The 455,284-nt window shown below is 35.4% G+C and overlaps 1 protein-coding gene and 2 long non-coding RNA genes across 11 annotated transcripts; 1 reads left to right on the top strand and 2 right to left on the bottom strand.

Annotated features, from left to right (window-relative positions):
- The first annotated feature begins 75,153 nt into the window (after window positions 1-75,153).
- AP3B1 (adaptor related protein complex 3 subunit beta 1) lies at window positions 75,154-434,898 on the top strand. Of its 9 annotated transcripts, none has more exons than XM_001367618.4 (27): window positions 75,154-75,507; window positions 153,180-153,255; window positions 163,009-163,083; window positions 196,157-196,252; window positions 198,093-198,253; window positions 205,812-205,878; window positions 232,442-232,624; window positions 263,102-263,260; window positions 272,987-273,084; window positions 274,833-274,887; window positions 274,972-275,043; window positions 278,131-278,193; window positions 280,452-280,584; window positions 285,656-285,765; window positions 309,672-309,848; window positions 317,922-318,108; window positions 319,063-319,193; window positions 328,169-328,274; window positions 329,199-329,346; window positions 331,784-331,919; window positions 343,050-343,122; window positions 350,189-350,295; window positions 399,938-400,169; window positions 406,684-406,768; window positions 415,872-415,969; window positions 421,465-421,603; window positions 434,177-434,898. In XM_001367618.4, the coding sequence occupies exons 1-27, from the start codon at window positions 75,380-75,382 to the stop codon at window positions 434,328-434,330; spliced, it is 3,249 nt and encodes a 1,082-aa protein (XP_001367655.1). In that variant the 5' UTR covers window positions 75,154-75,379; the 3' UTR covers window positions 434,331-434,898. The 9 variants fall into 9 exon arrangements, with proteins under 9 accessions (XP_001367655.1, XP_056680773.1, XP_056680774.1 ...); XM_007486440.3 differs by lacking the exon at window positions 75,154-75,507 and adding an exon at window positions 145,101-145,394; XM_056824795.1 differs by lacking the exons at window positions 421,465-421,603; window positions 434,177-434,898 and adding an exon at window positions 417,495-419,074 and having other exon boundaries at window positions 75,175-75,507.
- On the bottom strand, window positions 277,156-289,834 carry LOC103094971 (uncharacterized). Its single transcript, XR_463835.3, has 2 exons — window positions 288,967-289,834; window positions 277,156-277,477 (listed from the first exon to the last, which is right to left on the bottom strand). It is a non-coding gene; the product is annotated as an uncharacterized LOC103094971 (long non-coding RNA).
- On the bottom strand, window positions 389,003-416,501 carry LOC130458530 (uncharacterized). The gene is made up of 3 exons (XR_008917932.1): window positions 416,368-416,501; window positions 415,201-415,331; window positions 389,003-389,156 (listed from the first exon to the last, which is right to left on the bottom strand). It is a non-coding gene; the product is annotated as an uncharacterized LOC130458530 (long non-coding RNA).
- Window positions 434,899-455,284: the final 20,386 nt, after the last annotated feature.

Genomic DNA, 455,284 nt, shown 5'->3' with positions numbered 1-455,284 from the left:
TCTTTGAAATCAAACTATGCTGTCTGAAATCATTCTTATTTAACTTATTTAAATAATTTCCTTCATGAAACTACATATTTTTTAAGGAAAAAAACTGTGGATTCTCATTTCTAAAGATCTTTGCTGACTTCATCTTTTCTACTAAATTACGCCAAAATGTCAAATTTCAGCACTTAAAATACTGAAATGAATCTGCAAATTCAGTAATTTTTATGCTCTTTCCAGTATTATAAATCTCAATCCATCCTTGCCTAACTAACCCTCTTGCCCATGTATTCTCATAAATTCATGATAGGAGGTGGAGAGTTTCACCTAACATACAAAGGGCCTTTCTTAATTTCCTCTGATGTTGTGAGAATACCAGTGGAACACTTAGGATGTCCTCATTTTCACCAGAGTCCAGTCCATCTTCTCTTCTCTTCCTATCACACATTTCCTTACTCCATTAAAAAAAAAATTCCTTTTTGGTTGTATGCTGCAGCCTGCTCACATCTCCCATTCACCTTTCCATTACCCTCTGCATAATATTACTTTTCAATTCTTTAGTGACTGATGTGTTCCCAGTACCACAGCCACACAACATTACCAATAAAATTTTTGTCATTCAATCATTTCCAACTCTTTCTGACCTCATTTGGGGTTTTATTGGCAAAGATACTGGTTTGCCATTTTCTTTTCCAGCTCATTTTACAGATGAGGAAACTGAAGCAAACAGGATTCAATTATTCTCCCAGAGTCACACAGCTAGTAAGTGTCTGAAATCAAATTTGAATTCAGGTCTTCCCGACTCCAGACCCCATGATCCATCCACTGTACCACCTAGCTGCCCTATAGAAAATTGGTATATAAAACATGAGCCTTTATTTCCAGTAGAAGGTTGGGGGGTCATTAAAATACCTTTAATGTTTTCTAAAGGCAATCCAACCCATTCACTTCCTCCTATTTAGTTTTCAGTCCAACTCACTATTCAGTACTGTCTCTCTCAGATATACATGTTATTGGATGAGTTCTATAGGTTGCCCATCCAACTGTATATTAGACATTTTTCATCTTGATCAGGCCAAATACTTTTGCATGGTTACAGATCTTTTTCTATAAGGTTCTATAAATATGATGTAAATCAATACAAGATTATCCCCAAATAAGACCTTCTGGAGGACCTCTCTATGTGTAGGCATTTTATTCTTCAACTTGGACTCTGTACTACATCTCTTCCATCTCAGTGAATAGTGTGTATGGCAATCATACATCTCCCTCACCTGATGTATGTGATCAGAAAGTTGATGAACAAAGTCCTTACATTATTATTTCTTTCAAGAAATATGGAATTACTGATTGATTGACATTGGGGTGAAATTAAAGAGGTATTCCAATGCATAACTGACAAAGGCATCAAAGCTTGTTACATTTTGTTGCAGTTAACTGAAATATTTGTGATTAATTTTGATTCAGTGGAGATAACTCTAATTGAATTACTCAATCAAGAAATCACAGTTCCCCCCACCATTACACTTCTGTGCAAATAGCTACCAAATCTTTACCTCTATTCCCATCCCTCATGAGTTACAGGCTTATTTTTCAAATGCCTACTAGACATTTCCATCTACTAGTACCTCAAATTCAACATATCAAAAACCGAATCTATTGGCTTTTATCTCAAATCTGTTATGTCTCCTTACTGTCTTGAAGTCTTCATTCTTTCATGCAGCTATGCTTAAAATCTGAGTCATCTTTTGCTCTTCCTTATTCCTTCTCCACATTCTTCCTTCTCCATATCCAATCCCATCTACCTTCACAGTATTTCATACTGGTTATGTTTTTCATACCCACACTTATTTGGTAGTTTAGGCCCTGATGACTTCTTGCCTGGGCTATTGCTACTCTGTTCTTTTGATCTTCCATTTAAAATATTACTGCCAGATTAATTTTCCTAATGCACAGAACTGAGTATTTGGAAGCATCCTAAACTTGCATAAGATCATTGAGTACGAGCCTTAGCCTGATGTATGGAGCTCCTTTAGAGCAGTTTACAGAGGATAATATAGAATGTATTGTCAGAATCAAAGTAAGAATGAATTCTGGAGAGGAAACCAAAAGGCTGTGGGGTACAAGGTGGTAGTAGCAGCTGTGGTGTTGACTGGCCCTGCTCATTGACCCATCATTTTTGGCTCAGTTCTTTTCACTCTTTTTAAAATTAAGGCCATTACCATTTTATAGTTCCATGGCACCTTTCATGTTCTCCACAATTTTTCAAAGATTTTTCACAGTAGCTTAGCTATTATATCAATGATTTCCTTTATGGATATACTTTATCTGAATGTGTTGCTTTGAACTCATATTGAATATTTTTGAATTTTCATGCCATCTGTGAATATTGGATTTAGCTATCTCCTGATTGTAACAATGAAGATACTTAGTTTAACAAAATCAGGAATATCTTGTGAACTTTAAATTACTCCACCCTGCTTAGATCTTACTTCATGGTGAAGATGAAATTGTAATCTCCTGATTGAACAATGAAGGCACTTAGTTCTTACTTTATAGTGAAGCTAGAACTTTAAGTTAAGTCTATTTTTAGATCTTAATACAAAAAGGTGTTAAGTAACTATAAAGGTTAAATTAATCACAAAAAGGTCAAGTAACTCACAAAAGGTGAACTTAACAAAGAAGTGTTAAGTAACTTTAAAGAGATAATCTAATCAAAGAAGATGAGAACTAAGAATGGGCATTTAGAGGAGGGGGCACAAGGGTAAAAGATCTATATATCTGGCTCACTTCCTCTCTCCGGGACCTTTTGGCAGCAGAGATTTGGCTGGTGGCAGCGTGCTGGGCCTTTCGGCATCTTAACGTGGCTACAAGCTATTGTCCAGTTTGGTGGTGAGTTTCTGGCTGAGTTTTTTCTCCTTTACATTCCAAATGTATCCTCTTAGAAGACTCTAATCTGCTTCAGAGACCTAGCGGCAGAAATCTTGAACTCCCCCTGGCCAGGTGGGAGAAAACCTATACCCTCTTCCCACTTTCTCCTTAAATCCTTCCCTCTATATTAATTAAAATTACCATAAATTTCCAGACTGACTTGGGTATTTTATTTGGGATTTTTCCTTGGTGACCAATTAATTTAGATTTTAAATCACAACCCTAAAATTATCTTTACACATCTCTTATCTTAATTATCTTGAGGATCAACAATGATTATTCTTCTTGATAGAAAAAAAAGTATAAGGCAAATAAGATGAGTAGTTCTACCTCTCTCTGACATGTGCTATCATCATCTTATACATCCCAACCATTAGTCCTACATAGCTGTGAAATTAGAGGATAATATTAATATGGTCATGATAATTCCTAAAGTCTCATCCATCTTGAAAATTCAGTGATATCAGTATCATGAACAAGTTCCATAGGACACAAAGGGACATGTTAGTGGAAATAAAAAATGTCAGTAAAAGAAGCATATTTGAATTCAAGACACTCAAAACACTTAATTAGATGACTATTTAGACTTATAAGGAAGGTTAGATGTGTATATAATTAAATTTAAAATATTCATTTTATGATAATTTGATAGTACTATATTGGAAATTGGAAATGATGGGTGCTATTGCCAAGAAAAAAATTTTCATTTATGAGCCTCGGCTTCTTCATCAATAAAATAGGTACATTAGAATATGTGTTCCTAGCTTTCATACAAATGAAAAATTAATGAATATTATTGCAATAATTCATATGCCCAGAAGTTGCTGTGGAACTTGGGAATAATTGTCCACATTTCATGCAGAATTCTTTTTGCATACCTGCATCAACTTCTCAAGAAAGGGCTCATCACATCTAGAAGTAGTGGTACCATAGCAAAAAATATGAAACATCCCAAGTCTGTGTTAGTTCTATAAGGACACTAGATGAGTGATCTTTGATAATATAGAGAGACCAAAAAGTGTCCAAATTTGTGTTTGTTCCTGGAGGAAGTTTTATGGAGATCACCAGGCTTTATAGTCTTTTCCAATCAGCCCCACCCTTGTAATATCCACACAGAACAGAGCAACATACTGGGAAGAGGTTGTAAGCAATTTTCAACTCCTTGTCCTTTTGAGGAAGTCGTTCATCTTTTGTTTTGAAGAGTACCAGTAACATGATTAGAGATGATGTCTTGACTTGTATGTGAGTTGGATTTAAGTGAGGCAGACTTACATAGTCATTAACCTCATTCTCTCTTCCAGAGTCATTGAAGTCCAGGGCAAGACAAATCAGGACAACTGGTGGTGGCCTGGGATGCATTGTATGTCAATGGCATCTTTGATGTCTGACCAAGATCTAAATGCTGTACAGCACCTGCTTCAGACACCTTCATGGCCACTGGAATAAAATTTCCTCATCTGCCCATTCTGGTAGGGGAAATCTTTACTTGCTTGGGGTAGATATTCCCCTAAATCATGGATAGGATTGAGGCTTGTCGGTTACCCTCTAGCTAGATTAGCCCATCTCCTGAGATGGTTTACTACAATGTGGCTGCTGTATAGGCTACAGCTTTTTGGAGCCACAGGTGAGAGTTGAATGAAAGATGGACACCAAAAGTGGATGAGCATCTTTGAAAAGGGTTCAGCAAGTCACCAGAGGTACTAGTCCTCCTGGAACACTCTGGTAATGTTTTTTCTTAGGCAAGGGCATGTGATAAGAACTGTAAACTAGGTTAAGTTTCTGGCCGTGTCTGATGAAAGTTAAATGGAAGAGGCCTTAGGAGACAGTGAGAGAAGAATTCAAGATACAGATTATCAGTCTTCAGAATAGGAATTGGTTTTGCCTTTCTTTGTAACCCTAGTGACTGGCACACATGAAGCATTTAATAAGTACATTTTGATTGACTGACTAATTTTAGCTTGGACATCTGTCATCGTCTGTGAATAGTTTTGAGGGGGAACAGCTTCCTAGACACTGACTAAAAGATCTAGGCAAAAATCTTGCAGCCCTCCTTTGTAGGGCAGAATCTTAGTAAGCATAGGGTCCTTGAATGAATGGTGAAGTTGACAGAAAAGAATTATAGTCCTTCCCTGCAGTGGAGAGGCTTATTAATCTAAAGATAAATGGCAGCTGAAGATCAGCTTCAACTGAGAAGGGAATGACCTATACCAGTGATGGTAAACCTTTTAGAGACCTTAGAGACTGAGTGCCCCAACTGCAATCCTCATGTCACATGTGAGCCTCCAGCCTTACCCCAGGCAGGGGAGGGAGGAAGCTCTCCCATTGGGCTGCTGAACAGAGAGAGGTGGGTGATGGGAGAAATGTCTTCAGGCATACATAGAGAAGGGGAGGGGAACAGCCCCCCCTGGCATGCTTGCCATAGGTTCCATGTTGGCGAACTCCTCCTTTCTTCCCCAACATAGTAGGAAGCAGTAAAGAGGTCTTTGCTAAAGGAAGAAAAACATTCCAGCAATGAAGGACAGCCAGTCTAAAGACTAGGTGTATTGTCATGTATGAGGTATACCAAATAGGTCAGTTGTGGTTGGAATGTGGAAAGTAGTGATGTGTAAGAAGGTTGAAAAGGTCATCAAAGACCCAGTAGAAAAGAAGTTGGAACATTAGACTGACTTTTTATTTGTTCCTAGAGAGCTAGGTGACTCAGTGGCTAGAACCTGGAGTCACTAAGACCTGAGTTTAAATCTGGCCTCAGACACTTACCTAACTGTTTGACCCTGGGCAAGTCACTTAATCACTGTTCATCTTAATTCACTGGAGAGAGAAATGGGAAACCACTCCATTATCTTTGTCAAGAAAACCCCATGGACAGTGTGATCCACACAGTCACAAAGGATTTGAAAGGACTGAACTAATGAACAACAACAACAAGGCCGTAATGAGACATTGGGATTTAATTAGTGGGAGAATGAGGTGGTTAAACCAGGAACTCAGGAAAATTATTTTTACAACTATGTGAAGGATGGATTGGAGTGGAGAAGTATTTGAGGCAGAGAGATCAATTAAGAAGTTACTGCAACTATCCAGGCAAACAGTAATGAGGGCTTAACCTAAGATGGTGGATGGTTGAATGAAGAGAAAAGAACCATGTGAGACACATCACCAAGAGACGTCAGTAGCTATGAAGGATTGGAGGCACAATGGCTAAGTATCTGAATCATTCTTATGAACTCCGCGAACATGAATCCTTCCACAGAGGTATCCTAGTCATTCATGATGCCCTGATCAAGAGTCCCACGAAATCCTGAGGTATCTTCTATCTTCTATCTAAAGGTATGCATATTTGTAGAAGAGTAAACTTCAGGGGACACAGTGGATAGAGCACCAGACCTGGATTAGGAGGTCCCGGGTTTATATCTTACCTCAGATATTTCCTAGCTGTGGTGATCCTGGACAAGTCACTTAACTCTGCTTGCTTAGCCCATGAGCCTCTTCTGTCTAAGAATTGATACTAAAACAGAAGATAAGGACCGAGGGGGAAAAAAAAAGAGACAAAAATTGACAACAGCCCTCTCCACCCTAGGGCCAAAGTAATAAAGAACCTGGTCTTCTTTCCAGTCTAAAGGGAAATATCTCAGAGCTATGACTGAGACAGAAAGCTCAGTAAAAGCTTGCCTGAGTAGTCAGAGATCTATCCAGAAGCTTTGAGTGTCTGGGTTTTTCTTTTCCTGGTGTTTTTAATGTGTGTTTCTCTCTGTTTCTGGGCATCTGCTGTCTTCTGTGAATAGTTTCGAGCGGAACAGAAGGAAACATGATGGGGTCTGATCCCTTGGGTCTCCCCAAGAGAGTGGAGCTTCCTTGCAGGTCTCTGATTGTCCCTATGTATCTGTCAGGAACAAGAGGAACTCAAAGCTGCTGCTCAAGTGTATTCAAAGATGACTTTAAAGTCCACAGACTTGCCTCTCATGTATGTTTTGAGGGCTCCTAACCCACATGCATTAAATCATCACAAACCTCCCTAGATCTCAATTTCTTCATCTCTGAAATAAAGGGTTTGTACTAGATGATCTCTGAGGTCCCTTCCAACTCCAGATCCATGATCCTCTTTAATTAGTGATTTGAATTCTTGGTTTGGTTTTGTTTTTTTTCAAAGTCACAGATTAAGAATAGAAACAGCTTTTCTTTTCCTTCTGTAATATTGGTTTCTTTTCCCTGGAGAAATTGAATTTATTTCCAACTGGAGTCTTCACTAATTAGAATAATTATTTACTGAACTATGGGGTAGAAAGGAGATAGGAGTGGATGGAGGGGTTTAACAAAGGCTCAACTCCTCCTTTCTTCCCAAAGAATTACGTATTTCTATATTCAAAACAAAACAAAACAAAAAAAACTTGGCAGTTCAGCCAAACATTTTCTATAAATTGAATTTGTTTTGCGAGTTATTCACTGATAGTGGCTGCTCTTGTGGCAGAATGCCATTTGTTTAGGACTGTTCTGAGGCATGGCTGATCTGGGAGGCTGCCCCGGGTGCCTCAAATTAGGGGAACATTGTTGAAAAGACCATACAAATAGCTGAATGCATAACTATAAATTGCCTGTATTTTGGACTAACCAGATTACATTATTTAACTAAAGGATAAATGTAAGAAAAGTGGGAATTTAGCATAAATATGGATTCAATAATAAATGTGTGCAATGTGGCATACATTTTGAATGATTTCTGAATAGAATGTTGACCACTCAATATACTGCCTATTAATTACATGTTTTAAAAAATCTGAAGGCTTCCTACTTTTGAAGTCATACTTGAACCCAGGCCTCCTATTCACTGAACTACCTAGCTGCCTCAGAGCAACTGCTCAGAGCTGAAGCAGTTCAGCAATATTAAGTAATGCATTAGCCAAGTCCAACAGTATATGCAATTGTCCATATCAATCACCCACCTCTGCAAAGAAAGGAGAAAGGTGCATTTTTGATATCTCCTCATTAGGGTCAAACTTGGTCATTATAATTACACAGCATTCACTTCCCATTTTTGTTTCTTTTTGTTCTTTCTATTTACATTTTTGCAGTCATAGTTTATTCTCCCCCCCCCATTCTGCTTATGTATGTTTATGCTTATGTATCAGTTCATATAAATCTTCTTGTGCTTCTCTGTATCCTTCATATAGTAAATAGCTTAATACATTCATATACCACAATTATTTAACTATCCCTCCAATTGATTAGCAATTGCTTCCCCCCACCCCCAATTCTTTGATATAAAAAAAGTGCTATTGAAAATATTTTGGAGCCTATCATACCTCACATTCAATGTTCAGACTTCTTGGGGTGCATAGAGAACAACTAGATCTCTGAGAGAATATTTTTTAACATTACCATTCTGACAATGAGTAAATACATAAAGAATCAAAAATAATTTGTTCTACTTTCCCAAACCAACCCAAGAGTCTAATTCTACACCCATTCCAGGAATACAGATATGTCCTGGGGAGACTTTTACAGGCCAAGAGAGTTTCTCAAAAGACTCTACAGAATCAAAACTAGCCCAGGCAGCCAAGTTTGTGCCCTATGTCTCAACATCATTGAAGGGGAGAAAGGATCACTCTCTTCACTTAGGTGACAAAAGAGGCATCAACAATCATCCCAATAGCATCAAACCCAGTCTGTCACTCTTGTCCCCAACAAAGGCTGATATATCCCATTCCCAGGGTGACTTTTCATATGACTAGGGCCATATGGCCACTGACACTGGACCAGGAAAAAGAATTGGCATCCTTTTTGCTCCCTACTACCATAAATCCATCTCTTCCTTAAAGTTCCTTCCAACTTGTCTGAATCTTGTTTGTGTCATTAATGAACCTCCAAGTGGGGGTGGGGGATGCTGGCAAATGTTTAAGAACCAGCTTTCTGAGGGAAAAATTCAAACAGCATTTTGTCCATTGAAGGAGGTCACTAAGCTATTGACTACAACTGGTGTACTGCAGTCTAAAGTCCACAGACAATTCACCTCACAGGAACTTGAATCCCTTAAAGAAACATTTCCCAAATTTCATAGAACAACCTTTCAAATCTCAAAAGGGACTGAAATGAGCTTTTAGGATTTTTGATCCTGATTTTGAGGATGTTGAGTTTCTTCTCTCAGAATTGTTTAGCCCCCATGAACAAAGACAATTCCTAGAAAAGACCAGGACTGATAGTAGGCTGACTAGTTGGCCCACTGTGGAGCAAAGGGAAGATCTGGACTTTGCTAACCCCACTAGCTTGTCCTAACTGAGGAAATGCAGGGAAGACTTGCTCCAAGCAATAAAGTAGTACTGCTAAAAGCCAAATGCATGGGCTAGGTTTGATAAGATCATGCAGAGCAAAGGGGAACATCTTGCCACATACATTGATCGTCTGTCAGAAATGGCAGAATCAATAGTAGGTCTAGAAACAAATAGTGAAGAGTCTGCAAGTCGTGTTTGAAGGCAATTTTTAAGGGGTTGCACACCTCATTTAAAGAACTTCTTTAGGCATTATTTCCCTAAGTATGATAGGGTTAGCCTCATAGAATTACGTGATACAGCAAATTACTTGCATGATAATCAGTCAGAACAAAACAAACAAGTGCAAGACCTAAAAGACAAATTAGAGATGACAGAGAAAAATCTAAAAGAAAAGGAGATAGAAGAAATCAAGAAACTAAACACAGTTAGGACTTACACAAAATCTAGTTACACAAAACCTAGTTACAAACCAAAACCAAACCAAAAGTGCAAAAAGAAACTAGGGAATGCTTCTTCTGTCACAAGCGAGGACACTTGATTAAAAAATTTTTTTTGAAGAAGAAACATGAAATTAAGAACAAGAACACACAAAATTCACAAACTAGGTGCAAAAAGCCCTCTTGTTCTCATTCCATGCTTAAGTCCACTAAGCAAGCATCTGATTTGCAAGAAATGCAACATGCCATTAAAACTGGAGCTAAACCTAAGTACTCAGACATGGTTAGGAAAGAATTATGAAGCCAGGCCTATACAGTATATAGTGTGACACATGGAGATAGAAGAGATAGGGGAAAAGAGGCTGCTGAAAATATTAGACAATAGAAAAGTAATGGTGAAAATTCAGTGCAATAAAGTGAATCTGTGAGTGATAGTACATGCAATAAATCAAGAGAAAGGCAGAGACAAATTAAAGAAATAGATGCAGAAATTAAAGAAATAATATCTCAAATAGCAAATGAGATAAGAGACTTTGAAAAAAGCTGCACAGTAACCACATGGGAAAAAAGCATAAATGAAATCAAATCTTTGTTAGAGAATTTTTTCAATGTAGATTGGGCAATGGGATTGAATTGTGCAAAAGAAAAAGACAGAAAAAGTCACAAGAACCCAAGCAAGTGTTAGTGAAAGATACACAGAAACATAATTTCAATTCCCTAAAGGTTACTGTTGCTAAAGATTTACATTACATCCCACCAAACTCAGTTAATTCATCCAATAGCTACATGGCAAAGGTACCCTCAGGAAAAAAAACAAAACAAAACATCTAATTTGAATCCAGAAGCTGAAAACTTCCATCCAGCAAGGAGTGATTTAGATAAGACAATATTTACTGGAAATGGAGCTGAAATTACTTTTGAAAACAATAATCCTATTCAAAGTAATAGAGGTGACATGACAGTTAAATTTGAAAAGAAGGATGGAATGGAAGTCTTAGTAACTGAACTAACAACCAGGGATTCAAAAGGCAGACTTGAAACCAACATTCTAAGTGGCAGAGGGGAATCTGGCCAAGTAGACTTATGTGAGATAAGGAACAACTATGATTTAAATTCATGTTCCAATGTAGTAGAGGGAGACTTCAGAGGAAATGATTTGAATCAAAGAGAATTTGCTGAGCCACATATACAGCTGGCAGAGGGTAGCAAAGGAATGAACAGTGACTTAGCAACTATAAACACCTTAGCTTCAAAGCCAGAAACACATGTATGTAGTACTGTGGGAAAAAATGTAGGCATACATCCTACTGATGATGAAGGGGAACATGCAGATGTACTGATCTTATTCCCAGAAGAAAATAATAACAGAGGGGAAGATTCCTATCTCTATACAGTCAAAAGAGGGTAAAGATAAACATAAACCTCAGACTAGTGATAGAGTAGGATCTATGATTATTAACAGCATTGAAAAATCTGCAAGAAGAAGCTAACCCCATACCATCAAGTTTACCAATTCAAAACGAAAATCTTAAGCTTAGTAGTGAGAAACAAACAGAAACTGATTTGAGAAACATAAAAGCTGGTGACATAGGCTTAGATCAAAATGCAAAGACAGAGTTACCAACATCTGACAAAAGTTTACATGACACTGAGCAAAATCCAAATAACATAGTGATTGGATTCAGTGATTCTGATTCAGATATTGAATCAGAAGGAATACCAGAGGGTGTAATAATAATGGATCAAGATTATTTAGAACAAATGCCTTATCAATTTTATAAGCTTTATAAAGAGGTAGACGAATAAGGGGATGTGTGGGACACAAGTGAGAAAATTGAATACCTGAAACCAGTACAATCAAAATCTCACCAAGACTATGATGATGAGATATTCTTTGGGCACAGAACAAGTTGCATACCATTAGAAGAACTTTATGCAAGATTAGGGGTTGATAATGAAGTTGACTTTATAGAGAAGTTGAATTACATAGCCTGTACAGATACGGATTTTGAATGGGAAGGTGGATATCAAGGAACATATTAAAGAACTGGAGGAGGAGAGATAGATACAATATTTCACTTCTATTCTCTAACTTCAAAAATATGACAAGTACCATTCATGCTGTAACAGTGAAACCAAGATTAGTTGGAGTTCCATAGGGTAACATACTACACAAAACCTTATGAGAATGAAGACTAGTTTTAGGTAGCACAGGTAATAACTTATTCCAGCAAAAGAAGAACAAGTAATTCAACAACAAGAACACTCCTAAACTTGTAGCATAAAACTCCAACTTCATAACTAGGACAGACACAAACACATAGAATGCTATGGAAGCATAGATTCATATTGGATGAATTTGTTATCAAAGACTTTAACATCAAGTTGTAATTGAGAAGTGAAAAAGGTTATTCATTTCTCTCAACCTTCACCCTGAAATAATCTCTACTGAGGGGAAGGGAGAGAGGGCAGGTATACCATAAAGATATTACTTCATAGTTTCAGATACCTCACTGGACACAACAATGTAATCATGTCATCAGTGAAGAGACATACAAATGACATCTGATTAAAAAAAAAAGCCCTAGTCATAAGAAGTGACATGAATAGCTCAAGAAGAAATCAAAAACAGTCCATGTGAATGAAAGCCTATGAAAACAAAGGCAAGCACATGAGAGTACTTATCAACAAATAGTATGTACAAGAGAGCACACTGCACATGTTAAAATGATAAAAGGATAATTCATAAGCAAAGGATAAACTATGGGAGTGGAAACACCGAGGAAAAGCAACTGCCTGAATAGAGAGGTTGAGGGGACATGACAGAGGAGAGACTCTAAATGAACACTCTAATGCAAATACTATCAACAAAGCAATGGGTTCAAATCAAGAAAACATCTAATGCCCAGTGGACTTACGCATCGGCTATGGGGGGTGGGGGGGAGGAAAAGAAAATGATCTATGTCTTTAACGAATAATGCTTGGAAATGATCAAATAAAATATAATTTAAAAAATGATAAAAGGATAGCACCCCTGAAGCAAATACAGCCAGTAACACAGACAAAAGGAAAACATGCATTTGAAAGATTAGCAGACATAGTAAATGAAAAAAAAGCCTCTATACGAAATCTCTGCCAGCCACAATAACAGAACAGAAAGAAACAATGTTATTTCAAATGAATACATAATTCTCTAAATTCTATCTCCAAGAAATAAGTACAGCAACCATACAATTAATCTCCTTGTGAAACAGTCACACATCAAAAAGATTAAGGTAAACTTCAAATCACTATTCTTAATGAAACTGTAAGAACTATGCACAATGCTATATTGCTTACACTCATTCATGAAGATGTACATATGCAAATCTTACATACATGAAGAGGTGCACAAGTAAAACTTACATGCATGGAGAACACATGTCATGCTTACCCCCATGAATGAAGATAGGCACATGTAATGCTTACTTCCACACACAAAGAATTACTAATGAATTCTGACATGCATTCATGAAGAATTCAGCTTACTTCCATGCACTATGAAAATTTCAATCTTACATGCATGCACATGTAAAGACCTTACATGCATGCACATTCTGTGTTCCGGATTATTCCTGAGTTTGTTCCTGAACTGAAGAACACAGGACTACAATCAAGAGGGAAAGAAAGCAAGAGATTGGCATGCTGACCATATGACAGATGATGAGGACAGGGTCCCTACAATCAACATAAAAGGATATGGAAGGACTGTGAATTTTGGACTTGTGATCTTGAAGATATGTAAGAATGCATCATACATGTTAACATCACATATATGCATGCACACCCTATATAGAAAAGGAAGAGGTATCTCATGGAATGGGTAAGTATACAACATGCATAGTTACAAAACAAAAGTCACACTGATAAAAAATTTCCATGGAAAATTTAAAAAGATAGAGACATTTCTTATCTGCATGAGTTTGCACAGAAATCTAGAATGATGTACATATGTAAATCTATAATAAGTACAACTTATGTACATATGTAAATACTAATTTACTAATGAACTAACTATATTAAAATAGTTTATTAATATTCCAATGTATAACAATAGTGACAGCTTAGTGAATTTGTTCAAAGTCTAAAGAAATAGAGACAGACATAGAACTACTTAAGTATAGAAATATATTGCATTATGATTTTGGTTAGTAATTGTTAGTACTAGAAAATTTCTTAGTTAAATTTATAGACATTAGGAGATAATACAAAATGTTATGGAAATTGTTGGAATGGTTTGAAAATTGTTACATGATTTGTTATTATGTAAAAATCATGTTCATGTACAATCCTTATTACCTACACCTTTTTCCTATACCCAATCTTCCAGTTCTTCCAGAACTTGCCAGATAACTCTTCATTTTCCAACATTAACCCTGTGCCGAGTATCCCAGGTGCTCTCCCCTTTTCAGCTTTCTTTTGTGTATTGTTCTCCCGTCCCCATATTACCCCCACAAGCTCCTTAAGGACAGGGACTATTTCTTTTTTGCATCCCCAGTGCTGAACATAGAGCTTGGCATATAATAGGTGTTCAATAAATATTTATGGAATTAAATTCAAAAGAATTGCACACTATTAATAACCATAGAAAAGAATTTCCCCCAAAAAAGTAATAAGAGAAATGGAAATCAAAGCAAATCCAAGGTTCTTCTTCACACGCATTAAGCTGGTAAAGATGACAAAAAAATTAGAGAGAAGATGTAAAGACAAACATGCTAATTAAGCCTGATTCAGGCCAAGCTCCTGGTATTGGTATTGGAACAAAATAAGATGCCACAATCATTCAGCAGTTAAATGGATATTTAATTAGTAATAGCAAGGAAAGGGTATTCAATAAATATAAAAAATAAGGACATTGTGAGGTGATTCAGCTGAATGAATCATTGTGAACTTCCAGCCAAGTCTTAGAGGAAGGCTGAAGCATCTCAGGGATGTTTTGTACTCCAATGATGTTAGCAGGTCCAAACCTTTAGGATATTTCTTCTACTACAGATATAAACAAAAAGATATCAAAAGAATTTCAAGTTATTAACAAGCATAAGAAAGAATGTTCCAAACCACTAATAATAGGAGAAATATAAATTAAAGCAGTTGAGATTTCCTTTCATATTCAGAAAACTGGCAGAGATTCCAAAAGATGAAAGGAGTCAGTGTTTGGATAGGTCGGGGAGAGAGAGCCCACAACTGCATTATTGGTGGAGTTTTTAATTGGTACAACCATTTTGGAAAACAATTTGGAATTATTCAAAGAGAGTGACAAAAATGTTCATATCTTTTGATCTAAAGATTCCACCTCGGATTTGCTGATTTATATTTCCCTTACTATTAGTGATTTTGAACATTCTTATTCCTTTTAATAATTTGTAATTCTTCTTTTGGGAGCTTTTTGTTCTCAATCAAAATATATCACAGGAAAAACAGTGGCAAAAAGAAAGTTCCTATGTATACTAACATATTTATAGCAGCACTTTTTGTGGTAGGAAAGATCTGGAAACAAAGTAAATGCCAGTGGATAAACTGTAGTACATGAATGTAATAGAATACTATCATACTGTAAGACATAGTAAATATATGAAATCCAGAGAAGCATGGAAAGATTTATATGAACTGATACAAAAGGAAATAAGCAGAACCAAGAAAACAACATATGGTATAAGTACAATATAGTAAGAACAAAAATAATCCTAGCTGAATGCTGAGAAATCAAGCTAGTCAAAAATAATAGATATGAGAAGACACTCCCCTCTATTTTTTTTGTAGAAACTGAGTTCCATGGGAGTGGAGCACTGAAGAGAGCCACTTTTTTGAGATGTTGGATAATTCTACTGATTTTTTCTTTTTCTTTTTTTTCCTTTTCTTATAAGGGTTAGTTTTCTGGGATAGGTAAAAGGTAGGGGAAATGTAGGTGGTGTAAAAACCAAAGCTATAAATAGAGGTTTATTTTTTAAACAGAAAAAAAGTAATCTGTTTCTTCTCTGATGACTCAATCACTATGAGCTGAAGAGACAATTTGTTGATTGAAAAAGCACACTTCTACTGCAGTGTGAGGCATTAGCCAAGAACTCTTTTCCAAGAGTATACTTAGGACTGAGCAGTCTGGGGTGGGGTAGGGGTGGGGGGAATTGAACTGACATGAACAGAAAAATCTTCATATCTCCATTTGGCATCTTTCTCCCCTCTCATGCTGTACTTTTCATTCTTCCCCTTTTTTTCTTCCACCGTGACTTCCCGGTACCTCTCCTCCTACATCAAAAGTATCAATGATGCAATAGAAAAAGCTCTACATTAGATGTCAGGAGGTGTGAGTTATCATTCTTAATTTTCTACTAGCTGTGGTGTGACCTTAGATAAGTCATACCACATCAACTCACACTGATATTCAGCAAAATACAACAGAACCGGGGTTTGAGCCAATAGCTTTAAAACTTGAGGGGACAAAGTAACTATTCTTCTGGTGATCTGATTTTTCTGTCAGTGTAAGTGTGGTTTAGGATATCATTAGGATATCATTAGGATATTAGGGATCATAAAGTCTATAAAAGCAATCTGTTTAAGGGATAAAGACATATGCAGATATTTATATTTTTGATGGAATGTTAATTTAACAGGATTAGTACTGCTTCTATTTTTTTATTTCAAACTTTACAAAACCGAATAAATAAGCATTTCCATATATGAAGAAAAAGAAGATTGTACATAAGTAGAATCACAATTTTGTATATATTAAATTTACTTTTCTTCATATCTATATAATAAGTCCCATCTACAAGTGTCCCAGCCTATCTTCCCCATCTCACAAAAGGGATCGTAAGGGAGAACAACATGTACATATAAATTGTCTTTCATGTTTTCACCTCTCCATTCATTTTCTGGAGGTAACATTCATAGTTTATTCTTGCAGCATTAATTCTGTAGTTGTGTATAATGTGGCTCTACTCATTTCACTGTTCATTCTTTATACCAGAGATTGATTCCCTTTCTTGTGTCCTGGTACTCTTTGGTGCAGTGGATAGAGCATTGGACTTAGAGTCAGGAAGACTCCTCTTTCAGAGTTCAAATCTAACCTTATACACTTACTAGCTAGGTGACCCTGGACAAATCACTTAACCGTGTTGGCCTCAGTTTCCTCATCTGGACAATGAGCTGTAGAAGGAAATGGCATCCACTCCAGTATCTTTGCCAGGACCCAAAAAGAGTCACGAAGAGTTGAACATGATTGAAGAATAACATTTGTGTCCTTAGCCCTAAGACAGCATCTCAGCACAAAGTAGGAACTTAAGAAAGGCTCCCTAATTGATTAATTGTTTGTACAATAGTGTGGGAATAGTGATCAGGGGGGAGAAGAATTTTGAGGCTCAGTACAATTAGCACAATGCCATCTACAAATAGAAGCAACTGGGTGGCCTTATCATTATTTGGGAGTCTTTTTTGCTTTGGACTAGCCATCTTTCATGATAAAGGTGAATGTATGTCTCTCAATTTGACACCTTGGTAGATGACAGCACTCAGTGAGCCAGTGAACAGAATTATCTCTATAGTTATAAATGTCGTGTATTATTACAATATTTGCTTAGGAGAGAAAATATGATGAGGCAGAAAAATGTTGAATTTGGAGTCATAAGACCAGAGTTAGATCACACTTATTCTATTTGTTACTCATGAAACATTGGGCAAGTTCCTTAATGTATCTGCTTCAGTTTCCTCATCTGTGAAATGAAGCGATTGGAATACAGGATCTTTAAGATCCCTTCTAGCTCTAAATTTATGTTCCTAAAATCTCAGTCTTTGTCTAAAAAGGGCCTTCAAGTCTTCATGTTGTTCTGTCATATAAAATACCCCTTTAAAATCAGTAAACAATAAATATAATGGGGTTCTTTGAAACTTCTTGGTCAACTGAATGTCCATGAAAAAGACCATAGTCCATTATAGAAAGTTGCCTGCAAAAGCCCACCTCTGAATAAGTACACCTTTTGTGTATGCCTAAAACATTCTCAAAACTTTTATTGAAATGATAAAAAGCAAGCATATGGGTCATTAGCTGTGGATGTCGTCTCAGATAGCTTTAATTTTTAAAAACTCTTACGGAATCTTCCCTCATGTGGCTTTTCACCAGTTTATGGAATGCTTTGATGCTTATCAAAGCTCAGAAATAGTTATAGAATGGCAGAACTGGAAGGGATTTCAAAGATCATTTACTCCAAATCCCTCAGTTTAGAGAAGTGGTTGCAGAGTCTCCAGGAGGTATAGTGACTTTACATAGCTTATAAAAGGAAGATCTTGTATCCAAGTCTCCTGACTCCCAGCTTGATGCTTTTTGCATTATAGCAAGCCACTGGGTGCCTTTAAAATTGAGTTGCTTCTGGCACAGATTTCTACTATTCAAATTTGTTCAGGTCCAATCATTTGTCCTGTCTTCATCCTCTTAAATGTACTAAGTGCTTTCTCCCTTGGTACATCAGGTACTGTGATGACCCCATTCTTGTTACCAATGAGAACAGATTATACATGTTACTCTACCTTTGTTGCTCTTCTGATTTCATGGACAGATATTCTTAGGGGTAAACAGGCTTACCTGGATATCTCATCCTCACTTTGAAAACTAGTTTTACCCTCAACTGGTTTTTGATTGTTTGGGATTTTATTTTGGTTTGCTTTGGGTCATATATGTTTTCTGAATGAGCTTATATACCAAAGTCAAGTTGTTTTGGGTTGCCTTATCGCTTTTCCTTAAAGAAGATTGCTTACAAGCTGAAGTGTTTTGGGGGCTTTCTGTAGTGACTAATTCCTTCACCACTTCCTAATGAAATTTAACTGATGCAAAACATGTATTTACTTGTTTTCATTTTCAACTTCTTCAGTGTTGACAGCTTTCCTATTTACCCCAAAACTCTGTACTCACATATACCAAGGATCATAACTTAGGACATCTCATTAATGCCTCTCTAACTCATTTTTAGTTATAATTTCTGCCACCCCAGCCTCTACACTTTGTGTGGTGGATCACTCTCCTCAGACCCACTATTTATTCTATCGTCCAATATAAGAAGCCAAGTTCTATACGAGGCCTCTATTCTCTCGCGGGCTATATAGTCAGAACATCAAGCAGGAAAGGGATGTCTTTTGAATTCAGCCTTCTCCCCCTTCTGTTTAGAGAGTTCCTTTGGGTCATGATGGAATTGGTAGACTTTCCCAACTAATTTGCATCTTCTCTGTGCAGATTCTCGCTATACTGTCTATCATCTAGGACCACTTACTGGCAGAAAGGCCCTCTGGAACCTGATTTCTTAACAGCCCTTCACTACTGTCTTCTTCACCAGGAAATTGAAAAAACTCTTCTACAGGAAACAGTGGTTATTATATTATAGTATAGTGGTAGTCTCTTGGTGACCAAGAATGACAATTGTCTTTGTGCAGTTTCATCTACGGTGTACCCTCATGTGGCTTTGGAGTCCAAAGGCTGAGGCACAGTTTGTGGCACATGGGGCATGGGACGCCAGTTGTTATGGGAGGTGCGGTTGTGGCCTGGTGTCACCGTTCACGCACAGTGGCGAGACGTCGACATCGCTCATCTTCAAAGATGGCGGCGGCATGGTGAATGTGGGTTCGCTAGCTGCTTCTGTCAGTGAGTTATAGTTGCTTTGGTGTGATGCCAGCCCACTTCAAGTTGGACTTTAGCTGATCCTTGAATCTTTTCTTTGGTCGGCCTTGTTTCCTGAGTCCAGCTGACAGTTCACCATAGAATACCTGTCTTGGTATTCGCTGTGGGTCCATGTGGATGACGTGTCCAGACCATTGTAGCTGGGTTCTGAGGACCATGACTTCGATGCTGGTGGAGTTGGCTCTGTTGAGGACTTCCTGATTGGTGATTCGGTCCTGCCATTGGATCCTCATGATTGACCAGAGAAAGCATTGGTGGAATTGCTCCAACTGCTTCATGTGCTTCCAGTACAGTGTCCATGTCTCGCAACCATACAGGAGCGAGCTGAGGACCACTGCGTTATACACTTTGAGCTTTGTGGCAGTGCTTGCACCTCTGTGTTGGAGGACTTTGCAGCTTAGCCGCCCAAGTGCCTGGCTGGCCTTTTGGATCCTGGCATTAATCTCGTGGTCTAGGGACCCATTGTTGGCGATGGTGCTTCCCAGGTACTTGAAAGTGATGACATGCCGTCGATTGTAATGCACGGCTGGTTCGTTGGCCTCCCTGGTGCAGATTGGAACAGCACCTCTGTTTTGCTGAGACTGATAGTCAGGCCAGTTTTGTTGCGGTAGAGAACCTGTCCACAATGGTTTGGAGATGATTTTCTTGGTGGGCCATGAGAGCACAGTCATCTGCAAAGAGAGTTTCCAGGATGAGTCTCTCTGTTGTCTTTGTTTTTGCAGTCAGGCGGCGAAGGTCGAATAGTGAGCCATCCAGTCGGTATTTGATGTAGCCGCCCAGGTCTAGATCCATCACAGCATGTTGTAATATGTGGGTGAAGTATAGGTTGAATAGTACCGGAGTGAGGACACAGCCTTGTTTCACGCCATTGGAGATGTTGAAGCGATCAGAAGTCTCTCCACCAGATAGGACTTCCCCTGTCATGTCGACATGAAAGAGCTCGATCAGTTTGACGAATTTTGCTGGGCAACCAAGCTTGCTGAGGATCACCCACAATGCGTCCCTGTTCACTGTGTCGAACGCCTTTGTCAGGTCTATGAAGACAATGTAGAGACTCAGGTTCTGCTCAAGGCATTTTTCCTGCATTTGCCTCACCGTGAAGACCATGTCGATGGTGCTGCGATCTGGTTGGAAGCCACATTGTGATTCAGGCAGGTTCTGCTCTGAAACAGATGACAGGAGTCTGTTGAGTATAACACGGGCGAGGATCTTTCCAGCAGTGGAGACTAGTGAGATGCCTCTGTAGTCGTCACAGGCTGCTCGTGCGCCTTTGTTCTTGTATAGGGCTATGTTGGAGGCATCTCTGAGTTCTGGGGGCATGTCTTCCTCTTCCCATATGCTGGTCAGCACTATGTGGAATGCCTGGAGCGCCTTTCCATTTAAGGCCTTGTACACCTCAGTTGGGATCCCGTCTTTACCGGGTGCCTTGCCTGCACTCATTTGTTTAATGGCTTTTTGGACTTCCTCTATTGAAGGAGGGACATCAAGTTGTTCAATGGTGCGGTTTTGGGGGATCTGGTCAAGGGTGCTTTGGTCGACTGAAGAGGGTCGGTTGAGAAGCTGACTGAAGTGTTCTTTCCACCTGTTGCTGATGCCTTTTTTATCTTTTATGAGAGTGTCACCGTCAGAGGATAGCAAGGGAGTGGTGGTGGGTTTTAATGGCCCATAGACAGTCTTGAGGGCACTGAAAAATTGTTTGTAGTTTTTCATATCAGCAAAGTGCTGGATTTCTTCTGCCTTTTTTTCCCACCATCGGTCTTGCAACTTCCTGATCTCACACTGTGCGGTGGCTTGGAGAGACTTGAATCTGTCCATTTTAGGAGCAGAGTTTGGGTTATTTTGCCACTCCATAAAGGCTTTGTTCTTTTTGTTCAATAGGTCTTCAATAGCAGTGTTGTTCTCGTCGAACCAGTCCGGTGGTTGCGTTGTTTGGGGCCTAGGACTGCCTTTGATGTTTCCTTCACTGCGTCTCTGAACTGGTTCCATTTCTTGGTTGAGCTTCCAGCGAGTGGTCCCTTGGCAGACAGCTTGTCGTCTAGGCAGGACTGGAATATTTGCAAATAAGATGGATCTCTAAGATGACTCAATGTAAAATGTGCGAACTGTCTGGGAGTGTTTTGGATGGCGAGGCGCAATGCGCATTTGAAGAGTCACTCTAACCAATTGGTGGTCTGTCCAGCATTCAGCTCCTCTCATGGCTCTGGTGATCTTTACATCCTGGATGTCTCGCAGGTGTACAATGATGTAGTCAATGAGATGCCACTGTTTTGATCTTGGGTGCATCCACGTTGTTTTATATTTGTTCGCCATTCTGAACACAGTGTTCGTGATGGTGAGTTCGAACTCTGAACATTTGTTGAGTAGCAGTAGGCCGTTGTTGTTCATTTTGCCCACGCCGTGTTTGCCGAGCACTCTTATGATCTCTATAAGGCCCTGTTTATTCTCTGGAGCTATTTTTTTGTTAATGTTTTGTAAAAACTCAATATTAAACATCAATATTACCATCCAAACTTATTTATAGTAATTTAACTTCTTACAGTTAAATGGATTGATTTCAATGAATAAAATATTATAGCTGTCTTCTTTCCCCCAAATTCTATTGTTGCATACAAACCCACCTATCCCCCCAGTCCTATGCTCTTGAATATTAGTGTTTCCTAATAACGAAAACATATTGTTAGGCAAAACAAATCAATTAATTGTCCATGTCTGAGAATGCATGTCTGTTTCTGTGCCTCTAGTTTATCATCTCTCTTCTAAGGAGTGAAAGGTATGTTGCATTTTCAGTCTTTTGAAGTCATATCTGGTAGTGGCTTGGTCAGAGTTCTGAGGTCTTTCAGAATTATTTCCTTCTCATTATTGTTGTGGTCATAACATAAATTGTTATCTTAGTGCTTATTTTTCTCTGTGTAATTTCATACAAGTTTCTCAATATTTCTCTGAATCCACAATGTTCTTCTTCTTATTTCTCATGGCACAATAAGAATCATGACAATCATATACCATAATTTGTTCAGCCATTCCCCAATCCAAAACAACTATTTTGTTTCTAATTCTTTGCTACAACAAAATACTGCTCTAAACAAAGGCTTTACCCCTTCAACTTGTCAACCTGGGCACATCCTCTATCTTAGCATTTGTGATTACAATTACTATATAAGTGTATGCATTATTATATAACAATGAACAATTATTGTTCTAAAGTGTTGTCCCCTTCCATCAAATTCAGTTTAATTTAATGTTGGGCATCATGTTAGATCCTGGGAGAAAAAAGACCAAAATGAAAGCTTATCTCTGTCCTCAAGGAGCTTACATTCAACTTAGAGGAAATAACAGGTCCATAGATAAATAAATTATAAAGTAATTGCAAGGCTGAGGAGAATATTAATCACTTCAGGGAGCAGGATGTAAACAGAAATGTAAATAAAACTACATACCTCAGAGCTAATTTCCTGGGTAGATAATATAAAGGGGGCAATAAAATGATAAATGAGTAATTCCTGACATATGAATATAAATAGGAAGCAAGATGATTAGCCATATCATCTTCAAATGTAAAGAAAAATTATTTTTTTGAGTCTTAAGGCTTAATATCCTAAATATTCCCCTCACTTGCCTTTATCACTAGAGTTCCTCCCAGCTCCTGATAATCTGCCTTTTTTCATATCCCAATACTTAGCAAACTCCCACTACCTCCTTATTCTTCTAGTACCTGAAATACTGAATCCCTAACTGCTAAGAGCAAGCAAACCCCTCGCCCCAAACTTTGCTATCCCTCTCATCCCCCTCTGCTTCAAGACTACCCTTACAATATCCTCCCTTATTTGCCTTCCTCTTTCATAGAGCATCCACCCTGTAATCAACAAATTTCTCTTCATTTTAGATCTCTTCCTCTAAGTTCTAGCCACATTGGCCTTTACCTCCAGTCACCAGTGCAGATGGAACCAGGAGAATGCCTGGAATATTTTCCATGCTCACCTTTGCCTCTTGGAATCCCTGTTTTCATGAAAAACTCAACTCAAGGGAGCCAGGTGGCTCTGTGGATTTAGAACCATGCCTAAATATAGGAGGTCCTGGGTTCAAATCTGACCTCAGACACTTCCCAGCTGTGTGACCCTGGGCAAGTCACTTGACCCCCATGGCCTAGCCCTTACCACTTTTCTGCCTTGGAGCCAATATACAGTATTGACTCCAAGACGGAAGGTAAGGGTTTAAAAAAAAGAAGAAGAAGAAGATAGGGGAGAAGTTAAAAGAAAACAAAGTTGTTCGGAGCTTGAGTTACAAGTTACTAAGGTACACAGCAATATTTCCCCAGAGGGAGCTTTCAGCATTTCCATCTTGTTATTTCTCTGCCCAGACCTCCTCTACTCACCAATTACCAGATAGAGAAGAGGTTCCAAACCTGTCAGTCAAAGGAATACAATGGGTCATTATTTGCTGTGTCCTCATTTTCAGTTCCAAAGAATACATTTTAGCTAAAAAGATTACCAGGTCCAACTCCCCAGGGAAGGGACAGAACCTGGCCAGCATTCATTCAGATCTGAATCCGGTGTCTGAGGAACTATTGCCTTATTTGTGAATCAATATGTACTTTTCTTTCTCAGTTGAATTCCTTTCAGCAAAATGGAGAAGGGATAGAAGAATTTCTACCATTTTGAGGGGAAAATCAACAAGGTTCGGTAGGTCCCTACAGAAGCCAGGTCTCGGCATCCTTGGGCTTTAAAAAATGTGCCAAATGTCCCCTCTGAATTTGCATTTAATTTTGAAATGGAAGTGGATGTCCATAGCAGAGGTGCCAAAACTGTAAATTCAACTATTTCTATCAAAAGGTATTTTTTAAGTGTCAAAAAGGGAGCTGTGGGAGAAATTCAGTTTTTAATGAGTTTTCACACTTGCCTGACCTCCAAGTGTTTCCAAGTAGCATGATCTGCCCTTCCTGCCACTGCCCCCACATCATAGATACACTGGAAAAAAGATCTCTTCTCAAGATGAAAAAGGGGAGCGTGAAAAGTAAATGTTATAAAAATAAGAAAAGCTTGTGGTGTTTTTGTTGGATCTGACCCAATCGTGAGGCAGAATGAATTACCTCCTCTCGTGTTGTTATTAAATCTTTGTTAAGGTTAGGACAGGTCATGGGACAGAGAGAAGCAGGCACGTTATCTGTAAACATTTACAAAGAAATAAGATGAAGAAGAGGAATTCTAACAAAACTCTGCTTCCCCACCTATGAGGACTCTAGATCCCAGCCTTAGAAGGAGAAGGGGCAATAGAGTACATATCCTCTCATTCTGTGGATGAGGAAATAAATAAGAGATGGTGCAGCATAATAGACAAGAGACTGTACTCAAAGACCTGGCTTCAAATTCTACTTCAGATATTGACTTGATATGTGAGCTTGGGAAAGTTGCTTAATAGCTTGTTGCCTCAGTTTCCTCATACGGGGAGCTGGATTCTTTGGTTTCTAAGTAAGGTCCTTTTTCCCAGTAGAGTTAAATGACTTTTCATAGGCCATTTTTTTATTTTTAATTTTTTTAATTATTTTTATTTTTAAATTTTATTTTTAAATTTAAATTTTTTTAATTTAAAAAATGTTTAAAATAAAAAAAATTATTTTAAATTAAAAAATATTTTTAATTAAAAAAATCACTATGATAGCTATCCTATTATTAGCAAGGTTTATACAGTGGATACACAGTTATACAGTGGATAGAAAGCACTAGACATGGAGTTGGGAAGACTTGACTTCAAATCCTGCCTCAGATACTTAAATATAAATATATGTCAGTCTCAATTTCTTCATCTGTAAAATGGAGATAATATTAACACCTATTTCCCAGGGTTGTTGTGAGGAATAAATGAGATAAGATTTATAAAATGCTTTGCAAACTTAAAAAGACTAATTAAATAGTAGTTATTGTTATTTCAATTGCTCTTTAGTCAAACACTAATTTTTTTTAAAGGGTTGGTTGCTAAATTCGAAGGGACAGAGTATTTTTTTCCCAATGGCAACCCCATCTACAACGATTTGAAAAATGGCACAGTAGGTAGAGGGCTAGGTTTGGTCTGACAGTGTGTTCATGGTCACCATGACCTGCTCAATGCCTTTGTTTCCTTGTCTATTATAAAGTACTCATAATGATACTTAATTCAATGAGTATTATCTCATGGGGTTGTTTTGAGGCTCAAATGAGATAATATATATAAAGTCCTTAGTAAGCCTTAAACAACATTTTGTTAGTTTTTTTGTTTTTTTTAGTATTATCACTATCATACAGAGAAAACATTATTTATTCATTGTACAGGAGACATATTTGCTTCTTTTCTACTGAATTATGCAGTAAATGTTGGTAAAAATGAGATTAAAGATCTTCATGAATATCATTATGCATGCATGGATTTTGGGGCCTCTTTCAACAGGCCCCCAGATTGGAAAACATTGAACTAGGGCAGTGGTTCTCAACCTTCCTAATGCCGTGACCCCGCACTACAGTTCCTCATGTTGCGGTGACCCCAAACCAAAAAAATGATTTTGGGGGCTACTTCAAAACTGTAATTTTGCTACAGTTATGATTCAGAATGTAAATACCTGATATGCATTATGTATTCTCATTGCTACAAATTGAGAGGTTGAGAACCGCTGAACTAGGAGAATAGGGGAAAAGAGAAATTTTAAGAAAAAATAATTTAGCAATGGAGAGAGAAGAGCAGAAAAAAAGATAATTGAAAGAAATTTAAGGGAAGCATGAAGAGATGGTTTAGGGGATTATTTATAAAGGACAGAAGGGTACATAATCAGCAGTATTTATCGAGGGTCCACTGTGGGTCTAACTACTTCTACCAGTATCTGATATGAACAAAGAATATGAACAGACAATTTAATTTTTTTTTTCAGTTACATGTGGAAACAACTTTGGACAATTGTTTTCTGACGTTTTAAAATTCAGATTTTTCTCCCTCCCTCAACCCTCACCCCCAATCTCAAGGTGGTGAATAGTCTGATACAGGTTAACCCATACTTTCATGTGATACATATTTCCATTTTGCACATATCACAATACAATAGAAATCTCATGAAGGATATAAAATGGAAGACATCATGTTTGGATCAGTGCTTAGATTTCAATAGTTCTTTCTTTGACTAAGGATAGCATTTTCTTCATGAATTCCTTGTGGTTATCTTAGAGACTTGCTTTGCTGATAATGGTTTAGTCCTTTACAGTTGATCATTGTATCATACTTCTGTTACTGTACATATTATTCTGGTTCTGATCACTTCACTTTGCATCAATTAATGTCTTTTCAGGTTTTTCTGAGCTTATCTCAAATTTTTGAAAAAAGAACCACAAATTATATACTTGAAAAGTTACTCAATGATTTAAAAAAATGAGCAAAATGGTTTTTAAAAATCCATGATGGGGGGCAGCTGGGTGGCTCAGTGGATTGAGAGCCAGGCCTAGAGACAGGAGGTCCTAGGTTGAAATCTGGCCTCAGATACTTCCCAGCTGTGTGACCCTGGGCAAGTCACTTGACCCCCATTGCCTAGCCCTTACCACTCTTCTGCCTTGGAGCCAATACACAGTATTGACTCCAAGATGGAAGGTAAGGGTTTAAAAAAAATCCATGATGGTAGAACTGTGGAGTAATAAACAATCTAATCCCCTATGGGGAAATCAAATGGCTGTTAGGAAATGGGTATTAAACAAGATTTCTAAAAATTTTTAGCACAGTAGCTATAAACTATACTAAGACTTTAGGGGCACCCTGTGTTGTTGGAACTGTAAATTGGTGCAGTATTTTTAGAAAGCAATATAACAATTTACAAAATTTTTATATTTCAAGATAGCAAAGAGCATAGTATTCCCTTCAACTATGCAGATGTCAACCTATCCATGACTTCTCATCCTGGGTATATCTTCTTCTATAAATCCTCCTTAGGTTGTCAAATCACCACACTGAAGGACTTCCTCTAGAGCTCTTAACACTATATGGATGTCCGTGGAGCACAGAAGCTGTCTGTCTGCTCTCCATTGCCCTGTGGATGTCAACTTCAATTCTTTTGAGGCTATAGTAGTTCATGATTCACAGTCATGTAGCATCACTAGAAGAATATTTGTGTTAAAGAGAAAAACTTTTGTTTTGAGAAGTCTTAGGTTCATTAAAACATTTAAAACACTAAGTAATTTCCCAAATGCAACTCTCTTCTTTCTACCTAACTCAGGACCCACTTGACAGTCAGTCTTCAATATTTGTCCCAAATTCTTTTTTTGTAGTCAACTAATAAATAGAGCAGGATGTCCTATACTTTTTTGTCAATTGTTTGAATGTAAATATGGGGCATAGTGTAGAGTAGAGATGTCAAACACATGTATTTAGCTTGAACTAAATTAAAATATAATTGGGAAACATTTAACAAAATAAATAAAAATACAATAGAACATAGCTAATATTAATATATGGCTCTCTAATTTAACATACAGGAGGCCAAGATCCTTAGTGTAATATTTATTGGGAAAGGAAATAGGAAGATTGGAAAACAGGGGAATAATGGGAGGCTTGTATAGGGGTAAGGAGGAGTTAAAGGGAGAGAGGGTATATTGCTTGGAGAGGCAAGGGAGGGAGATGCCCCTTGCTGAGAGGAAACAGCAGGGGTCCAATAAGGACGGTTTGTCTTTAAATGACTGAAACAAGTTCAGCACCCTCTATGACCAGAAAAGATAGTCCACTTATCTGACTGTGAATTCAAATAACATAAAGTTTAATAACTAGTTGGGGTTGGAGTTTTTCTCAGCTTCAGACCTGAGGCCAGGCCCCAGAGGCTGGCGGAGAGTTTGTCCCACTCCCGTCTACTCTTGTTGTTCTAATTCAGAATCTTAACTGTACACAGAAAGCAAACAAGAACAATTCTAACCTTTAGAAGCCTGTGTCTTCGGGCTGAACCAAGAAGAGCATGCTACTCCAGACTGGGCTGAACAAGCTCCTCTCCCCTCCAATACCAGGAAGCAAGACCCACATGGCAGGAAGGAAGTGCTAGTCACAAGACCCAACTGCCACTCCCAGTTGGCCCCTTCCCCCACAAACTGTCAGTCTTGTTTCCTTTCCACAATTGTCCCCTTTTTTTTGTTGTGACCTTCCCAAGGTCATATATTTATATTATAGTTACCCATTTACTAAATTTACTCTAAGGATTCTTTGTGGGAAAGTAAGGGTAAGGGTAATTTTGAGGTTTTACAATAAATTCAGTACAATAAATGTTGAAAAAAACTATTACAAGAAATTTGAATCTTAGTGCTAATACTACTTAGTTAACTAAAACTAATACATTATTTACAGAAATTATTTACATATAATACAACAATATACATTGTTCTACATCCTGATGTCAAATAGAAATATCTATTGATCTTTCTATTGCCTAAGACCTGTGGAACTAACTATATACATATTTACATTTTGCATAAATACAATTTCAGACACTTGTTTATATAAACAAGGTTTCTCAATATGTCAGTTTGTACTTTTGTGTTTTGTGTCTAATAGTGTTGTATTGAATTAATACTTATCAAGTTTCTTCAGATTTCCACTTCTCATGCTGACTGATGGATCTCTTCTTTCTTCCATGTTATGTAGTGATGCATGCTGTTTCCCTAATATGTGAAGTTACTTTTGTTTTATTATTTCAACACACTCAGTCTTACATATAAATCTCATTTTTGATCTGTCCTCTTCTTATATAAACAAATTTACAAAGTTCAAAGTCTTAGCTGTCCATTTCAGCTTTTCCTCTTTATTTCTCGTCTCTAGCATCTTTTCCTGATGCTTTTCCTCTGGGCTGGTTTAAAATCTTTTCCTCTGGGATGCTTTTCTTCTGGGTTGCTTTTCCTCTGGGTTGCTTTTCCTCTGGGATGCTTTTCCTCTGGGATGCTTTTCCTCTGGGCTGGGAAGTTGTCTTGAACATTATGTGTCACTATTATTTCTTTGTGTTGTACTTTTTATGTTAATCATTTTTATGTTTCCATTTCTCAGTACTATCTGTTATCTAATTATCTTTGATGTCTGTTACAGTGGTGTTAAACTTTTTCTGGTTTAACGTGGGAACAGTGAAACCATGAGTCTTTCCTGCACTTTTATAGCTGTTGGGGTAGTAAGCAATACTTCATGTGGTCCAGTCCATTTTATGTCTGTGGCCAATTTTCTATTGAAATTTTTTAAGTATAATATGTCTCCTGGTTTGATGTTGTGCAAATTGCAATCCAGGGGTACTGTTTGTTGTATCAAGCCCATTTCATGCAATTCTGCTATTCTTGTCTGTAAAGCTTGTACGTATTTTGTTAATTGACAGTCTAGTTTGTGAGAAGTTATACGTCAGAGAAAGGAAGATGTGATAGGAGCATTACATTGTTTTCTTCTTCTTCCTTTTGTTTTGGATAAGGTATATGATTTTCTTGTACTGCAAATTTAGTGTCTCTATCCACTTTATCCACTTCCACATACTTTTCACAAAGTTCTTGGTAATTCTTGACTCCCAATGCTGCCAGCATTTCCTCTAATGTGATTGTATAATTTATTTCCTTAACTACCTCTTCTGACTGGATCATTTGTTCTTGATTTGAGTTGTTAATGAAATCATCTGTTTCCCCCTTTTGTAAAGCTTTGTGATCTTGATCGTAAGGTTTGATATATTAATAAGGTTCTTGGTCTTCTTCATTTTCTGAATCAAACATTATTGAATATAGTGATTCTGTGTGATTCGTGTCTTGCATTGACTCTTGCTTGGTGATTTCTATATGCCCCAAGTCTTTTGCAAGCTCTTTAACTTATACATAACTTATAATTTGGCTGTCTTCAGGAGATGTTTTTAAAACGGATTTTGTTGCTCCTGTATCGATAAGAGCTGGATAGATCTCATTACACACTTTTATCATAACCCTTGGTTCTGTGTTCTAATTTTGTTGGCACACTTGGACCATAGGTGCCTCTATTTCTATTTTGTTCAAATCCCAGTTTTGTTTCTTCATCTACAAACTTTTCTTATTGCTCTGAACATTCATTTTGCAATTCATTATCAGTTTGCAATGGAATTGCATCATCATGAAGACTTAAGGATGGCATAACAATGTTTGTGTTTGCTTTTTCTTGTGCACTTACTATTGGTTGGAATTCTTCTGCATAAGGATTTAAGGTTGACTTTTCTATTTTTATGTCAATGGTATTTTCTTTTGTAATATCTTCCCTGCTTTCAGAGTCATTGTATCCAGGAGATCTGATAATTTGAATATTCTCTGTTATTGCATTTTCCTCCCCATTGGACCCTTCTATTGTTAGCTCATATGCTTCACTTAATTCATTTACAGTTTGTGTATTACAAACTGTTGCCAGTTCTGTTTCTTCCTCTTTCTTTGTAGCTTGTTCCACTGTTCAAAAATTTTCTCTTTAATCTCGGTTACATCATTATCTAATTGGATTTCTTCTTCTATCTGTTCTTTAGTTTTATTTTGTGCTTTTGGAACACCGAGTTCTATTTGCATGCAGTCTCCTTCCTTTTCATTTTCCCCTTTTCCTTTTCCATTTTTCCCTTTTGATGTTACCCCATGCACCTGGCTTCATAACTGACTTTGTTTGGAAGCACCTGAGACTACTTGCGAATAACATGGTTTCGCTCCTTGCTGGATGTACCTCTCCATGGTTTCTAAATTTGGTGCTTGCAATGATTTCTTGCAATTACAATCACAACATTTTGCATTTGTTTGTGTATTATTGCTGCTACATTTTACATTGCTTTTCCAAGACCTTGGTTTGTTATTAGCTTGGAATAATTGTGCCTTTAAATAACAGTCTTGAACCATGTGACCTATTTTTCCACAGAGGAAACAACTGGGTAAATTTCTCCTTTGATTGCTTGGGGTATAATTTCTTGTGGGTTTGTACGATTGCAGAGTGGCTAGATTTTTTATTTCTTTAATTTCTTTACATTTACTTGTGCTATTTCCCTCCTTGAGCTTGGCTTTAAGCTCTTTTATTATTTCATCCTTTTCCTCTAGCATTTCTTTATGACCTGAAAATATGTAAGTTGCAGTTTTTCTTAAATCTTCCAGACTTAGTGTTTCCCAATCTGGGCATTGAAGTTTAAAATATGATCTAATAGGTGTGTTACTGCCTTTCTGGAAAACCTAGCTGGCTCTGCCAAAACTGTAATATTTATTGGGAAAGGAAATAGGAAGATTGGAAAACAGGGGGATAATGGGAGGTTTGTATAGGGGTAAGGAGGAGTTAAAGGGAGAGAGGGTATATTGCTTGGAGAGGCAAGGGAGGGAGATGCCCCTTGCTGAGAGGAAACCGCAGGGGTCCAATAAGGACGGTTTGTCTTTAAATGACTGAAACTGAAGTTCAGCTCCCTCTATGACCAGAAAAGATAGTCCACTTATCTGACTGCGAATTCAAATAATATAAAGTTTAATAATCCAGTTTGGAATTGGAGTTTTACTCAGTTTCAGACCTGAGGCCAGGCCCCAGAGGCTGGCGGAGAGTTTGTCCCACTCCCGTCTACTCTCGTTGTTCTAATTCAGAATCTTAGCTGTAACACAGAAAGCAAACAAGAACAATTCTAACCTTTAGAAGCCTGTGTCTTCGGGCTGAACCAAGAAGAGCATGCCACTCCAGACTGGGCTGAACAAGCTCCTCTCCCCTCCAATACCCGGAAGCAAGACCCACACAGCAGGAAGCAAGTGCTAGTCACAAGACCCCACTGCCACTCCCAGTTGGCCCCTTCCCCCACAAACTGTCAGTCTTGTTTCCTTTCCACATTAGGGAATACCTGTTTCTATTTGAGTTTGATATCAATGCTATAGAGTATAATTTGAAAGGCTACAGGTTTCCTCCTCATACCATCAGCAAGGATGTCCTTCATCAACTATGACTGATATGTGTGCTTAGTTCCATAAAGATTTTGTAGAGGTAGGAAAATTAGTTTATGAGTTGGTAGCTATTGATTTTTCTGTTGATCAACTTTTTGTGTAATTATACCCATGATATTTATAAGGATTTTTAATTGTCTTTCAAATATTCTAAGGGTCAAGTTTTCAATGTTCTTAATATTATGTTACTGGTAGTGGAGATCATTTCTGTATATACTTGGTCTGGTCTAATTACTTTTCTTACCGTTGTTTCCCCCATTGATATTTCTACTTCCTCAAGTAGCACACTCAGGATTGTGAATGCAAATGTGAAATCTCCACTGGCATTGATGGAAAAAAAAGCTTGTTATAGAAACTTGTAGTTTCTCTCATTATTCATGTTTATTGCTTTCTTTTCTATTTCATTTTGAAATATCCATACTATGGTGAAGTTTAACTGGGTCTTTTGATGAAATTTAAAAAATAATAATTGGATACATTTTTAATGAAATTCAGGTCTACTAATGAGTAGAATGGAATTCTTTGGGGGGTTTTAACATTACACTTAATTGAGGTTCAATGTTAGTGTGCCCCATCATCAAAATGAATTGCAAATATTCATCTTCTAATGCTGATCTGAAATGAGATTTTGTGTATTTCATCTTTGAAAGTCTTCTAACACAGATAAATATTGCCAAATGTTGATATCAATAAACAAGAAAATGATTTTAATTGATGTGGAATGCCAATAGAAATAAATTTATTTTCTTTGGACACACTTCTTCTGCTACAATCAAATTTGATCTAATTAGCTCCTCTTTCTCTGCCTCTCCTCTTATTCTTCCCTTTGTTCCAGCCCTCTCCTGCTGCTGCTGCCGCAGTTGCAACAACAATGACTATGATAGATGTTGCCTTTAATGAGACTGGAGAAGTAAAAGGTAAGGAATAAAATGGCAAAGGTGTATGATTGTTTTTAATGTGGATATTCATTTAGGTAGCTAGAACACTAAGGAAAAAATAAATGGAAGAATCAGCAATCCTCTCCTTCCCCTAACTGTGTTCTTTTATTAATTTCACATATTTGGTTAAAGATTGAACCTGACTGTTCTGATCTTATTTCTCATAAACACCTGTGGTAGACTCTGCCTTTTGGATTTTCTTGTGTACCTTTGTTCACAACATAGATAGGGGAAGATCTCCCAGTGCAAGCCTGAGATCCTAACCAATCCACAGTTAAGAGTGTTTTCTCTTCCAAAATCAAAATTACTCCAAACTTAGACTTTTAAATCTTCCTGCTTAGAGCATGAGCTACATTGCAAAGTATAGTTTAGAAAGTTTCCTGGAGCAACCATAGGGTAAGTGGCTTGCCCAGGGTCACATTGCCAGTTGGTGTCAGAGACTGGACTTGAATCTAGGTCTTTCCAGATCAAGGCTAGCTCCTTAACCATTTCTCCATACTGCCTTTCCAAGCTGCTTTTGGAGCCTCCTGATTGGTCTAATCACACAGTGTGGAGGGAGTTCAGTTTATCTAATTCATGTTTTTTCTGCACCCTCTCATCTCAGAATGACTGGCAGAAAGTGACTTTCAAAGGTAACTGAGGAAGAACTTGGGAGTCTAGGAATTTGTGCTACCTCTGATTTCAATGGTATAAGGAAGTCCCTATGTTTAAAAACATAAAGTCTCAAACTTATAATCTTAAAGAGTTCCCTTGGGACACTGAAAGGTTAAATGATTTTTCCAGGATTGCACAACTGATAAATGAGGAAGCCAGAACTTGAACTCTAATTTTCCAATGATTTCTCAACTATACCATATATGTACTAAATAGATCAGAATAGTTGAATTTGTCACGGTAAATTAAGAATTTTGTCTAATTAAAAACTGAATAGGTAAATGGATTAATATTGGAAAACTATATAGACAATGAACATTTTAAATGAAAAGGTAAAAAAGAGGCGAAAATAATTTCTAAGATCAATAACTCATAAAATTATGGCATCCATGTAATTAGGAAAGAGAATCAATAAGTAGAATTACTTTAGATATTTTCTGTGAAAACAACTACCTCTGGTGTCCACAGATGGAATTACCACTCACGAGACAAAATAGGAGCCTCTCTACTTAATTCTTCCAGAGTATAATTTTTGGTCTTTTCTCTTAAAGAATGCAGGCTTTTTCTATTAACCTTAACAGTAGTTGCACATGAATGGAAAAGGATACATCCTTTGGGACAATAAGATAACTAACTGTATATGCAAATGTGTCACAAATGGTCATTTAAGGATAATCATACAGCATTGATTGCAATTATAAATGGAAAATAAACTTTCTCCATGCATTCTTCACTATCTCTAAATTAATCAAATCTTGGACCCTTTTCCCATATTTCCATAAACATGTACAAATGTCTTCAAAAACAGAATTTCATCATTCAACTAATATCAAGTTGCTGGTTAGGAGCATATAGTGGGGGGGGGGGGGGGAGGGGAAAGCACCAAATTCAAAGTTACAAGACAGAGTGTGAATTATTTTGCTATCCATTCCAGACTATAATTTTTTGTCTGTTTTCTTCTAATGAATGTAGGCACTTTACATTAACCATAACAAATAGATGTAACCCTGAACTTCTATGATTCTAGCCCTGAAATTATATAAGAAAATTATAATTTTATGAAAGTCACCTTATGATAGGGCTGCTAGTTTTCTCTATTTCCCATAATAAAGCATCAGAATCATTAACCTTTTTTTTGAGTACCTTCTATATGTAGCTCATTGTGCAAGGTTCTAGGGACCTATGGAGGTATGTAATAAAATTCCTGCCATTTGAGGATTTGCAGATTTATTTGGGATGGGCATGGTTATGAGAAGTGAGATTGTCACAATAGCCAGAAAATGAAAGCGAGTACTATGGCTATTCTCTCTTGCTGTTCCACATGCCTGAAAAACTCTCCCTTCTCTGCTCTGTTAACTTCTCTGACTTTCTTTAAGTCCCAACTAAAATCCCACCTTCTCCAAAAAACCTTTCCAATCCCTCTTAATTCTAGTGCCTTCTCCCTGTTGATTACCTGTTATTTACTTTTTCATACTTTTTGCTCCTTAATCAACACACTTGGGTTTTTAGTAAGAAGTAATGGATTTCCAAAGTAATGCAACCTGTAAATGTTTTATATGAAATATAAATATTTTGAAGGGTCACTAGTATTCTAATCTTTTGGTTAAAAAAAAGTATAAAACCTTCTATTAAGGAAGATAAGCTCGGGCTTGAATCAGAGAGGAAAACTGGTAAAGTGCTTTGCTAATGATGCCATGCACTACTACTAGTAGTAGTAGTAGTCTCTCAGTAACTGAGGATGACAATTGTCTTTGTGCGTTTTCATCTATGATAGATGAGTGTGCACAAAGACACTTGTGTGTGAAGGAGATTTAAGTGGAAAAGTCGATGCACAGAGACAGTCCCACTTTCTTGGCATTGGAAGCCTGGGTCCAGTGGCACAAAAAATCGTTACACCTGGAGACTTCCTCAGCTGCATTGGATGGCCATGTTGTCCTTTGTGCTCCACCACGCCCCAGGCACTCCACAATGCTTTGCTGTGTTGCCCTCTCAGCCGTTGAACCTTCTTATTGGTTTCTTCTGCCTGTTCCACCGAAACAGTCTTCACATGCTGGGTGAGCAAAGCCCTGGTTCACCAGTGGTCTACAACCCGATGGCTACCCTCACAAGGTTTAGCCGGCCATGCACTACTATGAAATGCTTAACCCAGTCATTTTGGATCTTATCCAGACTTTCTGCTTTCCAGTTTTACAAAGAAGCTAGAGATTTTGTCATTTCCCTTGATGTTACTATTATATTGCTTATAACATTAATGTCACAGAAGATTTCTATCTTGCATTTGAACCAACACTTACTTTCATTGTGTTGGATTTCTTGGGATCAGTTAGATGACCAGAAATTTTCCATATCCTTCTTTTTCCATAGACTGGACTGCTCTTTAATCTAGTTTGTTTTTTAAGCCTCTATGATATAATTTTTAATTTATGTTGAAGTTTTTATTTTTTTGTACTTTTTGACTCTTAACATAACAATATTTTTGTTTTTACTTTCCATTGTCAATTAAGAGTGTCAGAATTTTCTGATATATATTTATCTTCAAGATTCTATTGTGAATTTCCTTTTGTTGCTTTTAATTAAACAGAATTAAATAATTAAATAGAATGTTATTTAACCTTTCTAGTATAAGTTTGGCTATCTATTGATACAATCTTTCAAAGTCTTTCATCAAGTCAACACCATCAGATTCCTCAAGCTGATTCAATCATGGTGGTATATGATACCTTTCCTTGAGGATTCTTAGATAGTTCCACCTTTGCTTCTTAACAATACCTAAGCATTGCTGGGGCATATGTTGTATTGGGATTTCTTGTTTCTTCTTTTGTATCTTGTTTCTTGTGTTACTAGAACATAGTTCTACAAGCTCTGTTGTCCTTCATGCAAAACTAATCACTATGATGGTTTTGTAAGGTTATAAGTGATAAGAGATAGAGAGAAATGCAAGGAATGTTTTTAAGAGGAAAGGAGGAGAATTACAGAATGTAACAAAATATAATAAGAACATAAAAATTGCAATTGAAATAGATTCAGCCTGGCATCATCTGCCACCACATCTATTTCTTAAACTGCTAGGAACAATAATCTTAGATTGCTAGGGATACTTTCATCACACTGGCTGGGATGCTAACCTAATCTGTGGTATTATCAAATACTAACTGATCAGCTGATGGTTTTAACTAACTACTTTATTTATTCTTCCAAACAGTTTTGATTTCAAGATATAGGTAAGTCTTTTTTTCCCCTTTTTTGGAATTAATTTATTTAGTCAATTTAGAACATTATTCCTTGGTTACAAGAATCACATTATTTCTCTCCCTCCCCTTCCCCAACCTTCCCACAGCTGATGCACAATTTCATTGGGTATTACTTGTGTCCTTGATCAGAACCTCTTTCCATGTTGTTGATGTTGGCATTAGGATGTTCATTTACTCTACATCCCCAACCATATACTCTCAACCCATGTAATCCAGCAGTTGTTTTTCTTCTGTGTTTTTATTCCCACAGTTTTTCCTCTGAATGTGGATAGTGGTTTTTCTTGTAGATTCCTCCAAGTTGTTCAGGATCACTGCATTGCCACTAATGGAGAAGTCCAATACATTCGATTGTACCACAGTGTATCACTCTCTGTGTACAATGTTTTCCTGCTTCTGCTCCTCTCACTCTGCATCAATTCCTGGAGGTTGTTCCAGCTCCCATGGAATTTCTCCACTTTATTATTCCTTTCAGCACAATAGTATTCCATCACCAACATATATACCACAATTTGTTCAGCCATTCCCCAATTGAAGGACATCCCCTCATTTTCCCATTTGTTGCCACCACAAAGAGCACAGCTATAAATATTCTTGTACAAGTCTTTTTCTTCATTATCTCTTTGGGGTACAAATCTAGCAGTGCTATGGCTGGATCAAAGGGCAGACAGTCCTTTATTGCCCTTTGGGCATAGTTCCAAATTGCCCTCCAGAATGGTTGGATCAATTCACAACTCCACCAGATATGCATTAATGTGACTTTGCCACATCCCCTCCAGCATTTATTACTTTCCTTTGCTGTCATGTTAGTCAATCTGCTAGGTGTGAGGTGATACCTGAGAGTTGTTTTGATTTGTATTTCTCTCTTTATAAGAGATTTAGAACATTTTTTCATATGCTTATTAATAGTTTTGATTTCTTTAACTGAAAATTGCCTATTCATGTCCCTTGCCCATTTATCAATTGGAGAGTGGCTTGATTTTTTTATACAATTGGTTTAGCTCTTTATAAATTTCATTAATTAGACCTTTGTCAGAGGTTTTTGTTATGAAGATTGATTCCCAATTTGTTGCTTCCCTTCTAATTTTAGTTGCATTGGCTTTGCTTGTACAAAAACTTTTTAATTTATGTAATCAAAATTATTGATTTTACATTTTGTGGTTTTTTCTAGCTCATGCTTGGTTTTAAAGTCATTCCTTTCCCAAGGATCTGACATGTACACTATTCTGTGTTCACCTAATTTGTTTAGAGTTTCCTTCTTTATATTCAAGTCATTCACCCATTCTAACTTTATCTTGGTGTAGGGTGTGAGATGTTGATCCAAACCTAATCTCTCTCATACTGTCTTCCAATTTTCCCAGCAGTTTTTATCAAAAAGTGGGTTGTGGTCCCAAAAGCTGGGATCATTGGGCTTATCATAGACTGTCTTGCTGAGGTCACCTACCCCAAGTTTGTACTACTGATCCTCCTTTCTGTCTCTTAGCCAGTACCAAATTGTTTTGATGACCACTGCTTTATAGTCTAGTTTGAAATATGGGACTGAAAGACCACCTTCCTTTGTATTTTTTTTTCATGATTTCCCTGGATATCCTTGATCTTTTGTTCTTCCAAATGAATTTTGTTATGGTTTTTTCTAATTCAGTAAAAATGTTTTTTGGTAGTTCAATGGATATGGCACTAAATAAGTAAATTAATTTGGGTAGGATTGTAATTTTTATTATGTTATCTTGTCCTACACATGAGAAGTCAATGTTTTTCCAAATGTTTAGATCAAGTTAATTGTGTGGAGAGTGTTTTGTAATTGTGTTCATATAGTTCCTACATTGGTCCTACATTGGTCCTACATTGGCAGAGAGATTCCTAAGTATTTTATATTGTCTAGGGTGATTTTAAATTGAATTTCTCTTTCTAATTCTTGCTGCTGAGATGTGTTGGAGATATATAGAAATGCTGATGACTTATATGGGGTTTCTTTGTATCCTGCAACTTTGCTAAAGTTGTTGATTATTTCCACTAGTTTTTTGGTGGATTCTCTGGGGTTCTTTAAGTAGACCATCATATCATCTGCAAAGAGTGATAGCTTGGTCTCCTCGTTCCCTATTTTAATACCTTCAATTTATTTTTCTTCTCTAATTGCTACTGCTAGTGTTTCTAGTACAATGTTAAATAATAGCGGTGATAATGGGCATCCTTGTTTCACTCCTGATCTTATTGGGAAGTCTTCTAGTTTGTCCCCATTACAGATGATGTTTGCTGATGGTTTTAGATATATACTGTTTATTATTTTTAGGAAAGGTCCTTCTATTCCTATGCTTTCTAGTATTTTCATTAAAAATGAGTGTTGTATTTTGTCAAAGGCCTTTTCTGTATCTTTTGAGATAATCATGTGATTTTTGTCAGTTTGCTTGTTAATATGGTTAATTATGTGGATGGTTTTCCTAATATTGAACCATCCTTGCATTTCTGGTATGAATCCTACCTGGTCATAGTGGATAACCCTTGTGATCACTTGCTTGAGTCTTTTTGCTAGTATCCTATTTAAGATTTTTGAATCTATATTCATTAAGGAGATTGGTCTATAGTTTTCTTTTTCTGTTTTTGACCTGCCTGGCTTTGGAATCAGTACCATATTTGTGCCATAAAAGGAATTTGGTAGAACTTCTTTGCTTATTCTGTCAAATAGTTTTTATAATATTGGGATTAGTTGTTCTTTGAATGTTTGATAGAATTCATTTGTGAATGGATCTGGACCTGGGAATTTTTCTTAGGGAGTTCTTTGATGGCTTATTCAATTTCTTTTTCTGATATGGGGTTGTTTAGGTAGTCTATTCCTTTCTCTATTAATATAGGCAATTTATATTTTTGTAAATATTCATCCATATCACCTAGGTTGCCCTATTTATTGCCATATAATTAGGCATAATAATTTTTAATGATTGTCTTAATTACTTCTTCATTAGAGGTGAGGTCTCCCGTTTCATCTTGGATACTATCAATTTGGTTTTCTTCTTTCATTTTTTTAAATTAGATTGATGAGTACTTTGTCTATTTTATTTGTTTTTTCAAGGTACCAGCTTCTAGTCTTATTTATTAAATCAATAGTTCTTTGACTTTCAATTTTATTAATTTCTCCTTTGATTATTTGGATCTCTAATTCAGTCTTCATCTGAGGATTTTTAATTTGTTCACTTTCTAGTTTTTTAATATGCATGCCCAATTCATTGACCTCTTCCCTCTCTAATTTGTTAATATATGAACTCAAGGATATGAATTTCCCTCTGAGTATTGCTTTGCGCTGCATCCCATAGGTTTTGAAGCATTGTCTCATCATTATCATTTTCTTCAATGAAGTTATTGATTGTTTCTATGATTTGTTCTTTAACTAACTGATTTTGGAGAATTGTATTGTTTAATTTCCAATTAATTTTTATTTGCCTCTCCATGTACCCTTACTAATTATTATTTTCATTGCATTATGATCTGAGAAAGTTGCATTTATTATTTCTGCACTTTCGTACTTATTTGCAATGTTTTTATGCCCTAATACATAGTCAATCTTTGTGAATGTACCATGTGCTGCTGAAAAGGTGTATTTATTTTTGTCCCTATTTATTTTTCTCTATATATCTACTAACTCTAATTTTTCTAAGATTTTATTCACTTCTCTTACTTCTTTGTTATTTATTTTTTGGTTTGATTTATCTAGTTCTGGTAGAGGAAAGTTCAGGTCTCCCACTAGTATCGTTTTTCTATCTATTTCATCCTTTAGCCCCACTAGTTTTTCTTTTAGAAATTTGGATGCTATGCCATTTGCTGCATACATGTTGAGTACTGACATTTCCTCATTGTCTATACTGCCTTTTATCAGGATGTAATTACCTTCCCTCTTTTAACTAGATCTATTTTTACTTTGGCTTTGTCAGATACCATGATTGTGACTCCTACCTTCTTTTTATCAGTTGATGTCTAATAGATTTGGCTCCATCCTCTTACTTTTACCCTATGTGTGTCTACCTTCTTCTTGTGTATTTCTTGTAGACAGCATATGGTAGGATTTTTTATTTTAATCCACTCAATTATTTGCTTGCATTTTATGACTGAGTTTATTCCATTCACATTCAAAGTTATGATTGCCAGCTGTGTATTTCCCATCATTTTGATTTCTACTCCTAGTCCTGCTGTTTCTTCTTTCAGTATTTACTTCTACACCAATATTTTGTTTTTAATCAGTCCCCCTAATTCCCACCCTTATTTTACTCCCCTTTCTACCCCCTCCCTTCTTATTCCCCCCCTTATTTTCTTTACAGTCTTTTTAAACTTCCCTGCCACCCTCTCCCTCCTTATACTGCTTCTCTCTCCACCAGTCCTTTTGTTACCCTTCTAGGGCGCATGTCAATTCTCTGACCCAATGGATTGGATTGTTTTTCCTTCTTTGAGTCAATTTCAGTGCACGTGAGAGTTGAGTATTTCCTATATCCAACCTCTTTACCCTTCTAGTGTATTGATGTTCTCCCCCCTTCTGCCATGAGCTTCTTTGTGACATATAAATTTACCCCCCATGTTTCTTTTCCCATTTCTTTTATTATTAACCTCTTTTTTTTAGTTCTAGTTGTGTGTATATATGTATATATACACACATATATGTATGTATATACACATAAATGTATATGTATTTATGCATACATATACCTATATACATATTTATATCTTGTCATTTCACCCTTTACAATTTGTCCCTGTTCCCTCTAAGTGTAATTCTTCTAGCTGCCCAGGTGATAATGACAATTTTTAAGAGTTATTAATGACCTCTTTTCTTATAGGGTTACATATTTTAACTTATTGGGTCTCTTAAAAAAAGGATTTTTTTGGTTTGTTTGTTTTGTTTTTATTTTTCTTTTCTTCCATCTTTTTAAATTACCTTTTGATGACTCTCTTGAGTTCTGTGGTTGGACATCAAATTTTCTGTTCAGGTCTGGTCTTTTCTTTGCAAATTCTTGGAATTCTTCTATTTTGTTGAATGACCATACTTTCCCCTGTAAGAATATAGTCAGTTTTTCTGGGTAGTTGATTCTTGGTTGTAGACATAGTTCCTTTGCTTTCTGGAATATCATATTCTATGCCTTTCGGTCCTTCAGTGTCGATGCAACCAGATCCTATGTTAGCCTCACTGTGGTTCCATAGTATCTGAATGACTTCTTAGCAGCTTGTAATATTTTTTCCTTGGTCTGATAATTCTTGAAATTTAGCTATAACATTCCTGGGTGTTGTCAGTTGGGGGTTAAGTACAGGTGGTGATCTGTGGATTCTTTCAATCTCCACTTTTCCCTCTTGTTCTAGAATATCAGGGCAGTTTTCTTAGATAATTTACTATAGTATGACATCAGTCCAGTCTTTTTCTTTTTCATGGTCTTCTGGTAGACCAATGATTCTTAAGTTGTCTCTCCTGGAAATTCTTAAGTTGTCTCTTCTAAATCTTCTGTTTTGTGAATGAGGTGTTTCATATTTTCCTCAATTTTTTCATTCTTTTGACTTTGTTTTATAGTGTTCTGCTGCCTTGTGAAGTCACTTGATTCTAGTTGCTGTATTCTGGTTCTTAAAGACTTTTTGGATTTTTGGTCATCCTTCTGGTCTGATTTTCTTTGGAGGTCATCTTTCATCCTCTTTGCCTCATCTTTCATCTCCTTTGTCTCATCTTTCATCTCCTTTGCCTCATTTTCAAGCCGGTTGATTTTGGCTTTCAAGGCACTATTTTCTTGTTTTAGTTCAAATGCCTCTGTTTCCAGATGCATTATCTTAGTTTTTAAGTTTTTTACCAGTTGTCTTCAGCCTCTCTTCATTGTATTTTGAATTGTGTTTTGAGTTCTTCCAGGGTCTGTATCCAAATTCGCTGGATTTTTTGTTTTGTTGCTTGGTGTTCCCTCATCCTTCTCTGTTCCTTTTCTCTTTGTTCATTGAATAGAAGCTGTTGATTGTAATTTCTTTTTTCTTTTTCTGTTGTTTGCTCATATGTACCCCTTCTTTACTCCCTGCAGTTGCCTGAGCTCTTGCTCCTCTCAATTTTTTTGGTGGTTTTTGGCTTTTCTTTCCATCTTCACCCTTGGAGTTTTGTCAGTAAATCTCTCAGTGCAGTCTGTGGGGGAGAGATGTTAGAGCTTGAGCTTCCCTGCCCTTTGGAGGCTTTGATGGAATTAAGTACAGCTGGGTTGCTGGATGTACGCTGAAGCCAAAACCTTGGAAAGGGCGGGGTGCAATATGGAGTGTCTCCTACTGCAACTGCTGCCTGCTCTGTGCCCTGTGTTTCTTCTCTATCTGCTTACCCACTGCCTGTGTCAGACGCTCTGAGCCCGGCACAGCTTTGCCCACAAGGTACTCCCTCCAGACCAGCGCCTTTGCCTGCCCAGAGGTTCCAGCTGCGCTGGAGGCTTAGCACTCTACGTGGGGGAGGGGTCCTGGGACCTTCCTTCTTCCTTTCCCTTAAACCAGAGTGTTCTCGAATTCCAGCTTTTAGGGGAATACCTTTTTAGTTGAGTCCAGAAGGAGGGTTCCCTGACTCTGTCTTGTTGTTAGGTTTGATTTTTAGTCCCCTGGGAGCATTTAGTTTGTAATCGGTAAGGAAGGGTTTTCAGAGGTCTGAATGTTTGCTGTCTCTATGCCGCCATCTTGACTCTGCCTCCATAGGTAAGTTTCTTAACATATTCAGGTACAGCTTTCTCCTGGATATCTTTATGCTTAATATGTCTTGCCTAATACAGAAAAAGATACAGAGTGTCCTAAAATTAATGGTGTGGTGTTAAGATTTAATAACGTTATAAGTATAAATACTATACACATCAAAATTTGAAGGGTTAATCATCACGTTTTTAAACTATTTATGTTTTCCATTAAATTCAACACAACCATGATACTGTGTTCTTTGTCACCACTGATTTTTGAACTTTGTAAATAACTTTCTATCAGCTGCTGCTCAATGACTAAAATGGCTTCATTTGCAATCCAAGCTTGAAGACCATTCATATAAAGAGATTTTGATGCATATACTATAATTTTGTGGAGTCCTTTTTTCTTGTGACTTCTCAAGGAAAAATCTTATGAAGGTTCACAGATCAAGTGATTCAAGTGAACAAGTAAAAAATTCTCATCTACCAATATATCGATTTGATAAAATGTCATCCAGAAACTGTTACACAATGTACATAATAAGAGAGTGACTTGTCTTATTAAAAATAATGTTTAAATTTTACTTTTTTAATTCGCAAACTAAGAGTTTAAATTCTTTAAGCAATTAAACTTTCAAATGATGTTTTTGTAAGTCTGAGGTATTTACTCTTCTAATGTTATTAAAGCTTAAAAAATGACCTAGGGCTTTTGCACCTTGCTATTTTTGTAGGTATCACTTTTATCCATAGGTTCAATAAAATCTTTTCATTCAACCCCAGAGCTTTTAGTATCAATTTTTCTTTGGTGTGTATTGAGAATTTTACTAAATGACATTTTAGTCACTGCAGAATTATTCCATGACTTAAAGGAGCCATGTAACTTCTTTTTTAGTGGAGCCAGATAATGTGATGTCAGTCATACTCATCAAGTGGATAATAAGATGTTTGGGTTAAACTCCTTTAACTTAGAAGCATTGTCACTATCATAATCATCATTATCATTATAAGAATATGAATATATGTATCCGTATTTATATGTAATACTTGTTAACCAGCTAAAGAGCAGACAATTGTTTTCTTTCTGGTCCTTGATATATTTTTAGACATAAGGAGGCACAGAAGAATGAGCTTGGCTATCATAAAAATGAGTTTTCTGGGAATATAAAGGGTTGAGAATGGCAATAGAATTAAAAAAAAATTAAAAGATAGTGATTTCTGTCTCTCTATCCTAGGGTCCACTCTCCTTCTTTTGGGATTTGAACCTGCAATGTAACTTTGAGGATTTACTCTTCTTGGTTGATATTCTTTAGTTACAACTCTAAAAGACAATATAGAGGGGGAAGTCTGCTACATAGATTGTGACCAGAGATCATTCACCTGACTTATCAGCCAGTAAGTAAGGACTATTGACAGTTGGATATGTGTGGGAGGCATGGGGAACTGAAGCATGGTTAGTCAGTTTCTCCTTCCTGTGACTTTTATATCAGAAACCATAGCTCGTTGATGACTCAAATCTATTTTTGCTGAGTTGGCCATTCCACAGGAATGGAAGGAAACTTATTACCAAATGTAGATATAAGTAAACCACTTAAAAATAATTCTCTACAAAAATCTCTAGATTCATCTGTAAAAAGAATGCAGAAAGCCAAGGGGGAAAAGGAGAATTTGAAATGTAGATCTTACTGAGAGCAATGAGGTGATTTTTAAATTTTATTTTAAATTTATTTAAATGTTAAAAATGACTACATTGGCAAAACTGGGACACAAATACACTGCTAGTAGAGTTGTGAATTAATCCATCCATTCTGGAGGGCAATTTGGAACTATGCCCAAAGGAATTTAAAGGAATGCCTGACTTTGATCCAGCTATATCACTGCTGGGTTTGTACTCCAAAGGAAAAATACTTGTTCAAAAATATTTATAGCTGTGCTCTTTGTGGTGGCAAAAAATTTGGAAAATGAGGGGATGCCCTTCAGTTGGAGAACTGAACAAATTGTGGTATGTGACAGCGATGGAATATTATTGTGCTGAAAGGAATAATGTAGTGGAGAAATTATGTGAATTGGAATGACCTCCAGGAATTGATGCAGAGTGAAAGGAGCAGAACCAGGAGAACATTGTACACAGAGACTGATACATGTGAAGATTGGATTTAGCTATCTCCTGATTTGTAACAATGAAGATGCTTATTCTAACATCAGAGATGTTTTGGGAACTTTGAATTACTCCACCCTCCTTTGTATACAAAATTGGGAATGTCTGTAACCATGCTTGAAGATTGAGTGTTTAGGAGGTTGGCCCTTGATAGAGAAATTGACAAATCAGAAACAGCTGACAGACCCCTGAGCTGTCCTAAGTCAAGCTTAGGCTATGATTGGTGCAGGGGAGACACAGGAAAGGGAAGTAGAATCGTCTAGGGTTTTTTTCATGGGGCTTTCTCTCAGCTGTCTTTTTCCCTGGAGAGGCAGCTCTGGCTGGCAGCATGCTAAGTGTTCCGACATCTTGGCATGGTGGAAGCTATTTTTCTGTGTTTTGGCAGTGAGTTTGCCCTTGAGCTAATTCAGGTTCAGGCATCTTGGCCAAGCCCTCTTGGAGTTCAGGCTGATGCCTATCTCCTTTACTCTCCAAAACCTTATCATCCTAGAGCTTCTAATCTTCGCCCTGACACAAGCCAGGTGGGAGAAATCCTACAACCTTTCCTTCTCCCTTCTTCTTGATTTCTTTCCATTATATTAATTAAATCACCATAAATTTCCAGCTGACTTGGGTATTTTTTTATTTGGGATATCCATGGTGATCAATAATTAATATAGTTTAGGTCACAACACTAAAATTATCCTTTACAGTTTTGGCTGACCATGTCGGTTGTGACAAAATGCCCTCAATCTTCTTAACTTTCCTAAACCTTTTCTCTACTGTGACTTTCCCTAAGTTCAGCTTTTAATAATAGCTTATTTTGATCAGCTGTAGAGGTAAGTAAATTTGGATTTTTTTCCCTCTCTCCTTAAATTAGCTGTTTTTCTTCTTTTTTTTAAATCCAAAGCAGCAGGACTGGGAAAGCTGTTTAGCTACAAATCCACTTTCCCTCAGGGAACAACTGCCTAGATTACTTTTAATTAGGAGTGAAAAGGACCTAAAGAGAGTTTTGGCCTTGCCCTGCTCCCCACATGTTTTGTGAAGCCCACTAGGAAAATAATTACAAAACATATATATATGTATATATATATATACACATATATATATATATATATATATATATATATATATAAATACTACATTCTTCGACATTTATATGGCAGTTGAAGAATTAGGGACATTGAGGAATTCAACATACCTCCAATTTTTTATGTTATTAGGTAATGCCATTTTTGTGCTCCTCAGTACTGTGTTTAGAGATGCTAACATAAAAAGTTATTTGAAGCTGAAATTCAGAAAAACATGCAAAATTCTGAAGCTAAAATATAAGAAATTATGCAAGAATCTGAAGCTAAAATACAGAAAATTATAAAAAAAAACATGCAAGATAAAACACAAGAAAATATTTTTTAAAAATTGAGGCTAAAATGCAGGAGAATATACAAGCCCAATTGGATAATTTAAAATGTTTCTTACAGGATCAATTGGCAAACATCTATCTCACCAGAAACAGGTCTGGACCTGACAGACCTGTTTCTGAACCTCTAAATGAGGAAATTTCCTTCCCCAAAATAGACATGGAAAACACCTTCCCTATAGCTCAGTTAACAGACTTGTTCTCTCATGGTCTGCAAATTTTGGCTGAACTTAATCCCCAAGACCCTTCCCCTGCAATCCCAGTTACTCATTTTCCTTCTCCTACACAAAACCAAATTCCAGCCCAAAGGAAGTCTCATCCTTCTAAAAAAACTTGTCTTAGTCAAACTGACCCACAGGTACCAAATTCAATTAGAAGCCTGTTTCCTCTAAGATAAGTACCTGAAATAGGACAGAACAGGGATGTGGTGACTTTAAGGCACAATATACCTTTACTCCCCAAGAAATAAATGAATTTACATGAAATATCCCTACATATGAAGACGATCCCTTTCTAGTAACAAAAAAGGTGACAGACTTTTTTCAATATAATTCCTCTTACAAGGACATTGAAAACTTGCTACAGGCTTTTAAAACTGAATGTGAGAAAAATATGCTCATGTCAACAAAACTCGAGTGCCCAATGCAGCACAGTGGTCATCTCAGGATCCCAAATGGGACTATAGTGACTCTGACCATCTTTTACAACTATAGCATTGTAGAGAGGCCACCTTAACAGCAATGAGAGAATGTGAAGACAGTACAGATAAGATAATTTGAAAAAATTAAGCAAAATGAGAAAGAGATACCCTCCAGATTCATGGACAGAAAAACCAAGTGTGGGGGCAGATACCAGGATTTTGACCTATCTAAAGAAAATAGCATAAGACAAGTTAGAAGGCACTTTGTCAATAACTCTTGCAAAGTGATTAGGGATTATTTTAGAACACATTGCCCAAGATAGCTAGAGATGGACCTTGAAGAATTGCAGAAAACAGCTCTATATGTTTCAAAGGGAAACAAAGAAAAGGAGGAAGAAAATAGTGATCTCATGGAGGAAATAAAGAAAGAATTGAGATATTTAAAAGATAAGATGGCTAAAATGGAAAGTGGGCATGATACTCAACCAATGACACTTGCCTCTCTCCAGGAATATAATTATCAATCCATTACCAGCCAATACTGTGAGAAGGGTCAAAAAACGATAGAGTGTAGAACTTTATACAAGGTTATCAGAAGGAATACACAGTTTAATAATAACTACAGAAGTGATAATTATAGAAATAACTATAATAATGATAATGGAAACCACAACTTTAGGAATGATAACTATAGGAATAGATATTGGGAAAATGATAATTCAAACCAAATGACTTCACAACAATATAACTTAAGTGGTGCTCATCCAAAAAATAATCGGGGTGCTAATGCCCCTTAGGGGGGTGCCCTTCAGGGGGTTCCCAAGGAACTTCCCAAATACTATGAAGGTGTCCAGGGAGGGGTGCTGGGGCACAGGAATCAGAGGATACAACCTTTGATTTTCCGGACCCTGATGTCCTACTACCCGTTGTCCCTATCCACTGCTCCCATAAATAATGAACCCCATGTTACCTTAAAGATGGGTAACACCTATTATGATTGTCTTTTAGACACTGGAGCTTCCAGGTCTGTGTTAAAGAGTACACCTGATTTACATTGCTATTCTGTTGGCTCAGAGAATGTAATGGGAGTGTCAGGAATACCCCAAAGTGTTAAAAAAAACTTTCCCCTATAATGGTGTCTGTAGGACATCTAGAGGTACAACATTCCTTCCTTTTGATGCCTGACTCCCCTTTAAATTTTCTGGGGAGGGACCTTCTATGCAAACTCAGAGCCACAATAACTTGATCCCTGGATGGTTCCTTATCATTAGAAATACCTGAGGAATCTTTAAATTTACTCCCTGTAATTCTCTCAGAGAGTCAGGAGGGAAAGGAGCATCCCACTTTTGTAATACCTACCAGAGTCTCTTTGGGCCACATCTTCTGATGTAAGCCTACTTAAATCAGCTATTCCTGTGCAGATTAAAGCTAAATCTAGCCCACCTCCTTCCATTCCTCAGCATCCCCTCTCAAAAGAGGCAATAGAGGGTATTACCCCAGTAATAAACTCATTAATTGCAAAGGGAATAATAATCCCTTGTAAATCTGAATACAACATGCCGATCCTGCCCATTAAAAAAACAAAAAGGGGGCCTGATGGCAAGTACCTCTATAGATTCATACAGGATCTGAGGGCTGTGAACAATCACATTATAAAGAGACACTCCATTGTTTCCAACATCAATACTATTATTTCCACTATTCCTAGTACACCTACATACTTTGCAGTAGTGAACTTGTGCTCAGCTTTCTTTTCCATTCCCATACATGAGAACTCCAGGCATATCTTTGCTTTCACCTGGAAGGGCTCACATATATGGAGTCACCTGCCACAAGGGTTCATAGAAGGCCCAAATTTATTTGCACAAATTTTGAGCCAAGACACAAATAATATAAGATTTAAAAATAGTAAATTAATCAAATACGTAGATGATCTGCTCTTGGCTTCAACAGACACAGAAGCATGTCAGGAAGATAGTAAACACCTTCTTTTGGAATTGCACAAAAGAGGACATAAGATCTAGAAGGATAAATTTCAGTGCTGACTCCCTAAAGTAGAATATTTGGGCTTCCTCCTGACTGCGGGTGCCCATTTTATTTCTCCCAAATGAATTGAGAATATTTAAAATTTAAGTGTTCCTACCACTAAGAAACAGTTGAGAGCAATTTTAGGAGCAACAGGGTTTTGTAGACAATGGATTCCTTGTTATGGGGAAATTACTAAACTCCTTATAGCACTAACAAGGGATTCGGTCCCGGAACCCCTCAAATTAGAGCCAGAACACTTGTCAGCTCTATCAGATCTAAAACAGGCTATCCTGTCTTCCCCCACTCTAGGTATCCCAGATTCCAACAAGTCATTTACTTTGTATGTACACGAGCAAAGAGGGGTAGCTTCAGGTGTTTTAACTCAGACTTTTGGGGCCTTCTCAGCACCGAGTTGCTTATTATTCTGCACAACTGGACCCAATAGCATCAGGAGCACCATCATGTCTTAGAAGAGTAGCTGCGACAGCCTTACTAGTGACAAAAACTGTTGATCTAGTATTGGGATGCCCATTAGCAATTATGTTCCCACATGAGGTAGAAGCATTGTGGCTAAGACATAAAACACAGGCTTTTTCTGATCAGCGAATTACAAAGTATGAAATAACCTTATAAATAGCAAAAACATTACCTTGAAAAGCTGTTCAACCCTTAACCCTGCCACCTTGCTTCCAGATTTACCAACTTCAGGAGAACCATTACATAATTGTGAAACACTAGTGTCCATGGCAGAAAAGCCTCAAGATAATCACTTGGATACTCCCTTAGACAATCCAGATCTGGTCTTATCTACTGATGGTTCTTCTTTTATGAGGGATGGCATATGCTACACTGGAGCTGCCCTAGTCACAGAATTTGCCACTGAGTGGTCAGCTTCACTGCCCTCTAATATTAGCGCTCAAGGGGCAGAACTCATAGTTCTGAAACATGCCTGTATAATTGCCAAGGGTAAAAAAGCAACAATTTATACGGATTCTAGATTTGCTTTTGGCATTTGTCACTCAGCCGGGATGCTACGGCTCCAGAGAGGATTTTTAACCTCAGCTGGAAAATCCATAGCTAATGCAGAAATTATTAATGAAGTTCTTTCTGCTTTCAAACTGCCTGAAGCCCTAGCTGTAGTTCATTGCTCTGCCCGTACAGGTGGCTCCAATCCTGTCTCTAGGGGAAATGACTGAGCAGATACTGCTTCAAAACTTAGCAGCCAAAGAAGGGCCTGAATTAATTTTAACATTAACACCACTGATGATTTAAATTTATCACTTTCCTATAATGAAAAGGAAGTGGAAAAATGGAAACAAAAATTCAAAGCAAAACAGATTAATGGAGTATGGGTGTCATCTGAAGGGAAACCCCTGCTCCCTAGAAGTTTCTATCACCAAATTTGCCAGTCTCTTCATAAAAATGGTCACTTTAGTACCCAGGGCATCGTCGACTCTGTTAAGAAAGTATGGATAGGCCCCAGTATAACTACCATAGCCTCTAAAGTGTGTTCAGCCTGCTCTACCTGCCAGGCATATAATCAACACGCCTTTTGTGGCAAAGCTTTTGGTGGCCGTCCTCTGGCTTACACACCTTTTGAGCACCTACAGATAGATTTCATAACAATGCCAAAGGCCAGATATTATAAATTTTGTCTAGTCATAATATATCAACTGACCAGATGGCCTAAAACATTTCCCATGACCCGAGCCACAGCAGTTTTTTTGCTAAAGTGCTTTTAAAAGAAATTATTCCTCGGTTTGCCCTGCCAGCATATATTGATTCAGATAGAGGAAGTCATTTTACTGATTCCATCTTAAACCAAATATATTCTTGCTTGGGGATAACTCCCAGATTCCATGTTCCATATCATCCCTAGAGCTCAGGCCAAGTTGAAAGGATGAATAAAGAACTTTCAGCAAATTATGCACTGAGATCCATTTAAAATGGCCTGAAATTCTCCCTCTGGCCCTATTTTATCTTAGAAGAAAGCCTAGAGGAGACCTACACATTTCACCATTTGAGATGCTTTTTGGACATCCGCCTATACAGGCTAAGCCTTTCTCCCTGGCTTATACATCGCTATTAGGGGGAGATACTACTATTGATTCTTATATACAGGAATTACAGCACAAACTGTGTGAACTCCATGAATATGGAACTGCAGTACAAGCTGGACCACTAGACTTTTCACTTCATGACCTGAACCCAGGAGACAAGGTGTATATTAAGAATTTCCAGCATACTGGAGCAACTCAGCCTTCCTGGGAGGGACCATTCCAAATATTGTTAACTACTCCAACATCTTTAAAGGTTATAGAGAAGGACTCTTGTATTCATTGCTCACATGTAAAGAGAGCATCTTCTGTGGACACTGATTGACTGTATCCTATCGCATGCATTGAAGATAATAATTCATTGACAAGTGGATGCTGTTTTTCAAAAGCACATTGAATTCCTGATTTTTTTCTTCTCTTTCCCTTATTTTTTATTATTGCTTTTCTTTTGAATATTTGATTTTCCCCCCTTTCCTCATTTCTTGTACTAAAGGTACATACAATTAAAATTTTTTTCTCTCTTTGCAATAAGTTTAATATATATACTTGCTATAATATCAATACATACCCCAAAGCTTTAAACTGTGGGAACCTGTCATTAATTGATGAAATATTATGGGACTATGATTAAGGTTTGTGTCTTGATTCCAGGAAATGGGATAAAAACAAAGAGCACAGACATAACCTGAATAGTGCCAAAAGAGCACACAGAAAATACTAATGTGGACTCGAGGTTGCGCCGCTTGACATATGTTAAGTCATAGGACTTCCTTGTATCTACACTCTTTATGAAGTACTCATACAAGTACCAAAATTTGACTATCATGCTGGCTCCCTATATCCCTGAGAATGACTAAAATTCAGACCAGGGAATGAAGCTTCCCTATAAAAATAGAATTCTAATTCTTTTCTTTTCTTATATTATGGCAACTTCCTGTAATGGTTAAGTGAAATATTACTACATTCTGTCCTACAGACTTGTGGGATAGAAATTACTTTAAATTGGACCTGTAAAAGGGCCCATTATGAATTTATTCTTGTTTACTCAACATTTTATATACATAGATTTTGGTATTTTGATTCTGATTTTGAATCTTTTTTTCCCCTTTCTTCCAAAAGTTTAACTTTCTTCCAGATTTTTTCCCTTTATATAATTTTTGTTTTTGTTTGTTTGTTTTGTTTTTATTGTTTTTTAATTCTTTTAATAACTGACTCATACACCCCCATAACTCAACAATGCATCCTAAGCTGAACTGGATTTTTTTTAACACCCACTTCAGGGGGGATTGTATTTTAATAAAAATCCAAGATTTTGAAAAAAATTTTTTGTTCAAGAAAGATCTTCAAGGAAGAAGCTTGCTAATTCCTAAATCTAGAGAACGAACTGTTGCAGAAAGATGCCAGAAACACTACACAACATCAAGAAGATCAAGAATGAACTTTGGGTGTGGTTGATTGAACATTTATTTGAATGTATACTCCTATGCCAAAAGAGGATTGCCCCCTAATTGGTTTTTGTCAATGCACTCAGCAAACATTGGTTTGCTATCTGTCTTTCTTCTATTTCCCTCTTTATCTAACTATTGTAACTTGTAATTTCCCCTTAGAAATTGAATATTGTATACATCTGTAGTTAGAAGTGCTTTAGGACTACAAGATGATTATGTTAAATGATCAATGGGGAGATTAGTCTCCCAATGATCATCATGGGGGATTGTGAAGATTGGATTTAGTTATCTCCCGGTTTGTAACAATGAAGATGCTTATTCTAACAACATCAGGGATGTTTTGGGAACTTTGCATGACTCCACCCTACTTTGTATTCAAAATCAGGAATGTCTGTAACCATGCTTGAAGATTGAGTGTTTAGGAGGATGGCCCTTGATAGAGAAATTGACAAATCAGAAACAGCTGACAGACCCCTGAGCTGTCCTAAGTCAAGCTTAGGCTATGATTGGTGCAGGGGAGACTCAGGAAAGGGAAGTAGAATCGTCTAGGGTTTTTTTCATGGGGCTTTCTCTCAGCTGTCTTTTTCCCTGGAGAGGCAGCTCTGGCTGGCAGCATGCTAAGTGTTCCGACATCTTGGCATGATGGAAGCTAATTGTCTGGGTTTTGGCAGTGAGTTTGCCCTTGAGCTAATTCAGGTTCAGGCATCTTGGCCAAGACCTCTTGGAGTTCAGGCTGATTCCTTCCTCCTTTACTCTCCAAAACCTTATTGTCCTAGAGCCTCTAATCTTCACCCTGGCACAAGCCAGGCAGGAGAAATCCTACAACCTTTCTTTCTATCTTCTTCTTAATTTCTTTCCACTATATTAATTAAATCACCATAAATTTCCAGCTGACTTGGGTATTTTTTTATTTGGGATATCCATGGCAACCAATAATTAATATGGTTTAGGTCACAACGCAAAAATTATCCTTTACATACATTATGGCACAATCTAATGTTACAAATTGGTTTTTGGCAGTGAGTTTGCCCTTGAGCTAATTCAGGTTGAGGCATCTTGGCCCAGCCCTCTTGGAGTTCAGGCTGATTCTTTCCTCCATTGCTCTCCAAAAACCTTATCTTTCTAGAGCCTCTAATCTTCCCCCTGGCACAAGCCAGGCTCCCATAGCAATGCAATGATCCAGGACAATCCAGAGGAACTTATGAGAAAGAATGCTATCCTCCTCCAGAGAAAGAATTGTGGGAGTCGAAATACAGAAGAAAACATATGATTAATCACGTGGTTCAATGGGGATATGATTAGGGTTTTGGCATTAAAAGATCACTCTACTGCTAGTATGAATAACACGAATTAGGTTTTGAATAATGATACATGTATAATCCAGTGGAACTGCTTGTCATCCCTGGGAGAGGGGAGAACAGGGGAGGGATCATAAATCATGTAACCATAGAAAAATATTCTAAATAAATAACAGTTTAAAAAAAAGAAAAATAGAGCTTGGGAATAAAATGACTATATCTTTGGAATAAAACTGAGGAAGAATAACACAAACTGACTTAGTTATTAGTTATTGTCAAAGTAAACTTACCCTGGGAAATGGCCAACCAAATGATAGTATATGACAATGATGGAATACTATTATGCTAAAAGGAATAATGAATGGAATGATTTCAGAAAGAGCTGGAAAGACCTATGTGAACTGAACCAGAGTGAAATAAGCAGAACCAGGAGAACATTATACACATTAACTGCAATATTGTGGAATGATTAGAATAGAAATGCAGATGGAAGCATATTTTTTATTATTTGTTTATTTGGGCATATATTTTGCGATTTTGGTAGCATAAGATTATTTGCTTACAAAAATGAATAATATGGAAATAGAATAAACTTACCCTTAGACTTTAACCTGTGAATAGAGGTAATTATGTAGACATAAGGCTGGCTATGGTCAGATCAGAGGCATTTGCACATAAGCAGGATAATTGAGCCAGTAACTCAGGGAGAGTGGAAGGGTTAGTTCTGGTTCATCCATCATCCATCTGAAGGATGCTTGAGTGCTTATGTGCAGAGGGCCACCTAGTGACCACCCCAGCATGGCCGTTTCAAGTAGCTCTTTCAGGTAAACGAAGTTAGGGCAAGAGGGGCTGAGGAAGAGGAATACTGAGTACTTACTTAGTCTCTCCACATTTGTATTTTTTCTTCAGCATGATCTTGTTCCCCCAAATAGCAAGAATCATTATTTCTATCTTACCTACTAATATATCTGTAAGTGGCAATGTTCCAAAGACTCTTAAACTCTATAGGTTTCCCCATCTATACAACAAGGGGTTTGTGTACTTAATGGTCTTAAGTAAGGTTCCTTCAAGCTATAAGCCTATAGAAGGGTCATATCATCAAAAAAGAACTTGTGTTATTGTTCCCTTAAATCTTGGATCCTTTTGTTATAAGAAAATGCCCCTCAGTGGGTGGCCATTAAAAGGTATTGTGAATACAGATATGTACATGTTCTTGAATAATTAATCAATAAACAAGCATTTATTAAACTCCTTTTTGCCAGATTAAGTGATAGGGAGACAAAGATAAAAACAAAATTGTCCTAGGTCTCAAGGAATTGACATTCTATCAGGAGAAACAATGTATGCATAAATAAATAAGTATAAAATATAAACAAAGTAAAGTCAGTTTTGAGACAGTTGCTAATGGGAATCATGAGATAAGGAGAGAGATCAATACCATACTTGAGCTGAGCCAGCTAGGTGGCATGGAGGATAGTGTGCTTGACCTAGAGTCAGGAAGACATCTTTCTGAGTTCAAATCTGACCTCAGGCTCTTCCTAGCTGTGAAACTGTGAGCAAGTCACTTAACCACCATTGCTTAGCTTTTTTACAACTCTTTTGCCTTGGAACTGATGCATAGTGGTGACTCTGAGATAGAAGGTAAGGGTTTAAAAAGAATAAAGAAAAAGAAAAGAAAGAGAAAGAAAGGCAGGCTCCAGCCAAACCGTGTAAGGCTTAAATGCCAGGTAGAGAAGTTTGTATCTCATCCAGGAGGTAGCATGGAGCCACTGGGGCTTTTTGAGAAGAGTGGAATGGGCTTACCTATGGTTTAGGAATAATGCTTGGGCAGCTCTGTAGAGAGTAATTTGGAGAAGGAAGAAAGTTGAGGGAAGAGCAACTAGGAAATTCTTTCTCTAGTCCAGGAGAGAGGTGATAAGAATTTAAACCAATGTGGTAGCCCTGTGAGAGGAAGATTGTGGAGGTAGAAGTGACAAGCAGTGGAAACTGATTAGAGTAATTTGATGAATCTCTATAGCTCAGTATTTGACAATACTGATTCATTAATTCATTTACAGGAGTGAAAGAGGTAGCATTTGCCATTATAAAATTCTAAGAAGCAAACACCCTTATATACATCATTACAAAGAGAGAGTATTATAGAAAGCATTCTAGCAACTAAAATTTTGTTTATCCTGCCATAAGTACACATATAGATTAAGTTAAAAATCTTTTGAAGTACTGAAATGAATATATAAAGAAATCATAAGCCAGTTAAAATAAGCACTTTTCCCCCCATAATAATTATATTTTCACAGCAAAAACTTTTACAAAAACTCAGACCAACTAGGTGTTCAGTAAATAAAATGAGTCATTTATTCAGGGTGGAGGAATTACAATTCAGAACAGCACGCTGACTCTTCAGGCAGGGATGCCCAGGGAGGGAGGGGAGAGAGGGGATTCTTACAGGTTATAGTCATGGGAAACAGATGGAGGCAAGGATCCAGGATACAGAGAAGAGTCTAACTGCAGGGAGTGTGGCAGAAGTGTCCTTGTGATTATCTCTGTTCAAGAACAGAAGTGCTTAGAAACTGCTGGAATATGCTCAGAGTTGCAATTCCCAGGGGTTGACCTGGTAGAAACTGCTAGTCAGAACAGGGCAGGGGCCCAGAGATTTCCAGGGGCCCATGATAGCAATAGCATAGGTGAAGAGGCAGCACGGGACAATAAGAAATAGATCTTTCTTGTAAGTAGAGGGCAAGAGTTCAGTGCCTGGGATTTTCTCCCTCCTTGTCTCCAACTCCTGGCCTCTCTGGCTTCCTTCATGTCTCAACTAACATCTCACCTTCTGCAAGAAACTTTTTCTGGTCTCTCTTACATTTGCTCTTCCCTCTGAGATAATCTCCAATTTATCCTGTATATATCTTATATGTACATAGTTGTTTGCTTGAATGCGGTCTCCCCTCAACTAGATTGTGAACTCCTTAAGAACAGGGACTACTTTTTATTATCTTTGTGTCCTCAGGGCTTAGCACAATGCCTGGCGCATAGTAGGTGCTTAATAAAAGTTTGTTGACTTGATTGGTTGGCTCATTTTGACTACTACTGTCACTTCTTATATGACCTAGACAGATCATTTAACCTCTGTGGGCCTCAGTTTTCCTATTCATAAAATAAAGAGATGAACTAGAGGGTCTTTGAGATCCCTTGTATCCCCAAGTCTATGATCTCCTAATAGTGTATGCCACTTTTATGTCTGAGCCAAGTTGAAGGTTAAAAGGAGCAAAAATAGAGGAAATGAAATGTAAGGATGAAGACCTTTCTGGTACAAATGAATCATCCCATGCTTTATAAATGTTTCTAGAATTTGAGTAGCACAATTGCATATGAAAAAGCCAGAAGAAATAAAGAGCTTATCCTCATGAATTAGACTACTTTAGCATCCTTTTTCTAGTCATTCATCTGCACAGACCAACAGAAACTGAGAAAAAATATTGGCTAGGTGGTGAAGTAGATGGAGTGTCAGGCCTAGAGTTAGGAAGACTCATTTTCCTGAGTTCAGATATGACTTCAGATACTAGCTGTGTGACCCTAGGCAAGTCACTATACTTTGTTTACCTCAGTTTTCTCATCTGTAAAATGAGCTGGAGAAGGCAATGGCAAACCACTCTAGTCTTTGTAAGGAAAAATCCCAAATGAGGTCACAAAGAGTTGGATACACCTAAAATGACTGAACAATAAGTATTGGCTACTGTGGAAGAGAGAAATTGGGAAGCATGCAAAAAGGCAGAAGCAGTAGCTGAGTGATGACCTGTCAGTCAAACGTGAGGGTTCTATTTGGAATGTTACCAGGAGAAACAGTTGGAGGCAAAAACCAACTTCTGGCTGGACCCTATGTGGCTTGTATGAGGGAAGAAGGAGGTTTCCTCTCTTGGACTTTGGAGACTCAAGCTGAAGGAAGTCTTGTGACCTTGAAGGCAGAAGAAAGAAGGACAAAAGTCCAGATATCCCTCTGACTTGCTGAACTTCAGACCTATCAGTCATTTCTCCCAATTGAACTATATTCTAACATCCTCCAACCTAAGACTTATTGTAGTATTAGGGAAATCTTCAACCCTTTTACCTCCATTCCTTATCCCTTCCTGTCTTCCCCAACAAACCCCTACTTAAGAAAAGGAAGAGAAAGAGTATTTTATTTGAAACATCATAAACTCACCCTGAGTTGACTTAGAGAAAACCAGAAGAAGAAGGAAAGGGGGGAGGGGAAGAAAAGGGAGGAAGAGAGGGAGGAAGGGAAGTGTAGAGGGAGGAGGGAAAGACTAAAGAAAGAGGAGAACTCCCTGATCTGTTAGTTATCAATTACCAATCAATATAGTCCATAATTATTATTTATTACACTACACAGACATACAATAAACACTAGGCAATGCTTGGAACCAAGGTGTTGATATCTGAGTGGATCAGAAAGGTTTTAGGTACTTTGAGGAAAATCATCGATTCTGCTAGGGGGATAGCTAGAGAAAAGGAATGGAGAGGAGAGATGGAGTACTGTGTATGGATAAAGACTAGTTTGGCTGGACCATAGAAAATGGGAAGGAGATCAGGACCTATAATTTCATTGTCATGGGTTCCAAATAAGCAAACTCTACTTCCAATTTAGTCAGTAGCTTCTCTGTAACTTATAGTCTTAGAAATGGCCTAGTATATTGGGAAGTTAAGTAGCTTGCCAGAGATCACAAGGCCAGCTCTCTATCCACCATAACCCCTTTTATGAGAGTAATGCACAATAATGCTAGAAAAATAGATTGGAGCCCTTTTGTGAAGGGCTTTAAATTGCCAGAGGAGTCTGTATTATTTCTGAAATCCCTTCTGACTCTAAGATTCTATTATTTTAATTCAAATGTATGCTTCCCATTGCCTAGGGCACCCCTCTTCCACAAAGTGCTCTGACTTTAGACTCATGATATGAGTCTAGATGTGACCAAGTTCAAGTCTAGAGGCAGCCTGACTCTAAAGAGAGAGAGGTATGTTTCCCCCAACTATCTGCCTCATTATGCCTCCATTCCACATTAGAGCTCCAGGAAAAATCTCACAAAGATTAGGTTTGACTAATGTCTATACTATCTCCAAAGGACATTAACAGTATCCCTTCTTGAAAAGTTACTCAATGCAAAAAGTAGCTATATTGGGTATAAGTTAACTATATATTTCCTCTATCAAAAAAGAAATTCTTAAAATGCAAAAGACTTATTATACATATACATTGACAAATATTTAAGTTCAACAAATAATTAGTCCTAATATACATTGTGTGTGTGCAAAAAGAAGTAATCACACCCATTTTTCCTGAACACTTTTACAATTTTTATTATATATTATGTTATTATATATTATTATATAATACAATAATTAATTAATTTAAAACTATCCATAAGATAGGAAGGACAAGAAGAATGAAAGATGCAACAGAACCAACTCACAGTAGCCCATAAACAGATCAGGAAATATATGTAACCCATCATTTTAGGAGAAATGAGTTACTTCTGAACAGATTTCACTCGCCTCTTGGGCTATACTATCTGAGTAGCGACTCAAAGTCTAGATTTTCTGTCCAGTCAGGCATACATCATTTTTCCTACCCATTGTGGTCCTCTTTTTCTCCAAGAAGGGCACATGATTAAATAAAGTGCCTCCTATTGCCAGTCATTGCCCTTGAACTCCTGACCTCTTGTTTTCAAGAAGTATTTGTCAAGGCTAGACATATCAGTATCACTGCACCATCACTGGTAGTCAGGGAAAGAAAAACAAAAGCAGCAATGAGGTACTTGAGATATAATTTCAGGATCACCTAGCCAAGTACATGGATAATCCATGTGCATGTAACCACTGTAGATGCTGCTGGAGAAGAAAGACAAATCTCCTCATTCCCTTTGGAGAAGTCCAAAGCAGAGCTGTTGGAATCTCAGGTTATAAGATCAAAAAAGAGGAAGAGAGAGCAAGATTTAAAGTTATTCCTCCTTTTAAATCACTGATCCATCTTTAATTTTATTATGATTATTTTTGGTCTGTGTCTTCCTTTGCAATGTAGCTAATATGGAAATGCTTTTCATGACTGCACATGTGTAAGCAATATAACGTTGCTTGCCTTCTCATGGAGTGGGGAGGAGAGGAAGGGAGGGAGAGAATTTGAAATTCAAAATTTAAAAAAGAGAATGTTAAAATCTTTAAAAGTAATTGAGAGAAAAAAATTACGATAAAAAGACTCATCTTTATGAATATGTTCAAGACAGCATTGAAAAAAGAGGTTCAATTTAGTCTATAATATTGTTTGCATGCAAATGCTATTGCTTTTCCCCGCTCCAGTTTTGTTTTCTAGGGAAGTAAAACAGATTCAAATTTTATCCACAGGGAGATGATCAGTATATGTGATAGCAGGTAAAGAGTAAGGCAGTCTAAGCAGAACTAAGCACTTTAGTTGCACTGCACAATTTGATTAATCATTACTTCAATAATTCAGTTTCTTCTCCTAAAACTAAGGGTTGTTTTTTTTTAAATTCAGGATAGTAGAGATGTGAGGAAGAGTAGCATAATAAAAATCATCTTACTTTTAGCTTTTTCTCCTTGCATAAATTATGTCTTCATCTCCAAGATTAAAGAGCACACCTTGTACTCATGGATAATAAAATCCAATGGAAAATTTTAAATGACTGAACATGTTCCCTTCACAATATCTAGTGATTTAATCTCTTTTCCTTCCTAGATCATCATTTCAAATAAACACTAGTCATTATCTAGCATAGAAATAATCACATCTCATTTTTCCTGAACACTTTCATAATTTTTCATTATATAATATGGTAATGAATTCAAAAAACTATCCATAATGGTACAGTAGGCAGATATACTTTTTGAGAAAACCAGACTATGAAAATCTCAAAATTCAAAACAGATACATTTTGGAAGCTATTATTTTCCATTAGAGGGGAATTCTTCAATTTAGAGAAGTATTCCCCACAAGTTTCCTAATAGGGAGAGAGATTAGTATAAGAATTGCTTTATTTGATAGAAAGGGTCATGGGAAAAGAAATGAAAGCAAGACCTACAGATAATTGATGATGACTTGGAAATTAATATAACATCTTCAAAACTTTAAGTTCATGAGGAAATAAAATTCAACCTGTAACTTAAAAAGCAGAAGGTTGTGTAGGAGCAGACCTTGAGCTAATAAAGAAGGAATCACAAAGGTGCTTTAAAAGGTTTTAGACTTGTGAAGCAGGACAGATATGGCTTTTGGAGAGAAGTTTGGGAGAACTTGAGGTAAATCTGTGGAAGAACTTAGGCTGAAGGAAGAAATGGGTTTTGGTGCTGAAGGAGTGACCTAGGCTGGAGAACAACTTGATCTATAAGAGAAGAACTAATGAACAAAAAGTAAATTTGAGAAGAAAAAAGATTTGGGTCAATGGACCCATGGAAAGGGAGAAGAAAGAGAAGGTAAAGGACCTGAGAAGAAATAGGACAGGAGATGAAGAAGAACAAGAAAGAAAAAAAAACTAGAAAAGGTTCCTAGGAGTTATTATCTCTGTGTTATAACTGAGGAATCTGAGGTAAACAGAGGTTAAGTGACTTGATCAGGTCACATAGCTAATTAAATATCTGAGTCTGAAATTGAACTCAGGGCTTCCTGACACCAGACTCAGTATGTTATCCACTAAACTATCTACCTGTCACCATGACCTTGCATAAATACAAACTTGCTAGATTGTCCCAACTCATAATTGGTTCTGTTTTTTGTTAATAGAACTATGGAAGCAACAATATCTCTCTCTCTCTCTCTTTCTCTCTCTCTCTCTCTCTCTCTCTCTCTCTCTCTCTCTCTCTCTCTCTCTCTCTCTCTTTGTCTCTCTCTCTTTCTCTCTCTCTTTGTCTCTCTTTGTCTCTCTCTCTCTCTCTCTCTCTCTCACACACACACACACACACACACACACACACACACATTTCTACCTATTTTACTGATTTGTTCTATTTACCCATCTTCCCTTGTTTCAATAACTACTTTCTCCTTTCCTTTTTTTTTTGGGGGGGGGAGCATTGGTCTGTGGTTTCTTTCACAACAATACTACTCTGAAAACACTTTGCATAACTGCATATGAATAATCTATATCAAATTGCTTTCTTTCTTAATGAGGAGAGATGGAAGGAAGAGAGGGAATATGAACTCAAAATTTTTAAAAAGTTAAAAAATTTTATATGTAATTGGAAAAAATACTTAAAAAAATCAAAATGAAGTAAAAATTTTCATGTGGGGAGAAGAATGATGGAGAGCATTTGGGTGATGATTAATAAAGGCAGAAGCAGAAATTATATTATGGCAGATGTATACTACAGAAAGAAAATATGGAATTCAAGAAATAGATCATAAGCTTGGAACAAAAGCATCATACAATATTGATGGGGAAGAGAATGAGCATTTATTAAACACCTACTGTGAGATGGGCAATGTGCTAAGTGCTTTACAAAGACTATCTTATTTGATCTTAGCCACAACTCTGCAAGTTAGGTGCTATTATGATCCTCATTTTAGAGATTAAGTGACTTGTCAGTGTCTCAGGCTATATTTGAACTCAGGTCTTCCTGACTTCACTGAAATGCCTACCTCTTCGTTGATTTTGATTTACCAAACATCTGCTGGATGTATGAGAGCAAAGCAGCATAACTAACAATTTCTTGACTTGTCTCAATGAAAATATCATCCTCCAAAAGTCCCAAAGTTTGGAGGAACAAACAAGGGGAAATTATTTTCTCTGAGTCTGAATTTTATCAACAAGGAGGAACTGGTTGTTGAGGTAGAAAGACCTTGTTAGGGGAGGGGAGCAAGAAACCATAGAATCTTTTATTGTATGATGGAGAGGGAGAGGAGAACTGGGAATAGTTTGACATGCATCCTAGCTTTTGGAAAAGTAGATTTCAAAGGGCTCTTCTAAAGAAAAGCTAGGATTCCAGATACCAAAATCTATAGGGCAAATCAGGTTACAAAGGATGGGGACCTCTCGAGGATGAAATTTTGAAGAGAAATATTTCTACTTATGAGGAAAAGGGGAAATGAAAGAAACAATACAGATGCATGGAAAAGTTACCAAGTTTTCAAAAGATATAACAATAACAATAATAGCTGAAAGAGACAGCATGGAGTGATGGGTAGAGAGAGACCCAGTTGTGAAGCCAGGAAAACTCAGGCTTAAGTATTGGACCTCTGAAGTATTCCAGCTCTGTGACCCTGGGCAAGTCCCTTAATGTCTCAGTATTCTCAACAACTCTTTAAGACTATAAATTGTTAGAGATGTGGCAACTCATATTAGCTGGGGAAGTCTAACCAGTCTTCATTCATCAGTGAAATCCCAGGTCCAGTTCTTCTCTCTCTATTCTGATATGAGCGTATGTTCTAATATTTGCATTTAGTTGCAAAAAATATATCATTTTATCAGTCTCTGCAATTGCTTTCAAAGTACTAAATTTAAAAAATAATAGCAGGCTACTGACTTGTTTCAGGACTATAGAAACAAACCTGAGTTCCACTGAACAAGATGAAAAGAATAATTTTTTAGCAACAAAAACATTTATATAATTTAAAGTTTACAAAATGCTTTACAATGCCTTATTTTATTTGAGCTTCACAACATTTCTATTATATATATATAAATATAAATGTATATATATATATATATATATAAAACAGATACTATTATCTCATTATCCCCATTTTACAGATGAGGAAATGGAGATAGACTCAGAGAGGTGCCCAGGGCCACACAGTTAATAAATGTGAGAGGTAGAATAAAACTTTAATTCTTCCCAAGACCAATACTCTGTTCTGCCATGAAAAAAATAATGATAATGATGACAAACAATAATTTCTATTATGATAATTATTAAAAACCCATCAAAATCAAACTCATCATGTTTGTCCAAAGGAAAGGGGGAGATTTCATTAAAGTAAGGGAATGTTAACCAGAGAAATGTACAATATTCCCTGAGAATGTTTTAATAGCTATTAAGGCCTAACAAGACCTCAGAAATGCTGGCAAATTGGGTTTTGGTGGTACCACTGATTAGGTTAGCACCCTAGTTAGGGTTGTAGTCTGGTCCTCCTAGAAACTATTGTAATGATCATCATGTTATGGAGTACAAAGCAATGAGTGAGGCTTCATTATGTTTGGGTATGATAAGAAGGAAGAAATCACCAGGACAAATCAGAAATATACCAATATCATGCTAGAAATGCTTCAGTGCAAATGGCACTGACCACAAAAGCAGATTATTACCTGTTAAAAGCAAGAGCTTCATTCTACTTTTCATCAACAGTACTTTCTGCTTCAGACAGCTAGGTAGGTGGTACAGTGAATAGAATGCCAGGCCTGGAGTCAGGAAGATTCATCATCTTGAGTTCAAATCTGACTTCAGACACGAGCTGTCTGACCCCAGACAAGTCACTCCATCCTTTTGCCTCAGTTTCCTCATCTGTAAAAATGAACTAGAGAAGGAAATGGAAAACCACTTCAGGATCTTTGCCAGAAAACCCCAAATTGGGTCACAAACAGTAGGACATGACAGAACAACTATGAACTCTCCCTGCCAACTCACACCATTGCAGACAAATTTAGGGCAATTTTAATTAAGAATTTTATTCCTAAACCCAGATTTGATAAAAAATATGAGTTAAACATGTGATACCCAGTGGAATCACGCATCGGCTACGGGGGGTTGGGGGAGTAAAAGAAAATGATCTTTGCCTTTAATGAATAATGCATGGAAATGATCAAATAAAATACTATAAAATTTAAAAAAAATGAGTTAAAATTGAAAAGATCTAAGTCTGGAGAAGGGAAAGATGAATCCTAGGTCACTGAAAAATTTTAATTCTCTTAATGCAATCTCCAGTAGTTCTACTGGTAACAAAATGGTAAAAACCATGCCAGTGTTTCAAATGATTTCTAAAAAGGAGACAGGCATATTTAGAATGGAATTTTGAAAAGACCTTTTTGAGTTTTGTGGCATGAGTCCAACTGACTAACTATACCAAAGCAATTTTTTTTAAAGCTAATGTTATAGTTATTGTGAAAGAATTATGTTCCCCCCCCCCCCCACTACTTCAGAGAAACTGCAAAAAATATTTCAGGACATGCCTATCTACCCATATTCCATAGCTGTTGCCCTGTTAATAGGAAAAGAGGAAATAGAACCATCAAGGAGTACTTATAGGAAAAAAAACATTAATCACCACTGTGGTAGCAGGGACTCGAGAGAACTATTGAGGACTTGCAAGAAGTCATTGTAAAATTACATCAATATCTAGCTAGTATATGAAGTAAAAAAACTTGCATATGATATTGTCTAATTAGAGGCATCAACAATGAGCATGCAGAAAGAAATCTGGAAAAGAACTAAAAAATTCTATTACCAATTCTAGATGTGTTTATTCATCAAATAAAAACAAAAGTCAAATGAGTAGTCAGTGCGGAGCAAAGAGTATAGTAAACATTAAATCTCTTTCAAAACAAGAGACCTAGAAAGCAAAAAACAAAAACAAAAAATCAGTAGTGAGAGTGAACCCCTGAAACAAGAGGATGTCAAAATTTTCAAGTTGTTTATACGGTTGCAAGAAGCCCAATGTGACCCCAAAGCAAGTTGCTTCAAATATGGACACAAATACTATGCACTACAGGCATCCCTCATTTTGTTATGCTTTGGTTTATTGTGCTTCACCGATATCGCATTTTTCATGAATTGAAATTTGTGCTAACCCCTCATTGGTGAAGTCTATTGGCATCATTTTCCTAATAGCACATACTCACATTTTGTCTCTTTCACATTTTGTTAATTCTTGCAATGTTTCAACTTTTTTTCATAATGATTATATGTTATGGTAATTTGTGATCAATGAATGATCTTTGATGTTACTATTATAATTGTTTTGGGGTGCCAAGAACTATACCCATATAAGACTTCAAACTCAATCAATAAGTATTGTACGTTTTCTGACTGCTCCATTAACTGGCTATTCCATTCTCTTCCTCTCCTTGGGTCTCCGTATTCCCCCAAATTCAACAATTTTGAAAATAGGCCAGTTAATAATTCTACAATGACTACTACATGTTCAAATGAAAGTAAAAGTCAATTGAGATGGCAAATGTCATTGTTGTCTTACTTTAAGAGATTGCCACAGCTACCCTTACCTTCAGCAACCACCATCCTGAGAGTCAGCAGCCAGCTACATCAAGGCAAAAAGATTATCACCTGCTGAAGGTAAAGATGATAGTTGGCATTTTTTTTAGCAATACCATATCTTTAAATTAATTTAAATTACATTGCTTTTTTAGATAGAATACTATTGTACACTTAGGCAACAGTATAGTTCAAACATAATTTTTATATGTACTGGAAACCAAAAATTAATGTCACTAGGTTTATGTGATATTTGCTTTATCCCAGTAGTCTAGAACTATACCTGCAAAATCCCTGAGGTATGACTGTATTACTATAATAAAGAACTAATTAATATGATCATAAATTAATATAATGAACAACAGAACAATTATGTCAAGGGATATGATTGAAGCTAAATTCTCTGCCAACCTATGAAGTGTCAGAACTGGATAAGATCCATAATTATTGATTCAAGTGCTTCACAGTGGCATATCAATTACTGGCAAAATATTCCATAGGATTGCTCCTAGGCACAAGCCCCATCTTCTTTCTAACAGAAGGCAGTGTGTATTCCAACAAAAGATAGAATATGAAAAATTTGAACTTGAATTCCAAGATCAAGTTGAGACAATGATAAAGGTGATACTAACACATTTCTTGGTGTCCTTCAAGCATACAGTAGATAGTACAAGAAAATGACTAGCATCCAGAAATCAAAACTCAGTGAGAAAAACACATTTAAAACAATTATTCCTTATGTGCTACTAGTCTTTTTTTAAGGTAAACTCTTAGAATTATTGACTGGATTTGAAGTGTCCTAACAAAAACCTGTAAAATGTTGATGAAACACAGGATTCATCATCCTAAGGAAGCTATAGAAAGATGAATACTTCCTCATCAAAAATGGAGAATAAGGTTTGCTATGCAAGGTTAGAACACATGATAAATGAATTAAGATTTAAATAAATATTTTCTGACAAACATAAATCATCAAGTAAAAACAAAGATGGAGAATATATGAACTCCATTTAATTTGCTGAATGAAATCCAAACCTTTGCATTGAACCTGTAATTTTGGGGTGACTCACACTCCTTAGATGGAGAAATGAGGGTTAAAGGCATGAGAAAAAATGAGGAAAGGGTTGATGAAAATGGCTTCCCTCACTACTCCCTCCTGGAGTCCCTGAATTACTTGAGGGAGACAACATGGAGATCTCCTCTCGGTGAAGGCTTGCCCCTTGTTGGTTGTGACAGCCCTCAAGGGTGGCAGGGAAGTCTCTACAAGGAGAGGTATGAGGGACCTCAATATCGATATGTACTGGTTTGGGCACTCACAAGCCCCTCCCTCAGGTCTTCTTGAAAACTGGCAACAAGATGGAGTCTGCCAATGGACTTACTTCTCTAGTTGTATATAAATGAGATTGAATTCACTATCTGACTGCTTATTTGACTTAATTGTTGATTGGGGCAAAGGGAAGAGGTTAGAGGGGTTGTGGGTCACCCTAAATCTCTTTCTAAATAAAACTAATTACTGAAGTACAAGGTTTTCTTGTAGCCAGGGGAGAGGTAGGAAAAGGGGAGAGCACTGCTCACCAATTTGAGGCCAGTATCTCAATAGTTCATGGAATGAAAGTCTTTGAAGAAATTAGGTTTCTTGACAGGAACCAGCAATGTTTTAAACAGGAGTCCTCCATGTTAGGATTTCTGTCAGTGACAGAAATCTCCACAGGTGTCTTGAAATGGCCCAGAGAAATACCTCCTCCTTCCACTCCCTTCTGTGTCTCAGCACCCAAGACTCTGATCCTCAGGAGAATTTCCCAGAAGTCCTTGTTCAGTTTCTAACTGTCATTCCTACATTCCAATTTCCCTAATGGTTCTTTTGTCCTACTCCCCATCATTACAAGCCTTTAAAAAGGCCAAGACTCAATAGTGGAATTTAAAGGCCCTCTGTCCATGTGTCCTCAACCACTAATATATTGACAAAGAAGTATTAAACAAAATGAACTTGTCCTGTGGATGTGTTTATAGAAAAAAGAACATTTATGATGAAAATGCAGGATCAGTTCATCACCACCAGGAATCATAGAAAAGGTATATTTAAGGAGCCTGGACTTAGTGATCAATGCACATTATGCCAGAAAATGATAGAAATTGTGCAACTCATCTTTGTGGGATCCAAAAACTTATCACTTCCTGAATTCCTAGTAAGATATGACCTAGAAACTAGAAATTCTACATCAGTTTCTTGCTACCTTTTATAACTAAAAAGATAATAAATCCCTGTTAGTACAAACATAGACCTCAATTATTTTCAAAACATCCTTGAGAATTCAACAAATAAACAATCCTAAAACGAGACCATTGTCTCATATAGGTCATATAGACCAATTGTCTATTATCACTGTAAAAGTTAAAATTAAATCTCAATAATAATATTGTATTTTAAGAGATTTATTAATGATCATTAGAAAATCAAGGAATAAAGAAGATACAAAATTAAGACCACGTGCCCATGACTGGTTAGCCATTTTTTAGTCATCTCCACTCACCACCATCAAGAAAGTTAAGGACAATAAAAAGGTGGTTTTCTTTCTCTTTCTTTGTTTCTTTATTTCTCTTTCTCTTTTTAAAATTTTCATGAAAAGAGGAACATAGAAAGAAGAGCATGGTTTCCTGGTATGAATGGAATGCTGATGACTGATAATAGAATATAGATCTGCTTATCATTTTATTTTGCTTCTGTCTTTTTTTTTTCTGACAAGGAGAATGGTCTTTGGACTGGAAAGGCCAGAACTGAAAAGCAAATGAATAACCAAGATAGCAGAAAGAATAGTGGATTTGGAGTTAAAGAATCTGGGTTTGAGTCTGAGCCCTGCCACTTATTTTTTCTGTGACCCTGAACCTTAGTTTCATTATCTCTAAAGTGAAGAGGTTAGACCAGATGACCCTTAAGGTCCTTTTTAGCTCTATATTTATGATATTATGACCCTAAGTTAAGTAATGAGATAAGAGAGCAAGGACCTAATTGCCTTTGATAAGTTCAGGTCACCTAGCTCAAATGAATTCCATTTTCAGGTGCTGAAAGAATTGGAAGGTGTGATTGCTCAGTCATTGTCAGTGTGATTTGAGAGATGAGAATGGGAGGAAATGGGGTGACCTACTGCAATACTAGAAAATTATAAATATAGCCCTGACTTCAAAGGGAATTTGACTTCAAGTGCTGTCAAAATTGTAGAAACTTTTATTAAAGGGATGATTGGTGAACATATAGCAAAGGAAGCAGCAATCACAAGGCACCAGCATGGACCTCATCAAGAATAAGTCATGCCAGAACAACCCTTATTTATTTCTTATCAAGGTGATTAGAATGGTAGTAAGTGAGGCAAATGCTGGTGATTTAGTTGACTTGGGATATAGCCAGGGATATGCAGGTAACAACCTTAGGGAAAAGGAGGATGATTATGAGTCCTTTTTTAAGCTTAATTTCCATTATTAACATTTCTCCATTACTTCCTTAAGTCTAGAAATAAACAAAGCAATAAATCAAGCTCTGTTTTGTAGCATTTGCTGATTTTCAAGGTGCAAATGATCTTATTGAAAATTTAACATTTGTAGCACACACTCCTGGGTGTTGTTGTTCAATCATGTCTGACTCCTGTAACCCCATTTGGGGTTTTCTTGGTAAAGGCTCTGGAGGGGTTTGCCACTTTCTTCCTCAGCTCATTTTATAGATGAGGAAACTGATGTAAGCAGGGTTAAGTGACTTGTCCAAGATCACATAGCTTGAAAATTTCTCAGGCCAGATTTGAACTCAAGAAGATGAGTCTTCTTTTGGCTCCAGGCTCAGCTCTCTAACCATTTCACTACCTCGCTGCCCTTATGGCACTATACATATATGTCAGTCATAGTTGATGAAGGATATTCTTTTTTTTCCCCCCAAACCCTTATCTTTCATTTTAGAATTAATACCGTGTATTGTTTCCAAGGTAGAAAAATGATAAGGGCTAGGCAATGGGGGTTAAGTGACTTGCCCAGGGTCACACAGCTAGGAAGTGCCTGAAGACAAATTTTAACCCCAAATCTCCCATCTCTGGGCCTGGCTTTCAATCCCCCAGCCATCTAACTGCCCCCTGCAGAATATTCTTGATGATGGTGAGAAGGAAACCCATGCTTTCACAATTATGCTCTATAACAGTGATATCAAACTCAAATAGAAAAGGAGCACCCATTAACTTAGAAAACCACATTATTAACATTATCTTTGTTTTATTATATTTTTTGTTGAATAGTTTCCAATTACATTTTAATTTGGTTGGACAATTCTTGGGCACTCAAGGGCTGTGTGTTTCATACCTTTGTTTAGCAGAAGTGTCAAACTTATAACCAGCAAAGCTCTGGAGTACAATCAGAACCAGATTAAAATGTAATTGGGAAATCTAACAAAACAAACAGAAATACAATATAAATAACATTAATTTTGGTTTTCTAAGTCAATATGCTACAGGAAGACACTCATTTCTATTTGACTTCATCATCACAGATTTAGAATTTTAGATAGATACAAAAATGATTAAATTGTTGGACCCAAATAATGAGTTATTAATAGTTTAAATAAATAAGTTCAATTAATGGTTTGATGTCAGGTTGGGGGTACTCCAGAGATCTATATTTTTGGCCCTGTACTATTTGACATTCATTAGCAAATACTTGGATAAAGGCATAAATAGAAAGCATGTGAAATATGCAGATGATACAAAATGGGGAAAGATAGCTAACAAAATGTTAATAGACCAGATTCAAGAAGATCTGAAACTAGAACATTAGGCCAAATAGAATAAAATATTCAGTGAGGGTTAATGTAAATTTTTATATGGGTTCAAAAAAATAACTTTACAAATACAATGAGAGGTAGGACTGACTAGATCATCATAAAAATAGTTCATCAGAAAAAGGATGTTTTAGTGAACTGTAAATTCAATATGAATCAATAGCATACCCTATCAGCCAAGAAAGTTAATGCAATTTTAGGATGCAATAGGACATGTGTATCATCCAGGAATAAGATGGGTATAGTCCAACTCTCCTCTGCCTTTGACAGACTATATCTATAGTATTGTAATCTAAGGCACAATAGGAAGGGCATTGATAAACTGAAGAATGTCCAGAAGATGGAGACTAGACTGATCCAGAGCCTTGAGGTCCCACCTTTATAGATTAGTTGAAGGAACTGAAGATGTTTAGCCCAGAGAAGAAAAAACTTATGAGGCACATGGTTGTTGCCTTCAAGTACTGTACTGTATTGGAATGGCTTCTTTATTGTCTCCTAGATGAGGGAATTGACTTGTTCTGTTCATTCCCAGGGAGCAGAAATAGGAGCAATGGATGGAAGATCCAAAATAGTAAATTTAGGTTTCATGTAAGGAAAAGGAAATGGATGGCTACTTATTAGGTGTGTTCTAGTAGAGGACATTCTTTGGGAATGGATTGACAGGGATGCTCATTTTTTTTTCCAGCTTTGATTTTCTATGATTCTGAATCTCAGACAAAATATTAAATTACACAAAGCCTTCAGGTAAGGATAATAACTTCAGTTTACTATTAATGTTCTGTAAAGAAGTTAAGAATGAAGAAACATTTACTTGGTGTTTGGAGCTGCTAGTGCCCCACCCTTGCATTCATTTTGAGAATATTTCGAATATACTTTTTTTTTGTCTATAATTTCTCTCCCTATTAAGAATATAAGCTCCTTGAGTATATTGCCTGGAACATAGTTAAGAGCTTAACAAATAATTGTGGATTAATTGATCAATTAACTATCAGGAACCGTCAAAGACTTGTCCCAATGAAGAAGTCTGATCTAGTCCTTCACTTTTGGGAAAAAGAATTCATTATATGTTTGTATGTATTTACTCATTTCCCATTTTCTTTTTATTCTAAACTTTAAATGCCAAATAAAATAAACATTTCTATACATAAGGTGGAAGAGGAAAGGAGATGTATAAGATATATCGATTTATGTAGACTTTGCTTTTCTTTTAAAGTTCAATAAATATCCCTTTTAAAGCTGCCCTGTTTATGCTCTCTCTCTCTCTCTCTCTCTCTCTCTCTCTCTCTCTCTCTCTCTCTCTCTCTCTCTCTCTCTCTCTCTCTCTCTCTCTCTCTCTCTCTCTCTCTCTCTCCCTCTCTCCCTCTCTCCCTCTCCCTCCTCCTTACTTTTCCAAGAGTATTCTGTATGAGGAATACCCTCTTTTCTTTCTACAGAGAGCTATCAGCTAAAGCAGTGGGGTGAGGGTCCTGATTGGTTCGGCTGTACTGTTTCCACAGGAACAAAATAACGCTATGCCAACTTGTATCCAGTAGACACAAGCTTGCACGCACTGCCACTTCTGGCTCCGGTCATGTGAGGGAGGGAGGAACTGTTCCCGCCCACCTCGTGCCTAGGAGTAGTCTTCGGAGAACTAGCAGGCACTTCCGGGTTCTGAAGCGACCAATGCTGACCTAGCCGCAGGGCTCACGCTTGACTCATCCAGTTTCAATCCCTGGGATTCCGGTTTTCTGTGTGGCATCTTGCTGATGCCAGGACGGGAGGAAAGGAACAAAAAGTGGTGGTGTGGTGGGGTTTACATGAACTTGACTTTAAATTCATTAACGGATATGGTGGAGGTTGAATAGTGATTGCAGGTTAGCTACAATGTGATTTAATGCTTCTCATATGGAGTGTCTCACTAAAATGTATCCGATAGATACTCTTTTATCCATGTTTCTTGAGTTATTGTGAAAATGTATCCTTTGAAAAACCGTTAGCATCACCTGGAAACTCAGGTGGTAAGTTGGAAGGAGATAAATCAGTTACCAACTTGTGCCTAATATATTTTGATATCCACCCAGGTTAAGTTCGTGGTGGTAAAAATTCAACAAACGGCGGTGATTTTTTTTTTGGTGTGTTATATAGACATATATACGCAGACACATACATGTACATATATAAACACGTATATGCGCACAACACATGTACATGTCTATACACGTTACACATAACATCACATTTATATGGGAGTTAAGGTTTACAAAATGCTTTCAGCACACAGCAAAAGGGAACTTAGGGGTGAGATTGACTCGATTGTTCTGTATACATCTGATCAGACTATCAATTTATATTCAGGAACTTCATTGCGGAGCTTCCTCTAGGATGGAAACTTCCGGAACAAGTTGTAGCTGTTTGTGGTAAGATCTGTAATAAGGAGTGTAAAGGTCTTTGTAGAAATAAAGGAGTTTGGAATTATTTATGAAAAGTGGGAATGGAAAAGAAGAGTGGAGACTAATTTTTTTTTTGTTAGACAACCAGCATTTATTAATTCGATTGGGATGGGAAGCAGTGATACTAAGCAGAAACAAAAGATCTGAAACATGAAGAAAGTCAACAGGTACTTATTAAGGGCTGACAAAATTCCAGGTTCTGGGAATGCATAGACAAAATTAGTCTCTGCTCTCAAGGAGCTCTCAATCTAAAGGGTGCAACATGCACACACTTTTGTGCATATATAAGAAACAGACAGGATAAAAGACCGAAGAAGTCTTCAAGGGCCCTTAGAGGGAATGAACATAAAGTAAATAGTCCCTAGGGATAATGGCACCTACCATTGGAGCCTCATGGTCCCTAGAAGAGTGGGTCAGTCATTTCAGATAATCAGAGAATGTGGAAACTAATTTTACCGGTGTTAGAAATTTGCCGGTGTTAGAAAAATAAAGCAACATTGGTCAAAGGTCCAAGAGAGGAAAAGCATGCCTTAAATGACAGCGCGGTGAAGGTGGGCTTTATTTTCCAATTAACAAGGATTTATTTTCTTTCCCGCCCACTCCCAGTGAAAAGAAAAAAAAAAGCAAAACTCTTAAAACCTATGTAGAGTATGGCAGAACAGTTTGCGGGAACAGATTTAATCAAAGGCAGGTCAGAAGGATTTCGGTGAAAAGAAATTTGCTTACACAGAGCAAACCTCGGAGCGGTCCCTAGTAGGATAAAAAAAAAAATGTGTCCAAAGTAAATCTACCCCACCCAGAGCAGCCCTCTCCCAAACCGCCGGAGGAACATTCTTTAAGGCAATAAAAACACTGCCCCACTAAACCCAGGTATGGAGTGTAGCAATTCTGTCTCCAAAGCCGCCGGGGGAGGTGGCCTGGGTGGGTGGGTGGGGGCTGTCTGCACTGAGCATGCGCCAGAGCCAGGCTCCGGGCTCCTGCGCTCCCTGCGAGATCTTCGGCGCCTGCGCGAACCTCGCGGCCCCAGAACTAGTTTTGTTCCGGGAGCCTCTTGCGGGTGAGGGAGCTGCTGAGGTCTCCAGGGCCGGACGCGATTCTGAGCCAGAGTGGAGGGAGTGCGCGGAGGAGAGCCTGGGACCCACAGAAGCCAGGAAGAGAGCGTGCGAGCGTGAACGCGCCGAGGGCAAGGCCACGGCCATGGCCGGCAACAGCCTGTCGTACAATGATCAGCTCGCCGGCGGCGAGGCCCCCGAGCTCGGCCAGGAGGCCACCCCCGCCACGTCCCCCGCAGGCGCCTTCGGCCTCTTCAGCAGCGACTTGAAAAAGTGAGGAGCCCGGGGAGAGGGCGACGAGTGGACTTGCCCCAATTTTGCAGATGAGGAAACTGAGGCTTAGGGGAGGTGCATTCTTAGTGTGGTCTGGGGACCATGCTGGGGGCTATTAGGGGAAGGGAGGAAGGTGACAGTCGTGGCTTAGGTGGGGCTCGTGGAAAGGGTCTGTCGTCAACTGGGAGGGCTAATAAGAGCGAATTAGGACCAGTTGGGTGGGTTGTTACCAGGTGAGGGGGGGAAGGGGCACTCGTACTCGGTTCCGGGAGGGAGTGGGGGGTGTGGTAGGAGGAAGAAGGCGGGGGTTTAGAACTGGAGGAGACTTTTGGACCAGGGGTACTAACTCCTTCGTTTTGCAGGTGAGAAACTGAGGCCTGGGATGCTTAGAGACTTCCTTGCCCTGGGTGGTCACACAGCTGACTTACGAGGGAGTTTGAAACTGGGTCTTCCTGACCAATCAATCAACCAGCGTTTCTTAAGCTCTGATTAGGTTCCAGACACTGCGTTTATGCGCATCCCAAATGTTATTATTTCATATTATCTAACAATTTATGTCCAATTCACTATGAGTGTCATCTAGTCCTATAACCGTCCACCCCCAAAAACAAAACAAACACCACCAACCACAGCCAAAATCTCTTTTCCCTTTATAGGTAAATAATTGAGACCCCGAGAAGATAAATGATTTGCCCAAAATCACCACAGATAGTAGCAGGATTCGAAACCCAGGCTCTTGGGCAAGTTCCTTAACTTCTCTCTCAGCTCTCTTTCTTCCAAAGTGAAAAGTCGGGGTTGGACTATATGCTCTCATACACTGTTGTAGGCTCGAAATCTGTGTATGGTTCTCTGATTTGATTCAAAATCTAGTACTTTTGACTTTTACCAAAACTGTTTCTATTTCAAGGGTTTTTGGAATGTTTGTATGAAAGCTTTTTAAATTGTAAGGTTCTTGGTTAATTCCATTTAGAAACACTAAAAAGGAACAAATATTTAGAAAAAGATAAAGTTCTCAGCTTGTCTTAAAATCTTTACTAATTGTAGGTTGTTGTTATTTTAAAGATTTAAGAAATATATAGTTAGACTTGGAAAATAGAAGTGTAAAGGAAATCTCTCCAGATTCCATTCAGTTTATGATTGCCTAAGTCAGGAGACCTGGGTTTTAGCTTGGCCTCTACCATTAACGTATTAAATCAAGTTAGCCAGTCTTCTTATCTTTGCTGAGCTTCATTTTTCTCATCTGTAAAATGTAGAGGTTGCATTTGATCCCTAAGAATTCTTCTACCTCTAAGCTTCTGACTTAGTTCATGTAGGGTTTTTTTTTAAAGGAATGGCATTTTTTTAATTTAAATTTTTGAATTTTATTTAATTGAGTAATTAAGAAAAATTTTCCATGGTTACATGATTCATGTTCTTCCCTCCTTTCCTCCCACCCCCCTCCTGTAGCCAAGGCTCAATTCCATTTGGTTTTACATGTGTCATTGATCAAGACTTAGTTCCATATTCTTGATATTTGCTCTACAGTGATTGTTTAGAGTCTACTTCCCCAATCATATCCCCATCTACTCATGTGATTAGGCAGTTGTTTTTCTTCTTTGTTTCTACTCCTATCCCACAGTTCTTTCTCTGGATGTGGATAGCATCCCTTCTCCTAAGTCCTTCAGAATTGTCCTGGATCATTGCATTGCTGCTAGTAGAGAAGTCCACTACATTGGATTGTGCCACAGTGTATCAGTCTCTGTGTTTAAGGTTCTTCTGGTTCTGCTCCTCTCACTCTGCATCAATTCCTGGAGGTTGTTCCAGTCCCCATGGAATTCCTCCAGTTCATTATTCTTTTGAGCACAGTAGTGTTCCATCACCAGCATATACCACAATTTGTTCAGCCATTGCTCAATTGAAGGCCATCCCCTCATTTTCCAATTTTTTGCCATCACAAAGATCGTGACTATAAATATTTTTGTACAAGTCTTTTTCCTTATTATCTCCTTGGGGTATACAAATCCAGCAGTGGTCTGACTGGATCAAAGGGCAGGCACTCTTTTAAAGTACTTTGGTCATAGTTCCAAATTGCCGTCCAGAATGGATGGATCAATTCACAACTCCACCAGCAATGCCTATTTTGCCACATTCCCTCCAAAATTTATTATCTTCCTTTGCTCTCATGTTAGCCAATCTGCTAGGTATGAAGTGGTACCTCAGAGTTGTTTTGATTTGCATTTCTCATTATAAGAGATTTAGAACACTTTTTCATGTGCTTATTGATAGTTTTGATTTCTTTATCTGAAAATTGCCTATTCATGTCCTTGCCCATTTATCAATTTTTCGTACAATTGATTTAGCTCCTTATATATTTGAGTAATTAGACTTTTGTCAGAGCTTTTTGTTATAAAGATTTTTTCCCAATTTGTTGCTTCCCTTCTAATTTTGGTTGCATTGGTTTTGTTTATACAAAACTTTAAATTTAATGTAATCAAAATTATTTATTTTACGTTTTGTAATTTTTTCTAACTCTTGCTTGGTCTTGAAGTCTTTCCTTTCCCAAAGATCTGACAGGTATACTATTCTGTGTTCACCTAATTTATTATAATAGGAATGGCATTCTTAAAAGGATGGAAATAACATTTTAAGATAACTTTAAGATGCAATTATTCACTTTGTAGTGCTTTTAAAATTTATAAAATAAGAGCATGTAACATTGAGGTGGTGAAATTATTATTACCATTTTACTGATGGAAATAGACTCAAGAGAGGTTCATAGGATCAGAAATGAAGTACTCCTAGAAGTCAGTGAGTTCAACCCCCTCCTTTTATAGATGAGGAACTTTTGACCCAAGTGGTCAAGTGCCCATGGTCACATAGCTGATGTCTGGGGCAGGATTCAGGCGTTCTATTTGGTAAATGTTAGTTCATGCTGCCTTGTGATTTTTCTTGTGGTTGTTCAATTAAGCAAGTATTAGAAATGAGACTTGAATCCAGATCTCCTGACTTTAGATCTGGGACTTTTTTTTTTCTACTATGTCAGCTTATCTTGCATTTAGAAGACACTAAGGATTGTTTGACTGATGTCAGCAAGCATTTTAAGCATTTTTATGTGCCAGGCATTGTGCTTAGCATTGAGGATACATAGAAAGGCCAGTCCCTCTGAAATTAATGAAAGAACTATAGGAAAAGCCTCTGAAACTTTGGATAGGTCCTTTATATGGGAGTTAGGGAAATAAGGACAAAGCCCGATTGGATGGGAAGTGCAGGCATTGTGATGTGTGTATGTGTATATATGTATATGTATATATATATATGTGTGTGTATATATATATATATATTACATTACTGGAAGAGTACTCATATTGAGTAATGGTATCTGGTGAAATTTCACTTTCATGGAAATGCTGCAACAGCCACTATGATACCTCACACTAGAATTAGGCACATAGTAAGACCTTAATGGATTGTAGTTGTGGTTGAGAAGTTACACATCTTTTGCAAATATCAAAACACTTTGTTTTGGAAATAGCCAAAGTTTTCTTTTTAAAAAACTCATTAAAAAGTTAATTAACAAATCAAAAGAACATTTCCATATAAATTAGAATAGAAAAAGGATGATGTATACAAACACTAATCTCATATACCATTTGTTTTTTAAGAAAGCATATTAAAAATGTAACCTGCTTGCCTTTTTCCTTCTGAACTTTGTTTTCTTCTGAGCATTAAAAAAAAATCCTTCAATGATACTTTTTTTTGCAACACAATCTCTTAAAGCCTCTTCTTCCCCTCCAAGTGAAAAAACTACAGTCCTTGTAACAATTAAGTTTAATAAAGCAAAACAAATTCATGCATTTGAGATGTTCCAGAAGTTATGCATCATTCTGAACCCTAAGTCTATCACTTCACTGTTAGGAGGTAAGTAAAGTAGCATGCTTCCTCATTAGTCCTCATTAGGCCTCTGGAGTGATGGTCAGTAAATTGATTATGTTCTGAAGTCTTTCAGCATTGTTATTCTTTACACAGCTGTCAAATTGTTATTTTGGTTTTGTTCTCTTAACTATCATTTCCGAGAAATCTTCCCAGATTTCTCTAAATATATTTTTTTTTCATTGCTTGTGGCAAAATAATTCAGACAAGTTTCTATTTGTGCTTATAATGAATCCTATGAAGTTGTCCCATATTATTTCAGTTCTTATGTTTACATTGGGCTGAAAGCAGTTACCATATTTTAAGTAATTACATAATTTGAATACTATGAATTTAAAAACATGCAATATAGTCTTCAATGAATCTATCATAGGATTCATTATGTTAACTGATGAAGACCTAACTGTAAAAATAAGTTTTACTCAATATGAGTTATAAAAGTAGTCACTGTTTATAAAATATTAACCCCTAAGTCAAAATGACTGTTAGCAGCTTTTATTTACAACAAGGTAGAGCTAGTGAAAGTGGGAAATATATGAAGGAGACAGAGTCTGGTCTTAGTCTACCAGCCTTAAGTGCTGCTCAGGTGAAGTCTGACTCAGCCCTGGTAGAGGCTTCCCCAAGTCCCGATCTCCACATGGATTTCCCAGTGGTTCTCAACCAGAAGTCCTGTTTATGTCTTCAGCTCTACTCACCGGTATAGAATCCAAGGAAAGAGTCTCCAAGGAATCAGCCTCTCCAAAACCAAGGAAGCCAAGAGGCCCAGAACATCTTGGTCTCTTCTTTTATACCCCCTTTTCCCAAGTAATTTCTTGTCTCTCCCCCTCTAAACAGAATCCAATTGCAGTCTTTCAGTTTGCCTAGCACTGCCCAAGGAGGGGGCAGTGTTTGTGGCCTTTGGGGGTGTGAACTAGTAAAAGACTTGTGAGCTCTCTTACCTAAGGTTAGCTAGCTACTAAGTAGGGATACTTTAAGTTCTTGATTTGATTAACTAAAAGTGGACAAAGGGAGAGTTAATTCTATCTTCACATAACTATTTCATTTTATTTATAGTTCATAATTCGTTCAACCATTCCCCAATTAATGAACAAGTAGTTTTCTAATGAAATAGGGAAAAGTATATTTTATAATTGCATTTAAATATTAAACGAATAAGGCTTTAGTGCCCTGTATTGACAGTACTGACAGTATTGACTCCAAGACAGAAGGTAAAGGTTAAAAAAAAAAAGGAGTTAAGAAAAATTCAGGCAGTTTGGTCTTAACTTTCATAATTACATTTGTCTGTAGGCCCTCTAAATTAGATAATATTTTCAAGATTTAGGTGCATTAGATTTACCCTGCTTCTCAATTTCTTTTTGGTGACTGTATTGCCCATAGTCATCTCTGTGATGTTTTGCAAATGCAGGAACATTGCCTTTGACTGCCTTATTTCTTATCACAAGAAAGATTAAATGTTTACTTGTTTAGGCAGTTTCAAATTATTTTAACCTTATTGTTTTGGTGACTTTTTTGCTTGATTGTCAAAGTCTTTTGTTCATTTCTCATTTTCAGAGGCAGATTTTTTTAGGTTGGGTAGAGCTGTTGTAGCTGTAGGTATATTGTTGTTTTCTTATTGTCATTCTTTCTTATAGTGTGTCATAATTTCTTTCACCTTTTTCTGTAACCATTGGAGGATTTCACTACTTGCAAATAGTTGATTCTGAAATTACTTTTATATTTATGACCAGTTATTTCCTGTCTGTTAAGGTAATTGTCAGTGCTTCAGTAGATGCATGATCCCATCTATATGAGTATTCTATTATCTAGCCATACCTTCTTATCTTGTGCAAACCCTTTTCTAGGTCCTACCACAAACTTTTTTTCATTTTCCTATTTTTCTCAATTACATGCAATCAAAAAATTTTAGCATTCTTAAAAAATTTTTTTGGAGCTTCCCTCCCTCTCTTCTCTCTGTTTGAGATGCAAGCTATTTGATATAGATTATATGTATATAGTCATGCAAAACATTTTCACATTAGCCATGTTGTAAAAGAAAATACTGACCAAAAAACCCTCAAAAGAAAATAATCAAAACCAATAATAATAATAAAGTAAAAAAATATTCTTCTCTCTGCATTTATAAGCCATCAGTTTTTCCTCTGGAAGTGGATAGCATTTTTCATCATTAGTATTTTAGAAGTTATTTTGGATAATTTGCTGAGAATGGCTAAATCATTCACAGTTGATTATGTATCATTGCTATTACTGTGTACGCTATTCTACTTCTGTTCATTCCACTTTGCATCAGTTCATGTAAGTCTATCTATGTTTTTCTGAAAGCATCCTGCTTGTCATTTCTTATATATAGCACAGTTGTATTTCATTACAATCATATACCACAGCTTGTTCAGTCATTTCCCCAATTAATACACGTTCTCTTAGTTTCCAATTCTTTGTCACCTCAAAAAGAACTGCTGTAATTATTTTTGTACATTTAAGTCCTTTCCCTTTTTGTTTGATCTCTTTGGAGTACAAATCTAGTAGAGGCATTGCTGGATCCAAGGGCATACAGTTTTATAACTCTTTGGGTATAGTTTTTATATTGCTCTCCAGAATGATTGGATCAGTTCACAGCTCCATCAGTGGTGCATTAATGCTCATATTTTTCCATTCCCCTTCAAACATTTATTATTTTCCATTTCTGTCATATTAACAATTTGATAGGTATGAGATGGTACCTCAATTTTTTAAATTTGCATTTTTCAAATCAATAGTGATTTAGAATTTTTTCATAGACTATAAAATTTTTAATTTCTTCAAAAATTGCTTGCTCATATCATTTGGCCATTTTTTCAATTGGGTGGGAAATGACTTATTCCTATAAATTTAACTCATTTCTCTATATTTGAGAAATGAAACCTTTGTCAAAGCAGTTGTAAAAACCTTTTTCCTCCCAGTTTCCTGCTTTTCTTCCATTCTTGGATACATTGATCTTATTTATGTAAAAACCTTTTAATTTGATGTTATCAAAATGATCCATTTTGTGTACTGTAATGCTCTCTATTTCCTGTTTGGTCATACATTCTTCCCTTATCCATAAATATGACAGATAAAATATTCTGTGCTCTCCTAATTTGCTTATGGTATTACCCTTAATGTCTAAATCTTGTACCCATTTTGACCTTATCTAGGTATGAGATATTGGTCTATACCTCCTTTCTGTAAATTGCTTTCCAGTATTTCTAGCAATTTTTGTTAAATAATGATTTCTTGTTACCAAAATTTTGGATCTTTGGGTTTGTCAAACACTAGATTATGGTGATTATTTACTAATGTGTATTGTGTATCTAATCTATTCTACTAGTTCACTAATCTGTTTCTTAGACAGTAATAGATTGCTTTGGTGATTACAACTTTGTAATACAGTTTGAGATCTGGTACTGCTGAGCTATTTTCCTTTACCTCTTTTTTTCTTCTTTCATTTATTCCATTGATATTCTTCTGTTCTGTTTGAATTTTGTTATCATTTTTTCTAGCTGAATAAAGTAATTTTCCAATAATTTGGCATGGCACTGAATAAGTAATTTAATTGAAATTATAAATGTCATTTTTATTATATTGGCTCAACCTATTCATGGACAATTAATATTTCTCCAGTTGTTTAGGTTTGGCCTTATTTGTGTGAAATGAGTTTTGTAATTGTGTTCATATAGTTCCTAGCATTATCTTAGCATTTAGACTGCCAGATATTTTATATTGTCTATAGTTCTTTTTTTTCTTTTAAAACCCTTATCTTCCATCTTGGAGTCAATACTGTGTATTGGCTCCAAGGCAGAAGAGTGGTAAGGGCTAGGCAATGGGGGTCAAGTGACTTGCCCAGGGTCACACTATAGTTATTTTAAAAGGGATTTTTCTTTCTCTCTCTTTCTGATTCGTGTGGGTTTATTTTATATCCTGCAACTTTGCTGACGTTGTTATTTGTTTCAGCTTTTTTTTGTTGTTGATTCCCTAAGATTCTCTAAGTATGCCATCATATCCTCTTATAAATGTTCCATAGAGATTCCCCTCCCCCTCTTCCTCTCCCATGCTTTTGAAACCATTCTCTAGGTCAATCATTGCTGAAGTATTGGCATGTGTGCCTGGTGTGGGGGACCTACTCCATTCCCCCTCTTCCCAGTGCCCAAGGAAATTTTTTGCATGCCCTGCCCCTCTGTCCAGCAGCTCAAAATAAGTACTTCCTCCCTTCACTCTCCAGAGTAATGGGGTGGGGGTAGGGCTTGCAGGCAGCTTGAAAGTTGTAGGTTTGGGTACTGCAAACTTGAAAAAGTTCACCAAGACTGTTCTAGGTGTTTGCATTCCTTAAGTACTCCTTAGACACTTGGGCTATCTGCTATTCTCTCCCTTGTGCTCCTTACATGACCAGCTTATTTTTTCTTCCAATCATGTTTCTTGGATAATATACTTTATGGTGCTAATGCACAGAAATCATCATTGGTAATATCCTGGAGCTGATTTGTGTGCCCTAAGTATTTCTCCATTGCCCTTTGGGTCCCTTGCAATCATAATCCTTCTGAGATTGTGTTTTTTGTTATATCCAGCCATATAGCATTTTTTTAAACACTTACCTTCCATCCTAGAATCAATACTATGTTTTCATTCTAAGACAAAAAAGTGGTAAGATGCTAGGCAGTGGAGGTTAAGTGACTTGCCCAGAATCATATAGCTAGGAAGTATCTAAGGTTAGGTTTTTGTTTTTCCTGTGTGGCTGTTGCTTTATATTGGTTAATTTTACATGGGAAATATTGATAATTTTTGTTATTATAGTCTCTTCTTTATCAAAGTCTCATTTTTCAGTTTCACCAATTTGTTTAAATATGCCAGATTAGAGTTCTAATAACTGCACAGTCCAAGTAGTCCAAGAAGTAACTTCCCTGAGATTATTTAGGAAGTGGCAGAGCCAGGTTTTGAATCTAAGTTCTGTGACTCCAAATACAGGATGCTTTGTACTGTACTTATGAGTCCTCTCCAGTTTTAAAGACAAAATCATTTAAATTTTAAAAGCTACGCTTCCAGGATCTAATATTAAAATTACTTAAGGAAGAGGGATTTTAGAAAGTACTGGTTGTGTATAGTGTCAAATATCACACACACTCAATGAAATTGACCATATCTTTAAAGAAAAGCTAATTACCAATAGGAGGGTAATTTGCAAATCAGCTTTTCTATCGTTAGATCAAAGCAAAGGTCAAAATCTCTAAACCAGAAGAAAGAATAATTATGAGAAGATGACAGTGTGGGCAATTTTTGTGTCTCTGTTTTTATACTGTTGGCAATGTGCCATGTTTAGAAAGAAAAAGCAGTATTTAAGTTTGACAGCAATGGAAGAAAGGAGAAAAAATTTGCCTACCTGTATTAAAGGCTAGCAATACTGTTTTTTGCCCCCTTTGTATATTTAGCACTTAGCACAGTATATGTATGATACATAGTACATGTTTAATAAATTCTTGTTGACTGCTTTATAGGAGACTATTAAGTGTAGTCTTATATTTTGTTGGCATTTTAGCATTTAAAAATCAGCCTTTGTGTTCTACTTTTGAGTAGAAAAGTAGTTATGTGTAGAATTTTTCTGTCATGGGGCAGAGTTTGGATCAAAATGATTTGATAACTTTGACTGTAGCATGACTACTACTCATGACTGCCACTTAATAGATGTGTGATATTGAGAGACTTATTTAAAATGCTGTCTTGTAGAAGATCTAGAGATTGAACTAGTTGATATCTAAGGCTCTTATAGCTCTAATATAGTATATGAGTTGTGTAAAGATTAAAATTTAGGAATATGGGGAGACTGAGGCAGGTAGAAATTAGTTTCTCTCTGCAAGAAGTATTATATTTTTTAGAGGTTTATTAAAGGTTAAAGATTAAAGAATATACAAGTAAGAAACATGTGCCTAGGCCAGAGGCCTAGACAAAATAACCTCATATCACGCAAGAGACGCGCCTGCTCCAAAACGGAAGTCCAAAAAAGACCCCAAAAACCTTTGCCACCAGTTTGAATCCTTCCTCTATCTCTGCCCACCTCAGAATTCCCGTGAGATTACAAAGCATTTTGGGGAAGTGGAGCAAAGGCTCGTGGGGATTGTAGTCCTGTATTTGAGTCTATTTTTTACATTTCCCTGTGTGATCATTTTTGGAAAAATTAATTTTTTCCCAAAAGGATCATAAAAACATAATAAACTTAAAAGATTACAATAATGTGAGGATAAGAGAAAAATGAATAAAACCAATAATTGCTGAACGCATTGACAAAAAGCTGTTAGGGGGCAGTCCCCTTTGGCATAAAAGTATACATACAAATAAATGTTCAATCAACCACACCCAAAGTTCAATTTGATCTTGTGCAGCTTGTGGTCTGGAGGCTTCTTCATGGTGGCTTCTCCAACAGTTCAGTTCTGGATTCAGAGAGGTGGCATCTTCTTTACCTAAAATTCTTCTCAAAAGGAATTTAAACTTTGCAATCTACAATACTATTTTTTTACATTTCCCCGTGTTGTGGGTGATTGAAAGATACAGAATCAGTTAGGGATGCATGGCTGAGGTATGAGGTATATGAATCAATTGGCAAGAGATATTAAAAAGACATCAGAAAAATCAAAAAGATAAAATACAAGGCTTTCTCACCAAAAATGAGATCCATTTCCTCTTAATGTCTGGCCATGCTCCACTGTGAGTAGAAGGCAAATGAATTGAACAAGGTTAACAATTTTTTCATTTTTTTTAAGTGGCTTCTATTGTTCCTTTTTTTTTTTAAATTTTAAACATTATTTTATTTGGTCATTACAATTTTTCATTTTTAAAAATACAGTAGTACAAATATGTAGATATCAAAATCCCCAAAATTCTCAATAGCCCAATTAATTACAATAGCAAACAAATACACTTTCATATTTCACATAAGTTGCTGTATGACATTTTTAAAACATATGAATTGATGGATATTTGTCACAATTTTTACAAACATAGCTTTCTTTCAACCTTGGTAATAAACATTTTTTTAAACAAAGTAAAACTCATCTAGAGTTAAGAACATAATCAAGAAATCTATATATCATTCTGGTAGAAGTAAAGTAGTGAGCTGAAGAGTATAAATAAAGGGGTGCTCCTTTTTGGAGGCTTTTAGGGATATAAATGCCCAACTTCCATTCACATATTTAGAAATGCGGGAAGGTTGGGGGTTATAAAATGTATTTCACTTCAGCTAATGGGCCTTAGGGCAGGCAAAAATAACCAGATTGTTAAAAAAAAATCCAAAAATCATATTTAAAAAACCCTTAAAATCATTTGAGATATTTAGCACATTAAATTTTCCAAGGTTGTTAATACAATTATAAACAGTTCTGAAGTCCATCTATGTGATAATTTACAAAGTCAAAATAGAAAGGCTGTTTTTTCATATATGGGCTTATTCACAACAATATTTTCAGCGCAGTTATAGGGGAAAAACAACAGAATTTCAAAACTCAGTACATTCAAAATAAATTCAATCAACCTTCAGTTCAAGCAGAATAATATTGAATCCAGTTATATATGAACTTAAAATCACAAAGTTAAACCATAACAAAAAATGCAATAGAATACAGAGATTTTTTATAAACCATTGGAGTTTGAAATGCCTCAAGATATAGCCTTTAGTCTCTTCAAAGTTCCTTGGGGGTTTATCCATTTAAATGTCTATTGTCCGAAGGCAGAGTAGTAAGAGCTAGGCAATGGGGTTCAAGGGACCCGTCCAGGGCCCCACAGCTGGGAAGTATCTGAGGCCAGATTTTAACCCAGGATCGAATGTCTTTATGTCTGGCTATCAGGTCGCTGAGCCACCCATTTGCCTCCCCAAAGTTAAAGTTGAATCTTTGGGCTGAGTCTACTCCCTTGACAGGTAAAATCAATGAAATTACCAGAACAGTCAAAAATCCTTTTAAACAGCCCATTGCTTTTTAAGTTTCTGTTTGAAAAAATCTGTTTCTTCTCTAGTCTCTCTTTCCCCTCTCCCCTAATATGATCCCTCCTCCTGCCCCAGTCCACGTGGAGCCCACGTGGAGTCAATACCCAGTTTGCTCAGAGGCTTAGCCTAAGGGAAAATTGCCCGTTCTTCTTTCCCTCTCCTCTCTCCCCTCCACCCACGTGGCCAATACTGTTACCAGCTGGTCGCAATGAGTCCTGAGCTATGAGTGAATTTGCTCCAAGGATCTGGGTGATGAGCCGGCGGTTGTCGCGCTTGTGGGTCTGGGGCGCAGAAACAGGCAGGCAGGGCCAGAGGGCCGGGAGATCGGGAACCAGGTGATTGCAATCTTGGTTGAATCAGGTTTGGATTGGGGGGGGGGGGCCTGAACGCCCGCAGGCAAAAGTGGCTGAGCTGGGTGGGGTGGGGTGGGCGGCAAATGCAACAAGTCTAGATCGAGCAGCAGCTTTGCAAGGGTAAAAAACCTTGGCCAGAGAGATATGGCTCAAAAAAAAAATTTCTAGGTACTAGATATTAAAGATTAAATCAGAAGATTGAGAGCTTTTTTCTCCCGAAGTGGTTACGCCAACTATAAAGATTAACATTTAGGAATATGGGGAGACTGAGGCAGGTAGAAATTAGTTTCTCTCTGCAAGAAGTATTATATTTTTTAGAGGTTTATTAAAGGTTAAAAATTAAAGAATATACAAATAAGAAACATGTGCCTAGGCCAGAGGCCTAGACAAAATAACCTCACATCACGCAAGAGACGCGCCTGCTCCAAAACGGAAGTCCAAAAAAGACCTCAAAAACCTTTGCCACCAGCTTAAATCCTTCCTCGATCTCGACCCACCTCAGAATTCCCGTGAGATTATAAAGCATTTTGGGGAAGTGGAGCAAAGGCTCGTGGGGATTGTAGTCCTATATTCGAGTCTATTTTTTACAGTTGAGAGACAGGATTCCAAGTTACAGTAATTCAGCTGAACTAGTGTCCTTTAATAGTTGATAAAACTAGTCCAGAGGGCCCTTTTTTCCCCAAGGAAACTTAATTCATCTGGATTTTGGGGTTGAGGAAGCCCCCAACATAGCCTTCTAGCTGATTATCTCCAATGGAGCAGTTTCTTGGCTAGTCCACTGTGCCCTTGGGAATAAGGCTGACATGTTGTTAGAGCTAAGAATCTAGGCACTGTATCCTTTAGTCTTTTTTTTTTCTTCCTTGCTGCTACGTAAAGGTTGAGCTTGGATTTGTGAAGCGAGAAACTTGTCCCCTTTGAAATTATAGAGCACGTTCTCTGGAAATCCTTGTTTACTAATAGGCACAGTTTCTGCAGAGCCAGAGTTGATCTGTAATCTTAAGATGTGCCCTTTTATAAATGACTTCAGGAAAGTAATTTATAAATGGCCATAGTTAATCAACTATAATAGCTAATCAACAAGCATTTAATAGGTGCCTACTTTGTGCCTAGCTCAGGGTTGGGAGCTACACATGAGCAGACAAAAATGAAATGGGCTTGGCCTTCAAGGAGCTTATATTTTTTTCTTTCTCCTTTTTGTACATTTCAGATTCCCAATATCTCAGCTTTTGTTCTACATGTTTGTAGGTATTCAATAAACATTTTTTGAATGAATGAATCTTAGTGTCCAAAATTGACTTTTCTCCTCTCTAAATTTCTTTCATTTTCCATATTAATCACCTATAATTTGTTTCCCTTCCACTTGGATCTCCTAAAGAATATATAAGTAACTTAGTCCATTAATAAACTACAAATGATTTAAAAATATTTAAAAATTTTAAATTCTTATCTTTTCATATTGTTGACAGACACAGTATTTGCCATTACTACCGTTGGCTTGAAGGGGACAATGTGTACACCTAATACAACTGTTGTTTTTACATAGTTGTGTTGTCTGGGGTAGAGCCCTTTCTTTAGTACAAAATCTGGATAGTTGAGATTCTAGAAATGACATTCCCTTTCTTTAGTACAAAATCTGGATAGTTGAGATTCTAGAAATGACATTCTTCTGTGTGATATCAAGCAACCTTTTTATAAGTTCTTACCATTAGTTTTCATGACACTCCCCGTATCTCCCCCTTTTGGCATCTTTTTTGATTTGAAGCTCTTTTGATTTGATTTGCAAGACATTTGGCAAATATATTCTTATTAGCTATTGTCAGGTGTGCTCCATCTCTGGCCAAGAATCTCTTCTCCATATTTTAAGCCATGGTCTGTAAATCCAAATTCTATTTTCAGATATCATCTTCTTAGCCAGCTGTTCACTTCCCAAATCAATTAGCATTCCTTGCCACCAATGGTTATTATTGAGGAAAACACAACATATGCCTATTTAATTTTTATAATCTTTGACAATACTTTTTAGATTTCTGTAAGCATTTCTGTCCATATTAATACCCCAGAAATATGAAATAGTAATCCATTTTGAAGAATCTTGGGAAATTGTCTATTATCCCTTGTAGTTAAGATATCAAGTTGAAATGGAAGTGGGGAGTGAGGCTCATTTCCAAGCCACTTGTACATATGTATTAAGAATAGTAAAATTTACATTGTACTTTTTCCCATTGAAATTCTCCTTTGATGCTTCCTCTTGGCTGGGTGACCCTAGACTTAGCCAGTGGCACACAAGCTCTGAAAAAGCTTTTGAGTATAGCCCTGGAAAGAGACTTTAGTTCTGTCTTATGAGGACTAGCCTCACTGTTCAGAGACCTATGACTTAAGTTGTAAAAACTTTTGTGCCACAGAAACTCTGAAAGATTAGGTCAGAGAGGAGTTGTATTCTTTGTTGATGGAGAAACCACTTGTTGACAACCACCTATTCTTGAATGATATGTAAAGTACTTAAAAGTTTTACAAAGTACTTTTTTAAGTAGTCACACTGCAAATAGGCAATGCAGTGTTATCCTTATTTTATAGGTAAAGAAACTGTTTAAAAAACTGTCCAAATCTGTTATTGTTTTAAATTGGTCTCTTTCCTTTAAATTTTTTTTAATTAATGGTTTAATGATGCCTTTTGCTTTTATAACAGTCATTTTATGTTTGTCCCTTTCTACTCTTGGTGAGTCTTCCCTTTATAACAAATATAAAAACAATTACCCATGTCTGTGATCATATCTGTTAGGGTATACAAAGAAGTCTTATTTCCTCTTCTCTTTCCAGGGCTAAAATTGGTTAGTACAATTGCAAGGCTTCAGGTTTTGTTTCAGTAGTCTTTTTTTTTTTTTGTGAACATAATTATCTGGCATTATTTCCAGTATACAATGATGTGTGAACAATGAATTCAGAGAAGGAGCATCAACAATTTTATGCAAATTGAATTTGCATTTTGAGCTTTGAAAAGTTCTTTCTGTTCATGTCATAATTGGACATTTATAGTGACCCTAACATTTATAGTGACCCTAATTTGTTCTTCATAAGTTTATAAGAAAGATTCGGTATTTTTTGAGATGAACAAAAACAAAGAAATGTTTTTTGGAACTTGAACTTCCATTTTTGTGTGTTCTGCTTTTTCTTGTATATAAAACAAAACATAGCTTTCTTTGTTAGACCACTACAACTTGTTTAATAGGAGAATGCCAATTTCATTTACAGTAGAAATATACTAGTTCATTATTACATGGATTTACATTTACTTCATGTGAAATCATATCTCCAAAAACATAGATGTATTTCTCCCTTGTGTAACTTCTTTTTGAGCTAAATGTTAGTTTCCCCCTTATGCCCCAAATAAGAGATTGTAACATTCAATTATTAAGCATTTATTAAGCATCTACCATATGGTTGGCACCATGTTAAGTGATGGGGATAAAAAAAAAGTCATCAGTAAACATTAAACACCTGCCCTAAATTCTAGGAATATTAAGAAAGACAAAAGACAATTTTGCCTTTGAGGAGCTCTCAGTCTAATGGAAATAACATAGAGAAAGAAGCTAGAAGGAAGGAGGGAAGGTGTCTGGCACTAAGATGATGGGTTTAAGAGGAAGGCAGCCAGATGGAAAATAATGAGCTGGCTGCCCTCCCTTCATGGAGGATCTGGATGGAGATCTCTACTTCTACTGTCTACCCCTTCCAATCAAAACAAAAGTGAAGTCTTTGCCTTCAAAAAACTTGCATTCTTCTGTGGGAGACAATATATTTACATGCAAATAGGTGCAAAATAAGTAAAAGGTAATTTTTAGAGGTTCAGAGAAGGCTTGGTAGTACTTGAACTAAGCTCTTGAGGAAGCAATCGATTCTAAAAGATAGTGTTGAGGAAGTGAGTTCTAAGTATGGAGATGAGAGATAGTATTGAGGAAGTAAGTTCTAAGTATGGAGATGAGAGATGGTATCATTATGTGAACAACAGTAGGCAGGTCAGTGTGATTGGACTATAGAGTATAAGAAGGGGATCAGTGGAAAGACTAGAAAAGTAGGTTAAGGTAGCCATTAGAGGCAATTGAACAGAAGACATTTTCTGATGTAGGGTTTAGGAAAATCACTTTTGCAAGTATATAGAGATAGAATAGAGACAGGACAGCTCTAGTGCTTAACATAATTCTTGGCACATAATAAGTGCTTAATAAATGTTTATTGATTGAGGTAGTATGAAGATTGGATGTCTCTTCGTGGTTGCCAAATAATGTTAAATTTATGATTGGATTGTATGTTTAATGGGTGGTTGCCAGGGATTTAATTTCTAAATCCCCAAATGAATTACTCAAGTAAATGGAATTTATGGTAATTTATTTTTACAATAGAGGAAGATATTAGGAAGGGAGAAAAGGGGGGAGAGAGGGAGAAAGCTCTGGCTTCCTCTGAGCCAGGTAGAAATTTCTAAGGCCCCAACCAGGGGAAAAGGAGTCTCAAGATGATGGGCCTTTCTCTGGGGTTCACACCTCCAGAAAGGGCAAGGAAAGAAGTCAACCTTTACACTCACCACAGTGACCATCTAAAAGGAAAGCAGTCTGAGGTCTCCTGCATGAGCTCCTCCAGAGGTCCAGTTCCACAGCCAAGTGTCTTCACTCCAAGTCTGAGTGTCTGTCTTCCAGTCCAATTCTGAGTGACTGATGATCTTCACTCCAAGTCCGAGTGACTGAAGATCCTGTGTGTCTCTGTTTTCCACTATTTAAAGACCGTTTTCTCTTGTGTTACCTCCCCTAAATTTTATGTCTATCAATCCCAGCAGACACTCCTCTCCAGGACTGCCCACTCTTTCGAAAACACATGGGTCACAGACCTCCCACTCAATGTATGAAATGGGTGTTCATACCTTTTTGTGGTTAGTTCACACCTTTTTGTAGTTAGTGCAATCTTTTTTGTGGTTAAAATGGGTAGATCTACTTTAAGTACTGGGTTTACACTTTAGGGATTAGAATCTAAAAATAGACAGGGAATTATGATTTAATCTTTGCAATAAAGGAAGAGCTAAGTACCTTAATTGTTACTATCAGGGGAGAGCTAAATCTAATCTTCACAATAGGGAGACCAATTGGGACTATTAGAGACATGAGACAATATGAGCCTGAACTAGATTGGCTATGTGTTTGCTATGTGTGTAGAAATACCGGGATGGATCCAAGAAATGTTACACAAATCAAATCAATAAGACTTGGCAGCATGGTTATATGTGGGGTAAGAAAGAGAATGAAGCATCAAGGGTAACTTGAAGATTGTAAACCTAGGTGCCTGTGACAGAAATAGAAAATTTTGGAAGAGCTGTAGGATTGAGGGAGGTAGATTGATGAGCTCTGTTTTGGACATAATTGAATTTTAGATGTTTGTACCCAGTTCAGATTATTCACTAGACACTTGATGATGCAGAACTGAGAGTCAAGAGAGAGAGGAGACCTGATTATCTGGAAATCATCTATGTAGAGATGATAAATGAAATGATGGGATCTGATGAGTTTACCATGAGGGGGGCAGTAGATAGAGAAGAGGAACCAAGACAAAGCCCAGATTTAGATAGTAAGATATGTTTGATGAATCTAACAAAGGAGACTTAAAAGAAGTGATTAGCAGATAAGTGGGAGGGGGAAATGAGACATAATTATGCCATGAAAAAGATTATTTATTGAATATTTTTTGCACAGAGAAAATAAAAAGTGTTTGTTGGACTTTTAAGGTATCTGTTTAGAAGAGCTATTAATTTTTGTTAACACTGGAGATATTACAAAATGCTTTCTCATTGTAATAGATATAATCTTGTAGATGTCTGATCCATTGAAATTCTGTGATAAAAATGGTAATAAAATTCAGGCCTTTTTGTTAGGCTTCAAAATATGAGTTACTGTTTTGTTAAAAAATATTTAAATGTACCAAAATTGAATGTTAGAAACAAAAAAGGAGACAGATGGTTGGATGAAATACTCTTTTTACTGCATAAGAAGTCGTAAACCCTTACAGAATGACAAGTGTATTATATTAAAATAATTTGACAGTATCACACTTGTGAATACAAATGAACTGTTAAAAACAAATTGCAATTCAAAATAAAAATTTAAAGCTGAGAGCCCAATGAAGAATAATCAAGAAGGAAATGATTTTGTTGCATTTTTGTATAACATTTATTTAGTGTACTGTAACTATGAATAATACTTTGATAATTAAGGGCTCAGTAATTTTGTCAGTGTGAGGAGTACTACTGCTAATGCTACTCTGTTACTAAACAGGTTTTCAAGAGTTTTTATGATGAAAAAAATCATTACCTTTCATCCAACCTCTCAAAATTTAGGAAGACTGGTCCTTGGGCATTATAATTCATTATTAGGCCCATAATTAAAGTCTTTCTAAGATCTGCCATAGTGGCATAACTTTCAAGAGCCTAAAGTCACTTCCAAAAGGGGCATGATGAATTATATTGATTTGATGAGGACCAAATTAACTTGTAAAGTGCTTTGGCAAACCTTAAATCACTTTTTCTGCTATTATTTTATTAATACTTTTATTCATATATTCAGTGAAAACCCATTCAATATATTGTTTATTTGATCTATAACCTGAGTTAATGTGCTTGTAAGTCAAGAAGTTATATTCTTCTAATTATCTGTTTTACAGATAATAACTCAAGCTGTGACCTGCCCTACATATCATATTTATCTTTCATGTAGGAGGCATTATAACATTGAATGAACTTGGACTCAGATATTGGGACTAAGATTAAATCTTGGCTATTTCATTTATCTTCTCCTCATCCTGAGACCCACCAGGCCATATTTCTGGATCTTTCTTTATGTATACTTGCCCTTGGTGTCAAGTGCCTCTTTGGGACCTATACTTAAGATGGTAGGTACCAATCAGAGACTAGCCATCTATTTTTATTTAGCTATTTTAATTGATATATTTAGTTTTTGCTTGACCTTCATTTCCAAAAATAATCAGTTTTTTCCCATTACCCTAAGATCTGTCCCCTATAATGGAGAACATAAAAGAAGAGACAAGAAGAAAAATAGTTCAACAAAAGTAGACTAATCATTAATTAGATTTGATGGTATATATAGTATTTTGGATTTGTGTCTTACTAGAAATCAAACTCCCTTCCCCCTTGTTTTGGATTAAGCCTGACACTGCTGAACAGTTTCCTCTGTCCTAGGCCATCCACAATTTTCTATGTATATCATTGGGGGTGGGTGAATCCATAAACTTCCATCTGCTGAGGTGAGAGAGAATTTGGCTGAATTTCTGTTGAGGGAGAGTATTGAGAGGCAACAAAAAATGTTGTCCTTGCCATAGCCATATGGCTTATGGAATCCAAAGCAGGAGTCTGAGTAGGAGAATACAGGGCACAGACAGGGATGATGATCCAGTACTTCATTCTTCTGAATATTTTTTAAAGTTTTAAAGTTTTATTGTTATTTAAAAAATAATACAAATGAATAGCATGAAGAATTCAGAAAAAGATGGGAAGATTGTCTGAACTGATGCAAAATGAAGTTAGCAGTGCCAGGAAACTATATTTGTATTTTATATTCACAACAGTGTAAATGGAAAGAACAATGAAATGAAACTGAATATGGTATAATTACAATGTCTTGTTCCTAGAGAAGAGTGGAAGAAATATTCATCACCTTTTTTTTCCTTTTTTTTTTGAGAGATAGAAGATTGGTGTCAATCAGATAGAGTTGATGAAGTTAGTCTTATATAACTTAAATTTTTTTTTCCTTATAAAGGAAGGCTCATTTGTTAGCCTTTAGGAAGTAAGGGGCCTTTTTGGGAAATATTGTGTAAAAAACAAAAAAGCATGAAGAAAACCGAAAGAAATTAAATATTTTGTTGATGCTTTAAAAAAAATATTTCGCAATGACAGGTTTCCCCATCTCTCCTATAGAGAACCTTCATTGTAATAGAGAATTGTACTTAAGCTAAATAAACCAAAGCCGTGGCCATATCTGCTTCCGAACGCTATATTCCATACCTCCTGAGAGGAGAGGGAAGGAATATTTCATTGTTAGTCTGAAGTTTAAGATTAGTCTCTGCATTCATCAAAGTCCTGATATATTTGAGTATATGAGTATATGATTTACTTTGCTATTTTAATTGTTTTCTTGGTTCTGCTTGAATTGTTCTGTATTCCTTCAATTAAGTCTTCTCAAATTTGCCTGAATTCTCCATCTTTACCCTTCCTTATGAAATAGTAATATTACATTATATTAATTTGTAGCAATTTGTTTAACCAGTGCCCAGTATTGAGTACCCGTTTTGTTTCTAGAAAAAACCCTTTTTTTGGATAAATACCTATAGTTCTCTTCTGTGTATATGTGGAATCCTTCATTCTGTCTTTCTCTTTATTGGGTTTTATTATATGTCCAGTAGTAGTTTACTCAAAGAGAATATACTGTTAGTGAATTTTATAATATAATTTTCAGAAATTTGACAAATTACAGGTAGTGTGGTACTCTAGACTTAAAAAAAGAAGACAGAAGTTCTGAAGAGGTTCTTGCCCTTTACTAGCCTTTTGAACTTTAGCAAATTTCAGACTCAGTTTTCTAGGCATTAAAGTGGAGGTAATGCATAACTTACAGAGTTGTTTTGAGGGAAGTCCTTCATAAAAAATAAATTCTTTAAATGCAGCTTATTATTCTGACTGCAATTCAACAACTCAGCAAGAATTGATTAAGTTCTTACTCTTTGAGGTTCCTTGTACTAGTTATCAGGAATATAAAGATTAAAAACCACAATAACAATCTCTACCCTCAGGGAACTTATATTTGTTGATGGGGCTATCATATTTTCAAGTAAGTACAATACAAAGTGGAGTGTGAGAGAAAGAAGATAAAATGGTGAATAATGAGCAAAATAGAAGGAAATTTGTATTGGAACATAGAAGATAGATAATTTCAAACAACTCCTGTGGATGAATACTGAAGAGAATCAGCAGTAGATGAATGAAAGCGTTGCTAAATATTAGGGAGGTTCCTGTTAAAATTGACTTGAATTTATAGATGGTAGAGACAGAGTTTGAAGAGAACCATTGTCCTTGAAGCACTTTTCAGAATGAAAAATCTACTTCGAAGCTTTGACTTCAATTACTTATCAAGTATTATCAAAGCAAGTACATGCAGAACCTCAAAGGAAAATGTGAATTGGTTTCAGGCTCTGCAAGAGGTCAAAAAAGATTTCAAAAATAAATTGACAGTGGCAGAGGAAAAATTGGGAAGAGAAATGAAAGCAATCCAAAGCAGAATTGGCCAAATGGAAAAAAAGAGGCACAAAAATCCAATGAAGAAAAGTTTCCTAAAAAGTAGAATTAATGAAATGGATAAGGAGGTTTAAAAGTTCACAATAATAATTTCTTAAAAATTAGAATTGATCAAGTAGAAACTAATGATGTCTTAAGCCATCAAGAATCACTAAAACAAAATCAAAAGAATGAAAAAAAAGAAAACATGAAATATCTCATTGAAAAAACAACTGAACTGGAAAATAGATCCAGGAAAAGACAGTTTAAAGAAAATCGGACTACCTGAAAATTATGTTGTTTTTTTTAAACCTAAACAATACATTATAAGAAATTACCCAAGAAAACTGCTCTGATATTCTTTTTTTTTTTAATATTATTTTATTTGGTCGTTTTCATACATTATTCACTGGAAACAAAGATCGTTTTCTTTTCCTCCCCTCCCCTTCCCCCCCCCCCCCCCCCCCGCCTTTCCCTCTCCCATAGCCGACGCATGATTCCACTGGTTATCACATGTGTTCTTGACTCGAACCCATTTCCCTGTTGTTGGAGTTTGCATTATAGTGTTCATTTAGAGTCTCTCCTCAGTCTTATCTCCTCCAACCCTATAGTCAAGCAGTTGCTTTTCAGCTGTGTTTTTACTCCCACAGTTTATCCTCTGCTTGTGGGTAGTATTTTTTTTTAGATCCCTGCAGATTGTTCAGGGAAATTGCATTGATACTAATGGAGAAGTCCATCACCCTAGATTGTACCACAATGTATCAGTCTCTGTGTATAATGTTTTCCTGGTTCTGCTCCTTTCGCTCTGCATCACTTCCTGGAGGTTGTTCCAGTCTCCATGGAATTCCTCCACTTTATTATTCCTTTTAGCACAATAGTATTCCATCACCAACATATACCACAATTTGTTCAGCCATTCCCCAATTGAAGGGCATCCCCTCATTTTCCAATTTTTGGCCACCACAAAGAGCGCAGCTATGAATATTTTTGTACAAGTCTTTTTTGTCCATTATCTCTTTGGGGTACAAGCCCAGCAGTGCTATGGCTGGATCAAAGGGCAGACAGTCTTTTATCGCCCTTTGGACATAGTTCTAAATTGCCCTCCAGAATGGTTGGATCAATTCACAACTCCACCAGCAATGAATTAATGTCCCCACTTTGCCACATCCCCTCCAGCATTCATTACTTTGCATAGCTGTCATGTTAGCCAATCTGCTAGGTGTGAGGTGATACCTCAGAGTTGTTTTGATTTGCATCTCTCTGATTATAAGAGATGTAGAGCACTTTTTCATGTGCTTATTAATAGTTTTGATTTCTTTGGCTGAGAATTGCCTGTTCATGTCCCTTGCCCATTTGTCAATTGGAGAATGGCTTGATTTTTTGTACAATTGATTTAGTTCTTTATAAATTTTAGTAATTAAACCTTTGTCAGAGGTTTTTATGAAGATTGTTTCCCAATTTGTTGTTTTCCTTCTGATTTTAGTTACATTGCTTTTGTTTGTACAAAAGCCTTTTAATTTGATGTAATCCAGATTATTTATTTTGCATTTTGTAATTCTTTCTAATTCTTACTTGGTTTTGAAGTATTTCCCTTCCCAAAGGTCTGACATGTATACTATTCTGTGTTCGCCTAATTTTCTTATAGTTTCCTTCTTTATGTTCAAGTCATTCATCCATTTTGAATTTATCTTGGTGTAGGGTGTGAGGTGTTGATCTAAGCCTAATCTTTCCCATACTGTCCTCCAATTTTCCCAACAGTTTTTATGAAATAGTGGATTTTTGTCCCAAAAGCTGGGATCTTTGGGTTTGTCATATACTGTCTTGCTGAGGTTGCTTGCCCCCAGTCTATTCCACTGATCCTCCTTTCTGTCTCTTAGCCAGTACCAAATTGTTTTGATGACCGCTGCTTTATAATATAGTCTGAGATCTGGGACTGCAAGACCCCCTTCCTTTGTATTTTTTTTCATTAATTCCCTGGATATCCTTGATCTTTTGTTCTTCCAAATGAACTTTGTTATGTTTTTTTCTAAATCAGTAAAAAAAATTTTTGGAAGTTCCATGGGTATGGCACTAAATAGATAGATGAGTTTGGGTAGGATGGTCATTTTTATTATATTGGCTCGTCCTACCCACGAGCAGTTAATGTTCTTCCAATTGTTCAAGTCTAGTTTTAGTTGTGTGGAATGCTCTGATATTCTTGAAGAAGAGGGTAAAATAGAAGTGGAAAAAAATCCACCAATTGTCTCCTGAAATCCCCAAATGACAACTCCTAGGTGTATTATAGTCAAATTCAAGAACTCTCAAGCTAAGGAGAAAATACTGCAGCCATTCAGAAAAAATGAATTAGAATATCATGGAGCCACAATCAGGAGTACATAGGACTTAAAAGCTTCCACATTAAAGGATCAGAAAGCTTGGAATATGGTATCCTAGAAGGCAAGGGAACAACCCAGAATCTTCTACCCAGCTAAACTGAGGGTATTCTTTCAGGGGGGAAAATGATCATTTAATAAAATAGAAGGTTTCCAAGCATTCCTGATCAAAAGACCAGATCTAAACAGAAAATTTGATGTTCAAATGCAAAACTCAAGAGAAACATAAAAAGGTAAATAAAAGAAAATTTAAGGGATTTAATAAGTTTAAACTGTTCATATTCTTACATTGAAATACGATATTTGTACCTCTTAAAATTTTTATCAGTATTAGAGCAGTTAGAAGGAATATATATAGAGGGCATCCGAGTGAGCTGAGTAGTATGATATGCAAAAAATCAGTGGGGGAAACAAGAAGGGAGAGATGGAATATGGGGTAAATAACCTCACCTAAAATGTGAAAACACTGTTACAGTAGAGGAGAGGATGATGCTGATGATGGGCAATACTTAAACTTTACTCTCATTGGGATTAGCTCAGAGAGCAAATAACAGCTGTTTTCATTTGGATATAGAATCTTATTTTACCCTACAGAGAAGAAAGAGGGGAATAAGACAAAGGGGGTTGATGGGAGGGAGAATGAGGGTCCTGATTAAAGAAGATATTAACTACCTCTGAAATACAAAGCATTGTATGTATCAGTTAAGTGCTAGACCCTAGGTATTTAGGATAAACAAAGGAAAAATGGAAAACATGTCCTTCCTAAGACTATCTGGGGTCCTCTGTTCTTCCTCTATACTGTTTCACCTGATGATTTCATTACTTCTCAAGGTTTCACTTATTGTCTCTATGCTGATGACTCTTAGATCACTGTGTCTAATTCTAACCTCATTTCTGATTGTGATGCTCATATATGCTTATTAGACATCTGGAAATACATGTCTTGAGGACATCTTAAACTCAACATGTCTACACCTGAACTCTCAGTATTCTCTGATTGAATGACACTGGCCCCTTTGCTGTTCCTTTATACAAAATAATTTTATCTCTGAATTCTAAGAATTTTCACTGATTGTCTCTACCCCTCCATGCCCATGCCTGGAATGTTCTCCCTCCTTATCTCTGCCTTCTGTCTTCTCTGGTTTCTTTCAAGTCTCATTATGTACTTGATGTGTCCAAAACTGAACTCATTGCTTTTCCCCTTAAGCCCTCCTCACTTCTCAAATTTCCTATTACTATGGAAGGCACTACCATCTTCCCAATCACCCAGATTAATAATCCATATGTTATGACTCCACACTATCTTTCATATCATATATCTAGTCTGTTGATTTTAAAGATTATTGATATTGAGTTTGAGATGCCCACAGAACAATCTAGGTAGAATTGTCCAGGTTACCATTGTTTTCTCTTAGTAGCGATAAATAAGAATTGACAGTTTTTCTTCTCTTTAACATCTATTAAAATGTGAAAATTAAATTTTGACTGTTTAGGTCACATCTCATAACACTTTAGAAGTATAGGAAATATTAATTTGTTTTTATGTAATCAAAAGAATGGAGATTCGTGTTTTTCTCTGAAACTAAATATTGATGAACTGAAGTGTTGAGAATAATTGTAAATTCCAGTGTTGAGATGTTTCCTTGGGGAACTAAATATTTCCATGGCTTTTTTTCAGATTTGAACACGTTATTTGAGTTTCTTGGTTTATTTAAACCTTAAGTAGTAGGGAGAGAGTAAACATTAAATGTTATTATTAATGTCTTTTGGTTTTATGTTAACTTTATTCTGGATACATCCATGCTCTCTCCAAACCCTTCCCAGAGAACCAATACTTGTAACAAAGAATAAAAAAGAAATAAGTAGCTGGGCAAAACCAGTATTTTTAGTTGAGTATAAAAGTATAGGCAGTTAACAATAGTTTTTATTTGTGCAAAGAATGTTATTTTTCTCTCTTATTAAGAGCCTAGCTTGGTTGTTTTGATGTTAATCATTGTAGCACTGTGATAAATTACAAAGCATTCAATTTTGTTGTCTACAATGTTTGTAGACAATAATGCAAGCTTATATTTATAATGTGACAGCTTAAAGCCCTCAAAATTCTTCTAGCAATCACTATTCCTATGCTTTTATATGGAAAAATAAAAATTCATACAGATAATTGTTGTGAATGAGTTGTTAGAGTTGTTTCTTTTTTTTATTTACCTACATTGATTGAAATGTGACCAAAGTAGAGGAATATAATCATCTGTTCAGTATGCATTGCTTGTAAAAAAATCTTGTGATTATTAGAACTAACCCAACCATTTAAGAAACACAAAGGTGGAAGGGGTCAGGTTAAAAAGCAACATGATTAGAAGAAAACTGGTCTAAAGCAGGTGCCTTTCTTCCATTTTCCTTTCTACATTCCTTTCCAATTTTGGTTATGAAAATAGTAGGAAATGTGTTGATAGGGAGAAAATCTTTGATTTTTGTCTACTTTTTGCAACCCAACCTGATGTTAGATACTTCCTGGGAATGGGAAAAAGGATTGAATTTTAATAGTCATTAAATCAAATTATGATTATTTCAGAAAACATTGAATTGATGAAATAACATGACTTATTTGGTGTACTATGTTAGAATGTCTGTAACAAAGGAACTTTGTTTTAAATGAAAGAAGAAAAATTCATGTGAAATGTTTAACTCTATATCACATTCCTTCAGGAAAAACTGGGAGGAACAAAGCAAATTCATAAATGATGTTTTTGCACAGACAAATCATTTGATCATTTGCAGCCTTCAGCAAAGTGTTTATTTGAATCAGGCTTAAAAGGCAAGACTTATGAAATACATACATATTATTTGTGATAAGAATATATTTTCATTTATGTGACAGTACAAACTCCAAATTTTTTATGCCCCTGAATCATAGACAGTAGTGTCTTATACCTAGAAGTATGAGATATGCTAATCTGAATTCCTTATTTTACAGAAGAGTAAGATGACCAGAGTAGTTAAATGACTTACTTAAAGTCATACAGTTAGTTGGATTATAGGACTATAAAACATCATTCATAAATTAGCTAACTGCTATTTCCTAATGTGAGCATTGGCCAATATTCTAATAGTACAGTCCTAAGGTTTAAAATAAATCTTATTTTTACATTTTGGGGGGGGGGCGGGGATTTGTTCTTAACTTTCCTGCATTGGCCAATATTCTAATAGTACAGTCCTAAGGTTTAAAATAAATCTTATTTTTACATTTTGGGGAGGGGGAGCGGGGATTTGTTCTTAACTTTCCTAAGTACAGTGCTCTTTAACATGCCTGAAGTAGTTTTTAAGAGTGAATACAGAACTGTGAAAAGGTTTATTATACTTTGGTCTACAGTGTTTTTCTAAAAAGTAAACCAGATGTTATCCTTTATTGCTAAATCTTTTGATAACCACAAGTTATTATTGATAAATATCAGAGTATTTTTTCAACAGATGGGAGAATTTGAATTGAACATTGATACTTTAGTATTTTGCAATTTTAGGCTATTTATGCCAAACAAAATTTATGCATTTGCAATTTATTAGGGATTTTTTTTTCCATGTAGCTTTGCATCCTGCTGGTTTATTCATCAGGAAACTTGGCTGAGCCATGTGACTTTTAAAAAAATGTGTTTTTGCTGAGATTTGCAAGCACCTTTTTGGGAAAAATATTGTTCAGTGGTGGAGATTATATTATGAATTGGTTTCCCCTAATTCCCTATGCAGGAAACCAATCCAAACTCATCAGATTGAAAACTTATTTTCTATAGCCATAGAAAGTTAAAAAACATTTTTTACAAATTAACACTGAGTTGGCATGTTTTTTTAACCACAACTGTGGAGAGCTCACAAAGACTACAACTTATGAATTTCTTGGAGGGAAATCTAGTTCAAATATTCAAACTTGATGCATAAACTAATTCTTTGGCATGTCTACATTTATACCCATCTGTTACTGTGGCATTGTGCCTGTTAATATGGTGGCATTCCAGTTTCAACGAGCCATGTGAGCCAGCAAAGAGGAATTGTTTGGATGGAGTGCACTCTTCTGTAATACTAATTAATGTTGAGCTGATGAATCTACATGAGACAATCCTAACCAGATATAATCAAAATGATGTCAATGAAAGTAAAATGTGGTTTGACTGTAAAAATGTGTATCACAGATGTTTTTAACTATTGAGAATAATAAAGTTAATAATAACTTACTTAGATTTCAACAGTTTTCTTTTATAAATCAGAGCTTAAAAATACTTCCTGTTCTCTTTGTGATATATTAAGGAGGGACATTTTATAGATTCTTTGTTCATTTTAGTATTTCACTTTGCATTCCTCTATAGAATTGTTCAGGTGTATTTTTAGAATAGTATCAGGCCATATTCTCCATTCTTGAACTTCTGAACTGGTTCCTCCCATTATAAAAAATGGTATCTGTTCAGGGAATGAGAACTTATTTTAATATTAGATTAACCAAAACAAAATTGGGAAAAATGTCATTCTTGAAAGAAAATGAAGAATGTCACAGTCAAACATTTATTATAGGTCTTGGACTTTTAACATTATTTTTAATTTTTAGTACAAATTATCAGGAATGTATTGTATTGCCAAGTAGCAGAGGTTGGTTGGAAGCATGTAGGTTTTTGTTACAAACTTGGGGCTTATACTAATTTCATCAGTATTGGGTGTAGATTATAGCAGCAACTCAAATTGCTTTGCATAATAATAAAAGCTAACATTTATATAGTGTTTACTATGTACCAGTTATTGTGCTAAGTGCTTTACAACTATTATCTCATTTGATCCTCACAGTAAGGTGATCCTCACAGTGAGGTAGGTGCTAACTGAGACAAACTGAGAGGTAAGGAATGTGAAATTGGAGCATGTGAAGTAGAAGGGGAGTAAAAGCTAACACTTTGAGGGGACTCTGAAAGATCCAAATCTGAAATACTGAAAACCAGTTGTGGTGGACATACTCCTCAGCTGGGAACATAGATATAAAGAATTAGCTAGCTCTTTCTTTGCGTATTTGTTCTTTAGTAGTTGTGGTCAGACATTTTTGCTTTTCTGACAGCAATCTATTTTTAGATAGATATACTCCTTTTTTTAAAAAACCCTTATCTTCTACCTTAGAATCAATACTATGCATTGGTTCCAAGGCAGAAGAGCAGTAAGGGATAGGCAATGGGGGTTAAGTGATTTGCCCAGGTTGACACATTTGAACCCAGGACCTTCCATCTCTAGGCCTGGCTCTCAATCTGCTGAGCTACCCAGTTACCCCCTAGATACACTTCTAAAACTCAAAAAAGAAGAAAAGTTAGTGTGATGAAAAAAAAATGATAAAAGCCAAACCAGAAAGAGAGGACCAAGTAAGCACAATCCAGCAAAAGTCTGTCTTTAGAGACTTATGGTCCTCAGCTGGAACTTGTTAAATAAAAATTTGAGTTGATTTGCATGTTTTAAGTTTTTGAGGGCATAAACAATTATTTCATTAAATTATATTTTTTTCACTTACAAATGATCAATAGATCAACATTTATAAAGCAACTATTATGTGTCAGATAATGTTCAATTAGTGGTACAAATGGAAAAGCATGACCATTCCTTTCCTTGTGGAACTTAATGTTTACCTAAAATCAACAATAGATAATTATTAACCTAGAGACAGCATGATTATAGACTTTGTTGATAAATAGACATATGTATATTAAAGAGACAATGATAAATATAAGATAGGATAGTAGAACTGGAAGGATCCTTAGAGCTGTCTTTCAGTTTCCTAATTGTGTGAAAAAACTGAGCTTTAAGAGAAGACAAGTCTCTTGTTTGAGGTCAAATGACTCAGCAAGAGGAAAGCCTGAACTTGTATTCATGTTTCCTCTAAGTTCTTTAATTTTTCCACTTTACGACTGCTTTTTAATAGCAATAAATAACTTAGTTTGAATGTTGACTCTTTTGATTGGATGAAGACACAGCTTCACTTTTTGATATAAAATTCATCTCTTGTAGGCAGATATTGACAACTTTTCTCTCTCATTTTGTCTACCTTAATGTTTTCCACACTTAGCACTTTGTCTCCCCTATTGGAGAAGATAAGGTGATAGTATAAAATAGATTTTTTCGTGTGTCCCAAATGCTTAGCATAGTACTTGGCACATAGTAACAGCTCAATTAAATATTGAAATATGGAGTTGAAATACTCTCCTCAAGATGATGTTTTAAGTTTTATAGTAACCAGGTGGACAAAGGTTAGAGTTTCTAGTTATCCAATCCAGTTTTTATTCTAAACAGATTAAATACATATTATATATACCACCCTAATTCCACTTCCTACCTTCAAGAACATTCTGCATGCTTCCAGAAGAAAACAGATTACTTTATTACAAAAATGAATATTATAGAGATAGGTTTTGAGTGATAATATGTATAACTCAGTGAGATTGCTTGGCATCGCTGGAATGGGGGAGGGAAAAGAGAAGGGAGACATCAAAATCATGTAACCATGAAAAAAGTTAAAAATTAAAAGAAAGAATGTTCTTCATAAAAATACTTGAAATATTCAAAATTTCTCATTTTAACACTGGTGGTAATTTACATCTGAAAAAAAGATTAGTTGTTGCTCTTATTGATGAGTTATTTTTCATGTTTATAGTTTTAGAAATGAAAACAAAATGCCTTTTTGAGTCAGAGAGCCCAAAGAATGAGAGAAGTTTTGGTAATTGTATGCTTCACTTTTATTCATTTTTTAAATCATATGTGTTATTTTATAAATATCGAGTTAAATGACTTGCGCAAGCTTACATGCCAATATATAGCAGGACTTGAACCTAGATATTCCTGACTGACTGAAGCCAGTTCTCTATCCACTACTCTTATTTCCCCTCTTCTTGTGAAAAAATATTTAGGCCAGTGTCTGGCATATAGACCTTAATAAATTGCTCATTTGACATGACTCCTTTCTGCCTTGATTCACAAATAGAGAAATTTCCCATATTAAAAAGGTATTTATAATTCATTTTTAAGTCAGAACCTAGAAAGCATTTTCTCATAGAAATAATGTTAAACTTCAGATTTGGACTTTTGTGAGAGAATATGATAGCCTATATAATACATATATGTGCCTGAAGTATGTTATTGTGCTACTAGTACCATATAACTTCATGTAGCACATATAAACAGTTCTTCTGTGAGAATTGGTTTCAGAATCCCAGCTGGGGATAACAGAAACAGATTTCCCTTTGGTTTAGTGTATGGAATCTGTTGCTTCTTTATACTTTTGGACATATTCAACTTTTTTCTACATACTAGTTTCTTCCTTATTACCTTGAAACATGCCCAAGTTTCTTTCATTAAAAAACAAAACCAAACCAAACCTGTAGGACCTATCGTTCTTAAGTTGAATCTCTAGCCTTTTTCTTATACAACTCCTGGAAAAAACTGTCTGTAGTCATTGTTTCTACTTCCTTCTTACTCCTTAACCCTTTGCAATCTGGTTTTTGACTCATTACTTAGCTGAAATGGAACTTACCAAAGTTACCAACCATTTCTTCTTAATCATAAAATCTGATGATGTTTTCCCCTTGGTACTCAACATTCTTGACCTTTCTTTCACTGCTGATTACTGGACTACTAGGCTCCCCTTCTAGATCTTCTCTCTGGGTTTTTGGGACATTGTTACTTCTGTTTTGCCATTTTCCTGAATAATCTTTCTTCTTTACTGTCTTATCATCAAAATCATGCCCCTTATCTATGGGGTAGGTCTTTTTTTTTTCCAAACCCTTAACTTCCGTCTTATAATCAATACTGTATATGGGTTCCAAGACAGAAGAAAGGGCTGGGCAGTTGGGGTTAGATGACTTGCCCAGGATCACAGAACTAGGAGGTGTTTGAGATCATATTTGAATTCGGGACCTTCTCTCTGCAGGCCTGCCTGTCTATCTACTGAGCCACCTAGCTGCTTGCAGGGTAGGCCTTCTTTTGTTACTTCCCTCTGTTTCTTGGTGCTGTCATCAGCTCTCATGGGTTTGTCATCTATGTAGGTGACTCCCAGAGGAACACTTGATGCATGATAGTTGTGCTCTCAATACAGCCTCTGACACTGAGTTGTGACAGAGTATGGATTGATTCTCTGCTACTTATGCTAATTTTGGCCTGATGAATAACACTCAAGAGATTCTCCATCAGCCAGTACTGCCCCATCCATACCACTGATTATAGTAGATGGAGAAATTCTGAATGCTGTGGAGAAGTTCATTTCCTTTAGCAGTGTATTTTCTAGGTATGTCCAGATGATGAGGTTGATGCATGATGCATCACTAGAGCCAGCTGTGTTTGGAAGGCTCCAGAGGAAAGTGTGGGAGAAAGGAATTATCAGGCTGCCTACCAGACTGACCTCTGTAGAGCCTAATGCTGACCCCATTGCTGTATGTATAATGGATGAAATATGGACAGTCTCCTGGCGCCATGCCAAGAAACTGAATAACTTCCATTTGAAGCATCTTAGGAAAATTCCAATGATCACCTGGTAAGATAAGGAACCAGACACTGAAGTCCTTTATTGAGCCAAATTGCCAGATGTTCAGACTCTAATGTAGAGAGCACAACTCTTTTGGGTTGGCCACATTGTTCAAATGCCAAGCATATGGTTACCTAAAAGGCAAGTGCTCATACAGAGGTCAGAAGAAGCAAAGTAAGGATATTCTAAAGGTCTCTCTGAAGAACTTTTGTGTTGGTTGTGAGACATAGGAATCGCTGGTATAGTTCAGCATGGTGTCCCCATATCAAAGAAGACTCTGTACTCTGTGAGCAAAGTAGAATTGTAGTAGCTCAAAAGAAACATGAGAGGTGAAAATTTAGAGACATCCCCACCCAAATGTTCATGTGGACTATTTGCACCTGACCTGTGATGTAGAGCTTATTGAGTTGGTATTGTTCTTTTTATATAGTATAGTATACATGTTATGTATAAATGTATACATATATGATACATATATTTTGCCAGTTACACATGATAAATTTCCACACATGTTTTCCTAAGTTATATGATCAAACTTACCTCCCTCCCTCCCTTCTCTTCCCCCTCCTAGTACTGGCAGGTGATTCAATCTGGGTTATACATGTATTATCATGCAAAACTTATTTCCATATGTAATAATTAAAATGGTTGATGTTGTAAACTGTAGTGAGTTAAAATGGTGGAAGATATAAATTGTGATAGATATAAGAGAGGGTGAGTAAATTTGACCGCAGAAAATATGTTTCACTACAGTGTCTTGGTTTTTAAATCAAATATAAGGTGGTTGCCAGGGAAACATTCCCAATTATTCAAATACCCAAGTCAACTGGGTTTTATAGAGATTTTAATTAATACAAATGTGGAATTAAAGAAAAGAGAGAAAGAAAGAAAAAGGAAATAAGTATGAAGGGCCTTAAGCCAACATGGCCTAGACCTGAGTCTTAAGAGAGAGAGATCAGTCAGTCAGTCTTTTAACACTCACCACAAGGTCTGTCTAAGCAAGGATTCTAGTGACACCAGGCCAGCTCCATCTCAGCTGACTTCACCAGAGAGAGTTCCAGCCAGAGTCCTCCTTAAAGAGCCTTCCAGCCAGAGACTGTTCCAAAGGGCCTCTCTCCAGAGCCTCCAGAGGGACAGTGTCGCCTCAGAGGAGCTCCAGCGAAACCTCCTTAGAGATTGTCCTCCAAGAGCTTCCCTTCTCTAGAGCCTCTCTCAAGAGATTCTTCCCAAGCAATCCTCATCAGAGATCCTCCAAAAGGATTTTTTTTTTTTCACGAGATTCTGCTTTTTCTTATATAGGGGTTTTTCTCCTATGTCACCTCCCACAAGTCCTTACATCTACCAATCACAGTAGATGTTTTCCAAAGGACTGCCCATCTGAATTCCTGCTAAGTCGACTAATTTCCTCAGTAGGTCTGAACCAGTGAAAACACAGCTGAGTCAACTAATCTCATTAAGAGAAAACTTGCCCGACCCTTTTAGGTACCTAGCATCTCATTGTATCAATTCTAAAAAACAAGCATGGCTCAAAGAACTCCTTGCCTTATTATAAGCATGGGTCCAAATACTTTCATTGTTTAGCAAGGAGTTTTCTCCCCTAAAGCAGTCTTAAGTACGGGTGGAGTAGAGGTCCTCCCATTTCTGATCCTGGTGAGTTCTCACATCAAAATGGGGAATGTTTCCCAGTAGGAAATTTGTTCTAATGGAGGATTCCTCAATGTGGAAATTTTTAACATTTACAGGTCTGAGAAATTTCAAGATTTACACATATTTTTGATTTTTGTGAGTAATCTTATAAAATCAACCCCCCAAACATAAACCCAAATAAACAATTGAAAAATGATATGCCTTCATCTGCATTCTGACTGTACAATAGTTCTTTCTCTGGAGGTGGATAGCATTCTTTGTCGTAAGTCCCTCAGTATTGTCCTTGATCATTGGATTGCCAATATTAGCTAAGTCTCTCACAGTTAGTTGATCATCATACAATATTGCTGTTTCTGTGCACAATATTTTTCTGCTTCTGCTTATTTCAATCTGTATCCATGAAGGTCTTTCCATGAGCTGGTATTGTTCTGATCAGCCACAGTCGACAGTCACATTGCATATTGACCTTGACATAGTGATGCCATTTTGGTCCTCTTTCAGGATGAAAGACCACAACCAACCACTCATTTTATTTTTTTATTTTTAAATATTTTTATTTTATTTGGTCAATTTCAAACATTATTCCTTGGTTATAAAAATCATATTCTATTATTCCCTCCCCTCCGCCTACCTCTCCCATAGCTGACACGCAATTCCACTGGGTATTACATGTGTCCTTGATCGGAACCCATTTCTGTGTTGTTGATGTTTGCATTAGGATCTTCATTTAGAGTCAACATACCCAACCATATCCCCTCGACCCATGTAATCCAGCAGTTGTTTTTCTTTGGTGTTTCTACTCCCATAGTTTTTCCTCTGAATGTGGATAGTGTTCTTTCTCATAGATCCCTCCGGGTTGCTCAGGAACACTGCATTGCCACTAATGGAGAAGTCCATTACATTCGATTGTACCACAGTGTATCAGTCTCTGTGTATGATGTTCTCCTGATTCTGCTCCTTTCACTCTGCATCACTTCCTGGAGGTTGTTCCAGTTCCCATGGAATTCCATCACCAACATATATATATATACCACAATTTGTTCAGCCATTCCCCAATTGAAGGGCATCCCCTCATTTTCCAATTTTTTCCCACCACAAAGAGCAGCTACGAATATTTTTGTACATATCTTTTTCCTTATTATCTCTTTGGGGTACAAACTGTAAAGATTAAAGTTTAGGGGAGATGGGGAGACTGAGGCAGGTAGAAATTAGTTTCTCTCTGCAAGGAGTATTATATTTTTTAGAGGTTTATTAAAGCTTAAAGATTAAAGAATATACAAGTAAGAAACATGTGCCTAGGCCAGAGGCCTAGACAAAATAACCTCACATCATGCAAGAGACCGCCTGCTCCAAAACGGAAGTCCAAAAAAAGCCAAGAGAGAGAGCGTGCCTCAAAAGCCTTTGAATCAGCTTAAATACCTTCTCGATCTCGGCCCCGGTGAGATTACAAGGCATTCTGGGGAAGTGGAGCAAAGGCTCGTGGGGATTGTAGTCCTGTATTCTAGTCTATTTTTTACAAAACCCAGCAGTGCTATGGCTGGATCAAAGGGAAGACAGTCTTTTAGTGCCTTTTGGGCATAGTTCCAAATTGCCCTTCAGAATGTTTGGATCAATTCACAACTCCACCAGCAATGCATTACTGTCCCAACTTTGCCGCATCCCCTCCAGCATTCATTACTTTTCTGTTGCTGTCATATTAGCCAATCTGCTATGTGTGAGGTGGTATCTGAGAGTTCTTTTGATTTGCATCACTCTGATGAGTTTTAGAACACCTTTTGATGTGCTTATTAATAGTTTTGATTTCTTTGACTGAAAAATGCCTATTCATGTCCCTTGCTCATTTATCAATTGGAGAATGGCTTGATTTTTTGTACAATTAATTTAGCTTTTTGTAAATTTGAGTAATTAGACCTTTGTCAGAGGTTTATGTTATGAAGATTGTTTCCCAGTTTGTTATTTCCCTTCTAATTTTGGTTACATTGGTTTTGTTTGTACAAAAACTTTAATTTGATGTAATAAAAATTACTTATTTTTCATTTTGTAACTCTAAGTCTTGCTTGGTTTTAAAATCTTTCCTTTCCCCAAAGTCTGACATGTATTCTGTGTTCACATTATTGTTTCCTTCTTTATGTTCAAGTAATTCACCCATTCTGAGTTTATCTTGGTGTAGGGTGTGAGGTGTTGATCCAAACCTAATCTCTCCCATACTGCCTTCCAATTTTCCCAGCAATTTTTATAAAATTGTGTTTGTCTCCGCAGATAGATTCCCAAGTATTTTATATTGTCTAGGGTGGTTTTAAATGGAATTTTTCTTTCTAATTCTTGCTGCTGAGATGTGTTGGAGATATATAGAAATGCTGATGACTTATGATTTTGTATCCTGCAACTTTGCTAAAGTTGATTATTTCCACTAGCTTTTTAGTTTATTCTTTAGGATTCTTTAAGTAGACCATTATATCATCTGTAAAGAGTGATAGCTTGATCTCTTCATTGTCAATTTTATTACCTTCAATTTCTTTTTCTTCTCTAATTGCTACAGCTAGTGTTTCTAGTACAATGTTAAATAATAGAGGTGATAATGGGCATTCTTGTTTCACTCCTGATCTTATTGGGAATGCATCTAGTTTATCCCCATTGCAGATGATGTTTGCTGATGGTTTTAGATGTATACTGTTTTTTATTTTTAGGAAAGGCCCTTCTATTCCTATACATTCTAGTGTTTTCAATAGGAATGAGTGTTGTATTTTGTCAAAGGCTTTTTCTGCATCTATTGAGATAATCATGTAATTTTTGTTGTTTTGCTTGTTGATATGGTCAATTATGTGAATAGTTTTCCTAATACTGAGCCATCCTTGCATTCCTGGTATAAATTCCACCTGATCATAGCGAATAACCCTCGTGATGCCTTGCTAGAGTATTTTTGCTGGTATCCTGTTTAAGATTTTTGCATCTATATTCATTAAGGAGATTGGCCTGTAGTTTTTTTTCTCTGTTTTTGACCTGCCTGGTTTTGGAATCAGTATCATGTTTGTATCATAAAAGGAATTTGATAGAACTCCCTCTTTGATTATTATGTCAAATAGTTTGTATATTATTGGGATTAGCTGCTCTTTGAATGTTTGATAGAATTCATTTGTGAATCCATCTGGACCTGGGAATTTTTTCTTAGGGAGTTCTTTGATGGCTTATTCAATTTCTTTTTCTGATATGGGATTGTTTAAGAATTCTATTTCTTCTGTTAATCTAGGAAATTTATATTTTTGTAAATATTCACCCATATCACCTAGATTGCCATATTTATTGCCATATAATTGGGCAAAATTGTTTTTAATGATTGCCTTAATTTCCTCTTCATTGGAGTTGAGGTCTCCCTTTTCATCCATGATGCTGTTAATTTGCCTTTCTTCTTTCCTTTTTTTATTAGATCAACCTGTATTTTGTCTATTTTATTTGTTTTTTCAAAGTACCAGCTTCGTCTTATTCATTAGTTCAATAGTTCTTTGACTTTTGATTTTATTAATTTCTCCCTTAGCTTTTAGGATCTCTAATTTAATTTTCTTCTGGGGATTTTTAATTTGTTCAATTTAAAGTTTTTTGATTTCCATGTTTAATTCATTGACAAATCTCTGCCCTTCCTTATATATTAATATATGAATTCAAGGATATAAATTTTCCCCTGAGTACTGTTTTGGCTGCATCCCAAAGATTTTGAAAGGATGTCTCATTGTAATTTTCTTTGATGAAATTTTAATTGTTTCTATGATTGGTTCTTTAACTGATTTTGGAGAATCATATTATTTAATTTCCAATTAATTTTTGATTTGGGTCCCTTACTGATCATTATTTTTATTGCGTTATGATCTGAAAAGTTTGCATTTATTATTTCTCCTTTTTTGCATTTGTTTGCCATGTTTTTATGACCTAGTACATGGCCAATTTTTGTGAATGTACCATGTGCTGCTGAAAAGAAGGTATATTCCTTTTTGTCCCTATTTATTTTTCTCCTATTTAATTTTCTCTAATTTTTCTACTTTATTCACATCCTTTACCACTTTTTAATTTATTTTTTTATTTGATTTATCTAAATTTGATAGTGGTAGGTTCTGGTCTTCCACTAGTATAGTTACTATCTATTTCCTCCTTAAATTCCACTAGTTTCTCCTTTAGAAATTTGTATGCTATACCATTTGGTGCATACATATTGATTAGTGATATTTTCTCATTGTCAATACTCCCTTTTATCAGGATGTATTTACCTTCCCTGTCCCTTTTAATCAGCTCTATTTTTACTTTGGCTTTGTCAGATATCATGATTGCAACTCCTGCCTTCTATCAGTTGAGACCCAATAGGTTTTGCTCCAACCTTTAATTTTAACCTTATGAGTATCTACCCACCTCAGATGTGTTTCTTGTAGACAACATATGATAGGATTTTGGGTTCTAATCCACTCTCCTATTTGTTTTTGTTTTATGGGTGAGTTCATCCCATTCACATTCAAAGTTATGATTGTTTCTTGTGTATTCCCTAGCATTTTGATATCCTCTTCTAATTCTATCCTTTCTTCTTTTGCTATATCCTTTTAAACCAGTGGTTTACTATTAATCAATCCCCCTAATCCCCTCCCTTAATATGTTTCCCTTTCTGGCCCTTCCCTTTTTGTTCCCTTCTTGTTTTTTTAGGGTTTTGTTAAGTTCCCTCCCCCTCTCTTTCCTTCCCTTTTTTGTACTCCCTTCCTCCTTTCTCCCCTTAGTTTTCCCTTCTCACTTACCCTGTAGGGTAAGATAGAATTCAAGACTCCAATGGATCTAGATGCTCTTCCATCTGAGAATTGATTTCACTGAGAGTAAGGTTTAAGTATTACCTATTAGCACTCTCTTCCTCTCCTTCTCATAAGAGTATTCTTCCCCTCCCCTTCCCAAGTGTATCTTTGTGTGGTAAAGATTATCCTATTTATTTTATTTCTTCAAGTATCTCTTGGTGCCCTCTTTGATTCTCCTTCCCTTTTTCTTTTTTTGTATATTATCTTATATCCCTTAATGCTTCAATCTCTTTTTGTGAATGATTCTTCTAATTACTATAACAATGAATACAATTTTTGAGAGTTACAAATAACGTTTTCCCCATATATATTTATACATACATATACATACATAAATGTGTGTGTGTGTATATATAAAATTTGGACTAATTGGAGCCCTTAAAGAAGAGATTTTGAATAGAAAATATTTTCCTCCTTTTCTCTCTCTTTCTTATTTACTGTTTCTTGTTTCTCTTGATCTTTATGTTTGGATATCAAACTTTATATTTAGTTCTGATCTTTTTTATACAAATACTTGGAAATCTTTTATTTTGTTGAATGCCCATACTTTCCCCTGGACGTATGCAGTCAGTTTTGATGGATAGGTGATCGTTGGTTAAAGACCCAATTTTCTTGCCTTTCTGAATATCATGTTTCAGACCTTGCGGTCCTTTAGTGTGGAAGCTGCTAGGTCTTGTGTGATCCTGATTGGTGCTACTTGGTATCTGAATTGTCTCTTTTTGACTTTTTATAGAATTTTTTCTTAGCTTGGAAGTTCTTGAATTTGCAATTACATTCCTGGCAGTTGTCTTTTGAGGATTTAGTGTAGATGGTGTTCTATGAACTGTTTCAGTGTCTATTTTGCCCCCTTGTTAAAGAACATCAGGGCAGTTTTCTTGGATGATTTCTTTTGGTATGATGTCAAGATTTCTGTTTATTTCTCGCTTTTTAGGTAGGCCAACGATTGTCAAATTGTCTTGTCTTGACCTGTTTTCCTGATGTGTCACCTTGTCAGTGAGATATTTTTTGTTTTCTTCTATTTTGTTAGTCTTTTGACTTTGTTTCATTAATTCTTGCTGTTTTGCAAATAATTGTCTAATTATGATCTTTAAGGACTGATTTTCAGCTATAATCTTTTGATTTTCCTTTTCTTTTTGGTCTATCCTGCTTTTTGTGGCTTCCAGGTGTTTCTCCAATTGTGAGTTTGTGAGTTCTTGTCCTTCAGACTGTTATGTTCTCTTTGAACTATTTCCCACTTTTCTTGCCAGAAGGCTTCCATTTTTTTGATAAGGTTCAATTTAAATTCTTCTAGAGCTTGTGGACAATTTCCATTTTTTTGGAATGTTTTGGGTTCATTTGAATTTCCTCCTGTATTTCCTCTATAGCCTGGGATTTTCCTCCATAAAAATTTTCTAGGGTCCATGCCTTTTTCTTTTTCTTTTCTTTTTTTTTTTTGGTGGGGAGAGTTTGAAGCTCCTGTGCACAATTTGCCATCACTGTGGAGGTTTTTCCTTCCCTTTTCAGTCAGAAATCTGAGTGAGATGGGCAGGCTCTCAGTGTATGGAGTTAAGGAGCAAGCATTTTGCCTGAGGCAAGCTCTCGAATCTCTGCAGCTTTAGCTGTTCGCTGCTCTTTTCTGCGCTACCTTCCCGGGAGAGCCCACAGTTTGCGCTCCTTAGCCCGCTGGGGTTTCAGGTGTAGCTGCTCTTAGGGATTGATCTTTGGTGGTCTTAGTCAGCTCCCAAGGACCTAGAGGTGCCCCTTGCTCACTCTATAGGTGCCCCTCGCTTACTCTCTGATTCTAGCACATGCTGACTCTGACTCTGACTCCTTAGATATGGTGGGGGAGGGTAGATCAGCTCATGTTTGGGTGGGAGATTTTCACCCCCTTATAGTGTGGAAATGCCCAAGTCCTACGTACCTTCAATTCTGAGCCCTACTGTAGAGTCCCTAGAGTTTTTTTGGTCTTTTAAGGTAGTCTATATTCGTGGGTGCTGAGGAAAGGAAGAATTCTGGGTCTAGACTTGCCGCCATTCTTACCCGAAAGTCCCAGCCACTCATTTTATATATATGACTATATATACTTAATTTCTTCCCCATTGCAATGTAAGCTCATTATCTGTAGAGATTTTTATCAGTTTTTTTTTGTCCCTGTCAATTAATAGTGTCTACTATAAACTAGAGGATATCCTGGAATATAGTATTCAGAAGAAAGAAGTGATAGGCTACCAACTAGGAGTACTGTACCCAGCAAAGCTGAGCACATAACCCTACAGGGAAAATATGGCTCTAAAATGAATACTAGAGTTATAAGTAGGAATATATAAATGCAAACATAAGAGTAAAGAGAAACCTAGAAAGGTAGGATAGAAGTCATGTTTCCATATTTAAGTATAATACTTATAAAAACTTCTAAGTGAAACTTAATAGAGATTCATAGTTTAAAATTTTTTTTATTTTTTATTTAAACATTTTTCCATATTTACATTACTCATTTTCCCTCCCTCCCCTCTAACAGCTTCCCTCCTTGAGCTGACAAGCAATTCCACTGGGTTATACAAATGTCATCACTTGATACTTATTTCCACATTATTCATCTTTACATAGACCCCAAATCCCAAATCAGATATCCATATAAAGAAGTAATAAGTGATGTTCTAAGTTTTTCTTTTGTGTTTCCACTTCCACAGTTCCCTCTCTCAATGTCGATGGCATTCCCCTTCATAATTCCTTCAGGAATGTCCTGGAATATTGCATTGCTACCAGAAGCAAAGACCACTACATTTGATAGTTCCATAATGCTTCACTTTGTGTGTACAGTCTTCTCTTGGTTTTGCTCATTTTACTCCTTATTAGTTCCTGGAGGTTTTCCCACATCGTATAGAAATCTGCCAGTTCACCACTCCTTACAACACAATAGTATTCCATCACAGTCAGACACCACAATTTGCTCAGCCATTCCCAAATTGAGGGACACCCCTTTACTTTCCAATTTTTTGCCTCCACAAAAAGTGCAGCTATGAATATCTTTGTACAAACATTTTTTGTTATTATAGAGATTCATAGTTTTGTATATAATCATCATTTTCTGTTTTTCTTTCAATGTGGAAATGCTTGTTGACATTTTCCAAATTTATAATATAATAAAAAGACAAAATTTTGAAAGTAGAGGATTCTTTCCCTCTTTGTACCCTTCTTTGTCAAAAGAGTACCTTTGTAGGAGCCATCTGGAGTTTTTGTTCTCCTAAAGTCTTATGCCATGTCAGAGGGTAGATTAAGGGATCTTCCTCAGTTTGCCAAGGGATGAAGTCATTCCGTATTGCATGGGAAAATCAATTCTACTCAAAATTTGAAAAGTAGAGGATTTTTGTGTATCTTTTGTCTACTTCTTACAGCCTCCTCCCCACCTCCTAGAATCTCCTGCCTCTTGATATCCTCTCTAATTTGTGAATAAAGAGACTTTAATAAGGCTGTTATTGTATTATGCATAGTACAGTAATAGATATTCACAATGATGACCTTGAGAAGTCAAGAAAAAATTAAAATAAAAATTTCAGTTTAATATGCTTTAGGATGTGGGAAAGTATGAAGTGCATTTTAGAAGAATTTCTATTATATTGAATGTGGTTAAAATTTTTTCACTTTTTATTTTAGATATCTGGGAAACCTACTGACTTGCAATATCATATTTTCTAAATAGATTAGATAAAAGTGGCATCATACTATGTGTTTAATATTTAAAATTTTAAAAATTTATAATGTACTTTGAACAGTGAATAAGGAGGCCCTCTTACCTTCAATTACATTTGCTGTATTGGTGTCTTCTCCAGCTTAGCTCTGAGGCTGTGAGATATTTTGCTGCAGAACTAAAAGGACAAGAACAGGTCTAGAATGTAGAATATACACACAGCCAATACTTTAAGCCAGAAGTGGAACAAGGTTTCCCTTGTCATGCCATGGATTAAGCAGCTTTTGAGTACAGGAGGGTGTATGTGATGGGGAAGGGAGTAGCACATAGGTCTAATAAAGCATTGATATATGTGTTTCTTAAAATTGTGGAGACAGCTTGTGCAGTTGGTAGACTTACAGAATTGTAATGACTAGATTTGTACTAGTTTTTAGTAGATTATTATCTCTTTTTATCAGTTCTGTGTACTCAATATGCACATATATGTACATATTAACAAATAAAAATATAAAATACAAGGGTCAGGAAACATCTTGTGGAGGAAAGTTGAACTTTGAAGGAAGCTTTTGAGGTTACTCTGTGTGTGTGTGTGTGTGTGTGTGTGTGTGTGTGTGTGTGTGTGTGTGTGTGTGTGTGTGTAGCCTTTGCAAAAACATAAGCAAATAGGCCAGTTTGATTGAAGCGTAGCATATATGAAAAGGAGTAATCTATAATATATTGGCAAAAGTAGACTGAAGATAGACTGTGAAAGGCTTTAATTGTCAACCAGGGAAGTCGGTCTTTGATTCTAGAGGCAACAGGGGGTCAGTAGTTTTTTGAGCAGAAGAGTGATATGATTAAATTGGTGCTTTAGGAATTTTGAGTAGCTGTGTGGAGGATAGATTGAAGTGAGGGGGAAACTGTGGGAGGCTATTGCAGTGGTTGAGGTGAGAGGTGAGGTGGATAGACTATAAGTGTTACAGATGTTCATAGGAGAGGAAAATCAGGAATAGAGAATATGAAGAAGGCATCATAGTGAAGAAATTTGAGCTGTTCATTAGGAATGGGTAGGATTTAGATAGAGAAGACTGAAGATTCTGAAAGATTACAATCAAGAATAAGGTAGAGCTTTATCTAGAACTGGCTTTCCTATCCATTAGGCTATACTGCTTTTTAGAAAACTTTTTAGTCTACTGATGTAGATGTTCCTCACTGGTAATTGCCTACACCCAAGCAATGATATCCAGGGAGGGAAAAAGGTGTTTGGATAGGGACAGCTTGGAGTCACTTGATGTTTCTGTTTTTTCATACTTTATATATGCTCTGGCTACTCTGCTTTAAGGTTGTTGTTTTGTTTTGAGGGGTATTTTCCTGTGGGTTTTGTTGTTGTGATGGAAGCTACCACCAGCTGCTGCAGATCTGCAACCAGTCAGACCATAATAGTCTTAGGGAGTTGCGTGGAATATCTAGAGCCAAAGTGAGTTGTTAGAGGCCATAGTTCTAAGCTACCATAATTTTAAAAATGTATTTTTAATTGTTTTACTAGTAATGGTGATAAATGAGAACAGATTTATTTGCTCAGCTTTCTGTCTTTCCTTTGTAACTTGATAATTTTGTTATGAAGAACGCATGGCTCGTTTAAAGCACAACTTGATTCCACAGTGTGTGCAAAGATGGCTCAAAGTTACATATTGATGAAGGTTGAGGAAGATAAGAGTGAGCTCTTCAGAGAGGTGTTCCTGTATAAGGCTTCAATCAGATTATAGCATATTTGGGAGATATGGAACAAAACAAGTGAAAATACAGTAGAACATAATGTTAATTTGTGGTTTTCAAAGTAGAATATAGGACCCACAGAGATCCTTATGTATGACTTAACCACCCCAGTTTCTGTTTGATGCCACTGGCTAACAGAACTATCCGTATTGAAATCATTTGCTATTCCCTCTGATTGGTTACTCCACTTGTTTAGAGTGTAGCACTAATTTGGTCTGAATCTGGATTAGTATCACTTTTTAAAATCAGTGAAATTGGTTCATGAAAATGTATAATTTATCTCATGAGTAGGAGACTTCATAAAGAGTTTGTTTGGATTAGCATGAATCCATCATTACTGGAAAAAAACCATCCACATTTTAGTATATCTCCTTTGGTGCTGATTTAATAATGTTATTTTCTGTTTAGTTTCTACTATGTGTAATGTATTGTCCCTAGGTATTGATTCATTGTGCTTAAGTAAGATATTACATTGAAGTATTGAATATACTCTCATATTATAATATTGTAAAGGTGGTCATAGTAATTCTAATAGCTATTATTTACATAGCTCTATAGGTTGCAAAATGCTCTATTAATTATCTAATTTGATTGACTATTACTAGGATTATGATTTAGAGAGTTTAAAAAAAGGCATTTGTCATCTAGAGACAGTTTTTTTTTTTCAGATTAAAATTTCTGGGTATTTTTTCCATAAAATATTTTGCAAGTGTGAAGTAGTTATAGATTTACTTACATTATATCTCATGAAAATTGACCACAGATTTTGGGGAAGGGCCAAAAAAGTTTTTTTTTCATGGAGTCCTGATTGGGCAGCAATTCTTAACACTTAGACTGAAAATTATATCTCTTTCTGTCTTCATGCCTCTGAGGAAGGGGTTAGCAGTACAAAAATTCCTTATTGCTTTGCCATTCTCACACCTGACTGAATATGAGAGTAATCAGTGAGTGGTACTGCTTTTTTTTTGAGGACTAGCCTTTGATAGTCATTGGCAGGAAAAGTCAATTGGAATTTTTTTCTTTTCTTTTTTTTTGTATGACAAATTATTTTATTTCAAATTTAACTTATCTTTTATTATTTTTTTTGTATGATTCCATGATTCTTGTTGTCTCCCTCTCCATTTTCCTCCCTCCTCCTGGGGTTGACTAGTAGTTTCACTGGGTTAGATGCGTATTATCACTCAATCTATTTCCTTATTACTCATTTTTGTAATAAAGTAATCTTTTAAAACCAAAACCTGAAATTGTATACCTATATAAACAAGTGATAAATCATATGTTTTCTTTTGGATTTCTACTCCCACAGTTATTTCTTTAAATGTGGATAGCATTCTTTTCATAAGTCCCTCAGAGTTGTTCTGGATCACTGCATTGCTTTTAGTAGCAAAGTCAATCACATTTGATCATCCCACAGTGTTTCAGTTACTATGTACAATGTTCTCCTGGTTCTGCTTATTTCATTCCACATCAATTCATGGAAGTCTTTCCAGTTCTTATAGAAATCAATTGATTCATCATGGAATTTTTTTTTTTAGAGGCATGAATAGAGTAAAATACAGATGAGCAGCAACTGGTGGAAAGACCTGTAGTCAGGAAGGCCAGAGTTCAAATGCAGTGTTCAACACTTACATGATGTAACTCTGGGCAAATCACTTAACCTGTTTGCGTTAGTTTCCTCAACTGTTATTTGGGGATAAAAATACCTACTCAGTAGACTTGTGATATGGATCAAATGAGATATTTGTAAAAAATGCTTGGCAGAGTGCCTGCCACATAGGTGCTATATAAATAAATGCTTTTACAGGCTCTAAAATCACTTTGAGGGTTATATCCTGAGAGCTAGATTATTAACTCCCTCAAGGTCTTGGTTTATAGATTTTATGTTCCCTTCATTGCCTGGTAATAAATATGTATAGAATAGAATTGAACTAGCCAAAGAACAGCCTTTGCTATTATGTCTGTTGTCTTTGAATGAGACAAAGAAAAAAAAGCAAACCACAAATGTACCTTATCATTTCCTTCTTTTGAGATGTACTCAAATCTTCAGTACAACACACTATGATATAGGTCAATAGTATCAAACTCAAATGAAAACAGCTCCCTGGGGACTCCATTATTGACTTGGAAAACCACAAATTAGCATTATCTACATTGTATTTTTGTTTATTTTATAAAACATTTCTCAGTTACATTTTAATTTTGTTTGGGCTTTAATGGGCAGATCTGTGAATTTAACACCTTTGATTTAGGCAGTCTCTAATTTAGAAATAGATTCCCCTTTTCCCCCAAATTTGAAACTCTGTACACATTTTGCCATGGAAACAGTGTTATTTGTGGGGGCTAACTTTCAAGGTCAGTATTTATATGGACTTAGTACTTAATCGGACTTAATAGGACTAAAACAATGCCATTATTTGGTAGTATTTCCATGGAAAATATGTTTTTCTGTCATCCCAGGAAATTGTGAAACAATCTGAAATTCTAAAGTATTTTCCTTAGCTTTTCTAATACTAGCAAGAGGTATACATATTTCAATTGTAGTATAGATTGTTGATTTATATTAAAATGGAAGGTAATTTGCATTATGTAAAAAAATCAATCTTTTTCTTTTCATTTATCAAAATAACACTTGTTCATTTCACTTTCGATGCAATGTACCATTCATTTTGTACTCAGCAAAAGTTGCTTTTTGGGTCATCACTTAACTTTTCAATTATCATTGATATTTTTTTTTCCTTCAGCTTTAACTGTTGCAGTTGTAAGGGGGGAAATCAGGCAAATTTCTGCCTTGAAAGGGAAAGTAATACTATATAGCACCACAAGATGTCACTTGTGTAAAATAAAGTCAGTCTTTAGCACACAAAGCTAGTAGCATTATAGGATTTTAAAAGAACTGGAAAGTTTAATTTCTGGAAAACAGGTAACTTTTATTTTCCAGAATCTTTCAATGAAAATGTTGCTAGGACCAATGGTAGAATTTATTAAATTTTTAGATAGTTTAGCATGTAATGATTTAGAAAATAGAAAGGACTTATTAGATTTTTAAAGTTAAATAATACATTTTGTCAGGTTTTAGTCCATATCACAAAAGGAGTGGAAGTAAAGAGGCATTAAAGGAAGTTGATGATTATATTGTAGAATCAGCTTCAATAAGATGAGGTGGCTACAAATGTATGTTTTGATCCCAATTCATCTTGCCCATCCATTGGCTTTTCTCTACCTATGGCCTCTAACTGCCCTAGTTCAGGCCTTTAATAGCGTTTATTTATCTTCTTTCATATTTCTCCAATAAAATTTTACTTTCTTATAGCAAAGACTGTTTTGCACCTAGCACAATACCTTATGCCAAAGTAATCAAAGGCCTTGGATGGTTTGTTGCTAATAAAACTAAAAGTAAGTACTGAAATGAGAGAGTAGAACTCAATGACCTCTAATGTTACTAGCCCTCTAAGTTAAAGGGATATTTAGGAAGAAATACAAAACTACCAGTGTCTGAATTTTGGGTGGATCTTTATACAACCCATTCTCGGGATGACTTACACAAGAATCTACATAGGCTGGGAAGTGTTATTCTCAGCAAAGTACCATAGTCATAATTAATGATTGGGTGAAAGGTCAAGTGTCAGACAGATTTATAGATTTTTAGAACTGAAAAAGGAATTTTGGTTAACATCTGGTCCCAACCCTCTCATTTTACAATGTGGAAATACAAGTTCCAGAAGTGATGCATTCAGAAATTACTGCAAAGCTAGATAGTGCTGAAGACAGTACTAGAGCCTAGGTTTTGTATTGGTTAAAATTTAGGAATATGGGGAGACTGAGGCAGGTAGAAATTAGTTTCTCTCTGCAAGGAGTATTATATTTTTTAGAGGTTTATTAAAGGTTAAAGATTAAAGAAAATACAGAATAAGAAAAAACACGTGCCTAGGCCAGAGGCCTAGGCAAGATCACCTCACATCACGGAAGAGACGCATCTGCTCCAAAATGGAAGTCCAAAAAGAGAGCTCAAAAGCCTTTTTAATCAGCTTAAATACCTTCTTGATCTCGCCCACCTCAGAATTCCGTGGGATTACAAAGCATTTTGGGGAAGTGGAGCAAGGGCTTGTGGGGATTGAAGTCCAGAGTTCAAAACTCAGTTTTACAGTTTCATGATACCAAAGTAAGTAAAGTTTTTTGGTTACACCATGTTTCTCTATTAAAGAAGATGAAATAAGGTCAAATTTTCCTTATTTCTTTATTTTTATTTTAGGATCAGTACTGTGCATTAGTTCCAAGTGTGTAATTGGAAATCTTGTGCCTTTGAACTATATTTCCCAGGAGCCCACTGACTTCCTGTGCTGACGTAGATAGGAGATAAATTGGATGGGCTTCTGTGGCTATTGCTCTTTCCTTCCTGGGTCGGAACATTGGTGCAGCATGCTGTTTGAGCAGGTAGATTAGCAATGGGCACATGGTTTTATTTTGTTACTTCTAGTGATTATTAATGAATCTTATAAAATAGAATATTTGAAGTTATTGCATATTAATTTTAATTTTTACACAAGGCAGAAGAATGGTAAGGACTAGGTAGGTAGGGTTAAGTGACTTGGTACATAACTTGGAAATATCTGAGCCTGGCCCTCAATCTACTGAGCCACCTAGTTGCCCCCTCCTTATTTCTTTATTATGAACATAAAAGTAAACTGCTGTTGCCTACCTAGGGAAAGAGAGAGATCATAGTAATTTATAATCATTTGGTAAAACTGGCATTTGTTTGGCAGAGAATAGCTTAGACATTATCTCTCAGAATCATATTTTCAAGGATCATAGATCTCTAGAGCCTCAAGGAAGGTCATGTGATCTGACCCCCTTTTACATGAGGAAAACCGAGGCCCAGAAAGACAGTGCGATTTGCTTAGGATGATGCAGGTTGTAAATGGCAGAACTGGGTTCTGATTTATTAATTTTACATGCTGCTTGTAAAGTAAAAATAATTTAACTTCTGCCTTCCCATAGCAGAAACCAGTATTTAGAACTCAACTTTCTTTTAGGGGAAGGGGCTTAGTTCTTTTACTTTCATCTCCCATGGTCATATTAGTTACTTACTGAAAGTTAAAAAAATGTACATATAATAAGGGAACAATTAGAAATCTTATACTGTTAACCTGGGAAAGGCTAAAGGAAGAGTTTCTGTTGAAGGTATCGCTATAAAATTACTGAAACATTTCTAAACTTTAGTGGATATGAATGTTTTTCAAATTAAGTTTCAATGGTTAAAACATTTTTTTTTGATGTGGTCTTATAGGATCATAGACCTTAGATGTCAGGTAGAACAACTCTCTCAGCTGGTTAAATTGAGCTCTAGGGAGATTATTTGCCCAGTTTTCCTTTGTGGCAGAGTTGGATTTGAACTTTAGTCCTCTTATTTCAGGTTCAGAGCTCTTTCCCCTGCCTTACTTCATCTATAAAGATCAATTAGAAAGCTTATGTTAGATGCTTACTATATGCCATGCACTGAGCTAAGTGGTGGGGATACAAAGGCAGGCAATGTATGGCTTCAAAGAGCTGAGTCTAGTGGAAGAGACACCATGCAGTAACTATGTATCTACAACACATTTACCTCATAACAGAAGGAAGTTTCAAAGGGAAGGTAGTTGACCTGGAAAGGCCTCCAGTTGAAAGATAGTATTTGAGCCAAGTCTTGAAGGAAGCCAGGGGATCTATCAATCAATACAGTCAGTAAATATTAAGTGCCTACTATGTGTCAGGCACCGTCCTAAGCTCTGGGGATACAAAAAGTGGCAAAAAAACAGATCCTTACCCTGAAGGAGCTTACAGTCTATTGGAGGAGATGACATGAAAACAAATGTATACAAAGCAAGATATGTATGTGATTAATCAGAATTAAAAGAGGGAAAGGCCTGGAGTTAATGGGTTTGGAAAGGCTTCCTGTAGAAGGGGAATTTTATTTGTGACTGCCTGGAAAGCAGAAGTGAAGAGGGAGAGCCTTCCAATGATAGGGGACATCTAGTGCAAAGTCATATATGAGAAGAACAATAAGGAGAGCTGGTGGGGAGGGTAAAGTATGAGAAGATCAGAAAGATAGGTAGGGGGCCAGACTGAGAATGGCATTCGCTGCCAAGAGAGCATTTTACATTTGATTCTGGATGTAACAAGGAGCCACTGGAGTTGGTTTATTGAGTTGAGAAGTTACACAGTCAGATTGCATTTTAGGAAAATCACTTTGGCACCTGAGTGGAGACTGAATTGGACTGGGCAGGGAAGAGTAATGAGAAGGCTATTATGATAGTCCAGGCAGAAAGTGATGAGGACCTATACTTGAAGAGAGTCTGTGTGAGTGGGAGAAGATTACCAGGAGAGAGAGTGTGAAAAACAAGATTGGCAAGAGTTTGAATATTTGGGGTGGGTGATAGAAGTGGAGGTGACAATGGGCTTGTGAGCCTGGAAGACTGAAGCACTGGCAGTGCTCTCAGGAATAGGGAAATCAGAAGAAGGGAGGCTTTTCTGGGAAAGATAACAAGCTTTGCTATGGACATTTCAAGTTTGTAAAGCCTACAGGAAAACCAATTCAAGATATCTAAAAAAAAAACCTGTTGATCATTTAGAATTGGAGCTCAGGACTACATCTGAGAATCATCTACATAGTGATAATTGAACCCATAGCAACTGATGATCTCTGAGTCAGGAGAAAAGAAGAGGAGCCCAGGGTAGTGCCTTAGGGGCCACTCATGATTCAAGTGTAAGACTTGGATAAAGATCCAAAGAAGGAGATTGGGAAAGAGTGCCCACACTGGTAGGAAGCACTTTACTTGGAGACAAGAAACCTGGGTCTTAGTTTAATTGTTCTGGAATCACTTCATTATTGGATCTTTGGTCACATAACATGTCTGAATTCTCAATTTCCTCATTTGTGAAAAACGGGTTGGGCTAGATCAGTGTTTCTCAAGCTTTCAAGAACCTTTGCGATCTTAAAAATTATTGAGAGACCCCAAAGAGCTTTTGTTTATGTGGATTATATGTATTGACATTTCCATATTCAAAATTAAAACTGATATTTATTTTTTTTGTTTTAAATGTTTGGAATAATTTTATTTTTTGAAAATAAAAAATTACTTCAATCAACACTCACATTTCATTAGTTCTCTCCCTGAGGGGGAAAGCACTTAAAAACTGATATTTAAAACTATCTAGTAATTCATTAAAAATAACATTAAGCTCAATACATGTAATATGTAATATTTTATTTTTATTTTCTAAACCCTTACCTTCGGTCTTGGAGTCAATACTGTATATTGTATTGCATTGTATTGCATTGTATTGCATTGTATTGCATTGTATTGCATTGTATTGCATTGTATTGCATTGTATTGTATTGCATTGTATTGTATTGTATTGTATTGTATTGTATTGTATTGTATTGTATTGTATAGTATAGCAAGGCAGAAGAGTGGTAAGGGCTAGGCAATAGGGGTTAAGTGACTTACCCAGGGTCACACAGCTGGGAAGTGTCTGAGGCCACATTTGAACCTAGGACCTCCCCATCTCTAGGCCTGACTCAATTAACTGAGCTACCCAGCTGCCCCAAATATGTAACATTTTAAAAAGAAAAATAGCTATATATTATACTTAGTTTTAAAAATCTCTTTAGTGTCTGACTTAATAGAGGCCAACTGAATTCTTATAGCGATTCTGTATTTGATGTTACAATATAATGTTTTGGTTTATATAAACAAAGAAAATCTGGCTTCACACAGATATGTTCTTGGTGTCAAAGGGAATATTGTCCCAGGTTATTGATTAGTGTTAACAGCTGTCACTAGTTGTTGACAGTTGAGCGAAGCAACTGTATTAACTATTGAGGAAATTGCTGGAGACTAGTTATAAAAAAGTTATTCCTGTTGAACTATTAAAAGAAAGGAAAGGAGTAATATTGAGTTGAGGTATTTATATATTTCCCTAATCTAAGAAGTTCTATCTATAAACCTGTTCCCAAACTATCTTTGCAGGAGATTTTCTTCTTCCTTGGTAAACCAAGACTAACTTCTTTCCCTTTCTTCTTATCTATTGAAATAAATCTAACTTACTAATCTAGTCTAAAATATATCTGAAGTAATATAGGTTTCTTAAATAATAAACTTCTCCAGCAGTCTTCCTCTATTCATAAAGCGAAAGGTTTTTCCTTCTTGCACAGGGGTGTGTGTGTGTGTGTGTGTGTGGTGTGGGTTGGGGGGTGGGGTGGGGGTGTGTGTGCACAGCAAGGGGTCCACAGCAGCCTCAGTCTGAACTTGAAGCTTCCATGTCTGAGGAGATCAGCTCCACCTGCTGTCTGTTTTCTCTATCTACTGGCAAACTCACAACCAAATTTTCTTATCTTTAAGCAATTAACTTTCCAAATCTAGTTTCCAAACTTTTTCCAGAGGAATCTCAGGGGAAATTGTACTCCTCCTCTCTGAGTGTCCATCTACCAGAACAAAGTGCCAGAGAGACTGAGAGCACTTGGTAAATCCCAACTGCTCTTTCCTTAGAGATTCTCTGGGAATTCCATCCTTCTGACATCCTAAGAATTCTTCATTCCCTTAAGGGCTCCTCAGGTAAATTTCTAACTCCTTCTGCTGGAACCTTACTTTTGACTAAAAATCTATTCTTAATTAACCAGATTACTTAATTAGCTCTTAATTAACTATTTCATTGGAAAAGGAGGAATTGCTAATAGGCAAATAATATCTTAGTTTTCTTATTAAAATATTTTTTACCCTACTACATCTTCTGAAAGCATCTTGGGTAATGCTTGGACTGCACTTTGAAAACTGGTGGACTAAATGATTTATAAGGGTTTGTTCTAGTTCTAAACTTCTATAATTCTAAGAGACACTGAATCTTGGAGTTGAGAGAAACTTTAAAGACCCATCAAATCTTTTACCCAGTGTAGAAATTAGTCTGCTTAAGATGTAATCTGAGCTTCTGTTTGCCTACTTGCATTGAAAATAAGTTTATTACTTCACAAAGCTAGGTTCCTTGTTAGAAAGGTTTCTTTATGTTGTGCTATAATTTGCCACCAGGTAATGTCTATACACTGACCCTAGTTCTGCTCTCTGAAGTACACCAAATAAGTAGATTTTTCTTTCCCCCAAATGCCCTTCAAATGTATCAATTTTAGTTTTTATTTTGCTAGGCTAATCTTTGTGAGTTCCCTCAGCTCCTCTTTTTTGATATCACATTGTTTCTGTCCTCAGCCATTTATATTATCTTTTTCTGAACCCCAGGTAGTTTGCCAGTGTCTTAAATAATGGCCTATAGTTTTCAAAAAACAGAGAAGTTCAATTATATGAAGTTGAAAAGCTTTTGCATGAACAAAATCAATGAAGTGAGAATTAAAAAGAGGATTTCTTAGGATATGAACAAAATATGCATTTCAAAAGAATTGAACTCCATTAACAATATGAAAGACTGATCCAGAACTCTGGGGAAATACAGATCAGAACAACTCAAGCTTCACTTCACAGTCTGCAAACTGGCTAGGAGGACAATAAATGGAAGCCTTCAATATTGTAGAAATTCCCAACTTATTTAAAACATTTTCAACTAACCCTACTGAGTCAGTCAACAGCATTTATTGATCAGTGAGTTAGAAAATATTTATTAAACTCCTTCAGTATGGCAGACACTGTGCTAAGCAGAATGGATACAAATATGAAAAAGAAGGACAGATCCTGCCCTTAAGGTGCTTAAAATTTAATGGGGGAAGACAGTACAGAAAAAGAAACTGGAACACCCTCCAGACATCTGATCAGAAGGCAGAGGGTATTGATATGCTGTGATTATTTCTTGACCTGCTTTTCTTGTTTCCATGATGCCTTTACTCTTGTGACTAAGAGCTTCTAGCCTAAACATAACCCTCCATCAGCTGACTGACTATATTTTACCTTTTATTGCTCAATGAGGAGCTAAAAATACTATAAATAAGAAAAGAAGAAACTACATTAAGATATAAAAACAACAAACCTGAGACCCTTTTGAAGAAGTTGCCCTTGGAAGTTGGGAAAGGGAGGGAGAGAACGACTTTGAAAGCTCAAGAAATGATGGAGATACATAGGTGTGATGAACTGGAAGCAGAAAATTAAAGAGGAAAATGGACTGAAGAGGAGGAGAAATGTTAAGAATTTTCCATCATCTTTATTATTCAGTCATGAAAAAGGGGTGGGGGTGCATTTCCTTAGAGAAAAGCTAGGGTTCTTTTTAGATGGATCAGATTGGCAGAACTGTTCTAATCCACTTGCTGCGTTGTCTACATTTGTAATGGTAGTCTAGGTCTAAATGGGTTTATCTTGGAAAGTAGGGAAGATAGCCAGGGTCAGAATGGGAGAATGTGTGATTCTAGACCAATAGGTGAACTTATAGTGGAAACGAATATGATCTTATGACTTTACTGCTAATATTCAGATATCTACTTTCAGAGTTATTATTCTCAGTTGTTATGATATAAAACCACTTTTGGTGACCTGTGTTAATTTTCTCCTTACCCACAGAGGTATAAAGGGAATAAAAATGTAGGGACTAGACTTTGTGGATCCTTTCTTTCTTACTTCAGTGTTCCAGGTCTTGTTATCATTAGCCTTTTTGCAGTATTTGTTGCTACTTTCTACTCTTGATAGGACAGGTATTAGGAAATGGTAAATAGTTGTAGTTGTAAAACTAAATCAATGGCGAGTTTAAAAATAAAATACTTAGATGGAAAAACTGTTCAATATAGGTTCAAAACTCTCTGGATACTTTTGACAGTTATAATCAAAAGTATCCTCAGTGATGAAGTAAAGCTTAAATGTGAACTTCCCTTCAGGACCAGGTGCAAGGATGCTACGAAGACTCTTATTATAAATATATAAGGATAAGAAGGATTTCTAATTCTAAGGGGTTCTAAATCCACCCAAATAAACTCCCTGGTTCTGCAAGGAACTGCTTCTCCTGTGTTTCACAGGCTACACGAATCCTCCCTAATCTGACTAACCCAAATTTATACTATCTAAATAAAACTACCACTATTATACTTATGAATCTTAACTTTGCCTTCAAATTATAAAATGGCAAAGGCCAACTGGTTGAGTCTCAACAAGAATCAAGTTAGGACTCTGAGCCTTAACAGACTCAGAGTCCCAACCAAAGACCAGGTTTTTCCTTGGTCTTCTCAGAGTTTAATCAATCTATATAAACCACAATAGATAGTCAATAGTGTTTCCCAGATTGGGAAAGGAAAACACTAATCTCCTTTAGATCTTTTTTCAGACAGAGAGAGAGGCAAAGATGTTACCTCCTCTAGTCCCAAGAGTCTCTGAGAGTGTCTCTCTGCCAACTCCCAACTGCCAAAGAGATTAATTGATACAGAAAAATAGTTATAACTGTCACATCTGAAATTAACATGCTCTCTCAGCTCTGCTTCAAACTTCACTTCTTTTTTAAGCCAGCCCCTCTACTTTTTATCCCTAAACTAAAAAAAAAAATAATACTTAGTTTCTAATATCATCCTTACACAGTAGAGGTTAAGTGGTCATCCGTGGGACCTCAGGATACTTTTATCCAGGAAATTGCTATAGAATCGATTCTCTTATACTTGTAATGACTATGCCACTGAAGATTGTGGGTTGTATACATAATACAATAAAAGAGAGATTGAACAGTATATAAATAATTATCTTGTTTACTTCTGTTGTTATTATTAGTAAGAGCTTTTATAGTTTTCTATAGTAAGGGAAATCAGATTTTCATATGCAATATGTGATGCAGACATTGTAAAGATTTCTTTCTCCTTGTACTCTTATTCTTGCATTGATTTTATTCATGTAAGAGCTTTAATTTTAAAGAATTGAATTTGGCTATCTTGACTTTTAAAGATTTTAAGAATCTCCTTTATAATTATGAAATCTTCCCATGCCCCAGTCATATATATCTGACAGGTATTTCTTTAGTTCTTTAAAAAAATAAAATTTGTTTTTATTTAGACCATATATACATTCAGAACTTACTGTAGTATATGGAATAATACTTAATATTTAAGTCTGTTTTCTGCCAAACTTCTTTAGAGTACCCCTACTAATTCTTGTTAAATAAAGAGTCCTCTATTCAGTGGATTAAATTCTGAAATATTCATTTTGTATTCATTTACATTTAGGTATTGCATAGTAAGTTCCCCTAATTTTTTTTCTTTCTAATTTTTAATGCCTACCAGATAATTTTGATGATTGTTGCTTTTTATAGCTTGAAATCAGGTAATTCTAGGTTACTCCCTTTGTTCCCACTTTTGTTCATTTTTCTACATTATCTGGACTTTTTATTCTTGTGAATGAAGTTTGTTATTATTTTATTTAGTTCTGTATAATAAATAATCAGTGAGAGGCTTGGTAGGACACTAAGCTGATAAATTAATGTAATATTACTATTTATATTATTATAGTGTTGTATCATTATGTTTGCACATAACTGAGAATATATTGGTGGGTTAGCTGCCAAATATTTTAATTTTTTGTATATTGTATTCTGTTTGAATGGAATTTGTCCTTTATTTCTCCAAGTTTTTTGAAGGTTTACATGAAGAAACACAAATGAGTTTTTATCATTTTACTTATTGATTTTTAAGATTTTGTTGATAACATACTTCTTACATCATCATTTTTATCTCCAGTATTCCTCCCCCACACCTCCTAGAGAGCCACCCATATAAGAAATAGTTTTTTTTTTGTTTTTTTGAGAGTAGAAAATTATAAGCATAACAGCATTGAATAAGTTCCAAACTGTGCAGTGGACCTCCTATTTCCTCAGCTAAGTAAGTTTGGGGAGTCCTCTTGTATCTCTTCATGTCTAATTTTTTTTACATTTACTTATTGGTTTTTTTGGGGTGTGTGTAGTTCTTTCCATTTATGTTGATATAGTTATGTATATAATATATTGATGTATATGCATATATATACACAAACATGTATACACATATATGAGAGAGAAACTATGCTTTACCTCATTCTTTATCAGTTCAGATAAATTTTTCCATTCTTCTCTATTTATCACACATCATTTCTTTCAGCTATTTTGCACCAATTTGTCAAATCTTGCCCCCATGCATTAGGCTTTGAACAACACAGCTTAATGGCTTGGAGCCATTTCCTCAAGTAGGCCATGTTGGTGGGATTAGAAAAATCAAGGTCTTCCTTTGTTCTCCTGTGGGCCAACTTGTCAGGTTGTTTTCTGACCTAGTCTTTTCAATGAATTGGCGATACTCATGGGGGCTAAAAAGTTCTGACAACAGAAATTCCATATCTTGGAAATCTGGTTCGAAAATTCGGAAAGCGCGTTTAAGTTTCTTCTGCATTTTATAAGGCTGGTTGATAAATTTTGAGACCCTTTTCTTCAGGGAATTGAATTCCTGGGTAGTAAATTGTCTATGAACCTTTGAATATGACACCCAGCTGTACTTGATATCTTGGTAACATCTTTGAGTGGATAAATATTCTAAGGTTCACTGTTTGACTTAGTGTCCTTGTCACTGTAATTTCCCTGTGAATAGACTTTGCTTTCTTGGCCTTTCTGTCATTCTCTTTGGGTGCACTATTTTATTTGCCTGACCATTTCCTTCATCCTTAATCTGATCTAGCCCTTTTGCCTTGTGGAATTCTTCAAACATGTTCTTTCCTATTGCCTCTAGGTTTATATCCACTGCCATTATTTGTGCTGTCTGTCTGGGGATCACAAATCTGTAGATGTTCTTAAGATAAGTCAGTGTCTGTATTGCAGCCATAGAAATGATATAAATCTGTGTTAAAATTTGCCAGAGAATAGTTTCTTTTTGGAATGGCAACTGGAGTATGAACATAGTAGTATTACTAATATATTCCACTGAATCTACTATCATGTTGATCATTTTGTTGTATAAAATAGTATATATCTAATAGCTTGTAATGGCTGCCAGCACAACTACCCCATAGAGCACTTGTTTGAACATTTTTGCTGCTGTTTTAGGGATTGTAAAGTTCAGTTAGTCTGGGTGCCAAATTGTAATAGATGATAATAAGGGACTATATTTGATGGGTAATTGATAACTAACAGATCAGGTAGTTATCTTTTTTTTGCCTACCCTCCCTTCCTCCCATTCCCTCCCTCTTCTTCAGCCTCTTCAGCTTCCCTCCCCCCTTCTTTTTTCTAAATCACTCAGGGTGAGTTTGTGGTGTCTCAAATGAAAGTATTTTTCCTCTTCCCTTGCTTAAGATAAATAAGCAAGGGGTTTATTGTGAATTTTGTGAAGACAGGAAAAGATAGAGAATGGAGGTAAGAGAGTTGGGGATTACCCTAACTCTACAGTAAGCCTTAGATTTGGAGAATATTGGGATAGAGTTCAAATTGAGAGGAATGATTGATAGGTCTGGCAGTTCAGTCACTATCATAAACAGAGCAAGTCAAAGAGATGTCCCTGGACTATTGTCCTTCCTTCTTCCATCTCCAAGATCAAGAGAACCACCTCTCCTTTCTGTTTTTCAAGGTTAAAAGACATAATCCTCCAGTTGGTCAGTTCCTTCTTTCAACTGCTTCTCCCAGTAACCTTTCAAATAGAACCTTCATTTGATTGACAGCTGCTCCAAACTTGGCTGTTCCAAAATCATTCACAATTTCTCTCTTCCATACAGCACAGTAATATTCCTTTGCATTAATATGCCACAGTTCATTTAACTATTTTCCAACTATTTCAAATTCTTTGCTAACCCAAAAAGTGATGCTGTAGACATTTTGACATATATGGGGACTTCTTGTTGATAGCTTCCTTGAAATATAATGGATTTCTGGTAATAGAGTCCTCAGTTCAAAAAGTGTATGGACATTTTAGTCATTTTATTTGCATCATTCCAAATTGCTTTACAAAATAATTATACTATTTCACAACTCTACCAAAAATATATTAGTGTGCTTCTCCTCCTACAATTCCTCCACCTTTGAGTATTATTCATTTTTGTCATTTTTTCCAGTTTGCAAAGTTCAAGGTAACCTTAGGTTGTTTTGGTTTACATTTGTAGTTTTAGATAATCAAAATCATTTTATCTTTTGTGATGGATTCCATCATCTGTTAGGTTGAGAATATCTTACCCCATAGCTGTGAAATGTATGTAACCTGTTTTTTTTTGTAATTCTTTTTGATATTTTAATTTTGTTTTGTAAAAAATAGACTCGAATACAGGACTACAATCCCCATGAGCCTTTGCTCCACTTCCCCAAAATGCCTTGAAATCTCACCTGGACCGAGATCGAGAATGTATTTAAGCTGATTCAAAGGCTTTTGAGGGCGCGCTCTTGGACTTCCGTTTTGGGGCAGGCCTGGCTTTTTTTCATAATGTAGGTGAGGTTGTGTCGAGGCCTCTCTATGGCCTGGACACGTGTCTCTTATCCTGTATTTTCTTTAATCCTTAATCTTCAATAAACCTCTAAAAAAATATAATACTCCTTGCAGAGAGAAACTAATTTCTACCTGCCTCAGTCTCCCCATATTCCTAAATTTTAATCTTTACAGTTTTCTATCTTTTGACTTAGGCAAAAATATTGTATTGTCTATTTCTGTTTTTTTTTTTAACTTAATGTTAACTTCAAATGCCAACAAAAAAGAACATTTCAATACAAAAAGGATGACTTATATAACTTTGAATCTTTATTTGATACAACCTTTAAAAAAAAATAAAGAACATTTTTTTAATAGTATTTAACAAATTTACCATTACTTTCAAAACTTTCTTGCCTGTCTGTCCCCTTCCCCCATTTCCTTCTCTTCTGTGTACACTTAAAAAAAATGTTATTGGAGTTCCTTTTTTTTTTTGCAACATTATTACTACTACCTTATTCTACCTACAATCTTCACTTCCTGAAATAAGAACTGGAAAAACAAAACAAAACAAAACAAAACAAAAACAGCCTACCTTGTAAAAATTAAACATGGTCAAGCAAAAAAATATCCACGTGTCTCAAAATGTAAGTTTCCTTTTGTTCCTAAAGTTGGTCTCTTTGTCAGTAGTAGATAAAGATACTTTATCCTTGGTTTTTGCGACATGTGATGGTTGTTATTTTGATCAGAGTTCTTAATTCTTTTAGAATTTTTTGTTTTTGTTTTTTAAAAACAGGTTGTCCTCCTATGAATTGTTCTCTTGATTTTGCTCCATTTACTGAGCATCTGTTTCTAATTCTCAGGATTTTCTGAAATCATCTCTTTTGTCATTTCTTTGGGAACAATACTATTTCATTTTCATCTCTTGGTATATGGCTAAACAAATTGTGGTACATGACTATAATGGAATAATACTCTGCCATTAGAAATGATGAATATAAAGAGTTCAACATGAGGAGGTATGTGTGAATTGATGCCAAGTGAAGTAAGCAGATTCACGAAAGTAACATTTACAATGATTATAGCAATGTAAATGGATGGTTTTTTAAAAAATGAAGCATTGTAGTATATATATAAGCTAGCTTGTTCCTGGGGAAAAAATAAGAAAATGCACACCCTTCTCTTTGCTGAGGCTGAAGATTTATTTAGGTTATAGAATATGTGGGGAATCCTGTCCTTCTTAGTAGATTGATGTATTGGTTAGTTTTGTTGAACTACTTTTTCTCTTTTATTCTTTGTTTCAAGGGATAACTTTTTGGGGAAGAGAGTGGAAAAGTGTATATTTGGATCTGAAGGGGATGTTAAAATGAAATGTTTAAAAATAAAAACAACCAAGCATCAGGATGAATACTAGTTTCTCCTGTTGGGTGTCATTGTCTTTGTTCATGCACTTCATATACCTATAATGTATTCTTCTTCCTCCTGCTACATCCTCTATACCCAACTGACTCATGGGATAAGCTTACTCATTTCTATCTCCTGGAAAGTAGTGATCTTTCTCATTTAAATTCAAGACATTGTAATTTTCTTGAGCTCTTAATGCATTCTAATTTGTACTATAGTTATTTGTATAATTATGTTATTCCTATACAGCCTAATAGATTATAATCTCTTTGAGGATAAAATGGATTTTCTTTTTTTTATTTTATTTTTATTGTCATGCAAAACACTTCCATATTAGTCATTATTGCAATAACACACTCATTTGTAACCAAAACACCAAAATAAAATGAAAGATATACAGATCTGAAAGATGACTCCCACATTTCATTCTTTAGAGATGGATAGCATTCCCCATCATAAGTCTTTCAAGATTGTTCCAGATCAGGGCATTGCTTAGAGCAACAAAGTTTCCACAAATAATCATTGGATCACATTGCTGTTACTCTGTGCAGTGTTCCCCCAGTTCTGCTTATTTTACTCTATGTCAATTCCTGTCAATCTCTCTGAAATTATCTTGCTCATCATCTCTTATAGCCACAATAGTATTCCATCACCAACATGTACCACATTTTTAAAATCAATATTCCTTTTATTTTTAACACTTCATGAAGCATTGATTCCTTCCCACCCCCACCCAATTTAAATATTATTTTATTTGGTCATTTTCAAACAATATTCCTTGGAAACAAAGATCCTCCCCCCCTCCCCCCCACTACCCCTCCCCTAGCCAAAGCAAGATTCCACTGGGTATCACATGTGTCCTTGATTCAAACCCATTTCCATGTTGTTGGTATTTGTATTAGGGTGTTCATTTAGAGTCTCTCCTCATTCATGTCCCTTCCAACCCTGTAGTCAAGCAGTTGCTTATCTTTGGTGTTGTTACTCCCACTGTTTGTCCTTTGCTTGTGGATAGTGTTTTTTTCTCCTGGATCCCTGCAGAATGTTCAGGGACGTTGTATTGACGCTAATGGAGGAGTCCATTACTTTCTCTTGTACCACAGTGTATCAGTCTCTGTGTACAATGTTTTCCTGGTTCTGCTCCTTTCGTTCTACATCACTTCCTGGAGGTTGTTCCAGTCTCCATGGAATTCCTCCTCTTTATTATTCCTTTGAGCACAATAGTATTCCATCACCAACAGATACCACAATTTGTTCAGCCATTCCCCAATTGAAGGGCATCCCCTCATTTTCCAGTTTTTGGCCACCACAAAAGAGTGAAGCTATGAATATTCTTGTACAAGTCTTTTTCCTTATTATCTCTTTGAGGTACAAACCCAGCAGTGCTTTGGCTGGATCAAAGGGCAGGCAGTCTTTTATCACCCTTTGGGCATAGTTCCAAATTGCCCTCCAGAATGGTTGGATCAATTCACAACTCCACCAGCAATGAATTAATGTACCAACTTTGCCAAATCCCCTCCAGCATTCACTACATTCCTTTGCTGTCATGTTAGCCAATGTGCTAGGTGTGAGGTGATACCTCAGAGTTGTTTTGATTTGCATCTTTCTGATTATAAGAGATTTAGAGCACTTTTTCCTGTGCTTATTAATAGTATTGATTTCTTTGGCTGAAAACTGCCTGTTCATGTCCCTTGCCCATTTATCAATTGGAGAATGGCTTTATATTTTTGTACAATTGATTTAGCTCTTTATAAATTTGAATAATTAGACCTTTGTCAGAGGATTTTGTTATGAAAATTGTTTCCCAATTTGTTGCTTCCCTTCTCAATTTGGTTACATTGGTTTTGTTTGTACAAACCCTTTTTAATTTGATGTAACACAAATTGTTTATTTTACATTTTGTGGCTCTTTCTATGTCTTGCTTGGTTTTAAAGTGTTTCCCTTCCCACAGGTCTGACATGTATATTATTCTGTGTTCACCTAATTTACTTATACTTTCCTTCTTTATGTTCAAGTCATTCACCCACATCACCTACATCTTGGTGTAGGGTGTGAGGTGTTGATTCAAACCTAATCTCTCCCACACTGTCTTCCAGTTTTTCAGCAGTTTTTGTCAAATAGTGGGTTTTTGTCCCAGGAGCTGGGCTATTTGGGTTTGTCATATACTGTCTTACTGGGATCACTTACCCCAAGTCTATTCCACTGTTCCTCCTTTTTGTTTCTTAGCCAGTACCAAATTGATTTGATGACCACTGCTTTATAGTATAGTTTGAGATCTGGGACTGCAATGCCACCTTCCTTTGTATTTTTTTTTTCATTATTTCCCTGGATATCCTTGATCTTTTGTTATTCCAAATGAATTTTGTTATTTTTTTTCTAATTCAGTAAAAAAGTTTTTTGGAAGTTCAATGGGTATAGCACTAAATAGATAAATAAGCTTGGGTAGGATGATCATTTTTATTATATTGGCTCGTCCTACCCATGAGCAGTTAATAGTTTTCCAATTGCTCAAGTTTAGTTTTAGTTGTGTGGAGAGTGTTTTGTAGTTGTGTTCATATAGTTCCTGTGTTTCTCTCGGGAGATAGATTCCTAGGTATTTTATTTTTTCTAAGTTTATTTTGAATGGGATTACTCTTTCTAATTCTTGCCACTGAGCTGTGTTGGAAATATATAGAAATGCTGATGACTTATACGGGTTTATTTTGTAACCCGAAACATTGCTAAAGTCGTTGATTATTTCGACTAGCTTTTTGGTTGATTCTCTAGGATTCTTTAAGTAGACCATCATATCATCCGCAAAGAGCAATAGCTTGGTATCTTCCTTGCCTATTTTAATGCCTTCAATTTTTTTTCTTCTCTAATTGCTACTGCTAGTGTTTCTAGTACAATGTTAAATAATAGAGGTGATAATGGGCATCCTTGTTTCACTCCTGATCTTATTGGGAATGCATCTAGTTTATCCCCATTGCAGATGATGTTAGTTGATGGTTTTAGATATATACTGTTTATTATTTTTTAGGAACGACCCTTCTATTCCTATGCTTCCCAATGTTTTTAATAGAAATGGGTGTTGTATTTTATCAAAGGCTTTTTCTGCATCTGTTGAGATAATCATGTCATTTTTGTCTGTTTGTTTGTTGATATGGGCAATTATGTGGATGGTTTTCCTAATATTGAACCATCCCTGCATTCCTGGTATAAATCCTACTTGATCATAGTGAATGATCCTCCTGATCACTTGCTGGAGTCTTTTTGCTAGTATCCTATTTAAGATTTTTGCATCTATATTCATTAAGGAGATTGGTCTATAGTTTTCTTTCTCTGTTTTTGACCTGCCTGGCTTTGGAATCAGTACCATATTTGTGCCATAAAAGGAATTTGGTAGAATTCCCTCTTTGCTTATTATGTCAAATAGTTTGTATAGTAATCGGATTAGCTGTTTTTTGAATGTTTGATAGAATTCACTTGTGAATCCATCAGGGCCTGGGCATTTTTTCTTAGGCAGTTCTTTGATGGCTTGTTGGATTTCTTTTTCTGATATGGGATTATTTAAGAATTCTATTTCTTCTTCTGTTAGTCTGGGCAATTTATATTTTTGTAAATATTCATCCATATCACCTAGGTTGGTATATTTATTGCCATATAGTTGGGCAAAGTTATTTTTAATGATTGCTTTAATTTCCTCTTCATTGGAGGTGAAGTCCCCCTTTTCATCTTTGATGCTCTTAATTTGCCTTTCTTCTTTCCTTTTTTTAATTAAATTGACCAGTACTCTGTCTACTTTGTCTGTTTTTTCAAAGTACCAGCTTCTAGTCTTGTTTATTAGTTTAATAGTTCTATCCCTTTCGATTTTATTAATTTCTCCCTTAATTTTTAGGATCTCTAGTTTGGTTTTCTTCTGGGGATTTTTAATTTGTTAGCTTTCAAGTTTTTTTATTTGCATTTCCAATTCATTGATCTCTGCCCTCCCTAGTTTGTTAATATATGCACTCAAGGATATGAATTTTCCTCTGAGTACTGCTTTGGCTGCATCCCATAAGGTTTGAAAGGATGTCTCACCATTGTCATTTTCCTCAATGAAATTATTAATTGTTTCTATGATTTCTTCTCTAACCTATTTTGGAGTATCATATTATTTAATTTCCAATTAATTTTTGATTTGGCTCTGTATGTACCCTTACTGATCATTATTTTTATTGCCTTATGATCTGAAAAGGTTGCATTTATTATTTCTGCTTTTCTGCATTTGTATGCCATGTTTCTGTGACCTAGTGTATGATCTATCTTTGTGAATGTACCATATGCTCCTGAGAAGAAGGTGCATTCCTTTTTGTCCCTATTGATTTTTCTCCATATATCTATTAACTCTAATTTTTCTAAGATTTCATTCACATATTTTACCTCTTATTTATTTTTTTATTTGATTTATCTAAATTTGATAATGGTTGGTTCAAGTCTCCCACTAATATAGTTTTACTGTCTATTTCCTCAACAATTCTCCTAGTTTTTCCATTAGAAATTTGGGTGCTATACCATTTGGTGCATACATGTTGATTAGTGATAATTCCTCATTGTCTATACTCCCTTTTAACAGAATATATTTACCTTCCCTATCCCTTTTGATCTGTATTTTTGCTTTGGCTTTGTCAGATATCATGATTGCAACTCCTGCCTTCTTTCTATCAGTTGAGGCCCAGAAGGTCTTACTCCATCCTTTAATTCTAACCTTGTTAATATCAACCCACCTCATATGTGTTTCTTGAAGACAACAAATGGTAGGGTTTTGGATTCCATTCTGCTATTCGTCTACATTTTATGGGTGAGTGCATCCCATTCACATTCAAAGTTATGATTGTCACTTGTGGATTCCCTGGCATTTTGATATCCTCCAATAATTCAGACCTTTCTTTAGCTATAACCTTTTAAGCCAGTGATTTACTTTAGATTAGTTTCCCTAGTCCCCTCCTTTGATATGCTTCCCTTTCTAGCCCCTCCCTTTTTCCCTTCCCCTACCCCCTCTACTTCCCTCCCTTTTTATACTCCCTCCCCCTACCCCTCCTTAATTTTTCCTTCTCTCTTACCCTGTTGGATAAGATAAAGTTTTAGATCCCAATGGATCTTGATGTTCTAAGCTCTCAGAGTTGACTTCACTGAGAGTAAGGTTTAAGTAATACCAATTAGCACTTTCTTCCTCTCCTCCCTATAGGAAATTTCTTCCCCTCCCCTTCCCCTGTGTATCTTTGTGTGAGAAAGATTATTCTATTTAGTTTTTTTCTATTTCTTGAAGTATATCTTAGTACCATCAACGATTCGCCCCCTCCCTTTTTCTTTCTTTCACCCCCCCTTTCTCCTTATTATCTTAATGCCCCAATCATTCCCTATGTGTGATTCTTCTAACTACTCTTAATGATGTATACAATTTTTGAGTTACACATTACATTTTTCCCACATATTAATATATAAATGTAGTCCTTATAGAAGAGAGATTGAATAAAAGAAAAAAAAGATAACATTTTTCTCCTTTTCCCTTTCCTTCATATTTACCTTTTCAAGTTTTCCTTGCTCTTTGTGTTTGGATATCAAACTTTCCACAGAGCTCTGCTCTTTTCTTTACAATAACTTGGAAATCTTTTATTTTGTTGAATGCCCATACCTTCCCCTGGAAGTATAGAGTCAGTTTTGATGGATAGTTGATTCTTGGTTGAAGACCCAGCTCTCTTGCCTTTCTGAAAATCATGTTCCATGCCTTCAGGTCGTTCAGAGTGGAAATTGCAAGGTCTTGTGTGACCCTGATTGGCATTACTTTATATCTAATTTGTCTTTTTCAGGCTTCTTGTACGATGTTTTCTTTTGCTTGAATGCTTTGGAATTTGCCAGTTACATTCCTAGGAGTTGTCTTTTGGGGATTTAGTGTAGAAGGTGTTCTGTGAACTCTTTCAATGCCTGTATTGCCCTCTTGTTCTAGAATCCCTTGGCAGTTTTCTTTGATGACATCTTGTTTTATGATGTCGAGATTAATATTTATTTCTGGCTTTTCTGGTAGGCCAATTTTTCTCAGATTGTCTCTCCTTCCTCTGTTTTCCAGGTCTGTCACCTTGTCAGTGAGATATTTTATGTTATCTTCTAATTTCTTAGTCTTTTGGCTTTGCTTTATTAATTCTTGCCCTTTTGCAAGATCATTGTCTTCCATTTGCCTGATTCTGACTTTAAAGCCTAGTTTTCCTTTTCAGTTTGGTCTATCCTGCTATTTGAGGTTTCAAGCTGTTTCTGTAGTTGAGTTTTTTTGTGCTTCAGATTGCTGAGTTCCTTTTGCATTATTTCCCATTTTTCCTGCCAGATGGCTTCCATCTTTTTGATAACTTCCAGTTTAAATTCTTCAAGAGCTTGTGGACAATTTCCATTTCTTTTGGAAGGTTTTGGCGCATTTGTTTGCGCTTCCTCTTCTGCTATTTCTTCTGTTTTTTTTTTGTGTGTTTTCCCTCCATAAAATGTATCCAAAGTTACCCCCTTCTTCTTGCTTTTCTTGGTGTTGGGGTGTTGGGATTCTTGGGTACAGTTTGCCATTTTTGTGTTTTGTTTGTTTTTTTTCTTCCTCCCCTTTCCATTCAGAAATCTGAATGAGTAGTACTTGCTCTCAGTATAAGGGTCTAATGGTCAAGGCTTTAATCTCAGGCTAATTCTAGTTTCTCTGCAGCTGCGCTGTCTTCCTGGGGAGGCCCAGGGACTGCGCTCCCCTTCCTGCCAGCGTTTTGGGAGTTAGTGCTCTCAGGTGAAAGTCTTTGTTGGTCTTAGCTAACTCCCAAGACCTGTAGGTGCCCTTTGCTCACATCAGGGAATCCCTTTGCGTACTTGGTGATTATAGTGCGCTAGTTCTGGGTGCCCGAGATCTGTGCTCCCCTAGCCTGCCTGCCGGGATTTCGAGTGTTAGTACTCTCAGGAGAAAGACCTTATCTTATTCAGGTCCCCAGACCTGGGGCTGCCCGTTGTTCAGTCCTGGGATGCCCCTCCCTCTCATGTGGATTCTGGCCAGTGCTGACTTTAACTCTGGCTCCGGCTGTTTGTTGGGGGAGGGGAGGGTGGGTCAGCTTTTCGTTCCCTTATATTGTGGAGGTGCCGGAATCCCACCTACCTTCAGAGCTTCGCCTTGTTGTGGGGTCTTTCCGTTCTTATAAGGTTGGTTTGTTTTTTATTTTGGGAGGGTCTTTTGAGGTCGTCTGTGTCATTGGGTCTGAGGAGAGGAAGCAAGCCGCGTCTACTCTGTAGTCATGCTTACCTGGAAGTCCTCATGTACTACATTTTGTTCAGCCATTCCCCAGTTGATGGGACATCCTCTCAATTTCCAATTCTTTGCCACCACACACACAAAAAAACAGCTATAAATATTTTTGTACAAGTAGGTCCTTTCCCTTTTTTACCTCTTGGGATACAGACCTAATAATCCTATTACTGGATCAAAGACTTGCCCAGTTTTATAGAACTTTGGGTATAATTTTAAATTGCCTTCCAGAATGGTTGGATCAATTCACAACTTCACCAACAATGCATTAGTGTCCCACTTTTGCCACATCTTCAACATTTACTACTTTTGGTTTACTGCTATACTGGCCAATCTGCTAGGTGTGAGGTGGAACTTCAGAGTTGTTTTAATTTCCTTTTCTCTAATCAAGAGTGATTTAGAACATTTTTTCACATGATTATTGCTGGCTTTGGTTTCTTCATTTGAAAATTGTCTATTCACATCCCTTGACCATTTTTCAATTGGAGAATGGCATGTATAGAATAGATTTTCTTGATCTTCATGCCTTCTCCAATACCTTTCAGAGTGGTAAGCATAAAATAGGCACTTCAATATTGTGAACATTATGTCAGTTACCTTAGTAAAATTGGACAGGGCAAAGATTCTGTGGGGAAGGTCATAATTATTATCGAGAAAATCCTGAGCAAAACAGGAAAATAAAATTTAGACTTGGAAAATATTTTAGAAATTATCTGGATGAACTTAATTCTAGATGAGGGAACTAAGCACAAATGTTGACCTCTTTAACTTCACATAAGTAAGTAGTAGACAGCCAACGTGGCAGTGAAGCCCATAGTAGAGGTATAAGGATTAAAATTGAACATAGATCATTCATTGAATATAGGTCAGTAACTGATTTATCATCAGTCCAGAAAGCTAATATGTTGGAGAGCTTCTGTTGGTTGTCATTGCTTAGTGAAAAAGAGATTATTATGAGGACTTGGTGAACTAGTCTTTTACATCTGTTGGAATAAGATTTGTTTAGGTCTTTTAACAGATGAAACTAGTTAAATTTATTTCATTTTGTAACCTGGCTTTTGATACATGTATCAGATTCTTTTCATGTTTTATTAGAGATTAAGAAACCATTTCCTGTTCTGCCAGAAATTGTGGTGGATAAAAAAAGTATTCATAACTGCTTATCTCTGTATACTTAGGGAAGTTGATAAGAAAGTCTCTTAAAGGACAGGAACCTTTGAAATTAATAAATAGTTTTGGTGGCATTTACACAGTGAAGGGAGTGAGTATTCCTATAAAAGTCTTTGAATTTAATAACCTTTCATAATTAAATTTCTAATGAAACAGTTAACCTGTTTCTCCTAACTTGAAATAATGGAAGAAGATTTTTCATTCCTGAGTCACATCAGTGCAGTATCTTCTACAGTTAAATCTGTTTTGGGATTATCAGAGAGTCTTCAAGTTACAATGAAATCTGAACCTACAGTTGAAGAGAAAGGTATCGTAGATACTGTCATTGAACCATTCGAATATACTGTTGTCATTAGGTAAGTGTTTGGACTTCTTTAAATTAATAAGAGAACAAGACTTTTAAAAATATAAAATTGCAACAGTAGGTTGTTTTTGGCCTTTTTACATGAATACCTTAAAAAAGAACAAGTGATAATTAATAAAGACAAGAGGATAACTTTTTCCTTCATTATTTTTCCCTGATGTATATCAGAATGCTTTTATGTGCTCATTTGCTTTATAAGATTATTTATAAAAGTATTTATATTGTAATATTTGGGAAAATGCAAAATTTCTAAATAAATTCTGACAAGGTTAAAATAGCAATGAAAGCATTTGTGGATAGTGGAATGAACAAATTCTTTCAGATACTTTTTTAAGTTCACTATTAGGATTTCTTGTTACCTGTTATGTTGCCAATCCTTTCTTCTAAGGAAAATTTTCATTTGGAAATGAGTTATGTTAAATATTTGAAAAATCGAAAAGGTGAAATACCAAGTCTGAATCAGGCCCGGCTTTCACTTTTTCTGAAGGAATTAGTAATTGTGTGTAGTCTACCTCTATGCCTTTTCAGATATTCTAGATTGTGCTTTTACAAATATGATTACACTTATATGTATATTTTAACATGCTAGCTCTGTCTAGTACTTTCATATGATTAAAGACCAATATTTTTCATTCTGAATATATTAGTCTTACGAAGATTCAGTATTACAATAGATTGAATGGTTGCAGATTTCTAATTTGTATATGGAATATGAATCGAAAAGAGTGTAATATGTTTTTTGATGTATAGTATATCTTCTTCGTGTGTAAAATGGTCTAATCTGCTCAGTTAAGGAACCCACTTTTTCTGTACCATCACACAAGTCTGTTTCTTATGTTGAGACGTATTTCTGCTTTCTCTGTGTGAAAAATTGCTTTCTATCTCCCATCTTTGTTGCAAGTTTTTCTCCTACATTCAGATTTAACTTTTATCATTTGATTTCTCCTTTGATATTAAGACTATTATACATTGCCCATATATCTACTAGTAGTACATTCCAGCAGAGTGTGTGTGTGTGTGTGTGTGTGTGTGTGTGTGTGTGTGTGTGTGTGTGTGTGTATGTATGTATATTGTTTCATCTACTTTGAGGTTATTTTGAATACTGCTCACAAACAAAAAGAATTAAAGAGAGAGGTTCTTTTCATAGTCAATGGCAATCTATGTTATCTTTACTAATTTTGAAGTTCTTTAAATAAAAAATTATTAACTTCAAATTGTGTTGTATCTATTGCCTAGTCTGTGTATCTATATCACAGATGAGGAAGTGTTCTATTTGACAAGGAATTTTGGGCTTCAGTTCTTTTAACTGGAAAATGGGAGTGACCTGGGTAAGATCTAAGAGGCATTCTTTCTAGATATCCTAAAGCCCTGTAATTCTTTTCTATAGATTTCTGTTTCTAAGATTTCATTATGATTGGTAGGACAAAATTTTTTTATAGCAACAAGTAGATTAGAACTTCTTTTTCCTTAAAGCATTCATAATAGAACAGAATATTTGTGAACTTTGTTTATTTAGAAAAGGAAGGGTGGTGTTTGGAATCAGAATTTAGTCCAGGATAGTGACTTTTTTCCATTTAGGAATTGTTCTGGCTTGTGTGAATGTGTGTGGAAAAATATTTCTTACAATGGCTATATTAGAAATAGTCTATATTGGATACTTTAAAATTGCTCTGTTTAAGTAGCATTTTTTCATTTATTCCCATTTTTTGGAGCAGATATTTTAGTGTTGAAAGGAACTCTGCAATTAACCTCACTATTACAATGAAATGAATTCAGCAACACAACTCAGCCACCAGTATAATTTCTCTTCTTCTTTTTTTTTTAATCTATTACCTTCCGTCTTGGAATCAATACTATGTATTGGTTCTAAGGCAGAAGAGTGGAAGGACTAGGCGATGGGGGTTAAGTGACTTGCCCAGGGTCACACAGTTGGGAAGAGTTTGAGGCCAGATTTCAACCTAGGACCTCCCATTTCTAGGCCTGACTCCCAATCCACAGTGCCACTCAACTGCCCCCTATAATTTCTCTTCTGATAAATGCTTTTGATTAAAATACAAGTGGATTAAAGCTTTGTGATCCTGGACAAGTCATTTACTTTCTTCATTTTTTGGATTTTCATTTTTCTGAGTAGGGATGGTAATATTGTAGAGGCAGATGAAGTAATGAATAGAAATACTTTTCAGTGCATGAAAACAGGATATAAAATGTAACGTGGTGTTTAGCAAACAGGGTCATTCATCTTTACTTTGCCTATGTTTTGGAAAAGCTGTAAATAAGCATGGAAGAGCAAATGAGAGCAAAGGAAGAGGGGGGACAGCTGACTAGCTTAGTGGATTGAGAGCCAGGCCTAGAGATGGGAGCTCCTTGGTTCAAATATGGCTGCAGACTCTTCCCAGCTATGTGACTCTGGGCAAGTCACTTGACCTCATTGCCTAACCCTTAACCATTCTTCTGCCTTGGAACCAATACATGGTATTGATTCCAAGACAGAAGGTAAGGGTTTAAAAAAAAAAAGAAGGAAAGAACAAAGGAAGACAAAGAAGAGAAAAATGGGACTTGAGTAATATATCTGTGACTTAATTAAAATTATTTAGAAAGGAAAGAAGTTTCATCAGTAAAGGCCATAGAAATTCATTCATTTGGAATCTTCCAATTAAGATTTTTTTGTTGCAAAAGTTAGGTTGATGTTTTTAGGTCTGTGAACAATGAGCAAATTAATAGTGCAAGCCAAAGGGAATATTTACGTGGGAACTATTTAGTTTAAAAAAATTTCCCCTCAAACTTTCAGATACTCGAGTCAGCACCTGTTTCCAACGAGTATGCAAACAAAGGATTTTTTTTCAAATCTACATGGAGGTTATTGATATCAGCTAGTACAATAGATAGATTTCTTTATCATCTTGAGTTTCTTAGAGTGCTTTTGGCATTTGTGGCTTAAAACTAGTTTGACAAGATGGTCAATAAACTATAAAAGTAATTTTCTATTACTCTATGTACTAGAAAATAAAACCTGTATTTTTGAAAAAGTGTTTTCATGATTTATATTAGTTTTCTCTAATTATTCTGAATTAGTGATATATTACAGTAGGAACTCTGTAGTTATTCTTGGAGTACAGAAAAGTTACAAGAAAAAATGGACATTTTCCTTTCCTAGAGGATCTTATAAAAGAGGATACTTATAATTTAACGAGAATACTTGTAATTAATAAATTAATACCTTTTAAAGTAATGAATACCTTTTTAATACTTCATGATATTTATGATTTTATCTGTGTAGATATTCTATTTTCCTGATATTGTTTATGTCCTTCAGAGAATAAGCCTATAGGAATTTCTTAACTGAACATCTAGGCTTATTACTTGATGTAGGACTACAGAGGTCCTTCAAGAAAATGCACATTTTCTTCCATATTTTTATCAGACATGGAGATAGGACTTTGATAGATTATTTTTTCTACAAAAGTAGCTATGTATGAATTCTAAATTCTTAATGAAATGGTTGAAATCTGCCTTTCTGGAAACAGTCAATAATAATTATTTTGAAGAAAAATAATGAAGGAACAGAGAAGAGAAAGTACTTGGGACTGAATTAAAAGTCAACTTTTATGTCGCAACTAATTTGTAGAAGTCCTTCAGCACAAGGTTCAGAAACTTATTTTATTTGCTGTGCTCTGGGGAGCTCCTGAAAGTTCTTTAGTAAAGGAATAGAATGCTGAAAGTACTACATTCGGAGTATTACTTGTTTGTAGTTTTTAGTTTATTTTGGAGAAAGGATCAAATGGAGGGAAGAAGATTAGTTAGAAAACTATTAGAATGGGGTGGCAATATTATTAATGATGAGGGTTAGAATTTGGAGTGATTACACTGGGAGAAAAGAATGAATGGATGCTGTAGTTACTTTTTATTTTAGAATGGATAGCACTTGGCAACTAATTGGATGTGAGGAATGAGTTAGATGTAAGATTAAAAAATGATTTTAATTGGGATTCTGAGTAACTGGACAGACAGGCAAGTGTTTTTTTAAGGAAGATAAGCTTAGTTTGCACGTGTTGAGTTTGAGGTGCTTTTAGGATATTGTGGTGGAAATATATAGCAGGCATTTGGAAATATGGTAATGGAACTTGGGGTGAGTGCATATAGAGTTTGGGAGGAATTTAACATAGACTTTATAATTAAGGTCAGTGAATATAGAAAAGCTCAAGGACAGAATCTTGATGGACAATATACAGGCAAAATTGCAGTCTAGTATTTTTTGGGAGCAGGTAGATGAAGCAATGGATAGAGTGCTGGGCTTGAAATCAGGAAGACTCATCTTCAGGAATTTCAATCTGGCCTCAGACACTTCCTGGCTTTTTGATCCTGGGCAAATCTCTTCACCTGGTTTGCCTCAGTTTCCTCATTTACAAAAATGAGCTAGAGAAGGAAATGGCAAGCCAATCCAATATCTTTGCCAAGAAAACCTCCAATGAGGTCATGAAGATTTGGACACAACTGAAACAACTCAACAACAATTTATTTTTGGGGGCGTGGGGGTTGTTTTAAATACACTTTTATGTCTTTTTTTTTTAAATCATTACTAATCCTTTCTCTGTCTCAGAGAACCATCCCATATAACAAATAGTATTTTTAGGAAGTGGAAAAATTAGTACAACTGATCAATTCACAGTCAGAAAACATGTGCAATATTTAACACCTGTGATTCTTCCATTTCCACAAACAAATATGTTGGGGATGTTCTTTCATATTTCATTCAAGTCCTGTTCAATTTTTATAGTTTTGTTATATTCACTTTTGATTTTTTTCATGTGTAGTTTTTTCCATATATTATTGTAATTACTGTGTGTAGTGTTTTCTTGACTCAGCTTATTTCACTCTGCATCAGTTCATATAGATTTTTTCTATGCTTCTTTCTTTCACATCATTTCTTTCTTTTTTTTTTAAACCCTTACCTTCCATCTTAGACTCAATACTTACAGAGTATTGATTTTAAGGCAGAAGAGTGGTAAGGGCTAGGTAATGGGAGTCAAGTGATTTGCCCAGTGTCACACAGCTGGGAAGTGTCTGAGGCCGGATTTGAACCCAGGACCTCCCATCTCTAAGCCTGGCTCTCAATCAACTGAGCTACCCAGTTGCCCCTATGCATCATTTTTTATAGCACAGTAGTATCCTTTATATTCATGTATCACAAGTTTTATAATTATTTTTACACGATGAACATCTACTCTTTTTCTAATTCTTGACTATCACAAAAAGTGCTACGATAAGTATTTTGGTGTTTATTGGGAACTTTCTTTTTCTTAGTGGCTTCCTTGGAGTATAAGTCTATCGATGAAGTCTTCAGTTCAAAGGATATGGACATTTTAGTCACTTTATTTCCATAATTCTAATTGCTTTCCAAAATAGTTATACTATTTCACAGGTCCACTAATAATCTATTAGTGTGCCTATCCTTCACATTTCCTCTTACACTGAAAATAATGCCATTTTACCAATTCGCAGGGCATGAGGTGAATCCTCAGAGTTGTTTTCATTTGCATTTTTTTAATTAGTGACTTGGAGCATTCTTTCATGTGGTTATGAATACTTTGCATTCCTCTTTTGAGAACTGTTTGATTATATCCTTTGCCCATTTATCTATTGAGGAATGGCTGTTTAAAAAAAATATATTTATTAATTGTTTCTATGTCTTGGACAACAAACTCTTATCAGAGAAGTTTGCTACAGTGAATTTCCCCCCATTCAATTACTTTCTTTCTTATCCTCAGAATGTTAATTTTGTCTGTGTTGAAGCTGAAATTTCAAGTCATCAAAGTTACCTATTTTATCTTGTTTAGTTAATATTACATATCTTACCTGTATATTTGAGAGGTATATGATCAGTTTCTCTTTAAAAAATTTTATAGTATGATCTTTTAATATTAAGGTCATATATCCATTTAGAATGTACTGTTGAGTATGGCACATGGTGTTGATTTCTGCACACTGCTTTATTTTTTTTCCTCAACTACACATAAAAACATAATTTTAACATTTGTTTATAAAAGTTTTCAGTTCCAAATTTTCTCCCTCCCTTCCTTCCCCCTCCTTTGAGAAGGCAAGCAATTTGATATAGTTATACATGTGTGGTCATGCAAAATGTATTTCCATATTAGCCATGTTTCCAATGAAAATGCAGATTAAGCTCACTTTCTAACTGTCCTCTCTGATGATGATTTCCTTGGATTGGATCTAATAGCAGCTCAGCCTTCTTTCACATTGGGCAGTTAATGGTTCCCTATCCTAGCATGGCCCAGATGACTTTGTGGTAGACTGAACTTATTCCAGGCAATTTTTGATCTCTTTCCCATGGGCTTAATGAATTGCAATGCAAATGCCTTTCCCTGAAGCATCATGACTGGGGGTGGGGGGGAACCTATTTCTCTTGCTCCTCCCCTCCCCCCATTGTCACAATGTACTTATTCAGAACCCTGAAGGAAAAGGAAATAGGAAGACCCTGATTCTCTTGAGGGAATAGGGAAAGTGTCTTTGACTCTGAGATGTAGTTCCTACCTTTTCCATAAAGAAGAGTTAACATACTATACACCATTCATCGATGAGGATGGAAAAGCTCTGGGTCAAACCCAAAAGGACTATTGCAGCTCCAAAGAGAACAAAGGGATGTTATAGGTAAAGGAAAGGGCAAGTAAACCCTCAATCTTGGCAATTTTGTATATAATTTGGCTTGGGGAGAATAAATACGTTATTTCACCTAGTGTTGCTATTTATTTAGATTCTGTGTTCTAGGGAAGACTATTTTAACAAAATGATTTTTTTTGGTAGTACAAAAAGTGCTTTGTAAACAGTATCGTACATATGTGAGTTGGTATTATTAATAGTGACAAATAGGTAGTTATCTCAATAATTATTAAGAATTTGAGGCATCTACATGTAGTCGACAGTTTTAGACTTAGTATCTGGAAGATGTGAATTTAAATCCTTCAGTTGCTATTGTGTATTAGCATTTTCAGAAGTGTCAAACAAGTGATGAGTCATGTAGCTTACATTATTTCTAAATATAGCCCAAACCAGATTAAAGTGTAATTGGGAAATATTTAACAAAATGAAGAAAAATAAGGTAAAACATATAAAACATTACTAAAACCAAGCGAATGCCCCCCCCCCATATATCTTTTAGTCATCCATTTCTATCCGAATTCAGCACTATTGAGCTATGTGGCCCCAAACAAGTTATTAACCTGACTGTGTCTTAATTTCCTCATCTGTAAAAAAAGTTTGGAAATGATCACCTTTAAGTCTTCTTTTATAGATCTAAGGCAGGGAAAAATAGCAAATGCTTATTAAGGGCATACTATATGCCACTATGTTGGAGATAGATATGCAAACAAATAGAGAGCCTATGACCAGTCTAATCGGGGAAATAATACACAAAATGGAGCTGTGGGGAGGTAGGTAGGTACCTGGGCAGAGGCAGAACAGAGAATATGGAGAGTCAGAAGCATATCTGGGAAGAGAATGAAGGTTAGCCAGGCGTGGGCCACTTCACAAAATGGGAGCCCTAGGGGGAATTCATCAGTAGGAGAAGGTGTTTGGCTTTGCAGAGCAATGTTCTAATATAAGAAGTACACATAGGTTGATACATGTTTAACATTTAAAACTATGGCCCCATAATTTATTTAAAATTGCTTATCACATCATTTTGAATTCATATGAAAATAATATGACAGTTATTTAGTTAAAAAGATCTAATATGTTGTTATTCTTCCCCCATTTTTGATAGAAATGAAGATCTGAAGCAAATGTTGGAAAGCAACAAAGATTCTGCCAAACTGGATGCTATGAAACGAATAGTTGGGGTAGGTACAATCATGGATAAGAGTTTTGGTAAATATACCACTAGTAATTTCATTATGTATATTGTCTTTTGAATCCTCAAATGTTCAAGTGTTCAGTTTTCTTGATATATGCTCTTTAAGATGAACTAGAGTAGTTATAATAGAGAAAGAATCAGCCTTAGAGTTGGAGAAGATATATATATATATATATATATATATATATATATATATATATGTTCAAGTTCTGCCTCTGACACATACTAACTGTGTGATCTTAGGCAAGTAACTTAACTGTTCAGTGTTTCTGGCAGGCAACTCTTTATAATTATGTATCTCTGGGATATGTGGAGAAAGTTTTCTATATAAATGAAATCACTCCCAGCACCTCCCCCAAAAGCAAGGCTTCAAACTCTTTTTTATTTCTTATTAATGTTAGTTGTTTCATTTTTTTAATGTGTCATTTTTCAATTTGGGAGTGTTCTTTAGGATATTTAACATCAATGGTTTCAAACTCAAATAGAAACTGGCCTCTGCTGCCATATATTGACCTAGAAAAACCATAAGTTAATATAATCTTTGTTGTCTTTCATTTTTATTTATCATTTTCTAGGTATATTTTAATCTGATTTTGCCCACAGCATTTCAATTTTGACACCTCTTTTTTACATGTTATCTTTTTTTCCAATCAATGTGACTTCTAGTATTTTAGATGGGTCAGTCACTTTAGAATTAAAAAAACAAAACAAAACTATCAGCATCCCTTGCTTTCATTTGTATTTTGATAGATTTTAAGTTTCCTTTCCTCCCCTCCTTTCTCCTCCCTTCTCCCTCAGTCTCTGTCTCTCCTCTTCAGGATGCTCTCCTGTTAGGAACAAAATAAAACACTTTTAAGACATTCAGTAATTACCAAGAGATTTGCTTTACCACAATATAGAAAGGTTATTCAATTATGGAATGCTTTCTTTGGGATAAGCAAGGCCTTTCTTTTCTCCAGGTGAAATCATATCTGAGACATTGTGGTAGCCTTAAGACATCTACCAAGTCTGAATGGTTTCATTTTCATGTGGGTGGGCCTTTTTCTGAAATTAAGTGATCAGGAAATCACATCTATTTGGCCAGAGTTTATCAGGAAGTTGCTTCATTTTGAGTCACAGTGTGAGGGTCAATAAAATATCCGAATAGCTTTGAAGCCTCTCAAAAACAACAATAAAAACTAGCCTACTGAGAAGAGAAGGAATCCTGATCAAAAGTTACCCTTTTAGAGATGGGGAATGACTTTTGTTCTTTCTTACTCTGCTATCATGCCTGGAAAACCTTTGCCTATAATCTGATAATGCATATGACGATTTTTTTTATTGAGTTCTTAATAACTTTTACTTAAATTAAATAGGGTGTTTTCTGAAATAAGGTCATATTTTGATAAAAATCACACAAACTCAAAGCAAAAATGTACTCAGGAACTATAGGAGACCTAAGCACCATCACATTCAAAAACCCCTTAGTTCCCTTCCAACACCACTTGAACTTGGCCAAAAGTTTTCCTTCTACAAAACTGGAAATAATGTTTCTGTGACATAGTAATATGGAATTAGTATAAGACAAACTAAAATGAGAAAAAAAGTATTTTAAATCTTTTGGAAGAAAGATGCCATTTAATTTGAAGTTTTTTGTTTTGTTAGGTGTCCTTTTCCCTAATTGTTAGTATTTTGCATCTGCTACAGAGGAAAGCGTTTTTACTTAAACAGTCAAAAAGTCTTAGTAAAAATATTAACCTCAGTGTTGATATGTATTTGTGGGTTAGATAAGGAATCTGTATAATTATTGGACTTGCTATGAAAGTCATATCAATCTAAAATGTAGATGTGATTAATGGGTGCTTTTTAGAGCTTTTGTATGATTAGTGGTATCTGTGGTTGATAGGAATGATAGAAATATACTGAATGGAAATAAATTTGTTACAAATTGTCTGAGTCCCTCTAAAAATTCTAAATTAAATCTTAGGGAAATACTTCTTAGGGAAATACTAAGTTTTAAATACAGTTGGGAAAAACATGATGCTAATGTAGCTTTAAAGAAGTTTTAAAATGTTGTTGTGGTGGTAGGAGTTGTGTTGTAAGGAAAGTGGTGACATTTGCAGAAAAGTGGCATGAGACCAGCAGGAAGATTCTAGAACTTTGGAAGGGGTTTAGGCTGAGTCCAAGACAGTTATTGGGTTCTCTTGAATCTCTGGAGGTGTCAGCTGCAAATTTCTTGGTGGCTATCCTTTCCTGATTCCTGTTTGCTATTAGCCATCGAGGAGGTATACAGAGACCATGAGATCGAGTCTGTATTCTTTTGGATCGAAGACCTTCCCTGGCCTTAGCAAAGCCTTACATAGACCCTTTCCTTAATTCCAACAAAGGGGGGAAGTATAGTTGAGAGTTTTAGTTAAGATTAGAGACTTTAGATCTAGGTTAGGGAGAAGTAGAGTAGGAAGTTCTATAAGAAGGAATTCTTGTGAAGGGATTATTAGATCTGGTGGGGATAGATAGATTAAAATTAGTTTAGATAATCCTAAATCCCCTTTTCACCTTTTCCTTATTTATTAAACCCAAACTGTCCTGTGATTATATATTGTCTGTGTTTATTAGCTCAAGGTCTGACTCTACCTGCCCTAGGCTTCTCTACTCTTCCCAAACTAGATTGATGAGAATTATTTTTCGTTAATATTAAATTAGAAATCTCTTTCTAATCTAGTAAATCTTGTGTAGAAATTATGAAAATATATTTCCTTCTTCCTGCAACCTGAGTAAGTGTCATTGGCTTGTTTTCCCCATTAATTCTACTGGCCAACTTTCAAAATGAAATCTGAAGAACACTAGGGGGTAATGGTGGGACTACTTGCTGAAGTTCTAAAGTCAATAAAATTACCTTTCTACATATCTCCCATAATAATCATTGGTTTTCAGCTTGTACAGAAAAGTACCGTTTCTCATCATGATTATAAGACAGCTTTTGCTCAGTATGACTTGTGTAGTCTCTACATATAACAAGTAGAACTCTTTGTTTTCAATGATTAGTAGTATTGATAGAAGCATGTACTTCTATAATTGTGTTTCCATAGACTCCCAAGAGCAGTTTTTGAAAATTGTAGTTTTTTTTTCTTTAACTAAAGCTTGATGCCAACCTAATTAACATTCGTTTTTGTTAACCTTCTGAAGTATATAGGGACTTTGTTAATCCCAAGTTTCATTTTTTTCCTGTTGTATCAGCATATTATTTGAGTTAGAATATTTTCCTGAGGGGATTGTTAGATATATTTTTAATATTAACTTTCAACTTCCCTTAATTCTTTTAATTTTATTGGAATTCAATATATATTTTGATCCCGTTTTAAATTGGTCCTGGAGAGGCGTTGTCAGTGGTCATCATATAGCAAGGTCTTAACCTTTGCTCAATATTTGCTCAGATAGTTGATAATATTCAAAGTTAGTAATGATAAGATGATTTTGTGAAGCAAGTAAATACCAAATGAAGATTTTTAGTGATGCTATCTATCAGCTTGTATATGACAAAGTATGTTTTTTAAAATCACATGCCATTCCAAAGATATTTTGATGTTTTGGAAGTATTCATTGACATTGGATATCTCCTGGCTACCATAGATAAATTATTTTCAAAACAATTTACTACTCACAACAGCAACAACTACCAGCAAATAAGTCATCCGCCAACTAACAAACCAACAAAACATCACCAAATGAACCAGAAGTCACCACCTATCCACTCAATATATCCACCCAGGCAAACCAGCAACAAACAAACAACCTACCTTGTCTTGTATTAAGTTCCCTATTTCTGTTGGTAGTATTGCCATCTCCCCTTGGCTGGCTGACTTTTTCCACAAAATCTTTTTTCATGTTGTTGTTTTTTTTCACTCCTATTGTATTCTAGTTTAGTTCTTCATTAACTCTCAGATGAACTTTTGTAATAGCTTCCAAACTTGTCTGTCTTTACCTCTCATAGCTACTCAAATTTATCTAATTTTCATGTCTGTATTTGCCACTTCCCTTTTTAAATTCTGTTAGTGGCTCTATAGTATCTTTTAAGATAAAATAGAAATTCCATATCTTGGTATTTTAGTTCCAACTTATCTATTCATAATTATTTCCCACTTCATTCTGTGTACCATAAAGTTCCAGTCATTTAACTGTGGCTTCATCTCACACTTTCTGCCCTCTCCCATGTCTTACCTATTTGTACAATTTGCTCTTTTATTCCTTCCATGAGTCTGATTATTGAAATCCTTCCCTTCTTCAAGGTCCAGCTTTGGTGATCTACCTTTTTCATGGTACCCAGCTGAAAGTGTTAAATTAATGAATTCCTTCTTATTCTAGTTGGTCTGGATTTTTCCTTTCTTCCTATCATCATTGTCTTCATGTCATATTTATCTCCATATGGGTTTTATATTCTGCTGTGAGAATGTAATCTCTGTGAGGAAGGGACTATTTTTTTTCCATTGTTTTTTACTCATCTCTTAGTACAGTGCTTTTTGTATAGTGGTTTCTTAATATAATTTGGTGAGTAAAATCTGAAAATACTTTGTTCTTCATTCTGAATATAATTTCTAATTGTGAGGTACCATTGATGAAGCTTTTGAATTTATTGATATTGACAGCATTTGCTTTGTATTGGAAAATCTATAGATATAATCACCAATGTAGTTAAAAGTCTGAGCCATACCACTTTATTTTTATTATTTAAGAAACACACATAGACTTTTATTAGTTCATTTTCTTTTCTAATTTTTAAAATTTCAGAGTAAATGAATATATCCTGGGAATTTAGCTAATTTTCATATCTAAAGATATGTTATTTTATAAATAACTCATTTTTAAATAATTAAGATACTGTAATTGTACTTCAGAAACTTTCATTTAGGCCAGGGATGCGGTCAAAGTGTACTTAAGTGTTATTTGTAAAAGACACAATTAAATGAATGTTTAACAAGTATGTGAGTTAGATAAAGTAAAAAAGATGACAAATTAATGATGCATTTAACTCTCTACTGAATAGTTCTTTTAAGTTGCTTCTAGCATCAATGTCATAACTGACCTATTTTTATCAGTATTTGTCAAAGCACTGTACCAAATCTCTTTGTTTTTTCTCACTTATTACTTTCTTCATTAAAATCTTAGTAATGTCTTAATAATTCCAAGTCTACAGGAGAAAACTTAAATGATCCTTTTCTCTTTTCTCAAGTTTGGTCCACTCCACAGTTGTTGGGTGAGCAGAATCTTATTTTTTCTACTGCAGTGACTATTTCTAGCCAACTAAAGGAAAGACTGGATCTTGCGTTCACCACCCCCCCCCCCCCCACACACACACACACACTTTCTGTTCCCCTTTAACTGTCTTGAATGTTCTTCTCTGAAATGGCAAGTTTGAAGGTTTCCTCTAATAACTAACTCCCACAATTAAATCTTTCAACTAAGAGGTCTTTTATTTCTTTTAAATAGACGAGGTAAGGTGAGGGGAAAGGGTGAGAGGAAAATAGGTCTCCCTAATTTTATAAGTTATCCCTGTTGATTGATGATTCTAAGATGTATTCAAATTCAGGAAATGACATTATCTTTCCCTAAGGGGAGATGTTGACAGCAAAGGCTGATGGGTTTCTTCTGAGCTATACCCAAAATTCTTCTCAGCACTCAGTCATATAGATAATCAATGACTAAAGAGAGTTTGTCTTCCACCTTCTCTTCTAACAGCCAGAGAAGGAAGTGAAGTTCAAGCAGATGGGCTTCCTAACTGCTCCCTTCAAGATTCCATTGGAAATCTGTCTCCCGCTCATTTGATTGGCACTTTATCAAGTTCTAAGCTTCTTACTTTTTCTGCAGATCCATTTTGTCACTTTTAGAAATCTTTGTTTACAAATCCTCATTTTACTTGTGAATCCATCTGGCGCTTGTGATTTATTCTTAGGGAGTTCTCTGATGGCTTGTTTCTTTTTCTGATATGGGGTTATTTAAGTATTCTATTTCCTCTTCTGTTAATCTAGGCAATTTACATTTTTATTCATCCATTTCTACCAAATTGCCATATTTATTGCTAGGTAATTGGGAATAATAGTTCTTAATAATTACCTTAATTTCCTCTTCATTAGAGGTGAGATCATCTTTTAAATTCATGATACTGTTAATTTCATTCTCTTCTTTCTTTTTCTTAATTAGATTAACCAATACTTTATTTGTTTTTTCAAAATACCAGTTTTATTTATTAGTTCAATAGTTCTTTTACTTTAAATTTTGTTAATTTCTACTTTGATTTTTTGGATTTCCAATTTGGTCTTTATATGAGCATTTTCAATTTGTTCTTTTTCTAATTTTTTTAGTTGCACGCCCAATTTATTAATCTTCTCTGTACTGCTTTTGCTGTATCCCAAAAATGTTGATATTTTGTTTCCTCATTGTCATTCTTTTCATTGAAATCCGTAATTGTTTCTATGATTTGTTCTTTAACCAACCAGTTTTGGAGAATCATATTATTTAATTTACAAATAATTTTTAATTTGCCTCTCCATGTGCCCTTACTACTAATAATTTTTATTATTGCATTGTGATCTGAAAAAGCTTTATTTATTGTTCCTGCTTTTCTGCATTTGTCTGCAATGTTTTTATGCTTTAGTATATGGTCAATCTTTGTAAATGTACAATGTAAATGTACCACTCTTTCACACGTGGGTCACAGACCTCCCACTCAATGTATGAAATGGGTGTTCACACCTTTTTGTGATTAAAATCCAAAATGGGTAGATCTCTATATTCAATATTAAGTTCTGTGTTTACACTTTGGGGATTAAAATCTAAAAATAGACAGGGGATTATAATTTAATCTTCACAATCAAGGAAGAGCTAAGTACTTATATTGTTAAAATGAAGGGAGAGCCAAATCCAATCTTCACATAATGAAAACAATTTTTAAGAGTTACAGATATCATTTTTCCATATGGGAATATAATTAATTTGACCTTATTGAAGGCCTCTTAAAATATTTTCCCCCTCTTGTTTTACCTTTTTATGGTTCTCTTGAATTTTGTATTTGGACATTAAATTTTCTATTTAGTTCTGGACTTTTCTTTAGAAAAGCTTGGAAATCTTCTCTTTTGTTAACAAGCCCATACTTTCCCCTGAAAGTATATAGTCAGTTGTGATGGGTAGGTGATTCTTGGTTGTAGACCCAATTTTCTTGCCTTCCTGAATTTTCCACACATTGTGGTCCTTTAGTGTGGAGGCTGCCAGATGCTGTGTAATCGTGACTGGGGCTCCTTGATATCTGAATTGTCTCTTTCTGGTCATTTGCAGCATTTTCTCCTTTGCCTGGAAGCTTTTGAATTTGGCTATAACATTACTGGGAGTTTTCTTTTGGGGATTTAATATAGGAGGCAATCTATGGATTCTTTCAATGCTTTTGTATAGCCCTTTTGTTCAGGAATATTCGGGCAGTTTTCTTGGATAATTTATTGTAATATGATATTAAGGCTTTTAAAATTTCGTTTATTTGTTTATTTTATTATTATTATTATTATTATTTTTGTTCCAGGCTTTTTCAGGTAGACGAATAATTCTCAAATTTTCTCTCCTGGATGTGTTTTCCATGTTATTTGTCTTTTCAATGAGATGTTTCATGTCTCCTTTTATTTTTTCATTTTTTAAATTTATTCTTGCTGTCTCGTGAAATCATTAGTTTTTACTTGCTCAATTCTATTCTTTAAAGACTGATTTTAAGCTATGATCTTTTGATTTTCCTTTTCATTTTGTTCTAACCTGCTTTTCATGGCTTCCAGCAGGTCAATTCTGGTCTCCAATTTGCTTATTATTTCATTTGATTTCTGTACCTCTTTTTTCATATGGGCAATTAAACTGTTATTTTCTTTTTGTATTACTTTCATTTCTTTTCCCCACTTTTCTTCCCATTTTTCTTCTATCTTTCTCATATGTTTTTTTTTAACTCCCTTTTAAGTTCCTTGAGAGCTTGTGACCAATTTACCTTTTTTTTTTGAAAGTTTGGACGTCTTTGTTTGCTTTTCATTCTTTGCTGTTGCTTCTGTATTTTGTCCTTTTTCTCCATAGAAATTATCCGATGTCAGGAACTATTTTTTCAATTGCTTATTTCTTTTGCCACTAGTGGAATGTTGGTGGTCATTGCTTTTTTAGCTTTTGCTTTTCGTGACTTTGTCATGGTAGTATCTTCCCTTCCCTATTAGAAACCTGAGTAAAGCAGGTAGATCTGTGATGTTCTTAGTATAACACATGCATTAAAACATTTGACCCTGAGGCTATCTTTTCAGCCCCGGCTAGTGTTTCTGTATCAGCTCTACTCTCTACTGCCCAAGCTTCCTGCTCTTTAGCCTCTAGTCTTCCTGCCAAATCCTTGCACTGCCCTCAGGGGTAAGTTTGTGGTGCTTTCAGCCAGGCCCCTAGAATTTGGAGATTGTCCAGGACTGTTCTCAAACTCTGGAGTAATAGGGTTGTGGGGGAGGAGTGATCAGCTTACACTTTGATTAGTGTAGTTTTTCCCCTTGTAGCATGGGAATTTCTACTCACTGCCTACCTCTAACACTGCGTCTAGTGGAAGAGTCCCTTTAGTTGTTTGGTTTGGATTTCTGTTCTTTTGAGATGCTTTGTAATGATTCATTGGAAGAATATTCAGAAGTCTTCTGCTACTACTCCGTCATCTTGGCTCTGCTCCCTGAATGCATTTTTCTTGATTTCTCTCTATTGCTCTTGTTTTCCCAGAAAATTGATGGTGACAGTGTAGAGTTAAAAGTCTTATATTCTTCTAGATTTCTTAATTCTGGCACAAAGAGCATTTGCCCCTCTAACCGTGTCTTGAAGAACTTATGGCATGTGTGTTGGAGTGAGATGCTCCCCTCCTCTTCTCCACACACCTAAGCACATTTCTCACAGGCCCTTCCCCTCTTCCCAGCAGCCCAGTGGGAGAGCTTCTTTCTTCTCCTGTCTGGATAATCAGAGGTGGGGCATATGAGGTTTGCAATTTGGGAACTTGGTCTCTAAAAGGTTCACCATCACTGTTCTGACTGATGTCAAAGTACAATCCCTTACCTAATATTTAGAATTATATCAGGTAAAGTCAGGATATATATTTTTTAATTTACCACACAGTCTGTTGGAAAAGTTTGTCATGGTACTACAGTCCCAAGAATTCTTGAGTTTATAAACATGATCAAACAGTTTTTATGGACAGGGATTCTTGGGTTCTATGAATTAAAAAATTTTTTATAACTGTATTTTGATGTAAGTGATGTTCTTTATAATTCTATGAATTCAGATTATATAAGCTCCCTTTCAACTCTTAAGACAAACTAGGCAAAACAGAAGTCCAGAATTTATTACAAAACCTTTTTAAAAAAAACTTCTTAATCTCTGTGTATTTAAATGTTTGTATTTATTAATGATTCAGCCTTAAAAAATATGTAAAAAAAAGCCCTTTTGCATTCATAAGAAATTTTATGATGTTGAAGTAAAATATCTTGAACATAATTAAATGCTTAATCAAAATGTTTGACAAGAGTAGGCTTAATAGGTATATATTAAAAAGTGATAAATAGAAACATTTTATCATGAGATTTATTTGATAATTTAAGTATTCACAGAATTATGAAAATTTTGTATATTCGGATATAAATTAAATTTTTCTTAAATTATTTGTTAATTTAATATTTCATATGTTTTGTTCATTAGACATTAAAACACTAATAATATACTTGTATTTCAGATGATTGCAAAGGGGAAAAATGCCTCTGAACTGTTTCCTGCTGTTGTGAAGAATGTGGCCAGTAAGAATATTGAGGTATATTGTGATGCATTATTTTCATGATTTCTTTTGTTATTAAAGAGTTTTTGGTTATTCTTGAAATGCTCAAAAAAACTTCTTAGGTTGCACAGACTTGATTGTAGTTTATTTTTATGAGAAACTTTATCATTTAGAAAGTATAACAAACAAGATGACATAGTTTAGGGTATTGCAAAAGGTGAAATCTGATCCTGAGAAGATCTTACCTGGAAGAATGATTACTGTCATACTTTCCTATTATCCTCTTTCCAGATTCCTGTTAATTTCTGGTCTAGGGAGAAGTAAAGGTCCAATGAGACAGCTTTGCTAAAAAATTCTTGGAAAGCTAGCACAATTTTAGATCAAGAAGACTGTGGTATATAAAGACAACCCTAATTTTCTATATGTGAGTCATTGACATTGTTAAGAACCTTTCGTAAAACACATTTATTAGTATCCCTTATTGTGAAGAAAGCTGTTACTGATGATGTAAAACTAGACATTCCTCTGGACTCTGGTCAAGATTCTGGTTGTTGTTGTTTTCTTAATTGCTAACTGTGACAGTCCTATCTAAGCTAATCTTCTTATGCAGTGCCATCCCAATTAAATTACCAAAAAATTATTTTATTGGTGTAGAGAAAATAATAATAAAATTTATTGGTGTAGAGAAAATAATAATAAAATTAATTTGGAAGAACAAACGTTTAAGAATATTCAAGCCATTAATGAAAACAATGTAAAGAAAGGAGTCTAGCAATAACAGATATTAAACTCTTATTATAAAGTAGTAATTACCAAAACTATTTGGCACTGACTTAGAAAGGCAGATCAGTGGAACAGAATAGACATCAAACAAACATCATAAAAAATTAAAGCAGCCTTGTAGTTAACAAAAGTATAGATTGAAGTTTTGAGAATAAGAATTCATTATTTGGTAAATATTGTTAGCAGTTTGACAAGAAACTAGGTATAGCCCAATATGTTTCATCATTTAATAAGAGAAGGTCAAAATGGATACATAACTTAGACTTAAAGGGAAAATATCATAAGAGAATCAGTAGAATAGGGAACATCAGATTTTGGGCTAGGAGAGGAATTTATGTATAAACAAGAAAAGGCATTGTGAGATGTAACATGAATAATTTTAATTACATAAAATTGAAAAGTTTTTCTACAAATGAAACCAATGTAGCCAAGAATAGAAGGAAAACAGAAAAATTAAAAAAAAATTTATAGACAGTTTCTTGGATAGAGAGCTCATATTTAAAACAGAGAGAACTTTGTTGAATTTATAAGAATCTCAGCCATTCCCCAATTGATAAGTGGTCAAAAGATAGGAACAGACAAGTTTTTGGATGAAGGTTTTAAAGCAATATATATAGATAAAGGAAAACAACACTCTCAATCACTGCTGACAAGAGAAATGAAAATCAAAACAGCTCTTGAGATTTCATCTCACATTTATCAAATTGGCTAAAATAATGAAAGAGTAAAATGATAAGTGTCGGAGGGAATGTGGAAAAATGGGAACATGAATATCCTATTGGTGGAACTGTGAAGTGATCTAACCATTTTAGAGAGAAAATCTAGAAGTATGCCTAAAATATTAGGAATCTGTGTGTACCCTTAGACCCAGCAATACCACTGTTGTGTCTCTTTCCCAAGGAGATCAGGAAAAAAGGAAAATAACTCAAATTTTATAAAATATTTATAGTAGCTCTCTTTGAGGTATCAAAAAACTGGAAAATGAAGTTACATCCATTAATTGGGGAATGGCTGAACAAGTAGTGGTATATGATTATGAAGGAATACTGCTGTGCCATAAGAAATGATTAGAATAATTTCAAAAAAATAGGGAAAGATCTATGTGAAATTATGAAAAATCTTTATCAGTAGAATAACTTCAATGAATGCCCACCTCCAGAGAAAGAACTGATAAGTAAAAACACAAGAGACATTGTTTATATACACATATATTTTTTGTGGGAATTCTTATTTTTTGGGAACTTTCTATTGTGTAGAGGTAAGATAAAGGAGGTATCTGGCAATTTTGATTTTAGGTAATGCTTTAGTAGTAAATGCTTGAGATAGCCAAAATGATTATTATTGTTCAGATTCATTTGATTTTTAATTTGAGTAACATTATTTGTTGTCTAGAGAGAGAGCTATGATTTCTAAATTAGGATACAACCTATTTCTCATCTATCTTCCCAATTCAATAGACTCCTCTTCCCCTTCCATATTTAAGTACAAATTCAGAGTCACTCTGTGATAAAAAAAAAAGGAATCTATATTTCATAGAGGGTAGAGTTTTTCTCTTTATAAAATGTCTAGAAGAAAACAATCAATATGACTTGACTTAGTGATTGATTGCTGATGAAATTGAGTTGCTTCCCTATCAGGAAGTAACTGATTTAAAATGTAATCCATAAAAAATAGTTTGTTTTAAAAATTCTAACAGGTTATATATGAAAGTTTGTTGAAGTGAGGATGATATGATGACAATAAATGTTGTACATAGATATTATGTTACTTCGATGCAAGATTGTGCATAAGAGTATAAACACCAACAGGTCCTAACAGCCTAGAATGGCTGCCTGTATGAAAAACCATGGCAACTATAGCAACTTTCTGAGAGGACTGACCAGTCAGCAGACCTGACCACTTTGTAGTAAGTTAGTTTTCCATTGCTGTGCATCACTCTCCCCTGTACACAATACAAAATGACTCTCAGTTCTCTAGGCTCCTTTTCATTTTTTTTTAAACCCCTACCTTCTGTTTTGGAGCCAATACTGTGTATATACACAGGTACATCGATGTATGTATATTCATAGACATTATTTCTTAACCTTCCTATCCTAGCTCTTGTTACCATCCTCTTGACTTCCTTGTTCAAAAATCACCAAAAAGGATATGGGAAATGTTGGGTATCAGGATTCACCATGATTTTTTTTATATGTACCAACATATAGAGCTGAAACAGTTTGGAAAGAGTGCTTTAGAATGTGTTGTTTTCATAAAAAAGAGGCCATTTTAGAATCAAGTGATTTTTTTATTCTTCAAACCTTTTAAAAAACCCAAACTTTAATTTTTAAAAAACTGTCCAATCATTAATTAAAATTATTTCTTCTACTTTCTGCATATAGTTCTCCTGATCACCTATTATATATTTAGAGATTCATTCATTCATACTTTTCCATTTTTTTTTCACTCTCAACCCACAGGCCCTGGGGAGCTGAAAAAAAAATTTCAATAGCTAAATAAATAGAGATGAACAAAATATCACTAGGCAATTTTATAGTCAGTGTTTAAGTAATTTCTATTTTCTAAAAAAAGAAGATGAATTGTAATGAAGAGACAACATAAATATATGGTGTATTGAGTCTGTAAAATAACCATGAAGTAAGTATGACAGTTGAATTTTTGATATAAGTAAATGAATCAGAACAGTTAGATATTAGTTGTTTATATAATATATACTGCTAGGATTACAATGACAAGACTAAACTAAACATTCTAGCTTGTTAAAATTATTGAGACAGAAATCATCACTACAGTAATAGTCTTCACATATATAGAGAAAATTTATTTTTCAAGGAATCTTGAATTGAGATGGTCAGAACCCAATAAAGTATTTTAAAAATAAATTTAAAAAGAATTTTTAGAAAAAGAAAAATTTCTTTGCATGAACTCTTTTCCCTTATATATCAACTTGATTATAATAATTTGCAGTGGAGGACTTTTTTTATGTTTATACTTTAGATACTGCTTTTTGATATAATACTTAAGTGAACCTAATTTACTTTAATCTAAGACAATAAATAAATTATATAACTTAGAGTGAATATTACCATCACAAGGAATAGTAAGTGTTATTGTAAATCATTTTTAAAGTTGACTAACATTGATAAAACAAGACCAAAAATCTATTTTTAACCATTGATGCCAATTGAAGAAGTAGATTAAATTAACTGGTTTTGAGATTTGACTTCTTCTTTCTGGTTCATATGGATGGGAAAACAGATTAATACTTGTTTTGAGTACTGGTAAAGAATATTTTCTCCCTAACATAAATATATTGGGCTCCCATGTCACACAATCTTATTGATTTCTCTTTCTTTTACACAACATACTCATAGCAGTCATGTACTTTGTACCTGTAAGTTTATAGGCCTGAGGCCCTTGTATTAGGGAATTTTGGTGAAAATCTTTGAAACACTAACCTATGTATAATATTCTGATCCTTCTAATGTTGGTCTATCATTCAAATTGTTGAGTGCTTACTGTGTATGTAGTACAATTCTGAGTACTATGGGTGATAAAAAGAACATAAAGCCCCAAACTTAATACTCTTTTAAGTATGAAAAGCTTAATTGAAATTGCGCAGTATCATATATTATATATATATATATATATATATATATATATAACATATAATTAATAAATAAATGCTGAAGTAATGTAATTACTAAAGTAAGTAATGTGAAGAAAGGAGAAATTACTGTGCCTTGGTTCATTGGCAATTGGGCTTAAGATGGACCTTGAAGAAGTATGGTATTTAGATAGATCGACTCATTTATTCGTACATGTATTTATTCATTCTTAACTTCTTTTAGGTAGAGAAGCAGGGTATTGCTTGTCCAGAGTTTGCTAGACAAGACCACAGTATATGGTGTGTTTGCTTAACTGTTTTTCTCACCTATCAGACAGGGTTCAAGTTCTAGGTAGGAGGGGTTATTTTCAGAAATGATAATGATATATTTTTTAAAAGTATCAATAAAAACAAACAGATTGACTGTGAGAAACGGAACAGAGGCTGAAGTGGGGAGTGAAGGCATTTTGGGAGATAGTTAATAGACTGAATGGAATTTGAATAGAGGATGCCTGTACAGCATTAGCAGGAAGTAAGGTTGGAAATGTTAAGTTGAGGCCAAAGTATTGAGCCTTTAGTGATGCCCTGAGGAGTTATATTTATCCTATAATATTTGAGATTTTCAAGCAAAGTTGTAATCTGATGATAGTAATGATAGAAGTTAGAGAGTATCATTTAAAAGGATGTGGAAATAATGATGTAGATTAAGCATATTGAGAATGGAAAGGAAGGATAAATATAAGACAAAGAAAGAATCAAGATAATGGTTCTTAAATATGACGTTCTTAATTGAGGGCCTATGAATTTCAAAGAATATTTTGATGTTTGTTATTTCATACAATTGTATTCCTTTTATTTGATTTATTTAAAATATTTTCAAAAAGGGTTACATGGATTTCACTAGAGTAATGCTAAAGGGATGACAAAAAAAAGGTTAAGAACTGACATGTAAGGAAGAGTCAGAGAAGAACTTGAAGTTTTGAGTCTGGATTGTTTATAACATAGAGACCAGTGTAGGTATAATTGAACTACCTCTATAAGAAGCTCTAAGCCTATTGTTACATTGCTAGGATACCATGTCACTTAGCAGATTTTATTCTTCTATGATAATTTAGCTTTACCTCTGATTTTACTTGAATTAATAAAAGAGGGAAGGGAAAACATTTTAAATAGATGAAAATTATTGTCGTTGCCTTTTTTGGTTATTACTTTCCTTTCTGAATCTATCCTTTTACTAAAGCATTCCATAAAAGTTATCTTTGGGATGAATGAAGGATAAAAAGAAGAAAGATAAAAAGATGATCTAGCAAAACGAATGAACATATTAACCCAGTTTAACATTGTATGCGGTATTTTTTTGGAAAATTTTATTTAGTCAATTTAGAACATTATTCCTTGGTTACAAGAATCATGTTCTTTCCCTCCCTCCCCCCCCTCCCCCTTCCCATAGCCAACGCACAATTCCACTGGATATTACTTGTGTCCTTGATCAGAACCTATTTCCATGTTGTTGATGTTTGCACTAGGATGTTCATTTACAATCTCTATCCCAAATCATATCCCCCTCGACCCATGCAATCAAGAAGTTGTTTTCTTCAGTGTTTTTACTGCCACAGTTTTTCCTCTGAATGTGGATAGTATTCTTTTTCATGATCCCTCTGAGTTGTTCAGGATCACTGCATTACCATTAATGGAGAAGTCCATTAAATTTGATTGTACCACAGTGTATCAGTCTCTGTGTACAATGTTTTCCTGGTTCTGCTCCTTTCGCTCTGCATCAATTCCTGGAGGTCATTCCAGTCCCCATGGAATTCCTCTAATTTATTATTCCTTTGAGTACAATAGTATTCCATCACCAACATATCCACAATTTGTTCAGCCATTCCCCAGTTGAAGAGCATCCCCTCATTTTTCCATTTTTTTTCCACCACAAAGAACACAGCTATGAATATTCTTGTACATGTCTTTCTCCTTATTATCTCTTTGGGGTACAAACCCAGCAGGACTATGGCTGGGTCAAAGGGGAGATATATCGTCTTTTATTGTCCTTTGGGCATAGTTCCAAATTTCCCTCCAGAATGATTGGATCAATTCACAACTCCACCAGCAATGAATTAATGTCCCAACTTTGCCACATGCCCTCCAACATTCAGTACTTTCCATTGCTGTCATGTTAGCCAGTCTTCTAGTGTGAGGTGATGAGGTTTTGATTTGCATTTCTCTGATTATCAGAGATTTAGAACACTTTTTCATTTGCTTATTAATAGTTTTGATTTCATTAACTGAAAATTGACAATTCATGTCCCATACCCATTTATCAATTGGAGAATGGCTTGTTTTTTGTACAATTGATGTAGCTCTTCATAAATTTTGAGTAATTAGACCTTTGTCAGAGGTTTTCCTTATGAAGATTGTTTCCTAATTTGTTGCTTCCCTTCTAATTTTGGTTGCATTGGTTTTGTTTGTACAAAAACTTTGATGTAATCAAAATGATTTATTTTACATTTTGTGATTTTTTTCTTTTCATTTATTCATCTATCTATCTATCTATCTATCTATCTATCTATCTATCTATCTATCTATCTATCTATTCATTTATTTTTAGAGCCCTTACCTTCCATCTTGTAGTCAATACTGTGTATTGGCTCCAAGGTAGAAGAGTGGTAAGGGCTAAGCAATCGAGGTCAAGTGACTTGCCCAGGATCACACAGCTGGTAATCGTCTGACGCCATATTTGAACCTAGCACCTCCCATCTCGAAGCCTGACTCTCAATCCACTGAGCTACCCAGCTGACCCATTTTGTGATTTTTTTCCTAACTCTTGCCATGTATACTATTCCATGTTCCTTTGATTTACTTATAGTTTCCTTCTCAAGTCATTCACACATTCTGAGTTTATCTTGGTATAGGGTGTGAGATGTTGATCCAAACATAATCTCTCCCATACTGTCTTCCAATTTTCCCAGCAGTTTTTATCAAATAGTGGATTTTGTTCCCCAAAGCTAGGATCTTTGGGCTTATCATAGACTGTCTTGCTGAGGTCACTTTCGGCAAGTCTATTCCACTGATCCTCCTTTCTGTCTCTTAGCCAGTACCAAATTGTTTTGATGACCTCTGCTTTGTAGTATAGTTTGAGATCTGGGACTGCAAGGCCACCATCCTTCGCATTTTATTTTTCATGATTTCCCTGGATATCCTTGATCTTTTGTTTTTTCCAAGTTAACTTTGTTATGTTTTTTCTAATTCAAGTAAAAAAAGATTTTTGGTCGTTCAATGGGTGTGGCACTAAATAAGTAAATTAATTTGGGTAGGATTGTCATTTTTATTATGTTAGCTCGACCTTCCCATGAGTAATCGGTGTTTTTCGATTTGTTTAGATCTTGTTTTAATTGTGTGGAGAGTGTTTTGTAGTGGTGTCCATATAGTTGCTGTGTTTGTCTTGCAGATAGATTCCTAAGTATCTTATATTGTCCAGGGTGATTTTACTTTATTTTATTTATTTTTTTACATTTGAATAAGTTTATTTAGTCAATTTAGAATATTATTACTTGGTTACAATAATCACATTATTTTCCTCCTTCCCCTTCACCAACTCTTCTTGCAACCAACACGCAATTTCATTGGGTATTACATGTGTCCTTGATCAGAACCCATTTCCATGTTGTTGTTTACACTAGGATGTTCATTTAGAGTCTACATCCCCAACAATATGCCTTCAACCCATGTATTCAGGCAGTTGTATTTCTTTGGTGTTTTTACTCCCACAGTGTTTCCTCTGAATGTGGATAGTGATTTTTCTCATAGGTTCCTCCGAGTTGTTCAGGGTCATTGCATTGCCACTAATGGAGAAGTAAGGCGAAAGTAATAGGATGGAGCCAAATCTATTGGGCATCAACTGATAAAAAGAAGGTAGGAGTCACAATCATGGTATCTGACAAACCAAAGTAAAAATAGATCTAGTTAAAAGAGGGAAGGTAATTATATCCTGGTAAAAGGCAGTATAGACAATGAGGAAATATCTGTACTCAACATGTATGCAGCAAATGGCATAGCATCCAAGTTTCTAAAGGTGAAACTAGAGGAGCTCAAGGATGAAATAGATAGAAAACCTATACTAGTGGGAGACCTGAACTTTCCTCTATCCGATCTAGATAAATCAAACCAAAAAATAAATAAAAAACAGGTAAGAGAAGTGAATGAAAGCTTAGAGAAATTAGAGTTAGTAGATATGTGGAGAAAAATAAATTGGGACAAAAAAGGAATATACCCTCTTTTCAGCAGCACATGGTACATTCACAATAATTGACCATGTATTAGAGCATAAAAACATTGCAAATGGGTGCAAAAGGGCAGAAATAATAAATTCAATCTTCTCAGATCATAATGCAATGAAAATAATAATTATTAAGGGTACATGGAGAGATAAATAAAAAATTAATTGGAAATTAAACAATATGATCCTCCAAAACCAGCTAGTTAAAGAACAAATCATAGAAACAATAACTTCATTGAAGAAAATGACAATGATGAGACATCCTTTCAAAACCTATCGGATGCAGCCAAAGCAGTACTCAGGGGGAAATTTATATCCTTGAGTTCATATATTAACAAATTAAGAAGGGAAGAGGTAAATGAATTGGGCATGCAAATTAAAAAACTAGAAAGCGAACAAATTAAAATCCTCAGATAAAGACTAAATTAGAGATCCTAAAAATCAAAGGAGAAATTAATAAAATTGAAAGTCAAAGAATTATTGATTTAATAAATAAGACTGGTAAATAAAAATAAATAATAAAAAAATAATAAATAAAAAGCTGGTACTTTGAAAAAATAAAATAGATAGTACTAAAGTAAAATAGTAATAGTCTAATTAAAAAAAAGGAAAGAAAAAACCAAATTGACAGTATCCAAGATGAAAAGGGAGACCTCACCTTTAATGAAGAGGAAATTAACCAATCATGAAAAACTACTATGCCCAATTATATGGCAACAAATATGGCAATCTAGGTGAAATGGATGAATACTTACAAAAATATAAATTGCCTAGACTAACAGAGGAATAAATAAATAATCTAAATAGCCCCATATCTGAAAAAGAAATTGAACAAGCCATCAAAGAACTCCCCAGGGTGATTTTAAATGGAATTTCTCTTTCTAATTCTTGCTGCTGAGATGTGTTGGAGATATATAGAAATGCTGATGACTCATGTGGGTTTATTTTGTATCCTGCAAGTTTGCTAAAGTTTTTGATTATTTCCACTAGCTTTTTAGTTGATTCTCTAGGATCCTTTAAGTAGACCATCATAGCATCTTCAAAGAGTGATAGCTTGGTCTCCTCATTGACTATTTTAATACCTTCAATTTCTTTTAATTCATTAATTTTTACTGCTATTGTTTCTAGTACAATGTTAAATAATAGAGGTGATAATGGGCATCTTTGTTTCTCTCTTGATCTTATTGGGAAAACTTCTAGTTTCTCCCCATTGCAGATGATGTTTGTTGATGAATTTGGGTATATACTGTTTATTATTTTTAGTATAGGCCCTTCTATTCCTATGCTTTCTAGTGTTTTAAATAGGAATGAGTGTTGTATTTTGTCAAAGGCTTTTTCTGCATCTATTGAGACAAACGTGATTTTTGCCAGTTGGCTGGTTAATATTGTCAATTATGTGGATGGTTTTCCTATTATTGAATCATCCTTGCATTCCTGGTATACATCCTACATGATTATAATGAATAATCCCCATAATTACGTGCTAGAGTCTTTTTGGTAGACGATTATTGTATCTATGTTCATTAGGGAGATTAATCTATAGTTTTCTTTCTCTGTTTTTGAACTGCCTGGCTTTGGAATCAGTACTATATTTGTGTTATAAAAGGAATTTGGTAGAACTCCTTTGCTTATTCTGTCAAATAGTTTGTATAATATTGGGATAAGTTATTCTTTGAATGTTTGATAGAATTCACTTTTGAATCCATCTGGTCCTGGGGACTTTTTCTTAGGGATTTTTTTGATGGCTTGTTCATTAGCTTTGTTCATCATTCATTATTGTTCATCATTCATTAGCTGTTAGCATGTGGCAGAGGCCACACCCTGGGCAATGGCTTTTACAGGCCGGCTAAACCTTGTGAGGGTAGCCATCAGGTCGTAGACCCCTGGTGAACTAAGGCTTTGCTCACCCAGCATGTGAAGACTGCTTCGGATGAACAGAGGGAAGAAACAAGTAAGAAGGTTCAATGGCTGAGAGGGCAATGCAGCAAAGCACTGTGGAATGCTTAGGGCGTGTTGGAGCACAGACGACAACACGACCATTCAATGCAGCTGAGGAAGTCTCCAGGTGTAACGATTTTTCGTGCCACTGGACCCAGGCTTCCAACGCCGAGTGAGTGGGACTGTCTCTGTGCACGGACTTTTCCACTTAAATCTCCTTCACACACAAGTGTTTTTGATTACACTCAAATGCACAAAGACAATCGTCATTCTCGGTTACCGAGAGGCTACTACTAAATATTCATCCAATTCACCTAGATTGCCATATTTATTGCCCTATAATTGGGCATAATAATTTTTAATGATTGCCTTTATTTACCCTTCATTAGAGGTGAGGTCTCCCTTTTCATCTTGGATACTGTCAATTTGGTTTTCTTCTATCCTTTTTTAAATTAGATTGGCCAGGTCTCTCCTTTTATTTTCTTTACTTTATCTATTATATTTGTTTTTTCAAAGTACCAGTTTCGTCTTATTTATTTTTTATTAAATTTATTTATTTGGATTCATTATTATTTATTAAATCAATAGTTTTTTGACTTTCAAATTTATTAATTTCCCCCTTGATTTTAAGGATTTCTAATTTAGTTTTCAGCTGAAAAGTTTTAATTTGTTCACTTTCATTTTTTTTTTAATTTGCATGCCCAATTCATTGACCTCTGCCCACCCGAATTTGTTAATATATGAACTCAAGGATATAAATTCCTCCTGAATACTGCTTTGGCTGCATCCCATAGATTTTGAAAGGATGTCGCATCATTGTCACTTTCTTGAGTGAAATTATTAATTGTTTATATGGTTTGTTCTTTAACCTATTTTGGAGAATGATATTGTTTAATTCTCAATTAATTTTTTATTTGCCTCTCCATGTACCTATACTAATTATTATTTTCATTGCATTGTGTTCTGAGAAGGTTGTATTTATTATTTCTGCTCTTTTGCACTCGTTTGCAATGTTTTTATGCCCTGGTACATGGTCAATCCTTGTGAATGTACCATGTGCTGCTGAAAAGATGTATTCTTTTTTGTCTCTATTTTTTTCCACATATCTAATAATTATTTTTCCCAAGATTTTATTCACTTCTCTTACCTGTTTTTTATTTATTTTTTGGTTTGATTATCTAGTTCTGATAAAGGAAATTTTAGGTCTCTGACTATTATAGTTTTTCTATCTATTTCTTCCTTGAGCTCCATTCGTTTCTCCTTTAGAAATTTCGATGCAATGCCATTTTGGTGCATACACGTGGAGTACTGATATTTCCTCATTGTCTATACTGCCTTTTATCAGGATGTAATTTTCTTCCCTATTTCTTTTGAGTAGATTTATTTTTACTTTGGTTTTGTCAGATATCATGATTGCGACTGCTGCCGTCTTTTTATCAGTTGATGCCCAATAGGTTTGGCTCCATCCTCTTACTTTCACCCTATGGGTTGTAAAAAATAGACTCTAATACAGGACTACAATCCCCACGAGCCTTTGCTCCACTTCCCCAGAATGCCTTGTAATCTCACCTGGGCTGAGATCGAGAAGGTATTTAAGCTGATTCAAAGGCTTTTGGAGCTCTCTTGGCTCTTTTGGACTTCCGTTTTGGAGCAGGCGGGTCTCTTGCGTGATGTGAGGTTATTTTGTCTAGGCCTCTGGCCTAGGCACATGTTTCTTACTTGTATATTCTTTAATCTTTAACCTTTAATAAACCTCTAAAAAATATAATACTTCTTGCAGAGAGAAACTAATTTCTACCTGCCTCAGTCTCCCTATCTCCCCTAAATTTTAACTGTTACAGGGTATCTACCTTCCTCATGGGTGTTTCTTATAGACAGCATATGGTAGGGTTTTGAATTCTAATCCACTCTGCTATTCGCTTGCATTTTATGGGTGAGTTCATTCCATTCACATTTAGAGTTATGATTATTAGCTGTACATTTCCCAGCATTTTGATTTCTACTCCTGGTCCTGCCTTTTCTTCCTTCACTATTTTCTTCTACACCAATTTTTGTTTTTAATCAGTCCCCTTAGTTCCCACCCTTATTTTACTTCCCATTCCACACCCCATCCTTCTCATCTCCCCCCCCCATTTTTCCTGTAGTCTTTTTAAAATTACCCCCCCCCCCCTTGTACTGCTTCCCTCTCCACCAATCCGTTTGTTACCCTTCTACTCCCCTATAAGGCGCAAATCTATTCTCTGCCCCAATGGATTGGATTGTTCTTCCTCTTTTAGTCAATTTTAAAGCATGTAAGGGTTGAGTATTTTCTATCTACAACCTCTTTACCCTTTCAGTGTATTGATGCTCTCCCCCCCCCCCCCCACCATAAGTTTCTTTGTGACATATAAATTTATCCCCTTTTGTTTCTTTTCCCATTTCTTTTAGTATTACCCTCTTTTTTAGTTCTAGTTGTATATGTGTATACATATACACACACACACACACACACACACACACAGACATGTATATGTATTTATGCATGCATATATCTATATACATATTTATGTCTTTTCCTTTCATCCTATACAGTTTGTCATTGTTCCCGCTAAGTGTAATTCTTCTAGCTGCCCAGGTTATAACAAAAGTTTTTAAGAGTTACCAATGATCTCTTTTTATATAGGGATACATATAATTTTAAATTACTGAGTCTTTTAAAAAAATCTTTTTTCTTTGTTGTTTTGTTTTTCTTTTTCCCGTTTTGATGATTCTTTTGTTCTTTGCTTGGACATCAAATTTTTTGTTCAGACCTGATCTTTTCTTCAGAAATTCTTGGAATTCTTCTATTTTGTTGAATGACCATACTTTCCCATGTAAGAATATAGTCAGTTTTGCTGGGTGGTTGATTCTTGGTTGCAGACTTAGTTCCTTTGCTTTCCAAAATATCATATTCCATGCCTATCTGTCCTTCAGTGTGGATGCAGCCAGATCCTGCATTATCCTCACTGTGGTTCTGTGGTATCTGAATCAATTCTTCTTGGCAGCTTGTAATAGCTTTTCTTTGGTCTGATAGTTCTTGAATTTGGCTATAATATTCCTGAGTGTTTTCATTTGGGGATTAAGTACAGGAGGTGATCTGTGGATTCTTTCAAATCCACTTTTCCCTCTTGTTCTAGGATATCGGGTCATTTTTCTTGAATGATTTCCTGTATTATATTCAGGCTTTTTCTTTTGTCATAATCTTGTGGTAGAGCAATGATTCTTAAATTGTCTCTCCTCGAATGATTTTCTAAATCCTCTGTTTTATGATTGATATTCTTCATATTTTCCTCAATCTTTTCATTCTTTTGATTTTGTTTTATAGTGTCCTGCTGCCTTGTGAAGTCACTTGATTCCATTTGTTGTATTTTGGTTCTTAAAGACTGGATTTCATATCTGGGTTTTTTGTCATCCTTTTCATTTTGTTCTGATTTTCTTTGGAGGTCATCTTTCATCCTCTTTACCTCGTCTTTCATCTCTTTTGTATCATCTTTCATCTTCTTCACCTCTTCTTTCATCTCCTTTGCCTCATTTTTCAGCTGGTTGATTTTGGCTTTCAAGACATTATTTTCTGTTTCCGGATGCCTTATAGTAGTTTTTAAGTTCTTTTCCCAATTGTCTTCAGCCTCTTATAATTGTGTTTTGAATTGCATTTTGAGTTCTTCCACAGTCTGTATCCATTTCATTGGGATTTCAGATTTTTCATTTGCTGATCCCTCCTCCTCTGTTCTGTTCTATTTGTATTGTAATTTCTTTCCTCTTTTTCTGTTGTTTGCTCATATTTACTGTTCTTTGTTCCCGGCATTTGTACTCTTGCTCCTCTCAATTTTTTGGATATGGGGCTTTCTGTCAGTGTCCCCTCTTGGAGCTTTGTCAGATCTCTCAGTGCAGTGTTTGGGGGAAGAATGTTGGCTTTCCTGTCCTCTTGAGGCTTTTGATTGGATTAAAGTCCTGCAGTCAGTGAGGGATGGGTGTGTTGCAGCTTGGGCTTTGGTGAGCTCTGAAGACTTGATGGGATTCTGTTCAGCTTGGTTGGATTGTATGTGCTCTGAGGCCAAAACCTTCTCTAAGGCTGGAGCTAAATGGAAGGTCTCAGCTGTCAAGGCTCTCTCAAGTTCTCTCCAGCTGCTTCCCCACCAGCTTGCATTGGACACTCTGAGCCTGGCACAGCCCTGCCCTCAAGGTACACCCTCTAGATCAGTGCCTTTGCCCACCCAGAAATTCCTGTCCTTGCTATAGGCCCAGCACTCTAGGAGGGGACGGGTCCTGGCCTCCTTGAGCTCTGAGGACTGCTAATGGGATTAAGTTCAGCTGGTTTGGTCTGGATGTGCCCTGAGGTCAAAACCTCCAGTAAGGTTGGAGCCAATGGAAGGCCCCAGCTGCCCAAGCTGCCAGCTCTTTGTTCTCTCTTGGGTTGCTTCCCTGCTGTCTCTGTTGGTCGTTCTTAGTCTGGCAGAGCTCCGCCTACAAGGTACACCTTCTAGACCAGCACCTTTGCCCTCCCAGAGGTTCCTGCTGCCATGGGGGGCTCAGCGCTCTAGGTGAGGGGGGATTGGTCCTGGGACCTTCCTTCTGCCTTACCCTTATGCCTGAGTGTTCTCGGATTTCGGCTTTTGGGGGTATACCTTTTGAATTGAGTCAAGCAGTAGGGTTCCCCTGCTCGGTCTTGTTAGGTTTGATTTTCAGTCCCCTAGGACTGATCGGTAAAGAAGGGTTTTCAGAGGTTTGAACTAATGCTGCTCCTAAGCTGCCATCTTGACTCCACCTCAGAAGCAAAGATTTTAAAAATACTCATGAGAAAAGAGTGTTTAAATTGGAATTTTGACTAAATAAGTGTTATAAAAATGTGGTCGCCAATTTATTATACCCTAAGTCAGGAAAACTATTAGCAGCTTTTTACAATTTTGTTTAATTGGAATATTAGTAAAAAGTTGGAGATGTAGAAGGGAAAGAGTTAAGGAAACTGCCTATCCTATCCTAAATGCCACTGTTCCCTCCCCCCTTCAACTCCCCCTGCTAATTGAATGATTGTGATTGGTTCCCATAAAGTGGGGAAGGGATAGAAAGTGATGTGGGAAAAGGACTATAAAATGTAATGAATTTCTTTCCAAGGAATTTCTTGAATTTTCTCCTTTACAGTTCTTTGGAGTCACTGTTCCTTGAGATCTTCTCCTTTGGACATCTTCTTTGGAGGATGCCTTCTTGGGGCTTTTAGACTTCAACTTCAACTTGGAACTTTGGGCCTTTTGACTGTAGTTTTCACCTTCAAGACTTTGATTTTTGCCTTTAGAGTTTCTTGGAGTTGGGTTCCCTGCTGCCTCAGTGAGATTAGCTCATGTTGTTCTGCATTGGGACCTTGCCTGAATCCTGCTTGGCTTGCTGGTTAGGTACTAGGATTTTCATGTGGCCAGAATTTTTAACTGAGATCCTCTGATTTCCACATTTAAGACTTTTACCTTTGTAATATGCTTCCTTCCAACAAATGTGAATAATGTAAATTGTTTCACATGTATGTGAAACACTTGGAACTTAGTCCATGTCATTCTTTCAGAGTAGATGTTGGCAAACTATGCCTTGCTGCTTATTTTTGTATGACCCACAAGTTAAGAATGGATTTTACATTTTTAAAATAAAATTTCAGAAATAGGCAGTGGGGGGCGACAGCTGTGTGGCTTAGTGGATTGAGAGTCAGGCCTACAGATGGGAGATTGTAGGTTCAAATCTGGCCTCAGACACGTCCCAGTTGTTTGACCCTGGGCAATTTACCTAACCCCCATTGCCTAGTCCTTACCACTCATCTGTCTTGGAACCAATAGACAGTATTGCCTCCAAGACAGAAGATAAGGGTTTAAAAAAAAAGAAAAGAAATAGGTAGTGGATAGCTATGACCCAGGATTTCCTAACTCGTGTTCAGATATTTAACTTCTTAGCCACTGTAATAAGAAGTCTTGTTCAGTCGAAAAATGATGCTATTTCTCACATATGTTACTTCCCTATCTCTGTGCATGGAATGTACTTCTTACCTGCATAATTCAAAATCCCCAGTTTTTTCAGAGTTCTACCCCATAAGGTCTTTTCTGCAACCCTAATTACTTTTACTTCACTTGTAAATGACTTTGTATTTATTTATATGTCTTTATAGTTCCCCATATTTAAGTTGCTTCTAGCACAAGTACTTTTGTTTTTGTCTTTATATCTCTAGGCCTAGCACAATTTCTGACACATGGTAGGCATATTATGCATCTGTGGTAGGTGGTAGGGAACATTTGTTCTTTTTAATCATATTAAATGCCCTTCATTAAGTCAGTCCTGCCTATAGACAGCATATTGTTTTATTTCTTGATAAGAGGTATAAAAATGACTGTCTTCCCCTTATTCAAGTAGTAAAGTATGTTCACATAGGGATGAATCAAAAAGAATCTTTTGATATTTGTACAGTTAATATTCACAATGCTTTAAAATGTCTTTTAAAAGAACTGCATCCTTTAGAAATGTCAGAAATAGTGTTCATATGCATTTGAAAAAGAAATTAATTCTGATTTATTGCCTGCTTCCCCTGAGAGAAGAAAATAAGAAAAGTAACAACTATGTGACCAAACTTATATTTTGACAGGATCTTCTTTCATAACATTGTTGTCAACTGTTACTATCTTTCTATTATTCATCTCTAAATTGTATTCTGAAGATTTCACTCTGAAGTGTTTTCTTTTTCTCTTTCATTTTATTTAAAACTTAATTTCTAAACCTTAGTCATAATGTGGGAATATGTAGCTTGCTAAAAGGAAACTGTTGCCTAAGTTTTGTGTTTCCCATCTTCAAAACATTGTCATGAATTTTAGTATTAAAATCTCATCAGATCGTGAGGTACCAAAATTTATGTTCACCATTATCAAAATTAATATTTAATTTTTTAATGTTTATAACTTCTATACTCTTTATATTTGATTCCCTCCTGTTTGTAATCAATAAAATGTTTTAAGATGGTGCTTTTTAATTGTATTCAAAAGTGTCCTGATGAGATACTATAATAACCTATTATTTACTAGGGGCTACTATTTCTAGAAGAAGTTTGGGAAGGGGGGAAAGCAGAGTGTGCATACCCAGAGTCTTTTAGGTGGTTGATGTTTGTTAGATTGTGGAAGTACCTACCCTTAGGAATATTATCCACTACTCATTCAGGTTTGAAATAAATATTCTTTTGATCTCTTCACATATTGCTACTGTAGGTTTCTGTGGAGAACCAGTTGAAGAATCCCAAGTGTGAATAGAGATGTCACATGTGAGTCAAATGAGCAGATCAGTGGAGGACAAACTCTCACTGTTTATCCCCTATTGAAGCCTTCTTCCTGGGCATCTTGACTCCATGCCTCATATCTCTGGCAATTTGATTGGTTCTATTTCACCAATATATCAGTCTCATGCTTTACCCCACTGCCAACTTCCTTTTTTCACAAAATTTGAGAGTTGGTAGGGACCAGAGCAACCATCTAATGCAACCTATACGTAAAAGGAGTCCTTACGGTAACTTTCCACAAGTGATTTTTCAGCTACTTTGTGCCAGCCACTGTGGAGATAACAAAGGCCAGAACAGTTAGTTCTTGCTCTTTAGAAACTTATAATCTAAGGGAGGAGACAATATGCAGCATTCACCTGATATAAATGTGTTATAAATTAGAGAGAATGTCAAAGAGAGAACACTAGCATTGAACAGAAAAAGAATGCATGCCCAGAACAAATCTTATCCCTCTTCCATATACTTTCATATCCCTTTTCACATATTTGAAGGTCTAATATATAACACCTCCCCCCATCCCCTTTACTTCACTTCTCCAATCTTAGTTCCTTTTCAGTTTTATATGATGTAGACCCAGTGCCCTTCATCATCCTGCCTGTCCTCTTGGACACTCTAGCTTTTCTGTGCGACCTACAGCTAAACACTGGACATCAGTATAGTCTCACCAGGGCAGAGAACAAGGTGGCTTTCACCTCCCTGGTCTGTCTACCCACAGCTTTTCCTTAAATCTCCTTAGCCTGTGCCATGAGTTTGCCCATGACATGTCCCCATCAGTTGAATCTGCTAGAGTCAAAATAACAAGCTTTGAGCAATTTGGGGGACTATTAGTGATACTAGCAGAGTATAGGGTCTCGGTATTTTGGGAATGGTAGACTTTTCTCACATTGTCATCTGTAGCTGGACTTGTCCACAATCCCGAGGGGTATGGCCATGTTAGAGGATAAAGACTCTAGTTATAATTGTAATAAACATGAAAGTATCTTATCCGACACCAATTTAATCTTAGGGAGAAAATGCTACAATATAATTAGACTTTTTTGAGAAGTTAATTGATATTGATTTGAGGAATTCTTGACATAGATGATCAAAGTTTGAAAGTGTGGTAAATCTTTTCTTGAGTGAATATAGGAACCCTAAATTAATAAAGTGGCCTGTCATGGTGGGTAATGAATTCTCTCTCAGTGGAGAGACTGAGGCTGGATGACTTGTCAGTTATGGATATAGAGGGGATTCATTCAGATAGATTAGCTCTGTAGTTTCTTCCTAAGCCAAGATGCATAATTAGGTCAGAAACAAAAGTAAATGTTGCCTTTTAAAAATTTTACTCAAGATTCATGAGACCATTTCCTCTTTACTGGAGAAGCATCTTTTGCTCAGTTCTTTAATTGTGTATTTGGAGAGCTTTTATTATTGTTACATATACATTTTTATATTCATTAAAACAATTGTCCTCTCCATAGAATTCAGTTTGTTCCTTAGAAGTAATAGATATACTTAAGAAATGCCATATCTAATGGCTGGGAATGTAGACTCTAAATGAACATCCTAATGTAAACACCAACAACATGGAAATAGGTTCTGATCAAGGACACATGTAATACCCAATGAAATTGCTCATGGGCTGTGGAAATGGTGAAGGGAGAGGAGGGAGCGAAATAACATAATGCTTGTAACCAAGGAATTATGTTCTAAATTGACTAAATAAATTATTAAAAAACACTCACACACACACACAAACAGAAACAAAAAAAAATGCCATATCTAATCAGACTTATAGTGGCTCATGTAGTAAGCCTCAGAATGTTTTGTGTGAGAGAATTGCTCTTGATTATGTCAACATTAAAAGATCAATTGATAATCCTCCCCAAATACATATGTTTCTTAATATAAGGCTTTGAATTTAATGTTTATGTAGTTTTTTTCTTGTGATTCTTGTGATAATGTGTAAAAACTAAAATTAATGTCAATAATAAAATATATTTTAAGTGATTTATTAATGATCATTAGAAATCAAAGAATAAAGAAAATACAAAATAAAGACCATGTGCCCATGGCTGATTAGCCATTTCAAAATCCCTGCACCTAGCTTACCACAGCCACCATGCTGGCTGAGCCCAAGAAAGAGACCCAAGAGGACTGCCTCTATCTATAGGAATTCAGTGGGGTCCTGAGAAATGTAGTTCTTTTTTTGGGTAACAGATTTTCATTTATACAACCCCCTGCCCCCCCCAAGATCCTAGTCTCTCCAATGGATCTTGTAACCATAACCAACTTTGAAATTACAGTCATTTGGAGATAAAAGGAAAAGAGAACAAAACCAATGATTCCTAGGCTCATTGACAAAAAGCCAATTGGGGGCAGTCCCCTTCTGCATAAAAGTATACATACAAAACAAATGCATTCAACCCCACACAGTTCAAATCACCACATCCCAAAGTTCACTCTGAATCTTCTGGTGCAGCATGTAGTCTGTGGACAGTTCACTTTCTGAATTTGGAGAGATAGCGTGTTTGTTATCCCCAAATTACTCTCAAGATGAATTTAAACTTTGCATTTTAGAATTGCATTCCCCCCTGAAGAGGGTGTTGAAAAATATAGGGATCATTTAGGGATGCATGGCTGAGTTATGTGGTATATGAATCAATTATCAAAAGAAAAAAACCCTAAAAACATGAAAGAAAAACAAATGGAAGAAAAAGTAAACTTTTTGGGAGAAAGAAAAAATTCAAACCCAGAATCCAAAAAATCTATGTACATAAAATTTTGAGTAAATAAGAATAAATTCATAATAGACCTTTGTATTTTGGGTTCAATTTAATAAATTTCTAGCAGGCCCTTATATTAGGTTCCAATTAAAGTAATTTCTATCCCACAAGTCTGTATGACAAAATGCAGTAATATTTCACTTACCCATTTGCAGCCAAAACTACAGGAAGTTTCCATACTATAAGAGAAAAGGGACTAGATTATGGGAGCCAGGATGGAGCCAGTATAATCAATGTCAAATATTTGATGTAGAGTGTGTGGTTCAAGTAAGTCCTGCATTTAACACATTTAACTGCCAGAACCTTGAGTCTCACACATGATCAAGTTCTTGCACTCTTTGCGCAGAATGTCATCAATCCACATAGGATTGGTTTGGTCTCTTTGACTTTGTGCTCGATTGGCACTATGGAAGTAGCTTTGTGCTTCTTTGGCACTGTGCACGATGGCGCTTTTTGTATTTCCTTCTCTTGGAATCTGATAGAATCATTTAGCAAAGTCCCATGATTCTTTTTAAATGATCAATGGCATCATTTTTATAGACTAAAACTTTCTGGGTATGTATTAATATTATAGCAAACACATATTTTAACTTATATTACTGCATAATCAAAAAAGTTAAAGAAAATCTTAATACTGATGACATGTGCTTAAAATACAAAAAAAGAGAAAAAAATGCTGAAATAGTATATTTGCACATGCAAAGAAAAACAATAATAAAAGAATTAAAAATAAAAAATATATAGCTTACTATCATTGACACACTGTGCCAACTAAGGAAAAATAGAATACAAAGGTTTCTCACCCAAAAATGAGATCCATTTCCATTTCAAATTTGGCCATGATCCACTAATAGTTTTTTTATAAAGAACAGTGATACAACAAGTAATGCACATCCAAAAAGTATCAAAATCCCCAAAGGTATAACAATAGCCCATTTGATGACAATAGCAAATAAACCCACCATCATATTTTACATGAGTCTGCTGTATGAAATTCAAAGCTAATGGATACTTGTCACAGGTTTTTCAGGTGTAGTAAATCTTTCAACCTTGGCTGAGATATTTTTAAACAAAGTAAAACTTATTTGTGTCTAGACCATTACTAAGAAATACAGATTGTTCTGGTGGAAGTAAATTAAACTGAAGAGTTACAAATGAGAGATATTCTCTCTTGGGAGCCTTCCAGCAGTACCATGCCCTGGGATCAACTTCTCAGCTCCTTTGATATGAGACTGTTATGTCCCATTGTAATTTGTGACATTGCAACACAAAAGAAATCTGCAAGAAAAATCAAGAAGCTTGGAATTTGGTGAAATGTCAGTCAACTGAGATAGAGACAGAGTTCCAATAGAATCTCTAAGGGAGCAGTTAGGAAGCCCAGCTGCTTGAACTTCAATTCTCTTCTGACTGTTGGGAAGAAGGTAGAAGCCGAACTCCCTCTCTCTGTGAATGATTATTTATATGATTGAGTACTGAAAAAACTTTGGAGCTTAGCTCAGAAGAAACTCTGTCTTCCTTTGCTATCAGCATCTCCCCTTAGAGAAAAATAACTTTATTTCCTGAGTAGAAGTCATTGAGAAATCTTCAATCAACAGGGAAATATAGGAAGTTAGGCAAACCAATTTTCCTCTTCCCCCCACCCCCCTGAAAGATTTGAGGGTGAGAATTAGTTATTAAAAGAAACCTTCAGCCTTACCATTCTGAGTAGAGCATTTGAATCAGTTGAGAAGAGAACAGGAAGTGGTGTGTGAGGAGGAGGCAAGATCCAGTCTTTCCTCCAGCTTGCTTCCTGGTGTCCCTGTCCTATTACCATAAGTGCAGGAGGTGGAGGTTATAATTGTACTTCACTTCAGCTACTAAAATGGACCCTTTACCTCATGTTACAAATAACTCAGCTGGGCAAAATGATCAGCCAGAATTCTTGAAAAAAATTTTTTTTAATCATGTCTAAAGACTCCTTAAAATCAATTTGAGATATTTAGCTCATTACATTTACCAGAGGTTGTTAACCAGGTTGACGGAGTCCATCCATCATCTGTGTGACAATTTACAAAGCCAAAAATGGAAGAAAAAGCCATTTTTATATGGGTGTATTCAATATTTGTTCAGTATAGTTATAGGGGAAAAGTAACAGAATATATCCGTAGTTAAAACACAGTAGATTAAACTGATTTAGTGTAACAGAACAGTATCGAATATATTAATATATGAACTTAAAACAACAAAATTAAATCTTAAAGCAGACAATCAGCAAAATACGATACAATACAGAGACTTTCATAAAACTATGTAGTCTGAAAAGGCTTAACATTTTCCCCTCTAGTCTCCTTAAAGTTCCTTCCCTGGGATCTCCTATAGTGATGGAGAAGCATGGGTTTGGGGAATCTCAAAACTGGATGAATCTTAGAGAGTAGGTAGGCTCAAGTGGCAAAGGGTTGTAGGGAGATGAATTTCTCCCCTGAATCTCAGGCAAGATAAGTGAAAAAGATCAGTGCATTCATGAATGGTAGAAGCTATTTGAAATAGGCAAGGTATTGCTCTTTCAAAGAGTACACTATGCTCGTAATTTACTTCCTTTTTAGAAGAGTAACTTCCTTCCCTTCCCCCTTGAGGTAAAATGCTTGGAAACAGTTTGTTTTCTCAGCCTCCTAGAGAGGGAGATAGGAGGCTAGTTGTTGCCTAAGGAAAACACACCCTTGTTTTACCCTTTGCCTTGGGAGTGGCTCCAAGTTTGTGAGTTCTGAAGATACAGTGGCAGCTACCAGCAAGAACAAAGTCCAGGCTGGAACTGAAGCCTGAGCAGGAGCAGGAGCAGGAGCAGGACTAGGAGCAAGCAGGATAGGCAGCAGTGAGGAATGAGGAACATGAACATGAGCTCAAGCAGATGGGCAAGGGCCCTTAAACTAGTAGTAGCCAGTAGAGAGGGCAGCTGGCAAAAAATAGGGAAAGAAAACAAACAAACAAAAACAAAAACCCAACAAAGAAACTGGCAGGAGCAGGGCAGCAGCTCAGGTAGAGAGTTATGAGTTCTCTCAGGGTTCAAGAGGGGGTTGGGGGTGGTGTGACCCAAAAAGCCTTGGCAGGAGAAATGTGACTTAAAAAAAATTATCTAGGCTCTCTTAAAAAAGAATTAAAAGTTTTTCTCATCCGTTCTGGTTGCCAAAACTGTACAAATTAAAATTAATGTCAATAATAAAATATATTTTAAGGCATTTATTAATAATCATTAGATATCAAGGAATAATGAAGATACAAAATAAAGACCACGTACCCATGACTGATCAGCCAGTTCAGAATCCCCACACCTAGTTTACCACTGCTACCATGCTGGCTGAGCCCAAGAAAGAGGCCCAAGAGGACTGTCCACTTGCTAATCTCTTTTGTCTACAGGAAATATGTAATGACAAGAAGTTAGTGGGCTCCTGGGAAATGTGGTTCTTTTTCAGGATAACAGATTTTTAATTATACAAATGCTAACTATTTAAAAATAATAGTGTTTATTTATCTTAAACCTATCTTTCAAGTTCGTAATTTTTCCTTAGTAGTATTCCAGATGTTCATGAAAAAGGCCATGTTCAACTTAGCCATCCATATCTTAGTAATTTTATAGGCTTTGTCCATGATCTGCCTCACCCCTCTCCCTTGGATTTCATCTTTTCAGATTACAGTGTCTTAATTTTTTAAATTTGGCATATGTATTCAGGGAACAATCTCCAGTGATTTCTACATCTTCTTGAATGTAATTGATAACTCAGATTCTAGCTAGTGTGTATCATTTGGTTTATTTTTCTCTTAATATATTTCCTTATAGTTGACCATTTTGAAGGCCATCTGTTCCCTTTTCTACCCACTTAAGAATTCATTATTAAGTTTATCTCTTTCAACTTGGCCTAAAGGTTTTAAACTTGTAGTTTGAAAGTAGCTTCTTCTTTTGATGAACAGACATAGTTTGTGTAAACTAAAGAATATTCTTAAATTTTTGTGTTCATGAGTCTTCACTCCTGGGAAGGGGGTGCTAATAGGGGTAGTAAATTGATTACATATAATAAACTCCTGGTTTAATTGTTCCAGTTAAGAAGTGCTATAAGCTGATGTTGCTACTGAATAATTGAAACCTGGTGCTCCTGATTACTCAAAACCTATTGACATTAAAAAGAGTATAAATATCATCAACTAATATTATTTTAAGAGCAGAAGTCATAACTTTATAAAGATTGTCAGAGTTGAAAAAAATCAATAACACTTTTCCCTTGCAGTGAGAATTTTGTTATATAATTTAGGGTTCTATACTTAAAGTCATCATAGCAAGCATAATTACTGGTGTTCTTGTAGCATTTTCTTTTACATCTCAGCTGTCTTGTCCAAAAATACTCTATAATTTTTATTCCTTGAACCATGTTTAATCTTCTGACATTGAGAGAAAACTGATAGAGACTTTTTATTTATCTTCAGAAAATTGAAAGATGTTTCATTGTTACCAAATGTGTTCTATAAATTTCATTTTTAAAGTGCATGCTGCCTTAGTCTCAGTTGGGCTGTTCGTCATATGTCATTAGATGTCAAAATATACCAAAAGTGACCTAGTTAGAAATCAGTCGTTATAGCACAAAAATAATCAAAGGTTTTAGTCAATAACTCATGAAGTTTGATGTACTCGTATTGATAAACTAATTAAACAGATCTGCCTGTGTTCCTCCAGCCTAATGTGGCCTTGCTATGATTAGTTTTACAGCAAGGAGTGTAGTAACATTGAATGAAGATAACTGATCAGAGAATGGTGTAGTCACGAAGCCCTAAGTACTCCCATTTCTGGTCACAGAGTGGTTTCAGGGAAAGAAAGCTTTTTCTGAACACCTGCAGCCATTCAATGCATCGGCCTCTTGTGGTCAATATTGATTGGTTCTTATAGCAAAACAAGAACAAATTTAGTGTTTTGCAACCTTCTGTGATTTAATACTGTTATGCTTTTTGCCATAACTGTAGCAAAAATCTTTCTCCAATAGTGAGTAATTATAGTAGTAGCTTCTTGCACAGCTGTAGTTCTGAATCTTCTAGTGTAGTCATTATAAAACCTGATTTTTTCTGTAGTTTATAATTTAGCCATAAAAGTTGTCTCTGCAACTATTTTGTAAAGAGAGAGTTGGTTTACAAATGGATTCTATAAAGGTCTTTAAAAAAGAAAGCAAAGCACTAAAACTTTTCCCCTTGACTGGTCAACAGCCTTTATGACTCTCCTCTCCCCAAATTTTCAAGGAAATATAGAATGGGATTTGATTTAAGTAGAAAAAAAGAAAAATATTTAAATGTTTTTTTTTTTTAATCACATTGGTTTAAGACTCTGGGGGCCTATTTCTCAGAACTAAATAATTTTCAGATGTACTAGGTATTCTTTTGAATCACTAAGATGCCATTGTCCCAGCTGGGTTTAATTGAGCTTTAAGTTAAATAGTTGTTTGCAAGGATATCTTAACATTTTGAGTATAGTGGTTAGATGTAATGATCTCGCTAATGGTGAAAATTTATCACTTAAATATTTCAGTATTTTATATGCTTTTGGGGACAACTAGATGGCTCATTGGGTTGAGAGTAAGGCCTTGGGAATGGAAGCTCCTGGGTTCAAATTTGGCCATAGACATTTCTTAGCTGTGTAACCCAGAAAAAGTCACTTAATTCCCATTGTGTAGTTCTTACTACTCTTCTCTGCCTTGGAATTAATATACAATATTGATTCCAAGATGGAAAGTAAGATTTAAAAAAAATAAAGAGCATATATGCTTTTGTTAATTTGGTACTTCCTATGTACAATAGTTTTAGTGGATGGTACTCATGAATTGCAGTGGCTAAAAAAATTCATCATTCTTTGGCCAACTTGTTGATCTGCATTTAAGTTGAATAATCTAGCACAAATTACTCTGCCTATGTTTAAAATCTTTCTAGCTTTGATAGGACTTATGTTGGAAAAAAGACATGGTAATAAAAACTTAGATTTACATAGTGCTTTTTAGTCTATAAAATACTATAATATACAGTGGAAGAAAGAATTAAATTATATTAAAATGTGAATCATGGTACAGAAAATAGAAATTAGAGAAGGAAAAGATCAGTGTTGCAGGAATTTCAGAAATGACAAAAAGGTTGGGTTTTAATTGGGCATTAAATGAATAAAGCTTTAATAGCTTATTACTTTGAGAAAAACTGCATGTGTTTTGGAAAGGGTAGGGGATAGCATTCTAGATCATTGGAATCAAGATTATAGAGGTAGAAATTAGTAAGGCTTTTGAGATGATAAAACTAGATATGAGGAGAATAGCCTACTAGAAAGTTTTAGGTTTTTAGCAGTGGGAAGATAATGAATGACAAAATGGTAAAAATTAAAATGGAGGCAGAATGTGCGGCTTTTTAATTGTTAATATTGAAGAGTTGAAGTTAGACATTGTAGAGAATGGAAAACTATGTCAAGTTTTTTGAATAGAGAAATATTTTTTAAAGGAAGAATAATCTGACAACAAAGTGTAATCAGTTTTATAAACAAGTTTCTCGAACCCACAAAATTGGAATCTTGGGCCATAATTATTCCTCAGACTTAGATTCTATTGGCCTGTGGGGGCATTGGAACACAGCTAAAACACAAATATATGTCTATGTATCTCTATGCATGTGTCAGTATGTGTGTTGCACATGTACACACACCTAAATATAATCTAAGGTAGTTTGAGAACTGAGAGAGTACTAAGAAAGGAGAATGGGGAATTAGGCAAACTAGTAATTTAGCTTAACTGGATTTGAGTCTTTAAAAAGGTTCGTGTATGCTGGGTTTGTACCCCAAAGAAATAATAGGGAAAAATAAGTGTATAAAAATATTCCTAGCTGCGCTCTTTGTGGTGGCAAAAAATTAGAAAATATGGGGATGCCCTTCAATTGGGGAATGGCTGGACAAATTGTGGTATCTGATGGTGATGGAATACTATTGTGCTCAAAGGAATAATAAAGTGGAAGAATTCCATGGGAACTAGGAGAACCTCAATGAACTGAAGCAGAGTGAAAGGAGCAGAACCAGGAGAACATTGTACACAGAAAATAAAACATTATGGAAAATCCAATGTAATGGAGTTTGCTGCTAGTAGCAATGTTAAAAGCCAGAACACTCATGAAGGACTTAGATAAAAGAATGCTATACACTACGAGAGAAAGAACTATGGGAATAGAAATATAAAAGCAAAACATATGAAATCACTTTTATCACATTTATATATTGGGGTTTAGGACTTAAAAAAAACCTCTCCAAATTAATAATATGGAAATAGGTATCAAATGACAACATTTGTACAACCCATTGGAATTGCTTGTCATTTCTGGTAGTGGGGAGGAAAAAGGGGAGACAAAGAAAATGAATTTTGTAAACATGGAAAAATAAAATAAATAAAGTGGAAAAAATTTTTTAAAAAGGTTAGTGTAATGAGAAGAGAGGTAGTTTGGAGCCAGATTGTGGAGGATCTTAGATTCTGGAATGCTGAGATTAAATTTTTCCTAGAGGCAGTGGCAATGGGATCCTGCTGAAAGGATCAGGGATAGAGGAGTGCATATCAGGTAGCTGGGTGGCATAATGGATACAACTCCAGACCTGAATTCAAATATAACCTGAGCCACATCCTTGTTGTGTGACCTGAGCAAGTCATTTAACTTCGGTTTGCCTTAGTTTTCTCAGCTATAAAATGGGGATAATAATAGCATCTACCTCTCAGGTTATTGTGAGGAACATGTGAAATAATAATTGTAAAATGCTTAGCATAGTGCCTGGCCCATAATAAATGCTATATAAATGTTAAGTTTTATTATACTAATAATTCATAGGAGAAAAGACTTGGAAATAGTGAGATCAAAATTTTTTTTAAAAATTGTTTTCTGCCAGAATTGTTTCATTTCCATTCTTAGGCTATTTGAATGTGACTTTTTTAAATTGTAATTTTACATAAATAGAGGTTATCTGTTGTAATAGAGATTGAGCCAACTTAAAACCTGGAAAGATCTAGATTCAAGATTCTTAGTGGTTATGTGATCCTTGCCAAGAGTCTTTAAGTTACAGAAAAGTGTAGACCTGCATTGGAAGAGAAAATGTCACTTCAGAGTTTAGTTTCCTTTACCACTGAAATCACAGGATGAAGTTCTCTCCCTAATTTTATGTATAATCATTGTTTAATATACTTAAAATAATTTTGATTTGGAGACATGTTATGGGAGACATTTCAACACATTAAATATTCATCTAATTTGCCCAATTCCCACATTTTAAATCTTTAAGGATGAAAAATATGACCTATAGAACAGAATATTCCTGCTCTGTACATAATTTTAAAAGTCATATAATCATCTCTTTCTTGCAGTACCTTTATTAGGTTTTCTGGATAATTAGCAAATTAATGAATCTGTACCTTAAATATAATTGACTTGTTATTCCTTTATCCAGTAAAGTAATATCTTCATGACTAGATGAGCAAACAACTAGATGGAACAAGTTATGTGATTTACCAAAGGAAAATCGAGTGTTAATTTGAAACCAAAACTTCTTTAACAAAACTATTTTGTTTGATTACATATAAACAAAATTGATAATTTAAATGAAATGGTGGAATATTTACAAAATAAAACAACCAGATTAAAAGAACAATGGAGAATTTAAATATCAGAAAATGGAATCAAGTAAATTATAAATGAATTAAAAAAGAAAATAAAACAATCTAGCACCAGATGAGTATATAAATTAATTTTAGCAAATATTCAGAATACTTTTAATTCTAGTATTACATGTAGTTTGCAGAAAATCCTAAAGTGATTCAAATGTGATCACAGTTACTAAACCAGAAACTGACCGATAAAGAAAAACATAGACTGTTATTCCTAGTCAATTAGTGCAGAAAATTTAAATAAAATATTAGCCAAAAAAAAAAAAAGAAAAGAAAATATCAGAAAGGTTGTACACTCTAATATTTTTAAAGCAATGCAAGATTGTTTCAGTGTTAAAAAAGACTATAAGCTGTGAATCTTAAACCTTCTCAGACTCTACCTTGGAACATTTGGTTAAGGGTATTCCCCATTCTAAACAATGAAGTACTTGGTCAGGAATGTATTGAGAACTTCACATTACACCACCCATACTTAGGCATACTTTAGGGGAAGATAAAGTTGTAAACTCCTGATGAAACAATGAGGAAAAGTCCCTAATCCATACTTATAGTGAGGCAAAAGCCCTTAAGCTAGGTCTATTTTTAGATCTAATACAAAGGGGTGCTAAGTACCTATGAAGGTCAAATTAGTCACTAAAAGGTCAAGCAACTTACAAAGGGCAAGCTTAGCAAAGAGATGTGAAGTACTCAGAAGATATAATCTACCCAGAGAAGGTGAGAACTAAAGAGTGGTGAAAACTAAGAATGGGCAGTCCTAGGAAAAGCATCTACTGTGATTGGTAGACATGAAAATTTAGAGGAGGTGACACAAGAGAAAATTTTCTTTAAAAATAAGGAGGTTGAGGCCTCAAGGTAGTTCAGCTTTGGAAGCTGAATTGGAGGTCAGGAGTCAGAGGAGGCTACCTGATGGAGTTGAAGCTCGGACTAGTTGGAGTAGCTGGGTCTCTGAACACTAGAGTTTTGCTTAGAATGACCTTGTAGTGAGTGATTAAAGACTGACTTAGTTTCTCTCTTAAGACTAAGGCCTAGGCCTAGGCCTTTTCCTACTATTTCCTCTTACTCTGTCTCTCTCCCTTCCCTTAATTCCTTTATTTGTATTAATTAAAATCTCTGTAAAACCCAGCTGACTTGGGTATTTCATATTTGGGAATTTTTCCCATGGCGACCACTTATTTTTGATTTGACTCAAGACACTAAAAATTATCTTTACAGTTTTGGCAATTCAAAGTCTTGAAACCCACATTTTCACAGTCACAAATCCCAGTGGTTCATACCAACAAAAACAGTCAAATTCACTAGAATATAGCAATAGACACTCTAAAGTCTTTTGACAAAGTCCTAAACTTGCTTTTGTTTAAATATTAGGAAGAATAGGAACAAATGATGTTTTCCTTACCATAAACAAAAGCTTTTGGGATGGGACAAGTTCTTAGTAATTTTTAGTATCAAATAGTCTAGCTACTAAAACATGTACACTTATACATATAGAAAAAGATCTGAACAAGTGGAAAGATATTTGTTGCTTATAGGAAGGCCAAACCAGTGTAAAAAAAATTAGACTTTTATCTAAAATAATTTATTTAGTACTATTATCAATCATACTAATAGATTCCTTCAGTGAATTAAAAACATAATTAAAAATAGAATTGTTAAAAGGTCTAGGAATATTATCTCTAGGTCTAGGAATAGTCTCAAACTATTCAATAATATAATCACCAAAACTATTTGATATTGGTTAAAAATAGAAAAAAAATTGATAAATAAAACAGATTTTACAAAATACTGAAGCAGATGAACATAAAAGACTGCAAGTACTAGAGTAGTACTCAGTAGATGGCAAAATTTAGAAAATAGTCTGATAGAAATTAGGTTTAGGTTATGATCTCACAACATATAGCTCAATAATCTCCAAATGAATTAATGATCTAGATATTAAAGGCCACTTAAAAGCAAATAAAGAGAATAAGGAAGAAAATGTCATTGATATTCACATCATAGACATGGGCAGGAGATCTTAAAAGGTAAAATGAATAGTTGATGTAAAATTGAAACTTGCACAAAATAAAATCAAGGCAGTAAAAATTAGAAGGGAAACAACTGATTAGAAAAAAAGCTTTTCAGCAATATTATTTGATTAAATGAGGATATGTAAGATGTATAAGGACGTAATTTAAGTATATAGGAATTATAATCATTTCCCAGTGGATAAAAATATGATCAAAGGATATGAATAAGCAGGTTTTAAAGGGAGAAATCTTAAGTTCCCAACAACTATCTCAAAAAAATGCTACCAGTCACTAATAATTCAAAGATGTAAATCAAAGCAGAGCTTCAGTTTTATCCAATATCTATCAGATTGGCAAAGATGGGGTAAAAAATAACAAATGTTAGAGAAAGCTATAGAAAGACAAGGACACTGCTGTAGTGTTGCTGGAGCTGTGAAATGATTCAGCTTTTTTTGTGAGCAATTAGGAATGATGCCCCAAACTAAACTATACAAACCATCTTGACCTAGAGGATCCATTACTATGCTTTTACTGCCAAAAGAACAAAGGAAGCGGAATGGGATCCACAAGTATGTAAATATTTATAGCAACTCTTGTAGTGGCAAAGAACTAGAAAGGAAGGGGAGTACCCATCTATTAGAGGATGGCTTAACAAATACTGGTATAGGAATGCAATGGAATGTTATCATGCTATAAGAAAGGACTTATGGAGTGGGTTCAGAGAAACTTGGGTAGACTTGTATAAACTGAAATAGAGTGTGATAAGGTGAACCAGGGAGGTAATTTGTATGGTAATTATTTTAAGACAAATAATACAGAAAGACTTTAGACCTTTACACATTGTAATGAGTAGTCAGGACTTCAGAACACTCATGATAAAGCACACTTCTTAAATCTTTTGGAAGGGAAATTATAGCATCAAGATATAAAATGATAAAAATGATATATTTTTTGACCTGGAAAATGCCTGTCTTTCATTCTGCTTAGTTTTTTAAAACAAAGTTAGTGTTTTATTTATTTTCTTTTCAGAGAGGGGAGAAATAGGAACTACCAATAATGTTAACAAAAAAATTAAGAAAAGAAGGCCATTGATGTACTTTTAAAAATGCACAAGGAAAACAGATCAAGATTCAAAGGGAAATACAGACAAGTAGGATAGATTTGAAAGTAACTTTTGAATTTATATATTAAAAAAACAAGCTGTATGTAACAGACTCAGTTTCACAATCATACTTCTTTCTCTGTTTTACTTTGCTTTTGTTTTATTGTTTTATCTTTTATTGATATAGATGATAAGAATTTTTCTTAAAAAGCACAGTCTCTAGAGTAGAATATTATGTTTGGGTTGTAAATACATACTTTTTAATATATAACATATAGTTAGTAAATACATACAAATGCCTATATTTTAATTTAGTAGTTTATTTCATGCCTTTTCTTGAAATGCTTTTTAAGAAATATTATGGGGATAATTAAAAATCCTGTACTTTAAAATCTCTTTGAAATGTTGTTTTCTTAACCCAGAGTACTAACCTTATTATATAGCTAAGGAAACTCAGATATAGGGAGATGATGTGTGATGTCCCTGAAGGATGTTTAGAATGACTGAGACTTAAAAGATCTTCAGCTTCAGAAACATGTATTGAGCACTTAGGCAGTGAGCTCCTTGTGTTTCTGTTTGTTATGATCAAACGTGGTTTTTATCTTTTCCTACCCTGCTTCTCCCCCACTTTCCCTCCACCAGATCAAAAAGCTGGTCTACGTTTACCTAGTACGATATGCAGAGGAACAACAGGATCTGGCTCTCTTGTCCATCAGCACTTTTCAACGAGCTCTAAAAGTAAGTAATAAAACACATGATTCTAGACTAAAGAGGTATCTGTACAGTTAAAAAAGATGATTCTTTAAAACAGTGGTTCTGTGATTTACTAAATATCAGAGTAGTGTCTTAGAAGAATTAAAACCTTCTCATCATGATACCTGAAATATATTCCCAAGTAGTTTATGGTCCCTTAGAATCTTTTCTATTGTTTGGGAACCTGTATTCCGTATCTTCATGTCACATTTAATATGTGAAAAAAAAAAAAAACCCAATAGATTCTTATGGCTATGTTAGTTGGTGAAGAAGGAAGAAAATGAGACAGAATTCTTGCTTTCTTGGGTTTTATACTTTTTGTACAGTATAACTGTTAATAGACATCCAAGAAAGACAAATAAAACATTTTACCAAATAGTTAAATTCCAAGAAACAAGGTAATAGAAACTTTTAAGGTAAAAAATATGGAAAATGTAGAAAAAAGCTGTATTATAGAAATAGGAAGGCTATATTATTAGAATCAATTATCTGACAAAATAAATTAGTGGAATCTTGAGAATTTTTAAATTTTTGTCCAGTCATGTGATTTCATTGGTGGAGGGCATCTATGAGCCAACCTTCTTTTACAAATGTTGATCAACAGCTGTTCTGATCCTAATTGCCTGCAAGTATTGAAAAAATTAAGTTAGTTCATTTGTCCTATATATACAGAATGCATACAAACACAAAGAGGTTTGGCCTCCGAAAGTAGTAGACAGTATTTTTAATCTTCAGTTTAAAGTTAGTATTTTTTAAATAGCTTGAATAAAATTGTTAGTAAGTAGTCATTTAATGTACCAAAAGAAGTCTAAATATTAGGATTCTTTTTTTAAAGTTTGATTTTGATCTTAGATATATATTGATAACAATGACTAATTCATATTGTCACAGAATATCACTTTGCTGTACAGATACTTCTATTAATACCTTACACTTTATGTGGTACTCTAGATTTCTATTCTCTTGTAATAGCAGATATCTGATTTTTAAAATACCTGTCTTTTTTATGTTTTGTAATATCCAAGCCTTAAATGATTATAAATGAGGAAATAAAGCTAATTTTATAACTTGGGGGAAAAAAGTATTTCCATCTAGGTCATTTAGATTTTGAGGCTGTCTTATTATCCCTATCTTAGTAGCTGAAACTAAATTATAGTTATGTATGTTAAGCAATTATTTTGTTTTTAGTTAGTTACCACCTTTTTGCTATCAGTTTTCAACTGTAAAAATTGACTAGAATCCAGGACTTCAATCCCCAGAAGTCTTTGCTCCACTTCCCCAAAATTCTTTGTAATATCACTGAATTCTCACCTGGGCCGAGAGCGAGATGGGGTATTTAACCTGGTTGTGAATACGCTCTGCCCTTTTTTTAACTTCCACTTCGGAGCACAGGCGGCTCTCCACCTAGCAGGCAAGATGGGAGTGGTCGTGAATAGGCTCTCTGGTCCTAGACATGTGCTTTTCTTACTTGTGTTTTCTTTATATTTTAATCTTTAATAAACCTCATAAAAATAATACTCCTTGCAGAGAGAAACTAATTTCTACCTGCCTCAGCTTCCCCAAAATTTTAATCTTTACACAACCCTCAGACAAAATTTCTTTTTTACTAATGTTTTACTGTGCTTTTGGCATAATGAATGTATTAATTTGGCAAGACTACTTTGCAACTTTATGAATCAAATTTTGGTGAGCACTTTTCCATATTTGAAACTGAAAGACAGATATTATACTTTCACAAGCCGTCCTGTCAGATATCAACATTGCACACAATTTTGAAAACATAATTTTTGATGGTATTAATTAATACTTTTTGTATTCTTTTTAGGATCCTAATCAACTAATTCGTGCAAGTGCTTTGAGAGTCCTTTCCAGTATCCGGGTTCCAATTATTGTTCCTATCATGATGCTTGCTATTAAAGAAGCTTCTGCTGACTTATCACCATATGTTAGAAAAAATGCTGCCCATGCTATACAAAAATTATACAGGTAAGAGTCCAAGATATGTGGTAAATACCAAAGAGAATGTTGTATGGCACAGTTGCTAGAAGACTGGATTTGAAGTCAAGAAGTTCTCATTTTATATAATGCCTCATTCACTTATTAGTTATGTGGCCATGCCTCCATTTCTTCATTTGTAAGATGGGATTAATAGAACCTATATTATTTATCTCTAAGGACTATTCTAAGGATCAGTTGATAAAAAATATATAAGACACTTTGGGCTTTAAAATGTTATATAAATGTTTGTTATTAATTTCTAACAAAATGATAAAACAAGTTTTGAGGCCTGCTTAATTAGCATGTATTTAACATTTCTTCTACTTTAGTAAGATTACAGTTTTTTTCAGACTGTTCCTAAGTTCTGTCAATTCTATTTATATTAAAAAGTCATCTGATCATATAAATTGTTAGTTTCCTTATACACTGTAGGAATTATGCCTTTTTTGGTCACTTAAACAATTAGATCTTACATGTTCTTTTTCTTTTGCATCCTGATAATTGTTGTAGGATAGAAACTTGGTATTTTTTTTTCTTTCTGTAACAAACTAGGATTTCTACTTCCTCCTTCAGTTTTTGGCTTGGTACCGGTCCTCTGTGTTAATGAGTCAACATCAAATTGTTCTTAAACTGTTATGCCATTGTTTGGGCATATTATTTGCTTTTTGTTTTTTGAATTTTTATTTTTAATTTCAAACATTGTTCCTTGGTTACAAAAATCATTTTATTTCCCTCCCTCCCCTTTCTCCACCCCTCCCATAGCTGATGCACAGTTTGACTGGGTATCGCCTGTGTTCTTAATCAGAACCTCTTTCCATGTTGTTGGTACTTGCAATAGGATGTTGATTTGGAGTCTTATTTCCCCATTCATATCCCCTTTGACCCATGTCATTAAGCAGTAGTTTTTCTTTAGTGTTTTTATCCCACAGTTTTTCCTGTGGATGTGGGTAGTGTTATTTTCTACTATAACCCTCTGAATTGTTCAGGATCAATGCATTGACACTAATGGAGAAGTCCATTACATTCGATTGTACCACGATGTATCAGTCTCTGTGTACAATGTTTTCCTGGTTCTGCTCCTTTCGCTCTGCATCACTTCCTGGAGGTCGTTCCAGTCTCCATGGAATTCCTCTACTTTATTATTCCTTTGAGCACAATAGTATTACATCACCAACATATACCACAGTTTGTTCAGCCATTCCCCAGTTGAAGGGCATCCCCTCATTTTCCAATTTTTGGCCACCACAAAGAGCGTAGCTATGAATATTCTTGTTCATGTCTTTTTCCTTATGATCTCTTTGGGGTACAAACCCAGCAGTGCTATGACTGGATCAAAGTGCAGACAGTCTTTTATCGCCCGTTGGGCATAGTTGCAAATTGCCCTCCAGAATGGTTGGATCAATTCACAACTCCACCAGCAGTGAATTAGTGTCCCTACTTTGCCACATCCCCTCCAGCATTCATTACTTACCTTTGCTGTCACGTTAGCCAATCTGCTAGGTGTGAGGTGATACCTCAGAATTGTTTTGATTTGCATCTCTCTGATTATCAGAGATTTAGAGCATTTTTTCATGTGCTTTTCAATGGTTTTGATTGCTTTGACTGAAAATTGCCTATTCATGTCCCTTGCTCATTTATCAATTGGGGAATGGCTTGATTTTTTTTTTCCTTTTAAACATTATTTTATTTGGTCATTTTCAAACATTATTCATTAGAAACAAAGATAATTTTCTTTTTCTCCCCCCAAACCCCCACCACCCCTCCCATAGCCTATGCATGGTTCCTCTGGGTATCATATGTGTCCTTGATCTGAACTCATTTTCATGTTGTTGGTATTTGCATTGGGGTGTTTATTTAAAGTCTCTCCTCAGTCATTCATATGCCCTCAACCCCTGTAGTCAAGCAGTTGCCTTTCCTTGTTTTTACTCCCACTGTTTGTCCTCTGCTTGAGGGTAGTGTTTTTTTCTCCTAGATCCCTGCAGATTGTTCAGGGAAATTGCATCGACACTAATGGAGAAGTCCATTACGTTCAATTGTACCACAATGTATCAGTCTCTGTGAGCAGTGTTCTCCTGGTTCTGCTCCTTTCACTCTGCATCACTTCCTGGAGTTTGTTCTAGTCTCAATGGAATTCCTCCACTTTATTATTCCTTTTAGCACAATAGTTTTCCATCACCAACATATACCACAATTTGTTCCTCCATTCCCCAATTGAAGGACATCCCCATAATTTCCAATTTTTGGTCACCACAAAGAGAGCAGCTTTGAATATTCTTGTACATGTCTTTTTCCTTATTATCTCTTTAGGATATAGACCCAGCAATGCTATGGCTGGATGATAGGGCAGACTTTCTTTTATCACCCTTTGGGCATAGTTCCAGATTGCCCTCCAGAATGGTTGAATCAATTCACAATCCCACCAGCAATGAATTAATGTCCCTACTTTGCCATATCCCCTCCAGCATTCATTACTTTCCATAGTTGTCATGTTAGCGAATCTGCTAGGTGTGAGGTGATACTCAGAGTTGTTTTGATTTGCATCTCTCTGATTATAAGAGATTTGGAACACTTTTTCATGTGTTTAATAATAGTTTTGATTTCTTTAACAGAAAACTGCCTATTCACTTCCCTAGTCCATTTATCAATTGGAGAATCGCTTGATTATTTTGTACAATTGATTTAGCTCTTTGTAAATTTGAGTAATTAAACCTTTATCTGAGGTTTTTGTTATGAAGATTGTTTCCCAATTTGTTGTTTCCCTTCTGATTTTAGTTACATTGGTTTTGTTTGTACAAAACCTTTTTAATTTGATGTAGTCAAAATTATTTATTTTACATTTTGTGATTCTTTCTAAGTCTTGCTTGGCTTTAATATCTTTCCCTTCCCAAAGGTCTGATGTGTATACTATTCTGGGTTCACCTAATTTACTTATAATTTCCTTCTTTATGTTCAAGTCATTCACCCATTCTGAGTTTATCTTGGTGTAGGGTGTGAGGTGTTGATCCAATCTGAATCTCTCCCACACTGTCCTTCAATTTTCCCAGCAGTTTTTGTGAAATAGTGGATTTTTGTCCCAAAAGCCTCGGGTCTTTGGGTTTTTCATAGACTGTCTTACTGAGGTCATTTACCACAGGTCTATTCCACTGATCCTCCTTTCTGTCTCTTATCCAGTACCAAATTGTTTTTATGACCACTGCTTTATAGCATAGTTTGAGATCTGGTACTGCAAGGCTGCCTTCCTTTGCATTTTTTTTTGCATTATTTCCCTGGATATCCTTGATCTTTTGTTCTTCCAAATAAACTTTGTCATGGTTTTTTCTAATTCCGTAAAAAAGTTTTTTGGAAGTTCAATGGTATGTCATTAAATAAATATTTAAGTTGGGTAGGATGGTCATTTTTATTATGTTAGCTCGTCCTACCCATGAGCAGTTAATGTTTTTCCGGTTGCTCAGATCTAGTTTTAGTTGTGTGGAAAGTGTTTTGTGGATGTGTTCATATAGTTCCTGTGTTTGTCCCAGAAGATAGATTACTCTGTATTTTAAATTGTCTAACGTGATTTTGAATGGAATTTCTCTCTCTAATTCCTGCTGCTGTGCTGTGTTGGAGATGTATAGAAATGCTGATGACTTTTGTGGGTTTATTTTGTATACTGCTACTTTGCTAAAGTTGTTGATTATTTCGACTAGCTCTTTAGTTGATTCTCTAGGATCCTTTAAGTAGACCATCATATCATCCACAAAGAGTGATAGCTTGGTCTCCTCATTGCCAATTTTAATACCTTCAATTTCTTTTTCTTTTCTAATTGCTACTTCTAGTGTTTCTAGTACAATGTTGAATAATAAAGGTGATAAGGGGCATCCTTGTTTCACTCCTGATCTTATTGGGAATGCATCTAATTTATCCCCATTGCATATGATGTTCGCTGATGGTTTTAGATATATACTGTTTATTATTTTTAGGAAAGACCCTTCTATTCCTATGCTTTCTAGTGTTTTTAATGGGAGTGGGCATTGTATTTCATCAAAGGCTTTTTCTGCTTTTATTGAGATAATCATGTAATTTTTGTTGGTTTGGATGTTGATATGGTCAATCATGTGGATAGTTTTCCTAATATTGAACCATCCCTGTATTCCTGGTATAAATCCTACTTGATCATAGTGAATGATCCTCCTGATCACTTGCTGGAGTCTTTTTGCTAGTATGTTGTTTAAGATTTCTGAATCTATGTTCATTACATAGATTGGTCTGTAGTTTTCTTTCTCGGTTTTTCACCTGCTTGGCTTTGGAATCAGTACCATATTTGTGTCATGAAAGGAATTTGGTAGAATTCCCTCTTTGCTTATTATGTCAAATAGTTTGTATAGTATTGGCATTAGCTGTTCTTGAATGCTTGATAGAATTCACTTGTGAATCTATCAGGCCCTGGGGATTTTTTCTTAGACAGTTCTTTGATGGCCTGTTGGATTTTTTTTTTCTGATATGTGATTATTTGAGAATTCTATTTCTTCTTCTGTTAGTCTAGGCAATTTATATTTTTGTAAATATTCATCCATATTATATATGTGTATTTATATATATATATATATATATACCTAGATTGGCATATTTATTGCCATATAATTGGGCAAAGTCGTTTTTAATGATTGCCTTAATTTCCTCTTCATTGGAGGTGAGGTTCCCCCTTTTTATCTATGATACTGTTAATTTGCTTTTCTTCTTTCCTTTTTTTAATTAGATTGACCAGTACTTTGTCTATTTTGTTTTTTTTTTTCAAAGTACCACCTTCTAGTCTTACTTATTAGTTCAATAGTTCTATCACTTTCGATTTTATTCATTTCTCCCTTAATTTTTAGGATCTCTAAATTGGTTTTCTTCTGGTCGGGTTTTAATTTGTTCGCTTTTAAGTTTTTTGATTTGCATGTCCAATTCATTGATCTCTGCCCTCCCTAATTTATTAATATATGCAGTCAAGGATATGAATTTTCCTCTGAGTACTGCTTTGGCTACATCACATAAGGTTTGAACGGATGTCTCACTATTGTTATTTTCTTCAATAAAATTATTGTTTCTATGATTTGTTCTCTAACCGATTTTGGATTATCATTTTATTCAATTTCCCATTGATTTTTAATTTGGGTCTCCATGTACCCTTACTGATCATTATTTTTATTGTCTTATCATCTGATAAGGTTGCATTTATTATTTCTGCTTTTCTGCATTTTTACGCTATATTTTCATAACCTCGTGTGTCGTTAATCTTTGTGAATGTGCCACGTGCTGCTGAAAATAAGGTGTATTCCTTTTTGTCCCTATTCATTTTTCTCCATATATCTATTAACCCTAATTTTTCTGAGATTTCATTCACATCTTTTACCTCTTTCTTATTTATGTTTTGATTTGATTTATCTAAATTTGATAGTGGTTGGTTCAGGTGCACTAGTATAGTTTTACTATCTATTTCCTCCTTTAATTCTCCTAGTGTCTCCATTAGAAATTTGTATACTATACCATTTGGTGCATACATGTTGATTAGTCATATTTCCTCATTGTCTATACTCCCTTTTTTTAATACTTCCCTATCCCTTTCAATCAGGTCAATTTTTGCTTTGGCTTTGTCAGGTATCATGATTGCAACTCCTGCCTTTTTTCTGTCAGTTAAGGCGTAATAGGTCTTGCTCCAACACCAAAGGAATAGCTCATTATGCCCAAGACCAACCCTCCAAGAGTGCTCCAACTGACTTTATGTGAAGTGTGTTTCTTGAAGATAACACATGTTAGTGTTTTTGATTCTAATACACTCTGCTATTCATCTATGTTTTATGGGTGAGTTCATCCCATTCACATATAATAATATTGTTATTTGTTGTAGTTGTAACAAATGACAGTTTAAGATTTACAAAATATGAAATGTCTCATTTTATCCTCAAAACTTTCCTGAGGTTGGTGCTTTTATTATGTTTATTTTACAGGTGAGGAAACTGAGGTATACAGACATTAAATGACTTGCCAAGGATCACACTGCTAGGAAGTGTCTGAGGCAGGATTTGAACTTAGATCTTACTGATTCCATATCTAGTCTAGCTAGTTCTACCCACTGTACCACTTAGTGAAATACAAATGTTACAGATGAGAGCTCATCTTGATTGGGAAAAACTACATCAGTCGTACTTCTTAAACTAAGTAGATGTGGGATGATATAACATGGGTGAGGGAATCTCCTGGTGTTTTTTTCAACCACAAAATTCTTAAATCTCTTTAGGGAACTTGTTGCCTAATAAAAAGAGAATCTGCCTCAGGCTCACTAACTGGGAGTTTATAGGAACACCAAAGAAGTATGAAGTTTTCCTAGATTGTCCTCTATGTCCTCTGCTGGTGTCCCCTCTTCTCTAAAGCCCAGTCTGCCCCCAGTACTGCTGTGAGACCTGGAGCCTCAGGCCTATCCCTTGCTTCTTTGTACTGACCTAGGAACTGGTCAGAGCAGCAGCTCTGTCTGCTGTCATATGCAGCACAAAAAGGATAGAAAACTTGCATCAATTCCACAGCAAAATGAACTCAGAAAATGCCTGGCAACCCCCAAGAGGCCCATGTCTCATTGCCACAGAGAGTCCTGAGGAGGAGGGAGAGCTTGTCCAGCAAGGTCTTTGATATATATAGCCTGCATGAAGGTCCTCCTTATTGGCCAGAAGTTGTAACCTCATATAGTATAATAAATGTTGGTCTTCCAAAAAAAAAAATGGAACTTGAAACTTCCAGTGTGAGCTTGAGATGTTCAAGGGCCTGATGGTCTTGAGTTGAATAAGATCAGTTTAGTGACTAGCAGAGCCCTTTAATGATTAAATGTGTTTTTTTACATATGTAGCTTCCTGAAATAGACTTATCTTAAAATTCTACTAATCTTTTTGTGGGCAAGGAGTGTCTTAATTAATGTAAAGTATAGTATGTATTTTTACTTAATAAGTATTTGAATTAGTTTTTGAACTAATTCACTAATTAATTCAATAACTTATTGAATTAATGAGACCCTTATATGGATATTAAGATAACCAAGGTGGCATGTGATTATCTAATTTTTGGAGGTGAAAGTGCAATCTTTGAATTTTTGCATATTTTAGGGGCTATTTTAATTTTTCTTAGATAAAATTCAGTAAACATATCATATTCCAGTTACTATAGTAGACTTTGTGGAAAATATGAAGATTAAACACAAGATTCATGCCCTCTTGGATTTTGTAATCTAATTGGTAATTTCATGAATAAATATGAAAGTCTTAGCTAATTTTATTAATATTGTTATTTTTTTAGTAACTTTGAAGGAATATATTAGAATACACTTGACTAAGGAATGTTTCATTATATTCATTTGAATTTATTTCCTTTACTGTTCATTTCTGGCTTACTTGATAGTTGTATTTTGGTTACTGAAATTTAACAGCAGGAAATAATGTCAAAGAAAATGTAGACTAAAATGTGAAATTAACTATTTAATGTGTTTTTATTTCATATTTATTTTATTTATTATATATTTATTTTATCTCTTTATGTTTAGCCTTGATCCTGAGCAAAAAGAAATGTTAATTGAAGTAATTGAAAAACTTCTGAAAGATAAAAGCACAGTAAGTAATGCTTTCTTTTTTATTTTATTTTTATTTTAAAACCCTTACCTTCTGTCTTAGGTTTTGGTTCTAAGGCAGAAGAGTGGTAAGGGCTAGGCAATGGGGGTCAAGTGACTTGCCCAGGGTCACACAGCTGGGAAGTATCTGAGGCCACCTTTGAACCTAGGATCTCCCATGTCTATGCCTGACTCACACCCAGCTGCCCCCTAATGCTTTCTTTAATAACAGTATCTTTATAATACTAATAACAAATAATTATTCTCTGAGGTCTCAGAAAAGATTTTAATGTTAATCTTTAGTTTTTCTATTTTTAAACCTTTTAAAAACTTCATGGAAAGAAAAAAGATCTACAGTTTTTTATTTATGCTTTATTTGTGTTTATTTGTATTCTTTCTGTTTTAACACAGAAAAAGTTCCAACAAACACTTAATAAACCTCCCACAAAGTAGGTCCCCCAAAAGTTAAGTCTAAAAGAACCTAATTGTGTCATTTGTATCTGAAAAGATAGATTGCTTTTTACTTTAATAGTTTAAGTTTATTTTAAAAGTCAAATTAATAACTTGCTTTTTGTACTAAGAAGTACAGTTATTTCCCAATATACCTGTGACTCCATTTGGGTTTTCCCTTGTAATAGAACAATAGGCACAGCTACTTGATAGATCATCATATCTAAGAGTTTGTTTGCCATTCTGTACTTCTAGTCCTTTACCTCTCTACCGAGAGGAGGTCAGGATGTTCTATTATATATGATTTCTAGGACCAAGTCTGATCACTGCAACTAATCAAAATTCAGATAATTTTCATCTTCAGTATGATTCATCATCAGTATGATTTTTATTTGAATGATAGTTACTAGTTTGTTCTCCTTATTTGGTTGACTTTACTCAACATCATTTCATCTAGGTCATCCAGGGCTTTTCTGAAGTCCTCAAGGATCGTAAGAAATGATAAAAGCACAATCATATTCCACTGTATTTGTGTGTGTTTCTTTAGCCATTCCTCATGCATTGGGTATCCACTTTGTTTCCATCTTTGATTGTACAGGACAGGAATGCAGTTAATACATATATCTGTGGGGCTTTTCTTTTTGAAAGCCTTAGGGTTATACCCATGAGTGGGAATGCTCAGTCTCAAAGGGTAGGATAGTAACTATTTTTGCATGATTCCAAATTGTTTTCCAGACTGGTTAAAACAATTCAAAATTCCATTAGTATAACTTTTTTGTTGCCACTCCAACATTGACTATTGATTGTCTTTCATCATTTTTGCCAATTTGTTGGGTCTGAAGTACAACCACGAAATTATTTTCGTTAGTCTTTTTCTTATTAATCAATAAGCATATATTAAGTGCTTACCATGTCTTAAATACTGATCTTATTTGGGGAATACAAGGAAAGGAAAAAAAAACATTTAGTCTCTGCTCTAAAAGAACACACATTCTAATGGGAGACCTTAAAAAAGCTAAGTAACAAGGAAAATCAAATGAAAGTAACCTGAATGGGGAACTGGAGGAACTGGAAAAGTGCTCCTGTGGAACGTGCGATTTGTGCTGAGTCTTGATGGAATTCAGAGAAATTAAGAAACCAAAGAGAAGGAGCAGTGCATTCTAGACATGAAGTTTAGCCAGTACAAAGATGGAAGATAATCTTGATGTCATAGAAACTGTGAGTAGGCCAGAATGCATGGAGACAGTGGAGGCATGAGGCTAAAAATAGGAGGTAATCATGTTACAAGAAATTAAAATGTAAAGCTGAGAAGTTTAAATTTGAAACTGGAGTCGACAGGGAGGCACTCAAGTTTCATGAGGAGGGTGGTGACATAAACCTGCATTTTAGAAAAAATATTTCTGGTAGCTGAGTGGAGGATGAATTGTTATGGGGACTTGAGTCAGATACCAGTTATTACAGTGTAGTCCAGGAGAGAGTTGATGAGGCCTTGATCTAGGATTGGGGCAGCTGTATGAATGGTGAAAAGGGGATATGGGACATATATAAGAAATGTAGTGAATATAGAAATCACAAAAATTGACGATTAACTGAATGTATGGGTTGAATGAAAGTGAAGAACTGAGGATGAACCTGAGGTTGTGGGGAGGATGATGTTGCCCTCAACAGTAATAAATCAGTTCAGAATTACAGAAAGCATTGAAGGGAAGCTAATGAGTTCTTTTTAGTTATATTGAATTTGAGATGTTCATAGGACATCTAATTTGAAATGTCTTAAGAGACAAAAGTAAATATGTGACTCTAATTCAGAAGAGAGATTAGAAGTAGAATTTTTGGTTTATGAATTGTCTATGTATAGATTCAATATAGATATTGAAACCATGAAAAGAGAAAGGGCCATAGGATAGAGCTTCTAATCCTAGATAACAAAGAATAACATGGATAAAAATTCTTCAGTGGAGAAGGAGGGGAATTTGGTTATAAAGTAGAAGAATCCAGTAAGAGTAGTGTTATGAAAACTTTAATGGTAAGAGTATTGAAAAAATTATTGTATCCTCTGGGGGAAAATTGCAAGACCTATTGTGGATGGTTGAAACTGGATATAAGTGAATACCTGCTGAGCCCATTGATTTTCTTGTACATACCTATAATAAAGTTTAATGGATAAATTAAACACAGTAAGACATTATCAACATTAAATGCTGTAATAATAAATGTAGTGTACATTATTTTTCAGTACTATTTAGTCTATATAGTAGTTTCCCCTTACCCAAGACCCCCAACCCTACATAGATACCTGAAACTGTATCCACCCTATACAAATAGTTTTCCCTTTTCTGTCTCTCTCTCCCCTTCTCCCTATCCTGTCCCTCAGCTTAGAACTCTGTGACGCCCCTCTCCCCGCAAAAGCAGAACTAATGTGTGTTGCTGTGGGTGGACCTCTAGTGTGAGGGGTTAACTTTTGCCCTACTCTACCCACTTGGACATTAGGCAACTAAGTGAAGTCAAGGAAAGCAAAACCTTGGATTAGGGGAAACTACTATAGTTTCAGATTTTGCAAAGAGGCTAGGAAAGATCCGGATAGAGAAAAAGTCATTCGGTTAGCAATTTAGAGTTCATTCTTAGCTGGAGGTGACCATGTTTTGAATATAGTTTTTTTTTTGAATATTTGAATATAGAGAATATAAAATATAGTGAGAGAAGTAGTGTTACTAATTGTAGATGACTTTTTCTTTTTTTTTTTTAAAATATATTTTATTTGATCGTTTCCAAGCATTATTCGTTAAAGACATAGATCATTTTCTTTTCCTCCCCCCCACCCCCCATAGCCGACGCGTAAGTCCACTGGGCATTAGATGTTTTCTTGATTTGAACCCATTGCTTTGTTGATAGTATTTGCATTAGAGTGTTCATTTAAAGTCTATCCTCTGTCATGTCCCCTCAACCTCTGTATTCAGGCAGTTGCTTTTTCTCGGTGTTTCCACTCCCACAGTTTATCCTTTGCTTATGAATGGTGTTTTTTTTTCTCCTGGATCCCTGAAAGTTGTTCAGGGACATTACACCGCCCCTAATGGAGAAGTCCATTACGTTCGATTATACCACAGTGTATTAGTCTCTGTGTACAATGTTCTCCTGGTTCTGCTCCTCTCGCTCTGCATCACTTCCTGGAGGTTGTTCCAGTCTCCATGGAACTTCTCCACTTTATTATTCCTTTGAGCACAATAGTATTCCATCACCAACATATACCACAGTTTGTTCAGCCATTCCCCAATTGATGGGCATCCCCTCGTTTTCCAGTTTTGGGCCACCACAAAGAGCGCAGCTATGAATATTTTTGTACAAGTCTTTGTGTCCATTATCTCTTTGGGGTACAGACCCAGCAGTGCTATGGCTGGGTCAAAGGGTAGATATTCTTTTGTCGCCCTTTGGGCATAATTCCAAATTGCCCTCCAGAATGGTTGGATCAGTTCACAACTCCACCAGCAATGAATTAATGTCCCTACTTTGCCACATCCCCTCCAGCATTCATTACTTTCCTTTGCTGTTATGTTAGCCAATCTGCTAGGTGTGAGGTGATACCTCAGAGTTGTTTTGATTTGCATCTCTCTGATTATAAGAGATGTAGAACACTTCTTCATGTGCTTGTTAATAGTTTTGATTTCTTTATCTGAGAACTGCCTATCCATTTCCCTTGCCCATTTATCAATTGGAGAATGGCTTGATTTTTTGTACAATTGATTTAGCTCATTATAAATATGAGTAATTAAACCTTTGTCAGAGGTTTCTATGAAGATTTTTTCCCAATTTGTTGTTTCCCTTCTGATTTTAGTTATATTGGTTTTGTTTGTACAAAAGCTTTTTAGTTTGATGTAGTCAAAATTATTTATTTTACATTTTGTGATTCTTTCTATATCTTGCTTGGTTTTAAAGCCTTTCCCCTCCCAAAGGTCTGACATATATACTATTCTGTGTTTACCCAATTTACTTATGGTTTCCTTCTTTATGTTTAAGTCACTCACCCATTTTGAATTTATCTTGGTGTAGGGTGTGAGGTGTTGATCTATTCCTAGTCTCTCCCACACTGTCTTCCAATTTTCCCAGTAGTTTTTATCGAATAGTGGATTTTTGTCCCAAAAGCTGGGATCTTTGGGTTTATCGTAGACTGTCTTGCTGAGGTCGTTTTCCCCCAGTCTATTCCACTGATCTTCCTTTCTGTTTCTTAGCCAGTACCAAATTGTTTTGATGACTGCTGCTTTGTAATATAGTTTGAGGTCTGGGACTGCAAGGCCCCCATCATATGTGTTTTTTTTCATTATTTCCCTGGATATCCTTGATCTTTTGTTCTTCCAAATGAACTTTGTTATGGTTTTTTCTAAATCAGTGAAGAAGTATTTTGGTAGTTCAATGGGTATGGCACTAAATAGATAAATAAGTTTGGGTAGGATGGTCATTTTTATTATATTGGCTCGTCCTATCCATGAGCAGTTAATGTTTTTCCAATTGTTCAAGTCTAGTTTTAGTTGTGTGGCGAGTGTTTTGTAGTTGTGTTCATATAGTTCCTGTGTTTGTCTTGGGAGATAGATTCCTAGGTATTTTATTTTGTCTAAGGTGATTTTGAATGGGATTTCTCTTTCTAGTTCTTGCTGCTGAGCTGTGTTGGAGATATATAGAAAAGCTGATGATTTATGTGGGTTTATTTTGTATCCTGCAACTTTGCTAAAGTTGTTGATTATTTCAATTAGCTTTTTGGTTGAATCTCTAGGATTCTTTAAGTAGACCATCATGTCATCCGCAAAGAGTGATAACTTGGTCTCCTCCTTGCCTATTCTGATGCCTTCAATTTCTTTATCTTCTCTAATTGCTACTGCTAGTGTTTCTAGTACAATGTCAAATAGTAGAGGTGATAATGGGCATCCTTGTTTCACTCCTGATCTTATTGGGAATGCATCTAGTTTATCCCCATTGCAGATGATATTAGCTGTTGGTTTTAGATATATACTGTTTGTTATTTTTAGGAATGACCCTTCTATTCCTATGCTTTCTAGTGTTTTTAATAGGAATGGGTGTTGTATTTTATCAAAGGCTTTTTCTGCATCTATTGAGATAATCATGTGGTTCTTGCTAGTTTGCTTGTTGATGTGGTCAATTATGTGGATGGTTTTCCTAATGTTGAACCAGCCCTGCATCCCTGGTATGAATCCTACTTGATCATGGTGAATGATCCTTCTGATCACTTGCTGGAGTCTTTTTGCTAGTATCCTATTTAAAATTTTTGCATCTATATTCATTAGGGAGATTGGTCTATAGTTTTCTTTCTCTGTTTTTGACCTGCCTGGTTTTGGAATCAGTACCATGTTTGTGTCGTAAAAGGAGTTTGGTAGAACTCCCTCTTTGCTTATTATGTCAAATAGTTTGTATAGTATTGGGGTTAACTGTTCTCTGAATGTTTGATAGAATTCACAGGTGAATCCATCAGGCCCTGGGGATTTTTTCTTAGGAAGTTCTTTGATGGCTTGATGGATTTCAATTTCTGATATGGGATTATTTAAGAATTCTATTTCCTCTTCTGTTAGTCTAGGCAGTTTGTATTTTTGTATATATTCATCCATTTCTCCTAAATTGGTGTATTTATTGCCATATAATTGGGCAAAGTAATTTCTAATGATTGCCTTAATTTCCTCCTCATTGGAGGTGCTGTCCCCCTTTTCATCTTTAATGCTGTGAATTTGCTTTTCTTCCTTCCTTTTTTTAATTAGATTGACCAGTACTTTGTCTATTTTGTTTGTTTTTTCAAAGTACCAGCTTCTTGTCTTATTTATTAAATCAATAGTTCTATCACTTTCGATTTTATTAATTTCTCCCTTAATTTTTAGGATTTCTAATTTGGTTTTCTGCTGGGGGTTTTTAATTTGATCGCTTTCGAGTTTTTTCAATTGCATTTCCAATTGATTGATCTCTGCTCTCCCTTGTTTGTTAATATGAGCTTTCAGGGATATGAATTTGCCTCTGATTACCGCTTTGGCTGCATCCCAAAAGGTTTGAAAGGATGTTTCGCCATTGTCATTTTCCTTGATGAAATTATTAATTGTTTCTATGATTTCTTCTTTAGCTAAACGGTTTTGGAGTATCATATTGTTTAATTTCCAATTGGTTTTAGATTTGGTTTTCCATGTACCATTACTAATCATTATTTTTATTGCCTTGTGATCTGAGAAGGCTGCATTCATTATTTCTGCTTTTTTGCATTTGTGTGCTATGTTTCTGTGACCTAATGTATGGTCAATTTTTGTGAATGTGCCATGTGGTGCTGAGAAGAAGGTGTATTCCTTTTTATCCCTATTTATTTTTCTCCATATGTCTATTAATTCTAATTTTTCTAAGATTTCATTCACTTCTTTTACCTCTTTCTTATTTATTTTTTGATTTGATTTATCTAAATTTGATAATGGTTGGTTTAAGTCTCCCACTAGTATGGTTTTATTGTCTATTTCTTCCTTCAATTCTCCTAGTTTCTCCATTAGAAATTTGGGTGCTATATTATTTGGTGCATACATGTTGATTAATGATATTTCCTCATTGTCTAGAGTCCCTTTTAACAAAATATAATTACCTTCCCTATCCCTTTTGATCAGGTCTATTTTTGCATTGGCTTTATCAGATATCATGATTACCACTCCTGCCTTCTTTCTATCAGTTGAGGCCCAGAAGGTCTTACTCCATCCTTTAATTCTGACCTTGTGGGTGTCAACCCGCCTCATGTGTGTTTCTTGAAGACAACATATGGTAGGGTTTTGGATTCTAATCCATTCTGCTATTCGTCTACGTTTTATGGGTGAGTTCATCCCATTCACGTTCAAAGTTATGATTGTCATTTGTGGACTCCCTGGCATTTTGATTGCCTTCCCTAATTCTAACCTGTTCTTCTTCGGCTCTACCTTTTAGTCCAGTGATTTACTTTGAAACAGTCCCCCTTGTCCCCTCCCTTGATGTTTCCCTTTTTAGTCCCTCCCTTTTTGTTCCCTCCCCTTCCCCCCTCTCTTTCCCTCCCTTTTTGTTCTCCCTCTCCCCCTCCCCCCCTTGGTTTTCCCTTCTCCTTACCCTTGTTGGGTAAGATAGAATTCAAGATCCCAATGGATCTGGATGTTTTTCCCTCTCAGAGTTGATTTCCCTGAGATTGAGGTTTAAGTAAATCCCCCTCCCCTCTCTTCCTCTCCTTCTTATAGGAGTTTTCTTCCCCTCCCCTTCCCATATGAATCTTTGTGTGAGAATGATTATTCTATTTGGTCTTTCTTTACCCCCTATTTATACATTACATTTTCCCCACATATTAGTATACATAGGTTGATATAAATGTAGTCCTTATAGAAGAGAGTTTGAGTAAAAGAAGAAGATAACATTTTCCCCTTTCCTTAATATTTACCTTTTCAGGTATTCCTTGCTCTTTGATTTTCGGTATCAAACTTTCCACAGAGCTCTGGTCTTTTCTTTGCAAAAAGTTGGAAGTCTTCTATTTTGTTGAATGCCCATACTTTCCCTTGGAAGTATATAGTCAGTTTTGCTGGGTAGCTGATTCTTGGTTGGAGACCCAGCTCTCTTGCCTTTCTGAAGATCATGTTCCATGCCTTACGATCATTCAGAGTAGAACTTGCAAGGTCTTGGGTGACCCTGATTGGCATTCCTTTATATCTAAATTGTCTTTTTCTGGCTTCCTGTAGGATTTTTTCTTTTGTTTGATAGCTTTGGAATTTGGCAATTACATTCCTGGGAGTTGTCTTTTGGGGGTTTAGTGTAGAAGGTGTTCTGTGAGCTCTGTCAGTGGCTGTATTGCCCCCTTGTTCTAGAATCTCTGGGCAATTTTCTTTGATTATATCTTGTATCACCAAGTCCAGTTTGGTGTTTATTTCTGGCTTTTCTGGGAGTCCAATTATTCTTAAATTATCCCTTCTCCCCCTATTTTCCAGATCTATCACCTTGTCGGTGAGATATTTTATGTTCTCTTCTAATTTCTTGGTATTTTGGCTTTGCTTTATTGATTCTTGCTCTTTTACACGATCGTTGTCTTCCAGCTGCCTGATTCTGGCCTTTAAAGCCTGGTTTTCTTTTACAGTTTGGTCAAACTGGTTTTGTAGATGCGTGAATTTCTTTTGCATTATTTCCAACTTTTCCTCCCAGAAGGCTTCCATCTTTTTGGTCATTTCTGATTCAAATTCTTCATAGGTTTGTGGAGAGTTTCCATTTCCTTTGGAAGGTTTTGGAGCATTTTCTTTTATATTATCTTCTGTCTGCTCTGTATTTTGTATTTTGGCTCCATAGAATGTGTCCAAAGTCGCCCCTTTCTTCTTATTTTTCTTGGTATTGTGGGGCTTCTGTGGTTCTGTGGAGTTTGCCATTTCTGAATGTGGAGGATTAGTTTTTCTTGTCTCTGTCTGGTGTTCAGAGGCAGTCCTGGGCAGATGGTTCTATGAGCTTTCCCTGGGTTAAACTGAATATGCCTCACTGGAACTGGAATGGAAGGGTCGGACCACGAGGCCACACTCTCCCCCTGGCTCGATTTCCGGAAGTTGCCTTCAGAATCCCTGGCCGTGAGGCTGTTTCGTTGGCCTGCGGGGGGATGGGCTGCCGCTTCCCCAAGCTCCGAGAGCAAGGACTTTCACTGAGACTTGGATAGCAGGATCCAGCCCGTGAGGCTGTCTTGCCCGCCCTGAGGGTTGCTGTTGTTTTGACCAGCTCTCTGCAGCGGAGGCCCCAGGCAGTAACTTTCACCTGGACCGACCAGCTCTCTGCAGCGGAAGCCCCAGGCAGTAACTTTCACCTGGACTGGGACTTGGGTAGAAGACCCTGAGGGTTGTTGTTCCTCAGACCCTGCTCTCTGAGCCTGGCGCGGCTGCCGCTTCCGGGAGCCTTGGACTCTGCGCTCCTACCCCTGAGGTCCGAGGGATCTCGGGTTCTGGCTTTTAAGGGGAGCCGTACCTTTTGAACCGGGTCCAGGTCCAGGAGGAGGGTTCCCAGGGTCTGTGCTGTTGATCGTTTTGAATTTCGGCGCCTTAGGAGCTTCTAGTTTGAGATCGGTCGGGAAGGGTTTTCCGGAGATCTGAACTTCAGCTTTCTCTAAGCCGCCATCTTAACCGGAAGTCTCTGTAGATGACTTTTTCAAAGAGTTTAGCATTGAAGAAGAGGAGAAATTTAGGACAATAGCTAGCACGGATGGTTAGATCAAGCAATGACTTTTTAAAAATGGAGAGAGAAGTGGACATGTTTGTAAATAGCCAGGAAGGAGTCTGTAGATAGGGAGAGCTTGGAGATAAGAAAATGAGAATGATAGTGGGGACAATTTACAGAAGTATAAAGGCAATGAGCTCATGAAGGTTGCTTTAGCAAGGAGAAGGACCACTTTATTTAATACTGGAGTGAAGAATGAAATAGTGGAAGAAGAGTTCTGAGATAGGGAGAACGCATTTAATGTCTCTGTTCTTTTCAGGGAAGCATGAGTCAAGGTCCTTGGCTGAGGGGGAAGCAGGAGTAGGGGAGTGCTCCATGGGAGTTTGAGGAAAGATGAGAAGGTTTGGAATAACCAATAGAGAGAGATTAACAATTAATTAGAGAGGAATGGAATGTTTATTTTGTTGCAGTGTGGGCTCCATTGAGATTAAATAAAATAAACTTACTTGTAGTTTACCAGACAGCATGCATTCATGGTTTCTTTCAGTTCCATTCTGCAGCACATAAAAAAAGAGAAAAGGAGGTAGGTCCTAGAATTAATTTTAGGGTTTGGGACTTGATTGGTTAAGGGTAAAATGATTGAAGAATAGATGATAATGTACAGTTGAGTTGATTTACTCAAAGTTTAGTATTGAGAAGGGAAATTAGCATAGACAATAAGGAAGTGAAGGCCAAAGAAGGAATTAAGAAGTACAGGGAATGAAGAGAAGTCATGATGATAATCAGGAATAGGGTCATTGGTTGTAATTCATATAAAGGTTGGATTATTAAAGATTTTGATCAAATAAAGTAACTTGCAGAGTTCATGTCTGTGGAAGTGGAACCTGTGGGCAATGGCAAGTTCAAGGGCATAACTGTTTATATAATTGAGATGCAATGGAGCAGTAGGTTATGGGAATTTAGTAGATGGAAGAACTTGGAAGGTATAGTATTGGATAGAGCATCAATATGTATGTTGAAGTTCCCCAGTTTGAGGACAGGAAGGCAAGACTATGTGAATCAGTAATGCAGGTACTTCCTAAAGAAGGAAGAAGAATGTTCTAGGGATCCTTAAAAAACAGACAATTACATTTGAATTGGCTAATAAGTTTGGTTATAATAACGTTTAAAAGAGAAGTGGCTTATTGTAGTTGATCAGAGTACATACAGCCTGGCAGTAGGCTCTCATGACATGAGCATTGAGTCAGTGCTGCAGAGTGACAAGGACAACTGCATTGTCAGAAAGGCACCACATTTCGGTTAGGGCTAGAAGATAGGAGAAATGAGTCGTAAAGAGGTTCAAGATAAAAGGAGGTTCATAACTTTGGGAACAGGAATTATAGATGCCATAGTGGTTGGAGTGGACAGTATGGTTGAAATGAATAGACCTGAGGGAGTGCCAAGACAAGGCTTTGAAATGTGGCTTCTATAGTACTCCCTTGGGATTTAGGGTGACCAGGGTGAATTGAATATAAGGGTACGGGAGTATGCTAAACACTAAAAACTGTGTCAAAACAAAGTATAAGTGGTTGCACAAAAATATTTAATGGTATGAGATCCTGGCTAATGTTCTAGGGCTGTATTGGTGAACCCTATGGCATGTGTGCTGGATGGGATTGCTCCCCTCCCTCCTTTCCACCCACTCCTCAGGACACTTCTCCCATCACCCACCCCTCTGCCCATCAGCCCAATGGGAGCTCTTCCTTCCTCTTCTGTCTGGGGTAAGTTGGGGTGAGGTGTTGGGGGCACACATGCACTTTGATGATTGCAGTTTGGGCACTGTTTCTAAAGGGTTTACCATCACTGGTCCAGTGTGTCTTGCTTATCTTGGATAAGGCCCTGGGAGGCAGAAGATGTAGTAAATCTTATCCCAGGGATAATCTGGAGAATGTCCTAAAGTTTGGCCCCATTGGGTTGGGAAGGAGGTGACCTTTCCTAATCATTAGAGGCCTGGAATAGTCTATGTTAAATTATTTCCATTTTCTCTTTTTAAAACTTCCCCTTAATCTGTGGTCTATTAGTTTTTTGGACGTTATTCCTATTCTTTTATACTTGTCTCAATTCCCTATTTTTTGGGTTTTTTTTTTTGTTATTTCACTTTTATTTTAGATACTGGCAGCAAAGACTTTTCTCACATTAGGTATAATGTCACGTGCTCTATTTTCATTGTTGTTCATTCAAAAAGTTCAAATGTTTTTATTTTTCCAGACCTGAGGTTTTAGTGATGTTTGGAAGAAAACTTCAACTTAAAAAACAAACAAACTACAACTTAAATGCTTGAGGGATTAAGGAGTTAAGTGGCATGGTCAGAGTTCTATGGGTGTCAGAGTTGAGACTTGATACAAGTCATCCTGACTTTGAGGCTACATCTTCATTCCCTATACCTCTTTAATAGGATTAAATTTTTTAAAATTTTATTAACTTTTTTATTCTTTATTGTTTTATGAATTATTCACCTAGCCATAGTGAAAGCTCTTTTTGTTTACATCTAATTTTTTTGGTGTTGTGCCTTTTTTAATACTAGTACTGCATGAATTGCTTATAAAAACATGTGTAAAAATACCATACTCTTTCAGAGAGGCAAATGGCATCTTATATCTTAACCTAGGAAAGATAAAGCTGAAAAAGAAAACCCTAGAACCATATTTATAATAACCATGGATACCAAGCTATAGAGTTAATTGATGTTACAACAGCATATTAAAATGATTATACTCTGTCACTTGATTAGATTTAAACTAGAAATCATAGAATTGGTTCAGTACAAGAAAAATTGCAAGCAAAGAATCTACTACAATATATTAAAAATATTACATGCAATGGAAAGACTGTAGTTGGTAGAAAATTGGCTTTAAAAACAGGGAGTCATAGTTTTAGGTACTGCTTTTGATTATATAACCTTGGACAAAATCTTAGATTTGGCTCTTATCTCTAAGTATGATGAAGAAGATAGCTTTATACTAAGAATTCAAGGTTTGTTCAATACATGTAAAGTATAAACATATTAATAATAATAATAAAAAGCAGACTATTAAAACAATAAATGTAGGGGGAAATGCTACATTTTTTTAAAGAACAAAATGCTTTTGAAATATGTGAATAGTATCATTTATAAAAATGGTAAGTTGTAAATTCAGGTTTCTCATCTGGATCAGGGTGACAGGCCAAGGTGGCAGGCCAAAGACCTGGATCTCTGAATTATACAGTCTGACTGAGATAGTTATATAACAAAAAGGGTTTAATATCATAATTTAAACAAGGAAAGGGGTAGGGGCAGGAGGGCCAAGGGAATTCCTTGTTCTAATCATATATTTCTCCACCTTCCAAACTAAAGATTCTCATGAGTCTTTCTTCTGGACTTGCTGCTATGTATCACTCTTACCTCTCTGTCTGTAAACCCAAATTTCCTAATCTAGGACTATGGCTACTCCCAAAAAACAGTCTTTGATAAAGTATAGTTCAGTTTTGCTAGATAAGCGGATGACCATATGTCAGAGTCACCCAAGGCCTACAGTCAGAGGGTGTAGGTTTCCTTGATAATCGACAGGAATAGACTTTCTTCAGGTTGACTGTTTTCTCAGGAACTCAGATGTATCTTAAATTGCAGATCAGGAACAAAAGAGATATTAGATCTGGAAGCTGGGAAACTGGTCAGAGGGCCTCAACTGTCAGGTCAAAACTGCTTCTCTCAGGGAAGTCAGTTAACTCCTCACAGGAAGTGCTCCCTCCACGTTCCAAAGGTAAAAAAGAACTTGACTCCCAGCTTCATCTTCAAGTCCTCCTTTTATTTTTTTCTGCCATTCCTTTTGGAATTCTTTTCCTTGAGTTCCATCCATGAGCCACTTGATTTGCAACCTGTATCTTTTGCACCTTACTCTCTTATTTCTCTGTTCTAATACTTTTTAATCTATTGCATCACTTTCCATCTGTGATGGATGGGGAGAAGAACAGAGGATCAAAAATACACTCCTGCTTAAGTGGACAATAAAGCTTTTGTGTTTCTTCCAGTTGGGGGAAGTGAGGCAGCTATTGGAGAGCATAGTGAGTGTTTTGCTTAGAGGCAGGAAAAATCATGGGCCATGTCAGTCCTTACCTACTTACCTCTCTGCTTCTTTTGGCTGGAGGAAAAATCAGAGAAAAGAGAGGAGAGTTAAGTCCCACTGCAGCTGTTTATTTTGTTAATATATATCATTCATTGCCGAATGAGGATAGAAAGGACGGAAATTGGAGGAACTGCCTGCATTGCCTGGAAGAAAACATCAGAAAGATGACCCCAAACCTTCAATGTTCTTTTCCCCTCCTGCCCCCACCCCAATTTTATTTTTAAAATGATGAAATGAATTTTTATATGATCCCCAGCCTTGCTACCCAACAGAAGTAAGGGAAGTGCTGAGATTGTCCATAACCCTGAAGTTGTAGGTTCAGCCTCCATATTTTGAAGGGGAGAAGGAATGGAAATGCATAGGAATAAATGGACCTTTTTTGGGTAATAACGATATATAGTTTCCATCTAAATCTCAACATCAGATTGGTTATAAGGGGTGGGAGATAATGAAGAGTTGAGGATGACATGTATGTTGTGAGCCTTAGGGATGTGGAAGACAATGATAGAACTCATCTAGTTTATTAAATGTTATTTTCTTTTATTGACTAATCTAGTTCAAATTATGAGTCTTGGTTATCTTCAAGGCTTATTTTTGGCTACCACTATAACTTGTGATTGAACCCCTTTGATACAGCTTCAAAATTTATGAGGGGTAAGAAAGGGTATTATATAGAAGTGACACCTTTTACCTAAAAGCTCACCATATAGTTCTTTTTTTTTTTTTGTTCTGGTTCAGTTCATGCAAGTTTCCCCATGTTTCTCCTAATTCCCTATCTTCATCATATGATACAAGAATATTACATTATATTCATGTTTCATAATTTGTTTAGGCATTCCAAAATTGTTTTCACTTACTCCCATCATTTTACGAGGTGATACTATTCACAATCATCCATCATTCTTCTTCTTAATATTTACAAATGAATTTATATTTTAAACTTTTTTTTTTTTTTGCTGTCGACTGCCATCTCTCTCCCTTTGGGGAGTCATTTTTTCTGACCACGCTGCTTTTTATGCTTTTGTTCTCCTTATTATATCAGTTGATTTATTCATCATTTTACATTTTGTACAAAATTTACTGATGTCATTGTTCTTTGTGCTGCCCATTGCCCATTTTTCTTTATCAGTTATTTGTTTAATGTCCTGGCCAGCAAACTACAGTTTGCTCCCTCTTTTCACATAGCCCATAAGCTTAGGATGTATTTCATATTCTAAAATATAATAATTATTTAAAAATGTAAATTATAGGTAAACTCCTGCCTAGGGACAAAAATCTAACTCACTGCCTGGCTTTGTACATACCCATGATTTAAGAATAGCTATTACCTGATTTGTTAATCCTGCTGACCTCTGCCTAAATGGGGCAGATAAGCATTAAAAATATGAAAAAAATTATTGAACCTTCATATGGAAAAATACAACTAAGAAAATATCAACTTAGTAGTTAACTTATTAACTTATATACCTAATTTTTTAATATATAAAATATTTGAACCTCATCTAGATAGATATCAACACCAGCCTCCGTGAAGAAAAAAATCTGCACTATTGATGTTCAGTAGTGTACTAGATCTTTACTGTCACACCATTAAATGGCATGTAGAGAAAACAAGATACCACTACTTATTATTTGTTCATTTGTGAAAAAAAGCAAAAACATTGTCTCTTTGAGAGCTCTTTTTGAATATGTTTCTAAGCCAAATATATTAAATGACAGAAACAATCATGTTTTGAAATCATCTGATTATAAACATCAGATGAAAGACGCATGAAACAAGGAAATTTACATTTGCCAAGATGTTTGCTACTGTGATACAGGAAATGTAGGTCCAAGTTGAGAATATAGTCTTCCACAGGCTTGCTTTTACTAATGAAATTTTGCTGATTTTATCAAACTCTGGAATGTTAGAGAGCCTTAGGGAAGAAACTGATTACTCAAAATAATATGCATTGAATAGCATCCACAGAAGATGACAATTGCTCTTACCTAGATTCTGACGTGCGGTGAAATGGACATTTTTTTTTATGTATTTATGTATGAGATATTTCAGATGGTTGAATTGGATCCAGAATTTAGAAGAGGAAAGTGTGTTGGTTTTTCCTTCAAGAGATTGCCAAACTTCTTTAACAGTGTTGTGCTTCTTGTGGAGGAAAAGAAAATACTTAAAAATACCATTCTGTCAGTTCTCTCTCCACAGAACTGACAGAAAGAAATAAAGAGATGTATGATGCTTGTTATCAGCTTTCAACACATAATTAATGAAGAACTTCAGAGAGGAAAAAAGAGTAAAAGATATCTTTGGGAAATATATCATAGGAAGAGAAGATTGATATGTCATGGATGAGGTTCAATAAGTCTCAGTGCAAGGACTCCAATGATTCTGGTCATATCATGTGAAAGAGAAGTTGTCATCCTTGTTTAGTGGACTTCCTTTGTTGAAGTTGCTGGGAGGAATAATAAAATGGGCAAAAAGTATCACTAGATAGTCCAGCACAGATAGATTGTCATCTGCATTGTTCAAAAGAACTTCAAAATTGATGAGGTCACATATCCTTTTGAGTATTTTGAGTTTTAACTATGCTATATGTGTTTTGAGTATAGAACTTTTATCTAAGATGTTTAATATAAAAACATATCCTAAGCTGCAACATTTTATCAGTTACACTGATTTTTTGGTACAAAATTTTTTTCCTTTCTCTTTTCTTTGTTTAATTTAATTTATTAATTTGTTTGATATATTAAAATACCTAGTTAACTCCCTCCTGCCACTATTCAAGAAGGCATCATTTAGAGGGGAGCTAGGTAGCTCAGTGGATTGAGAGTCAGGACCAGAGATGGGAGGTTCTGGGTTCAAATTTGGCTTCAGACACCTCCTAGCTGGGTGACTCTGCAAGTCACTTAACCCTCATTGCCTAAACATATTTAGGGTTAGGGTTAGAAACGTATTTAGGGTTAGGGTTAGAAATGTATTTAGGGTTAGGATTAGAAATGAATTTGGGCTTAGAAACGTATTTAGTGTTAGAAATGTTTTTAGGGTTAGGGTTAGGGTCTTCTGCCTTAGAACCAATACATAGTATTGATTCCAAGATGGATAAGGGTTAAAAAAAAAAGACATCATTTGACAAAAAGGGGTGTGTGTGTGTGTGTGTGTGTGTGTGTGTGTGTGTGTGTGTGTAAAGTGTTGAATTGGGATTTTGACTAAGATAGTTATAAAATCAATGTTGTGGTTGCTGAATTAAAAATATTTTCCCTAAGCCAGAAAAAACAAAACAAAATGGTTAGCAGCTTTTATTTATACTGAGGAAGAGAAAGAGTTGAGGTATGAAATGTAGGAGGGAAAGAGGTAAGGAGTTGCCCAGCCTACCTTCAATGCTGATCTGATGAAATCCAGCTCACTCCCCAACAAAGTTCTCCACATGGAAGTCCAAGTCACCCAACAGAAAAGCAATGTAGAATCCAAGGAAAAGAGTCTCTCCACAGAACTGACTCTGAAGGGAATGTCCCACTGAAGCGCCAACAAGCAGAGAGGGTCTCCTCGAAGAGCTACTAAGGCCAGACTCTTTTCAAGCCAGAAGTCCAAAGGAGGAATCCCAAGGAGCCATTCTCCAAAGAAGAATCCAAAAGAGAAGTGACAAGGATAGGAAGTCATGGACTTTTTATAGTCCTTTTCCCTTGTCACATCCTGTCCCATTACCTCTTCACAGGGACCAATCACAGCTTCCAAATTGCCTTGCACTGCCCAGTGGGCAGTGTCTGTGGGATCCACTTCTCATCCTCTGAGAGTATCAACTCTTATCAAAGGTTTCATAAGTTTCTGACTAATTAAGTTAAAAGGATGAAGCTCTCTAAGTAAGTGACTTGTGAATTCTCTTACTTGATGGCTAACAAAATGTTCAGTAGGAATTTCTTGATTAATTAGCTCAAAATAGACAAAAAGAATAAAGATTTCCCTTTCACACAGTTCTATCCTTGGAGGTGGATATGCCTAAGTGATTCTTCAGACAATTTTTATCATGCTCTATATAATGTTTTCTAGGTTCTGCACATTTCACTCTTCATAATTTTATGGAGATCTTTCTATGTTTTCCAAATTTAACAAGCTCATCATTTCTTATGGTATAGTAATATTCCATCAGAAACATATGCTACATATAAGAATATAAACCATTCACCATTTGATAAATGGTCAAAAGATATGACCAGAGAATTTCTGGATGAAGAAATGCTCTCAGTCACTAAGAGAAATGCAAATTAAAACAACCTTCTAAATAATTTTTTTAAAGTATCAAAAAGGTCCCCCCCCCCCCCTCTGATTTTGCTGATCTCTCTCATCTTTTCCCTTTTTAACATGGGAAAAATAGTTTAGCACAGTGATTGCATCTGATATGTGAATCATTCTTTTAGCTTTTCACTCCTTTATCCCTCCTATCAAAAAGATGAAAAAAGAGTTAATCATCTGTTCTCTATGACTAAAATGCATTATTGCATTTAATTAGATTTTGGCTACTTTTCAGGGTCATTTTCATTAATTTTATTGTAGTCATTGTATATTTTGTTCTCCTTTTGCAACTTTCCTCATTAAGCATTAACTCATGCTACTTTTGTTATGCTCCAAATTTCTTATCTCCTTTGTTAAGGCAATTATATTTAATTAATTTGGGTGTATACTATGATTTGTTCAGGTATTCCCTAGTTGATAGGACTTTGATTTATTTCTTGGTTGTTTTTTGGGTTTTTTTTTTTGCTGTCACCAAAAAAAAGTTTTGATACTTTGGTGTAACTGAGGCCATTCTGTCTTTGATATCCCTTTTGGTATATGACTATTTGGGGTGTTGCTGGTATAGAATATTTGTACAACTTTGAGAATCTTTTCATAGTATTTCAAATTATTTTACAGAACTCATTCATAACTCTACCAACGGTAGGTATATGTGTGTGTTTTCACCATATCCACACCAATGTAATTTTTAAAAATTGTCATATCATATCTTTGTTAGTTTTTGGCATGAGATCAGATTTTTGAATTTTATTATTTTGCATTTTTTATTAATAACTTTGAGTAATTTTTCATAAAGTCATTGGATACTTTCATCTCTTTTGAAAAGTCAGTTTTTATCTTTTGAGTATTCATTTCCTGGCAAATGTTCTTGGTCATAGATTTGTCTCATTCCTTAAATGTAGTGTCTCTTGTATATCTAAGTAACGATACTTGATACAAAGCTTTTTCCTCTCAGTTTTTTCTTTTATTTTGTTCATGCAAAAGCTTTTATACTAACATAATAAATTTTTCTATAATTATGCTATTCTGTATTCTGAATTTTTGAATTCTTCTTCTAGCCATTATTTGTGAAAGTAAGCTTTCTGTCATGCTTTAATTTTTAATACTGTCATTTAAAAAGTATTCAGATCCTTTATTCCCATTTAATTCTTATTGTGTTTTATGTTATAATTTTAAATGATACTTTCCTTTCATGCTCTTTCTCCTGGTTTTTATTAGAAATATAAGAAATGCCAATAATTATTTTTATAACTTCCTGCTTAATAAAAGTATTAAACATCTAGATAATCTAGGGCTTTAAAAGTCAGCCATCATATCAAAAAACTGAGATAATTTAACCTCTTCTTTGCTGGTGGTTGTTTACTAATTTCTTTCTATTGTCTTTTACTGATATAGCCAACATTACTTAAAATAGGTTAAATAGTTGAGAGAGTGGACATCCTTTTTTCTTTCTTACCTTTAAAAGGAATGAGTCTAGTGTTTCTTCACTACAAGTAATCTTGCCTTTTGGTTTTAGATAAATTATTTTAATATAAACGAAAGTCCCTTTAATCCTTGTTCATTTTAACATTTTAATTATGAATCCGTTATTTTGTTATAGATTTGCGTCCCCCCTACACACACACACACACACACACACACACACACACACACACACACACACACACACACACAGCTATCATGTTCATTTTGTTTTTCTTGCTTTAAACTCTCCTTTGTGTTTCTGACATAAATCTACCTTGGGCATAATGAATAATTTGAGTGTTTGTCTATATTGCAGTAGAGTGGTTTCTTTTGCCAGTATTAGATATATTTTCCTTTTACTTTGATAATCATTTAAAATGTTCCTTTATTTGTTCCCTTTCTTTGTTTTAAATTTCCTTGGTTTGGCTATTAGTAACCCAAACCTTTTTTTCTCATATAAGACATTTAGTAAATACTTTCCCAATTTTTTTTTCTTTGTGGGAGGCTATGGAGAAAGGGAACATTGTATAGTATGGGACTCATCAGTATTTTAAATAATCCATAGCATTCACTTAAATGAATCTGGGTCAGGAGTTTTTTTTCCCATGTATGATGTATTCTATGGTTTGCTCACTTTCTCTTGTGAGATATGACAGTTTTCTCTTTAATGTTTATTTAAAAATTAAGTATTTTTCTTTACCCAAATTTTTATTATTCTTGACTTATAATTATGTCTTCATGGTTCTGATCACATCTTTTATTTCTTTAACGTTCCTTGTAATTGCTGTACCCCTTTCTCCTCTATAGTACTGTCAATTTGTTTTTTTTAATATCTTTAAAGAAGAAAGTCAAATATAATAATTGTTTTACAATTTTGCTCATTAAAAAAACTTTTTTAAAACATTTCTTTTTTTATTTTTTTGCTTTTCAAGTTAAGTTACTCCCTTTGGTTTTATATTTTCCTTTGGGATTATTAACTTTTAAATTTTCTGATTTTTAAATTATGATCTCAGTTCCTTGGTTCTTTTCTTTTTCTCATTTGTGTTTTTTTTAAGTGTTTCTTTAAGGACCATTTTAGCTGCAGAACAGGGGTTTTGGCGTGTTGTCTCAACGCTATCTTTTGCTTTAATAAGATTTGAAGTTATTCATGTAATTTATTTTGCCCACTTATTATTACATTGGATGTTATTTTTTCTCTTTCTAGTTTTGTACATTTTAATAATTTCCCTTATATATTTATGTTTTTGTTACATTTTAACTTATAACTGATACATTTTTTTGTCTTTATGTATTTGACATTTTGTAGTGCCCTTATCACATTGTAAGTTTTGTTAAAAGTCCTGTGCACCGAGTTGAAGAGAAGAATAGTGTGGGTTGTTTTTGTCATATCGCAGAGCTCTTTTACAGATTGCTCTTTCAACAAAGAAAATCAAAGGCCTATCTTTTTAATGTTAACATTTTCCTGGTATTCCGATGCATTAGTTATCTGTGGAATATATCAGCCTCCAAAGAACTAAAAATGTGTGTTACACAGAAAGTGATATATAGTGTAAGCAGATGGTTTAATCAGACTGTAACATATAATCAGCAGGGAACTCTAAAGAGTAGGAATAAAAGATGGTTTCATGGAATTTATGACAGGAGGGAGATATCGGTTGGTCACATAGCAAGAATAAAAGTAATCCGTTAGAATGCTCCATAGTTACCATTAGAGTGTTAGGAAAAATTTTGGAAGAGAGCTAGTATTTTTTTTTTTTAATAATAAACCCTTACCTTCCGTCTTGGAGTAAATACTGTGTATTGGCTCCAAGTCAGAAGAGTGGTAAGGGCTAGGCAATGGGGGTCAAGTGACTTGCCCAGGGTCACACAGCTGGGAAGTGTCTGAGGTCAGATTTGAACCTGGGACCTCCCGTCTCTAGGCCTGACTCTCAATCCACTGAGCTATCCAGCTGCCCCCGGAAGAGAGCTAGTATTGAGTGCACTGTGGGCCATCATGAGTGGGTTTTGATTTTCATAATTAGAGAACCTTCCTGAGTAAATGTGATAACATCAGTTTCAGTTGAATATGACTAACCAATGGATAATGAAGTAACAGTGTAAAGTGTAGACAATAACATATAGTTTAATTGGTTGACCATAGGATCAGGATTATTCTTGCAAGCCAGGGCAGACAAGGCCAGTCCTAATATATTTTAGGTTCAGTATTGGAACAAAACCAGAGTTTTGAAATCAATCTAAGTTTTAAAAAATTGATTTACATAGCCTTATTAGGGCAAGGATATTCAATATGAATACTCAGAAAGGATTCCTTGTGGATTCAGTTTCAGAGGATTTAGAGTCCTCTTACCTCAGGATTACCTGTGGTCCTTAAAACAATCAGGAATCTGGGAGGAGCTGGAGCTCCTTATGGCTTTTTGTACTTATGTGACCAGAAGTAGTTTCAACAGCTTGAGCCTTTAATCCTCTAAACCAATTAGTCTGGAGGACCATGGCTGTACCTTCCCTGGAAAAGAATTAGCTCCAGGACTCCTGTATATTTCCCCTCTCCCAGCTACAAAGGGAGGAAAGTAGTGCTGTGACAGGAATGATAGGTTGGGGGAATTGGAGGGACTGGAAGATTGAAAAAGTGGATGGTGGAGGAGACTAGCAGAAGGGGAGAGGAATTTCAAAGTTTATGGAGGTAGAACAATAATAAGTTGGTACCAAGATCAACAATAAGATTTTACCTGTGTGTGGATGAGGTAGAGTGAAGAAAGTAATTGTGATGGTTGAAGAAGCCTATGAACTGGGAGATAGGGTGATTTGTGGAGGCTTTGATATATATTTTGGGGGGAAGTATCTGGTACAAGTGCTTGTTGGAGGACAGTTATTTAGTTTTCATCTAAAATGTTTACAGTTAATATTTAGTGCAAATGAACTATTTAATGTTGGTAACTTTGGTTATTGAATTGATTTAAAAATATACAGTTTCATTGGAATTGTTTGTTGACTACAGGAGAGGTGTGGGATGAGGGGCGGGAAAGAACATGAATCATGTAACCATGGTAGAAATTCTAAATTAATTAAATAAACAAAAAAACATGTTAAAAGAGACACTAGTCATAGTGGACTCTAATCATTTGTCATAGATAATATTGATTGAAATCTTATTTAACGAAAAAGAGTAGGGTTTTTTACAACATAAAATGAGCTATGATACTGTTCTATCTGTTCAGTAGGAATTCGTTTTTTTTGTGATCATTAAAAAATTCTACAAAAAGACTTGAAAACATTTTCAGATATTTCAAGTAAAGGTTGTGTATCTCTCAATGAATGCCTGGGATTTTGTGCAGTGGTTAAGAGATCATTGAGAGCATTAACAAGAATTCCATGAATGGTTTTACTTGTTTCAAAGGATGCCTTTTGGGTAGTAGAAAATAGTTCACTTGTTGCTTGGTAAGATCCTTTTAACTGTGGACCATAGTAGAGGAGGATCTCTGCATTCACATCTGGTGGAGCAAACTGTTTTTTCTCTACTCTAAATAGTCTAAATGGTGGGCTACAGTGGTTAGTCCCAGTTAAGAATAAGGAGCTGGCATGAGCTACTTTTGCCCTTTGTTGTTTGGAGTGACATGGTTAAAAAAAAGATGGTAAAGAATGATGAAAACAGAGGATGTATTCAGATAATTAAAAGTTTAGAGAATCATCCATTCTGTAGAGAAGTTCTTAATCTTAACCTCCTTTCCAGCCTTCCTTTTTAACAAGTAAATATAGTAAGCAAAGCAAATCAATGTATTGGCCACTTGTGACAATGAATTTTAATTTCTGGGCCTCTTATGCACTGCCTATCTGATGAGAAGATACATATCATTATTCTAAAGTCAATGTTTTGTCATCTTTCATTATTATTTTCCTTCATGTAATTTTCATCATTAAATTCTCTTTGTGCTGGATCAGTTCTTTTAAGTCTTTTCACATTTATTTTTTTTCATATTTATCATATAGTCTCATGTACTTTTAATGAGTTTGGAGTAGAAGGTTTTTGTTGTCTATAATTTTCTGTAGAAAATCTTGATTCTTACTCATCTGATTACTTTAAAGACTACTATCTGTTAGGGGTTGGGGTGAGATTTTGTTTCAAAGGGCCTACTTCATTTTAGCAATATTAGAGATATTTAATGAATGTGTTAAATTTTTAGCTAAAGTGTGTCAGTAGGACATGATTTTTGTTACAGATTTAATGTTGGTAAAAAGCTCCACTGTTGGGGTGGGGGTGGGGGGAAAACCAACGTTAGTTTGTACAGATGTTTTATTGTGATAGATCTATTATCCAGCTATTAGAAGATAAATGACTGATCCTTCTTATTTTCCATGCCTCCAGGAAATTGAAATAAGAAGGGGAATATCATTTGGGCTGTATGATTAGGGCAGGTAGGATGGCCATTAATTTAAAAGAAGGAAATCTTGGCAGCTTTGGACAACTTACACCATATTATCAATCAAAGCTTGATCCACTTCTTGTGATGACCCAGCACTCTCAGGTTTTTGCAGCGTTAATTAGAATTCATGACAAAATAGATGCAAGGAAACGTTTTGTACCCTTCATAATTTTATAGAAAATTTATTGTTATTAGAGGAACCATTTGCTTAGTGTGATTTTTTTCATTACCAGCTTGTCAACTAGCATAGATAATCTAGAGAAAAATATGAACTCCATAGATTGGGTGTCACTTTTGTTGATGGTTCATGTAGTTTACCTTGGAGCGCAGCTAATGGCTGAAGTTCATAGCAACAGCACAGAAAAACGTGGCAACCAGTGGAAGACAAATGAACCATGTTTATTGCTTTAATATAAAAAATACATAAATGGAAAGCTGCATTTGAATTTGATGAGCTCATTGCTAGTTTTGTTGCAGTGATTTATTTTCCCCTTATACAAAAAAGCTACTATTGACACAGTGAGATGGAAATTAAGTGACTGTATTTTGCAAACCAATATTTTTTGGTTTTAAAATCTGAGTGGATCATTTTGTTTTAATCCTAAGTGTTTTATGGAATATTGAACATTTAATAAACTTCAATTATCAACTGTTTTGTCAATATTTAGATATAGGCCCAAACCATTAAGACAAAAATGCAGCAAATTCTATAGAATGGTCAGTTATATCTTTTAAAATTATCTAATTTTCCATTTTTTCCTTTGTCAGCTTAAAGTTTAGCAGTGACAAAAAAACAAAACAAAACAAAACAGCCTTTTCCCCTTCTTCTTAGCTTTTGCTAATAGTGTTTTCTTAATTGATTTCCTTAAAGTTTTATGGACTATTTTCTTAGTTCAAATTTAATGTCACATGGTAGTCAAGTTTGCATGTTGTTTTACTTTTAATTGTTTTTTAATATAAAAGATCTATTAATTTTACTTGGAGCCTAAGTAAAAATTACTCATGGATTTGATTCATTCATTATTTACTTATTTAATTATTTTATATTTCATTTGGAATTTTAAGGATTGCTTTAAAGATAATTATTATATATATGTAAATTTACATTCCCAAATATGTTTGAACATATATATATTCTTATAAAGAATCTTACAGATAGTACAGACACATCTTATAGAAATATAGACAGTTTCAGAAGAGCTCAAATTTTCCTGTTAGTACATACTGTCAACAGTGTTTAGTGATTTTAAGAGATGTTTAAGACACTAATTTTTATCTATTGAAACATGATAGTTATCTAACTCTTAATTTCTGTTTTGAAGGAAGATTTAATGTAGTAGATATAAAAAAGAAATGTTTAAAATATAAACAACTTTCCACATCAACAGAAAATGGAAAATTATCATAAGCATAATACATTTTGATTTAGTTCTCACAAATAATCAATTCTTTGCTTTCTGGAATGAGTTGCATACATGCTGGGACCAGCAGGTACCAGTACATGGGCAGGGCTGGAGTCAATAAATGCGACTTCACGTTTATACTGATTGGTAATTCATAAAATCCCCACAGGACTTGAAACTTGTTTAGCATAATAGCAAGTCCATATTCTGAGCTGTTTTCTTTCGATTGTATTGTTGGGTGCATATTAATAAACCAAATGTCAGCCAGATACAGGAAAAAACATGAAAAATATGAATATCATTGTATTTAATATTTTCCAAAAAGTGCCATTTCAGTAAATTGTATTTCTATTTAATTGCTTACTTTAAGTCATTGGGGAAATTTTAGATGTTGAAATGAAGAATCCCCAGTGTTCAGAAAAAATATGGCATTAATTTGCTACTAGAAAGCTGTATCACATTGCTTGATAACTGCATACATACAAAGGTTCATATAGTTGTCTCATCATGTTAGATATTCTACATGACATATAACTTAACAGAAAAATATTAATTAAACCAATTAGGAAAGAAAGAAGAGTAATTTTAGAAATGTATTAAGAGTATTTCTTGTTTATTGATAATTCATTTTTTAAAAATAGCACTTTTTGGAGGCAGTATACTTTTTCAACTATTTACATTATTAATTTTTATGAAATGTTACTATCATATTAAGCAGATTTTTCTTTTTGAAGAAATTATATGCACACAACTTATTTAAATATTGGAGCAATTTTCTTTATAAGAATGTACCATATTTTTCTTAAGTTAACTGAATAACTGATTAACCTGTCGTTTTAAGTTTTAAAAAATTGTACCTTCTTAATATTTTGATTTATTTCATTTGTATATAATATTATATATTTATTATATATCTGAGACTATATTAGCTTTAAAAAATAGAAAAGTTGAGTTATATTTTATCCTGATATGAGCCAGATAGAAGAAAGAAGTTTAACTGAAACTCCACAACTCCAATGTAAATTTTTAAGTTTTATATCTTAGGAAAGGTATTATGTTGCCAGACATAAGTTAGATAATAAGGACATTCCTTATGACATTGAATCTTTTCTGATTAATGAGTTGTTTAAATAGTAAAACAGTAAAAACTGTAGTCAGTTTTTGTAAGATTGCCATAACATTAACATTTTGTTTTGAAAACCATTGAGCAGATGTGTATCTTACTATTTTAATACTTTTTCTTTTCTAGCTGGTAGCTGGGAGTGTTGTGATGGCTTTTGAAGAAGTGTGCCCAGATAGAATAGATCTGATTCACAGAAACTACCGCAAGCTGTGTAATTTGCTTGTTGATGTTGAAGAGTGGGGGCAGGTTGTCATAATCCACATGCTAACTCGATATGCACGTACACAGTTTGTGAGTCCTTGGAAAGAGGTAAGTGCTGAACATATCTGTCAGCTTGGAAAATATTTCAGGAAGTTTATGATGTCTTAGTTTGAAAAAGATTATCCAAAAATGAAGTCTACTAAAATATGTCTAAACAAGAAAACCCAGAAATCTTGTTGGTAGTTTAAAAAACTTATTTTTCATCCATTCATCAAAATAATAATGTTATAGTACCTACAGTTTTAGTTTGGTGCTTCATGAAATGTCACTGTTGGATAGCTTTATGCATTATCTCCAAAAATATTACCAAACAGTAAATTTTAAGGTAATCATAACTTTGTATTTCCAAGTCCCAACTGAGCCAAATTCTTGCACACGTTATTATTCTATTAAAATAACTTAAAGATACAAAATTAAAATTTAAAGATAGTTTTAGAGAATATTGTTGAATAATAACAGTTTTTATTTAGTCCTTTAGGGTTTATAAAACACTTTTCATTGGTTAACTAGTTTGAATGAAGCTTACTGGGTTTTCTGAAGTTTCTTGATGTGTTTATTCACTTTCAAAAAATTATAGGTTTTTAGCTGTTATGATTTACTAAAAATGGATGACTTAATATGCTTAAGAAGAGTAAAGTTAGTTTTACCTTGTTGATAATAGTGATTAGTTGAAAACCATTTGTTGGCTTTATTGTTAAATTAACCAGATATTTCTACTGTGTTAAGACATTTTGTGGTAGAAGTTGACCATATTTTATATATAACTATTTTAATTACTTTTTAAAAACTAAATTAAAAGTTACTAAAGAAATATGTTATTTTCTCAAGCTTTATTTAAAAAAGCATTAGTATGGCCTTAAAATAAAATGTATCATTTTTTATAAAGCACAAACCTGTGCATACAGCAGATACTCAATTGCTTTAATGGTATTAGGTATATTGGTCACCAAGCAATGAGTTGTTTCTTTTTTGCTATAGCAACTCAAGATCCTTTCCCTTGATGTTGAGTGGAATAATCATCATTGGTGGACAGGATATGTACACTATTGAAATCATGCATCTTGTGATGTATCAAAGTATAATTTATAATCTGAGGTGATATCTAGAATGTTATTCATTTAAAGCTATTTGTATGTCAAGGGTAATTTGAAGCAATTAAGACATCAATATTTTTCATAACCAATATCTCATTGCTCATCATCTCAAGAATAGAGGGGAGGGAGGGAGAGAGAGAATTTGAAGCTTAAAATGTTGAAAAGCAAATACCAAAAATTGTTGTATATGTAATTTGGGGGAAATAAAACATTATTGTAGAAAAAAAATTGTAAAGGCATTAATGGTCTTGATTTAGTGATGATTGATAAATGAAAATAACCAGTATTTATATAACATTTTAAGGGGCTCCAAAATATTGACATACATTGTGTCATTTGATATAATGAGATATTACATAAGAATATATATGTTTAAACATATACACATTTCATTAAGTTGTTCATTTCATATTGATGGAATTGGAATATTGATGGCATTTCTACTGGAGAATGAAATAAGACTATAAGCTCCTATACTAAAAATGTTTAACAGACCATTGATACACATGACAACTTTTAAAAAATTATTTTCTAAATGGTTAAAGAAAATATGTTTAGTGCTTGAGTACTAAGTATTTTTAATCTTGGGGTCAATGATTTACCATCAGTGGTAATTAGTGGTGGATATACATCTAATTTTGAAATTCTGTCTAGTTTCCAGTGTAAAACTGTCCTTAAACTCTCCTGAATTAATTCTACAATCATTGTCTCCATTAAATGATATTTATTAACTATCTTAATTGCATAGTGCTATGCAAAATACCTTTTTAGATATTATGTTTGAGAAATTATGTACCCAAGTAAATAAAACTTGTACATGACACAATTGTAGTAAGTTTTATTTACTTGTTTATTCATTTATTCATTCATCTAATAAAAGTCAAAATTGGAGGGGGCAAAAAAATCAAAGGAATTTCTGTTCTTGTTATTCAGTCTTCTAAAAAATACAAAAAAAGAAAACATTAAGCAGTTTTGTGGCATAGTATTAGGAAACCAAAATTTAAGTGTTGGGAAGTTATGATAATAGCTTGTATTTACATACATTTACATAGTTTTTTACATTTTTGTACATACAAATTTACATTTACAAACATTTACATAGTTTTTTCTATGATCTAATCACTGTGCAAAACACTTTACAATTATTATTTTATTTAATCCTTTCAACAATCCTGAGAGATAGGTGCTATCATTTTCCTGATTATGAACCTGAGACAAACATGTTAAGTGAGTTTCCCAGAGTTACACATTTAGTGTCTGAGGCTGGTTTTGAATTCAGGTCATCCTGATTCTAGGCACAGTGCTCTGTCCAAATATTGAGCATCCTTATTATAGTCTCATATAGTCAAAGTTTGTACTGTTTTAGGGATCTGACAGACCCTACACTACCAAACTTCTGTATTCATCTGCTAAGAACATCACTGCAGAATGTGTAAATGTATGCCTACAAACTATGAATGTGATCTGTTTTAAAGGCCTACATGGGCACAGATCATAAGAAAACCTTTAAGTGGGTTATCAACTGAGCACAGGGTTATTTTCCCCCTCCTGTCTCTGATCATTGCTCTTTCATATGCTCTGCCCCAGGCCTTAGCAGCTCATCATGTTTTCTCTTTTTTGATCACCTAAATACAGAAGGAGGCTGTTGAGTTGAGACATTGAGACCTTCTGGGGAGCTTCCTAGGGCAGATTGGCCTTGTTTCCTAGGGTTTGTTTATAGTCAATTTCAGGTGATTGAAATATTTTTACCCATCACTATCTTATAGTTAGAACTGCAGTAAGCCTGGAAGGAACTAGATAGCAGCTAGGATTCATCTTCATCTTTTAGGTTCTGCTTTTAATATTATATAAGGTGTTTCAGTGCTCTAGGTGGTAAGGCTAGCTTTATGCATGAGAGTGCATTACAATAAGTCATTGTCACTGGAGGAGCCCTGCAGAGTTTTGTTTTTCACAGGTGCAGAGTAATATCCATTTGTGACAACTCTGAAACCCAGGAATTTTCATAAAGTTAGAAAAGTGAAAGATCTCTTAAATCTTAAATCATATTTTCACATAGGCCATGCATACATACACAACACACACAAAAGATATGTATTTCATATATATTTCACACATATATACACATGCACCTATGTTTATATGTATATTTCAAGTATACACATAAATATTAAAGTCTGTTTTATGGACATTATGTAAATATGAATTTCAATACTCACTAAATTAAAAAAATAGTATAGCCCCCCCCCAAAGGCAAAATGCATTTAAAAATAAGTTGATGATGAATTTACATTTTAAATAGCCATTGACATTTTTTAAAATCAATAACACAATTTGCTTAAAAATAAAATATTGAGTATGAAATTGAGTTAAAGTAGAAACTGACAGTTTATAAACTGGGAATGAAACTGTGAAAAAAGTCGTTTCACTTTGTATCTGTACATTATTCAGTTCTGAGAGCTGTTCCTTATGCATTATTTCATGTTCCTCATACCCAGTTGCCATCAATGAAGTAGGAAGGTCTGCTGGTGATATATCATCATGGAAGGGGGAAATGGGACTCAAGGAACTTGTGACTTGCCCAACATCACAAAGCTAGTAAATGGTAGAACTAGAACAAGGGCTTACATCTTCTGACTTTTAGTCTAATGATCTTTCCATTGCCCCATTTGCAGTTTTTTTTTTTTTAGTCTGTTACTTATGGAATATGATCCCTCTTCCCTTTACTATCCTATTCAACCTTTGTGGCTAATTTTTTTTTTTTAATATATCAGCTGTTAACTTTTTGTTCTGCCTAAAATTAGATTGAATCTTTAGTCACAATAGTAATCTGCTTTACAAATATTTATAGTGAATTAGTTTAACATTGTTTGTTTATATTCTTGTAGGCAAGACTGATTACTTTGGGAATTGAAAATTAGTAGAAATACTTTTCAAGATGAGCTGATCTGTGTGCCTTTGTCAATAACTTCTTAAATGAACACATCATATACAACTAGGCATCTTTAGCAGCAGAAGAGATTTTTAATTTAGTTTATTTGCATCATTATAGATCAGTATTTAGGCTGTTTATATGTAAATGTATGATTTGAGGAACAATTAAGTGTTGACAAAGTAGATTGCAGTCATATCAATTGCAGTGCATTTTCCATAATTTTTCTAACTGACATCTTTGATGATAAATAGTGGATGCCAAGTCAAAGCCGATTATACAGTGCACTAGGAATTCATGGCACTGTCAGGGAGAAGACCGATTGACTTTAAATTTACATATTAATGAGAAGATTTGTTAAGAGGGTGCTTGACTATAGAAAATAACAGCATATTTATAGGGCACGACATTTTATAAATAAAGCTGATGCAGGAAAATGGAAATTAAACCTTTTAGGTTAATAAATTCAAGAGACTGCTAAAATGCACATTTGCATTTTTATTTTCTTAAATTTACCTTACTCTTTTTACAATATATGCAGGGTTTTTTTCTGGGTCAAGTTTGAATAATTCCCAAGGACTTAAAAATTGTTTAGTTAAATACCATTGCCTTTGTATAAATTTAAGAGGGGCAAAGAAAGGAATTTGGGACAGAAACTTAAACTGCTAAGATAAAACTTTTTTGTTGCTAAAATAAAGTAACCTAATAAATGAATATAATGAACATAAAGTAATTAAATTTTAGAACTCTTCTTTTTCTTTTGTGATCTTCTAATGGCATTCATCATGGTTCAACTTTGACTTTTGGTACTTGACAAATGTATTTTTGTCTTGTGAATTTTTGCCTTTTTAAAAGTATTACTAATGGACTAAACTTATCAATGATTACTTCTATCTGCTGTATTTTTTAAATGGAATTAAAGTGAAAAGAATTCAGAAGATTTCATTTAACTCTGAGAGCTTGATTTCTCAATAGTTGTTTGATTATACATTACTGAACTGTATTCCTGGTAATATCAACTATATAACTTTTCTGCATAATGTGACTAGAGCAATTGTACATATTCAAACTTTTAGGACAGTCCCAATTTCTAGGAAACTGCTTTTTAATGATCATTGCAAGAAAAGTACCTTTGGTCCGATCTAGATGTTTTTGGTTTGGAAAATTTAGTCATTGTAAGTATGACATAATTTTAATCTCAACTTTTTTTCATGTCTAGGAATCATATAGTTCTATAAAATTTACTTATAAGCAGATAGTGTTTTGTAGTGAGTTTGAAATACTTTGAAAGGCATGTTTTATTTTATTTAAGACAATTATTTTTCAATATAAAATATTCATTAAAATCCATTTTTTAAATTAAAAGACTTACATGTGTTACTAGTTCTGAGTTTTTTAGTAGCTAAGAAGAACATAACTCATTGGTGAAACACTTCAAAATTTTTAGTTCAAATGCATAGTTGCAGTTAAATGGATACTTAAATTTTTTTAATCTATTGAAGTTAATTTAATAAGAGTTGAATTAACCTCTCTAAAGTTATCCCTATGAAGTCTGAAAATTTAAAAAGGCCAATGCAGACTAGTGATAGAGTATTAGTTATGGGGTTTATGAGCAATAGAATAGTGATTATTATGAATGATGATAATTCATGGTGTTTTAAGATTACCATTTGTACTATTGCAGAAAGCATTTCTAAAGTTAGAGTATAAAATGTCAATGTAGATTTAAACAAAGTAGGAAAATACATAGGAAAAAGACCCTTCTGAAACAAAATAGCAACTTTTTTTTTTAATAGATCAGAACTGGAAATTTAAAGGGCTACCCAACAATTACGGAATAACTGAACAAATTGTGGCATATGAATGAAATAGAATATTGCTGAACTGTCAGAAATGATCAAAGGGAATGTTTCAGAGAAACTTGAAAAGATTTCTGTGAATTGATGCAGAATAAAATGAGTTGTCTCGAGATAATTTGTATAGAAAATAGGTAAATAAAAACAGTATTGCAAAAATTAAGAATTCTTGTCAATATGGGAACAACAATGGTTCCAGAGAACAAATTAGGATATGTGCTGCCCACTTTTTGATAGAGGGGTAATGGGCTCAAGTTGCCAAAGAACAAAATTTTTACAAATGCCCAATGTGGGGATTTGTTTTGCTTGGCTATGTATATTTGTTAGAAGGATATTTTCTCATATCAGTCTTGGGGCTTAGAAGAAGGTAAGAGCTAGAGATAGATTTGTGAAGGAGGAGGAGGAGGAACAAAAGGGCCATTTAAGCAGTTTTAAGAAAAGTCATAGAAAAGAACAAAAGGAATACCAGAAGGAATCACAGATGAAGACAGTTTTGAGAGTTACATGCTGAGTTTATTAAATTAAAAAAGGCAAGAAAACTTTAAAGTTTTCTAGCTATATTTTTTGGTTCTATAATATGGGCATAAGTGCCCATTTTATTTAATCTTAAGTTCAAAATAAAAAATAGGAATACAATTTAGGAAAATTTTACCAAGGTCTTTTGTTTAAAAGATAAAAATAATACCAAATGAACCATAAGTTTTTCATCCATTCCCCAGTTTATAGGCGCCACCTCAGATTCTCAAAACACTTGGCAAGCGTTCCCTGTAGCCTTTCCCTGATATCCTAGAATAACACAAAACTCAATAATCCTAATAAAACATCGAGAGAAACAGCCAAGGATTCTCTCCAAAAGTGTGGCAGATCCTAGCCCTAACATCAAGTACAATATCAGGGCAGCAGGCTAGAAGAACAGACAAACAAACAAAAAAGAATCCTATGATGATGAGCTATTGTGCTATGGTGTTTGGTGTGCTCAAGACACAAACACTGAAGAGAATGTCCCCAAGAAACCTATAAGCAATACCTCAGATTAAAAAAAAAAAGTTTAGGAATAAATTCAGCAGAACACTTGATATTTAACAAAAAATTTTTTAAGTCTTAAAATGAGGGCAGCTGGGTTGCTCAGTGGATTGAGAGTCAAGCCTAGACACAGTAGGTCCTAGGTTCAAATCTGGACTCAGACACTTCCTAGCAGTGTGACCCTCAGTGTGTCCCTTAACACCCCACCCCTGCCTAGCTTTTACTGCTCTTCTGCCTTGGAACCAATATACAGTATTGATTCTAATACAGAAGGTAAGGCCAGTTTACTTTGCCAGTAAACTTTCTCCTTCCAGTTATAGTCTTTGTTACCTTTCATTTTCTGGGGCCTTTCTATCACAAGTGTTTCTAGGTCTGTCCTAAAAGAATGACCAGATCCATATCACTTACTAAATATATTCAATCTTAAATATCATTAGTATTTTTAAGTGATAATTAAGTAGCATTATTTTTAGTTTTCTGATTGCAAATCTTTAAGGTATTTTAAAATAAATTTATTTTGAAAAGTTCCCCAAGAACTACTTCAGTACTTCATTGTTGAATTGAGGTGACCATGACCCTGGGGTCTTGGAGGTTGTGCTTAGTGGAGTATAAGCTCAAGCAGGTTTGCTCAAATGGGAAGGCTTTTCTTCTGCTTCTAATACAAGAGCTACTTATGCTTCCAAGAACCAGCCTTCCTAATGTGTGTATTTAATATAAATTATACCCCTTATTCCTTTTGAAACCTTGTTTTGGTCACTATCAACCCCATGTTTGCATCAGCATGCCTATTATGGAAGGAGGACAGAGGCCTCCCAGCTCCCAGAAGAGGCTGGCCCTACTCTTGTGTGGCTCCTGGCTTCTGGAAGACTGGACTCTGACCAGGACTGAGCCCAAATCTGTCCACCCAAAGAGACCAGAGGATTTATATCAGTGACTTTATAAAAAGAGGGGCATAAAGGAGGTCTTTTTCTCTGCTTCTGGCTCTTGGTTCAGTTGGTCTGGAGAGTCTTGCTGCCCTCGCCAGTTTTGACTAACAAATAGAGATGGCAAAATAAACTCAGATTAATTATGTGTGTATTTTGGGATTTTCTCTTTAACTTTTACTAATAGATAATTATAAGTTGCTATATGGTCTCCAGGGAATTTTAATCCTATCACTAATTATGGAGGGGCTCATTAACAGTAGACTGGCCATTTGGCAATGAATTCTTTGACAATGACAGCTCATAAAATGAAATTAGAAGATGGGTGTTAGTCATATACAATACTTGTATTCCCTTTTTCTGGATTTTTGGTAGAATGGCAGGGAGGGGGAAAGAAACTATTATGGGCCATGTACTTAAGGACCATGTCCTTTTTTTAAAAAGTATTTAATTAATTTAGAATATTTTTCCATGGTTATATGATTCATGTTCTCTCCCTCCCTTGTTCCTTACCCCTCCCAGAGCTAACAAGCAATTCCACTGATTTTTACATGTCTTTTTACTCAAAACTTATTTCCATCTTATTCATATTTGTAATGATCTTTTAAAATCCACAACCCCAAACCATATACCATATAACCAAGTGATAAATCATATGTTTTTCTTTTGTGTTTCAAATCTCATGGTTCTTTCTCTAGATATGAATAGCATTCTTTTACATATGTTCCATTGGATTGTTCTAGATCATTGCATTGCTATTAGTAGCAGAGTCATTACATTTGGTATTCCCACAATGTTTCAGTTACTGTGTACAATATTATCCTGATTGTACTCATTTAACTGTGCATCTCTTCTTTGAGGTCTTTCCAGTTTGTATAGAAATCAAGCAGTTCATTATTCCTTATAGCATAATAGTATTCCATCACCATCATATACCACAATTTGTTCAATCATTTTCCAACTGAAGGACACCCACTGTTTTTCCAGTTTTTTTGTCACCACAAAAAGCACAACTATAAATATTTTTGTACAAATTTTTTTTTTTATCTCTTTGGGGTATCAGCCCAGCAGTGGTATGACTGGATCAAATGGCAGGCAGTCTTTTAGTGACCTTTGGGCATAGTTCCAAATTACTCTCCTGAATGGTTGGATCAATTCAGAACTCCACCAGCAATGCATTAATGCCCCAACTTTGGCACATCCCCTCCAGCATTCATTGCTTTCCTTTGCTGTCATATTAGCCAATCTGTTAGGTGTGAGGTGGTACCACAGAATTATTTTGATTTGCATTTCTCTAATCATAAAAGATTTAGAACACTTTTTCATGTGCTTATTATTGATAGTTTTGATTTCTTTCTCTGAAAATTGCCTATTTATGTCCCTTGCCCATTCATCAGTTGGGGAATGACTTGATTTTTTTGTACAATTAATTTAGCTCTTTATAAATTTGAGTAATTAGACCTTTGTCAGAGGTTTTTGTTATAAAAATTTTTCTCCAATTTGTTGCTTCCCTTCTAATTTTGTTTGCATTGGTTTTGTTTGTACAAATACTTTATAATTTAATGTAATCAAAATTATTCATTTTACATTTTGTAATATTCTCTTAATCTTTCTTAAAATCTTTCCTTTCCCACAGATCTGACAGGTATACTATTCTATGTTCACCTAATTTACTTATAGTTTCCTTCCTTATATTTAAGTCATTCACCTATTCTGAATTTATCTTGGTGTACAGTATAAGATGTTTATCTAAATCTAATCTCTCCAATACTGTCTTCCAATTTTCCCAGCAGTTTTTTCAAATAATGGGGTTTTGTCTCCAAAGCTGGGATCTTTGGTTCTATCATACACTGTCTTGCTGAGGTCATTTACCCCACATCTATTCCACTGATCCTCCCTTCTGTCTCTTAGCCAGTACCATATTGTTTTGATGACCACTACTTTATAGTACAGTTTAAGATCTGGTATTGCTAGGCCCCTGTCCTTCCCCTTGTTTTGTTTTTTTTTTGTTTTTTTTTTGTTTTTTCATTATTTCCCTTGATATTTTGGATCTTTTGTTCTTACAAATGAACTTTGTTATAGTTTTTCTAATTCAGTAAAAAAAAATTTCTTGGTAGTTTGATAGGCATGACACTGAATAAGTAAATTAATTTCAGTAGGATGGTCATTTTTATTATATTAGCTCGTCTTACCCATGAGCAATTAATGTTTTTCCAATTGTTTAGATATAGTTTCAATCGTGTGGAAAGTGTTTTGTAGTTGTGTTCATTTAATTCCTATGTTTGTCTTGGCAAATAGTTTCCTAAATATTTATATTTGTATTGTCTGGGGTGTTTTTAAATGGAATTTCTCTTTCTAAGTCTTCCTGCTGAGATGTGTTGAATATATAGAAATGCTGATAATTTATGTGGGTTTATTTTGTATCCCACAACTTTGCTAAAGTTGTTGATTATTTCCACTAACATTTTAGTTGATTTTCATTGCCTATTTTAATACCTTCAATTTCTTTTTCTACTCTGATCACTACTGCTAAGTGTTTCTAGAACAATGTTAAATAATAGAGGTGATAATGTTCATCCTTGTTTCACTACTGATCTTATTGGGATGGTTTCTAATTTATCTCCATTGCAGATGATGCTTGCTGATGGTTTTAAATATATAATGTTTATTATTTTTACCAAAGGCCCTTCTATTCCTATACTTTCTATTGTTTTCAATAGGAATGAGTATTTTATTTTGTCTAAAGTCTTTCTCTTCATCTTTTGATATAATCATGTGAATTCTGTTGGTTTGCTTGTTGATATGGTCAGTTATGTGGATCGTTTTCTTAATATTGAACCATCCTTGCATTCCTGGAATAAATCCCAATTGATCATAGTGAATAGCCCTCTGATCACTTGCTGGAGTCTTTTTGCTAGTATTCTATTTAAAATTTTTGCATCTATGTTCATTAAGGAGATTCGTCTGTTTCTGTTCGTGGTTTGCCTGACTTTGGAATCGGCACCATATTTGTATCATAAAAGGAATTTGGTAGAACACCCTTCTTTTCTTGTTTTGTCAAGTAGTTTGTTTAGTATTAGGATTAGTTGTTCTTTAAATGTTAGATGGAATTCACTTGTGAATCCATCTGCCCTGGGGATTTTTTTCTTAGGGAGTTGTTTGATGGCTCATTCAATTTCTTTTTCTCATGGGATTATTTAAGTATTCTATTTCTTCTTCTGTTAATCTGGGCTGTTTATCTTTTCGTAAATAATCATCCATATCACCTAGATTGCCATATTTATTGCCTTATAATTGAGCAAAATATTTCTTATTAATTACCTTAATTTCCTCTTCATTAGAGGTGAGGTTGCCCTTTGATACTGTTAATTCGGTTTTCTTCTTTCCTTTTCAAAATTGGATTAACAGTACTTTATTTGTTTTTTTCAAAGTATGAGCTTCTAGTCTTATTTATTAATTCAGTAGTTCATTCACTTTCAATTTTATTAATTTCTCCATTAGTTTTTGGGATTTACAATTTAGTTTTAATCTGTGGATTTTTCATTTGTTCTCTTTCTAGTTTTAAATTTGCATGCCCAATTCATTGACCTCTTCCCTCTCTGAATTGTTAATATTTGCACTCAGGAATATATATTTTCCCCTGATTCTTTGGCTGCATCCCATAGATTTTGATATGATGTCTCCTCATTGTCATTCTCTTCAATGAAATGATTAAATGTTTCTCATTTGTTCTTTCACCAACCAATTTTGGAGAATATTATTTTCCAATTAATTTTTTATTTGCCTATCTTCGTACCCTTACTAATTATTATTTTTACTGCATTATGATCTGAAAAGGTTGTATTTATTATTTCTGCTCTTTTGCATTTGTTTGCCGTGTTTTTATGCCTTAATACCTGGTAAATCTTTGTGAATGCTAAAAAGAATTTGTATTCCTTTTTGTCCTTATTTATTTTTCTACCTATATGTATTAATTCTAATTGTTCTAAGATTTCAATCGCATTTCTTACCTCTTTCTCATTTTTTGTTTTCATTTATCTAGATCTGATAGAGGAAGGTTCAGGTCTCCCATTAGTATAGTTTTAGGATCATTTAATATCATTTTTCATTTGAATGTTTGAATTCTTAAATGTGAGTCCAATGTCATGTGTATTGAATGCTTCTACTACTGTAGAGGTCATTCTTCAATTCCTCATCATAAAGAAACCATGAAAACACAAATTCCATCTAAACGGAAGACTAGCTCATAGTTACTACTTAGGAGTTAACTTCTTTTGTTTTATGGTCTCATTTAGCAATCTGATAAAATCCATGGACTCTTTCTCTTCATAATGTTTTTAAATATATAAAATAAAATACCATAGTATTAGGAAAGAAACATTATAGTGAAATAAAAGATACTTAAAAAAAATTCATGGGCTTCATTTTAAGATCTCTTCCTCAAACAGAGAAGGGCATTGATAGAACTTCCTTTTAAATTTAAATTTTTCCTGCAAATGCAACAATAAACAATGCTGCTTGGAACTTCTTTGTCATCTTGGGTGGCAATATTCATGAAAAATTATTGTAAAAATGTCATTCACGCATCCTAGGGTCGATGAATAGGGAAGTTTTTTGGTTTTTGATCATTTTTGGTTATGTCCCCCTTTGAAGTTTTCTTGGCAAAGAAACTAAAGCAGTTTACTATTTACTTCTCTGCCTCATTTTACAGATGAGACAAACAGTTAAGTGACTTGCCTAGGGTCACACAACTAGTAATGTCTGAGTTCCCATTTTTACTTGGGTCTTCCTGACTCCAGGCCTGGCACTCTATCTACTGCACTACCTAGCTGCCCTAACTTTCACTTTTTCCATTCTTCTTACCCAGGCCGATTTGCTCTTGATAGCTTGGTGCCTCTCATCTAGCCTATGTGCTGACTCCTGTTTATATTAGCAATTCTATCGCTCATAACTACCAATTCAAGAGATTTACCATTCCTGGACTCCCCCAGGAATGATGCCAGCCATGAGCTTGCAATTTATTAATGCTCTTTCATTTTACTAAATGAAATCCCCATCCCCTTCTTGTACTTGTAGGTCATATTTTAAAATTTATATGTGACACTTATATTCATTGAAGGTAATGTTATTTAGAGGGAAAAGTTCTGGTCTTCAATTCTGAACCTTTTTCAGATTCTGCCTTTGGGACTGAACAACTTTATAACTGTGGGCAAGTAAGCCACTTAATATCTCTTAGCCTCTGCCTTCATCTTTAAGATGGCAACAGGTAATACTCTTTTACCTACCACTATGCCACTGTGGGGAACAAACGAGGTGAAGTATACAAAAATGTCTTGTAAGCCTTAGAAAGCTTATAAATTTCAATTATTATTTGCTTTAAAATTAGGTTTTTTAGATTTATCTCAACTTTCTCTTCTCTCAACGCTCTGTTTTGCAATTTTGTTGTCCAATTAAAAGATACCCAAACACATACATCCATACACACTGCTATCTCTCCATGTATGGATTTGCTAAGCATATCATCTATCTTTTTATCCAAGACTGATATAAATGTTTAATTTCATATGGTGTAGGAGAGGTTCCTGGAGGATTTGACTACTGAGTTCTTTACAATTTGGTATAAAGCCACTACTCTTTGGCTCTGGTCATTTTGATCACATTGTGCATCCAACTCACTGTGTTATCATTTAATTGGCATTACTTGGTCAAGTAATGGATAGTGTCCAAAATTGTGTCAAATGCTTTGTTATAGAGAAAAATGATTTCCAGTATAGTTTCCTTACCTACTCTTCCAGCAGCCCTATAAAAAAAACAAAGAACTGAGGCCTTGCATGTTCCTCACTTCCTTTTCTAGATATTCATTAACCAACCCTTTAACACATTCCAGAATAGCAGATCTCAACATGTAGTCTAAAAGATCCATAGCTATGGAGAGGTTTCTGCACCTTTGGAGATCCATGCAAACTCATGTGTTCCCATTTTTATCTTTAGTTCGAACAAAATGTGTAGCAGAACTCAATTTAATAAAGATGTCTTCTGAATATTACATAAATTGCATGTATATATCTTTCAAATATATTTAGATCAGTAGAAAACTAATTTATTTAAAAAATATTGAATTTAATGGCTTTTTTTTTTAACATATTTTGCCAAAAAGTGGTATGGTAATTATATGGAAGCATGGGAAATTTTTTTGGTTAAAAAAATCAGTCCTCAGATGCAAAAATTTGATGCAGTTTAGTTAGGAATTGAAGTGAAGGTTTTTGGTCAGTGCTTTGTAGGCTTCACTTTCTTACGTCTTCTGAAAATTAAGGCATTATTTGGCCTTTTCTAATCTTGTGATATTGGGTTATTTTTTTTTTCTGTATCTGTAGCAGCTTTGTGAGCATATTCTCGTGTTGTTTTTGGTATCTCTGTCCTTATATGTTCAGATAATTAATTACCATGACAGCTTTTGGTTAGACCAACTGATCAACCTATCTCCTCTCTTGATGAGCGATTACTGGTCAAGAATAAAAAGAAAATAATTTAATGGGTGAAGCCACTTTACCTGAGGTATATAGCAATGAGATAGAGTAGCTAGTATTTTTAATTATTTCATTGAGAATTTTTAATTAATTAATTTAGAATATTTTTCTATGGTTGCATGATTCATGTCCCCCCTATCCCCTGTAGCCAACATGCAATTCTACTGGGTTTTACTTATGGCATTGATCAAGATCTATTTCCATATTGTTGATAATTGCACTAGGGTGATTGTTTAGAATCTATATCCCCATCAACCCATGTGTTCAAACAGTTGTTTTTCTTCCATGTTTCTAGTCCCACAGTTCTTCCTCTGTATGTGGATAGTGTTCTTTCTCATAAGTCCCTAAGAATTGTCCTGGATCATTGCATTGCTGATAGTAGAGAAGTCCATTACATTCGATTGTACCAAGTTTTATCAGTCTCTGTGTATAATGTTCTCCTGGTTCTGCTCCTCTCACTCTGCATCACTTCCTGGAGGTTGTTCCACGGTCCCTAGACCACGAGATCAATGCCAGGATCCAAAAGGCCAGCCAGGCACTCAGGCGGCTGCGCTCCAAAGTCCTCCAACACAGCGGTGTAAGCACTGCGACGAAGCTCAAAGTGTACAACGCAGTGGTCCTCAGCTCGCTCCTGTATGGTTGCGAGACATGGACACTGTACCGGAAGCACATGAAACAGCTGGAGCAATTCTACCAACGCTCCCTCCAGTCTATCATGAGGATCCGATGGCAGGACCGAATCACCTACCAGGAAGTCCTCGACAGAGCCAACTCCACCAGCATCGAAGTCCTGGTCCTCAGAACCCAGCTACGATGGTCTGGACACGTCATCCGCATGGACCCACAGCGAATACCAAGACAGGTATTCTATGGTGAACTGTCAGCCGGACTCAGGAAACAAGGCCGACCAAAGAAAAGATTCAAGGATCAGCTAAAGTCCAACTTGAAGTGGGCTGGCATCACACCAAAGCAACTAGAACTCGCTACCTCTGACAGAAGCAGCTGGAGAACCCACATTCACCATGCCATCGCCACCTTTGAAGATGAGCGATGTCGATGTCTTGCCGCTGCGCGTGAACGCTGACACCAGGCCACAGCCTCACCTCCCGTAACAACTGTTGTCCCATGCCCCATGTGCCACAAACTGTGCGCCTCAGCCTTTGGACTTCAAAGCCACATGAAGGTACATCAATAGATGATAATACACAAAGACAATTGTCATTCTCGGTCACCGAGAGACTACCACTAATACTATACATACAAATAAATGTTCAATCAACCACACCCAAAGTTCATTCTTGTGCAGCTTGTGGTCTGGAGGCTTTTTCATGGTGTCTTCTCCAACAGTTTAGTTTCTGGATTCAGAGAGGTAGCATCTTTACCTAAAATTCTTCTCAAAAGGAATTTAAACATTGTAATTTAAATAATACTATTTTTTACATTTCCCCGTGTTGTGGGTGATTGAATAATACAGGATCACTTAGGGATGCATGGCTCAGGTATGAGATATATTAAAGGTAAGAGAAATCAAAAAGTCATCAGAAAAATCCAAATTAAAAAAAACCTCTGGATGAAAATATAAACTATCAAAGTCTTATGTGTAAAAATTCTAAGTAAAGGAAAACTCAATCTATATAATAGGTCCTTGAATCAGGGCCCAATCAAAATGATCTAAGCAATGATGCATTTACCCAGTCAGTAGACAGGACTACAGAAAGGTACCACACTATGAAAAGCAGAAAAGGGACCAGATTATAAAAGCCAAGTAGGAGCCAAGTTTGAGATACTTGGTAGAATGTGGAACAAGGAAGACCTGCCTTTAACAGATGTTAAACAGCCGCAACCTCGAACCCCAAATACCTTCAAGTCCTCTTTCTCTAGGCTCAAAATTACATCAATCCCTCCATGATTGGTTGGTCTCTTTGACCTTGTGCTCGATTGGCACTGTGCAGTTTAGCTTTGTGCTTCTTTGGCACTGTGCAATGGCTCTTTTGTTTGCATCTTTTTCTGGAATCAGAAGGAATCATTTAGCAGAGTCCCATAATTTTTTAAATAATTTGTGGCATCATTTTTATAGTCTCTAGCTTTTTGGGCATGCATTGACAAATGTATTTTAAACTTATAGAACTGAAAAGTCAAAAAGTTAAAAAAATTTTAATGCTGGTGACATGTGCTTCAAATATAAAAAGGAGAGAAAAATAAAAAACTGAAATTGTATATTGCACATGCAAGAAAATATAATTTTTAAAAATTCAAAAATATAGCTTATAATTATTGACACTGTATCAGCTAAGAAAATATAGAAAACAAGGCTTTCTCACCAAAAATGAGATCCCTTTCTTCTTCATATCTGCCCATGATCCATTGTGAGTATGAGCAAATGAGTTGAGCAGTAGTACAAATATGTAGTTATCAATATCCCCATAATTCTCAATAGCCCAATTAATTACAATAGGAAACACACACACTATCATATTTACACGAGTTGCTGTATGGCATTTAAAAGCCTATGAATGGATGGATATTTGTCACAATTTTTTTATAAATGGTAGCAAATCTTTCAACCTTGGTAATAAACATATTTTTAAACAAAGTAAAACTCATTTTGGATTTAGAACATCATGAAGAAATATTCTGGTGGAAGTAAAGTAATGAGCTGAAGAGTATAAATGAGAGGTGTACCTTTTTTGGAGGCTTTTTAGGGGTACAAATGCCCTGAGATTAACTGCCCCAACTTCCATTCATATATTTAGAAATGCGGGAAGGATGGGGGTTATAATTGTATTTCACTTCAGCTACTAGAATTGGCCTTACACCTCGTGGTAGGGGCAGCCAAAATAGCCAGAGATTGTTAAAAAAAATTCTAAAAATCATATTTAAAAAAACCCTTAAAATCAGTTGAGATATTTAGCACATTAAATTTCCCAAAAGTTCTTATAGCAATTTTAACCAGTTCTGATGAAGTCCATCTATCTTCTATGTGACAATTTACAAAGGCAAAAATAGAAAGGCTGTTTTTTCATATATGGCATTAATTACAATGATCTCAATATGGTTAAAGGAGAAAAGCAACAGAATTTAACAGTAGTTAACCCAGTACATTAAAATGATTCAGTGTAACAGAATAATATTGAATGCAGTAATATATGAATTTAAAATCACAAAGTTAAACTTTAAATAAAGCAGAGTAAAATGCAACAGAATATAGATTTTTATTAACCATTGGAGTCTGAAATGCCTTAAAAATCATAACCTCTAGCCTCTTTAAGTTCCTTGGGTTTTTATCCATTTAAATGTCTACTGTCCCAAGGCAAAGTGGTAAGGGGTAGGCAATGGGGGTTAAGGGACCCATCCAGGACCACACAGCTGGGAAGTATCTGAGGCCAGATATGAACCATCTCTAGGCCTGGCTCTCAGTCCACTGAGACACCCAGCTGCCTCCCCAAAGTTAGATAAAAGGTTGTACAGAGCTGAATATTTTCCCTGACAAGCAGGTGAAGTCAATAAAAGGATTAAGGCAATTAAAAGATATCCTTGTAAAATAGCCATGCTTTTAAGTTCCTGCTTGAAAAACCCTTTCTTCTTTCCCTCTTGTCTCTCTACTTCCAAGCTCCAATCCACCCACATGGAGCCCATACCCCCATTTGTTATCAGCTGGTAGAAATGAGTCTTGAGTGATGAGCGGATCTGCTCCAAGACTTGAGTTTGTTGGGCAGACAGGTCACCATGTGATTGCAATCTAGGTTGAATCAGTTGAGAGAGAGAGAACACCGAGGTGGGCAGAGCCAGGACAGGAAAACAGACAAGCAGCAGCCAGGCTAACTGGTCTGGAGCGGATGGCTGCAGGCAGGCAGGGAGAAGAGGCTGAGCCAGGTGGGGTGAGCTATCTAATGGTTGGAAGGAGCAGCAGCTTTGTGAGGGTAAAAAACCTTGACCAGAGAAATGTGCTTAAAAAGAATTCTAGGCAGTAGCTATTAAAGGCTGAACTAAAGTAGAGAAAAGAATCAAAAGATTGAGATATTTTGTTTTCCCAAAGTGGTTTAATCTTTACATACTGTCTCTCCTTTTTAATACTCTTTTGTTAAACACTTGTGCCTAACTATGGGTTAGTGAAGATTGTTTTCAGTATCCCTTTGTAGCAGAAATTAACGTTGTAGGATGCTAGATTTTATTTCCTTTTAAAATCACAGAATTATAGAATGGAATAGGACTTGAGTGTATATTCAATTTGTAGATGAAGAAAAAGGCACACTTTGATTATGGGATAGTCATTCTTAGTAGAACTGTGCTTAGAATTTTGATCAACGTATGAATATGACCAGGAACAATGCAGTTAGCATTCAGTTTTACACATAGTAAGAACTTAATAAATGGTTGTATAATGAGTAAATGAATCTTCTGGCTTCTAGGTTTCCTTTTTCTATAAATATTGACCTATGAGGAATTGTGAAGTACAGCAGGGTGTACAAAAATGAATGTAAAGTTTGTAATGAGTAATAATCTATTGTTTGATTATAAGAAATATTTACAAATAATGCTGCAAAAATCCATATATACCTTAAGATACTAAAAGTTTATAAAGAAAAATAATGGAAGGATAAGTATCTATAGAGACATAATTAGCATTAGGACAGATACTATTTTTGCCACTCCTTACTTTTGTGGCAGTTTACTTAACCTCTTTGGTCTTCAGTGTTCATACTCTGTTTTCTTAAGACTTTTTGTTGTTGTTGCTCAAAGATACTCAAATGTGTTTGTGTGTTGTAATTCTTTTTTTGAAAATGTCTTTAATTTCTTTTTAAGAAACTTTAAAACAATTCTCACCCTAAACACCAAAAAAGAGCATCTTCATATACTCAAAAGAATTTTATATGATTGGTTGTAAAACTTCAAATTTCCATTTTTTACCACTTGCTTAAAAAAAAAAAATCTACATGTTGCTTTCAAACTGGCCTTGTCTGTGCTTCTTCTTGAGCTTCCTTTTTAATAATGTACATATTAAGAGTTGTAATAAAGGACTAGTTTGAATGGTAATTGATATCTAAAGATAAGGCTGATAATCTTCTTTCCTTCCTCCTTCTTTCTCCCTTCACCTCCCTTCTTGCCTCCCCCCCCTTCCTGTTGATTCTCCTTCTGGTTTCTCTAAATCAACTCAAGGGTGAGTTCATGATGTCTCAAATGAAAACTAATCTTACTCTTCTCTTTCTTTAGTAAGGGATTTATTTGGGAAGACAGGGAAGGATAAGGAAATAGAAGGAAAAAGGATTTTGGGGTTTCCCTATCACTATAATGAGTCTTAGATTGAAGGATGGTGGAATATTTCAATTGGGAGAAATGACGGATAGGTCTGGAAGTTCAGTCACTGTCACAAGAGAGCAAATCAGGGGGGGGGGGGGAGGTGGGAGAGAGAGCTGGACTTTGTCCTTCTTTCTTCTGTCTTTCAAAGCCAAAGACCACCTTCAGTCTCCAAAAAGCCCAGAGAATAACCTTTTTCCTTTTTTCAAACCAAAAGCATCCAGCCTTCAGTTGGTCACCTCCAACTGCTCTTTCCTGGTCACATTCCAAAGCAGAATGTTCTTGTTTGAATGACAGATCATCAGTCCCAGATATTCCAAGCTCCTGCTACAAACCATTCTCAATTTCTCACTTCCACAGAGTTTTAGAGGCTCCCATGGATTTTTTGACATAACTATTATTCACCATTTCACTCTTCCTTTCCATGATCCTCTCTACTTAAAAAATGAGAGAAAAAACCCTTCTAAAATTAATAAATATAGTCAATGAAAATGAACTAATATAGTACCTGGCTACATTTGAAAATGTATCTCTGATTCTGTGACTTGAATCTTTCATTTTTTCTGTAAGCAAATGGCTAATATTCTTCATTCTAGGTTCCCTGGTGATAAACAGTTGGCCATTGAATTGTTCATTGTTGTTCAGTCTTTCAAAGTTGTTTTACTTTACAGTGTTATCCTTATGTAAATCATTCTGCTTATTCTACTGATTTCACTCTAAATAGGATCATACTGTTCAGGATTTTCTGAAATTTTCTCTTTCATTTCTTCTTCTTGCTGTTGTTTAGTTGTTCAGTTGTATCTTGACACTTCTTGACCCCATGGACCATAGCACGCCAGGTCCTTCTGTCCTCCACTGTATTCTGAAGTCTTCTAATCTAATGTTCCTTGCTTCCTTGACACTATCCATCTCATCCTCTGCCATCCGCTTCTCCTTTTGTGTTCAGCCTTTCCCAATATTAGGGTCTTTCCCATTGAGTCCTGTCTTCTCATTTTGTGGCCAAAGTATTTAAATTTCAGTTTTGGGCATTTGTCTTTCCAATGAATAGTCTGAATTAGTTAATTTTTCTATATTAATTTGAGTCTCTTGCTGTCCAAGAGACTGTCCAAAGTCTTCTCCTTCTCCACAATTGAAAGCATTGATTCTGTGGGGCTCAGCTTTCTTTATAGCCCAGTTCTCACAGCCATGCATTGCTACTTTGAAAAACCATAGGTTTGTTTCTTAGATACCTATAGATTCTAACTCCCTGTTTCTTTTTCTCCTCTTTTAAAATCAAGTTTTTTTGTTTGTTGTTATTCCTTCCCCCTCATCATCCTTCTTCACTACTCCTTTCCCTTTGCTGTGTGTGTGCCTATTCATTTCACTGCATTTCTGTGCTAAATCCTTTGGGTATATGTGTTCAATCATCCTTCATCAGTTTTGGATAAGAATGAGGTTCATGTGATGATTGCTTCCTCATTCTTTCCTCCAGGTTGTATACTCTTCTCCCAGATCTCAGTTATGAAAGAGAACATGTTCTCCCCACTTCTTCCTCATTTCCAAGCTGGTGTATTCTTTATTTTCCTTTCCTTTAAATTCTCAGAACAGTCCTAATTCAGTTGCAGATTTTCCCTTTCAATCCCTCAATTTTCTTCAGAGCAAAGTAGTACAGTGAGTAGAGCACTGGACCTTCAGTTAAGAATGGTTTTATTTCAAATCTGGCCTCAAGTACTTACTAGCTTTGTAGCCCTGGGCAAGTCCCTTAACCTTCCTTCTCCTCAAGTTCCTCATCTCTAAAATAGAGATCATAATAGTAAATATCTACTAGGGTTGTGTGTGGTGCTATATAATTGTTAGTGATTATTATTATTCTTACACCAATGTTTCAAGGGGTACTTTCCCCTCAAGGATGAAAGTCTGAAAGCCTTATTTCTGAAAATTATATCACAATATTTTTACAAGTGTTGAAAAACAAGGATCAGGGTACATTTTTAATACAATCCATAGCTCTCTCGATGAAGAAAAATCCTAGGTTTCAACATGCATATGTGCGCAAACACACACACACACACAGACACACACACCATATGTGTAAGAAGACATAAAATAACACTCATGTCATTTCTGTGATTTTACATTTTATACACTGGCTGTCTCCTATTTCTTAAAATACTATTACTCCTGGCCAGTGCCTTTTACTATCTTCTAGCTGCTGGTGTCTTTTCCTGTCTTCCATTTCTTCCCTATATATTAATTATATTTGCATGTTGCCTTTTTTATTAGATTATGAATAGCTTGAGGAAATAATTGTTTTTTTTCCCTATTTCTATCATTTGGCATAGTGCTGGCCCCATCGTAGTCACTTAGATGGCTGTTGACTTACTAAGCAACTGACTTATATGCATGAATGTTTATATGCTATAAGGAAGGAAGACTAACTTATTTCTCATCTAGTTAAAAATTAGTGAATCAATAACTGAACCCTAAGTAAGTATGAAAAATGAAACCTTTAAAATTAAAATGGAAATTTTAATAATTGTTGTTAAAAGAAACCAATGAACATTTTCAGGAAAAGAACTATAAACATAAATAAACTTTTCTAATTTACTATGAAAAAGAGAAAGGAAACCAAATGATCTGAAATTAAAACGGGGTGAAATCATAAAAAGAGAGGAAATAAAATATGATCATTTAATTTTTTAATTAGAATGTAAAAAGTCAGGAATTGCATGCTAGGAAAACTTAAAATTAAGTTAAATAATTACAGAAGCTATCCACAGCCAAATGAAGAACCTTTGGAGTCTGATTCAAAGTTCAAAGCATGCCATCTTTCACTTTATTTCTTTCATGAATTTTTTTATTGTGTGTGTGATGTATCTTCCATCATGGTATGAGGAATATGGAAATAAGCATCGCATGAAAGCACTGTTTTAGCCTTTAACAGATTATTTACCATTTTGGGGAAGGGGGAGCAGAGTGAGGAAGGGAAAGAGTCCAAATCTCGGAATGGCAAAACAATTGTCAAAAAATACTTTCTACATTAATTGAAAAAATAAAGATTAAATTTTAAAAAGTTTTTAAAAATTGCAGTCATTCTGGCATGGAAAAAAATTATTCAAGAAATACCTAATGCAAAAATAGGGTAATAGGAGTGTTTTTATTTGCTGTTTATGATGTCTTCTTTTCTCAAATAAAGTAAGCATTATGGATATGTTTCTGTGTAGTCTTTGTGTCTTTGGCCTCTTCCTTTTACCTGATCAAGAATTTCAACATTTTTCATCATTCTCACTTTTTCTTAGCTTTGCATTGAAGTTACTGAATATCACAAGAGTATAGTGACAATTTCTGAGCCTAGCTGCAATAATTATCATATTGTTATATACTCTTGAAGTGGATATAAGGAGCATTGCAATATGAAATAACTAACCCTTCAGATGATGATTCTTGTTTTCTTTTGGATACATGATAACCTCATAACTATGAATTCTTTTATTTGCCTTGCCAAGGAGAACTTTAATATATTTGTTAAGCTACACTTTGTATAATTAGAATCTGTTACCCTAAAAACTAAAATTCCCAGAACCCCATTCTTCTCACATTACCTGCTAATGTAGGAAAAATATAAATTTGGTGTAGTTCTGCCTTTTGCTCTCTGCTGTTCCTGTCTCAGTTTTGGCTTAGCAGGTGTTTTAAACAGACATGGAGAACTTAGTCATGTGGTCTTAATTTTGTTAAATAATTAAGTTGTTTTTTACTTCTATTTCCTTTTCATTCCTTTACTTCTAGTGATTATTAATAAATTTTATGAAATATAATAGTTGGAGCATTGGACATTAATTTAAATCATACAACTTGTTGCTACAAAGTGATTATGTATTTGTATTTGCTTATCCATATAATTTTTGAGTATGCTTTTAAAATTTTATTATTTTTATTTTAATAACACATTTCCACATATGTTTTCCAAAGTTATATGATCTAAATTATCTCCCTCCCTTCTTCCCACCCCCCTCCTGGAACTGGCAAGCAATTCTATCTGGGTTATACATGTATTATCACATAAAACAGTTTCATATTATTCATTTTTCGTAAGTTAAGAATCTCATAATACCAAAAAATAGGCCCAAATAAACAAGTGATAAATTCATCTGTTTTCATCTGCATTTCTGACACCAACAGTTCTTTCTGGGCAGATGGATAGCATTTTTGTCATTAGTCTTTCAAAATTGTTCTGGATCATTGTGTTGCTGATAGTGGAAAAACCTATCACATTTGATTGGTCCATAATATTGCTGTTACTGTGTACAATGTTCTCCTGATTCTACTCATTTTATTCTGCATCAATTCATGTAGGTCTTTCCAGCTCTTTCTGAAATCATCCTCATCATTCCATATAGTACAATTGTTTTCCATCACCATCATGTACCACATTTTGTTCGGCCATTCCCCAATTGAAGGACATCCCTTTAGTTTCCAATTCTTTGTCACCACAAAAAGAGCTGCTATAAATACTTTTGTACAAACAGCTGCTTTCCTCTGGCATGCTTTTTAGTAGTGGACAATTTTTGCAGCTATTTTAAATCATTTTTATCAGATATATTTTCCTGAGGGAACATAGTTGACTTTAACAGGGTATAAAAAAATTTGAAGACTCATTACCACTTTTGCTATTCGTTCAGGACATTTACCCTCAGCTCACTTACTGGGTGCTGGTTGGGTATCTTGAGAACTTTAGAGTCAGTAGAATAGGTCTGAGTTGTGCATTCTGTCAACTACTACAAAGAGTTTCCACTTCAAAGAGAACTTTTAAAGGATCTCTTAGAATGAAAGTGGATAACAAATCTAGCCTGATAGTTTTCATCAAAATTGCCCCTTGTTGAGATGTTTCTAGTCTTCATTATTTTTAATTTTATCTGATTTGATGGTGAATATTTTTGATTCAACCTCAGTTAGGATATGAGTAGGTTAATAGCTATCCCATCAGTAATGGTATATTTTAAACTGGAGAATTGATCGAAGTTATACAAACTGTAAGACACTATTCTCCTTTCAAAAGAGCATATTTTTTCATTGTCCCAAATTTTTATGAATATTTTTGACATAATTGGATCAAAGGCAGCACCTTCTCTTTACTTTCATGTTTTCTCATTTATTTTAATGTACATCATGCCCTTTTCACTTTTAGAACTAAAATTTTTTTTTCATTATATTTATTCTTTGCATAAAATTTTGTCTGTGCATTTGCTTGTTTTTATTGTTATATCTAGATAATTTGAGAGACAGATTCTTTGTTTAATTTTCTTTGCCCAAGGAATAGCAATGCATAATACTTTCTATGTCATTGACATTTAGTAAGTAGTTTTTCATTAGTATAATCTATCCCTTTTTTATTGTTGTCCAGAGAGCTAAATTAATCTCCATAAGGTTACATGGGGCTATTTGTTAGCAGAAGTTTATAAGGGAAGTTTTTTCCTCCTTCTTTCAGGCCTCAAGAGTGTGAGAGCCCTATTTACATAGCCTTTGTGATCTCCATTTTGTGATAAGGCAGGCACTGGAGAAAGATTTAAATAGAAGAGTTGCTGAATCATTGTCTATATATTGGAACACAATTCAATAGCTTTTAAAATATAATTCTTCAAGCCATTTAGCCCCATGTCCAAATCCTGAAATTTTAACCTGTATTCTTATATACTTATGTGAAGTTTAATGACCTAATCTTTGTGCAATCTGTTGTAATAAGTTGAATTCAGGTTTTGTTATATAAAGAAAATAACCATGTTTCAGTTATTGGGACTACTATAATTTATTGATTATTTTTATTTTAATGTATTAAATTAATATATTTTAATGGATTATAATAACTGTGGAGTTTCCAGTGAAAGAAAAGAGATACTTGTGATTTTCATCAAGGCATTTCTCACTACCTTGCCAAAACAATCCCAACTCATGCTCTATCTGATTATGTTTAAAATATATTTTAGACCTTGAAGTGAATATTATAGATGTTTTCATTTGCCCTTACTCAATTCTTGTGAGTTAGAAAGGAATAAATGACATTTAACTTATTTTTAAAAGTAGCTAAACTGAAGGGTGGGAAGTTGTTATATTTCTTTAAGGCTATATAATGAATCATTGCTAAAGCCATAACTAAATCTAAATTCACTTGTGTCTTAACATAGATTTACTTTATCCTCTATCATGATAATTTTTAGACTTTTTTTTAGTTTTTTATAAATACTCTCTTGGCTTCTAATTCCCAACATTATGCTTTTGAGATTTTTGAACACCGTAGTGTAGTTACAAACATAGCCTCTTCTCATGACCACACATTATTTCAAGGAACCTTTTCAGGTGCCCTGTGGCATCCCACACTACTGTGGCACATCATTTGAAAACCACTGCACTTGATTAGCTCGCAACTGAATGTGGAGCCAGAAGAAATCAAAAGTGTTGTGGGCTATTGAACACTGTGAATTTTCACAGTGGCTCAACACAATGTTACTTAGCACAGGTGTTTCTATAATTGTGATGTATTGGGGGAGATTCGGTGTTCAATGGGCCTCAAATCCACACTTCCACCTGTATGGTGTAGTGGTTACTGGGCTGTGGTATAAAACATGGAGAATGTTAGGAATGCTGGGTGCTTTACAAATGGAGAAAAATCTTAAAACATCTAAATTGCATGATGCTTCATCTAGATTTGTTTTATTTTGAGCAAGAGTTTATTATATTTGACAACATACTTAGCTAAAAAATTCACAACATTTTCCATGTGTAGAGAGAGCATTACATGCATGGAGGACAACCAATTAAAATGCCCAGAGTCCAGAGATAGAGTGTCTTGTTTGGACCACATCAAGGAAACTCATGTTATTCAGTAGTGTCTGGGGAGAGGGAAATTATAGGAATACTAGCCATGTAAAGGGCAGTTTATAATGTGCTTACAGTATCAGAGGATTTTATATTTGATCTGTAAGGTCATAGCGAATCACTGAAGTTTGTTGAATGGGGAGATGGGGGATGATGTGGTCCAACCTGCTATTTAGGTAAATCACTTTTGACAGCTTAGTAGAAAATGGAATGTAGGAGAGAGAGAGAGACTTTTGGCAGGTAGAACCAAATAGGGAAGCTATTTGAGTAGACCAGGCATGAGGTGATACACAGGTCTGCACTAAAGAGGTGACTGTGTCAGGCCAGAGTGGGGTTTATTTGAGAGATGTTATAAAAGTAAAATTGACATGCCTTGGTGTTATGGAGGTCAGTTATGGAGGAGGTGAGACATAGTGAAGAATTCAGAATGGCACCAAAGTTGTAAGGCTAGGGAACTGGGAAGATGGTGATGTCCTTGCCATTAATAGGGAAGTTTGGAAGGGAGGGAGGGGAAATTTTTGAAGAAAGATGAATTTAGTTTTGGACATTTTTATTTTTAAGATGACATTAGGAAATCCAGTTTTATATGTCTGAAAAGCAGTTGGAGATGTGAGATTGGATGTCAGCAGAGAGATTAGGGCAGGATCCTTGGAAACTGATGAGATCACAAGGTGAAGTAGTACAGAGAAAGAAGAGAAAGAGGTCTCAGGACAGAACTCTGATGGGATATCTGTGATTAGAGGATTTAGAGATCTAGAAGAAGATCCAGCAAAGGATCACATAGATAGGAGGCAAACCATGTGAGAGTGGTATACCCAAAAGTTAGAGAGAGAAGAAAGTATCAAGGAGAGGAGAGTGAGTCAGTAGTGTCAAAGATTGCAGAGAGATTGAGAATGGTGTTTGAAAAAAGACCATGTTGAGTTGACAATTAAGAGATCAACTATTGGGAGAACAATTTTGTTTTAAAAAGCCGTTATTAAGCACCTGCAAATTACTGGTAGTGTGAGGAGCTATGATAAATAGTAGGAGAAAAACATTAGATTCCTAACATTAAATGAATATCCCAGAGGATATTAAATGAATATTGCAAAGGATTATCTGAAGGTCAATCTTCAGTGTTTGGTAAATCATAAAAGATAGTTTCTTTTGTATACGTTGTCAATTTAATTTTCTTCTAATTTTATTGACTTAATTACAAGCTGGTCAGTTGTAATGGTTCATAATTTCTATATTGATTACTATGTAATCAATTAGTATGATTACTCTTTATTACTATGCTTTATGTTTATAATTCAATATGTTCCTTATGTCATTCAAATTTAAAATGATTTTGCTTATCACATTTTTAGGTTAATGATGATGATATTAAGTACAAAATATGAGAGTTTTTGCTCATTTTAAATGTCATCATATCAAATTTAGTGGAAAAAGTTTTTCCCAATTATACTTTTCAAAGGTTCAATTAATAGCTAGCATAATTCTTTATGTCTTCACCCTAGAACAAGTTTTTAGGCAAATACTATTTTTATCCTTATTTATCCTCAGAAGCAGCTGGATTGCTCTATGGCTAGAGTGCCAGACTTAGAGTCAGGATGACCTAAATTTAAATCCAGCCTTGGTCACTCAGCTGTGTGACTGTGTGGGCAATTCACTTAATTTCTGGTTGCCTCATTTTCTTCATCTGTGAATACGGGAATAATAATGGTTTCTGCTTTGCATGGTTGTTGATATGTTCAGATGATGTAATAATTGTAAAGCTCATAGAACAGTGCCTAGCACATAGTAGGTGTAAATGCTAGCAGCTATTATTGCTTTACTGATGAATAAACTGAGTCTGAGAAAGATTAAGTAATTCCTTAAATGATAAAAAGTATCTGTTTTTATACTGCTTAGAAAAGTTATTACCTGTTTCTCTGTAAGCCAAATAACAAAAATTATAATGTCCTTCATTAGAATAATGAATCCAAATAGTAAAGAAGTATGTTAATTGATACTGAGGGAAAAATGTGAAAGAAGAATAAAGGCTCATTAAAAAGTGGCATTTTACATCTATTTTAGAGCTTTAATTGCTAGCTAGTTACTATGCAGAGTGGGTTAATACAGTAGGTTTGTCATGTAGCAGTTTGATGGGAGCTGAGACATATTTGTTTGATTATATTAAACTATAGATTGTTCCTGGGTGCTTAAGCTTTTAGAGCTTTTGATTGTTTAGCTGTCATTTATTTGTTTACTAATGCACTAATCAGTTACTTTGGCCTAGAGTTATTTAATAGAGGAGTCACTTGGAACTGGTTTTGACACAGAGGTGTAATTCAATTGCAGTCTTTTTTTGAGTACTCCTAAGAGATAAGTAATTTCCTTATTATAAATTTTGTATTCCAAGATAGGTGAACGTATTATACTTTGAATTTATTACTGAAGTTAATTAGTGTACAATTAAAATGAAAAAAATTAGATTTAAGAGCAATCTGCTTTTTAGGATTTCTCATTTCATGTCTTTTTTTTTTTTGGTTATTGTTAGGGTTCTATTTTCTCTTCCTCAACCAATATCGGAGAATATTTATTCATATTTACCAAGAAATTTGACCATTTTAGCAGTTTTGAAGGAGAAAAATAAGTAATTACATAATCTAAGAACTAAGCAGGAGGAAAAGACTGATTTCATGCTCTAATTTATTTTTGTATTCTCTTACTAAAATAGGGAAATTATAATTATAATTTTTCTCTTTAAGCTGTTCAATTAAAATGGATTCTGTTTTTGGCACTTCTTTGCAGACAGAAAATAGTATCACTTTTCAGGGCATATTATCTTGGTTTGCATCTTGACCCCCTTTCTGTGGAACACATTATTTTCTTCCTTTCTTTTGTTTCTTTTTTGGGGTCTTGGTGTTTTAGCCTTTGGAAATACAATTGCTTTATCTCTTGTGTATAATTTTTGTTTTGGAAAGATTTGAGAAGTTCTGAATATCTGAGAAAACAGTCCTTTACTTTGTTGATCATGGGACTCAAAAGTTTCTCCTTGCCTTTGTTTATCGATTTTTCCCTTTTGTGGAATGGATTCTTGTCTTCACATTACCTCTTGTGATCCCTGAAGTCCTTCAAGATTCAGCATTACTCTCACTTTCTATAGGAAGCATTTTCATGTCCTCAAAATGCTAGTGATTCTCTCCTAAAAAAAAAAATTATGTCTAGTGAATATTTCAAATGGCTAGTTTTCTCTATTCTTAAAATGCCATATATTTATTTCATATTTCTGTTATGTACATGTTGGCTGTCTTGATGGAACAAGATTCTGAAAGCAGAGGCTTTGATTTTTGCCTTTGTATCCTATCCCAGGACCTAGCACAGTGTCAGACACATATATAGCAACACTTGATAGCTATTTGTACTACTTACTTTGTTACAACTTACTTCAGTTACTCAGTGCTAGGCACTGTGATAAGTACTGGAATACAAATACTAGCCATAAGACTTTGCCTGCACTCTAGGGGTTTACATTCTAAAGGGAGAGGACAACACAAGGACTTTGATATAGAGAACTTTGTTTTCTAGGTCTTCAGTAGCTTGGAGGAAGCGAGGGGCTGCAGCCCCCAAACAATCAATTCCCAGGTTGCACCTCCCTAAGGCTACTGTCCTTGGTGATTTTATCAAGAGCTTCATAAGAATCGGGGCTTGTGGTCTGCTATTACTAGAGAACAGTTTCCTCAACTATTTCCATTAAAGTCTGAGCAGAGTAAAAACCTGAATCAGCTATTGAAATTATTGAGAAAGTGGGTAAAATTACTAAGATTTTGGTAGATTACAACAAGGATTGGGAGAGGATGATTAGAATAAATGTCATTGACCTCGAAAAAGGAACGGTTATTGAAAGACTGTGGTCAAGAAATTTTCTGAAAGTAACCGTGGGGACCAGAGAGTTTGGTTACTACTTTTTTTTTCTTCTCCCTTAATTGAACAGTAGTTTTTATGCTTAAGTTAGATCTTTAGGGTCTGAACTTATTCATGGAACTGAGTTTCATTGCCTTTCAGGATGACAACCTAGAAGAGAACAGTGAAAAGAATTTCTATGAATCAGATGATGAACAAAAAGAAAAGATTGACAAAATTAAGAAATCATATGCTATGGATCCAGACCATCGACTTCTTATTAGAAATACAAAACCTTTGCTACAAAGTAGGAATGGTGCGGTATGTTAAATGTTTTATTCTTTTTATATGGTTAAAAAACTCAAAGCATCCTTTTTAAAACATGCAAAATGGGGGAGGGGGGGCGCAGCTGGGTAGCTCAGTGGATTGAGACCAGGCCTAGAGACGGGAGGTCTGGCCTCAGCCACTTCTAGCTGTGTGACCCTGGGCAAGTCATTTGACCCACATTGCATAGCCCTTACCACTCTTCTGCCTTGTGTAATAGTTAAAAGAGTGGTTGCCATAAATTGTGACCATGAAAATATGGTTTCAAGACAGTATCGTGAGTTAAATCAAAAAATAAAGTGGTCGCCATAAGAAAATTCCCAAATATTAAATATACCCAAGTCAGCTGGGTTTTTATGGAGATTTTAATTAATATGAATAAAGGAATTAATGAAAGGGAGAGAGTAAGAGGAAATAATGAGAAAAAGGCTAGGCCAGCCTAGGCTTGAGCCTTAAGAAAGAGATCAGTCAGTCTTTAATCCACTCACCACAAGATTTGTCCCAAGAAAGATTCTAGTGTTCAGAGAGACCCACCAGTTCAGCTCCTCAGCTCAACTAAGTTCAGTCACTGAGCCCTTCAATTCAGCTTTGGTAAGCTGAACTTTCAGAGGCCTTTCTGACCTCCTTTTAAAGAGAATTTTCTCCTATGTCACCTCCCCTAAGTTTTCACATCTACCAATCATAGTAGACGTTTTCACAGGACTGACCATTCTTAATTCACACCTGAGTAGACTAAAACTTTTGAGTAATTTACACCTGAGTAGACTAAAACTTCACACCTCTTTTTTTAAGCTTGTCCCTTGCAAGTTTGCAAGTTGCCTGACCTTTTAGTGATTAATTTGACCTTCATAGGTACTTAGCACCTTTTTGTATTAGATCTAAAAATAGACTTAGCTTAAGGGCTTTTTACTTACTATAAGTATGGGTTAAGTACTTTTCATTGTTCAGTAAGGAGTTTTACAACTTTATCTTCCCCTAAAGTATGCTTAAGTATGGGTGGAATAATGTTAGAGTTCTCACATTCCTGATCAAGTACCTTCATTGTTTAAAATTGGTCTTAACCAAGTGTTCTAAGGTAGAGTCTGAGAATTTTTAACATTCACAAGTCTGAGAAATTTTAAGATTCACACTTGGAGTCAATACACAGTATTGACTCCAAGACAGAAGGTAAGGGTTTAAAAAACAAAACCAAAAAAAACCCAAAATACATGCAAAATGCTTTTTGACGTATAAGGTAAATATGCTAATCTTTGACTGCTTTCTTGATTTCTATAGTGGTATATATTTTTGTTGCTACAAATAGAATAAATAAAGGTGGCATATGGAAGTATCTTTCCTTTTTAACAAAAATGTTGATAAATTTTATTTTTTTTATTGTGCTGGGTATTTCTCCACAAACACCTAAATATATTTAGAAAGATATTCCTGGAGATATGATTGGTTAGTTTTTAAGAAAATGGAGATGTGTGTCTAACTTGAATAGTATGGTATTAACACTGGTTCACTGTAGATTCAGGAACCTATTTCTCTAGCTGTTCATTGATTTAACAAGTAGTAGCACTTTTGGTTAAAGGAATTAGTCTGACATGAGTTGTTCATTTGTGCTATGAGATGAGATCTGAACCTATCCAAGAAAATCAGGTTAACTTCTATTGTCTCTCTATTCATTTTGCCACATTATTCCCTGTTAATCATATTTATCCTATCTCATTTGTAGAGAAAATAGTAACAAAATAAAAGTTAAGCAGGTCTATCTTCTCCCTTTTATCAGTTATCATCCCATAAACTGAATCCTTTCAGTATTTTACATGATCTTTTCTTTTGAATAGAGGAAACTACTTATTTTTGATTCCTTGGCATTTTTTAAATTAACCTTTGTTCATGCTGAACTTCATTTTTCCTGACATTATTCTTCACCTTCTGGACATAGCCTTTTAAAAATCTGTAGTAGAACAAGTAGAGAAGCAAAGTCAAGATGGCGGAATAATAGCAATTTTATTTTCGTTACTTCACATTTTCCTCCATAGTGAACTATGATAAGCACAAGACTGAATTCTCATTGAGAACGCCAGAGGAAAATCTATATTGAGTTACTTTTCCAGTCAAGAGTAGATCGATAGAGAGGTCTAAGGACCCTGGGGGTATGAGGGTTGGTCATTTGTATAGTGTAGTAGTAGTAGGCAGAAATAGTAGTGGGATGCAGCAGTGGCAACACTCAGGAATAGTCATGGTAAGAAGACTGAGCACCTGGACAGAAAGAGATCAGAGGGGACTGACTGTATACTGGCACTGAGAGTCGGAACAGATGTTATTTGACAGCTCTGTTATTCATTACCCAGTTTTGAGTCAGTTCCAGGATGAAGAAGAGTGATCACAGTTATAAGGGAAAAGGAATCCTGCATTCGTGAAGAGTAAGGGACAATTAAAAAAAAATAGCAATATGCTACTGAACTCAAGAATACGAGTGGGACTTAGATTAGCCCTACACATAATTTTGCAGTTGAATAAACCATTGAAGGAGGCCCAAATCAAAAGCCTGGAGTGCAGCCTCTCAATCCTGAAGAGCCTTCTAGTGGTCTCTCTCTACCATGACTGAGTCCAGCAGTAGTTTATAAAAGCTGAACCAAGAAAACCAAAGTGGTTTTGTAGAATGTAGACCCAGAAGGTAATGTAACAGACTTCTTCCTGAATCACATCATATTAGAATAACTGAAAACTCAGTGGCTTCTAGTCTGAGATGTGAAAGCAGCAGAAAGACAAATGCTCAGGCCAAATATCCACTCCTTGATCCAATCCTTGAACAGCCTCAACATCAAAATCAACTTGAATTGAAGTAGGCTGAAAAACTGTGTAAACAACAAAAAGAGAGCCTGACTGTAAAAGCCATAATGGTGGCAGAAAGGCAATATACATATGGAGAAAAAAATGATTTGAAAGCATTTACAAGGAAAACCTCAAAGAAAAGTGCAGATTAGACAAAAGCCCAATAAGAATTTTTAGAAGAGTTAAAGAGATTTTTTTTTTAAAAGAGAAAAAAAAATCCCTCAAAAAATCAAAATTGGTTAAATGGTAAAAGAATCACCAAAAATACTGAAGAAAAGAATACCTTGAAGCTTGTCATTCCACATGACATCAAAATACAATAATAAAGGATCAAAAGGCTGAAAAAAGAAGAAAACATGAAATATCTCATAGGAAAAAACTGATTTGGAAAATAGATTGAGGACAGATAATTTAAGAACTATTGGACTGTTTGAGACCTAGGAACAAAAAAAGAGCCTAGACTTATTCATGAAATTATACAAGAAAATTGCCCGGATGTCTTGGAATCAGAAGGCTAAGTAGAAATGGAAAGAATTTACCAGATAAGACAATCAAGCCAATGCACAGGAAACTGCCCAAGAGGGCCAGGAAGCAGAAAAGGGAAAGGGCAAAACACAGAAGGGGCTGAGGGTGCAATAAAAATTTTACAGATTGAAGACCACACCATTTTAAGGGAAGATTCTGGCATAGTGCACTTAAAAATCCACAAGCCATTCACAGCTACCGATTTGGAGGGCCCTGAAACATTGTATGCCCAAATTCTTCCTTGATCCTTTCAAATGCATTAAAGATTTCAAACAGGCACTAAGACTTTATGACCCAACTTTTGCAGACATTGAGCTTCTTCTGGGGGATCTTTTTACTCCAGCTGAGAAGCAACAATTCATCCAATGTACTTGGGAGGATCCAATTCTTTGTTTGGCCCCAGGAATATAGTGACCTAGATCTCTCACACAAACAGAACCTGATTTATCTACATAAGGCCTGCGAAGATCTCCTTGAAAGCTTGAGGTCATTTGCAAAAAGGCCAGATTCATGGGGAAAAAAATTGAGCGAATGAGGCAGGAATTCACAAATCATCCATCTATTTTGACCACCTAGTTGAGGCAGCAGAGACAATCTTGGGGTTCACAGAGCAAAGTGACCAAGCCCTACAACATGTCCATAGACAATTCATAAAGAGATACACTCCAGCAATAAAGAACTACTTTAAGCAGTTCTGTCCCAAATTTGAAATATGAAATCTAGAAGACCTTAGGGAATCTGTCACATATCTTTTTAATGTGAGCAAGGAACAGAGCTGGGAAAAAGATGAACAGATTAAAGATTTAAAGCAACAATTAAAAGAGGCCAATGCAATGATTGAGCAAAAAAGAGATTGAGGAAGTAAAAAACTTAGCAACTCTATAAAGACATATAAACCAAGAGTGCAATATCAGCAAACCAGGCAAAAACTATGCAAAAAGGTGCTTTTTATGCAGTAAAATTCACCACATAATCCAGTTCTGCCATCTGAAAGCTCAGATTCACCAAAAAAATAATAGAAGGTCTTGCAGCAACAACAACTAAAAAAATGAGAGACTACACAACAAATAATAACCAATCCCAGTGTTGTAATCATAACGGCAAATCCCATAGTCAAGTTCCTGACTTGAGTACAATGCAGTCTCTGATTTCCCAGGAAAGACCAAAATATGCCCATGTGGTTTCAAATTCCAACAAGAATGCCAGTTTATGAAGCCAGGAAACCTCATCAACATTAAAGGGTATGGGCAAAAGGTACAAAAATAGTTGAAGGAAAGAGAAACTAGATGGAGAGTACTTAGTCACTGAAATAAACTTTGGAGATGGTAAAACAAAGGGCAAAGCCATAGAACAACTAGAAAAGGAAGAACAGCTGCAAAGAGATGTAATAGAAATCAAGAATAGGATCTATAAAATAAAGGAGAAAGAGACTGGGGTACAAGAAAGTGATAAAGATATGGAGAATGCAATACCTTGCAATGACTTAGGAACCAAAGAATACAAAAGTGTAGCAGTTACAGAAACAAACTTGCAAAGGTCCTTAGCACAAAGTCAAAATATTCTTAAACATGAGTAAAACCATGGCACAGTAGAAGAAATACAATTACTAGGGTGTTCTACAGACTTTTAAAAGTACATACCACAAAGGAAAACCATTAAAGCACAGAGAACTTAGCAAAATTGGAGAAATGATCACCCCAGCCTGGGAAACAGCTCTTCCATCCTGGATTCATTTTTAGGACAATGATCCCAGTCTTACTAGCTTAGGATAACTCCATGGAGGACTCCATCCCTCCCTTTCCTATCCTACTCATTATCATCTGGGGGTCGTAATATCACTGCTGGGTCTGCTGTTTTTCCTTCCACAGTGAGGGGATTCTTGGGGGTGGTAGCCAATATCACCGGTTAAAGAAAAGTTAACATCTACTGTTACCCTCCAATCCTTGCTGCCCCCCAAATACAATCTTTATGCTATTGCCTTAAAAAAAAAAAACCTCAATGGTTTAAGAGTCAGGCCCAGAGATGGGATGTCCTGGGTTCAAATTTGGCCTTAGACAATTCCTAGCTGTGTGACCCTGGGTGAGTCGCTTAACTCCCATTGCCTATCCCTTACCACTTTTCTGCTGAGTCTAAGACAGAAGGTAAGGGTTTAAACAAACACACCATTATAAAGGGGTGGAGGATTTGGAATATATTCCAGAAGATAAGAATGTTAGAATTAAAACAGAGAGTAACCATCCAGCAAAAATGAGTATACTCTATATTGTTCATTTTGTAAGAGAATAATCATGTAAAACCAAAAACCTAAATAAATAAAGTGAAAAATCAAATACTTTCACCTGCATTCTGACTCCAACAATTTTTTTTTGGAGGGGGATCACATTCTTTGTTATTTGTCCTTCAGAATTGTCCTGGAACATTGTATTGTGGATAATAACTAAATATCACAGTTGATCATTCCACAGTATTACTGTTACTGTGTATAATGTTCTACTGGTTCTGCTTATTTCACTCTGCATCAGTTCATGTAGATCTTTCCAGCTCTTTCATAAATCATCTTGTTCATCATTTTTATAGCACGATAGTATTCCATCTCCAACATATGCCATAATTTGTTCAGCCATTCCCCATTTGATTCATATCCCTTCAGTTTCCAATTCTTTGCCACCACAAAAAGAGCTGCTATAAATAGAAAACAGATATTTGTGCTTGCATAAAATTTAAACGTTTTAAAGAAGAAAAGCAATTGCTTTATCACATGGTTCAATCAGGATATGATTGGGAATGTAGACTCTAAAATAATAATCCTAGTGCAAATAATAATATGGAAATAGGTCTTGATCAATGACACATGTAAAACCAGTTGAATTGTTCATTGACTATAGAAGGGGGTGTCGCAGGAGGGGAGGGAAAGAACTTGAATTGTGTAACCATGGGAAATATTCTTAATTAATTAAATGTTAAAAAAAATAAAAGTTTTTATGCCCTTCTCTTCATGGCCCAATGAATCATACTGTCCATAGAGTTTTCTTGGCAAAGATATTAAAGTAATTTGCCTTTTCCTTCTCCAATGGATTAAGGCAAACAGAGCTTAAATGACTTGCCCAGTATCACCTAGCTAATAAGAGTTAGAATCTGGATTTGAATTCAGGTCTTTCTGAATCCAGGCTTAGTGTTCTATCCCTTGAGCCAATGCTTCCTAGTAATAAGTAAATACCAACCCCCCCCCCCAAATCAAACACCCTTTGGGGTACTACTTTATACCCATCAGTTTGGAGAAGATGACAGAAAAGGAAAATGACAACTAGTGAACAAGTTGTGAGAAAATAGGTAGGAACATTAATGCAATATTGGTAGAGCAATTTGGAACTCTACTCAAAAAGTTATTTTAGGTTTATACTCTTTGATCCAGCAATACTGCTTCTTGGTCTATATTCAAATGAGGTCAAAGACAAAGGAATAGGACCCATAGGTATAAAAATGTTTCTAGCAGCTCTTTTTGTGGTGGCAAAGAATCCCCATAAATTATGGAAGGACTGAACTAATTATGATATACAACTATATGATAGAACACTATTATAATGTTGTAAGAAATGATGAAAGGGATGGTTTTAGAAAAATCTTGGACATACAAACTGATTCAAAGTGAAGTGAGGAGAATCAGGTGAATAATTTACACATTAACAGCAATATTATAATGGTAATCAACAATGAAAAACTTAGTAACTGATCAACACTATGACTTTTCATGTTTCCAAAGCACTCATAATGAAAAATACATACACTTCACTTCATCATGAAGAATTAATTGATTCAACATACAGAGATATATATTTTCAGTTTTTCCCCTAGAAATTTATTTATTTTGAATGACTTCATATTTTAATAGTTTTTTAATTTCTTGATTTCTTAATGTATTTGAGAGAGAGGAAGAGAATCTGGAACTGGAAATAAAATTGAATGAAAAAAAGTGCTATATAAGTGTGCCCATCCCTCTCCCCCTCGCCATTTGCTTTTGGTGATGAATTTTCTATTTATCTTCATTCTTTTCTTAAAACAAGTTCCTTTTTTTCTTCCTTATTATAGTTTTTTGGGAATTTTCAGCAATTCTTCTTGAGTGATTTTCATTCCTTCTGGCATTCCATGAATACTATCTTGTTTATGAACTCTTTGAGAACTTATTACCCCCCAAATTATTACTGCTTCTTTTTCTATTATAAACTCAAAGATGGAGTGGGCATTTCTCTTTAAAGTTCCCATTCCACTCCCTATATGTTTTATATGTTTTTTCTTCCTGTTAAAAAGGATCTGATACACAACAAAATCCTTCCCTCTTGAAATAGATCATCAAGACAATGAAGAAATTATCATTACCTCTTCCTATGTCAGAGAGTGTGAACTCCACCAGATGTCTGTATAATTAAAAGCCCAGTAATTATTATATCATGACTTTCCCCCCATTCCTATAATTAATTAAGCTATTCTGCTTGCTTTTTAAACTGTTCTAGGAAGCTAAATCCTTTTTTTCCTAGTCATGTCCTTGACCACACTGTTTACTTCCCACATCTTGCCTTGAGATACCCTTTCTTCAGATTGGTAGCAATATCACATGCTCCCTTTTTTTCTTCAATTTCTTTTGTTAAAATGCTGTAATTTTCAGTCAGACATTCCAGATTTCTTTTAGCAGATTCGTTATTCCATTGGGTGCCTTTGTGAATCTTTTGAAGTTGTAGTCATCAGATTTGACATGCCTTACGTGTTTTTGTAATGTTCTGCATGTATATGCATGGTAAGAAAGAATTAGAGGTCCGCAAATGGTACAGTGGTTAGAGAGCTAAACCTAGAATCGGGAAGATCTTTATTAAGATCTAGTCTCAGATACTTTCTAACTATATGATCCTAAGCAAGCCATTTAACCTTTATTTGTGTGAAATGGGGATAGTAATAGTGCCAAGGTTGTTTTTAGGTTTAAGAGAAATATTTTCAAAATTCTTCATAAGCTCTAAGGCATCATATGAATGCTCTAATAATAATAATTATTATAAATATGTTGACCCAATAGGTACAAAAAGTTATCATAATTTTTGTAGCTATTGAGCCAATTGTGTTCATTATTGTTCATTTCATCATCGTTATCAAATCAACAATTAGATGTTGCATTATCCCTTGACATTGTCAACCTCCCATCCCCCTCCCGTATCTTTTTCCTCTGACCTATATTGGCTCATCTTAGAAGAAAAGCAGTTATTTCCTTTTTATATGCTTTTATCTTTAGAAAGAGCCTCATCTTTTCCTCATCTCTGAAATATAGTGTCCTTTATTACCTTTCTCCTCTGTGCCACATTCTTCCATCTTACAGCATCTTGACATAGGTTTGTTTCCCTTCTCCTTTGATCCTTTTTTCCCTTTTTCTTTTTCCCATTGATGCCCTCCCCCCTTTTATTACCCCAACACAACATAGCTCTCCACATTCCAGTTTGTAGCTAGAAGGCTTAGCAGGAACAATATCTGAAGACCCCTCTTTTTTCCTTGTCCAGTTTCCATTGTCCATTTCCTATCAGGTAATGTTATGTCCCCCTCCTGGCTGAATGTTAATTCTTTCTAGCCTACCCTCATCCTTTCCTTAAGCAAAGGTAATTCAAACCTGTCCTTTTCTCTTGACCCTTGGGCCCACTGTCCACTTTTCAATAGTTGTTGCTACAGGACATGGATGCTAATCATGCTTAAATTAAATTGGGATTCCTGAATTACAATTCTTTGTGGGATGATAGTAAACTGCTAGATTTTTGCCATATGATCTTATATTGCTTTATTGTTAGTTTTCCTCCTTACTGCAATCAATCAATCAATAGGTCCTTATTATTATGTACTGTATCCTTAATGGGGATTCAAGTACAAATAAAAGAACAATCCTCTCAATGAACATAAGTTCTAATTGCAGAGACAATGAGGATATATAAAATACTTATGCCATGTTAATAGAAAGTTCACATAAATACATTCAAAATAATTTGGGAGGGATTGTACTAGTAGTTGAAAAAGTGAGGAAAATAAGGGATTGTGTGGTAGAGGTAAGCTTAGAGTGAGGGCATCTCAGGCATTTGGTATGGCCAGTACAAAAATGTGGACTTGGAAGGGAGAGGGCTCTGAGTGATGAACAGTTCCTCATCTGTAAAATCAGGACATTGGATTCTTTGGTCTCTGAGTCCTCATTGAGGTCTGTGTACATCTATGTTCCTATGGCTTTGGTTTGGATTAGTAATTTTTGTCTTGTAGATTTGCCCTTGCAGATTTACATGAGTATATGGACTTCATTTCAACTTGAAACAGATTTTTTTTAAGTTACTAATGATATTTAACACCTTATTTTTTCAGGTGGTGATGGCAGTTGCTCAACTTTATTGGCACTTATCACCGAAATCTGAAGCTGGTATTATTTCAAAATCTTTAGTACGTTTACTTCGTAGTAACAGGTGGGTAATTTTTTCCTATTTCTTTAATATTCATGTTCAATAAACTATCATTTGCCTTTCATAATGTGAATTTGGAACTGGTTATTACCAAGAAAACTTTAGATACTGTGAGAATTAACTATTGATATTTTATTTCATATTTGATTTTACTCTGTAAATTATATTATTCTGTAGCCATACATAAACTGTAGTATCTTTTTTCTTTGGGTGAAGAATTCATAATTCAAAAGTTCAGTCTCCTGTCAGATTTTGATGCCAAAGGTTTAGGCTTTCCCATAATCATTGTTAAAGAGAAACTCTGAACTAGATTTTAGAAGTATAATTCTCTCATAAAACATATTAATTTTGTGGAAATTGTTATCTCGGCATCACCCACGAAGTTTCTTTTATCCCCTATAATTTCAGCTTCTGAGAAACTTCAAGGGTTTCTGAAAAATTTCATCCTTGGCCATTAAAAAGATAGTCTTATCTAATTCCCAGGTACCAATAAGTCTACATCTTTGGACTCCTCTAAATGACCTCAAGATGCAGTTAGGTCCTAGAAATTCACAAAGTATTCCTTTTACATAAAGAAGGACAGTCTGCAATTCCACATGTGTGTAAACCAGTTTCATTAATGTAACGAATCTTAATCTCTAATTCCTGTGATGCCAGCCAAATGTGTTTCTATTCTATTCTTTGTACTATGCTTATAAAAATGATTTGTCTGGGGCTTTGGAATAAACCAATGCAAGCCATTGACTCGTCTGCTGAGAGCTCCTGAATGCATCATTTTTAAGAACATACCTCAATCTACCTTTTTGTAGAATTTTACCTGTTACAATACCAAATGATAATCACTAAAGCTTGTCAGAAATGATGTCATGCTAAATAATGATTTGTGTCTGTCTCTGTGCCCTTCTTCCCCCCCCCACCCCCCCTCTCTCTCTCACACACACACACACAGGCTTAAAAAAGCACAGTCTTATTTTAAACAGAAGGAAAGGAAATTAATTAGAGGTGCATAATTCTGGAAATTATTTTATTTCCCTTATTACATTTAAAAAGTTTTGTTGGATGACCTTTGTTTCTATATTACATTCATTTCTAAATATAGTCCTTCTGTCAATTACCTATCATCCCTCCTTCGTAACAAATATATTTAAATGTTCAGTAAAAAAAAAAATCTGTCACATCTCATACATACATACATACTTGTATACCCACAAGCCCTATACATTTTTTCAGTGAAAGAAGGGAAAAAGTACATTTTCTTTTCTCTAGGGATCAAACTTGGCTTTACTTACACAATATCCAGTTTTATTCTATTCTTCCCATTTATGTTCCTCTGGCCATTGTGTTTATTGTTTCCTGGTTCTGCTATACTTATTCCTTATTTCTTCAAGTGCTTCCATATTTCTCAGAATTCTTCAATACTTATTTCTTAATTGTACAATAATATTTTATCACATTGATAGACCACCATTTGTTTTTATCTGTTCACCGATCTTTAGGAATCTCGTTTGTTTGGAAATTTTTGGCTTTTTTCAAATGTCATATTGGCTTATTTAAAATTTTAATTTGATCTTTTATTTGAGAAATCTCAAAAAAAGTTTCACAAGAATTCAAGATTGCTAAAAAGCTTTTTATGGGGATATGCAAGAACATCTCTTTAAAACTTAAATATATTATTGATTTCCCTTATTTATCCTTCACTTAATGTCTTTTTGAAAAATATTTCCAATGAAAACTCTTCCTTTTATTTCTAGGGAGGTGCAGTACATTGTTCTACAAAATATAGCAACAATGTCAATTCAGAGAAAGGTATGTGTGTCACATATAATTTAGGGAAATGCCAAATGAATATGTCATTAATCTTCTTTTTTCTTTTTTCCTCTAAAAATTTAGGGCATGTTTGAACCTTATCTGAAGAGTTTTTATGTTAGGTCAACTGATCCAACAATGATCAAGACACTAAAGGTATGTATTCTTAAATTTTCTGGATATTCTCCTAATGTTTGATGTACCAAGGAAGAAATGGATCAAACAAGGAAACAAATTAAGACATAAGAGTAGAGTCTAATTTCTGACACTTGAAGATTAGAATCTTACTGCAAGAGAGTTAACTGTATTTTAAAAGCGTCTGTGCTTGTGCATGCACGCACGCACACACACACACACACACACACACACACAGAGTATATTCTAATTAATTTTTTTTCTTTAACTTATACTTGTGTCCTTTCTACCTATATCTGGAAAGTAAAAGGATACAAGGAAAATGGGATAGGAGAAACCATACTTTTCATTGATCACACTATTATTTAAATTCTTTAGCTCCCTCTTTCTTCCCCCCAATGGTCATTACCTCCTGGGAACTTGCCATACTTGTTGCCAGATATAATTCTTAGAAACAATATCATTGTCCCAATTTCATATTTGATGAAACTGATACTACCAATGGATTTGTATAGATAGTAGCATTTAAACCATAATTCTTAGAGTCCAAATCTGTCTTCTCCATGTCCAGCATTCTTTCCACTATACTTTATTGTGTCTTCTAATAAAGGGAGATATAAGAGAATGTCCAGCATTCTTTCTGCTATGCTGTCATTTTTTCTACTATACTGTTTCATATTTCTTAATGATCAGAGATATAGGTGAAATGAGATCAAGCTAATATCTCATTCCTGAAACATTTAAGTATGAAAATCCAGTGTGATTTATACATTTCTTCTATAATAAAATGTGTATTACCTTAAATATTCCATATAAAGTAAAATATGAAAGAAATATTTAGATGTGTATATGTATATAAGTGTAAGACCCATGGCATTTAATACTTATTCTTTACTATGTAAGACCTTTTAAGTTATGGCTTAGTTTATTCTATATTTCCCTACAAAGCTAAATACTAATTTTCTAATTTACCCATAATTTCTATTCATGTTAAAGGTTCATATCCTGCTCCCAGAAGGGTAATGCCTAGTACACAGTTATTTAGTTTTAAACAATGCCTAGCCCATCTTTGCTTTAGAGAATCACAGAATATCAAGTTGGAAGGAACTTACACATTATCCAAACTAAGAGTTCCAAACTTTTTTGTGTGTTTTGGATATATTTGTCAAAGTGGTGAAAGTCAGTGGACTCCTCAGAGTAATATTTTTAAATTCATAAAACAAATTCATATAAGTTCATGAAAGAAGCCAATTATATTGAATATAGTTATCGATTTTTTAAAAAGATGAATGCTTTGTTAGATTTTTTTGGCTGTCATACCAAAATGTTGATTTATTGAATTTGCAGTAACTATTGTTTCATGAAGCTACACTGTTTATAAAAAGTTTAGAAGATTTTTGGGGTTTTTTTGTCCCTGTGGGCAAGTGCTAGCCTGCTCAAAATTAAGCATCACGTTCATTCTTTAAAATTGTTTTTTTCCCTAGATACCTAGGATTCTCTTCCTTTTTTCTCCTGAGAGTCAGTGGTTTATAGTCAATAGAATGCTTATTTAGAAGTGGCAACCTGTTTGAATCTTGCTCATGACATTTTATTAGCATAATATTCATGGATAAGTATCTTAGTTAACCTCAGTTTCCTAGGCTATAGAATGAATTTTATAATATCTTTATTAACTGCCTTAGAGTTATGAAATTTTACATGCAAAGCACTCTGAGACTGTTTAAGTACTATGTTAAAGTCATCCATTATAATTACTATTCTGGGCAAAAACAGAGATCATGGAAACAAAACAGATCATATCTCTAGCCACACTCCAGCCTTTGTTTAATCATCTCAGAAATGTTATTTGAGTTATTCAGCCTCTAAAGAATAATTAGTTCTTCTTTTCTCTATGATCCGTTTTCTCACCTTTCCTTTTTACTAAATAACTTTTATTGTCATTGAATCAGTTTCTTTTTGTGTAATAGGTCCACTATCAATTTTAAGTGCTTTATTTTGATAGCTTACCAGAGGCCATTGGTTCAACATCTTTTATATCCCTCTTTCTAAAATATAATTTTAGAAGTAGGATACTTATTAAATGCTTTTCTAGAGTAGATTCTGAATAGCATAGAAAACACTGTTGTCAATGCATTGAAAGCCAAAAATGATTTTATTATTATTTAATTCTACACTTAAACACTAAATAAAATGATAATTTCCCTGTACAAAGTAGAACAGAGATTATTGCATGTGAAACTTTGAATCTTTGTAATGCACAATTTGCTTTTTCTTTTAAATATATAAATCAATTCATTGGGTATCTTCCAAGTTGTCTTGCTTGCCTGTTTCCTTCTGATCTTTTCCAGGCATTAGAAAGTTTATATCAATGGTCTTTTCTTTTCCTTTCATTTTTGAGGGCAACCCAGTTCCTAATCATATAAGTTTATCTCCTTCCTACCTCTTCTTCTTTCTTCTGAAGAGAAAGAAAAACAAAAGTAATGAATATGTATAGTCAATCAAAACAAGAAAATGAAGATTCTTAAAGACATGATTAATGAAATGTGGCAAAAAAATCAGATAGATGAGGCTTAAAATGATATAATATGTATAAAAATATGTTATTGTAAGTTGTTAGAAGTAAAATCGTCACAGAACTATTATTTTAACCCATATTTACAATTTAGTTGTAGTTAACTTTGCTTTTCATTGATGCCAAGTTTTTAGGACTTTTTGATAATCAGACATATAATTTTGACTATGAAGCATCCCAAGACTCTAGATAAATACATTAAATTTCTTCTTGTTTTTCTTAGCTTAAAAACTCAGTTATATGGCCTGGCCCAATCACTAACTAAGAAACCCAAGTATTAGTATCTAAAGTGAGACGTTTACAAGTGAAGAAAGTGACTATGAGACAAATGATTAGGCCTGGTAAACCGAGTAAAGGTTCAGTAATTCTTGGACTGGATTTTCCCGAACTGTAAATAATTAAAAATAGATGCAAAATTAATTTTATGAGTGAAGTGTTGACAAAGCACCAAATTGAGCAGCCCCAATTCTTATATAGAAAATCCCATTTAATTTGTTGTTAAATTGTTTATGTTGTGTGGTTTTTTTTTTTAATAGCTTGAAATATTGACAAATTTGGCAAATGAAGCAAACATATCTACACTCCTTCGAGAATTTCAGGTTTGTTTACAGATTTCATATACTCCAATACTTTTCCTTGTTAAAATGTAATCTTCTCTAGAGTAGAAATTGTGTCTTTTTTTTAATCTTTGAATATCTATTGCCTAGCCCAGTGCGTGCAAAGACTAGACACAAAGTACTTACCTATTGCTTGACTTGATATCAAGAAAATGTATTATTTATTCGCATTTGAGTCTTTGTCAAAATATAGATATTTATATGTATAAAATGCACATTGACAACTAGGAAATTAATATTTCAAGTACAAAATTATGAATTGAAATGGGAATCATGAAGCAATATCATCAAGATTTTTATAAACTATGTTGCAGTGTTCACTTTAGAAATTAAGCTGCTGAGGGTGATTTCGAACAGGTTACTTGAAAACATTGGTGCCTAAAAGTTTCATTTTCATTTTGCAACCTTAAAAATGTCCCGTTTGTGCTTGAAATTACTATTTGTAAAGCCTGTCCTTTTTGATACTCTGTTTCAGTCTAATATTTCAATTAAAAAACCTCCTACCTTCTAAATACAATTATTTCTTTCATCTGTTTGGCCTGTTTGTTTGAATTTGTTTCCCAGAAGTCTGTAGCCGTACCCCATAGAAGTGGATTTTCAATGGTTTCCCCATGGTGTTTGTCTTTCAAATCTTGCAGTTCTTTTTTTTTATCTAGTCATATAGAACTGTATATAGATTGTTTGCACCCTTTCTTTTATGTTGAATTGATTTGTGTTGCCATTAGATGTGAGCTCTTTGAGGGCAGGAGCTGTCTTGCTTCTTTGTCTATCTTGAATTCTTAGCTCAGTACCAGTGTTTTTTCAGCACTATTAGTACGGCAATTAAGCCTTGGGTATCACTATCTTGCTGTTTAGTGCTTAGTATATTTATGAGTTCCACTTTGGAAGTTATTTTATTTTTATTTTATTTTATCGTGTATTTAGTCAAGTTTTTAGGTATATTTTTGTATACTGTTTGTAAATGCAAGTACATATACTGGATTATGTTGATTACTACTTTTGTTTTTTGATTCATTCAGAAAGCTCATCTAAATTCTTTCTTATTTTTCTTTCTTTTTTCCTTTAAGCAGTTTTGAAAAAATATTTTTCCTTTTTGATTTTCTATAGTAGTCACACCTAAAAATAATTCAGTTTATAGTAGAGGAAAACTTTTATTATCTCTGATTTTGCATCCCAGCAATTATTTGAAATGTTAAAATAAAACATGTTTATCTTATGGCATACTTACTAAAAATCTTATTTCATCTTTTTAAAACTGGAAGACTACATAAAAATTCAATATACTTAAATGAAAAATGTAGTTTAAATTTGAATGGATTTTAGACTCTTCCATTTTGTATTTGCAATATGTCTATTTTACAATTCCGTATTAGAAATAATTTAGGCAATGTACATATTTTATAGTTGTTTTCAGAAGTTGATAAGTACTTTTTCTGAAATATGCTACTTTGACATTTTGATAATGTAATTTGCTCATTTGTCATTTTCAATGATCATTCTTATTTTTCTTTAAACTTTTACATTTACTTTTTTCTATTGTTAGTCTAAAAATACGAGGAAAGTTATTATGAAACAAACTTAATGAATGTTAAGTAGTATTTTTGTGCTTATTGTGAATTAATAGTGCTGAAGAATTCATTACAATAGTACTGACAGATTTCTCTGTCAATATTTTTACTTCATTTATATATTTTTGAAAATAAAGTATTTGTCATTAGGCTATATTATTTGCTTCTCAACACCCCAATTCTAAGATTTGGTCTCCCAGAAAAGAAAGAGTCATTCTTTGAGGCAGGTAGGTCAGTTATTCATAGATTCACAGATGCTGCTGGTTAAATGGACTGAAATCTCCCAGAAGAGAGAGTTCTCATCAACTCCTTCAACCTTGCACTCAGACTAATTGCTGTCTTTGGGTGACTGCCCCCCTCCCCCCAATCTCTTGGGCAGTCGGAAACCACTGTGGCCACAGGTGACTGGAGCTGGCATAAAAGTACATTCTTTAAATGAAAACCCAAGCCATTAATAAGACAGTGGTTTAACTTTGTTGTTTACTAGATTATATCCTTTAAAAAGGCATATCTATTTGATAAATGTTAAAATTAAAAAAAATATATATATATATCTATTTGTTAAATGTTCTTACTTGGTAAGACCACAATGCACAAGTAATAAATAAATTTGTCATAATTTTTCATTTAATAAGTCTAATATTCATCTAATTGAATGCCTGCTTTCTTTAGACCTATGTGAAAAGTCAAGATAAGCAGTTTGCTGCAGCTACTATCCAGGCTATAGGCAGATGTGCAACCAACATCTCAGAAGTAACCGATACATGCCTTAATGGTTTGGTTTGTTTGCTGTCCAACAGGGATGGTAAGGAAGTCTCTATTTTGTTTTAAAATGAATAAAATTTTGAATGTTGGCAAGATATAGAGGTAATAGGACAATTAGAAATATCATCTATTGTGGTATCTCTTTGGAATCATCTACAATGTAATATAACAGTATCACAGCCAGAAAGCACTTTTTAAAAAATGATGTTTAATTTGGAAATGATGGTAACCACATCTTCTTATTACTAGCTAGAATTGATTGTGGAGGTTGTTTTCTTTTTTGTAGCTCTTCAAAATGTATTCTCTCAGAGATACTTTTTCACAAAAAGTATTTTTTCCCTTTTTTCTAATAAGTTTTGAATGTTGTATAATAACTATTCACCTGCAGAGGGTGCTGAAAGCAGGCAAATGCATTTTTAAAAAAACATGGCAATGATATTAAAAATTATTTTTAGTGTTTTAAGTTAAATGTTCAAAGTTGCTTTATTTCTTAAAACAATAATTTTGTATTTAAATTAAATACAAATTGAAAAACATTGTTATAAATTGTAGGTATATTTAAGGAAAACAGAATGTAAAAATGTTGACAAGATAGGTAGTTGAAAATCCATTTATAAATTACCTAATCAAACTTTTAAGATGTCTGCAATTTTTAGGGAGATGGCTACATAGTAATATCTACCCTCAGTTTTAGAAAAGAAGGGGGAAAATATCACTAACCAAAGAAATTTTCTTGACAATTTCCTTTGAATAATTGTTATCTTAATAGTATTTGTGTTTAAAATGATAGATTCTGCTTAGGAAAAATAATTGCTCTTTGGGCAAAATATAATGGAAATAATTTATAAAATTATCAATATAGAATATGTTAGTATATGTACTTTGTGTTTATACTCATGTAAGTTAAATGTAATATCAACCAGGCTAAATGTTTTTTAATAAATTTTCTAATCAGATTGCCTCACAGTGCTCAATTTTGCAATTAGCCTTTTTCTCATAAAAGCCTTTTTCAATAATATATAAAATATATATGTATATAAAATTATTTTAACTATTCCAGACCAAAAAAAAAATAGAAACCAAATTTAACTTCAAAATACTTTTATGGATACCATTTACTATGAATAGAAATAAAATTGTAAACTTATAGAAATTCAACAAAAGAAAGTAAAACTAATCAAATTTAATTATTTTTCCCAACTGAATTAAGATTTTCATTTTACTTTTCCATTTTTTAAAAAATTTATTTCTTTTGTTATAGTTCACATTTTAATTGCACCAGTTTACATAATATTTTTATTTAGTCTTGTGATTCAACCAGAACTTATTTGTAAAAAAATCTAATTTACTAATTTAAAAGTAATAAAAGTATTATTCTAATGTAAAAACTGTTTACTGAACCTAATCATTTACGTTTTCAGTAATTTCAGTCCTGACAATTTAGTTCAGGAAAAAGAAAAAATATATATATAAAGATATATTTGTAATTCTCTAATGTTATCTGTATTTTCATGATTTGCTTTTTTGGAAGATGTGAACATAGATATTTGAATATGTACTTCTTGGAACATATTTTGTCTGTTGTCTGCACTTTGTTATTTTTGAAAAACTTTAGCTTACTTCAATATTTAATATTTAGTACTAGAAGGTTTCATCTCTATCAATTGGCATATATGTTACTTATATAAGTCACTGAACAATGAAAAATAGATTGGTATTTTAAACAAGTAGAGTGTGCCTTCTAAAGGAAGTCAGACTTTACATCCGAATGCTTCAAGGACCCCAGGAATGCTTATATTCTTGTTTTCTTATTCAATTTATACTAATTTTACTTTAAATTATTGTTACTATTTATAAATGTTTTTTAATAAATTTTCTAATCAGATTGCCTCTTAAAGTTGAGTTATTTATAATTGATCTTCCTCAATTCTTTGTTGGCTAGAAATCAATTTTCTTATTCTTTCTTCTGTATGTTCATAGCATTTTTATGATCCAGCTTCTACATATTACACACATGGCTATATCTTAAATAAATCTACATTCACACTTTACATCTATAGCTGCATCATAACCTACATATGTAAGATTTGATCTCTTTAAGTAACCTCATTTTTACTTGATATACTTTTATTATGAGGTGAGATTTTAACATTTCTGTCTTTAATAAGAACTACTGCTTGCACCTAGCAAAAATAAATACTAACTTTGGGAAATTATCCGAAACATTAACAATACTCGTTAGGTTAATTTTTCTTTAAAATTTGAGTTGAATGCACAAATTTTATCTTGACTGAATTTTGACCCTATATGTATAGTAGTCTAAAATTTCAAGATGAATACAAAAGCCAGTCTCTTAGAAGAGTTGTATTATTAATGCTAAAGTTCAGATTCTACAGACTAAAGCTAAGGCTAATAAAAAGGTCTGCTTTTAAGCTATACTGTGTGAAAAAAGATGATCAAAGAAGACTCTGAACCACTATTAGTGCTTTTTGTTGGTCAATTTTTGATTGAATGGCATGAACTTGCTTCAATAAACCACTTAGTTTAACAGCCTTTACTTTGTATGACTTTTCACTGATTAAAAAATAAAATCTTCAGTCATAAGTTTAAAGTTTTTTTCATTGTTAAAGTTATTCAGAATAATATGATACTAGCTTCCAAGGCAATTTCAAAATTAATTGGGGACAATGGTACTTTCTTGGAATTGTGTATCTCCTCTTGAGATCACTCCTTTTACTTGAACAGTATTTTCATGAGTTTTAAAAAATCCTATTACTTTTTCGTGACACCTTCTCGATATTCTAGAATCATTATTATTTCAAGAAATCTGTCTGTGGATTCTTAGGGGGAAATTTCTGGACTTCCTCTCATCCCCAGGTGATACTTGGAGAATCACTGAACTGCAGTAAGAATGGTTGGCTGCTAATTCACAGGTCGTGTTTTCCATCTTAACAAATTTATTCTTTCTATAAATATTTATCATGAAGTTACTATGTGTGAAGTTTTGTGCTATGAGAAATCTCTGCCCTGGAGAAGTCTATAATCTTATAACAGATCTAAAATTTATGAAGCACTTTAAGTTTTGAAAAGCACTTCATGTGCACAAGGCAGTATGTGAAAAATTGCTAAAGTTGTGATTCAACCAAAGTTCTCTATAAATTCAAAGAAGAAAGAAGTTAGGGATCCAAGAAGGTGTCATGGAAGAAGAAGTAGTATACAATGTAATAATATAGCATGTTGATTTTACTCATCCCTATGAGACTATTATCATTTATAGTTTTATTTCCTATAAGATACTCTGGACATATGGCTTCTAGGTATACATTTCTAGGCAGCTTTTTTCTTTTTGTGATTATAGGCCTTGCTGAAACCTTTCTTGCTTCCCTACCATTTTCATCATTTAAGAAGAATTTTGGGGGTAGTTCTTCCTATGTATGTCTAGATAGATATCTGTAGGCCTAATGATGTACTCCCTTATTTATTCAAATTCCCTTGCCATTTCTGAAGCCCTGCAGGTTTAACTTGTCAATAGTACAGAGTTGCTCTTCTCAGGCATGGACTATTTTATCTGATTCATATTTTGGCCTTATTGTCCTAAATGGCCATTGCATCTTCTAACTAAGTACCTGCATTCTGGAAACTTCCTTTTCTTTGGTGAGGTGGAATAACTGCAAAGTCAGCATCTTAACCCTTTTATCATTTTTAAAGGAAAACTTTAAAAAATATATGATACATCATTATTGATGGATATTTGTTCTCATACATATTCTGGCCAAAGTTCCTACTCTTGTTAATGAGTGGCTACGGTGCCACTGTGGTGAGACATTGTCTCATTTTTAAGCATTAGTAATGTAAACAATGAAATTTCGAATTTGGGTGGCACAAGGACCCATGTACTCTAATAGATCTCCTTAGGCATTGGCTGCTTTCTTTGCTAGACCCTTTTCCTTACCTCACATTGCCTCTCTTCTCAGAGACATATGATATTGATGTTTTAGGTGATAAGACTTCAGAACTTTCTTAAGATACACTTGACTCCCCTTGCTCTCATTAGTATTTTGGGAAAAAAAAAACATCTTGATGAAAAGCTATTAGAATGTTTAGATTGTTTTTTTTTAATTGATCCATGTGAAATGTGAAATATTATGTGGTCGCTTTGTAAATCAATGTGGTGTAATAAGACATTGTACAGAGTTAGAAGACCTGAATTTTATTTCTGCCTCTCCTCCTTCATCTGTGGCTTTGGATAAGACACAACTTTTCTGAGAATCAGGGAATCTCTGTCATGGGACAGTGAGTGGCTGATGGCAGGCTTCTCTTCCCAAGTGATGTGAGCAATCATTAAACAAGATAGTATATATGAAGGTTTTGAAATTTTGTGAAGTGTTACACAAAAATAAATGGGAAACATGAATTTGATAAGGAGAACCAAACATGGTGCCAAGGGGGAAAGTTGTGCCAACTCTCCACCTTACACTGTTAGGAGATAATGAAAGAGTGCAAACGGTTGAAAAGTACCACTGAGTAAGAAGCCATAGAAACAGCATTAACTTATTTGAGATAAGCTCTAAATGAAAGAGATTTTTTTAAACACACTTGTATTACCACATAATTTCAAGGAATCTTAACCTTCATAGTATTAATTCTAAGACAGAAAAGCAGCAAGGACCAGGCAATTAGGAATAAGTGACTTGCCCAGGGTTACCCAGCTAGGAAGTGTATGAAGCCAAATATGAACCTTCGACCTCCTAACTCCAGGCCAGCCTTTTATCCATTGTGCTCTCCAGCTACCCCCAACATACTCTTTTAAAAATTTGGAGTATTTTTTTATAGGTAGTTTACAATATTAAACAGAATTTTCAGCATGCAGGAATTCCTACAATAATATTTACCTCTCCCAAACTATGTTGCAGTCCATCTGTGACTTATTTAAATAACTTGCTAAGAATTGCATGATTTCATAATTATCAGTGATAAGATATGAATCTTGGTCTTCTCAATGCCAACATGACAGTATCCATCATGGATGCATTGCTTCTTGATTGACAAGCATATGGTGTATTAGTTTAACCTTATAATAATTTGAGATCTATGTTTTGTGTCTTTATCAGAAATAGTAGTTGCAGAAAGTGTGGTCGTCATTAAGAAATTACTACAAATGCAGCCAGCACAGCATGGTGAGATTATCAAGCATATGGCAAAGCTCTTGGACAGTATTACTGTGAGTAAATGACTCTTTTGATGTTAGAAGTTTTTAGAGTAAATTTTTTGATAAACAAGGTTGTATATAATGATGTACCACTTATAAGAATTGAAGCTGTACAAAAGTCAGTACTTATCTGTGCCAATGTCTAGTAAAGTGAAATTTCCCTGTCCTCATTGCCAGTATCATCCAACTGTCCTTAATTGAAAGTTGTGGATACTACAACATATATGGCTGCTGTGGTAAGACCACTTTCTTCTTTGTGATTCCTCTAAAGATATTTTTTGACCTCTACTTTTTATTTTAGAATCAACTGTGTATTGATTCCAAAGCAGAAGTATATTAAGGGATAATCAGTCGGGGTTAAGTGACTTACCCAGAGTCACACATCTAGGATGTGTCTGAGATCAGCTCTGAACCTAGGAACTCCCTTCTCTAGGTCTCACTCTCCATCCACTGAATCATCTACCTGTCTCAGCCCTACAGATTTTTATGTTGATGATCACTAATGAAACTGTCAGAAGCCAACCTTGGGATGCTAATAGAAAAATTGGAATTGTCATCAAATATATCCTTATGAATGATGATGGACCAAAAACTGTAGTTATGGTAGTCATATTCATAATTACATTCTTAATCATTCTAATGTGGCTTTTAGACTTTAGACCTACAACAGACAGTATATTGGACTTCTTGAAAAGTTTCAGTAAATGTGCCCTTGTTAAATGTTAGAAAGACTATTTCAACAATATTCAATTCTTATAAACATGTTTAATCTATTAGCTTTGAAGTCTGTTTGTTGACATTTAGTTTTACTGGGTTGGATGAGTGAAGACTGGATAAAAGCAACCTTCCCCAATAGTTTGTTGATTGTACCTCAAAGTAAGCAGTTGTACCATATGTGAAAAAAAATGAACATAACTGTGATTTACCTAGAAATAACAGCAGTAGGAAGACTACCCTGGTCTACATTGTCAAAAGCATAGCAATTCATTTAGTTAGAAATGTTAAGAATGATGTGATTTATATGAATGATACTTAACCTTTTTTTGTGTGTCAAGGTCCTCTTTAGCGATCTAATGAAGTCTATGGAACACTTCTCAGAATAATTTTTTTAATGTACAAGATAAAATACAATTTTATTGGATTGCAAATGAGAAAGTATTAATACTGAAATCCAGTTATCAAAATACTTTAAAGATCAAATTCCAGAGGCAGAGGCACAAGCGGCCCTGGCTTTCCAAACAGTTATCACAAAATAATCCCATCTCAGAAAAAGAAATTGAACAAGCCAAGCCACCAAGGAACTTACTAAGAAAAAATCACCAGGACCAGATGGATTCACAAGTGAATCCTATCAAACAATTAAAGATCGATTAATCTTAATACTCTACAAACTATTTCACAAAATAGGCAAAGAAGGAGTTCTACCAAATTCTTTTTATGATACAAATACGGTACTGATTCCCAAGCCAGGAACATCAAAAACAGAGAAAGAAAACTATAGACCAGTATCCTTAATGAACATAGATGCCAAAATATTAACTAAAATACTCCTTAAAAGCCAAACAGTTAGGACAAATTCAACTCTAAGAACTAGAATCATTATATGTGAACATATTGAAATACCATGTCATGTAGTGGCCTTGTCATCTGAACTTGTAGACATATAAAAATGATCTCCCTCAAAGTATCACCTTTCAATATAGAGGACAATGATAAAGGATGATAATGACTAGTAGCCACATTCGAACCACCTTCATAGGACTGTGCTTTGCTAATCCAAATAAGATTCCCAAAAATTCATGAGGTTGAATTCTAACTCCCAGGATATCTTTTTGTGATTAACAATTTTTGATGGGGAGATAAGGGGACACCTGTCCCTACCATTTACATCATCATTGTAACAGTGAAATAGCAGTATCAAGTCCAGTTTATCCCCCCCCCCCAAAAAAAAGGTTATAGGCAAAATTAATTTTTTTCCTGTAGAACTTTATAGGTAAACTTTTAAGCATATCTTCTCCTTATTCTCATCAAGTGTGTTACAATTAAATACAGTTAAATGTGATTTGTTGCTAAGTTCAGTTCACTGAAGGCTCCTAAGTCCTTGTAAAATAAACATTCATAATGAAGTTCTTTAGACCTATTCAATTTTAGTAGGTCTATCTTTTTAGTGTTGTAAAATTGTGCATTTGTCCTAAGTGAGCACCAGTAGTACACAATGGTGATGTGTTAATGGTCTGTGTCATGTTTATAACTTTAATCAACATGTTTCTCATCCTGCCCTCTACAATAGTATAAGCAAGAGTTCTTGTGTTTTTGCTTCATATTGCAAAATTATCACTGCAGAATCATCATTAAAGCGTTCTTTGCAATGCCATGTCAGAGTAACATTATTTAATTTCATGTACTATATTCATTTTAGTTTTAATTACTCTACAAATTTAGCATTTCAGCTATATAAATAGTTATATGAAGGCATATGGGAAGTAGAATTTATTTTGTTTGTAGTACTTATTTTGTTCTAAATTTTATTCTCATGAATGAACTGAACTTCATAGAAAAGGTAGCATATTTTTAAGTGACTTATGCATGGCACCCAGTATCTTTTTAACCTATTGTAACTGAAATGTGATAGAATCTTATAAAAATTGGACCTAGGGGGAAACTTGGTAAGTCAGTGGATTGAGAGCCAGGGCTAGAGGTAGGAGGTCCTAGGTTCAAATCTGACCTCAGACACTTCCTAGCTTTGTGACCCTGGAAAAGTCACTTAATCCCCATTGCCTAGCCCTTACCACTCTGCTGCCTTGTGTAAAAGTTAGTTTCTAATAATAAAAGTACTATATTTTATAAGGTTTATTAATATTATTATTAATAATTATTATTAATAAGGGTTATTGGAATTAAGAATACAAAGTAGAAATCACGTGCCATTGGCTGATTAGCCAATTCAGAATCCCCGTGCTTGGCATTCTTACTACATCTTGCAATCTCCGAGTACAGGAAGAGAGAGGCCGAAGAAGGCGTTGCAGCCAGTTTAAACACAAATTGTGTTCTCTCCCAGGTGGGGACTCATGTGAGATTATAGGGAATTCTGGCAAGTACCAAGGACTTCTGGGGATTGAAGTCCAGGGTTCAAATCTCCATTTTACACTTGGTACCAATACATAGTACTGATCCTAACGTGGAAGGTAAGAGGCAAAAAAAAATTGGACCTACCTGGTATGAGAACAATGGTCCCCTACTGATTGCTAAGTAAATCCCAAGCTCTGTAGTTTTAGAAGTATAGGAATCCTTAGGAATATAGTCTACTCCACCCTTTTGGTGAATTAGCTCCACTGATGGTACCAATCAGTCTTGCTCCTGGAACCAACTGAATTGGAATCACTTATTTCACCATTTGGAATCAGAACTCTTTCTGAGAGTTCTAGGAATTAAAAAACGAGCCTAGAACAAGTTCTCTCATGTGGTGGCAACAGTCTTTTTAAATAATTGATTATGTGGTAAACAAACATCCACACTGTGGAGAAGAAAAGGAAAATCCCACATGCAAAATTCATGTGTACAAATAAATGAAAATAGAAGCCTATTTTGTACAATTGAGAAAGGCCTTAGTAGGGCTGCAGACAAGAAATGAGGCTGTAGTCTTCCAGATCTGCTCAGATATTGAGGTGATGCTCTCTTAACATGGTTTCCCAGGAAAAGTCTTGTCTTTGACATGGGTTAGGGATATGAAGAATAAAAATTCAAAAGTTTGTCCATGACCTAAACTTCTGATTTTACTCTTAATTCTCTTGAACTAGTTTTTAGGTTTTAGACCATTAAGTTTGCTGAGCAGGTTTATTTAACTTGGGGTTCTTTTGTTAAATATTGTCTATGTTGGAGTATCTTACTGAGTTGGGTCATCAGTCAGTTGGCCAGATCTGAAATGTCCTAAAATACTTGAGCCCAACCTACTTTTCCCTGCCTTGTTTTCATACTACTTTACTGTATTCTCTAATCTATCTAAATCAGTGGTTTTAAAAATGCAGTATGCAAGGCAATCCATGAGGATGTCAGAAGAAAATATCAGGTGGTTTGACTACTATACTCAGTTGACCCATATGTCGCTATGATACAGTACATGTCATGAGGTTCCACAATATATGGGTGTTGACTGAGTAATCTCATTTGTTTGTATTGTTTGTCCTTATTTTTAGTTTATATATGTCTAAGTAGCTTATACTTATTATTTATTTTATCTAGTAATGGACCCAACCCTCAAAAAACAAAAAAGTAACTTAAACAAATTCCTGTGAAGAAATAGCAAGTTGAAGATAATACTTACAATGTGAGCATAAATAAGTAAACAACCAGAAAATGGCAAGGCTGAATTTTATCTTACTTGTAACATGAGCTCTTTGTCAGCCACACTACTAGGTACAAATAACTGCCATTTACCCAAATCTGACATGAAGTTGGCCAAAAAAGTTTGGAATTGTCAAGAAAATTAGTTGAAATGTAGATTTTTATTCACTGTTGTTGACAATGAACTTCATCTTGTGTATGGTGTACCTTGGTATGTTAGATAATTAGTAAGACATTTAGAAAGTAAATTTTTGTTGCAGAAAATATTGCAAATGTGTTATTTATTAAAAATATACTTAACATAGAGACAGAATTTTCTAATGGGTTTCAACATTGTTGAACCAAGAGGTTTTTAGCCCATTTCTTAAGAATATGAAAATTCTACTCCTTTTGATATGTTTGGAAGAGAAACTAACATTAATGATGAAAAATTTACTAGTTGAATTTGAACAAAAACCTTCTGAATGTATAGGATTGAAAAATGAATATCTTGATTTTAGTAAGGACAGCAAATGATGTACTTCTCTTATTTTGATCTATGTTTTTTTATGACGAGATCTTTCTTACCTATGATACCTGTCAAAACCATATATCAAAAGAAACTGATCTTAGAACAAGACTTTTGAATATCTTTATCCAAATTGTTAAATGAAGGTTTTTTTAAAATAAAAATTAATAGTCAATCTTTTAATTTTAATAAAAGAAAAAGTGAGCTTTTTAGAAAAAAAATTAATGTGAAAATGTCATTTAATTCATCTTTGTCTCAACCTTTATTAAACTTTTTTGTTTTTATGATGTTCACATTAGTACAATCATGCATTCATACATATTATAAATATAGATATTTTGGGTGATATATTTAAAAATTTTTACTAATAGGCTTGCATGATAGAAAATGTTTTGAGGCCACAGATTTAATTATTCCCTGAGTATCTCATATTCTTTCTTCCGTTCTTCCCTTCTGCCTCTCAATTAAGTGCCCATTATGTGTCAGCCCCTGTGAGTAAAGGCTGGGAAAACAAAAGCAAAATGGCCTGTCCTCTCATATTACCATGGCTAGAAAGTCTCATTGTCGTGCCTCCCTGTTAATATTCTGCCGCAATCATGGGCTTTCAGAATGGAAAGGCACTTCACAAGTTATCTAGTTACAATTATATTTTGTCAGGAACCACCTCTTTAACATCCCTGAGAAAGTAGTCATCTATTCCCTATTCAGGCAGGCCATCTTATTTTGGGGCAACTGCCATGGTTGGGGAAATTTTTCCATATGCAGAATCACATTTACCCTACCATCTATAATGGTTGCTCCTAGATCTTCCCTCTGGGGCCATATCTAATCTTTCTCTTCTATATGATAGCTCTTTGAACACAAAGAGTAATCATGTCTTCTTCTCAAATTAGTCATTTCACCAAATTTTATATGGCATGGCTTAAATGTTTTCCCGGCCATGCTCCAGTTTGGCCTCTTTGCTGATGGACTAGTGCTGTTTTACATGGATGAATTGTTTTTAAAGGTAAAGCATGGTCTTGAGGAGCAACTCTAGTATTTTTAATATGTCACAGCATAGTGCATCCACTTTCTGGGTCTTAGAACTGTTGACTCCTATTGAATAAGTAGAAAGTCCGTTAAAACCCCCAGCTTTTTTTTTTTTCATAAGAAATGCTAGCCAAATTTTTCCTATACTGTACTTATTCAGTAGATTTTTTAAAAAAACCTAAATAAGACAAAAAGTTAGTTAAAAGCTTTTCACATATTGACTATATTCAGCATTCCATATTTAAAATTCTTTACATCAGCCCCAAAAGGAGAGAATTCTTCATCTCTTCTCTAAATCCAAGATTAATCATTAAAGTTAGTAATAATTTTAGTGGCTTTAAAAATATTACAGAAATTACTGTGTAGAGTTTCATTATTTTTCTCTGCCTCCGTTTGTAGAAGTCTTCCCATATTTCTCTAAATTTCTCATGTTCATATGGTGGTTTAATAGATCATTACATTCATATGCCACAGTTTGGTCATTTTTCATTGTGAGGATCTGTTTGAATCTTGATTTTGTCATCCAACATGTTAGTTATCCCTTCTAGCTTCATGTCATCTGAAAATTTGATAAGTATATCATCCATTCATTCAAGTCATTCATAAAATGCTGAAAAGAACAAGGGGAAGAATAGATCCTTGGAGCAATACACTAGGTACCTCTTTGCTATTTGACATTGATCTTTTTAGTGACTGCTCTTTGAGACCAGACATTCCAACCAGTTTTTTATTGCCTAAATGTGCTGTCATCTAGCATATATCTCTGTCTTGTCCAGCAGATATCACAAGAGGCTGTCTGATGCCTTGTTAAAATCCAGTTATATTTATTTTGGAGGCATTCCCATTATCTACCAGCCTACTAACCCTGTCAAAAAGGAAATGAGTTTAGTCTGGCATGACCTGTTTTTGATAAAGCATTGCTAACTCCTGGTGAGCCCCACTTCCCTTTCTAGATATTCAGAAACTAGCCCTTTAAGGGTGCTGTCAAGATTTTTGATAGGAGTTGAAGTTAAACTCATTGGTATAGAGTTTGAAGAATCAACTTTTTTGCCTTTTAAAAGCAAATAAGAAGGCCAAACATTTATTAAGTGCCTCCAGTGTTCCAGGTACTGTGCTGAATGCTAAAGACACAATTAATATAAAGAAAAATAATAACTTGCCCTCAAGGAGCCTGTAATCTAACAGAAAGGAGAATAATGCATGCTTTAGGAAAGCTGGAGAAAAGGGGAGCAGGACTTGAGTGGGGGCATCATGTTCCATGGAGTTGAAACCACACAGAAAGCCAGATGCAAAGTACCTCATTCTACTATTACTATTCAAGACCTAAGCATCAACATAAATCCCAGCCCACTTTCCAGAGAGACACATTTCATTGCCTCTCTCCTTTTTTCCCCTTTATCCATCATTCATCAGCTCTCCAATCTTTTTTATTGGTAAATCCAGTAGTCTTTTCTCAGTCCTTGGCCTTCTTATTTTCTCTACAATGTTTAACTGTATTAACCACCTCCTGTATGTTTTTCTTCCTGGTTTTAATGACATTGTTCTTTCCTGATTCTACTTCTCCATATTTGATGAATCTTTCAGTGTCTTTTGCTATATTTTCAATATTGTAGTATCTATATATGTGTATGCATATGAGTGTTTTCCTCAGATATCTCTTTTACATCTTCCATTCTTGTTTCTCCATACTTTTTCCTTTGATAATCTTACCAGCTCCTGTAAGTTTAGCTATTACTTGTCTCTTGGTTTCCAGTTCCTTTTTACTCTTTAGTCTTCCTAAATCTACTACTCTTTAAATGTTTCTCTTTCTCCTGAAGATAGCCCCATTCTTCCAGTTACTCAGCTTTGTAACCATCTTTGACTTTTGGTCTCCCATATGCTCTCTATAAACTCAGTTATAGATTTATTCATTTTATATCTTCAACATCTCCTGCAGTCTTACCTTTCTCTCTGCTCACATCCTTACCCTATGAGTCTAGACTCTCTTCATTCCTCATCTGCCTTTCAGGTGTTCCTTCCAGTGTCCAGCCTCTCTCCTTTGCTGCCCATCCTTGGCCCAACTGTCATCTTGATAATGTTAAAGCACAGGTTTGGTCACCTTAGTATCTGCTATAGAGGTTCTAGGAAAAGCATTGGCAAATCTTTTAGAGATTGTATGCCCAAACTACACCATCGAGCCATCTGTGAACCCCCCTGCATTACTCCAGAGAGCAAAGGGTGAAGGTGCTCACATTGACCTCCTGGGCAGAGGGGTGGAGCATAGTGCTGGGAAGAGGGGGAGGGGAGCAGCTCCCCTGGGCAGCCCCAGCCCCTGTGCCACTCCTTCACCACATCTCTAGGAAAATTCTGTTGCCTCAAGGATAAAATGCCTATTTTTTTGATGGGTTTCTTAGGCTTTTCCTAATCTAGATCCAACCTCTCTTCCCAAGTGGATCATGTGTCACTCCTTATGTACTGTGCTGTTCTCCATACATGATGTTCTCTCTTCAAGGCTCAACTTAAGTTACCTCTTGTAAGGCACTTTTCCTGATTCACTTAGTTATTACCTGGTATTTATTTTCATTTTCCACTACTCCCTTTCTCTTTGTTTTTTCCAAATTCTTACCTTCTGTCTTTTGAGTCAATATTGGGTCCAAGGCAGAACAGCAGTGAGGACTAGACAATTTGGCTTAAGTTACTTTGCCCAGGGTCACACAGATAGGAAGTGTTTTAGGCCAAATTTGAACTCAGGATACCCATCTCCATACCTGGTGCCCTATCCACCGAGTCATCTAGCTGCCCCTCCCATTCTCTTCCTTTAATTGGCAGGTATGATGAAAATTCTACCTGTACCCTCAGGCTCTTTAGTCCTCCTAAGGCCCTCATCATTCCTAGCAATGCTCTCTCCAAGTTCCTTCTAGCAGACTTATTTATTTCTTTATGAATTGCTAGAAAATGGTGTTCTTCTTCAGATTAATATGCCTTGGGATTTTCTTCTTCCTCCAAATTCATGTTCAGGGAAAAGATAAGAACTCCTCCTTATTCAGTGCAGATCAGCATGGCCACCTGGCTATTGCCATTTTGTCTTTTCTTTCTCTGATTCATACAGAATGGCTTCTTTGTTGGCAGCAACTTTGGATCCTTCTTCTCACTGTTTGAGAGAAGAGAACAAACATTTATTAAGCATCTACTATTTTCCAGGCCATAAGTGCTTTATAAATTATCTAATTTTAACCCCATTTTACACTTGAGGAAACTGAGGCAGACTGGTGAAGGAACTTGTCCAAGGTCACATTAGAAGAAAGTGTCTGTAGCTAGAACACAGGTCTTTGTGATTCCAGGCCCATATTCACCATGCTACCCAACTACCTTAGGAGTATTGGACCCAGAGAAAATCGTTTAATTTCTCTGCCTCTTTCTTCATATATAAAGTTAGGTGGCAGGACTAACTACTAGCTCTAAATTTCTAATCCTGAAGGTGTGGAGTGAAAACCTATGACATTTATTTTTGTCCACATTCTTGCTAGAGGTCCTTGTGCCCCCCCCCCCCCATTTTTCATAATTATTATCAACTTAAGAAAGAAGTAGTGAAATTATTATGCCATAATGAAAGAAAAAGAAAAACTACTAAAAATGTATGGTAACATAACATAATTTTAAAATTGTTTGTTACTTATGATTTTCTAGAACTATAACGATGGACCAAAACTGTGCATGTAAGATATTCATTTTTCAAGGTGGTATGTTCCATGTTCTTTAGTTTTATCCACTTGCCTAATGTTTTCTAAAATTTTAAATTAAGATGATTGATTTTCTTACTTCACAATTTTTACAACTATAGAAGTAAGAATACTGTTTCTCAGATCTGCCATTAATCTTTCACATTTTTCTTGTCAAAACAATAATTCCTTTATTTTGAGATATTCCTATGATGGGTCATATTATTCCCCATGAAACATAATAATATTTGTAGAGAAAGCCTGCCATTGGCTGTATTCATCAGTCTACGAGGCAGTTCTTAAATCCTCTTCAACTGTAGTGACAATTGATACTGTTTAAAATTTAGTCTAAATTTTACAACCCTATTACATATTCCCTTGGAGGGAATGTTCAAAGTATCCATTAATTCTTTAGAAACATGTTTCACAATGCTCCTGGTATTTTATGTTTACTCCTAAATTGTTCCCCAGGTAGCAAATGCACTGGGGTTCTGCCAGGACAAGCTTAACCTGATAGGTCCAGGTTCTTGTTTCTCATTGTACACATTTTTCTCTTTGGTCTAACACAGGTATTTGTTTGTTTTTATCTGAGTTATCTTATTAATTTCTTTTTTTATTTTTAAACCCTTGCCTTCTATCTTGGAGTCACTGTGTATTGACTGTGACTCCAAGGCAGAAGAGTGGTAAGGGCTAGGCAACGGAGGTTAAGTGACTTGTCCAGGGCCACATAGCTGGGAAGTGTCTGAGGCCAGATTTGGACCTAGGACCTTCCATCTCTAGGCCTGACTCTCAATCCACTGAGCTACCCAGCTGCCCCCTTATTAATTTCTTAATGGCATTCATGAAAAAAATGGACTTGAGTTCAAGAAAATGAAAAACTAACATTTCACAAAATTAGCACCAATGTAACAGACTTCTTTTGTGATCAACATGATACTCTATACTTTTCTCCATCAAATGTTCTTAGTTTTTCAGAGTTCTATAAAGGAAATATTCAATAAGACTTTCCCCTTAAATTCAAAATTACATAATATACAAAATGTGTGCATAATAGGATAAAAAACTAAAAGGAGAAATGTAATTGGAAGACATGCACTTTATTACTCATTTGTTCATTATAAGTACTCAAATAATTTGTAGTATCATTATTCAAAGTTTATTTTTTATTTTTCCAAACACTATCATCTAATTTCATGAGGATAAAACATGTTCACTTCATAAATGGTTGTTTTGATTTGCATTTCTCTGATTATAAAAGATTTAGAACACTTTTCTATGTGCTTATTAATAGTTTTTATTTCTTTAACTGAAAATTGCCTGTTCATGTCCCTTGCCCATTTATCAATTGGAGAATGGCTTGATTTTTTGTACAATTGGTTTAGCTCTTCATAAATTTGAGTAATTAGACCTTGTCAGAGGTTTTTGTTATGAAGATTATTTCCCAGTTGGTTCCTTCCCTTCTAATTTTGGTTGCATTGGTTTTGTTTGTACAAAACCTTTTTAATTTGATGTAATCAAAATTATTGATTTTACATTTTGTGATTTTTTTCTAGCTCTTGCTCGGTTTTAAAATCTTTCCTTTCCCAAAGATCTGACATGTTCTGACATGACATATTCTGTGTTCAACTAATTTGCTTATACTTTCCTTCTTTATAATCAGGTCATTCACCCATTCTGAGTTTATCTTGGTGTAGGGTGTGAGATGTTGATCCAAACCTAATTTCTCCCATACTGTCTTCCAATTTTCCCAGCAGTGTTGGTCCCAAAAGCTGGGATCTTTGAACTTATCATAGACTTTTGCTGAGGTCATTTACCCCAAGTCTATTCCACTGATCCTACTTTCTGTCCCTTAGCCAGTACCAAATTGTTTTGATGACCGCTGCTTTATAATATAGTCTGAGATCTGGGACTGCAAGGCCACCTTCCTTTGCATTTTTTTTTCATGATTTCCCTGGATATCCTTGATCTTTTGTTCTTCCAAATGAAATTTGTTATATTTTTTTCTAATTCAGCAAAAAAGTTTTCTGGTAGTTCAATGGGTATGGCACTAAATAAGTAAATTAATTTGGGCAGGATTGTCATTTTTATTATTTTAGCTTATCCTACCCATGAGCAATCAATGTTTCTCCAATTATTTAGGTCTAGTTTTAATTGTGTGGAGAGTGTTTTGTAGTTGTGTTCATATAGTTCCTGTGTTTGTCTCGGCAGATAGATTTCTAAGTATTTTATGTTGTCTAGGGTGATTTTCTCTTTCTAATTCTTGCTGCTGAGATGTGTTGGCGATATATAGAAATGCTGATGATTTATGTGGGTTTATTTTATATCCTGCACCTTTGCTAAAGTTGTTGATTATTTTGACTAGCTTTTTGGTTGATTCTCTTGAACTCTTTAGCAACCATTACTTTAGTTGAGAATTTTATTATCCCTTATTCCTCGCTCTCCCTTCTTTACACCTTGACTTTATAGATTGTCTTCCACCCACTTAAATGTAAGCTCCTTGTCTTTTTCCTTATATTTGTGTCCCCAGTGCCTCACACAATGCCAGGCACATAGTAAATGCTTAATTAATGCCAGAACCTCTTCATTGGTTTCCCTTTTTGTCTATTCTCTCTTTAATCCATTCATAATACAATTGTCAAACAATTTTTCAAAAGTTCAGGTTTAAATATGTCACTTCCTTACTCAGTAAACTACACTGGCTCCCTGCTTCCTCCATGATCAGATATAAATTCTTCTTTACATTTTTTTAAACCATTACTTTCTGTGTCAGAATCATTAAATGAGATATTTGGTCATCTCATTTTCAATACTAATGATAAGGATTTGTTTAAAAAAGGGACAAGTCATGAAAATAATTGCAGTTTATGTTCTAGCATATGTTACAAAGGAAGATGCGGTAGTCAAATTCTCTCAAGAATGTGATAAATTAATCCAAGTTAGATTAGCACATACTTTATTCATTTAAGACCTTACTTTGTCTTATACTCAATACTGTGTATTGGCTCCAAAGCAGAAGAGAGGTAAGGGCTAGACAATGGGGGTAAAGTGGCCTGCCCAGGGTAACACAGCTAAGAAGTGTCTGAGGCCAGATTTGAACCTAGGACCTTCCATCTTTAGGCCTGGCTCTCAGTCCACTGAGCCATTTAACTGCCCTCTAGCATATGTTTTAGACAAAAAATAAAAAGTATGTGACCTATTACCTCTAAATAGTTGTGCAGAAAAAGATGCTCTAAAGTGTTTGTTCAGAAAAAGTAGGTGGACTGGTCATATAGCAAATAAAGAGGAGTAGATGCTGAATAAACAGTCTGTGTGCTGTACTGGTAACTAGGAATTATTAATACATTTAAAGTTTATACCATAACCCAATGGATTGGACTTCCTCTGGCAGTTTTTTTAGAGTTCATGGACAGAAATCACAAAGGATGAAAAGGAAGGGGTGAATTTGCTAACAGTGCTACTAAGGAGAATACTCCCTCACTGATTGTCTCATCTTTCACCAATGACTTAAGTGTAAATATAGTCAGCAAGGAAATTGAGAAACATACATGAATCAGGAATAAGAAATCAGAGAGGCCAAATAAGAGACCAACAAAGCTTTGGATATTCTCTAGCTTTAGAAAGAGATGACATTCAAAGGTGACATAGGACTGTAACATGAAAAATATGAAGAAACAGAGAAGAGATAAACAATTTTATATAAAGCTGGGTAAGAAATCCAACCAAGCAAGATCTTCCCAAAAGGGTTGAAGAATAAAATGGGAAAGACTTGTAAAGAGAAATTCAAACCATTTTCTTTCCATTATGACACTGAAGTCATTACAGTGTAACTTAGCATCTTTGTGCCTTTTATAAAGTTCTGAAAATGACCCTGAAGTAAACAAAGAGAACAGCTGAACTAGAAATGGATTAGAACACTTTTGACAACTTTTATCATTGCTTCTCATGATATTTGAAAAAGAAAACGATACCAAAGACATGGAGAGAAAAATCTTCAGCTGTTATTATGACAAAGAAAAAAATTTAAGTTAGTCAAGGTAGAGGCTGCTGGTAACATTATGCTTAATTTTACATATCTACAAAATATTTATGAGCATCATCTACCCATACAGCTAAGGCATCCTAGCTATGTTTTAGAAAGGACCAGGCACCAATCTTATATCTAATCTTGTTCTTATTGATGTCTTTTGTTTTAAAATCTTTTTTTCTCCAAATTACATATTCTTTCTTCCTCTTCCCAGAAGGTCATCTTTTATGTCTAAGATTTAAAGAGAAAGGAAAAAGATGCTTTGCAAAACCATCCAATAAATCAACTGTATCTGATTGATTTGCAGTAGTCTATCACCTAAAATCCTCCATTTCTTCAATAAAAGAACCACATTTTTTTCAATAATCAAGCTTGGCCTTTGTAGTTGCACAATGTCTATTTTGGTTTCTATTACTTTCCATTTACACAGTAATAATCATTGTTATTTTGTTTTCCTGTTTTGTCCACTTCACTATGAATAAATTCATGTATCTCTTCCCATGCTTCTCTGAATTTTTCATAGTCATTTCTTATCACAATAACATTTCATTACATTCATGCTCTACAATTTGTGTGTTCACAATTTATTTTTTAGTTCTTTGATGCTACAAAGCATGTCTTTTTAAATGTTTTGCAGTATATGGGGCCTTTTCTTTCCTTAACTCTATCTTTTGTCATCTTTGATAATTTTCCAGGTTTAAGGTAGAAATCTCAGCATTGCTTTAATTTCCATTTCTATCATTACTGACTTGAAGCAATTTTTATTATATTTTTAAAGTTTGTAGCTATTTTTTCTTGAGAATTTTTTTTCAAACAAGTTTCTTTGAAAAGATGATAATTTTGCTTTATTCTCTGCTTTTTAAATAGCAAACAAGGCATAAATTAGGGAAACATTCTCATAAAAAAATGATTTTTCCATGGAGAATTCTATCTAGATTCTATCATGGTAGAATCTAGGTGAAAGACAGCTTCTTCATAAACTGGGATAATTTTCCACTTGCTCTTGTTTCCAAGTGACATTGAGCTTATTGCTTTAATCCTTCAAATAATTCTACCTGAGTTCTACAATTATTCTGAAGAGTTTAGTTAATTTATCTACTTAGAAAAAATTACCTGAATGAGAACATAGATATTAGTTCATAGTTCCAGCTGGATTGCCAATAGAAAATACTGTAGTGTTTTAAATGACCTAAACTTTTACTTAAAATAAAACCCTCTCGTTTTAATGCCAATTATACTTAGTAACTTCACAGTCTTTAAAGAATGTTGTATAAAACTTACATGGCAAGAAACAGGGACATAGAGGGCATGAATCAATCTCAAAATGGCTTTGAAGGATTATGTAGAAGCAGCCTAAAGATTTGATCAGAGAACTGTAAAACCTGGATGGGATATAAGCTTTTTGTGAGAAAAAAGGATAACCCATACATAGTCCATATATTTTAGCAGTGTTCATATAATTGTCAAGAGTTTTTGAAGACCTCCAGCCTCTAGTGGATTCCCTCTGGAGAATTTGCGGAAAAATACAAGATAAGCATTACAGGGCAAAAAGATATGAATGTGTTGATATTTGCATTGTTTGAAAACTTAGATCAGCAACTTCATATATTCATCACTGTCAAAGTTAAATATATTTAAAAGTAATAAGAACAAAGAAATATTCGTTGCTTAGCCTGGTAGATATTCTATATTTAATTAGGGCAGCTAGTTGACATAGTAGATAGACAGTAGATAGTCCTGGAGTCATGAAGATCTGAGTTCAAATCCATTGTCACACATTTACTACTCATGTAATCCTGGACAAATTACTTGACTGCCTCAGTTTCCTCATTTGTAAAATGAGCTGGAGGAAGACATGGGAAACCACTCCATTATCTTTGTCAGAAAACCCTAAATGGAGTCATGACTAAAAAATGACTTAAAAGGGAATTAACTTGTAAACCCCCAAAATGGTCTGATATGTGACTCAATTAATCTATCTCCCTCCCACAATATGCCATTACTAATAGAGTTCAGTAAAGACCATAATCATAAGATATTCCCTTTTGGTCCAGTTTTGGACCTAAAAAAATCCTACCACCTGAAAACTCCTGATAATTGGAGAAAAAAAATAAAAGCAATGTTTAAAAATAGGTTGCTTAATTGTAATCTGAAAATTATCATTGATGTCTATATAAATGACACCTTTATATTAAATATCACTTTCATTATTAGTGACCTATTTAATGTTCTCACTAGTTCAGTACAAGAAGTTGTTGATTCAGATCTCTTCTGTTCCAGATTTCAGAACTTTCTCTTACTCTACCACATTAACTTGAAGCTTACTTGAATCCATAAACAAATATGCTTAGAAAGAGCATATTTATTATTGATATATCTTGGTAGTAAAGAAATTGACATCTGGTGTGGAAATTGTTAAAAAGTTCAACTCATCTACATATTTTTAAAAATATTGTAAAAATAAATCACACAACAATATAACTTTCTACTGATTAAGATTCTAATATACATGTAGCAAGAAGGCACTGTTATAATCTTCTACCCCCTGTGCATTTGCCCGGGCTGTCCCTCATGCCTAGAACATCTCTAATCCTATCTGTTCAAACCTTTCTCTTCCAGGACTATCTCAGATGCTTCCTCTTCATGGATGACCACCTTGCTCCTACAGGGTGGATAAGATAAATCTCTTATTCCTAGAGTGATTTGTTTGGAACTATCTTTTGTCTTTGCACATTCTACCTTATATTAGTCATATTTACCTGTAGGTATGTTGTATGCTTACTACATTTAATTTGTAACTTCCTTGAGGGCAGGAACCATCTCTTTTTTTCATCAATAGCATCTTTATCCATAGCATCTAGCCAATGGCACTGTACTTAATAAGTGACTTTTTCTCTTGAGGAAGAAGTTTAACAGTTTCAAGGCCTAAGTATGGTTTTGGTTATTCGGAAAGCTATCTTCAAAGTGCAAAGTTTCATGGATGACTCAGAAATACTAATATACTATTCTGCAAGTAGAAACATTCATTATGTATTCCCTAACCTCAAACTCTAACTTAATAACTAAATATACCTTAAAGGTTGCTTTGTAAGGAATCCTGGCTATTTTATCTGACTCCTTAGAGTATTTTAAACCAGGATATCAGTCTTAAGAAGTTTGTGGGTATTGGAAATTCTTTACTAATTATCCATAATTAAACACCTCCTTCCCCCCAGCCAGTTAGAGGAAAGTTCTGACCTGAAATTCCTAGCAATAATGCTAAATAAAGCCAATAATGACATTTAAAATAACATCTCTTCATTACATTTTCTCCCATATAGCATTTAACATGGTCTTACTAATGTTTTAGTTCTTAATAATTCTCTCGGACTCTCTCACAAACTATTTTCTGCAAAGATCTCAAAGACAAAAGAATCTGATTTATACCAAATTATTCATAGCAACATACTCTGCAACAAGAAAGAACTAGAAACAAAGAAGGTTCACACTGATTGGGGGGAATGACCAAAAAAATTGTTATAGAGCAAAATAAGTAAAATCAAGGGAACAGTATTCCCAATAACTACAGCTGCGTAAATTTTAAAAATGACTTAACAGAAAGTTAAATTCTTGAGTGAAAAAACTAGTAAAGATCCTAGACAATGGATCATAAAATATATATTCCACTATCAGTGCAAAGAAGTAGAGGGAATACAAGTGTAGAAAATTGTATACGCTATTATGCGCAGTCAACTTCATTAAATCTTTTGGTTTTAATGTTTTTCTTTGGTCACAAAGGAGGAATCAATGGGGAGAAGTGTGACTTTAAAACGATTGCTATGTGCAGACAAAAGGAATCAATAAATCATTAAATTAGATGACAACTGCTATTAAAATTGGCATACTGGCCATTCAAATTAATTTAACATAATTTGGTTAATTTCCATGTAAGAATTTTCAGAAATTTGAAACCAGAAAACATTAAGATATTAAAAATACATTATTAAAAACAGGTTTCAAAATAACTCCTTAGTTTCGGTTGTATTCATTATATTGAGGTTTGCTCTTTATTTTGCTGCAGAATGTATAGAGTTACATTAAATTGTTCCCCAAATTTGTTGTATTAATGTTGTTATAAATTTCACTTTTGTTAGGCTGACGAGATTGTCATTTTCAGTGATAAGGTACCTAATGGAGCCTAGATCCAGGAAGAATAATCCTTTATAGCAGTGTTTCTCTGAAGTGTCTTGAAGTCCAAAATTTACTCACTCTTCTGAAATATCCTAAGAAGCCATTTGTATGGCTTGGTATATCAAACTAAATAAAAGGTCAGTCCAACCGTATTGTTTCTGTGAAGTTTTTTTTTTTAAAGAAAGTTTACAAATGAATTGTTTTTGCCATTCAGGATACCCATTAGTTTTCTCTCTAAATTGAAAAATTTGATTATTACCATAGATTTAGCATTAGAGTAGATCTTAAAAATGATCAGTACCAACTCCTTTATTTTATAGATCAAGAACTTGAGCCCCAATAAGATTAAGTCACTATACAGTGGTCATATCAATTGATAGACTTAACTGTACCTGTCTTCTCAATAGGATTATAACTTTCTTAATAACTGATCTCATTCCTTTTCCATTATTTTTTAAAAATAAGTTTGACAATTTAAGAATAAACTGTGAAAATGTAGCTAATTTGGGATCAATAAATACAGCTTTTAACCTTACGTACTGGGGGGGGGGGGGGCAACCCAGGAACTAATTTAATTTCTTTTCTGAAATCATTAATCTTGGTACTTAATCTCTTAGAATTTTCCACAAAGTCATCTTTTAATTTTTCTTTTAGAAAATACTATTTCTATTGATAGAGGGGCACAATTTCCTTCTAGTTTGTCTGTTTGTCCATCATGTCCACACCATAGACTTTTGCATCCTCTTTATGACTATCTCCCAGGAACTAGTTCCTTTCTACTATCTACCTTGCTATATATGCCTTCCTCAACTTTAAAGTGAACAGAGGGTGACACAGCTGGTGAGGGTCTAAGACTAGATTTGAACTCAGTCTTTCTTACTCTAGGCCCAGAGCTCTTTTCACTGTTGTACCTGTTCCTGAGAGGTTTTTAATATATCACAAGCAAACAAGGCCTTTTTCTGGAGTTTTTTAAACTCTCTTCCAATTTATCCTTTTGTTCCATCATCCCTACATCTAGTGTCTCTTCTTCTATATTGATCTATTATTTGAAGATACTTGCCCAAATCCTAATAGAAACAGAAGCTGCTCTCAACTTTTATCTGCTTCATTTTAACTTAAAATGAATTTCAAAGAATGTGTTCATGGCATTGTTCCAAATTTTCTCCAAAGTAAGATTAAGAAGATAGGTTCTTACTGTGCTGTCAAGTCTTTTTTCAATACTACATGGCATCATCATCAATTAAATAAAAGGAAGATTAGTGCATAGAGATAAATGAGACTGACGAGCAATTGCTTGTCATTTTTCATAGTGAGAAGTAGATGTTGATAGGAGTGGGTGTGGAGGTGGTGGTGGTGGTGATGGTAACTACACATCCTATAAAAAGTTAAAGGGATTATTTGTAGAGATGGAAGTATTCTGTTTTATGTAAGCCTACCTGTTCTAACATTTACCATGTCCAATAAGTGTCATGGCAACTTCTTGACATAGAAGTTTTGAAGGAACATCTAACTTCAGTTTATTCCTTTATTCCTAGTAAATTTCCCCAAATTAAATTTACCTACAAACTACAACTTTTCAAGGTTCCATGAGAGATATGAGTGGGTAATTTAAGCTCTGTCTTAACCCTTCAGGAAAGTATTATGTTAATTGGGCACATACTTTTAATTGCTGCTGCATACATTTGAATGTTTAAGAATTGCTTTATTTGATTATCTATTTGAAGATACCAATATTGGAGGAAAGATAATTCTGATGAATTAGATAAATAATTATGAATTGACAAAGAAAATTCTTGTCTCAGCTCTTTTTAAATGTCTATCTAAAATGTTATAGTAAATTGAGATAAAATGTTATAATAAAGGAGACCTAGTAGAGGTACTTAATTTGGAATTCACAAGGGGTCTGTGGATGGATTTCAGGAGTTTTGATGAACTCCAATGAAGAAAAAAATTATCTTTATTTCAATGAAATTGGTTCCCTATGTAATTCTATGCATTTTATTATTACCATTTAAAAACTTTATTCTGAGAGGGGATCCATAGGTTTCAGTAGCCTATTAGAGGAGGTCATGACATAAAAAATGTCCTTGCCCTGGAGGATTTTTTTGTATATGCTTGAGTATTTTAAAATACATTTATAAACAGATTGGAGCTTTGGCCAAAAAGGTACTAAAATATACCTACCTACATTTTGAACTAGAAATTATACTACTGGGCATATATCCCAAGGACAGTTTCCCCCACATGTATCAAAATATTCATAGCAAGACTAGTAATAAGAAACTAGCAATAAAATGGGTATCCATCAAATTTTGGTATATGAAATGGATTATTATTTGGGTTATAATAAATAAGAGAAATTCAAAGAAATATGGGAAGACTAATATGAACTGATATAGAATGAAGAAAAAAGAATCAGCAGGAAAATATATAGTTTATAACACTCAGAGCAGCAAGAATTATAATGACCAATGTTGGTCCAGAGAACAAATACTAAATAATCGTCTCAGTCGATATTTAATAGGCATTGAATTCAACAACATAAAATTTCAGTCATTTGGTTGCTTTGGGTGGTTTGTTTGTTTGTTTGTTGCTTTGTTTTGTTTTGTTGCTTTTTTGTAAGGAGAGAGGATTTTGAGTATTGGTAGGGAAAGGTGAAGGATATTTATGAGAGGAAAGAGAGTTTTTACTAGTGTAAAATCACAAGGTATAGGTAAAATTTAATAAAATGAGGCAAATACCTAATGGGAGTTTATTTTCTCATTCTTCACCTTTTTGTTCCCTTTAGAGTAGCTTATAAATGAAATTTTAAGATCTTACTATGGACTAATTCTTAGATATTTGATAGGTAAAATTCTGTTGAAATCTTACATTAAAGTATAATTCTCATTTTAAATTCTTATATCAAGAATACATTGTTATATAGTCAGATTTTGAATTTTTCTTCTTTTTAGAGTGTCTTTCATTTGCTATAAATACTTAACCTTTGACGCAGATTTCTTTTTAGATAAAATGTCTACCATCAGAAAATTCCTTAAATAGGATTTCAAATAATGTTTCATAATACAGGTGAGGATTTCATATCCTAAAAGAGCCCTTGAAAGGTGTTACTGTGTAAAAGACCATTCAGAGTACTTCTTGCCCAGGTGCTTTACTAAAAGCCTATTGTTTCACCAGTTCCCCTCCACCCTGCCACTCCTTTATGTTTCCAGATTTAAGTTTTAAAGCATATTGGATCCAGATACAAAAACATTCAATCTGTTTGTTATTTTGTTTGTAATTTGTTTAGAAGCGTACAGATCAGTTTGACAAATTCAAACAAATAAAAATGAATGCTAGTGAGATTTATTTCAGAGTATACTACATTGTAAAATCAGCATATTGTTGAAGCACAATAGCTTTTTAATTGAGCTTCTTACAAAATTATCTGTAATATCTTTCTAGATGTCTTTCAATAACTCCTGTGGGTGTTTCAGACATCATTGTTCCTTTTCGCAGGCAACTTAATGGGTTAAAATGGCAACGGAAACTGCCTGATCCTCCAAGGTCTGAAAAGTGCACTTACCTCACTTGCTCAGGGCATTTAGAATAAAGAACTAGGCAAAGTAATTGACAATCTTGTTTGCCTTTGAAGAGAATGCAAAGCAGGGCCACATAATGAAAGTATGATTTCCTGTGTATTTTTTTCCAGTTCAAGGTCCCCACTTAGGCTATGATTGAAAAGACTGTGGAGAATAAAAAGTGGCTACTTTTCTTGTTTGTGGGTTTTTTTTTTATTGGTTTTGAACTCTACAAAAATAGTGGACATAATATCATACTCTGGACTATTTGGGTTGAGGACCAAAAGACTTTAATTGTCAAGATAAAGTTGGAAAATAGACCGCAATTCCCATGCCAAGCAATTCTAATCCTAGAGAATTATCATGTTCATCATTTTCTCTTATACTGCTCATTAAAATTAATCTCCTCAAAAATGTTCAATTCAAATATTCTTCAATTGTCATTGATCCTTGTTGCATAAAGCATTTGTGCTATTTATACTATGTTTTTATAAATATATTATATACATAGGAATATAACCACCTTGATTTTAAAACCTCCAAATATCACCGAGTTGTATTTTTTAATTAATCAGTCTCCATGGGGACATGTTTTCATGAACCTTGAGTCTTATTTGGAATATTTTTGCTTATACTTATTCAGTGACATGTTGATACATTGAATGTTTGGAATATTCATTTATGTTTAGAAATAAGTGTTACTACAAAACAAAAGAATTAGATTGTTCCATATTTATAAATAGCTGCTTTTTGTGTATTAGTCCTTTGGGGGGTGGGGGGAAGATGGCTATCTAAATAAAGCTACAAATATGACTGGTGCTTTTTAGAAAAAATTTACCAGCAGTGTGGAGCTGCAGGTAGTGTTATATCATAGAATTTTAATTTTTAAAATAATGTGCAAGGAAATAGCTAAGAAAATAAATCTGAAATAACCAAAATCAGAGACGTGCACTGATATTCTTATTTAGAGAGGCCTGAGTATGTCAGGCAACTTGAACAGCTTTCATACTGGAAAATTTAATGTACCACTCAATTACTATTCTTTAGCCCAATTTAAAATAATAGATTGGGAGTAAGGTCTTAATGTGGTGTAGCCTTTGGAACATTAGAAATAACCTCTTTCTTTTATGAATTCACTGTGTAGTGATTGTATCAGTTTTATCGTATTGCACAAGTAGATTTCAGATGACATTTGAAACTTTTATTTGGTATTCATATAATAGTTTCATTTCATATTTAGCATATTCCAATTATTTTTAATGATATTTTTGTTTTAGTGTAAGAAAATATATAATTCTCACTCCTTAAAGGTAAGATTGAGTATTGAAACACTGGAATTTTATTATTATAGCACTGTATATTATCGATCATTTCTGTCACCAATGAAACTGATCTTTTATAGCCCCTTTTTTGAGATTTAATTATTAAAGTACAAAGCAGACTTTGTCATAAAGAAGTTACATCTCCAAAACCTTCTTAGATATTGACTCTGAGGACAATACTTACAGCAAAATTCCAGCTTGTTTAATATAGATAGCTCAGATTTCTTCTTGAGTTTGAAAAGTATTAAAATGAAGATGTGTATCAGTTTTTCCATTGATTTCATTTCCTAGGTTTGATAGCATTTGTAAACAGTGGCCAAGCTGATTGAATTATTATATAAGTAGCTCAGTGTCTGCTCTAAGAAAGGAAACCCATTTTTGATGCATTTTAGAAACATTTTCTTCTTTTGAGGGTTTCCAGAATGTAGATTGATGGACAACAAGTTGTTATTTATAACATACACAATACTTTGGAATCTTTGAGCTTAGTTATTGGGTGAAGGGCTTGAAAATATAGGAATGGGATGTTTCCCATCTTACTGAAACTTGGCTAATGAGGAAGATATGGAGAATCTTATCTATCATCCTGGGCTTGCACTTCTGTCTGACATGAAATTTGGAGAAGCTGAGGGAGACCTCCTTGATTGGTTTTAATGGTGAAAGCAAAGGAACTTAAAGCTACATAGATGAAGTAGTAGCTAATGAACATGGGCACCAGACATACCAAAGAGTTCTTATAAATTGCCCAGCAAGTACAAGGAAGATGGCTTTGATTTATTTTTTAAGCAAGGATCAAAGACCACTTTATGAAGGCCCTTTATAACAATTTCCCTTTGAAATTCTATAGGTGAATCCTCACCTAGTTTCTACAAGGCAGAATGCCATTATGTGAAGATCCTGATGGGATTTGGGGATTGGAGGAGAGGTCCTTAATTTTCAGTATAGCTGAGCATAGATATGTATATAAATGTATATGTTTTGTGATAAGCAATATCAATTCTTTTGCATTCTCCTGAGGAAAGATAGCAATTGTGCTTATAGAATTTTAAAAGGAAGACATATCCTTATATACATAATAAGAAAGGTAATAGAGATCACAACCATACACTTTGAAATGAATTGTGGCCATCACAGTTTTAATAGATCTGTCAACAATAGTAACTAAATATAGACTATTCCTAGAATATCTATAGGCTTTTAAAAGGAATATGCCTACCTGTTTTTAACAATCTTTCATTTTACCACTTTTTTTTTTTTTAATTTTAGGTTCCTGTGGCTAGAGCAAGTATTCTTTGGCTGATAGGAGAGAATTGTGAACGTGTTCCTAAAATTGCTCCTGATGTCTTGAGAAAGATGGCTAAAAGCTTCACTGGTGAAGATGATCTTGTAAAACTACAGATTTTAAATCTAGGAGCCAAACTATATTTAACCAACTCAAAGCAGGTAATAAATTTTAAAAATCCAACTCTGAAATTCTCTTGTAAGTTCCCATTGAGCATTCAATTAGAAATGCTTATTTTGTATGATATTTGTGTCATAATAACTTATGACATTGTTGTAAGGATCAAATATAATACAAAATTTTCTGTAAACTGCGCTAACCAACTTTGGTGAAAGATATTTGTTTTAATTCTGTAATATAGATGACACAATGAATAGGGTGCTATGTCTGGATTCAAGAACAACTTAGTTCAAGTGTGATCTGAAATATTTACTAGCTGTGTGACTTTGAACAGGTCACTTAATCTATTTGCCTTAGTTTCCTTATCTATAAAATGGGAGTAATAGTACCTCCCTTCTAGAGTTGTGAAGATCAAATGAGATGATATGTGTAAAGCACAATAGGCTCTTTAGAAATGCTCATTATCATTATTGTTGTTTTTACCAAGAAATTTTCTGAAAAAGAGGAGAAAAAAGGAACTTTCTATCACTTGTCAAATGTTCATAGGTCATCCAACATACTAGATTGCCACTTTTTATTTCTTTAAAATTCACCTTTTTTCTTGGAATTCTATTCCTATAAAATTGGTGTCTTACTTTTTCTTCACTTTTGTTTTGGGGTTATTCCTTTTCCTGGATTTGATTGCATTGATTGCATTAGAGACGATTTTGTTGACTGGCATGCAAGGTATAGGATGACTCCGTCCAACCTTTTGTAACTAGTTAGATATATTTCCATATTTTAGATTTTATCAAGTTCCAAGTTATTGTTGATAGATTTAAGTTAATCATTTTCAATTTCTCTGTGATTTCTTCAAACAGTAGGTTCATTTTTTAAAATTGAGAAATAAAATGGGAAATTATGCTTGCTCTAAGTTTAATTACCTACTGATAAAAATATTATTATAACTTTCAAATTTCTTGATGTTCAAACTATAATGTCCTTAAAACTGGGAATTATGTTACATTGAGACTATAATGACTTCTTCCCTTTTTTGGTTACTAAAAATGTCGCACTTCTGCTCTCTGACTTTAAAACTGTCACAATAGACTAGTAGCAAGATTAAAAATAATTAAGTTCATTAAAACTAGAAATAGATTTGCCTTGAAACCAATAATTTACAGGTCTACAAACAGAAAATGTAATAGGAGCAATGTACAGAGCTATTATATATTCATTGTGATACATGGTGTTCATTGAATCTTGGCTAATATCTGATATAATTGGGGATCATGATTGGACCTGTAAAGTGTCACTGAACTCCCAAATGAGGAAACTTACTCCACTTAAGTCAGCACCATCTCTAACCTAGTCTTAATTGCTTAGAGCACTGAAAGATTTAGTGACTTGCCTAGGATCTCACAGCCAGTACGTAGGTGAACAAAACTATCAGCTCCCCACTCTTGATTATAATGGTTCTTTTCATGCAGTTATGATCATCTTTTGTTTACTCTAATCACAATGTTATCTCATTTTGATTTTGCATTTAACTAAAATTCCCAGGTCTTTTTTAGTGAATTCTTTTTAGCCACACATCCCTCATTTTATACTTGTAATGTTGATTTGGGGGAGGGGGCCCAAGTATAAGTCTACATTCGATTCTCTTTAAACTTCTTAATAGATTTGGTCCAGTGTTTCAAGCTAGGATTCCTATCAGATTTGAATTCAGGTCTTCTTGACCTTATATTTCATTGCCCCATCTGCTGTGCCATTTATAGAATTAAAATGAGTATCTTTCACCTAAGTTGCTCAGCATAGTTTATTTATATAAGACTTTGCTTAGTTCATGTTTCTTTTCACCCATTGTATTAGCAATCTATCCTAACTTGGTGTCATATGAAAATTGTATGATGTATGCTTTTGCTCAAATAATTAATAAAATTGGAATAAATGAGTTAAAACATATGTCAAGTACTTAGTATGTGCATTGTGCTAAATGATAGAGATAGGAAAAGAAAAGGAAGATACTTTCTGCTTCAGGAGTACTCCCCCTCATTAAGAAACTCCAGTGGGTTTCTTATCATTTCCACAATCATGTGGAAAATGCATTGTTTGGCATTCAGAGCCCTTCTTAATTTAGTTTCCTCTTACCTTTCTGGTCTACATCTACACCATAATCACCACCACATACTCATCAGATCAGTGACACAGGATTCCTCACTTGCTCTCAAGTCCCATCTTTTATGTAAGTTTTCCTCAACTCCTTTAAATTCTGGTGGGTTTCTTTTTACTCATTTATTTATTTATTTATTTTTATTGAAGCCCTTACCTTCTTGGAACCAATACTTAATATTGATTCTAAGACGGAAGGTAAAGGGGTTTAAAAAAAAAAAAAGAATAATCTACACATGTGTTTTGAAGGTCCCTTCCATGGAAATAATAGAACAGAGTTTAATAAACAACTTTCTGGAATAGACCATATCTTCAATATTCATATAAATGGCCGAGAGGTATAGACTGGAAGGTCATGAGGGTGCTAAAATATAGATTAACTCTCTTTGCAGTGAATTTGACAAATGTCTCTTATGCTATTCTTGTGGAGAAGTCATAGGAAAGGAGGCTAGAAAATGGGAAAGTTAGATAGATTCAGAACTAGCTGAATAACTATACCCCAAAACTATTCATTCAGGATCTTATATCATCAGTTTGGCAAAGGGACTAGAGTCAGTCAACCATTGGATATGTTTTTGGCCCTATTGTGTTGTCTCTTCAATTAGTCAATCTGTCAATAAAAATAATTTATTAAGCACTTACTACGTGCCCCTGTGCTAAATAATGGGGATACAAAAAGAGGCAAATGACAATTTAACAAGCAAACAAATTCTGTATAATTTGCAAATAATTTACAATTACAAACAAACAATTTACAGGATAAACAGGAAATATTTAATAATAAAAGAAACCCACACAAGGGCTCAGCTGTGTGGCTCAGTGGATTGAGAGCCAGGCCTAGAGATGGGAGGTCCTGGGTTCAAATCTGGCCTCAGACACTTTCTAACTGTGTGACTAACTGTGTATTGGCTCTGAGGCAGAAAAGTGGTAAGTGCTAAGCAAGGGGGTTATGTGGCTTGCACAGGGTCATATTCTTAGAAAGAGTGCAAGCTAGAGAATAAATTTTGGCTACTTTTTAGTAGCTCTTTTAAAATAATTTGTTGGCTAATGAAATTGTCATTAAGTAATGTTTTCTGCTTAGTCATAGATTTTATTTATCCATGATATTCCTATTCACCAATACCACCCATGTGAAATCATATTGATTACATATTTTGAAAGGTAACATGTCATTTATCTATTGTAGACATTGCTTTAAACAACCACTCAAGCACTGGTGGGCTTATTTTTTTAAAATGGCAAGGACATAGGAACCTGTTTAGCCATCTTCCTTCTTCTTTCCTATGGTTACTAACACCTTCACCCTTTACATTTAGGTATTGGTATCAAAAATAGATAAAAGCAAGTGAGGAAATGTAGAAAAGGAACTTCCTCAGCATACCACTCGGCATAGTGTTACACATATTAAGAAGCAATGAATTAAACAAATGTGACTTTCTTTTGCTTTGGGAAATTGAAAGATTGTACTTCTGAAATTAGGCAGTAGAGCAACTGCAAGGTACATTATGTACTTTTTAATATTTTGCCTTTTTGAGAAATATTCTTGAATTTCTCAATATTGTAGCTCTTCACTATTTACAGAGTGATTTACATGTCTTATCATAATTATACATCTCTTGAATTCTTATGATTTTTCAATTTTCTGGATTCAGTATTTCTATCAGTTTCATTATATCTTATATTAATGATCATTATTACTTAATAAACTTTATTAAAAATAATTGATGATCTCCTTTTTGTATACCTGAACATGTTTATTACAACTTTTAAAAGATATTTGATTTCTAAAGAGTTTACTTACTCCTTTTATTTCAATTGGACTTGATTTCTTCAGTAAAAGAAGCCTACTGGGGAGGAACCACTTTCCTCATGCAGATCGTAACTTTCTGTTCATTCTAAAGAGTTGCCTGGGACACTGTAAGGCAATGTGACTGGCTCAGGGTCACACGGCCAGAGGCAATACTTGTACCCATTTTTTATCAGTCTCTAAGGCTGACTCTTAATCTGCTACTCTACAGTCTCTTCTTACTCCGTATAACTTTTTCCCTTAAAATGTCAAGTTTATATTATTTACCTGAATAGCAAAAATTTCATTTGATTAAAATATTTTCTAATTTTTATAATCAAAGGCCCATTCCTCAGTGTTATGTTGTGATGATTGACCCATCTATGGATTGTTCTTTTGGTTTTGGCAGATTTTCTATGAACCTTGCTGTTTAAAATGCTTTTGATGCTTTAATGAACTAGCCAGCAAAAAAAAAAATAATAATAATTTTTTTTTTTTAATAAAAGACAAGAATTGAGTAGACCAAATACCTGGAAGAAATTAGGCATTGCCTCAGTGAAATTTGGTTGTGGTCAAGTAAACATTTTAATAAAAGTTAAAAGTACAATAGAGTCCTATATTTTATTATTTATTTTCACTTAATGTTTATATCTGATTTTAAATTTTAAAATAGAGGCAATTAATGAGCCATGGGGCTAGTTAATAGGTATCAAATGTCCTTTCCTAACCCTGATATTATATCATTCTGTGATTTCTTCTTTCTTCCATATCTCACTGTTGTCATAGGAAAAGCTTAGATGATCTTAGCAAGAAAACTAAGTAATACTTGCTGCCTCTAGTTCCATTTTACTTTAGTTGCTAAAAAACAGCTAACTAAATGACACTTCTAAGGCCTCTGTTAGAATGAAAAACAAACTCTTCTTATCTCTGCAACCTAAGTTTTGGAGAACTCCCTTTTCCCCTCTAAAATTAAAGGCATTTGCCTGTGCTATCTATCTACATTCTAATCTGATTTTGTAAAGGTTGGAAGCTCCACGTTAATTAGTAATATTGTTGATCATCACCTCTACCCCCTACTTTAGCTAATTTCTCTGAACTGACTTTGATACGAGTAAATATGGGATCCTGAGGGGAAACTGCCAAATGAAAAAAATAAGGAGATTGTTGGTAGGGTGTGAATGTATATATTATAAACTTGGGCTCTCTCTTACCAAAAAGACACCCTAGTCAGAAAGAACAGTTTTAAAAACATTATGTATTTTCCAATATGTTGATGGATCTCTTGATCATGAGGACTCTTTCCTCTTGTACTAACCAGAGCCTATCCATGCCTTCTTATCCCATAGAGTATCTGCCCAATATACCAATGCCTTATCAGTATCTGTCATTGATATAAATGCAATGCTCCAACTATCAACCTGTTAGCTCTCATTTTTGCTGTCTTCCTTAGAAAGAAGTCGTTCATATTCTTAATAATGTGTTTTATTCTACTTCTTGTCTATAAGACATCTTTTTAATAAATTATAGCCTTGGTAGTTTTCATTGAAATGACGTTGATAATAGGGTTTTTTGCATCTTTTTGCTCTCCTTTGCATTTGTATTTTATTTACCACTGTTCTTTGGGTCACCCTCCAACTTTAATTCATTTGAGATCATGGAACTAATTACACAGAAGTCATATTAATGCCTTCTTCCAGTGTCATTGGAAGGTGTCATATGTAGCTTTTCTTCATTAATCTCACTACTTTTTTTTTTTATAAGTCATTCATTTGAAAAATAAATACACAGATTCAAAATCATGGAGGTAACATTAATCTTCATAGAATTAAGCGAAGAGTATTTTTAATTTAAAATTCATAAAATATAACAGAATCTAATTTTTGCTTCATGTTTAGAATAATTATTCTTAACGTAATCATTTTGTTGTAAAATATACTATGTTTAGTGAGAATCCATGTTTATGTATATATTTTTACCTCATTGTTTATTGAAATGTTTAAATAAAAACTGACCTCATTTATATTGGGGGATTGGAAAACCAGCATAGACTCCCTTTTGCTTAGTTTTGCAAGGAAAATGCTTTGTAAACCTTAATGTGCCCTTTAAAAGTGACGTGGTTTTTTTTGTTTTCATTCTTCTGCTTATTGATTCAGTTTTGCCTATCAAGAAAATAGGTCAGTTCTCTACTAGCATCAATGCAATGATCCAGGACATTTCTGAAGGACTTATAAGAAAGAACACTGTCCACATCCAGAGAAAGAACTGTGGGAGTAGAAACGCAGAAGAAAAACATATGATCATTCACATGATTTGATGGGGATATGATTGGGGTTTTGATGTTAAAAACATCACTATTGCAAATATGAATAAAATGAAAATAGGTTTTGAACAATGATACTTGTATAATCCAGTGGAACTTTAAAAGTCAGCTCTGGGAGGGGGGAAGAAAAGGAGGGTAAGATTATGAATCATATAACCATGGAAAAATATTCTAAATGAATTAATATATTTGAAAAAAGAAAGGAAAAAAGAAATTGAGTCAGGATTAGAGTCTGTGATCTAATGCCCATTAAAGAGCAGCAGATTCGTCTGCTTAGTCCATGTTGACTTTTATCATCTTGACCTTATGTTTGTTTAGTATGGTTGTTTTCATTAAGTTTTGTAAGCACTTGTCAGCAACATAAAAAATTAATTTTGTAAATAAAAAAATTTGGAGATCATATTCACTAGCAACATTAATTAGATAACTTTGCTACTCCCAAAAACCCTTTCATGAATAGCTGATTAATTTACCAGTCATTAATAAATGTCAGCTTAAAAAGGTTAAAAATATTTACCTGTTACATTTGGGGTATATGTGACCCCTTCTATTAAATGAAGTTTAGTCAACATTGATTCACATTTATTAAGGTAAAAGTTGTTTATAGCCACATTCGGCGGGATATTATTGAACTTACAGTTGTTCTTTTGTGTTTAAAAAAAACAAACACAAACTTTCATTATCTTGAATATTTTCTTACCAAAATGGCTGCTTCTGTATGGAAGAATGCTTTGAAAATTATTTGTTTCAAATAATCACCTGTGTTGTTTTTAGTTTTGTTAAAGTATGCATCCAAGCTTGGTTGTTATATTTTTTGGTTGTTGTTATAATGTTAACTATAATATATGTCCTCATTTAAACTGTTCTCCAATTAACTCTGCTTATAGAGATTGTTACATTTTTATACAACTAATATGTATAACATTTAATTTTAAAGTTCATAATTTTATATCTGCATCATAAATTAAAGAGATTATATTTTTAGCAGAATAGCCAAAATTTTAAATGGAAGCACCCTGTTTTCTTTTTGTTAAAATTCAATTTTAATTATTATAAAAATTATCTCAATGCATATTAATGTGGTACACTTAGAAATTGAATTAGGAAATCTTATTTTCCTGTGATGTAAAAGCCGCCATAATATAAGTTGTTCCCTTACCTAGATAAATAAATGGCCAATATTATTGGAGGCTATAAGCAGCAAGGGAAAAAAATGGAAGAAGTCTTTTATCCTAGTTTTTAGAGGGCATCAGCAGCTTGCTTTTATGAAAAAGTAACAGCTAAATGCACTGCAAATAATTTGCAGTAATCCAGTTCAGTGATTCATGTGTCTGCTTTAATGGGTCATAATTCAGGGTAAAGTAACTGAGTGCAGTCAGAGTGCAGACACTGCTTATGCCAGGGACAGTATCTCTTCATAAAACACACCTCAGCAGAAGCAGTTTGCCAGCCCCCTAATACCCTCTGATGTTTTGATGTCCTGCATATTTTTCCGATTAAGTTTTGAGTGCCATGTTTTTAGTTGTATTTCCACATTCATTATCCTCACGTAGACCCTTCAGCTGGTTTGCCATATATGATTATTTTTTTAATGATGCCTTTCTTTCCACTTCAGCAGTTTAATAATCTAGCACATGGCTGCTTCTCAGTACTCAGCATTCACCTCCCCAATACAGAGGAGGACATGTGCTTTGGCTTCAGAATTCCATTTGCAGTGTTAGAAATGCATATTCCCTATGGAACAACATTTGTTTGACATAACCATTTATTTTTATTACCTCTTTAAATATGTTTATCCAGAGTTATCAATAATCATAAATAACTGTATTCTTTTCTTGTTCTGTTTTTTTCTAACAGACAAAATTGCTTACCCAGTACATATTAAACCTCGGCAAGTATGATCAAAACTACGACATCAGAGACCGTACAAGATTTATTAGGCAGCTTATCGTTCCGAACGAGAAGAGTGGAGCCTTAAGTAAATATGCCAAAAAAATATTTTTGGCACAAAAGCCTGCCCCCTTGCTTGAATCGCCTTTCAAAGGTATGTCTTCCAGATTAATGGCAAAACCTGTATTTTGTAAAGAAATATACCATAATGTTCTATTTCTAATGCACTTAAGAATGCCACTTATAAATATAAATGATTAACTTGAAAAATATGTAGCAATATAATATGCCTTCTACTCACCTGCTTTTAGGACAAATTTTACTGTCATTCTGTTATAGATTCAGAATGATTCCAAAAACCCTGTTTGGACTTTTAATCAGGTGTGTTTAAAATTTGGTTTGAACAATAGCAAAAACTGTAGGCTTCTATAAGATATTAACTTCACCTCTGCTTAAATAGACATCTTTATCATGTAAAGAAAATGGATTCCCCCTTAAGAGTGAGGTTACTAGCGATTGCATTGTAGTATTTTTAAAAAATAATTATTTTGTAAAGGTAGAGTCTCTTAAGATTTGATTCCCTTTTTCAGAAAAAGCAGCAATTAAATATATACCAGTTTAAGTAATCACTACTTGGAAACACATTCCCATCTACCTCAATTTTTATATTGTTAATTATTTAATATTGTTTCCTCAAAAATGACCCTCCTCCCAAAAAAGAATTCTGTATTATTTTTTTAAAAAAGAAACAAACAAAAACATCAAACTATTAAAATTCTGGATGTGTTTGTACCAAGACATGTATATGGATTGTTTAACCATGCTGTCATTCTTAATATTCACAGTAAAGTAATTTTTAGAGAAGCTACATTTCAGAGCAACACCTCTAAACACACTGACTGATTAGCTTTTTTATTGACCATTATGGGGGAGATTATTGTAATCTATGGACTGAAATCAGTTTTTTGACCTATGAAGAGCTTCCTACTTTATATTTATTCCATGACATTTCAGGTAATATGCCAATTACCTTTAGCCCTGATTAGGATTGCTCTTTGTGATATAAAGTGCATCTTGTTTATTGTATATTTTCCTCTGTTGCTATTAGACAGGGATCATTTCCAGCTTGGGACCTTATCCCATACTCTGAACATTAAAGCCTCTGGGTACCTGGAGTTATCTAATTGGCCAGAGGTGGCGCCTGACCCATCAGTTCGAAATGTAGAGGTGATTGAGTCGGTAAGTTATCTTAAAGTAATTTTGGTCAAGCATTCCAATAATATTTCATTTTGAATATTTAAGACTTATTATGTTTAAAATTTGTATATATGTTTAATCTTCATAGACACTAAAGACTCAGTGTCTTGCTGACAATATACATATAAAATACTACTTAACTATAAAGTTAAAAAAATGAACATGATAATGTGTGTACCTTGAAAGGCATATTTAGTTGTGTGAAATTTGTTTCTGTGGTGTTCACATGCATTGAAATGATGTTTTTCCTTTTGTTTCATAAGCTTCATGTCAACATTTTCCTAAATTTTGTCCTGTGCCCTTCCAATAAAAACATATTTTTCTTGTACCTAATAAACTGTTGATTTCGCATAACAGAATGTTCCCAATGAAACCCAAATATGTACAAAGCTAATATTATATACTGATGTCCTTAGAGGACACAATGTCAAATTATTAATGTGCTTTTATGTTGCTTTTACATCATACAGTTTGTTTTTGTAAGACCTTCTGTACAAACCCTTGTCTTTTTTCCCTAAAAGCAAAACCAAATACATATATTTGACCTTTAATAAGGTCAAATGATTGATGTCCTAACTCAATAATAATAATACTTCCTTGCAGGAAATCAAGAAAACAGGCTCTCTAGCTATTACTAGAAATTAATTATATATAGCTAGTAAATTTTTTTTAAGTGGGTACTGAATCAGAGAAAAAAAGTTTCTTTATTTCAATCTAGAGGCTCAGGATTCAGATAGCCTATATTAATCTGCTCCTAAGTTTCCCACTTTTCTCAGACAATATAGAAGAAATATTGCTAGTAAGAGAAGGATATTTAGTTTAAGGATAAATTTCATAAATACTTGCTCATATTTATTTTCTCTATCATTTATCTCCCCAAAATAGTTGGAACTCTTCACCACTAGGGGAGGTTTTCAGAACTCAGTCTCTCAGGTCTGAAATAATGACTTCTGTCCTTCTCTGGTGTTGTCTCATGTTTTGCTTTGATTCATGTGGCTTCCCTCCAATGAATTCACAACAGCCTTTTTTGGCTATAGGTGCCATAGGTAGAGTAGAGAAGCTTTTTTAAACTAAATAATATTTGAATGGCTATGAAAACACTTTGTCCTTTAGAAACTCTCTGCTAGGCCTCTGGTAGTAGACCACTCCTACTGGAAATGTGAGTTTTCAACCATGAAACCCTCATTGCCACTAGCACAACAGAATTTTATACCGTGGAGGCATGTATTTTAGAGACTTTGAAATTTGTTTCTTCTGATGTAAAATCATCCTGTACAATTAGCATACAATTAACATTTACTCATAGGGAAAATCAGAAGGGATTAGAGTAGATTTTCAAAGGCAGCTGCTGCTTATTACTTGTGAGTATGTATATGTGTGTATTTGTTTAGAGAAAGTTCTAAACTGCTGATATAAATGTACATTAAGAGCTACATTTTAAAATAAACTTAAAAAACAAAGTTTTATGGGTCCAGCCTTTTTATATTACAGTAATTTCTGGAAATTATCCCCACCACCATCACCCAAACAAAAATAGTTTAACAAAACCATCCAATGATGTATCATCCTCTACCATCATCTACCAAATCTTTTTCCCCTGGAAAGTGAAAGGAGCTTCATCATTTTTTATTTTTGTCAAGATTAGTCACTATAGTTACCCCATATTTGGCTTAATTTGTGCCTCCTTCTACATTATTCTAGTCACATTTACTGTTTTCCTGTGTTGTTTATTTGACTCTACACCAATTCTTACAAATGTTCCCTTTTTTCAGCCAAATTCCTCATACTTGCCATCTCTTATGAAGAAATAATAATCAATTTATTCACATAACACAGTTGATTTAGTTATTCCTCAATTGAGAGGCATTCATTTTCAGGGTTGTTTTTATTACTGTTTTTGTCACCCTAGAAGGTATTCATAAAAATATTTTGGCATATATGTGTGTGTGTATATATATATATATATATAGCTTTTCTGTCTTCAATATTTTTAATATATATGCCTGGCACACAGCAGTTAACAGATTCTTTAGCCTTTTATTTAACGGATATGAAGAGTTTAATGAATTTTTTTTTTTACATAATTCCAAATTGTTTTCCAGAATGGTCAGAATTCTCAACTCCAGCAACAATGTATTAGCTTTAGTTTGCCTCTCTTCTCAAAGATGCATCAACATTAATTTTGTCTTTTGTCAACTTTGAGTCAGTGAATAGAATGCAGGGTTTGGAGCCAGGAAGTCAGTGTTAAAATCCTGTATCGGATACTTACTAACTGTGCAACCCTGCAAAAATCATTTGATCTCTATTTGCCTCATTTTTCTCATCTATAAAATAGGTGTAATAATAACATGTACCTCTCAGAGTGGTTGTTTGGATCAAACATGCTAATATTTGTGAACTTCCTAGCATACTATCTAACACATAATAAGTGTTTGTTCCCTTCCTTCTCATGCTTCTCACCAATTTCATCAACCTTGCCAATTTACGGAGTGAGATAAAGCCTCACAGTTCTGTTAATTTTGATTTCTTTTTTCATCTTGAGCTGTCTTTCATATAGTTGACTTTCACTGGGTGGCTTTCCAAGAGAACCTAGACTTATATGGGAAACTTGGAGGGGAAGAAGCATGGGTGCCACTGGGGTGTCATTGTATCTTTTCTGTCAGCCTCAAGGCAAGTGTTCAGCATGGAAGAAGGAACTGCCATTGAACTGGCAAAGCAAGGTTGGAGAAAAGTAGTATTCTGGAGGGGTTTATTCTTGATAATTTGTAATTTTCTCTTGAAAAATTTTTCTTCAAAACATTTGACTACTTATCTGGTAAAGAATGGCTTTTAGTCTTAAATATTTGTGTTAATTCCCTCAATTTTTTATCAGAGTTCATTGATATAGCAATTTTTAAAATATTGAAGGACAATTTTCTACCTCTTGAATTTTTATTTGGCCATGAAAAAGCTTTTTTGTTTTCTGTAGTCAAAATTATCTATTTTGTCTTTTATCATCCCCACTTAAAGAATTCTCTCTAGCCAGAATTGTGAAAAGTATCTCCTCCATTCTCCTAAAAATAAGCAAATATTAACACTATGTTACACTGCCATCTTCACACTAGAATAACAAATATCATAAAGCTGCATGGCAAACTCCCATATTTATCTTATTTTAGTGGTAATGCTGACACCAAACATCTGAAACTAGGAAATAAATGTGTATTTTAAATGAAAAGTGATATTTAAATTTGTTATAAGGAAAAATGCCTGACTCCAAAATAATTTTCTGTTTAAGGACTAAGTTAATGTAATTGAGAAATTAATATTTAATGAGTTTTTGGTCAGTTAACAGCTATCAAATGACCATTACTTCCTTAACAGAGTTGTTCTATTCTACCTCAAGCCCATATACTAGTAATTTCTTTAAGAATATTAACTCTGTGTAACATGCCCAGATATCAGAAGGCAAAGAAAAGGGTTTTCTTTCTCTGTCATCCTTTTCACATGAAGTATATTGGTAATCTTTCCCGTTATAGATGTGATTTTCCAATACTGCTCCTACACACAACTCTGATCTTTAAAATCCTGTAATGTTACTCACTTAGGGAACTTCCTCGGAAGCAAACACCAGTGTTCATGGGAAACAGCTCTCAAGTGCTAAAGACTTGCTAAGGAGCTGCTTCAGGCCCAAAGACAAGAATTTACCCAGAGCTAGTAGATGTCTGGAGGATAACATGAACCTAAGACTTGCTGACTCATTTAACCACCACATTGAGCTATTTTTGGCTCTGACTTAGCGGGGAATATGTTTAGTTTTAATCATTTGTTCCTAGATTATCTTGGTACTGTGGTATATAATGTTAATAATAATAATAGCTAACACTTATAATAACACTTATTATGTGCCAGGCATTGTGATAAGCACTTTACAGTTATTATTTCATTTGACCCTTACAACAATCTTAAGATGTAGGTGTTATTACCCCCATTTTACAGTTGAGGAGACTGAATTTCAACTGAAGTTAAGTGACTTGTCCAGGATCACACAGCTAGGATTATGTCTGTACCTCAATGTTTTTTCTTCCATTGTTATCTCATCTGACCAGTAAAACCAAATTGCCATAATTATACTTTTTTTAATTGAACTATTCTCCTATGAATCACTTTTGATTGGCATTTGAAGTACTCAGAGTACATGTCAATGGTAGAAACTATACTCAAAGTTGAATGTGGTCTCCAAAGCATGGCAAAACATCTGAAAGTTTCTTTGCAAAATTTCATATCACTTGGTGTAGAATTTGGTGCCATTTAATTATTTGTCTTTCTAATCTCAGACTTCTCTTAAACTTGTAGAATTAAAGACAAATTTAAGGATAAAAATATAAAATGAATTCATACATACATATAGGCATCCTTGTAGCTATGTGTATGTATGATGCATGTCTGCATATGTATCAATATGTGTCTGTAGTATTCATGAAAATCTGACATTTTCTTCCTACCCCGTCTCTCTATCCTCTCTAATGAAAAATCAAATTAGTGAACTTTGTGCAAATAATATCCTAGAAATTTTCGAAGTTGGTATCCATGCTTCATTATAATTTCTAGATTCAGAAACGTCTTATTGAGCTATTTTGATCCTTTTTTTTTTCCTCAAGGAGCATTAGTGTAACGAAAATTAAGAGTCTTTGCATTATAATGTTAATTGACCTACTAGTGTAAAACATTATTAATGTGAAATGGATGTTTGTAAGGAAAATGGGTTTTAAATGAACTGGATTCATGTTAAATAGTGTTTTGTTTTAAAATTAGGAACAAAATCTAATTACCTGGGGAATAACAGAAGCTTTAAATTATGCATTTTATTTCATAGATGCATTTTATGTTGTGATGCCATATTAGGTTTATAACCCAAAAATTTCTTTTGATTGATTTGGATTGGATTTTTTTGTTTGTTTTTTGTGGTTATTCTTGGCCTGCCTTTTGGATTTTTTTTTTAACTTTTAACTTTTTACTTCACATATCTCTTTGTTAAAGTAAAGAGTCTTCCTGAATTGCTCTCTCCTTTCTCCAATCCCTTAGAATTACACAACAAAAGCAAGCCATTTTTATATTATATTTTTGGAGGCATCTTAAATTCTTATAACTTATTTTTAGAATCCTCAGGTCCTTAGATTAGGACCCAAGATATAATGAAATGTTCTTCCTTGAGGACAATAGCTTGCAGTTCCTATTGGTGGACTTTTGTACCAATAAATATTAACAATAAATATCTATAAAAGTACTATTATTTTTAAGTTTTTCAAAGTGATTTACATATATAACTAATTTGTTTTGAAATCAATTTGATACAATAACCATCTTGAGATAGAGGAATCAGGCATTTTGTTTACTATACTGCTTTTTTTCAAAAATCCTTATGGGGAATGTTCTTTAGGTTTCAGAAAAAATGTCATTTACATTTCCTATAAAAATAAATTATTTTAGGATTAAAGTTTATTGTGAACCTCTTTATAGACAACTGCTGTCATTTTTTTTTTGAGTACAGAAACATATTTACAGAAAAGATAGCACTGATGAACAAAAGAGATATTATTATGATGTATTATATTAAAACTAAATAATTATACATAAATATCCTCATGATAGTGGTATTATTTTTGTTGCTGGCACTGCTGCTGCACAGTCATTTCGATTGTGTTCAAATCTTCATGACCCCGTTTGAAGTTTTCTTGGCAAAAATATTGGAGTTGTTTATCATTTCCTTCTCCAACTCATTCTACAGATGAGGAAACTGAGGCAAACATAGTGAAGTGACTTGCACAGGATTACTTAGCTAAGGCTTAGTTTTGAACACAAGTCTTCCTGATTTCAGGTTTGCCACTCTATATACTTTATTACCCAGCACCTATCTTTAAAAAATAGTTTCTAAGATGGAGTTGTAATTTAAGGATGATCTATGCCCTCACAATTACATAGATAACAACACTAAATTACCAAAATGATTGCAGTTTTGCACAAGATTAAGTATATAGAAACCAATGCATTAAAGTTAAATATATTCTAGACAACATAGAGCAGGAGTACTTCACTTTATTGTGTTCCGGACTTCTTTAGTAATCTGGTGAAATTTGTGGATTTCCTCTCAAAATGTTTTAAAATGTGTAAAATAAAATATGCAGGATTGCAAAGGAAATTAAGTATAGAAATACAATGATCAGTTTTTTAAAAAAAAAATTTAGAGACCTAGCTATATGACCCTGGGCGAGTCACTCAACCTTGATTGCTTAGCCCTTGCCACTCTTCTGACTTAGAACTGATACTTAGAAAGAAGGGGAAGGTTTAAAAAAAAAAGACTATAAGGATGTGGTGGAAGGGAGATTGGAATACTAAAGATGAGGACTGGAAGAAGTTGAGTGGCAATTGAGAGAGTAAAGGCTTCTGGGAGCACAAAACGGTTCTGAGGGGATTCTGAGGATCCTCTGGGTCTTCTGTCTTGGGACCTGAAGCTGTGAAGTCCAGTTTTGAGGGGCTGAAGGATTACTGAAGCCACCAGAAAGGATCCTGTTTCCTTCTCCAAAGTTGTTGCTTATTTCCCATCAAATATACAACTATTACTTCCCTCATCCTGAAGAAAGACATCTCAGTCCTCTGAGGGGTCACTGTTTGGACTCTCAAAGAAGGACACAACCCTTGACCCTCCCTGCCTCCTTGAACAATTTTCTACATTTTCTCTTAGGACAAACTAGTGATTAAGTTCTAGAAAGAGTATATTTAGCTGGGAAGGGGTGGAGACGTTTATTGGGCACTGTTACAGGCCCAGTAGATTACGGACCACATAGCATCTTGGTAGGGCCACCTAATCCCTCTCCCCTTAGCCAATTCACTTAAACCCCATCAATAAAGTCTTCTGTAGCAGTCAGATACTTGTGTGGGCCTTTCAGTATCATTAGGTAGAATTACCTCAAAAACTAGGGATTGGTCTCACAAAGGGCACCTGAGATCATTCCCTCTTTGGTAAGGCCCTGATCAAGGCCTGCCACTAATCCTCATTGGGGAAAAGGCATAGAAACCCTCCACTAGTGGGGCTGACTAGGGAGAGTGACATCCCTCAGCCATTTCCTCAAGGGGCATCAAGTGATAGCTGATAGCCTGTTATCACGTGAGTGAGAGAGAAGGAACTGCCATTCATTCTTACATAGGCTTTCCCTCACACCCTGTTCCTGCTCCCAGAATCCACCCAAAATCTCACTGGTATACCACCATATCCATTTTTTACAAGACAAAATAAATGTTTAAACAAAACAAGATGAGTAGTCTCCTGGTTTGAGGGTTTCAGGCTTCCATGAGGAATCCCAGTGGAGAAAGGAACGGTAGGATTCCTACTGGAGGCAAACCTACAGACTTGGGGGAACCCCTTTCCCCCACCAGCACCATACCAACATTCTTCATCTTCCAACAAGCCAAGCAGCTTTTGGACTGGAGTCCTGGCCCCTTTGTGGTGACTTCTTTTGGCCAGCATTTTGCAGTTTCTTATAGGGAGCTTACCCCATTTTCTAAAGATGGAAACTGAGAATCTGAGAGGTTGCCCGAAATCAATTGGTGAAGCTGGGGCAAAAAGCAAACTCAGATCTTCTGTCTTTGATTCCCAGGGTTCCCTTAGCATCATTTAGGAATAACTCACCCCCCCCCCCCTTAATCCAAACTTTTCCTTTATCTAACAGTATCTGTTTTTGATAGACCTTCCCCCACACCCCCACAAAGCTAAAGTAGAGATTGATCTGATTAAAAGAGACAAGGAAGGAAATTACATTCTGTTAAAGGGTACTATAAACAATGAAATAACATCATTACTAAACATTTATGCATAAAATGGCAGAGCATCTAGATTTCTAAAGGAAACATTAAAAGAGTTCAAGGAGGAAATAGATAGTAGTACCATATTAGTGGGGGATCTCAACCTTCCCCATTCAGAACTAGATAAATCAAACTGAAAAATAACTTAAGAAAGACGTAAGAGAAGTGAATGAAATGCTAGAAAAATTAGAGTTAATAGACATCTAGAGAAAACTGAATAGTAATAAAAATGAATATGCCGCCTTCTCAGCAGTACATGGTACATATACAAAAAAAGACACCACCCCTTCTACCCCATTCCCTCCCCCCCCAGCCTGGTCTAATATGTTTTCCAACCTTTTTTTTTTTTTAAATGAAGGACACAAAACATTTATTAAGCAACTCCTGTGGGCCAAACACTTTAGTTTTACCAAGCACTAAACATTTTGTTTTATCCTCATGTCAAACCTGGGAAATAGATGTGATTATTATTATTATCATTATTATTTCCATTTTATAGTTGAGAAGAAACTAAGACAGATAGATATGATGTGACTTACTGTGGTTCACAGAGAGAGGAAGTGTCTGGATCTGGATTTGAACTCAGATCTTCCTGATTCCTGGTCCTTAACATCTGACTGCTTCATACTTTTGAAAATAAAATGTGCAGGGGATAATGTATCTTTGTATGTTTATTTTTTTCAGCAAGTCAAGGTGTACTGTATTGTACTTCGTATATCACTTGTGTTAGACTATGTGGGACTGCTCGCTGCCACATTTAATGACCCTGCATTGATGTATATCAACAGCTTTTTTTAGATGGCCTTTGTTTCCCTTCTCTGCCAGTGACCATTTCTCCCTGCTGTCAATATTCATACCTTTTAACAGCTTCTAATCTGCCTTGAGTAACTAAACTTGTTAGAATTGTGTAGAGTATAAAGCAAACTTACCGAATTGGAGACCATCTGCTTTAGGGATAAAGACAGGGATTTTTCTTCATGGGCTTTGGTGGCATCTATTTAATTCATATAGAGGCCTTTTTCAATAGCTTCCATGTTCATAGCTGTATTCTTAATGGAAGCATTTGCCAGAAGTATCCCAGGTAAAGGAAAATTACTATTACATTTTTTTTTTTGCAGGCAAAGGAATGGACATCAGTATCTGGAAAAGCAAAGAAAGTGAAACCTGATGAAAAGTTTTATTCAGAGTCTGAAGAGGATGCTTCTGATGATAGCAGTGACAGTGGTATGGTTGTCATTTGTCATCCTCTAATGTTCATTCTACAGCATTGACCATTAGAATAGCAAGAACTCCAGATGTCTGCTTATTGGGATGTTGAATAAATTGTTATGGGATATGCCTGTATTGGGGCTTATCAAATGTCTTTTATGCTTGCCTAAGTCATTAAAATTGTTCTAAAGTGTACAAATAATTATTTTTCAAGGAAATCAAGCACTAAAAGAAACTGAGGTGTAGGGGGAAGAGCTCCAGACTGAGCCCCTATAGTCTTAGATTCTGGTTTTGTCTTTGCTTTTCTTACTCTCTTTCATATTTCTATTTAGGGATTTTCCTCTGTTTTCTAAAGAACTAGGACCTTCCTCTGTAGTATCTCTTGCTTGAGATCTTTACTTTTCTGCCTTTCCTTTTTCTATCAAAAACTTGCCTTTTTTTGTATGCCATTGGTAATATAGTGCTTTGTATGTAATAAGCACTCAATAAATATTGGGTTGAATCAAATTTAATTGATAAATTAATCTACTTGCATTTTAACATGAAAATCTAGTGACAATGCCTTAACCCAATGGAATAATTCTGGTAACAGTTTTAGACACCATGGAAGGCCAATAGAAATGCAATAGATATTTTTCACTAACAGATCTTTCAATAGTCCTTATAAAGAAATAGATGCTTTCATGAGCTGATGGAATCAAAACCCAAACCAAAAGCAATCCACCTCACACATTCACACATAAGATGCTATGCCTTTCTGAACTTTAGTAGGCTTGTCTCCAGACAGAGGATGCACAGGTTTCTGCCAGGTGCCCCCTCTACCCTTCTCCGCCTCAAGGTAGGACCTGTTGGGCTTATGTTCTAAGAATCCAGAGCACTACTTCCTCTCCTTTAAAATGAAGGGTACAGAAAAGGAATGTTGTTTTTTATTTTTCTCAGAGAGTGAGACTGGAAGTGAAAGTGATGATGAAGAAAATGAAGAAGCTGGTAGTGATGAGAGTAGTGAATACTCTTCTGATGAGAGTGACAGTGAATCAGACAACAAAAATCAATTAGCCAAGTGCAAATCTAAAACAACAGAAGAAAGGTAAATATACAATTTGTCATATGTTTTAAAAACCGACATTTGTGTTGATATTCCTCCCAGACTAATATTTCCCCATAATTTAGAAAGTAAATAAAGTGATGTGGTTATTGCATTTGTGTGAATTAATGTATGATAGTAGCGGGCCATATTTAGCTGCTATAATGCTTAGATTTCATTTTTAACTTGAGCAGATCTTGGGGGTTGTATTTGGAAAATCGGTATAACCTTGGGAGGCTGAGTTAAGTGATCAAGCAGTAGGTGTGAAACACTTAATTACCTTTTGTAGCAATTTTGCTGAGGGCTAAAATTAAATCCTTCAACACTTTGCCATTATGTAACTAAGACAATTGATTTTTCTAAATAATGTTATATTAAAAAGATTATGATCCAAATATTAGAGTCAAGGGCTGTGAAGGGAGACGGTCAGAAGATATTTAAGTGTTAGCGCTTTTTAAGATTGCCCATTATCAACAACATTATCATGTATTAAAGTATCATTAAAATTTTGAGTAATTGGGGCTAATCCCCTGGATTGTACGAATCTGTTTCCTGCATTGCTGTCAGCAAGTGGCCTCTGCAGACATGATCACCCTTTTCTCTGCTGCCAGCTCACTTGATGAGTTTGCAGCTCAGCTCAGTCGTGGCTGACAGCACTGATTGGGGCGCAGTACGCACTCTGCTCCTTTTATTACAGACAGTAATTAAAGCAGCTCGCCCTGCCACTTCCATAACAAACACAGCATAATGCCCTAATTATGACTTTATTAATTTAAGTCAGGATTTAATGATTTTAAAAGTGATTTATATTGTTTTTCCTGTTCAGAACAAATGAAATCTGTAGGTTAAATTAATACAGGCTTTTCATCATTGCAAAGTTAAAAAGCTAGTTACCAGTAAATTCTTTTCATTAGATTAACATCTGAAACTCTAAGCAGTAAGGTAAACAATAATTACCCATCAAAATTGAGTGATGCATAATAAAATACTACTTTTGTCTTGAAAGTCTTATCTTAAAAACAGGAGTTAAATATATTCAAAATTATTCACTTGTTGAAACAAAGGAGTAATATTCATCTCATAATTGCTTTCCCTTAACAGGAATTTTCCCCTTTGACTAGTAATGTATTTCAAGTGTTAAAATTGTTTCATGTACTATTTTTCAGTGTTACATCTGCTTATACTTTCATAGCACAATAGAATTTTCAGATGCTTTTCAGTATTTCTTTAAAGTTTATAAATGCATACAAAGTATTTTCCACAAAAATAACCTATTCTCTTAAGGTATGTTTCAATCTGAAAAAAATAGTTTCTTTTACAAGAAGAAATATTTGCTTAAAGTTATCACTTTAAGCATGTAAATAAGAATTTTTTTAATTATTGGTTTTTTTTTTAAAATATACCCCAAAACATAAAGAATTCTGATTTTTCTTTCTTTGTTCAAAATATGTATGTGTGTATATATATATATATATATATTTCAGCTTTCATTTATAGGATGTACATTCTCTATGATTATATCATGGTTCTTTTTAAGAAAAATATTATTACATTTGCTCCACAGAAGTCAGTTGCAGGAAATAAATGATATCCTTTCCAACTTAGTTTTCACACATTTCCTGAAGTTTTTAAAGTTTTCGTTCTCCTTCTTGCAAGAAATACAGTATTAATAAGTTTTGAATCATTTGTGTCTGGTAAGGAGGCAAAATACACTAGGGGCTTGTGGTTGCCTCTTCATCTACCTTTTTTAGACCTCAGGATCAAATACTTTGGCATAAACATTGCTGATTGAGGAATTTATATTTAGTTATCTTCTTCCAATTACTAGTCTGAGGTAGATGTAAATCAGTATCTGGTTGGGCCAAGATCTAATCACCTATATTATTTCCCTATTTTATAATTTCTTTAAAATCACACATAAGCAAATGTATATATACACAGAGGTATATTTAGAGGTATGTTTATGCATATAATACTTAAATTTAAACACAGACTAATTTTTTAGGTTTACCATTTCAGAATCAAAACTTAAATATTTAAAGTTATTACAGATATCAGTAAATGCATTTTTCTAGTAAACTTAGTAAATTTAGTTTCAATAGCCATTAATTATTTTTACACTGTTATTGATGACATTGTTTAGTGTTATTTTATGACCTTTTCTAGCTATCCTGTTTGAAGTGTATGTGAGTTTTAATGTAATTGATGAGTTTATGGATAATGATTTCCCCAGTGATAGATAATGCCATCTATATTGTCATCCATTAATATGTTCTGAAGTTTTGAACAACCTTGAAATATCTTTTCACATACTATAGGGTACAAATGACGCTGATTTAGTTAAGGTTCTTTTAAATTTGTATTCATAGTGAATTCACAGGAGCATTTTACAAACCTGTTTAATTTCAACAACAAATTGATGTCACTCTTTGTCTTACAGTGATCCTGATGAGAAGACAAACTCCAAATTGCAATCATCTGATGCTTCTGATTCTGAATCTAGTTCAATAGAGGAAAGTTCTTCAGACTCTGAATCAGACACAGAAAGTGACTATGAATCCAAAAAAATAAGTCAGGTGAGATTTTTGTGGAATAGATTTATTTTTGGATATGAATATTCTTACAAATCTTTTGCTTATTTTTCTTAGGAATAAATGCATTTAAAATTATTGGAAAACTTTAAAATTCAAGGAGAAAAATTCTACTTAACTTTTTATCTGAGATTTTATGTACTATAGGACCTCACATTATATTGAATTAAACCACATTTAATGTCCAAAAAAATACATTTATACCTGTAATTTGCCTTCCCATTTGCTTTCTTTTTTTCTTTTTCTTTTTTTTCACACCCTTACCTTCCATCTTGGAGTCAATACTGTGTATTGGCTCCAAGGCAGAAGAGTGGTAAGGGCTAGGCAATGGGGGTTAAGTGACTTACCCAGGGTCACACAGCTGGGAAGTGTCTGAGGTCAGATTTGAACCTAGGACCTCCCGACTCTAGGCCTAATTCTCAATCCACTGAGCTACCCAGGTGCCCCTTCCATTTTGCTTTCTTCATAAGCCAATCCAGCCAGCTTTCTTGACCTATGAGTTCATTGATAGTAATGACCTTGAAATGGAAGAAACTACCAGTTCACACCAGCACTTTCTCAGGGTCTCATAGTCAATATCTGGCCAAGGTTCTTGAATCCAGTTTTTTCTGTCTTCAAAGCCTTCCTACTTTTTATGCTAAGTTCTTGGTTACCAAATTCAGGTGGAGGAAGAACTCTACTTAGGTCTGTTTCTTTGGTTCACCTCAGCCTCCCCCCACTGAACTTGAAGATAGTGCTCACTGTTGATAATTTTATGATCTCACTACAGACAAGGTATTGAGGGATATATGGATTGAAATACTAAACAGAAAAAGTGTGAATTTTTATATGTTATCCAAAAAAAGAATGCTAACTCAAATTTTTGATAGAAATGCTTTAAGTATTTCATTTTTAAAAGCTTTAAAATATCTTCTAATCAGATAAAGATGTTAAAATAGAAAGCTGAGTATCAGTATAAAATTTTCAGACACAAGAAAAATTTTCTCTTCCTTCACTATCTTGCCCTCTGCTATGCAGAGATAATATCAGTAATACTATACTTCAAATGCTGCCAAATAACCCGTGTTACTCAAAAAATTGAAAATTAGTTAAATGTATTGACTATTGGTCTTAGTCTCAGTTTGCTCCAACTTTTTTCATTTAGCTTATTTCATTCACTTGGAATTTATTTGGTATCCTAACTCATCATACCAAATTGCAAGGAAAAAAAAGTTTAAAAATTTAAAAATTATTGCAAATACTCCAATTCACATTAAATACTACTCAGTTGTTTGGGAAATGATGAGCTGAAAAGAATAACTAAATAGTTAATATTAAATGCATATATTTTAACTGAGTTTTTGCTAAATGGTTTTCTTGACAGTGGGTATGTATTTTTTAGCATATGAAATTTTCCCATAGTTGATTTGATATTAAATAGGTTTCTCTTGTATTAACATTTTGGTGCTTCATACAAGTTATCTGTTAATACTTGATATCCAAACTGTATTATCTTGATTAATGAAGATGAGGAGAAAGTATAGGAAGATTAAAGTGAAGAGATGTGCTCTTTATGGTGCATAACTATGTAATGTATGATTTGTTTCTTCTTTGGCAAAGAAGTTTGTAAAGATAATTTGATAGGTGAAAGGATACAAAGAAAATTTGAGTGCTACATTCATCCCTTGTCTTTTTGCATCTCATAATCAAAAAAATTATTGAGCAAGAGTTATTAAACTAAGGCCAACTGAGTTCCCAATTACTATATAAAAAGATTCCCTTTTTTAATGAACATCATCTTTGCCTATTTTAACTAGATAAAACTTCTTTTAAAATCTCACAAAGTGTAATTTCTTCATTCCCTAATCCCTCTTCCCTCTCTCTTCTATTATGTCTTTGGAGAAGTTACTAATATTTGGTATTTTCTCTCAGAGGGATTTGGAGTGTAAATCACTTTTACAAATTTTGTCTTTAAAAAGATTTATTTGGATATTTGTCAAATGGGGTAAACTTGCTATTATGGCTAATTGCTCACCCAATAATCACAATTAAGGCAGAAGTTTGATATTTTCATCTCATTTGACATTTAATTTGACAATTAATTAATAAGAATATAGAAAATTTATATACTTATAATTTTCTAATTCCTGAAATCCTTTTTTCTCAAAGCTGCATATTCTATTTGCCTCTGAGATTGTGGATTCAGGGGAAATAAGCATGAGAATGGAACCTTAGAGTACTTCTGGAAGTTTGGGTCACTCCATAGATGTATTTTGAAATCCTTAATTCAATTGATAGTCCTCTTCAGTTAGGAGGTATGATCTTCTGGCTATGTCAAGTAGTTTCCTATAATGATATTGCCCATACCCACCTCATAATGTTGTGAGGATTAAATGAAATATCATATAAAAATAGATTACAATTAAATATAGGCATAGGCACAGATCAGGAAAACTTTCCCGGCTCATCTTAATTCTAGTGCCTTTCCTTTTTAAATTATTTCTTATTTATACCGTATATATCTTATTTGTTTATATTTGTTTATTGTCTCCCCTTTTAGACTATAAGATTTGGGAGGTTAAGGACTGTCTTTTACCTCCTTTTTTATCACCAGCACTTAGCACAGTGCCTGGCACATAATAGACACATAATAAATGATAATTGACTCATTGACTTAAGGTAAAAAGGGGAGGGTTGGAAAGCCCTGCCCTCAAGGAACTTATAATCTATGTAGGGGTCTTCATGTGACATATATAATTATATCAAGATTGTATACAAAACAAGATAATTTTAGGAGAGAGCACTGGGGAGATCAAGAACAGCTTCTTGCCAAAAAGGTACTTGTAGCTGAATCTTAAAGGAAATAAGGTGGAGATAAGCCAGGATTATATTCTAATGAAGGCAACTAGAGAAAATGCATAGAAATGAGAGATATAGTGTCACAGATGAGGAACAGTAAACTGTCCAATTTATCTGAACTGTAGAATGCAGGAAAATTATATACATGTGGTGAGATTAGGAAGGAAGTTTGTAACCAGGTAAAAGGGCTTTAAATGTCATGGGAGTCTATATTTTTGTCCTTGAGGCAGTAGGAAGACCCTGAATTTTATAGAGCAGAGTAGTGACATGGTGAGATCTGTACTTTAGGAAGATAATTTTGGAAGCTATGCAGAGTGGGAAGAGCTTTTTAGATAGGGAGACTAATTAGGAGGCCATTGCGGTAGTCTTGGTGACAGGTCATAATTGGGAATTGCAAAGATGTCATTTTTGGAATGTTATGGAGATAGAATTGACAAATTTGGCAACTGATTGACTATGTGAGATCAAGGAATTTAAGAGTTAAAGATTTATCCCTGGTTTGAGAGCCTGTGATATTAAAAGAATGATGATGCCTTTGATCAGAAATAAGGAAGGTCACAAGGGGGTGAGAGAAAGACTCTGAGTTCTCTTTTGCCATATATTAACCTTGAAACCTCTGTGGAACATCCAGTTAGAAACTGGTGATGCTAGAAATAAGGATCTAGGAGTCATTGACAGAGAAATGACTATTAAATCCAAGGGGGTTGAATCATCTAGTGAACGTGTACAGAGAAAAGAGATGAAGATGCAGGACACAGCCTGGGGATAGACCTACAGATAATGGTAGGCTATAGAGGAAGGTCAAGAAATGGGGACTGAGAAAGAGTAGTCAGATTTGAAGAGAGCCAGGATTGAGGAGTGCTACAAAAAAACATAGAAGCTTTCGAGGCTATGAGTATGGACAGCTTAAAAAGTTTGGCCATGAAATGGGAGGAGCGTCATAGCCTGATAACCCACGTGAATGGTATGCTCTCTATTGTTGCTCAGTCATGTCCAACTCTCCGAAGCCCCGTGGACCATAGCACGCCAGTCCTTCTCTCCTCCACTAATTTCCCAAGTCTGTTCATGCTCATGGTCATTGCTTTTATGATACTCTCCATCTCATCTTTGGCTATCTCCCTCCCCTTTGGGGTAGGGTTGGCTTCAATCTTTGCCAACATCAGGGGCTTTTCCAATGTGTCTTTTCTTCTTATGTGGCCAGAGTAATGAAGCTTCTGCTTGACTTTCCAATGAAATGTCTGAATTAATTTCCTTAAATTTTGTATAATTTAATTTTCCTTGCTGTCCAAGGAGCTCTCAAAAGGTTTCTCTAGCACCACAATTCAAAAGTGTTGATTCTGCAGGGCTCAGCTTTCCATTGGTAGGGTCTAGTGAATGTTTTTCAAAGATGTGGGAGATTGAGGTATATTTGTAGACAACAGAGAAGGAGACAGTAGATAGGAAGAATTTAAAGATTGAGAGAAAGGAAGAATGGATTGAGGGATCAGTCTGCTGGATAAAAGGAGAAGGAACGGGATCAAGAGCACAAGTAGAAGTGTTGGCCTTAATGAGGAAGAGTCTACTTCATTATCAGAGATTGGAGTAAAGAAGGAGAGTGGGAAATGATACCAAAGGGATGAGGAGTGTTGGGGTAGCCAGTAAAGTATGAGATGAGGTGAAGTGAGGTATTCAGCTAAAAAGGGAATGTAATAGTAGATGTGGAAGGTTTGAGAAGAGGGAAATGGGGTTAAGTTGAAGAGAAAAGTCTATGTGGGGAAAAGGATAGCAATTAAGAATGAGGCCGGGGTCAGCTGGGTAACCCAGTGGATTGAGAGTCAGGCCCAGAGATGGGATATCCTGCATTCAAATGTGGCCTCAGACACTTCCTAGCTGTGTGACCCCCCATTGCCTAGCCCTTACCATTCTTCTGCCTTGAAACCAACACATAGTATTGATTCTAAGACGGAAGGGAAGGGGTTAAAAAAGAATGAGTAAAAGAGTTGGTTACTTTAGTGAAGTGACAGCCAAATTCAAATTGAATTAGCATTATTTTAAGTAGGCTTGCCTTTTTGGTTATGTGACTTCCTCTAATTCCAGTCAGCACATAAGTGGAAGTAGAGGGTATAAATTGTTGTATTATTTACGCATATAATCTACTTTCTTGCCATCTCTCAATTCATGATTCTGTATCACCCATCTATCTCTAAGTCTTGCACAGGCTATTTCCCAAGTCTGGAATGCACTTGCTTCTCACCAACTCCTAGAAACCTTAGTTTCCTCCAAATCTCAGCTTATGTCACCTTATACATGATGCCTCTCGTGGATGTCCTGGTTGCTAGAGCCTCCCCACTACTGCCCATTATGTATTTACACATACACACACACACACTGCATTATGAATAAAATAAATGTATGTATGTTGTTATGCATATATCTCTATATTGCATATTATACCTAAAACTTATATTTATTTATCACAATCCTCTTATTATATCTTATATATGTAGTCTCCTTCACTACAGAGATTGTTATCTTTTTCTTTGTATACCAAGTATGTAGTGCAGTGTTTTGCATATAGTATAACTTTAATAAATGTTTGTTGATTGATAATTTATGTATTTTGTAAATAGATTATAATTTACTTACAAAGTAAAACTACATGTGAATGATGCTTTATTCTTTTTGAAGTGTTTTGCATATGTTTAATTCATTCATTTAAGTTAGAATTTTTTCTTAACAGTTTAACTGCTTTCCTTTGTAAAAGGGTCAGCAGAAAAATCAGTGTTGGCAAGAAGAGATTCACATTTATATCACTTTACCTGATATCTCCTGATATAATTATATTATGTTTTATTCTTTGTTAAAATTATGAACAGAACAGATGGTGAAGGTTATGTTTAAATTAATGTCTTTTAAAAAGCTTTCCTTCTTTGCTAGAAATAGTACCCATCTTCATGTTAGTCCTTTATTCACACATTTAACTGAAATACTGTTTTTAAAACTATATTATTATTTTACTATATTATATTTTAACTGTACATGCAAAGTAATCAAGTCATAATTAAACTATCCACCACTGATACTTAAGATCAGAGGTATCAGATACAGTTGACAAACATTCTAAGTGTGGCCCAAAATCATATTAAAATGTAATTGGGAAACAATGTAACAAAGTAAATAAAAATACAATAAAACATAGGTAAAATTATGTTTTAAATTAAACCAGAATACAGCCTATATGGACCTTTATGTATGATTTAGTGGCCCTCATTTCCATTTGCATTTGACAATACTCTTTTCGATAACACTGGTGAAATAATAATGAAGCTTTTTCTATAAAGAGATTTTTTATTCCTTAATTTGCATGTCTTTTCAGTGTTCTAGATAGGGGGTTTTCATATGAAATCTGTTATAGATGTCATTTTGTAAAGAGCAAAAACCATCTTGAAATAATTTAATGTTTATCCAGTTGAAAAAAGTATCTTACTTTCAGACTTTAAAAACTTGTATTGTTACTGAAATTCATAGGAACCTGCAAATAACTGACTTCACATTATTATGTTGTTAACATTTAACAATAATCTGTCTTCTAATCATCAAAACAATTAAATGCCATTTTGAATACATGGCGGCATTATAGGCATGATTACCAGCAACCATCATCATCACAGATTGGAGGCCTATTGGATAAATATCACCATGCTAACCCAGTTGAAAATGTATATACAGAAATTGGTCCTTTACTTGTTCTCCTTCCTTTATAAGTTTTTAAGATAGAAGTTTTAGATGACTAACCTTAACATGGCCTAAAGATCTAACAAAAGGAAAATTATCATTGATAAAAGTAGATTAGTTCTGTGTCTGTGATACAAAAAGATCATATATAGAAAGATTGGGTAAATTTTTCTGGGAGGCTTTTATTCAGATGTTTTTTCGTTATGTTTGAAGAACAATTTTATAAAAGGGTTAATGATTTCTTTGACAATTACACAGATCCTGTGGATTTTGAAGACTAGATTTTTATTGTAACTATTTTTAGACATTCTTTAAATTGGATACACAGTAACTGAGATTTTTTGCTGAATTTTAACAAATGGAAATTGCTTTGAAGTTCATGGTATATTCTGGTTTAAAATTTAATATTAATTTTATCAGCTTTATATACTTTGCATGGAAGCTTGAGATTTACTAGGTTGCTTTGACTTGTAACTCTGAAAATATTTCATGCAAATATTTGCTTCAAAATATCTTGCCTTCTAACACTAAATATTAGCAGTGAATTATTCCAGGTTTCAATGTTGACTTTTGATTTACTGAACTCAGCATAATATTTATCCCATTTTGTAATTTCTAATTAAAAACTTTTTATGGTATCTTCTTCATGTGAAGTACATTGACTTTTTGTCATGTCATATCTATGTATCCTTTTGACTGCCTTTATTAGAATAAAAATGAGTGTTGAGATTAGGCAAAAATATTTACAGATGTAATACACATTTTGATTTGTGTTCCTATTTGAAACTAGATAGCTGTTTTAAAGGCTTGTTCTCTCCTCACCATACCCCACCAGCCAATAACTTGGGATGCTTTTAAGCAGAGAATTTGATATCATAGATTTATGCCTTTGTATTGAATTTAAAAATCTGGGTGCTTCAAAGTGCTCAGATGTAATCGAGTATCATAGAAACAAAATGCAGATTTGAGGAAGAACCACTGGTAGCCAGATATTTTTGTGCTAAGATTTTAGGAGCAGTTCCCACTGCCCTTACACAAGTTTAATACAGTCGCTCAGCTGTTAAAAACCTAATCCCATATTTTAAAAAAAAATACAAAAACAAATTGTCTTATCTTTCTGCCTGATCTCTTTTCAAGTGCTAACACAATGGAAACAGTGGGTGATCTGTCAATGCGTTTGGTTTGTCAATGATGGTTTTATATAAACATTGGTGGGGTAAGAAATAAAATTCACACAGTAAAATATGATTTCATCTGCCTTTTCTCTGCAGCTCTGTGGCTCAGGCTGCGGTGTGAAATTCTCATTTTACACACTTTGCAGGCGGAGCACATGAATTATGCATTGAGCAAGAGAAATCTCCTGCTTCAACTCCTATATGCATTTACCCAGGTTCTGTCTCTATTACCAAGATGAATTGCAAATGGAGGAATGTTGGATGGAATATGGCTCTTAACTTCTTTGTTTAGAATTCAGATTTTTCTTTTCATAGTAAATGCTTTGAATAAGAAAATGTTTTGATTTTTAAATTTTTATAGATAAACAATGAAATATAATGTAAGGAAAATGCCAGGCATATCACAAGCTTTTTATAGCTTTGATTTGGAATGCAAGGCTTTTTCAATTCATCAGAAATGACCATTATCTGTTGCTAATGTTGTATTTCAGTCACTGTTATTTGCTCTTCCCAGAAAGTCAATGAATTTTTGTCCTTTTGAGCTCTTTTTTCTTTTTCTTTTAAGTTCTAATAAGAGCTTATGCTGATTTCATATGTGGCTTTGTTCTGTTTTTGTATATGATGTGATGTATATTTAGTAGATATTGTTATATATTCTTAGCTGTGGAATAGGATATAAGATATAGACTTTACCTTGATCCTGATTTGATGGGTTGTTAATTTTTCAGGTGATATTCATGTATTATTGTGGCTTACAGGAAGCTATACCCATTTTGCTCAGTGTAGCATTTTCAAATACCACATGGTACTAAGCTTTTTTGCTGTGTTTTTGCACAGTAGTGATCACCTAAATCAGATGAAATTGTCGCCCTGAACTTGTGTTTTCAATAACTTACAACTTTTTGACTCAAACATGGAACAGAAATTTCATCTGCTTATTCTTAGCATTAAAGCAATTTTTCACTTGAAGACACAAAAGAGATTTAAATTGTTTAAGGGAAAAGGAGTATTCATTTAACTGATGTTGAGTTGTCAATGTAGACAAAATATTTTGTTGAAATATGCTATAGAGATATTTATGTTTTACAAATTTAGGGGAAATTGTTGGGAATTTCTAATATCATTAGAAGTGGTGTGTAAATAGCAAAATATGAAGAATGAATGTTACTAACACCCTCACATCCCAAGTAATTTATATAGATTTCCAGACACACATGCTTAAAAGAGATTAAAAAAAAAAAGAAAATGGGAGAATTATACAGAGAGGAAAAAATGGGTGTGGTAATTAAGTAAGCCCCCATGTTATTTTAAAATTATGCACATTAAGAACAAGTATATCAATATTAAAATAACTTAGCTTATATATCACATGCAGATACAATATCTTGACACTTCCACTTCTTGCTATGTTATGCTTTTATGTTCTCATATTTAAAAAGAAGGGGTTGGTAGATGGTATCCAAATTCTCTTTTGGCTCCAATTTATGATCATTTGGTTGGAATTTGTTGGTTTGGAATAGAGGTATTTTATTCTTTGTTTCAAGTGGAACTTTTAAACATACCTCACATTGTTGCTTGTGGATGTTTTTAGTGAAAATTCAATTTCCTACTTCAGGTTGATTTAACTTAGAGTATAGTTCGTAAAGATAAAGTATCATTGGTCCAGATCAGTCCTTTCTGAGTTTCTATTTGGTTACTCAACACTTAGTTTGTGTTTATTTACTAAGGCTCCCTGAGGCTTTTTCACACCTATTTTGTCTTTACCAGAAAATTATGAACTCTAGAATAGAATGCTGTTTTATATCACCTTCAACTGACCACTACCTGCCATGCCTCAATTTTAAAAATAATACTTTCCTAAAATGCAAACCCCATACAAATTCCTCATTGAAATTAAAGCAGTAGGAGAGAGAGAATTCCTTCTGCTCCAGATGTTAAAGGTAGTAAGGAAATGGGGGAAATTAAAACTGTTACAGTATAAGAACACTTTGAAATGAGTCAGTATGTTGATCTTGAACTGACTAGCAATCCATATTACTTTAACATACTTTGGAATTTAATTGAAATGTAGTTGCTAAAGAATAACTTGGGTAATAAATAAATAAAGTAAGTAAAAATGTGTTGTATTATCACTTCTAAGGCCTAGGAAGCCTAAAGGATGAGTTCATGATTATAGTGTCTAGTAACGACAAGGAAATATATGTTTAAAATGTTGGCAATTAGAGATTAAAATTGAGAAAGTAGATATTATTATTATCATCATCATTATCTTGTGAACCAAACCTGCCTTATCCTTTGGAATATATCTAACTTGGCTACTAGAGCTAAAACATAACTATAGGCTTTTATTCTCTAATATTTAAAGATTAGTCAGAGAGAAATACTCTAAAAGTGAGATATCATTAAATAAGGAGGTTTAATCATGGATTGACTTTCAAAAAATGGAGATAGTTTAGAGGAAAATGGAAAGAGAAGGCACAAAGATAAAATAGGAGTCTCTTGCTTATGGAGATGAGGAAACATTAGTGTTTCTTAGAAAAAAAAAACTTTATGAAGCAAAATCTTTTTTAAACCTGGTTTTCAATTTGAGATTTTAAAAATTAGATCTTATTTCTATCAGAACCCCCTTAATTTTGTTGCAACTGCTGCTGAAAAGAAGTTCCAAAATTTAAAAGTGAATTTGAGTAAAATAGCTACTTTTTTGGTAATTTGTAAATTCTTTGAGTGCAGTTATCTTTTTTGGGAATAGGATACCTATGTCTTATAAAGTTTATTTTCTTTGCAAAGGGAAAAAAGTAAAATTATTTTCAAGTCTTTTACTTTTAGATAGTTATTTTTAACTCTGTCAACATCCTTGAGGTATGTGAGAATATAGTAGCATCAGTGAGACAAGTGAGGAAAGGAAGCCCTCAGAGCAGTTGATTAATAGGAACTCAAGGTTCTGTTGTTCAGCAAAGCACATACAATATTTGTTTTCAAATACTAAAAAGTTATAACTTGCTTAAAAATGTTCACTGATACTGAATTTCATTTATATTTTTATCATGTTGTCAAAGAATTAATTAATATTTTATGTTAGCAAAACATTATGTTTAATTTTTATATTGTTTTGGTTTTAATCTTTAAGTTTTCTACTGAATATCCATTCATCTATAAACAACATATTTTTAAAATATTATTTAGAGATTTTTTGTGGGATACCATCTGGTTATAACAATTTTTAAAATTTTCAACTTATACTTAATTTTAAAACATTTTGTTTTTGAAATGGATAATTTTTTAGAAAGTTAAGTAGAGCATAATGGCACAATTTGTTTTAGGTTATTAAAAAAGTCTTTAAATTCTAAAATGTGTAACAATAAATTAAAAAATGTATTACTTTTGACAGAAAGAAGAGAAGAAAACTTGGCCAGAAAGAAAACCTAATAAAAAAGATGTTTCTCTTCTAGACCTAGATGATTGTAAGTATTGTATCTTTGAAATTTTTCATTTTCCTTTTTATCAACCATGACTATATATTTTTATAGAACCTCTCTTTAATTCAACTGTAGGTGTATATATACTTTATAGATGGAAAGGCCTAGTTAGAGACTTTTCTGAAATCGGCTGTCTTGGCAAATAGGGAAAATTTCTGTTTTGCATAGAAGAGTTGAGTCCATAATAGCAGGCTCTGAGCAAGGCTTGAAAATTGTTTACTACTGTCCACCAGAGGCTTTCTGAGCCTTTCGTGGAATGGGTGCCATTTCACTCTCACAATACAAATACTGACATGCCAATAAGAGTGAGATTTTCTGGTATTAAAATTATGTTCATTTAGAAAAAATCCTATAAAAGAAATGGCTTTTGTTGTACATTTTTTCTGTGTTGTACCTTAGAAGGATGCCCACTTTGCCTCCTCATAGTTCTGATTCTAATAATTATTTTTTCTTCTTTATAGCTTTCTTGGCCACCATAGCTATTTTATGAAAATTATAAGGATCTCTGATATATGTGTGTGTGTGTGTGTGTGTGTGTGTGTGTGTGTGTGTGTGTGTGTGTGTGTGTTCCATCTATATATTATATATCTTCAGTGGGAAACCCCTTCCTTAGTCTGACATTTCATAGATATGTTTAAGGAGTTGCCGAGGCACATATTATATATAAACGACTTGCCCAGGGCCCCATAGCCAGTAAATGTAAGAGGCAAAAATTTGAGTCTTAAATCTTCCTGATTTCATGTCTAACCTTCCATCCAAGATAATACTACAGCTATATAAAGCAAGGTGTCCCTGAAGTCTTATTAATAATAATAAGCTCCAGGGGCAGCTGGGTGTTTCAGTGGATTGAGAGTCAGGCCTAGAGATGGGAGGTCCTGGGTTCAAATTGGGCCTCAGACACTTCCCAGCTGTGTGACCCTGGGCAAGTCACTTGACCCCCATTGCCTAGTACTTACCACTCTTCTGCCTTGGAGCCAATACACAGTATTGACTCCAAGACAGAAAGTAAAGATTTAAAAAAATAATAATAATAAGTTCTTAAAGCATAAAAGTATTTAATACTTTGGGGACATCCTGTATATGAATAAAATCATTAGATAGAAGAATTTTTTTAGGTTTTTCATTGTGATTTGTTTAGTAACTTTAAACTTAAAATGGTGTTTTAATTGAAGTTTGGACTAGGGGCAGCTGGGTAGGTCAGTGGATTGAGAGCCAGGCCTAGAGATGTGAGGTCCTGGGTTCAAATCTGGATTATATACTTCCTAGCTGTGTAACCCTGGGCAAGTCACTTGACCCCCATTGCCTAGCCTTTACTACTCTTCTGCCTTGGAACCAATACACAGTATTGATTCCAAGATGGAAGGTAAGGGTTTGAAATTTCTTTTAAAAAAAATAAAGTTTGGACTAGTGTTTAAAAAAAGGCATTTAAGGCTATTTTGCTATGGTAATTCATAGCAACTAATAAATAGCATATAAGTTGATACATGTCAGAAAATATTATTGGCATCATTGCTATAGAGAAAGAAATGAGAAGTATGCAGATGCTTCTGCCATCTTCAAAATTTGGTGGAAAGTTGACAGAGGTGGCACTTGAATATAGGCCAAGGTTTTCCAGGTCACATTTCATATGATGTCAAATGCTAAAAATGGCATCAACTAATTCATCTGTAAAATGAGCACCACAATATTTATCCTGCCTACATTAGAGGATCATTGTGAGGATCAAAGGAGATAATTGATGTGAAAGCTTGTTGAAAACTGTATAGTATTATTTGAGTTTGTGTGATATTTTTATCATTATTAATCAGTCAATAAGCATTTATTAAATGCCTACCAATGTATTAGGCATTTTGTTAAATAGTGTTATTAATGGAGAAAGATGAGTAAATCTGCATGGCTATCACATTTCAAGGTAATCTCTATTCCACTGAAGCAGTTCTATTTGTTCTTGCCCCTTATTAATTTATTTATTTAGACATTTGCCTGATTGAATATTAAAGTTAGGACACCTAAAGGTTTTTTTCTTTAAAGAAAATAATCTTAGAATCAAGGGCATATGTATATGTTCCTAGGACTTAAAATAATTGCAGTGGTTTGCCACTGAGTTTGTGTCTGAGTTTCCCAACAGCTAAGCCTGAAATGGAATATATGCTATATGAAATAAATTCATGGCGTAATCCAAGGAAAGTAGAAAAATTATCTGAAAGATGAATTTTACTTACAGCAAAGAATTATTCTATTCCAATTAGTTTTCCAGCATTCATGTTTTAATATTAAAGCAGTATTTTCCAGTTGATGTATGCTTCTCCTTTAATAGCCAAATCAGCCCTATTAGAAACCTTTTGCAGGAACACTTCGTGTATAACCCTGACCACTGCTCCTCTCAGCCCTCTGCCCCACCCCACCCCACCCCTTCTTAAAACTCTCTCTTTTGGATTGACCTTCTCGGTGTTCTTTTCCTTGCTTACCTCACCTCTCCTAATGTACACAAGGATTGCCACAACTCAGCCTTTTTATCTTCTGTGTCTACAAACTATTACATCTTTGCAGATTAACATTAAATAAAAATCTTCATTATAGTAAGGTACAGAAAAGAGCAGATTTTGTACATGTTTTAATCTCCTCCCCTTTACTCCTCTATCCCGGCAGCCAGTTGGGCTAACCCTCACCCTTCCCCTAGGGTCTGTGCACCAGAGAGTGCAGACACAGAGCTCTGAATGCCCACCTGCCCTGGGCCCAGCCCATCTTCACGTCCTCTTCTCCACTTTCTGCCCTTCTTTGGTGTCCCACGTGTGCCCCTGCCCTCAGCATGAGGCCTTTGTGTGCCGCACTTCACGGACACCTAGTCATGCCAGTAGAACGCCATCCCGAAGTGCTCTGGTACTTTGTTCTGGGCCTGGAGAGTAAGGCAGGTCTGCCGGGGAAGAGCTGCCCCCAGCCCGCTCTTACTTCCCGTTTGGCTGCTTCCTCAGGCGGGGTCTGAGGACACGCTTCCCTGCTCATGGCTCTCACAAAGCCCTCCCCCTCCTAGTGCTTAGGATGGCCGGTCCTGCTGCCCATCCACATGGCTGCCCATTGGTGCTCAGTAGGCGTGAGTAGGCCACATGCATTCTCCCCTCTTGAGTTGTAAGTAATAAAAGTTTGTTTCCCAGCCAGTGTCTCCTTCACATCTGAACGCCTGAAAAGTTGAAATGGTGGGTCTTGGCTTTCATCCATCTGTATTGTCTGTCCCAAATATATGGACTGTTGGAAAATCTCCATAGCATGTCTATTCAGATGCCTGTAAAAATCGGTGAAATGGACCATCTTCATGTGTGTGGCCTTTTCCACTGTCTTTCACCTGAGGACCTTTCTCTTTGCTGAGAAAATTTAAACCTTTCCTGAGTTCTCCTTTTTCTCCCTTTTTCCTCATTATCCTTCATTCAAGTAAGCCAATTATCCCCCCTTTTTAAGCCAGCCAGCCCTTCTAAAATTTTCTCTTAGTGTAAAAGGCAGCATCATTCATCTAGTCTTTCAGAATTATAACATCAGTCTTGCCCCCAATCCTGTTCGTGCAACACTTTGATTTTTTTTCTAAAATAAAAGTCAGTATTCTTATAAACAACAGAACTAATAAAACTATATCTTTACCATGTTTTTGCAAGTACATTGTACATTCATAAAATTGACTACTCATGTGTAAGTGATTGCTTTAACTTTAATTATAATACCAAAAGGTATTTTAACTGAGGAACTGAGAACAGCGGAAAGAGTACTAGTTTTGGAGTCAGGAAACCCAAGCTTGAAATCACATTTCTGATGCTTATTATAGCTGTGTGACCTTAGGCAAGTCATTTAAATTTTGCTTACCTCATTTTATTCTCTGCAAATAGGGTTAATAATAACACTTACCTCACTCACAGTGTTATTGTGAGGATCAAAATGACATAGCAGATGATGAATAAGTCCCCAGAAGGCAACTTCTTTCAAGTTCTAGCAGTTACCTGTGAGTGGTTACTCCTGCTGTTGTTCATGAGCCCCATTAATACTGCTTTCCATTAACTATCAGCTGACAAACTTAAATTGCTTCTAATAAGACATTTATTAACATGATATATCAAGAACAATTGATACAGGACATTTTTCCCCATAGTTCTATGGTATACTGTGTTATAAATACACAGAGTTGGTGAGAAGAATGGACTGAAACTTAATAGAATAATAATAGATGCAAAGGGTAACTCATAACTCTTATTCCTTGCATATTGCTGTTGTTATTATTATCCCTTATGCATGTAAGGATTTTTGCAAACTTTAAAGTGCTTTCATATAAATGCAAGCTATCACTATTACTTTGAGGACTAACCCCAAAGGAGACATAAGTATTATTTACATTTTAATTAAGAGGGAAATGTGATACAGGAATTAGATTTTTTTCCAATATTGCTTAGGGAATCAATTCAGGAATAATTAGAATTTCCCCTGGACTTCATTGACTAATTAAATCAATATAATTATTAATACTATCAATAATTAGCTCTGTTAAGTTATATTCCCTAGATGTGTTTATTGAGCATAAGGATTGCTATAAAGAAGACAAGCCTGGGGTGGGCAGCTATATAGCCCAAATTAAGAGCCAGGCCTACAGGCAGGGGGGCCTGGATTCAAGTCTTGTGTGAATGGCCTGCAGAAAGTCATTTAGCCCCAATAGGTCTTAATTTCCTTAGTTTTGACTTAGCTTGGCTAGACAATTTATAATATTTTTTGAACTCTGAAATTCTGTTCATCTATGCCATAAGATTCATTTGATAATACGAGAAAATATCTTGAGATCTTTGGATAAGCAATGCTTTAAAAGGTAAATTAGAGATAGTAACATGTTTAATATTTTCCAGTTACATTTTGTGTTTATACATTTTGTGTTTATGGAAATGAAAATAATATTTTATGTTAAATACCACGTCTTGATCATCTGAATGGGAATATTACAAAAAAGCTTCTGTATGCTCTAGTTTTGTCTTTTATAGGTCCTGCAAAGTTAAATTTTATTGTGCTATTATTATACGTTCAAGATCAATTTTGTTTTGCATTAATTATTTAATAAATGGATAACTAATATCTTTTTTCTTAAAAAGTAAACCTTCACATTTATTAAAACTTACATCTTGAATCATTTAGTCTGAAAGCTCTTTCTTTAATTTGAAAAAATATAACTTTTTCATATAGGAAATTATTTTGAAATTGCAAGATGATCATTAGACAAAATGAACTAGATATCAACCTACTATAATATTCAATTAGGTTATATTTTAGCTTTTTGGGGAGTCGTTCTTTGGCAGTTAGGAGGGTTCCATACTCCAGCAAAATGAATTAATCTCATGATAAAATTTATGGAAAAATCTTGAAAGTATCAATTAATAATCTCATTGTTCTAGGCTCCAAACTCTATAATATATGTCTTATATTTTGTGCTTTTTTAATGTTACCAAAACTGTGTTATATTCTTTAAGAATGATTATAGTAAGAGGCAGCTAGGTGGCTCAGTGGATTGAGAGCCAGGCCTAGAGACAATTGCTTGTCAACATTACTGTAACATTCATTTTTTAAAATTTTGAGTTTTAAATTCTCTCTCCTTTCTGCCCCTTGCCCACCCATTGAAAAGTTGAGCATTATGACATCGATTATACAAGTAAAATCATATAAAACTTATGACCATATTAGCCACATTGCAAAATAAAACATGATCCAAAACACCTCAAAAAAGTAAAATAAAAAGTATGCTTCGATCTACCTTCAGAGTTCATCAGTTCTGTCTCTGGAGGTCACATGTAAACTTTTACCTCTGCCTCTGATCTTCCCTACCCTCTGTCCTACCTGGGCATCCTATATGTTACTGTTGAATTCAGCTTCTGAAAATGTCTATTTCATCTTGTTATTCTCCTCAGTGTATCCCCACTGCCTAAGCCAATGATGGTGAACCTTCTAGAGACCTAGTGCTATGCCCGCCCCCCCCCCCCCCCAAGTGTCAGGTGTTCTCTACCACATACACCCTCCATTACACCACACAGAGGAAGGGTTCTCATTGGACTTCTAGGCAGAGGAGTAGGTCATGTGAAAAATGTCCTCAGCGAATATACAGAGGGGGAGGGGAGCAAGTCCACCAAGTCCCTCTGCCTTTCTAGTAATGAACTCTAGAGGGAGGGAGCAGCTGTGTGCCATCTTTGGCATCTGTACCATAGGTTTGTCATCATTGCCCTAAGCTGAGGCCATGTGGCCCAGTAAATAGCATGCTACTGAAGTAAACATGAAGCTTATACTAAAATCCTGTGCCTGGCACTTAGTAGCTATGTGACCCTAGGCAAGTCACTTAATGCCCCTTATCTTCCGTAGCTTCATCTTTCAAATGAAGATCTCAACAGCTGCAAGATCTATGTCACAGAGTTGGTATGAGCTTTCATTAGGTTATTAATGTATATGTGAGCTTTTTGCAAGTCCAGATCACTATGCAAAGTCAGCTCTTACTTATCAGGAGGAGACCCTATAGCATAGGATAAATCCAAATTCTTAAATTGCCTACTTTGCCTAATTTAACCCTAAACCACTTTCCCAGGTTTATTTCTTAATTTCCCTACACAAACCAATCATTCATGGTTTCCTTTTGATTTTTTTTCTTTTCCTTGACCATTCTGGTCCACTGTTACTTCTTTCTCTGAACACCCTTGCCACTTGGCTATAGCATCATTTAGCTTTTTTTAGGTATATCGATTGTGTTCTTCCATAGACTCTCAATTCTTGGCAGTATTCTTATGCAGGGTAGAAGAGTTCTTTGTAATGTTTTAGTGTGTTTTATGCTATTTCAAAAGTTACAGAATTTCCTTTATTCTCTCTAAGAGAAGACCAGTAGTTGCCAGAGCCTGATATTAACAACTAAATCAAGATATTAAGTAGGATTGTCATGCAGATTATTAATCAAAGTAATTCAGTTATGTCTAAGAACAAAATAAAAACATTGCCTTTAATGATATGAATCAGATTTTAATGTGCACTTGGTAATTTGGGCTTTTTCTTTCAGTTAACCAAGTATCCACACCAGTAGCAGTTCTCACACCAGCTATTTCTCCAGGCTTAATAGCTGACCTGGAGGGTTTAAACTTGTCAGCTTCTTCCTCTGTCATCAATGTAAGTAATTTTCAAAACACTTTATTTTAGAAGTGATTTTTAAGCCTCCACATTATAGTTGTTTTCTGTACTAAAAGGCAAAACATACATAATAAAAAGTGACCCATAAACATTTTTAACAGTCCCACATACTACTTTTGATTTTATAAATTGTCAGATGTGTTCTATTAAAAACTTATCCACATTTAATTCAAATGAAATAATATATATAAAGTGTCTTATGTTTGCCAGTCTTTGGTCTTAAAGTTCTTTTATTTTCATATAGCTATAGGTGGCTTGTGGTTTTTTATTTTTTTTCATGGTAACTGCTTACTCATATCCTTTGACCAATCATTTTATGGGTAGTAGCTCTTCTTCCATTTCAATTATTTAGTATAGCTTGGAAATGAGACCTATCATAGAAACTGACCAGGACTTTTTCCCCTCAGCCAACTGTTTTCTTTCTAATCTTAGCTATATTAGATTTTTTGTGTGCAAAAAAATTACTTCTTTCTGGGAAAGGCCCTAATTATTCATATGTACATTCCCCAGACTTGAAATGTAAAAAGAAAGGTTTCAAATGGGCATGTAGGTAAGTGAGTGCCAATGTTTTCCCATAGGGGAAAGGAGGTGAAGTTAAGAAAAAAGGATTGCTGATTAAGTTGAGAAGAAAATATGAATTTACCAAATATTCATATTTCTTGGGTGCTAGGTATATTCAAGGTGATAAGACTAAAGGAATCATTTGGCTTCCTTATTTTTTCCCAATGAGAAGTAACACTAGCCTATTGCACCAAGCTATTCTGGAGAATAACTAAATTTAAAGGACATTTTGAAAATATAAATTGCTAAGTAAATGTTTAGTAGATGCTCATAGGTATAGAATGTCAAGTAGAAAACCAAGCAAAGAATGTGGTCAAGAAAAGGGTAACAGATATAGAAGAAAAGATAGAAAGGATGAGAAGACAAATGAGCATGAGAAGCTGGCTTTTCCTATCATAAGAAGAACTATTTTGGCAGAAGAAAAATGAGTTAGGATACATAATTTTTATAAAACTAACTAAAGAAATGAGCATGTCTGTGGAAAGTATTTTTTAAAACAAATAGTTGAATTGTTATTTGTATCCAGTAGTCAAAATGAAAAGTACTAATCTGCAGAATATTGACTTGTAGAATATATACTTAAAATTTTAATTTTGGCATTGTATCCCTGGAACCTAGTTCAGTGCCTTTCACTTGGGAGGCACTTAATTGTTGAGTTGAAGACTTAAAATTAACATGAACAATGGGACAAATAAGGGAAAGATAATAAAGGTTTTAACATCTGTGTACTTACATTATTGCTGCTGGAACATTGCTCCTGCACAGTTAAAAGAGGAGAAAAGTCTGTTTGAGACAGGATAGCACTTGACAATTTTAAATCCTTCTTGGAACCATGTGGTTTGGATCTGGTACAATTTCTTTTGTATAAATGCTAATAAACTTGCTAATCTAGTAAGGAATCTAAGTGATGAAGAGTTAAAGGATGGTTCTGCTTTAAAAATAACAATAAAAAAGGAAGATTTCAAGGCAGATGATCAAAAACAAAGGGAGAAATTGTTTTCAGATAATTGGAATAGACAAATGGTGTAAAATATTAGGTGGAATTTCATTTTCTTTCCTTAGTTGATGGCACTTCTTTATTTTGATTTATACTTGTAGTTTGATTTTCTATTTGATTTTTTATGAGAAGCTAATGAAGTTAAATTGCATTTCTGAAAGAAAAATAATAAGATATGATAAAAATAAGACCTCTAAATACTTGTTTTTTAGACTAAATATTTCAGTAAACTGACATCCACATCTGCCCTTTTGCTGCATAATCTTATTTCCCTGATGTGACTATTGTAAGATACAATACCTTATGAACATCACTAACAATGTAAGAGAACAACTTTATTCTTCCCAAAACATTGATGAAGAGAATAATAGATAAACCCAGTATATGTTTCAGTCTTGCATGGGATGAATTGGCAATCATCCAGCAGATGTTTCCATAAGTGAAGGAACATTTCTGTTCCTACTATTATTTCAGTGAACAGACTGTGGTTAATTTGGTGAATATTTTTTTATTAAAATGTTATTATGCAGGGAGTTTCCAGATTGTAATATATCAAACCCAAAGAACACCAAAACATCAATATGTAGATTGTTAGGCTTCTTATAGAAGTAATAAAAGAGAAAACAAAGACAAAAAGACAGATTGAATCATTAAACTGATAAATTCCAGGACTTATATTTGTTCATCTCTGCTATGAAATATCTTGACTATTATATAATTTTAGACATAAATGGGGCACAGAAAAAGTCAAAGTAGACAAAATTATTTTATTCCTAAAAAACTATATTATAATGTATACTATCAGATAACAAGGGTAGCTAGCTGATACAGTGGATAGAATGCTGGGCCTAGAGTGAAGAATATTCATCTTCCTGAGTTCAGTCTGGCCCGAGACACTTAGCTGAGCTGTGTGATCCTGGGCAATTCACTTGACCCCTATTGCATAGCCCTTACTGCTCTTCTGCCTTAGAACCAATGGTTCTAAGTCAGAAGGTAAGGGTTTAAAAAAAATGACTTATTGGTAGTAATTTTCTGTCTGTGAAGATAGCTTTAATTTCCTTTTTTTGTGATTTGGTACTTGTCATGTTCAGTGTCTTCTCTTTTCAAAGAAAACATTAATGATAGATAAACATGAAGTTTCTCTGTAGTTTAGAAGCATTAGCTTCTTTTATTTCTAGATTCTAAACCATATTTTCTAACATTTTCAGTGATCTTCCCTATGATTGCTTTTTGCATCTGTGACCAAGTATTAAAATTCAGTTTTAGAGAAGATCTTAATGAGTTTTTAATTTTATTAGTATCTTTGATTTTTTATGTATTTTTCTTTGACAAGCAGGAACTTTGAAAATTAAAAGACTTATTTAAAAAACAAACAACAAAACCCTTTTAAGCATTACCAAAAACTAGTGACAATATCCATCCCTGACAAACATTCAAAATTTCAAAATACATAATTCCCCCCCATACACCAAGAGGAGGGTAGATTGCATTATCTCTTATTGAGTTCTTTGTAGAATTTCTTGATCTTCTCATTTTACAACCATTATTGGTATATAAATTGCCTTTAGCTTTGTGGTGATCTTTTGCTTAAACTTGTCATGAGCATTCCAGTAAGAAATGACTAAATATCTCATAATTACGTTTCTTGGAGCTTTTAGATATACAGTGAAAACATCTACTTCTTCATCGAGAATCTGTGAATCATTTAGCTGGAACTTTCTTTTATCTTCGAGTTACATTTATAGTGCAGTTATCACTGATAAAATTCAGCTCTATCAGTAGTATGTCAATTTACAAATTATTAAGACAAAATTCTTTGTGTTGGCAAAAAACATTCTTAAACCACTTGTTTTGCAGAATCAATATATTTTTTTATAAACTGGCAATATCATTCATTGAATTGAAAGTAAGACATCCTTCAGTGAATCTAAAGATAGATAATTGGCCTTAAAATTATAGACTATTGACTGACTTCTTAAGTATAGAGCTAATTTATATTGCTCTCTGTCTAAACTTTGACTTTCTAAGCACTATAACTGGGAACACTAGATCATGATATGTTTAAAAATAATTTTTGTTTTTGGATCCAGACCCTTGGAGATTTCCTCTACCAAGTCAGATCAGCTGCACATCTATCTTAGGATGTGAGAGAATTGCCTAGGGATCTGGGGGAGATTTCAATTTAAGTCTTCTTGCTTCTGGCTGGGCCTCTACATATTATACAACCTGCTCTTTAGCCCAGAAAAAAAATAGGATTGCCTCAACGACTTCTCCTTTCTTACCAGTATTCTTCTGCAGCTTTCACAGTATTGTGGGGTCAGCTAGTGGGGCAATATTTTGGGAAGGAACAAGTGGCTGGCAACAACTTGAGTAAACTAGAACCAAGTGACATTAGAGTTCCCTAGCCTGGGTCTCTTCATGGCTTATAGTTCAAAATTTCCTCTAGAAAAATGCCTTAAAGCTTGGTGATATGACTAAAAATTTTCCCAAGAAACTCTTCAACAAATATATACATCTATTTAGATGATGAAAGAGATTGCTCTGCTATTCATAATATAAATGAAAGAAAATGATGATAATTTGTTGAAGCAGAATCAAATGATCTCAATATAAATTTATTTTCCCCTGTTAAAATAGTAGGGTTTTAATTTTTGGTTTTTCCTCTGATTCATTCATGCATTTAGCCATTCATTTTGGGTTTGGGTCAGCCATTTTATTTTGGGGAAATTTAAACAGGAAAATTCTCTAACTACAGGTCCTCAACTTAGCTATACCTTACTGTCTTAGAAAGTTGCCTGGTGGCCTTAAAATGCTAGCTTTTGGCATTTGATGACACAGTCTGTATATACATCTTGAACTCAGATCCTCCTGACTCATTAGTCTTCTCTTCTTTACAACCAAGGCAAACACCATCATGTTAGGTAATTGATAACCTAGTAACCCATCCCACCAGTAACTGTGGATCTTGAATACAGTTCATTTATATTTAGGTTTTCTTCAGTATACTTTTTCATCTTGATTTCTGAGGTTTTATATCACTTCCTAACAAAAATATAAATGTGTTTTTCTAAATAAAATCTATCTCAAAGTCTTTATAATATAGATTTTTAAATTAATATGCAATAATTCAAGTGTTATATTTATAAGATTTATTAAAATAAATAAAAACTAGAGTTTAAAAGGAGCTATCTAACTCAAGCTGAGGTCGCAAGAGAAGAGACGAAAGAGGCGGAGTTGCAGAAACTTATAAACAATAACTTAACACAAACATGAGGATACAGTGAACGGGATGCTGGGGGATACTAAAGGAATTTTGGGGGAACGTAGTCCTAGGGTTCAAGATTTCAACTTATACAATAATAAAGAGGAATACTTTGAAGGAAAACCAACATTTCAACCTGCTGGTTTGTGTGTGTAGTGCATAATTTTTCATTTTTGTTTACATGAACTGTTGCTAACATATCTTACAGGGATCTTCCTTTTTATTGTGATTAACTTTGTGAATTTACTCTTGTCACAACTGCCAAAGCCCCAGGAATCCCCTAGTTTTTCAGTGAGGATAGATGACTTGGAAGGGAGCTTCACTGTAGCTATCACTAAGTAGATTATCTGATAGATATTCACTATGTATTATAGTTTCATTGTGAATATAGATGATAACGTTGCCTTGATAAAGTTTTATTTCCTGATGTAAAGCATATCCTTTTTTTCATTATAGTGTTTATAATAATTTTACTAAGTTACATCATAAGTGCTTAGGCTTAAGATTTCTAGGAGTTGAAGAGAAAGGGAAATTATAAATTAAAATTAAAAATAATTTTGTCATGATAAATTTGGAGAAAATCTTCTATTTGTTCTGATGAAAATGTCAGTAGTCATGGAACTGTGGTAAAAATAATGAAAAATCACTGGCCTGGGTCTGCTTAAATTGAAAACATTTTTTAATTAAAGTTTGACAGCATTTTGTGTCTCCGTTGCCTAGCCACGTCCCATTTTATTCTTTGATTCAGTTCCCTTTGAATTATGAGTTGCTTTAATTTTTCAATAAAACTTTAAAGTATGGCATCTTTTAATTCCTAAATTGCTTCATTGTTCTCAAAAAACAAACCGTCATCACCTTCTCCCCTTGTGAGATTATTTGGGGACACAAAACTTATTTTCTTGTTTGTGCTTTTTATATTTTTATTAATTTTCCATCTCAAGGTTTTTGTTGTTTATCTATTTAGTCTTGGATTGGTCTTGGAAATTGGTCTTGGAAAATCTGTGTAGGTCAAGCACCTCATCAATATATGCCATTATAATTTAAAATATGTATATATATAAAAAAAATATTTCCAAGAAGCAGAACTTTGCTCATCTGCCTTCCTATTCTCTTTTGAGTTAGGTCTATATGCTTTGAACTGGCATTCAGAGTTCCCTCTTCTTTGATTACATTCCATAACCTACTATCTTTATTAGTGTAAGGATTGAGGTACAGGGGATAATGAAAGGTTTGTGATAAAGACTGGAGAAGGTGAAGGGACAGAGGGAATATGGAGGCTGGTGAGGTAAAGGGAGAGAGTGCTACCCCTCTGCTAAGAGACTATCTTTGTAATTTCCTCACACTCAACCCATAAGAGAGGTACCCCTGGGTAAGGTTAGGTTAAGGATGACAAGACCAGTGTCTTTGAGTGAACTTCTGGGGACTAGTGGAGTTTACTCTTCAAGGCTTGACTGGTAGTTGAACCTCAGAAGTTCCCCTTGTCTGACAGGCAGACTGTCACTGTTGGCTTTTATGGTTTTGCCAAGGCTAATGGCTAGCTTAGGCCACTTGCCTCTCTTTCTTTGTTCTTCCTCCAATATGAATCTGACTGCAACTTTCTCAGCTGGTTTAATAATTCTAATAATAAGAGAAAGGGGTTAGGTATGATGGAATAGGAGATTTTACAACTTTCTTTGCTACTTCTTCAGCTGAGCCAAAATGGCTTAGCTTCAGCTTCTCTATCTTCTTCTTAGCTAATAACTGTCTCTATCCTAAGTTAACAAGTGGCCAGTGTTCTTCTTGGGAAGATCAAGGGATGGAAAGGATCTTCAGGGTGACCCCCTGATGTTAAGTGCTTAGCCCCTTTCAGCGGCTATTGTTATTTGGTTCTTCCTCTAAACATACTCTAAACATAAGCATTCTTCCTCTCAAACATATAGGAATCTTCTTTTTTTATTGTCATTATTTTTTTTTAATTTTTAAAATTTTATTTAATTAGATGATGTAGAATATTTTCCATGGTTACAAGACTCATGTTCTTTCCATCCCCATCCCATATCTGACACACAATTCTACTGGGTTTAACGTGTGTCATTGATCAAGACCCATTTCCAAATTAATAATATTTGTACTAGGGTGATACTTTAGAGTCTGCTTTCCCAGTCATAGCCCCATCAACCAATGTGATCAAGCAGTTGTTTTTCTTCTGTGTTTTTTTTTTCCCCACAGTTCTTCCTCTGGATGTGGATAGCGTTATTTCTCATATGTCCCTCTGAATAGTTCTGGATCATTACATTGCTAATAGAGAAGTCCATTACATTTGAATTTACCACAGTGCATCACTCTCTGTGTACAATGTTCTCCTGGTTCTGCTCCTCTCACTCTGCATCACTTCCTGGAGGTCGTTCCAGTCTCCATGGAATTCCTCCACTTTATTATTCCTTTTTGCACAATAATATTCCATCACCAACATATGCCACAATTTGTTCAGCCACTCCCCAATTGAAGGGCATCCCCTCATTTTCCAATTTTTGGCCACCACAAAGAGCACAGCTATGAATATTCTTGTACAAGTCTTTTTCCTTATTATCTCTTTGGGGTACAAACCTAGCAGTGCTATGGCTGGATCAAAGGGCAGAAAGTCCTTTAGGGCCCTTTGGGCATAGGAATCTTCTTCTTTTTCTGGGTAAGAGAAATGGAGACAAGGTTTTTCCACAGGTTTGGATATAGAGCTCGAGGCCCTAGCACCTCACTCAGCCAAGTTCAGAGGGCAGAGACCCTTTCTGTTAAGCAGTTTCTCCCACAATCCTCTTCTCTCACTCTAACTGTCACTTCCCCTCCCATCACATTCCAAATGATGGCTGCTCAGTCTCAGTGGTCATAAATGCAAAAGCTTGATCCTCAGTTTTCCTTTCCACAGTAGTTCCTTTCAGTTCGTCCTATGCTTAAGTCAAAATAGAACCAGTCATTATCGAGGCAAAAGGGTGTAATGGAAAAATCATTGGCTCTGGAAACAATAGGTTCAGACTCTTCCTCTGATGCTTATTGTGTAACTTTGGAAAAGTCACACACACTCTCTGGGTCAGTTTCCTCAGCTGTAAAATGGGTAGTTAGGACTAGATGGTCTCTTGAGATGATCCTATGAACATTCCCACCCTTATACCTTAATTAATGTAATTTTCCCTTTTCTTCTTTTTGTATCCGTCCTACAAGGGCAAGTTCAGATTCAGATGTACCCTCCTGCTTAAAAACCTTAGTAGATCTTCCCAGCCAAATTCAAAATCTCCTTCCCCTGAAATCACTTAGTACTGTATCCCTATTTTGTGGCCCTTGGCATATACTTTCTTGCATTCTTATCGTTGGTCAGTTGTGTTCAATTGTATCCACCTCATTGTGAATTAAGGCAAACAAGGTAAGTGACTTGCTCAGGATTATACATCTAGTAAATGTCATAGGTCAAATTTGAACCTAGGTCTCCCTGACTCCAAGCCCAGTGCTCAAATCACAGAGTCAACTAGCTGCCTTATCTTTATTCATTAGTTTTATTCTCATTGCTCCCCACTACTAAATTTTAAGATCCTTTAAGATCCTGAGGGTCCATAGCTAACAGGCTAGATCAAAGATCATGTGTCCCAAGGATACCAAGTTCAGAGAATTTAAGTAATTTGCCAACAGTCAACCAAAAAAAGGAAAAAGAAGAGGAGGAGCTGCCATTTATTGAATACTTTAATGTTTGCAAAGTTCTTTATATATGCTATCTCATTTGTACCTCAAGACAAATCTGTCTTGATTGCATTTATTGATGCAATGATGCAATTAGATAATGCAAGTGTTATGTTACAAACAAGTGTGCTGATACTTGGAGTAATTAAATGATTTGACCACAATAAATGGATAAAGACAGTCTGAACTCTGGCTTTGACCACCCATAACCCTGCCCTCTCTGTGCTGTGCTAAATAGCCAACCAGGATGCAAATTTGCTTTACTCTTCTTTGTATTCCCAGTTGTGTCTATCTCGCTTAGGGCTTTGGGTGAATATATCAGGGGCTTCATGTTCTTTCACTGAACAGATTGAATGGGAAGGAAGCTATATCTTCAATGATTAATCCTATGCAACAAATGATTTATTCAGTTTGTTTCCTTTAAAACATGTAAACGATAAAAATCAAAGGCATTCACCAAAGTAATTCTCTGCTCTGCCCCACTTTCCTCCAGGTCTTTGAAAGATAAAAATGATTAAAAGCAAATGTCCTTTACATGAAGATGTAAGCTTTGAAAAGGGGCATATTTTTAAAGACTACTGGATTTAGAGTCATAAGAATTGGGCTCAGACCTCAACTCTATTCTTTACTTTTATACCTTAGAAAAGTGGCTTGGAATTCCTTTTCTTACTTGCAAAATAAAGCATTTAAACTAGATGAAATTTAGTGTGTCTTAAGATTTCTAGATTCTTTAATCCTGTAAGATGAAATAATCACTTTCTTTCCAACTTAAAGGTATTTCTTTTTCCTCTATTAATCAGCAAAATGGCTTCAGTAGAGAAAACTTATCAAGGATCTGCTCTGTTGCTGACTGAGAATAAGTTTTCTCACAATAGGTTTTAATTAAAAAGAAAAGAAAATTGAAATAAAAATTGCATGCTCTTAGAGTTTGTATGGAATAACAAGATTTGACCAATGTTAAATTAGTGTGCACAGAGAATTAACCCACTCCATTCATATCTTAAGTTGATCAAATTTGTATGAATAGCAACTCTTTTGCTTTTATACACAGTCATTATATTCTTGGATAAAACTTGTTGCTTCTTTTAGATTCATATATTTGAAATGCAGAATTTGTTGTTAACCTTCAGCATATCTTTGCTTAATTATGCAATGATTATCAAACAAGTTAATTTATGAAACTCTTTTAGTCTATGACAAACCACCACTAAATTTTTGGCATTAGGGAGCCATTCTTAGAAAATGAAAAAAATCTAATTCAAATCGTTGTGCTCATATTCCTTTGCATGTGATAGACAATTAATTTGTTAAATTAAATTGATGAATTGTGAGAGACAACAGGAGAATGGGAAAATTTATCATGATACTTAAGCAAACTTTTACTTTCAAAGGAAGAAAAAATTAATTTAACTGTAAGGCACACACTGAACTAACACTAAGAAATTAATTTATTATCAGAGAAAGGAGAATGTAAAGTAAAAATAGATAAGTACAGTATATGACCCTAATATCAAAGAAATGTAGCAGCCACTTATCTTAAGATATGTTAGACAGCCTATTATTCAAATCATTCAGCACTGTGATTTTATACAGCTTTCATAAATCCTATCAATAAAGCTTATTTCTCTATATTTGTAACTGCTGTATATTACTTAATATATGTATGCATCTCTCAAATTATTAAAGTAATATCGAAGATCCTTCTGACTTTAAATCCAGTGAGGCAAAAAAACTTTCAACAACTTCTATCATTAAAGTAGAGAGATACCTAAATTCAAAGATTCATTAATTTTTCATTTTCCAAGAACATTTTGTATGAAACCATAGAAAGCATATATTTTGGCACTCTTATAGACTGAAACTAGTTTACCAATTAATTTTCTAAATTAGTTCTCATATATTCATATTCCTTGTACTGATTATATTAATCAGAATGTATCATGAAGCATTTATGATTTCTTCACTTTCAATTTTTTGATTTGCATGTCCATTTCATTGACCTCTTACCACCATAATTTGTTAATATATGAACTCAAGGATATAAATTTCCCCCTGAGTACTACTTTGGCTGCATTCCATAGATTTTGAAAGGATGTCTCATCACTGTCATTTTCTTCGATGAAATTATTAATTTTTCTCTATATTTTGTTCTCAAACCGATTTCAGGGAATCATGTTATTTAATTTCCATTTACTTTTTGATTTGCCTCTCCTTGTACCCTTACTGATTATTATTTTATTGCATTATGATCTTAAAAGGTTGAATTTATTATTTCTGCTCTTTTACACTTGTTTACGATGTTTTTATGTCCTAGTGCATGGTCAGTCTTTGTGAATGTACCATGTGCTGCTGAAAAGAAGGTATATTCCTTTTTGTCCCTATTTATTTTCCTCCATATATCTATTAATTTTTCTAAGATTTCATTCACATCTCTTACCCCTTTCTTATTTATTTTTTTAATTTGATTTATCTAAATTTGATAGTGGTAAATTCAAGTCTCCCACTAGTATAGTTTTACTATCTATTCCTCATTGAACTCCACTAGTTTATTCTTTAGAAATTTGAATGCTATACCATTTGGTGCATACATATTGATTAGTGATATTTCCTCATTGCCTATACTGCCTTTTATCAGGATGTAGTTACCTTCCCAATTCATTTTAATCAGATCTGTTTTTACTTTGGATTTGTCAGATATCATGATTGCAACTCCTGCCTTTCTATCAGTTGAGGCCCAATAGGTTTTGTTCCAACCTTTAATTCTAACCTTGTAAGTGTCTACCTGCCTCAAGTGTGTTTTTTGCAGACAACTTATGGTAGGATTTTGATTTCTAATCCACTCACCTATTTGTTTTCATTTTATGGGTGAGTTCATCCCATTCACATTCAAAGTTATGATTGCCACTTGTGTATTCCCCAGCATTTTGATATCTTCTCCTAGTTCTGTTCTTTCTTCTTTTGCTATATCCTTTTAAACCAATGGTTTGCTTTTGATCAGTCCACCTAATCCCTGCCCTTAATAAGCTTCCCTTTCTGCCCCCTCCCTTTTTGTTCCCTTCTTATTTTTTTAGGGTCTATTAAGTTCCCTCCCCCCTCTCTTTCCCTTCCTTTTTGTACTCCCTGACCCCGTTCCCCCCCATAGTTTTCCCTTCTTACTTTCCCTGTAGGGTAAGATAGAATTCAATACCCCAATGGAACTGCAAGCTCTTCCCTCTCAGAATTGATTTCACTGAGAGTAAGGTTTAAGTATTACCTATTAGCACTCTCTTCCTCTCCTTCTTATAAGCGTATTCTTCCCCTCCACTTCTCATGTGTATCTTTGTGTGATAAAAATTATCCTATTTATTTTATTTCTTCAAGAATCTCTTGGTGCCATCCTCCATTCCCTCGATTCCCTAACCTCCCTCCCTTTTTCTTTTTTTGCATATCATCTTTTAGCACTGATTACCCCAATCTCTTCCTGTGGATGATTCTTCTAATTACTATAATAGTGAATATAATTTTTGAGAGTTACAAATAACATTTTCCCCATATATTAATATAAAGAATTTGCTCTTATTGAAGCCCTTAAAGAAGAAAGATTGAATAAAAAAAAAAACATTTTCCCCCCTTTCCCTCTCTTATTTACCATTTCATGTTTCTTTTGCTCTTTGTGTTTGGATATCAAACTTTCCACTTAGTTCTGGTCTTTTCTTTACAAATACTTAGAAATATTCTATTTTATTGAATGCCCATACTTTTCCCTGGAAGTATATAGTCAGTTTTGATGGTTAGGTGATCCTTAGTTGAAGACCCAATTCTCTTGCCTTTCTGAATATCATATTCCAAGCCTTGTGGTCTTTTAGTGTGGAAGCTGCCAGATCTTGTGTAATCCTGATTGGTGCTCCTTGATATCTGAATTGTCTCATTTTAGCTTCTTGTAAAATTTTCTCCTTCGCTTGGAAGTTCTTGAATTTAGCAATTACATTCCTGGCAGTTGTCTTTTGAAGATTTAGTGTAGAGTGTGTTCAATGAACTCTTTCAGTGTCTATTTTTCCCCCTTGTTCAAGAACATTAGGGCTGTTTTTTTGGATAATTTCTTCTAGTATGATGTCAAGATTTCTGTTTATTTTTGGATTTTCAGGTAGGCCAATGATTCTCAAATTGTCTCTTTATACTCTGTTTTCCTGATCTGTCATCTTTTCAGTGAGATATTTCATGTTTTCTTCCGTTTTGTCAGTCTTTTGACTTTGCTTTATTAATTCTTGCTGTTTTGCAAGATCATTGCCTTCCAGTTGCCTAATTCCGGTCTTTAAGGACTGGTTTTCCTTTTTGGTTTGGTCTATCCTGCTTTTTGTGCCTTCTAACTGTTTCTCCAATTGGGAGTTCTTGTCCTTTAAACTGTTATTTTCTCTTTAAACTATTTCCCACTTTTCTTGCCAGAAGGCTTCCATCTTTTTTATTTAAATTCTTCAAGAGTTTGTGGACAATTTCCATTGTTTTTGGAAGTTTTTGGTGCATTTATTTGTATTTCCTCTTCTATTCTCTCCATAGCCTGGGTTTTTCCTCTGTAAAAATTATCCAGGGTCAACCCTTCTTGTTTTTCTTGGTGTTGGGAAGTTGTTGTTCCTGGGCACTGTTTGCCATTACTGTGGTGGTTTTTCCTTCCCTTTCCAATTGGAAATCTGAGTGAGATATGGAGTTAAGGAGCAAGGATTTTGGCTGAGGCCAGCTCCCAGGTCTCTGCAGCTTCCACTATTTGCCGCCCCTCCCTGTGGTATCTCACTGCCAGAGCCCATGGTCTGCCCTCCTCAGCCTGTTGGGACCTCAGGGGTAAGTCCTCAGTGGTCTCAGTCAGCTGCCAAGGACCCAGGAGTTCCCCTAAATCGCTTCAGAGGTACCCGTTCCTCTCTCAGTGATTCTAGCACACGCTGGCTCCGACTCTGGCTCTTTAGGTGGGATGGGGGAGGGTAGATCAGCTCGCATTTTGGTGGAAGCTTTTTCACCCCCTTATGGTGTTGTAATGCCCAAATCCCACATACCTTCAATGCTGTGCCCTACTGTAGAGTCCCTTCGTTCATATGAAACTGGGGGATTTTGCCTTTTTTGGGATAATCTGTATCGGTAGGTGGTGAGGAGAGGAAGAGTCTTATATCTAGACTGCCTCCATGCTTACCCAGAAGTACATGAAGAATTTATGAAAAATAATGTTTGACAAATATTTTGAGATTAAAATTGTCTTCATTTATGAGTAAAATATTCCATGTTAGAATCTGCTTTCATCTAATTGTTTTATAATATTTGTAAGGGAGAGTTATACTACCTTTCTTAATAAAATGAAGTCATCTTTTTTTTTCCTCCAACAGGTTCCTCTTCCCTTTATTCTTGCCCTACACATATCCAGAAAGTAGTTAAAAATTTTTTCTTTATATACATGTCAATTTTATTAGGTTAATATTCAATAGTTTTTTGAAAATTAAATGAATGTTTGCTTTAAATCATTTGACCAGATCAATTTTAATACTCTGTAATGTTCTTCTTAAATTATAATTTAATTTGTCCCCTATATGGTTTTGATAAATACAAAAAAATCATGTTTTTTCACTTTATTTTGCTGTCAATAAAGCTTATCTCCTAAAAATTTAAAGCACATCTTTCTAAAGTAACATTTACCTCCTCACATCTTTAGCAGCTATCAGACATGACATGGGACATATTCATTGACCCTAAAAATTTTCATCAGAATCATGCACTGAAAGAGGGCAGCCCCAGCCAGACAAGAGGCTCATTTCAATTTTAACGGCTGTAATTAAAGGTTAATTCACTGAGTCAGGATTAACGAGGAAAGTACAAATGATAGGCAAGCAGCTGCCTTTATAATACAGGATTAGAACAATGCAATTACAATAAGAATTAGAAAAAATCAACTTCTGAAAAAGGTTCTATAATGAACAAACTGTATTTTCTGAATTGTAATACCTAAACATAAAAAGCATATAAGATGATCTCTTTTTTTTTAAATGTCATCACGCTTGATTACTATTATGGCACAGAGTATTATATCAAATGCAGTCATGATTGTTAATACTAGTTACTTTGTTCTGTAGATTATAGAAGAAGGATGGAATTTGAGGTTTTTTGAAATGCACAACCTTTCTACAGTTCAAGCTTAATGTTTTAAATACTCTGCTATTGTTGTAAGAATCATTAATTGACCTTTTCCCAGGGTACCCTCTTCTGTTTACACATTTTATTCCAGTGTTCTTAAACTAGCCTAGCTTTGAAGCACTGAAATAGACTTAGTTAACATATTGTTTAAGAAATGCATTATTTTCAAAATTATAATGAGATTAATTTTGTAATTATTTCAAGTATGGCTTGAACTTTGGTTAATGTCTTCATAATGTTTAGAACACAGTATATTACTTTTAAATGAGGTATCCTTTAATCTCAGGTCATGAGTACTAACTTTTATATATAATGAACATTGCTAGAAAACTGACTTTTTTTTTCTAGCCTTCTATTATGATTTGCTGTTTTTTTTGTGGTAACCTATTGAATCTGTTGAAATATATTTTTAAAATTATCTAGTTGTTTGCTCTCTCAGATATATATCATTTGTCAAAGAATTTAGAAAGAAGTTTTAAGCATTTGTGCTTAGAGATGCAAAGAAAATAATTGTCCATCATAAATGCAGGCTGTGGAAAATTGTTTCTTGAAAACTGAGATTCTATAAAAAGGAGTTTGCATTTTGTCAATCGTTCTTGAACTGATTTAGTGTAATAAATCTGTGTGCTGAAGTAAATCTTGAGTATTGATGCTTAGAAGCTAATAATCCAGTCCTGGAAAAATATATAGTGCTATTTGAAGATTATGTGGCCTGTGATATGCAAAACCCTATACAACTATACCGTTATTGCTGTGGAAATGAGTTGTAAGCATAATACAGATTTGCTTGATAAGATTCTTTTCTTTTTTTTTTTACTTTTTTGATAAACTGACAGACAAGTACTAAACATTTTTTTTCTATATATATACATTGTAGGCAGCAGAACAAAACTATGTAGTTTTTCACTGCTATTTAGATTAACACAAGCACTGTGTTTGAGGAAAAATCCTCAGACAAGCATGCTGTTTTGAAAAATATTTTGACATTAAGAGCTCCAAGAAATAGTATTTAAGCCCCCTTTGGTGTGGGCAGTTGATAACTTTTCATTCATAATTAGCTCATAGAGAACCGAGAGACATTTCAGGGAAATTGAACTGTCAGTGGGTAGAAACAAGCATTTGACCTCATCACATTGAGTGGGGCCCATCATAATTTGTTCATTTGGTGCCCATCAGCCCAGCCTCATCTCTCATACGGCACCTCGCTGACCTTCCCTCTCCAATTCCGCTCAGTTCAGCTTTAATTATGACTCTGCAGACCCGAAGAAATATTGCAGCTTGCTCTCAAAAACCCTGAACTGCCACTCACCAAAAGATTGGTTTTTAACAGGTAATAAATGCCCAGAGGAAATGGTGCTGTGTCCCCCACACAGAACACAGTGGCTTCTTTTGAGGTGTTCTTGCCTCTTAAGTGTTGTCACTTTTGCCTAGTGAAATTTTTATTTTCTGACCACAGTAGGCTTGTGAGTAAATTCAGTGCTATAGGGAAATGACTAAAGTTTTTTAATTTAGGTGAACTTTTATATGATATTCTTGTACACATACACACTAATTAGTGACTTTTGATTAGTTAATGACTTCACCAAAGTAAAAGATATTGACAATGGAAAAGCAAATGTAACTAAATATTACCGAAAGGCTTCTAACCTACTGTGAACATGCTTTTTAAATGACCACTAAATTCTGAAAAGAAAAAAGTTTAAAACTAACATTGACTTTTTCCCTGGGGTAGACTGGCAGATAATAATTCCTTCTCCAGCAATGAAATTAATTATGCTTCTTGAATCACCCAGCTGGGAAATCCTGCTGAGAAAACAATCAGATTCTTTACTAACAACAGTAGTAAAGCCTGAAGTGAGTCTCTAGTTTACCTGTCTCAGGAGGGTATTTTGAAAAGCAACTTGACAGAAGTCAGAGAAAATGTGAGAGGTAAATATAAGACTTGAAAATTTGTGAAATATCTTTAGTTTCTGAATTAAACCCCTGAAGGTTCCCAATCCAAATAAAAATATTGAAAACTCTAGTCCTATACTGTGTATCCTTGTAGTGGATGTTAAACTGTCAGCAGGATTTTCAGGTCATTTGACAAAAAGGATACAGGTGCAGTAGCTAGCAGTGAAGGTGACTGCTGGTTTCATCAATCACTTTGCCTTTCTTTAAGTTGATACATAATGGACCCCTTCAATCAGCTTCCTTGTTCTTTGTCACTTGTTTAGGAAGAAGAAAAAAAAGAGAAGGGTGGAAAGGCTGGACTCTAAAGTCAAGGTTACAAAATGAATTGTTAGTTATTTACTCTGCGTACAAAGGATAAGTCAGGGTGCAAGGGGGCTCTTCAGAAAATGGCGAGTTTGTCAATGGGTGATAATAGGCAGTTTGAAGCTTCACACAGACCCTGAGCTGTGACAGTGCTTGTCACAGCGGTGACTTTACACAAGAGTTGGAAATTAAGACATTGCTTGGTGACAGAGACACGACATGTGCCAGAAAATGTGTTAATAAGCGTTCACTTTATTTCAAAGGGGTCATCCCAAATGATGTTCCCATGACAGAGTTTGTTTATCCACAAGAAGAAAGTTGTATTGCAAGTAAATTGTGAATATGTCGTTCTATATGTGATATTTTAATGTTTATATTTCTGCAGAGACTATTGGTACTTACCATTGACTTCTTAAACTTATTGTTCCAATTTCTCGACACAGACGTTGAATACTCTTAGATGATTTTATAGTTAAAGAATTGTTGTGGAAAGCAGAAAGCAAAGCTACCTTCTGGGCCCTTATGGAATCTTCTCTTATTATGTCTTACTGACCACAAGGACTTAGGGATGGAAGAAGAAAGATCAACCTGCCAGTGTTGAGCACCCAGCTTTTTTCCTTTTAAAGAGTTCTTTTAGGGAAAGTGGTTCCTTTTAATGTATAAAAAAGACATGCTACCACTTGGAAAAGTTCAGACAATTTTGATGGAAAGCAATTTTTGATAAAAGAGATATTAGGAGCCATAATTCTTATATTTTCTTATAGTCGACCTCAGCACAATGTGTGGCCTTAGATTGGTCATTTCATTTTTCAGAGATATATTTTTCCTCTGAAATCAAGTTTAATACACCTAAATTAATTTAGAATTGTCAGCTTAAAGTGATATATAAAGAATCCTCCTTCAGTTTTAAAAATGGTTATCAGAAAGTATTGGAAGTTCAATAAAAATTCCTTATTCTTTTATCCTCTAAAGCCCTACTTCATTCTTTATAAATTTGAAAAATATGGGTAGAGTTTGGGCAACTTCAAATTTTTTGATAAAGGATTTGTTCAACTTAATCTTGTCAAATGAATTTTGAGTTGAACAGCCTAGACTCAAATCCTAGCTATACTTCTTACTCTGTGTGTTATTTGGGTGGTCACATGATCTCTAAGTCCTCAGTTTCCACATCTGTGGAATGGGCAGATGTGGCATTGACCTAAATGACCTCAAGTCCCTTCCCTCCAAATTTGTGATTCTATGATTTGTTCAGACATTTCAAGTTAAATATAAAGAAACAACAACAAAAAACTCTTTAGTATTATGGCTTCCAGCAAAAATACCCTCTCCCCCCCCACCCCCCAATTGTTAACAAAATGCAGTAGGTCAGCATAGATCCATTATTGTTTCTCATATGTTTAAGAGTATCATTGACCCAATATTTTAATGATATAAAATAGGCATTGTTTATGTATGCTTTATTGTATAAATATAACCTATATTTTTTTGCACCAGGGATTACATTGGGAAATATCTTCATAATTTGGCCACAGTGTTCACATTGTGTAAAGTATTTACAAAGCCCAAGAAATTGAAATAAATTCAGCAGGTAGGCCTCGTGAGCTTGCTATGTACACAGTGCTTATAATCACTACAATTTACAGTGATACAAAATGATTATCTGCCTTTTGTGTTTTTAAAGTTTAAGTGAGAACTGGGCCCTTAGACAAATAAAGAATATGAGAAGGGTGAAGAAGAGATATGAATAAAATGCCAAGTGCAAGTTTGAAGGGGGAGGCAGTGAGAGCCACTGAAGATCTTTGAGCAGAACGGTATAAGTAGAAAATTACTTGGGCAGCAAAAGGAAAGGTAAATTGAAGAGATGATAGACTGGAGTCAAGGAGAGAGAAAGGGCATAGGTTAAGAGGATTACAGTGTAAATACAGAGGAAGGGACAGGTCTCGCAGAATTATAGTAGTCCATAGATTTTGATAACTGAGGAGTCCTGGGAGATCAGGGAGCATGAATCAAATGATTCTTGGGTTTGGAGCTTCAGTGACTAGGATAATGGTGATACTATCAATAAGGCAGGGAAATTGGGAGTAAGAGGAGATTTTTTTAGGGGACATGGTGGGTTTGGTTTTAGATAGAGAGGGAGGATCATATAAGTGGTTGATTGGAAATATATAACATTAGAACTCAGATTTCTGGTTATTTGATATTGTAATTGAAGGCTTGGAACTGGATATGGTAAGATAGCCAAGACAGAATGTGGAGAGAAAAGATAGACTCAAGAAAGCCATACTTGGTGAGAGGTTGGGGTAGAAGGGCTTATAGGAGGAAGAAGTACAAAATATGTACACTTGGAATTAATTGAAAGTATTTTAAGTACTTAACAAAAACTGTGCAAAATAATGAGATACAGTTTCAAAAGCAAATCAGTCCCTTTTCTCAAAAAGTTTATACTCTTTTGTAAAAAAAATCAGTTTAATTTTATTTTCAATTCCAAATTCTCTCCAGTCTACCTCTCCTCTATCTATTGAGAAAACAAGGGATTGGGGGAAACTGCTACAAATAGGTATAATCTAGCAAAACAAATTTCTACATATGCTTTGATTTGTACTTTCTGAGGCTGCCACTTCTCTGTCATAGATGGAAAGCACTTTTCATCATGAATTCTCCAGAACTATGATGAGTTTTATTGTGTTGATCAAAGTTTGTCTATAGTATTGTCATTATTGTAGAAGTTAGTCTCCTGATTCTATTCACTTCATTTTGTGTCGATATATACTGAACTCAGGCTTTTCTAAACATCGCCTTCATCATTTTTATATAGCATAAATAGCAATCTGCCATATATATGTATATATATAACATAATTTAATCTCAATTGATGAGTACCTCCTCATTTTCCAGTTCTTTGCAACCATGAAAAGCGATATGATAAATATTTTTGTACATAATGACTTCTTTGACTTTTTCTTGAATCTCGTTAGGGATAGACTTAGTAGGGGCAATGCAAGTTCCAATATCCAAATTATGCATACTGCACAATTTCATTAACTGTTGACATGGTTCCAGCTGGCTTTCCAGAATGGCTAAACCAGTTTACAATTCCACCAACAATGCATTAATGTAGCTGTTTTGCCATTGTCCTTTTTTTGTCAACTGCCGATCTGACGGGAGATGGTACCTCAGAAATTTTGTTTCTCTATAGCAATTAGGACTTATTTTTGTATATATGACTGCTTATAGTTTGAATTTCTTCCTCTGAAAACTAAATCATTCTTTGACCACATATCAGTTGGGGAAATGACTCTTAGTCTTATACACATGAGTCAGCCCCAAAATATCTTAAAAACAAGAACTTGCTGCAAATTGTTATGGGTAAAATTCCCAAAACGGTTAGGGGTAAAATTAGGGGTTATGACTGAATATATTATATTAGTGGTCACCAAGTACTTAAATTCAATCCCAATGAAATACTCAAATCAGTTTGGGATTTTATGGTAGTTTATTTGCAATAGAAGGAAGAAAGTAAAAAGGAGGAGAGGGAAAGGGTAGAAGATCTTCTCCGGCCTGGCCTAAGCCAAGGAGAGTTTAGAGGCCTCAGCCAAGGGCCTTCTCAGAAGATTAAATCTAGTTCAGATTCTAGCCACAAGGCCTCCTCCAAGAAGAGAGGCCTCCTCAGAGGATATTACCTTCAGAAGGAAAAGGGGAGTCATTCACCAAGTCCAATTCAGGGAAATCACCTCACCTAGACCACGCTACAGAGCTCCTCCCAGTCCACGAAAGCTGCAAGCATACCAAACACCACCAAAAGCTCCCAATGCCACCAAGAGAGAGTCTCGCAGGAAGTGACACAAAATATATAGGCAGTTCTTTGCATCACTTCCTGTGTCTCACATGTACTAATGGAGTCTTAAGCTTGGCTTAGGACAGCCCAGGGGGTCAGTCAGTTGTTTTTGATTTGTCACTTGCTAGCACATGCCGTTCATAGGCTCTCCTCCCCTACAGTTAATTCTCAAGTGGAGGAATATACATTTCTGGTTGCTAGAATTCTAAAGACTAACAGGGTGGAGTAAAACTAAAATTCACAAAATATTACTTCCCACTTAAAAAGCTTACATTCTCATGGTAAAAACAATATGATTAAGAAGTCATGGGAAGGGAAGGGAATTATAGTCTCAGAAGACCAGTTCATTGATATACTCTTTCCATTTGAATATATTATATATTTGATTATAATTCTCAGAGAAAGAAATGGAATTCAGGAAAGGATGGGTACACTTTCTGAGACTGGGCAAAAAATGACTTGGATAAAAGAGAAGAGAAGTGGTCCCAAGGAAAGCAAGATTGAGTCACTTAGCTCTTCCCAGGCATGATCTCTGCTTGGAGGCTAGAGCAGCAGCTGCAGTGATTGGGTGAATAATGACCAGGACTGCTCAGATGAGTAGAACTAAAAGCTATTAGTGCCAGAGACGCTGAGAAGAGACAGTATTTGTCAGCAAGAGAAGCTGCTGGTCCATATTTCCAAATAGAGCATAGGTGGGGAAGAAAAGGGCTGAAAAAAGGCTACTGGATTTAGGAACTACGAGGTTATTGGCGCCCTTGGAGAGAAGGTAGTGTCAGTATACTAATGACAGAAAACAAATTGCATGTAGTAGAAGAGGTAGTGGATATGGGGAGAAAACAGAGTCAGTAAGGCCAATATACTGAGGATGATTTAGGCCTAGGAAAAAATGTGAAGTTTTTCTTCAGTGTTCTCTCTTCCTGTTTTCAACACTCTTCTCCTCCTCTCTCAGACCATGCAGTTGAAACTCATATATCCTCTCTTTCAAGCCCACAGGACTCAGTGTCAGCTGGGTACTTTGGTAGATTTGTGATTCATTCATGTGAGTACATCCTTAGCTTATTACAGGCCCCTTGCCTCTCCTCATCATCATCTAAGAAAATTACAATACTACCATATATATTTTATTATTGTTGTTCAACCATTTCAGTTATAACTGACTCTTTGTGGCCCAAAGCATAAAGGAAAGAACAGGTTTAGCAGAATCATAGTAGTCAGTAGCCCCATTTGAGGTTTCCTTGGCAAAGATACTGGAAAGCTTTGCCATTGTCTTCTCCAATTCATTTGACAGATGAGGAAAATGAGGCAAACAGAGATTAAGTGACGTTCCCCGGGTCATAAGCTAATAAGTATCTGAATCCAGATTTGAATTCAGGTCTTCCTGACTGCAGGCCCAGCATTCTATCCACAGTCCCACTTAGATGCCCTTCATATGTTACAGCCCTTACACAAAATACTTGTCCATGTACTGCTCAATTCAAGAACCAGTTGATACTAACATGGAGGAGGGAATCTTCAAAATTGCAAGTTCATTTTTAATAAGACCCTATACTAAGACAATTTCTCATCCTTTATAGACTTATTATTGTAACAAATAACTATGATAAATAATAAAAATGGTTGGAATTCAAGACTAGTAGAGAAGATATTTGGGCACTAACAGTTAACAAACATTAATCATAAAAGATAATAATAACTGACATACATATAGCCCTTTAAGGTACCATACATACTACTTGAGATTCAGTATTTCATTTGATCTACACAACAGCAGTACAAGTTAAATATTACAAATGATAGCCCCATTTTGCAAATGTGGAAAGAGAATTGCTGAATAGAAGATAAACATAGATTTAGAGTTAAGAGGGTGAGGGAAGTCTTATAATCCAACTCCCTCATTTTACAGATTAAAAAACTGAGGTACAAGGAGTTAAATGGCTTGCCCAAAATCACACAAGCATTAAGAAGCAGAGCAGGGCTATGAGATGCATACATGAGTGAAATTGGAGGATTCACCTAGAATCCAATGGCTGCATAAATTTAGAAGGCCAGATTTTAATCTAACTCTTTCCCAACTCCAAACCCAGCATTGTGGTTGGTTTCACAGGATTTAGTTGACCATCTACTTTCATTTCATCTCTATAATTTGTTGAAACATTTAAGAGTAGGTAATAAACTCCCTGAGAGCAAGAACTGTGCCATTCATTCAAAATAGTCAATAAATATTTAGTGAAAAACCATAGTGTCAATAGGAGGGGAATTTATGAGTCAACAAGAGTTGGAAGAGCATAATGAGTTGTAAAATATATAATTTTGAGTACATTAAATTGTAAAGGTTTCATACAAATAAAACAAATGCTGCCAAGGTTAGAAGGAAAACAAAAAATTCGTAGGGAAATTTTATAGAGAGTCTCCTGGCTCATATGTAAAATATAGAGAAAGTTTTGTCATATTTATAAGAATTAAGGACCATCCCCCAATTGACAAATGGTCAAAAGATTTAATTTTCAGATGGAATTAGAGCCATATGTAGGCATATGAAAAAATGCTCTAAATGACTACCAATTAGAGAAATGGAAACCAAAACAATTCTGATATACAATCTTATACCAATTAGACTGGATAAAATTTTAAAAGGGTAAAATGACAAATGTTGGGGGAGATGTGGGAAAAGACAGAGAGACACTAATAAACTTTTGGTGGAGCTGTAAACAGATCCAACCATTTTGGAGAGCAATTTAGAATTATACTCAGAATTATATATAGCCAAGAAGATCAGGGGGAAAGGAATCTATATGTTTTAAAATATTTATAACAGCTCTCTTTAGGGTGGCAAAAACTGTAAATTGAAGGGATACTCATCAGTTGAGGAACAGATGAACAAATTATGGTTTATTATGATGGTGGAGTACTACTGTACTATAAGAAAAAATGAGCAGGCTAATTTTTTAAAAATTTGGAAAGAGGGGGCAGCTGGGTAGCTCAGTGGGTTGAGAGCCAGGCCTAGAGACAGGAGGTCCTAGGTTCAAATGTGGCCTCAGACACTTCCCAGCTGTGTGACCCTGGGCAAGTCACTTGACCCCCGTTGCCTAGCCCTTACCACTCTTCTGCCTTGGAGCCAATACACAGTATTGACTCCCAAGACAGAAGGTAAGGGTTTAAAAAAAATTTTTTTTGGAAAGAACTGCTTGGAATAATGAATAGCAAAATAAGTAGAACCATGAAAACACTACAGATTTAATATTTGAAGAATAACTTGTGAATGTTACCTCTCGGATGAACCCAAAAAATAGAAACATGAAAAATATAATTTATATATACATATCTGTCTCCCAGATGATGCCTTCTCTGATGTGGGGAGGAGAAGAAGGGCTGAGACGTTTGTAAATATACTCTATTAATTAAAAAAGAGAGAAAAAACAAAACCATAGTATCTCTACCCACTCCACCCTGTAATGGAGAGGTTTGTTGGTGGTAAAGAGAAAGCAGGATCCAGGAAAGACAGCTGATGTTTTAAGGTCAGCTCAGAGAGAGGAAAGGGAGTTTTGAAGAATTTCCCCCTTCAGCCTTCCCTCCTCAGCTATGGCTGCGCTTACAGATTGGCTCTTGTCCCCCTCCATTACTAGAGCCTACAAGATTTCTTCTCAAGATGTCTCTCCCCCTTCAAGCTGTCCCACTCATACTTGAATCAAATTTGGTAAAGGATAGCCACTTTTAATATGAATTAAGTCAACCTGGGTAACAAAAAGAAAAATTGCTGTTAGGAAAAAATGGGGAAGGTTATCCCTTTCTCTAACTACACCTTTTCCTCCCTCCTCGAGTTTGGGGGAACTCAGGCTTTGGCAGCCTGAGCCCCCTGAGAGATAGCCAGGTTGACTGATCCACAGTTCAGGCCCAGGGCACCAGGAGCTGTGAGGTAAAGTTTTGACAAAGGCTCAAAATGTCTTCTTCAGATGTTCCTTCAGTTTGGGAATTGGGGGCAGGGGGAAATGTCCAGTCCCCAGGAGAGGAAAGAGATGGATATATCCCAGGAGAAAGGCTTGGCCAGATCTCCCCTCCTAGGCTTTTCAAGGTTGAGAGAGCTATCCAACTGAAATCCCAGCCAGAATCTTCTGTCTTCTCAACGTTCCCCTCCCCATCAAGGGGAGCAGATCCACAAAACTCTTCAGCCTGGCACTTTTCCTATGGGTAAACCCTCTGTCAAAACCCCCAGGTATCCCTTACAAATAATCCACCAGCAAGCATTAAGTGCCTATTATGAATCAAACACTGTGCTATTTGTTGGGGCTAAGGAGCACTAAGAATGTATCAGACCCTATGCACAAGGGACTTTTGCATACAGAAGAAGGGAATGACCTGTTGGGATCAGGAAAGGCCTCACACAGGAAGAAGTTATTAAGCTACATCTTAAAAGAAAGGAAGGATCCTTCAGTAACAGTAAGAAGAAAGGAAGGACATAACAGGCTTAGAGGATGACCAGCACAAAGGCCTAAGGATGAGAGATAGAGTGTTATATGTGAAGATCATTTTGACTGAATCACTTGAATATAGGAAGTAGACTCAAATACAATCTGGCTGGAAAGATATAAAAAGAATTGATATTGAGTATCAAGTATTTTTATAATGAAAATTACTACCCCATAGTTGGCTATTATTATTCTTAAATCCATCATTTATACTTAAATTCTGTCAAAAGCTATAAAGTTGAGAAAAATAGGTTTTGAATAAATCTGTTGTCATCATTTAATAAACTTGTGCCTTCATCCTCAGTCACCTCCATTGCTTCCATCTTTTTTGCACATATTAGAATTATAAGATGATTGATTATTCCCTGTGTATCCACATTGGTCTCTTTAGACAACTTCTCCCTCTACAATAAAGTTGTTGTGCCCTAGGTCTTCTGAGCTTAATTTTTGATAACTGCCAGTTATTCAGGATCTGACTTCCTATCTAGATTTTTAGACCATTGGATCTGAGGGTCTTCTCTTTATGTATCACAAGTTCTAATACTGAGTGGGTCAGATGAACCATGTTTTTTATCACTGTTCAGTCTGAAGCACAAGGGTATGGTAGCAGCAAAGAAAAGAATGTGATTTACTGCTTCAGACTATATATGTGTGACCAAAGGTGGATTTTTTGCTGCCATGCTTTCAGCTACCTGGAGAAATCTGAGAGTAACAACAGACTATCCAGCACTAACTCTCCCTCAGCCTGCAAATCTATTAAGAAAGACATTATCTTCAGTGGTGGTATCTAATGGCAGTCATTTTGTATTTAATATCCCACAGCCCCTCTGAGTAGCGAACAGCCTGTGTTTAAAAAAAAATCTGGAGGTGCTCACCTGAATGTTTAGAATTCCTTGTCAACTCACCCATTTAGGGATTCTAGAAAGTATTTCAGCTTTCACCTCTAGATCATTGAAAGTATGGCCCATATTCCACAATTACACAATAATGTCCTTTTAGTGAATGCAAAATTGAAAGTGGTTGGTCATCTATTAAGAATCCAGTCACTGAAACTACTTTCCCAAAGGAATTCAAAAAGAAGAGCAGATATCAGAAAGCTGTCTTTAAGACCAGAAGTGAATTAGTATCATGGTGGTGTCTATTGGATTAATAGAAGAAGTCTCTACATATTCGGCCTTCAGGGGGCTTGCTTTCAAGGAAGTTCTTTAATTTCTCATGACAGTTACTTGTTTGGACCTCCCCTTTATATTTAAATAAACTAATTTATATTGTTATTGTATTTTCCTTACTAGATTAACTCCTTATGACTAGGATCTATATTATTTCACTTCCGTTTCCTCATCCTTATCACAGTATTTTGCATTATATTAGAAACTTTAAAAAGAGAACGTATGCTTGTCTTAATTGGTAGGGGAAAAGAAAAAAGTATGCTGAACTTGCAGCAATGTCAACTGAAACTAAGCTAGATTTTTCATAACTATGATGGAAAGTTGACTTTGGTGACATAATTCACATGTAAGTTGGCTTTTATCCATGAGACAGATAAAGTTGAAATGATTTAGTTATGACTTTTGTAAACCTCCCTTTGCTCTCAGGTGGCTGATACCTTAAATAAACATTTATAGGAAACAAGCAAAAGGTACCACAACTAGATGCGAAGGTGGGTGGACCATATCCTATGTGGAAATGTTACTATCTTCCTTAAGGATTAGATTTATTTCTGGACAGTGACCTTTTAAAAAGCAATGCATCATTTTCTATCCAACAAATGCCTGCCACAACCAATAATATGTTGGCATGTCCATTTTTCGGCTTACAGTACAAAATAAATGAAAGCCAAGGACATTACAATTGGGAGGGAAGGAAGACTATTATTTAAAAGGCTTTTAAATGATGTCACTATATATTCTTTTAACAACATCCTCTAAAAGCCTTTCAAAAAAGAGTCCCTTCCTCCCACAGTTGTTAACAAAGACTGCACTGGGAACTGCTCTTTAAAAGGCTGTTAAATGATGATCCTATATTTTGTAACATCAACATCATTTAGAAACCTTTTAGAGAACAGTCCTCTTCACCCACAACTAGTAGGAAAAAAACATAACTTGGGGGAGGGGAGGAAGAGAGTACTTTTAAAAGGTTCTAGGATGATGCTGTCAATAAATATGGCAATATTGTTTAAAAAGCTTTCCCCCAATAGTGATTCAGCTTTTTGGCATATACTTTCAACCTGATTGACCTTATGTTATCTGATAATATTGACAGCTGTATATTAAAGAGTAACTTGACTTAATGGCTTTAAAGATACATAACTATTAGGATTGTTTTAACTCTTTCATTTCTTCATAAAAACAATATTCCATATGGATTCACAATTTTTTGTTTTTAAGATTATTCCCCATGCTCAGAAGAGCAAGGTAAATTCCTTATAATCATTGGAAAGCCAGATATGACATTTCTCAGAATGGCTATAGCAGTGATTATGGAGGTTTTATTAATTTAATAATCCTGAATAAATGAAGAAATGTAAAACATTCTAATCTTTATCACCAGAATCTGACCTCAAGGCAAATGTGGAATTCCCAGGACCCTGAATAGCATATGTTCCAACTTATGATATGCATAGCTTTCTTGCAGTTCCTTTTCCTTATCATGGAATTAATGATGTGTGTATGTGAAACTGTCACTTGAAAGCTATTTTCAGGTGTCTCATCTATCACGTAACTGATGATTTTTGAGACAATTCTTTTAATCTCATTTCACTGATTTGCTTTGAAAATTATTATATTGGGTAAATATACAAATGATTGATTCAGATTTATCTAAGAAAAGCTTCTGCAAAATCATTGATCTTGGAAAAGAAATCTCAAATATCTAATTCTTTCCTCTATCTAGGAAGAAGGGGGGGGGGGGGAAGGAAGAAATAATCTCACTCCTAGAGAAGCATGACTGACTGACTGACTGACTGACTGACTTTTATCTTTAACACCGAATTCCTTTTTTTTTGCTTGAAAGAGGAGGAGGGATTCACCATTTAATATATTGCTTTTCAAATTTTATGTAATAATGCTTCTTTTTTTAAAAAAGTCATGTCCCCTTTTATAAAACAGGCTACGTAAATACTTATTAGCTTGTATTTTACTCAAAAAATTCAGAATTTATTTAAATTTATTACCCACAAATCTTAAACTTATAATGAAAATAACATACTCCCATATTTATTGAGGAAAGCATTTACAGTTTTCATATGTAATTAATAAAATAATGGGAATAGGGATTGGACATTGCAATTTCATCTGGAAAGGACTCTTAAGATAAAGAATTTCCCTGTCCTTAATTTAAGTCTACATCTCCTCTGAGTCTTAGTGTCTTACAGAATTCTGAGAGCAGTCAGAGGTTAAGTGACTTGTTGCTAGTTACACAGCCAGTAGGGCCTGTAAAAATTTTCCCCAAAAAACATTTATCATTGATAAAATTGCTATTCATAATTATTTCTTTCTTCATAAGATTGGTATATTCTTCTTATAACAGCTACACCAGAAAGCCCTGTCTCACATGAAAGAAGTTATAAATAGTCATAAAATTTGTATTGCTTTATTTGATGAACCCAGAGACAGATGGCAAAAACAGAATAAGTTTTTCAGCTTCAAATATTTGCTTTAGCAAACTATCACAAGATAAGTATTAAGCATTCTTGTATTGGTGGAGTAAGACCAAATTAATGACCATGGCAGAGGTACTTATCCATTCATACTTTAAGTCTGGAATAAAATGAGAATTGTTTCTCCAAACCAATCAAATGATTAATAAGAAGAACTTCCTTCTATTTCATTTCCAGGGCAAGCATATTTAAATGTGGGAAACATCAAAATATTTTTAAAATTAATTAGCTATAACTTTATAAATTTTTTTATAAAATTTTTATAATTTTATAAATTTTATAAAATTTATAAAATTTTTATAATTTTATAAATTTTATAAAATTTTATAAAATTTATAAAATTATTTCTAAAATTAAATAGCTATAACTTTTTTCATAAAGACTCATGTCTTTCTGGGACAGAATATGAATTAAAGCAATTTGCATTGATTTTAGAGTGCTCATATTTTCAGAAATATTTATCACATACACATGTTTCAGGAGAAATTATTATGAAATGAGTTAATTCCATCATTATTATTACTAAGGAAAAACCCAAAATAACCTTGAAAGTATTTTGACCTGAGGAAATTAGCTTATTTTATGATAATATAGAAGGCAAATTTGCCATTTAAATTCTTAAAAGTTTGGGTAAATCATTTAACGCCTCTTAGCCTTTGTGTCCATGTCTGGAAAAGGAAGGGTTTTTAAGTAAATTCTAGGAGCTCTTTCATCTTTAAATATGCGAGCCACTTGGGCATTTTCAGGTACCTCATCAGTTTCCTTGGAATCAGTTATCATCTCTAGGTAGATAACTCTCAGATCTCAAACATCCTGAGTCTCTCTTTTTATCTTTAGTCCTGCATCATCAAATGTCTACATGATATCTCAAACTTAAGATGTCTAAAGCCACTTATTAAATCTTTTCCTAAAAATTCATCCTATGTCTCTTAAGGATATCATTCTTCTTCCCGTCACATGGGTTTCTAGCTTTGAAATCATTCTTAATTGTACTTCTTTCCATTTATAACAATAGTTCTCAAAAATAGGTCTGTGAACACCTAGGGATCTCCAAGACTCCTTCACGGGAGTTACAAAAATTAATTATTTTCATAATATTATAATATTACAAGATATTATAGCTTAGGATTCTCCTTTTAAAATTAAATGTCAGCCCAGATTTTCCCTATATGCCTCAACCAAAACAAAATATTGTATTAGACTGAATAGAGAAATAGATATGGAAATCCAACTGTCTTCTATTAAGTCATACTCACAAGCAATGTGGTTATTATTATCTTTAGACAAATATTTTTAAATATCAGTTGTACTTTAGATTGTAGCAAATAGGAGTAACTATAATCCACCACATGAAAAAGCTCTTTGGGATACTCAATAATTTTCAAGAATATAAAGAGGTCCTAAGATCAAATAATTTAAGAACTGCTACTCTTTAGTGTCTTGGGTCTTCCTAGCTCCAAGACACCAGTATTCTATCCACTATACCAAGTTGCTTCTTTCCTATTAGATTTTGAGCTTCATGTGGGTGGTGACTAGAACTGGTAATATTATTGTATCTCCTGTGTCTCTGAATTCAGGGAAGATGACCACTTAGATGCAGCAAAAATCCAGACCTCTCTCAAAACCCTTCCACACCAATCAAAAACAAAGTGCTTCAAGGGGACAGAAAACCAAATCTAACAACAGGACAGAGCTGGGGGACTAGTCTGGAGGGAGTACCTGGCACAGCTGTGCTAGCACTCAGGGTGTTGAACACAGGCAACAGGAGGAGAAGCACAGAGAGGGCAGCCTAGTCGCAGCCAAAACACTTCCATCTTGCGCCCCTCCTCCTTTTCCTCAAGGTTTTGGCCTCAGGGCACATCTAGTTTGGAAGATCAACTCCGCCTTGGCTTAATCTTATCAATAGGGCAGATGAGAAACCTTCAGAGGACAGGGAAGCTCAATCTCCAAAACCCCTCCTCCACAGACTATGCTGAGATCTTTGCTGAATATGCTCTAAGGGTGAAGGCTACAACCACTAGAGAATATAATGATAGCAGGGCAGGAAGCCCAGCTCCCTTTAGCCTCCACAATTTTACATACATCTTCAGCTTCTGCTGCCAACTGGGGGAAAATCTGACCTCAGGGCTCATTAATACCATCAGCCTAACCTAATCAATCAGCAGAGCAGAGAAGAAGCCCCTTCAAGACAGAATAGCCCAAACCCACAGATCCAGCAAATAATCAGAGGAGCAAGATTACAGTCAATTACAGGGGGGGTGGGGGGGAGAAAAAGAAAAAATAAGAGAAAGCAACAGGAAAAAAAAATAAATGACAGTCAATAGCTTCTATCCAGGTAATAACAAAGAGCAAATGGAACAGGAGGACCAACAAACACCAAGCAAAAACAGAGAAACTTCAACAAATTGGACACAGGCTTTGGAAGAACTCAAAACACAATTCAAAACAACGAAGAGAGGCTGAAGACAATTGGGAAAAGAACTTAAAAAGCAAAATAAGTCATCTGGGAATAGAAAATATTATCTTGAAAGCCAGAATTGATGAACTTGAAAATGAGGCAACAACAGTGAAAGATGACCTTTAAAAAAAAAAGGCAGACCAGAAGGAGAAGGATGACCAAAAAGTCAGGAATGAAATTCGGTCTTTAAAAATTAGAATCCAACAACTAGAAGCAAATGACTTTACAAGGCAGCAAGTCTATTAAACAAAATCAAAAGAATGAAAAAATTGAGGAAAATAAAAATAGATCCAGGAGAGATCATTTAAGAATTATTGGACTACCAGAAGAGCATGATAAAAGAAAAATCCTGGACATAATTCTACAGGAAATAATCCAAGAAAACTGCCCCAACCTTCTTGAAAAAGAGGAAAAAGTAGAGATTGAAAGAATCCACAGATCACCTCCTGCATTTAATTCCCAACTGATAATGCCCAGGAATGTTTTAGCCAAATTCAAGAACTTCCAGACCAAGGTAAAAATATTACACACTGCTAAGAAGTCATTCAGATACCATGGAACCATAGTTAGGATAACACAGGATCTGACTGCATCTACACTGAAGGATTGGAAGGCATTGAATATGATCATCCAGAAAGCAAAGGAACTGGGTCTATAACTAAGAATCAACTACCCAGCAAAACTGACTATATTCTTAGGGGGCAACTGGGTAGTTCAGTGGATTGAGAGCCAAGCCTAGAGATGGGAGGTCCTAGGTTCAAATCCGGCCTCAGTCACTTCCCAGCTGTGTGACCCTGGGCAAGTCACTTGAGCCCCATTGCCTAGCCTTTACCACTCTTCTGCCTTGGAGCCAATACACAGTATTGACTCCAAGACGGAAGGTAAGGGTTTATTTAAAAAAAAAAAAAAACTGACTATATTCTTGCAGGGGAAAGTACCATCATTTAATAAAATAGAAGACTTCCAAGCACTTAAACAAAATCCTTAAACAAGGATTTAAACAAAAAATTTGATACTCAAAAACAGAATTCAAGAGAATCACCAAAAGATAATTAAGAATGGAGGGGGGACCCCAAAAACTTTTTTAAAGTTACCCAATAAGTTCAAATGATTTATATTCCTATAAGAAAAGATGATATTGGTAACTTAAAAATTGTTATTATCACCTGGGTAGCTAGATGAAGTATACTTAAAGGAAACAATGACAAACTGTATAGGATGAAATGTTTATTTTTATTTATATATATATATAACTGAGGTTAAAAAAGAGGAAAATACTAAGAAAAATGGGTAAATTTATATTTTATAAATAAGCACATGGCGGAAGCAGGGGAGAAGACTAATACACTTCAAGGGTAAAGAGGTTGAAGACAGGAAATACGTAATACTTATGTGTATTGAAATTCACTCAAAGAGGGAAGAACAATCAGATCCATTGGGGCAGAGAATTGATTCATGCCCTATAGAGAGAGATAGATGGGTAACAAACGGACTGGTGGGGAGGGAAGCAATACAAAGGACAGAGAGTGTTGGGGGTAGTTTAAAAAGACCCTAAAGAAGGGAATAAGGAGGAAGCAGGGGAGAAGGGGAAGTAAAATAAGGATGGGGATTAGGGGAGCTGATAAAAAAGAAAAAACTGGTATATTGGGAAATAGTAAAAGAAGAAAGGGCAGGACTAGGAGAGGAAATCAAAATGTTGGGGAACACACAGATGATAATCTGAATGTGAATGTGAATTCATTCATACAACAGAAGCAAATAGCAAAGTAGATTAGAAACCAAAATCTTAGCATATGTGGTCTACAAGAAACACAGGTGAGGTAGATATTCACAAACACAGGGTAAAAGTAAAAGACTGGAGCAAAATCTATTGGGCACCAACTGAGAAAAAGAAGGCAAGAGTCTCAATCATGATATCTGACAAAGCCAAAGTTAAAATAGATCTATTTAAAAGAGATAAGGAAGGTAATTACATCCTGATAAAAGGCAGTATAGACAATGAGGAAATATCAGTACTCAACATGTATGCACCAAATGGTATAGCATCCAAATTTCTAAAGGAGAAACTAGTGGAGCTCAAGGATGAATTAGATAGTAAAACCATACTAGTGGGAGACTAAACCTTCATCTATCAAATCTAGATAAATAAAACCAAAAAATAAGAAAGAGGCAAGAGATGTGTATCTCCTGGGTCTCATGCTGGGTCTTGCATGTAATAGAATAAATAACTTGTTGGAAGTTCCCATGCAAACCTGACTCCTATAAATACATTTTGTACCTTTGCACATATTTTAAGGTTACAGATTTGAATCTAGAAGGGACTTTTCAAAGGCTATAATTTTCAAATGACAGAGGACTGTGATACCATATGACAGTCAGGATCTGAACAGATCTTGACAGGTTAGAGCTTTTGGGCAAATCTGATTAGATAAAATTCAGTAGAGACCCAAACCTGGAGATTGGAAGTCCTGGCTTCAAATTTAGCCTTAGACATTTCCTAGCTTTATGACCTTGGGCAAGTCACTTAACCCCAAGAGCCTAGAACTTATTACTCTTCTGCTTTAGAGCTCATACTTAGTATCAATTCTAAGAAAGTAAGGTTTTTAAGATGAAATTCAGTAAAAATAAATGTAAAGTCTTACACTTCGGTCCAAAAAATAACAGGTATAGAGACTGGGGAATGGAAGCTTGAACAGATAGCAGTTGTTCTGAAAAAGATCTACTGGCTACAAGTTTGATGCAAGTCAGTAGGATGGCACAGCAGCCAAAAAAAGCTGAATAGAGGCATAATTTCTAGGAATAGTACAATATATCTAGGAATAGTTTCATTTTGTCCTCTGCCCTCATCAGAGTTTGTCTGGAATATTGCAGTCAGTTTTGATCATCACAGTTTAAGAAGGATGTGATAAACTGGAGAGTATTCATAGGAGGGCTGTCAGGGTTGTAAAAGGCTTTGAAGCCATGTCCTGCCAAGGTCAGTGATGGCACAGGTGTCAAACATGGCTCACAGAGCACTCTGTGAGCTGATCAGGCCTCTTCTCCCATGTTCATTAAAATAAAGGCAGAGGGACTGAGGGGGAGATGCTCCTCTCCCCCTCTCCAAGAAGTCTGATGACATTTTTCCCATCCCCCACCCCTCTGCCCAGCAGCCCAATGGGAGTGCTTCCTCCCTCCCTTGTGTAGGGTAAGGGGAGAGTGGACCCCTAGCATACCTAGCATTTGAGGTGTGGGGGTGAGGATGGGGGCAGTGCCCAGCACTCAATCTCTAAAAGGTTTGCCATCGCTGACCTAGGTTGATAAGTTGAAGGAAATGGGGCTATTTTAGACCAGACTTTGAGGAAGGGTAGCAGGTGAAGGGAGGAGGGAGATAGCTAGGTCCTACTTGGCTGAAAGACTCTTAAAGTAGGCTTGTTCTGTTTAACCCCAAAAGACAAACACAATGTGTGTGGGAATTGCAGACACACTGCAAATGTTGTCCAAACGTGGAGTGCTATGCCTTGAGAATTTCAAATTTCCCGTCCTTGCTGGTCTTTAAGCATAGGCTAGCTGACTACTTGTTGATGTGTAATAAGGATTCCTTTTGTGTATTGGACCAAGTGACCCCCAAGGTCACAGAATCTGAGACAGAACTGGATGGCACCTCAGAGGACATCTAGTCCATCCCCCTCATTTTCAAATAAGGCAAATGGAAACCTAGAAAAGTTATAACTGACCTCCTGTCATATGTAGTAAGAAACAAAGATGGAAATTGAACCTAAGCCCTTGCACTCTAAATGCAGTCTCCTTCCATTGCACCATTATGCCTCCATAGTGTGCTTAATTTTGTGACTTCCTCCTCTGCTAAATTCTGTGTTGCATGAGGGTGGAAGCCATTTTTCTTAAACTTTGAATCTCCTCTAGTGCCTCACACCTTAATAAGAAAGCTATAATTATATTATTACAGAATGTTAGAGCTAAAGTGAACTTAAGAAGCCATTTCATCTAACCCCTTTTTTTTGACCTGAGAGGTTAAGTGACTTACTAAGCTTATACAGTTAGTAAATGATGGAGATTAAAATCAAGGATTCCAAATCCATTCTCACTGAACCTTCCTCTACACTCAATTGTTTTAAACAGTAGATAGGAAATTCAAATTGTTTGATTCTTGGTCTAACTGCATCTTTACATTTGAGGATAGAACCAGTGGGGTCCATTTTTGAATCCTTTATTACATAGACTGATGATGATGGGGTATTGAAGAGGGAATAGAGGCCTACTCTCCACATTTGCTGTGAGAAGAGTTACAGGTCTTATAAATTGAGACATGGTGTACCATTGTGTTTAGTTAGAGCCGTTCATGTAAAGATGAGAACATATCCCTATTTATAATCTGGTTGACATTTGTTCATTTTTATAAATCACAAACCTAAACAGATTCCAGATATAAAATAAGTCAAATAGGAATTTCTTTATCCTGCAATATTTTGAAAATTTTGAAATTTGGAAGCCAGAATATATGAAATTATTGTCAATAAATGCCATTAACTAGCAAATAATAATAAAATTGCTAATATTTAGAGGATAAAATAAATTAATGCCATTATTTATAGAAAGCTATATATAAAAATACCTTCCTTTAGATGTTAATGGTAATGTTGAATAAGCTTTATTCTTAAGGAGCTGCTTTGATATTACATATTTTATTTTTTCAATTCTCATTTAAAATTTTATAATTCAGTCATTTTGAATAGCTATATTCAAAAAAGTTTTATAACTTTAATCTTAATAATCTAAAAAAAATCAGACATGCTATGTCATAAAATAACTATTAGTGACTAGTTTGTATCCTATAAATCTAACTTGAGTTGATAATATGGTCCATTACCAGCTAACTGCACAGAGTATTTTTCATTTTACACTCTTCAGTTACTTTTTAGTGAAGTGTTAAAAAATATGAAGCTTTTCTCCTCTCTAAAATTGCACGCTGTCTGTCTGTTATTAGGGAGATAACAGCTCTTATAAATGTTTCAGTAAGCGCTAAGTAGACAGTTATGTGCACTCTCATTCCACGCTTATTTGCTTACTGTAATAAACTGATAAAATATGTGTGGTTTGTCTCTGTGTATCTACAGGCATCATGAGTCACATAGATTTCCTTTAGAAATAATGTTGTGTCTGCAGAATTGATTGGTTATTTTCATAAACCATCCAAAGGTACACAAATGACTTTTTATTATTTAAACATATGCTGTGTAAAGATTTGTAGTGGGTTATCTTATTGTTGCTAGATATTTCTTGTTCTGTTAACTCTTAGGGGAAGGTTTTTATTTTAGAGAGCCTGCAATTACCAAACTAAGCACAGTTTCAAGAACTATAGTAGCACAATCCATATTAAGATTGAACACAAATTTTTGATGCTTTCTTTATTAATTTTTCAGCTGGGTTTTGGGGAACCCCAAGTTTGCCCCTGTCCCCTGAGAAGTCCCAGACTCACCCATTTCAGACTGAACAATAGACCTTTAAAGTACTTAATAATCCAAGTTTAGGTGGGACTAGTAGACAGTCAAATGTTAAGGACTTCACATATTGTGTCCTTGTAGCAAATACTGGGATATGTCTTAATGTTAAGAGAGATTTTCTCATAAGTCAGAAGACCTGGGTTCAGGATCTTATTCTGAAACACTGGCTGAGTGACCCTGAATAAGTCATTTCATCTCTTGATCCTTTAGGTACCTCTCAAAAAGCAGATGTTACTGAGAAGTTGCCAACCTATATTGGTAGAGACATTGCTCTCCCCCTAGGTGGTTCCTTCTTCTGTCAGTAATACCACAGATCCAGTTCCCATCCCTATCTCTATATCCTAATAAGTAGTCCTGATTTTGTGAAGTAAATACCATTAAGAGAATGTTTTTGAAGAAATGTACTTTACCAGGGAAGGAAAATGTAATTTATTCAAGTCCAGAACAATATAACTTAAAAAGCACTAGATTGAAAATGACTATTCTCTTATTTGTGTTTGACTTTGGACAATATACCTACAGTTTTCTGGAGGAGGAAACTGAATCTGTTGGAGGTTAAGTAGCGTGATAAGTGAAAAACATATATTTTTAAAAGTTAAAACAAAGGAATTTCCAAAAAGGAATAGCAATTGGGATAAGCCAAGATTCCTATATCTCCTCGTTGTTAGCAATCTCCTGTGATCACTGTATATTTATTTTGTATATAGGCTGTATTTACTTAGCTATGTTTACCATTAGTAGAACATTAGCTTCTTGAGGGTAAAGACTCATCTCACATTTGTATTTGTACCCCCTCGAATAATGCCTGACATTTAATAGATATTTGATTGATTCATAGATTGGTGCTCTAAGTCTTATTATTCATACCCCACTTGATGAATTAAAAAAAATAACAACCAATATTTACTTCTCTATTCTCATCTCTAGTTGGTCTATTGCTTCTATAAAAAATAAGCTATTTGGGGTACTTAAATTCATTTATTCTTGCATGAATATGTGCAACAAGTCTTTAAGTAACCCTGACTGCCTAGTGCTGGGTTCTCTTTTTATATCCCTGACATGCCAGGCTAAGAAAAGGGGTTTGCGTGTTCTTTGCTCCCTGATTCTACATCCAGACAATAAGGGTTAAATTATGTGTTTTGACAAAAATAAGAGAACTCCTTTTAACAAATTTTAATATAGGAAAAGAGGTATATAAGAAATCTAGGAACGAGATAGAGAGATTGCCTAACTCCTAAAATTAGCTATAACTACCTATAACAATCTATAATTGCTTATAACTACTTATAGAGAAAAATCCAACTGATTAATAACAACCACCCCACAAAGTTCCAACCCAATCCAGCCCAATCCAAGACTGAATCCAATTTAGTATTTTGCCTAAGATCTGCCCTAATCAAGTGTGTCAAGATTTCTCCTCAGCAACTCCCAGCCAACCAACTCCTAACTGTGCTTCAACTCCCAGCACCTAACTCCAAGCAACTGATCCTCAACAACTCACTCTGGCCCCTTTTATATCCTTTTTTTAACCTCATTTCCTGTCTCTCTGGTTTCTCCTTCCTGTTATTGTAGGCTGGTTTATCCCTACTCATTTCTAAAGTAAAAGGACTACTAGGTCCCCTAGTAAATTAAAACAGGAATAAAGAATTCCCTTTTACAATCCACCCTGTGATTCATTTGGAGACGCGTCTCCCCAATGAATCATTTAAAAATAACTAACTTATACTTATATGTTTAGAGATAAGAGGGAAATAAAAAGAAGAAAAGAAAACCAATGATAGGAATACACATTGACAAAAAGCCAATCAAGGAGCAATCCCTTTTGGTATAGACATTTACATTCATTAAATGAATTCAACCCCCTTCATTTTAATTAATACTTCCAACATTTTATTCCAGATCTTCTGATTCAGTGTAGGTGTCTTTATGGTGTTTCCTTAAAACTGTTCATTTTCCTTGATTCAGGGAATAAGTGAGCTTCTTTTCCTGCAGTTTCTCAAATCCTGGATTTTACAGAACACAAACCCCAAATTAAAAATAATGCAATTTTACATGCTATAATTTATCATTACAAATAATACAAATCAAAATAATACAATCCAAAAATACAATAAAATCCAATCCTCCCTGAAGCAGATGTTGCCCAACACTTAGATCAACTCAGGATATATTATGGGGTGTATGAATAATGTGTGAATCAAATTTGTAATCCTTAACTTTTATGGCACCAAAAATACATCAGAAAGAACATGTTTTTATGTTCTTTTACATTTCTCTATAGTTTATAAAAGTATAATAATAACCATTTCTAAACAGAATACATACCAGTACACATATTTAAAGCAAAATATAAATTCTGTAATATAATATAAATTATACATTTACCCATTGGCTAATAAATGTCTAAACTCATTCTATTGCAAAATAAAAACAATTATTAACCCTGGTATTATGTGCTTCAAGTATATGAAAAAATCTAATATCCTATTTAAAAAAAAAAATCAGGAGTTCAATGCCAGTTAAAATAGTGTCCAGTTGTCTCTGTAGTTTCATCTCCAATGCATGTGATAGGACGCAGTCAATCATTTTCAATGGAAGGTACTCATTTTACATGTGAGCAATATATCCATGAGGTCTTTTCTCCAATTTTAATAGCTGTTGGAGTGTTTAACAGTACCTGAAATGGACCTTCTGAGGCCAGTTGAGTTGCTCCTCTAAGCTGGAGGTTCTTTTTGTATACTTTTCTCCTGGGTTTAGATCATGAAGGGAAAAGTCTATAGGTCCTGTCTGTACTACTTCTCCAGATTCTTAAAGTTTTCTTCATTTCATCTGCAGATCTTGTATATAAGAAGCAATAGACATATCCCCTCCTAGCAATGATATATATGCAGGGGGAAAAGGCTTAGCCTGTATAGGAGAATGTTCAAAAACTATTTCAAATGGTAAGATGTATACATCTACCCTGGGCCTAATTGGAAGATAAAACAGAGCTAGAGGGAGAGCTTCAGGCTATTTTAAAGGAGCCTCAGTGCACAATTTTCCACTTGTGGTCTTAAGCTCTCTATTCATTCTTTCATCTTGCCCTGAGCTCTGGGGATAATACAGTACATGGAATTTTGGAATGATTCCAAATAAGAATAAATTTGAGACAAAACTGAATCAGTAAAATGAGTTCCCCTGTCTGAATCAAAACATGTTGGCAGGTCAAAATGAGGTATAATTTTTTTTAAGAGCACTTGGCAACAAAAGTCCCTGTGGCTCAGTGGAAACACTTGTGGTCAGCTGGTCTACTATGACTAGACAAAATTCATAATGTCTAGCCTTTGTCATTGTAATAAAATCAATTTGTAGATGAAATCGTTTCCATGAAAAGCTGGTTATATGCTTGACAAATGGACCACTCTGCACACATTTTAGAGGCTATGGTATGGCCAGGATCTATCCATACTCTTTTAGCAGAGTCTACAAACCCTTAGGTTCCAAAATAACTGTTTTTATGAGTGGATTGACATATTTGGTGATAAAAACTTCTAGGGAGTTGTAACCCTTCAGATGGCACTCATACTCCATTACACATGGGATGCAGCCTAGTCACAGTAGCGGAGACACTCCATATCCCCTCCCTCCCTTCCCGAGGTTTTGTCCTTCAGGCACATTTAGCTCTGCAAGTTTAACTCAGCTGGACTTAATCTCATCAAGCATTCTGAGGGCCAGGAAGCTCAAGCTCCAACACCCATCCCCTATAGACTGCTCTGAGAGAATTGCTAAGCTCCAAGGGTGAAGGCTGACAGAAAAGCCCAAACCCACACATCCAGCACACAATGAGGGGAGTAAGAGCGCAGGCAACTACAGGGGAGGGAGGGGGGAAAGGGGCAAATATGAGCAAACAACAGAAACAAAAAAGGAAATTATAATCAACAACTTCTATCCAGGCAATGAACAAAGAGCAAATGTAACAGAGGAGGATCAAGGAACATCAAGCAAAAACACAGAAACTCCAGTGAATTGGACACAGGCTTTGGAAGAACTCAAAATACAATTCAAAACACAATTAAGAGAGGCTGAAGTCAACCGGGAAAAGAACTTAAAAAGCAAGATAAGTCATCTAGAAACAGAAGCACTTGAAGTAAAACAAGAAAATAGTATCATGAATATGAAACATCTCATTCACAAAACAGAAGATCTAGAAAATTGTTCCAGGAGAGACAACTTAAGAATTATTGATCTACGAGAAGACCATGACAAAAGAAAAAGTCTGGATATCATTCTATAGGAAATTATCCAAGAAAATTGCCCAAATATTGTAGAACAAGACAGAAAAGTAGAGATTGAAAGAATCCACAGATCACCTCCTGAACTTAATCCCCAACTGACAACACCCGGGAATGTTATTGCCAAATTCAGGAACTATCAGACCAAGGAAAATAATATTACAAGCTACTAAGAGGAAGTCATTCAGATACCATGGAACTACAGTGAGGATAATATATGATCTGGCTGCATCTACACTGAAGGATCGAAAGGCATGGAATATGATATTCCAGAAAGCAAGGAAACTAGGTCTACACCCAAGAATCAACTACCCAGCAAAATTGACTATATTCTTACAGAGGAAAGTGTGGTCATTCAATAAAAAAGAAGAATTCCAAGCATTTGTAAAGAAAAGACCAGACCATGTGGGCAGCTGGGTAGCTCAGTGTGTTGAGAGCTAGGCCTAGAGACGGGAGGTCCTAGGTTCAAATCTGACCTCAGACACTTCCCAGTTGGGTGACCCTGGGCAAATCACTTGACCCCCATTGCCTAGCCCTTACCACTCTTCTGCCTTGGAGCCAATACACAATATTGACTCCAAGATGGAAGGTAAGGATTTAAAAAAAAAAAAGAAAGAAAAGACCAGACCTGAACAGAAAATTTGATGCCCAAACACAGAACTCTAGAGAATCATGAAAAGTAATTAAGAAGGGGGGGGGGGGGACAAAAAAACAATAAACAAACTTTTCTTAATGGACCTGAAATTAAAAAGATATGTATCCCTACAAGAAAAGAGGATATTGGTATCTCGTAAAAATTGTTACTATAATTATACTTAGAGGGAACAGTGACAAACTGTATAGGATGAAATGCAAAGACATAAATATGTACATTGATATATGTATGAATAAATATATATTTATACATATATATATATATACACACACAACTAGAGTTTTAAAAAGAGGTAAATACCAAGAGAAATGGGAAAAGAAATAAAATGGGGTAAATTTATATGTCATAATGAAGCAAATGACGGGAGGAGGGGAGAATATCAATACACTGGAAGGGTAAAGAGGTTGGAGATACTTAATTCTTACATGCTTTGAAATGGACTCAAAGTGGGGAAAACCGTTGAATACATTGGGGCAGAGAATTGATTTAAGCCATATAGGGAAGTAGAAGGGTAACAAGCTGACTGGTGGGGAGGGAAGCAATACAAGGGAGGGAGAGGGTGTGGGTAGTTTAAAAAGATTGTAAAGAAAATAAGAGGGGAATAAGAAGTGAGAAGAGGTAGAAAGGGAAGTAAAATAAGGGTGGGAATTAGGGGGGCAGATTAAAAACAAAACAGTTGTATAGAAGGAAATAGTAAAAGAAGAAAGGGCAGAACTAAGAGTGAAAATCAAATGCTGGGAAATACACAGCTGGTAAACATAAGTCTGAATGTGAATTGAATGAATTACCCATAAAATGCAAGCAAATAGCAGAGTGGATTAGAAACCAAAACCCTACCATATGCTGGCTACAAGAAACACACAGGAGGAAGGTAGATACATATAGGGCAAAAATAAGAGGATGGAGCCAAATCTATTGGGCATCAATGAATAAAAAGAACGCAGGAGTTGCAGTCATGATATCTGACAAATCCAAAGTAAAAATAGATCTAGTCAAAAGAGATAGGGAAGGTAATTACATCCTGATAAAAGGCAGTATAGACAATGAGGAAAAATCAGTACTCATCATGTGAGCACCAAATGGCATAACATCCATATTTCTAAAGGAGAAGCTAATGGAGCTCAAGGATGAAATAGGTAGGAAAACTATTAGTGGGAGACCTGAACCTTCCTCTATCAGAACTAGATAAATCAAATAAAAAAATAACTAAGAAAGAGGTAAGAGAAGTGAATGAAATCTTACAAAAATTAGAGTTATTAGATATGTGGAGAAAAATAAATAGGAACAAAAAGGAATACACATTCTTTTCAGCAGCACATGGTACATTCACAAAGATTGCAAACAAGTACAAAAGAGCAGAAATAATAAATGCAACCTTCTCATACCACAATGCAATGAAAGCAGTAATTAGTAAGGTTACATGGAGAGGCAAATCAAAAATTAATTGAAAATTAAGCAATACAATTCTCCAAAATTGATTATAGAACAAATCATAGAAACAAGAATTTCATTGATGAAAGACAATGATGAGACATCCCTTCAAAGTCTATGGAATGCAACCAAAGCAGTATTCAGGGGGAAAATTAATATTTTTGAGTTCCTATATTAACAAATTATGGAGGGCAGAGGTCAATGAATTGTGCATACAAATTAAAAAACTAGAAAGTGAATGAATTAAAAATCCTCAGATGAAGACTAAGTTAGAAATCTTAAAAATCAAAGGAGAAATTAATAAAATTGAAAGTGAAAGAACTATTGATGTAATAAATAAGACTAGAAGCTGGTACTTTGAAAAGACAAATAAAATAGACAAAGTACCGGTCAGTCTAATTAAAAAAAAGGAAAGAAGAAAACCAAATTGACAGTATCCAAGATGAAAAGGGAGCCCTCACCTCTAATGAAGAGGAAATTAAGGCAACCTTTAAAAATTTTTATGCCGAATTATATGGCAATAAATATTGCAATCTGGGTGACATGGGTGAATATTTACAAAAATATAAGTTGCCTAGACTAACAAAGAAGTAGAATACCTAAACAACCCCATATCAGAAAAAGAAATTGAACAAGCCATCAAAGAACTCCCTAAAAAAAAGTCCCCAGGACCAGATGGATTTACAAATGAATTTGATCAAACATTCAAAGAACAACTAATCCCAATATTATACAAACTATTTCACAGAATAAGCAAAGATGGAGTTCTACCAAATTCATTTTAAGACACAAATATGGTACTGATTCCAGAACCAGGCAGGTCAAAAACAGAAAAAGAATATAGACCAATCTCCTTAATGAACAGATGCAAAAATCTTAAATACAATATTAGCAAAAAGACTCCAGCAAGTGATCTCGAGGGCTATTCATTATCACCAGGTAGGATGTATCGAAGGGTCTTTCCTACAGATAATAAACAGTATTTATTTAAAACCATCAGCCAACATCATCTGCAATGGGGATAAACTAGATGCATTCCCAGTAAGGTCAGGAGTTAAACAAGGATGCCCATTATCTCCTCTCTTATTTAACATTGTACTAGAAACCCTAGCAGTAGCAATTAGAGAAGAAAAAGAAATTGAATGTATTAAAATTGGCGATGAGTAGACCAAGCTATCACTCGTTGTGGATGATATGGTCTACTTAAAGAATATAAGAGAATCAGCTAAAAAACTAATCAAAATAATCAACAACTTGCATTTGGTATATGGCATTTGGTGAGGCCAAGAGCAAATCATCTACATATTGTATCAACCAGTTATTCTGATATTTAATATTGTCTAAATAATGACTTTAAAATTATGAAAACAACACAGGACTGTCCACAAACCCTTATGGGCAGCCAATACCAGGTCCACTGGGAACCTTTCCAGGTGAAAGCAAATATATTTCTAGAATCTTCATGAATTTGTATAGGAAAAAAATGCTTAGCATCGATCTACCACAGTGAAATATGTGGCTGTGCTAGGAATAGAAGAGATAATCATAGATGGGCTTGGAACCACATTGTGTCTTTTTTTAATACAATTATTTATAGCCTTTAAATCTTGTACAAATCAGTAGACACATTTTCCATTTTCATCTAATTTTGACTTTTCTACAGGTAAGATAGGTGTATTATTTGTATTTGCATGGAATTGTTACTTTTTTGCTCAATTAAAGAATTTATTACTGGGGTAATTCCCTTCATTACCTTTTTTGATAGGAGACACTGAGGATTGGAAGGAGGGAGGCGGGCCACCTTCATAAAGGTCTTTAGATATTTCTCTGGGGTTCCCCTCATTGAGGGGGATTTTCACTTTAAATAAAGCGTGTATGAGCCCCATATCATATATATTGTTGTGAGTTATCATTGACTTCCATTAGATTATTTCTAAATGCATTTCTATTATTGTTATTATTTCTAAAGTTATTATTTCTGAAATTACTATTATTCCTAAAGTTTCTACTCATTTTTCCTGATTCCTCTTTCTACAGTCCATCATTACGTGACCCCTTTTTCCACAGAAGTAACACATTAATGGCTGATTTGTGGGTTCCTGCAAAGGGGATGTAGCCACTCAATGATTTGCATTTTCTTTTTCAATTTTTTCCATTAATACTTTTTTTTCCTTTTCTTAATGTCTCCACTAAGTCACTGTTATCTTCATCTTTATTTTCATGGCCATTAAATATATAAAATGCTACTCTCCTCAATTCTTCAAGGTTTATACTAGCCCAGTTTGGACAATTGGTCTTAAAATAATTTTTTACAACTTTACAACAGATTTTTTGTTTTTTGCAAACTGTCTTCTTATCTGTCTGATATCCCTTTCTCTCTACAGATTCAGGTCGTATCTTCAATAAGTCTATCCATAAATTGGGACAGATTTTCATTAGGTTTTTATTTTGAGGTTTTCAAAATTTTTCAATGTATCAAGCTTATCAGAGCAGGTTCTCATTGCTACTAATAATGCCTCTCTAGGGGTTCCATTTTGGGTCCTGCAGAGGCCAATGAACCGCTCTCCTTCCCTGAGCATGATTGACAAGAGAGAAGATTTTATTTTTCTCTCTGTTAACAAAACTTGAAGAAAATTTTCCCCGTCAACCTATCCTCTCGTGTTTTTTATAACTACTATTGTCTCATCTTCAAAAGAAGGGGGCTTATATTGCTTCAATCTCTCAATATCTTGAGGGGTAAAGGATGTATGGTGTCTTAAGTGAAACTATCTCTCCACTCTTAAAATGGGTACTTCTTTTAAAGGGAATAAGCCTATAACTGAATTATTCATTTATTTGTTTGTTTATTTATTTGTTTATTTTGGTTTCTGCCTCTTGGGTTTTTATTTGAGTTGCCATAGAGTAGGTAATGGATGTAGGCTGGGAAATAGATAGGGTGGGAAGAGTTTGGGTCACAACAGAACAGGTAAAGCGATGAGGATAGGCAGAGGAAAAAAGATGAGAGTCTGGGTTAGAAAAAAACTGAGCAAAGTAAGAAAGAAGGTGGCCATGTCAAGAGCAAAGTTGGTCAGTCTTAGATGGTAAGGGGTTGTAGGGTGATGAATCTCCTTCCTGACTCTTCAGATAACCCAAATATTTTCTCAAGGTTTTCTGTCTGAATTTTGAGATCACTCAAACTAACATCCTATTGTTTTTTCTTTAGGAAAAATATATAAAATGCAAGGAACCCTATTTGAATAGGCGCACCCCGGAACAATGCTAAACAAAGATATTCTTATACTGTGATCTGTGTATCCTTGGTAATGCTCTCCAATAACAGGAGCTGTTTCAGATTGGCAGGAAACTGTTCCCTTAGAGTGTGTGCCATGGTTTTTAGCACCATACCCAACTGGGTATATATATATATATATATAAAGATAGATAGATAGATAGATAGATAGATAGATAGATAGATAGATAGATAGATAGATAGATAGATAGATAGATAGATAGACAGACAGACAGACAGACAGACAGACAGACACATACATATATACATGTATACATATATACATATATATATAAAGATGTATAGATATATAGATATATATGCCTATATATCATTTTTATTTTTTAATCTATTTATTAAATTTCTTGCACTTCTTTTTTTCCAGTAGATGGCGCTGTTTTAACATACAGGATCTAACTAACTCAAGTCAGTAGATGGTGCTGTTTTAACTGACTGACTCCAGTAGGAATAGTTTTAATAAAAAGGAAAATAGTCAGAAGGTTTAAAAGATTGGTCAAACTCCTGGCTGGCTCACCAATAAATTGTATGGGTTAAATTAGGAATTTCAACAAAAATAAGACAACTGCTTTCAACAAATTTTAATATAGGAAAAGAAGTATATAGAAAATCTAGGAATGAGATAGATTGCCTAACTCCTAAAACTAGCTATAACTACCTATAACAATCTATGATTGCCTATAACTGCTTATAGAGAAAAATCCAACTGATCGATAACAATCACTCCACAAAGTTACAACCCAGTCCAGCTCAGTCCAAGACCGAATTCAATCTAGTTTTCTCCTAAGATCCACTCCGATCAAGGGTGTCAAGATCTCCCCTCAGCAGCCAACTAACTCCTAACTGCGCTTCAACTCCCAGCTCCTAATTCCCAGCTACTGACCTCCAGCAACTCACTCTGGTCCCTTTTATATCCCTTTTTTAACTTCATGTCCTGTCTCTCTGGTTTCTACTTCCTGTCCTTGGGGGCTGGTTTATCCTTACATATCTCTATGGTCAAAAGACCATTATGTCCCCTATTAAATTAAAACAGTAATAAAGAATTCCCTTTTATAAGACACTCCCCTACTCCCATCACTCAGCACCTTGTAAACCTTCAAGATTCATTCCAGTTAAGCTTATAAGAGCTTCTCTAATCATTTTTCCTAGATACTCTTATATCTAGGTCACACTTTTTTTTCAAGCAGTTTGACATCTACTTTATAACCCCAAGCTGACCTCTATTCTTATTCTATGAAACCTTCATATTGCATATTGATGTCCTTTCAAGAATGCTGGTCTTTCAGTTCTATTGCTAATATTATTATCTCTCTACAACTACATAGATCTATAATTTAAATAATTGCCTCTTAGTTCCAGTCTCCTTAAGTCATTTATAAGGATGGGCATATCTTAGACCAACCCTACCATTAATCCAATTCTTTTTTCCTATATGATCTTGAACTCTGAAATGTCTTTCCGTCTTACTCTCAACCTCCCATCTCTTCTCCACCATTCTTCTGTCCTATACTTTTGTATCTCTTGCCTCTCTTATCTTTAGGCCAATCATACCCTCCTAAAATTCAAAACTGAATTGTCTTCTCCACCTTCTGTCATTTCCCGTACTTCTAAGCTTCTGAATATCCAGAAAAGTCTCATCCTACAATAAGCCTACATGAAGATTCTTTTTTGCCTAATGATTAAACTAAAAGTGCATAAGAATTTAAAAGGAGGGGAAAAAACAGTTTGAATGAAAGGATGTATAAGTATTTTGAAAGGAACTCTTTATAATTTAAGGAAAAATATCTTGATCTTACCAAAGGAAGTACTTTGAAAACAAATAAAAACTTGTATTAAAATCATTATCAGAAAGGCACAGGTAAGATGAATGAGCCTGATGCCATCCTTTACATTATAGGAAATGAAAATTGAGACAGTATTTGACTGTTAGATATTTTGCAGAATTAAAGTGTTTTATAAATACCTAAGCAGAGTAATGCTAGTTATCCTATTCTTAGTGGTTGGACAAGAGGAATAAAGTAAAATTGTATTATTAGTAAAAATAAAGATGAAATTATTTTAGTGTAATCTCTAAAATTTTCAAAGGATGTGAACTCTCCTTTCAGGATTCAGCAGATGTTTATTAAGCTCCTACTATGTGTAGATCTCTATGCTGAGTGCTTTCCTTAGGTATAACTTGATGTTTTTAGGTTTGAAGTGATGTTCATTTGTAATAACATAATTATGAATAGTAAAGACTCTAAAAACAGCATAGAGGAAGTTCTTGGAGGTTTAATAAGGATTTTATTTTTTATAATGATAATAGGTAATAAGAGACAAGTTGAGTTTGGGTGAATTTCATAGGAAAAAAGAATTTAGCAGTCTCTTATTACCCCCAAAGTGATGGCCTGATCTTCAATTAAGCTATTTGTAGTTGCAGAGTTTTGTTGGATAGTTAGCACTTAAATGGTTTCATAGTGCACACACTCATATTTAAAGGATTACAGAGAATGATGAAAATGAATATTGCCATTTCTGACAGTACATCCTAATTTTTTTGTTGTTATTGTTGGGGGCATGGGAGGGAGAAGACATGAGAAATAATGGGAAATTATACCAGGAAAACAAGCTCATCAACTTCATCAGAAAGGCAACACTTAATAAAATTTAATTTTCAGCTTACATTTTTTTTTCCTTCCATTAGCCTTTGATCTTATGGAAATAGTACACAGGCTGAAAATTAGGCCTAGTTTAATAAACACTTTGAAGGCTCATTTGTCAGTAGTATTTGCCCATAATTATTGTCAGAATAATAGATGTAGATAAATTTTTACCTATTGTTTTAAGTCTCAAATGAGTTAATAAATATCAAGCACTTTGTAAACCTTAAAGCACTATACAAATAATAGCTACTCTAAAGATATTCTATTTCTATTTCTTTGCTCTTAATTTTGATATTTCTCAACTGATTCTTTGGTAAATCATTTTCTACCAGTGTTGGTAATGGTAATCATTGGTAAATCATTTTCTACCAGTGTTGATCTTTGTGACAACTAACATGTTGTCAATGATATGTTCATAGAAACAAGCCATTTTACTCAGTTTTCTTTAAAAACTAGTTAGTCTATTATTCAGTAATTTTAAAATCTCTTTCTTTGGCAGGTCAGTACTCCAATATTTGTGCCAATGAAGACTCATGAGCTGCTTCATCGAATGAGTGGCAAAGGATTGGCTGCCAGCTATCACTTTCCAAGACAGCCTTGCATTTTTTGTGATAAAATGGTCTCAGTTCAAGTGACATTAAATAATACCACTGATCAGAAGATTGAGAATATCCACCTCTCTGATCAGAAGCTGCCTTCAGGCATGAGGATGCATATGTTTAGCCCTATAGGTAAATAATAATTAAAAATTAAAAATTTACAGTGTGATAGATGTTTTAACAACTTAAAGGATAAAATGGAAGTAGAGAATACTGTGCTTACTCTGTTGGCTAGTGGTAGATTCGACTAGTGTTCATTTTAATTTTCGTCTGCATTTCTAAACATGAAATTTTCTCTACTCAATACTAAATCATGCTTCTCAGAAATCACTCAGTTTTCATTAACCCATAGAAAATGAGATATAAGGAGTGATGAAAATGGACCCAAATAGCTCTCAAAAAACTGTAGTTTCCTATGTTTGCCTTTTATATATGCCCCATTTTAATCTATGTGCTGGACAGAGTAAGAAACAGTTTAGCTTCATTCTCTCTCATTTCTTCATCCTGTAAAGTGAAAAGAAGATATAAGGAGAAAGGAGTTAGAGAAGCTGCCATCATGGGCCTCTGGCTAACATCTTGCCCATATTTTTCATTTCATTTGAACAGTATAGCGCTTCTATATCAAAAAGAATTTCAAATTTTACTTTTAAGATGTAAAATTAAGAAATTTGGTGTCTTTTAGTGTGACATAGACTTAAACACTGATACCCAATTAACTCTTGTTCATTTTATATCTTCAAGATAATGTGGTCTTAATTGGTAAGACATGGGTTGAAGAAAATAGAGACAAGCTACAAATGTACATGAGAGTTGTATAATACAGACAGCAAGACATTCCTGATTTGATACTTTGCTGTCCTCCTAGGATAGTCATATGGGCATTTATTGAGCAACTATTATGTGCCAGACACTGTGCCAAGCACTGGAGAAATAAAATACAAAATTGAAACGGCCTTTCCTCTCAAGGAGCTAGCAATTTACTGGGTCAAAACAATATGTACATAAAAAAGCCAAGGTTATTTGGTGGGCGTGGAGTTCAGTATTTGTTTCCTATAGGAGGTGGCGCTTAACCTGGTCTTTGAAGGAAGTCAGTAATTAAGAAGTCAAACAGATCCCTTTTTATTTGATCCTAGAGACAAGGAGTTATTTGTGAGTAACACTGAGGCTTATAGTTTAGGAAATTCATCACTTTGACATCTTCATTGATGGTCATGGGTGAAAGGAAATACTGAAGGCAATTAGACCAATTAGAAAGTTATTGCAGGGCAGCTAGGTGGCTTGGTAGATAGAGCGCCGGACCTGGAGATGGAAGGTCCTGGGCTCCAACCTGGCTTCAGACACTCCCTAGCGGTATGACTCTGTCACTTAATTACCGCTCATCTGCCTTAGAACTGCCTTAGCATCGATTCTTATACAGAAGGTAAGAGAAGGAAGGGAGGGAAGGAGGGAAAAGAAAGGGAAAAAATTAAATAAGTTATTTCAGTAGTCCTACTGAGTGATAATGAGACCCTGAACGAAGGTAGTGAATGTATGGGTAGAAAGGAACAGGTAGGTACAAGATATGTTGTGAATATACAATCCACAAGATTTGACAAGTGATCAGATATGGAGGTTGAAGAAGAATTAAGATCCCAGAGTAACTCCCAGGTTGCAAACCTGTGAGATTTGAAAGGCGGTACTGACTGCCCTTGGACATAATGAGCTAAGTGTTCAGTCTGAGGTGTCTGTGCCATATGCATCTAGCTTGGTAATGTCCACTGGTTACTTGGTGATATAGTTAGAGCTCAGAAGAGAAACTAGGAATGAATTTTTAGCTGTTACCTACATACAAGTAGTAGTTGAACCCATGGAAGCCAATGAGGTCATCAACAGTGTAGAGAGGAAGGGGAAAAAAATACGGAGCAAGGACAGTGCCTTGGGTAATACTGGTCTTAATGAAAAACAGACAATGATACTAGAAAAGAGCCTGAGAAGGGGTAGTCATGCAGGAGGAGAACCAGCAGAGTCATGAAAACCCAGGGAAAAGAGGGTGTACACAGAGAGAAGTGCTCAGCAATCTCCAATTCTACAGAAAGGTAGATACTGAAGGTAAAGGCTGAAGAAAGGCCATTCAGATCTGACAATTAGGAAACCGTTGATAAAAGGTACTCAGTAACGTAATATTTCTTAATATTTACTGAATGAGAAGTGATGTTCCTACAAAATCATTAAGAATAAAGGAGATGTAAACTGTCATAAATTGCTCTTAGAATATATTCAATGCAGTTTTAGTAATTTAGCAACTAAGAAATAGGCAAATTAAATGCAAGTGCCCTATCCAAAGCTGTCTTATATGATTTCCATTAGAAAGTTAAGTATAGCTAGAAAATTCATGAATATCAAAAATAGTAGTCTTTTCATTGCTTTATAATACAGCTTTTGTTTCTACTGAGTTAAAAACTTAGAGCTTAGTTTTAAAAACTGAAATATGAGTTTTCCAAACAGTAGAAATGTTATCCAAAGGTTAAAACAGTAGAATAGTATTAACATTTCTTAGAGCTGGCATGAGTCAGTGAATTGACCTTTTAATGGCCAATGTAGAAAAGAAGAAATATAACAAACTTAGTATTATTACTTTAACTTTGAAATAAATACAAATGAATATCACTTTCTTAGCAATACTTCCCCATTAATTAAATAAGAGGAAAATTTATCATTGACTCAGTTATGATTTGTTGAATGCCCATAACATTAAGTTCTGCCCTAGATGCAGAATACATGGCATAGAAAAGATGAGGCCTATTACTTCTATGCAAGATGAGGTATCTAAAGCATTTAATAAATACATCTATTTATATGACAGAATCTGTTTTCTACAAGGACCTGGGTTACAAAGGAAAAATTTAGAAATTAAAGAAATAATCCTTGCCCTCAAAGAACTTAAATTCTCCTGGAACAAGAGATTACTCAGATTAGGAAATACTAAGTCTATATAAAGCATTTTCAGATGGTAGATTACTAACAAGTAGTCAAATCAGGATCTGCATCCTCATGTATAAAGTGGAACTTCAGCTGCCCTTTGAGGGAAGCAGAGAAGACTAAGATGTGGAGATGAGGAAAGAGACCTCACCTTGAGGAAGAAGGAGCCAAGCCTGTGCACAGGAAGAGGCACCAGAGAGGAGATGTATTGTTCAAGGAACAAAACTAAATCATCTTGATAAGAACATAGCATGAATTCTATGGAGTAATATGAAATAAATCTAAAAAAAAAATAGATAAAAGTTAGATCATAAGGGACTCTAACTCTCAAATAGAGGAGTTTACATTTTAAACTGAAAGTAGGAGGGAGACACTAGAATTTCTTTAGTAGAGGAGTGATACCAAAAGACCTGTGGTTTAAGAATATTATTGCATCTGTATGGAGGATGGATTGAAGAAGAGATAGAATGGAAGCAGAAAGATCAAATAATAGTTCAAAATGAAAGATGGTAGTAGCCATGAGTCAAGTGAAGGGCACTGATGTGAGAAATATTTTGGAGGGAGAATTGGCAAGGGTTGGTGAGCCGATTAGATCTAAGTAATGAGACAAAATGGATAGAAGAATGTCATCAAGTTTATAAACCTGGGTGGCTAACATGATAGTTTTTGCCTTTGAAAAAAGACCTGAGTTCAAATCCATCCTCAGTCACTTATTAGTTATGTGACTTTGGGCAAAACTTAACTTCTCCTAGTCTCGGTTTCTTCATATATAAAATGGGGATAACAAAGTACTTGTGAAGATCAAATGAGATAATTGTACTTTGTAAACCTTTGAGCTCTTCATAAATACAACCTCTTTTTATTATTAAAGCATGTTGGTTTTCCTTACCACTATGTATCAACAGTTAAATTTAATATGCAAAGCCTTATTATACACATCCTTATGAATCTATAATCACTTTGGGAGCAGAAAAGTGAGGAGCACTCCTAGACTTTGGCATAACTAGAGAAACCTAGAAAGGAGAATAAAAGATGAATAAGGATAGAACAATAAATGAAGAATCAAAATAACATCACTGTAGTGCCATAAGAGTGATTGACATCATAGTTAACCTAGATTCCAAAGTAGATCTGGCCAAAAATTTTCAGTGACTACTTGGGCAGCACACATTTCAATGAAAGGCTAGTAGACAAAGAACGAGAAAAGCGGATTAAGGTAGTATGACCTAGTGAAAAGAATACTAGCCTTAGAGGTGAGAAATTAGTTCTAAGTGTGTCTGTAACCTTGGACCAAACATTTAACCTTTCTAGGACTGTTTCCTTAACAATAAAATAAGGAGCTAGACAAGAAGTTCTCTAAGAACCCTTGCCAGCTCTGTCAATTCATGAAATGAAGCAAACTCCTGGGAGACAACTAAACAGGATATGGGAACAGCAGCATTGGACTAATAATTTTTTTCTTTTTTATGACCAAGAGACTTGGACAACTTACCTAATGTATTCATATTCTTGGGCAATTTTATCAACATCACATATAACTCAATTAACATTAAATAAACAATAAAAACAGGTTCCTTGTTAAGATTGCCACTAGTCTGCCATTATAGAAGTGATGTCCCTACCACATAACTATACTGAACAGGACATTACAGAGAATAAATAATATCAAGATATCTAGGCAGCTGCTGAAGGTCAGGCTCAAGTCAGTTAATCCTAAACAGGGTGAGTGGATTTCAAAGCAATCTAGACATGAAAAATCAATGTTTGATTTTGAACAAAGGCATTGTACATCCTAGAAAGTAATTCTGGATGACAAAGCGGCCTAAAAACAATGACTTCAATTCCACAATATCTTAACAATGTGGAAAGAATATCACTTTTTTTGGTTACTCCCATGATAATGAAAGATAGACTGTAATATACATTTATTGCTATAGCTATCACTTATTTTTAAAGTTGTTACATAGAATAAGTAAACATGGAAAATACTATTTTGAACTGATTTTAATAGGGAATCCTCTAATATTTTTTAATTGCATATAACTCCTGTTTTCATGTAGGCTTTTTAAAAAGTCATATTACTGATAAATCAGTCTCAAAGAGCCTCAACTAACTAGAATAATTGGAAAAAAGAAATAAGATGCAATTTAATAGGGTAAAAAATGTAACGTTCTACATTAGATTTTAAAAAATCAACTTCATGAATATAGGATGGAGAAGATGTGGTTTGATAACTGTTAGTATATTGAATTATATTGAGATTTCATTCCACTGTGTTAATGTGTACCTGGAGACATCCCTTGCCAAAGGCTAAAGCTATATTAAGAAGAATTCTGTGCAGGATGAAGGAATTCATAATTCTACCCAAGTCAAATTACATTTGTAATACTGTTTACCACATTTCAAGAGAAATTTGGCCAAATCAGAGACTGTTCAGAAGAAACTGATAAGGATGGTAAGAGAATATGTCATATAAGGATCAGTTGAAGGAAGTAGAAATGTTTAACATATAGAAAAGAAAACTTAGAAGCAGCATCATAGCCATCATGAGAAAGAGTTAATAGACTTCTTCCACTTGGCCACATAAAGGATGAGGAATGACAAATAGAAGACTCGGAGAGGAAGATTCGGGATTGATTTAAGAGAAATGAATTAACAATTAGGAAATAGTCCTGACTGATAACTGGCCCACAGTTGAATGAGCTGACTCCCTTGGAAATTAATGTGTTTCCTCTCACTTGTTGGGATGTTGTAGAGGAGATTCTCTCAGGAATGACTTGGCCTTGACCTATAAAGTCTCTTTCAATTGTTAGACACTGTGATTCTGTCATTTCCTTTGGGTGTATAGGGTAAATGTAACTAAAAGATAACAGGGCTCAGATCATAAGTTTAATAAAATAATCTACTTGAATCAGACTAGTGACAGTTATGTGCTTTGTGGCAACACTTCTTAACTAGGTTACATTAAAGATTTTTTAGTACTGTAGCTTCAAGAATTCTAAAATCTATGTGTCTATCTGGGTTATTTGTTTTTTATGATGGTCTCGTCTTTTGCTAAGATTTCCTTTCAGAAATGCAAATAGATGATACAAATAGTCTTTGGTCTTTTGGTTAATTTCTGAGCATAATGACTTGATATTCCTCCAAGAGGATGAACTAGTCTAGCATGCCTTCAATTCATATTTTAAAAGTCTTAAAACCTGTTTTGATTTGTGGGATTTTCCCCATTGCCAATTTTATGTTTTTTGTCCCTAAGTTTGTTTTTTAAATATATATAAACTTATAAATCCCTCTGTGTGTGTGTTTGTGTTAAAGAGCCGCAAGGTGGTTCATTGTATCTTTGCCTCTATAACCTATAAAGACAACATTATAAAAACCACAAAGTTCCGTGAGTTGTGGTCAGTTTTAGAAGGAAGTGAATAAAATGTTTTCTTCATAATATTCATGCAGAATTAAATTTTTAAGAGAAATCATTTTCTCTAGCGTAGAAAGACTTATAATATATTTAATATTTGGATTTAAAATCCTTATTGAGAATTTTTATGCTGTATGACCAAATTTGAATTGATCTTCACTTGACTGTAGTAATTAGTAATTTGTGTTTTATAAGAATTTTGAGTATTTAGTTTGGTTTATTATTTGTGGCATTTACTGCATTTTCACCATCCAAAATGATCTTATTTCTTAGAATCTCTTGAGCCTGGGGGATCCATTACTGTTGCAATGGGTATTGACTTTTGTGATTCCACTCAGACTGCCTGTTTCCAGCTGTGGTAAGTTCAAGTGCTATTATTTTATATTTGCCATTTCTTTATTGATATTAGGTTGATCAGGAAAAATTCCTAATTGTTACTAGAACTCTTGACTTTTGGCTCTTCTTCCAAGAAATAAAAATTAGGGTTATGTTCTATTTCAAACTACTGTGGAATAGTTATACCAATGATTTGGAATATGGGCATTTTCAGTATTTTGTTTCATAACTGAAATTAGTTTCATAATTCAATATTAGAATATCATCGTCTTATGTTCATGTTAGCCTAAATCTTTTTTAATGGTATATGGAGGACCTGTGATACGGCATGGAAAATTCAAGGATGTTACATATAATATAATTGTATATCTTTAAGTCCTTCACACTGAAGAATTAGTAACAAAGCTTAGTTATCTGAAAATCTTTTGGACTTAGAAACTTGTACATCATTCATTCATTCAGAAACCACAAATTGTCAGATAAGTATTACTTTGCATTTTTCACAAATAACTGCCACTGAGATGAAAATGGAAATGAAAGACTAATTTGCAATTATATTTTCAAGAATATATGATTTCTACTGAAAGTGTTTGCCTTTCTTTTTCTATTTCAACCACTTGGTAGATTTTTCTTTTGCTGTTGTTATTCTTCTAGAACCCCATATTAATAAATCAACACAAATATTTTATAAATTCTAAGTTTAATCTTTAAACTCTGATTTTCTTATAGATACATTTTTCTAAACAGCTGTAAGCTTTGTTTATCTTACTGAAAACTGTTAAGTTCTAGATTATAGTGCTTTTATTGCTGCAGAAATGTGTGGTATATTTTGTCTAAATTACAGACATCTTAGCACACGAATTTTTATTAATAAAAAATCATCAAGTTTACAAAATAGTCGCTTTGTAACAGGCAATAGATTATATACATAACTTTTCTTTGACATATAACTTTTCAGTTTACCAGTGATTCAGGCCTAATATTATACCATTTATTGCCAAGAATCTGCAATGATGAATACAACCAATGTAGCATAGCACATTGATTTTATGCAGATCATCACCTTTATGTTTTGGGAGGTCTGCTGTATTAGTGATATATAAAAACTGATTACTTTTTCCAACATTGCCTAGTAATTGTTTATTATTTTCCTATTAGACAAACAAGACAGATCAATATTACTGAACACCAGACTATGAGTAACGTCACTGTAAATAGATTTGCCTCCCACACCACTGGTGCATTCATTGTAATGACTTGGGCAATGTGAGCCCAATGACAAAGATCATGTGCCAAGTTAGTCTAAAACAGAGAACTCACAAATGCCTCTTTTTTTATCAAGCTTTTGTATTTGACCTTTTAGATAGTTAGGCTTGTCATGGTTTGTTTTTCTGGTTTGCTTTTTTAAAAAAAATGTATAGACTATAAGTAATTCTTTGGGTAAAATAGTTTCTAACTTAAAGACCCTTTGCATATCAATGTGTGGGTACTCTTTGCCTTATCATACAAAACAGTAGTAACTGAACTGCTTTCAAACACTTTCTCTTTTCTATCTAGCTTTTCTAAAACTAGTTATTATAGGCAAAAAATAGTCCTTGGCTATCTTAGGAATTAACTTGAAAATATATATATAATATGTGATATCTTAATAGTATCTACATATATACTTTGTTTTCTAGGATTTTAACTATGGAGATTTATATGCATGGCATTTATTTGAAATTTTATTAGGAATTGGTTCAGCATCAAAGCACCCAGAATCATAATTATTTTCCTTATGTGTTCCAAAAAGAGCACTTTGTCTTGCATCAAATGTAATTGATCCTGAAGCAGTGTAATCACAATTACTCACTTTCTTAATTGGCCTGCCCAAAATCAGAAAATGGAAACCGATCGACAGTGTTTAAATCAATAGCTTTATAGTAGTGTTTGTGGGGGTAGGGAGATAGTGGTAATGTGTAGATCAATTGGTCTTAGATGCCAATCACCAGCTGTGTGTTTTGCATAGTAAATAGCACCTTTTTGCCTAGCAATGTACTGTACTGTTCTTGGAGGTTCAATAAAAAAGGAAGAAAATATAAGAATATGTGATAGATGCTGCTTTTTTTTCTCCCAAGTACATCAGTGTAGTTATATAGAAGTGAGAAGGGCAAATGTAATAGATTCTATGTTCTGAAGTGGCTGTGAACTATAAAGACAAGCTTTTAAATGCAATTCCTTTTCATCAAAGCAGAAAGAAAATGGAGCAATGGTGCTATCACGTTATTGAGGCTGTGGATTGGTTTCATATTATTACACCTTTTTGGAAACTTAGTGGGAGAAATTAACTTTGCTCTGATCTTTTCCCACTTAAAATGGTCGCCCAATTCAATACCTTATGAATATCACTTGAATCATTAAAGACAATTTAAGGCAAATGCAGTTCAGAAACAGAAACCATCCTCATCTTCATTTGAGATATTTGTATATTGGTCTCTTTGGAGGGATTAGCAGGTATGAAGAAGAAACAACTCCTTTGTACACACCTGTAATACATGTTTGCAGGAATATATGTTCCAGCTAGAGTTGAATATTAATGGTCTAATACTGAGTCTTCTTAGTATTTTGCTAGATTTCTGATCTTACCAATCAATGTTGGTATTTCCTCCAACCACACATTCTCCTTTGTTTGTGATTATTACATATGGTCTCATTATGGGTGCCACCCTGATTGTATTGGAGGTTTTTCCCTAGATCTTTTAACATTCTGTGGGTGTCAGTACATCATTCAGATTGTGTCTCTGTTGTTTTTCATTCTCATTATGTAACCAACTCACAGCCTTTTCTGATCATATATCCCGTGGTTGGTATCATTGTCATTTCTTCCCAGAAAAAAATCATTAGTATTATGTAGCAGGCTAATTATGCCTACCATACATCTCTCCATTGACCACAATTTTGATTCTTTAAGGATTGATGTATTGCATGATTATAGCCACGTAGGATCCCTGATTCTAGTTTAGTATTCTAGTTTAAAAAGATAATTTGGAAGCATGGTTCAGTTGCCCAAATTCAATCCAGCTTCTTCCTCCTATTTAATTTTGGGTTCAGGATATTTTCTATCTGCAGTTTCTGACCAAAAGATAACAGACTAATTCAGTGGGCTCTATCCAAGTGGCCTAATCTGGACAATAGGTTATTTTTTTATCCACTTGCTTTTTCCAATGTAGATTATTAGGTCAAACGTTTGAGTAGTTGGATATGCCATTTGATAACCTCTGAAGAATTCCAGAGATGAAATTAGTACATTGGAGGACATTGCCTTCAAAAAGGAATCCTACTTCCATTTGTGTTCTGTTGGGACATCCACCATTGGAGAGGCAAGCACCATTGACAAGTGTACATCTCTTTTTAAACTGCTTCATTTATTAAGCAATCTTAAATAATTTTAAGATGTGCAGAGTTACTTTGCCCTATTGAGTCAAATGCTTAAAAAAAAGAAGAACAGGCACAGTAGTCCCTTTCATTCCCTGTGCCCTTCATTCACTAACTATGAAGACGTGGTTTCCAGGACCAATAATTTTTATCACAGCAGCCCAGCTTTAAAGTGATGAGGGTCTGCACCAAGAATGGTGGCAGCATCAGAGGAGAGAAAAGAATGTATGTGAGAGGCTCTGGAGAGGTACCTTTGGCAAGGTGTGGCTATAGGTTGGCTTCAGGAGCATGAAGGAGAGAGAGAAAGGTTGGAAATGATCCTGAAGGTGTGAGCCCGGGTGATTGAAATTCTAAGGTGGAAGGTAAGAATTAAAGGGGGGATTTAGGGTTGGTAGAGAGATATATGAAAAGAGGATATGGATGCTGGGTAGTATATGAACAAGTTGTAGTATATTGATGTAATGGAATATCATTACACTTTTAGCTAATATGAGGAATTCAGAAAAAGATTTGTATGAACTTATACTGCGTAAAGAAAGCGTAACTGAGAGAAAGATACACAATGACTGTAATAATGTACATCAGAGCCACACAGGCACCCAAGTTCAGACTAAATGCAGTAACTATTATTGATTCTAGTGACAGTCTTATCTACAAACATTTATTAACTGCCTGTTTTGTGACAGGGCTCCATTGAGCAGCAAGGATAGAAGACAAAAACAAGACTGGCCTTGAACTCAGGATGCTTGCAGTTCAGTCCAGGGAGACAACATAGGCATATAGAAGTATATGCAAACTAAGTACCAAAAAACTTAAAAAGTAATTTCAGAGGGGGAATGGCCAGACCAGGATGTAGACGGCACTGCTTAAAGGAAATTAATGAGACAAGGAAGTGCATGCAAGGCAGGGGGGCCAGCCTATGGAAAGTCACCCAGAGAGGTGATGAGAGGAGTGATTATGAGATAACTCCTTCCTCCCTCTTGGTGGGGAGATGACTGGAGTACTATGAATGCCAAATGTGGCAAACTCAGATGGACACAGTTGTTGAAGGTTCTGTTTGATTATTTTTCTTTATTACCAGGGAGTTCTGGCAGGGTAGACTGGGGTGAGGAACGGTATATGGGAAATAAAGTATACAGTAACAGATGTGGTCCATGTGTCAGTTTGCCTAACTGCACTTCTTTGTTATGAGAGAGGAATCTGTCAGGGTAGGTAATGAAAAGTGACAATGTTTTTGCCCCTTTTTAAAGATGTTTTCTGTTCATTTCGTTTATTTTATACCACCTTCCGATCCAAATATGCCTTTCCCCTCTCTCACATCTAGTTCACCATCCCTTGTAATAAAAAATAAAGAACAAACAAAAAACACAAACAAAAAAGTTAATCAAAACTAACCAGTATCATGATGACATTTAAAAGAATATCCAACTTGACATAACCCCAAGCCAAAGAAGGAGAGACTCATTTATTTCTTATGGCCAAACCCCTGGGGGGCAGGGGGATGGCTTTAAAGAAGATTCAGACTTCTGTAGAATCTTTAGCAGAAATCTACCCCTTTCTCATATTTTGATCAAGAATAATTTCAGTAAGTGTGTAAAGCATTCTTATAAAGGTTTTATAGTGGGGTATAGGTCAGTTATTGTTGTCTTCACAATTGCTTTTTGGGGTAGTTAATGTTGTCTGTGAGATTTTTTTCCCAGTTCAGTTAAGATTTTAATTTCCTTGTAAAAAATATTTGGTGCCCATCATATTCAGTACTAATTTCTTGGAGAAAGTATCCTTGAAATAATATGACAACAAACAACATTTATGTAGTATTCACGATAAGCCAGGCACTGTGCTAAGCACTGCATGTATATTATTTCATTTGATCCTCACACCAGCCTGGGAGGTAGATGCTGTTTTTAACAGAGGCCTGTGCCCAGGGTCACACAGCTAGTAAATGTCTGAGGATGGGTTTGAATTCGGATCTCCTGGCTCCAGGCCCAGGGCTCCCACTTCACTGCTGAGCTATCTCCTACATGTAAGCCATACAGGAGCACGGACGCAAGCCTTTGATGTCTTTATCTTGAGCTACATTTTCCAGTGACTCTTTCAACATCTTTCCTTATGTGTAACTCTTACCTGAAGTCACTGAGTTTATAAGTGGTGTGTTGACTTCGTATGAACAATCTAAATTATTTACAGAATTTCTCTTCTTCCCTTTTCCAACCATTATTGATGCACCCGCTGCAGTTAATGTCACTGTAGTCTTTTTGCTGCTACTGCAAGGCAGGATGGCCAGCTATCCCCTATCATAAGGTTTCTCACCGCCTTTAGGCACATGAAGAAACCAACTCTGCCAAATAATTTATTGACTTCTCCGTGAATGGCCTGTGAGCCGTTCTTCAACTTAGCTACAACTTCCTTCTGTTTTCTCACATCATTTGTAAGGAGAATGTCAATATTGGTGTACTTTAGTTCTTCCAGTAATATGTACACTTGCAGGTTAATAGGCTAAAATCGTCCTCCCTCATTAAATGTGGCAGGAGAAAAAATAGTGTGCAGGATTATTGTATGGGGGAAAGAGAGTCTGGAGACAGGATGTCTTGGATTCAAATTTGGCCTCAACACTTCTTGGCTGTGTGACCCTGGGCAAGTCACTCCACCCCCATTGCCTAGCCCTTACCTCTCTTCTGCCTGAGAACTGATATTCAGTATTGAGTCTAAGACAGAAAGTATGGGTTTAAAAAAATTATTATCTAGTGTAAATTATTCAGTTCTGTATGAGTTAACAATGTTAGCGTGGGTGTGTGTTCATAGTGGAAGTGCAGGGTAGGTTGTTATAGAGGATGAATACAAGTCCATGGCACAGTTAGTTAATAGTGTCAGGAGGGTTGAAGCTCACTCATAGCAACAAATGGGAGTGGGTAGTTTTGCGGGGTAGCTTGGGGAAATAGGAGGGTCAGAGAAGAGGCAGCTGCTCGCCATGGGTGAGACAAGATATCTGATGGCACAATGAAGGCAGAACACAGTTGGAACTGGGGATATTTATCCTGGAAAAGAGAAGCTTGCAGCATATGACTATAACTTCAAGTATTTGGAGAGCTTCAGACTCATTCTGTTTAGACACAAAGGGCACAAAAGGGAGCAATGAAAGGAACTTGCAAAGAGGAATGTTTAGACTAGATATTAAGAAAACAACCTTACCAATGAGTAGTCAGCAAGCATTATTTTTTTAACCCATACTTTCTGTCTTAGAATCAATACTTTGTATTAGTTCCAAAGCAGAAGAGTGGTAAGGGCTAGGCAGTGGGGGTTAAGTGACTTGCTCAGGGTCACACAATTAGGAAGTGTTTGGGGTCAGATTTGAACCCAGGATCTTCTGGCTCTCAATCCACTGAGCCACACAGCTGCCCCCTAGCAAGCATTATTGATGGTGTACCAGGCACTGCACTGATTTGCAACAGAGGAATCACCTTCTAAAGGGGAGATAGCATAAAGGAGGCAGAGAGAAAAGGCAGCCTCCCAAGGAAATGCACCGGGCATGAGGGGATGTACAGGAAGTGACCCCAGAACTAAGGGGAAGCAGAAATTCCCATGGGCAGAGTGAGCAGCATGGCAGAGGGCCAAGGAGACAAGAGGGAGGGCAGGAGGCAGAGTTGTATCTAGGGGGACAGCAAGAAGTTCAGTAGGCTGGGCCAGAGGGTTTAACAGTCAAAATCATCCCCAAATGGATTGAATTGTCCTAGTGTACAGAGACTTGGTGACATTGCCTTGAGGATCCCCTTGCTTTAGGCTTCAAGCAAAGGGGTGAGCCACCACCTGGTGGGTATGATGTTGGGGAAATCTCTATTCAGAATTGGAGTAAATGGCCCCTGTGGCCCCTTCCACCTCCAGGCCTCTGGGATTCTAAGATCACCAAAAGATTTTTTCCCCAACTATAGTAGTTTGTGAAAATCAATTACTAAAACATGAAAAGAAAGGGCAGCTCAGTGGCTCAGTGAATAGAGAGGCAGACCTATAGATAGAAGGTCCTGGGTTCAAATTTGACCTCAGACACTTATCAGTGATGTGATCCCAGACCAGTCACCTAATCTGCATTGTCCAGCCCCTGCTGCTTTTCTACTTTAAAGCCAATACATAGTATTGATTCTAAAATGGATGATGAGGATTTTTATTTTAAAAACAAAAACAAGGATTGGGTTCTACACTGAAGGATCAAGTACTGACATGCATAAAATCATTCAACTTTGGTTTTTATTCATTATTCTAATTAGAATCAATCTATAAAGCTTATCTAAGAGACATGGGACATTCCCTGTAACAAACTAAAACACTGTGTGTATGTTTATATAGTTTGTTGGCTCTTCTTGGTTGTCAATCCCACTTCAAACCTGTTTGTTTGTTTGTTTTTAACTTTTAAAAAAGCTTTATAATTCATCCAGATCCCAAGATTATTTATCAGGTGCTTTTTTTCCCCTTACTGTTGATAATGATAGAGTAGAAATAATGACTTCAGAGTTAAATAATCTGGATTTGAACCCAAACCCTAACACATTAGCTCTGGGTCCATAGGCAAATCATGTCTCCTCTCTGAGCCTCTGATTCCTTATCTTTAAATTGGGGATAATAATGTTTGTACTTCTTACCCCACAGAGACATTTTGAAGAAAGTGTTTTGTTAGTACATAAACTACTGTGTAAATGTATAAAACTGTACAAATAAAAGTTTGTTATTACTACCACGAGGTTTTAAAGGAAACATTTTGTGTAGGCAGTATTTCATAGGGAACAGAAACCTGGCTTTGGAGCCAGGGAGACATGGGTTCTAGTTCTACTTCTGACTCCTACTGGTTGTACCCTTGGGCAAACTATTTAGTCCCAGTAACCCCCAGGCAACTCCTTGAACCTGTAAATTGTATCGTGGGCTGATCTTTATTGGTAGAGGGAATTTCCTCACCCAAGAACGAAATAAAGATCTGGACTCCCAACCCTCTACCCCACTCCACATGCATACATACCTACATACATAAATGAATACATAAATGTTGCCACTTACTTGGCATGGTAGAAATATCCCTCTGGAATCATAGCACCAGTGAGCCAAAGATATTATCTTTAAATGTGATGCCACCTTCCTTTTGAAGTATTCTTTTTTTTAACCATTTGTAGTTTTGCTCAGAGGCATTTCTGAAAAGATTGAGAATGTTTGTAAAAATATGAATCTTAACATTGTATTATTCATTTATCAAAAATCTGACATTCTAGTGAATGCACACAGCTGGGCCAAAGACGTTAGTGAGAGAAAAATTGTCCCTACCAGCTCACAAGGATAGTATGCCAGTTTCTGTATTTCAGACTTATAAACATGAGACAAAGAAATATATCACTTGTTTATTAAGTGGGCTCTATAAATTGGGCCTCCAATTGACTAGATCCTCTATGTGATCTGCATAAATTTATCTCCTGTTTTCTTTTGAATTTTAGAAAGTATCCTTTATAGGTCTAATGACAATCTGGTATAAGTTGCCTTGATTATGCTTTCTTTATGAAAATATTTTCTACTTTCCTGTTTCTCCAAGAGTAAATTTCCCAGGTTTCTTATCTTAGAGACCTTACGTGAAGAAAGTCATCTTATAGTACAACTACATATACTTAAGCCTTATAAGTATTATGGAAGTATATTAATTATTCATCATATTGACAGTTATCTTCTGTTTCCTCCCTCAGTACAAAGGACGATTGCTTCAATGTTAATATACAGCCACCTGTTGGAGAGCTTCTTTTACCTGTGGCCATGTCAGAAAAAGATTTTAGGAGAGAGCAAGGTGAGAAATTACTTCAATCTGCTGGAAATTTATATCCCAAATAACATTTGCTTGCTCTTCTGACAGGTCATCTAATATAAATGGTCAGCTATACATAGGCATTAATGGGCTTTCGTGTATGCCTTTCCTAATCAACTAATGATTTTCCTTTCAAATAACCTTAAAAGCATAGGCTATGTACATTCCAGTGATATTTGAAAATTGATTAATATGACTTTTAAAAAGAAAACTCATAATAAGTTGAGTTCAAAATCAACTTTTTAGCCCTGGGAGTTATAGTTTGTCAACTTGATGGTACACTAATGCATTTTGTATTAGTGTTAATGGTAAAATTTTGGGACCTACCAGTGCCTAGAAACCTAAATGTGTAGTAATATAGGGTTTTATATCAATATTACCTTTCCTTGCAAGACCGTTTCTCATGTACATCTAATGTACTTTTTTTTTTCTCCTAGGACCTTAAGGTTCTTTTCCCTTCAAAATTTATTTCTGGCTCCAATATGAAAACTCCTTCATTGCCTTCTGGAATAACTGTATAAAAGAAATGCTATATTTTAGAATTTTATCTTCACCAATACAATTATAAATAGCCACTTAGATATAAAATATTTTCGAATACTTCATGTCTGGAGTGCTTATCTCAAAGTCAAACACAGCTGCTAATTGGACTGAACTTTGCCTTTTATGAATAATGGAATACAGTTTGGGTAGCCTTAAGAACATACTGATTATGTAGCATGGCAAAATCATTAGACCTCTGAGTCAGGAGTCCTGACGCCCGACGTGTGACTCTGGGCAAGACTCAACTTCTCAGGCAGCTTTCTCCTAGACCACTTTCTAAGGCTCTGAGTTGTTCAACAGTTGCTGACTGGTCAAGGGAGTCTCCTCACTTGGAGTTGCATAAATGAATGAATCACACATTTGGATTTCTTCCTCCCGCCAAAAAATAAATTATTATAAAATTCTACCTGTTTGGGACATATTTAAATGCTACAGAAGTGGCTTTAAGCCTTTCTACGTGTTTCAGTGTCTTCTCTCTAGTAAACTGACAGCCTAAAATCTCGTGGTGTCAATGTTACCAAGTATCATCTGCCAGGTTTTCAGAATGTGTGTGGTTTGGGGCAGAATCGAACCAGAATAGAACGTACAAAGTTATGGTCCTCTTATCAGAGGAAGGAAAGAAACACTTCTCTGTACTCCCCAGTGAAGTAAAGTCGATATTTGCCTTTTGTTTCTTTGCTTCTGGCGCGTCCTGGGGACGATTCAAGGTTGTTGTAAAGAAAAGGACACGAGGGTAATCCCATGTCCAGTCATAAAATGTGTAGTCACGTGGGGGTCTGTATTCATTCCCAGGGTTTGTTTACTTTTTCTTTTCCCCTATATAACAATCCAATGCATCTCCACATTTGTTTTCTCAGAAGTTGATCATTGCCATAGAAAAAAATTAGCTGTGTGTGATTTTTTTTCTTATTGACAAATCAAATTGATTCTTATATTTGCTGTTCTTACCCTTTGCTGGCTAAAGCCTGCCTCACTGCTTTACACCTGCCCAGCCATCCAAGGTGAGTGACATGAGTGCCTGAATGAGGATTTGCCACAGTTATCTTGAAGCGTATTCCTCTTTTGGAAATCGTAGCTAACGTATAAATAAAGCAGCAGGTTATTGTACACTCTTTTGGCCCTCCTCTATTTTCCCTACTACTTGATATTTTGATCGAATCTTTTTTGTGCTTTGCAGTGACTGAGGATTTGTTGTTTTGTTTTGGTTTGGGTTTTTTTATATTTTTCTCCTGACCGGCCATACAAAACCATGAGAGCATGGAAGAGGTGCACTTGGAGAATAGCTGTGGTTCTCTGTGGAGTTGTTGCCAAAATTCCTTTTTCTTCTGCCATTTTACTTCTATGGTTGTTGATTATTTGTCTGAATAAATCTGGCAGCTGTTTGCTATGTTTAATAGAGCAGAAAGGCTACTCTGAATAAAGCTATTTGAAAATTTGTTTATATGAAGTATTTGTAAATCCATGAAGGTCTCTTGGCATTTCTGTATCGCTCTTTCTGTCTTCCTGAATTCATTCTTTGATGCAGGACTTGATGCTGGCAAATTTACCACACATTTAAAGAGCCTTTTCTATAGCACCTTTCTAGTTAGAGATTTCAGCTGTTTTACAACAGCCTTCGTATTAGAAGTCTCAATTCTCAACTTTACACATGTATTTGTTTGTTACACAATTCTAGGAACAACTTAGCTTATTTCAGAGAAGCATTCCAAATTTGACTCTTAAGTGAAAATCTAAAATAAAAATACATTTACTCAGATTTCATCAGTGCAGCATTCTCTAAGGTAAAATGCAAGTTTACCTTCTCTTCTTTAAATGAAAGTAATTTATATACTTAGTAGCTGTTTGGGAAAGTTTTTAAAAAATATTTTGTAACTGAAAACTTTAAAATGTGTTACTTCTGATTCAAGTAGGAAAAAATATAAATTTTTAAAACCTAGGGAATGTATCGCTATTTTTATGCCTTTAAGAGACTATTCCTTTAATGTGACTCTAAAAATCAGTTTTGTAATGAATTGAAAGGTTTATGTAAGATTAATTGAAAATATTTCACATGAACTGCCCAGTGCTATATGTAAGAAAACAAAAAATTTTATCATCTTTTTCAAATCATTGTTTTGAAGTTTTATGGATGGGTGATTGAATATGCCTGTTTTAGGAATGTTTGTATGGAAATATAATACAATGGGTAGGTGATTTTGGTTTTTGGTTTTCTCATCCATTATGAAGTTGACCATACTATCTATGTTTCCAGTATTCAAGCAGAGCATAATTCATTCACTTACGGTGGAGTCTTGGGCAGGTACTACATTCATGTTCTAACTATGACGTGGTATACTACATACTATGGATGATTCAAAGATCTTTTTATTAGTATATGCATGTGGGTGTGTATATCTGTCTACCTATAGATCCATACATCTATATGCCACACATATATATATTTTTTTAATGCCTTGAAACTATCTCAGGCATTTTGTCCTGTCACCAATTCCCTGTTCACTTTCTCTACTTAAAATAAATTGGCACTGTAAAGCTTTAAAAAAATAATTTTAATTTTGTTCCTTTTATTTTTTGGCTTGTATTAGTAACAATTAATTAACCAAGATTAATTGTTATTCATTGTTCTGACCAGAAGTTTGATGAATTCCAATGAGTAATAATGAATCATTAAAAACTGGGAATTTCCAATGATCTGCTATTAATTTTTAAACACATTGCTTCATTATTTTATAAACATATATGGTTGAAATAACTTGATAAGATTTTAGAACCTCTATTCCTAGGTGAAACTTTCAGTGAATCCTTTGCAAAATTCTTTCTAGTTAATATGAAAACACCTGATATATTTTCATTTAGAAAATCCTGGGGTTTAAAAAAACAACCTAGGATGTTTACTTAATTTTATTATGATTTATGCATCCATCTTAGGTGTTCCTAGCCAGCAAGATGCTAATTCTTTAAATGGTCAGACATTTACTATTTTCTGGCCCTTAACTACCCCAAGCAATCATATTTGATGCCCCTTAATTAGAACACCTTTTTTTCTTTCCAGGTTCTTTTCCACCTCAGCAATCGAGACAATACATTTGCTTACCATGCTGCTCTCCTAAGTGTTCTTTTGCATGTAAATTAATCTTGATTCAGTTTACACTGTCATGCTGAGTGGTACAAATTGCCTATAACAATAAAACAGCATGAGTTAAAAATAAAGGAGGGGGGGTAGGAAGGCAGATTGAATGTGTGCCTTACTTGATAGGATGTTACTTTGCTTTATGCCAATACATTAGCTGACGATAATGAATCTTCTGTTCTGAAAAGCATGGTTTAGTTGATTTTTTTAATTTTACTTCAATGGAGCAGTACCTTGTCTTTTATAGAACAAGTTAGACAAACCATTAATGACAAGAGTGTTAAGGTTAAATATGAAGCAATGCTTTCACCTCTCTGAGTGCTATCCATCTTTCCATTTACAGGAGCTTGACAAAAGTACTGGCTTTGTACAACATTTCCTTTAATTACATGCTGCGGGAAACAGGCTTTTAACATAAACATAGTTGCATTCATTTATTCAGCAGTCGCTCTTCAATAGAGCTTAATGGAGAAGGTTTAAATCCTAAATGAGTACACACATCTCTCAGCAGTGTTATGGCAGCCACTGTGCTTGGCTTAAAAGCAACGTCTGACTGCTTGTGTAGATTTTAAAGCTTTTGCCTAATATTGAAGTTAAACAGTCGAAGATAGAACATACCGTGCTCGGAGTTTGGGTAACGGTTTAAAGCTTCTCTTTGCTCGGAGCGGGACAGTCATATTTGCTGTTTTGCTGCTTAAACTGGGTCATAATGGTGACCTTTGGTACCTTCCTCTTTGTTTCAACATATGTTTAACACAGATCAAACACTTAAATCATGAAAAGACAGAGCTTTTACAAAAAGGTACTTAAAATCAAAATGTTTTCATTTCCTGGAACCTTATAAATGACTTTCCCAAAGTTTTGACTTGTATGCAGTATTAAGTATGAGCCACATGTCAAAATATGACACCTGGGTTTCAATTTTAACCTAGGTCCTAAATTGTGGTGTTTCTAGCAAGTATTTTTGTATTATGTTGTGTTTGTTCATGAAATATTTTGATGTGGAAGTTTTCCAAATTTGGTGGCATGCCTAGTGCTAACCTCATTTCCTTTTATTCAGGATTCCAGTTAACTTAGTTGCCTTTTTAAAATAAAATTTAAAAAATATTGCATGTTTCTTTAGCAGCTGAGATGCTCTTTCTTTTATTGTCTCCTCGTGGTTTTTGCCCTAGATTTGTGGTTGAAGTTGTAATTGTTTAATTATAGTGAAATGCTGTCATCAGGTCTAATTTGTCTGAATGTACCTTTTTTACAAACCAGGTGGTAACTGAGTGAATCACTGATAAGGTAACTTTGATCATTCTGAGTTCATGAGGACAAATAGTCCTTAGATAATGGCTGCTCATAATTCCAGAATCCACTATGATTTGCCCTCAGCTAACATGTCTCAATAAAATATGTTTGAATGAATATTTATAAGCTAAAAAGGAAAAAGCTTGTTTATGTAGTCTCAAATTAATTGATTATTTTTTAAGGGACCTGAAATTGAGATTTCATCTTTGTATTTCTGCCTTTTTATCCTTTAGTGCTCAAGCAAATCCATTAAGGTGGGAAAATTGCTTTGACTGCATCAGGAAATAATATTTCCACACATTTTTCCCTGTGATGGGAATATATAATTATTTAGAAATAGTTGCGGTTCATTTTTTAATTATTAGAAATTTAACTTATAGCATATGTTCTGAGGGATTACTTTGTTAATAAAAGTGACTCCTTAAAAATGCTGTCTGGGAGGCATTGGTTTTTCAGATGTGGTTTGCATAAAGATATGAGCTTATAACACATTCTCCTTTTACTATTACAGGATTGCTGACAGGAATGAATGAAACATCAGCTACAATCATTGCTTCGCCACAGAATCCTACACCCCCTATGATACTTGAGAAGATTGTAAATGTTGCCAACCTAGGTATAGTCCCTTCTGGACAGGATAACATACATAGGTAATTTTTTCATTAGCAAACAATGCTAAAAATACATGAATGTACATAAATATAAGATCCTTGATTCATATTTGTCTTTCAAAAATTCTATTCCCCAAGTAGAGTTGTATGCCTTTTCTATGGGGGTAGCAGTGTATGACTGAGTCTGGAATATAACAGACATCACAAAAATGTAGTATTTGTAGCTGTTCACAAAAGGCATGGGCAGCCTTAAGAGCAGATATTGGGGGTGGGGGTAGCTGAGTGGCTCAGGGGAGTGAGAGCCAGGCCTAGAGATGGAAGGTCCTGGGTTCAAATGTAGCTTTGTGACCCTGGGCAAGTCACTTAATCCCCCTTGCCTAACCCTTACCACTCTTCTGCCTTGGAACCAATATGCAAGGTTTAAAAAAAAAAAAGGGGAACAAATTTGAGGACTGCCCCTCAGGAAAGGTCTCTAAAAAGGACTGAATAACCCCAGTCCCCAATATATTATAGAGGTGGTTCTAGATGAGGTACCAGTTGGACTAGCTAATCCCTGAACTCCCTTCTTATCCTGATTTTCTGTGATTCTTTGAGTTTGGATTAATAGTTTATAGAATAACTGACCCAGCACCCACACACATCCTCAGTGCAATGCTGTTGGACCTGAAAGAAGTGGACGGTGTCTTCCCCCTCCATCATGATAAAGCCTTATGTTTTAGTCAAAAGAAAACCCCAAATGGGGTCACAATGAGTTGGATGTGACTGAAACGACTGAACATTTTATAGGACTTGGAGTTTGTGAAACGCTATTAAATCATTATCCGTTTGATGGTAAGATAGATCAAGTAATATTAATTTTACAGATGAGAGAAGTGAGGCCCAAAAAGGTTAAATGATCTGCCCACCATTACACTGTATGGAGGGCAGCTGGGTGTCTCAGTGGATAGAGCTCCAGGCCTGGAAACAGGAGGTCCTGGGTTCAAATCTGGCCTCAGACACTTCCTTGCTGTGTGACCCTGGGCAAGTCACTTAACCGCCATTGCCTAGCCCTTACCACTCTCTGCCTTAGGACCAATACTGTGTGTTGGTTCTAAGATGAAAAATAAGGGTTTAAAAAAAATGTTAAAAAAAACACAAATCTTCTGACTCCTGGTAAACTACGCAATACTTCCTCTCTGTTACATCTGAACAGAGGTGGCATTGAGAGTCCGTTCAATTTTGGAAGGCCTTGGAACTGGGCTTATCATACATAAGGAAAGAGGAGATGCTCCTTCTAGGGCAAGTTCAAAGACAAAGCCCAACATGCGAAGACTTAAAAACTCTAAAAGGAGTCATCCCAACGACTTGGGATCGGTATTGTGTCCTGGAAAGAACTGGGCCCAGCGCTTGTTGCTGCGAGTGCCTCATGGGCCTCCTTTCTCCTCTGGAAGTTCACTGTCCGGGTCGGGAGGCTGACCGCTCTGCCCCTGGCTAGAATAGCCACTGGACGTGCCGGGTTCAGACAGAGAAGGAGGTGGTGCGATTCCCCCACTGTAGAGAGAAGAAGCAGGCCGTGTGGCCAAATAAGAAGCACCTCAGCCTGACTGCAGACAACCGGACTTGGCTCCCTGGGCCGTGGCAGGCGAGCCATTCCATTCCTTGGGACTGTTCCAGCCTCTCTAAGAAGGTTGCTCTGGAGGAGCTCCGATTCCAGTAAGCCGTGGCCGTGGGCAGCTCTTTGAGCTCTTCTGAGTCTTCGTTTCCTCTTCTATCCAGTGAAGTCACCTACTGGATTGTGAAATGAGAGGAGAACGCAGCGGAAGTTGGAAGGGCCATCCCGCTCAAAAAGCAATCTTATCAGCACAGTTATAGTTATATATACAGTTATAGTTATACAATCATGAGGAAAAAATAATCCTCGAGGAGCTGGAGATACGCATTTTCTTCATTTCCAGCTAGCTCCACTCTTCCAAATAGTAGAAGGAAAATGAAATAGAGAAGTCTTTTTTCACTGGTTTGAAGCAATTCCTGTTGACTCTAGCATCTGTGTCGATGTTTGATTGGTGTGTTTCTGAAAATATAAGTAATGTAAGTTGTTAGATGCCAAAGCAAGCATTGCCAGAACCCATTTTTTACTTGGTAGGTAAAAATGAAATTCCATGTTGTACTTGTACATTCTGGTCTCTGTATGTCCTGAGGTTTTCCACTGTTCGATCGCTGCTGGTCGGAGCCTGCAAAATGAGCAGTAAACGTATGGTTTACTGTGTTACAGTTTAGGAACCAAGAAAAGTGAAGGGACTGGCCCGTGATGACACAGCTTGTCAGTGGCAGAGGTGCCAGAGTCGCCCAGAGTTTCTGACTTAACCCTGTTTGGAACCTCAGTGACTTTATTGTGGTAAAGTTCAAGTAACTAAAGTCATGATGACCGTTGACTCTAATAAGAGATATGCATAGCTAACACAAAATAACGAATAATCTAGACGTCATTTATATTTGATTTTCGAATGTTCTCAGAAGCCTTTATGCTCCTATACTAAAATGCAGTCTCTGTGGACTGTTTCTTGGCTTTGCCCTGTCACCGGTGCTAGGGATGTGGCTGTTCTGGGTGCTCAGACAGAAAACCTGGGCAGACAATATGGTCAAACAGGTAGTCAAGAACTATCTGTGGATCTTAAGTTAAACTTTCTGTTCATAACCTTTGTCGTTTATTTTTAGCTTATAAAGTATATCTATTGTACTAAGATTGAAAAAGCTTCATAATGAGAAAGAATAGACTGAGAATACAGAATCCTTCATGCATTGATTCCAAGATGTTAGCATTGTTTTCTTCATAGGACTCGTATTCCTCTTTTATACCACAAGCTCTATAAGTTTAGAATAAAATGGGTACAGTGTTATTCTTAATGTCATTTTAAATTAAAATTGTTATTTACATTAATTAACGGAAACTATCCATGTGTCCTTTCGTTGAGCTGTATGAATGTTTTTAAAAATATAATACTTTGTGTTATATTTCCATATTTGACTGAGCTTATAGTTAGGAGTTTGGTTTTTTTTATTTAATCGTAAATGTTAAAATATAAATTCCTCTGAGTTTTTTTTACAGCATGCTTTCAGAATGACCTAGTAATAATTGCTATTATTATTATAGCTCTCACTTGCCAGACGAATTTCCCAGGGTTACATAACCAAATAGGTGTCTCCCTGACTTTTAAGACCAGTGTCTTATCCACCACCCCAGCATAGTTCTCTAAGATTATAAATTGAAAGCTGTAAATCAGAGAAGATAACCTCCACTAGTAGAAGGATTTTCCTTACCAGGAATTCCCAAAACCATTGAAATCACAGATTCTTCCCTGCCTCAGTAATAATTCATTTTTAGATGCCACTTTGAAGGTTTAGAAAAAGTTGTTCCAACATGACCTTATTTGATCTTCACAACACCTTTATTATATAAAGATTTTCCTAATATCGTCCTTTTACCGATGAGAAAACTGAAGATAAAGAGAGTTCAGTGATTTGCCCAGGATTACACAGCTAGTAAGTGTCTGAGGAGGCAGAATTTGAAATACCTCATAGTCACCAGCTTCCTTTATGTTAGAGCAGTAAGAGGAGTCTTTTGTAAAGGAACATTACATAACAAAGGCACTTTAACATGTAGAAATATTTAAAGACAAATTATACCACATACTCAACATGAAAATCCTATTTGTTTTTAAGGAAAATTCCTTAGCAGTTATAGTTTGACTTCTTGACACGTGCTTCGTTAATAGTAATAATAATATCCAAGTGTTGGAGGCAGGGTGGAATGACAGACCAAGAAATCCGCCTTGAGCACACGTTGACTGTGAATCTGGATGAGTCCCATAACCGTTTGGTCCGTGTGCGCCTCTCCAAAACCATACATTGCTGAGCAAATGCGGATCCGCTGGGTAGAGGACATTTCCTATCTGAAGCACCCTGTGCCCTTGAACTTGCTGGGCTAGTCTACCGTACACTCATGCACATGCATACCTAGACCCACACCCACACTCCTCTATAGACCGTCATCATAGAGTAAAATTCCTTTCCCTTGACATTGGAATGAATAGTAGTAAATACAAATACGCATTTTAGGCTCTTGCTTTTCAATTTCTTGGTGGATTTTGTATTGAGCACCAAATAAATTCTTGTTTAAAAGAGTGAGGAAATGATCCAGTTTTCCTCACTAGGAGGTAGAAAAATGTCCAGAAACGTAGTTGAAGTTTTAATTAAGATGTTGATCAAGAGTAAACATAAATAATTTAAATTCTGCAGTATCTATAGAAAATGGTCTTGCTGAAAGGAGGGGGGGAGTTAAATGTATATGTGGTCTACACTTTATTTTTAAAAGCAACAATATGTCTATACATTAAAGGATCAGATCAATTGAGAAAATTATTTTGGTTATGAAATCTGAACCTATTTAATACAGTTCTTCTCTTATGATACTTGGTTTTGCTTTTGAAAATGAGTGACAGCCTCAGAGAGTCTCAGAATATTTTGCTTTGAAAATCTGGGCTCAGATTTGCTAAATGAATACTCTGCAATTAAAATACAGTAAAGACTATTATTAATAAAAGACAATATGTTTTTGCCACGATATATACCACTCATTTATTAAAAAGGAAATCGAGAGAACATAGATTTTGAAAGATTAAGGCCTTAAAGACATAAAGACATTCTCAGCGTTTTATGCACTTATAATCTAAGACAAGCAACACTAACATGGACAAACTGACAGAAGTAACTAAAAGGCATGCAGAATACACTAATGTGTCAGAGACTAGTCATGTCTTTTAGTAGTTAATAGGAAATTAATTTTAAACTTTTATTGTTTAGGATTTTGTTTTGGGGGAGGGTGAGGGGAAAGTAGTAAGGAGTATCTTTTGAAAAGTGACTTCTGGGCCACACACCCCAAATATGTGCTTAGTATGTTTAAATTTAATTCATTTTCAGAAAAGATCTATAAATTGCTGCAGGGACTCTCCACTGGTGAATCCATCAGGGCTGAGATGAGGAAAGAACTGAGATTTCAGAAAATTAGAAATCTCTTTATTGCTTTTTTCAACTTCCTTTTCATCCTGCCTCTTACCCAAGTTGCCAATTAGTAGCCAAGTGAACTGGTTAGAGTTTCATCATTTATTTACTTTATTCATTCTTTGGGAAAGGTGTTAATGAGCATGAAGTAACCAAAAGCAGCAAAATAATTTTCAGACTAGATAATCAGATCTTGAAAAATAAAAACAAAGGATCACTACGACATTTATAGGATATTTTTCTCCCATATTCATATATTGCTTTTGTAGGTGACAGGTTAGGGATTGCAATAGATAAAAACTGTTTCAGCTTTTTCTCCATAATAGCTAAGTGCTCAAACAAGATAGTACATTATTGGTAATTAGAGCAGTGCATTATGGTTTTGCCTTTTTTTTTTTAATCCATACCTTCTGTCTTGGAATCAATACTGTCACAATACTATGACAGAAGAGCAGTAAGGGCTAGGCAATAGGGGTTCAGTGGCTTGCCCAGGGGCACACAACAAGGAAGTGTCTGAGGTCAGATTTAAACCCCGGACTGCCTGGAGCTCCATGACTTTGTCTTTCCATCGTTTGATTTAAAATAATCCACAGATCTAATTAACAAAAAATTTCAGTCTGCGAGTTGTCTAAAACCCACACGTGTGGTTCACAACACTGCTGAGATTAAAATGTGATTGGGAAATGCAGAACAAAATTCAGGATGCAGAACTCCACAGATGATGTGAGTGTTGTCTTCTCAGGCGGTCTGCTCCCAGGGATCCGACGTCAGGCCCAGTGGCTCCTGCGCAGCGCTGGCCTCACCCAGGCCGTCTCACCTGGCCATTCAGAAGCACTGCGCGCTGTTGCCGCTGCCGCTGCCCAGGAAAAGATGCTCTTGTTCCTTCACCATCAGCGCACTATCCCTTTTCTTAAGAACATGCTTCTTGGAAAAACAGTTGGAGTAGGAATGCACGTGACAATACGGGATTTTTCACTTGTTTATCTGGGCACATAGCTGGGGGCTTCGGTTTTATAAGATTACTTACAAAAATAAATAATATGGAATATGTGTATAACCCAGAAAAAATAATTAATTGGAAAAATTTTAAAGATAGGCTTCTTGGTGGCTCTGTGGATTAAGAGCCAGGCCCAGGGGCAGGAGGCCTTGGGTTCAAATCTAGACTTCCTTGCTGTGTGACCCCAGGCATTGCCTAACTCTTACTGTTGCAATACATGGTATTGTTTCTAAGGCAGATGGTTGTTGTTTTCTAATATGTTTCTTGAGTGAAGGCTGCCCTGATTTCATGGTGATTCTTAGTTTATTCAATTGGGCTACAAAGAACTTTCTTTGCTTTTAATCAATGCTTTGTACTCCTTTTATACTCTTGATTTGGTCTTATTCTCCCTCTCCTTTGTTAATTGTAAAGATATTTGTTGTATTTGTGAAATAGAAGCAGTATTCTTAAATTTGTGGGTAACTATAATGTTAGTGGTCATTACTAGGGAAAAGCCAAGTTCTGGAAATGGCACATGGCAACATGCAGTCCAACTTTTTACATTTAAAAACATGTAAATTATTTTTAATTATAATTTATAATTATAAAAAACAATAAATTATTTACACATTTAAAAAAACATTTTAGTTTTTCCCCCTGATTTAGATAAGCAAGTGACAGTGACCTTTGGTCAGGTAGTATTAAAATGAGCTTGGTTCATCTCTATCCCGGCAACTCATAGCCATTGATTGCCATAAAATGCCTTCTTCGTTGGTCATTATTAAGTGAACTTCCCCAAATACAATATTTAATCATTATCTTACAAGAACCATATCATGCAACTCAGTGGATTGTTTTGCTAACCCAGTCCCAATTAACCCAGGATTCTGTATAATTGAATAAGTCTCATACCTTTTGAAGGTATAAAAACCTCAATGTTATTTTAAGTAGCCCTTATATATACATATATATATATATATATATATATATTTTTTTTTGTCTGTCACTAATATTTGGTGTCTTGGGATCCTAACTCCTGTGAGTTCTGGCCCTAGGCTTATTTCATCTTCCAGGAAACTTCTTAATTTTTGGAGTTGTATATGCAGGTAGCAGTCTCTCCTCCCCCCCCCCCCCCAAATTTGATTGATTTTGATTCTGAAATAAGATTAAAGGTTTGTGGAACTTGTTTAGACTTGAAGTTAATCAAAATAGATGGTTCTTTCACAAAGTGGTTGTTGTCCACTAGAGGACAGCACTGCTTTTGTATCTGACTGCTTTGAACTACTATATAAATATATTTATATATATATATATATTTCTCTGCATCTTTTTCTTTGAAAAATCAAGCAGGGACCTCATGGTTAATTGTTAACTCAAGTATTATTGGATATTTGCAAAGCTTGGCAAATGAGAAAGATGACTTTAAAATTAAAACATTCTTAATTTCATCATTTGTTAGGCATATTATTCTATGACTACAGAAATTTATGAATAGGACTAATTTCTGTTAAAATAACAGAAAGTGTATAATCTTATTGCTTTTTTTCCTGTTTTATTTATTACTTTTTAAAGAAAAAGAATCTAAGAAGTGATAGTGGCTTAAGAATTATGGTTTAAAGTATTGGTAAAGATAGGTTTTAGTTCTCTTATTTTTAAATCTCTTTCCTTCACCCCACCTCACCCAAAGTTTTTTTTTTCTTCCCCACTCTCTGAGTTTGGGAAATAAACTGAGTTTACTACATGAAATAAAGAGAATATGTCACTGAATATAAATTAGTTGGCTTAGCATATAAAATATATTTTATATCTCAGAAAGCCAGAACTAGATAGTGATAGATTATTTTTGTCTCTCATAGCATTACATCTTGATTTTGAAGAATTAATTTTGGAAATTATAATGGAAAGATATTGAAATATTTGATTTACATTTAAAACTTTTATCTCAGTATTAATTTAGCACACTGGGATTGTTTTTAAAACTGCAAGTTTATGCCCAACTTTTTAAAATGTATAAATTGTTCTCCATGTTCAAAATATTTTGTGGATTGCTGCCATGCTATGCTAAATCAAATTAACACCGTATTAACAATTTTTAAACTTTTGTTTCATTTCATGAAATGCTTTTTGAAAGAGTGTCCCTAACAATTCACTCTGGTATTTGCAAGTAGAAAGCAAAACCAAACCAGGATTTCTTACATACACGCATTGTGCAACTTCATTACACATTTGTCAACTTTGGACTAATTATTTTTGTACAGCGAGGGCAGGGCATTGCATCTTGTGATCGTCTTTCTTACTAATAGGATTCTGTCTGCTTCAGCAGGCAGTAATTGAAGGCTTCATGTACAGGGTAGGAAAAAAAAAAGTTTTAGCCTGAGTGGGCCATTGTCACAGCTTCTGGTAACCAGTAGAACAGAAAACAGGAGAAAATTGGACTCAGAATAGAAAAATCAGAGACCAGGAAGGCTACCCAAGAGAAGAAAAAGCATGTCTTAGAGCTGTTTGCATTAACTCTAGCAAATCTTATTCTGTGTTTTTGTTTTTGTTTTTTGCCCTGTTTCTGAATACCCTGGAAAATTCATTCAGCTTTTGAGATATATCATTTTAAAGATTTTTTCATATAATAATTTTAACATTGAGATACAAGATTATTTTATTCATTCAAATTAAGGCGACTTGATAGCTTCTCACAAATCCAGAAAAAAAAATACATTTTAAATGCATTAAGGAATGTGTTTAAGATACTTTCAATATCTCATGTGTTGATGTTTGACTGGTTTTAGTCACCCTAATTATTAGGTTCAAATAGAAGAACTTTTTGGGAAATTGGAACAGATGTTATTTGGAGTCTATCAACCAACTTTTCTTTTGTTTTTAAAACTTACTAGTGTTTTCTATTCTTCTCCAAAGCATTCAGTAAGGGCCAGCAACTTAATATCCCATGTGTATGGACATCCATCTGGTAAAAAGAGGTACCAGTTGACTCTCGCTGCTGACTACTTGCATTATCTTGGATCAGTCAGACCCCTTCCAGTCCTATTTTTCATCTCTATCATATAAGAGTGGCTGGAATGTTCTCCAAGGTCTCTTCAATCGAAAACCTGGTTTTCATTGAATAATATTGAGCCACCAGGACTTGATAGGGAATGAACTGAAAAATTGTGAAAAATATCTCTTAATAAGATAGGACACCCCCATCTTAAGTAGACAATGCATTTTTAACTGTCAGCCCACTTATTTGTTCTCATTTACTGTTACTATTTTTTGAAGTTGGTCGGTCTCCTCGTAGGTCCTCCCTGTGTCACAAGAATTTCATTACAAAAGCGTTCCACATCCACTGAGAGCCCACTTGGAAAGGCTTGTAGTTTTCTTTATATAAAGAAATGAAGAAGTTAGTACAGAATTTCGATAAGAAAAGAGTCAGATCAAGGGCTGGAAATGTGTTAGTATCTGTTACAAAGAAAACCTCCCCAGAAAAGTTTTTGAAGAGTGTGACAAGTAACCAAAGAAGAAAATCAGTTTGTGTGGCTTAAAGACAAAGTGCATATTCAATAAACATTAGAAGCAACATAACATTGACCCACCATGGAGTCAAACACCTATGGGGGAAAATCACAGCACGATGTAGGTTTGAAGTCAGGTAAAACTTCAACGCTTTAATGATGTCATCTGTTACTTTCTGTAGCTGTGAAATTGGCTCCAGTGGTCTTCCTAATCATTAATGTTGCATCTAAACAATAGCTACTTTATCTTGTATGGACTTATTTAGAAATACTTCTAAAACGATGACCTTGTGAGAGCAGGTTGGGACTGTGGATTGTCTTGTGGTTCCCTGACATATTAAGTTGGGGGAGGGGTGCTGGGATACACATTTGCTTTCTACAATCCAAAACAAACCACACTATGATCACACCATGTTCCAATTAAATACATCTTTTTTGAACTGTGAAATGAGAATGTCAGAACATCTGATCTTCTGCTCTTTAAAGCAGCGCTTCCAACACTGGTGCCCACCAGAACACAGAGACCTTGTTAAAATCGCAGTTGCTTTTATAGTAGCTAATAACTCTCTTGCCGGAATGATTTGTTTAGCGTGTTTCCACCGCAGTACCAATACATACCTTCTTTCTTTCACGTCTTTATTCTGAGAACTTGGTGGTAATGGGATTTAAGGAACACGTACAAGAAACTAATTCTAATCTGCATAAACAGACTGACATGAAAATTGACACATGTCTGATGAATGTTGCAATATCATAGCATTGGCTCTCTACCACTTTAGGTTTTTAATAGAAAAGAAGTAAAAACATGCCTTGGGGCTATCCAGCACTAAAACCGAAAACTACAGGGCTTTTGTGTTCCTATTCAGACATAATCTGTTTCTCTGTGGTCCCATGACACAAGTGTTAAGTAAATACAGGGACTAATAAGACTATTGTTTACATAATTATCAACCTGTCAGAATCAACTGGAGAAATAAGAGGCTTCATGTTATAGATGGAATGACCAAGATTATAGACCAAAGTAGCTGTAATAAACAAGAGGCTCAAGTGATTAACCAGCCTCTGATAAACTGAGGTGGCACAAATGAGATTTTCCTGGGAGGCAGACTGAAGAAATGCTTAGGCCTGTGACAAGCCTCATGTAAGAAAGGTTATTTAAGAGCCATAGACCCTCAGATCAGAAACGGAGCCCACCTTACCAAGTATCTTGAGACTAAAGCAAGTTGGTGTGGATTAGAGCTATTGTGTGTGTGTATACATACACACACACACATTTCTACCCTTCAGCGGATAACTTCAAGAGTTACTTTTCTTTGTAGGAAAAACTTTTTGTCCTTTACAAATACTCAGCATGTTTTAGTATATAAGGAAATGTTTTCAATTCATAGATCAGATAAATGGTTATGGGTTGTCATTGTTTCTCCTCACCTTGTCAATAGCCCATTATTAACTGGCATTTAAAAACATTTAAATTTAAACGTGTCGATAATGTTTTAGTTGTGCAAAGTCAGCACATTTGTTTTCCTTTTGATGCATTACTCTAATTATTGTTGGGAAACTGTTTTTCACGTTTATATTTAGGGCCAAAAATGACCTGTTTGCATTTCCCCCAAAATGAATGTCATGTATTATGAGATTTTGATGTGATTTTTAAAAAAGCAAAAAAGAAATTACTTCTCATTTAAAGAGAATCTGCTTCCTGCTTAAGTGGCTAATATTTTAATTAAGTCTGGAGTGAAGTTTTTTTGAGTGTCTCCTGATAAACTCCCTCTTTTATGTTGATGGTAATTAAACAGATCCCTGAGGACCCTGTAGGCACTGTGCAAGGCCCATGCTAATTGTCAGACATGAGACACTGACCAGTTGGTTTGCTCCTGAATAGCCCACAGCGTGCTGTCAGCCCAGCAGTTTTATTTTTATGTATTGTGAGCTGTTGTCAGGGCTAACTGGGTCCTATTGTGACTGAAGATGTTGCGCAAATTGAGGCAGATGGCTCTGATTCAGACACGTGTCATTCAGAAAGGGGAAAGGGGATTGGCCCTGAAAAGTGGGGTCACAGCAGGTCACAGACCTGCTCTACACTTGTTAGTGTTGTCAAAAGCTCATGTGCAGCAACTTTGTTGTGCTCTAGTTTGTGTGTGCCCCCCCCCCCCAGAAAAGTCTGGTTCATTCCTTGTGGGACACAGAGGACTAGGTGGTGGCCGTCCCTTCGGTCCTGTCTCTGGGGCTTGGCTGTGCACGCAGAATGAATTAGCAGGATTGACAGAAGTTCATTGTGTTTAAAATGGCTTTTCAATCAATTGCAGTGCTTAAAAGGCTAGTTTTGCTTTTAATTCCATGTAATTAGTAGATTCTTCATGTCTTGGAATGTAGAAATAGAGTGTTAGACCTTAAGTTTCCTCTCCTATCCAGAAGGGAAAAAGGGATGATCTAACGTTCTGAAGGTACAACAAAGGGAAGGGCTTCATTGGTTGGTTACATTTGATTTCATTTTGAATTTTCATTGCTAGAGATTGAATCTGACTCTTTCAACTTGACTAGACTGGTGCAAATATGAATATTTTCAAAGGCAACATTTTCAATGTATGTTGAAGAAATAGATTTTTTCCTCCTCTACGTACCCTCCAACTTCTTACGTAAACAGTTTTCATTTCAAAGACTTGGCCCTTAGGATTTGAACTCTTGGGAAAGATGTTTTGTGGACAGAAAATAACATTAATAAGCAAGAAAAATAATTGTGCGTTTTAAGTGATTATATCTAAGGCAATGTATTAAATAGAAAATGAAGTCATATACTTTAAAATGTGGGGGGTGGCTCTCAACATGCAGATTCACATTTAAATGTCAAAATTAAAGAGTCTTTGTTTTTGTGTGCACTTGACAAATTAAAATTGCAGGCTTTGGGGTCAGACTCCAGTTTATCATGTTTCTGAAGAATACTTTGGTTTGGGCTTTCTGGCAGTAGGGATCCTGTTCTAGATTTTTTTCATTTGAGGGGGGAAAAAAGTTCTGTTAAACTCATTTGACTCTAGTAGCAATGTGCCGTCTTCTTTCTTCCCCCTCATCATGAAGATCTCTTCACTTTTTTTCCTCCAGATTTGCAGCTAAAACTGTGCACAGTGGGTCACTGATGCTAGTCACAGTGGAGCTGAAGGAAGGCTCTACAGCACAGCTCATCATAAACACTGAGAAAACTGTGATTGGTTCTATACTGCTGCGGGAGCTGAAGCCTGTCCTGTCCCAGGGGTAACCTGCTTACATCTGGACCTCAGAATCTGGCACACAACAAAAGTGCCTGGCATCCACTACTGCTGCCTTTCATTTATAATAATAGCCCTTCCATCTGGCATTGGGGGAAGAATACACTCTTGACATTCTTGTCTCCTGCTTTAGAATGCTAGTGTGGATCTATCATGTGTGCACTACTTGCCCCCTTTTTTTATTCGGTTTGCTAACCAAAGAACATATATTTTACTGTCAGTTATCTAAACTCTTGAATCTCCGTGTGCCATATATTCTCCCCTGACACTTCTACCCTTTTCCCCAGACTTTTTCTAGTCCTGCTGGATAAATGTTGAATTAATTAATGTTCATTTGAAATCAGTTTGCCTTTTACCAATAAGCAAAAATTCTAAGAGTGAGAATCTAGCTGACCTCCCAGCTAGGATAAGATAGTGAAGATGTCTGGAATGAAGTGAGAGAACAATGTGGAATATTGCGAAATGCCATTGTTCAGTGACTCCATGTGTTGTAATCATTTTCTGACTACTGTCATCAGATTTTCTGAATGATAACGAATAAAGAAAATAGCATATAAATAGTGTCTCGGCTTTTTCCCTGATAACCAGTCACCACCTATTTTGGAGTCCATTAATTCTATGTATTTGATTAAAGGCGGGGGGGGGGGGGGGGGGGGGGGAGGCACTAGGATTTTGTTAGTAAAAGAAAACCTTTTCCAACCTTGGGCCCATGTCAGAAAGAAAATCATTGATAGATATTTTTTCAAAAACTTTTATATGGCTGACTAAAAATGACAGTTTCTGAGATTTGATTACAAGGCCTGTTGTTTCTGCTGAAGAAACCCTTTAAATGGCATTTTAGATTGTTATGCTGCTCTTAGATGGCCCAGTAGGCCCAACTTTGGAGAACTGAAATTCTTTCCTGCAGAGCTTATGGAAAAGTAATTTGTCTGGAAATGAATTTCAGGGGGAATCAGAATTAAGACTGATTTCTATTTGCAAAAATTGCTATTTATCAACTTGTAGTTTTTTAATTATAATTGTTTTCCAATCTTAAAAACACTTTTCTCTCAATGAATGTTCCTGTTGCAAATTAATTACATTGTAAGTAGCTGATTTGTTTACCTCAGTGACTCACCTAAATAACCTTTAAATAGTTTGTGCTGGTTGTTCATTCCTGTGCTCCAGTGTTTGCCCATCCTTCCAAACCTCCCACCCAAAAAAAACCAAACTTTTTGGTACATCGGTTTAGATTTGAATGAATGCTAGAGAGAAAGAGAAAAGGAAGGAAAAAATACATTTAATTAAAGGTGATTGGAACATACAGTTTGAGAGAAATAGAATGGAGAGTGCTGACAAGAATGGTAAGTTGTCCAGTTAAAAAAAAATAAAAATAAAAAATCAATCTGAGGAAAGAGAGCTATGGTTATCTAGTTACAGGCCATCTCTAAAGTGTTGTGTTTCCTCATATCCATAAGTACCTCTGTAATTATATTTCACTGGCATTTCTATTATTAGTTTTGTCATTTTGGATTTTTAAATCATAGTTTGAAACGCAATACTCGGTTTGAAAACCAAAGACCCCTGACAATAAATTTTCAAGTTTTAAGGGATCTTATCTAAAACTAAGGACTTCCAATACTACTTTTTTCTGTATTTTGGAACGACTACTTTTAATGAGACCTCAGTTTTAAATGAAAAAAAGTATAACTGTGACCGCTTGTTTTTGGACTTAAAGTCTGTATTTAACAGGTAATATCACTCATACTTTCATTTGACATTTTTGACAACAATAACTTAATATGGCTGAAATGGGTTTTTTCCATATGCATGATATTTGAAGTATTCCACAGGTTTTTTTTTTTTAGGGATTCCAAATTCTTTGCCCATAATTCATTTAACTTTATTATATTGTGTGATAATCTTTACATTATTCCATTAAGTTGAATGAGCCAAAGTTAAAAATCCTAATTCTAGCTATATTTTTACATTTGAATGGTATTTTCTACCACAGATTATAATACAAAATTAACACTTTTATTCTCTTTTGATTTGATAAAAAAAAATTGTAAAAGGTTGATAAGGACTTCAAGATGATCATATTAAATAAAAATACTATATGCTTCTTCTGGCTATTCCCATCTGTAAATATTTTAATAAAAGGAACTTGGAAGGTTTTTTTTCCTTAAGAGAGTTTACCTTGGAATCTAAATTACAAGTTTAAGAATTTGAGTGTTATAGGAGTGAGTGAAGATAAGAAGCCATTAAACTAAGTACTAAGGTAATAAAATATTGGAAGATGGGGGGGGGGCAAAATACAACTTTTTCAAATGCCCTCTTTTTTCTCATATTTTTTGCATGCAATGCAACTCTCTAGTTCTGTGATTTTACAGGTATCTGACATAAAAAAGCTATCTAACAGTTTATTTGCCCTTTTTGTCATGTAAGAAGTGAGTTGGGATGGGAAACTGTCAGACTTATCCTAGAACGCATCCAACATTCACTGAAGTCACAGAATCACAGTATTAAAAGCGATCTCCATGTCAACATCCAGTCCAATCTGGATTTTACAAATGGTCATTTTGCTTTGGGGAAGATAAATGACACAGTGGATAGAGTGCCAGGTGTCTGATGAGTCTGAGAGACTCATCTTCCTGAGTTCAAATCTAGCCTTCAACACATAGTGCTTTGGGACATTAGGCAAGGCGTTTAACTTTATTTACCTCAATTTCCTCATCTGTAAAGTGAGCTGGAGAAGGAAATGACAAACTACGTCAGTGTCTTTGCCAAGAAAACCCCAAATGAGGTCACACAGAGTCAGGCAATACTGAAACGACTGACCAACACCAAAACATTCCGCATAAAGACTGAGTGAAGAGGATCCCAGTTTTTCAAAGTGGTCCATTCCACTTTTGGAAAGAAGTTAGTCCCTACATTGAAGCAAAAGTCACTCCTAGTTGAACTCCCTTGGTGACCTTACACTTTGGCTTTGTTGGCATTTACATAATGCACTTCCAGCTTTGGAATGACTACGAGCCTTGCTTGAAATCCTTTTTTCATGTCGAACTACCCCCCCCCCCCCCCCCCCCCACCCCCCCCCCCCCCCCTCCTCCCCTCACCCCCCCCCCCCCTAGCCTAGGCAGTTCTGAAGAAGCCCTTCACCGTTTGGCCAAAGGGTGACTGCATCTTTGGGCCACAACCAATTCTGAAGCCTGTCCCCATAATCATCAAATTGAGCCTCGAAGAGAGTTTCAGCACAAGAAACTGTCGTGTTCTTGGAGTCTCTTGGACAGAGAAACAAACAGAGCTTTTGCCCTCCTCTGAATCAGTAGGGGCTGTGTAGATCTAAATGTTCCCGTAATGTAGTTATTCCTCAGTATGCGAATGACTACACAGCGTCGTGAATCTTCAGCTTCATGGAATTCACGGGAAAACTGAAGTGTGGCAGGAGTTAATCTGTGGGTTATTCGTTGTCCCACTATACTCGAGTCCTATTCAATTTATGGAGAATACGAAGAAGTGTAAGAAAAAGCCCAGACCTTCAGCGATGCAGATTCCCTGAATGTCTAAGCACCGGAGTTGGAAATAAAATATCTGTGAAAGGTATTTGCGTGTTACTTTTTTCCTTTTCTGCACCTCCTAATACAAAGCTGCTACCTTCAGAACAACAGTGAGACCTTTACCCTCCGTTGCTTAGGGAAGCTCTGATCAGCACTTCTTCCCTCCCATTTCCTTCTTCCTGAGGAATTTCATCCAACATGTATGCTTTTACCATTCAAAGTTGTTTTACCTCTGACCACCTTCCTTTCCTCGTGTATTTTCATTCTCCTTGATCCCATTCCTCCTTTCTCTACTGTTTTTTAAGGATCTGTTATTTCTGGAAAAACTTTTTCTAGCTCACCTTCTCTCTTTGTTCCACTCATAGAACACACACACACTAGGGGCATTGGCATAGCTTTTGAGGACTCTGTTATCTTTGGGCCAATATGAAGAATGAGTAGGATTTAAGGAGATTCTACATATGTTTATTGTTTCATATTGATCCTCAGTGTTTATTGCATCAGGAAGAGTCAATAAACATTTATTAAGTGCCAAGCACTGTGCTATGCACTGTAGATAGAAAGAAAAGCCTATGACAGCCCCTCTCAAGGAACTCAAAATTAAATGACAATAGGCATAATAAAAAATTAATCAATATAATCAATCCCCTGCTCTAGAAGCTTCAGTGGCTCACTATTGCTCCTTGGATAAAATACTCCCCTATCATTTGAAGCCCCACGCAATCTGATTCTGGGTCGTTCTCATTGGATTTTTCAAAGGGAAGAATTCAAGCTATGAAAAGTCATTTTAAAAATGTTTTAAATTACTAATAATTAGAAAAAGATCAATTAAGGTAACTTTGATGTTCCGTCTCCCACCGGGTAGACTGGTGAAGATGACAAAAAAAAGGGAAATGTCAAATATTGGAGAGACTGCAGGAAAACAAGTATTAGTTTATTGTGTATGAATGTGAATTAAGGCTGTGAATCCATGCAGCTATTCTGAAAAAAAAAAATTTAGAATTATGCCTAGGAAGTTATCAAACTTTGCCCCAGCCATACCACTACTAGGTCTCTGTCCCAAAGATTTCAAAGAGGGAAAAGATCTACATATACGAAAATGTTTAAAACAGCTCTCTTGGAAATTAAGAGAGTACCATATTGGAGAGTGTCTAAATAAATTGTGGCATGGGAATGTTAGGAAATATCTGAAGTGGCTTCAGAGGAACCTAGGAAGATCTTTATGAACTAAAAGAATTAGAAGAATTTATACAATTATAACATTCTAAAGAAAAACAACTATGAAAGAATTCCTATCAGCACAGTGATAAACCACAAGTTTATGGTTTGGAAAAAAGAAGAATGGCTTGTATGGTTTATAAGAAAAAAACAATGAAATCAAACGTCACTCACTCCTGAGAAGTAACGAACTTAAAATGGCAAAAGAGACATTTTTGGACTTCTAATGTGGGAATTCATTTTGCCAGACTACATAGATAAGTTTTGAGGGATTTGTTTTTTGGATTTTTTTTTCATTTGCCAGAGGTAGGAAGGGGAGTGGGAGTTCGAATTAGAAAGCTTGCTGCCTTTAATATGTTTCTGAAGGAAAATCTATCCCAGATTTCAGACTACAAACAACAGTCAAGCAAGAACAGTATGAGAAGATTCATAGTTGCTAAAGAATGAGAGAGCATTACAGAAAGGAGAGCCAAGGGTAGCGACACCCTAGAAGATTGGTGGAGTTTAGTCAGGCAGAGAGCAGAGAAGTTCCAACCTTTTTTGATCCAACCTTTTCCTTAAGCACTTCCCCACAAAAAGAGGGGTCTTACAAGTCTGTCTCATCATTGGACTTTAACTAAAATTCTATCTGGAGGGAGGGGGGCCATCCAAATTAGATTGACTATAACAACCAAGAAGTTCTAGATTCCCTCCACTGCTACGTCTGCCAGTCAGGACACAACCTTGATGATCTTGGACAAGTCTTCTCTGAGCCCGTTTGTTTTTTTTTAGGAGTAGCATGGAATACTGAATTTGAAGTCAAGAAAACCTGGGTTCAATACCATCTCCTTCCTGCAGATTCTAGCTGTGTGACCCTGGCAAGTCACTTGATGCTGTCTTTAAAATGGGACCATTGGAATCGTTCTCTAAAGCACCTTCCACATCCAAAGGCATGCGCCACGGACTGTGAAATGAAGGGTTTGGACTAGATGGTCTCTTGATTGGCTTCCAGCTCTAGGTTAGGGTGTATGAATGTCTCAAGACTATCTTCTTTTACTGCTCCCTGATTATGGAGGGGAAAGAAACACTTGGACAGCTGATTGAGTTAAGCCAGTGAAGTTTCCATATTTATCTAAGCATCTGATTGTTCATGACGCATGAATCCGAGAACTCAGCAGCTGAATGAGGCTGGTGTCCTCTTCCATGTCTGTGATTTTCTAGAATATGAAATGCAAAAGTAGAAGGTCCATTTCTTGCAAAAGCAAAGCCCCTTGAGAAACTCTGGGCAGTGGTTTCCTAGCACTGAGCCTACAAATTGACTCACGCTGACCTGAATTTCATCCCAGTTAAAAGCAAGACTGAGGGTTGTGTAACTTACCATTTTGCATTCTATGAAGTGTAGTTTTTCCGTTTGGCTATTTGTTCTCTAAGCTGGTACTCATGCCATCAATTATTTATGAAAATTTGGCATTGTACCTTCTATTTTACATTATAAGGAACTATAACAAATAACCAAGTCTGTCTGCGAGAGAAGCAGAGCAGTAATAGAAAGACGTCTAAGCTTGAAGTTAGAGAAGACGTGGCTTCATATTCCTGCCTCATCTGGAAAATAGGAAGAGTAATATGGCACACCATCACTATTGTGTGAGGTTGTTACAATGCTCAAATAGGACAGTGTAGATAAGGTCATTGCAAATCTTCAAGTAATAAATACAAGCTTGTTATGGATGCCAGAGGCTATGGATTACCATGGACCCCAAGTCAGGGAAAACCAGGATTCAAGTTTTCTCTGACACTAATTATGATGGGCAAGCCACTCAATCTCCCTGAGCCTCATTTTTCCCTTCTGTAAAAAGAAGATATTAATACTTTAGTATCTAATTGATTGTTGTGAGAATCAAATGAGATAATATATTATAAACACTATGGATTCCTTACATCTTTGGTGCTTTAGAATGTTAGCAATTATTCAGAGGAGAGCTTTGGTTAAATAATGAATTATGAGAAACATTTTGTATGAAGGGAAGAAAATGGGGGGGGAAAAGAAGAATCTTTATCAAATTCCCAAGCATTTAACAAACATCAGCATCGATATCTTGTAGCCAACCTAGCAATCCTGATAACGTGTCACTTAGAAGAGTGCCACTGCTTTTTTCCACTCAGTCTTGGTACAAGGCTCAAAGCAGGACTTGCTTTATAAACATTTATCACCAGTTCAGACAGCACATCTACTACTGGGGGGAAAGTACCTAAAGTTGACTTCTAAGAGGAAGAGAACCACTAATGAAGTTCTTCGCCCACTTAGAAGGCAAGATTGCAACTTCCATTGTGATGAATCATGTGATGAGGGCTCCATTGATCACTATGGATGGGCCCATTTAAAAAGCTGCATCTTGAGACTTTTGTGACCATCAGCAAAAGAAATTTTGAGTGTACACCCTTAATTTGTATATATTTATACTTATTTTAAGGCATATATGTGAATTATACATGCAAAATCTGAGATTGCTCACCAGAGGGGAGAAGGGAGAGAATTTGAGCCTCAAAATTCTCTTTTAAATGTTGGGAACTATTTTTACATGTAATTGGGGTGGGAGAAATAAAATAAAATTGAAAGAATAAGAGTAAAAACTATTACCTAAATGTTAAAAATAAATAAATTATATATGTGGGCTCACATACAAATAGAGACTTCAGAAGGATGAGAGCTTCATAATTTTGCTTTTGGTTGACCCACTAGAGTTTATAGGGGATAGAGTAAGGTCTATCCTTTTAGAAAAAGTTGACTTTGACACCTGTGAAGAGGAGGAGAATGGACTGGAGAAGGGAGATACTTGAGACCTTAAGCAGGAAGACCAATTGTAAGGTCACTGCAATAGTCCAGACAAAAGACAATAAAGGTCTGAACTAGGAAGGGGAGAGAAGGGACAGATGCCAGTCATGTTTAGAGGTAGGATGCACAAGATCAGTAATTGAATATGTGGGTCAAGAGTAAGGAATTAAAGAAGAGGTCAAGGTTATGAACCTCAGGGACTAGAAGGATGGTGGGTTAGACAGAAAGAGGGAGGCTTAGAAGATGGGAGACTTCTGGGGAAAAGAAAATGTGATGAGATTAGATTAAATGAGATGACGACTCCTGCTCCTCCTGTGGGACTCATCCCAGACAAAAATGGGAACAAGGAGTCTTGTTCACCAGGGTTCAATCCCTAAGCTTCAAGGCTCTCATGTGGCCTTGGCCTGTTTTCCCAGGCTTCTCTCACATTACTCACCTTCCCATTACTTATGAGTCCCACCAAACTAGACTAATTGTCCTTCTGCGAACATTCCCCTCACCTTTGAAATTTTGCTCATAACATTTCTTCTGGCTAAAATATTGGGTTTCTTCCCCCAACCTCCCTTCCACCAAAATCTTACTGATCCTTCAAGACCCATCTCTACAGAAGCTTACAGGAAAACGCATCCACCCTACAATCACCAGGTGCCATAGCATTCCCACATGAGCCATCCATAAGCCTCCATCCTCTGATCTTCCATAGTCGTCTTCCATGCCCTTGTATTGTAATATGAATTCCTACTCTTTGTACATCTGCCACAACCCCTCCTAAACCGGAAATTCCTCTCATCTTGGTGGCCAACGGCATGAACACTTTATAGAATGTCTCCTCAGCCCAAAGGAAAGCCCCCATTTCCCACTGTTCCTCGTCCATCCATCGAATGCTTCTCTATCAGTCATCGGCTTACTTGAGTGTCCTTCCAAATGGAGGACAGAGCCGCACACTGACCTTCCTTCTTTTAGGTGTTGCTTCCCGAGCTGTGATTTTAAACCAGGAACCCCTCTCTTCCCCCCCAAGTCCAGCATCTGACTAGCCAGCGGGAGCTCTAGAAAGCGGGGGGCCTTCTTTGGTTTGGGCCTCTCTAACATTAAAGGCCCCAAATCAAAACACGTTTTGGGCAAAGTTAGTAGTCAGCTCAGCTTCCTAATTGAAAGTCATTCTAATTTCTGCGCTGAGGCATAATTGGCTAAAAAAAATGTTATTTGGTGATTAAGATTCTGGAGTGAATTGTGTTCTTTGGGTTCTTGGGCTGCTCCTCCATCAGGGACTTGGTTTCCACGGTGTGCAGCTGTTAGAGCTGATTTACAGTACTGCGGCTGTGGCGAGTCATAAATAAATCCTCTTATATAGTTGTTATGAACACCTGTTAGATCATCTGTCAGCAAAGCCCGGGTCACATTTATCATGGCGTGGTAGTTATTTTACTTCAATCCATTTCCAACTGACTCAGCCTCCATCGCTGGATTACTATTACCACACCATAATCGCTCGTTTCCACTCCATGTTACAACTTGCAGATAAAAGATTTCACTACTTGGCCAAATTTCATAAATAAAGGAGCAGTTCAGTGCAGTAAAAGTTTATTTTTGTCATCATTTGTCACCCCATTATTCTATAAATCAAATGGAATAGCACTATTGCCAGCTCAGGCGTTGCTGTCAGCCTCGGGCGTGGAAATGGTCCGTTTCTTCCTTTTAGATGAGATGACATGTCTTTCAGATTTAACTGGCTTATGGCTTTGTTTCACCCATTTTATTTTATTGCCCCTTCAGAAAGATCCTTGGGGAGCAGAAAGCCTAAAGGAGTGAAAATGGAAATAGGAGACCCGGATGTGCATTCCCCGCCTCCCCCCCCCACCACCATGGGCCAGTGGTCATCAGAAACCAGACCACCGAGGCTCCCACATGGGGGACCATGACAGACCTTTGGCCCCCCTCCATCCTTTGCACCCCCTGTCAGGGGCTTCATAGCCCAGCTCCCACCAGGGCAGGGCCTATTCCTGCAGGGGAGCGTTTGAGGGGGGCCTTGTCCAGCCCGGGTCTGCATCCTACCCCGTGACCCCTGGCATGGGTCACCGACGCTCCTCTTCGGGCTTCTCCCCAAGTTCGGAACTAGGTCTGAGCCGGACGCCCGGAAGAAGGCTACGTCCCCTTGGTGAGAACGAGAGCCAGGAAGGAGCGAAGGGACGGGGTAATAGAAAAGGGTTTATAGTTGATATTATACGTCCAAGTTGGTTCTAATTCAAGTTACATTCTTCAGAGTCATTATGTAGCTCATAAATTCAATAAAGTGTTTTACTGTTACTATAAAAATGACAGGAGGGGGGTTTTATGTTGTAAGTTTCCTTCCTTGCTCTTCCTGTTTTATGTTGAAGTTCTCCGGTCATTATGCCATTAAACGCCTTGGAGTCTGAAGGGCTCAGGCCCCTCCGTGACGCCCCCGGCCCATGTTGGCGGTCCTGGGCACAGGCCCCTCGCCCAAGCCTTCCATCCCGCCCCTCGGCCAAGCCCTCTCCCTGGCAGCGTCAGAAACATCTCAAAGACAAAGAGCCCGCCAGCCCGGCCCCGGAAGCCTAGCTCTGAGCACCCCGGCCCACGCCTGGCAGAGTTCTGCCTCGGGCTCCCCCTCCTCGGGGCCACGCTTGGGGGCCCTTGTTAAAAGTTTGAAGCCGATTGTCGAGTGGGACTCCCAGGAGGCCTCCCTGGGAAGGGCCCCGAGCTCCCTTCCCAGAAAGCCACGGAGGGGGATCTCTGCCCGGGAATTGGCGCGCTCCCCGCATGTTTATTTTTGAACAGCAACCACTAATTCTGTGGCCAGAGTGCATCCGGGCCTTAATCTAAAGGCTCCCATCCATCCGGCTGTCTGGCATTTGCTATTATAGGGCACCAACAGAGAAATGAGGCTGCGGCTTTATCACTGCACCCTGGGTGACAACTTGATTTTCTGCTTTCCCCGCAGGCAGCAGAAGCCCAACATGATGGGGCTGTTAATTTGTGCATTTCATGGTGTCTGTCAGGGGGGCTGCCGAGGAGGGCTTCGGGGGAAGGGAATGGAGCATGTCCCAGGCTCGGAAGCACCTGTCTGCCTTGATGGCGCAGAGCACTTCTTATTAGTGTACAGGGCTCTAAATGCAGCCCGGGATGACAGCCTGGCATTCCCAGCCCCGCACGCCGTGACAGGCGCAGGCAGCCGGTCCCATTGTTTGCCCTTGATGAGCGTGTCATTAATGGAAATGGAAGAAAGTGAGGGCCACATCAGTATTCAAATAGCCTCCTTTCTCCGTGCCATTCAGCCTGCCGGAGATCTCCCTCCGCCCGCCCCACTTAGACGGGCTTTTCCCCCAGATTGGTTCCTCCTCCCGCCTCCCTGGGCCCCTAGACGGCCGTCGCCTATCCCCCGCGAGCCCAGAAAACTGGGTCCTTGGCCTGGCCTCGGCCTCGAGGAAGCGCCTCCTTCGGAAGGATGCTTGCTGGCGCCCGACGGTCCGGCTTGCCCTGGCGAGGACATGGGGGTTCTCTTGTGGAGGATGAGATTTAAAGAATCTGCGGCCGGCATAAGTTTTCCCCTCTTCGACAACCCGTTAAAGGAGAAAGGACGTGGTTGTTCCCTTAGGAGTTTTCAGAAATGGAGGATAAAGAATCCACTAGGACAGGGGGAGATGGGGGGCTCTTCCACCACAATTACAATCTGAAAGTTATTTCTTTTGTGGATTTGGAATTAGGAAGACGGGTCCAAACCGTATCTGCCTCCGAAACTTTCTGGCCCGAGACCCTGGGCAGGCACATCGTTAAACTTCCTTGTGCCTCAGTTTCTTCATCTGGGAAATAAGGGGGCTTGGACGCGATGGCCTCTCAGATCCCACCGACCCTTCCAGCCCTAACCCTATGATTCTACGATCCTCTGGTGTTTAAATGAGGGAGAAGTTAAGGAACCTCCCCGGAGGTCTCTTGGGCGAGAAACAAATGAGTTCTCTCCCAAGATTATTATTTCCGGCCAACTGGTGATCCTGAATCTATGTTTCTGTGCCTTAGGTCTTCTGTTGGTCTGTTTGCTTAATAATGTAATTAGTGCTCAGGGGGAGCATATTGATGCTGCTGCTGGCATCCGCTGCTCTTCCAAGCATTTGAAAATTGTTCTTCTGGCCGGCTTGCCTCGAGTGTGGCACCCACGGGTGCCAGCCCCTCGCCTTCCATCTAGCCGTCTGTTTGTGAGAATGGCCTCCTGTCTGTTCAGAGGTGAGGTGCCTTGGACGAAGACAGCCATGAAAGACCACCTCTATTTCTTTCTGACCTTTTAACAGGGAAAGGCCAGAAGATTGGCTGGCGATGCATTTCTCTGCCGGGTCCCTTATCTAGTATGAATCTGTCAGTGGCTCCCGAAGACCCCAGGGAGCTCCCAGTAGAAGCTGGAAACACTGCGAGCCCCTCAATGGCCCGGCCCCCCTCCTGGCCCCCAGTGACCCAGGGTCCAGCCTTGCCTACACCCCCAGAAACAATAATTCCCACTCCCTCCTCCACCTACTCCCACCAGGGGCTGAATACAACTACTTGTGCTCAGCCTTTTCCTCCTTTGTGTACATCAGCTTCTTGATGGCCAGGATGGGAAATATCGAGATCATAACTGCTATCTGAAAGCCCAACAGTATGTGGGCCAGCCTGCTAGGCTTTCCTGTAATTGTTGCCGCTGTTATTGTTGACAGCATTATGGCCCTATTAGAGATATTGGGGAACCTCTGCTAGATTTTCTCAGGTGTTTATCCTTTAGTACACAAAGATGCGCCAGCCCTTCTCCGCTAAGTGCCTGAAGGGGGTGATTATGGTCTGAAAAGGCAGGCAGTAAATCCAGGCTCCTTCTAGCTCACTTGGAAGCTCAGAGAATCCACTGAGGCCAATTTAAGAAGAAAAGAAACAGGCTGAGGAGGAAAAAAAAATCCCAGGGCTTTAAGCCCTCGTGTCATAGTGATGGAAAATAATCCTCACATTTGATTAATAATTAAAAAGCCTTTTTAATAAAATATAGAGGGAGCATTTTGTCTCTGCAATCATTAGCATGACCTGGGACCCCTGTTTTGGAGGGGGACAAAAAAAGCAATTGAGGGATAACAATAAATTTCATCCCCATGGGTCTCTGCAGAAGCTGCCTAGGGGCTATCCTGACAGATTTAAGGCAGACATCCTGCAGTTGACACCGAAACATATCAACGCCAATAGGGTGCTCTTGGCAGGTCATAGCCACCAGTCTTAGCCAGACCTGTGAGTAAAGCAAAAATCGTTGACCTGGAAAGAAACCGGATGTTGACGCACTTTTAAAAATTATTATTTAGGTTTTTTATATGTCTGCTCCTAAAAAAAAAAAAGTTCAGATGTTTGGCGTTCTAGGTAGTTTCTCATTTATGCAGAACATCATCTGAGGATTTCTTAAAATGTTTTGGGGGAGAAAGTCCTTTCCAAAGGCCATAAACCTTCTATTCATAACTCCCATTGTTTTTGCCAACGTTTAAATGATAAAATCAAAGTCTTTGAAGGAAAGTTTTCCATTTGGAAGAGTCGGTTTTCTCTCTCTTATTTTAATGAAAAAATTAATTTCACCAGTGGGATTAGTATGTCGAGTCAATTTTATTCATCCTGTGATTCAAAATCATTTAAAGGCAGCTTCTACAATAATTAGTATATGAATATGCATATTAATTAAAAGCACTTTAGATTAATCACTTCAAAGTTTGGAACTATTTATACACTTTCCTTTGTCAGTAATTTCCAAACACTTTTTTATGACACGGATATGAGGGGGTGAAAGAGATAAAATCACACTTGGGAATTGCAGTCTCACTCTTCCCATCTAGAGAAGGTGAGAGATAGCTTCTGCCCCCTGATCCTCTCGAGCCCCTGGGCTGCTCCAAATTTGCATAGAGTAAAGCCCCTGACATCTGTCCCTCCACTTTCAATTAGGTGGTGCACTGAAGCTCACAGAGGCACCTGGAACTGGGGCTCTCCTAGGCCTCCATCATCCAATCTCTCCAGGTTGGGGTATTCAAAGAGAAGAACAGTTGCATGCCTGGTGACTGAGAATCTCCCAGGATATTCTGAGGAGGGCCATGTGGACCTCTCTGGAAGTCATAGCCAGTTTGAGTGTCTTGATCATAAAATTGAGGGAGATCCCCCCCCAACACTAGAAGCTATTCTTTAAAGCTCTTTCAACACAAAACAAAAAAGACTAGATAGTCTAATGTGTAGGTAAATAAGATTCTCCAGCAGCCCAGTGAGGGAAGGTAGGGAAGTCACTACCTTCAAAGACACATGATTCCACTTTTGAACAGCTGTAATTTTTGTTTGCTTTTTTTCCATCAATATTTAATGTTTGGAGTTGAAATAAATTAAAATTAACAGGAAAAAAAAACCTCAGGAGCAATCTGCAGACTCACTCAAGAGCATATGCATGGCCAGGGATGGAGTATATTTAATAAATGCTGGTAAAAATGTAAAAATAAAAGCATATGCATCCTTTTCATGAGTTGGCATGGAAAGAGTCTTCGGGTCAGAGGATACTTGGGTTTACATTTCTGCCTCTGACAGACCCAGGAATACATCCCAACCCCACTGAGTCTCAGTTTCCCTGTTGTTCTGACAGAATCCCAGAACTGGAATAGAGCTCAGATGTTACCTGGGCCAACCAGAAATCTCTTCTACAGTAGCATCTCCAATTGTCATCCATTTCTGCTTTGAAGATCTCAAGAGAGGACTCATCATCAGCATCTTCCCATTTTGGGATAGCTCTAATTGTTAGTTTTCCTTACCCCACTCCTAAATCTATTCCTCTGGGTCTAGCATAGTACCTGGCATGTGGTAGGCACTTAATAAATGCTTCACTCTAATGAGCACCCTTTGCTCTTAGTCATGCCTTTGGGGGTCAAGCTGAAAAAGTCCAATGTCTCCTAGACCTATGAAATACAGCAAGAACAACAAAGGACTGAGGGGCTCACTTCCAACCAGATGTGTCCAGGATGAATTTCACAGTGACCTGAATGGGGTACATACTATGTATCGGTCTTGTGACTTATCAATGATCAGAGTAGTCTGTCTCCCTTTAGCCTCATACCTCCCTCCTCTTCTGTAAAGCTGGTATGATAAGACCAGCAACCCTGCAATGGGGAGTTGTTGTGGGGCCCCAATGAGACAGCATCTGACAAGCATCTGCAAGCCTTCAATCACTCTATAAATGTTGTCTGAAATATCATATCAGTTCCCTAGCTGCCATGGGAGGGGAGGGTCCCCCTTGCCAATCGGTAGACCACAATGCCTCATGCCCTGGATTTTTCTCTCTCTGGGCATCCTCCAGCTCCATTAAGTGAACCTATCTTTATATGCACAGTAATGGAAGGAAAAATGGACTTTTGAAAGTTCGAACTCAGACTCCATCCTTTTTTATTTTAATTGGATCTTCCCATCTCACCCAAGCTGGAAGTACAGAGCTGGTCCCAATCTGATCAGCATGGGAGCTCGGACCTATTCTGTTTCTGCTGGGGTCTGGTTGCCCCACCACACCCCCACTCTGGCTCCCAAGGGTCCCCAGGTTAAAACTGTGCTTAACACTTATTTCTCACTTGTTTGACATCTCAGGAAAATATGGCCTCATGGGAACAGCTCTGGACTTGGATTCAAACCCCCAATCTTTCACTTGATAAATAGATAGGTGACCCTCTAAGAGTTATTGCACATTTTGGAGGGTCAAATCCTCACCTATAAAAGGAGGGTATTTGGGTGGAGATGGAGGGTTCTTAACTTCTCTTGTGTCATGGACTCCTTTGGCAGGCTGGTGAAATCTGTAGACTTCTTCCCAGAATGATGTTTTTAACTGTATAAAATAAAATATTTACGTCCACAAAGGAAACCAACTATATTGAAATGCAATTTCCAAGACTCAGTTTTATATATACAAATATTTTCTTTTGTCAAAAGATACCTTCTTGAGTGTGGGACCGGAAGGGAGGAGGGAGATACCTGGGAATTTGAATGTAACAAATACCTCGTTTTAAAAAATTGAAATACACTGATCAGAATATTTAACAAAACCATAAAAAAAAAGTGAATGGACTGAATGGATGAAGAGCTCCTAGTTGAGATGATCTCAGAGCACCTGCCTCACACTAACATTTTACTATCCTGTAAATGTGTCTCGTATATTAATTTTCTAATCAGTTCAATAAACATTTGCGAAAAACCTACTAAGTGCAAGGCATTGGCAATAGAAGGCTAAAAAATGAAGGTCTTTGTCTGCAAAGAGGATCAACAATGTGTATGATAGAAATGCATTCCAAAACTGTCAATAAAAGGAGATAAGAGCACTAGTTCATTTTCCAAGGTGCTAAAAGCACTGTAATGAGGACGACCTTTTTGAAGTCACTAAAGAATTATCCATAAAAACGTCCCAACAAGGAGATCCGTCATTCACACACGATGTGAAGGGAACCCAGCTAGAGCTTTCCTTGGAGCTAGTTCAGAGGGTCCCAAAAGCCGAAATATCAGAGACAAACCCCAATCGGGAACACGAGCATCATTCCTGCAGACTACACCTGCCCCAGTCGCGAGGGGGAAATCGAGTCCTGGGATGGGATGGCTAAAGAGGGAGGAGAGTCAGTGGGGGCTGCTCCTGTGGTTCCCAGGGTCGCTTTTCAAAGGGGCTCATTACCATCCACTTGAGAAAAGTTGGGAGTCAGGGCACAGCAGCTTGACACCAGGGGAGCCTTCTGTCGGAAGAAGGGAGGAGGAGGAGAAAACACGCAGAGGGCGGAATGGCATCTGGATTCATCTCATTAGTGGTGAAGAATGACTCGTGATTCACTAAAGGTCATTGCCTACTGAGGTAGATAAATTACACAGAAGCCTTCGGCAGGGCTGGAGATCCTGGTCGGCAAGGGAAGTTTTCATTAAATCAAAGCATTTATGGCTCCTATTTTGTTGCATAGGAAAAAGGAAATAATTAGGACCTGGAGAAGTAAGTGAGGGGAATAAAAAGGTGTAATGCCACTCTAATAGGTCTCGCCTTGGTCTTTAACTTTTCACTTGGAAGCTGCATTATTTTTAACTCAAATGTATAAAAATCATCCACACCGAGAAAGTGGAACCATTTGTGGTGAAATAATTGGGGAAAACATTAACCAATTACGCAATGGGTTTTTCAACGCCATAAATTTTGTTGCTATCTATTGTCTCAAATTGGTGACGATTCCCGTAGACCCTCTATTAAAATGAAACATTGAGCATGTCAGCCAAACCTATGGCGGCATCATACTACACACACAAAGATGGGGAGGAGAGCTGAGATCCTGAGAAGTTCTACTGGTCGCCTCCCTCCACTGGACAGTCCATTTCATTGACGTTTTAGACCCGGAGGTACATGGTCCAGGAGGGATAGTTGTCAGCCTACAGTCTGACATTGCAGCAAGAGTCCCAGCTGTAGGATTTAAGATTCCAGGTGTATATAACGGGACACGTGGAGAAGGTATTGCCAACTTTGTGCCACTAAGAACTAACCTGAGTTTAGATTCAGATCGGAGGAGTTAAATGACCTTGAGCCTCAGTTTCCTGAACTGTAAATATGGGGTTAATAAAAACATCGGGGGCAGCTGGGCAGCTCAGTGAATTGAGAGTGAGGCATAGAGAGAGACAGGAGGTCCTAGGTTCAAATTTGACCTCAGACATTTTCCAGCGGGGTGACCCTGGGCAAGTCACTTAACCCCCATTGCCTAACCCTTACCATTCTTCTGCCTTGGAATTGTTACACAGCATTGATTCTAAGTCCAAAGGTAAGGGTTTAAAAAAAAATAGCATCCACTTTCCAGGGTGGTTGTGAGCATCAAATGAAGCATCTTAGCATAGTGGCACATAGCAAGTGCCATATAAATGTTAACTATTATTATTGTTATAATTACAATGTATAGGATGTCTCATAATTTTCCACAAGTAAAAAAAAGTTTATAACATCATGTCACTCAGTCCATATTAGCACAAAAACAAAGCTGCTATTTCATACAAACTTATTGTGCCTTTCCAAAAACACAAAAACCCTCTCTAGAGTAGGTATCATTAGTGGTATTGTAAAAATATTTTTTATTTTCCCAATTTCATGTAATAACAATTTTCCACACGTTTTCCAAGATTATAGGATCCAAAGAGTCTCCCTTCCCTCCCCCTCTCAGAGAGGATAAGCAATTTCATCTGGGTTATATATGTATTATTCCGCAAAAAAAAAAAGCAAAACAACAACCCAAAAAAACCACTTCCCTATAAACAAAACCCCCCAAATAAAAACACAAATAAACTAAAGAGGGAAAAGAATATGCTTTGATCCGCAGTTTGACTCCAACAGGGGTCTTTTTCCATTAGTCACTCACTATCATCTTTTGGTTGCTGTGACCCATCTCGCAGGTTAAGACGTTAGTGATGCATTTTCTGTAGAAGTGAGGCTAAGGACCATATCTTCATCATCAGCATCAGCATCATCACAGTGTATCCTGAATAAGTACGATGCTCATTCCAATGGAATTAATCATTTTCTTTGAAGCATAGCCACTTGGAATCTCATAAGTTTCCATGATAAGAGTCCAAGGTTTCTATTTTTATAGTTGTCATTTGTAAAATGCTTCTCTTCCTCTCTCCTTCCACCACCCCAAGATAACAGGAGCTTCTTTCAAGGTCCTTCTTGGTATAATTATTGGTAACAAAGCCGAGGAGAATGCCAGGCTGAGGATAAACACCACCTCCCAATGTCACTGACTACTATATAGCAGTTTTCGGTTCATTTATAAGAACTTGCTCATCCCAGGTTTCTTTAGGGGCAGTAAGGACCTACATCTGAGGGCACCGAGGGTCTTGAATGTGCCCAAAGGCTAAGTTTCCCCTAAAACCAATTATGAATGTGCAAAAGACTATTCCCAGGCTTAGGCATGTGCTCCCTGGCCACGTAGCCCTCTTAAATCTTTAAGAACATTTAGGACCCTGTAGATAAAGAGTAGTATTTAAAGCAGAACTTGGTTTTTTTTTCCTATAAAAGCAAGAACATTCCAGTTTCAAATTGATTCACTGCCAAAGATTCCCTGCATGACCCTGTGTGTGAGCGTGGATACTGGTGCTTGGGTAGTTCAGCAGAGGAACAATTCCACGACCCTCTTCCAATCTGGAAGTACCCAGAGGGATGCTGGCAACTTTCTTGTTCCTTACACTCATCTGAAATTCTACCTACTCTACTTTACATCCTTCAGTCAACCTCACTGGAATATTATACGAGTCATGCATCAGGTCTTGATTCCATCGCTTTGGGCTTTAGAGTTCACACTCACTATTGAACAATCTCGAGAATCTTTGGAGTTACATGTTGGGGAATGGGCAGGAGAGTTTGATCTTATCTCAGCCTTTGGAATTAATTCTAAGTAGAAGGATGGAAGGAAGACATTGAATAATAGTAATATCTGTATAGTTCTAATGCATTTTCCTCAGCACAACCTCTGGAGATACGTAATTATTATTATATACATAAATATTTTGATGCTCATTGTGTGCTCATTGAGGATGTGTGCTCAATATTGTGCTCATTGGTGTGGTTATCCCTCCAACCATGCACATCACAATCCATTCTCATTCCTGATTATCAGTAATGTGCATCTCTCACGTCTTCCCTCAAGCCAAGGGCCTTCTTTGTGCATTCTTGACGTTCCACAGTTACCCAGGGAATGCCCAAGATGGTTGTTAGTTGTGCCTTGTTCTCATAAATGATTGGCCCATCTTTTTTCTGGTTATATGATCCTTCATATCCCTGCTCAGGATCACCATGAACCTTTCCATTGCCCTTTGGATGATATTCAGTTTCAGTTATTTGAGGATTATGGTTTTCTAAAATTTGTGAGCATATATCATCACCAGAAGAAAGTGACCCCGGTTCAGAGGGAAACTAGGAGTCCCTGTAAGAATTTTACAATTTCCCAAATACAATTTGATCTATTCTTGTCTTCCTGTTCAATTTAGTCCTATTTCCACTGGGTAGATGAAGAAATAGATTCAGAGAGGTCAGGGATTGTACGTGTTCACACAGAGAGTTAGTAGCAGATTTAGCATTTGAATCCAGGTCCTTGAACTTGTCCAAAAGTCCTATAATTCATTCATAAAATGGGTCTTGAACCCAAGTCTTCCAAATCAAAATTCATTGCCTTTCTCCTACTATACTACCTGGCCTTTGAGTCCATCCACCTGTTTATCCAAGACTCTTCCCTTTACCAGTTGAATTTTTTCAGATAGTCTAATTTTACCTACCAAATGATGACATTCTAAACTACTTCCCTTCAGAGAATGGTCCACACTAATTGAACTCCCTGTCAGGAAATTTTTATGGATAATTGTTTAATAATTTTTTCTTAAATTCCTCCCATTCTATGATTCCTGAAATTAATAAATGGAGAAAGCTCTTTTTCTTGGAATTCCCAACCTATGAAATGACGTATAGCACAAGGACAAAAATGTTCCAAGTTGGCCAATGAATCAATAACATGGGGGTTAACAACAACTTCCATTTATGTTGAGGCATAGAGGGAGTTAGGGATCCCAAGAGGCAGGGGTTAGGAGGGAACATTTTCCAGACCTGGAGGAAAGCCTGTGCTGGGGGGGGGGGGGTAACAGAAGAAATGTCCTGGTTGGGAAATAGCAAGTAGGCTACTTTGTCATAAAGTGTGTGAAGGAGAGGACTATGAGATCAGTCTGAAGAAATAATGGCTGTTAGTTCAGGTTTTATCAAGAGGCTGGCTACTCCCTGGCATTGTTGGGAGGAAAGTGTTTTACAAACTTTAATGCTCGGTAAAAATGTATTGATAAAAATGAAATTGAACAAGCCATCAAAGAACTCCCTAAGAAAAAATCCCCAGGTCCAGACGGATTCACAAATGAATTCTATCAAACATTCAAAGAACAGCTAACCCCAATACTATACAAACTATTTGACAGAATAAGCCAAGAAGGGGTTCTACCAAATTTTTTTTATGATACAAACATGGTACTAATCCCAAAGCCAGGCAGGTTAAAAACAGAGAAAGAAAACTATAGGCCAATCTCCCTAATGAATATAGATGCAAAAATCTTAAATAGGACACTAGCAAAAAGACTCCAGCAAGTCATCACAAGGGTTATCCACTACAATCAGGTAGGATTCATTCCAGGAATGCAAGGATGGTTAAATATTAGGAAAACCATCCACATAATTGACCATATAAACAAGCAAACCGACAAAAATCACATGATTATTTCAATAGATGCAGAAAAAGCCTTTGAAAAAATACAACACCCATACCTATTGAAAACACTAGAAAGTATAGGAATAGATGGGCCTTTCCTA

Source organism: Monodelphis domestica, chromosome 3 (assembly GCF_027887165.1).
Source record: "Monodelphis domestica isolate mMonDom1 chromosome 3, mMonDom1.pri, whole genome shotgun sequence".
Lineage (NCBI taxonomy): Eukaryota > Metazoa > Chordata > Mammalia > Didelphimorphia > Didelphidae > Monodelphis > Monodelphis domestica.
Note: the sequence above shows the minus strand (reverse complement) of the source record. Positions and strands in the feature narration are given on the sequence as shown.

Excerpts from the sequence above, each read along its gene's own strand:
- AP3B1 (XM_007486440.3), top strand. The coding sequence starts at position 145,222 with ATGGAAGAAGATTTTTCATTCCTGAGTCACATCAGTGCAGTATCTTCT. Across the intron at positions 205,879-232,441 it reads TTCTGAAAGATAAAAGCACA|CTGGTAGCTGGGAGTGTTGT; the intron begins GTAAGTAATGCT and ends TTTCTTTTCTAG. Across the intron at positions 421,604-434,176 it reads GGACAGGATAACATACATAG|ATTTGCAGCTAAAACTGTGC; the intron begins GTAATTTTTTCA and ends TTTTTCCTCCAG.